The sequence below is a fragment of the Macrosteles quadrilineatus genome, unplaced genomic scaffold (assembly GCF_028750875.1).
Source record: "Macrosteles quadrilineatus isolate MER2022 unplaced genomic scaffold, UCM_ALF_1.0 Scaffold_3__2_contigs__length_128488019, whole genome shotgun sequence".
Taxonomy (NCBI): domain Eukaryota; kingdom Metazoa; phylum Arthropoda; class Insecta; order Hemiptera; family Cicadellidae; genus Macrosteles; species Macrosteles quadrilineatus.
The window spans coordinates 121,823,995-122,347,850 of NW_026542596.1; the positions used below are offsets into that span (position 1 = coordinate 121,823,995).

A 523,856-nucleotide genomic window follows, 5' to 3' on the forward strand; every position below is an offset into this window, starting at 1 on the left:
TCAAGTGCACTGGCCTACTTAAAGCAACAGCCTTCTATAAGTCAGCACAACAAGTTATTGTTTAACAACACTACCAGCCTACTCACACAACATTGCCAAACACTTCCTCTTAACAATATTTGACCCTCCTATTACACTTGAGGAATTGCATGTGAATCGAAGTTATTAGAAGTTACAAAACACAGTACAGTATTTGCATTCTTGTGGTGGGCTGCCTCTACACATGGGGGAGGCAGCTTAGTTTAAAACCTCACAAAATAAAACGGTAAATTTACCTGCCTTACTTTACTGGTATTTTTAAACAATAATTTTCTGCCCTTAAAAAACGCAGAAACCACCTGCTTACTGTGTAGTGTGATGAAATTTGTTAAAGTTGAGTAGGTCCATACTACTGAACTTGATGGTTTTTGGGTTGAGATGAGGGCAATGTTAATTGTAACTACTGATGTTTGTTGACATTAGTATTCATATGTATCTGTATTGTATTGGATAAAGAAGGAAGGTAATGAAGGGAGAATTTTAATTGAGGATTTGATGTCTTCTTCGATAAATATTATGTCATGTACAATCAATGAATAGCTTCACTATTTGCTATTACTCTACAAGTGCATAAAATCAAAGACTTTGAATAGTGCAAGCAGTGCCAGATTTACTACTAGGCTGCAGCATGGCCGCAAGCAAAAGGGGCCACAGGGTTTTGTACAAATACAATGTTTTTAAACAAAAATTTAATTGTAATGTATTAAATAACGCGGATGACGAGAATTATGCAACCCAAAGCATTTTTAAAGAACGATGCCGCCGAGAACGAGGGTGATAATGTTGATGTCCCCGTAACTGCAGGAGATGTTCTCGATTTATCTGTCGTTGCAAATGATGATTTCCTCCTGATCCTAGGAAATGTAATTTGCTGCTATTGTGGGTGACGATCATGATGTCCTCGAGATCGCAGGTGATGTTCACAACTTCTCCGTGAGAGCGAAGTGATATTCACGATTCAGCGGCCATTGCGAAAAGTTCCCACCTAAAGGGCAGGGGCCGCTTGAGTTAAATTGGCCTAGGGCCACAGGTACCTAAAATTCGGCACATAGTGCAAATAGTTAAACATATATTGTTTTGTCTTAAAACTTAAGACCCGTTTTGTGTTTATCTCATCCAATGCAATATTTTTAAAGGGATTGGTCCAAATATCTTGCCTCGTTATCTAATGTACTCCTTTTATTGTTAGATAGAATCATTAATTTATAGGTCAATCGCATACAGGCCCAGAACCAGAATCCAGTATAAACCATACGACAAAGTATAAATATGCAGCAATTAGCAGTACAACAGTACAAGGAAGCCAACTTTGTCGGGTGACTGTAGGAAAAATATATTTGGTATAACTACGCAAAACAGCTGCATGGTCCAAAACCAAGCCTACCGCAAAGCATCATGAAAAAAACGAAACGAACATCTTAACAGAACATAACCTGTAAACCTGTGGTTGACTAGTTGTGGTGTTGTGAATGTTTGTTAGGTTGTTAGGTTAGGTTAATTTAATAATAAAAAAATACCTCACATCTAGGCCTAGTCCGACCTTGTTCTATGCTGTAGCTATAAGATTTTGACAATTTAACATATTTGTTGTGGTATCCAATCACTGGATTCCAATCGTTTTCCCTACCATGATTTATATTTAATTAGGCCTAATATTTTTATTTCGTGCCACAGGATTAAACTTATTTTATGTCAATATGAAAGTAAAGGTGTTGACTAGAAATCCTGACCATTACCTAAGAGAAACCAAGTCAGATATTTTTAAAGGTAGGCCTATGTATAAGATTTATTTGTGCCTGATAAGTTACTAATATATAGGCTATGTAATAGGCCTATAACCATCTCCAGAGAATAACTTAAGTAGGCCTACCTAATAGGCTATTGGTGAGTGCAGGCTCCACTTAATTGTTATTGTAGCCTATCAGTTACTTACTTAGCCTATTGCAAGTTACCAAACTAGGCAAGTTAAACCATTGTGAATGCATGTGAAATGAATGTTAGTGAGTCGGTGGCTCAGTCGGTAGCGTCGCGGACTTCGGGCCCAAGGCAGCGATGTCGTGGGTTCGGATCCTGGTTACTGCCGATAACATTTTATCAGTACAGTTCACCTTTGTACTGTAACGGCTCACTCCTTGCTTTGCTGTAAACGATCCACGCACGGGCGCTTAGTCTATGTGGACGGGCAAATGCAAGGTTAAAAGAGGCCGCCAACCTCTTTTTTTAAATAAATAAAAATAAATAAATAAATTATCCCTTTTAAATTAATTGAGATGGTAAACCTACTTTGTAAATTACACTAATACTGAAACCCCGGGGCTATGAGACTCCATTTGAAAAATAATGGACCCCGCTTAGAAACACACAAACCTAAACCCTCAGCCTGTGAGAGCCCGCTTTAAAATACACTAAGTTAACTTTGGGCTTCTGAGAATGACATGTTATGAACAGACAACCTGTCAAGGTCACGGCACCCATGCAAAATGAACAAACAATATATCAATAGGTAGGGGAAGAAAAGGGGGAAGGTATTGGGAGAATGGAATCTCCCAAGCACGGTAAACAGTGTTGCCAACATGCGTTTTTGAAAATTCCCTAGGGCCTGTCAGACCGGGATTTTGGTATTACTGTTAAACTTAAATAGGCCCTAGAGGCTAACAGATTTCAGTCTAAGCTAGGACTAGGCCTACTACCTATTTCATTCCTATTTTATGTTTAAAGCTCCAAGGAACTATGATCCCAGCCTTCATCCATTTGAGGCGCCACGAGAGTATGTTCGAGCCCTGAATGCTGTGAAGCTAGAGAGAGTTTTTGCCAAACCGTTTATTGGAAATTTGGATGGTCATAGAGATGCAATATGTTGCTTGAAGAAACATCCCAACAAGTTAGCTCTGTTATCAAGTGGAGATTTCAATGGAGAGGTGAGAGACTGATCAATATACAGTATCATATCAATACAGTTGGGCTAACTTAAGTTATTGTTTTTAAGGTGGCTCTGCTATCGAGTAGACATTTCAGTGGAAAAAAGTAAGTTAGATCATTTTGTATGGAAATGTGACATAAGATAGCCTATTGCCTTGTTGAATGGCCAAATTAATTAGGCCTATTGAGATTTTGATACCTATTAAGTACTTAAGTTATATTGTTTATTTTATATGAAGAGGGATGGGTTATACGTTTGTGTGACACTTCAAATCCCCCTTGTTTAAAAATGTGACCGACATCCACATTAAAATAGAATTAAGTGAATTCAAGCAAGCATAGCTGGATTAACAGGTATTGATAGCTCAACTTATTTGGAATGTATGTTTCATTCCCCTCAATGCCTATTTTAACGATACATTATGTAAGTTAATGGCAATCTTAAGTTAATGGCAATCAAGTTAATCTTCTTGATTCTTAGGCCATAATTATTAATAAATACCTAACTTGGTAATTTGTCTTTAACCTTGACAATCTAGTTTGGTCATTAGACAACTTAACATTCATCTTTTCACGTCAGGTTCGTCTGTGGGACTTATCTCAGAGGCAGTGTGCTCGCACTATCCAAGCACATGACGGTTGTGTCAGGGGACTTACCTTCAACTCTGACGGTACTCATTTGCTGTCTATCGGAGATGACAAGACCATCAAAATATGGAATACAGATATTGACTTTGAAAGTAACGAAGAGAATATCAGTACTATAATTAGTAAGGTGAGAAACAAATAGGTTGAAATACTCTCTGTTTAACGGAATGAATAGTTTCATAAGCTGTGTAGCTTCCAAACTTATATTGTGTACGCAACACAGTTTTTGTAATAGTTTAAATATCTACATAATCTACAAATATCGGGCTAAATATTCTGTTTATGCAAACATTTCAACCATTTCGAGTACCTATAAAATAGAGGCCTACCGGTAGGTTATACAGGGTGAATTTTAAATGAGTTCCCCCCCCTACTTTTTTCCACACTTCTTAAGATATCATCTCCGGACCACGTCAGATCATTGTTGAGTAGTAAGTACTTCATTCCGTCATAACCAAGTAAAAATATGTCAACAATGAATGGTGGTGTATACTTATCTTTATCTAGCACTATTATGAGATTATGGTCTTATTTTTTTAATGCACAATGTTAAAATTGGCTAAAAATAAAGTTATAAAAAGTCCTCATAACTTTAGAACGGATCAAGATTTTTTTAAACTAATTGCGGCATTGTAATCAGCATAAAATTATAGTTTGAAATGATGGGTCACAACCCTACCTTTACATTTGAAAAAAAAAACTTTGTATCCAATATGGCGGATCCAAGATGGTGGCCAAAAATGTATACCCAGTCAAAATGAAGTACTTACTACTCAACAATGATCTGATGTGGTCCGGAGATGATATCTTAAGAAGTGTGAAAAAAAGTAGGGGGGGAACTCATTTAAAATTCACCCTGTATGTATATAGAGGGAGATTTCAATTGAAAATATTTTGTTCGGATTCAAATTCTTTATTGATCTTTCAACACATTCAGTGTAGTAGATCTTGTCATGCAACTTACAATAAAATAGGCCTATAACGCAAATCATGAAAATCATGCCAAACGTTTGCAAATGCAGACAAATGTAAAGTTAACATGCACAGAGTATTTAAACTAGCTTATACAGTATAAAAGAATAAATAAGAAAATAGGCTACCTGTATAACAAAGTTTGCCTGACGAGGCAATCTAAACCTAAATCTGTTTGTTATAGGTTAATGTTAATATTCCAACAAATATATAGGTACAAGGGTTTATTACAGAATTTCATATCCTTAAAGTGTGTAAGTTAGCCTAGGCCAATGTTAGAATTCATATTAAAAAGTAAAGTATTTTTTATAAAATCCTTGGTTTGCAAACCCAATTAAAATGTTGATTAAGAAACTTGATCAGAAAACAAACTCAATCGAAAAGTCAGATAGTTTGTTGGCAGATGTGCCTACGTTGATGCATACTGTATGCCTAGTATAAATTAATGTACCTAGATCAATCTATTAAAGTACTGTAAACTGCTAAACCATATTGTTGGTTGTAGAGCGTGTTGTTGAGTATCAGCTTCAGTCAGGACGGAGACAAGTTCGCCACTTGCGGAGACACTTGTCAGCTGTGGGAAGAGTCTCGTAGCGAACCAATCAGAACACTCACTTGGGATGTGGACTCTCTCAACTACTTAGCCTTCAATCCTGTCGAGACTTATCTTTTAGGTAACGTGATACAATCATTTTTTGAAGAAATTCTAAATTAATCTGGCTCACTATAGTATGGACGAGTTTCTAAATAAAAAATGTAATAACTACAGTATCCATTCTAAAATAATTGTGAAATTGTATAGTTAAGTCTTTTAGATTAAATTGTAGGCCTATATAACCATTTTTTTAGAGGTCACTATTCATGTAGGCGATATAGAATGTAAAGTGAATAAAGATAATTTGATTTGATATGAATACAATGGGGCAAAACCAGTGACAGGGCTCTCTAAGCATTGCAAGTTAGGTACCTAAAATTATCTTTTTCTAGGTTTTTTTAAAATTTGAAGTTGAGTGCAAATATTTGATGTATTGGTTTGATTGTTGTTGCTAGCTGCGTGTGGCAGTGATAGAAGCGTAATTCTGTACGACACCAGAGAATCAGGACCGCTACGTAAACTGACGATGGCCCTCCGGACAAATCAGCTTGCATGGAACCCGATGGAGGCGTTTACATTCACCTGCGCCAATGAAGACTACAAGTAAGTTTGTTTTATAATTGATTTTAATGGTAAGCACTGGCCTATATTTAGAGTAAATAGTACTCTGGGCTGCAAGCAGCTTTGCGTAGGTCCCTTGGAGCACTTTATTCAAATAATTAAAAATCCTGACAGTTACAAATTTGTATAGGAAAATATAGGCTACCAAACTGCAGGTTCAAGGAATCAATATGTTACGAAAAAAGGTTCAAATCTAGATGTCCCTAGGTGTAGCAGAGTCTCCAAACTGCTACCCAGTTCAGCCTACTAGTTAGCCTGAAACTGCTACCAGAAAAAAACTTTCCAACAGGGAATCAAGTCTTGCTTGTTGGACGACCCCTGCTATTCTGTGAAGAAGTTTAATAACACTGTAAAAAAAAATTCATTAACTTGTAGGTCTTTGACTCGGCCTATTGCCTGATTGTGTTAACAGCTAAATAAATGTTTTTGATAGAGGAATACAAAAAGTGGGGCCTATGTAGGCATTAGACAGTTTCAATATTTCCTCAGTAATTTAATTAATTTAATTTTGGTTATTAATGGTAATTTCCCTATAAAACCCATAACACCACAACCACAACATAAATTTGACTTGCACAAAAACAGCTATTCTTTTATTAAAATTTTGTTTGTAACTGACCTTTAATCCTTGGACAAAAATATTTCCCCATAAAAAACATCAAGTTACCTTGCTATTTGCCACTTACCCATTAATTGTTTTTCCCTTATACAGTAGGATGTTCAATTTTAATATCAGGCTGATGGTAGAAAGTATGTGTCAGTTTGCTGATACTGTTTATTTTCAGCTTGTACACATATGACAGTCGTAATCTGAAGATGGCCTTGAATGTACACAAGGACCATACCTCAGCTGTTACTTGTGTTGACTACGCTCCTACTGGCCGAGAGTTTGTGTCCGGCAGTTACGACAAATCTGTACGCATTTACGAAGTCACTAAGGTAAAGCTGTCAAAATTCTATAGAAAAAAATTCATGAAAATCTTTTTCTCATATTTGGTTATGTTTATTATTACCCAATTTGTTTAGTATGTTTATTTACCATTTCATTCAGATGTATGGGGAAAATATTGATGTGCAGGTGATATATGAAAACCGATCCAATACAATTAAGTCAAACCTTTCAATTTGTACCTTTCAATCAAGGGAAGACTCAATATCAGTATCAAATTAATTTAAGAGTTGTGAGAAATGCAATTTTTAATATATCTTCTTTTCTCCTCTGCGCATGTTACAAAGCTACATCCGTCAAAACAACAAGAGTAATGAGATCCAAATCAATTTAATTCATTTAAAAATTTAGTTTTACTTTTACAATAAAAAGTTTAACTATGTGTTTGTGATATTTTCAGGGACATTCAAGAGACATTTACCACACAAAGCGAATGCAGAGACTAACCAGTGTTGCTTGGACAATGGACAACAAATACATCGCCACTTCCTCGGATGAGATGAACATACGACTGTGGAAAGCAAGGGCATCGGAAAAGTTGGGCGTGGTATGTTATTTCCAAGAATGACAATCTCATTGTCATTACTTTTACCTTTTATTAGCATTGCTTGGTAAAATTTCTGATGTTTAACACTAAAAAGCTTTTGATGTGGTTTGAAGAATAATTAAGAGATTTTTCCTGTCTATTATTATTATTATGTTTAAATTATCCTTTTCAACTCATTCATTCCTTAGTTGAAAATGGTGTCAGTTACAGTGAATATTCTTAAGCACAGGTCACACTAGGCTGGAAACAGCGGCGAATTGAAAGAAGCCGCTACTGTCAGCTTAATGTGACCACAAAATTTTCAGCTGACACTGAGCTGACCCAGCCTGGATTGGTGAGCCGGTGATGCTGGTGCCAGCTGCTGATCACCAGCGGCTGGCGAGCAGCCTAGTGTGACCCGTGCTTTACGTTTTGTGTTTCTCGTACTAGTTTCGACTATTTCCCAATCAGGTAAGCCTGCTATTCTCAGAAAAATATCGTAAAAACCCAGGTCCTTGTGCTCTATGTTACACCTTTTACATATGTGTTTCAACCTAATTTTGGTTTTTATTCAGCTGATGGGCAGAGAAAGGGCAGCTCTGAATTACAACGAGGCGTTGAAGAAGAAGTTTGCCAACCATCCACAGATTAGGAGGATAGCTCGACACAGACAAGTGCCCAAACACATCTACAATGCTCAGAGAGAGCAGCGCACCATCCGGGACAAAACAAAGAGAAAGTATGTATACTGAAACTGTTATAGTACGTTGTCATAGCATATCTCCGTATGAATAATGACGTTAACTGTGGGCAGAACTAGACGTCCGATATGTTTTAAGTTGTCGCCAGTTTTGGAATGAAAATGCACAATTGATTTAAGCCACCAAATAGTACACTGATCTAAATTACTAGTTTCTGCCACATGCGCCAACTTTTTAACAAAGCCAAACCGAAAGATCTTATTATTTTAAACTAAAACACAACATCCACTTTTTTCATATCAAACATCACATCAAAAATTGAGCTAGAAATTATTCACTAATGTAAGATAAGTAGCTTATATATGGAAGGTAGCCTACTGTAGGTTGGTGGTGGCGCGGGAAGACCTAGACCGATTTACTTTTTCCAGAGGCCAAAAACATAATTCATTAAAGTTGTCATGAATGTGTCCATGAACACAAAAACTCAAGTAGGCCTAATTTTAGTTTGATTTTTAAGAAATTTTGCATTAATAGGTAGGGCAAAATAAACTTGAATAAGTTTGCGAACCAGCAAGATTGGGTCATGGGATCAGGGTGTTTAAATTTTCAAAAATTATTATTATTTTTTTTTTACCCTTAATTTATGAACAAGCACATTGAAGCGTTGGTTGAAAAATTAAAGGTTCTGGAGAAAATTAACTGTTAGTGTTGTACTTAGCTTTTTTCAAAATTGGCAAATTTATTCATTTCATGCTATACTATAAAGATTAAAAAAACTCTTTTTTTCTTCCCTGTGGCAGCAAATCCAAGTACTTGTCCAACCTAATGCTATTTACATAGAGAATAAATCTGTCATGTTTATGGAAATATTTGAATAAAAATCCAATCAGACAAATGGAAATTCACTTAGTCTGCAGGTTTGCTGTTTTGGGTTTAAGGTTTAATGCTGTATCACTCTCTGTGATTGGCTCATCCAACTATGTTGTTTTTCAGTAAAAAGAAATTGCCCACAGCGTGTCCATATAGATGGAATGTTGATTTACGTAATGTAAAAGAGGGTGTTAGTCTACCGAAACATATTTGCTATAGTGATTAACAAGCTAAGAATAGCTACTCTGTATTTTTATAAATAAATGTTTTGCAGTGATTATCATTAGCTAATTCGTTTATTTTTCTGTTACAGAGAAGCCAACCGCCGTACCCATTCCAAGCCTGGAACAGTTCCTTTTGTGCCAGAAAGAAAGAAACATATTGTCACAGAAAAATCTTAGTGGTTTTTATATCATTATATTTAATGTAAAAAGTTTTCCACATAATTGATTAAAAGTACAACTCCAAAGTATATATTTTTTAATCAAACCTCTATTTTATGACTAAGGTTTATGATTTTTTAAATGTGGCAAAATGTCAATTACCTTTATTGAAACTGCAAATTTTACACTATGCCTTTTTATCAATATGTTTTCACCTTAACAAATGACTGTGCCAATATTTATTCAAATGAATATTATTGAAAATATTATTTAACAGGTAGGTTTTTGGTGCAGTATCAATTAGGATACCAATGAAATTTAAGGTAGTTTTAAAATATTTTAATTATTCAGATAAAACTGTCAACATAACAAGTTCCTCCATTGCATTGACCATACAATAACACAGAAGCTTAGAAAATTAAAACAACATAAAATTTAGATCATGGTTACTTGACTTTTATTTAGATTCTGTACTATTACAATAATTGGACAATAGACTCGTATATTTATTCATGAGGGCTAGCTTTGTTTTCAATTCATAAACTAACTTGGTCTTGAACAAGGTGAAGTAAAAAAATCGTACCTCAATATTAAAAAACAATTTATTGTACTTAAAACACATATTGCTTGCATGTATTTTTCATTGTGTATTTTTCAACTCTTTTAATAATTTCGGGTTAGGAATCCTTGCGTTTTTTGTTTACAGTCACAAGTGTTAAAGTGGTAACACTGCCAGATGCTCGTAGGGTTTCCAACAATCAGTTATGATTGTGGTACCCGTTGTGCACCTTGAGCAATCTGGCACCCGTAAATGGTTGGTCCCTTTTCCAATCCTACTGAGAACTTAATTTCAACAGATCCTCCTTCCTCGGTTGTATTTCCTTTTTTCGAATTTCACCCCCCCCAACTTCCACTACCAGGGCCCTCGAGTCTCATTGAATTTTCAAGGCAGTCTTCTACGTACACTGATCTTATGAATGAAAATCAATCAATGGCAGTATTGCTACAAATATGGAAGTTTCTGAATAAAAAGTTTTGGCAGAACGATAAAAATACAAAATCTAAGACAGTATCCCAAACAGACAATTCTTTAATTTAGATCTGTCAGAAATAAACTAAAGCTTACAAGGCCCTCTCCAATCACACTTCTTTAGCATTTGCCTATTCAAATACAACAGAGTTGTCACCCACCAAGAGTATTAATCTTTTGACTGATTAAAGTGATGGAAAATTAGGCTTATTTCAAGCCTGGTATATAATCACATTTATGTTTGTATTTATTTTATATTATTTTTTCATTTCATTATATGATTTATGGGCTTAATTTTCCTCAAGCTTATTTTCCCATCTATGAGAATTAAACTGTTTCTTGATCCTAGCTGGGTATATTGCACATAATCAAAATATTGCAAAATGCACAAATATTGCTGTGAAAATTGCTTGTGTTTACACACTTAAAAATTAAAAATGCATAACAAAGTTTTCTTACATACTATGGAAGCACTGTTAACAAAAAGTAACAACACACAGTCACTTAACAAAAATTGAAAAATTAAACAACAGAAAAAGTATATAACAAAATAAGATACAATTTGAGAAATGAAGGTAGGCTTAAATGCTTGAGCTCAATACTTATGTAATCTCAACTGAAAACAATAATAAGAAATGTTAATTTTTTTTATTAAAAAATACATTCCACTAAGGGAAGCTGAACACTGGAAGTTATTGATTTACTTTATGGAAGCTAACATCTTGTTTCCTCAGTGTGGACTATAACTCAAGGAACATTTTATATTTGAGTATTTAGGCCTACTTATTTCCTAGCTCAAAAGAGCGATTTGTAGCTGCTTCAACTGCACCTATGAGAGCAGCCCTGGAAACAAACAGGTAATGTTTAAAAACCTGTTGAAAATGTATACCTTTATTTCAACCACCGTTAAGGTGACCGATAAATAAATAATTGACTCTGAAAAACAGTTCTAAACTAGTATAATAAACAAGGTATACTTTAAACACAATCAATGTTACTCCCTCCCCCTAACCAGGATAATTATTTTGCTTGTCAAAGTAGCAGAATGTTAAATTTCAATGTCAGACTAATGTGAGAAAGTATGTGTCATAGTTTGCCAATACTATTTTATACAAAATAATGAAAAAACCATTTAATAAAAACTTGGCTACAGCAGCTAGTCTACTTCAGTCTATAACAGTCAAAGCTAATACCCACCTCACTCCTGACCTCTCTAACACGTGTATACCAGTGATGGTGGTGCCACCTGGAGAGCAAACCTCGTCTTTGAGTTGTCCAGGATGTTTTCCTGTCATCTGCACCATCTTGGCGGCACCCAGCAGTGTTTGACTGGCCAGCTGAGTGGCCAGGGCTCGCGGCACTCCCATCTTTACCGCCCCATCAGAGAGGGCTTCTATCATCAAGTATACCTAACAACATTAGAATGAAACACTCAAGTTGTCAAATAAGTACAGTATTAAGACCAGTTTCATGTCAATAATATTGATTTAACCTACAGTAGACCGGAGGTTTTACCAGTCCGGATAACGGTTTTTCCGGTTAAACCGACGTCCCCAAAAACTCGTTAAAACGGACCATTTAAATGCATACTGTATGTATAAAGTATTTGACTTAAATTTAGGAGAGCATTGTATTTACACACGTGATCACTGGTTTCAAATCTTTCCCACGAGAACAGTCGTTTCAGTACCACCCACTTCCTACTGATCTAGTCCGGTTATTCCAATGTGCTGATAAAAATTGTCTGGTTAAAGAGATGTAATTTCTGGCGAGTGTAGTCCGGTAAAACCGATGTCCGGTTAAAAGGTGTTCGGATAAGAGGGAGTCTACTGTATAACATACGTTCCAAAGCTTTCTATTATTTCTTTTAAAATGAAATAGAAATCTTCAACACAAAGTATAGAAAGTGTGGAAACAATCCAGGTAGGCTATGTCTACATTTAGGCCTAACAGGGTTGTACATTTTTTATTAGGCTAAATCACTAAAACTACACTAAGAACAAACACCTTAATATTGTAAACAGTATAGTTCGGTTATCATTTGAAGATTTAATTTTCAGACAATTGATAGCACAGTTTTCAAATCCACAAACACAAGCCATGCACTAATGGGAAGGGATCCCACCAGCAAGAGGAGGATAAATATGAGAGGGGGAACATTAGAGATCATGAGAGAGGCAGTTAACGAGTGGCTCCCTCAAGAACTACAACTTCTATCTGGTCTCGCCAGACACAGATTTTATTTAAACCAATGAATGCATCCCCTACTTTTCTGTGTACCCTACTTAACCCTTGCTGTTATGGGCATTCAACACTCAACACAGTTTAACATTGTTATTTTATGCTTGTTGAAGCAATGCTGTGATTAAATATAAAAAAGAAACAGCTTGCGTATTATAGGTACATGTGTACAATAATTAATTTCTTATGTGAGTGTACGATCCTGCACAAAACTGTGTTGAGGAACCATACTACTGTACCTTAGAACTCCAACCATCCAAATCTATTGCCACGTATCACACTCAAATAATAAAAATTTGGATGATTGGATTTTTAACGTAATTCAAGCGATTTATAGAAAATATGCCAAATCAAGCAGAGCTTTAACAATAATTGTGACAGCAGAACGCGTTTGTGAGTGTTACGTGATAAAAAAGTGTACGCTTTTGCCATAATTGCCGAAGAAGATGATGAATTTTCTGTGTCACACATTGGTGATGATGGTCTACCAGACTGCGAGGGATGTTCAGGATTTTGGCGAAATCTCAAAAGACGATGTGATGCGATGTTTCTGTGACCACGGAAACGATATTGAAGTCCACACAACAGCAGGAGATTTTCAAGGTTATGTACAGATATAGGCCAGATTATGCCAGATATTATGTCAGATTATAGGCCTTCTGCCTTCTTTAGTAATAAATCACAATAGGCCTACTGTAGTTTTATGGTTTTAAACTTCTTTCTATAAGCGATTTGAATAACCAGGGAGCTGGAATTTGGATATTTGGAGTTTGTATTGTCAGTTTCAAAATCTTACATAAGCAGGACCACTCCCGGCCAGAGCTCCAACTGGGTTCAACAGCCGTTCTGGCACAATCTCACACAGACCTCCGGCAGAAAATATTGTCTTGACTAGTTCACTATCCTCAGCTCTGGCTCCCTCACTCACTGCATACGCTGTGAAAAATTGCAAACTAAATGAATTTGATGGTCACACCTAGAAAAGGTAATTAATTTTGGTACGTCATGAAGATAAGGAGGTAGTTAATAGTATAATAAATAATATTAAACTAACCTGTGGCCCCCGCCCCAACCATGATTGGCGTGTTAGGAATAACTCTGACGATACGCCAAGGCTCTGGACCAGCTTCAGTGAACCTAAATTGTGTCCGCAGTTTCTGTAAATGGAAATCGTCCTGGTTTATTTAACATTGTTAACTATCGGTCAATGTATGAATTTTGCCAGTGGTTACAGTACAAGCAAAGAAATATCATTAAAAAACCAACAAAAAAAACATTTAAAGATTGGTTTATAAACTTCAAGAGTTAATATTTCTATAACATTTTAAGGGTAAAATTTAAGTATAAATGAAATTTTATAATAACAATTGAAGGAATGTTTTAAATCTAGACTTGTATCAAACGTGTTGAAAAATGTATCTGTTGCAAGCTGAAAAGTAATACCAATATACCTTTAAGGAGTGGAACCGGTATTGGATATCATAACAATGATCATTATATGGCTTATATAGCTATGTTAAGATGTGAAATATGATTGAAGAAAACTTACATCATTCAAAGTTTCGATAGTAATCCCCACAAGAATCGATATGTAAAGTTTATTGTTTGGAACAGGGTCAAAGCTTTTGATTGCTTCGTCTAAATACTGAGGTTTTATTCCAAGCATTATCACATCACATTTATTCACCACTTCAGCTGAAAAAATAATTAAGAATTAGGACTAGTACTCTAAGTATACACCTCGTAGACTTAGAGTATACGATAGGGTTTGGGTACCCAAAGGCTAGGAGAAGGAAACTCTGAAATTAAACCATGGCCAGATCGGGGTCTGGAAGCTGTGGTGGAAGCATTTGACCTAGGAAAAGAGGACTCTAAACAAACTCCTAGTCCCCCAGGATGGGGGTTGGGTGTGAGGTTAGCAACCTCACCCTGTCAAAAGAACATTGCTACACATTTGTCTCGGAGATTGGATGGAAATACAGGATACAGACTTAGAAATGCTCAATGGACTCAGAAACGGAAGTGGACGATGACCTGAGTATATTGAGAGTTAGAAATTGCAGAGAGATGGCACAAAATCCAGCCGATTGCTCATTTAGATTTCAGCGATCTAGACCCATCTTAAAGTTTATAATCCTTCAAATTTAAAGTTACTCTTTGAATTCTAAGGCTATAGTACAATGTGTATAACTAACTTACCATTAGAATGAGTAGTAGCAATTCCTTTTTCTTCCCAAAATGGAAAATTTGTTTTTGAGGGCGCTGAGACTATAATTAAGTTTGGTTTCACTATCCCTGAAAACACAAATATATTAATTGAATGGGTCTAACGTAACAGACGAAGGACATGGGGTACAGTTTCTTAACTGGGCTATGCTAATATCGATTGAAACTATCGAATTGAAAATATTGATTAATAACTGATATTTTTAAATATTTCTATTATAAAATTAAACTATCATAACCTAACCTAACCAACCAAACTTGCTGATGGTGAAAAAATCGCACGAAGGTTTACTAATCGAATCGATAGTTTCAATTGATATTAGCATAGCCCAGTTAAGAAACTGTACCCGACATGAGTTAAAGAATCCCTAATTTATTAATTGGATGATTTAAAAGTAATCACCCTTGATAATTTTTATCAGAAATCACTGCTTTAATGCATCCTATCCTTACCAGAATCCAGCATTCCAGAAACAATTGCCTTAGTCATGTTTCCTGCCCCAATGAAACCTATTTTGCATTCTATCATTTTTGATGATTTACTGTAAATTTTAAAATTTGAAATACAGAATATCGTATTACCAATTTTAGATCGAACTGATAAAGAACGCTAATAAAATACTAAAATTAACGTTTTGTTATCGTCGGACACATGTTTCACACACATAACAAATCAACAAAAATGTTTATTTTTTATTGTAAAGTAAAATGTTGGTTTTTATTCTCCTCTCTCATTTCTTTCTGCTAGCGTTTTTCTAACTCACAAGAACGCAGGCATTCAAGTCAAGTCGTCAAGTACTTAATTGGTCGTTGAATAATCACTGATTACAATTAATTGACCTTGTCAGAAACACTTTGTAACTTACGACGGCGCTGAAGGGCCACCAACTATAAAAAAATATTTTTCTTAATCTCTGAGAAAAAACATAGAATTCTGAGTTTAAAGTAAGAATATAACAAGTGGGCGTTCCACTCTGAGATTAAAGTCAGAATTCAACTAGTGGGCGTTCCCCTCTGAGATTAAAGTCAGAATTTAACAAGTGGGCGTTCCTCTCTGTGAAAGGAGTTAGAATTCTGAGATTTAAGTCAGAATTGAATTGTGGGCGTTCATCTCTGAGATTAACGTAAGAATTGGACTTGACTCTATCTAGTCTCTAGTCTCTACTACTCTACTCTTCTCAAGGCCACCTTTAACCCCAGGCCGCGGCCTGGTAGAATTGGCAACGTTGCAAGTAGAAGAACACAGTAGAATAGACAACAGAAATGAAATTTATATTATTTCTTTTGTCTAAGATAGTAGGGATGATAGCATCGATATGCTGATAATATCGTTGCAATAAGAGAGGAACGCCCACAGTTCAATTCTGACTTAAGAGTTGAACGCCCACTAGTTATATTCTGACTTTTTTCTCAGAGAGGAACGCCCACAATTCAATTCTGACTTTAATCTCAGAATTCTAACTCCTTTCACAGAGAGGAACGCCCACTAGTTGAATTCTGACTTTAATCTCAGAGTGGAACGCCCACTCGTTATATTCTGACTTTAAACTCAGAATTCTAAGTTTTAACTCAGAGATTAAGACAAAATTTTTTTAACAGTTGGTGGCCCTTCAGCGCCGTCGTAGTAACTCAATAGCGATAGGCTATATTGTCACATATTATACTCCCTAGTGTGGATTAACGTCCGCACTAGTGAGTACTACGACTTTCCGCAGTACTATCCTAATAATTAGACCAATACGTTAATACCAAGGAAAAAATTGTGTTCGGAATCCCCTTAGTAGGCCCCTTAGTTGTAGGCCCCTTAGTTGCCATTAGCTGTATGGGCTATTAAAATTATCAGATGGGTCTAAGGGGGAATATGTTGGACTTAGTCACTAACAAGACTACAAGATCGCGCCACTCGTCATCCTACACACTCATCTCCATTCATACTAGGTTTAAAATACCAACTTTGTATGGTCGCCATTTCAATTAAAAGTATTAAAACACCATTTTGGGATCAATTATAGCGAATTTCCCTATAGGGAAGTAGCTGTTACCGTAGATATAGCACGGTTTTTGTAATTTTGTCCGAATTTGATGGTAGCCTACTGTATTTGGCTTAGGTGTAGGTGTAGAGCGAGCATATATCTACATTTTAATGTAAGCTTATCCATCTATCTGAATTCTTTGATCACACGATCATATTCATATACTTGAATGAGTTCGTGAACCAGCAAGAACCATCATATTTTTTCAATGGTTTGCTGTGTGCAGTTTTAACAGATTTTTGGTTAATTGGTGTTTGGTTTGGTTTTGCAATCAATTATTTTATATGTCTTATTTTTCAGGAAAAGGCTGAAATATTAATTTAAGTTCAATATTATGTTAGATAAAGCAAAGCCTATTGTATACAGCCACGGTTACCTTTAACTATAGCTATAGCTTCTGCTTAGTGGCAGAAATTAATCTTGAATCTTGAACCATATGGCAACAAGAAAAACACTAAAAAAAAAGCACTAAAAAATCTCTACTTTGAGCAAATGGTCTCGGCTGGCGTGTCCTAGGGCTTCTGCGTCTTTGCGCGATTACTGGTGCGTATGCGTGTGAGAGTGTGAAAGTTTTTTCTGTTGTATATTCTATTAATTTATAATAATTACTATTTTTTTTTAATTAGTTAATTAGTTAAATAGATTGAATTTTTGTTAACTTGTACTTGATGTGTTAATATGTGTTTTTATATTACCTAAGAAATGTCATTGTATTTTTATTTAAGTTTGTCAGGTTAAGTGTAAGAGAGGGCCATGTGGCCCTAACTTTGCCTGGTAAAATAAAGAATTTTTCATTTCATTTCATTTTCATTTCATTTCATTTCATTTCATTTTCATTTCAACAAGATATTTAAACAGTTTTTTTAATTTGCGAAATTTGATTTTTTCTATAATGTTTCCCTTAAAGCATGGAAATGTCCAATTCTCATTACAGCAATAGTTTAGTGCTTAAAAACTCATAAATTTGTATTTAGAAGTGATATACAATTAAAAGTAACAGAGAAAAAACTACATTTTAATGCTCATGTTATTCTTATGGAGTAAAAGAAAACTGTTGTAGTTTACTTGTTTATGAAAATAATTTCAATACTATAACAACTTACCAGCTTGTCATAAAAAAACTGTATTCCCCAGTTTTAATATGCATTTTTATAAAATGAAATAAAATTGTACAGTACATATTGGTAAATTACTAAAGCGTATATTTGTATCTTACTTCATATAAATGACATTATATCAGTCTACTTCACGGCCGCCTTTAGCAGCCGTGGTTTACTTTCGACGAATCAGTGAAGTGATTCACTGATTATTTGACCTAACACAGCTGACTAGACACATTGATTTTTATTTGACTAAAAAATCAAGTCAATGCCATATCTAATTTCTTTCAGCTGATTTAGTGAAGCAAGCAGTAGCAGACTATGGTTTGCAGCTGTTTGTTGACCATCGAAAAAAGTTTCAACTTCAACTGTCAAATAGTAAGTAAACGTAAACGTAAATAAAATCAACCCTTGAATTCAACCACAGATAATTGGGTTAATATATTATCTGTGATTCAACACATTACACCACTTCAACAAACGTCCAAACTCCAACATAAAATGGCAAACCATTTAAACAAGGTTATGTCTTTGTTTGTTATCAATAATGTAGTTAATCAGAACTTTATTGGAAAACTTGTTACGGCCTCTATGTTACATCAACCACGCTACATGTCAATCAAAGCTCAGAAGATTGAATTGAAAGAATTTGGAGATCCGAGCAAGGTTTTGAATCTTGTAGAATGTACTTACGAAGAACCGGTCAAAGATCAGGTATGAAAGTTGTTGTTAGCCTTGCTTAATACTTCCTCGTTAGGACTAAAGAAAAATGTACTTTCAAAAACAAACAACTAGAATTCCCTGGGCTAAGCCCCTACAACGTTTTGTAATTAGTCTAATTAATCAATATAATTTTACTGTAATTGGCTTTCTAGAATCCTAGAAATTAAACTTTTGGAAATGTTTGGAGTAGCCTAGCCTGTAATATGTTTAGGTCATTATCTTGGAGTAAGCTACTTCCAATTCCAACTTAAATTAACTGCAGTAAGCCTATAGCAGGCCTACAAATGTTAACACCTCTCCGGTTTTTTTAACATTTCATATAATTTAATAGACCTAAATAAAAGGTACAAAACTCTCATCCCTGTGTTGAGTCACCCCTCTGCTCTATTGTAACTTAATGATTGTGTGGCGAACTCTTAAAGCATCTAGCCTTTATGTAAGTTATTATTAAATGATTGAAATAAGTTTATGTCAACCTAAGTTAAAGGAATTACATTCCTCTTTGCACCCGTTTTTTCAGGTGACACTGAAGTTTCTCTTAGCTCCTGTAAATCCTGCGGATATTAACACAGTTCAAGGTGTATATCCAATCAAACCAAGTCTCCCAGGTGTTCCTGGCAGCGAGGGTATTGCGGAGGTAATTGCAGTCGGGCCTGAGGCCAAGAACATCAAATTGGGAGATCGAGTCATTCCTAACAAACAACCTTTTGGCACATGGAGGACTCATTCTGTTGTTAGTGAATCTGATGTGTTCAAGGTAATCATTGTTAAATTAAGCCTACTAATTTTTGTTCTTAATTAATACATCTTTCTCCTTGGTACATACATTAATAATTTAAGTCACAACATTTTTTTAAACAATTACAAGGTCAAGAAAAAACTGCGTCACATTGTGTAAAGGATACCTAGTTAACATTAGGTAAACTGTGCAAATTATCTTCTTAATAGCAAGACAAGTCAGTAAATAAAGGTCTCCAACGAGATCCTGCTGTCAAGAAGTGCCAATGAAATCTGACACCAATAATTAGGTAGGTAGTGTTTTTGCATGCTAGCCTACGTATACTTTATTCATGTTTTGGTCATCCTTTCTATTTGTTGTTTGGGATTAACTTATGCAATATTTGCGTTATATTCAAGATACTGTTAGCAAAAATTTACAAATTCAAAATAAAGGGATTTAAAATAACTTACTGCAAAACCTTTTACTAACTCAAAGTATTTTATTTAAGCCCATTTATTGAAATAAAATCATCCAGTGTAGGTCCTTAAGTAATTTGCAAATTAATCCCAGATTATAAAATATTAAAATACTACTAAACTTAAAAACTATTTTTCTTTGAATCAGTTTCGTTTTATTCATTAAAATAAGATTAAACAGATACCGAGTCTCTACAATGTAAATCTAAATTCGCAGGTACCAAAAGACCTAGGCCTGGCTGAAGTCGCAGCTGTCACCTCAAACCCTGGCACTGCGTATCGCATGTTGAAAGACTTTGCAACTCTGAGGCCTGGTGACATAGTGCTGCAGAACGGTGGTAACAGTGCGGTAGGACAGAACGTGATACAACTTGCGCGGGCTTGGGGCCTCACTAGCGTATCAGTAGTGCGGGACCGGCCAGACATTGCAGACTTGCGCTCGTACTTGCTGGAGCTTGGAGCTGATCATGTGCTTACTGAGGAGGAACTGGAGAAGTGAGTGTTTTATTATATTTTTTCAATGCAGGAAATAGAAGTTTTTAAGCATTTGACAACTCCCTTGAATTAAACTCTATAACTGTTCTACAAATCGGTGTAAATCCCCAAATTCATGCTATCTAGAAACATTGTTGAAACAAATTTCAACTCACATCAGTCAGAGTCATTATTAGATCAGTACAAGATACAGGCCGGACCAAAGTTCTAGGCGTCTCGCTGACGCATGCGTAATAACGAATTTGCATTTAATCATATGTTAGCCCAAGTTTTGACAGATGGGGAATTAACACAGCAAATTAATGCGCATGCGTCCGCCAGACGCCTAGAACTTTGGTCCAGCCTGTATCTTCTTGTTGCTTCAGTTGAAGAACATCTAGTACCAGTACTGGGGCATGATGAACAAGAACATGACAAGAATACTTCTTGTACTGGCTTGATGATGAATTTTAGGTGAGTTGAAACTAGCCGACTGTAATATTCCCGAAACTTCATGCGACCAGGAGGCTAAAACTTAATAGGCTAATGTGAAAATAATAATTGTAGGCCTACATCATTCCATTGGCCTACCATATACCTGTTTTGCGTTGTCTTTAGATCCTTAAATAATTTCATTTGCCTTTATAGGATTTGTATCATTACCCTTAAACAGTTTATTTTTTAGGTTCTTGATATTTTTAATCACTGATTTTTAAAACTACATGTAGGCTAGGTTCTACCTATTCTACATGGGCTATTAATTAACAGCTGTGTCTAAGGAATATGTCGGCCTTAGTCACTAACAAGACTAGCAAGACTACAAGATCGCGCCACTCATCCTACACTCATCTCCATTCATACTTGGCTTAAAATACCTACTTTGTATGGTCGCCATTTCAAAGAAAAGTATACCCGGCAGCCTGAACTTCAATGCAGAATTAGGCCTATAGGCCTATTGATTGAAATATAGTTCATAATTGAACATGCCTCCATTGTAAAAGATATCAAAGTTTTAAAACTATTTTTTTTTTTCAATGATTGTGTGTTTTTTGTGCTCTTTATGCCAGAGCTTGCAATAGATGGGAAAAAATTAATTGTTAACTATTATTTAGAGATGTTAAAATGACATGTAAAAAAGACCAATTTACAGATTTTCACAATGATTTTGTAAATACCTAAAAAAAACAATTACGACGTTTCAGTTCATCCAGTGCATAGTTTGAATCTTTGTGAATATTTCAGTTTATTTCAAGTCGCTAAACACTAGGACCATGTTTACGCGGAACCAACCGGCGGGTGGAACCCTCTTAAGTATAACAGTTACCTTAATTTGGGGTTTTATAGGCAGAGAGATTTCTTCCCAAAAAACAACATGAAGAAGCCTAAACTGGCGATGAACTGTGTGGGAGGCAAGAATGCTCTGACCCTCTTGCGTAATCTGGATAACAACGGAGTCATGGTCACATATGGTTAGTACTAGTTATAAAATACTAATGGTTAGACTTAATCCTTCCCGGACGGGTGACGGATATTAAAACAAAAGTATTAGGCAGATGCCTAAGTCTTTGGCAATAAAGGATATATCCGCTGCTTTTCTACTCATCCACGGACGGGTAGCGGATATATCCGCATAGTTAAAAACGAGTACAAAATTATTTTGACAGTATGAAGTGTTCCATTGTGTTTATTTTATGTATACTTGTATAACAAAACACAAATAAGGGAAAATAATTTTTATTTTTTCCTGTAATTTTTTCCCGTTCTATGTCACAATTTTGCCCGTCCGGGAAGGGTTAACGTGTTTAACTAATGGGTTAAAAACACATTTCTTTTTACAATGCTCAAGCTAGGGTGGTTGTGTTGAAAACAAAACAAAAGTACCATAGTAAAAAAATATGGAGGATAGTTCAATACATACAATACTTCAAACATTATGTTATGTTATTTGGTTATTTCAGTTTGTACCTTGAATACTTGAACAGAACCGGTATGGATCATAAAGATCTTGATTCTTGATTCTAAACATTAAACAAATGACGTTGCTGGCCCAAATCCTATACTAATAGTATTAACATATATGATATCGACAATTCCTTTTAAGCATTGTTAAATTATGTTTATTTTCGGGCCAGTAGCCTATCATTTGTTTATGTTTATGATCCATACCGGTTCTGTTCAAGAATTCGTGGTTTGTACTAAAAAGAATTTTAAAACCCAAACCTATGATTGAATGGTCTACCACTAGTTTACAATCATGTGCCCGGGTTATTATTTTTTATTTTTTTTTTTCATGCTTTTTGTTTTGATTATTTAAACTATTAGGCCTACCTTTAATCTGAAGTGTTCTGACTATTTTAGTTTTGTTGAACTAGTTGGTCCGTTCTAAAAGGCCTTGACCTTATATGCGCCCAAAGTTCTTTGGGACACAATATTTTTCTTAAGTAGCTTCAAATGATTTACTTTGACAATCTGTGGCTTTCCTCCATTTCTAAGCAAATATAGTGCTACTATGCTCCTTTCAAAAATTTTTGGCTGTTTTAGGGGAAGAAAGCTTTACCCTCCACTTGATCATCCTACCAACTATTAAAATAATAGCTCATCAGGTGAGGTCTGCCAAAATGTCGAATCAGCTGCTACATATAATAAGCAAACAAAGTAGTGGGGAACTTCCCCTCAAACCACCTAAATTGTGTTAATCAAGTATACGTATTTAATTAGTTTTAGAAAAAAGATTCATACCGTAAATCAGCTGATAGCTTGAGAACTTGGGAAGGAGGAGGAAAGGCCATGAAATGAGTAGTTGTGTGCTGGAGTCTACCCGTGTGGACGTCGTCGTCGAATTGGATAATTTGTCTTTAGATTTAGTTATTTAAAAATATGTTCTAATTTTTTTCAGAAAGGGGGGATTGAGGGGTTTGGGGAACTGTTATATATATAGATTGACTGTATCAGCTTAATATGTAAATTATACATTTCAGCACACTCGTACTTTTAAGGTGCGAGTGGAAGTTTTACTGGTTCTTATCTTTATTATATTAAATCAGATGTATTAGTACTAGATCATCAAAATGGCTGTGATATGGATGTGGTTTGGCTCGGCAATTAATTTAAGTTTATTATTATTCAGTATTCACCTCAGAATGTCGCACACATCTATTAATTGATTATATTGAGCCTTAACAATCCTTATGAGTCCAGTACCGTTACTATTGATAATAGTACATGCTTCAATAAAGGTAGCAGAGCTTGGTTTCGATCCACGGACCTCTAGGTTCCCAGCACGCTTCCGACCCATTTTTTTCTAAACAAGAAAAGAAGCCTAATCTTCGCACATTTGTAACCGTCTCATTTGATTACAGGAGGAATGTCCAGGGAACCAGTGAGTGTACCAACATCAGCATTCATTTTCAAGAACATCTCTCTTCACGGGTTCTGGATGACCAACTGGCACAAAGAGCACAGAAACTCTGAAGAACAACGGATAATGTTTGAGGATCTGTTCCAGTTGATGAGAGACGGGAAGTTGAAAGCTCCGAGATACAAGGTTCTGCCTCTGAGTCAGTACAAGGATGCCATATCTAACACAATGAACATCAAAGGTTTTGCTGGTTTCAAATACTTTCTTGACTTAACAAGTTGATCAAAAATGAAAAAGCGAATGTATCTGTGATAACAGAAATCTGTGGGTTAGTTTGTAAGATAAGTCAGTAATATTAAATGTTTTTAACTTTTTTCAGTTTTGGTTTAGTTACACATCTGTTTCCTTTTTTCAAAAACTGTGTTGAATCAGACAATAATGGGTTTTACATACCTCCATAAAATAGTCCAACGATTAACATTGCTCATCAGCTTACATGTTTTGTTGCGAAGACAACGTTTTCAAAGCTTGCAACTCGTCAATAACACAATTAAAACACAAACACAAAAACCATGAAAATGGTACGAATACACAACTTTTAGATAGCGCTATCATAATACTGATTTAGTCTGGCGCGTCGCGACTCAAATGTTGTCTTCGCTACAAAACATGTAAGCTGAGCAATATTAATCCTTGGACTATTTCACGAAGGTATGTAAAACCTATTATTGTCTTAACAATATAGTCCAGGGGCCAGAAACATGAACTTTGTTGAATCAGTTTAATTTAGGGAAAAAACTCAGTGTTTCCTAACCAAAGCATAAGGAAAAAAAATGTTAAACAGTTTTAATTATTTATTTGAACAAATAAATTGTGTCTTAAAGGAACTTGTCCAGCAAATCTACAACATTGACGTTGCTCTGGTCACTCATGGGTCCACTAACGGTCATTTCCGTCATAACTTTGTGGAGACTTTCAGTGTAAAGAGGCTCAGCGTCAGTTCTAGTCACGTCAAGCTTGACAGGGGAATTAGCCTCGCTGTAAAAAACCACAATGTAATAATTAATAACTAGTAAAGTATCCTCCTTGTTAGATTTGTTCCAGCTTCCTCTTTTGAAGTATCTTGTATGTTAATTTATGGCGATTTAATGAACAAATTGTTATATAGCAAATGCATTATGTCGACAGATTTGTAATAAATAAAAATGACGACCCAAAGTAAGTAGGTAACTTTCAATGCTTCTGGTAATGTTTTCCAGCTAAAGACAAACATCAGTAACAATTTATCTCTAAAAAAGTTTGAAAAAAATTAAAATAATGCATCAAAAATCTAAAATGTTATCCTTTAAGTTGTTACTGACAGAGTGTTGCCGTCCTGGTCCAAGAACAGGTCCAGTCTGATGTGCTCCTGGCTGCTGGGAGTTACAGAGCCCAACAGCTGTTTGGCCAACAAACTCAATTCTTGTCTGTAGTCCTCACTATCAGCTGGGTCCATCACCTGGGTCTCCTCTGTTGTGACCCGTCCGGACAAACTGTACCTACAACACATCCTTAGATCTATATCCATATCTGAATTATTCCACGGATATATTTTTATTACTTTAATAATTTTCCCAATGTAAACACTTTCTGATAACCCTTGTATACCGTGATCACCTCAATAAATTTTCAAACGATTAAAAATTAAAAATACTATTTTAATGTTAATCTTATTAAGACTGTAGGAATATATTTACATGAAACCCACCTGAAAAAAAATTGTAGATCCCTGAAAGAGGGACATTTAGAGGATTTCATTTTGTTCTTTTTAATTTTTCTTTGTAAAATGAGTGGAAACAGAAAAAATTGTGTTTGAACAATATTTAAATCTTTCTAAAGAAATATTTGTTTTCCTTAATTGGACCTAAATGCTAGATCTAAGAAGATTTTAAGTACACAACTCAGAATAAAGTATACATAAAGATTTAAAGTGGGATTCTTCTTATCAACATCAACAATCTTTTATTATAGCATAGTACCACTTAATTATCATTCTATATCCTCAGCTTTCTTAATAAGTATTCCAGTTTATATGTAAATGAGTTGAAGTCAAGATCGCAACAAAATTCCAAATAAACTCACACATTTGTGCCAAGGACGGTGTGTCGGGTTCCTCTCAGCTCAGTGGATCCAACGTCACTAGCTTGACTGTATTCTCCTCCTGATGTGAAGGTGCAAAGATCTTGAATGCAACCATCATTGCTGTACACTCTTATGGTGCCGGGAATTTCATTACCTAAGGATTGTTAAGATAGTTATAGGATGATAAAGCTAAGCGCGCACTGATTCGGGACGGCATGTACAGGATTGTAATTTTCAGCATTGATTGCTTATGTGTGCGTGCACTAAGCCGCCAGGGTCGGGACAGGACCATCCACACCCTCCACCTTCCGAAAGAAAGTTTGAAAATATATTTCTAGGACATTCCGATGTCCGTACCCGTGAGTCGCCTGCCACTTTGGTGCCGTCTACAGTACGCGGGCGCATTTCAGTTCGGACGATACGGTCTAGTCTTTTTCATACCGTAGTTTTCAGCACAAATGCTTGGCAGAGACTGTGGAGGTGTCTATAGTTTGATCGTTCCTTACCGATCCAGTGCGTGCACCCTACTAAGAAAAAGAGGGATGTCCTTATCGGCCGTACATCCCGTACCAACCGATCCAGTGTACACAGTTCATTAAAAAAGTGTGGAATGTCTGTACCGTCCGTCCGTGCCGTCCCGACCCAGTGCGTGCTTAGCTTAATAGTAAAATTTATTAATGTATTAGTCAATAGCACCAGATAGCTAGGTGTTTATAGTGCTCACCCAATGGTCAAAAGCTCACTGGTTTGATCCTGAAAGTCCAATAACTTTTTTAAGGTAAAACTGGGCCCAGCTGTTCTTGATCATGGGGCTTTTGATAAATGCCACTTGCTGAAGAAACAGCTGGTCTTACAGTGTTACCAAAACGGGAGTGCCGATGGAGACCTGTGGGGGTGCGTGCGTTTGAAGGGACTTGACCTGGTCTCCATTGGCACTCCCGTTTTGCTAACACTAAAGTCAGTAATGCTGTACAAGCAGTGTTTCTATACGCAGAATTTTTTTTCCAACAACGTAATTTTTAGACTATGTGCCTGATAAAGACGGTATAAGATAGTATGTTTTGCTCTGATGCATGTTAATACTGCTTTCTAAAAACAAACCAACACATATCCAACCAAAAAAACAAAAAAAAAACCAATCAGAAAAAATTTTAGCACAGTATTATAAAAGGTTTTAAATAGTTGTTTATTTATTATTAATTTCCATAAAATACAAACTGACAATTACAAAAACTTATACGATTTTACTACAAAAACCATTAATTACTTTTCTACAGCAAAAAAGATTTGAATTGAAACACGATACACCAAAAATACCACTTGGGATAGAACAGAAAAATGTTTATGAGTCAAATTAGGATTTTTCTTTAGTGGGATAAAACTGGATTCTCTCAACCCCCTAATGGAGTGTTTGTTTTGGGCATATGGAAACACTGTAACCAGGGCTTCTTAATCATGTGTTCTACACTCATTCCACATTCGTACTTGGATTAAATTATGCCCGGTTGAGTGTCTCTCTTAATTTGTAATAATAATAACTAAGAAAACTAGCCTCACTCATAGATACGGTTTTAAATCAACTATGAATGAATAATTGTAGGCCTAAAGTTGTAAAACAAAAGTAAGGTTATTTTACCGTAAGGGATCACACAACTTGGAGATATAACAAAACATCCGCTGCTGTTTTGTAGACTCTGTCTCATGAAAATTGAAACTCGAATCCTCATATCTTGAAAGAAGTTGAGAATGTGGTATCTTAATCTCTGCAGCTCTCCGTTGCCCATCTGACCATAGGTCTGAGGCAAAAATACAAAATATGTTAACTAAAACATTAAAAGTTACCCCTCCAGTAATTCTGAGTCAATTATTAAGCCATTTATTTGAAAATCTGAAAAAATTGTATTAGGAAAGATACAATATAGGCAAATGTAGAATATGTTGTTTTTTCTTTTTGTGGCAGGGGCTATCCAACAAACAGTTTTTATGGTGTAGGAAATTGTGATTGTAGAAGTTGCGAAATGAAAAAGTGATCATTTAAACTACCGAAATACTTTCTAACAATAGTTATTTGTGCAACTAGTGAGAAAAGTGAGCAATTGACTCACTCGAGAGAAATCCTTACTCACGAGCCGTAGGCGAGTGAGGATTGGTTTCTCGAGTGAGGCAATTGTACTTTGAACTCGAGTTGCACATTATACTTTTCCTACAGTTACCATAAAACAAATAAATTTGTGAGGAAACATAACCTATTTTTACACAGAAGTGAACTTTTAATATAACATTTAATTTGAAGTGACAAATACAACAGTACAACAGCTGACCAGCTGATTTACAGCCAGTGCTGCCAACGTATTTCGCGCGTATACGACGTTGCCTGTATGTTACGCACTCACTATTTCATGCCTGCACGTTGCAAATCTGGAGTGAGACAAAGTAATTAGAGTGAGACAACGTTAACATTGTCTCACTGATGAGCGAATTGGCCACTTTGCTTTCTCAAATCAGTGAGAGAACATGTACATTGTTAGGTAACTGTAGGAAAAACAAATTTAACACCTAGGTACCCAGCTAGAGTTGTGTGACTACAATCATAGCTTAAAAACCTTCCTCTCTCTGTTAAACCTATGTGTTTAAGTTCAAATTACCTTGATTAGAAGAAAATAAGCATTATCCAGCTGTTTGTGAATGGCCTGGTTATTAACAAGGTTCCTTATTGAGTCAAGATGATTCAAGGTAATCAGCAGCAGGTCTTTGGGGTGAGCAGCAGCAAAAAGCTGGAAATTTAAAATATAGCTTTATTAAATTGCCATTTTATAAAGTTTAAATAATAGAGGTGTTTGACTAATGTAAGGTAATTAACTTCTTGGTTGACTTTGCTTATGGGTAGTAAATTAAGAACACCCACAGAGAAGTAAGAAACAGAGGATACATTCCATGGTAAATTTAAGTGGTGTCTAGCACCAGTCGCTGGTGTCTAGAGCGAATTCCCCCCGCTCTCCTTTCCCCACTCGCCATCACTTACTACAAAAACTTCTTACAAAGAATTTTTGAAAATTATACCTGTTAAAACTACTGTTGTATTTCCAATGAACTTTCCCAAGCTCAGTCCTTCTATGTAGATATTCAAACATTCTTTGGCAATAAGGATAAAACTCTTGAAACTGGTCAAGCATAAAATTTGGTACGATTAATCTGCCTAGAGCAGGTTGTCCTGGTACTAGATATCAGAGAATATTATTCCTGAACTTTGTTTGAGGCAGAAGACAATATAAGATTGGACACTTTTTTATGTATCGTTAGACACTTTTTTAAAAGCAAAATATATATAATTTTTTTAGCAATTTTAAACTGCAGTGTATAATACTTTCAGTATCCAATTGTCAATGGTAATACTGTACTGTGTGTTACTTTAGTGCTTTTTTTGTTGTTGCATGATAGCATAATTGTATGTCTGGATTTCAGATAACATACCTGATACTTGAATACCATCCTCATGAGGTCATACAGCTTGCCCATGCTGTCATCACTGAGTCTCATTATCGAGGTGTGAGCCAAGTCGTGAAACACGCTGCGCAGCGCGTCTTTGTTGTAAACCTCTTGAGGCTTAAAGAGCTCCTCTAGGAACCTTTGGTTCAGCATTATACCAACTATGTCGATCAGAACTGAAACAGGGATAAGTTAGCGTATGTTTACAGAAATTCCTTTGATTTTTGCTAGATCTTCATATTTTCACATTTTTACAAAGCTTTATTATCTCAGTGGTACGGTACATTTATCTGTCTAAAGTCAAAAGGACTATGACTAAGAAACACAATTTTAATCAAACTTGGTCAAGACTGTTCTTTAATCAACATTTTTCTGTTATTGAATGTGTATGGCGTTTTATGGAGATAATCATAATTCAAAATCTAAATCTAAAAAAATGAAAAAATCCTGAAGATACCATAGATTTAGTATTTACTACCATGGACTAACGGACTAATCAACACAAGTAGACTTCCCATCTCATTGTAAATTTTGAAGCTCTTTTTCTTCGTGTCTAGTTCATGTCAGGTGACACTGGTGGCTAGTGTTGAGGAAATTTTGTTCCCATTATTTTAGAGTTAATTTCATGATTTGTGCTTTACTGTTTGGTTACATAACTAGAGGATGAGTTATTGTTTATGATTATATTGTTTTGTTTGGTTAAACAGGGTTTTAAATTACTGAAATAACAAGAAAATATCGTAAACAAAACGCGACATCTACAGTGAACAGAACTAACGATAAAATTGGCTTCAGCTGTTCCATATGGATGTAAAATCTACTAAGAGAGTATGTTTGATTCATGCTGCTACCTACATTCATTGACTATTGTCCAAATTTTATAAAAATAAATCGGACTACAGGTGTGGTAGCTCTGAGCTCTGTACACATTCACACATACAGACAGAAACATACACAGACAGACATCACTTCAAAAACCACTTTTTTGGTTCAAGGGGCCCAAAACGGATATATACTCAAAACCTCTGACAATTTAATGTCAAAACTCAAAGAAAAATTTTTTGACGAAAACAACTTTCTCCATTAGTAAAAAGTGGGAGTCTAACATTTAATACAGTAGAATTTAGTTTCATATTTTAGATCTGTCTTCAGTATAGAGAGAGTGGCAATATTCTGTATTCCAATTAAGTGTTTAGATTTAAGTAACACAATAGATTTTTTTGTTATCTATTTCTCTTAACAGGAGCACCATTTTACTGTTTGAGTTAAGTAGGTATCTAATTATGTCATGGGTAAATATCCAATACACGTATTTCATAAATAGAATATTTACATAAAGTGCCAATTTAACAAAACATGAATAGTCTAGATCTAGATGGATAGAAGACTTGAGGGTAACAGTTCTTTAGCGGTATTGTCTTTTATGAATACCTTTCTTAGCCTTGTCACCAGGGACCTGCTGTGCACGAAGCCGCTGATCAAGGATATAAACCATCTCCCCTCCTAGGTTGAGGAATAGGAGAGGTAGCGAGTATCTGGCCATGGCGAAGTTCAAGTGTTACAGGCTTACAGCTAGCTCGACTACGGAAAAGGAACATGCCCTTGCCACCACTACGCCTCCTCAACATCGATAAGACGGGTTTCGTTGTCATGGAAGCAATGGACAACAAAAACAACTTGACGATAGCTCCTACCATCATTGATTTTATAGATCCGTTCCGTTGATGTAACAAAATAGATCGTATTCAATCTCAAGTATTTTAATTAACAATACCAGTATTTCATCGTGTATGCTGGTGTAATAATTATTGGTACCATTAGAGGTTTTTATAGAAATATTCTAACTTAAACTAATCTCATCTGTATTTCGTGTTTGTACAGATACCGGTACCACAGTACAGTACTTACTACTACATATTTAATTTCATTCCTACGTTTTAATTTGAAATGCCGTAAATAACAAAAGCCGTATCCACATTACACATGCTCTGCTCATTAAGTTTTGGTATTTTCATATCCAACATTTTGATACAAAATATAGTTATCATATCTTTATAAAATGATTATAATACTTTTAATACTTTAATACTTTCTTATGAAATGGCGACCATACAATGTAGGTATTTTAAGCCAAGTATGAATGGAGATGAGTGTAGGATGAGTGGCGCGATCTTGTAGTCTTGTTAGTGACTAAGGCCGACATTCCTTAGACACAGCTGTTAATTAATAGCCCAAACAGCTAATGGTAACTAAGGGACCTACAGTTTATAGTGGAATCCGAACCACATTTTTTCCTTGGTATATACGAATTGGTCTAATTATCAGGATAGTACTGCGGATAGTCGTAATACTCACCAGTGCGGACGTTAATCCACACCAGGGAGTATCCCATCCACAGTGCATACCTATAAATATCCACAATCCGTGACCTCCTAGTAGCTGGATTACAGGACGACGCCACCCGTCCCAGTCCTAATATATATATATATTATAATATCCTAATATCCTAATAACATAAATGTTAGCAGGAAAACTGGAGGATACAAAACTATTATACTAGAACATTGTTTCTATTGAACCTTTTACTATGATAAATGGTTAAACCTCTCTCGTTTTACCAATACCATCGTTATCAAAGGTTAGCCTATAATATTATCATATTATCGTTTACGTTTTATAAATAGTGTAACAAGTGTCCCCATTATTTATGTTACACTTTCTTACATATAGGCCAAAATTCCAACTAAAAGAGAAAATTATCATGACTTGTAAAAACACGATCCAAGAGGCATTGTTTACACTGCTGTTTTTAGATGAAAGAAGGTCCATCATCGGTCCATGGCTATGATGTCTATGTTCTGCATTTTTATGAGAAACCCTGTGCTTGTGAAACTTTTAATTGATTATTTATATTAAACTCATTATAGGCTATACATTAATATTATTCTTTGAGGGCCTCGGCCGTGTCATGCGATCTTATGTCAAATTTAAGTAGAACTCGAGTCCTTGATACACAAGGAGAAGATTGTGAAAACGAAAATACTTTGAAGAGGAAGAGAAACTCTAGTGGTAGTGATCATTATTGTAAAGTTGTCAAACACGAAGAAAATATGACGGATGCCACTAATCAAAAGCGTGCAAATTTTTCTGCATTGACCCCAGCAGCTAATGGATTAAATAGGACAGTTCCAACCTTAGTCAATTTAAAGCCAGGAGCAGCTAAAAAATTGGTTATCAAAAATTTTAAAGGTAAGGATATCAACTTGATTTAACAATCTTTAAGCTTTTAGCCCTACTAACTAAGTATATTTAGGAAAGGCTCTTAAGCTAGCCTTCTTATTCTTTGTCACTTCAATTTAAATAAGGTAGGCAACATAAGTTACTGTATATAAATAAAAATAGGCTAAGTTAGGCCTAGGCCTGCGTCTAATGAGGCATTAATTCTAAATAGGCCCAGCTTGAACTTTCAGTTTCCCTCCAACATCACAATTAATAAGGCCTAACGGTAGTCATGTAAATAAATTGTTGGGCCTATAATCTAAGTGGATTAGATTTCATTGTACTTAACTTACATGTTAAGATAGCCTCTGGATTGACAAATAATATTTAAAAAAAGGTTGGGCCTAAACTCATTCGCTGCTACGGACGTTTCGGAATGTCAGCTGGGCCACGGCGCCAGGAGCTAGGAACGTTCCGGAACGTCACCGTTCATTGTTGTTTAACGTTTCCATGGATCAACCAGCTCGTCACGAGCGTCCTATATTTCTTTGCAGCTCGTACTTTTCTGGGGACGTACTTTTCTGATAATAAAAAATATAGTTTCGCAAAATCACCACCAGCTCTTTCCTGCTAGATAGTGACACTACTGCAACCTGAGTAGTTCTGCTATCCATCAGAATCACTTAGTACTACAGTATGTCCAAAGCCAGTTGTATTGCAGAACATTGCTATCCAGTATATCAACTGTTGTTTTTACTGTAATTCAATGTATCAGCGGCAATGAAAAGAACTGTTTGACAAGCCACTCGCCTTCCCCAAAAAAGTCAAATCCGTCAGTTCAGTTTAATTGTATATATGTAAATAGTGTTTTTGTATATAGTAATCTAATCCAACATTTGTTGGTCAACGATGAAGAGATCAAGTATTCAAGTAAGTAAGTAATGTTACGCAGTGTTGAGCGCTGTCCTGGTATCTAGTGGTCAGCAGCAACCACGTGTTAAATAACTGGCTATTAGGGTAGGCAATCCATTCAAATCGCAAACGCAATCCAGCTCAGTGGAGCCATCATCTGGCATTTCAAAGGATGTTTTCTTTCTTCATATTAAGAGTTACGGTATCATATTTAAACGTAAAAATTAATAAGTAGGCTTTTAAACATTTAAAGCATAAGTTAAGTAAGGCACATTAACTGTGTAGCTTAAAAACTGATTAGTCAAGAAAACAGACACCGGCTGATTCTGAGTCCAGACTTTGGGTGGTCAGGTATGTAAGTTAGCCTACGTCCATTATCTTATGACTTCAGGTTGCGTCCTGTCTAGGACATTTTGCCCTCTCCAGTATCCTGACGGCAGTGTCATAGAAAATTAGACTAGAACGAGAGTTGGTTTTGGACATAGGCCTACAGTAAATTTTGTGGTCGGACTTCATTGCCATGTAACTTATCTCTCAAACTCATCCAATGTGTTTAATTTAAGTAGCCTAAATCTGTTTAAAAAACGTAAAATAGGTAAGTTACCGTACCGGCATATTCATATAGGCTAGGCCTATAGATCTCTATTCAATTTTAATTGTGGCCTTGGGAAATTAAATGTCCTAAGCTTATTATCTAAGCAGTTGATCAAGCTGTACTGTTGAAAGTTTATTTTGGATGCTTCCATAGCATTTAATGAATTATGGTGTGATATTTTGGGGGAATAGTCCTTTGGCGGAGCGTAATATTTTTGCTTCAAAAAGGCATAGTAAGAACAATTGCGAGAAAACCCTACTTATCACATTGTAAACCAATCTTTATACAACTGAATATACTCACACTGCCTGCTCTGTTCATTCTTGAGTCTGCAGTGACAGTTAAAAGGAAGCCAGAACATTTTCCAAAAAATCAACAAATCCATAACTATTCAACAAGGCAGAAGGAAATGTTACATTTTCCACAAGTTTCATCCAGTTTAGTGAGAGATGGACCAAGACCTACGAGCATAAGAATTTACAATAAAATTCCAGCTGCCATAAGGGAAATTGAAGATGCGGAGAAGTTTAAATCCAAGTTTAAAGAATATTTAACAACTAAGCCTTACTACTCAGTAGAAGAGTTCTTAAATCAAGAATAGGCCAAAACTTTGACGACCATGGCACACCCGTGCTACTAATGGGATACCTACAAGTATCAAGTATTTTTAATTGACAATGATTTTAGGCAAGGTACATTTTCTTTCATTTGTAAATATATTTATGGGCTTCACTTGAACCCTTTTTATTGGCTGGTGATATCCAGGACTAGGCCTAATAAAATTCAGTAAGACACTCAAACCAATTCTTGATTCTTGACACAAACATAAGTACACACTTCACACACAATCGTTCTGGAGATCAAATCCGATGTTTCACCGAACCCAATGTTTCAATTGCCATGAATAGTGACTCTGTTGTTCAGTATATAGAGTTTCCTCCAATCTTGGACTCCTTGTTGAGAATTTCACATGAATCCATTCCACAGTAGGTGGAAAGCAGGCTATACTTAACTTATTTTGGTACAGCTGCAAAAAGTAGGCTATCCTTATTTTTTTAAACAGTTCTTACGCTATGCTTAGCATTCAGATGCCTTAATTTTTCAGAGGCATTTCACATTTAATGGAACACATAGCTACAGTGGTAGGGGGTTTTATCTCAGTGCTGGGTTCTTCTAGAATATCAACTTTATTTAAAAACTCCTTAAGGCAATATCAAACACCACAGTTGTTTATGTGTTAGTCCTATGGTTTCTTGCTCGGTTTTTATTACATAATCTGTAAACTTAGGCCTACTACAGATGGATTCAGTCCGTTTGACCAAACCAAATCAAATGTTCAGCAAAAAATATATGGGCTTTTGAAATTTTGTGTAGGCTAAATATTCCTTGAAACGTTTTGTAAAGGAGCCAATGGAGTTTAGCCAATGTAATATTTTGATATTTTGATTTAGGCTATAATTTGGAAAAGTTTTTATTGAAATTTAGTACCTATGTTGATAAGTCCTTGCAGTATGCGTTTTCCCATAAGACCCATAAAATAACAGAAAAATCTGATTAAAAAAAGTAGCCTAGGCTTTACCGATTTTGATTAGCCTACAATATTTAGAATTTTAGTCCTGGCTATAACCTGTAAACAAAACTATACTTTGATCCCCATTGCTGTAAAAATTATGGTTCAAAAGTTATCACTACATGTGACTCCCACCGCTAAAACAAGATTAAGGTTCTTGACAAGCTAATTGGAGAAAGTATGTGTCAGATTGCTGAATACAGTTTTTTGCCTAACCATTGAATCCTTGTGTGTATATACATAGGCCTATGTCCTAAACTTGATAACTTGAGTAATTTTTGTCCGATTTTGATGAAATTCGGTTTGAAGGTGTAAGGTGGGATAAACTTGAATGAGTTTGTGAACCAGCATGATCGGACCATGGGAACGGGGTTTTACGGGGGCTTTTATGTGATCGAAATTGGTTTATCTAATTTTTGACCCTCTAAACACAAAATTTCCCAATTTCTCTCTAGACCTTTTTAAAGAGCTTAAAAAAAAACAATGTATATCAAAGTGTTTTTGTACAGTTATTGGTTGTGGAAAAAATTAAAAAAAATCATAATTTTAAAATTTCCGTGTTATTTTTATGGAGAATATTGTAAAATGTTGTACGGTAGGTAGTTTCCTTGTTAATGGATATATACTTTGATCAAACTTGGCAAACTTATTCATTTTATACTAAGCTATTTTTATTTTACTAAAAAACACACTTTAGAATCAGAATCAGAATAGTTTATTGCCATAATAATACAAAAATGTAGGAAGTAGGCCTATCTAAAACCAAACAAATAAAATCAGACCCATAAAAATAAAGATACAAACTTCAATAGGTAAATCTATATATTTAATACACAGTTGTAACACTGTTTTCTCAGTTATTACTGGACCGATCTACAAGATGTGTATGTCTCAAATTAAAGGATGTAATTTAATGCATGGATTTGCCGAACTTCCTTAGAATTTACGTTTTTTCTAAGGGCTAAGCACTACAGCCCTTTAAAGGTCAAGTCAATACAATTCTTATTGAAGATTATAATACACAGTTTATAAATGATTTGTCAGCTGTTTAATGTTTGTCAGACATTTGTTATTATTTTTATAACCTGACTTTCGGTATGTAATTATTAATCTAGAAGTTCCTGTTAAAAACAGACATGATTTTGATAAAGGAAAAGTGTATTTGTTAACTTAAACTTATTATACCAAAATGTGTTATTTAAACAATTATTTGTAGCCTATGTTTTGGTGTAAAATTTGTATTTTCGTATACTGTATTAGTTTTCCTGCGAACTGATTTGAAGGAAAGTGCTAATTGATTTTAGGTTTGAGTATGGAACATGAAATAATACCCAAAGTAGGGGACGAAAACTGTTTATTCCGATCAATATAATTTATTCCCTACGGCCATCAGAACAATCATAGTGAAATTCGCTTGCAGGTTGTGTAGAAAATTGCTAATGTGTGGGAAACATACAAACATTTTATCATAGGTGATCAATACTACTCAAGGTAAGTGTTTGGCGTTAAGCAGTACCAAACTTTACCTTCTGGAGATGGCGATTACGAATACGTGTAAATATAAATTTGTATTTTCTAAATATGTGTTACTTTTCATGCAAAATGATCCAAAGGAAAGTGGTAATTGAGTTTGAGTTAGGGTATGGATGGAACGTGAAATAATACCGAAAGTAGGGGACGGAAACTGTTTGTTCCGATCAAAATCATTTATCCCACCAGAACAATCATGGGGAAATCCACTTGCAAGTTGTGCAGATAATTGCTAATGAGTGGGAAACATACAAACATTTGATCGTAGGTGATGATGAATCTTACTTAAGATCAGTGTTTGACGTTCAGTAGTACCAATCTTTACCTTCTCGAGATGGCGAGTATTCTGGATATGTAGAACTACAATTGATCAGTGAACTATACCCTAACTATTTTTTCCAGTAGGCACACAGGGAAGTTGCTTGAGAAACTGTGACTTACGATTTCGGTACTGGCGAAAAAAGTGTGTGATTTGATGTTTAAACGCCAAATTTGACTCGGGTCATTACAGTGTTATACAACTTTATCATAATCCCCAGGGTGTGAAAAGTACAAAAAGAAAAAGAAAAGGTGGAAACTGTGCGTAAAGAGACAACCAGAATGAAAAAAAACGTGGAGAACCATGGAACTAAAAAGTAAATAACAGTGATAGTGTTAAATGTGCTCTAGAAGTTCCTAAAAAAATGCCAACTCTTTTGGATTGGGGTCGTTAGATTGGATTTTTTACTACTGCAAATCTATGAATTTAGAGTCAGAACAGACTAACAGGGAAACGACACAATTATTTTCTCCTTATGTTGTCTCAAGGGGAAGGTAAAATTAGCTCCTTATCGACATTCTGAGTTCATAGAAAATTTTATCAACATGAACTACATAGGCTATAAATAAAGTAAAAGAAAAAAAAAACTATTTGAATAATATAAGATCTTACAACTCTGCATTTGCAACGGTGAGTTTATAAGTCTCACTTAGATGAATCATCATTCTGGTAATCTATATAATTTTAAGATCCGGGGCTCCTTTTACCATCGGATTCGTTAATACCCTCTAGCATTGAACCAAAGTATGCCCAACTTTATATTATAGCCTATACGACGTATACGCAGCTGTTACTCACAGAATGGGTCAAAGATCCGTGAAATGCGGCCAACTGCTGATGCGTGATTTAAATTACTATCTGTATTCCGCACAACGAATGTAATGAACAAGAAAACAACGAATGTAGGAATATACATTAACAAATTATCTCCATAGCATAGGCTAAGTAGCTTATTAGGTTATCAGCATTCATACAACATTTATTTTTCAAATCTAACTCGAATTAATTTAAAACATTCATTTGGTTAAACTAATATATTGGTTTGATTAACATAAATAGTTTATACAGGCCCAAGTATCCATTCTACTTCATATAAAAAAGCAGTCCCTAAATAAAATACAAAGATTTGTTAATTATTATGTCTTTTATTTTATCTATTTTTTTTTAAATTTCTAATATTATTATTTCCTGATAGCGGAAATCTCTCACGCACGGGTGAGAGGCATTTCATATTTAATGACTATGTTAGTATATTATTTTATTTATTTATATTATTGCATAACTATGAAATTTTTACTGGCAAAGTATTGTAACAATGTATTTACTTACTGAAATAAACATGATTTTGATTTGATTTTATTTGATTTGACAATATTCATGTGGCGGAGCACGGGCGGCTAACTAGTTTTTTTAAATTTCCTTGTAGCAGCAAAACTAGGTACCAAGGACTGGTTAAACCTAATGTTATTCAAACAGATTTAATCGAAAATCAATTCAGGCAAATGGAAATTCACTTAGACGGCAGGTATGCTGCGGCAGGGGTATTTTAGAACATGATCTATATTTTCCTATATTATCCTATATTTTCCCTTGTCCCTGAATAGCTGAATGTTTACAAATGCTAATAATAGGTACTGTAGTTTAAAATTTAAAATTTTCACCCTTTTAAGTGTTGCTCACTACTTACTTAGGCCTAAATGAAGAAGTTATTTATTTTAAGTTATTTTAAAGGATTAGGCCTATTGTGAACATTTTCATCTATGTAATATAATAAGGTTTATTGCATAGCAAAAAGTAAGAACCAGCTTTGGAGTAAAATTATAGGTAGGCCTAGTTAAAAAAAATCTTGTTCAAAACAATCATTATTGTGATTTGTTGGCTAAATAGTCAAGTTTTTGTTACAGATAAGCCTAAATTACCGGATAACTATCAAGAAGTAACATGGGAGAAGCTCAAGGAGGCAGTGATTGCTGTCCAGCTGTCTACGAGCATCAGGTACAGTCTGGAGGAGTTGTATCAAGCAGTGGAGAACATGTGCAATCACAAGATGGCCGCCGACCTGTATACTAACCTCAAAGGTAGGCCCTGCTACACAGATATATTGTAATAGGTAGTAGCGTTGGCTGAAGGAGGCAGTTATTGTCCTCAAGCTGTCTATAAGCATCAGGATAAAGTCAACATGTATACTTACGGCAATATAATGTTTTTTTCTCCATCTTCCCATCCTAGGATGCTAGTCTCCAGTTTGGAACCGTTTTACTCATTCATTAAACAGTACAATACAGAGATCAGCTATGTTACCTGACAAGTAGGACAATGCTGAAGACGGTCTCCCCGCCACCTCACATTCAACTCACGGCCTGCTTTTCTATTGTTTAGGTGAAAGGCACAAACTTGGGTCTTAGCAGGGTTTGGCTTGAGGTGATTTGCGTCATAGTAATGGGAAAGTTCATTTAGAGTCATAGTCAGCTTCTGTTCCTTGAGGGTTATGACATTATGTCTCTGATTAAACCCATTGGCGATTGGTAGGATTTGAACCTGGGATTTCAAGGACCAAAGTTCCGTGATCTACCACTAGACCAGCTCTATCCCTATCGTAGTGTAATATAAATTATTATTTTACAAATTTGGATGAATTAAGCTGTTTTAAACCTTGCGAAGATTAGTTCAATTTTGCATTTTGTTTTGTTCTTAGGGAGGGCCATACATCCTTTGGACGCAATAAGATTTCCTAATAGTATTAGGATATTGTGGAATTCTTCAGCAATAGCAATAAATGTTAGAAATTCTTGAGGTTCTCAAGTAGATCGTCTGCACAGTTACAAGCAGTACAAACCAAGGTTTTGAATTGTGGTTTTAATTATAATGTCAAAATTTAACAACTCCAGTTAATGATAAAGCTACTAGCACATCTGTGCACACTCTATTCAACATATTTATAAAATTTGTCTGGTTATTATTTTTAATGTTTTCAGTTTCAAGTGAAACATCATCTGATTGAAAGTTTCCTGAGCTTATTTTGATCCAGGAATCTGTTGCAATAAATAGTACAATCGAGCATTTTGATTTATCTTCCTCTCAATACTATAATGTCAAGTATTTATTTTTTCAGCCTTGTCCCTGATATAAGTAGGCTGATTAGCAGGGTAAAAGTAAACATTTTTCTTTAACAGGTTTAACCATTGACTATACAAAGAATATTAATTAAATGAATATTAATTAAAACCAATACAGTATCATAGCAAACAGCTGATTGATTTATCACTTAACACAGAATATTGTCATTAGTTGGTGGCCATCTCAACATTGATACTATTGAAACTCATTTGGGTAGATACTAAATTTACAAAAAAAAAATGCTGCGGGGAATATGCGGGAATTTGGCCGAGCCCATTTGTCATACACAAGATATTTAAAAAAATGTATGACTCATCATCCCTTAATAATATGGTATCAAACTGTGTCCGATATTCCTCAATAAGATGAACTATTCATTGATTGTATTTGGTTGCAGATTTAACTGAGTTGCACGTCAGAGCCAACATAGAACAGTTCCTGCAGGACACTATAGACCGACTGATATTCCTCAAGAAGATGAACGAATGTTGGTTGTCACATTGTCGTCAGATGATCATGGTACGCAGCATCTTCCTCTACCTGGACAGAACATATGTGTTGCAGAACGCTGCTATACACTCAATATGGTATGTTGAGCTTGTAGAATATCTATTCTTACATAGCATGCGGGCATATGAGCTAATTCCTATATTTGACCTGGGGGATGAGTGGATACAGAGAAGGGAAGGGTCATTTAACACTCATCTGTTAACATTAAAAAATAAACTAGTTGTTTTACCTGAGCTACAAAACGAGGAAAGAATGTGGCCAACATTGTGACCGTGAAAAACTAATAACTTTATCTTAAAGTAAACATAAAAAATTTAAATACTAATCAAAACTCAGGATAAAAGTAAACAAACCATTATTTTAAATAAAATACCCCCGCCGCAGCAAACCTGACGCCTAAGCGAATTTCCATTTGGCTGAATTGATTTTCAATTGATCTATTTAAATAACATTAGGTTTAACGAGTACCTAGGTTTGCTGCTACAAGGAAACTATTAAAGTGTGTGTTTTAAGTAAAATTATTATTGCTTAGTATCAAATGAATATATTTGCCAAGTTTGATCAAAAGATATCCATAAACAAGCAAACTACAACATTTTACAATATTCTCCATAAGAATAATATGGGAATTTTAAATTTACCATTTTTTTAGTTTTCTCCGTAACCAATAACCGTACAAAAACACTTTGATATACTGAATTGTTTGTTTTTTTAAGGTCTTTAAGAAGGTTTAGAGAAAAATTGGGAAATTTTGTGTTTTGAGGGTCAAAAGTGAGAAAAACCAATTTTTACCCCATAAAACCCCCCATAAAACCCTGTTCCCATGGTCCGATCATTCTGAATCGCGAACTCATTCAAGTTTATCCTGCCTTACACCTTCAAACCAAATTTCATCAAAATCGGATAAAAATTACTCAAGTTATCGTGTTCACGGACACACACACATATATATATATATATATACATATATAAAAATTTAAACGAGTGGTGTTTTTGGCCTCTGGGGACATCAAAATGAAAAAGTAAATCGGTCCCGGGCCTAAGTCTTACCATGAGACCTACGGTAATAGCTACTTCCCTATAGGGAAATTCGCTAAAAGTAACAAATAAACACAAATTCAATATTTTAACAGTGATTGAATACAACCAGTTCATCTCCTCGGGATAGGGTTTGTTCAAAAACTAATAGGGTTTTGCTCATCAAGACTTATTTAAGTATGTGGTTGATAGGCGAGATGCTTACGGTTTACTCATCAAAAGTTTGTGTTCCTTATTAACATTATATATAGAGAGAATGAATCCATGATTTTTATTCTGATTGTAATTCACACATGTTCAAACAATGTCATAGTTGTAAATAAAATCACACAGGTAGTGTAGTCAATAAAGTGCATTAACATTTTGTAACAAATCTGATACATATCTTAGAAAAATCTTGCTGTGGCCTAGATTAAGGGTGCGCTCTACCTCAACTCGGATTTCTCAGATTAACGCCGATGTTCCTATACCATTGCACTGAACAGCGCCACGAAGAGTGCTTGCAAGCCTTTTGAATCTGAGTGATTACATCGTTACCCTTAGACCTTTTAGTAAACTAACTCCAGATTCTCGTTTTTAAGAATCTTTTGCACTTCCCCCGTTTGTTATTTTTTCTCTAAAAAATATTTGTATGTGTTAAAACTTATGATAAAAAACAAATATTTTATAGCCTAGCATTTTTAAAAACCTTTTAGCCCAAAATTTTTTAAAAATATCTAGGCTAAATTTTAAAAAGCGCTGGACCTACAATAATATTTTTACGAAAAATATGACACCAAGATTTTTTAAATCGGTTAACAATTGGTGCTACAAACAGCAAGAACCAAAACCTTTGCATCTAAACCGAAATATATAAACTGAAATGTAATGACTGCCCTAGTTTTTACATTGGCCAGACCGCAAGATCATTTAATACCAGATTTAAGGAACATCTACCAAAACAGTCAAGACAAAAATCTAACTCAGCATATGCCAACCATCTGATTGATTACAACCACAGCTACAGTAACATCGATAATAATTTAGAAATACTCTGTAAATGCAATAAAGGGCCATTTATGACAACAATTGAGGAGTTCGAAATATACAAAGCCGTAAAACAGGACCCACAAAATGTTTTGAACGACAAGCTCTCTTTCGCATCTAACATTATATTTGACACAGCAATAAAAATAGTTGAAAATGGATACAAACAAAAGCGAGCGTGCACCTGATAAGAAAGATTAGGGGAGGGGACAAGTAAACAATGACACCGGCTTGCAGCGGTCAGTCTAGACTCAACTTCCGTGTCGCCCGCCGCTCCACCGATCTGTACCATAATAGTTATTGGCCATTTTTGTGTTTTGTGTTAAGTGTTTTAAATGTTAAAAACTGTAAATCTCAATGTTTTTTAAAAAACTAAGTGTTTGCAAGAACAAAAAGACTATGACGACGTCCGCCTGAAGAAGATCCCGTGAGGATCGAAACCGGTCGCCTTTCAAGGTCAAAAGGATCACTTGACAGCAGGTAATTTCACCAGTACACATATTTTTTTTCATTTCGTCTAAATGTGTATGTTCACAGGGACATGGGTCTGGACTTGTTTAGACAACACATTGTTCTACACACGCTTGTACAGACTCGAACTGTCGAAGGTTTGCTAATGCTCATTGAGAAGGAGCGACAGGGCGACACCGTCGACAGAACTCTGCTCAAATCTCTACTGAGAATGCTCTCCGATCTTCAAATATATCAAGATGCATTCGAGTCCAAGTAAGTTGTTTTTAATTTTTCAAACATAGAGTGGTATTTATAGCTACGTTACTTGGTATTTTGTAAAAAATAGGGTCGGCAGTTTAATTTCAGTTACGGTATACTTTGAGTGGTTGGGCATTCAAAACCAGAAAATCTATGCAAAATACCAAATTGAGACTGGTTATGCAGTTTTTCAACTGGAAAATCGTGCTCTAGATCCATGACAACACGAAATAAAATGTACAGTAACCTACTTCCCACATTCTGCAGAAGCAACATTCTTGAACGTGAAATAGCCTATAATGCTTCCCACGCTAAACGTGTAGGTCTAATTGTTTTACATGCATCTTTAAAATATAAATATTGTAAAAATTTTACCATGTGATTTTCTTTTTTTAGATGAAATATTGTCTAATAAATAACATTGCCACTTAAAATTTCTTTATTTATAACTGGTTGTATCTTTGCAAAAACAAGTTGTGTAGCCACAACTTTTCTAGATATTCACAAACGGGTCGTTGTTGTATAAATTTATTTTTTGTTAAAATTATGCACTAATTAGGAATTTCTTATGTTCACTGGAAGTGGAAATGTATAAAACAGCCAGAAATTAACCCATCTAGTAACAAATTTGGTATGTTCTGAGGAAAAATGATTTTGCCCTTATTTTTCAATACATTTCACTTACATAATTAATTATACGAGAGGTCGTCCAGTGGTCGAAACTCGACCAAAAATATGTAATGTACTCACTTATCTATTTTCACCCCACACTGTAAATAAAACATGTGATTGGAGTTTCCTCCATTTGTTTTGATTTTCTGTTTATATTTCGTTGTTATTTCGTAACCAGCATAGCAACGCATAAGATCCATGTTAATTTTTTCAAATTTTTAAACTCATTTTTTGTGCTTATCTTTGAGCCTATTTAAATTTATAAAGGGATTCTGCACACCTACAGGAAAATAGCTTTCCAACGGTATGCGTAGATTTTCCCTACGATGCACACGAGCTGAGAAAAAAGGTTTTAAAGAAACATGCTTGCCTATTAATATATAGATTGGCAATATTACTAAATAATCCCTAAAACGCAATAAAAATAAAATTAACACAAAAATAAAATCACACTAAATATCTCTTTAAAACAAACAATAGCCTGAATCACAGTGTAAAGGTTTTGTTTAGTCTTGGCGTGGTTATAAGAATAAAAAAAAAATAAAACGACTAAATAGTTGGCTTAGACTAAACCACTATTACATAAAAATAATATTAGAAACAATATTGCATTTAATTATTTTTTGATGTTGGATGTGTTATGTCAGTGAAGGCTCAAATGAACAGGCGGCGGGCACTTCATAATTTAAAGCCTTAAGACCAAATAGTAGACGTATTAATCAGCCAAAAAGCCCTTGGCATCGTTACGTACTATGAAATACGAAGAGTCACCCTCAGCAAAGCTTGTAGTGAAGCCGATAATTAAATTATTATTTTCAATTATTAACTTTTTAAATTTTCTAACTTTTGCCTCTTTGGGAAGGATGATAATGAGACATATTTTTGACAGGTTCCTGGTGGCGACGGAGGTTCTGTACGCTGCAGAGGGCAAACAGCTGATACAGGACATGGAGGTGTCTGAATATCTACACCATGTGGACAAGAGACTGACCGAGGAGAAGGTAAAACCCAAGTAGAAATCGAGAGTAGTCAAATTAATTGCATTGATTAAAAATATAGTTTCTCTGTCTCGTGTTATCGAACAGAAGTAGAAAACACTGTTACTTTGCAATAGTTAGGGACATTTTGTAGCTTTTTGATGATTCATGAAATAATATGCCTACCTACTATTATTTTTGTCAATTATTATTTCCATGTCCAGTATGCTTCAGCCGGTCTCTGTTAATAGGAAGGCACAACTAGTGTTATTATTTCACTAATAACCTGAAACCTGACAAATATTCTAAACTTCAGACGGTGTTACAAAAATAATATGGTATCCACAGGAATGTATTACACAAGTTAGACTTCCCATGCCATTATATATTTGAAGCTTGTTTTTCATACCTAGGTCATGTAGTTGACTCTGGGCGCTAGTGTCAATGAAATTTTTCTTATATTTTTTTTTAGGGTTAATTAGTTAATTTTATGATTTGTGCTTTTTACCATTGGTTTATATAACTAGAGGACAAGTTGTTGTTTATGATTAGATCGTTTTATTTGGTGAAATGAGGTTTTAAATAACTGAAATTAACAAGAAACAAATTTTCAACAAAAACACGATCCTAGTGGCACTGGCCAGACCTAGCAATAAAATTGTCTTCAGCAAATCCATAAGGATGAGAAATCTATACTAAGGGAATAAGTTTAAGCTATGCTATTACCAAGGTAATAGATAACACTTCAGTAATAGTATTATTCATCCTATCACATTAACCCATTGACGACGACTCATGAGTGTAGTGTGTCACCGCATTTCGCCACAAGATAGTCCTAGTGCTAACACACTGGCCCTCAAGTTGTATGTCAAATCTAAACTACTGGCACTAGTGATTATACTGGCAATCGACCCGTTCGGCAGACAGTGGCATGGTAGATCCGTTGGCAAAGGTATTGCACGGACATGCACTGATTCAAATCCCGTTCATGTAAAAACGATACTCAGCTTACGAATGTGTGGCTTAGCTTGGGAAGGGCCCACCTAAACAAAACAATGTCTGGCTTAGATGGAAGTTGATGGCAATAGTGAGTTTTGTTCGGATTGCAAAAAACAAGGACTACTATGACCAACACCTGTTTTGCAACTTTATGCACTAGTATAGAGAAAAGGACTCATATTTTTTTGGCTTTTATTTAAGTTGAATATGTACATACCCTGATGAAATATTCAGTAGAACCAGTTAATCCGACCTAGGCTAGTCCGACTCCTCCTTTAATACGACCACGCTATCACCTATCGGTGACAATGTAATTGTGGCAATGTCATAACTAGTTGCCTTGGTTGTGTGGAGATCATCACCCTCTCCCGCAAAAATCTTGTTTATCCCGAATTATCTTCTCCTTTCTTCACAATAACGGAATTATTTATTCTCATCCTCCGGGATGTAGCAACATATTGAATGTCTCCTACAGTCACAGATACATTATCATCGTTTTTGTTGATTGCGGCAAAATCCTGAACATCCCTTGTGGTTGTGCAGATGTCATCATCGTCTCAAGGAATTACGGAAACTTCACTGTCGTTTAAAGGTCTATCGGCTAACTCCTGAATATCTCCTGCAATAAAGGAAACGTCGTAATCGTCTCCCAGGATCACAGGAACTATCGTTGTTATCCGCAATCTTGGTAAAGTTTTTAACATCCCCTGCAGTAATGGAAAAACCATCGTCGTCTCCTACGATAGTGGTCAAGTATTCATCATAATCTCGCGCGATTGTGTACAAATATTTAACGTCTCCCGGGGTCACGGAAACATAATCATCGTCCCCTGTGATTGTGGCAAAATATTTAACGTCTCCCACGGTCATAAAAACAGTCCTCCATGATTGTGCACGATCAGAAAATTTCAGTTAAGTAATTAATTTTGTAATTTAATATGCTCTTTGGATAATCCAACCTCTTCATCTCTTCACCTCTCCAACCTTTCCGATCATGGTCCTGGCCCCATAGGGAACAGGTTAGGGGGGTTGTACTCTATATGCCATTACAGGTTAGAAATTGAAAAAACCTAAATAAAAACTGGTAAAGAAATCATTAAAACAATTCATGCGGTAAAGGGTTAGTTGAGAATCCATTGTATATTCTATAAAAGAATGAAGTTATGTTTTATATTCTATAAAAGAACCTTAAGAATCGAAGAAACATTTTGTATTGATGCTATTTATTTAGGAGAGGCTGCTGCACTATCTGGACCCCAGCACTAAGTGGTCACTGATACACACGGTGGAGAAACAACTACTGAGTGAACATTTGACTACCATGCTGCAGAAGGGAATGGACAGTTTGTTGGAGGAGAATAGAGTCAGTGAGCTCGCGTTGCTGTACACTCTGGTCACAAGGATCAAGAAGGGACTACAGGAACTGTGCACACACTTCAACACTTACATCAAGGTAAGATCACACAACAACTTAAATACTCTTTTAGATTCAGTTCAGATTTTTTATCATCCCATCTTTTGTAATTTGACCTTGCTGATAAGAGATCAGAGAAATATCCAAGTACAACGGTAACGTCAAGACCTCTTTTACTATACAAGGCTATTCAAAAATATGGACCCAATTTCACGACTTTGTATATCAAAAAGTATAAATCTGATAGACATAAACTTTACACCAAAGTGGACATTTCACCACTGTGGTTTTGACCATATTTCCGTAATAAACCTAAAAGTTATCACAACAAAAGGTAGCCATTTTGTTTTACCATCTTTTGTTAGAAAGATACCTATCATGCAACATAAGATTTTCTTTGATGACAGAGTTTGCAAAAACTGAGTCTTGTATTACAGTGCAGTGGGCTTTTAATCGACCACCAACTAGAAAAAGCATAACTCGCTGGTTTGTGCAATTTCAAGAAATTAGTGACACAAGAGAGGAGGTGCCTGGTGCGTGGGACACATTCGGCTATCGCTTAGATGTTTGCCATGCAGCACAGGTGGAACACATTGAGCATTTGTAATCAGTGTAAATACAACTTTGAAATTTTCTCTTTCTAACGGTGTAAAACTTATTTGTTTCCGATTTATACTTTTTGAGATACAAAGTCCCTAAACTGTGTCCATATTTTTGAATAGCCCTGTATATTAAGTGTAAAAAACCCCTTTAGACTGATGCCAGATTATCGAATGTGGCAAATTATTGGATTTAGAAAAATCAAGGGTTTACTTTAGTAGTTTTTCTATTAGTTTTTCCCTCAACCAAAATAATGTGTTTTGAAAACAGAAATGCCTAAAGTGTATTTGTCAGTTAAATGTTTCTTTCTTATTGGAGGATAAATTTAACATTGCATGCTTTACCCTCCTGTCATTGTGCAGGGAGAAACAGTTTTCAGATTATTCTTTTCTATTGTCAATAGCTTACAGATAGTAAAAAAATAAAATAAAAATAAAATTGTTGGGTAGAGATAAGCACCAGCTCTACGGATGTTAAGTATTATCATAGACAAAAAGAATTAAATATTGACTGTCAGCCGTGCAGCGGTTACCATGGTTTACCGTAGGTTCTGGCGCACACCACTGGGAGCGCCGTGTAGTTACGTAGCGCGTAGGCCGTAACTACATGTCGCTACCAGCGGTGTGCGCCACAACCTATAGTAACCGCAGCAGAGCTGACAGTCTATATTTAATTCTTTTTGTCTATGGTATTATATGCTCAAATTTACTACATTGTTCCCCTATTTTCCCAGTCAAAAGTCCTATTAATATCCATATGTATATTGATGCCCAACAGAGATTGGAAAAAAACCTTTGATTAATTACTTACTTACTTACTTACTGCTGTGGCCAATGGTACCCTAGATGGTACTTGGCCTCCCCAACACACTGCCTCCATAGGTCTCTGCTTCTTGCATCTTCCTTCCTTCTCCCTAGCTTCCTCAGGTCTTTCTCCACTTGGTCGAACCATCTAAGTTTCGGTCTTCCAATGGGTCTTCTACCTTCTGGGTTATTCCTCAAGATGTTCTTTGATAATAATAATAATAATAAAAATAATAAAAATCTTTATTTGTCATAAGGATACATTAGATCATCGACAAAGTCAAAATCATGATTATACATCAATCGTCAAACAAAAAAAAATCAAAACACTTTCAATATTTTGAAAAAACAATAGGGCTTAATAACTAAAATATGTACAAATGACTAAACAAACAACAATATAAGGACCTGATAAAGCGACAGGTTAGCAGCAGGGTTATACAATCAAAGATTTATTTGGCCAGATTTGAACAAATCGTCCAGGCTATAAGAAGGGTTGTCTAGTAGCCAATTATAAAACAAGGACTTAAATTTTTCTTGCGGATAAGCATCAATATTGTGTTTTAAAAGGTTGTATACTTAAGTTGATAACACTATGTGGCTCTTGCTAGTCTTACTCAGACGATGTGATTCTAACAAGGCACTATTTTTAAATCTGGTATTGTGATTATGATTATTGAATTTTAGGTGATGGGTTTTTTTTAAGATATAAAGGGCAAGATCATAAATAAACAAATTTATTACAGTTTGAATCTTAAAATTCTTAAAAAGAGGCTTGCAGTGCTCGTCTGGCTCTGATCCATTCATAGCTCTGATAGCCCCCTTCTGTAGGATTAAAATTTCATTAATTCTTCCACACCCACCCCAGAATATCAATCCATATCTCATTACAGACTGAAAATATGCAAAATAAGCCGATCTCAAATAGTTCTTTGGAATTACATCTTTGAGACGACCAAGAAGAAAAATTACTCGAGATAGTCTAGTAGACAAATAATTTATATGCTCATTCCAGGATAGTTTATTATCAATATGAAGACCCAAAAATTTTGTAGTAACAGCACTATTTTCATTATTTAAGGCAGAATCGTGTTTCAATGTAAATTTTATTTCTTGAGTTTTACAGTCATTCAATAGAAAGCCATTGGCATGAAACCATTTGGATGCGTTTAATTTTGTGACTTGGACCAAATTTTGAAGTACAAGTTGGTTATTGTTTTCATGAAAAAAAGTTGTATCATCCGCGTACAGAATAGTTTTAGTATTTATTGCCATTGGAAGGTCATTAATGTAAATTAAAAACAGAAGTGGGCCAAGGACTGGGAGTTGTCATCTTTTCTTAGAACATGCCCTGCCCATCTCAGTCTTCTAATCCGTACCTCAGCGACAGTATCCGGATCCTTAAATAATTCTCTTAGTTCCCAATTGTGTCTCGATCTCCATTGTCCATCCTCAAAAATCGGTCCGTACATTTTCCTCAAAATATTGTTCTCAAATACAATAGCTTTCCTTTCTGATTTCTTGCTTAAGATCCAATTTTCTGAACCATACAGGAGAACTGGTCTGATGATTGTCTTATAAATCCTGAGTTTGGTGGTGTGGGATATTATTTTTGAAGTTAGTAACTTGTGACAGGCCGAAAAACTTTTTTGTGCTAGGTTTAATCTATTTTGTATTTCTAGCTCTTCATCATTATCGCTGGTGAGGATGACTCCCAAATACTTGAAATTTGTTACTTTTTCAAATTTATACTCTTCAATTTCAATGTAGTTGTTATTTTGGTATCTTGGTTGGTCATCATCTTGTTTTCTTCCACATGTCATAAACTTGGTTTTCTCTTCATTTATGTATAGCCCCATTTTTATTGTATGTTCAATAAGCATTTTTGTTACATCTTTCATTTCTTCTATATCATGTGTAATTAATACTATGTCATCTGCAAAAGCTAGCAAGTTTATGTTTGTTCCTATCTTAATCCCTACTTCTGTCTTTCTTATTTCCTGAAGGGCTGTTTCTATAGCTAAATTGAACAGCAATGGAGATTAATTACGTTCAATTAAATGAATTGTACATTTTTAAACAGCGATTTTTATGATTTCCATAAATATTTTCAGAAAAAAGGCCGAACCATAGTGATTGATCCTGAGAAAGACAAGACCATGGTTCAGGAGCTACTGGACTTCAAAGACAAAATGGACAATGTTGTGTGCAACTGCTTCCAAAAAAATGAAAAGTTTTCAAATAGCCTGAAAGAGGCTTTTGAATACTTTATCAACCAACGGGCCAACAAACCAGCCGAACTCATTGGTAAGTTTGCTTCCTTCGTGGCTACTATACTGATACAGAGTTCACTTTGTACACCCAATGATTAGACGGATAGATTCAATGAAATGGATTCTCAATTTGGATTCCCATATATAAACAGGTACACTATAGACTGCCTAGGTAATCTGTAAACTGCCTAAAATGAGTCAGGAAAGAATGACATAATAACCAATACAAATATACTTTGCTTAGTCATTATATCGAAAACTCATTGACACTACAGGTAAAATAAACAATATGCGGTTGAAGATCTCTTTGGCTTTTGTTTCCTTATTTTGCATTAACTATTACAATGTAAACCAAACTAACCCAACCTAACCATGCAGTTGATATTTCAATATTGGAATGCTAGTATTTTTAGTGTGAATAAGTCTCTTTAATCTTTAATCAATACTTTGCCTGACACAAGTGTGGGAATTCTACAAAATGCCATGGCATTATACACAGTGTCCTGTCAAATTTTAGAAATTTCTATTATTACGCTATTTCATACTTTTCCTAAAAGCTTTTGGTAATGTGCAGTAATTATTTTATGGGATGCCTGCAATACATACTTTGCCGCTAAAACATATGTATTCATTAAAACAATTTTAATACCTACAATAATTAACTGTAGTGATCCCAATGATTGTCTACCAACCAGATTAGAAGTGGCTCTTTGGTACTTGCATTTCAAGGTTTTAGTACCTATATGAAATGTATGTAAATTTTGCTCAGAGTTTTACATTTCATTAGAATTTACATTCACTTTATAAAAGTGCACTTTTGTACTCATATGTTTTATCATTCCAGCAAAGTTTGTGGACTGCAAGCTAAGGGCAGGTAACAAAGAAGCAACAGAGGAAGAACTAGAAAAACTTCTGGACAAAATCATGGTTCTTTTCAGATTCATCCATGGAAAGGATGTTTTCGAAGCCTTCTACAAAAAGGTAAGATTGATGTAGTTTTTACTAGTGATGGGCGGATCCAATTAAATGTCGGATCAGGATTTTCGAATCCGGATCCAGATATGTACTGCCATAAGAACGGGTTTAAAAAAACATAATAATTACAGAAATCCAATTTAAATCATACTGTTTTACATTAAATTGGTAATGTTTAAACGTTGATATAATAAGATAAAGAATAATACAGCTTATATGGCTAGGCAATGTCACAGAATATGTCGACGTCTATACATTTTACGGCTAAGCAATATCCCTAATTTTTGGTGGAACCTAAAATTTTCAAAATCATGAAATGAAACTTCCTGCTAAGTTTACAAGACCACCAAAAGCTCTGTACATTTTTAGTCTAATACATGGACACAGATAACTTGTATATGGACACAGATAGTCTTCTATATGGAGTTTATTTTAATTATTTTAGCTCTTAATTTTATTTGGAAATACATCACTATGGCAAAACACGTGTTCTTATGTATGAATCGTACTCTATAACAAGTGTTTTGTGTTAGTAAAATAAAAATAAAATTACAAATCGGATCCATCAAAACCGGATTCAGCCCAAGATTCGATTTTTTGTGGATCTGATCACGCGTCGGTCCTAGCTCAGATCCGGATCCGAACAACACTAGTTTTTACGTAAACTTTTATCGGTAATTTTAAGGAAGTTTGTTAGCACCAAACTTGTCACCAGCTTGTTTTAATTTGTGATATTATTGGGTGAGGTTCATAACTCCAAGTTTTCATAACTCCAAGTACTTTTAAATACAACATTTCATAACTCCAAGTAAAATTATGTCCAAGTAAATTAAAACCAAAATATCATAAGACCAAGTTTCATAACTCCAAGCGTTCATAACTCCAAGATTCATAAGTCCAAGTTAAAATAAAACCAAGTAAATTAAAATACAAAATTTCATAACTCCAAACGTACAGATTTGCAAGGACCACAAGTCCAAGTTTCATAACTCCAAGGGTTCATAACACCAAGTTTCATAACTCCAAGTGACAATGGGTACAGTCCGTGCAGGAAACGATAACGTACGCACACACACGCACCCATTACACACACACATGCTGGAAGAGAGTTTCCGATGTTGGCAAGACTATTCGAAGTGGTGCGTTCCCTGTCGCTTTGCACGTTCGTCTAAATTGTAATACAAATAGTGAGAGGATGATATTTACATATTTAAATTCTGCGTAAACTGATGTTTAATATTATATAAATACAATTTAGTTCGTGCAGATGATTAATGTTTAATAATGGAAAATATGAAAAGGTTGTTCAATGTAAACATGAAAAAGTAAGTGAGCGAGGATTTTTTTTATTTTTTGGTCAGATGAAAACTATCAGCGAGAAAAGTATAGATTATAAGATGTTCTTCAATTTTTGTTCCAAACATTTTTTCGTAAGACTTTTAGTTTGTCCAATAATCGACTTAGATGACCACCACGAGGTATGAATGAATTAGTTTACGCGCACGGTATTTTAGCAATTGCCGTCTTCCAACAACAATATTAAGGAAATACAGTATTAGTTCACGTTTTAAAATTTCTAAACTATGAAAAATATATAGTCTTAACTTCTTCAGCTGTATGTACGAAATTTCAAAATTTTTTTCTACATAATATTCGTGATGCACAACGCAAATAAGTCGTAGTGCCTTTTTTCCACTATTTTTCATCTCCTATTTTTCGGAAAAAATGTACACAGGATTAATCCACGTTAAGGTTTCATCTTGTAGCATTCATTTGTAAATATAAAATTTGATTATAGTTACAATTACTTGTTCCCTCATAAATCTTTATTCCTTAACAAATATGAGAGTGTATGTTAGCAAAGTAAATTGTACGCAACATGTCTGTAGTGCATAATGAGTTTAATAAAAAAAATACCATATTTAAAATTTTAAAAATACTATCTACATTTGTATGATCCAAACAAGAGGATATTATCTATAGATAGGTCTAAACATTTGGATTTCGAGACTAAATTATCATAGAAATATGTTTTTGAGTAAATACATCTATACTTAATACCAGAATGTTTTATTTGAGTTAAATAGAAGGTATTTATCATTTAGGTATTATTTAAGTACCTTAATGAGTTAAGTACTTTAATATAAGAATTGATGTCGTCCAGTGGTCAAAACTCGACCACAATCTAAATAAAATATGAACTTATCTATATTCATCCTGAAAATCAAACATGTGATGATTGTGTACCAGTCTTCAATTTGTTTTGATTTTCTGTATATTTATCGTTGTTATTGCGTCACCAGAATTTTAACTCATAATCCAAATGTTAGTTTTTTGTTTATGTTAAATTCGTTTTCGTACTTATTTTTCATCATTTTTTTAAATTTATTAAGTTGTTTTGTTTATCTTCAGGAAAATATGTTTCTAACAGTATGCGTAGATTTTCCTTGCGATGCACACGAGCTGAGAAAAGGGCCTTAAAGAAACATATTTGCCTATTAATATATAGATATAGCTAATACTTGTCATACCAATAAGGAGAATAAATAAGCAGACACAAGAAGGATCTTATTTAAGAAACATAATTTAATGTAGGCTATTCTAATAGCCAGTGAAATTTATTTTTGTAAACCTCACAAGAGAGATAATAGTAATAATAATCGAAAGTATATACTGTAGTAAAATTAGTGGGATTCTGTTAACTGCCGCAAACATTTTATCAGTACTGTTCACCTTCGTACTGTAGTACTGGCTCATATTTGCTGGATACGTAAAGAAATCCATTTACAAATCACTCAGACAAACCAAGATCCATCACTAATAATGTCTTCGCCTTGCGTGTTCTACACTGTCCATTCTCCACTGTCCCGACCCCCTGGGGAGCCCCCGTCCCTCGGACAGCCAGGTACACGTCGCACAAGGGTACAGGAGGTTTCTGGGTGGTCTTTACATCTTGATTGACTAATGGTCACAAGGTTTACCTGGCTCTTCCGGTGCTGTAATATGTTTTTGCCCATTCGGTCTGAGAAGTAATAATCTTGTGTAGTTCAATATTTCTTGTTCATCACAGGACTGTGTAAAGTGTAGGGTGGTCAATTATTATTTAAAATATTTGTTTTTGATTTGATGAAAGTCTACAATACTAGATAATGTTCTTTTTTGTGAATTTTTATTATTGAATATCACAAATTAGTCCAAGATTGGCTTTCAAGATAATTATCAACATGCGAACTGATTGCAGTGTCCGACTTGTTTGGCTTTCGGTGTGTGCAGTGGCGGAAAAAGTGCCTTTAAGCATCTTGATAAGCAGTCTGAATCCTTTTATAGTTTTTTGTGATATTTCAGATTTTTTTATATCAAGGAAATACTATAGTTCTTTCAAGGTAAATTCATTTAGGAAGAAAAAAATTGTTGAAAGGAGCTTCAAGCCTACTTTCAAAGTTTGAGGAAAAGTATGCGCTCTGTAATTATTTCTATTATCCTATGATTATTCCAAACTTTTACAGATAAATTTCACATGTTATGAATTTATTTTACCATTCACAAGCTTATACAAAGAAAGAGCTGTCAAACATTTAATGTTGGTTTAAACAGTTACTATTTAATTGTTGTTTCATCTACTAAAATGTGTCAGTATTTATTAAGTTTTATTATCGAATGGCCTAAACCTGTTAAGAGAAAATATTCAAAAGACAACCTAAGATTCATTATTTAAAACTGTTTATTAGTGAAAAAACTCTGAAATTCATATTTGCCCTCAATCATCAGTTTCACATTGATGAAATAATTAGATAGTAACAAGACCAGGGTTTGGACCCCCTCAAAGTATGTAGTCATTGTGCTTGTAGTGCAGTTCTTCTTCAATCTCTAGTGTGTAGTAGATCTGGTCAGTATTGTAGATCGGAGTCATGTGATGTAGGCGGGCTTCCCATATGATGTTACGATAGTGTGAGGGGATCCTGGGTCATCAGCCCGCCTTCTGGTCAAGTAGTCAGTAGTCGTGAGCTAGTAGTCAGAAGTCAGCAGACAGCAATCAGCATTCTGTAGTCAATAGTCCGTCTAGTCAGCAGTCAATGTAGTCAATTCCGTAGTCAATTCCGTAGTTGTGGCCCATGTCTGGTAAATGTAAACCTCAGTTAAGCTATGTTGTCGTCTGGCATCTCAGGAGTGTTGCAGTATTTGCTCACAAGCTGCTTCAAAAGGTCCCACAACTTGGCAGAGATCCACTTAGCAAACGGGACTGTAGGAAAGAAAATACACAAGATGATACCTGTTATGTAGAGCAGGGCACGGACAAGGTCAGGCAGGATGACACGCATCCTGGAGGGCTTCCTCTCAACGAGGGATTCAACATCGATCACAGAACTCATAATTAGACTTGTTATTCACAATCAAATTGAATTCAGAGTGATAATTTACCCTGTTGCTATGGAAATCATTATAAGAGTAAAAGTTAAAAAATCAAAACACTGTGTACTATTATTATCCTAATACCTATTCCATAGCTAATGTTGTAATAGGCCTACCTATGGCTAAAGAACAGAGTCTGCACAACTAGAACTTCATGGTATTAGTTGATAGTAAATTATTTAATTTGCATTGTTCCTAAATTTTAAATTCCAAAATGCATATTTGACACAAATATATATATTTTTAATTTACCATAAGATACACATTGAATAAATTACAAACCCACTGACAACATTCCCATAAAAAAAATATTTTCAATATAATCTATTTGCTTCAATGACGCAGTTTTATCAGACTATAGCCCAAATATCAATTTTTAGAGACTCGTTCAAAAGATTTTGGTTTACACGTTTGCCCATTTTGTCGTGGGGACTTCAAACAAATAGTTAATTGTACTCGAATCTACGTTTTGATATGAGACATACTGTATCAAATATTTTATCAATGTTAACCAGTTATATTTAATATTAAGCTTACTGGTGTGTATCATATGGAGATACTCACGATGTACATAACAGTAATCAACATTTCCTAAATATATATATAGCCGCATAAGGTTGTCCATGTTTATCTTCGTTATTGATAAACCTATGCATGCTACCACCCTTGTCGCCAGCAGTAAGTTTACAAATTTCATTCATTCTTTAATAAGGATAGAATCTGTTTTCATCACCATAAGGACTTCCTGTTTTCTGTCACAATTTTATTTGTTCAATTGGTGTATTTTTTGTTTAGTTGCAATAACGTTAATTATATTTAACTGAGAAAATGCAAAGTTAAAGACCTTCTGTCGTTCAGTTGATTTTTGTTTCCCTTAGCATTATATGAATAATAATTAAAAGCCTTCAGTAAAATGTTAGTAAGGGGCTCTTGGATATTTTCATAGGCTATTATTAAAATTGTTTGACTTTTATGAAAACATAGATTAATGTCATTGACGTACCAGATTTATTTGGCTTTAGAGGGGTTTCCTCTGCAATGATCACAAAGTTAAGTCCATGTTTCATAATAAAATTTGTAGCACTTCAGCTAACATCCTCGTTCATAGTTTGTAGGAATCTGAATCTTGTAGGTGTTCTTCATTATACAGGCTAATGAAGATAGTTAATTCTTTAAAAAAATATTATCTCTATTTCTTCTACTAGATGACTTTTAATGTTTCAATAATTTGCAAATGGGTTCTTTCAATGATTTATTTTTTAAAGATCTAATTTTTGTAGGACGCTTTTCTTTGAAATGCAGCTTAAATATTGACAGCAATTAAATTATATAGCTGATCAAAATTTTAACAATTATGATCTTCATTAGGATAACATGGGGACCTTCAAAGCCACTGGGGTAGAGCCCAAGGGACTTTTTCAAATCCAGTTCAAGACCAGTTTGCAAATCTACGCGACACGCTCTTTCCAATGATACGTCAATGGATAAAATCGGTCAAGAAATGACGGAGGAGTTCAACCGACAAACTTCGTGTTCGCGTATTAATTATATAGATCTACGTATCACGTTTCGTTTAGCATACAGGCAGGAAATGTCGCTCATTACGAAAATATTTATTAATTCTTTTAATAATGACTCTAGAGAAGAGTTAGAAAATTAAAAGGTGTAGAACAATACAGCTAACAAAAGTGGTCCTGTAACATTTGGTCATAACTTGAACCCATATGACATTATGGATCCTTTCATGTTCTGGAATTGGTGGAGAGTTGCGTGGAGGGGCGAGCAGGGGCGTGTGGGACTTTTTTAGTATCCATACTGGCAACCTGCCTGCCGCTTACTTCGAATTGTCAATGTTACCAATATGACGTGGCTTCCGTGCCCCGTCTTCTGAACTGCCCGTTTAAAAAATGTAAATTTAAGTAAGAAAGGCCTATAAATATTAATATAAATATAAATATTGCATATAAATACAATCAAATTAAATGTAAGTGGTTATGGCAGTTTACCAAATAAAAATATAGGCATACTGCACATCAAACTTGAGCTTAGAATGTGCATATTTGCTGAATATTATAGGTATGGACTAATTTCTCAGGTCCCCATAGGCCGATTTCAACGGGCTACGTCTGTTATGCTTTCGCAGTTTGAATAATTTAATTCTGTTTATTTAATGAAAGAGCTGGGCAATGCAATTAATTGGCGTTTGTTTTATTTACTTGAAAAAATATGTTTTTGATGCTAGGAAATATGTTCATCTGGGGGATTATGTTCGGACAAAAAAAGGTTGTACAAGTTTTGTAAGAGTATTGCTCACAGTTTTATTTGTAATGTATATAGTAATAACATATAAATAGGCATGACTCAAATTGAAGAAATGTCATAAAACATCTTATTGAATGAAACAGAAGCATTGATATCGAGGACCTTATTTGTGTTATTGCTACACTAAGGTATGTTGTCATAGTCTTTCGAACTGAAACATACGGTATCGGTTATTGGCAGTCCTAGGGGTAACGATGTTTCTTGCAACACAAAAATCATGAAAATATGTCAAATGGTTATTGATTAGCATCGTGAAATAAATCACTTTGTGACGTTTTAATGTATAGTGTACATGTTGCTCGAAATCGATCAATTGCAAAGAAGTCAAGTAGTTATTCAAAAACAAATAACTTATTTCAAAACGAATGAAAGTCATAATTTCCGACGAGTTTAAGACTCAACTCATAGACTACGTACCTAACAGTTCCATATAATAAACATTTCTTGTTAATATTTGATCATTTTTCAACATCTTATATGGTTTTTAGTGTATTCTACAATTTTATTCCACTTGTAGCCACATTATGTTAGTCAAAGAATCGTTTAAAAAGTACATTACCGTATAGGACACAGAAAAAGGGAAGAACAATAAGATTAATATCATTGAGCATAATTTACTACAAAATGAAAACAACCAATAATTATGGTCGCCGGAATAAGGCTGAAACACCTTTGACTTTAAATAATCTGAATATCCATTACATTTTAACCAAATATAAGCCTACCATTGAGTTATATTTCCATTTAACTTGCAATTCCAAGTAGGCTTTCCATTTCAGTGAACTAGACTTACAATTAAATAATGCAGACTTAGGCAGAATAGGTACTGCAATAATTAGGACTTCCATTAATATGAACCGAAGATACCACTGAGTTTAGATGCTGCAAGTAGACATTCCATTGACGTGAACCAGACGTAACATTGACTTAATGTACTGCGAATCGGCACTCCGTTTATGGGAATCAAATTAACCATTTCTTTTGATCCTGCAAGTAGACAAATTATTTATGTGAACGATATGTACCATTGAGTTTGTATACTTCAAGTAAACAATTCGTTTAAGTGAACCCGAAGTATCATTGACTTTGAATGCTGCAAATAGGCATCTTATTTATGTGAACCAAATGGACCATTGACATTGGATACTGCAAGTAAATTTCTCATTTTTGTGAAGCTGGTGTACTATTGATTTAGGATACTGCTACTGCAAATAGACATTTAATTTATGAGAACCAGATGAAACATATATACTTTGAAGTAGACATACATTTAATTGAACCAGACTTGTAATTGACTTTGAATAACGAAATTAGACATTTCATTAATTTGAAACAAAATATATACTAATGAGATTGGATACTGCAAGTATGCATTTCATTTACGAGAAACATATGTAACATTGACTTTAGAAAATTATTTGATTATTATGTCTGCTATCTGCTCAATATTGCAAGCAGACAACTGCATTGTAAACATAGTGTAAATTACCTGAAATGTAAAGTTAAAACTGTGAACGTTTCTCATCCAAAGTCCCCGTGCGATCTCTAGTGTTCACTTGGTAATACATGTGTATTACAAAGTATAGGGTGTTTTCAACTCCCCACGTGAGTGTTAACGTTTCGTAAAAAGTACAAGTTCCTGTATAAGGTAATGTTTTTTCCTTTTTGCGAAAGACTCTAAAAGTAATGAAAGGACATTTTTTATTTACATTTATTTCGATAACAAACAAGTGTTTTTGACATATAAATAAATTTGTTTGTACAAAACTTGTGTGTATTACGATCCCCCCCCCCCTAAAAACTGTTTTTTTAGTAGTACATTTTAGGAAAAAATAATACCTTTACCATTCACAGACATAATATAATCTTTTAAAAATTATATATTTTCCGGATAGTACATATGCTAGTTATTCAATATCAAACAGTTCAATGACAAAGTACATATTTTTTTAATACAACAAATGGTTTATATGCAAAAGTTGACCAAATACACACACAAATTGCAGTTGGTAAAAGAAATATATTATTTACATTGTATAACTTAAAATAAATAACTCTTTCATATTGGAAACAGTATACAGTAAAATAAACTTGAATAACAACAAAAAATTTTATTTACCAATTATTAGTGTTAATACAATTATATCAAATATGTAATAACGGGGTGTCAAAAACACCCCACGCGAGTACATACGTTAGTAAAACCCGCGCGAGTAGTTAAAGGTTAAAGTCCCTTTAGCATAGAAGTAAGAAGTATAGCAATTAATTAATATGTAAGTATATAACAAAATTACATAATCGTTTGACAGGCGACGGTAGGTATATAGATACTGTACAATGATGCGGCAACGGCTGCTGACAGTATTAGGGTAATGCCACACTAGGCTGTTTTTGTCGCTGGAGTTGGGCGGTTTCTGTCGCGCAAAAAATATAACTCAAGGGATCAAATGGAGGGTGCCACACCGGTCGGGAATTGTCGCTCAGTGGAGTTGCCGCCCGCGACAGCCGCGCTGGAATGGGACTGGGCCTATTTCTTCGGCGGGAATTGTCGCCGGCAACCCTGCCACACTCGGCTGTTTTTCCCGTCAGTCGCGCAGCAGCCACGCTTCATCGTACTTATACAAATAATAATTTGTATCAATTGCATACTAAAACATCTATTTATGGTAAAACACAGGATAACAGAAGAGCATATGTTGTTAGCTGAATATAAACATCAAACTACTGAAATTACAACCCACTTCATATTATCATAGATAAAACATACTCCCTTATTATGTTTTATGAGCGTGAATATTCATTGTAAAATGAAAAATCATTGCGGCGTATAGATACCCCCCTAGTGTAATGTTGGGTATCTCTGTACAAATGAATATAAAGTTAAAACGGTCAGATTTAGCTATTACATCCATAATAATTGGAAACCCTTAATGTGTACACTGTCAAATAATGAAAGTAATGTGGTTATTTTCATCTAGCTTTTGGTTAAGTGTTAGTAGTATTTACATTTACATAAATAAGTAAAGGCATTTTTAAGATATTTTCTGGTGTTCAATAATATTAATTTATAATGCAGTTGAGTTTTGCAATTTCCTTTAAAATAATATGTAGGTTTGTGATAATTTTTTTAGATCGTTGTATTTTTTATAACAAATGGTTTTTTGTTTGGTTAAACTAATATAATTAAAACTTGATCCTTGACAACTGCCAAAGCCGACGATTTTTACCACCAGTGTGGCACCCCGGGTCAATTTTTGCGCTACAAAAAACGTCGTGACACCGCGATTATTGTCGCGTCAATGTGGCACCCCTCAGCGACTATTCCCGTCGCGATTATCATCGCGCGACAGAAACAGCCTAGTGTGGCATTACTTACAGCGGAGCGGACAGCGCAGGAACTTGTGGCGCTGACTGTACTACACATTCCACTTGGAGATATGAGACTCCACTCAACTTTTGGAGTTATGAGACTCTGGTTTAATTTTTACTTGGACTTATGAAACTTTGGAGTTATGATCACTTGGACTTATGAAACTTTGGAGTTATGATCACTTGCGCTTATATTTTTCTTGGAGTAATGAAATTATCCTTTTTCGGGTACTTGTAGTTGTGAAACTTTGGATTAAATATAATTTGGAGTTATGATCTCTTGAACTTATGAAACTTTGGAGTTATGATCACTTGGAGTTGTGAAACCTTGGAGTTATGAGATGATCCCATATTATTCACATTGTGATTATGATGACCTTGATTGATTGTCAGGACTTGGCCAAGAGGTTGCTGGTAGGCAAGTCCGCCAGTGTAGATGCAGAGAAGTCCATGCTGTCTAAGCTGAAGCAGGAATGTGGTGGAGGCTTCACCTCCAAACTGGAGGGAATGTTCAAAGACATGGAACTTAGCAAGGATATCAATGTGGCCTTCAAACAGGTAGGCCTACATTAGTGATACTTTACCATTGATTTTCATTACCACCCCTGCATCATAAGGATCTTGTTTAAAATTTTGTACCATGGTAATTTTAAGTATAGCATTAATATTTTTTAACAAGAGATAGGATTACTGACATTAGGATGAAAGACTCTTTACTTTTAGACTACAAAAGGGTTGATTTAAAAAACCCTCCTTCACTTAAATTAATCTCTTTAAGACATGAAGGCAGTTCAGCAGTAACATAGCGTTTACTTTATGTTAAGTTTATTTGATCCAACATTTTTTTTCTTCATGATACAAATAAGGCAATATTACAAAAAAACATTCCTTTCATAAAACTATGAACAGGAACTCAGTTTTTCCCAGTAAATAGTTTTGTTTAAAAGGAAAGGTTTGAGGCCCGAACTTTGATTTGTAGAATTAAGGAATAGCAGCTATACAGCTGTACAGGTATGCAACTGGTAGAACTTACAGAAGACAAATAAAACACACAATATTATGTACCCTGGTTAGGGGTCTGCGGGTCAGACTTTTTTGGTTCGGGTCGGGTCGGGTCGGGCCGATAATTTTGGTCCTCGGGTTTCGGGCCAAAATCGGGTCGGGCCAAAAATTATTAATTACCAGATTTTTTTTTCTTTTTTTTAACTCCTATCTGTGTTTATAATATTACTTAAAAATAACATATGAAAAACGATTGTATTTATGTATATGTTCATAACTTATTTACAGCTTAGGAGTTGCCTCAACTGCAAGAAAGAAGAAAATATTTTTTTTATCAAGCCATTCTTTCCCATTTTCATAACTGTTGAAATATCTAAACAGCTATATTACAACAAGTTTGTAATGGAACTTAATATAAAAGGATCATAAACAAATCAATTAACCTTATCTCAAGTTTAGGGCCTGTGGACTGGCTTTAAGACTGCAAGCAAGAAGAAAATAAAAATTCTATGTTTCCACCATGCAATATGAATCATTCATTCCCTGCCTCCTAACCTCCTAAGTATAAAAACCTCACACTTACAATAGCATTATTAGTTACATCATCATAAATAAAGAATTATTTATTATTGGCATTACTAGGCCTACAGCTTTACATACCTAGGAATTATTTTTTATAGGGCCTAAAATAGTAATAGACTAAGCAACATGACAAGTGGAGAACTCATTGAAGAAAAGATTGTGTGTAAACTAATTCACTTTAAAAACTCTAAAACAGTAAATAACACACATACATTGTTTATGGTATAGTTAGTTATAGTAAAGACTGTAAAAATTGCATATATCATGTCATACACAGTTATAGACCTACGGTATTGCAAGAGATTAAAATCCTAAAACAACTGATTTTAGCTAATAAATGAAAAGAATTAAAAATCCATAAACTCAAGTCAAACAATATCACAATTATTAGGCACCTGAAAAGGAACTCTTAATATATAGAAAATTATATTAAATCAAGAGAAAAGAAAGTTAAATGCTAATTTGGCAACATAAGCAGACAGCAGAGACATTATAGTGTCCTAATTAGCAACACAACTCAATGTTTTTATACTGTGATGTTTTTGAAACTGTAGGGTCTTTTTCTCGGAAGGAAGGGGGAAGGGTAGTAGAATTTAAACAAAAAACCATGAATCACTCTCACAGCCGGGCCCGGGGACACTCAAGGTTACAGACCCTCCCCCTCCCCTCCCCGCCCCTCTTACACAACCAGAGCCAGGCCCGGGGACACTCAAGGTCATAGACCCTCCCCCTCCCCCACCCCTATTACACCACCCGATTGTTCCAATTGCTGACAAAATGCAAGTAACGAAACAAGGAAGTAGAGACAAAAAGATATATTTTCTTTATTCAAAAATATAAAACTGTTACAGATAATTTCCAAAGAAATTAATTCATGGTAGTTTGTGTCTTGTAAATATTGTATTGGATCTTAGAAATATCTTTTTTGAAACTCAATGTAACTTAAGAAAAAAATAATTTTACTGATAAAAACTTTCATAAAATTATAAAATATTTAGGCCTAACCTCTTTGTAGACTTGCTGATACTTGATACTTAAAATAAAATTAAATGGTGACCATACAATGCCGAACCAGACGATCAGAAGTGTTGTTTTGTTTTGTTACTGAATGACAAAAAGGACACAGGAAAATAAAAGAACAAGATACAGATCTGTACACTATATCAGATATTTCTTTTGTTTATAATTTATTATGTAAATAAAATACTAAAATATATTTTAAACTAGGTATGGAATAAACAATAAATAATTAAACTGGTACCTCTGGATAAATAGTCTTTCTTTTGACTTCGTTTTCTTTGCACTGTTACGTCACGGCTTTTGTTTTGTCAGTAGACGACTGGCTCTGGCTAGTGACAGTACGGCATTTGCTCTGTTGTGTCTTTGTTCTTAAACGTGAGCAAACTTAATATTTAATTATAATTTTAACGTTTTAATTCCTCTGTAATAATATATATGAGAGTGTTTCTTTGAAAATTACTTATTATAACTTTGAAAATAATAATTTTTTTTTGGCCCGACCCGATCTTGGCCCGAAAAAATCTCTGACCCGACCCGGTCTCTCGGGCCTTCCGCTGGCCCGATCCGACCCGAAAAAATCGGGGACCCGCAGACCCCTAACCCTGGTAGACTTTTTCATGTGTCTAGACAAAAAGTTTCCCAAATGGCTGCAGTCTTGGCTGTTACCACATATGCAGTGTGTGCCAGTCCCCTAGACAAAGAAATATTGTGCAATTTACATGTCTTCTATGGCCTAGATGTAATTTAGGAAAGCCACCTGTTACCCCTTTTACCAAAGATACAGTTCAGTCAGATAGTAGTATTCATAGATTTTTTATCGTGTGAAATTTAAATGATCTTATTCTTAAAGAGCGAGCAATGAAAATGTAATCTGCATCTGGGAACTCTTGTTAAGAATTTGAACACATTGGTCAGTCCCGGTAACCTGAGTTTTGTTTGTAGTACATGGGCAACCTGAGGAATCTGTCAGTGTCCAACATTGAGCTGACTGTCAGCATCTTGACCATGGGCTACTGGCCGACCTATCCAGTGTTGGAGGTGACACTACCTCCTGAGATGGTCCAATACCAGGACCACTTCAACAAGTTCTACCTGGGCAAACACAACGGCAGGAAACTACAGGTACCTCATTGAAAAAGTTTGACCTTGTTTTTGTAGTTGACTCTGTAAGAATAATTACAATAATGCTCCAGAGATTAAATTTAGTCTCAATGTTTGTTGGATACACAGAAATTACAAGTACAGCCTTCAATAAAATCTGATACACCTTTGAGAATTTGTCCTTTCAGGTACAAATTTCAATTTGATTAGTTGGGAAATGCCTTAACCAATAGAATAGTTTAACTATGGAAGGGTATAATCCAAAAAGGAAGTATATAAAAGATAAAATAAAAAAAACTGAACAGGGCAAATGTTATTACAAACTGATTTCTGTATAGGCAGTATGTAAAACGTTTTATTGTGTCTAAGAGTGAGTTATATGTCTATTACAGTGGCAGCCAACGCTGGGCCATTGTGTTCTGAAGGCAGAGTTCACTCAAGGACGCAAGGAACTACAAGTGTCACTGTTTCAAGCTCTCGTCTTGTTGCTGTTCAACTACCAAGATGAAATCAGCCTGGAGGAGATAAAAGCTGGCACCAACATTGAGGTGAAAGCTTGTGTCTATATTTTGTTGTTTCCATTTACAATTCATATTGATTAATTTTTTTAATTATTATTTCAGGGTGTCTACTAATTACAGAAATCACTGAAGCCTAAACAAAGTCACTGATTTTACCAGAGGGTCATAGAAGTTGCTGAAAAGTGACGGATTTTAATTTTAAGGCTCCAAAAGTCAAAGGAAAAATCAAACCTAGCCAAAAACCAGTTCCTAGACTTATCTTTTGTTTTATGCTATGCTTAAAGAATGCAGACAGTGATTTGATTTATAATGAACTGGTTCGTTTCCAAGCGAGATCGTTACTGGACTGAGATGCCATTTGTCATTGGGCTATCAATCAATGATGCTATCTGATCAAAAGTTTGACGTTAGATAGTAACAAGACCTGCACACGCCTTACATAAAACGTTAACAAATGCTTATGGCATAGATACACACAACTAAAATAATAAGATAAATGCAGAATTATCAATATTGAATGTAGCAGGCAACCAGTTGTAAGTTCAATGTGTGTGTTATAATGTAATCATTCTCCTTACAGTCACTGGAATTTAATTTGATCAACTGGTAGACACCCTGTATTTTCTGGTTCTGTCTTGAATGTTTAAGCTTTTGAGAAACTGATGAGTAACTTTGTGTTACTCCATGGTGAGTAATTTTGTTGATTATTCAATCACCCATCAGGACGGAGAGCTGAGGAGAACGTTGCAGTCGCTAGCGTGTGGCCGAGCCCGAGTGTTGTCCAAGACACCTAGGGGACGAGATGTGGAGGACGGTGACAAGTTCTTCTTCAACGCTGAGTTCACCAACAAGCTTTTCCGAATCAAGATCAACCAGATCCAGATGAAAGAAACGGTAATGTTTAATGAAAGTAGAATGGTACTTTCCTCAAACCCAAGTGGCAAGAAGTGGAAAAAATGATTACAGAGATGTTATCATTACTCTTAAGGAAGCCAAACCATATTAGTGACACAAACTGTGTTTCTTTTGTTTGTTTTCACCTTGTACAGTACCATTATTTCAACAATGTAATCTCCATCCTCCATCTGATCGTAGAGTTCAGTTCCAAAAAAGTAGTACCTTTTTGGGTGATGACCATGTCAAACTCGACAACATACTGGGCACAAGGGCCAGTTTATATGATATTTTGAGAGGATAGCAGGCTTACTTGAATGGGAAAGAGTCCAAACTGGCACTAGAAACACAATACACAAACACACAAATAGTGTGGACTCTTTCCCATTCAGGTAAGCTTGCTATTAACTTAAAATATCCTATTCTTCACCTAAGTTTGACATGGTCGTTGCCTGAAGATCTTGATTCTATGGTGAGTGACCGATGAATCCTATTTATTTTCCAGAAAACTTAGTTATCCAGAATGTTCCAGACCTATGATTTCTTATAAATGAGAAATAACATGCTGATAAGGGTTTTCTTTAACAGTGAAGGTTATGTGTAAAAACTATGTCTGGTATTTTATTACTGTAATGGTCAGCATTTAGAACTTCAGAGTGATCAATTTGATTGCTGAAATTGAAAAATCTTTATTTTATTTTATTATCAATTACACAATTACATTACATCAAGTTAATTGACAGGTGATTTGTCCACAAGTCTTAATTATTACTAAAAGTAGACTAAAATTAAAAATAAGAAAATTAAAATCTATTTTTGCTGTGATAAGAATTCCTCAACACTGTAAAAAGCCTTCTCCAATAACCATTTTTTCAAAGTTTTTTTAAAGCTAGCTACAGACTCTGTGTTTTTAATGAATGTGGGTAATTTGTTGTAAATTTGTGGTCCCATATATTGAGGGGAGAGGTGGAACAATTGAAGCCTATGTTGAACCGGTTTGATTAAATTTTTAAATCTCGTGTTATGAGAATGGTTTTGTTGGCTTTCCATGAATAATCCTATATCACCCTTCACCATTAAAGCGAGTTGATAAATATATGAACTGAATAAGGTTAAAATTTTAAATGATATGAAAAATTCTTTACAGTGTGTAATCTTAGGAACTCTTGCGATCAGTCTGATAGCTCTTTTTTGAAGAGTAAATATTTTTTAGCCCGACAGGAAGATCCCCAAACAATTAATCCATAGTTCATAATAGAAGAAAAATAAGCGTGATATGTCATTAATTGTGTTTCTAAATTTGTGGTATATCTAATTACACAAATAACAAATGTGGCAGAGACTAGTCGTTTTGAAACATTTTTAATTTGTTGGTGCCAATTAAGATTTGAATCAAGAGCTATTCCAAGGTAGTCTACAGAGTTTTTGGTGTGAATAGGAGACGAGTTACAATTTACTGAAATATTTGAACTTAAACTAGAGGGTGAAAACTGTATTAATTGTGTCTTTGACATATTCATTGAAAGCCCATTTACTGAAAACCAGGTCTGACCAGTTCTTGGTTCCCTCAAATTATTTGTACATTTTAGGCTTTACAAAATTAGTAAAAAACAAACAGTACCTGAAACCTGAGAAAGTTTTTTTAGTTAGATATGGGACTGATTTAATTTGAACAGTATTACATGGTGTGTTTGTGTTTTAGACGGAAGAACAGAAGGCGACAGAAGAACGTGTATTCCAAGACAGACAGTATCAGATTGACGCAGCCATTGTGAGGATCATGAAGATGAGGAAGACACTGAGTCACAACCTACTCATCACCGAACTGTACAACCAGCTCAAGTTCCCAGTCAAGGTAATCACCAAAGTAACATTTTATTAGTTCTTCTGCAAAAGATATTTTAAATTGGAAAAAATTCTTCAGTGCAGCAAACTTGTGAAAATCAAAATATACCTTAAAATAGACAATAACATAATCTCACCTTCACAAAGCTTAATCCAAGGCAATAAGATATTGTCCAGCTTTGTTCTCTGGAAGAATGGGCAATCCCTCACATCCACTTCGTCACATCACTATCATGCTTTGTACTGTATACATCTAATCCCAGCGTTGTAGCTTAATATACTATGAATACTAAACAGTAATAAGTTTCCATTATGTCAATTAATGATTGGTGTATCCAATCAAAATCAATCTCTGCTTATCGTATTCGTATTTATTTTTTTTACAGCCTGCTGATTTGAAGAAGAGGATCGAGTCTCTGATAGATCGTGACTACATGGAGCGGGACAAGGACAACCCAAACCAGTACAACTACATGGCCTAAGTGAAGCTAGTGTGAAAACACATACACAGTGTACAGTGAAGAGACAGACTTCAACAAATTTAGATAAATCATTCGGTTTTTGTAGATCAATATAATTGACGTAATCAATCAGCTTTTTTACGGATCTCCAGTGTGAGTACTCATTTTGTTATCCGATATATGGTTTTGACCGTCTTTTTATCTCCAGAAGGAAAACTGGATTGTTTAGATTTGTCCTGGATTTGGATTTTGTTTTCTGCAACAGAAGACTTAACTTATGCGAGTGTATAAAGATATGTTAGAGAATAAATGTTTTATTTCTAATAAATTATAATAAACGACTTTAATATATTGGTTTTAAATTATCCTAGTGATTTCATCCTGTACGTAAGGTGTAATGGTCTTTAAGGATAATTGGCTTGTTTTTGAACACTACAAACAACTCTCTCTTGATCCAATACAGTAATAATTCTTTATGTCTCATCTTCACATCCTAGGACATTCTTGTTTTAGCCCGGAACTGTTTTTCACATCTCATTGCTTCAGGCTAGGCCCAGAGGTTGCATTATAATCAGAGAAAATCCATTAGTGATTGGCTGTATTTGAACCTGGGACCTCGAAACTCAACTCTGCTCTCTTGGCTTATTGTATAACTCACTCTTGGCTTTAACTCACTATTCGATGCTTGGCGAATGGTGCATGTCTGGAGCCGCCTTTACAGTGAAATCACTTTTTTTTACACAACACTGCTGTATGTGAGTTACTAATATAAAATTAGAGAATCAAGGGAATCAGGTATAAATATGACCACAATTCACACGTTTATTGGTACAATATTATAAACACACTTACAAAACATCAATACTGCATGTAAAATGTTAGGCCTGTGTACTATAAGAATATATTTACAATCGCTATGGCACAACGGAATTTGTACAAAATCCACACTTACTATATCACATCTATTTACATTTGGTATACACGAGTATCACAATTTGTTGCTTATTATGTACTTACTCTTCAATCACTAACTTTTAAAACTAAGCTTAAATTACAGTAAAAACGTAATTAACATGTTTTTTCCTCTTCAATAATAGTGGCTCTCCAGGATTGAGCCATGTTAGATGAAATAAGCAAATTTAAGTTAAAGTTTTGGATTTATAATGAACAAACTAAATCGGGATTTGATTTCTTGAGCATGTCTTTTCTTTATGTTTAAATTTTATATCCAAACAAATTGCTCATACATACAACAGCAGGATAAACTTATGAGTTTCAGATTTTCAGTTTTTTTGTCTTAGGTAATCATTGATTGTCAGGTTAGATACAATCTGCAATGATGACAAACATTAATTAAACACATAGTTTTGGTCATTATTGTAGCCTATAATAAACACTATCCATTTCATCAAATACTTTAAGGTTATCTAATTAAAAGATAGAGTATTAACCAGGAATGGTTTAGGAAATTTAAAGGAAAGCAGGCTTACATCTAAATAAGTCCATAGAGACACGTATTAACAACACAAAAGTAGCGAGACATTGTAAACAACTGCTTTAGTGTTGTTTATATGTGTCTCCATGGACTTTTGGTAAAGCTGATTTCCTGTCAATTTCCTTAAAAATTATCAAATACCTTCTTACTTATGTAGGTTTGATAATTATTAATTATAAGTAGGTTTGATTACTCTTGGTAAAAATCTATTCAAGTTTATGGCGAGTTGGTATGCTGCATTTCATTTATAGTTCCACAAGTCTTGATTCCTGATGTTTGACTGATCTGAAAAAAAGTTAACGTGTTTGTTAACATGTTAAAATAAAAAAACCTATTGCATATTTTTCTTGATGGTCAATACCTAACAAATCTGCCCGTTAAAGACAAGTTCATTCATGAATATTACAGGGATGTTATTAGGTATGTTACAGGGATTGTAAATTGTGAATTTGTGATGTTATTAGGGGTAGACTGGTCCCAATATTTTTAGAAAATATATTCTCAATTTTTGGACGGAGAACATTAATTTGGTTTATTCTAGTGATGGTATTTGTCCAGACGGCGATGGTAACACGAAAACTCTCGTGTGTATTACGATGACAAACGGTCATTGCTGCTCTCAAATTGTATTGCAACACTCAGCTAAAGCTTTGTGCGGCCAACTACAGTTCTCAAGCGGCAATGACGTACCTTGCGCTGTTTACACAAATAGCTATTGTTGTATTGTTTGTCATTGCAATTTGCAAGAAATTTAATTCAAGATCTTAAAGCGTAAATAAGGTTCTCTTGTAGCAAAAAAAGAAAAATCCTGCCCCATCTATATAAATAAAATTAGAGTTTTGTCTGTACATTGCTCAGAATCATAAACTTTTAGGTTATTTTTACGTTTTATACATTAAAGAAACCGAAACAAGTCTCATCTAAATTTCTGTCTGTCTGGCTTCCTGTCTGCCACGGCCCAAGAGCCATTTTACGTGGCCTTCTCCTGAAAAACAAGAGTACCTATCAAGTTCCAAATCATTTTAATGTATTCACTGGATTGGCGAGATTGTCTTTAGCCATTATAATATGGCGTCACTACTTTGTAAATAAAATGACGGACGTTTAAAAACCAAATTTTGTGAAATTTTTTGTATAGTTTACTCCCAATGTTTATCACATATTCATCTATGAAAAATAACAAACAGCTGTTTGAATCAAGATTATTTCTTCTAGCTGTCACTAATATGTTTACATTGAATGTTGTATACAAATACCGCAACCATTTCCGATCACGTTTTGAAAGCAAATCCAAACCAAGTAAGATTAAACACGTTTTTCCTTACATAACGGATTTAATTAATCGCAAGTGCAATAATTTGTAGGGTAACCGTAAATGAAAATAGAGATTCTTTGTGTATAAAATTGTTCTTGAGTTTTGATAACCGGGAAAAAGACCTTGAATCAGTGTTGTATATGGCTTACATTTAAATGAGCGTTTTCAGTCGAGACTCGGCACACGACCGACGCGCGTCTACATGTCCATAGTAAAAATAAAAGTAGGCCTACCATGTATTTATGTTTTATTTGTCATGTGTTTAAGTGTACAGTTCGTGTATGTGTTTCAAAAACTCCAAGATGCACCTAATGGGGAAGCTCAAGATCTTATATTAGGACTGATGATGGCGATTTAATTTCGCCGAAATGCATCTCCTGTAATAGGATACATTAGGATCGACCGGCGGACACAGGTAATTTAACCTTATATTGATTGTCATACCGATCCGGAACAACATCAAAGAACATAAAATGAAGTTATGTATAATAGTTTGGCCAGCATATCTGAAAATATGCAAACCAACTGCTGTTCTTTATATAATAAGGTTTCAACTGAATACTATAAGATCCCCGTGCGTAGAACGGGTACACAGCTAGTTGAAAATAAAAGTACAATCCCATCTATTCATAACCAATATTGTGAACCTCCGGAGTGTTAATAGTAGTTAATAGTAAAAATAATAAACAATAGTCCTTCTTTGAAGAATTAAGTTTAATTGTTACCTGAGGTTTAAGATTGAACCTGTCGATGGTGTGATACTCTTTGCCAGACCTTGGCCTCATAGTGTTGATTGTTGTGTGGTTCAATCTGTTGGGAAAGGAAATGAAAAAATAAAATACTTTAAAATTCAAACTAACTGCTATAAAAATTTATAGAGTTACAATAGAAAAGCCTGGAATGGCTGCTAAGCAGTTACTTATCCGAATAGTCAAAAGTTTATAGATTTAAAGAAATATGCTTTGCTTTGTAGCCACACTTTTACCAATTCAGTTAACCCATCATCCACCTGGTTATTTCTGTTCTGCATTGATTGCTTTCCATTACCACCACTGTTTTTGTTGTTTTCCCACATATATTTTTTAATGGCAACAAGTTATGGCTAAATATTTATTCATGGGGGAAAAATATCCTGAATCTTTTTATTTGCAAACCACTTACAAAGATGATTATATCACTGTATCACAGAATTCAAGTGTACAAATTATATACAGGTGTCCCATAAACAGAGAGGTTTGTATTATTTAACTAAAATACATGATGCATCCACTGTGCTACAAACTTTAAACTCCAGAGCTTCATCAAATATTTATATATAAGAAATCCCCCAAGCTCCAATCTGATAAAAATGACAGAGCATCAAAATAATAATATGTTTTCGTTAAAACAATAGTTTTTCTGCTTTGAAAACCATTTCAAATCAACACAACTTAAAAAATGTGAATGTTTCATTGTTGTAGGTTAAAACAAATCAGCTGATCAATTTGGAATAGTAAAAACAGGTTTTGATCCTTTCTTCATGCTGTTCCTTTTGTAAATATTGATGTTAAATCTATGTATTTTACCCACTCAAGTGCAAGTGACAGATACTGACTGTAAGCTGTCAGGAGTATCAGAAGACGTGTACGAGGAGAGTGACAATGTCTCTATGTAGTCAGACATGTCCGAAGTTCCACTGCTGGTGCTGTGAGAATCTATGTAAGGAACTCCTCCTGGACTCAGGTAGCCTGTGAAATAATTTAACTCTTTATTACACTAGAAAACATGTACCTATAAACACTGAATCTCAAAACCACTAAAACTTTGGCAAAGTTTGTGTTTCGAGATTCAATTGTTAAGCCTTATAACAGAGTTTACCGGAATCTTATTATTGTTACAACTGATAATACGTCCTTCTAAAATTGTGCAATATTCATCAGTGTCCTTACAACAACCAAATTGAACTAAGGTATTTTATTCCTTGCATAAACTGCCATTCACATTATTATATCCAACAAATAAAAAGAAAACATAAATTGTGTTGTACAACACTTAAACATTTACATTATACGTATTACAACATAGGTAATATATTTCGGCAATTTATGTTGCCATCTTCAGACCAACTGAAACATCAAGATGACGGACTGTGTAGGAGTAGAAGTTGATAGCTTTGTACTCCATAACTCGGGTTTTTTCTATTTTCTTCTTTCTATATGTTTCAAAAGTCTTTGTATGTTATGCTGGATTCAAAGTGAAATTTTTTCTTTGTTAAAAAAACTAATAGGAAGAAGAAAATAGAAAAAAATGTGTCATCTTTAACAGAACACAAAGAATTGTGGGAAGCTACTGCAGCGGCAGCACTATCAACACTCACTCTACCTGGATAATACAAGTTCTACTAACTGTGTTTAAGTTGACACAAGAACAAAATGTGGAGGTGAAAGCGTAAGCCATTAATAAAGCACAATGTATAAATATTTTTACCTTTAGCGTCAGTGTGAGTGGTGCATACAGGTACCGAAGCTCCAGCAGAAGAAGATTTCACCGGAGGTTTCATTTCTTCAAATTCAAAATTCATGTCTTCGAATGGATCCACAGACTTGGATTTTCTTATAATGTGCCTTTGGTTTATAGTATTTTCTTTAACAATCTTCAGTTTCTCAGGTACAGATCTTTTCCTCGAACAAAAATCTAATTCCATCAAGTCCCTTCTGCGGAACTGAAGGGACCCAGTAGAAACACCCGAATCATTTGAACTGGAAGAATCTCTATTGTATACAGTCTTGCAGGGAATACTGGCTGATCTCTTTATTTGTGGTATTGGACTATTAATTATATTATGACTACTAGACTCTACAAGTGCCTTGCTAGGCTGTTCTTCGATTAAAACTCTCAAACTGGACTTGCATGAGACATATTCCGAATTGTCAACTCGGGATAATACATGTTCACTGCTACTTGTCGGTATTGGTCTTTGATTTAGTGAAATGTCCGATAAAGAATCAATAGACGTAGCATTACTAATTGTTGGCGTGTTTACTAAAGTTTGAGTCGGTGAGACTACTTTTTCTTCAATACTCTCCAGATTATCGAGATATCTCGAAGAATCCATGGAGCTCGATCGCTTTCTTATAGAAGGTATCAGAAGGTCCTTTCTCACTGGAGGTAGTGTGCTTGTGGTCATCAACCGTCTCCTCACATACGGACTGCTAGTTTCTGACATACAGTGGTAACCCGATGAACCGTGGATTGACGGATTAGTAAAACTTTTTCTTCTCGGTATTGGTAAGCTCGGAGTGCTTTGCGACTTCTCATTTAACTGACGCAACCTGAAGTGCTGCAGTTCTTCAGCTTTCCCTGATAATGGAAGCATGGGAAGATAGCTCTGAGAAAACTTTTCATGAACAGGTGATTGTAGTGGAGAAGATGGTTGACTTCTTAATTTTGTTGAATGATTCGTTGCAGGTTCCATTATTAAATAATCATCATTTTTAGGACCCGGTTTTGGAGGGAGATTTCTCCAGGCGTGACCACATTTTGTACAACTTTTACTAGTTACGTCTGATATATTTTCAAGCCCATTATGAGCGTTATTTTTTATAGCATCCTTCTTTTGCATCAGTTCCCGTGAATTTTCATAGTATTCAAGTGATTTGGCAAACTCCAAGTTGGCATAAGGCAACATCGATTTTGGCTCTTGTATTACCACTTCAGGATTATCAGCAGCATTTTCAGAGGTTACTTTGATATTAGCGTATTGATTCTTTGAATTTTTCAGGTCTGAATCAATACATTCACCCACTTCATCTTGCACTCCTTTACTTATTGACTGATTCATCTGATTGTTGTTGGATGTTTCACAAGTATAGTTCTCTCCTCTGCAGTTGACAAACGGCATTTTACCTTCTCCATCAAGCTTGACCTGAAATAAAATAAACCTTTTTTACCTTAAAGGTATAACTTGAATTTAAATGGCTACAAAGGGCAAGATAACATCCATAGAACTTGAATCATTAAAATAAAAGTCTCCATCAGTATTTGCCCCTCTACATATTTGGTATTCATTGATTGAATATTTGTGAGTAAAATTATTACACCCAATATGATAAAATGAGATTTAACTATGTTTCTAGAGTAATATTTCATCACACAAGAAATCAAATTAAAATTGTACAAAAATTTACCTCAATTCAGAAAAAGAAGAACCTGTGGGTTTATAAACCAGAAGTTTACTAGTACAGTAACTCGAAACCCGGTAACTCGACAGTCAACAGCTGACAAAGCGAGGGGGCACGCTAAAATAAGCAATTTTTCCAGAACATTTAGTTTTAATTTAAATTCAATATTTATTATTCGACATTTCTTTGAAGATTGTTTACTCAATGTGTGAAAATACTCATGTAAGTAATTAATGTATGTGTAAAAATTAGTCTGTTATGAATTTATTTATTAAAACCCATAAAAATGCAATGTACTAAATAACACAACAACCTCCGAGTCCACAAATAATCGTGTTAGTTTTTTTTTTTTTTTGTCCTAAGGACGCTAGGCACGAGCCTGGGATTGTTTTTCACATTACTTCAGGCTAGACCTAGGGGTTGCGGCATTATCACTTAGATAAAATCCATTGGTGACTTGGCGGGGATCGAACCCGGGACCACAGGGACTGAAGTCCCGCGCTCTAACCCCTACGCCAGCTCGCTCCCCAAATAATCGTGTTAGTAAGGTTTTAATAATTCAATTTTTATGTTTACACATAACTTTATTATCGTTATTCACCAACTTTAAAAGTAATGGATAAAAAAAAAAAACATGAAATCATACATACTTTGTGTATTGTAGTGCCAGTGATAGTGTTGGCTCGGAAGGCTCCAGTAAGAAGGTAGGGAAGCCTCATCCAACTACCAGCCCAACACATAACTCTCTGACACGGGCACATGGCAGTGTGCGAGTCATCCTTCTCTACTACAACACTGCAACATACATAGATACAATAAATAAATTACAAAAATGCCTCGAGTAGTGTTAGGTTGGAACATCATTCAAACTCTCCATTAATGCTTAGTAATGAAATGCGTAAGGTGAAAATAAAAACTGATCATCATTCATTTCAACGATGGCTAGTACCTTGTTCTGGCAACAGTGTTGTGATGTGCAGTTTTCCCACAGGTGAGACACGGCTCCTCAGGCCCCGTAGTCTGCAGCATCCACTGCGGGGGCAGACTCTCCTTTATGCTGCGGGGGGTGTCGTACTCTCCTCCTCCCAACTTGCTCATACCAAGAAACAATCATTAGTTCCTTGATGCACAACACTAAAAATGCAGGTAGCTTTAACTATTGTTATACTCAACGCAAATAGAAATGGTGAAGGTGGTAATGTTTGTAAATAGGCCAGCTGGTATTAATCAACTGCAAGTTCTATTTGAGTTGACTCAATAACCTCACTCTCCCACCATACAACATTGAAATATCATTGTATCAAGTGATTGTTGAAATTTTTATATTTAAGTAATTTTTCTTCAGCTTTGCCGACAAAACAGATTTTCCTAGTCAGCAATTGTACTTGAAGTAACGCTCAATTTTGCTGAAGGAACTGCGAGGAAAATCACTCTCTGCTTTATTTAGGCCAACTTATAGAAATGCAAAGGACAACCTCTAGGCCATAGTCAGGTTGCGGGGTTTGACTCCTGGATGCTCCTGGGTCCTGTTTGGTTAGGTTTTTAATCAGATCAGTAGATCATTAGATCATTTGATATTCATGTTATCTGAATTTTAATTTACCACATATTTTTTAGGACCTTCCTTTAATAAATTGTTTGATGCACGCCATCCACTTTTTGTTCTTGAACTGAATTTTCTTCAGGTAACTGATTGTGAACCCGACCTGCACATAGGAAAGAGTTTGAGTCTGGGCGGGTGTCCGGTTCAATAGTAATACTAGTACCAACAAACAACTAACGTAACATATGTTTCAGTTATGTAAAGAGAAGACATCACTACCTCAACTTTGGTGATGTGTGGTTTTGGCACATCGTAGTTGCTGTATGCGGGGCTGCTGATGTGAAGGGTGCAGTTGGCTGGGGTAGAGGTAGAGGATCGCCCTACTGTCACACTGCCAGCTCTTGACCTCCCAGGGGTGCTGCTACGAGGGTTCCTGCAACAAGTAAGGTTGTAGTACCTATCAACAATATCACAAAAAATGTGTGTTTCGTCATTGAGGTACAACACAGAGGAAACTTGCATATGGGACTACCGATAATTAGTCCATAGTTTTAACATTGTATAAATAGTTGTCCATTTACACCAACTTAACTGTACTGTAGGTACAGAAAGAAAGGCATTAATTTCTTCATTATTCTTTGTGCAAACTAAGCTTAATGAGGTATTGTTGAAATCTCCATAAAATTAACAAAATTTGATGGATCTTGCATTTTTTGTAAAAAATTAATGGTTAATTTTTGTGAAATTTTGCATAAAATATTTCAAATAGCTGCCATTTTGAAAGGCATATTTGGGAACATATTTGCAGAATCTCATTCCTGTAGCTCAAACCGTTAAGGAGTTATGAATGCTATTGTAAAAAAATACCTTACAGACAGACGCTAAATGAAATGAGATAGGACATATACGTTTATGTAAACTTTTTTGTTATTTTTACCCAAGGAATCACTATATAAATCATGTTCCCACCTTTTTTGAACACCCTGTATGGTCCCACTCACCAATAGTCTAGTGAAGACACTGTTGTTCTATCGTAGTTGCTGGCTACAGATGGAGGGGCGTTGGTGAACTGTCTTCTCTCTCCTGAAAACATGCACCATTTGCTTAGAAATCACAATTAAAATATAACCTGAAATCATTGTGAGCTTGTTGTCAATCCATTACAACATAAAACTTAATATTTAGTTAAACATAAACACGGGTAATAGTATACAACCAAAAGACTGTGATTTGAGTAAAAAAAATGTAATAGTAATTTTTTGTGTCTATTAGAAAAATAGTTGACTAAATAAAGTTAAAAATCTAACACAATAAACCAAATGGACAATGGAACCAATTGAATTCATCAATAACCCATGATAGAGTGGTAATGGAAACTTTTAGTGCAAAATCTCAAATGCAATGGTTCAATGTTGATACATGTAGAGTTAACGTCTCCGTTATCACACTCAGTGTGTCACAGTTTTACCCTGACAACCACCATAGACATTTACAGAAGCTACTCACCGTAGTTGGTGGTAAGGGTGGAAGACCGAGACAAGACTCCTAGCTTGCCAATACAACTGGAGCACCTCTCTAACTCTCCTGCCTCTCGCTCCCTCTCCCTCCAACTGCTCGGCTTCTGCAGAAAAACATTTGTTTTATATCCATAATAGGAAATCACCTTGGATAAAGTACATTACCTTAAAGCAATAAAAGAACATCAGTGCAGGCATTAAGTGAATGAATAACCACTTAAATAGTGATCATACAAATTTTCATCAAAGTTGGAACTCAGAAGTAATCTGTTGTAGCTCTGTATACACATCCACACTCACAAAGGGGGACTCAAAAATTTGGATGGAAACAGCTCTTTCTAAATATCCAATGAATATATGGAAAGAGTAAAAATTAATCATAACTTTCGGCTACTTATGAGAAAAACTAACCTGAGCGTAGGTAAAGACGGATGATGAGTCTGACCAGAGCTCTGCAGACGGCCAACCCAGTAGACTATCATGGCTGCGACTGTCTGCGATGGAACTGTCAGCTGTAGACAGACGACTCCGGGCGTCCAAACAACTTAGGTCAGACACACGCGGGTCTAGACGTGATCTACGGGGGCTCGTCATCACTACAAAGTGAAAATCAACTAGAACTGTGTTGGATTTTAGCCTTATTCTTCACATTGTCTATTTTGTAGAAAGAAACTAGATAGCTTTGTTTTTACTGTGTGGAAATAACAAAGAAAGACTTTGACTTTGCAGAATGTTTAAGTAGTGGCAATAAGGAAATTTTTAAGTGGTGAAACCTTCATGATCAGTCTCAAACAGTTAGATGATCAAAAAGTATCAACAAGTAGATCAACATACCTTATGTAACATTATTGTTTCTGATTAAGATCAGCTGTTTCTTATCCATAAGGACCATTTTTATTGAAAGCCCAATGATCAAGGACAGCTGAACCCATTTAATTTATTTGGAAAACAAAACAAACAGTTTTGTTCAATGCTAGGCCTATATTTTCCATAAAAGTTTCCATATATTCACATTTTGCCAACAGTTCATCACTATACATACTTTTTCCTACAGTTACCTAACAATGTACATGTTCTCTCACTGATTTGAGAAAGCAAAGTGGCCAATTCCCTCATCAGTGAGACAATGTTAACATTGTCTCACTCTAATTACTTTGTCTCACTCCAAATTTGCAACGTGAAGGCACAAAATAGTGAGCGCGTAACATGCAGACAAGGTCGTATGCGAGCGAAATACGTTGGCAGCACTGGCTGTAAATCAGCTGGTCAGCTGTTGTACTGTTGTATCATCAAATGTCATTAAAAGTTCACTTCTGTGTAAAAATATGTCACGTTTCTTTACAAATTTATTTGTTTTATGGTAACTGTAGGAAAAATATAATGTGCAACTCGAGTGCAAAGTGCAATTGTCTCACTCGAGAAACCATTCCTCACTCGCCTACGGCTCGTGATTAAGTATTTCTCTCGAGTGAGTCAATTGTTCCCTTTGCTCACTAGTTGTACAAATAACTTTTCTGCAATCAGAGGCAGGGGGAGAGGAGGGTTTCCTAACCTGACATATTCCTAGCCAATGGTCTTCTACGGACAGCCAGTCTCCCCTCGGCAGCCATCTTGAATGCCCTGGTGATGTTCTCCCCCTGATCGGTCACTAACACGTACAGACCTTCGCATTTACCACAACTCGAGCCTCCCTCGAAACAGAACTTGTTCTCTACTAGTCCATACCTCCTGTACATAAATATATAACAGAACATTAACTTTAAGATAACTATGGAAACACCCCATCTATATGGACCAGATGTAGCAAGTTTTTCCGCAACCAAAAGTAGTAGAATGAGCAACTCACAAAATGTGCTTCTCTGAAAATTATTATTCTTCCTTAGTTTTAGCGAATTTCCCTATAGGGAAGTAGCTATTACCGTAGGTCTCATGGTAAGACCTAGGCCTTACTTTTTCATTTTGATGTCCCCAGAGGCCAGAAACACCATTCGTTCAAATTTTTATATATCTATATATATAGAGATATATATACCGTGTCCCAAAAAAAACTGAACAATTTTTAATTGTTACATAATACGTCCAGGCATACGTAGTCTACTTTGAAGGTGATCATATGATAACTGAGCTCATGAAGTTTTGTTCAATATCAATTGTAACTATCAGCTGATTCATTGTTGTCGCTTGAAACTTGAAATTTAAAAACATTGCCCTGTCACCATGAACGCACGAGAGAAAGCGCAATGCGTTGAGTAGTACATTCAAAGTAAGTCAGATATTGCAGTGCAAAGAACATTTAGAAGACGTTATGGTCGACGTCCTCCATCACGGAACAGCATTCGAGCCTGCTGTGACAAATTTATGTTAACTGGAAGCTTACAACATTTAAAAGGTAAAGGTAGGCCGAAAATCCAAAATGAATTGATTGAAAATGTGCAACAATTATTTCTTCATGACCCTCGAAAGTCTGTTCGCTGTGCAGCATGTGAGTTAAATTTGTCAAAATTATAAGTTTATAAGACAGAAGTTTCCGTTGTCCGAGAATTGAGGCAAAGAATAAATGCAGCCTTTACTAACATTACTGACGAAATGCGCCATAGAGTGTGGGCTGAATTGGACAGCCCTATTGACTACCGGTATCTTTTTGCCAACAATGGCAACCATGTTGAAAATCATTAGCACATATATGATATCAAACAAAACTTAGGAATATTTGTGTCAGTTAAAATGTAATATTAGTTCATCGTGTGATTGTTAATAAAATTTTTATAAGTAAATAAAATTGTTCAGTTTTTTTTGGGACACGGTGTATATATATATCTATGTATATATTAATTACGTAAGCCGATTCTTTGCGGCAAAATTGTGGGCGACTGGGAAGTCGTAGAATGACGGGAGAGGGCTCAAATTAAAGGTCTCAACCCCGTGACGGCGGGAAAAATAGTGAAATTCCCATAAAGTTACCAGAAACCGAGATATAACGTAAAATGTTCTCCATAAGAATAGCATTAGAAGCCATTTACTGCTGATTTTTGTTTACTATAATACAGCTGATCGTGATTTATCATTAAGAAACTAAGCAATATTACATTTGGATTACTCATTTGCCAGTCAATTCTGCAATGTAATGTATACTATATAAAACCAACTATATAAAGGGATAACGTTACCCATAATAATCAAGACTTTTTAGTTATGTCAAAGTTGGAATAAATTGTCTTCAAGATTAATGAAACAATTCCAGATTAAATTAAGATCTTCTTTTTTTTTTGATTTCAAAACATATGTTTAAGATTTATTCCACACTTTTTTGTAAATTTACTAACATTTATATTTGACATTTATTGTAGTGTTTAATCAATATTTTGTATGAAGTGGAATAACCTCAACGTTTACTCTTAGAAAACAATTTGGGAATAAAGATGAAGTAGATTCGTACAGGTATTTGTTCATTAAGTACTTAAGTGCTTTGTTGATCCAAGCAAAAAAGGTTCAAATAATATAGCCTAGCATGCACGGCAGTAAAGGGAGAACCTATATATTTAACAGTAGAACATAGAGGTAATTTCCGTTTCTTAAAACTAAACAAAAATATTTATGTCGTGATTAGTTTCAATAACTGGGTAATGGAACCCTAACCAGTTGCAAAATAGTTAGTAATTAGACGTTGAATAGGCTCTTTTTTTGTAGAATATGTAAATCAATATCGCACCTTTAGGAGGATACCACCACATATACCTACTTACACTAGGCTAATAGTGGTTTTTTTAAATGCTGATCAGAAACAAAAACTAGGGGTAAGTTCTGTCAATGGGATGCTTTTACTTAAGACTTTTGTTAAACCTTTACAAAATGAGCATAGACTTAGGAATAATAACTGGGTAGGGTTAGGAATGCTAATTTAGCGGTTTTGACCAAGAACTAAGTTTATTTCAACACACAATTTTTTACCTTTTCCTATTTCACGAAGACAATTTCCAATACTGTATTTCAATCGGGAAAGCCTTTTTATCAACATTAACCAAAAAAACCAAAGCTACCTTGATAAACTAATATTTATTCATAAACATGTTTGCTGCCTTTAGCAGCTAAACCTCTGGAATCATTCAAATTCTTTATTGAAAATAACATCAACAAGAGCAAACAAAGACAAACTGTTTGTTTTTTGTTTTTTTTTTTTACACAAAAGATATGTTGTACTGGGATATCTATCCTGACACATAGACAATTTGATTCTGAGTTCGTTTGAATATTACAATAATTTCTTTTCCATTTGAGCTTTTTAGGGACTTATGTCCCTACAAGCCACTAGTATATATATATATATGTGTGTCCATCCGCACGATAACTTGAGTAATTTTTGTCCGATTTTGATAAAATTTGGTTTGAAGGTGTAAGGCGGGATAAACTTGAATGAGTTCGCGAACCAGCATGATCGGACTATGGGAACAGGGGTTTAGGCCCGCCGCACATTGGAGCTAGGCGAGGTGCAGGCTAGGTGCAGGCTAGGTGCAGGCGAGGTGCAGGCGAGGCTCGGCTATTCTGTAATACACGTGTTTGAATGGAGCACCGCACATTGAGCAGAGGCTGCGTGCAGCCTCCGCGCAGCACAGCTGCAGCCTCTGTCAGGCCTCCGTGGCGTTGTAGTTGGAATACAGTTTTCCTGCACCTCGCTCGCGCCTGCGTTGGGTTTCAAGTGTTTTGTGAGTGAAAGATATAGAAACGGAGCATTAATTCAGATGGCTATATGTTTTTGAGCTTTGCATTCCTTTCCGCCACTTTTAATCAAGTTATGGATATCATTAAACTGTTGTTTGTTCACACGAAACTATTCTCTAAAAGACCGGTCTGGCAGTTCAGTAGTTAAAACATACTCTCCATGGCTTAATCTTTTTTCGTGTAATCACGTTTTCAAAAACGTTTTTTACGTTTTTAGGATAGCGATTAGAGTCAAACTAAATTATTAAACTCACAATTAGAATGAATAAGGTCTAAAGAATATTTCTCTACTCGCGACAGTAGGACCAAAGCTAGGAAACCTCTGTCCCGCCTCGCTTTAATGTGCGGTGACACTAAAAAAGTCCCCGCTCCCGCCTGCACCTACCCTGCACCTCGCCTGCTCCTCGCCTCGCTCCAATGTGCGGCGGGCCTTATGGGGGGTTTTATGGGGTAAAAATAGGTTTTTCCCATTTTTGACCCTAAAAACACAAAATTTCACAATTTCTTTTTAAACCATTTTGTAGAGCTTAAAAAAACAAACAATTTAGTATATTGAAGCGTTAATATGCGCCTAATTGTTACGGAGAAAATTCAAAAAAATTGTAATTTTAAAATTTCCATGTTATGCTTATGGAAAATAAGTCAACTGTTATAGTTTGCTTGCTTATGAACATATTTTGATCAAATTTGGAAAATAAATCAATTTCTTACTAAACCACAGTACCTTTAACATTTTACATTAAAAAAAACTTTTTTACCCTCCCTGTTGCAGCAAACCTAAGTACTCATTAAACTAATTCTGTTTAAATAGGGAATAAATGTGATATTTTTAAGGAGACATTTTAGTTTAAATCCAATCAGGCAAATGGAAATTCGCTAAGTCTGCAGGTTTGCTGCGGCGGGGGTATTTAATACTTAACGTGACTATGATAATTTTATTGTATATATATGAGAAGTAATCATGATATGATAAAAGACATAGTTTACTTGAAGTTGGATTAATTCAATATTAATCGCTGTCAACAGAAATCAGGGAACGATATCAGCACGCTATGTCAGTGGTTCAATTTTACATTTATTTAGTTTTTTCATTGATAACTTGAATAAACGAATAAAAAGCGGTGCTGCATTTAGGGTACTTGTTTTGACCAAATTATGCCAAATTAACACGGAGCCGTCCCTTAGTTGGAACTTCTCCGCGATCGAGATAATATCATGAATATCTCCAGTGATCACAATTACATCATTACTGTCCCCTGCAACCATTACAAACTGAAAACTTCAATTTTTGTTTTTAAAAAATGGATTCTTGTACAAAACGTTAATGCTGCAGCCTCTTTTTGCTTGGTGACTAGTCGGCATAGAGTTAAATCCAGCATTAATCAAGTACAAAATTTAAATTTGTCATTGGTATTAAACTTTATTTTTGGTAAACTTCCAGAAACAGCATGGACAGTTTTGGATGTTGTAAATACCTAGAGGATTGAAACTACCAATACAATACCCCTACAATTGTTTTCCTACTAGATTGACATTGTAGAGTTAAAGGATACATTAACGGGGACAGATTTCCAGTCGACACGGCGCAATGCTCATTGAGTGGTAGAATGACTTCACTCCACCTTTGGTTCCCAGGTTCTGGGTTCTAATCCCGCCAATCACCAAAGGCTTGATAATGACCTTTTAGGCTAGAGTCTAGTGCACTAGGATGTAGTTTTACCTGAGTTGTCGTATCTGCCAGTGGCCGAGTAGTCGGGGAGGCACCCCCACAGTGAGACAAAAGCGGTGCTCTTGTAGATGCAGCCTGGCGGGGCCTGGACTGACCTTGGCTCTGGGCGGGGCGGATGATATCTGCACAAGCCACTGTTCATCTGTAACATGGAGTAATCTGATAGGCCTCTTGTAGACAAAAAGGAAACATGAGATCTATTATTTCAATTATGAATGTAAAACACTATCAACTTGTTTTTTGAATGTCATGTTCTTTGTGTGAGTGAGTTAGCCAGAGGACTTAAGTCTCTATTAGATATTAAGATTAAAATTTAAATGTTACAATTTGAGATGTTGATATTGGGTAATTATTATTGTATCAGTAGCCCACATACTTATACAGAATTTTTAAACGTAACCAAATGCAAACATTGTGGATTGAATATGACTTTGGTTCATTTTGATTCACAGAGAAAGTTATTTAGAGTGTTCCTTTTGTTTCACATGATTAGATTACAAATGATGATACAATTGAATATTTAAGAGGAACCACAGGATAGCGAGTAGGCACTTTATTAGAACTAGGTACTATGTTAGAACTAAAAAAAGTTGTAAAGGATTGAACTAGATTTTATTTATAAGTAATTTGAGATATCAGAACTGGAACCTCCCGGGAACAATCTCTGACCTGTTCCAATAATCTTCTTCCTCGACGAATTCAAGAAAATTGTGTATTTCACAGTAAATGTATTGAAAAATTTACAGAATCTTGTATGGAAACAAAAATGTTTGCAAAAAATTAAAAACCGACAAAGACACGAATACCATTTCTTCTCAAAACTCCTCCTTGAAAAAAGGGTCATACTCCATGAAATTTTTGGAACTGGTTTTTTCCAGTAAAGAATTCATAAAACTCCCAGGGTCACACTTTTTTTGGTTTGGTTTTTGAAAATAGCATAATAGAGTACAGAAAACCACATTTTTGAAAGTACCGGAATGGGAACATCTATGCGTTGCATATCTGTAGGCCTGGGAATGTTCTACACAAATAGTTATTCTGTAAAAATTATAATGCCATTGAAAATAATTTTCTTATTTACTAATTTAAATTAAGGAGTTTTCCAAATGTTGATACCACAAACACAACAGGAGACAAAAATGCATAACCTTCAAATATAAACAGAAAACACCCTGTTATAATGCATGATTTAGCAAGAATCTTTTGGATTAAGAGATTTTTTAAGTTCAATACCAATAATAGGAAGATCTTTAGTGAAAATTTTCACGGGCAAGATAGTGAACTTACAAAATGGTTTTGCGGAATCTGAAGACAGGTTATGGTGCTCTAACTAGAAAAACCAAACCATAAATATACAAAATATAGAGTAAGAATTTATACTTCCCTACCTTCACCCAAATTGTTAGCTATCTTGACCTGCCATTGGATGAGTCTTTCTCTAGTGTCAAAGGCTAGAACTACGGTTACATCTTGACAAATGATGGCGATCGTGTTGGACTCTTTGTCCAGCGTAAAACCTGCAAAACAAAACAAGCATTCTTTAAAGTACCTACATAACATAAAATGAACAGTAATCTGGGTTTGGTTAAGTACAGTTTTTGAGTGAAGTTGGTTAGTGTTTGGATGACTGGATTCACACTTTATAAAATCACCAAAGGCTTTTGTCTACATTCTACAAGATGAACTAGACTCTTACAAGAAAAAACCTTTTCTAGACGACTCTTCCAATAAATTTAATTAATGATTGGTAATAAAAACATAATACATTTAAATTAACATTACTTTTATGGGTAAATTAATAAATTGAAATAGAGATTTTGAGTATAATCTTGTTAAAATATGTGTTAACAAAATGATTAGTTTTTACCTTTTTCCTTGACTATTTTAAAACCAGAAGTCACTTTATGGATTGAGCTCGATAATTAAAAACAGATAAGTCAGCCGATGGAAGTAGGTGTATGAATAGTAATAATAATAGAAAATTGTTATATAATTACCGGAGTAAACTCCCAGAAAATGTTGAAGGGAGAGGGAGGCTTTGGTCTGGCCTTGCTTGTAGCGGTCTTTGCTGTCTCGATACAACTGCAAGTGAAGGCAATCTGAAACAAAGCCATCTTAATTGAATACTGTACAATATAAATATGGGAAAGATTTCATTTTTAGAGGGTATCTAGTTTTCCTATACTTAATTAACCACCAGAAAAATAATAATACGAAATCATTCCACATTCCAGCCTGTTTTTTTTTTCAAGATTGATTATGTTCATGAAAGTAAGAAAGATTTCAAACAGTAAAAAAAAATAGTACATCACTAGAAACAAAAACCTGTACAGTTATCCTATATTCAAAAAAGGTCTTTATGTGATGTGGCCTAGAGGTCTAAAGCTATAGGCTACAATCATTTGCCGAGTAAACTTATCAAACAATAATATATTTATAATTAAAAAAAATATAGGTTGTACTACATTTTTGGTATTTAATTAAAATGATACATTTACTATTAATTATGTTATAACAGCTACGTTGCTACTAAATCATGTGGTTGCTACTTCATTTTTAGTTAATTAGCTAGTAGTGGGGTTTTTTAATAACTTTTAAGAGGGATTGTAAAATATTATATTTGTAAATTGCTCATTCTTTCTGTAGAGATCAAAATGCTGCACTTTAACAAACTCTGTTCCCAAAAAGAAAAGGAAGGAAAACTTCACCAATTATACCAATTAGTTATCAGAAGATTCAATTAAGAGAGAAAATAATATAAGAGATGTCTCTGAAGCAAAGTTGACGTTTATTAACAGAACTTGTCATCAAAACCATTCAATAGCAAGGCTTTTAAGTTTCAAGACTGTTAAAGATATCCTCCCATACTTCTTTTTGATAACATAAAATATTATTGATAAAATCTTGAACTTTATATAAAAAAAATCCAAACTATTTTGGTGGGATCTTATTAAAGCAGACGTAAATTTGGCGAAGGTATAGTGAACCTAATTGAATGAGTTTGGTTCAATAAGTTGACTTTTTATAATTTTTAGACCATGGGGTGGGTTTTTTGATGGCGAGTTTACACTATCTAACAAATTATTAAGGAAATTCTCCATCACGATGATTGAAAACTAAGTTTTTGGAACTGGAATCTGAACCCTAAAAATAGTGTTTTATTTTTATTTTATTATAACGTAATCTGTTAGATAATCCCACAACCTACATTCAGATTGAGAATTAAAGATTAAATTTGTTAGTGAATGTGGGGGGGGGGGGAGGGGGAGGGAACGAAAACAGAGGGGGGAGGGAGTAGAAGCCTAAGGGTAGTCATCAACCGCCCTCACTGATTTGTTAGGTTTTGTCAGACCCAAAGTCGCGTTGTCCAGCCTCAATCAACAGAAATGTGTTTAGTTGATCACAAAAACTCTCCCATTGGTGTGATGATGGTGAGGCAACTTCAGAACATGGAATGAGTAAATTATTGAATTATAAACTGAAAACGCGAGTATTAAATTCAAACTCTGCATATAAGTTGTTTTATATTGCATTTTAACCATTTTTATTGTGCAATAAAGATTTTAAGATTTTTGTAATGTAAAAAAATAAAAGGTTCAAGCTGTGTTATAAAGAGTTGTTTATGAAATGAAGAAGCTGTTATTTTGTTAGGATCTCTTATAAAAAAAATAAGTTAGAAAAAAAACAATAACAGAGCTTAACTAAAAAAATAACAAAAAACAGGCAACTGTTAACTTTATTGTAAACAAAAGGAACAGCGATGGGAAGATGCATAATATGCATAATGTTAATTTAAGCTCTCAATGTATTGTAGGGACATTTCTATGTCGTGTGACATCAAAATAAGCCTTTGAAAATATTAAAATTCAAATTCAAGCAAAGATTTCTGGAGGGTTCTGTGCAGAGGAAACAAAATTTGACAAACAGGTCAACACATCATTGTTGTATGTTTAATACGGAGCTATCGTGAAGAGCCCTGGGACAGAGTTCTAAGTTGATGTTGAAACATTATGAACGATTTTCCAAAGTTTCATAGCAATCACACTAATGGATTGGTAATACATAACATATATGTTTCTGTGCAATCACAATTTATTCATAAAAAATTAAATGATACTTTTCAAACATTAATGCAGTAGTTTCCATCTCAACAAATGTAATTAAAACAACCCAATAACCATGACTTTTTGTTTTCAACAATTCCTTTCGTTCACTAAACGACGGATTAGCACCACAATATTGTTCGAGGCATTTGTAAATTTACAATAGCATTTTACCCAAGTAATTAAACTAGTAAGAAATTAATACAACATATAATTAAGCATGACCAAAAACTTCTAAGGGATTTATTTAAAATAGGAATTGTTGTTCAACACAATACGCTGTACGTCAACAACAGTGGTTGCCTGAAGGCCTTAAACCTGTTGTTTTGTTTTATTTGCAATGACAACGAAACACAAACAACCTTTGTTTTGGCTTTAGAAGTTGTCAAATGACAGCCTAGTCTGTAAACCAAAACTAAACAAAGATTTGGTCTGTCAATAACATTACATTTTATTTTGAAACATAAACGGTATTGAATACACTTTTTTTTCTTTTTTTTTTAGGGAGAGGTGGGAATATACATTTATGCACACAGGTTGCTAGCCTGTAGTGTGGGACTCCAACGGGCTTAAGGCCCAGAGACTACCCACTAAAAACCTCCTCTACTCTTCGGACACTAGCCTGGGAACACTTGTCGCACTTCATCAGAACTAGGCCGAGTTTGCCTACGCCCGAGGGGCTTACGCCGTGTCTAGCCGTTTATTTCTTATCAAATCTAGACTATGTTCCGATCTAGATCATTCTTTTTAGCTTGAAGGACATTCCGGACAAAGTGCGACCAGCAGTCCCAGTTGTCCTCACCCTTCAGCAAGGTCTCACAGATCGATTCAATCGACAGCACCCCAAGATGTTGAATGGCCTCCTGGCGAAGCATATCCCATTGTGGACAGTGGAAAAAAGTGTGTTCCGCGTCGTCGGGAATGCATGGGCAGTAAATGCAGTCAGGTGAATTCGTTTTGGCCATCAAGTGCAGGTACGACTGAAAATAGCCGTGACCTGACAAGAACTGCGTGAGGTAATAGTCAACCTCACCGTGCCGCCGTTCTACCCACGGTTGGACCTGCCTGATGAGTCTGGCAGTCCAACGTCCTCGAGTCTCCCTTTCCCAGCTTTCTTGCCACATCTGAAAAGTGCGGGAGCGCTCTTCTGTTCTTGCAGCGTCCTTTCCGATGTAGCCTTGTCTCTGGTAGATTGCCTTCCTCTCCGCTGCCAAGAGTTTGACTGGGATAACTCCAGCGATCACCAAAACAGCCGGTTCGGACACCGTACGGTACGCGGAAGCGACCCTGAGTGCCGCCTGACGCTGCACCCGTGCGAGCCTCAACCTATACGCCTCCTTGTTAAGCGCGTCTGCCCACACCTCAGAGCCGTAGAGAAGCACGGACTGGACTGCAGACATCAGTAGTCTTCTACGGCTGGACCGGGGACCACCGACATTGGCCATAAGCCTACTAAGAGCAGCAACACTCCTAGCAGCCTTGTCCGCCGTACGGAAGATCTGGTCCCTCCAGCTCAGCTTGTTGTCCACCATGACACCAAGGTACTTGTCGGTTCGCGTGGTTTGGACAACTACGTTCCCAACTCGTAGCGGAACGATGGTTTCAATCCGTTTTTTCGTGAGGATGACGATCTCTGTCTTGCTCAGAGCGAGTGTCAGACCATGATCAGTCATCCAGGCGTTTACAACGCGCATGACTTGGTTCAGTTTCAGTTGGGCTAGCTCAACGTTGCGTGCAGCAATGAGGGCTGCGACGTCATCGGCGTACCCAACTAAAACGGTCTCCTCTGGCATCTCAGATCTCAGAAGGCTGTCGTAGGCAGCGTTCCACAAATCTGGGCCGAGTATCGAACCTTGCGCGGCACCGGAAGTAACATCCATCGTCCGCGAACCATCTTTAGTTTCGTAATTAAGAGTTCTGCAGCGCAGGTAGTCCTCGATCAGCCTCAACAGATATACTGGTACACGGAAGCTGTTCCTCAACGTGCTCAACATATCGACCCATCTCGCCGAGTTAAAAGCATTCTTGACATCTAGCGTAACAAGAAGCACGATACGGCGAGAGTAATGATTGAAGCTCTCGGCACGCTCTACCGCTCTGTGTACCTCGGATATCGCGTCGATTGTTGACCGACCCTTTCTGAAGCCGTACTGACGAGGAGACAAATCTCCGGCAGCTTCCACGGCAGACGTCAGGCGGCAGCGGATCAGTTTCTCGAAGAGTTTTCCGGCCACATCCAACATACAGAGGGGTCTGTAAGACGACGGCATATTCGGGTCACCTTTCCCCTTGCTGATTAGCACAAGCCTAGCCCTTTTCCAAGGAGTTGGGAAAACCCCTTCGCACAGGCATGTGTTGTACATTCTCAGCAGTAAGAGGGGGTTAACTGAGAATACCTTTTTGAGAGCCTCACTGGGAATACCATCAGGACCAGGTGCCTTTCTGTTTTTCAGGGAGAGGACAGATGATTCCAGCTCTTTAATGCTAAAGAGTGGAATGTCCCCTACCTCGCCATAGTCGAAAAAAGGCCGCCGAGGATGAGACGGAAAGAGGGAGGTGACGATCCTGTCCATGGTGGTGCCCTCCATGACGGAAGGTGGTGATCGGGCGCCGAGTTTCTGGGTTACAACCTTGTAGCCCAGTCCCCAAGGATCAGAGTCAACATCCTCCTGAAGCCTCCTCCAACAGCTAACCTTGCTCCCGATGATAGCCCGACGAAGAGCTTTCTTCGCAGCCCTATAAGCCGCTGACTTAGCCTCGAAATCCGGGAATCTTCTGGCCCTCATAGCGGCACGTCTGGCTTTCAGACAAGCTTTCCGAAGGTTCGAGATCTCTAAAGTCCACCAGTACACAGCTTGCTTATCGCGACGGCGTCCCCTGCGTGGTATGGCCTGGTCACAAGCCGAGACAATCAGTTCCATCGTGGACGTTACCAATGCCTCGGCGTCAACAGGTGCAGCAGAATTCACCAGCGCTCCCCGTGAGATTACGTCAGTGAACTTCTCAACATCCAGCTTGTCCGTATTCCATCGGCGTGGTCCAGATCGTGATACAGGCGCCTGATTATGGTGTTCATCCAGTATATCAAAAACGATGTACTGATGATCACTTGCCGTGAGGTCTTCGATGACTCTCCAGTTGGAGATCCGTGCTAGTAGTGATTCCGACGAGAAGGAGATATCGGGGATCGTACCTCTCATGCCGGGGCGCCGGAAAGTAGGCGTGTCGCCCTCGTTTAAGACGACAAGTCCGGCCCTGGCGGCAAAGTCCAGGATGTATTTCCCCCGGGAGTTTGTAGAGGTCATACCCCACTCCACAGCCCTCGCATTAAAATCACCAGCAACAACGACATGCCCAACGGTACCCCGTACACTGTCTTCTAAGCGGTCAATCTTCAGACGGAATTCCCTGAATTGGCTCGTTGGGGGTAAGGTAGACACTAAAAAACGTGACGTCCCTACACCTGACCCAAACGAAGCCTCGGCCGCGTCCGTGATCTCGCACTGGTGCTTCCGTGCTGTTTCGAACCCAACAAGCGGCAGTACCAAGAGAATCTGGGAACCAGAAGTGTGGGTCCCTGTCACGGTACTGCTCGCTGATCAGAAGGGTGTCCGCACCGATCTCTTGGGCCAGCTGATCTAAGAGGGAGTCAGCCGTTCTGGACCTCTCAAGGTTACCCTGGAGAATCCTCACTTCCTAGACCTAGCCTTCTCAAGGTCGAGTGCAGCCTTGAAAACACTGCATCGCCCAGCCCCTGGAATGTGACCTAATGAGGCGTCCTTTTGGCCTTTCTCTGCGCAGAGAAAACAACGCTCTGCTGCGGTACAGTTCTTCCTGTTGTGGCCCGAGCCGCCACACCTGAAACAATTCTTGGATAGGTCGGGTCCTTTACAGTTTCGGGAAGAGTGACCAAACCCGAGGCAGCGAAAGCATCGCGGTACAACCACCCTCCGTCTGAGCCTGCAATTGACCCATCCAATTCTCAGGTGTGTGAGATTAAGCAGCTTGCTGGCATCTTGGTTTCGCATTTCAGCGATAGCTATGCGTTGCTCGCTGCGGTTGGGCCGCGTAAGCCATACTTTAAGGGAGTCGGCATTTTGGATATCAGGGATGGCCTTGTTGATAGCCTCCCTGACTTCAGCCTCAGTCGAAAGACCGTCAAGGTCCCGGATCTCCACCGAGGTCCTAGGCTCGAGTTCCCGAACAGTACCGTGGTCCCCCAGAGCCTCTCTGACCTTTGCAGCAAAAGCCACTCGGTCACCAGATTTCCCCAGCTCGAGGAGAACTTTCCCATTCTGGGTACACCTGATTGACTTAACAATCGTATCCGTCTCCTCTGGCTTGGCCTTAGACTTGAGTCTACCCAAGACTTCAGCAAAAGAGCGCCCCCCTAAGGGGTTGATCAGGATTGCCTCAGCCCTGGGCTTTCTCGGCCTGGGTTTCTTTGAAACAGGGGGGGCCTTTCCACGAACCTCCCTCGCCGGAGCAGGGTCAGCAATCTTTCGATCTCTTGCTGCAGGTTCTTTGTTAGAGACAGCCTCCATTCGTCTCAATTTCCTCTTTTCTTTGCGGGAAAGCCTCTTCTCCCAGTTACCCACATTTGATGGTGCCACAGCAGAGTTCATAGAGCTGCTTCCGTCAACCGTTGGGAGAGAGGCAAGCTCCCTGGTTTGCTGAGGGCGCTTCTTTAGAGCTGGAGTGTGCTCAGTAGGGGGTGTCATCTGGGTGGCCCTGTCCTCGACCTTCTGCTCGACATCTGACAGAGGCTGATTGGCCAATTCAGGAAGATCGGGGCTCTCTGCTGGTGAGCTCCTTGCCCGTTTCCTTTGATTCCTGCCCTTGTCGTTCAGTTTAGGGGCTAAAACTTGGTTCACAAGCTCCCGTTTATTAACTAAAGCCTGTCTCATCAAGCCTTTAATTTCGAGAACTCGGACAACCCGATCCTTCACCTTTGGGAGACCGTCCTTGATTGACCGGTTTACGTTGGTCCGGAGCTTCAAGGTTCCCTCCATATTATTGATGAGGTCCATCATCTCTACCAGGAGGTCAGACTCCTCCTCATCAGCATCGTCGTATTGTTGACGGTAACGCTGAAGTTCGGGATCCGACCTCTGGGGGCTGATTTTCGGCGCTGTACTTTCCAGGAGGGTTCCCGTCAACGCCGGTTCAACGTCTACTTTTCCTTCTCCACTTGTCAAAGGAGATCTTAGTGGGGGGAACTCATTTGAGCCCTTAAAGGTTGCAGGCGGTGGAGTTGCCTTAACGTTGTTCGCTGGTGGCGACCTCTTGACCTTGGAGCTACGCCCAAAAGGGCTCCACTCCTTTTCCGACTTCGATTTTTGCTCATTTGAGCTGCTGTTAAATAATGTGTTGGGTGGGGGGTTTTGACAAGCCATACATGTGTTTACCAGCGCATCGTGCGGCAAGAGACGGCCCGGATTTAGTCAGGAGCGGGTATACCCTCGGGGACAATCCCCTACCCCAGTTCCCCGGGGCCCGACCTCCGTTTGCCCAGCACCGGATACCTGACGTGCCGGGGGTCGCCTGTTGCAATGCAGAGCCCGACCTCTGCATCCATGCCGCACTTCCTGACCAAGGACCGAAGTGGCTGGCTCCTCACGACACACTGGGAATACCCATCGGCAGTGCAGAGCACACATCAACCCCTGCAACACAACAGGGGCACTCCCAGGGACTCCCAGTGAGGACGTCAGTCACCCTTTTAGTCGCCTCTTACGACAAGCCCGGGAGGGCTGCGATCCTATTCTAACCCCGAAACCGCAGGGGGAGGTATTGAATACACTACAGCATAGTAAGATTCAAATTATAGGCTCAATGGGGTCGCTTGATCACAGGCTTTAAAATTACACCTCAATCGTAAAAATGGGTTAAATAGGGAGGACAATAAAAGATTTTACTGATTGACAAAAAATAAATTTTTGTCTGTTATTACAAGACAGATTGATTAGGAGATCGAGAGCAATTTTTTACATTAATCTCATTGATTAATTAAAGAGTTACACAACAAGTCTTGTCCTGTTACTTTAAAATAGTTAATGTAAATTCATATCAAAGATTCGAAAATTTGGACGAGAACATTCAAAGGTGCGTATATATTATTGCAATTAACTTTAACACATCTGCAGTGGGGAAGGCAGAAATATTCTGCGGCAAGGCAAATATTTTCTTCGCTGGTGCGTTGGATGAATTTTTAAACAGTTCGGTAAGTTTTGTAATAAATTACTTATTCTATTAGAAATTGAAGATGTTGTTTGTAAGCTTGTATACTTTATAACAAAAGGTGTGTGTACGATAAATAAAAGTACAATTAATTAAGATAGGCCCTATATAAACAGAAAGTAACTATCTTCAACATTATTTAATGATGTTTATGTCTATATAGCATAATATAATGTGAAAGTGTGCACAATGCAATGTTATTTTCTCATAAATTGTATGCAGTTAAGTAACGATTGCACATACCCATTTTAAACATTTAACTCCGTTTGGTTCCATTGTTCTTAAGCTTTTATGTCCGCATTGTATTTCTAAACATTCCAAAAGAAAACTTCTATCTGAATTTGGTTTTCCTATTTTACAAGTTTTTTTGTAGTTTTTTACTAACCCCGTTTATAGTTGGACACTTAACAAAAACTCTTGCCACAAAATTTCAGTAGTAATATGTATGATCAACTCATAATCGTTTATGAACAAATTTCATAAAGATGAAACCACACATTGGTACTTTAGCTGGAAACGCTTCATCTCTGACTCATTTTGAAGAACAATATTGCATAAGAAATAAAACGATACATGACAAATTAATAGCTAATGAAAATATTTATTACTGAATTGTTTTATTGCTGTGCCTCAAATAATAATAATAATACTAATATAATTTAATGTATTATTTATTCAATACGACCACAGAGTAACAGCAACGTTTGCAGTGTTATATTATTTTCAGGCGATGTGTACACAAATGAACCTTTGTAAAATAGCTATTATTTAATCTAGGGATTGACTCAGCCAATCAGAGAACGGCATTCTAGTCACGTGACAAAACATCTGTGACGTCATTGACTCAATTTAACATTTCGAAACGATTTACGTTGGAGACATCTATTTAAATATCCTGAAACCAAACGAGAATGCGCAATGAAGTTTTTATAAAATTTATATTCAGGAATTGACGCATTTTTGTATTTAAAATTGGCTTATTTATGAAAATATAACATTTTTGATCTAATGATTCTGTGTGTTGCACTAAAAAATTTCATTTGATATTCGGGGAGAGTGTAGTTTCAATGGTAATTCAAAAAGTCATATTGATTGATGGTAAATTAAAGCAGCACAACATTCTCCTATATAAATAGTTCTATTTAATTTACGATAAAAATAATAAGACGAATATACATAACCTTTTTGTGTTATGTAGGCCTACATTGAATTTACGTGTAGTTCAGAACATTTAATAAGAAGGGGTTTTCTATCTTCTATCAAATACTTTCTTCTATAAAAAAAAAATTGTTTTATAACACAAAACTGTACTCTCGAGATGCGTTTGAAATGAATAATCTGCTTCTAAATTGGCCGTATGTAATACTGAAGGGTTCGCCAGTGATGTGTTTGTACGAAGTGGCAAAATGAGAAACACCCGGAAGATAAATCATATCAATTTTTCTCAATAAAATAACTAACTGGAGCCATAAATACTGATAAACTTAACATTTCACACACACTTTAGCCCAGTGCTGTTGTTGTTCAGGAAGAGTTTAGGATCAATTTTGTTGGATCATAAAAAATTCACATTTTAAAACTAACATAGCGAAGTGTTTTACGTATAAAGTTAGCAAAAACAAAAAGGGAAAACATTACTGTAAACTCAACTTGCATATACGTGTAATAAGCCCTAATATTGAAAGAATAATGATTAACTAAATAAGAAATGACTTGAAACTAATGACTTACGGTACTATCAACACAAATATCCGAATCAATTTACTTTATAAATTGCTCGTATCAAAATAATATAAATGAATAACTTAGTGAATGTATATTTTTCAAGTATACTTTGAGTTTAGAGCAATGGCTTACCGTAAAAATGATTAAATAGAGATTTATTTGTTGAGATATAAGTCAAAAACGAGGTTTTCCATACGATAGCAATTGTACTAATAACATAAGTTTACTCATAACATTAGTTTTGTTTGAATGCAAATAAAAGAAAAATAGCAAACAATAACTACATGATTGGTTTTAAGGGTCAACAACAACCAATCCATCATCAACTGACGAAAAATCAAATTGTTAAGATAAATTAGGACACAAACATTCATTATCCATTGACAAAATAATATAATGTTAATTAAAGAGCAAATGTAAAAATGTGATTAAAAACCAATTGTTTATTAATTGGACTTATTTATTAAATGGACTAATTTAAAACAGATTATCTATGAAAATATGTAGTCTAACATTTATACGAAACATTACTAGGTTTTAAGCCTCTTTCTGAATGTATCTAGTGAATTTCTAAATCGAATTCGTATTTTAAACAATGAATAAATTCAACAGATTATCGTGAAAAAAAAACTAAATCTGATTATTCGTTTCTGGTTAATCGTGATTATTCTTATTGTAATCGGACAATCGAATGCAATATGCAATCATTTCAGAATAATTAAGCGAGCTAATAGCAATTGTAGTTAATTGCAAAATGACAATCCTAACTAGAAAATCACGTAAATTTCAATAAAGAATCATTTTCGAGCATACTGCAAATTGGGTAGGCTATTATTGCCTGTACTATTTAAAATACAGTAATGTATTCAATGGTGGTATGTATACTGGTACTTACAAGTATGTGGTAAAACCACAAGGGTTCAGTTTGTAGTACAATATTTAAATATTAATAATATGTAGATATTTCAATAACTATACTTGTTCTATACATGCGGCATTCTTTATTTTGTGCCCAACGTAACTTCTGCTCTAAGGTTGTATTACGAATTAAAATAACGTGTTTTGTTTTTCAATATTAATAGTATATTTTAATATTGTAACATTGTTACAATAATTTTTTCATACAGAAATTTTCTTTAGCCTAAATGGGTATTCTAGGTACTTTCCTGTTAAAGGGAACATTCATTATTATCGATGATTTTTTCGATATATCGATATTTTTGTTTTCCGATCCATTAATTGATAACAACTAACTAAAAAATAAATAATTGTAAATAAATAATAAATAATAATATAATAATAATTGTATAATAATTGTAAATAAATAATAATTGTTTAGGCTAAAATAGTCTATTATATGGATTAAGAAATGAAACTGTTCTAAGCTAACCTAACATAACCAACCACACTTGCTGTACCATTTAAAAATTCCGTTTGGGTTTGATAATAGAAAAGGCGAGTTAAACACGGAATTTTAAAATGTTACAGCAAGTTTGGTTAGTTATGTTTGGTTATATTTTTGGAAACAATTCATTTCATTATTGTTTGTTGATACTGAACAATATTTATCGTAGTTGTCAGCTGATATGTATCAATTTGTTAATATCGATATATCGAGAAAAACATCATCGATAATAATGGATGTTCCCTTTAACAGGAAAGTACCGTATTGTATAAATATTATACTATCCAGTTTTGTTTACAAATAATATTAATATTTATGATAATATTATACTATCCAGTTTTGTTTACAAATAATATTAATATTTATGATCATGTGGCAGCTTCCCGTGGTCCTTCACAAGGACAGTGGAATTCCTACGGTTGAAGAGGAAATAACCAAATTTAGTGCAAAATATCTAAAGAAACTTGAAAATCACCCTAATCACCTGGCTCTAAACCTCTTGGACAACAGTACCAGTATATACAGGCTAAAAAGGATTCATGTTTTGTATCTAAGCACACGTTTTGTTTGAACAATTTAATTTTCCCTTGTTTATTTACATATTTATTTTTTCATTGAAATATTTTTAAGTTAGCTCTGTCAATGGACAGAGATTAACTAACGTTTTATTAAAAGTTGTTATTGTATTTGCTAAATGTTCTAAAAATGAACAGATTGTAAATAAAATTGTGACAAAAAAAATGTGGCAGCCTTTTAATAAGTGTTTAAACTTCTTTCTAGTTCTGACTTTGTTGTTCATGTTGGATTAGGTATGTTGATTTGTGATGAGAAAGTTGTCCAAGCCTTTTTGAAATGTTTACAAAGATACTAATTATAAATAATTTAATCAACAAAGGCATTCAGAATGTTATTTAATTAATTTAGCACTAAATTTAACACTGACTTTTTATTCCACGTGTATTCTTCCCACAATATTCAACGAACAAGCTCGCTCGTCCTAGTTATGTAGTTGCAGGATACTGGACCTAAAGTTGCCTAACCACAGCTACACATTAGGGACAGTTTAATGGCAGTTTCCACCGCAGGGAAGTTGGGTTTACATAGAGTAACAATATAACTTGTAACACATCACGGTTATTACTAGGGAATATTGACTAATAATAGAAGACACTGATATATGTACATGATTTGTTGAAAACCCCAAAGTTAAGTTTCTTAGTTGGTTAAGTTACAATATGGTTGGGTCGTTGCCTTGAATTATATTTGGGTAAGTGCAGACACCAAGTATGTCAAAGTGAACTCAGCATTTAAAAAAGGGTTTTAAAGAAATGAAATAAATTGTAGAAAATCAATTTTAAATACCTATTTTCCTCTTGACTCCAAATATTTTTATCATACAGTACAGTACAAGCAATGCTAAATTTGGATGTAAATGTAAACATGATTTAAGTTTGCTTAGAAATATATATATAGTGTAACTATATAATCACTAAATGTATGTTATATTTATTGCCATAATATTTTCGAGTCCAGCCATCGGCTTTGTGAGTACAAAGTTTTGTATATGTTCGATGGTTGAGCATTGACGATTCCTTCATAAGCTCAAATGATCAATGAAATGGCAATAAAACACTTTTAATATAATCGTTTATTAATAAAGGATGACTGAGATAATGGCTAGAACAAGATTTCGATCGTACACCTTGTAAAAGTGTACACCTCCGTTTCTATCAAATACGGAATTTTAAAATTAGCTAGGTGACCTTTTGCAATTTTTGCGTAAGTGACGCACATTATGTAGAGGAAAGGGCGTAAATCCCCCCCCCTCCCAGTCTGGACCCCCTGTGAGCTCAAGCTTGGTAAACAAAAACAAGCAGTCAATCTGGCAACAGTCTGTCTGTACTTACGTTGATATTAGTATTGACCTGGGGTTGAATTTAGTTACATCACAAGTTACTTTAAAACACACCCAAATGGTTATTAGGGTAGCAACAAATCATTTGTCTGTTTGTAAAATGTTTACATGATGCTATTTTACAGGATTATAGTCCTTTTTAGAAGACATTACAATGGAATATGATAGAAACTAACAGTGCTTTATTGAGCGAAGCTCTTTGGGATCTACTTCAATGCAAACTTTCTTAGCATCAGGCAATAACGGCTGAACACATTTTTGCCAAACTTACCAAGGTTAATTTGACAAACAGTGTAAAAGTTTGTGAAGAAACTAATATCAGTTAACGCATATACAACTTAAAAATAACTTTGGATTTTCAATTTATCTTGTCATGATGGCTACCAAATTACATTGCAAATGTGAAAAAGCATAGCATATGTTAATTAACAAGCCTGTACGACTTAAATACAGAACAAAGGAAAACACATTTTATAAAAAAAAATAATATTGTTCCATGTAAATGGGACTGAAACAAATCTATTTGGATGAGATGTTTTAAATACACTTCGTTCATTTAGGTGGTTTAGGGGAAGAAATCCACCCCCTCCACTTGACCCTACCTTTATAATAATAGCTCAACGGCTGATTAACACATAAAAAGTGATGGTGGAACTTCCTATTAAACCGCCTAAAAATTGTGAACGAAGTATAACAAGCTACGTATAATTATTATTATAGTTCCGTTTTGACGAGTGTTTCATCTGGAAACGGGTGTGTGCCTGTCGACTTAACTGGCTAAATATGTTTGTTAATAAAAATAAAAACACTGATCTTATGTAAATGTACTGATCTTAACATTATGAATTAAGTTCATTCCCATAAAAACGTTCAACAAAGACAAATGGATTTGTGGCAGTTTCAATCTCTAATGGATCATTTATGTAGCCATTCAACAAGTCTTACAATGCGGTTGCCTTTTGTGAGAGAATAAATGAAATCCTTTCCAAGATTAAAATTGCTCGCTTATCTACTTTTCCCAAAGATTTTGCCTCTAGACTTAATTTGTTAAATGTCTGTAAAAGCTGATATGAAATTTAATTAGAAGACAAAGGATATTTTCAGCATATTTTCAAAACAACAAACATTTGATTTTAGATTTGTAGCTAATTTAATACGTGGATGATTTTATAAGTACAAACTATGACGGGTTATTTGAAGGTTAAACAGACGAAATCACATGAAAGGGGTTTCATCTCTGGCAACGACGTGAAATTGTAAGTAGTGAATCACGACGCCATAAATATTGTCACTCCTTCCTTCGCGGCGACTCTTGGGTGAATAAGGTGAATATTTTACGTCATATATACATATATTGGCAAGTTACCAACAATTATTCAATTTTCAGTATTCAATAACATCTGTTTTTGATAGTTTTACCACGATTGGTTTGACGTAGAGCTTCGATACGCGTACGAGCTCTACTGCCAGTTGTGCGTTTAGGGTCGGGTTAACATTATTGTTTGTAACTGTGTATTACAGGTTAAGTGTAAGAAAGGGTTATATGGCCATAGCTTTACCTGCATCAATAAATAGTTTCGTTTTCGATTTTCGGTTTACGATTCCCGAGTTCTGTTTACCAAGTTCAGAGTTAAAGTTAAGGTCACATGTTGTCTGCATAGAAAATGAAGTTTACATTTGGTGGGCTTTATGTTGGCAAAACTTACTTGTCGATAAATCTGTGTAGAGGAAGGAATAAAAAAGGGGTTCAGCAACGTATACAGGAAGTTTGTCTATCTCACACGCGATAAAGCATCCTAAACTACCCTCAGCTCTCAGGAAGGGTTGTGTGTAGTAGTGATGTTCATCTTCGGTCATCTCCTACGGGCTGCATGGAATATTGGGTAAATTTTCAAATTTATCCATCTTAAAACATACGAATAGCGTAGAGTATTTACCAATAATCAATCATTTAAGATACAAATTCTTAACATTAAATTACATTTTAACTACATTATAAATGCAAACTAATGCTTCATTATTGTATATGCTTAGTTCCAAATATATTTAAACATGTTCTATATCTTTACAGCTATTTAACAAACCTATATACAGTTTTTTACATTGTGAGACCACAGTTTTGTACGATTTCCTTTTTACAACGCTGTTTTACAATTATTGAAAAAGAGATCGCAAACATCAGACACATGATGGCTTATTTCGTATTCTCGGGTGGAATTGCACTCTGCAAGTTTTATGCTTGAGCCGCCTTCGCTAAGTAAATGCAAGATTATTGCAATCATCCCGCCATGTTTAACTTTACTCAACTCAGTTGTAATTAGAGTACACCAATTAAAGTAGAAAGTTATGTTATTTCTTCCCATGATGTTTCAGGTCGAGAAAATGTAATACAAAATACAAATATGAAAAATAACAATTATTTACGACGAAAACGGTAATAAAATTCCGGATCGTGAGGTTGGTTTGGCCAATTTGAAATTTTACTGAGGTAAGAAAGTAATTTATCGGAGTGGAAATAGATTTGATAATGATAATAATCTTGCTTGATTTAATGTTTAAATACCATGGGTAGCTTTATTGCACCTTTTAATTACAGAAACCCAACTTTTGTCCAATTAAATGAGAAAAAACTCAAATATCAAAGTGTTTTGAAAAATTGAAACTTAAATTTACGAAGAAGTGAAATACAGGGTGATTGATATAATTGTGCCAGCCGTTTTATTCGAAAACCATAAGAGATATCAAAAAAAGTTAAATGTTAAGTGCCTTGGACTTTTTATTTAAAACATTGTAGTCAAGTCAAAAAATTTATTTTAGCCGCCATTTTTCCAATATGGCCACCAACTTTGATTTTTCTTATGGAACACCCTGTATTTTATGATGTATTCTGGTAGAAAATGTAATTTTAAGATGATTTTATTCTTGTGATTATTTTCATAAACCTAACCGTTTCAAAGATAATAATGGTTTAAGTTGTGAAATTTTGAATGGTTTTCGAATAAAACAGCTGGCATGCTTGCTAAGGCCTTTATCGAAACTCTTTCTCATGCAGAAATTTCAAAACTTTAACCATTATTATCATTGAAATGGTTAGGTTTATGAAAAAAATTACAATAATAAAATCGTTTTAAAATTACATTTTCTACCAGAATACATCATAAAATACAGGGTGTTCCATAAGAAAAATCCAAGTTGGCGGCCATATTTGAAAAATGGCGGCTAAAATAAATTTTTTGACTTGACTACAATTTTTAAAATAAAAAATCCAAGGCACTTACCATTTAACTTTTTTTGATATCTCTTATAGTTTTCGAATAAAACGGCTGGCACACTTATATCAATCACCCTGTATTTTCTTAACTTGCTAGTAAAGTGACTGTCTTATGAATAAGATTTTGTTTCTTTGATGTATTAATTAAATATTACCTTTTAAAAGATATTGTTGAATCTCACCTTGAACGCGCTTGGCTGTCAATTACTAGGTCTATTTGAAAATAAAATTGAGAAGTAATCAGACAAACCCAAGTAAAATCTATTAAACTGAGAATCAAAACAGATGCTGTAGTCTCGTTTGACGTGGTTTGTTCTTTGATCTATCTTAAATCCCGCCATTGTACGACTAAAAGCCTTTATTATTTGGAATTTGAAAGGATTATTCCTTTTACAGAAGAAAACTCCTTGTATAATAAAAATCCCTTATCAAGCTGCATCATCATTAAAATGTTGTGTATAACTATAATTATTATTTGATTTCTTCAGTAAAACTATGAATATCTATTCATCTTGGATGATTTTGACTTATAACCTTACACCGTAAGACAAAAAATGTATCCAAGGATCAAGTAACCTTCTTTACCATAAGGGTGGATAATCTTGAGCCATACTAACAAGATAAGAATACAATTTTGTTATTAATTGTTGATAATTTTAACTTTACCAAAACTCTTTTTGGTAAAGTTAACATTTCTAAAAAAAGTCAGGACGTTTATTTAATAATTTCCCTATGTGTTTTAAAACGAATAATCTCGCAACATAACATAACACGCAAGAAAATGTACACGACCATATGCAAAAGTATTTGTTTTTCTTATTGTTGTTGTGTTTTTAAAATACTGTATAACTAAACTATGACAAACAGAATAACATGGTTATAGTTTTATGATTAATTAAAGTACACATCCTTTAAAAGAAATATATATAACAATATATATAATATATATAACAATATATATAATATATATAACAATATATATAATATATATATAACAATATATATAATATATATAATAATATATACCTTTGTACAGTCATTTAAATAATCATATCAAAATTATTCTGGCTTATCATCTTAAAGGAAACCAAGCATATAAAACTAGGCGTAAAATTAAATTGAAGTTGTGGAAAAAGTAAATGGCAATGAAATAAAAAAACTACTCTGTTGTATATTAACAAAAATATGAACTTCGGAATGGCTTCACACTAGGGGTTTGGACAAAAAAAGGCATTTTCACGGACAGTGTACATTTAAATATTACAAACTTGAAAAATACATACCAGAAAATCATAAACAGTAATACTACAGAAACGCATGAGGATTGGTGTAATTGTATTACACAGTAGTTTTGGTATTAAAATATCGCACGATCCATAAAACTGGTTATATTGAAGAATATGCAATGTTTCAAAGCAAGTAAAGCAGTTTGAAACACAGACCCAAGCAAAAACAATAGCAAGACTCAGACAGAATTAATATCTTCGAGTGTTGCCTTGCTCTCAACTAATCCCACTGCTAACATTCTCTATGCTTGAACGATTTATTAATGTTAACATATAAATACATAAAAAGGATTACCAAATTAAGCACTAACTACTTAAAGGCTATTTATGATCTCTTTTTTCGCTTTTCCTATGTTAAACGAATAGAGTTAGTTATTTTTTGACCTAATCATATAAGGTAGTTGAACAGTCTTCAATTTTAAAAATTTGAACAAAGAGAACGATAATGTACTTGTCGATTAAAATTTAATAATATAAATACACTTTTTGTATTATTTTTAGTTTTGAGAAACAGCTCTCCTTACAAGATGAATATTACTGTAAATATAGTTATTGTAGATTTGGCTAATTAGTAATTTGTGTTTCAAGAGTTCCTCTTATAGTGAAAAAAACAACAAGTAGCATTACGATAGTAAATAAAATTACCAATAATTACAACATATAACAACCAATAATAACAAGGAAGTATTCCATTGTAAATTTTATGTAAATATGGTTGGTGAAACGTACCAGTGTAAATAACATGTATACAGTTTTGAACTTATTTTTTATGTTTACGTGATGATTAATTTCATAAGCCCATCAACTAACTTTAGAGATTTATATTGCATTTGGATCTAAATACCAAGAGCATAATATTACAAGTAGTTAAGCTTATTTTAATTCAGTAAATAAATAAACGAGAAAATGTGTTTATATGATAAGTAAGGATTGAGCCTGTCTACCACGAGATTATCGGCTTACTCGTGTGATAAACAATGACAAATAGACACAGAACTGCCTATGACATTGAGTAAGCTACCAGTCTGTTGGAAATGTGTTGAATATCACATAGGTTGTTACTTGTGAGTGTTTTATTTTAATCTAAAAAGAACATTTGTTTTGTATTTTAAATACAGTAGTTGCACAATTATTATCACAGTTGAACTACGACGGATTTTAAAACTAGACTTCCCAATTCAGTTCTTAGAATTGAAAAGATTCACTTACAGTATTGTTTACTTACTTTACAGTTTGGATTAATGAGGTTCGAGAATTGATAGAAAAGAAGTAAAATTGTAATACTTCGAACCAACTTATCAGCTGTTAAGACTAATTTAATTGTTAATGAGTGGTGCAATTAATTAGTAGTTGGGACAAGAGAGGTTATAAACGAAAACATACCCTCTCTTAAAACTTATGAGTAGTGATTATTAGTAATTAAAAAACTGTCGTAGGTAAAGTAGTGTTCAAAACTTGTGTAATTACCTTTTAAGACACTCGTAGAAGGTTTAAAGGCACACGCCAAGGCTCCTACATTAAATTTTCGAATCGTGTCTTTAAGCCCATCTTTAGATCGTAAGATCGTTGCGTAAACAACTATATGAGGAGTAAATAACCCATATGAATAGTAACCATGTTAATAATTGAGCAACCATGTGACTAACAAAGTTTTCTTATTGGATGACAATTAATTCATCCCGAAAGAAACACCAAAAATAGAAAATATATATATTGAAGTAAGTTTTGAACTGCTGCTTTGTGTATATCCATCAAAGCCAGCATTTTTTTTTGTAAAATAAAAAATATTAAATTTGGTTTAGAAAAGGTTTATAATTTTAACCAACCGAAGAAAATATATATTTGCATTTACGAAAACACAAGTGTGTGAGTAGTATATTTAAAAAACTTAATACGTAAAATCTTAGCCTTATACATAATACATTAAACATATAAACACATAAAAGAATATACAGGGGAGGGGCTTACACATCGTTGGCATTTTGGATAAAAGAGTAAACGATATTTGCCATTTGAAAACCCTTCAGAGCCAAACCCGTTTCCCAAACTGTTTTTAGATAATAAAGTTTCCTTTTAGTAGATGCATCTGACAGATATGGCCTTTCCTAAGCTCGGCTGTTGGTAGCACGCACTAAAACACAATTTGAATACACTGAAGAGCAGCTTCACTTTAACGGTTATGCATGTAAATAATATGTGATAGATATATAATAAAATGTCTAAGTGATTGAACAGAACATGTATCATTGGTATAATTGTGCCTGATAAAATATAATCTGTGCTACTTTTGATTTGATGATGGATTAAAAAACAACCTTACATCTGCTTTATAACCATACTATCACCAAGTTCAAACGTTCTGTTAACTCTCAGTTTAGATTAAAATAGAGTCAAATGATATATTCTCTAAAGTTAGTAAACTATCTACGAAATATATTCTTAATTGAATGTGCCCAGCTTAAATTGTACTTGTAAATTGTACTTTATTGGAAATAAACAATCTTGAATCTTGAATCTTGAAATAATTATGAAACAAAATCAATGAGATCAAACAAAGAAATGCGGTCACTAGTTTAATAATATTAGGTCAACGTTTTTGTTTTTACTCCCATTTAGTAATGGGTTTTCTTGCAGACTTTGGGATTGGTTAAGATATATTTTAGTCCTTCTCACATGTATTCTGAGCTAACTTAGTTATTCGTAGTTCCTTCAGGGAACTATCTTTTCCCTAAAACTATTTATCCAACTGACTAACCAAAATTATATTTTACACACACAAAAGGTTAGACCAATGCAATTTTGATGAATAAAATTTAAATCGATTAAGCAGTTATCATCACTATTTTTATGACGTTTGCGTTGCTGTTTTCTGGAAAACAAGGAATGAACGATATTTAAGTTTGTAAATAAACTCTCAAATAGGTTTGTTATGTTCCACATAACTCAATACAAAACTCTAATGTTAATAATACAGTTTCAATATGGAAAGTAATTAGTGATTAGGCTACAAAATCAAGACTCAAGCTTTCATAAGCTTGTAAGTGATCGTATTCGCAATTATAATAGCGTTACACAGCTTATTTCTTTCTTTCTTTATTGTTATTGACTAGTCAATGGTTCAATTATAACTTCACGAGACATATTGTTCGAAATAAAACTGTAATTTTGTTACAGTAATTTTTACCATCGGAGGATAGTTTTTTTTCTTTTTTTTTATGAAAATCATTTTCAACTATCCAGTTTCCTCCAATAGTTAATTACGTTTTATACAGTTTGAATGTATGTAACTTCTCTTAGTTTCCGAGTGGTTAGCAATTTTGCCTTTAAATCTAAATGTACTATTGGAGCATATTCTGGTCCAGATTATATTGTCATTACAATTATGTTGGTTGGGCTTTAAGTTATTGACGCAATCTAAGAAAATGTCGACATAGTGTATATGGTAAAAAAGCTACTTAGCGACCAAAAAGTGATAATCTTAAAAGCAATATCGCCTCTAAGAGCAGGAGGAGCTGTTATTACAAAAGGCGACGACAAGAATCTGCGAGGCAGTAATTCACACCTTAGCTGAGCCGTGTTGGTGCTAATTTACGATCTAGAAGCTGTCACTAAGGATTTCGACGTGAGGAATACAGGGCTTTGTACCCTGACTTGGGAGGTATACATGACTGAGTATCAAATGTTTATCACGGGTTTATTCTAGTAAACCATTATTAATCTATTATGGTTACCATAGAAATTAAAGCTTGAAGAGGCAGACTTGATCTTTTTCAAAATTGAAAATCGGAGAGATTTTAGAAACTTTTGCCAAACGAAACCTCTTTCTTAAATATTATTGGTCAGTAAAAAAAAACTACAGTAAAAAAAATAATACGACGTGATTAACGTTAAAATGTTATATTATGTTTTGCCGAAGAATATTAATGATACGCGATTTTAGTATTTTAATACTTTACTTTTGTACACATATTTAATCAGGGAAACATACAAATGTGTAGAACTGCAATCCCTATTATGAATGAATTGAAATTTAAAGGTTTGATATTACTCTACATTTTGTACTTTTGGCAAACATGAATCCGGTGAAAAAGGAAGAAATAAAAATATGCTCAATGACTTGACACAGTACGTCTGGCACAGTAACACACGATAAACAATCGAAAACTACTATTTGTTCTCAGGGAGGGTTTTATGTTGTACTAACGTTCCTCTTTGGTCGTTTTCAATATCTACATTGTATATTTATAATAGACCCTAATCGTTTACCAAACATACGATGAAATGTGTCATGCCATTAATAAAAAATACAAGTAACTTGGCTTAGAAAGGAAAAAAAATGAATTAAAACTTGTAATAAATAATTCACATAGGATGTTAATATTTTAGAGTTTAAGATCTAAGGTGGATAAAGGGATCCAGAGAACGCTCAGTTGAAACAAGATTTTACTTGCCACTTAGTTCGGCAACTGTTAACTCTCTTTAGTTTCCTTCCCCTTAGGTTAAAGGTATAACTTAGGAGCCTTCGTATCAGCTTTTACCAGAACCGAGACATTCAGCCACCAGCATCACTTAGGCGTGGTGAGACGTTTGAAACTCAGATTACATAAACATGTGTATACGATCGTAATACGTTCGCATTTAATCAAATATTACCTAATTTGATTTTAACTTTTACTGTTATATATTACATGATCTTAAATATATCAGATAATCACATTTATCTGAAGAACCTGATGATCCACTTCCTTCAAACACATTTTTTTTTTAGTTTTTAACACGCTTCATTTGTTAGGATTTTTTCCTTAGTAGGACATCTATTCAACTGACAAATCACAAGGCCTAACAAGTAGAATAATAGGAACAGGATTGAGAACAGAATAAAGAACGAACAGCGTCAAACGCGTCTGTGATCTCGTTTTGATTCCGAGTTTAATGAGTTGTTGTTTTGGGTTTGTCCGATTCTTTCAAAGCTTTTCAAAGTTGTCACTAGTTCGTTATCTTAGCACGTTTGGATGAGATATTCTTTCCGTGTGTACAAAATGTAGCATCCTCCCTTTGGTTAAAAGTAGCCTAGTTTGTATACAGATCATTTAAATAAGTAGAAAGTTAAGAAAACACTGATCTATTGTTTGGTTGGAAAACTTGAATTTGGTTGAAGAAGATAAGTAAGTAGATGTTCTAAATTAAACTAGACAAAAATGCAGTTAACGTTCACTGAAATCAAATGATGTATTCTTAAGTGTTTTCGAATAGATCAACACTATTCTTACCGTATTCCTTCTTTACACTAAAACACTTCTAATCAAACAGTAAAATTCAACACACGTCTGTGAACAATAATTTGATAGCTCAGTAAAATATGTGTCCAACATACTGTTTCTTGACTATTGTTCCATGTTCTTTTCATCATCGTGTTCATAATATTGAAACATGACTGAAATAATTAAAGTAAAATAACATAACTTGCTACATTAATTGGTGTACTCTAATTACAACTGAGTTGAGTAAAGTTAAACATGGTGGAATAATTGCAATAATCTTGCATTTACTTCGCAAAGGCGGCTCAAGCATTAAACTTGCAGAGTGCAATTCCACTCGAGAATACGAAATAAACCATCATGCGGCTGATGTTTGCGATCTCGTTTTCTATATTTTGAATCAGTGTTGCAAGAAGAAAGGCAGTCGACGTATTTTGTGAAAAAACTTATTTAACTGAGTATTTATTCTTTGTAAGATTAAATTTGGTTAACTAATCTCTAATTGAAATGCCTGGCAAATATATTTTTGTATATATCAGCTCCTCTCATTATTACCTTTTAAGCACCGGTAAAAAACATAGCTTTTTTATTAATAGAAACAGCTGAGGCTAGCCCGTCAAATCAAGCCCCGTTCCTATAGGGGCGCAGATAAACCATATATTACTCACTGGCATGCAGGCCAACTTACGATTAAGCTTAAACACTGCACCGTAGTTTTTAAATAAGTGTAAAATGTAAACAACTGTAAACCATTGTAGCTTTCAAAGTAGAGTAGTTTTTAATAATAAGAATATCCTGTTAATATTCGATTAACTTTTAGTTCAGGTTTAAGTTTGGACTAGTTATTTGGAAGTGTTTAACAGCTAGGTCTAAAACTTTTTATACCACACCACCATACTTAAGTATTGCATGATAATTATATTTGTAATTTGTAGCACTTCGGGTAGTCATTGACCGTCTAAATAAGTGAATTGTAAAACATTGTGATATCGTAAATAAACAAATCTCGAGAATTTCTTAAATAAACCTCAATACCATATCCTCCTTGCTCTAAAACATAAAATTAGGACTATATAAAAAAATATAAAAAAACATATGTTGTTAGGTTTACCAAATTACATGCTAAACAATGAATATAAAAACAGATTAAAAGTACGCTGAAAAATTATGTTTTAAAAATCAATTTTTGTATTTATAAAAAAAAAAAATTGAAACGAGAAAATAATTATGTAAATATTATGTTCTCTATGTGGATATGATTTCAGGTGTAACCGTAACAACATTCTTGTTTTTAATGCACAGAACAAATCAATATGTTGTGTCATACAAAAATCGCCAAAATATACAGTTTGATATTGTGACAGACAGAGTCAACTTAACCTGCTTTTCATAAGCGGTTCAGAACTGAATTCATCCTCTAAACAGTTTTCAGATGATAAACTTTGTGTTTAGTAGGATGCAGTCGACAGATATGGCCAGGTGTTTGTAGCACTTTCCATAACACAACTTAAATAAACTGAATTCAGCTACTTTACCTTAACGGGGGTTGCCTGCGAATCATTGGGGGATAGCATTTTGAGTAATATGAAAAATGGTCCTAAAATTTACGATAAAAAGTCTGTAACACAAGCTTTATAAACCTTTTGTTGACGTTTTGTTAAAAGTAAATTTATATTTCTATTGAATTGAAAATTCAGCTGATACAGGAAATAATTGTCTGAAGCAGTCAATTTTTTTACATTTCACTAATCAGTATTTTAAAAGATTGAAAATAAAAAAAACAAGTAGTATAAGTTTTGACATTGTAACAATAATTATAGTAATTTTCTCTAGAATGAGACATTTAAGCAAACAAATTGGTTGGATACATTTTTGACCATAGGGTCATTTAGTCGTTCCATACAAATTAAGTTTTTTTAAGCCTTCCTACCTTAATGGAGTTTTCCAACTGACTCAAACGGTACAAACCTGAAATAGAAAAGATATTATAAATAAAATTGATAAATAATATAAGAAAAAATAAGTCTCACTTTGGCAATGGATAGTATCTTTACTAATTGTTATTTTTGATTAATTTAAGTATTGTGAGTGTGGAATCCAACGTAAAGACTAGTAACTATTATGTTTAATTTTTCATTCTCTTATTAGCCCACTTAAATAGTCAAACATAACCAATGAAATTACAGAAAGAACGGCAGCCACTGGTTTAATAGCATTAAGGCAACGTTCTTACATCGGTTTTTACTCTGCCCCTGTTTGTAATAGCTTTTCTTATGGACTTTGGGTTCGGTTGGGGCGGATATTAGGTTAGTAAAAAGTTTCGACATTCTTTAAAGGTATTGTGAGTAAATTGAGTCAATATACGAGAAACGTTATTATTTAAACACTAGAAAACTTTCAATATAATAGTAAATAAACTCCATCTAAACCAAAATATAGACGAACAAACTTTTTCTAATTGCACGCATAATGATCAACAGAAATACGTTTCTAAAATAGAATAGTCCAAATATTATGATGCAGGACAATTAAAATCAAGTGGAAATGGCAACTAAGAAAATAAATGGAAATAGACGAAAAGATGTTTGCGTTTAATATCTATCTCTGTTCATCGTTGAATGCCTCTTTCGTCGAGGCTCACCACATTTCAGAATAACATTAGTCATCCTCATTTATCATCTTTCTTATCTTAAATGGACGGAAATGTTCTACAAAAGTAACAGTTTCATCTACCTGCGTTTGTTTGGTTATTCCTTTTATTTATTGCAAATTAGTTAACATCCTACTAATATTATAAGTGAGAAAGTTTGGATGTATGGATGTATGGATGTTTGTGACAAGTAAATGCGAAAATACTTAACCAACAGGGTTGAAATTTGGTATGATAATAGCTCCCGATAAACATATAGACTTATTCTTAGTTAATATAGTAATATATATGATAAAGTTTTAAAATATATTTTTTTTAAATATATTAAATGTATGCAATCAGGCATGTTTGGTTTAAAAATTATAAATATAAAAAGTGAAAAACAATTTACTAGTAACGGAAATTTCACAACATTATGTAATCATGTAAGTACATTAAGAAATAAGACACAATGTGCAGGTGGTGGTTAATGAAATATCATTGACTATATGTCGTAGTATTTAACACCAGATTCCAGAAATTGTTATAAATTAGAAGAAAATAAAAATAAAAGGGTCCACTGGATATGGCGATCAATATTGTGTTACTAAATTAGTGTAATCACATGAAACATTTATTCGCTACTCAAAATAAACTCAAGTTCAGATAAGCTCAATTCATACTGAATAAGCAAATATATTCGATTTGGTATCGCCAATGCTCTAAGTCCACCAAATTTTGGAAAGCAATGAGTGTAAAACACAAGAGAAGCTCTTAGAGGAGACTTCCCCTCTGTCATCCATTTTATTTGACGTATTGCCTTCTTCTTTTCCATTGTCTCGGTTCCCGTGACCAAACCATAGGCCACGTGTATGATATGAAGATAAATTTGTGTTATATGCTTAAACCTTTTCTCTTACGGAAATAGTTGAACGTGAAACGAAAGTTACCTAATTTGTAATAATACTAAAACACAATTAAAAAAAAATGTTGGTTCCAGCATAATTGGTTCCACACCCACAGACGACGACCTTTCATCAATATTTTATTTGTAAAATTAATGTAAGAATTAAATTTTGTCTATTTGGAAATAAATATTACTCATACCATAAGTAAAAAAATTGTATGTAAAAGAAAATGGATATTTTCTATTGGTCCGAAGTAAATCAGAAAAATGGTTTAAAAGTGATTTTTAAACAAACAAATATGCAATGAGACACTTAAACACTAAGCGAGCTAGAAATTAACAGCTGATAGTATAACATTGTTGTGACACGTCAAACATCAAGTTCAGTTAATGCAACGAAAAATCCTAGTTATACAAGTTATTTTCAAACAAAAAATACATAATGAGAAACTAAACACTAAGCAAGCTAGAAATAAACAGCTGATAGTATAACATTGTTGTGTCACGTTAAACATTGACTTCAGTTAATGCAACGAAAAAACCTAGTTATACAAGTTATTTTTCCTACAGTTACCTAACAATGTACATGTTCTCTCACTGATTTGAGAAAGCAAAGTGGCCAATTCGCTCATCAGTGAGACAATGTTAACATTGTCTCACTCTAATTACTTTGTCTCACTCCAGATTTGCAACGTGAAGGCACGAAATAGTGAGCGCGTAACATGCAGGCAACGCCGTATGCGCGCGAAATACGTTGGCAGCACTGGCTGTAAATCAGCTGGTCAGCTGTTGTACTGTTGTATTTGTCACTTCACATTAAATGTTATATTAAAAGTTCACTTCTGTGTAAAAATAGGTTATGTTTCTTCACCAATTTATTTGTTTTATGGTAACTGTAGGAAAAGTATAATGTGCAACTCGAGTGCAAAGTACAATTGCCTCACTCGAGGAAACCATTCCTCACTCGCCTACGGCTCGTGAGTAAGGATTTCTCTCGAGAGTGAGTCAATTGCTCACTTTTCTCACTAGTTGCACAAATAACTATTCAAACAAAAAATACATAATGAGAAACTTAACACTAAGTGAGATATAGAGAAATAAACAGCTGATCGTATAACATTGTCGTGACATGTCAAACATCAACTGCTCATTGCATAAAAACATTCATGGTACAGTAAATCTTAAAGTTTCCTTATGAAAAAATAGTTTTGTTGTGAATCATATTTTATAGTGTATATATCTTCGAAAACAATGTTTGAAGTGACCAAACAGAACAGAAAAGTAAAACAAATAGGATTTATATTATTATAGCCCATTATGGCGTGACCCTCTTAATACTATATTTAAATTATTCATCACTTTGTAACTTAAATTTAAACTTAATACTAACATTTTCATTCTATAAAAACAGGTTTCGTGTTCTAGCGCTACATCTATATAAATAAAATTAGAGTTTTGTCTGTACATTGCTTAGAATAATGAACTTTTTGGTTATTTTTACATTTCATAGGTCAGAGAAACCGAATCAAACGTTATCTCAATTTCTGTCTGTCTGTCTGTCTGTCTATCTGTCATTCTCTTGGTAACGCTAAAATACGCACTTTATTACAACTACTCCTCAATAACTATAGCACTGTCCCGCCTGAAACTTATTTTCCAAATACTATACATATATGAGATGGTTTTAGACGTATTTCATCGAATATGAGACAGTTAGATATTTAACAGTAAACCCTTGAAAATCAAGTTTTTGTCGATTTTTGACGTGGAATTTCTGGAAGCCCATGTTAACCTTATGAGAAATGAAATTATTGAATCTTAACAGCTGTTTCAATTAAACAAGTTGGTTCTGTTCTGTGATGTTCAATAGCATTAAAGTTACAAGGATTACCAACAGGGTGCAGCACTAGCACTATTATTTCTTTTACATTTATGACAACAGCTAATTTGCAACCTGGAGGCGAGTGAGCGTAGCGAACGAGCTAACCTGAAGGCAAGTGAGCGTAGCGAACGAGCTAACCTGAAGGAAAGTGAGCGCAGCGAACGAGCTCCAACATACAGGTGAGTGAGCGTAGCGAACGAACTTCAACCAGGACGTGATTGAGCCATGCAAACGAGATCAGATAGTAAAAATAAAAGTAAGCCTACCGTTATAGGATCGACCGGCAGACACAGAGGTAATTTAACCTTTTATTGATTGTCATACCGATCCGGAACAACAAAAAACAACATAAAATGAAGCTATGTATAATAGTTTGGCCAGCATATCTTAAAATATGCAAACCAACTGCTGTTCGTTATATAAGAAGGTTTCAACTGAATATTATAAGATCCCCGTGCGTAGAACGGGTACACAGCTAGTGAGATATTAAAGAGGTTCAGTTCAGTTTGTGTACAGAAAACCAACACGGTTTGGCCAGTATAGAATCATTTTTGGGTAAATTGCGATGTACAGCCTAAGAGATAAAAGTAGCTGTCCCCTGTTAGGAAACCTTTGTTGTAAGTTAAATGGAGTAGCCTACAAGAAACTCTGACTTATACTTACAAACTTTCTTTTTGAAGGTATTACTGTAATGTTTACAATAATACATGTAATTAGTCTATTTGGAAAATGTTCTAAGAAAGTAATTTTCAAATATTCAAACATTTTGTAACCTCGAGATAATTTTTTTAAGACTTGGTTAAGACTTGGACATTTTTGTGTCCGATTTCTGGTTTAAGCTTAAAAAGGATATATTTTCTGTTCAATATTATTGCTACAATAAAATATAATTTTTAAACAATATAATTTTCTTATGGTTGAATTCTTTCTCATATCTCTCTTTGTCCCTAATACATTATTATTTTGTCGCTTGCTAAAACCATATTTACGTTTCTTTTATAAATGTTCATCAATGAAATGCAAATAGTTTATAACAGTTTCCACACTGTAATCTTTTTGAAGATACCCATATTTTTGAAGGTACTATTCCATTTTATTAGGATCAAAGTATGAGGATTTATAGTGAGATGAATGAAGAAAAGCTGCAAAATATTTCACCGGATTAATATTGTTCACCTACGTAGGCTTATATTGCAATAGTAAAGCATGGTTGGGGTTGATTATTCAAAGTTGGTCATGAAACAACGCAGTCCTCAGTGTTGGGGAATGTACAACAAGAATACAAATAGCCTTGTTGTGGAAATGTAATGGCGACTGTGGATTGCCAAACAAATAAATGTAATATTTAACTCGGGGTTGTTCATGGTGAAGTTCGACAAAATAGGAATAGACGTTATTAGGGTTCATATTTTTTTGTATGAACCTTTTGTTATCAAAATTGCTTACATATGTATGCTACTTATTATTAGCTTAAATAAAAGTTAAGACAAAATACTGATGTACATTATTATTACTTTCACACATTTGAAAAATCTAACTTGAATGTTTGAATTTAAATTTTAAAACATAAATTTGCAATGAACTGTTGTTGTAATATATTTGTCACGCGTATTAGGACTCTGTGGGGAAGTGAGTTGTTCATCATCCTAGGACTGATTTACACATCCGACCACTCGGATCAGAAAGCAGACAATCACACAATGCTTTACAACTGAGCGGATGAACGCATATGTACGCTGATGTGTTCGGTCGAATGATATGACGAATGTAGTTGATAAAGTTATGGACCAGAGTACAACACTCAGCGAAGAGCAATCGTACATCTCTATATCGTAGTGAACAGATCACTATTACTCATCAGTTGTACATTGATGGGATGATAAACGTGTTTATCCTTTACCATGTTTAAAAATAATATTTAGGTACATGGTGTATACAGTTTAAGGAACTCGTCTTTTAAAATCCAAATATTTTTAAAAACCTGAAGCTGACGATGATGTTTTAACACCGAAACATGTTCTACTAATTTGTTGAGCTGTGACGAGATTACGTAAGTAATTTAGTCTTGCATTAGCTCGTCTTTCAATTAAAAAATATCTTGCTAGTTCTGATTCATTTTGAATAGTTACTGCACATTGGAACGATCGAAATAAATTTGCTCATGGAATAGAACAATTTATGAATAAAACATACATAAATATTGTCCAAGCTAAAAAGCATAAGACTGTTCCGAATTGAGGGGGGCTATAAAAGGTCAAAAGGTCGACGCAGTGAGGAATAGCCAGCCGTACCATAACCTTCTTAAAGAAACACACACACAAATTCTAATAAAATTGTTTTTTTTGTTGTGAGATAGAAAAGGATAAATATTTTTAACACATTACTTTTGTATTGCTAGGATCAACATGATGGTTTTTACATAGTTTATAATAGTTAACGTTTGGCAAAAACAACTATTTCCGAAGACCTACGATGCCAATTTTGTGTAATGAAGTAAATTATTATTTTTGTATGGATAGGATTAACGATTTGTTTAGATGAAACAACGGTTAAATGCAGCTACTCTAGTTTTGTTTGTTTAAAACTTAAATCGAAGATCGTAACATTAAATTGCTACACACAAATGAAAGTTTTTGACCATACAGATTCAAAAACTAATTTGTTGGATTATAAGAATTGGCTGGACAAATTAATAACAAGAGTTAAGTTACAGATTATGATTGAAAATACCTCAAATAGAGCCAGTAAAGAAATGTTGTACTGTTGAAAAATGCTGAATACCAATATTTTGAAGGTTTCAGTAAAACTTGCTCTTTCGATACTTGAACGCCAATGGAGGCTCTCCAGTTTCCGAGATTCAAGTTTTAATTGAGGTTTGAATTGTACTGAAACTTAAAGGAAAAACATGTTTGCATTTGATTGAATATATTTTATAAAAATATAAACTTTTACAATTTTATTATTAAACTAAACGTTATTTGGACACGTTATTTAAATTATTAAAAATAAATAGCAAATAAAAGCAATAGTTTTTGTTAAATATAACCTCTAGACATTCCATCTCCATGTTAAATTTGTAGCCAGTTTTTTTTCAAAATCGTCCGTTGATGTGAGCCACATACAGATTGCGCTGATCTAAATTAACAAATTCTGCAAAACACACAATCTTTTTAACCAGGTCAAACATAGGGAATGACCTATTAACTGTTATGACCCATCAACCTGGTCAGCAACAAAAATAAGGTATAAAATAGAATTTTAGACACTAGCGCATTCTGTGACTGGCTCACACAACTACATTCTTTTTTAATAAAAAATTGGCTACAGCTGGTCCATATAGATGGAAAGCATCGATCTCTAATAGGGATCGATGATGGAAAGTCTACTTCAGTATCTAATAGTCAATGATATAACACAAAATTGAATAAGAACTATTGCAAGTGAATTTAGTTTAAACTAGGATAAACTATATTGTCGAATAACTAAACAACTTACGATTTGATTGAACTTACAACTAACCTTTACACATTTGACTTTGTCAAATTGATTAGTTTTTCGCAATTCAACCAAGGAAATGAAATAAAGTAACTCGTTTAAATATCTTGAGGCAACCAAGTAACTGATATTGAAAACTCGTTAAGACCGAAGCGTGGGTTTGAACGGAATCCTCCGTATACTGGCAATAATGGGAAAAGTTTGCTCCACTTCTCTATACAATGATAATATTCCGATAATGAACTATTTCATTGTGGTGAATTGAACTTAATCTGCATCAATAAATAAAAATCCTACTATTTGATCAATAAAACAAACATGTAACGTGAGCTTGTTAGTGGTATGATGTAAAACATCTAAATAGAAAGCTGTTCTTTCTGTAAATGTTGGTAATAGTATATTTCGTATCTAGGGCCGAAAATGAGGTTTTGCCGGCTCGAGATAGTTTTTAAGTTCGAGACGAAGTCGAGAACTTAAATCGATCGAGAGCTGCAAAACCATTTCGGTCCGTGGAACGAACGCTATTTTCACCACACTATACCCTATCGCCACTATTCGCCACTATAATAATGCACACTGATAGTCACCACAACTACAACTTTAAGTTTATGTGAAGAAATAATTTGAGGAATCAGCAAAAATCAAAATAAATAGTTGCTAGGCAACGGTGACAATAAAACAATTCTATTGCAATGCTATGGATTTTGATTGTGTATTCATGTTTTAAGTAAGCGGTCAGCTGATTTTGCGGCCCGGGCTGTAAAAACCTGCTCAATCCCCAAATTACGATGACAGCTGGCATGGCCAGCAAAACGTAACTTTCAGCCACCAATTAACGTATGTAATACAGCCAAAAACATTTAGTGTGGTGAAAATAGTATATTTCATTACTAGGACCGAAAGTGACATTTTCCGGCGCGCGCTCAAGTTTTTGTGTGAGGCGAAGCCGAACACAGGGAACTCCAATTTCACGTGCGAGGCGAAGCCGAGGACGGGAATAATGAAGCAAGTGCCGGATAATAACTTTCGGTTTGAGTTATGAACGATACTTTTAAAAGGTTCTTACGTTGTTATTGTTGATTAGTTTTTAAAACATAAGAATAAGAGAAATTATTCTTAAGGAAACCTACGTATATTTCTCAATAAATTTGGTTTTAACATCAAAATTAAAGAATAAAACAACCTTTAACAATAAATAATTTTGAAACAGCTGATTCAAATCATTAAATTGTACCGAAACAAAACACTAGCGCGCGTAGTTAATAAATGGAGAACTAATTTAGAGCGAGGGAAAGTAAATTTAGAGCGAGGGAAAATCAACTGATCGATTTTCCCTCGCCCTAAACTAAAGCTTGGGAAACGACTACTTTCATTGATGTCAGCTGTTATCGAAAATAGTTACTTTCGTTACGGAGTGATGAAAATTATTAATTGGTATTATTATACTAAATTTTGTTTTCTCGATTGACAACACTTTTTCAGTTTGTCAATTCTGATTTTGGCAATTTTCGAGTTAAAAGTATAATGGTTATCTTATGTTTATGCTATATTTATCTTTTATGTGACTTGAGTACGTAGTGACACAATTTAGTAGTTCAGAGACGAACATAAGATGCAGTTAAAAATTATCAAACTTAAGGGCTAATGAAATATAGATCTCTCAGTGGAACATTGAAATGAAACCATTTGAAATACAATACAGAAATTATTTAAAATCATACACAATTACAAATTCTGTTGACACATTTGACGTATAAGCACTGGCGGATTCACAGTAGTATATTTATTGACCTGCATGAGACTTCATTATACATCAGTAGTTACTAAATAACATCTAACGGAAAAAGAAGATATTATAATTTAAAATAGCTACTTATCACTTAAGAAAGTCCATGAACAAGTAAGTATTGATGTTTTTCATCGCCCAAAACGGGTTCGGGTATTTAACTCAATAGTGAAATGAATTACAGTTATATTGTAGGCCTAACACGTAAAAATGAAATGAAATGAAATGAAAAATGATTTATTTAGTCAGGCAAAGTTAGGGCCACATGGCCCTCTCTTACACTTAACCTGTTAAGCTGTTAGCTAATCAACCTGTATGTTAGCTGTTAACCTGTATGTAATCACGTACCGTAATTTACTTGAGCTATAATACAAATTACTGACTAGTCAAAATAATTAAAACCGTAGATATCGTGGAAAGTTGTGTGTTTACGTAAACCCGTCAACCATTTATGATTTTGGTATATAAAACACGTTGGAAACTTCAACGACTGGCGGAGCTTCTAGAAGCACTTTCCGTATTCTCTGAAAGCTAAACAATCCATTACAGTGTCGATGAGGCAGATTACACCGTAATCCATCTTGTTTTGACGCGTTGGTTATTGAGACGGTTCTTAGGGAAGTAACGTGGGGGAACAAGCTAAAGTAATGCATTAACGTAGAGCAAGTAGAGTAAGTAGAGTAAGACGGTGTCTGAAGAATGAAGATCAACGTTTGATGTAACCAAATAATGAGTCAGACAGGAAGTTCAGTATAACATACGAAGATTCAGCTAGCTAGAAATGGTAAAGCAGTTGGAAACTTCTAATTACTCTACATATTATGAACACTTTGTCACTGAATCGGATATGGGAAACTATTGCTTTAGGTCCCAAATAATTTAATAAGAGTCAGGTTTGTTATATTTCATCAACCTAATTTAAGGAGAATTTATGAACGCCTAACACTTGCAATAATATATTTACACATACAGTATACTGTTTACTCACTGAACTAAACACTCGCCTATTGGGTCTGATGAAGATTGGAGTGTCCAATCGCAATCGGTCAACACTTACCGATATGTATTAAGTACTTACTACTACTATTATTAAATACTTACCGTCTTGTTCGATGTTGATAGAGAATTGATTTAATTCACGAATACAAAAATATTTTCCATTGAGGGTTTCAAATAATGAAATGCGATAAGTAAGAAAAAGTAAAAGGGGAAACAGCTATACATTGGTTTTTTAATTAGACATATAGTGTTGCTGTTGAGGTATTTAAAAAATGCAAAGCTACAATGAAGGAAACCTATGCTTACCATGCTTATTTTTTACCACTCCTTAGAATATACCTACAAGCAAACAAAAATTAACTACTGATAAAATGGCAGATGACTAAAAATGATACTATATTGTCCTTAATCTTTTCCCAAGATCGATTTTTGGGATATTATGTGCTTTTGTATGAATTCAGTTTTGAATATAACCAAAGATAATGTTGAGGGTTATTCTGTATTCACAATGGACGATCAAGGCTAATTAATTGCGAACAAGCTATTACCTTCTAACCCTAGGTACACGAGTTATAGCCTGTCAATTACCAGAATTAAATTATATAAGTTGAAATGCAGGAAGGGTCGCCGGAACATAATTTAAACGCGCCTGCGGCGTAGGGGAAGTAAGCCTTTGGAGAAAATTAGATTTTTCGTCAGCTTCATATGTGACCATTAGATGGTTTTAGCCTTGCCTAACACAAAATACATAGCTTATTTTAGTGCTTGGGTAAATAAGTAAATATATATTGTTGTTAAACTTAAGTTCTTTTAAAAATACGAGCTATCATCAGCAACATTTCATCAGAGTAAATATAGAAATTTTGTGGATCTACAACGGCCGTTATAAGTTTATTATAACTTTTTTAGTGAGGGAACGGTCGCGAAACACTGGTCTTGTTAATATTTAAAGACGACCTTTTTGTTAGAAAGCATCATGATTTGATAGCAAAATGACAAATGGCATCTGGGCCTAGGAACGGTTTCGCTGGGAACCGAACCAGCGACCTTCGCATTTAGAGTGAGCACTCGGCTACGTCGAAGTTCTCGGTTACAATAATATAAAAAAAAATAAACAAATAAATAAATAAAAAAAACATTAATGTTGCCTATATTTGACACTGACATTTTGGAAATTTTAATTTAAAGAACCTATTATTTAATTTCATTCCTTGCACGTATCTATATATTAATTTGAAACTTTTTTTCTTTGTAACAGCTATTTTGAGAGAACGGCTGGGCGTAGAAACTCGGTAGAGGTGTCTAAAGAAAGGTCTTGGTCTGTAGATGAGCCATCAAAAGAGAAACATGGTGAATTCCCTTGGGGTTCTGCCCCCGTGGCCTTTAAATTCCCATCCCATGTTATTCTTATGGAGGAAAACGGGGTTTTTGTCACAGCTAATTTGAGAGAACGGCTGGGCGTAGAAACTTGGTAGGGGTCTCTAAAGAAAGGTATTGGTCTGTAGATGAGCCATCAAAAGAGGAAAGAGGTAAATTCCCTTGGGGCTCTGCCCCAGAAGCCTTTAAAGTTGCCTCTTCAGATTTGTTTACAATTAATTTGAAACAGTTTTTCTTTGTCACAGCTATTTTGAGAGAACGGCTGGGCGTAGAAACTCGGTAGAGGTGTCTAAAGAAAGGTCTTGGTCTGTAGATGAGCCATCAAAAGAGAAACATGGTGAATTCCCTTGGGGTTCTGCCCCCGTGGCCTTTAAATTCCCATCCCATGCTATTCTTATTTAGGAAAACGGGGTTTTTGTCACAGCTAATTTGAGAGAACGGCTGGGCGTAGAAACTTGGTAGGGGTCTCTAAAGAAAGGTATTGGTCTGTAGATGAGCCATCAAAAGAGGAAAGAGGTAAATTCCCTTGGGGCTCTGCCCCAGAAGCCTTTAAAGTTGCCTCTTCAGATTTGTTTACATTACGACCATCTATCTATATATTAATAGGCAAGCATGTTTCTTTAAAACCTTTTTTCTCAGCTCGTGTGAATCGTAGGGAAAATCTACGCATACCGTTGGAAAGCTATTTTCCTGTAGGTGTGCAGAATCCCTTTATAAATTTAAATAGGCTCAAAGATAAGCACAAAAAATGAGTTTAAAAATTTGAAAAAATTAACATGGATCTTATGCGTTGCTATGCTGGTTACGAAATAACAACGAAATATAAACAGAAAATCAAAACAAATGGAGGAAACTCCAATCACATGTTTTATTTACAGTGTGGGGTGAAAATAGATAAGTGAGTACATTACATATTTTTGGTCGAGTTTCGACCACTGGACGACCTCTCGTATGCATAATTCTACACTACTTTTTAATGCAACAGCTGTTAATATTTAAGTTGAGATTTATTGAATTTGTCAAAATGAAGTACAGTATTTGCAATGGATTTTTCTGATTTTAAAATTGACTTTCTTCTGCATCGTGTCATGTTTTGCAATATAATGTTCTATTACCAAATCAATGGAAAATCCCAATATCACAGTAACTTTTAAAATTATTTCTTATGGAGTTAACTTATATCTATTGTATGGGTTGGTTTCTGCCTTTTTACCTTTACTTGGAGATTGTACGTATAGGTGATATTCTTTGGAATACTGTATCTGTAGACGAAACTTGGGTTGGTGTAATTATTACAATGGAAAAGAGCGAGAAATCCTGGACAATTTGATATAGGCTAAAAATAAAGCTGAATAACACTGTGCTACATTTCTTGATCAATTATTGAAATAACCGATTTGCAAACAATGGAAACATAGGAAAAGTCATAGAACACAACCAAGTAGAAGAAATATAAATAATGTTTTTTTTTTCACACTAAAAACTCTCAAAAAACAAGATAAGATTTTTGAAAAAAGATAAGATATTTACAAAATATTTTCATTATATCTAACTGTTGTGTAGATCGTGAGTATTTCCATAATCTTTGAGCCGCCTGTAATGCTTCGCAATTGCTCGAATTCGAGCAACAGGTACACTAGTTACATTTGAAGTTAAAACCCACATTCAAGCTACCTTTATTCAAGTTGTATCAAACACACATTACCTTAATCTCTCTAAAGCAATGTTTTCAGTGTTACCAACTCACACTCCACTGTGGGCAAATAAACTTCCATCTCACTCGAGGTTGGCCACACTGATAAAAGTACAGTTTATGAATAAACATTGTATCTGTAAAAAGGATATTAAGTCAGGTTTAAACGCAGGGGTAACACTGGTTTTATCCAATCATACATTTTTCACTTCATTTATAAGTAATGGAAAATAATTAATCATATAGTAACCTATTTGGGTTTTATCCTAACAAAAGTTATGATGTTGTCATACCCTCCGGAATTCCAAAACAAATTTATTTTCTCGATATGTTTGAACGTAAATTTTAAAGTTTGTTTATAAGTTTCTACGTTGTTAATAGATGTTATATTAACATTAAACATTGACCAAATCCATAAATTATAAAATGATAAAAATGGAATATAAATTGTTCTTCTCTGGATCTGGATATATTTGAAAAGTACTCCAGACAATAAATCTGCAGTCTATTGTTTTAGCAGCAGAACTTTGATTAAACAGAGTTGCAGATATGGATTGGATATCGTCTCATTTTTAGACAAGTTTGCCTACGATATTTTAATAGATACAATAAATTAATTTTCAGGATTGTTAAACAAAGTTTGAGTGATGATAATTCTAATGTAGCTATAATCCAATACATCTTTTGATAATGGGTTGTTTAGGGAAATGAATTAAATATATGTTTGAAAAACGTAAGTTGCATTCTAATATTGAACCAAAATCGAAAAGTTATAATTTTTAGTAGCTACATGAATTTCTTAAGCTCCGATACTTATAGATTATTATTAATTTAAATGATTTTTATGGTGTTTTACATCTGTTGTTTTGTACATATTTTACATATTGAGAATTATCACAGAATTTTGGAAACAATAAGTAAAATAAATAATTCGTGAAATACAACAAGTTAAAACACTTTTTAATTATTGTTAACACCACAAAATAAACTTCATACTTAATATATCTCAATGATAATATTTGTTTAGTGTTAAAGATAAAAACTAACACGAATTGATAAAGAAATTTAAATTTACCAATAAATAAAAACCTGCATAAAAAGCATTTAAGGGGGCAATGTACCCAAACATTTGAATAAAAAAAGTATTTTATTTATTTTTTTGTTTCTTAAACAATTTAGGAACAAGTATCAAGCATTGGTTTTGGTTTTTTAATATTCAAAATGTGTTTTTTGGATTAAATTGCATATGCGCGCACAGCTGGCTTTTCTGCTTCAGGCGCCTATTTCGAAAGCAATGTAACCAAAAAACTTCATAAAAAAATTATTTTTTCTATTTTTTTCATAAACTATTTAAGAACTAGTATCAAGCATTAGTTTTGTATTTTTAATATTGAAAATGGTTTTTTAGACTAAATATCATAAGCATCTACAACTGGTTTTTCTGCTTCAGGCGCCTATTGGAAGCAAAGTGGTTTTGTTATTTCCCTCATATTTCTTTTTTAGTGTTTTCCTATTTTTATTTTTTTAGCTAGAGAAGTCAAATTTTGTACATATGTTGATGTACATATAATGACAACTTTTGAAAACGCAATAAACACATCGTGGGTGGTCTGAATGTACAAATGTAATTAAAACCTAATTTCAAGGAAGGGATATAAGTCTTCCAACAAAACAAAAGCATTCGTTAGCATAACCGACGTGATTTGTAACTCCTTGCTGATGAATTATTAGTTTGTGGGAAAATTTAAATGTCGTCGGCTTTGATTGTGACGTTAAGGCCTAAATTTAGTTTTTACTTAGAGCTTTTGTAATTAAGCTCGTTTGAGTGAAAGAGCTCAAAACGCCTCATCAACTCGACTTTCTAAGCCCATTGTAGGCCCACAGATGTTATTCGTATGTTTATGGTCTTCATTAATTACACTTGATAGCTGACATTAGGGCCTTCATAAGGTAACAATATCACTTTTTGGATACATGATATTTTAATAGCAGATAACAAAATCGTGAAACATAGTTAGAAAAAAAAAAAAAAATAAAACTAAATGTCAGTATGTCAGAACTAAAAACTGAATATAACCAATAACATACTATCGAACTATACAAAAATGTATCAAGATGTATACATTTGATTTTCTTTTATAAAAATGTGTGTGAGTAAAAAATAATTGTATGTATTGTATTTCTACGGAACCCTTCTACTTTTAATGTGGTGATGTGCCAAGGAAGAAAGACCTTTTTAATGAATTTTCCGTTTAATAGATTACGTATAAAGAACAGAACACAGAAGAACAGAATCAACATTGTATTTCTGGATTCAAATATCTTAAATTAAAACGTTGATAATAAGTAGTGTACCGTTAATATTTACTTGTTAAGTCAATTCACATTCACAGCCATAGTAAAAGCATAGGCCTTAGTTATAGAGTAGAACTTGTCTTTAATCCATGGTAAAAGTTCCTAAATAGTTAACAGGAAGATTTTTAGTTATAGTAAAATAATTGTTTCAACTTTTGTCTCATCTAAAAAAAAAAAAAAAAAAAAAAAAAAAAAATACAATTGAAAACATATAAGCTGTACACATATTTTGTAACATATAAAACATAATTATGATTAGTGTTGGAACGAGAGAGTCGACTATGATGATACGAATTTGAAGTTGACAAAGATAAAACGAATGTGTCTGGACCTGTCTGGACGCCCCCTACAACTGCGGAACTTTTTCAAAAGTTGACAAGGCATTAATATTAAAACAAATCTGTGAGAGAATAAGTTCTTCCAAAGCACCTTGAGGAGTCTTTGAAATTTGTGAAACTGTATGGTACAAAAGTCTTTACTGTATAAATATTGGATATTGTTCACATGTAGGGCAACTGTAATTAATATCAATAGAAAAAAAAACAATAGTACCTTTTTTTAAATAATTTTTAATGACTAATGCATTTCGACTAAAAAGGTTATTACGGTTTATTTTTCCATTAATATATGTATACATATTAATAAATCTGACATTTCAAGAAATAAAAAGGAGTCTAATCAGACATTTGGAAATTCGCTTGATCTGCAGGTTTGCTGTGGCGGGGGTATTTAGTTATTGTACACCTATAATAATGAAGTTTTAGTCACAAAGACCAGTCAGTGATAAGATCCTGCAGCTGTGTGAGTGTGTTTGTGTGAGTGAAATGCTTTGTGTGAGTGACAGTCTCTGTGGCTGTGACGTCACAGACCTGTATCTCTCTCTGTACGTCGGCCACTATAGATATGCCGCAAGCAAACATTTAGGCTACTTGTTGTATTAATATATATATCAACTTAAACAATTTTACTCAGGGTTGGAAGCATAAATACACAATTACAGGATAAATAAAAGTACCCTTAATTGTCTAAGATTTTGAGCGTACGGCAAATATGATATTGAGCAAGTGCATACATTATAAGAAATACATGCAATAGTTTTTGCCAAAACTTTTTTATTCAACAGTTTTAGTTTCTAATCTTTTGTTTATTTCTAATCGGAAATAAATTTTTCCTACAGTTACCTAAAGTACATGTTCTCTCACTGATTTGAGAAAGCAAAGTGGCCAATTCGCTCACCAGTGCGACAATGTTAACATTGTCTCACTCTAATTACTTTGTCTCACTCCAGATTTGCAACGTGAAGGCACGAAATAGTGAGCGCGTAACATGCAGACAAAGATCGTATGCGTGCGAAATACGTTGGCAGCACTGGCTGTAAATCAGCTGGTCTGCTGTTGTACTGTTGTATCATTATGTCATATTAAAAGTTCACTTCTGAGTAAAAATATGTTACGTTTTTTTACCAATTGATTTGTTTTATGGTAACTGTAGGAAAAATATAATGTGCAACTCGGGTACAAAGTGCAATTGCTCACTAATTGCACAAATAACTAATGTAAACCTCTAGTTCATGATAACATTTGGAAACTCAAAACTGCTTACCCGACTGTTGGTAAAATTATTTGATCCAAGTTTAAACTGTTAATTCAAAGGAATGACAAATGTAACAAAATATACATTGCATAATAGTAATTCATTAAAAAAAGATTTTACTAAAAAAAGATTGATCAATTTAAATGGTACTATTACCAATTTAAGAATTACTAAAACCGAAATTCTATACATGTAAACATGCAGTTTATGGCAATTACACTTTCAGTGACAAACATATTGTAGATTAGTTGTGACCATATAGGCTAGTAATATAGTGTGACCATATAGTTCAACGAATTGTACTAACGGCTTATCAAGTGTAAGCTTCCTCTGTAAAATACATTTTTTACACATGGCTACCTAATATAATTTCATTAAATAACTTTTTTAATCTTGACACAAATGTAGGTTTAACCTATTAAACTCTACTGTCATATTGATTTTATTAATTAATTCACTTGTTACAAAATAATAAAAATATTGATAAGTTTACCCGGTATAAACGTATATATATATGCTTAATTTCATTTCACGTGGATGCTCAATATAAGAGAGATATATTGATTCGTCGGTTTCGATCAAAAGATTAAGCTACGTCCCAAAACCACGAACAATATTTAACTTCAGCTAAGGGGAAATAAAATAAGAAATACCCTTTTCGATTTAAATATTGCGAATGCAGGATCCCATTAAATCAGCGACTGTTGAAAGTGAAATATTTTGTCTGGAGGAGGTCGTTATTGTAGTCTGAAGAGGTCGTTAAAAAGTAGACTTTCCAACAGAATGGGACGGTTTAAAACATTATAAGAATACACACAAAAAATTTTAATTAACCTTTTTATTTAGTTATTAAGTAAGTAAAAAAGGTAAGTAGTAAGTAAGTATTAGGTAAGTAGTTTTATTTAGGTATTAAGTTTAGGTATTAAGTATGTGTGTTCATAATACACATAATATCCGTAAGCAATTGGAAACAATCCATCTACAATATTTAATTCGATATGGATTGCCTCTGTAACATCCCTGTTCCGCTCGTCCTATTTTCATTCATACGACTAACTAAAAAGGTCATTTCATTTAGGGCTTCGCCCCTCTTGCGTTTGAATAATGCCCGGAATTTACTTTCAAAGATCCAGTGATGCTTCCAACTTCATTGATAATGGTTTTACATGTGAATTGTAATTTAATAACAGCGAATCCTTCAGTTGAGTGGTTTAACACAGTCAGATAACAAGAGACGAAACAGCCAATGAAAATGGATTTTAAATAGCCTATGCTACTTTTTGAGATAGTTGTAACCTGATTAAGACAAGTAAAGAACTCTTTACAGTTTACTGCAGATCTAACAATCAACTAATTTTAAATATGAATTCGTAGTTTTATTAATCTGTGTCCCCACCGTTTAGAAAGAACGTAAATTTTAAAGGTAAAAGGGTATCGTATTATTTTTTGCTTCGAAAACAAGTGTTTAACTCTAATAAAATTCGCGATTTGCGCATGACCCCTTTGTAATAACCAAAACTAAACAGAAAAAATGAAACATTATGTTTTAAATTTACATAAAAAAAATAATTACCAAATGTAGTTTATTCCTGTATTCCATCTCTTATGATTTGTGCACCTGAGATTATAGCACTATCATCTTACCCCGTTTCACTGTTACAGTGCAGATTGTCTGGTTAAGGTATTATGGTCTCGGAAACCCTCTTTTGTTTCCTGTAATTGGAGTTTTTATCGGCCACGATAATTTGTTACTTGTATGGCTTTTTCCTTTACAAGTCGGCTTTGTACTCGTTAGAAAAAAAATTATTTAATGCTGTAAATGTTTCGTAAAATTTAAATTTAGAAAACTTATTTTTTATCATAGTTTTCTATAATTTTTTTTTCGAAAAATGTCTAAGCATCGCTTTAACCTATACACTTGAAACATATTCTTTCTTGGAAAAAGCTTTTAAGAAAGAGTTAAACTGGTTTATTCTAGTAATTTAGGGGTAGATTTTAAAACTCAACCGAAAAGGTAACCCTGAAATCAACGCTATGTTTAAAAGGATTCCTTGACTGTTTTATAAAATTAATGAACGTAAATGATCGAATTCCATACAAATTGTACGTTTAAAAATATGCCATTTTAAGAGGAGCTATGAAAGGAAATCGGTTTGAAAATTGCATCGATTAAAATTTGTTTCTACATTTTACATAATATTTATAATTATATGACATTTTGAAACTAAAATTCCTGTTCCATACATACTTTGTAAATTGAAAGTTTAATCAGGTAAAAGTGTATTTCACAAGTCAAATTTTATATGTTTAGGTCATATGTTTGGATGAGAAATAATGTGTAATTTGTAGCCCCCCGATAAATATTACATACAGACAAGATCTGGTTGCTGTTGTGTTCTATACAGAATGTTGTACAGTAATTGAGTGCGAGAGAACACAATCCACCTTCCCTCATTAGTTTGTGCATGGCGAGAGAGAATATAAGGGGCTGCACTGTGACGAATTGTTATTTTATACATGTTTGATGACACAAAAGCTTAATAATTACACACACCTACGTAAAAGAAATGTAAATCAAATTACGTCTATAACACTTGAAAAAATATTCACACTTATGAGTGTCTGCTCAAACTTCAATCAAAATCTAATTTCAATTATCTCTTGTATTTAAAAAAACAGTAACTTTTAAGTAAACATCAAAAGTGTAAATATATTTGTTTTAGGTTTATAATTATATGTAATTTTATTTGCTTTCCATAATTTAACAACACGTACTACACTGATTAAGAGGAATCATGACAATTTTATTTTAACTCTGTATATTCATTGCATAACTCCAAACTGGTCTGATTGGAGTGTCCAATCAAAATCGATCACCAGTTACAATTTTTATATGTATTTACCGTCTTATGAGTAAACAGTATAAGTGTAAATATATTATTACAAGTGTTATTGGTGCATTTTTTTGCGATTCAAGGAAAACAGTATGCAGTATTAGGTTATAATTAATTATGATAGTAATTACGCACAGATGAGAGATTATGACGATATAGGTGAGAAAATACGGAAAATCGGAGAAAGAAGCTAGTTATTGAAAAAAAATTGAACTTATTTATATTCATAAGATTTTTGGTCATTCGGTATAAAATTCAAGCTTCGAAGTACGGTCATATTTAAAAGTATATAACATAATCGTTTATTCTAAGTCTTAGTAAAACATTAATTTTAAATGTTGATTTCAATCCATATTAAATTAAGCCACACAAAAGGACAAGTCTCGAACCTGCCTTACGATCCTATTGAATTATTGTACCCGTCCTCCCAGCACTCATTCCCCCCTTATATTCTGAGGTCTTTGTTGAATAGGTTTACCTCTACGAGTATTTATAAAACCGGAGTCTTTTGAATAAACTCTGATTTCACGATAAAATATGTTTCAATAGTTTTGAATTATTTTGATTAAAAAATTTAAAAATGTACTTTGGATATTTTGTTAGGTACCGTACAAATGAATTACAAATCAGATATTTTGTCTTTTATACCACGTGGGGCTTATAAGTGAGGTAGGGTACATTGCTATTACTCATTCTACATGACACGCTTGTTCCTATTTGATATACGTTTCTACTTATATATGACTTGCTTCAGTCTGTAAATGTATGTGTAAAAGGTTCTTTCTCTTTCTAAGTCCAAATACATTTAACTTTTTTAAAATTCAATTGTTAAAGAATAAGTTGTGTCAAAGTAGAGTATCCTTTCTTGTACAAAGTACCATTAACTCGTACAAATTCGTTTTGTTTATCACCAATTTGTTTGCGTTAGTTTAAATCCTAAAAATGCAAATTCTTCCCTACCAAAGTCAGATTTCTTGAATTTATTGTAATTTCTGCTTCCATAATATTAAACAATTAATCCTTATTGTAGGGTAAAACATACAATACTGTTATACACAATTTATGGTTATTTGCGTATTTTGCTGATAAGCTAAAATAAAACCCCAGATCCATGCATGAGTGATAACACCATAAGCTATTCAGAAGGAACAGGTTAAGTCCCGCGGGGGCCAAGAGTCAGTTATATGGAGATTAAACTTAGTGTATTAAATACATATTGTAGGAAGGGGCATTTCAAACAGAACTCCATACATGTAAAACATCTCACTTACTCCAGCAATCCAATTTATGAGCCCCAACTCCGGTTTTGAAATTCATTAAATTCCACGGAGGCGATCCCGTGAGTGTAGTTTGAAACAAAACCCTCGTATGTTCTTGCAGAAACCGTGTATAGCACAATGTGCATATGTAATAACATCAAGGGTGGAGGGTGGTGACAAATTAAACCTTAGTCAATTTTATAAGTGACGTGGTATGGACAAACATGTATTTCTGGTTTGCTGTTAAAGTGCTGAGGGTACGGAAAAAACTGTTCTCTAGCTCCCAAAAGCCATGACAAAATAATACCTGGAATAACATAACTAGCCTAGTTTATTAAATCAGACAGGTAGGTAGGTATTAAATTAACACAACTATCAATGCTTAGGGCTTGAATCAGCACGTGGTTACCGTCTGTTGCCTCACAAACCGTGTGGAATTGGTATCAGGTTCCATACTAGGGTTAAACAATAGAAGAGTGTAACTGTCTTTATCATGTGGTTATACTAGTTCCTAATATGTTCCGTAATATACGCACTAGATTTGAATATTACAAATCATTGATATTGTGTATTTGTAAACCCCTACTATACTGTTCATGTAATTTGTCTGCTAACGATACTTAAATTCTTAGTCGTTTCAACACATGTGGTTGATAATAAATTAATGAAAAAACACTTAATTTTTTTCTCTTTACGAAATTAATATTCTTCTATCTGATAAAAAAAGTCATGTTTTATTCAGTTACATACTCCGTTACTCAATTTATAACAAATCTGCACAATAGCACAATTTAAAAAATCATCAATATGTTGTTTTTTTAAACACAGTTTTCCTTTACGATATTATTAAACTGAAAACCATGTCTACTTTAAATAAGCCTGATCAAAGAGTGACAGGTCCAAGAGTATCAAATGAAGATGGATGAAGATATTTGTGCTAGAATGAAGCTGATGGTTTTAGTAATAACAGGAAACGGAAGGTTGGCGTTGGCGAAGAATAACGAAGTGCGTACAATAAAGATAACTGCATCTACTTGTTTATTTTTGGCACCAAATAATTTAAACTTTATTTTATATGTAATCAAATATTTACAGTTTATTATTATTTTAAGAAGTAAAAGAGTGATATTGTTCTATTATTTCATCCCTGTCATTAGTTTATTCTGTTACCACAAAAGATAAATGTATCAAAATAATTTAGAAATTGATAGATCTTGATTTAATCCAGTCAATATTTCATATAGCAAAGCTTTTACGATCGAGCGGTAAATACATATCAAAGGAGTAAATAGTAATTTAAAACAATTTGTACACGCACGAGAGACATGATATGTCATAAAACATCATCGCGTTGAGAACAAAAGGGGTTCACTTTCATACGATATGTAAACAAATCAAAAGAGTCGTGATTAAATCGTATTTTAAATAGCCGAAATTGAGGTAAATTGATGTTAAAAATATCAAAATATTGTTTACATTATTGATTTTCATTATTGACATCCCTACGCCATACGTTTCATCTAATGTAGGCAAAAGCCCAAGAACAAAGGTGCAAGTAGATGTACAAAATAATAATACCAATGTTTTAACTTAAGTTTTGTTCCTTAAAATACAAATCATACAAAGCAAAAGTTGTATATCACACCTAGCACTATTTTGTTTACCGTTAAATCTCTTATCTATTGATTATTATAAACAGTTTAAAATCTATTAATTTTCAAGTCCTATGGATTTTTTACATGCCAAATACGGAAGAAAAATCATAAAAGTATACCATCATAGGATACATTTTCAATGTATTGACATGTTTAATGTTTGTTAATTTTTTGGTTGTTATTGAAACAGTAAATATTTGTATGTAACAATTTGATGAAAACCATTAATTAATTAATTACTTCGTTCAATTACGTAGCTGTTCAACTTCATTTGAAAATTTGATATTTTTGTGGATTGGTAGTACGATAGATAAATAGTACAACGTCAACCCCCGAGGTGCGTAGTTATGAAGATTGTTGTCATATGAAATACGTGTCAATAGTTTCTACTCATAGTCATTTACCAAAACTTATGCATGAAATTCCATGTTTGAAATTAATTTCTAGAACATTGAATTCCTATTAGCAAACGTAAATAAACTATGTGGAGATTGTTAAAAATTTCTTAAAACTTTCTTTAGACATAACTTACATTTGCTCATGACGGTGCCCACTTTTTAATACGAATACAATAACCACCAAACTAAAAAGTAAAGCAAACGCAGAAAGAATGCGAAAGATGAAAAAGCAAGCAGGATAAACGTTTATAAGACAGTGAAGGTAAAGTTGAACACAACTTATAACAGAATGGCTGTATACTGCCCCAAGACGCCCACCGTCGCACTTGTTGTTACATCGTAAAGCCTCTGTTTTGTGGTGAACTTCACACACATACACACATTTACGCACACACACAAGTCACCCTCTGGCCGAGGTAAAAATGTTACAAAAACACGAGGGTTCCAAGATAACATTGGGGGTTTCGTGATATTTCTATCACCACTATCTTATTATATTTTGACAATGAAGAAATAATACATAATATATACGTATCAGCACTTACAGTAACTGTTGTTTTACGAAGTAACGTTTTTCAGTTACTTAATTATACCGCTGTTTTATTGTTTATTATTTATAATGTTGTCATAAAAGGAAAAGAAGGTATGATAAGTGTAACAATTACTCTTGTAGAGGAGAAGCGCGTCTTGTACGTGAATGAATATGACATGGAAATAATACATGTGATATATTGAATATATGCTAAGGAGGTGACACTGGAAGTACAGGCATATTTATTTTGGTGTTTATATATACGCCATTGGCATTTTGGCGTGTTTTTGTAAGGTAAATGTTAAAACCCAGGTCTTTTTACAATCTAAAGTCAACCTTTTGTTAGAAAGGGTGTCCTTGTAATCCAGACAAAGGTGTATTACTGTTAAATACTTCAAATTTAGAATATGTTTGCAGCTACCACCATAGAAATTGTTGAGGAATTAATTTAGACAGTTATACATTAGATTAATAGAATGTTAAATACCAATAAATGAATTTCAAATTGTTTAAATTTTAACAGTTATATAGTAATCTTAAACTTTTTGAAGTGTGCAATACAGTTTAGATAAGGTCGAAGAAAGTGATTAACAAAAAAAAGAAAGGAGACAAAACATAACATCTGGAAAGTACACTTTTACTTTGGACAAGAAAATGATAAATGAAGATGATGAGTGATGTGTTTTGAAAAGAGGATGAAATCCTTGACAAGAAAATGTGGGAAAGAAAAGGTATCAAGGTTGCGCCTTCACTCTCTTAAAATTATGACAACGTAGTGAAACACGTTAAAGTAAAGATTGTTATGTTCAATCATCTACAGTAATACGAAATTAAAACATCAAATATAAAAGAGATCGAAATAGAACAATAATTACATTAGTTACTGTTAGGTAAATGATTTACAGCTATACATTTTTATGGCGGGGCATTTTATAAGTATTGTGTTGTTTATTGTAATGCTCTGTAAAAGCTGTTAACATTGTTTGATTTAAATCACAACATTTTAATTCTAACTGTACTAAGACCACTTTTTGCTTTATACGATTGTAATTAGAATCACAGCTCACAATAAGTTATGTACTGTAGTGCATCTTATATCAATTGTTACACGGCTTTATGTTAACAAGGCTGAATGAGGTGGAAAACCAATCTCCCCAACAAGCCTGTCTTCTACTTCAAACTGTTCCCTGGAGGAAACTTAAAAAGATCTCTTTTCAGATGACGATGACACTACTATCATTGTCTTGTCTATTGTTTGTATGTGACCTGTTTAAATGTAATCTCAACGTAAGTTAAAGAATTTGAAGAAGTAAAATACTGTTTTGAGGGACTTTAAGCTCAAAGAAATAATGAACGCTACACAAATTTACTTTCAATTTAGAAATAACATGAACCATTTATTTATTTTAACACTACCCTTTTACAATGGTTCGTCCATCTGTATTTAACAGACCTTTCTTGAGGTAACTCACTCTAAAAAAATGGATATAAACTATTATTACGATTTACAGGTTCTTTTATTTTTGAACCGGCATCGATAAACATTTATAACTTAGTTCATGAACTTTACAACATAGAACATAACTGCACTTTTGCTTAATGGGTGGATTTTGTCACGTTAGTTTAGTTTGAACAATTTTATAACTAATTTTACTAAACCATATTCACTAATGGGCCCTTTGATTTGAATAGACTCTAGAAGTATAAAATCATTTCTCTTCACCGTATGTCAAATATGTAATGCAAAGTGCTACAAAACGTTATCCTACACTGAAACAGGTGTTTTAAATACACAAGTTGCGGTACTAAAGACGTTCTTTTACTCGTATAGGGCAAAAAGAATCAGCTGTAGTCTACGGCATCAGTTGAACGATTTTCTAGTATAGCCTACAACAGATTTACAAACTTGTGATTCATCTGCTGATTTTGTCTGAGAAAATAGTTCCAATTAAAAATATTATTGAATCGCTAACAACAAGTTTTTAATATATTCTTGTGTACTATTAAATATTTCACTATAATGACATTTATCATTTATCGAAAAATTAGCAAATTAGAATTTATAATTGAGCTAACGGAGTAATATTTCTTACTTTTAAATAACGTTTAAGATTGTCATTTTTAACGCTAATGTTCGTCCACTGGTTTTGCTGAATAAAATGTCCCGATTCATGAAAATGTTATTGCATCGTTTCAAAATGCTGTTGGGTTTATTATGGGGTCACACAGTATGTTTGGCTAATTTTAGAAAAAATAGTAGTAAGCCTTCATCAACATACGGACAAATTTTACTAATTTTATTGTTTATTCCGTTGGTCGTTAGTGGAGTAATACTTTTTCCTTCTAAATAGCGGTTATGGCTGTTTGTTTAAAATAGCAAAATAAGACGGAAATAATTTTGTGACATAATATTAAAGGTAAAGAATATATGAAATAAGGCTTTTGTGATTTGGTTAGCTTAAAGATTGGTGCATTGTCTCAAAAAATTAGTTTACTACACATGCTACAGTTTATTTTCGACAGCCGCTCACTTTACAAACTCGGCTTCATCTTCGTCCCCTAATGATATTCAGACCTACTATTTAAATAATCTTAGCAAAAACAATTCGGTAATCAATTTATTTATGTATATTCTCTGTAAGCTACGAGTAATTGTTAGATACGCGTGTGTGGCGTCAGTGTACAAACATGTTGAACTCAATCCCTAAAACACCCCGGGCGACTCTCACAGGTTTAAAACACAGCGCCAAACACAAGACTCGCATGAAAGAAGGTCATTAGTATTAGAGTATTCGCCGGCAGCGGGACGATAGAGAGGCATACGTCTTTCAGTAGTTGTAAAGACTTTCAACACAATCTTCAACATGTTTTAAGAATATATTTATAGCGCGATCGGGGAATAATTAGACATTGAAGTTGACTGAATCTATAACTATGTAGTAGTATTTTTTGTGGTGACTAAACATTTTCAAGAGAACGATTAGCATAGAATTATTAGTATGCTAACATACATATTGGTTACCCACCTTTAAATTATTCCAAAATCAAACAGACACACAGAACTGTACATAAAAGTATTGTTTTTATTTAAGCTAACTTGGCTGGTTTCTACCTATGACACAAGAATTAAAAAAAAAAAAATCTTCAACGAATGCACTACAAACTACCCTAATAGGTTGGAAAGGGACCGTATTTTTAGAACATTCAGAGTTAGAATAAAACTCCGGAGCACTTTGGAGCAGCAACTTAAGCAATTAGAGGTCTAAGGGTGACTCTTGCTACTTTAGGGGTGGAAACACGTGGCGTTGTGTTGGTTGTAAACTTCACCCTCGAGGCAACTGGACGGTATAAAACTGCTAAAGTATGTTAGATTCAATATTTGAAGTTAAAAATTGAATATCTCAAGTTCTACTCAAAATAAACAGAGGTTATTGACATCAAAGGTTTGCCCAACCTATCTTGGACCCTTTGTGCAGAAGACAGCTACAACAGCCATTCTTGTCTGCCTTTCTATCAAATCTTTTCAGAAGAAGTTCTTTAGATCCAAAATATTAAGGTGAAAATTTAAAATAGGTAGACGGGTAAAATATTCAACATACAAAAGAATTTATGGCAATTATTTCTCAGATAGTGTTATGTTTATAACAATTCTTGGGCGAGTTTCCAAAAATTAAACACAATATTTAACTAATGTAAACTTATAATCCTCTAAAACACGTTCTTTTAAAAGATAACAAAATGAGAGATTACAGCTCTGAAGGCTTTTGTTTATAAGATAAACAAGATTTACAAGACTAAATCGGTTGATGCAATAAGTAAATATAGCCTGAGTACTTGCTACATAGAATAAATAAACAGCTTTCAGTCTATGCTTGTAGAGACGACGTTGGACGAGATTTGTGTTTATTTTACTAATTGCTGACAAGGCGACGAATAGTGCTTTTATACGTATTTACATTTCACAAAGTGAAGCTCAAAAGTATCAAGACTTAGACAGGTTGGGTTTGCAACCACATAGATTATCAAGCGAGAAAAATAAAAGTTATTTGACAACTAATTTGGTTTATAGAACTAATTATAAATGTTTACTCTAATCTGTAAAAATATCTTCATTCTTTTCTTCACACACACATACAGCCATAGCTTCGAAACCCACTTTTTTAAGTCCAAGGACACTTGTTAAATGAACATTTCACCCAAAACTCAAACTCTCAATTTTGACGAAAACAATACTTTCTTCATATACTATGTATAGGGGGAGAAAGTAAAGAAACTTCTTTCGGTCGGACTTACATCCCTTCTAGAAGACAACTCAAGCAATTATGGACACCAAGGTGTGACCCTGGTAGGGGGGTGGGATGGGGAGGGGGGAGACCACGTGTCGTTGTGGGACAAACTTTACCCTTGGGACAACTTAGCGATTACAGGGGCTGGACTGGCGCTTCAAAACTCACTTGTTGAAACAAAGTAGCTTTTTCACTAAGGCGAGATTGATTTGATTTTGAAATTCTAATTTCTCCCCAACGTAGATGTGCTAATATATTTTTCCTCTAATCTAGTAATTTCTAAAATGTCATGTAAAATTGTATATTGCCGTAATGGGATTTATTATATAACTTAAAGTTTTCTGCCTAGGATGACGTTTACCGTGCCTATTATATTCTACCACGTCAACTTGGTAATATATATTTGTTAATTTATCAGGTCTATGATAAAATATGGTTTCGAGCCAGAAAAAACTGTGCATTAGTAAGGCAGTTTTTGCACGCTTTAATTTCTGTGTTTACTATGCAAATAGAAATGCTTCGTATTCACTTGCTGCATAAAAAATAAACAGATGAAATTATGCATCACTAATTTACCTGTTTCCAGTGCTCATTTCCATTTTGTAAATAATATTTATTACGGATACTTAAATGAGTTGTATTAAATACGTTTATTTGATCTCCAATCGAATATTATTATTTTTATTGCCTGATTTCAAATATTGTATTATTCTTTCTTTCTTACATCCAGAAATTTAAAAAAACTCGTTTAACTGTGATTACATATATTATCAAGCATTTTAAGGCTTATATTCATGTTGTTTACAAATCAGAAGTGAAATAATACCACCTTGCTTAAAAATAAATTTTAAGTCCTTTTTGCATTCTGACATAAGATTATGTATAAGTTAGAAGTGAAGTAGCGTTACATATAAGTTTAACTTTACACGCAGAACCCGAGAAGGGTTGGTATTAACATAGCTGCTGACGACGAGGATCTGCGTTGTTGGGCGAGGGGTGGGGGGGGGGGGGTGTAACCACTGAAGAGGTCTACAATGTGAACCGTCTTGGTAATGATCACAATTCAGGCTAGCCTGACGAGTAATTGAGGGGATTGTAAGTAGCATTTCAACTGCGTTCGGGATTCCCTTCAAGAGATAAATTTCCCTTCGCGAATACTCGGTTACGAATGTAGTTGAGGAAAAATTGAAGAAAAGCAAACGGTGATGTTTAAAATCATAATAAGACGTGTTTGTGTTTTAGGGCCTTCGCCACCATCTTAATACTTAGTTTGGAGACCTTTCTCCATGATTAAACTGAAAAAAAAACCAACAAAAAACGTAGTATCGATGTCTGTTGAGGCCAGTGGGATTTTGTTTAGGTTTTTTTGTGAATAGTCTGTTTCATTTTGAATAAAGTAATCAAAACACTTTTTGTTTTTAGAAAAGCTATCCGAACCCCTCAAATCAAATGTTTGTGGATATGTTGGGTTCGGAATCAAACTCTCGTCTCCCAGAGAAGTATTATACACTAGCTAGGTTAGCAACACACCCTAACTACAATTACTAACTGAAATCCTTTTATTGAAACCAAGGTTTAAATAAAAAAAACATACCTCTTAAAAGTTTCAGTTATAGTTACTCTACTCGTAAGTAAACCCTATAAAATGTTCGATTCAACCAAGGGTTTTTTTTCAGAAACCTACTCTGACATAGTACAGAATCTTGAGGAAAATCAATGAAGTCCCATTTGAAGGCAATCTTGAGAGTATATTCTTGAGAGTATATAAATATTCGATTTAACCAAGTATTATTTCATTGAGTATATTTATAGTATATATTATAATATTCTTGAGAGTATATTATAAATATTCGATTTAACCAAGTATTATTTCAGAAACGCACTCTGACATAGTACAGAATCTGGAGGAAAATCAATGAAGTCCCATTTGAAGGCAATCTTGAGAGTTTTCGTATTGCGACTTTCGCTTCAGGACACTCAATATGGCTGATATACGTTCATCTCGACCTACCCTTTTGTCAACATTAATATTCCTTTGGACGAGTTTTTGCAAATGAATACTTTTTATGCATTTGGAAATATACATATTCGTAAGGTTTTATACCTAGATTGTTTCACAATTGTTCATGGCTGCAATCTATGAACTATGCTATTCTATAAAGGAAACTGTGTAGAATAAAAAGGCTTGAAAGCGGACAAATCACCAAACCTCTAGAACTGAGGTAAAGTGGGGGACATTGGAGGTATTTACAAGAGCTATCATATAGAAGATGTAAAAAAACGCTTGAATATTTCAAGGGTATTCATACAAATATACAGGGAATAGCGTTTTGCACGTGCCTAGGACAATGTGGTTGTAATATGTCGACTTCAACTATTTTATAACTGTCATGAACTTTTTCCCGGGAACATGCGTTACCCAACATTAATCAAATTATATTCCCTTTTTCTCTTGTAATTATCTTATTTTCTACGGGTAAATGCAATTTCTATCGGCATATAATGTGTTATAGTTATACGTGGGGGTCGACATACTTTTTATTAGCATAATTATAACTGCATACGTTCAAGATGTATTAATTATTGTTGTTTTCATTAAAAAATCCACAATAGCAATAAGACGTATCATGCTACAGTAACAAAGAAATGTTCCACATAGTGTCGAAACTTACGCCTGATGGTAATCCTCCTCCAAACAAGTGGAGCTTGTGATTTATTTGATGGTATAATCAGCTTATCTACTCGCTGCCCAGACACTGACCGCTACAGTCCGCCACACTCATTTATTTGTACAACATTGTAGTTCCATCAGTGATTCTAACGAGTTTTGGCCAAAAAGTTACAATATTTACTTAACAAAAATATGGCTCTTAGTGTTAAAATTGATTTTGAAAAGGGGTGTCTACTATTGCACTAAAGATTGTGTTGTGATTTTGGCATTAAGGCGTATTACGTTTATAGAGAACGCGGTATCACGTTAATGGTTTGGATAACAATTAATGGAGTCAAAGAATTTTTTTCATCGCATTACAAAAGACTTTACATGCACTGCATTTAAACATAAAATATATAAAACGAGGCCCCAACAATTTAATCTTACACCATTAGCTATAGTAATGAAAACCGATGAGGGAACAAGAACTTGATATTATTAGACTACACAACTCCAATACACTTCACATTTACTATTTTGTTAGGTATCAGCATTTAGGCAACCTATTTGTACATTTAACACAAAAATACTGTGTATTTTTTAAAGACAGCCTTGATTATGTGCCTACAACTATTACGATTTTTTTACTGTATGATTTTTTTATGAACTGCTGACATGACCTAAAATCGTTAAACAGTACAAAAAATCTCAACGTAAACTTTATTAAATAATTCTGTACAAAATAATAATTTATGGTAAAAGTGCCTATTTTCTGAAATAACTGTGGTTATTAATGGTTTTTGTTTTTAATTTAATTTGTTATTTTCATCGTCGTCGGAAGTGACAGCGAAGGCACGCTGTATATTATTAACGTCACATTCAAGCACTTGTCACTTTTGAAAGATTTACAGCTTAGACACAAGCCTACAGTGTTGCTGCCTCACATTTTCTAAGCTTGAACAAATTGGACGATTCCAAAACTGATATAAATATGTTATTGTTAAATAAAAATTGATTTAGATAGTCCCAGAAGTTTTATTCGTTTTGTATTTAGTACTGAATATTTAATAATTAGGAAATAACCCACGATTTTGAGATAATAAAAGGACAATGGATAACAGTTGAGAAATAAAATAATTGGAGTTTTTAATTAGAATAGTGGTCCAATGAAAACAATATATTTATGAAAAAATACAACTCCTATAGCTAATAAAACTATTTAATAAACACCACAAAACTATATTAACACTAACACAGGTGAAGAACTATGAATTTGCCGGAATAATGGTAAGACATAAGATGTAATATACATGATGTGAAACCGATAGCTGCAGCTGGTGTTGCAAATGCTATATGAAAATGTTATACCATAATACTGTAATATCTGTTTTGTCATCCAGCGTAGATTAGTCTACAATATAATATGAATAAGGCAGATTTGTATGTTTGTTAATTTGTTAGATGGATTTCTCATAAACGTTTGCTGGTAAGATACCATGGAAGTGGTGGTCGATTTCGATTGATCACTCCAATCATCATAGGATAAACTCTCCTAGAAACATTCACCTACTGGATCTGATGATGATTGGAGTACCCAATAGAAATCGATTACCACAGCCTTCTTATATATATATTCACCATCTTGTTAAATCTGTTTGGTGTAGGCCTAAATATATGTTCCCCGTGTTATTACACGTATTTTTATTTACATCCCTAATCATAATATTATAGATTTACTAATAAATGAAGCAACACAAATTGTATTAGTGAAATACTTTCTACATAGAAATATTAATCTAAAGAATAATATTCATACCACCTTAAATTATTTTTACCTAAAATTACTGGACTATGCTGAATACATGCCTACTAAAATGTTAAAAACCTGTGTTTTGGAGTCTTCAAACCACTAAAGCGTACATAAGGTGATCTAAGCCTCAATAGTGTAGCATATAGTTGGAAAGCTTATAAAATAGCACAGTTTTCAACATGTTGCTACCTCTTGTATGCAAAGTGTAGAAAAATGCAATGGCCCAATGATTTTTAAATTTGTATCAAAAACCTTAATTTTAATCTTTGGAACGATTTACAATACAGTTCTTATTACTGATCCTCCAACATTTTCAATGATTCTTATTCAAAAATTTACGTAGAGCACGAAAATGACATTATATACACAAGTCCATTTGCAGGTAATTGAGAAATCGTGATATTGTGTAAAAAAACGTGGCTATTTTAGAAAAAAATTAAATAATTCTTTTGGAAGCCAGTTTTTTAATTTGGAATTTCTATATGCATCGTCACACTCCATTTACTTTGTACTTACACAAAAAATATTTGTAACGCTGATGACAAGCCACCCTGTATAAACGTTACTAGATCACGGTGAGTTCGAGAATGTAGATCCACTCTCAACAATGCAGTCACCAGTAGAAACCATGATAGGACGAGGAATCAGTAATGTACCACATAAATCTACGTTGCACAGGTTGAGACAAGGAAATGATGAATGTGGAACGCCACTACAATGCCAGTGGTTCTGTTCCGCTGTTCCACCATGAACAACCGAGGATTGAAACTGACGGATCTATTAGTAAATGATAAATGAAGTCTCTGTTTCTCTCATCAGGTTTCGCAATGTCAGATTAAGTTAAAATAAAAACATTTTAATACTCAGTTTTGTAAATTACAATGCTTAATAAAGATTTGGAGGAAGCTGGCTCTATTCCAAGCGTACTGGACCCATATTTTTTGTAGGGGACGAACACGAAAGGTCGATTGTTAGATGGCAATAGAGCAGACTTTGGGGAGTTAAAAAAAAAAACTTAACAAATTCTAATACAAACAAATTAAATCAAACCCGTTAGATTTGAAAATTTGCTACTTCCTTATTATTGTCTAACAATTTAAGTATAAACTACATATTGCGACAACATTTTTATTTCCTTGACAATTTCAACCATAAATTATGAACCACGTGTATGTCTTAATTACAAAGGTTTATGGAATATTATATTTCTAACACTGATACAAATAAATCTTTCAGTTTTGGGACAAAACGTTAACACTTTTACTGTATAAGATACAAGTTGTTACATGTGTTTTCTTGGTGTGTTGTTATTTTCTTTTCTTTTTTCTTGTTTATTATGATCGCTGTTTTTATGTGGGATTTTTTTACTTGTACAGATTCACTTGCTACAACAGGCTTAGACTTGTACGTGTACGGATGGCAAGTAACATTGGCGATGACAAGTGCTGTCATGGTGTTCCAAGGCGTCGGATTTAATAAATCATGTCTGCCAACTGTTTGACATGCGTCAGTGAGGGAAACGTAACAACAATAATGTATTTTCTGCGAGTCATGAAGGGGTTTAAGGTTTAAAAATACGTCTAAAACAGCTCGTCGTGCTGAACAGGATAATAATGGATCAAACCACACATACTCTCTCATCAGAGAGTTCTCTATGCTCTTATAGATTTGTTACCCTTTATGCATTAGGTGACAACAATAATGTTAATTCAGCCCAGTTCATGTAGGGGCATGTTTTGTAAAAGAAATTTTTCCTATTTATTTCAGTTATTTAAAAACTAGTTTAACCAAATAAAACAGTGTAAGAGTAATTATAAATATTAGTTAGTCCTCTGGTTTTGTAACTAAAAATTATAGCACAAATCATAAAACTAACCTTTAAATAAAATAGGCCTAACACACATTTTGTCGTTTAACGGCACCAACATGATACTTAAGTAACTATCAAGAACTCCCAAGAGACACCGTTTTGAAAGTAACAGTCTTTAAACGAAATTCTTCGATATTAGATAATGTCAAATCGAATACAGTATGGAGACAAAGAGGTGTGTATATCACTGGTAGCTACTGCAGCTCTATATTATACTAACTATACTATACTATACTGATATATACTCTGTATTGATGTGAATCTCTTCGAACCACAACTGTGTTGCATTCTAGATTTACTGGCTTGCTATGCTAATTAAATTGTTACCTTATCCGCCACCCACATTAACATCACATTCGTGCTCTTCCTTCCTCACTCCAGTTACGCCATGCATTCAGCTACCGTTACCAGATATTACGACGGTTTAGGATATAAAATATTAAAATTTATAAATTTTACATAAATTTGTTACTCACCTCAATCCTATAAACATTATGTAGTCTGTAATTATTATACGAGTGAATTGACACTGTCACTTGTTTCTTTTCTTATCATTTCCTGTGCAGATATTCTTTTCGTTATATTCTATGTGATAAAAAAAACTATTTTAGGTAGTCATACAGGTTTATACTTATAAGTTGGGTATTCAATTATTCTGAAGTTTGTAAAGTTACATGGTAACAAAAGAAGGTTCCAAATAGGTTCACGTCCACGCAAGAGGAAAACGTATAGGGAAATAAAAGAAATCAGGTGGAACAGATTGGCTATTCAGGGGTTTCCGATAGAAAGGAACGCCAATACACAAGTTTATTTGAGTTTGCAAAAACAATACATCTTTCCTAAAAAAAAAATCAGTTGCCTTTTAGAACACCAAATACGACAAATTGTCTTTCTTGCTATTTTAGACTATTATTTGAAGGATGAGAACGACTTAGGGGAGAATTGTACATTTCAATCCAAAAATCATTACAGTATGTTATAATATTGTTCAACGTGTAAATTATTAAAATGATGATAGATTTGAGTAACATGCTTAGGCCTAATATATTACCAAACACAACAACGAATAACCAATTATATTACCTAAATAAATTTAAAATTTTTGTACCAAAACGTTTTTTACAGCAAAACCTTAGCAATATTATTTATATAAATTATCCATGACGTTATGGTTATAGTCTATGAATGGTATAATCAGATGTAAGTCATTTGACGTATCACCTTCGACTATCACCTGTGCTATCACCTTTCGACAGTTCAGAGTAGTTACAACATTAAGTGATAGTAGAAATAATAATAATTGATACGTATCTTTGTATTATTAAGGAACGCGGCAGCGTTCCGCCCCGCCAAGTCCCCCAGCGGTACACAGCTGCTGCAGTGTATATATACATGACGTGACAAAGTGGCTTTTTTACTCGTCTATAGCTCTGAAGAAACAAAAGCTATTAAAAAAATTATTTATCTACTGGATAGGGGCACTCATTCTCAACAAAATAAAAAAAAGAATTTAAAAAACGGTTGTGTTTGAACCAAGAAAAACTAGTTTGAAAATTCACAAATTTTCCGTGTTCTCCTTCTTCTCCTTGAATGTTGACGGATCTACAGCCCAAACCACTGGCTCAATTTTAATGTTTTTTATGTTGTTTGAAAGCCCTTAACGTGTAGATGTGCCTTTTGAGGGTCTCAAGTCGGTGCGTTGACCCATAAACCCTTGGCAAGCCCTCATAATACGATTTTGGCCCATTTAAATAACATGGGATTAAAATCAAGACAAAAGAAGGACCAGCTGCGATTAAATCTCAATTAATTGAAATGTTAGAGAAATTCATAGGAACAGCTGAAAAATTATTTTAAAACTTTAATAAAGTATTTTTTCGGGTATACCGAATGATTTGAAGTACTTACTATATAAAATTACTTAGAGCAGTGATATTCCCCGATACTTTCCATTGAAAAATGCAGTGTACCGATGCACTGGTACAGCTGAGCAGCTCGTCATTTTAACAGTTTAATACTACTTATCAAAACATATGAAACCTAGGAACTTGAAACTTAGTACTAGTACTAAGGTTTGTTTTATGTTTTGATACACTAAAACAAATAAATTAATCGGGAAAATCACTCTACGTATGTTAAACTAGCAATTAAAAAGTGATATGTAAATTTAGGATAAATGAGTTTTTCAATATTTGTTTTGCCTTATGCTATTTCTAAAAAACCTAATCTGTTTGATTACATTTTTACTTCTATAATAAGGGCTCAATTTACACTAGTCTTTAGATATACGGGTTTAATTATCAGAACACTTACGTAACACCAACGCATTTTATGTTGTTCAAGATGACCATTGATGAAATTTGAAACTGAGTTTAAGCCCAGGGGGTTTGTTAAATAGTAATTTTGGTACGTGTGTCAAAAAGTTTTTAATCAGTTTAAAGCAGATAAGACAAAAATGTAGAATTTAGCTCTACACAAACAATATTATTGAAATTAAATGAGATGTAGTTGTGCCGTGGTCTATATATCAGAGAAAAGAGGATTTTTATTTTAACTGTTGATTATCTACAAAAATAAATAAAATCTAACAAAAAACCACTAAGTGGTAACACTTTCCCCACCAAGTCAGCAATCCAAAAAAGAAAATAAATCATTACTTTTTCCGCCAAGAAAAACAATGTAATGTATGTAAGTTTGGCAACTTGGCGGCAGACTTTTGCTCGATCACTTTAAAAATGCCATAAAACTAGTTTCATTGAGCAAGTATCTCTCCCATTAGTACATTGCTAGATGAGAGCTTATTTAACAAAATTATTTGTGCCACATTTCATAAAATCATAATAGTGATGGTTTTATTTACTGATTACCTCGAAATTATTATACTTAGTTGGACTAATTAATTAGAGAAGTTGATTTGTGAAATTATCCACGAACGTAACTTTAATGAAAAAAAAAACAAGCAAAAGTCTGCCACCAAGTTGCCAAACCTACATACATTACATTGTTTTTCTTGGCGGAAAAAGTAATGATTTATTTTCTTTTTTGGATTGCTGACTTGGTGGGGAAAGTGTTACCACTTAGTGGTTTTTTGTTAGATAATTATTATACAAAGTAAACAAAATATCTTCTAAATTACTTTTGTTTATTATACACTAGTGTTCAAGTTTAAAATGTATTCACGCTAAAAGAAAGCCCATTTAATATAATACTTAATAATATAATATATACTTAATAAAAACTGAATATAATATATACTTAATATAAACTGAGTATAATATAGACTTGTGATTGATAATTTAACATTATAAGCATTTTAATTAGCTACGAGATTCCATTGTATTTAGTCGAGAGAGGGGTGGAGACATGTTGATGAGTAAGATGGACTTAATCCTCCTATCTCTACGCTACAGTCCCCAGACACAAACTGACCTCTGCTATAACTTGCCTGCTAGATTTATCAGTCGTCTATGGTATTGCTTGGATCATGTTGATGAGTAAGATGGACTTAATCCTCCTATCTCTACGCTACAGTCCCCAGACACAAACTGGCCTCTGTTATAACTTGCCTGCTAGATTTATCAGTCGTCTATGGTATTGCTTGGATCATGTTGATGAGTAAGATGGACTAAATCCTCCTATCTCTACGCTACAGTCCCCAGACACAAACTGACCTCTGCTATAACTTGTCTGCTAGATTTATCAGTCGTCCATGCTATAGATTGGATCATATAGATGATAAACTAATACAAAGTTTCAATGTAGACCGATGAAAATCGAAACAATTGTTCAAGATTGTACACGTTTTACCGAAGGAAACACGTTGAACTGTTTTTTAGTGCTTCGTTAATGATTATAAGTACATTTGTGAGACAACAGTTGTAAATTTTCTTTTTAAATAAATAAAACCTTAAAATCTAAATAGAAAAAGTACTGTTTTAAACGTGTTTAGATAATTTTGACTATGAACACTCTTTTATGCGATTCTTACTATAGTTGGTCATTTTTCGTTTAAGAAGGATTTTAATTATTCAATTATCACACATTTAAATGCATGCCACCTAATAAGCCAGGATATTATATCAGAGTTATAAAAGATAATCTTTATTCAATCAGGGATAATTTTGTGTAGCGTTTGGTGTCAACTAAAGGAGGGAAGAAATCAGCAGTGCCGCAATTTGTAACCCAATTACGCTTGCAGCTGCAGCTTAATTATAAGATATCGATCTTAGCGCTTCTTGCCACGACTTAGAATGGAATTTTATCAATTAAACTTTAACAATCACTGAAAAGTCTTTCGAAATGATGATTTCTTAAGCTTATTACAACGATTTATCATCAAAAAAGCTATGATATCAACCATGTTGCACGGAATTTCGTAGTTGGTGGTTAATAGTAAATAGTTGGTTAATAGTTGGTGATTTTGTTAGACATCGAAAATTGACATCGTGATTAGATTATTTAAACAAGTTACATCTTATCGAGTCTTGGTTAATCTATATTCAGACGAGTCTATAACAAAACATTACCTATTATTTATTTTTTATTTATTTATTGAGTAATTTCTACACCTTTGCCATTTTTATAGATTGTTGTATACAAACCCTGGTCTTGTTATTATCTGACGTAAATCTTCTTTTTAGATAGCGTCATTAATTAAAAAACATTAATTAAAAGCTTAATGATTTTTTTCTGGATCCAGTTTTTATCTCTTGGAATCAAACCAGCGACCTTCAGATGTGAACGTTAGCACTACACAGACAAATATAGCATCAACCCAGCTGTAGATGTAAAAATAGTCATGACAAGAATTTATGGTTATATTCAGTAATTGATGTTAAAATATGTAAAGTTTTTGCCCAACTAAACTGGTAGACTTAAGACACAACCATGCGGTCGGTCCCACATTAAAATTCATGACGCTAAGATTGTTTCGATATTCAAAATAAATATTTAAGCAGTTCTAAAGCAATACATTTGTAATTTCGTAAAAAATATTTGTATTTTACTCTTTGCATTCTTTCACAAAGAGTTCATTCAAAATACTTACACAGTGGTTTTTTTATTATACTCATTCTAATAAAAAAATCCTGCCCCGATTGTTTTTATTTATAACTGTATCATTTTGATAGAAGATATTCAAATACTAATCCACACTAGATAGGGAAACAGCCTTTGGTCATTTCAGTCGAGTTCACTCACTCAACAGCATTCAAACGTATGTTTCCGACCGAGCAGAACGGTAAAGGAATGATCAGTTCGGCGGACGGACGTCTGGAAAGGTCATATGGAAATATTGAGAGTGGGATTGCTTAGTTAAATTTAAAAGTGTATCGAACGTCAAAATGGCTTAACACAGTTAATTAATATATTTTTTTTCAACATTTAACGAAAATTATAACTATTGGACGATTTTACGGTTATAAGGATATTAGTATAAATATTTTTACATGTTTTGGAATAATATAACATCATGCACACACACACACTCACAAACAAATTTGATTTGATCTCAATACATCATGTTTAATACATTATCAAATAAAATTATTCATTTCTAATGTGATTTGTTAGCATCTTTTAGTAGGGAAACAGATAATTTTTCGGCATTTGTATGTGATTAAAAATACATAACTATTTACTTTAAGAATAGACATTTCGAATACCTTAAACTGTATAAGTTCAGTGCAATGATGAATTTAAGTACTGTGTTTATGACCATTAACACATTTAATTAGGCATTACAACCATTTGCCTTGTAATCTAAATGATATCTACCTTTAGAATTAATTGTAGAATTAATTGTGCTTCTCACGCTAAGCTGTAACTACGAACGCGTGTCGTTGGTTAACCCCCCGCGGAGAACACAACTCAGAACAGCTGTAGTGTGATCAGCTGATGACTGATGACACGACTAAAACAGCTGTTTACAATAACCTGGACGACGTCACTTTCTAATAAAGATGATGTTGTGGTTGACGAGGATCAGTTAACTGAAAAAACATGAACACAGTTATATTTAGACTTCACTATTATGTCGGTCGTGGAAGTCACGCGAAATAGGTTCGCTAAGCTCTTGCGTTGTATAAAAAATGGCTGTTTTGAAAATTTAAACATGACTCATAAGTCGGAACAGAAAAGTATGTTTTGATTTACATTGAGTTTGTTAATATAATTTACTTTAGAAGAGAATTTCCTCTTTACTGTAATTAAAAAATAATGTTTGCAGACACTGACACCTACTGTTCAGGTAAGTTTGAATTTCACAATGTACTCAGAATTTAACTATAAAATCTCTAAAGAGTTAATTAACCATAACGTATATCGATCAGGCTTACCCCAAGGAGATAAAGGGTTCATGAGTAAAGCCGGATTTGGTGTTGAGGGTGGAAAAGAAAGGCTTTGGGTTGAGTTGAATGGGTGACTTAGATATAAACAACTGGAGTAATTTGGCACCTGAGCTGGATGGTTTGGGAGATTTGCTGTGGTAGAGGGTGAAATATTGTTTGATTCTCAAGTAAATTGTGTTCAGAACGTTTTATTGCGTTTCAGTAAAAAAAAAACAATCTATTATTCTTTAATATTAGATACTCAGAGATATTTAGCATGTTGTATTGATGAACTATTATGAAACATATTTGAGTGTATGTTCATAAAATAGACTAAATGGTTTAAGACAAATGACAACAATCCTAATTAGATTGAAACATTACAACAGTTTTTTTGGGACTCGATAGAGTATTTTATAGTTCTAAGAGGACATTTCAAAAAGAATAAATGAATAATATTGCAATGGTGAATTGCAACGATAATTTCTTAATTTAATTTGAAATGTGTAATTTGAAAGGTTTATCAACCAGGAAAGTAAAAATACAAAAAATCAAACTGGTAAAAAGTGAAAAGTAATTTATTTAATAACATTTCTATAAACAATGAAAGAAAAAACCCAAACTAATTACAATTGAGGTATCATCTGCATTTCCTCCCATCCCCACAAAAAGTTGCATATCTGCCAAGTTTCCGGCGACAGTGCAGCAAACAGTTTGCTTTGTTAATTAATTTGAAAGTTTAGTTCATAATTCACTTATCTATAAAACTGAGTTTGAGGGTGTAAAGTTTTGCATTAACTCGATTAATGCAATATGGTTCCACACAAAGTTTGCAAATATTCCTAGCAATACTGTAAGAGAACTAAATAGATACATATCTTGTTCATGGCTTTAAAGAGTTTGTCCATAATATATTTAGTAAGCAATAATTCTATGTGAGCAGAACTTCTCCTACAGTTATGGACTAATTTTAATAAGTAAGCACCGTTCACACACCATGTTGAGATCTTACACACCAAGTAGTAGTCGATAAAATAAACCATTGAATAAAAATAACACCACCAACTCGATAATCGGGGTTTAAACACTGCAGTACAATATCTGAAACCGCAGTGCTTTGCAAATGCTTAAGCATGTTCCGCAAAATATTTTACCCCACCAATTTCCATGACCAGAACTTCTAACCAATGCTAGACCACGAGGTTCTGTTATACTTTTCCCCTCAACAATTTGCTTTGACAAAATATCAAAAGTTTTAGTTCGTACGAAAAGTGTAAAAAATTTTGTGCCGAAAAGTTAGGCAAACTGTATAATTAGTTGCTGACAGTGGAAGTTGGCGACAACCACGTGATAAATGCGCTCATGTCAAGGTTCCGAGTTTACACTTTGCAGTCGCCGCAGTGACGTAGTACACAACTTTTTTCCAAAACTAAATTTTTTACCCAGATTTCATATTCCAACATGCTAACATAGGTTTTCACAGAGAACATCCGAAACTTTCAAGGATTTTGCTGTTGGTTTGCACAAATAAGCTATTGATGTAAAACAAAATAATTTATTAAGGATAATGATTAAGAGTTTACAGACAATACCAAAGATTCTTTCGGTTGACAATGTCATAACTTAGTATCAAAGCTTTTCCTAAAGCACTTGGAAATGAAAATTCTGAATGAAATTACTGTAAAATGAAATACTTGCAACAGGAAGTGGTTAACAGAATGCTATGTGGTAATGTTAATAGGAAGAAAATAAAACATACAATTAATATATATTACCCCTAGAACCATCAATGAGTGTTTGCATTCACAACATAGTTTAGTTAAGCCCTATTTGACACTATTATTTTTAACCTCACCAATCCAAGTTAACGAAAAGTTGTATTGCCCCGTATGTGATCTTTTCGACCAATCAAGAAGTTTTTTTAATCGAACCAGAGTGAAAGTGAAGAAGTAAACGAATGTCTGAACCAGTCCTAATCCTATTATCTGAATGCAGCTGCAGTCTCCGAGAGAGTATTGATTTTAGTCCTTGAACTGAACGAGTCTTATTTTGGGAACGGAAATCAATGAAGCAACGGCCTTTTAATCTTTGATTTTCGATAATTCAACTGATCAGATTTTTAATTGAAAATCTATTAAACCTCGAGATTTATTTATACTTGTTCACACAGGAGACTAGAAAAAACACTTTATTATAAAAACAAGTTTTACTAAACATATACATTTTTATAAGACAAAGTAACACCAATAGCTGATAAAATGAATCTAAAATCACATATCGAATGGACATAAAGGTACTTAAAGGCAGACAATATGTGATTAGCTTTCGTAATCATTTTTCATAAGGTAAGTTATTACAATCCTTGCCAGTGCCAGTTTTGTTGCGGCCTTATAGGCCTATCCTAAATTTAGTGACAAACTAACAGGTAAGTTCAGTGTTTTTGCCTCCGGGAATAAAAGTTGGGTCTTAAAAGTCTTACCATGAGACCTAATGTAGGTGAGCTTATTCACTGTATAGGAAAATCGCCTGAATACGTATTTTACAAAATATTAAATTACAATACTACTAAGGGGGATAAAGGGCTAGTAAAATTAATTAAAATACAATTGAAACTAAAATAAAATGTGTATTAACTACATTGAAAGTACATATAATAAATTGTAAGTCCGATTACATGCAAGACTACTATACAAATTTATCCATACCGATCAAGATAAAAATTTACTACCTAATTAATCGTTTGTTGCAGCAAATAGGCCTATACCGTTTATTATGAGGTAAATCTGATATAAACGAGTGTTTTATTTGACCTGTGAGGTCCGTCCAGGGAATATCACAGGTGTGCGAGTTAATGGTTCAGAAGGCTAAACTGAGGTTTATAACACATAAATGTGACAAGAGAGGTGATATAAAGGGACATAATAGTTAGGAGGGTGGATACTATATTCTACGCTTAAACGAGGAAAAATACATAAACGAACAAATCTTGTTCAAATAGTATGGTCTATCCTTTTTGTACTTTGAGAATAAGAATGTGCTAAAGAACTAATTTGTAGGCATGAAAATTGTGTTGTGGATTCTTTTATAGTGTTAAACCAGCTAAACCAAACGGTTTTATGTACCTATTGTTTATTATAGTCTTGCATTCATATGTAACAGGGTTAATAAGTTCTATAGATTTGTACACTCAGGACTAGGTTAAAATGGCAACTTTCTAAACAAATTTGATAAAGAATTTTAAAGTTAAATAAATCCTTTAAATATATAAACAAGTAAAAATAAACTGAAGGTCGTTCTTGGTGATTAAAATTACTTCTTGTAATAAATCTAATTTCGTTGGACTACTCTCCAACAGCAGGTGAATAAACAAGGTTTAACGGATTATTGTACTGTGCTATCTAATTTTCTCCTGAATGAATATTAATGGGTTGTGCCCAAAGTGAAATAGTCTGCGAGTTGACCCGCGACCCGTTAAAACAAGATTTAAGGTAAATAAAGTAAATACTCAAAATATGCGTATTCCTTTTAGTATTATTCACGAGGATTTTAAAGTTTAAAAACCACAACAGTTTTAAATTTTAAAAACCTCAACATTTTTAAAGTTTAAAAACTTAACATTTTTAATGTTTAAAAACCTTAACAGTTTTAAGTTTAATGACCTTTAAAGTTTAAACAGATTGAAGTTTTAAAGTAACCAATAAATCGTTGAATATGACCTTGAAATAAATTCAAATAAAGTAATGACTTTGACATTAAAGTATTGGAATTTAATTTGTTCCACATCAAGGATGTCGCATTTCTCATTCTAGTGCACTCTTAAAAGGCGGAACTACGATGAAAGGCACGAGAATAGAGTTGTTATCAGAATAGCTTTAAGGGTGTTGAGGAAGGCTATTTACTAGTTTATGAAAATATAGCTTAGAATTTTATACATATACCGCTTTAAAGAATGTAAATTCACATAAAAAACTTGTAAATAATAGAGACGAAAATATTTGTTTAAAATGAAATACACAGTAGAAGTTCATGTAATTGTTCTATTACAATTTTATGTAATCAAGTAATCTATGATCGTTCTACTGTAGCAGTTTTGGCAATTTAAAACAAAATTCCTAAAGGTTGTAGCCTATAACTAACATATAATATCCACTACACATAAGTAGGGAAGTCTCTAAAGTAACTTGTAAAGCTTTATACTTAATTCAACATATTACTAGTACTAGACTACTTACACACTAAGGTGTCCCAAACAGCAATTACCTGTAAAAAGAAAATAAACTTTTAAAAATTAGTAGTATTTAGTGGTTAGAAAAACCTATAGTTAAGAATATTCAGGATAACCCGCTACGTTTAGTTGTAATTATAAGGATGTAATTATATATTAAACGACTAATTGTATGGATATAAAGATTAAAAAATAATGTCACTGGCCTAAATGAAATTTAACTATCGTAACATCTGGTACTGTATATATTATGGATGTAAAATGATTTTTATATAAACATTTGTTTATGTTTCAGGCCAGAGTGACGTAATGTGTTTATATCAGTGATCAATACAGAAACGCACCAATATCCGTGATTTCATGCATGGATTTTAAATTCACGTCGATAAATTAACCATAATTACCCTACATAGCATTGTACTTTAGTTAAATAACTAGATAAAGTCTTTGGTTAGATTATTTCAATGTATTTTCTATAGGCGTATTCAAGCAGCCCCTGTAAAACACACTATTAAAAGTTTCTCCATTACATTAAGCCATCAAGACTCGGCCATAAAGGCAGATTAGATTAATCAACAATTTGGCGTTTTAATTGTCTCTCTCACGCTAAGGGAAGGGGCTTGCCCTTGTATACTGCACACGCTTCCGTCTGTTATCAGGTGTACCATGACTGTGAAGACATAAACAAAGCAAAACTTGTGGAAAAACTATAACCAATAATACACACTATTAGATTATTATGCTTTAAATTATAAAGTAGGCCTATATGCCACTTTGATTTAGATTTACCGTAACACACTTAACATTCAAAGCATTGATGGAGATGTTGTCTAAAAGTTGTGAGTTTAATGTTTGTTAATTTAATTCACGTGATCGTTGTGGATGCTGAAAACAATATTACACATTTTTGCATCACATGATAATATAAAGAAATATAAAGTAGTATGAAAATATAAGGTAGGATGAAAAGTTAAATAAAGTGGTATAGTTACTTTACTGATATCTATAAATGAGTCTATGCTAAATTATACAGGAGTGTGTACAGCGATTTTGAAATAAAAACAACCATGTAAAATTTAAAATCATTTATAAAATTACTATAGCTTTTTTCTAAAAAGAGTAATAAACATTGTTGGATAACTAAAAGAATGTTAAATATGGGTTAGTTTGTATACATACTTCAGCAAATGCAACACGCTGCATTTTTTGTTCCACTCTGAACGAGGAATTTAATTACAATTAAAACCACACATCATGAACGCAGCTTGCATTGTATTTACATATCACACGAATTATAATGAAAACTATTATGGCGAGTATTTCAATCCATTATGAAAGGAGTTCACAATGCATGTGCAAAATATGTTTGTTAGTAATTATACCATAATGTGGGGGGGGGGGGGTTATCCAGCTTCATAGAAAGTTTTACCCTCTTATGAGATTGATCTCTTATTGTTTTCTATATAAGCGGACATATAACTTAATGCAAGTCCTGAACCATCGGGACGCGGCATCATCAGAAGTTGCTAAAATCCATTGGTGATTGGCGGGATTTGAACCGAAACCTTGAGGCTGGGAGTTCTATGCTCTAATCACTAGCCCATCAGGACTCCTACAAATATACTTATTGAGAATAGTATTTGATTAAAAATCAAAATAAAGATAAAATGTTAAAAATATAATGTCTAGCTAATTTTATACCACCCCATATTATTTTCCATTAATGTTTTGCTTAGCTAGAGATATTTCCGGCATTTGCGAAGCATTTATCGTTTTCACTGAGCAGGAAACACAAAGAGGTTTCGTCAAAAGATTCCGCCTTCTTCAACTAATGAGACGTTTATACGGAACGGTCCATCATCTGTTTTTGTGTCTGTTTGTTATTCCTTTTATTTCAGCTAGTTATTTCATGGTAAGATTTTAAAATCATTAACAACGTTAAAAAAACACCTTAGAAATTGAGCAAGTATTATAACGTCAACATTTACTTTTCACATGGCAAAACGTTTGCAATTAGTCTGTAAGTTTACTAATCTATCTATCTTCTATACTATTATAAAAAAGAGGTGGTTGCTGTATGTGTGTATGGGAAAAGTAAACTCGAAAAATACTGGTCGGATTGGGCTGAAATTTGGCATGATGATAGCTCACATTCCCGATTAACATATAGGCATATTCTTATTTCAAAAATTTTTTCGGGCTCCGCCCCAGTGGCTCTGGAGTTTCCCATGTTAACCTTATGAGAAATGGAATTATTGAATCTTAACAGCTGTTTCAATTAAACAAGTTGGTTCTGTTCTATGATGTTCAATAGCATTAAAGTTACAAGGATTACCAACAGGGTGCAGCACTATTATTTCTTTTACATTTATGACAACAGCTAATTTGCAACCAAAAGGTGAGTGAGCGTAGCGAACGAACTTCAACCTGGAGGCGAGTTAGCGTAGCGATCGAGCTAACCTGAAGGCAAGTGAGCGCAGCGAACGAGCTCCAACCTAAAGGTGAGTGAGCGTAGCGAACGAGCTCCAACCTAAAGGTGAGTGAGCGTAGCGAACAAACTTCAACCAGGACGTGATTGAGCCATGCGAACGAGATAATCTTGAAAATTAAGAAGTTAAACGGGGCAAAGCCCGCGGGTTACAGCTAGTTCTATTATAAATCATCATCAAAACATCACATCTCAGGAAATTCGCTGTATTTGTAAACGTAACCTACACTGTATGAATATTTGAAATTTCTTCCTTTATAATAATACGCTGAAAGGGGTAACAAATGGTTGTTCTTTGTGCTTTGCCTTGGCGAGAAAAGGGAATATTTCAGAGAATGTCCATTACGATATAATCCCCATGGACGGAATATCTCTTTCCAAATCCACGTCTGTCTTCTTTATCATATCTCAAAGTGAAATCGACCGATTGTAGACAACATTATTTTTTAGACGTCTTTGAGACGGCAATAATATGATTTTTGTGTTACGTATTCATTTTTTCACAAAGCGAAACGTTTTACAATGTCGAATCTCAAGGATTAAGGAATATAAAAATCCTTGACGAGTGTGTTACCATTGTTTACGGGCAATGCCAATCTATGACGTTTTCTGTATGTAAAATAATATATTTCAATAACTATTTACATCAGTTGATCGTACATTGAATGGTAATATATTATTTAGCCTCCATCTATACCAATACATAAACCTATATGTACGCTGTAAATAATGATAATAAATTCATACAGTATTTTTTTACATAATCACTAACACTGATGAATTAAAAAAAAATAATAAACAGACAAAAAGAATAAAACATACAAATAATCTAAACAAACTATAGATTGTGGATAATGCAACACTCACCATACCAATACTTGTGAGCTTTATAAAAATAATGTAATAACTAGAAATATTTATTTCTACAACATATTATAATCATATTATAATATGTTATATAATCTGGAGGTGTTATAGCCCCATGGTTTTGGGGTTTTTTGGGTCCAACTCAAAGTTTAAATTTGGTGGTAACCTATTAAACACGGTATTCAAATCTCATCATTGATAATTTTATCACAAAAAGATTGGTTAGCATTTTGAGTTTCACACTTAATAGTGCTAACTTTCAATACCAGGTTTCTCATATATCTCAAGACAAAACAACAACAAAAATCTTGTTTTTTGCATTACCAAAAAACCTTAAGTGCATCCAAACACTCAAAAATGTGTTGGTTATCTCAAGAGGCAAGTTTAATCACATTTACCTCGAGTATTTTAGTAACTACGTATTTTTAAAAGCAAATATAACCCACATGTTTATTGTACTTGGGGTGTTTTTCAGTGGTGGGAGGGTAGGGAACAGGTGTATATGAAATATTGACCCTGGGCTGCGGGAATTCATAAACGTAGGCGGTTGTGTATAAATGGCGAAACATTAGCTATTGTATATGTTATTTGTTTGAGATCATCAACATATTTAAGTATACTAAATCAGACAAAGGATCAAAAATAATTTTCGGACGTAAGTTTAACATATAATGATTAAAACATGTTTAAACAATTTTACCACTTTATTATTGATTGAAACTATATTATTCATTTAATAATCTTTAAATAATCACTCTGTAATATTCGTTGGTTATTTTGGAGTATCGAATACAACTTTTACAAATAACTTTTTGTTCTCAGGTCTCCAACGGTAACTGTGTGTTAAGATATCTTTCAAAGGAACATATTACATTAAGCAAACAATTTTAAAGTGTATAATGAATAGGAATTGATTATTAATTAGTTGAATATAAAGAGATGCTGTATATAATGTGAGCATGTAAGGGGTTGTGGGAGGGGAAAGGGGGAGGAAATGTCTGCTAACTTTACGTTAAGTTGTCTCTCCCTTAGTTTAATTTCAAAGTTAAACAAAGAAGAACCTGTCAATAGTATATTAGGAATAGTCAATACCAAATGTCTCCTAGTTATAAAGCAATGAAGGGTTCACCCCTTATTTCAGATTATTATTTCAGGGTATTGTTTTGTATACTCAAATTTCAAGAGGCATAGCAAATTAATAAAATACATTTTATAATTCTTATCTTATCTGCCAAAAATATTAACATTGTTTTATAGAACAGTAAGATTCCACTTTGTAGAAGCTGACTCAATATGAAGTCTCACGATTCGAATCGAGAACTTTATGAAAAGAAAATGAATCTATAAAAAATTCCAAGTTAAAGTAAATAAATTTCAAGATTATTAATCGGTGCACTTAAAAATTATTAATCGGTGCACTTAAAAATACTTTCTTTGAGGGAGCTAAGAAAAGACATTAGGTAATATTAATATTATAATATTATTAGGGAATATATGTAGAAACACATAATTTTGCTCTGTCCTACTAGTGAGATGTTGCTACATCTAACCATAGATTATAGGAGTAGAAAAGTACGGTATTGAAGTGTAGCTACGTCTAGTAGTTTTCAAATTATCTTCTTGACAGATTAAATTAACTTTTCGTACGTTAACACAATCTATTTTATGGTACTCTTACAGCCTAGATATAATTACTATTATGTTAATACGGTGTCCTACTATTTGCCACCAGTGTCGTTTGCCACCAGTGTCATTTGCCACCAGTAGGGTCAGTTCCTGGAATTCCCGCCGTGGCCGTTCCTATGAGTCATAACCATGTAGATGTACTTATATATTTTTCACCACACTATGATGTTTTTGGCTGTATTACATACGTTAATTGGTGGCTGAAAGTTACGTTTTGCTGGCCATGCCAGCTGTCATCGTAATTTGGGGACCGAGCAGGTTTTTACAGCCCGGGGCCGCAAAATCAGCTGTCCGCTTACTTACTTAAAACATGAATGCATTTTGAATACACAATCAAAATCCATAGCATTGCAATAGAATTGTGTTATTGTCACCGTTGCCTAGCAACTATTTATTTTTATTTTTGCTGATTCCTCAAATTATTTCTTAACATAACCTTAAAGTTGTAGTTGTGTTGATTATCAGTGTGCATTATTATAGTGATGAATAGTGGTAATAGGGTATAGTGTGGTGAAAAATAGTGTTCGTACCACGGACCGAAATGTTTTTGCAGCTCTCGATCGATTTAAGTTCTCGACTTCTTCTCGAACTTAAAAACTATCTCGAGCCTGCAAAACCTCATTTTCGGCCCTAGGTACGAAATATACTATTTTGGATATTAAATAAATGTTTATAACTCCAGTTACAACTGTGAATAATACAAAAATAACATTTGGCACAGTATACAGCGCATCAATGACATTAAATCCCATTAAAATACTTGAAAATACGCAGTTTCGGTGTTTAGTATTCTGCGAATATACAGGGTGAAGAACTTAAATGTACCACCATTGACTATGAATCCACCACCTTTGCAATCTCAGAAACTATTCGATTTAGAGAAAACATTATATGGGAAATTCAACTACTATTTTATGACATTTAAAAACATGAATTCTCTTCCTTTAAAGCCTGATATTTTCAATATTTAACTTAAAAATTTCTTATCGGACACCTTGTATTTTATGACGATTTTAGACTAATTTTAAAAATGTTTTCAGTTGAATTTTTTCTATAAAGCTACGTAAAGGAGTTACAGCGTGTAAAATTTAGATTAAAGTAGCATTGATATAGCTCCTAAACGACTAAGTTTGGAGAAAAAGTGCAAAGAATAAATTATAAATGTTTTAAAATTACATCTACATTCTAAAAAGATCATAAAATATATTGACATTATTCCTTTTAGACGTTAGGTTCATGTAACAGTTATGGGATAAACAACATATCTAAAAACTGTGTTTTGCTATCATAAGTTATCTTGAAGTTCTTTGGAAAGAATCATTCATATGTCGGTATTATGTTGTGTAAAATTCTGCCTGATAACTTCTTAAAAATAAGCAACTAAAAACATGTATGTTGACCAAGTCCGTCTATCGTCTAAATTTATTTGTTGATTGAAGTGATTGAATGTGGATTTATTGAGAACGTTATTAGTTTACATTTTTATTTAGCCGCTTTAGATATATAGTTTGTATTCAAGATTCATTTAACTGTGATGTCATTCTTGTACAATATGCATCTACTTATATATAATTCAACTTTGAAATTCTTTGTACAACTAAATCTAGAGTTCTACTGGACCGAATTTTTAATTAGTGGGTCATTGGAAAGCTTAATTTATATAGATTTGCAAATAATTATGAACGTTTTTAGCGAATTAATAAATAAATAAATTAGACTAACACTTTGTAAAACTTGATGAAAACAGCTCTAACTATGTCGTAACACTACAAAACCACAGATAGGAATGAGCGTTTCCGTCATGTATTTCCCTACTCCTAGAGAGAGTGTTGGATTTTTTACCATACAAATGTTGCAAGCGAGGGTGAAAGTGTGAATTGTAGGTATTCCTTGGTCCATCGGCCGGTGCCTAGAGGGGTGATGACCCACGGACTAGGGTTGGGGCTGATGACTCACCGAGCCAGGTATAAAGTGGTGGCAAATGACACAAATCCTAGAGTGGTGGCAAATGACACTGGTGGCAAATAACACATATTCGTTAATACATCCAAAAACTAACAGTCACAATATTTAAAAGATTATGGCATTTTAAAATTATGCTTAATGAAATAATCCACAAAACCATTGATAGCAAAATAGCTCAAATTTAGTCTCAGCCATGAATAAAGTCAAGTAACACCTGGATTTGTTTTCCAATCCTTTGCACAAGAATAGACGCAGCCAAAATAAATTATATAAAATTATAATTTGTAAGAAAATAGTAAGAACAGAATCTAAGACTTCCCAATAAAAATATATTTTTTTCAGTAGTTAGGCTATTTATTTTTTGTAAATAATTGTAATTTTGAATTTTGAAATCTGTGTAAATTTGAAACTGTATAAATTTGTGTCATTAACTGACGGATTGAAGTTAGTTATATTCTATTTGCATTTACTGGAGGGGCGTGAATCTCGGCACACTAACTTGGAAACTTTCCACCAAAGTCAGCAAGTTTCGTCTACCAAGTTTCACTTGCCCTTGAGCCTACTCTGAGATTAATTCAGTGTTTGTATCTAAATTGTTTCTACATCTAAAACTATATTGGTCTGTTAATATTGGACGTTTCTCAGTAAAACCTATGGTTCGTGAATTGAAATTAAAATAATGTCAAGATTATTAGGGAATTTATTTGGATTTTTGTTACAATGAAACATGGTCCCTACGATAAATTTTCTCTTTCACACTGAGTCTAAAAATGTTTAGGCAGTCCTTTTCTAAAAGAGGGAAAATACATTAGGTGGTTATCTTTGTTCTTATTTGCGTATCCACACCTGTTGAATTGTTTTAGGGGTTTTTTGCAAGTGAACGGTCCAAAGCCTGATCTTGTAGTAATTCTGACAAATAAATCGTGATAGTAATCTGACGTCTATCTTTTGTTAGGTATAGTATATATTTGATAGCCAAAGTAATTTCATCTGGGTCTAGTTGAAATTTCACTTGGTATCTAACGACATTCAGACTTAAAGGTGAGCACTATAAGCATTCGGCTACCAAGACAAAGTTTAGTGTTGTTAGTAAATCGTTTAAATTAACAAAACAAAAGTAAATATTTTAAATACTGGATGGATTTTCCAAGTAAATAAAGGAATCACCCAACCGCTAAATTAGAAGACTGAGCTGACTGACTTTTACTTCACTTTTCAATCCTTTTTGATGGAATTCCGAAGCTGAAGAAATGCAAAGTATTTTTACAAAACGCAGTGATCACGCTTGACGCCCAAACAAAGCGTTTTCTTGACAAAGAAGTCTTCTGGAGTAATGAGCTGTTCATGATGAAATGCTTCTTTGACTTCGTAACAACTTTGATGCAGGTGTTCACCATTAATACGAGAAAACTGCTAAATATTTATGTGTACAATCCGCTCGGCAATCCGCTGCAAGTTAACCCTATGGTGACTTCCCCTAGATACCTGTATGAATACTTCTCAGGACTTTATACTTGTAGTTAATGTCGTACTTAATATATTAGTGTGGTAAGGTAAGTATAAGTTAAGTTTTTTGTTGTTTAACAGAATGATGATTGCATTGGTATTTACGTTATACAATTGATTTTCATACACTTAACGTTTAGGTTTGAAAAAAAAAAACAATCTTTAAAATGATCAAACATTTTAATTCATAGTGCCATACTGCCTAAAAATTTTACAAGTGTGGAATAATTAACATTCAGTTTTAAGCTGATATATTGCCTTTGAGCTGAATGGTTGTTCACCTTTAAGTTTATAGGCTCGATTCTAAGCGTGGTCATATACAGATATAATTTGGTATTGGGTTATCAATTAATTATGATTTACAAAAGGTCGACGTTCGACAGTAACCTGATAAGTGTTTGTACCCTTTCCACACAAAAACGAAACATTCCAAAGGCTATAAAAATAAAACATAGTATGGCGCCGATATACATAACAGTATACAGGAACCTCCCGGAACGTAAAAGTTGTTGGCATTATATAATGTTATCAAATAAATGGAATGTAAATAAAAGTATCGTATATTTACGCTTACTGTTACTCACATGAAGGTAAAAATACATAAAAGATGGTAAGTGGTGATCGATTTCGATTGGACACTCTAATCATCATCCTTTTATTTACTTTCCGTAAATTTAATAACACCAACGATGATAATCAAGAAGTTATTTAGCAAATCCATGGTGAATAAGACGGGATAAGCATTTCATGAGCATTTAATCTTTTTAGTAATATCATAGATTAAAGAAGTAGGTAATATTTATAGTTATATTCTACTAAACAACGGTTTCTTCTCCCATTTTCAAAGAGGTTTGCCGATTCATGATAATCACATTACTATTACTTATTACTATCTGGGAAGTAGTGGACAAAAACGATCAATTTCAATACAAAGACAATGTCGACCCCACGTTACGGGTCATATGCTGAACATGTGTTGAAATGTCAAAGAAGTTCACAACTTTAACAGCTGTCACTCACTGCGCTCGCCCCTCCATGTGTTGTGCGAGTGACGCTAGAAACTAGAAACTTGGAATGGAACTGTTTACCGTGTAGCCTAATTCATACACCTCAGGGTAATCGAGGCATTAAAGATTTTCTTACAAAACTATGTTGTGTTCAAAGATAAATTTTAGTCCCAACGAAAATATTGTTTTCGGCAGAAACAATTTTAACGATTTTCAGTATGGTTATATTCTATATGGCCCTTTTATATTTTTGGGTACATTTAAAAAAATTTAAATACTAACAGTTAAGAAAATAGAACCGTTTTATTTTGAGTCAAAGATCCGGTCACTTTCTAATGGAAGTATACTACAGTGTTTCTATAGGCTGCTTTAAACATACCAGCTGATGTGAACATTGCGTATTTGTATGTTTATTGATTTTAGTGTTCTGTTTTAGATTATAATGGTAATTTAGTGTTGAAATGTATCGAGTTGGGGGAAGACCACGACTAAATGTGTAAAAAACGTGTGCAGTGTTAAAATTAAGCAGATTTTAAACTTGTATACATAACTATAAAGCATCAATTGCTGCTATTCCCCTAGCAGAATTTAATTTACTGGAGTTATACTTCCAATTATTAGTTTTCTCAAGTATCCCAAAAGTTTCAATACACTGTAGGGCCTACAAGGTTGCAAATAGACTTCACAATATTTCAATGGATGTATTTCAGTCTGTCGACAGTGTCCCGTTGACCTACTGGTGTTATATTTGTTGATCCTTCAATGTGCGTCGTAGTCTAATGTTTCTCGGAATAGCTTATGTATTTTCAGAATTCCGGAACACGATTGTCAACATTACCTCAGTTTATTTTCTCTTCTTCCCTCTTTTATTCATCCATGGACCATTCAACACCTAACGAATTTCTCAACAGTTGAAAGTTATAATGCTTTTTGTATGTTCTTTTCATCGCGTATCTCAAGAGGTATTTTGTATGATGATTTTGTTACTATAAAATCTAGTTTTGCACATTCACCTTCAATTTTAGTAAATTTCTCTATATGGTTTACTTAGTTTAACAGCTTTGTAGTTTGTAATTTTCCAGTTTTTTTTACCGAGATTATATAAGTAATATTACTTTTATAGCAGTTATAGACTTGTTAAATTATAAAGGATTTTTAAACAAACTTTCGTATGCTTACGTTTATTTTGGTTCTATAGCTCTTTTGGAGCTTGATGTTAAAACATACAACGATGTATAACTTGTACACGATAACTCATTTTATTGCATCAAATCGCTGCCAACACATAATATACCATTCAAAACTTTGAATATGTCATTAGTTTGTTTTGTGTTGAAAGCTGGTTTGTAGTGTAATGCAAAGATAGATGCATTTTTTCATAATAGTGAAGACAGATGTGTTGTTGAATGTTATCAATCTTTGATACAGTATATCGTTTTGAATACTTTGGAACCTAAGCCTAACTAATGCAATTCAATACAACATGAATTAGTAAAGTTTGGTTGAATTGACCATGTGTCTGATGTGTCAGTGCGTATTTAAGTGAGCAGGTAATCAACCTAAACTGAGTTGTCCTAAGCTGTGAAAGTATAATCTATGGGGGATATATATTATACACAACCCCAATATAATGTTCAGGTGTTAAATTGCCTGTAGCTGATTATCTCAGAGTTCCCTTTAACTACAGTCCAGATTTACCTCAGCCACCCTCTAGTTAATGGGGACCTTTATTTTGTCCTCGCCATAAAGGGTAATCCCACAACAATCCAATCCTCTCCTCCTGAAAGCGGGCAGTAAATTCAGACACGAAACAAGTCGCGGTATTTGAAAAGTAACTTTTGTCAGAGAAAAATAGGTAATTATTGAAGTTTTATAGGTAAGCAATTAATTTAATCAATATCATGTTTTAATGTTACAAAATCCACAGTTATTGATAGTATTTCCCCATTGATTTCTTTGTAGTTTTGCGTAAAAAACAGGGACTATTACCGTTACAATACTACCACTGTTGTAGCTATATAAGTTGTATTTAGTACACCGCTTCACAACACTGTCGTCTCCATAAGTGTATACAACAACTGTGTATACAGTCTTCTAAGCTGTCCTAAACAGATTACAGACGAACGGCTTGACATACAGAGATGAAACAAAACTTTTCCCCACTAATTCATACCCAAGGAACAACGTAAAAATATTTTACCATTTTTAAAATACAGGGTGTTCAAGAAACTGGGGTCATGGGTTCGAATCTCAGAGTTTTCAAATGTAAACATATGTCATATTATGCATCATTTTAAACCTCTAGACTAGACAAACAATTTAGTGAAAACAGAACTCATTTATCTTGGTCCGTTTCAAAATGGCGGCCATTTTTATAGAAAATATTGATACTTACAGAATACCCTGTATCTTGAAAACCACTAAACTTATTTTCGTTCTGTTTGAAAATTCTTAATCATCGTACGTTCAGCTTTAATTTGATATACAACAAGTCAACATTTTAAAAACTAAATATTTTTTCTATGATTTTAGTTGGTAGCCTTGTAAATGAAAATTTTTAAATGGCAACATATGTAAAATTGTGTATCATTTTTAGGGTCTTGTAAAAACAAACAACTTTTTAATTTAAACCTACTGTCTATCTTTGGTCGTTTTCTAGTAATTAACCAAAAACTCCATTTGCCCATATAAAACCCATGTTAAACGTGCAGTACTGAAGATTAGTGGATGCAGACACACTATTCCCATGATACTGTGCGTTTAACATGGGTTTTATATGGGCAAATGGAGTTTTTGGTTAATTACTAGAAAACGACCAAAGATAGACAGTAGGTTTAAATTCAAAAGTTGTTTGTTTTTACAAGACCCTAAAAATGATACACAATTTTACATATGTTGCCATTTAAAAATTTTCATTTACAATGCTACCAACAAAAAAAAATTAAAATCATAGAAAAAATATTAAGTTTTTAAAATGTTGACTTGTTGTATATCAAATTAAAGCTGAACCTACGAGGATTAAGAATTTTCAAACAGAACGAAAATAAGTTTAGTGGTTTTCAAGATACAGGGTATTCTGTAAGTATCAATATTTTCTATAAAGATGGCCGCCATTTTGAAACGGACAAAGATAAATGAGTTCTGTTTTCACTAAATTGTTTGTCTAGTCTAGAGGTTTAAAATGATGCATAATATGACATATGTTTTTATTTGAAAACTCTGAAATTCGAACCCATGACCCCCAGTTTCTTGAACACCCTGTATTTTAAAAATGGTAAAAATATTTTTACGTTGTTCCTTGGGTATGAATTAGTGGGGAAAAGTTTTGTTTCATCTCTGTATGTCAAGCCATTCGTCTGTAATCTGTTTAGGACAGCTTAGAAGATTCACCCTGTATACAGGGTGAGTTTTAAATGAGTTCCCCCCTTACTTTTTTCAAAATTTCTTAAGATATCAACTCAATTTTGGCCGCCATCTTGGATCTGCCATATTGGATACAAAGTTTTTTTTTCAAATGTAAAGGTAGGATTGTGACCCATCGTTTCAAACTAGAGTTTTACGCTGAATATGATGCTGCAATCCGTTTTTAAAAATCTTGATCCATTCTAAAGTTATGAGAACATTTTATAACTTATTTTTAGCCCATTTTAACATTGTGCAGTTACAAACTCAGACTATAATCGTAAAATAGAGCTAGATAAAAATAAGTATACACCACCAGTCATTGTCAACCTATTTTCACTTGGTTATGATCACTTGGATACGATTATGGTCTTAGTTTGTAACTGCACAATGTTAACATTGGCTAAAAATAAAGTTGTAAACAGTACTCATAACTTTAGAACGCATCACGATTTTTAAAAACGGATTGCAGCATCGTATTCAACGTAAAAATCTAGTTTGAAAAGATGGGTCACAACTCTACCTTTGCATTTGAAAAAAAAAACTTTGTATCCAATATGGCGGATCCAAGAAGGCGGCCAAAAATTTATACCCAGTCAAAATGAAGTACTTACTACTCTACAATGATCTGATGTGGTCCGGAGTTGATATCTTAAGAAATGTAGACAAAAGTAGGGGGGAACTCATTTAAAACTCACTCTGTATATATCAGATGTGTATATAATACATAGTTGTATATAACACTGCGTAAATAACAACAGTGATGTTATATATAAATAAAATAATACACAACTATATGAACAAGAAGTTCAGGGTCATTAACTTAAAAGAATGGTGTAAAACTAAACGGTTGGTACACCCGTTTACTTGATTTCAAACAGCTGGTTGTTACAACAATGGAAAGGGCGTGTTTATATGTTTATTTTGACAAGGTTATGTTTTGTTTTAGTTTTTTACTGGAGTACCACGAAGCGCAAAGGCCAAGTTTTACTCCACTACAAGAGAAATGTAAATTAGTAGGTAATATTTTTGCATGTTTATCAGTTGACAATTGTTTTGGTCGAGTGTCAACTAACCCCTCTCTCCCTCCCCCCCTTGACTATCAATGACAACAGCGTAACTTAAGCGTGTTGTCCAGGATATAGATTGACACGACCACGATATGATACGTGTAGTATGATACTGTTACATGTACTAGCTAACGATATGTATGAAGTGAACAAGGTGCATGCGATAAGCATGTTAATACTTCCACGAACAAACTGGCAAAGAACAACTGTGAAAACACGTTTTGTGTTGATGGCGAACTACATTTCTAAGAACAACGTGACCTTACTATCCCGTAAATATACATATGGACTATGAACTACAGTGATCCTGATGCCAATCTTGAATCTTAACGTGTATGGGCACTTTAAAAATTGATAACAATACATTTTCTTAAAATACAATTTTAAGAAACAGTGCTGGGATTTTAATATTGCAAACAATATAATTGTAATTTAAATTTGACACGATTAAAACATAAATGAAACGTGTTGATATACATTTTACACTAAATAACATTTGGAATGATAAAATGGTTAGTGAGAATATGTATGTGCTGACTTTTACATTGTTAACCACTCTAAGTGTCGTAAATGCACCACTTGAATCAAGTATCAACAAGTTACACTTGGTTTGCTGGTGTTCATGCTTAAACCAAACTCCTTAAAATATTTCCGCTTACACTTTAAACTTTCCACTTTCAGTCCAATGCCCTCCCGTAATCTTATACATTATTGAAACGGCTTAAATGGAGTTGTTTGATGATGTGAAAACAAAAGTTTTCTCTTTTAATGTCTGGCTCTTAAAACCAGATTACGCTCAAATATTAATTTAAGCATAATCACATTTTTATATTAAAAGAATAAATAACTTTTTACTAGGTTAAAGTAGTATTTTGCAACACTTAACATTGATCACTTTTGATGGTTGGTTAATTTGAATGGCTGGCCACCTGTTACATAAAACCAAGCGTGAAACGCCAGTTTATTATTGTTCTATCGCACATAGGTTTACATTGAAGTCAAAGACAAAATACCCATGAAAACGTTTCGTTTGTATCCTCTTTTACAACATGTTAGACAATCTTATACGCTAGCAGCTGATTTGCAAAATTAATATCAACATAACATTAGGCCCTACATAAAGCTATAAGCTTTAACATGGTACCAATGTGACTTTTGGAGCCAACCATGAGGATAGATATAATGGGATTCAGTAAAAGAACATCTAGGGCGGGGTTATTACCGAATACTAGAAACAAAGATGTAGGGGTACATTTATTAACCTGGTACTAATTAAGTAAAGTAATTATATGGGCAAAACTGCTCGACAAAATTCAATAAATTCATGTAGTATAGAGGAAAATTAATGAAATACCTCAAAAGGATTGTTGAATTCACAATTTACATAAGTTTAAATGGAGAACTTTTATCTGCAACAATCAATGAATTCGTATACTATATAAATAAATTATTTAGCGTCTTAAGAGATTATTGAACCAACACAATATCACAAGTGTATCCAAGAAGCTCACAATTAAACATACAGCTTGTGAAGTTTTACATTTCACTACTGTACTTCTTCAGTAAGCATTTTACTTTACAAGTCTAGTATCTACCACATTGTGCATTACTACAGTTGCCTCAAATGAGACATTGTCTCACCGAGGGGAAGTGGGTTAAATACGACAAATGGACTGAAACTCATTTCGTTGTGTTGGCAATCCTGGTTTATGAGTCGTGGACAAGTAAACATGTGCAGGGGTGGAGGGGCAGTCAAATAAAACTAGGTCAAAATCACATTGTTGTAATGGTTTAGAGTTGAGTCATGAGTAAAACAAATGCAGATAATCTTTTATAATATATAAATTAATTTTGGAGTGTTTGGGGTTATTTCATGAAGTGTACACATGCCACACTTTATACCAGCCAGATCTCATATTGTTATCTTATTAAACATGTCTAATGAGGAATACTTATTGGAAGTGTGTTTACTATAAAACTAACTTCTTTTCTTTACTAGTATTATAAATTCGTGTAGTTATTTTCAAACATTGCTGTTATTAGATAATAGCCTAATTTTTATTCATCATAACACAAATACTACAAAATTACTAGAATTTAAAATATTTTATTTATTTTCTGTAAAACATTTTTTCTCATCCACATCAAGTATCCTATACTCTAATACGAGCAATGTTTGCTTGTATGTATGTATGTATGCTTGCTTGCTTGCTTGCTTGTACCAAGATCTCGAAAATGGCTCCGACGATTTTCTTCAAATGTTGTAAATAGTTTATTTTTGGCCTAAAAACGAGTTTACTGCAGTTAGAACTGTCAACAAAAATCTAATTACATAGAAAAATTAAACTGAAAGTCACATTTTTTTAACATTAGTCTTATGGGTTGCTAGGTAACCATGTTGGTTGAATTAAATAACAAGGAAAAAGTAAACAAAAGACTTGTAAGTTGTAACATATGTATTCATAAAGGCATCTACCCACAGTATACTAGAAATTACAAAATACAGTACAAAAGCAAAAACATCACTTGTTACTATTGAGCTATGATTATACTGAAGCTTACTCGATACATTGTAGTAAAGGCTAACTTAGCAGTGCGGAGTGTGGAATCTGTTATGACGATTAGATTAAGGTAGATTTCCCATCCTTATGGAACAGCTGAAGCCAATTTTATTGTTAGTTCTGTCCGGTTTTCTGTAGATGTCGTGCTTTGTTTACAATTTGTTTCTTGTTATTTCAGTAATTTAAAACCTCGTTTAAACAAATAATACTATTAAATCATAAACGATAACTCGTTCACTATATTACCGTACTATATTACTATATTACTATTGTTGGCTATATAACCAAACAGTCAGACACAAATAATGAGAAACTAACCCTAAAATAATAGAAACAAATTGAAAACAATACACGACATCTACAGAAAACCAGACAGAACTAACAATAAAAGTGGCTTCAGCTGTTCCATAAGGATAGTAAGGTATCTGCAATCCTAAAATGCTATGGAAAGGTAAGGAAACAGGTCCGCGACGTAGGAAGTGGTGAAGGAAGTAGTCAATGCGAGCTATCCTGAGTGCGGGAACTGTTTATGACGATTAGATTAAAATATCTGCAGTTCTAAAATGCTATGGGAAGGTAAGGAGACAGGTCCGTGACGTAGGAAGTGGTAAAGGTGAGCGGTCCGGAGTATGGGAACTGTTTATGACGATTAGATTAAGGTATATACAATCCTAAAATGCTATGGGAAGGGAGGGAAACAGAGGTCCGCAACGTAGGAAGTGGTGAGGGAAATAGTAAGGTGAGCGGTCCGGAGTGTGGCAACTGTTTACGACAATTAGATTAAGGTATATACAATCCTAAAATGCTATGGAAAGGGAGGGAAACAGAGGTCCACGACGTAGGAAGTGGTGAAGGAAGTAGTAAAGGTGAGTAGTCTGGAGTGTGGGAACTGTTTATGACGATTAGATTAAGGTATCTACAATCTTAAAATGTTATGGGAACGGGAAGGGAGGAAAACAGATCTGAGACGTAGGAAGTGGTGAAGGAAGTAGTCAAGGCGAGCAGTCCGGTGTGTGGGAACTGTTTATGAGGATTAGATTAAGGTATCTGAAATCTTAAAATGCAATGGGAAGGGAGGGAAACAGGTCCGCGACGTAGGAAGAGGTGAATGAAGTAGTAAAGGCGAGCAGTGTTGAGTCTGGGAGCTGGAAACCAATTGTAACAGTTAGATTTATGTATCTGAAATTGAAATACTGAAATGCTATGAAAGGGGATGGAAAAATGTCCAAGACATAGGAAATGGTGAAAGAAGTATTAAATGCTTTTTAGCAGTGCGGAGTGAGGGAAATGTGTGTGGCAATTAGATTAATGTATTTAAAATACTAAAATTCTATGGAAAGAGATGACAACAGGTCCACGACGTAGGAAGTAGTAAAGTTTAGCATCGCAGAGTGTGGGAACCGTTTGTGGCAGTTAGATTAATGTATCTGTAATACTTAAATGCTATGAGAAGGGAAGGAAATGGTGAAGGAAGTAGTAAAGGGGGAATCGCAGAGTGGGGGAATTATTTTCCCCGAGCAAAGCTCGGTCCCCAGGTACTATTTGCTTATATAAGTAACTAAAATATGACGATTAAATAGCAACAGTGGAACAATATAACAGACAGGCACATCAAAGTTGGCAAAACAGCTGATGAAACACATGTTCAAATAAACAGCTGTGACGCAAAGGTCTGTTAGAACGTCACTGCACACAACTGCATGGGCTGCAGAAAAAACATTGCTGGTGGTTTTAAACCTTTAATAATTTCACAAATTACGTTTAATAAATTATAAGTCATATTGAATAAAAATACATTACTTTGAACTTTGAAATTGTCTAGTATATATAGACATAAGCTTTATATCATGATATAAAGTTAATGACTTAGACTTATATAGGGGTCAATGTAAACGAGGTAACGCCTTTTCTCTTTAAAAAGTATATTTTATATGACAAAAATAACACCACCACCGCAGCAAACCTGCAGTCTAGATAAGAAGACAAATCTTTTACATTCATAAAGTTTTTAAATTAAATGGCATTGCTATCCACATTTCTGAATGGATTTTCAGAATACATGGGACTTACAGTAAATACATATTTTTGATACAGCTTATATTCAAATTTAGAAAATTAGGTTTTCACAAATTCACGTAAATTCGAGAAAAAAAACACTATACGGATTATAGACATAATATTAACATAAATATTAAAATTAATGTTTAAATGAAACTGTCAAGAAAAGACCAAACTAGTTGTTAACATTTTTAGTGTGAATTAGGGCCAGTGACGTAATTTGTTTACGTTTATGATCCATTTTGTACGTCATGTATCTGTTCCAATCCAAAATCATCACTTTTTTTAGTTATCGGTGTATTATTCAAGTCATTTACCAATTAGGTACCTGATCACCTTTTCCACAACCCACGGTATGTAGTATGCATTATCAACACTTTGACAAGCTCCATATACCTGACACAGTGCTGTGAGTGTGTAAGTGAATGACTTGTCTAACGGCATAACCACGTGTTCGGCCAATGATCACAGTATTGTTGTTGAGCTCCGCACGTGACGTCACTCTAGGCAGGCCAATAGCCTTCAGACCTTGACGGCCCCGACCTGGGGCACATCAACACATGCTAAATATGCCTGAATAATACGGAGACAAATAATATGCAACTAGGCCAACTACAGTTAGCTAACACAACGTGCGTTGTCACTTAAACTGAGGTGATCACGAAATTCCATTGGTTTGCAAAGTTAAACCCCGTTTTTTTGTAAGGCATAACATTACATTTTGTTCAGGGGATATTGCTTATAGGGTATTAACTTGATTACATTTACTGATAAATACCATCGCCCGTGCATTGCAATGGGTTGAGATCGCTTAAAATACCGTTCTTTAGAGATGAGTGAACTATGAGTGTTGAAAGGATGAGGTGGCAGTTTAAACACATGAAAATATGCTAAAACCCGAAAATAAGTTTACCCTTATTATTGTTAAATCCCGCCAATTTCAAATCAGTTCTTAGACTAACAATTGTTTCACTGAAGATGGATTTAGTATTGAAAAAATAAGTTTTTTCCAACTACTCCAATAACCAAAAGGCATGATCACAGTGACTGCTAACAAATTAATTTAAAGAATGTTAACCAAACTCCAACAATTCATTCATCGCACCCCATTGATCGATTAAACTGATAAAAATGTTTGACAAAGCAATAAACAACTGACAGAACCGCAACGTCAGCGGAGTTTACCCTTCAAACAAACGATGCCAGGATCCCTGTGGAGCTTATACAGATAACCAACCGGTCGACCAATCAGCAGAGGCGATGGTCATATTTTATTGTTGCTAGGGTGGCACCAAGATGCATGGAGTAAAAGAGGTGGGCCAGACAGAGCGCGCCCCTCTCCCCCCCTCGCCCATCGGACCGAGGCAGTGACGTCACTGCAGTCCTCGAGCCGCTACTCACAGCCCGTACACAACACTTTTAGGTGTTATGTTGCGTTGTTTACGCCAGTTTGTACTACGCAATTGTTAAAATTGGTTTTGCTTGGTTTTAAATATATTAATATGTTATTCCTTATTATATTACTACTCAAATATTAGAGCAAATTGTTAATTAATTGATGTCCATTTCTGCAATTGTTGTTATATCACTAAGGATCTACTCTGATCCGGTATATAGCATCTAATTTTATGATGTATATATTTTTAGGATAGCCTACTTAACTGGTTCATGAATAGGCCTATATTAGTAACTAAATTAGATGCCCTTAAGATTTTTCAAATTATTAATTAAATCAAACAAAAATTTTTCACTATACAGATATACCAAATCAAAGTATCTTTTGGTAATGTACAATCATCATTAGACATGCAATCAGATATAAACACATTGCGTTATTAGAGTTCTTGAAATCTTTTACTTAATCTTAAATTTAGTACTGACGATGACGTTTCTTGGTTGATTGTTTTTGATTTTTTGTTGCCGTTCATTTGTTTTTGCCTGTTTAAAAAACTTAATATCATTAGACTCTACTATTCTTCTTTGAGCAAATAGCTCAAGATGGTTTAGAGTTAAACAATTAACTTTATGGCGTATGGCTTAATGTATTTACTTTCTTCATAGGGTAATTAATTCATATCAAAGCATTTTAAATATTAAATATTATATTTTTAAATTTTAAAAATTCCTTTTCCAAACACTCAATTTTCATTTAGCCTACATTACGGTGTTTTGTTATTACAACACAGCTTGCACAATTTTTTTGTTTCCCCGGTAAAGTTTTCTGAATTTTTGTTTTGTAGACTCTGTTCAGTAGAAACAAGTTTGATTCAGGGCTCACGAATGTTCACATTCCCCAACCAAACCCAATAATCATGAAATTAATTTCTTTAAACATCTTCAAAATAAACAAAAATAAAAATGTTTGAAATCCAAAAATCGTTTTTTTGCACCTTTCAATAAAGACAAATCGTATTTTTTTGCGAATAAAATATGACTCTTATGTCGGATTGAGTTTTAGCCTTAAAATAGGTAACTGTCATTATATATAGCTAGAGCAAACCGCATACCTATCATTTATCTCAGAAAGTAAAGTTTTTAGAAAGTAAACTCGTATAAAACGCCGAACAAACGTGCAGTTACATAAAAGAGAAAATCCTCTTAACACGAAAATAATAAAGTCTAAAATATGTACCTATATACATACGTTATTAATATCTTTTCTTTAAAAGTACCTGTGAACCAAGCTTTCCTCGGGGAAAATCATTAGTATTCTCTGAGAGTATTCTTTGGTCAATGCCATTTATCCAAACAGATTTTTGTGGTCTATTTAATTCCTGTAAAATAGTAATACAGTATCGTAGTTGACATTGATTTGTAAGCAACATTTATGATTCTCATGTAAAATATTATACGCAATTGGTTGTTGTTTTTTTTGTATTGACAAACCCAAACATGTTTAAAATTAAATAGAAAAAGAAAAAATTAAAAATGAAAAAGGATGGCGTTTCATTTATAACTAACACCAAAAAGCAATTGAAGTAAATTTTAAAGAGGCAACTTTTTTACCTAGTGCTAAAACATATATTTTATTAACTAACCTGAAAAAGGGGAGTGTTAAATCTTATTCTAAAATTATTCTTAAGTGTAATTATTATTCCAACTGAATCGGTAGACGCCCGCATTTCATCGCTTTCTATGCAACATACAGACCTAATTGGTTATTTACTATTGTCAAACTGCTCACAATTAATGTTAGTTCAAAATCTAAATCATAAAAACCATTATTTAGTAGACAAAGATATTTGTGTCATAACGGGAAATACCTCCTCCAAACCAGCTTAAATCGTGTCTAAAAAAGTAATGTTTGTGCGTTTAGCATGTATCTAGCGGCGAGGCAGCCGCTGCCGGGACTGCAGTGACGTCATCGCGCGCAGTCCGCTCTGTCTGGCCCACCTCTTTTACTCCATACATCTTGGGGTGGCACACCTGGGGTGTGAGGGTGGCGTTTCCGTTTCCGCCGTCGCTCACGAGACTTCAGTGTAGCCAACTGTCGATCAAATAAGGGTGGGAAACCGTGATGGATCGGTAATGTGTGTTTACTTATTCATAGCTTACTAGTGGTCGTCCAGTGGTCGAAAACTCGACCAATAATGTACAGACTTCTCTATTTTCACCCGACGCAGTAAATATAACATATTATGATTGTAGTTTCTTAAATTTGTTTTGATTTTCTGTTTATATTTTGTTGTTATTTTTTCACCAGCACGGCAACCCATAAGGCCCGTTTTATTATTTATAAAATTTCTAATTCCTTTTTTTGCAAATTTTTGTATCTATTTTTATTTATGAAGGGGTTCTGCACACAGGCAAATATCTTTCTAACAGTGTGCGTAGATCTTCCCTGCGATACACACAAGCTGAGGAAAAAGTTTTTATAAAAACCATGCTTGCCTATTAATATGTATTAAATGCCTATTAATAGTTGGAATTAAACATAGCCCCCCCCCCCCTTTGGATGTGCAACGAAAATATTCTATGCCGTGAAGTGTGCACTGTAAATTGTGTAATTATCGTTACCATAAGCTATCTTTGCAGTAGTTACAAAAAATGACTCTTTCCGTTATACACCACGATTTAATTTGTAAGCAACAATGCACAGTAGGTTAGTTAAATAATAATAGATAATGTCTCCGTTTTAGTCTAACCCAAAGTTTTGTAGATAATTAAAACATTTCAACATGAAAAACATAGCGGTAGTCAAATAACGGAAAGTATAATATTTGTTGTGGGTGTATAACAAAGTGGAAATGCATGTCTTTACATTAATTAGATAATTTACGGTTATGTCTGTTTTGTACGCGTAACCGGTAAATAAACCGTTTCAAAAGTTGCAATTTTAAACTGACATTTTGGCAATTGATATTTAGTACAGTTTTTTGTTTTTTAGGAACTCATTGCAAGTTCAATTATAGATTGAACGGTATATATCGGATACAGTATAAATTCCATACTAGATGATAAAGTGTTATCATTATAGCGCACCCAAGAGGCGCACTAATTGGGCAGATTCGGTCTGGAGTGCTGAACAAACCATCAGGTAATCAGACAAACAGACAAACAGACGGACTGATAGTGACGAGAGAGGGACAGATAACAGTTCAATGACAGAATAACAACAAAGATCACTCTGTATCCTTCCTTATTCACCTGTTATTTATCTTCAATTCTGACAAAGAAACGTGGAAAACTGTTCATGTATTTACCAAAGGATAGACACTGGCACGACGCTAAAAAAGGTTATGCTCATTTACTTTATCTTTACAATTTGAAATCGTTAATCTTATGATATTGTACCATGCGATTACTTATACTTGTTTTTAGTTAGATGCAATTTTTTAGAAATAAATGTGACTTTGGCTCGACGGATAAAAGTGAAACTAAATCTATTGACGCAACATTTTTGACGCGATACAATTGAAAGATAGCTTAGATAATCGTTTTATTGAAAATGCAATACATTTTCAACAATTAATAAAGAATTTGAACCTCAGATCTACAAAATTTTTAGCAACAAATTTTACATTTGCCAAACAAACAGTTGGTGTGAAAGGTTATATGAATCGTGTATCTGGTTTGAATAAAAAAAAGGACTTAAAGATGAAATGTTGTAAAACGCTTTGGAAATAGCTACACGCTAGGCGAATAGAGGGTGACCTTTTTATTTTTAAGTACAAAGACAAAGTATAAAATGTTATGCAAATTGTACCAATAACGTAAAATATAAATTTATTAAAATTATAAATACAGTAATCTAAAACAATACGGGTGAATCTTAACCCTGCTCGCCCTTTTATAAATTCAATTTTACAAACTATTTCCCTAAAAAAATTATAACTGTGATGTTATCATATTCCAGCCATTCTTATAATACTAGTGAAGACGATTGGAGAGTCAAATCTAAATCGATCATCGCGAACATTGTTTATGAGGACGTTACGAATATAAAACCTTAGACGATTTTATCCCCAACAGAAGACAGTTCCACTCTAATTCAACGTGAGGTGAGGATGGTAAATAAGGCAAATGAGATACATCAGGTGTATTGGTAGCTGGCGCCACTGACGTCATGATCAGCTGATCAAACAATGGTTCTGACGTCACAGAGCCAACACACATAACGCCTCATTGTACCATATTGCACTTATAATGCCAAACTTTAGCGATTAAACTTTTAATGCATTTTATTAAATTAATATAGAACAAAGAGGTTATGTTAAGGATATAATTTATTTTAAGGAAACACTATTGTTTTTAATATTAATCCTTACAATATTAATCATGCAATGAGAGTTTTCTGTAATGTTTTTTTATTACTTGAATATGAGCTCTGGCATATTATTGTGGAAATGTGAATCTCATTACTGTACCATATAATGCTTTTACAATTTAATACATAACTAAATACTTTATTGACAATATTTACCCAAAACTTTATATTTTATTGTATTCATTTTTTTATTGCTGTAAGTTAAAACTTTATAATTGACAATAGTTATTTGTGCAACTAGTGAGAAAAGTGAACAATTGACTCACTCGAGAGAAATCCTTACTCACGAGCCGTAGGCGAGTGAGGAATGGTTTCTCGAGTGAGGCAATTGTACTTTGAACTCGAGTTGCACATTATACTTTTCCTACAGTTACCAAAAAACAAATAAATTGGTCTTATGTTTCTTCAAACATAACCTATTTTTACACAGAAGCGAACTTTTAATATAACATTTAATGTGAAGTGTCAAATACAACAGTACAACAGTTGACCAGCTGATTTACAGCCAGTGCTGCCAACGTACTTCGCGCGCACACGACGTTGCCTGCATGTTACGCGCTCACTATTTCGTGCCTTCACGTTGCAAATCTGGAGTGAGACAAAGTTATTAGAGTGAGACAATGTTAACATTGTCTCACTGATGAGCGAATTGGCCACTTTGCTTTCTCAAATTAGTGAGAGAACATGTACATTGTTAGGTAACTGTAGGACAAGTCATATTTTCAACCTGAAAGAATCCGTAAACATTTACAGAGTTTTGCACTTTCGTTTGCACAACCACAAATTAATCATCCGTTCCCACGTCAATCACAAACTGACGTGTAAATACGTCGGCCACAGTTCTAATATTGACTGATCAGTGTTGGGCGGATTGTTTGAATCCCCGGGGTTATACCTTCACTACACGCGGCAAACAGCAATCAGCAGGAAGAGTAGGAGATCATCAGTTATAAAGGTGGATTAGGATACTACTAGTTTAGTCCACAGTCGACATGTGGTTTGCGTCATATGAAATTGTACAAGTTTACATAGTTGACAAAGTTTAAACAAATTTTCTGTTCAGTAACAGAATTAATTGTTGTAAAATCTACTGACCATGCAAGGCTGTCAATTGTCAGACCTGTTGTTAATACACGAAATACGGTTGTACTACACGCGAAATACCACCTCAAATAAAAGGATGGACTTTATCAAAGAGCAAATTCAAAAAGTACATATTTCTTATACAGGACCTAAAATGAAGGTGTTTTAATTTGATTTGAAAACGTGATAAGGACATCTGGATGCCAAAGGAGTTCTTATTAGGTCCTGTAGAGACAGTGATTTTATTTTATCACATTATTTGTGGTTAAATTATTTGTAGAAATCATTTATACGATTTTGTTATTACATTATATTTGGGTTAACTGCTTCCACACATTAATTTTGATAAAAAAATCAATTTGAAATAATACTCTTGCTAAAAATCAACTTATAACAGGTGTGTTATGTAAAAGGCTAGTTCGTTCTCGTAATGAAAATAAATAGGCCAGACAGGACATATGATTAGGTTGATTGATGATTAATAACCTTAGATTAGGTAACGACAGCATACATATGTATATTGTTATAGTGATTAAATAAGATATTCCTGATCACCACATTTTCTTTTTTAATTTATTAGATATATTGAAGCAATGCACAAAAACATGAGTATTGTTAATAGAAATGTTTTTTGTACTTGGGTTGAATATGAAGCGTCGTATTATTATACAACATAGCAAAAAAATACAGTAACATACTATACACAATAAGTTTTTTTTTTCAAAACCTTTCTACCACTTTAATTAAAAATACATACCCGACAAAGATGGTGTTGGCTCTTCTTGTTGGTTTCTTTGAGGTTAGTTATTATCTCTGTATGGCCAACTATGCTTATGTGAAAACTGCATGTGTCATTCGCATGTGCAATACTGAAGTGGGCGTTAAGATATCCCAGAGCAAACATGGGAAGATAAGCCGTATCAATGTTGACGCCAATGCCATCTGCTGTGCATTCTGAGTCTGTCTGTGCCATTGACAAAATGTATTCCAGAGCTTTGATCAATATTGTGGAAGAAACATCCGCATCGTGTAATGTTAGCACAACAAAGGGGGAAATTCTGATGTACTCTTGTGGAGGGAGACTGGAAAACAAGAGTTATTTTATCTGAAAAAGAGGCATTTAGGCTTGGTTTTGGAGTTTGAATTTCGTATAAAAAAGAGGAATGGTTCACTCAGAAGAAAAGGGAGATTCGAACTCGTGCCCTATGATTTGATTTCCGCACTAATACCAACCGGGATTTTATATCGATGGCTGTTGACCAATATCCCTTTAATTGAAATTTTAGTTCAAACATCGCGTGAACTTATTGCACTGTTTCACCGCGAAAACGTCGACGAGGAAAGCCATATTGGGAATCCCTGCGATAGTGGAACAAGGTCTCAAGTGTGTGATAAAGTCGTGTTTCAAAGTGGGGACAGCCTTCCACAGGGAAACCCCGTCACACTTTTATGCAGCGGACCTCTTATGGTCGGTTGGTGAACGTTGAATTAGCTCTAATCTTTGCTAAAATAATACGATATGACACAAAGAGTACTTCTGAAAACATGTGTCCGTTTACAAATCAATAGGTTCCTTTAAGTTACACACACTTTTTGAACTTAGAGGAATGTTTATAAAGGATAAACTGTCCATGAACAGGACCTGCATTTAATTAGAATGTCATACTAGATTTTAATATTATAGTATTGGTACAGCAACTTAGTACCGGGAGTAAGATTATTTTAAGTTTACAGCTTATATTGTTGTATAACTTGTTGTATAGTTCAATTATTTTTCCAATTGTATACAAATAATAATAATAACAACAATTATAATAAGAGGCATGACCTTCACCTAACTGTGCGCACGTGGTAGGATACCGTAAAATTTTGTCTGTAGGCCTACTCGTTTTTGTATAGTGTAAATGCCTCCGTTTTAGGTATATAGTACGTGTCCGTGATCCTTATTTTTAAACTGTTGATGATCTTTACGAAACAACAGATTTATTAATTATCTTGTGCGGATCTGAAGTCCTCGAAACGTGTACCTAATCGTATTCCATAAGGGAAGGGTTCATACAGGATTACTATGGAAGTACTCAGGTAATTTTATTAATTTTACAACAAATATTGGTTGAAATATGTATAGTATATTCCATTGTATGCGAAGTAAACTAACTTCACAATTTTTAGCTGCCGAATGTGGCTGCGTGTTTCGGCACTGACTAGTGTATATTGTGTTCCTAGTTGTTGAATTCTGAAGAGGCTGCAACATGGAAATCACAGACACTGAAACTGACACAATATTAACATTTCGCAGCGAGGAAAACTTACCTTTGACATTTTAATACGGTCGTGTGTAAGGTTATTAATATATTTAAGGGTATAAAGGTCAAATACACAATTTAATCAACGAATAGAGAAAACTTGAAGTTGTCTAGGTATTGTCTAGGTATATACATTGTATTGATAATTTCGATTATAGAAAGGTATAAGCAAGTGTACGTTTTTAAATTATCAGAAAACGTAACCATCCACAACTGGTGTTATCAATATACATATTATCATCGCTTTGAATGTCAAGGTTGGTTGAAAATACCGCGAACTTCAGCTGACGAGGAACTTACACTCATTTCCTCAATATGTTCAGGTTAAATTTACAGTACAAACCTTTCCTTTACTACCCAAGGAGGACACTAATACTACTTTGAATGCCTTGTGTCTGTTAGCTTCCCCCTTGCGGTTTAATAAAAACATGAAATGGTATTTTGACCACTATATTGTAAGAAACGATCCACTAATAGTAGGTTGAGATATGTATAGTACAACTCATCCTTGAGTAGTGCTACTTCTCATTTCCATTCGACTGTTGTACTTTAGCTATGAACTTAATTTTCTTGTAATGAATATAAACCCAGCTCACGTCTCTTAGAGGTGAATGTTAAAAGTCAAGTTGTAAAGGTTGACAAACAATTGGCAAAAGAGTGAACTGGGTCAGCCTGGACATCGTAAGCGATATACTGAATGTTAAGCAGAAGCGTTAAACTAACAGTATGGGCCATGCACTATTATGTGTATCATGCACCATGCAACATACACTATTATGTACTACGCACTATGCACTATTATTTACCATGCACTATGCACCATGTACCATGCAACATACACTATTATGTACCATGCAGTTTTTTCTTTAGTTTTTTTTTGTTAATTATTTAGTTCGTGTTCAAATTGTAATATCGATAAGTTATTTTACCTACGACCGTATTTTTAAGTAGCCGTTTCAGCTCAGTTCTTAGAATTGAAAAGTTTCACATAACAGCATAGTTTACTTTCATAACAGCATAGTTTTACTTATAACAACACGGGTAACAGACCAATGAGGTTCAAGGATTGAGAGAAAAGAAGTAAAATTGCAATGATTCGAAATTCAACTAATCAGCTGTTCAGGCCAATTTAATTGTTGAGTGGTGCAATTAGTGTTTGATACACGTTTCGTTACATCACTAGAGAGATTTCGTTGTAAGCAATGAGAGGTTATAAACGAAAACATAACCTCTCTTTAGAAGTTTTGAGTACACTGTCGTAGGTAAAGTAGTGTACCCAACTCGCGTAAATAGTGTTAACGACACTCTTAGAATTTCTACTCGTGTCGTTTAACACAATATTTACGCAATCGTTGCGTAAACTACTATAATTTAATACCTTTATAATTATTAAACCTTTGTAGTATGAACGATAATGCATTTTATTAGATACATATAAACGATAGGATAAGTATTTGCATAAACTGTAGTAAATATGTTACACTTACAAATAATTAAGAAAAAACTTCAGTTTTGTGTTGACAATGCCCGATTCAAGTCCTAAAATAATTCGTTTCTTAATAATCCACCACCAATCCATCTTTCCATCTTTTTAATCCTAACACACCATGTAATTTCTTAAACACAATTTATAATAAGTTAAGAATCAAATAACTGCAGGCCTATTTACTAATCCACATTATTCAGAACACCACATAATTCTCACGGAATTCAAATAATGTTTATATCCTAGCAGAGGAGCGATTCTGAGGGTAATATTGTATGACGCCTGTCTATATCCATCCACCCTCTTTTGAGGAATTTCCTGAACAAAACCTCCCCCTGACATCTACTGTCTGCAACCCTTCGGGAAAGGGGAAACCAGGAAACACTGTGAAACTTTGTTGACGTCAAGTAGCAAAACATGTTACAAACCTAGCAAACTGGCCTCGGGCAAAAGTACAAAGTAACAAAATGTTTCTAGACGTAGCGAGCTATTATTCGTATTATACAGGGTGATTGGTACTCAGTGTGACAAACATTTTTCTGTGTAAGTACAAAGTAAATGTAGTGTGATGATGCATATCAAATGTTCCAAGTCTCAAAATTAGCTTCCCAAAAAATTATTTTATGTTTTTCAAAAATAACCATACTTTTAAACTTAATACAGCGATTTCTCAATTGCCTGTGAATGGATTTGAGTAGATAATGCCATTTTCGTGTTCTACATTAAATTTTGAACAAGAATAATGGAAAATGACGGAGTATCAGTTATAAAAACTCCGTTGTAAATAGATTCAAAGATAAAAATTAAGATGTTTGATAAACATTTTAAAAACAATGGTCTATTGCATTTTTCACACCCTGTATACAAGAAAGTGTCGGAATATGTTGCGCCATTTTATAAGCTTTCCAACCATATGCTACACTATTGAGGTTTAGATATTTTTTTGTTTGTTTTAGTGGTTTGAATACCAGAAAACAGGGAACTTTTTTTTACTGTTTTTACTGTTCAAGCTGAAACAAAAATACAACTTTTGCTTAATACATGCCGTCTTTCTATGTTTTAAAAGTTAAAGACACCATGCTTTGTAGTCTTCAAACCATTAAAGCGTACATAAGCAGACATAAAGCTCAATAGTGTAGCATATGGTTGAAAAGCTTATAAAATGGCGCAGTTTTTAACATATTCCGACACTTTCTTGAATACAGGGTGTGAAAAATGCAATGGACCATTGTTTTTTAAATTTTTATCAAACATCTTAATTTTTATCTTTGAATCTATTTACAATGGAGTTTTTACAACTGATACTCTGTCATTTTCCATTATTCTTGTTCAAAATTTAATGTAGAACACGAAAATGACATTATCTACTCAAATCCATATACAGGTAATTGAGAATTTTGTTTTGGGAAGCTAATTTTGAGACTTGGAACATTTGATATACACCATCACACTTCATTTACTTTGTACTTACACCAAAAAATTTGTGTCACACTGAGTGCAAATCACCCTGTATAGTCACAAAACCAAACATGCAAATTAGATGATTAAATAAAAAATATTATTTAACAGGTTTTAAAGATGTTAAGATGTGTAAGATCATAGGAAAATCTTAAAGCTACAAAGTTAATGTAGTACCAGAAATAATTGTTTTCTTTTAATTTACACAAATAAAAGGCATCATGGTCGGATAACTAGGCGGTATAACTGTTTTAAATTAGGTTTTCAAATAACGGATTTACAATTTATTCAAGCAAGCCATGTAATATTTTATAAACCACAACCCCATAGAATTTTTTTGTATTTTTTCTAAGAAAATTGTTTAAATCCTAGTTCTGTTACTGTAATATAACGTCACCCTTTTGTTCGATCATTATTAATCTTGCCTAATATGTAACAAAAATAACATCTATGAACAGTACTTCAGGATCGACTCAGCAGTTTTAAGATTTATGAAGACAGTGATGTTATAATCACTTGACCTCCCACACAATTGGAAAACCGACATGTATTTCGTGCTTAATAGTAACTATTTGTTTATGATCGCAAGCAAATATTTTGTTTCGTATACTATACAGCGTAAATAATATACTTCTTTAGCAGAATTGTACTTTCTTTGACATGTCTTTGTTCCTCATTAACTCCTTGCCTACTAACCGTCACAATCATCTGCATGAGGGGGGTTGTGAGACCTGGTAGTGAATGTGTTAAAAATAAAGCGGTTTTGTTTCAGATTCATTAATATCGAATTTGTACACAACTGAATTGAAAGCAAAACAGTTTAAATAACATTTTAAACATATGCAAATTTTATTAAAATAAAAAGTTCTGTGGTTTAGAAATTATTTTCATGTATAATATAGTTGACATAAATTTCCATCGAACATGGAAGGGTGAGAGTATTGGAATGTTTCCCCGACTCCGGGTAGAGAGGTAGACCGCATTGAAGTACTTAATATTGCCGGAACAAGAGCCTATGTCGGTATTAATTTGCTGGTCTACATCGCAGTTCAATTAGAATTTCTAATATCTACATGTCGATATGTAAAGCACGAGGCAGATATGAGCTATTATTGCTTTTAAACCGAGTCATTGTTTTCAATTTGGCCACTGTCTAATGTTGTCAAAATTGCTAAATAAGGAACAGTTACTAATATAGCTAATATATTCGACTTTTTGGTTTAATTTTCCGAGCAAATTTCGTTCATCTCGGTAATGTAATATATTAATAGTCAAGTAAAAAGTAAATTTTAGTATTTAGTGTACGAGAGAGTGTTTTTAGATGCTATTGTGCCTCGTAAAACATGTTAGAGGATTCTAAATAATAGAAGAGCTTGTTGAAAGGGCAGTCTGAGTGTCGATTAAAGCAACATCTGAAAGTTCAGAGTTCATTTTTGTTGGATTCGTTTGGAAATGTAAACTACTGCTATGAAAAGAAATAACACCGGAAAACAATACATACTTTGATCTAAAAAACGAAGTAGCCTGAAATTTTGGTGTGTGGTTTTTCTTCTTGTTATCCCACTTTATTCTCCTATTCATAACTAGAGAAACTCTGGGCCACAAATATTTGGTCACAGCTATCCAAAGAGGTTTTGAATTCTAAGGGATAAAAAGTTCGGAGAGGAGAACTATGTTACTATACATCTTAAACTAACATCTTCAGTATACAATAGTCAATGCCAATACGTTAATGCTGATAAACATAGATCATAAATAAAACAATAAGTATGTGTTTGACAGGGTTAACTCCTAATTGGTGAATCTACCACCGTCAGACAAAACTAACTTTCAAACTCTTACTTACTATTCCTTTTGATAAATTACCAAGACGTTATGCATTAGCGTATTTTTGTGTAATGTTGGTTTGATGTTTTTTTTTTTTTTTTTGAATAAATGAATATGTTACATAGATATTTAAAAAGAACAGGTTTAAACAGTCGGGTATCTACATGTAGTTTTAAAAGTACATTTCCCAAGAAGCATTGGATAAAATTTGCGAGTGTTAATAAAGTTTATAGAAAACGTTCAAGATTTTTAATTTGGATTCAGGCAGGACACCTCATATGACGTCCTCTTGATGAGTGTATGTCTGTAATCCGTTGATTTGATGTCAGAAAGTTGTGTCCCTTGTGCCGAGTGCAGAGGGGAGTGTTTCCAACACACACATATACATCTACACACACGCACACATAGGTACGACACTCATTTTACACACGAAGCTAAGCCGTTTTGATTAACTCCGCCAGTGAAAAGCATGAACGCACAAAACATTTCTGACAATACCGTTGAAATGCTGTCTCGTCCCCTAAAACACTTGAATATCGTGACAATGGTCCCGTGTTGTTTTTTACAATTTATTTGAAAACATAAAACATAAATATTGGATTATTGTAAACATTATTTTATTACTTAAAGCTAACTTTATTGGTTATTATACACGTACTGATGTTTAATAATCATTTTACCCTACTTTAAATGAAATTTCACGAATACTGTAATTTAACATTAATAATAAATTAACTGTTTGGGAAGTGAAATACTGTAATTTCTTTACTCGTGTGACGTAGGTATGTGTTTCTACCAAACTACAGTTATCAAGAATGGCATTATGTTGAACTTCGTAAAGTCCACTCAGTAAAATGACATTATTTTGTTTTATTGAATTAATCTTATGCATGATTTAGGCTTCGTTGAAATATAAGAGCTATTGTGACCAAATAAGATAAAACTGTATACGATTTAATTATGGTTACATATCAATGATATAAATAAGTTGAGAAGCTAATAAAATTCATAGGTAAATGAGGGTGTTCATAGGTAAGGTGACGTTAATAGAACATAAAGGGTCGACAGGGCGTGGTATGCAGACGGACTTTTTCAATGTATCGTGCAGCCGATATAAATGGCAATGCCTTGCGTTTTAATGGGACTATGTTTTTGCAATATGTGGAATGTTTACTTTTTTAATTCAACACACGAGTTGGATATATCTAGTAATTCTGAATATTCCCAATCTAAATATTAGTGGCGTAAATTAGATTCCACTTCACATACCCATATTTTACTTGATTTGTATTGAGCGGTGCAATACACTTTTCAACATCAAATTTTAGCCCTTTTTATGGAACTATAAATTGTTTCTACCGATGAGAGAGAGAAAAAATCATTAGAAAGAGAAGACTATCCTTCTGGAAACTGGAAGCTATGGTCTCGTGCTCAAGTCTCACCAATTACAAATGATTTTATCTAAGTGATAATTCCGTAGCCCTTTAGGGCTAGCCTGAAGTAATGGGCAAAACAATTCCGAGACAGAGCCTACCGTTCAATTCGAAGGTAAAATAAAAAAATACCATATTATTATCACTACTCTTGTTATTTTCTAGTCAAGCAACAACTGAAAGACACAAAGACGTGTCCAAGAGGCGATTCTGCTGCCAGATAGTGGATAATCTGAACAAATGGCCTTCTAGTTGTCAAAAACATTATCACTTATTCGCGTGTGAAACAACGAAGAATGCAATAATGAGGTCAACAGGTGAAAATCAAAAGTGTAATAATAGAATTGTCTTCTTATACAAACGAATATGAGTTTTGTTGTCAGGATGCATTTTCGAAGTGTATTCAAAATATTTTATGTTATTAATAGGAAAGTGACTAATTTGGGATCGCGACATTAAAATAGGTTAGCCTGTTAATGGGGTAACCATAGCCATAGGCGTCGACTGGATACAATTTATTTATTACAAGGTCATTGAAAGCTTAAGAATTATTGTTTTAACGCTACCAAATTAAAGTTGTAAAATAGAAAGCGTGTCACTGTTGGTTTTAATATAATCTACGTGTATAATGTGTGGCAAATTCTATTTGTTACTACTCTAAATCTTTTCGTACATTCTTTGAAGTACTTTTAATATCATCATGGTATTAGCGTTCTCGTTGTCGACCCAGAATGCATTTCACTAGATAATTTCACTTTGTCGATCGCCGACGTGCTGGCGTCTCAACTATCTTGATTACTTTCTTGGATGGTTTGGTATTTTATGCAGTCCGAAATCTCGGAGTTCATTCCATAAGAATGGATAATTGAGTACAGTTAGAATCCTTTCTTTTGAAAGAGAACTCCGATTATCCCATTTGAGATTTTCCATTAAAAAATTAACCTATACCGGTTAATTTTTGGGTTGATCATTTGTATTACGTTACATATAGATAAATTTCAGTAACACGTTTTTAGCATTTTTGTTTAGAACTTGTTCACTAGGTACATTGTTAATTGTTTATTTAAAAATTATCTAATAACAAGATAAATAATAATAATAAATAATAACAAAATTATTTATCTTAATAACAAGATAATACCGACCAAATGATTTGCTATGGTTTTTAAACGTGTGCTATATTGATTTACCCTAAACAATTGAATTATGACGATCTCCTTCAATAAATAAATGCCAACACATCTTCATTTTCCTATGCATGTAAAATAACAAAAGATATAAGACATTTTATATAAGACGTATCAACTTTACTCAAACGTAAAATAGGTAAAATGTGTCTAAAAACTAACTTATGAATGGGCCTCTTCTCGTTGAGTGTGCTGCTTTCGCAATTGTATTTTCCTATTTGATTTAATCCTACAGCTTATCTAAACTTATCTACAACCCTACTTACTGCCCTAAAAACTGGCAATGATAAACAAAAACCCCGTATCTTACAGCTACAGATAAATAAAACACCGTTGAGTTTTAATTTTGAGCCTGACAAACACCTTAAGTAGGAACGGATTTGGCTACATAACGGTAGTAATTTGAGCAACTCCGTATCTCTTTCCATTTTAACCTCATATTTCACGTGTATTTGGGTCTAAAAGCATCTAGAGGGGCGTCCGCATCTAAATCTTGAATAATAATAATCTAAGATGATTTTTAAACTTAAAGATTTGTTAAGTAAAATCGTAAACTTCGGCTTCATATTATTGACGGTTGCACATTTGGCACTGAGTATAGCCTACAGCCCTTATGAAACATTTACAGATTCCCATAGCCCATATCGTCCATATGGGTTTCCATCGCTCGCCCTCCAAGTCACAGGTTCAATACATTAGCAGTCAAAACGTTGCCAATGGCGCCTCTACGCTTTACACAGCCTCCCCCTGTTATAAGACTAACGGGCGAAATAAAGGAAAATTGCCTGTCATCAAGAGGGGATGTTTCTTATGATTCGCCCCTTCTTCTCACCCAAAAATACATTGTTCTTTGGTAATGTTATGTCCGTTAAAGCAAGATATTGTTCTAGTCACTATTACTCTTAAATTTATATCTGGAGATTACCTAATTGTATTAAATTCATTGGGTTCTCCTACTTTGGCCCAAAGATCTACAATGATCTCCCCTTGGACCTAAAACAGCTGGGGGTCTTGGCTTTTAAAAGAAACTTTTAAAATGTATCAATATTGTAAAAAAGTATATATATTTAATATTTTTATTTTTTATCACACGATGTATTGTATAATAGTAGTATTGTATTTTTAGTTCGTATTTGACCTGAGTTACTCTGTAAAACAGTTATATTTTGATGAGAGACGCTCGGAAATAAAGGCATTTTTATTTATTTATTTATTTATTTTGTTGGTGGCTAAAAGTGTTCAAAATATGCTATAATGCTTTTAAAATACCAATATTAGCTCCTTGAGTTTTTTCAATCGAGTGTTTAGAACAGAAGGTTGAACGAAGATATACAGATCATAAAAGTATTTTTATAGATAATGTTATGTATCAAAGTACAACTGTGCGTGTAACCAAATAATACATTGTAAGACTGAAAAAATACCCAACTAACTTTTAGCACGATATAGAGGAGTAAACCAACCACTAAGTTCTTAGATTTTAATTTCCTTTTTCACGTTGGCCAGCTCAGGACTATTTTTATAACGGATATAACCGAAGATCAGAAAAATTTTTTCAAATTTGTGTTGTTTGTTTGGAATAGAAGAAAATACTATTACTAAACACATATTTAAAGTTTCACGAAATTATAATTTTAAAAAGCTGGTTTAAATTGTTTCGATTAGTTACGTTGATGAAGTTCCTTGGCAAGGCCATACGACAGCTGAGTTCTTTGACCTTAGTTGTACAGCTTTGTAACACAACAGGTATGACGTCAGTAAGTAGGTCAACAATGGTTTGTTTGGTTTTGTATTTGTATGATCAGCTGTTCTACGTTATGCAACTATAATTGTGTCATTCAATTGACAATACAATTTCTCAGTGAAGATGGTGTTTTATTATCCGCTTTTCTAAACACGCTAAATTTACAGGGTGTCCGGTCATGATGGTTAAAGAAAATTATTGGTCAAAATACATGGTAAAAGTGAGTAGACAAATAATTATTTTTTTATTTTAAATTCCAATATTCTTCGTAATTATTGCTTTTGGTGTCACCATGTTGTATCACTATATATTTTATCATCAAATTTGAAAGTAGTTACAGGTTTGTTTTTTGTTTATGAAATGGAAAAGCTAATTTAATAACGGAAATTGAATATTTATTAGTCGTAAAACCCTCCAGCCAAAGAATTGAGCTAAACATTTTATATTATTTGATTTAGTTTAAAGTATTAACTTTCACGAATAGTACCAAGTACAATTTTATACAACAGCAAAATGTTTATGTATTATTGTATTGTTTTACCTTTAGCGTTGGGCATCATTCAATAACTATTACTATGTAATTTGACATATGATTTGCTGGAACACTTATGATCAAATCCTGTATTTAATTTATACCTTGGTACATTTATCGACTCAAACTCCTACATTTTCCAATCCACTACGATACCACAACGTTTCGTTACCAGTAAATTACCATAAAATTTACAAGAAAATCTTTATGTACCATTCAGAGAATGTGTTTTCAACCTCTATTGCTAAGAAATTATACTTTTTCTCGGTAACAAGCTGTTAACGTAGAGTAAATTTAAATATCAATGAGTTACAGGGAACCCGTGATGACAGTTATTATATGGTAATTATTTATTAATCAGTTCGCTGAAGAGGACGGACGATAATCGCACAGTCAGCTGTCTTAATTGTTGAGAAGCGAGTGGTCGCGCCCTGGTTGTGCAATAATGAGACTTGTAACTCAAAGCCATTCGTATTGCGTTTAAATGTTTTTAAATTTGTATTTACTTTTTAATTGTGGCTTAATTTTAAGGTGTTCCGCCCATCCCATGTTCATTTTAATCTATAATTATGTTAAAATATTCCGAAAAAGCTATTAGAAACTTCCAAATATGATTTGTAAGTGTATAAATAGTCTTTAATGTCAATAAGAAGTGTTTAACACTACAACAAATCTAATGCTTGTAAATGTAGATCAACCCAACAATCTAATTAAGAGAAAACAATTACTTTTTTAGTGGATTGGAACTACATCCTATGAGTGGAATGAATACAAAAAAACTACATAACCTTCACTAATTTTTTTATATTTTAAATTTGATTATTATCATTGACTAATTATTAAATATTCAGTGTCTATAAACTAATTTATTTCAAACATTAAGTTAACTAGAACTGAGTTTTATACAACCATTAAGTAATAAATAGTACTGTAATTTTACAACATAACTAATAGATTACAAATACATAAATAAACAATACAAAGCTGTATTTAAATAAAAAAAAATTGGTATAAATTACATTGATGGATATGCTAATTTTATACTTAAAATGACGTGAATCTATAATTATTCAACTTATAACTTCGGAATAATTTTCTCTCACAATTTTTTACTAAGAGGTGACATAATTTGATAAACATTTAACACTATAATCGTATCCTAACGTAGTCCGTGCAAATGATATCAAGCGTATTTTACACAATCTAAAGCTGCGATTGACCCCAATTGAGTAATCAGTTTACTAACGATATTGTTGCATATTGTTATTACAAAAACAAAGTTTAAATTAGATAAAAGTGTAAGTAAACAATTAATTTACCTGCTACGGGTGACAGTTTCCGCATCACACACCATCTCGTCTTCCACTGTAACAGGCAACAACACAGCTGGTTAAACAACAACAGCAACAACAACACGCTAGTTAAACAACAACAACAACAACAACAACACAGCTAGTTAAAAACAATAGCATTGTGAGTTTCGAATTAATATTTCATAAAGTTGTTTGATGTGCAACATTTTAACCTCCATGAACAGATTTGTTTAGCCACTTGTATTTTACATTGTGTATTGTAAACGAAGTCAGGTATAGAACTAGTGGACACTCTCAGTGGGGTTAACTTCATATCCTATGTAACCTTACTTCTTTAAGCTACTTTTTACATAAACCCATGGACAACAGGTCCCACCATGGATATACTTAACACGTTAACCAGGCTAGGCCTAGAGAATAGTATTATCATGGCCTACAGCTAAAACTCATCGGTGATTGGCGAGATTTGAACCTAGGACCTCGGGGACCGATGTCATGCACTCTACCACTATTATGTCCTATCCATATTTTAGGTCACAAATTATGATTGTATATTACTCATACTGTGAGAGACTCATTGAGATGTTATAAAAAAATAGAAATAGCTACGTCCACTTAAATGGGATAATATATGGGATACTATTTATAGTATACAAAAGACAATGGTGACAGTCAATACCACACTATGGAATATGTAAAATATATTAGTGATGTAGTACATCGCTATTTATGTATGTTTATATCACCTGATGTTTATACACTAGGCCCACTGTATTTATACACTCCCTGTATTGATACGCTAGACACGAACTTCAATAATTATTTAACCTATCGCCTACCCTTGTCATTTCTGGTAGTCTTGTCACGGTCGCCAATTGTCGTCGCCAATAAACGCGACTCCCTAATTTGTGATATCACGGACGATTACTTCAAAATAAAATTTAAAACAAAAAATGAGCTCGTCTTCTCTTAGTAAATCAAAACAACAAACTAAACATGTTTACACTAAAACAATTAAAACACGTGTTTAATACATAAAAATAACTCATGAAAACACTACAGTTTTATTGAAATACATAAAAATCAGTCTCTAAGCAAAAAGCCTTTTAAATAGATATTGAGGTTTCAAAACTGACTAGTCATACAACGACACACATATTTACATGAATCTCGATACTCACCGAGGATTTCCGCACAGTTACAGATTGTATTTCACCCCATTCACATCGTGCAATAGCCTCCCCTACCCCCACCCAAGCTATGGATGTGCCGACTGCCGACTGCCGCTGCCGCTGCCGGTTACTGTTATGACCATACAAGCCTTTTATCTCCACAGGCTTGTATTGTTACAGCCCAGTCATCAGATTGCAGTTTTTAGAAATTTGTTTTAAATGGGAATTTATAAAAGTACAGTACATTTAAAAATGACAGAAGTTGTTGTGTCGGGTGGATTCCCCTACATGAAATAAGCTTTTGAAATATTTATAAAAGTCTTAGGTCTGGTAGAATTGTAATTTTTTTAATTTTAGGTCACCTGAAGGTAACCCCATAGAGGTCCTTGACAAACTATGGTTCTAATCAAGAATATGAAATCAGAAACCTATGAATCATAAACATAAACAAACTACTCAACTGGCCCGAATCCTTACTAAAAACATCAACATTGTTTGAACAGTTTCATTTGCAATGTTAAGTAATGTTTACTTTCGGGCCAGTAACATAATTAATTAGTTTATTTATGATCCATACCGTGTCTGTTCAAGTATTTTTTTTTTTTTTTTTTTTTTAGGGTGAGGAGGGAAAATGCTTTTACGCACACAGGTAGCCAGCCTGTAGTGTGAGACTCCTGAGTTTATCACAGACTACTCACTAAAAAACCCCCTCTACTCTGTTGGACACAGACCTGGAATTGTTTGTCACATTACTTCAAGTCAGGCCAACATGTGACCTAAGCCCACAGGGCTCGCACCGTTTCTGGCATTATTTATTTTTTGACCTACACCGCATCCCGGTCGAGGTCAAGCTTCTTGGCGCGGAGAACACCCTGGATGTAAAGTGACACACAGGTCCAATTGTCCTCACCCTCCATCATCATCGGTATGACCGTGTCCACCGACAGCAGTCCTACGAACTGTTGAGCCTCTAGGCGGGGCCTTTCCCAATGCTGGCAGTGGAAGAAAGTGTGTTCCACGTCATCGGGAATGCCTGGGCAGTATATGCAATCGGGTGACACGGCTTTGCCCATCCTGAACAAGTACGACCGGAAAAAGCCGTGACCCGTCAGAAATTGGGTGAGGTAGAAGTTCACCTCTCCGCACCGCCGATTAACCCAAGGTTGGACCTGTTGTATCAGTCGCCTGGTCCAGAGCCCCCTTGTCTCCTGTTCCCAGCTCTCCTGCCACAGCTGGAAGGTCCGGGTGCGTTCCTCAATACTTGCCTGGTCCTCCCCACGGCGCTGATAAATTGCCTTCCTCTCCGCCGCCAAAAGTTTGACGGGGATGACTCCAGCAACCACCAGGACGGCGGGTTCGGACACTGTTCGATAGGCAGATGCTACCCTTAGTGCTGCCTGACGCTGCACTCGGGCGAGCCGCATCCTATATACCTCCTTATTGAGAGCGTCTGCCCAGACCTCCGCACCGTACAGGAGCACTGACTGGACCGCAGACATCAACAGCCTTCTGCGGCTGGACCGTGGACCTCCGACATTGGCCATTAACCGACTAAGGGAAGAAACCATTTTAGCGGCCTTGTCCGCCGTACGGGTGATCTGGTCTCGCCAGCTGAGCTTGCTGTCCACCATGACCCCAAGGTACTTTGCGGCACGAGTGGTTTGGACTTCAACGTTCCCCACCATCAAAGGCACGATGGTGTCAATCCTCTTTTTAGTCAGAATGACAATCTCAGTTTTGCTCAGAGCGAGCGAGAGACCATGTTCTGCCATCCATGCGTTAATGGTTCGCATGACTCGATTTAGTTTCAGCTGGGCAAGCTCAATGCTACGTGCAGCTATTAAAGCCGCAACGTCATCTGCATACCCAACTAGGACGGTTTCCTCAGGCATCTCGGATCTCAAGAGGCTGTCGTAGGCGACGTTCCAGAGGTCCGGGCCCAGTATGGATCCTTGAGCAGCACCAGAAGTTACATCCATCGTCCTGGAGCCTTCTGTAGTGTCGTAAATGATGAGGCGGTACCGGAGGTAGTCCTCTATCATGCGCATGAGGTATGCCGGGACGTGGAAAGTGTTCTCCAGTGCGTCGAGCATATCGCACCACCTCGCGGAATTAAATGCGTTTCGCACATCAAGTGTTACAAGCAGCACAACCCGACGAGAATAGTTGTTAAACTCCTCAGCTCTCATTACGGCTCGCTTTACCTCCTCAATAGCGTCAACCGTTGACCGTCCCTTCCTGAAACCGTACTGACGAGGGGATAGATTCCCTGCAGCAACCACGGCTGAATTCAGTCGGGAACGGATCAACTTTTCCAAGACTTTCCCAGCAGTGTCCAACATACAGAGAGGTCTGTAAGAGGAGGGTAGGTCTGGGTTTCCTTTTCCCTTCCCCACGAGCACAAGCCTAGCTGTTTTCCAGCAGAAGGGAAACTTCCCCTCGGCCAGACAGGCATTGTACGTGCTCAAAAGGATTTGTGGGTTTATTGAAAAGACTTTCTTCAGGGCCTCACCAGGTACCCCATCCGGTCCAGGAGCCTTGTTGTTCTTCAGGGACAGAACGGCCGCCTCCAACTCCTCGAGACTGAAAAGCGGTACGTCGTCCACCCTTCCGAACTCCCGCAATGGACGCAGTGTGTGAGTCGGGAAAAGGGACTTTACGATCCTCTCCATAGAGGCCCCGTCCATAACGGAAGGTGGAGAGCGGGTGCCAAGCTTCTTGGTTACTATCTTGTAACCAAGGCCCCACGGATCGGAATCGACATCGTCCCTTAATTTCTCCCAGCAACTGCGTTTGCTCCGGTTAATGGCCCGGCGAAGAGACTTCCTTGCCACCTTGTAAGCGTCAGACTTAAGACGTCTATCTTCAGGTTCTCTAGCCCTGGTAGCAAGACGTCTGGCTCTCAATGCTGCCCGTCGTAGTTCTGCGATCTCGGTTGTCCACCAGTACACAGGTCGCTTATCGCACCGGGATATCCTGCGAGGCATTGACTCTTCGCAGGCCGAGACTATCAGCCTCATCAATGATGTAACTGATGTCTCTGCGTGAGCCACGCCGGATGCAGCAGGTACCACTGGCTCTCCCCGTAGTATGACTTCGGTGAATTTGGCCACGTCCAGCTTTTTGGTGTTCCACCGAACGGGCACCTGCCGAGACACGGTAGCTTGTCTCTGATGACTATCCATGACATCAAAAATGATGTACTGGTGGTCACTGGCCGTATAATCCTCTAGGACTCTCCAGGCTCGTATCCTCGGCAAGAGGGACTCAGATGCAAGCGTGATGTCTGGGATCGTTCCCCTCATTCCGGGACGCTGGAAAGTTGGCGTGTTGCCCTCGTTTATGACAACAAGTCCAGCCCTGGCAGCAAAGTCCAGGATGTACTTCCCCCGGGAATTAGTGAGAGTCATTCCCCACTCGACAGCCCTAGCATTGAAATCCCCCGCCACGACAACGTGCCCGGCGGTATCGCGCACGCTCTCTTCCAGGCGGTCTATCTTTCCACGAAAGTCACGGATAGCCTCGTTGGGGGTGAGGTATACACTAAAGTAAGTGACATCCCCGCACCGGACCCAAACGAATCCTCGGCCCTTCGCGTGACTCCTTACCTGCACTTTAGCTGTATTACGAACCCAGAACGCAGCAGTACCAAGTGTATCGGGAAACCAAAGAGATGGGTCCCTGTCCCGGTACTGGTACTGTTCGCTGACCAAGAGCGCGTCAACACCGTGTTCGAGGGCAAGCTGACTGAGAAGCGCGTCAGCCGTCCTGGATCGATCTACATTGCACTGGAGGATCCTTATCTTCGTGGTTGGGCTTTCGCTTGTTGTAGTGCGCCTTTAAATGCACTGCACTGCCCAGACCCAGCTATATGTTTAGCGTTTTTATCATTGAGGCCTTTCTCCTTACAGAGGAAACAGGTCTCAACTTTACAGTCCCTACGAGTGTGACCCACCTCCCCGCATCGAAGGCAGTTCTTGCCTCGGTCGGGCCCTTCGCAGTTTCGGGAGGAATGGCCGAAATCAAGGCATTTAAAACACCTCGTTACTTCCACCCTCCGTCTCAACCTGCAATTAACCCATCCAACCCTCAAATGCTGGAGTGCCAAAACCTTACTGGCGTTTGCGTCTGCCATTTCGGCGACCGCCATCCGCTGTTGACTCCGGTTTGGTTTCGTGAGCCACACCCTCAGACTAGCCGTTTGTCCGGCAAGCTCGGGGACAGCTTTTTTTAGGGCATCAATGACGTCATCCTCCGTTGACACACAATCCATATCCCGAACCTCGACGGACGTCTTGGGTTCGAGAGCACGAACGGTGCCCTGACCTTCCACAGCTGCCTTTAGTTCGGCAGCAAAGGCGGCTTTATCTTTAGACTTACCCAGTTCGAGGAGGACGTCCCCGTCCCGGGTTTGTCTAATCGACCGTACAACCGTGTCGGTTTGCTCTGGCTTAGCCTTGGCCTTGATAACACCCAAGACTTCGGCGAATGATCTTCCCTCCAAAGGCTTGACCAAAATTGCCTCAGTCCTGGGCTTTTTGGGCCGCGACTTTTTAGCGAGTGCCGAGCCAGGCACAGCTTGGGCCACGCCGGTCGATTGCGCCCTCACTGCCACATATGTCTTGGAGCCGACTTCCGCGTGCCTCAATTTCCTCTTCTCCTTTTTCGTAAGGCGCTTTTCCCACACAGTCCAAGATGGTGTTTCTACGACTGACCCCTTTCGGGAGCTACCCTCAATGGGTGTCGCAGGTTGCTGTGGCTGTTGAGGTTTCGCTGGAGCGGCAACTACGTCAGAGAAGGACCTAGAAGTCTGGGTCGCCTTGACCTTAACTTTAGGCTTTGCTGTCTGAACAACCTCTTCTCTTTTTGGAGGGCTTTCTGATGTAGGCCTCCTGCGTTTCTTGGAAGGTCGCGCATTGTCGTCAGGTAGGGACACCACCTTCTCGGCGATCCTTTCCATGGCCGCCTTGCTCACCAGCCGGCAGGCGAAGACAAAACCAAGGTCGTCCTCGAGCTTAGCCATGCCATTTTTAACCACTTGGTTAACTCCTCTCTGCGTCTTAAAGGTTTCAAGCATTGCCTTTATGGTCTGCTCCATGTTTCGAAGCCGGTTTTCAATGTCATTTTCTGCGTCGAGATATTGCTGACGCAGAAGTACCATTCCCGACACTTCCAAATCTAACGCTGTTGTTAGGGATTCCTCCGGCATCCCTTCACCAGACTTAGAGGGTGGTCCACCGTTTCCTTCTCCACTTGTCAAGGGAGATCCCAAAGTCAAGTCTTTTGTACACCTGAAAGATGCAGGTGGAGGGGACGTCTTCACGCCTTTCAATGTTGGCGATCTCTGGACCTTGGAGCTTCGCCCAAAAGGGTCTCGCTCTACTTCCGACTTCTTTTCTTGCTCATTCGAGCTACTTATTAAAGATGTGTTCAGGGTATTTGTTATAAAAGCCATCTTGTGTTTACCAGCGCATCGTGCGGCAAGGGGGGTCTGTTCAAGTATAGGTGGTTCTAACCTTTAAATATATAGGTAACTGGTTCGATTCTGTTCCATATTATGGCCATTTATCGTTTGGCTGTAAATTGAATGTTGATGTTATATGGCGATAAGATCAGAGATTAGACCGTTCTATTAGAGAGAAAACAGAGAGGACATATCAAATGATTAGAGAGGAGAGAATCAGAGTAGTTTGAATAAAATTTAGCATCAGGCTTGATTAGTATGTACCAAATGATATTTGTTAAGGAAGAGATTTTACCTTGAACTATTTTCTTCTTTGTAAACCTTGATGTGTCTTTGAGGTATTTAGAGGTGTAGTGAAAAGAGAGGAAAACTTGGTTAAATACTTTGATAGAGAAATCACTAAATAATCAAGAGCAAAAATAATCGATTACAACCTCTAAAATTTCATCAACATGAACACAGAACATAAAAAACGGGGTAGCGGATTTTAATCCCCCTGGAATTTTACCCCCTGGGCAAACGTGACGTCACAAACCAGGGGGTAAAATTCCGGCCGCGAACTTTTGAGTTTCGCGACATCAGCTCGATGGATTAAACGCGGACATTAAACATATATTTTCACGGTTGAGAATTTAATCAGAACACATAAAATTATAAAAACCTAGAGTGTACGGCCCGGATTTTTACCCCCCGGAATTTTACCCCCTGGAATTTTACCCCCTGGCCAGATATATAAATTAGTGAGAATGATTAATTATCTTCATTCTGTTTTAATTTAATAGTAAACATTTTATTATTAAGTAGCCTACTAATTAAGCCTATTAATTTATTTGTAACATTAACTAATCGAACAAGTTTTTAATTTTAATTTTGAGATTCTAGTATTAGGATTCGATCTTTTAATCCAACAGTTGGTTAATATGACGTATAAACAATCAACTGAATGATAATTGTTTCGAACATTTCTTTACAAAATAAATAAATAAAGATAGGCTACTAAATAATAAAATGTTTACAATTAATTAAAAACAGAAATAAGAAAATCAATCATTCAATTTCTAAAATCAGCCAGGGGGTAAAATTCCAGGGGTAAAAATCCGGGGGTAAAATTCCGGAGGGTAAAAATCCGGGGGTAAAATTCCGAGGGTGAAATTCCGGGGGTAAAAATCCGGCCCGTACATCATTAGTTGTCTAAACGCTAGTTATTTAGACAGGGGGTAAAATTCCGGTTTTTATCGCTAATCTAATTAATCACGCTCTGGCTATTTTCATTAGACTTCCAAATCCGCGGGGGTAAAATTCCGGCCGCGAACAAACATTTGGCCACTCAGGTTCCTACGTCATAGTGACGTCAGCACAACAATTACTACAGCGAACTACTTTAATTACTTTCACTAAATACAGCATAACATTACATAACCTAACACAAAATCAATAATTTCATTTCAAAAGATGTTTAATTTGCCTTTTAAACCTTCACTGTATCACGGAAGTAGTTGATTTGCAGTGTTGTTACTTTGAATTAAGAATATCTTGAGGAAAGTTAAATAAAAATTCATTCGCGAAGTAGACAATGGAATGTGTCACTTCAAGGTAATGTAACAACGTGACTTATCTAACGATTGACTGTAAACCACGTTGAGGTCAATGAAACCGAAACATGACCTATCGTACAAGAGTGTGTAACGTATGTTATCTCGACAATATACACTTAGCTTGACCCTCCTGGGAGCTCTTTTGACACGTTCCTGATAAATTTATGGTTAGTTTTGAAATTCATGTTTGAGTCATGCTGATATTCTCGTTAATATAGGTAAATTACGATGTAGTCACGAATACTAGAAAAAATACATGTAATACAATACAATACAATACAATACCTCAATTCAATTTATACAAGATATTTTTGTATTGTATTCAACGTGGGATTCTCATAGGTAAAAATGATATATTGTAATTAAATTTACATCAATTATTACGACCGACATTAACGAATTGAATTTAATTGTTATTGTAGGTAAATTAGATGCTAGGGAAATTTATTGAGATACTATATTTATTGTGATGCATACTGTATAGCCATCTTGATGCCATCTTTTAAAATATGAAATTTGTAAAAATTGGTTACAGTGTATGTAATAAATAAAAAAATTTGCAACGCGTTACTTTAATTTCATAAAACCATATTCACAATTTCTAATGATTGTGTCTGTACTTATAGAAGGAATTATAATTTTTTCACAGAACAATTTACACGTAATTTAGTTTATTATTTAATTTACTCAAAAGCTAAGTGTTCTGCATTTGTATTCGTACCAATAAACATTTCTATTATATATGAACTTTCTTTACTTAGTAAATACAAATGAGTGTCGAGTGTAGACTGACATTTAATCCACCGAGATTGACTGTGTAAGGGGTGGAATGGACAAGAACCCTTTTACCCTTTTGTCCTTTGTGAAGGGTGAGATGTTCAAACCAAATCAAACAAAGCTCGCAATTGGAGCAATAGAGTTGAGTAAACAAGACTAAACGATAAAAGTGATAAGGCTAGCGTGAAATGCGAGGGGAGATCAACATATTACAGAGGAAACGTGTAAAACTTTCAAGCTGTGTTTAACTATGCAATCCTATGTAGGGATTTGTAATTTAATAGATATTAAAACTAAATTTAAAAGAGTTGTGTATCCTCTGGATTACCGTTTTATACCTTAACATGGTATAAACACCCGCAAAAACTAATCCTAATTGCTGTAATGGTAATATTGTCTGATTACAATACACCTATACTGTTTACTCACAAGACGGTAAATACATATAAAAGATGGTAAGTGGTGATCGATTTCGATTGGACATTCCAATCATCATCAGACCCAATTGAACTGACTTATTAATTTACGTTAGCCTACCTCCAGACTGTTTTTGCACTATTAAAATAGTGGGCGAAACACAATGAAATAACAATATCAAAAATGCTAGCGTAAATTTATGAGTCGGTTCAATTGGGTCTGATGATTAGAGTGTCCAATCGAAATCGATCACCACTTACCGTCATTCATATGTAAAACTGTTATTTTCCTAGAGACAGTTGTATTTAACCACAACGGGCTCTGTGGCTAGTATTATCATAAGTGTTATTTGACGTATTTTTGTGCTTTCAGGTAATTTAAAACACGTACGATGTTGATCAAGAAGTTATTAAATCCAAATATAAACGTAAAGTGTTCCTTTTTTTCCTTTAGTTGTCCAATAGATACAATCGGTTAAGGTAATTTTAGTGTCAATTAGAGAAATCAACTAATTTTTGATGAAATGTACCCAAATATAACTCTACTCTACTTAATAATCGTATAGCTTTGACACAAAACCTAATCGTCAGTATGTTTAGTATAACCACACAATAAATAAAATTGAATAAATAGTCCAATAATCGAAAAGCGAAAGAAAAAACTTCAACCATGCCGGAAGCGAATTCGGGGTACTTTCAGAAGGGTATATTGGGCTCCTGACAAGGGCACGTGTTAGGGATTTGGACACGGATGAATCGTGTCCGGATACGTGATCCCTTACACACACACACACACACACACACACACACATGCAGAAGTATCCCCCGGCAACTGTCAGGATTTGGACCTTCAATTGATGTCTCCTTTTGAGACGGGGTGATCGGGAAAGAGGCATGACTTTCCATAGTCTTAGATAGGTGCCCTTATTTCTTTGTTTTTGTTATGCTAAGAATGGACAGACAGTAGTTTAAAAACGAAATATTTGTATCGTTTCGTGTACAATTTTAAATTGCTGTTATACCATCATGGCTAGTCCTATACAAATTAGGGTTCCCAGGTTTGAACGATTAAGCCTATTATGGACGATGGAAATTTAGTTTATTTAGTGTATGAACAATGTTCAAGTTTCGTAGTTAGTGTTCAGGCCACAATACTTTATAGTATAACATTCGTTTCGTTCCAATGTTTTCAAAAGTTAAACCTTCATAAAGCTTATTGTTGTAGGTTATACAATTTACTTAAATACTGTTAGCTCATTAGGCTGAGTTTACAAATTGTATTTTAAATTACTTATTTTAATACATACATATATCTAACACCTGTTAAAACAAAGGTTTACACACTGAATTAACTGCAGTGTTTATAGTCTGTCAAAATGCGATCGTTTATAAACGAATACAACTGAACAATGGTAAAAAGCTAAGCCTATTTTTCGTTTGGATTTATGGAACTGAATGCCATACGCATTGTCCAAATTGCAACGATAAATTCAAAGTTTCAAGAACACGTACCAGGGGTGGAGCTTCTTCCCCTCGCCACTCGCCATACAATACTCCGCGTGAGGTCTTTACACTGTAATACTACTCATCATAATCAGTATTTGTTGTTAATGATTATAGAGTAAGCGTGAAAAGCCATCACCCTCTGAAATTCAGGCTTAATTTTCGCGAAAAAATTAAAAGCCAGTTACTATAATATTTAGTTACCAATGACACTATCCAAAATCTACTGTTTCGTTTGGTTTTCACATTCTTACCCTGTATAGATTTATTCCACTAAAGTTTATTCATAGTTTATGCCCAATAGCATTATAAGGGTTTTTTAATCTTACTTGTTAAATATTTCTTCGTTATCTTTGTTATTGTATTATAATATTTTTCTCATTGTTATCTTCTACTTCAAGACAACGTTATTATTTTGTCACAGTTATTTAATGATACATTTCACTGTACCTGTTAGATTGTGGGTATCTTCAAATAATTCATCAATTTTAAACCAAATTTTGTTCTTTCCTGATTTGATGTTTGGTTTCCTGCCAACCTTTCAGAGTCATTGCGATTCCAATGTGAGGTTCATAAGTTTTTGCAAAACTAACAATAATAATTATTTAATTATAATATTTTTTCTTTGCGTAGTAGTTTTTGCAGTTTTTGGAATGTATTAATTCATATCAGCAAAGTATTATCGTTGTGTTTTTCGCAAAATACAAACCAACATGTAGCTTATCAATAATGTATTTACTGTAGAAAAGGGTGTATACCGAATAAAATAGAATGAACAACAGCAAATAGTGGTTAGAATCAATTACCAGTACATGTTAGCCTATATGAAAAACCTTGTTACCATATTGAATGTAAGTAACACGACATGTCACTGATTAGACATTGTGGCGTCAGTGATTGATAAGTCAATAATGTCACCACAGCTTTGACGTCAATCCTTCATCTTGATTAATGAACGAGAGACAGATTATGTTTATTTTAACATATTGACATATTCGGTACTATTTTTACTCTACCATAATATTATAAAATTAAAACAAACTGTACTCTACTGCAGCGCTAACCAAGCAGGAAGAATACAAGACTACCTTATAACTCAGTAAACAATTTTAATATGTGTCTGGTAAAAAAAAGATTGAAAGTAAAAATGAATTTAAGATTTGTAATACAAAAATAGTAGCCTATACCAATATACATTTTTTGTTAAAGAAGGTTAAAGTAACTGATTTTAAACTAAATGACTTGCAGTAATCAACCATATATATTGAAATAATCATGATGAGAGTTGTTTTAATAGATTTTCTTTCTCGATAACCATTTCCTAAAATGAAAAATATTAATATAGTAGCAAGTAACCTGCAGAGGCTGCATTATTTCTATTTCTATTATTGGGTTTTATTTAAAAAGATACACGACAATGAAACACACATTAGGAAATATAGATAGTAATAAAATTGTATCAATGTGGAAGACAATATCCAGATTCTGTCGTTTCATTTTTTATAAAAGCTGGTAATCGGTTTTATGATAGATAATTAAAATTAATACAGTTATTAAAAGGAGATTATCTTGATTTTTTTTTTAATGAGTGCATTTTTGTGAGTTAAAAAACACTCCCAGCTACCCCCTTCTCATTATCGAATCGGGTTGGTTTGAGTTTGTTGTGATTTTATTACTTTCTTTTCTTCCTGAGGTTTTACGATACAGTACGTCCAGATCTAGGTCTTACTATAAACGTTAAGACAATAGGTAAATTTCATTCGAAATACCGTTCATGCAGTAAAATGTGGCAATTTGTCGACAGCTAAGAAAATAACTGTCTGTATAAGAGCTTTTGATTGGGGGGAGTTACGTCTGGTAGTGGAACGTGGTTCAAATGGTTCCCTGGTTCATATCTTGCCAATCACCAAACACTTTCGTAATGTTATAGCCTTAAGTAATGTGTAAACTTGCTCTAGTCCGTGTGACATAACAGCTGTTGTGTATTAATTATTAGTATTGTTTGTTATGGTTTATGTTTACATTAGTTGAATTTCTTGAAAATAAAATGGACTATATTAGAAAACTATTTTGTGTGATACAACTTTATTACTGGTGGCAGCGGTCAAAATAATAAGGTAATATAAAACCATATAGCTATATTTCATCTTAGAACAACACATTATGGATTTGAAAGCCCCACCACCTATAGATTTGAACAAGAACACTTTTGATGAATGGGCTAGATTCAAGCAAAAGTTCTTTTTGTATTTAGAAGCTACTGAGAAATCTAAAAAGCCCGGTAAAATTAAAGTTGCCTTACTCCTTTGTTTAATGATTGTTTGGACATTTTTAATAACTTCAAACTAGAAGATACATATAGGAATAATTTAGATAATGTTGTTCAATCTTTTGATGACTACTTTAAGCCAAAAGTCAACACTGTTGTAAACAGATATGAGACAAAGTAAAGACCAGAAAAGCCTATATCCAATTTATCTCCACGACTTCAACGAATGGTAATGGAATCAATGAGATACAACTTCAAACTTTTTCATGTTCCAGGAAAGAAAATGTGAATTTCTTGAAAATAAAATGGACTTTATTAGAAAACTATTTTGTGTGATACAACTTTATTACTGTCCGGAGCAAGTTACTTTACAAAGTGGGACAGACAAGTTAGAGCTCTTAAATAGGTTCAGTGCAAACAAAAATTCTAAGCAGTGTTAAAAATCGAAACTAGTCAAAACCAAAATTTACACAATACGAGATAAGACAAATTTATTAGGTAGGAAACTTCGGACCAAAAATCAAACCTGAATCAGCTCTTTGTTCTCATTTAAAGCCATCGTAAAGGAAAACTTTCCAAACGTATTATCCCGTCCCTATAATAAATCTGAAAGTTTTCCTTTGCGCACCGAGCTTCCCCACATCAGATATCATATCTGGTGTTACACTTCCTGCGTCGAGGCTTAGAGTGAAAAGTTGGGAGGTTAAAATACCTTCACAACACCATCACTTCTGTTGCAATATTATATGTGTAGTATTATCTCGAGGTATAAGCTATCTCCTCCACAGGCATGAAGATAATATGATCCATCGACTATGATATGGACCATTATGGTATGAATCGTCAGCATTTTGTAAACACGCATTTTATACTTCAACTCTAAGTAAATACTTTTTGATATATTGAACTCATGGTTTTGGTCAACCACAGAAAATTCATAATTATTTTCTTCCTTACTTATAAAATTTTTTGTCCAAAGATTAAGTTATGGATTAATATCTAATATAGATTTATTTTACAATTTCATATAGCTTTAAATTAAAAGTCTAATCGTTCATTAAAAGGATTCTTGCAACAATGGTTGATATAGGCTAATTTGTTTTTTTATGTATGTGGAGCTAAAAAATATTGTAATATTAAGATTTTAGCGTAAAAAAACATTGGAGTGAATATGGTTACTAAAAGACTAAATAAAATAAAAGACGAAAGAAAAATCGTAAATTCTTTGACTTTTGCTCAGGGAATGGAAATGTTTGCACTGTTATTTACGTTAAACTCTACACCGTTTCTAACTATCGAGATTATTTCCGAAAGCGTCAATTGTATTTCAGAATTATCGTTTTATTTCAGAAAGTATCATTTTGTATTCCAGAGTAGTAGTTTTTATTTCAGAAAACATCAATTCAATTTCGGAAGAACAACTTGAATTTCAGAAATAGTCATATGGATTTCAGAAATTGTCACATTAACTTAAGTGTTAGTCAGATGTATTTTAGAAATTAATACAAACGTTGGTTTTAACTGTATTATTCCAAAACCAGCTGCTTATTCCTAATGTTGATAGCAATGTTGTTTACACAAATTATTTCTTAAATACAATAATAATTTATATCTTCTGAAATGCAGTTTATACTATCTGAAATACAATAATTGATATCTTCTGAATTTGCAAATAATTGTTTATGGAAAATAAATGATCATTTCGGAAATTTAAGTGTTTATTATCTGAAATTAAAATTACTATTTTGAAATACAAATGACGCTTTCTAAAATTGAAATCTTACATCTGAAAAACAAATTGCCATTTATGAAATACAAATGACGATTCTGAAATACAATTGACCCTTTCTGAAATGGAAGTGGAAAAGGTGTGTATCGGTATAACAGGATATGTCGTAATTTCAAAACCTGTAATCTTCTTTTATCAATTAAATAAAACTGAATTACAAGTTGAATTGAAGAAAGTTGAAACTGGATTCAAACGTAGCCGCTATTAATAAAATTTAGTAAAACACAGGCTAGCCAAAATTAGTAATTTTATGTATGCTATCAATGCGGTTTTAGGTCAAAACCTAATACAAAGAGCAAAAACAAAAAATTGTTAACGCAAAGCTTTGGTCATGAAGACCTAAAAAATAGCTTATTAAGACTTTTAAAGCTGTTAAGTCATGCTTCAATTCTTTATAACTTATATAATATCAAAAGTGTTTATTTCCTACAAATGCACATTACTTTATGTGAATGTATCAAAAGGGTTTCATATGACTACTGTAAAGTGAGTTTTGTGGTGTAAGGTTTTACTAGGGACTTTTTGGACAATGGCCAAGATCTATAATTCTGCACTCTGTAGCATTATTTTACTTCATATAATCTTTCTGTAAATAAGTTAAATTAATCAGCTCACTCTTTATTATTGTTTAAATGTGGTAAATGTGATCGTAGATAACTGACATCTTGCATTGTTAAAAAACATTTTTGAAATTGATCTCCACTGACGAAATAGAAGTGAATGATTTTTCACATAAAAAATGTCCAGGTGTTTGATTAACTACACTACAGGTTGAGATAAATACAACTATGAACTCAACTTATTATATTTTATATACTTATCATACAGAAATATAAATTGAATGGTATTCATAAGTCATAACCTAAAAATTTCACGAAATAAAATGATTTTGTCACCTTTTTCCCATCTCGGAATTTGACACTTCCTTCAATAATTGTGCTGCTATCCGCCATGGCACTAGACACTTTACATTGACAAAGGTTATGTCAATAATTAAAGCCACACACTTCAAGAATCTACAAGTCCGCACAGTTGTTCACGTTGAACTGACGGGAGTTGAGCGCGAACTGAACAGCTCAACAGCTGATTCAATTCAACAATGTACCTAGCAGCACGCGCAGCGGTGTTTCTACGAACTAAAACGTCACTGCCTTCTTTATTGCACCGCCGCGACCGTGGCAGCCATTCACTCTTACTTGTTCTATTTTTGTTACAAAACATTGTGCTAAAAAGGGAGTAGCTATTTATATTTTATTTTATCTTTGTGGTGGCTTTTCTTAGAAATTTGAGATTTGTTTGTAACGTCAGTTAGTTTTTTTATTACTCGGATTTGTTGCCAGTCATTTGAATATTATTAATTAATGACACATTATCTTCATTTTAGTTATGCAATAAATGAAATCGTTTCAATGACAAAGTAATTTTTTATCTAATGCACGAAAGCCACTTAATAATCTAATTACACATCATTTTAACTTGTGAGTATTTTGAAGTATTATCTCAAATCTACAAAATGTTACCACCAACACAAAATGTATGTAATATAAAATCAAAATATTCTATATTATCACCAAATCACGTGCACGGGCCGTTTCAGACTAAACATCACAACACAATACATAGGTAAATTTACTTTTGCATTGCTGTCAACCAACTAATTAATAGTACACATTTAAGTAATAATGGTAAAATATAAATACTATCAATGCCAATAACATTGCAAATGAAATCATGAGTTGGTTCTCGCTCGGAAGTGCGCAAATGCCGCTTCCATATATACTGGCCCGTTTCCTCCCCATACTGGAGGACCGATGTTGCTAGGTGTCGAAAGAGATTCATTTCTCTACCCATTTATAACCTGTCTGTTACCGCAAGGTAGCCAAATATTGGTGACTTGTGGACCACTTACACCTCAGCAGCGATCTTTGTTCTCCTTTTTTAGAAAATGATTGATTTTTATTCCGAAAATTTTAGTTTATACTACAGGCGAATGAGTGTTCAAGATCGACAGTGTTTATAATTTCTGATACGATGTAACATTGTTTAGTTCAAAATCTGAATTTTAGTGATACCTAAAAAACAACCTCTTAAAGTGAAAAGTTTTACTAGTTTTAAGATTAAATTCTTAACCACTTAAACAGCCTACTCTAAATTATGTTATATGACTCAACTAAAAATCGTGTATCACATTATTATTCTACGCGTTGGTTACCCGCATATTCAGAGAACTTATCTCGAAAATCGAAAAATTGTCTTTCTTCTTTAAAGCGATGAAACAAAATAATGTAGATTGCCGGCTTCTATATAAACCTGTATATAAATAAAACTTAACCAATTCCACTATTTTTAATTTTAGTATCGAACGGAATGTATGCTTTTGTGTGGTAATTCGAGCAACAAATGTAATTAATGATTTATCATATTTTGTATGTAAAGTTTAAGCACCTTATACAAACTTAATTAAAATAAACCATTTTGAAAAAAATACCACACTAGAAACTTGTTTATGCAGTTTGGTTCAATGAAGATATTTTCAAATGTACTGTTTCCTCTAAAATACGATGAATTGAAGGTAATTTTCAAAAGCCGATTTTTAAAACCGGTATTTCACAATCGTGACTATATTAAACGTCGATATGAAACAAGTGAAAATGAAATCGTTGCCAAATACCCTGTGAAGCTCTGTCAATCTGTCTGTTTACGGTAGATGAAGCAGGCCATCTGGCTCACTAATTAGACAACAAACTGCAACACGGACTGTGTAATCTGTAGTGACACTGAATATAACGACAGCCAATACAACACAGCCGCCAGGGACTGCTCGGTCATTGTTCCATATTTCATTCCACCGAGTAATAAATTGTTTGCGAACATCCCAAATATTTATTTGCATCAGCGGTGAGAGATTATTAATATTTTATATGAAATATTTTAGCGTTATGACAGTTATTCGACAACCTTTGAGGAGATTTTGATGCTTTGACACAGGCATTATCTGCCGGTATTGGGAATTTCTGTCTATCAACACAATATAAAAGTTATCGTAGTTGGTACAAAGATGGATTTTTACAGGTGAAAACGAGAAATGTGTCTAATAATTTGATTGCTTCTGGTAAAGGAAACAATTTTTCAATGCCCTGTATGATACATTATAGGCTGCTGTATTCATATAATGTATATTATGTATTGTTCTTTGATATATAAGTTTTTTGCAAGTACGCATTCATTAGGCAGGAGTTGATTATGTATTATAACATATAATACATGTATTTTATGTTTGGTTTATGTATGTGCAACCAGCTGAATGTCAGGATAAAAACTGATACTCTATATTAAAATATAAACCTAGAAAATCGATTAAAGAAATTCAAATCTAAGGTTAGGATAAATAAACAAACTATTATAAATTAAAAAAGATGCATTTTTAATACCATTTGAAATGTGATGGCAAGCAACCCTTAAGCAATGGTTTCTGCCCTTAAGAAAGGGTTAAAAAACTAATATTTTTTTTGGGAATTTCTAATCAAGACCTTTTATTTAACTATGCGGTTCATAGTTCCCAGGCTTACGATATTTTCAAAACCTCGTACCTCGTGTTCCTTTTGAGTGTTTTATACAAGTTATATTAAATTCTCTGAATGACCAGAAGGTGGCATTGAGTGTAGCATTAAAACGACAATTAAAACATGAGTCATGGTTCATTCCTCGCCTCCGCTCAAAGTTAGCAATTCCCAGAAATGTCCGACAGCTCTTACTGTCTGCATGTTCGAAAACCAAATGTGTATCCTCAAGAAAACCCTTTAGAGAGTTACGAGCGCTGTAAACTACATGGTTGATATCTCTTGGAACCAAAACAGTTTTATTGTTGGAGAAAGAGATTCGATTAATTTAATTTTTTAAGTAACGTAAAAATCATATTTGTGGCTTCTGTGTTTCAAATAATTGTTTCTTGGATGGTCGCTTTGGCAGACTAATCTCATAATTTATAAACATTACTATTGGTATCCTAATTATATAATAACATTCGGATTTCGTCTAACACGTTTTCAATTCTATCAGTAGATAGGCCAATTTCACTGCAGTTACTAAAGAGTAAAACAATCTTGGCTCTTTATGTACTCATTTATAAAATTATTCTTTGCCTCCTGAGTTAAAAATCTATATCAGGTAACAAGCTGTTTATTTAGAAACAGCTTGTTACCTGTTACCGTTGTCAATTCTATAGTTTTATTAACCATAGGACTAAAAACTATAAGTTTTACCAACTACTTTTAGTAAAAACTATAGAAATGACGACGGTAAAAGGTAACTTGTCTATTTATTCAGTATCGAATGTTATAAACAAACAAATTTGCCTATTGGCAATAGATATCGAAAATGCGAGATTTATTATTTAATACTGTAAAACTCAACAAGAAAATTTTAGTTTTTTTTGGAACGGGGATAAGAAGTGACAAGACAACTACATCAGACTGCTCGGTCTGCGGTGTTAAGTTCTAAATTAATTTAAACTGTTCTGGGCAGATTGAGAGGGAAAGTGAGGATGAGAGAGAGAGTATGAGAGAGAGAAGAGAGGGGGGAAAGAGAGAGAGATAGAGTGAGTGATATTGGGGGGAAGGGTTAAAGAGGGGTAGCTGGAAGCGATCAATTGGAAACTTTGGATCCCAGATTTGTTACGTTTTGTTCTAATGAGACCGACTGCAATTTTAATCAAGGAAAAGTTTTCAAGGTTGCCCAAGGGAACAATGACTCCAACCCTCAAAAACTTTTGTTGGGAATAAAATCGTGGGTTGATCTTCATCTTTGATAATTGGTTTGAGATTTCAATTACGAAAGGATTTGCGGGTTCAAATAAAATTACAGCAAGTTTATTTCTAAGTGATTTGATAGTAATTGCCTCGATATATCTTAAGTACATAATTTGATCAATAAATTATTATTCATATTAAGTTTCTATCAATAAAATCTTTTTTACAAAATAGTTAATAGAGATTTAACTTATCTTATAAACTATAAAAGACCCAAGTCATAAGAACTTTAAATCATTTAGGCTAATAATATTGATCAACTATACAAAACGGTGAATCTTATTTTGTGCAGTTTTACAAAGTAAATGTCCACAATAATGCTCATCCACTGGTTGTATCCTCGCTGGAATATTACGTAAGCACCTATGACGATTACAACAGTAAATCCAAACCCAACACGACGTCAGCACGAGAAATCGTCAAGTGAAGTATTGAATTGTCAATTGTATTGAAACATATGGACCCTTATTACATGCTAAGCTGGTGTTCCAAGTTAGATCAAAACTGACGAAAGTAAACTACACTATCGTACTAGTGCTAGCGCACCTATGAGTAAACTCAGGTTCAGCAAGCTTACACGAATCTGGCTTTGGTGATAAAAGAGGAAAATCTAAGGTCGATATTTTAGGGTACCGAATTTTTGAGGTTAAGATTGATCGAAGTACCGAGAGAAAATAGATTTATAAAATTCAAATGCAGAAAAAAGAATATGTGACTACATATGAATACTCACTGTTGACGATTAAATTAGAATATGGTTGAGTTTTACGTTTTCTATTAAGTAGCTGCTCTCAGAGTTATAAATTATCTTTATATTTTTACGATTTATTTTTATGAGTTGTTACCCAACTTATAAAACCTGCAAACTAAGCCACTTTACAATTGATTTGTTAAGTCAGGTTCGTAAAAACTTTATTCTGATATAAATTAAGTGAGCTAATTTATTTAAGTGGGTGTTGGAATTCCTGCTGAAAGGAACAAAGGAACACGATAAAGAAAAGGAAAACAAATTAAAGAAATTTCAGAAATAAATATCCAATTGCATATCAAGATTTTAAAATCTGTCTGCCTCTGTGTGAGATACAACGTAATTCGTTATTGTAAATGTTGGTAACCAGAAGAATAAGAATCAAAATATGGTTTACTTATCTATACTTTTTAAATTTATTTTAATAGTGAACAATATATTGTTGTTACAAAAAATAATGGGCAAAAATCAAATTATCAATTTAAGTTAAAACCTCACTCTTCCTCCTATGTCATATCGAACTACTTCTTCTACAATTTTAAATGTATTGGTTAAAATGTCTAATCCACTTTTAATTCAATAGAATTTGACAATTTTAACAGCCTAAACCGTAGATAAAACATACTATTGTGTTGGTTAGTCTATGCCTAAACTCAGTGAACATAAAATGAATGTAGTATACTGTAAGGCTTTTCTAATGTAATTGTCTGTTGTGCATTTTTTTAAACATGGTTGAAGTCTCCCCATCGGTAATAATTTAAAATTTAAAACTCATTGACTGTAGATTGATGTTTTAAGTCGACATTTAACTCATTTGGTTACCTACATATCTTTTCATAGGCCTTCTGGTCAGGCCAGTATTATTACCGATTGTGAAACAAAAAGATAGTTAAATATGGAATGTATGTAAAGAACACACTCTAAAGGGGCGGTTTGGGAGCTCGGTATTAGCGCTAGTCCGCGACTAAATCCGGATATTTCCGGTATTTTAGGCTGCCGCCTCGTAAACGGGTTTGTGAGCTCGGGATCAGTAAGGCGCGCGCATAACTTGTGCAGGGATAATCTCGCGCCTAAATATTGTTGGTTTGGGAGTCAAGTAGACTTAGGCGCCAGCCTAAGAGATAGTCTCGGTGGGTTTGGGAGACCAATTTCGGGACTAAGAGATATGTTTTCGTCATAAAAATCAGTGAGTTTAGTCCCTAACTTTAGTCCTGCCAGAGGGCAGGTCTAAGTCGACATCATGCCGGTATTAGCTCATTAGCAAGTTAATTGTTTACATATTAACTAAAAGAATGTTATATTGGAATTTTTTATTAAATTCCGAACATTTTCATTCCTCTCAAAGTATATTTGATAACACTTTTTTTTAGTTCTCTGTTGTTCAAAATAAAACGAAAATCTTGCTGAAAGCTAAATTTAACGAAAGATTATTTGGTTTTTGTTTTTACTGTTAACTGCAATACAAATATGGACCCTAAATAGAATTTCTTTCAACTGAGAGTTTGGCTATAAGCACCCGTACCTTAATTATAAATATTTTATTAGTAAGGAAATAATTAGCAACCTCGTGCTAATTATTATCCCTACTCACCTCCTACGAAAGAGTGAAGAGATAGTAAACAAAACATTAAAAACTGCAAATAGCTCACAGTCATAATCGTTATCTTTTAATTGCGTTGTGATAGAGCTCAGTTCAGTGTCATTGACCAAGTGCTAGTTACATCAAAATGGAGTACCTAGATTATTTGGAGTATAAGAAAATATATACAGTATATCAATAACCCGCCACAGAAAACCTGCAGACTAAGCGAATTTACAAATAACCTAATAGAGCTTTCAATTAAATTTATTTAAATAACTTTAGGTTTAACAAGCACCTGAAACTACCTACGGTGTAGGTATGCTTCTACAGGGAGGGTAATAAAGTGTGTTTTTTAACAAAATATTAACAGCTTTATAAACAATAAATAAATTTGCCAAGTTTCATAAAAATATATCCATAAACGACCACACTAGAACAGTTAACTTATTCTCCATAAGAATCACATGGGAATTTAAAATTTACAATTTTACCAATAGTCTTTGAGCCAATAACCGTACAAAACATTTTAAGATATTAATTTGTTTTTATACTCTTTACTCTTTAAATTACTCTTTAAAATATTTTAAAGACAAAGATTTGTGTTATAGGGGTTAAAATTGAGAAAAAAACTATTTTATCCTATACAACTCCGGGTTCCCTTGGTCTGATCATGCTGGTTCGCGAACTCATTAAGGAGAATCGCGTTTAACACTTTCATGCCAAATTTTATCAAAATCAGACAAAAATTACTCAAGTTATCACGTTTATGGACGTATATATAATACATTTATATATAGGCTATACATATATAAAATTTTGAACGAACAGTGTTTTTGGCCTCTAGGGACATCAAAATGGAAAAGTTTATCGGTTAAGTGTAATCATTGACTATATAACACTACTAGTGTTATATAGTCAATGGTGTAATTTACACAGCTCGCAGAATAGCCTTCGCCGCATTCTAACGGACCATCACAGAACTAAACATCTGTGGTTCTACGGTTCCCCGCTAGGTAGCTCTGGTGAGACCTTTGTTGTGTGTGTGTGACCTTCTTATCATTTAGCTCGTGTGCATCATTTATCAATTAATTGCATTTATTACTGTATAATTTTACATTATTTGTTGGTAGGGAGTTTTTTATCCTACATTATAATAGGAAGAAGTTGCCATTTTATATCTCTGTTGCGCCACTGTCTGTCTATATGTCTGCTATATTCCAAAACAGGAAGAGGTGTGATATGTGCGCTAATTATTAAGACAAGTGTCTAATAAACATGCTAACACTGAAATTTTGACTTATTCCTATTTTGACCATAAATTATTCCCTATACAAATATTATTCATGGTCGACGACATAATTGGTTAAATATTGAAATCCAAATTTATATAAACTGAGAAGAATTGTTTTAAAAGTGCTGTTGCAAAATTCTCTTTATAACCATTTTTTGGGGGTCACGCAGGCCTTTTGAAGAATGGATATAACAATTACTTTTTCAACTCAAAATATCATGTAGCATGTGAAATTGTCCAGAAAATTACTCTTTACATGAAAATAATAATTAAAGGATCATACTCACTGTTTTTACGTCCTACACTCATTCGAACAAAAATATCAATCAGTATATATCGATTATTCGAAATTGATTAATCGATATAGATTAATCGATATTGGATAATCGATATATTGATCTATATTTTCATTCGAATGAGTGTAGGACGTAAAGTTAAGTGCAGCCCTGTTTTTCTTCCAACACAACTTCATGAATTAGGGAGAATATAATTGTTCTTTTCTCATTCCTCAAAAGTTTTTCGTCCCAAAGGATGTGAATCAACATTCAGAGAGAGCCAAAATGTTCAAAGTTTTACCTTCCTGCCACTGATATAAAACACTTAGGTTTCCATAACAGTTTGTAAACAAAGATTTCAATAACATAAACACTCACGATGCACAGCAGGTGTCCGAAAAATCACCTGCTGAAAAACAGGTCTGCCAACATTTTATTTTTTCCAACAATCTAATAACTAATAATATTCGGGCAGAACGATCATTCCTCTTCTATGCCATATAAAATAAACATAGTTCTGTCAAAAGAGATATAACGACTTATGTGAACCATTGCATCAATGGTCGTGATCGCGTCATAGTTTTTCTAGTGGGGCCTTCTTTAGGACTATACACGTCACTGAATATCGTCGCGATCGTGACGATTAGCACTTCGAGGAACATAATAATATAATATATTGTATGTATATGTATATTTATTTATAATAATATATTGGAACGAGTAATTTATATTCTGTGGAATGAAATATTATCAACTTTCAATTGCTACTAAATTTAATTTTTTTACCTTATTCATTGAAGTTAACATTTAATAGGCGCGTTGTTGACGCTAGGCCAAACATAACTAATATATGAGGTTCAAATCAAAATTTCTTGGATAATGGTCAACTTTTTCGCTCAGTAATTCTCAGTAATTCTTCAGCATAAGGTTAAACTAAGAAACTAACTCTTTTCCCTGCCTACTTATAATCCCTTTGTTATATCCCTCTCCTGATTATCCGCCACCAAAGTTCGCGTCCTGTCATTATTTTAGTTTTTTTATTGGAACTATCGAAAATCCGAAATATCGAAAGCAGCTGTGGTGTATTGTGTATTGTGTTCTGAGACGATACACTCTGTAATCCGGCTGATCCGCAGCCACAAACGTGTATTCATGTTCATATTTTTGTATACTTCACCAGATATTGTGTTCACTCTGTGTATATTGCTCCAGTATAACATTATTGCTGCTTTTAGTCCATGTTGATTGTTGAAACGATTATTGTGTATATTTTTTATCCATAATAAAGTTTCACGACGCACGCAAAAAAATCCTTTCCTTCCATTGAATTTTAGGTTTTTTTTGTAGATTCAAACCAACCTTAAATAGATCTTAGATCTAAAACTTTGCTTTCTATTCAATTTAAAAGCCCCTTATATGTCCTTATTGAGATGTGCTTTCAAGCTTAAGCGTTCTTTTACATCTCAACCTTTCGAACAATCCTTTTATTGTATGGGATATTTTATGTCTTTTGTCTCTTTTTAAAGTGGGTGGCGAGTGGGTAGGACCCACTAGGATAATGGCTAATGAAAGTAAAAGCTCTACCCTCATGCTTTATGAGAGGGTCTTTAAATGGGGAGAGTTTAGTACTTGAAATGCAAATTAAAGTAGGCCGTGATCGGTCTGGAAGCTGTTACGCAGGAACGGTATTTTTCATTGAACAGTATGTTTTTTATCATCCTAGGTGTTTAATCTTGTTTTAACTGCTTTTATAGGATAAAATGGTTACCTAATTTTACTCCCTATTTTTTCCAGTGCAACAACCATGAATTACATGTTTCAGGGTTTAGTCCTACAAGGGATATGCTGTAGGTATTATGTTAAGAATTTGTTGATGAAATAAAATGGTTACCTTATCCAACAACCATTGTTGATATGACGTCTATTTTCGTTCTTTAGATCTTCATCGGGTCATTTTGTATGCAACATCAATGTATAATACATTGCGGTATGTCAATAGATTCTTAAATAAAAACTGTCATAATCACAATAATTGAAGCTTGTGATGGTAATAAAATAGTTAAACTGGAATAAACATTTTTTAAACTGTTTAAAACTGTACAGTATGGCCACCACTGTCTATCACTGCCACTGACTAAATAAAACCATTGACTATATACCATAACTTATGTTATATAGTCAATGATAAAACTGACTGAATCATGACGTTTCTTCTTCTCTCCAGTGCCACCTGTATTTCGGTTTGTTTTGTTCTTCTTATTTTTTAATTCTTTGATTTGTAACTTGTTAATATATGTATCAAATATAATATTTGACTGGAAAGAAGTCTGATATTTAGAATGTTACACGGGTTGAGTTTTTAGCTTTGTAGATGGCAAATATTCTACAATAACCTCAAGCTTAAAACTAATAGATACTTAACCTACTCCTTGTTCTTATCAATATATGGTGTAGTTGTATGATTTCAATATTAAATGTTCGGCATAACTGGATTGCTGATGTGATCTTTTAGGTATGTTCTTTGAATCTTTGTTTGAAAGATCTTCCAGTTTGGCCAATGTAGTACTTTTGACAGCCGTCACAGTTAATTCTATAGATACCTGATTTTTCACAGTTGTTGTTTGTGGCGACAAGTTTGTTGTGGAAAACTGTTGAAGTGTGTTGTTTACAGAATGTGCGACTGTCGTATGGTTTCTATTAAATATATTTTTAATGGACTTCGTTGATTTTTCATAGTATTTTGATGCATTTCTTCTACGGCTTTTCTTTGTTAATGTCAATGTATGGTTTTTTTTCTTTTGTATTAGGAAACCAATCATTTGACGTTTGTACACGTTTACTCTGGCGATATGCTTGTTAGTAAAGCATTCCTTAAGCTTCCTCCTTATACTTTCTTTATTACTTTCAACCAATTGATGTTTGTTACTATTACTTTCTTCATAAGCAAAGAATCTCGCTTTAATTGATATACATTCAGTGTAATTTTAGACTTAAAAAATAAATGCTGTTGATTTACTTAAACAAAATTTTTTACGAACTTTTACTTTATTTGTAGTGGGTAAAACTAAAAATTTTATTAGAGAAATGTTATTTATGGTTTAATTTATGTTTGTTAGTATTTTTCCTTTCACAATGAGCCAATACACAAGAAATAAAGGGTAAAATGTGAGTTGCATTACTTTATCGATCTACTCTGACAATACAGTTTAAAGGGCTCTCCCGTCTCTCGCACAGAGTGATGTGTATTTGTGCGGCGCGGGCTGGAGGCTGGAGTGATTATGAGAGGTTTTTATATTTGACCGACGACGCGCCTGGTGCTTTATCTTTTCACTCTTACTCGCACAGGTACAGTATTACAAACGAGCTCAAAAGTGATATTGTATCACGAAATTATGTTTTTAACAGTAACTGGAATTCAGATGCGTGTTTTCAAATCCTTAAATTTGTGTATTTCAACTAAGCCGTGCAAATCTCTAGCAATATGTGTTATAATAATAATTATTGATTAACTAGCTGTACCCACGGGCTTTGCCCCGTTTAACTTCATAAGTATTCGCATGGCTCAATCACGTCCCGGTTGAAGTTCGTTCGCTACGCTCACTCACCTTTAAGTTGGAGCTTGTTCGCTGTGCTCACTTGTTTTCAGGTTAGCTCGTTCACTACGCTAACTCGCCTCCAGGTTGATGTTCGTTCGCTACGCTCACTCACCTTTTGGTTGCAAATTAGCTGTTGTCATAAATTTTTAAAAGTCATCCCTTTTATTGTTTATAATACTTTGATAAAGGTTTTTATGTTTTAATATTTAACATTGGAGAATTTAAACGTTGTTAAGTGCACAGGTGTGCTGCGATTGGGGTTTAATACATTTGGACTTATTCAAAAGTAAAATAGTTTTCTGTGCTGCACTCTGTAGAAACACTGTGGCACTATTTCAAATCATGACTAATGCTAATACAGAATGTTGTAATTATTCAAACCTACAACACAGTTGGTGAAAGTAAACATTTGCTTTTAAATTATATTTACTAGTGTCCCTGTTGCTCGAATTCGAGCAATTTCTAATTATTAGAGGTGTTATTTAAAAAGGAATATCGTTCATAATTTCTGATGACTTTAAAAGATTCGACCCAAAGATTATGGAAATATTCCAGATGTACATAAGTTAACAGAATATATAAATTTATCCAGGCTCTCTCGCTTTTTTCCATTGTAATATTTACGCCAACCCGAATTCAAATAGTAAATATTTCATTTCAACCAAGTCAGTAAATGTTTGTAGGAAACTGTAAAATTAGCAAACTTATTGACTGTTTAAAATTAACATATGTTCTTCTTCTTACGTTTAATTTCTGACAACACTTGAGTCTAAACCTTCGCTGTCTCATCTCGATGTTGTCCCCTGGCGCTGCGGAGTGGGGGAAATGATTCTCCCTCCACCTCCCCTCTAGACGGCGTCCAAACAAGCCCGCGTTGTTTTACATGCATAAACCTATGCTGCAGTTTTTCAATAAGTTAAAAAATGAATATTTATGAAATTAAACCGTCATAAACTAACCTAACCAACCAAACTTGCAGATTATATAAAAAAGATTTAAAATAAAAATCGAATGAAGGTTTACTAATCGAAAAAATAGTTCTGTTCATAAAATAAAATTATAAATGCCTTAAATTCAATTTTATAATTTATTAACTATAAAATTAAACTGTCATAACCTAACCAAACCAACCAAACTTACTGATGATGAAAAAATCGAACGAAGGTTTACTAATAGAAAAAAAATAGTTCTAAACTAAAACTATAATAGCTCAAATTGAATTTTATAATGTTTTAATTAACAAATTAAACTGTCATAACCTAACCAAACTAACCAAACTTGCTGATCATGCAAAAATCTTAGACAAAATGTTAGTGCTACCGAGAGGATTCGAACCTGGTACCTTTACATTGTCAGCCCGGCACGTAATCCATTAGACCACCGAGGCCGATGGCTACTTACCGTATCGTTGTGGTAATGGTGTTCCCTCAGTCAATAGAATGCTGTGCTTCCCCCACTCCGCAGTGCCAGGGGACAACATCGTGATGAGTTAGCGAAGGTTTAGACTCCAGTTCTGACAACAGCTGGAGTTGCATAATAATTTTTGTTTCCCATGTTAATCTTATGGAGAAATACGAAACTTTAAAGGGCCCTAGGGCCTTACTCTCTGATTATTTCCCTAAAAAGAAAGTTTCCTGCACAACTTCACGTTACGCTCTTTCCAATGACAACAAAAACATGTAAATCGGTTCAGTAGTTTCGGAGGAGTAATTGTCACAAAAAACATGCTTGCGTATTAAATAAGTAATAAAATAATAGAATAGATTTGTAAACATTGTAGATCAAAAAGTCTGACATTGGCCCACTTAATACCCTCTGGGGCAGAGCCATTTTGACAGATCTGCACCAAACTTCACTCGAACCATCCTTGAAAGATGCTTAATAATGCCTGAAAGTTTCATTACAATCTGTCCAGTGGTTTCGTAGTCCATAACGTATATACATATATATATATACATATATATATATATATATATACACACACATATACATAGTTCCTCTTTTATAGATATAGATTAATTTTTGTTGATTTATTGTTAATTAAATGCACTGCTGTCCAAGAAAGGTTTAAACGGATACTGATTTTCATGTCCTATAAGCCTGACCATATAACTACATACGGTTTATTATATCAGCAAAAAATGCCCAACTAATTACGTTTGCTATAAAATATTATACTTTGTATAAAATATATTACATTTTACCTTTATCCTCCCAAACAAATTAAACAAACAAAACTCCATAGAACATTGCTTGGTCCCCTGGTATTTATAAAGTTTATGAAACGATGACTGATCCACATTTAACTGTGTAACGTACAATACTTTGTAATGTTGCGTGAACGTTGTCCGATCAAAGTGCAGGAAGTGAGGGTGAAAGCGTTCAAACTCTTTAATAATTATACCTGTTCAACTTCTTTGACCTTAACTTCAACAAGAGCTATCGTCTTATAGCCAGAGCTTTGTCAAGAGTTTGAATCAGGTATATTTGTCAGGTTTGGAAATAATGTTTTTCGTTTAAGAATAGGTAATTATATAGATTAACGCTCTTCCTGTTATATCCTAATATAAATACAACGAGACCGTGTTCAATTTAGTTTAGTAATTTAATTTATTCATTCTAAAATCTATAGGTTTCATATATTTGAAATGCAAAAGAATACTACTTTTGTGTATTAGCGGTCTTCTCTATAATAGGCAGTTTTGAATTTTAAAACATTTAATTGGTTTTGATTTATTTAACAATCATGAGATTTGCCGAAGCCAAAACTAAACAAGTTTGGTTCACAATCCCTACATTTCCACCATACAATCTCTTAAACATCCTCATTCATGTTGACTTGGTGTTTAGTTGCTATTGGTCACTGGCCAGCTGAAGACCATTGTTGTAATCAGTAATGGGATTGCTAAGTTGTCAATTGCCTCTCATTGATTGCCGTACGAAATAACAATCAATGATTTTAATCATTGATCATTGTTAATGGTTGCTGGAAGCAGGAATATGTTGCTTGGGATTTGTTGTTTGAAATACATTGAAGTCATATAGACAACAATGAAAACAGATAGGTATCCTGTGAGTTGTTAATTTATAACAGTTAAATGAAAGATAACTAAATACTTTCCGTAGACCGGAGGAAATCCGCTAAAATACGAGTATTTCAGTTTCGAAGCAACGGATGATGAACACAATTACAACTCTTGGTTAAACTATTTTATCTAGAGAAGCTTTAAGTGGAAAGGTTTCGCCTTCCAAACTTACCAACTCACACCACGTATAGGCTGTACATTGTCACAGATGACCTCAGCTTTACTTTGCTCCTTTAGTTGCCTCATATGGTGTAAATTTGGAGCTCAATTTGGTTTTTTCGAAAGACTGTGAAATAAATTGTCAGAAATACGTTTTACATTTTAAAAATACCGAACGTATCTTGAGATTGGACAATATCTGGTCTATTTTTATCGTAAGCTGGCATATTCGGATTTAGCTCAGATCAAGCTCAGATATACAAAATAAAAATATTTTAAAATAAGAAATTATATATAGCCTATTTAAATAAAATTTAAGTTGAATATTTACTTTAACATTTACCCTAAACTAAACTGCAAGTCCGTTTTTAGGGAAAGAAAGCCCTACCCACCTATCGTTCTATCAAATATTTCATGTCTAAATTCATCATATCGTGGTATTTGCCTTCAGCAAGAGCAATTGAATAGTAACGAAGGAGTACATTTAAGTAAGTGGTGCAACCAAAGCATATTTCCTGAGAAGTATTCTAACAAGCATCAAGAATATATCTTATGAAATAAACATGAGTAATTCCGTATAAGAGTCACGCGTAGTCAAATAGACGCCATAACTGTAAAGTATCTTCGTGATGTTACTGTAAGCAACTGTGTCTCAAACATATGATAGTAAGACTCTTGGCCACACAAGTTTTGTCAGCCAAAGAAAATAGCGATGGTAAAATAATATCGCAAGAATTGTGAGAAAGTTATTTTTATTACTTTTCGGTGTTAATAATAGGGAAAAGGATTGACAAGGATGTCTAGGCGTGCCTCTACATAAGAATCGGTTCGCTGTTTTAGTTATTTCTAAGTACCAAACGTATGGATTTCCTGTGCAAGTTCCATAATAATTGGAGCAAGTGCCGGAAAATAATTTACGGTAAGTTATGTCAGTGACCGACAATTTTCATTACAACACAAAAATACTCACATAGACTAACAGACATCGGTAAATATTGAAACGATTACATTTTCTAATTAACATTATCCTAATAAAAAAGCAAATAGGTTATAGCAAAACTATATAATAATGTGAAAACTAGATGTTCAAAGTTATGTTTATTGTGCAGTAAACATGCAGTACATTGTAAAAACACAGCTAAACTAGCATATGCCTGTTTCTTTTAACATTTGTATTGTTGAAAAGTAAAACAGCTGATTTATCTTGCAATAATATATGATATGACACTAGTGCCTCCAGTAGGCAAATGTAGAACTAATCGAGAGCTAGGGAAAGTAAATTTAGAGCATGGGAAAACATCAGGTGATCGTTTTCCCTTCCTCTAAATTAGAGCTTGGAAAACAATTAGCGTACTGTCTTTGATATCAGCTACAATGAAAAATAACTACTTTCGGTAGCGAGCGATAGCAAATATTTTTTTTACAGTACTAAAATGGCATACCTTGAGAAGGGACTCTTTATTTATGAAACTGATATGTACAGATTTTCTTGGTTAAAAGGGATGCAACTTGTTTTTCCTATGAGGTAAGCGAATGCGTATTTTTTTTTTAAGGAAAGGTAAATCCAAAGTAAACATTAGTTTCTTACGCACAGGCTACACCAAGTGATGTTTATGCAGCAGTCAGCCAGAAGACACGCTATATGCTCGTTATACCTACATATCGGTTACATTGCTCGTTTATTGTACCCATCTTACAGTCTGTAGTCATTAGAAAGCTGAGACAGTTTGCTAGTACAAAATCGTATTTACAACCACAACAACCAAGAACTGACTGGGTAACCCTAGCATGTTTATTAAATACCCAATTCATTGTTATTATAAGTTTGAGACAAAATTAGATTATTTTTTTTTTCATTTTGTAACATTATATTTTCCAAATACAATAAATATCGTTCATATAAACTAAAGGGAAAATAAAACGGACTTTTTTGCATATATTAGTTTTTTGGTACATCCAAATAGTAGCATAAAGCTGTTTATTCTGATGGAAATTACCAATATTCTTTAGTCGCTTAACGATATCGTGAATAATACTTTTAACATCTTTTGAAACAACTCGATCTCCAATCGTTTACCTTAAGGTTGAATTTGGTAGGGGTTGAATTTAAACAGCAACGCTGACAAGAGGGTGTAAGTTATCAAAGAGTACTTAAGCTACGCCAAGTTTACAGTTGGCAGTTGGTGAACACGTCATTTTGTAGGGGTGCATAATGATGGTTTGTTTTCTGTTTAGAATAAGATAAGGCCACACTATTTCATCAATACAATTATTTCGGTATTTTCGGGGGGGGGGGGGGGTACTGGCTAGTTAGGAAATTTCCAATTTAAATGTCTAGTTTAATTATTTAAAGTTCAAGTTGCATAATATCTCAAAGTTGGATTCCTATTTCTTTAATTTTTTTGTAATGGTGGCCATAGCTTGCAAATTTTTTCCATTAGGAGCGTTTGAACAGCTGGTGGTGAATTCCAATGCAAAGTCATATTCTTAGTACATAAGTCCATTTAGTGTGAGAAAGGGTGGGTGACCCTTAAGTAAGTTTCTTCTCTCAGACACAACTTTGTCTAACCAAGTTACGGTCTACAATCCCCTTTAATTCTCGTTTACGACGAACCTTAGACATGAGTAGTTATTTCAAACACTTTTTATAGGTGTTGGTATGTTTTAACATACCAACACCTTGTTGGTATATATATATAAATATACCTTATCTATAAGGTATATTTAGAAAAGAGTATACTTACATTTATTTTGTATTATTTAGACCTGTTCGAAAACGTCCATTTTCTGCCTGGTGTCTATATAGTGAACATAGTAGATTTAGTTTGATAAATTCTGTGTTTTTGACGTTATTACAGACCGTAAACGTACTATTGGCCCCGGTATCCTTTGCTACTGGCAATAGGCTTTGTATCGTATACACTTTTACACAATGATATCACAATTTTTGTTAAATGAATACCCTAGAATTTTGGAATATTTCTAAACTTAGCGTTCTCTGTCATTCCATAACGTCTTCGCCCGTAATCTTGCTACAGAAAATGTTTATGTAGAAGTTGCGGAATGGAATACGACATGCAATGTTGTCGTTAGATGTACGTTTTACAAACCTTAACTTGGTTATTAATATGTATGAGATCATCGTTTGTGGCGATTATATTTCAAAAATATCAATTTGTTTTATTTTCTTAGAATAATGTTTCACAATGAAAATACAAAAATCATAGAATGAAAATCATAATTCAGTTTTTAAAGAAATTTGACAAAGCTAAATTGCTTATTGTTTAGTAAGTAAGAAACCTACTAATTAATCTCTATAACCAAGAATGAACATTCTACTATTCAAATTCCAGTATTTCAGTTTAGGTGATATATTCTGGAAGAGAGCTTATGTAGTACAAAATTTAAGTTTTAAAAGATGCATGAGGTATTACAAAAATAATATTTATTAATATATTACAGTAACTCTTTAAAATGTTACCCCTCATTCCGATACTAGAAAGATAAGGTTAAACAATGTCTAGGAAGAAAAGAGATAAGATCTTTAATAAGGAAAGCTCAGTAAAGGCAAAGTTAACTGCAATCGTTAGCAGGCGAGGTCAATAAATAGTGATAAGTTGGTAGATTACAGTCTCCAGCTAGTGAACTAACCTGTTGGAATTGATTACAGAAACCCTGATGATACTAACGTCAATATTACAGCAGTATATATTATATATTGAAGGATTGTTAAGAAATAATGCGTTAACCCATGTACATACTGTATAACATTGTGTCAAAGTTACTTGTTTAGGATGGAACAAAAACGTATATATTTTTACATTGATATAAAAAAAACGAAGTAAATATTTACTAATAAAGCGTGTTATTTAAATAGCATCCTTGCTATTGAATTTGTTAGAAAGCATAACATAACACCAATTCAAAAAGTATATTGACGAAACCTCAGTAAAACTTAGCTCTAAAAAGTCAACACGCATGAAGACTTCTTTTACTGCAAGACGCATGCAACTGGTCAAGAAACTGTGGCATGCATGCTGATCAAATCGACTCGAGAGAACATAAACAATCAACAACAAATAATGTACTGATGATAAATTAGTAATGAAAGTGAAAAAGAGTATACAGAAAAATAGTAGCCTACTGCAGTGGTAATAAGTAATCAAATATAAAACCTGCTATTATGCTATTATTATTTTATGTTATTATTATTATATAGTTATTTTATTTTTGACGAACTTACGGTTATTTGACCAGTATTTAAATAATTTAAATTTTTTTTACAGTTTACATGAATGCCTATTGTATAAAAAAATATTCGTTACATGCGCTTACCGTAGATAATCCATGAAAAACACTTTGAAATAATTTTAGCAGATTTTCTTCAATACATGTTGTTTGAATAATAAATGATTGCCTACACGTTAAACCATGCATTTCCTTGAATTTTGCATTTTCTAATTTGTAGTACAGCTCAATTTTCAGCCGTGTATCATATAGTTAACAGGGAGAATTTTACTTTAAATCTCAACATATCAAAGAGGGGGCAAAGTTATCAAAGAGTACTTAAGCAACGCCAAGTTTAGGGTTAGCAGTTGCTGAACACGTCATTTTGTAGGGGTGCATAATGATGTCCAAAACCGTATATTTAGATGTTATACAGTCAAGAACAAGCTCATTATCTCTGAGACTAAGTGGATATTTATGTTTGCGTTTCGAGATGTGTGTTTATGTTTAAAAAGTGAAGTTCTCTCTGGGTAAAAAAACCTTTTCTCCTTTCATGTCCGAAAGGCATCGTGGATTAAAATTGATGAACAATTGTTAGTAATATATAATTTAGTAACAGGTAAATTCAATTGAAAGCATATGAACTAAGGAGACTGAAACATCAATTTAGTTACGAATGATGAAAAATACAAAATATTCAGAAAAATTCAATTTTTAACCATCTTTATGTTTTATTATTAATCTTACTAATCTCGTTATTAAATTAACAAAACCAAACTATTAATCGCGCACTTCACTTATGTTTATCACATGAACCTATGTGTTTTTCTAACGGGTATCTAGCAGGATTCTCTACTGTCATAAGTGTTTACTCGCCTACATTTTGTTACTTTTAGGGCTCAAAGCTTGCATCTACCATATACTAGCCACAGCCACCCTCTCCGGATTTCCTATTCCCTTTTTCCCGTCCCAGTCGGGCTTGATAAGAAGTGTTCTTGAGATTATTTCATTGTGAAGTGCACTTATCTTCAATGTGAGAAACCGCGAAAACTTTAACAAAGTTGTTTTTTGCTACCACGACGCTACGAATTTGAAGTAAGTATATAGATATCGTAATTCAAACCTTTATGGCTTTGTTGGTAAAAGGTAAGTAGAAGAGATATTTTGGTTTTCATTCAGATTAAAGGTGCAGCATAACTTGGCAAACAATGGCTTAAAATAAAACTATAAGTGCTATCTGAACAAAGATGATATTTTTGGCTTTTGTCCGAGAAGCCACTTGACTGTCATAATTATTATAAATATGTAATTAATATTGATATTTCGTGATCACTCTTAGTTAGGAAACATTGATCTGTAACTGAACAATGAATAATTACGATACCTAGGCATAACGATCAGGAGTTGGTTTGGATGTTCTTTACAATGTAAGACATGGTATACTTGAGTTCCTCTAGGAACCAGAAATGTTTTAATTATTCAAACCCTTAATCTGTTTGGAAAAATTAATTTGATAATTCTAAAAAATATATTTATGCTTGTTACGTAATATCATAGACAAAAGTCTATGGTAATATATAATTACATAAAATAATTGAATGATTGAGAACTAAAAATCGTCTGTTTAAAATATTAAAATATTAATATTAATAATTTATACTGTGGTTTTTATACCAAAAGAGCTACAATCTGGTAATAATAAATTCGAGTTTTCTCACTAAGTAAAAGAAGATTAGGAGATAAATAGGGATCACAATGATAAGATCTTTAATAAAGGAGGTGCAGTAAAGACGATGGTAACCCCTACCATTACCTCGCAGGAGGTCAATAAATTGAGATAAGCTGCAGATAATGTTGTGACGAGTGAGCTAGATCGTACAATGGGAGCTGAATCGCCTGTTAACCTCAATGTAACATGGTTACGACTATAGTCACTGGTCGTAATGTGGTCTACTTTAAACCACTCAAAGAGTAAAATATATTACAACAAGCAGAGCATTTTAAACGATTGTTGAATGCCTCATTCGTTTAACTTTTGTAGTGTAAAATTCTGCAATTTGTAAGACATTTCTTTATGATAAAATTCTCCTGTATAATTTGATTACTAAAACAAATTCGTTAGGTCCCAAGTGTATTTTGATCGATGTTCACTGGTAATGTTAATTACTTACAATATTAAAATGTTTATAGATAACATATTATTTATGTTATTCGATGCTGAGTTACAATGTTCGGAAGCAAAATTTTATTTACTATATGAACGTGGCAAAAACAACAGTTGCAGAATATTTTTGTCATAATATGTCTTGATACATTTAAACCCGCATTTTAAGAACTAAGGTTTTTACCTCATGTATTTATTGTATTTAAAAGATAAATGTATGTACCGTGTGTTAACTTATAGGCCTACAACAGGGGTGGCTAACCCTTAAGTCAGTCTCCATCCCCTCAGTCACAACTTTGTTTAATCTCGTTACTTTGTACAGTTCCGCTTGAATCTCTGTTGAAAAAACCGTGCTAACGTATTTCTTAAAGAGCAAAACTATGTTATAATGTAAGCGATATTATAAAATCCACAAGTAATTTCTACATAGCGTTCAACTCTTCAGTTTTTTGTGGGTTTCTATTTTGTATCGTTTAGAGAAATATATCTGTGTGCGTGCGTGCGTGTGTGTGAGTGTGTGTGTGTATTCATCCATCTAGTCTAATATTGTTTGATGAATTATTTTAGCAGTATTAACACATACCAGTTACATATTTCTTTTAGAAATGACACCATGTGCAATGTTGAAAACGAGAGCTATTATATAACACACACAATTAAGAAGCTTAGACTTACTCATCGCAATAATCTATAATACGACAAACTAACAGCATTGACTATATAACATAGTCAATGCTAACAGTTACCGCAGCACCTCATAGGAAATAAAGGACTAAACTCTCTAATATAGACACTCTTCAGTAGTGTATAAAATCAAATCTCACCATCTCGACACAGTGGACGTTTATGAAGAAGCTGTAAGAAAGGTTTTAACAAGCAAAGTCAAAGTCAAAATTCTTTATTCAACCAGAGTTTGTCATTAAAGCAAAGCTTTGGTACTACACATAAATCTAATATCAATTAACGTTAAGTTTCATTGTATCAGTGTTGAAATTATACCAAAAACCTGTTTATACGATATAGATAAGGATAGACAATGTTTAGGAAGAAAAGAGATAAGATCTTTAATAAGAGAAGCTCAGTAAAGGCAAAGTTAACTGCAATCGTTAGCAGGCGAGGTCAATAAATAGTGATAAGTTGGTAGATTACAGTGAACTAACCTTTAGCAACTTTTAAATGTAGTTGATTAACGTGTTTGGCCGATAATCTACTAATACGTAGGTTGTAACGATAGAGAATCCGTGATATTTTAAGACATATCGTAATAATATAATTACTTTCAACAATAAACATCCAAAAAATAACCTAAATAAGACAAGAAAAGGTATCTAAAATTATAAACCCAAAGATAAAAATCCGTGAAAAATTTTGCAGTTTACTTTGTACTTTTTCTTGTTTGTATGTCAGACATATTTCCAGACTTATTCAAATACTGTAATAAAGTTTAATCTAAAAATATTGGTTTGATTCAAAATGCGTCCATTTTTATTTCAGAAAAACAATGTAATATATTTTTATTATTTTCTTGTCATAATGACAATTACTGGTTCAATCAGGACTCATAAAATTTATCCATATTCATTATAATATTTTACAATTTTATTACAACATTTTTCATGGTATAATTTTAACGGCTGTCATATGGTCTTTACTCATTGCGTTTTTATACTGGTATCCATGTACAAACAAATATTTGTACATGACTTTAAGAAACAGGAATTATATTTTATAGACTGTATATATTTTAGAGAAAGCAAAACATAATATAATTAAAAATATAAAAATATAATGCACCTCACAAAATACTGTACTTCACACTTAATGCTTGTCTAATTTCCCGTATCTAACTTTTCAACATTATATCAACCAACGTCTACTAAGTTCAACACTTTATATTGTTAACCTTATCCAAATATTTTAACGATTAAATTATTTCTTAATTGTTAATGTTTTTTTTTTATTATTGAAAACCCCTAAAGTTGTATTACTGTAATAATTGTCTTAATTGTTGCAATTAGTTTTTGATTTAACGTATATCAATTAAAACATTGTTCATAGTTATAGTTATAGTTATAGTTATAGTGGTATTCTTTCTTCATAATATTGCCAAACGGCTAAATAATTTTCCAAAATAAACTTATCACAAACTTTAAAAAAAGTTCTATATTTATTTTGGCATTAGCCTTCTTCATGAATAAAAAACCAATATACTGTTAAAGGTTTTTTTGTTCCTGAAAGGCTAATGCTGAAATATAGAGTTGTTTTAAAAAGTGTGTGATATGTTTATTTTGGAAAATCATAGTTATACAGTATTAATAATCGAATAATAAATTAATAAAAAAATAAACGTTAAGCACCCTTCAATTTGTGATCAAGCAGTGTCTAGCTTAACCTATCAAACTTATTTATAGTAGTTTTTAACAGTACGCAAATTATACTTTAAATATAGTTCTAAATATTGCATTAAAATTATATTTACACATCGTCCGGATAGCTTACTATTTAGTTATCATTGATTTGATCCATAGCATCGGTCTAGATTTTTTATACCGATGTTATCGATAAAATCTTTATTTAGGAAAGTGATAAAAGATAAAACCTCAACCTTCAGCAGGTAAAATATTTACAGGTTGTGGTATCATTATTTCCCTGTCCCAATCATCTGTTACTTCCCCAGCTATTGGTAGTGTCTTCATCTGTTTCTGTCAAAAGGGTACAGCATTAATCTACAGTTATTAGATATGACTTGAAATCTATTTCATATGAAAAGGTCTATTCCGACTTGCAGGTAAATCATAAAATATGAAACTCTGATACTTTTAATTTGATTTCGTTAAAATCTAATTTTTCAATACTATCATACAATGTATAGTTTGAGGATTCTTAACCTAGTGTATCGAGTTGTTACAGAGACACAAAGTATGAAAATAAAGGAAAACAAATTGCCATACGCAGTGAATAAAAAAATAATCAAACCAATTATTGAAGAAATCTTCTACAATAGAATAGAAAATGGTTCAATCGAAAATTGTTAGTTTACTTTTTGCATTTGTTGATACCAATGGGGGTTTTTATTACTATATTTTGTAACAAGCGTAGGAACGTTCTTCAGGCACAAATTAGATATTTACTTTAAAAGAATAGAACGGCTGTTTTCCCCTTAGGGTTCTTCATGTTGTACTGTTTTAGCTGTGAGTAATCGAAATAGTACTTTAATTGGCAATTAGAACCTTCATTAAATGTAGTTGGCGGAAAAGGAGCATGAGTATTTTTAGGTTTTGAAAATATTGTTTTTTAGGTTTTGAAAATATTGTTTATACCTGACCAAAGAGTACAAGTTTTTAAGGTTTTAAGTGTTGAGTTAGGTAAACAACATATGTTCTTGAAGTGAAGGTTTAATCATGCTGATAGTCAATAACTGTAAACAGCAACAAAAGTTTCGTCACAACGGTAGCAGATGGCTTGAGGGATATTGGGAGCAAACTTTTTCGCAATATTAAACCATGCGATACAACATAAAACCGATCAAATTAAGTCTAGGTAGTGATAATCATTCAAATTGTCCTGGATATATTTAATAACCATGGTTTATTTTAGGGTAATTTAATTCTGAATTAGTATCTGAGTTAATAATACTAGTGTACAGCATCTGAACCATTATTCAATTAAATAACATTATTAACTCGTATTGATTTTTTTATTGTTTTTATCAATCTATGCTATGTATCGAGCTATAAGAGAGAATACTTATGATATAATATTTGACTCAATGCTTAGATTCTCCAAAGTTGAGTATGCCCGTGAACTAACTGTTTAAATACCCAAACGCCCTATACCGCCGGCCTATAAATCGTACGATTGGGGAGTTCAACAATTGTGCCATCTCCTTTTCGTCTATTTCTTTGCATCAAACATTGATTTAATTTTTAAGATTCAGAACTTTTTTTAATAATGACATTTGCACCATGGAGAACGTCATGTAAGCCAATTTTTAAAGAATAAGAGTTCAAACTGTTCTGAATTTTAATTTTTGTAAACTCTTTTGATGGTAGAAGGAAATTTTGAAAAAAATATGTAGTGAAAACGATGAGCATAGGTATGATACTAGGTTTAAAACAAACTTTCAATATCCGCGGAATCGTCTTTCATCAGTAGACACAAAACCTGACATACATGGGCAAAAAACTATTTAATAAACTAGCTCGAGAATTAAACAACAAAATACAGTACAAAGCATTTCAAAAGCAGCCTTGTTTACTTCCTTTTAAGAAAAACCTGTTACATTATAGATGAGTTCTTAACTGATCAGGATGTGTAAAAATGAATGTGTTTTAACTGATACATTTTGTTTGAACCACTTTTATTTTTATAGTTTAAATTAATTTTAGTCTTTTATAACTCCTTAATCTTATTTGTGTTTTGACAATGTCACCTGTTTTATAGCATTGCTATATTACTCGTATGTAAACGGTATGTAACAATAATGATTTATTCATTTATAGGACACATAGTATTACCTTTGACTTTACTTACAACTATTTGACAACTAGACAAAGTATAGTCATTAAAATTTGTTAGCAATTACCATCGTGTAATTAATATGGTATATTTGAATAATATACCTATTCCTATATTTAGACAAAATTATGTGTAAAAGAATTGCGATAGGCCTAACTTATGTGACTCGTTGTGTTTGCAGAGTGATATCTCAACTTAATAGCGATAACAACTGAAAAAACAATAATGGAATCGTTTCTGGTACTAATTATTATTACAGAGCAAACAATTGACGAAAATTAAATTTTGTGAATCATTTAACACAAAGAGTTGTGCAGTGTGACGAACAATGCAGTTTATCACTAGTACCTACAGCTATTTAACTAACTCATTTTAATTTGTGCTCGTGTCGATATTATCATTGACTATGAATCCTTAAGGATTCATAGTCAATGATATTATTCACTTTATGAGAGAGTGAGGAATTTAAAAATTAGACGATACAGATTCCCAACATTCAGTCGCATTATTGTTATCAAGAGGAATAACCAACTATTGTTTAAAAATTCCAATAATCAAATCAAATTTTATGAACCCATTTCCAACCGTTAATGAAAAACAAGTTGGAAATGCATACTACCGTTACTGCAATCTACACTAAGAACGGCTTGCCTGCATTGCAACATGCAAGCCAAGTATGGCAACAAGAAGTGTAATTGCATTTACAGGGCTATTGGTAATGCACGGTTATGCACGGTAATCCACAATTACAATGCACGGTAATAACTGTAAATATTTTTTAGACCTTTGTTTACCGGCTTAGAACATCTGAATTGGTTCAAAATCTTAAACAAAGAACCTCACAAATCTTTGACCACACATAGTGGAATTTTTCAACCAACCAAAATATTGGGATAATCCTAAAAATAGACATATTATTGTATAGATTCTACACCTATAACATTCTAAATGAATATAACCGTATTATTTTAATTCATATACCATGAATAAATACTAGATATACTCTATGATATACCAAATGTGTATACGTTTGTAAAACACTCCATTTACGTTTCATTGCATATTTAGATAAGCTTCAGGAAATTAAAGTAACATAGGTCAGGTAAAACTCAAGTGCGTTAATGTCTTCTGTTTATTTATTTTATTATCGGCTGAATAGGAATAACAGTTTTCAAACGCTTGCCCCTTACCCAATAATTTAAAAATTCAAGTGCTTACTGTAAGATTTCCTTTGCAATAACAGATTAACATTAGTTTATATCAGAGAACTAAAAACGTAACCAGGCGTGAAAACACATCCAAGCACATCTAAGGCTAAAAGACGATACAAAAGTCTTATGTAGTATCCGTCAATAGCTACGTGCTCCCTATATTTGATATGAATGTGTCTATGTCGTATACTGTTCAATGTTGACACACACGCACGTTGAACGCTGATCAGCTGACTCTTGCGTGCAACATGTTGTCAGTAGATATCTGAACTAATGGGATATGTCTACTGTAAGAAATGTTAAGTCATGTAAACTGCTTGGTATAAAGTTCAGCTGTTATTTCACCAACATTTTGTCTCGTCGAAGACTTTTACATTTTTGGCTTATTAGAATATGGTTTTTAGAAGTGTAAACCTTTTGTTTCTGCTAGGTAGAGTTTTCTATGATTGTTGAAATTTATAGATAAATGCAACATGAGTGAATTTGTTTTATCCGATTTCCAATTAGGAACTGTATTTATAAGATAGTTTGTTTCAACTTTATCTAATAATATGTATCCTTGATGTGCCCAGGGTGCGACTATCTAGGACCCAGGCTAGTTATAGTGTGTCAGCCATAAGTCTGTTTAATAAGCTGCCACGACATATCCAGTTGTTGGACTTGAGAACATTTGAGGCAGTGTTAACCACTTTCATCAAGAGCCGGGCCTATTACGATATTTCAGAGTATTTAGGGGATGATTTAAGAAGCCTGTAGCCTGCCGGAAGTATGTAAATAGTTGTAAATATTGTTTTTCTTTTGTATTAGTAATCGTGTAAAGTGACGCTGTCAATCCCACATTGTGGGTAAAAGACGAAGAAGGAGGTATTAAGGTATCCTTGAATTATTCAAAAATAATTATTTTCACTTAATGTTTTAAAATCATTTAATGGACCTGTGCGTAATAGGCCTATGAGTCCTCTATGGCTGCGTTGCGGATTTAAGTCCGGGATTTTATGGGTCTACTGAATAATTTTACACGACTTAAAATAATGTTTGGGTAAAGGGAACAAAGTGTGTAGTTAATCAATCTGTAATGAATTGACTTAGTTTCCTATTGTTAAATTATTAACAGATAGGCTAACTAAATTATAATTGGAATGCAATAATACATTTCCCCCAAAACAAAAACTAAATTAAAATCTGTTCCAGCTATATATACATATATAATGTATGTTGGCAGTATAACAAGTAGTAGAAACACAAAATCTGCAGTAAAAAGTTAACCTAGATTGCCAAAACCATTTTTTAACGGAAACGTAATTGGAGGTAAAGTATCTATAAGTATGTTGTATACAAGTGTATATAAGATTTTTATATAGTTTTCAAGCTAGAATAACAACGGGATAGCGATGTTTTCTAATTACTTTAACACTTTTACAAAACGATATTTCCTCCTCGGGTCAGAGACAAATCCCATCACCGTGGGGGGAGAGTAATTGGTAAAAGAATGGGGAAAGTAACACGATTAGACCAACGGATGGCGAGGCAAGTCGCGACTGAAGGGATGTGAATCACACGACCAGCAAGGGATGAAAGAAAACACCCCTTGTAATGTATTATGCGTTACAATGTGGATTAAGGGTGGAGGTCAAGTGTTGGACTCTCGTCTTACAAGACACTGTGAAGTGTGGATGACTTGAATACACGAAGAGAGTAAAATGGTAGAATGAAAGAGAAGAGGTTTCGTAATTAACCAAGCCCCAATTCCTTAACGGAAATGAATCTATAGCTTACTATAATTTTGAGTGGTGTAGTTTAAAACGTCAAAATGTTTAAGTTCCATACGTAGAGGTATGGGGAGCGAGCTGGCGTAGTGGTTAGAGCGCGGGATTTCAGTCCCTGAGATCCCGGGTTCGATCCCCGCCAAGTCACCAATGGATTTTATCTAAGTGATAATGCCGCAACCCCTAGGTCTGGCCTGAAGTAATGTAAAAAACAATCCCAGGCTCGTGCCTAGCGAAAAAAAAAATACGTAGAGGTATATTGATGTGTTTGTGAATGTATTTAAAAACTAATTTGTTAACTTATGGATATTCTTATTATATACGTGAAAACAACTTGTCAAATTATGAAAGATTAAGTGATTGTTATAAATACTTTGCATTAAAATTGTTCAATAATTAATTATATGTTAATATAATCTGTCTCTTGTAGTCATAATGAAATAAACGAGATATTTATTTACGTAACCCAATAAAATATCCGTATCCATGCAAAGGTGAACTTAACACAAATGTGCATTTTTTGTTGTTTTTGTAATCTGTCAAGTATATTTTTACATTGTTTCGCTTTACATTTAACCAACTGAAACAAGGGTACATGTACAAAACGACTAACAAAAGATTGTAAGCTATTCCATTGATGTAAATTTTAATGAAAATTATTCATTAATCAGAAACAGTAACGAACTTAAAAACATGAGTCTAACCGAAGAACAAGCAGAAACCTAAGAATTTAGCTTTTTACAACGTTTTTAAGAAAAAAATCCATAGTCCATCTCCATAGTCAGTTACACAAATATAAACATGTAAAATATTTATATTTTTTATATATTTCCTGCCAACTAGCACAATTTAGCAGATCCGTAAACAATAAGTATCCGTACGTATCCACAATGTTATGATGGTTAAAAAGAGTGATATTCTCATCATTTTCCTGTAACCCTCCCACTGATTCATTTCCGTAATATTATTCCTGTCACTTTTGCCAAAGTCACCATCTCGCCCCTTCTTGACGGTATATATTTCACCAACAAGAACATTTCCTTGAATCTGCTACCGTCAGTGACACCTCTATGAAATTATAGCCAACCCCAGGCTAAACGATCTTATTGAAACGCTTTGAAATAATGCTAAGAGCACTACTTATATTATTTTATTTTTTAAATATCATATGATGACTAAAACCTTTGACTATCAATACAATACTTCGGTATCCAATAGTCAATGCTATAACTTATTTCCTGAATTTAGTTTCTATGTCAAGAATAAAATCTAAATATTTTTCAAGTTAAATTGTGGGGTTTTAGATTCTATGAGATACAACAAAGAGAAAAATTTCCATAATATTTCAGCATTCAAAATTGATAATCCGGAAATATAATTATTTATTGGCATTGTTGAAAGCATATAAAATGTATTCGGTATCAACATAGACAAGGTATTAAGTAGTTTCTCAATAAGTAATTGTTCCTATAATTTCAATGTAATAAGGGATCCCTTGCCTGTGCCTGTGGTATATGTAAAGGGATTTTGTTTCATTTATGAGTATTGATTATTATTAATGATCTCCTTTACTGGTTAAAATTGTAAAATACTTTAAAGACTGCCAATGAGAACTGTAATAGGCTACTGTGTAGCCATTGCTAGAACCATTTTGTACATATTTTGTACTGTGTATTTAAACTCAACCTCTTCACTGCAAGTTTCACACATGATCTTACTTTGCAAAGAAGTCAAAGCTACTTTACTCTTATAAAAGTTAAGGTATAGTTTAGTTAGTCAATTAACTATTGTAATATTTCTTTTGTATATTGAGTTGAGTAGTTTTGAAAAACAGTATTGTTATTCAAACGCGCTTAAAATAAAAGACGTTTCATTATTTTATCATTAAATCACAGCCAACAACAGGATTCAAGGTGATGGGTTTTGCTGGTTAATATTTCACCAGATCGCCACGTGTCTCTTGAGTGTGAGAGATCACGGTTGGGCATTGAGTAGATAGACTAGTTTTATTTTGTAATACAACTCGATTCTAAAATACTAATAAAAAATATATGTAGCCTATTCTAAGAAATGTTAAGGTATGTAAAGGTAAATGTTTCTCTTAAATAAACGAGCTTAGTTACGGAAACTGTATTTAATAAAGCTACGTAGGAAATGAGATTGGTTTGCCACAAAATCCAGGGCCGGATTTAGCACTTTTGCGCCCCTAGGCCCAAATCATTTTCCGCCCCCTAGTCTGGTCACAGTTACTTTCCTTCAAACCTTTATTAAAAACTATATCATGCCCATAGGCCTAAGTTAATTGCTTGAATACCACTCCTCGTCGGAATCATTGCAAGTTTTTTTTATTGACTTGTTTAGCCTTAACAAAATGCCGTCTTAAACACAGTTAGCAATTTTATACTTTTAATAAATGCTCACGTTTGTGGCCGTGGGACTGAAACAAAACAAGTAACAATTCAATCCACCGAGAATTCCTGAAAAAAAAGAAAAAGAAAAAAACATGGACATTGATTCCAATTCCAGGCCCAAAAACCTGAACTCCATACAGTACGTTATACCATAGATTAAACATAGGCTACTCCTTTAGTAGATTTGTCATAATTTTGGATTAGCTGAAAACAATTCTTGTTATTTAAGGAGTACGTTTTATCTATGTTTAAACCTAGTTTATCTTATCTTACTAATATTATAAATCTGAAAGTTTGTGAGTTTGTGTGTATGTTTGTGTGTATGTTTGTGTGTGTGTTTGTGTGTGTGTTTGTTGCTCAATCACGCATAAACTACTGGACGGATTGGGCTGAAATTTGGCATGATGATAGCTCACATTCCCGATTAACATTAAAGCATATTCTTATCTCAAAGACCCTTTCGGGCTCCGCCCCAGTGGCTCTGTAGTTCCCCATGTTAATCTTATGATTTTTCATATTTAAAAGGAATTAATGAATCTTAACAGCTGTCTCAATTAAACAAGTTGGTTCTGTTCTATGATGTTCAACAGCATAAAAGTTTCAAGGATTACCAACAGGGTGCAGCACTATTTTTTTTTTTTAATTTATGACAACAGCTAATTTCCAACCAAAAGGTGAGTGAGCGTAGCGAACGAACTTCAACCTTGAGGCGAGTTAGCGTAGCGAACGAGCTAACCTGAAGGCAAGTGAGCGCAGCGAACGAGCTCCAACCTAAAGGTGAGTGAGCGTAGCGAACGAACTTCAACCAGGACGTGAATGAGCCATGCGAATACTTATGAAGGTAAACGGGGCGAAGCCCGCGGGTACAGCTAGTCCAAAATAAAACGATCTAATAATCAACAATAGGTCGTCTCCTGTTTATATTACAAGAAATTAAAACACAAATCATAGAACTAACCCTAAAATTATAAAAACAAAATTACGTTAAAACTAACGTCCAGTATCATCAACATGAACTAGACATGAAAAAATATTGAATTAACAATGTCATGAGATGTCGACTTGAGCTATATTTAATCTATGGTCGTACTGCATCTCAGTTTATATTTCCAAAGCAAAACAGAGCCAATACTCCTGCCAACCATACCGATCCTTAGGTCTGAGGAGAAAATGACAGCATTAATGGTGCTTTGGAGGGTATTGAATGTTTCTAAAATCTAATGCAAACTGAGATTGATATTTTTTCGTTAAATTTAAACGTAAATTAATCGTTGTTTTAATATTCAACACAACGTATTATATATTTTAACTTTTGATCCTGCAGATTGTTGTAAACTAATCAAAAGATTAGTTAATAACTTTTGTTTTGTAAAGTGAGGGTGGTAACAATGTCTAGCACGCTTCCGCCCTTAACACTTTGATCAGTAGTGCCGAGCCCGAGCCTGAGCCAGCCAACGAGCCAGCATAGTGGCCCAGTGCAATGACAATACGTTGCGTACCCCTTGGGCGCTCGTCAACGTCAACATCCCTACAGCCTACTCCCGTATAACCAATATTTTGTAACGAATTGTAGCAATTTTGTAACGAAAATAATGCGTAATTCTGAATAATATTTTTAATTTCATAACAATAATTTCTTCTTATGAACTTCAGAAGTTTTTTTTATAAACTATGACTATTTATTTTTATTTTTAGATAGCCTATAAAAAATTCCTCTTGGCCGTGCGCCCTCTGGGACCTTGCGCCCATAGGCCCGGGCCTACCGGGCCTATTGGGAAATCCGGCCCTGACAAAATCGTAAAACGAACATAAAATCCAATACGTGTAATAAACCTACGTCAATATATCGGTCTGCGGGATTTCCTGAACTTATCGCAACTCGTTTGGTAAATAAATAACTTTTCACCACACTATGATGTTTTTACCTGTTTTACATACGTTAATTGGTGGCTGAAAGTTACGTTTTGCTGGCTATGCAGGCTGTCATCGTCATTTGGGGAACCAGCAGGTTTTTACATCCCTAGGGCCGTAAAATCAGCAGTTTTACTTTATTAAAACATTAATGCATATTAAATACACAATCAGTATCCATAGAATTGCAATAGAACTGTTTCGATGTCACCGCTGCCTCACAAATATTTATTATTACGTTTGGTAATTCCACAAATTATTTCTTCACATAACCTTGTAGTTGTGTTGACTATCAGTGTGCATGTTCATTATGGTGAAAAGTGTAGGGTTTAGTGTGGTGAAAATAGCATTCGTGCCACGGACTGAAATGGTTTTGCGTTTTAAGTTTTCGACTTCGTCTCGAACCTATAAAAACCATCGAGAGCCGACAAAACCTCACTTTCGGCCCTAGGTACGAAATATACTATTACATTTACTGCAGAAAAAATTGGTGTAGGTGTTCGGTAGTTTCATTATGTCTTGATTTCATTCTAGGAATTGCATTAAGTTTAGAGCCCCCAAATTAAAAATAATGCATATTTTTGTAGTTGCATCAAATATTTTGCCTATTTATATTTATATTTATAGTTTGTGGTAAGAAAGTTTAAATTCCGTTGGAAACTGTTTAGTGCCTTTATTATTAACCGTGGTTTTGAAAAGGCATTTGCTACCAATTTGAGCTTCTTTAGTATCTAATTATTAAGTCGAACTACACAAATAAAAATATTTTAAATTACCTTTTTGCATTTTATATTTTGTCATATGCTATCAAAATAACGATATTAAGTAAGCCTATTAAAAAAGGCTAATATTACTTTTGTGAATCATAAAAGAATTTTTTCTACTTTTTGTAGCTATTTTAATCATTGTGTCGTAGTTGTCCTAAGCTGGAAACACAACTTATAAAAATATTTGTAATTATCAAGAGTTAGCCATAACTCTGTATTAATTTATTCCGGTATGTATTTTTCGTGATGGCATTATCAATGTTAATATTGGTTCGTCGGCTACTCATCACATAAATAAAATTATACACAATTTATTACAAAATGTGGAGGTATACACATTTTTTTATAAATTTGTTTATAAAAAAACATTTTTTAATAAATTGTGTATCATTTTATTTATGTGATGAGTAGCCGACAAACCAATATTAACATTAACTAGCTGTATTACTTATATAATACTTATATAATGCACATCATGTGCAAAGACGCACATAGAACCATGCAATCTTGTTTATATTTAAGTTGGGCATAATACTTAATGTATTAAACTGATAAACACAAAACTCACTGTAACAATTGCTTTATTGTAGCTCTTATAAAGGTAATATATAAAGGAAATACAGTAAACGTCTAAATGGATTTTCACGGCCAGACTGGCAGTTTCTCCCTACCTCCTGGAGGGTTGATCATAAAAGCACACAAGGCCAATGTTGACCACATATGATGGATGGCCATCACCCCATCATGTGGAGGCCTGCAGATCTGGCCTAGGGTCCGAGTAATTATAGCCTTAAGTCGCCTTAATCTGGGGGAAGCTTGCACTGTAGGGTATGGTGTCCTACTATTTGCCACCAGTGTCGTTTGCCACCAGTGTCATTTGCCACCAGTAGGGTCAGTTCCTGGAATTCCCGCCGTGGCCGTTCCTATGAGTCATAACCATGTAGATGTACTTATATATTTTTGGATATTAAATAAATGTTTATAACTCCAGTTACAACTGTGAATAATACAAAAATAACATTTGGCACAGTATACAGCGCATCAATGATATTAAATCCCATTAAAATACTTGAAAAGACGCAGTTTCGGTGTTTAGTGTTCTGCGAATATACAGGGTGAAGAACTTAAATGTACCACCTTTGCAATCTCAGAAACTATTCGATTTAGAGAAAACATTATATGGGGAATTTCAACTACTATTTTATAACTTTTAAAAACATGAATTCTCTTCCTTTAAAGCCTGATATTTTCAATATTTAACTTAAAAATGTCTTATCGGACACCTTGTATTTTATGACGATTTTAGACTGTAATTTAAAAAATGTTTTCAGTTGAATTTTTCTATAAAGCTACGTAAAGGAGTTACAGCGTGTAAAATTTAGATTAAAGTAGCTTTTGGTTACATTCAGCATGATATAGCTCCTAAACGAGTAAGTTTGGAGAAAAAGTGCAAAGAATCCTTATATATAATACGTGAAGGCGATTTCTACGAAACACTACTCCTTCGTTAATATTGGACGGATTTTTACAAACGACGTGTCAAAATAAAGTATTTTTTGTGTAGACGCCCCCTTTCACCAATTCCTGTAATAAAAATCCTCGGGCTCTGCCCCACAGGCCATCAAAGTAAGAGTTTCTCCCATAAGATTAACATGGGGGAATCTAAATATTTAATTGGAAACTTTGTCCCCACTAATTTGAGAGAACGGCTGGGCGTAGAAACTTGGTAGAGGTGTCCAAAGAAATGTCTTGGTCTGTAGATGAGTTATGAAAAATAAAACTAAGGAAAATCCCTTAAGACTCTGTCCCAGAAGCCTTTAAAGATCCCTCCACAGAGTTGTTTACATTTTGGCCATGTAAATAATACTTTTTAATAAAACAGCTGTTCATTTTTAAATTGTATTTCAAACAACACACATTTATTGCGATCTACTGAATTCTACCAAGTAAGTATTTGCAATGTTATTTTCTGATTTTAAAATTGATTTTCTTCTTTCTCATGTCATGTTTTGCAATATAACGTTCCATTACGAAATCAGTGGAAAATCCTTTTATCACATCAATTCTTAAATTATTTCTTATTGAACTATCTTATATCTATTGTACGGGTTTGGTGTCTTTCTTATTCACCACTTTTGCCTACATTTTATCATATTATTCTACACATATAAAATATTTATTTAGAAATATCTGCTCTTATCGTGTCTAATAAAATCCAAACATTGGGGGAATCTAGATACCTTGCCTAAAATGGTACCCATCTTAACAAATTATTTGCACCTGCCTATATTACGGACTTTGGCGCACTGGGTTGGTAACATTATTGAAAATAACACGACATTTTGGCTGTAAAATATGGTACAAAGAGAAAATACTATTTAAGCAGCTACTGTCATGACACAAAGGTCATATTCCTTTTAAACTAGATCACATAATCCTTTATAAGATACGTTGATTAACAACATGTAAACGTCAATATATACGTAACAGCCAATTTACAGTATTTTTGCTTTTTGGAAATGTCCCGTTGCTATGTCATTTGCATTATTTGTTGCCATTGAAAGCCGCAAGGCCGTATGAACTAGGAGGCCCCTAACAGTTCAAGAATAAAATCCAACTTCACTTCATTCCACTACACCTAACATTCCGTAGAGAGATTATATCGACAACTTTATGTTTTTGATAAGGCTAAAACAACAAACTGACATCCCCCATGTCAAGGAATTCCAGCTTTAACAGTAACCCCACAATCAATTTCTCAAAACTATGCTAGGGGGTTCATTCGTTTTCACAGAATTACGATATGAACTGACATGACGTGATAAAGGAAAAATCCAACTTACACTGTAACGGATATACCTCCCTTTGAAATTAGAATATGTCTTCCCAAAAAATATTTTATTTTAAATTAAAATCATATTACACTGATGAAATCACGGAAGTGTTTAATTACAAAAGATCCACCAATACGATTTTAATACTATTTAAAGGTTCTTCCAAAGGAAGAGATACCAGATAACATACTAATAATAACTCTGATGACGTACGGTATGGGGAATGTTTTATTCATTGAATAATCAACAAAATTTGACATTTAACGCAATTAATATCATTAGCCTATATTGTTTTTACACTTATTACTTTTTAAACAATGCTAAATGCTCAAAATATGTATATTTCACCAAATTTATCGCAGTTAGATGAATTAACCTAAGCCTTGAAAGTATCCGTCGACTTCGACGGGTTTCACCTAGTAAATTATAAATGTTTTAAAATTACATATACATTCTATAAAGATCATAAAATATATTGACATTATTCCTTTGAGACGTTAGGTTCATGTAACAGTTATGGGATAAACAACATATCTAAAAACTGTGTTTTGTTATCATAAGTTATCTTGAAGTTCTGTGGAAAGAATCCTTCATATGTCGGTATTATGTTGTGTAAAATTCTGCCTGATAACTTCTTAAAAATAAGCAACTAAAAACATGTATGTTGACCAAGTCCGTCTATCGTCTAAATTTATTTGTTGATTGAAGTGATTGAATGTGGTTTTATTGAGTACGTTATTAGTTTACATTTTTATTTAGCCGCTTTAGATATATAGTTTGTATTCAAGATTCATTTAACTGTGATGTCATTCTTGTGCAATATGCATCTACTTATATATAATTCAACTTTGAAAATCTTTGTGTACAACTAAATCTAGAGTTCTACTGGACTGATTTATTAGTTAGTGGGTCATTGGAAAGCTTAATTCATATAGATTTGCAAATAATTATGAACGTTTTTAGCGAATTAATAAATAAATAAATTAGACTAACACTTTGTAAAGCTTGATGAGAACAGCACTAACTATGTCGTAACACTACAAAACCACAGATAGGAATGAGCATTTCCGTAGTGTATTTCCCTACTCCTAGAGAGAATGTTGGAATTTTTACCATACAAATGTTGCAAGAGAGGGTGATAGTGTGAATTATAGGTATTCCTTGGTCCATCGGCCGGTGCCTAGAGGGGTGATGACCCACGGACTAGGGTTGGGGCTGATGACTCACCGAGCCAGGTATAAAGTGGTGGCAAATGACACAAATCCTAGAGTGGTGGCAAATGACACTGGTAGCAAATAACACATATTCGTAGGGTATAACGGTATAGTATATTACTTGATTGATAATGTTGGCTTACGAAAACCTTTCACGTCAATCTTAAAAAATATATTTCATCGTGGTTCTTTTTCTATTTGGCTAGATACGAAACAAAATAGTCGGTGTGTGATAAAAATAGTTATATAGTGACTCAAAAGCTATTTAGACAGAGCTTTGTAATGAGCCTTACTATAGCTGGGAGGGTTGTAAGGGGTTGTAGTGTTCGCTTGGTAGCCAATAAAAGTTAAGAGCGTTTTGGTGGTTCGCAACTGGACCCAGCTGTCCTTGATCACTGGGCTGGTTAAGTCTTAGAGACCATTCATTAACAGCTACACTCTCAAATATCTGATCCAATGTATCTACAAGATCAGCGATGTAAAATATCACTTCAAGTCAGGCACGATTTGTTGATAGCGTGCTCGTGTTGGGCCGCTCTTAAAAGCCGGAATTCCGTGCTGTTGGTAGTTTAACTTCTTTAATTACAGTATCTAGGCAAAACTTTTTGCAATGTTCATTTTTTGCAAGCAAAACGCGTGTTGCTTCATTCTGATTTATTCCATGTATTGTTTTATCTGTTAAGACTAGTGTTAAATTGATTTCTGGAATACCGTTCACGTGGTTAGTTGTTGGAGAACAATGTAATGTATATGTTTAGATTTTCACGAAATAGGGCTTCAATATATTAAGGAAGTAAATTATAAACCACTGAGCATCCAAAAATACTGTAAATATATTTTTTCATGAAGTGACATGTTTCAGACTGAGTCCATTTTCAAACTTCAATAAACACAAAATTCTTTTATAAAAAATTATCTGCTTATTCAAATAATATTCACGCAAAACCAATTATATAAACAAATTTTTTAGTATTTATTGAATATGGACTTAGTCCAAAACAAGTCACTTAATCTATACTATTATAAAAAAGAGGTGGTTGCTGTATGTGTGTATGTGTGTATGAGAAAAGTAAACTCGAAAAATACTGGTCGGATTGGGCTGAAATTTGGCATGATGATAGCTCACATTCCCGATTAACATATAGGCATATTCTTATTTCAAAAATCCTTTCGGGCTCCACCCCAGTGGCTCTGGAGTTTCCCATGTTAACCTTATGAGAAATGGAATTATTGAATCTTAACAGCTGTTTCAATTAAACAAGTTGGTTCTGTTCTATGATGTTCAATAGCATTAAAGTTACAAGGATTACCAACAGGGTGCAGCACTATTATTTCTTTTACATTTATGACAACAGCTAATTTGCAACCAAAAGGTGAGTGAGCGTAGCGAACGAACTTCAACCTGGAGGCGAGTTAGCGTAGCGAACGAGCTAACCTGAAGGCAAGTGAGCGCAGCGAACGAGCTCCAACCTAAAGGTGAGTGAGCGTAGCGAACGAGCTCCAACCTAAAGGTGAGTGAGCGTAGCGAACAAACTTCAACCAGGACGTGATTGAGCCATGCGAACGAGATAATCTTGAAAATTAAGAAGTTAAACAGGGCAAAGCCCGCGGGTTACAGCTAGTGATTAAATATATTTAACTTCAGGGTGCTCAGTTGTTTTAATTTGCCACTTTAATGTGATGTATATATGTAACTCATGGTATTTATTGATTTATTCTAATATTTTAAAACGTTTTCTCTGACATTAGTGGCTGGGTCAGCTGGCTGAGTAAAGGGGATGAGAGTTGACCATCCGTCATCCTGTGCCAACACTGCCTTGTGTACGTTAGGTATCAATTTACTGCGTGATAGACCTCTGAAGAAGTCTTCACTTATAAAATGTCACTAGTAAATGAACTCATTGAACGTTGACATTTACTTAAAGTTGATATTTACCTAATTACTAATTTCTTCAGTTTTACACACTAGAAGGTAAACTGTAAAGTGCATTATGCGATGTTTCAAAATGTTTGCTATTTTTCAAATACAATTCTAATAAAAGTAAATGTAAATCCGATATTTCATTTTAATATTGTGGACGCTCATTATTTGATACCCATACAAGTAAAACCTGATGTATTAAATGTATATTAGCATAAAAATAAATATATTTTAAGGAATTACGTGGTTTTCGTAGTTAAAATTGATAACTTTAACGAATGATAATCCAAGTCATATCGTGAGGTTCTTGAATGAAACAATTTAAAATAAAACAGAGTTTTGTAATCGAACTGATTTGAAACACAAACTGCATTACAATGCCAATAAACGAAGGGTGTTTCATACTTCATAAATTGAATATCAACTCCTTAATGGTTCCTGGCAAGCCAATATCACCTTTAACGATCCCTATTTAACTCTGTTATGGTAACGACATAAAGTTCACTATTGAATCTTCCGCATGTATACTACCATCGTGTGGCTATTATAATGAGGGAGTTTTCTAATAAAGAAATATCTCCTCAACTGAGACACTATTTATTTATTATTATTTTTTTTTTGTTAGGAAGATTAATACACATTCTTGTATAAGTGTAGGGAAAATAAATGAGTAGTACGTCTAATTACACTTAAAACATATATTTATACATGCACTGTTAACTCACAAGATGGTAAATATATGTGTTAAGGTCGTATTTCTTGTGTACTTTGCGTAAATTTAATAACACATACAATGCTGTTCAAGAAATAATTGTAAGTATTTAAAATAACATATTTTTAGAAATATTCTCAAAATATTATAATATGTAGCGTTATTTTTCATACTATCTTAAGCAGTAATAAAAAAAAATATTTTGTGCCTTTGACACAAATCCAATAAGTTATTTGACAGAAGTATCGGATGACCAGTCGACAGAATTGGTAAGGTAAGGTCCTCAACAGAATCATTTGTCTTACGTAATTTAAAAATTTACTGCTATATTGTTTTAATTGAGGCTAAAGTAACATATACAGGGTGTCCCGGAACTCTCTGGAACACATTTGTATATTTGTTCCTTAGGTCAAAACAATGCAAAAACACTACCCATATAAACATGGGTCTTTACAACCGATCTTTACAAGTAAAAAACTGTTCGATTCATCACTTATTTTAAAGGTATTTAAGATTGAAGATTTTAAATGGCCGCGATTTTTGATTGGTAATGTTTATAAATCTGATACTTTGTGCAAAGATTTGACTTACTTTGTACTACTTACGTTCCAAGATTGTCAAGTCAATCGCTTAAGGAGTTTGGAAGTTATGGATTCATTTGGGAAAATCACATTCAGACACACAGACAGAAAACGAGGCATCTTAGACCCATGTTTATATGTGGTTTTTGCATTGTTTTGACCTAAGAAACAAGTATACAAAAGGGTCCCAGAGAGTTCCGGGACACACTCAGGGAATCCCTCAGGTCTGGTACTACCCTCTTAAAATCAGCCTTGAATAAGCCTCAGGCAAATCTTAAATCTGAGGCCACGTTAAAGCACTATAGCAAATAAACACGAACACTGGATATTATGTTAACCACGTATTATAAAACAACGTTGCTAATTGTCTTGATTTTGAAGAATTAACTTTGAGATTGTCAATAGTTGTGTCAAATTCTAATCACTCACCTTTTTCATATCCCTGTGTTTCAGCCATCCTTCGATGATAGTTTGTTCTCGACTCTCCAGATCCTCTAGCTCAGAGTCCTCGGGCTCCGCCCCTTCGGGTTCGGACTCCAGATCCACCACACTCTTCGCCGGTGACCCATGTATGATGTCTTCCATGTCACCACACAACACGTGGCCACTAGCTCACAAGTGCACTATCTCATTCTTCAAAAGAAAATTACATTTTGTTTTTATTTTGTTAGTTTTTAATCATCTGTACGAATGATATATTCACATTACTGTTTATTGACAAACAGTTATTGTTTAGGTGAAGTGCTGGAATATTATGGCTATGGTAAATGTGTAATACTATAGTATACTGCAAATTTAAAGAAGCAAATTTGATCAAAATGTGTCCTCCACCATTGCAAATGCAAAGCTTGAGTTGAGTATAACTGCAATAAGCATTTTATACTTATATGCCAGCCCCGTACGAAGGACGGGTACTCTGCTAGTTTGATTATATTTTAGCTACCAAAAATGTAGTGTGATTTCAGTTTACACGTGGTCAACTAAAATTAGCACAACAAGCTTTAAAGGATAAATACTTCAGCTTCAGCTTGAAGCATATTTTGTTTGATCTGTTAAACTGTATTTACAGTCAAAATATTACAGTTATTAAATTAAATATCAATCTATTTTCTCTGATAACTTTAGGAGTTGAAGTGTGATAAGCTAGTGGGTGAAGTCATTGACTATATAACACTACTTTATGTAGTGTTATATAGTCAATGGTGAAGTGTACGTAGCATCAAATAACAAACGTACTGTTTCCACCAAACAAATTCTAATAAGCAGTATATGAAATTAAGCAGTAGGCTATGCTGAAGAAGAATTAAAAGATATTCGTCTAAATATTATAATTCAATGTGAACGTTTTTTATGGTCCACATCAAGTTTTATAGTAATGTAATAACCCCGACAATATTCGTTCACAATACAACACAACACGTGGTTTCACATACGCGCACACACGGGCAGGGGCGCATCGCGGTGTTGTCGTATTGGAGGCGCGGACTAGAGTGCGAATTTCTTGTCCCTTCCATTCAACTCCCTCCCACCACCCCATCGAGATACTTGCACCCTTAAAATGTATTCTGATAACTGATATCTTTGCTTACAAACTGATGAGGCTTCGAACACACTTCATACTGTTCCGAGTTGCGAGTATCGAAGGTGGTCTAATACGTAATTCCTGTTGGAGATTTCATTGCAAACTTCACCCACCATCCAGCTCATTATTTAGAAAAACACTTGGGGTTTTTGTTAAGTTTGTTTTATTCTTTGGTCGAATCTTTGATTATTAAATGTGATAAAGGAATAGTATAAATCAAGTCTACATGAATAACTTTCACTTTTCTATAAGAATGTTTCCATTTATCGTTGACTCAAATTTTTCAAAGTGAAGGATACACATGATTGTAACATTTCTTAAATGCTAATAACATGGAGTGATAATCGTCATTCCATACAGGCATTTCACAGTCATTAAAATAGTGCTTCACATTATAGAGTTTAAACTTAAAAGGCATTTTCTAACCTTTCAACCTACAACTCCTTTATATCTACAACCTTTGAACTTATTATACTCTTTGAAATTAATCACACGAAAGGATGACCTCAAATTCCACAATTAAACAATTGAAAATAAGACCGTTGAAAAACTAGCGTCTCACCCTCATGGTTATTTTAATTTGGTAAAAATATTACACAATAATTTTTTAATTTAATTTTCAAAAAATATTTTAGGAAGACCTTTGGATCACATTATTATAAATGAAAATGTTAAATACCTGTTGTCCTGTCAAATAATCTGATTTTTGTCTAAACACAGCAATCGGAAAATTCGATGGTACAATTATTGGTATTCAACCGGTTTATTTGCAAACATTGTAGCTTATACAGAATATTTCACATCTTCAACCCATCAATCAGACATTCCCACATATGTGTTTCGTATATTTTAATCCCTAGTTACCCTTTGTATCCTCCACCTTGAATGTTTTTTTAAGGATTTTTCACGTCCAAGATTTTCTAATCCCTCTGTTTGATCCCTTCTGTCTTAAGCCTGAAAGCTGACTTGACATTGCTTCCTTGTCTCTTCATTGTTACTTTTTCCTTTAAGACATATTACAAAAGGGGAAGATTAAATCCGAGACAAATCACCGTCCTTTCAGTTTATATTGCAAGGTGATGTGATATAGTAGAGGTTGAAGCAATTGTACAAATATATACAATAAATAGCTTTCTAGCATAAGTCTCAAGGAAGAGGTTGTTTTTTTTTATATTTTAATACACCAAACGCATTTAACATGTCACAATCTTAAAACTCCACAACTGCGAAAAACACATAGAGGTAGGTAAAGAAACCGACTCCTATGTATTTTTTACCTATCAGAACTAAATGGTGGTACGTCAAAACAATGGCAAGTTTTACAAAATTTAATTATACAGTATATACAAAAAGTTTTCAAATTGCTTCATGTTTTTTTTTCTGCAATGTTAATTAATTAATTAAAATTTTAGAAATTAAAGGGATAGGATGGTGGTAAAAATAAGTTTCAATTAAATTAGTTTTCATTCAGAACTCTATGAATAAAGGACCGATGTCACTTTTAAATCACGCTGGAAAATTTTTTTCGCTAATTTTGTTGCTCTGACATATTATTCTGATTAATCAGTATCAAATGAGCTTTTAAGTAAGCTTGTAAGTTTTTTTAACATCATATGGATTTATAAAAAAACTGAAGTTTCAAGAAGCGTATTTGATAAGTATATGTGTATATAAAAATAGAAACCTCTTCGTGGGACACCCTGTTTACAGCTTAGAAGTTAAGCTTTACTACTGCATTGTAGAAAAACATTGTTTTATCGTGTTTTTTTCTTGGTAAAAAAGTAATATTAAAACTTTCCCCTAACGTAAGGTATGACATTTTCAGTCACGTGAGCAAAGTTGAAGAATGCCAACCCTCCCTTGCAAGTTAGGGAGGCCAAGGAACGGACAGTCTCTGATGTGGTTTATAAACCGCAAGTTGTGATGTGGCCGCTGCGACGAACCTGCTGCAAAATCCTGTGACAATTAGTCTAACTAGAGACTGGGGAATGCAAAGATGAAGCTTGGTTCCCGTATCTTCTTCATTCACCTTTTGATATGGAAATATGTATCTCTACAGCTAGGCCTTCCTCACTCTCCTCGGAACAATGTGCTGACGAGACTAAAACATTTCTACTTTTGAATGTTAGGTCAAATACAAGTGTTAAGTACACTTAAGGTTTCATGCCTTGAGTATAATTGGCGAACGACACTGTTGGATCGCACACTTCGACAAACGTGTTAGCAATTAACCATCCCCAAATCTAAGAATTTACACATTATAGTAAATTGAGGTAAGCCTACTTTTTCTTGGACGCAAAGGTAAACCTAACATAACATACCTAAACCCAACCTAACCTAACCCTATCTCGTATTTATCAAAGTAACTACCTCAATGGGCTACCAAAATAATTATTAGAAAAAAAAACTAAGCTGAGAGTGTATTGTGTGTGTTGAGTGTGTGCTGCTCTAAAGATTTAGTTGCTAGTGACGTGTTTTCAGATCTTATTTACATCACAAGTATCTTAAACTGCCTTGTATGCTTCGATAATGAATCTGAACATCAAAAAGATAAGATTATAGGTTCGACTTAAACACATTAGAAATGTAATCCTTTATAAACACAAAGTGCAGCTTTAACTGTACAATTTAATTACTTCATGACCAATCAAGTCTGCCTACCTATGGTTGATTGTGTGACGTTATTACAGCATAACTTGATGAGTCAGTCACTCAGTTTCGACTTATGCAGAGGAGTTTATAAAGGAGGGGAGGGGAAGGAGTGGCTGACAAAGCGAGGGCTGTTTTGCAGTCAGACCTTCAATAGGGTGGAAATGAGAAAATCACTCACTTAACCAACCGCAACAGAGTCAGAGTGATTATCCTTTCTAGGCTTCATTGCTATTGGTTGTCGTTAGCGATTGAGAATGTGCGGTTGAGTAGGAATAGTCGACGTTGTTACTTCCAGGTTTTTAGCGAAGAAGAAAATGTATTATTTAAAATATAATTGTTTAAACATTCAATTGGATATTTATATATATTTCCTAATCTGCGAGGCACTATTTAGGTAATGTACAAGAAAAATGGTGTCGAAACCAGCATAAAATAAGGGTTTGAATTTACAGTTTATAAATCAAAAATATTGCAATGCAAATTAATTTTTTTCAACAATTTTAAGTATAAGTAAGATGAGTCCACGCCAGCCAACCAAACGCGTACAACACAACGTTAATTAGAATTATTAATATTGTTTTGTGTTTTATAGTCTATGTTACTTGTTCAATGTTAAATTTTATAAATGGATAACTGTACAAGATGGCACACCTGAAGATGTGGCAGTCACCACCATAATGTAGTACAACTCAATTACATAATGTAGTACAACTGTATAACTCAACTCCAAAGTATATTGCAAGTTAAAAAATTTTGTATGAAAACTTGTTGTGCACATACGTGTTTCACCTAATTGGAACTACTGTATGTGTGTTGTTGGATTGTCGTACTGTTAAAAGATCGTGTCTTTGATAAAGGGTGTAAATTAACGTTACATTGTATTAAAAATCCTTGGGATGTTAAAATTATTGCTTTTATCAAATAGGAGAGTCAAATAACTTTTTCTTTAGTAAAATGAGAAAACACTGTTACAATCTAGTTTGCAAATAACAGCTAATCTTATTTAAGTTCATATAAGAGCATTTTCAGCCCATCATCTTGACTGATTCTTCATTTCATCCCCTACAACTCACCCCATTGATTTATCGAAAAACATTATTCTCCTCAACACCTCACCCCTGACAACAACCCAACGTCGTCTTAGTCCATGTAAATCTTCTACAAAGTTCGTAAACATACAAAATATCACCAATGAAGAAGTTAAAGTTTCTTTGTTTCATAAAGATTAATTTCTTCACATAAATCTTATAATGGGTGAACTGTATTGAAATATCAATTTTATTTAGTATTAAAAACTACAAGAGATGTTTTTGCTTATTTTACCACTTAGTTTATTAACCTCATTTTTTCAATTTAACACAATGAAGTTCTAGAAGTCAGAAGGTCTTGTAGAATTTCTGATGGAAATACTGTCGACGTTGTCCTTTTGTAAAATATCTGTTTTCAGAGTTAAATTATTTTTCACATTAGAATCAGTTCAATGGTAGAACACTATGACGTGAACAATATGAAAGAAAATAAATACGAGAGATAATAAAAACCAAAGTACCCAGAACCTCATGAAAAAAGAGTTTCAGGGTACTTTGATTTTTATTTTTTCTCGTATTTATTGAAAAAGTATCCCTAAAATGTGAGAGAACTGTAAACTATGAAAGAAAATATAAGACAAAGGGGAAGGAAAAACTAACAAATGGATGGTGCTATGAAATTATGATAGCTAAGGAGGAAAAACGACATTAAGTAATAAGTTTTTAATGTTTATTTTGTCTTATTGCTGACCATATGGGGACTGTACATTGACCCTCTCTTTGTCACTAAAATTAACTGGCACTTTTGATGAATTATTAGGTAATTTATACAATAGTAATTTAAGCGAATTTCCCTAATTTGCACTCCAAAGCTCACCACTGGTTCAAGAATATATTTTCCATTGAAGTCATGTTTACAAAGGAATTTTTCTCATGGTGTTAAAATTCAGCACGAGTAATTTATTTATTTTTCATTTATAGACATGTAAATCTATATAAATAAAATTAGAGTTTTGTCTGTACATTGCTTAGAATAATGAACTTTTTGGTTATTTTTACATTTCATAGGTCAGAGAAACCGAATCAAACCTTATCTCAATTTCTGTCTGTCTGTCTGTCTGTCTGTCTGTCTATCTATCTGTCATTCTCTTGGTAACGCTAAAATACGCACTTTATTACAACTACTCCTCAATAACTATAGCACTGTCCCGCCTGAAACTTATTTTCCAAATACTATACATATATGAGATGGTTTTAGACGTATTTCATCGAATATGAGACAGTTAGATATTTAACAGTAAACCCTTGAAAATCAAGTTTTTGTCGATTTTTGACGTGGAATTTCTGGAAGCCCATGTTAACCTTATGAGAAATGAAATTATTGAATCTTAACAGCTGTTTCAATTAAACAAGTTGGTTCTGTTCTGTGATGTTCAATAGCATTAAAGTTACAAGGATTACCAACAGGGTGCAGCACTAGCACTATTATTTCTTTTACATTTATGACAACAGCTAATTTGCAACCTGGAGGCGAGTGAGCGTAGCGAACGAGCTAACCTGAAGGCAAGTGAGCGTAGCGAACGAGCTAACCTGAAGGAAAGTGAGCGCAGCGAACGAGCTCCAACATACAGGTGAGTGAGCGTAGCGAACGAACTTCAACCAGGACGTGATTGAGCCATGCAAACGAGATCAGATAGTAAAAATAAAAGTAAGCCTACCGTTATAGGATCGACCGGCAGACACAGAGGTAATTTAACCTTTTATTGATTGTCATACCGATCCGGAACAACAAAAAACAACATAAAATGAAGCTATGTATAATAGTTTGGCCAGCATATCTTAAAATATGCAAACCAACTGCTGTTCGTTATATAAGAAGGTTTCAACTGAATATTATAAGATCCCCGTGCGTAGAACGGGTACACAGCTAGTTCTACATTAAGAGTTATACAAGTATAGCTGTCGTAAAGCCTACTTAAATGTAAAGTTTCCTTGTGTCTTTAACCAGCTGATCATTTACCCGGTCTAGGCTTTCACTTAATCCACTTGACTGCTCAGTTTTGCTTCACAAATCCCTTCAAAGTAAAGTTCATCTGAGGTTATTTCTCCTTCTTGTTCGTCGAAGCAGAAATTTGAACAGCGTTATCTCATTGTTGCAATAGTATTTCATAGCAATCGTGTTTAGCTGTTGAACATATAAATCATTTCTAAAATTTAAACCTGTTTCCTCAATATAGGCTACTATGACATAACACAATTAATTAGTCCCTTTTGAAAGTCTGTTTAGTTATAATACAATACTCGTATATGAGAATGACGATTTCACCCTTAAAAAATCTTACCTAATGTTTTGCAGTTGAACATTTTCTCATCAGAAATAATTAATTTTTAATGACTAGGACTGTTGATTCAATTTTGGATTATTATGATTGAAAGTTATTGTAAGTTTGTTTGAATTTGTATATTAAATTTACTTAAATTGCAATATATATGGAAACTATCTATACTATCTATCTATCTATACTATTATATAAAAATCTAATGGTGTCTGCCTGTATGTGTGTTACTAATAGGTGCAAAAACTACTGAACCAACTGGGCTTAAATTTTACAAAAATATAGCTACCATACCAAGGACCATTATAGGACTATTCACATTTCGACACTGACCAAAGGCTTTGCCCCTTTGGCTTTAAAAGTTCTGAGGTGAACATTTTAAAAGTAAATATTGATTGGTCTCCATGGCTGAGATGAGAACACTAACTATGTTTGTTTACATTTGCTTTGACATTTAAATGTAAACAAGAAGAACTGCTAAACTGCATAACTTTAGACAGCTGATACAAAGAAATTATATAATAATATTTTCCATGTAAAAGGTAGGTTTATTTTAATCTAACCTTTTATCATGGATTATTTATTCTAAAACTATGCCAATGATTATATAAAAAAAGATTCTATAACCGTTGCTGTATCAACACCGGCTCTGCTTTGGATTTTTAAAAGCGTCCAAGTTATGAAAATAATTTTATTGATATGTTTTCATGGAAACAGTATGAGAATTACAATATATATGTATATTTAGGTAAATTAAGTAATTGTGTTTTGCTAAAACTATGCTTAAATTAAACTAAAGAATATCATCAATAACTAAATTGTACGTCGTTAATTTTTGTTTTCTAAAATCTGTTGTATATGTGTAACAATATTTAATTATCAAATGGTAATACAAAATACTCTTATTTTATCTTAACGTGGCTTTCAGTGCACATTTACTTTATTTGATACATTTATTATTACATTTGTGTTTTGCCACACTCCTGATTAAATTAAGCCATGGAAAATATCATAAAACTAAGCAGTACACAGTGTTCTTTTGTTTCTAAAATCAATGAAATATCTGTTACTATGTTTACTTAATGGCGTGAAAATGTAAAGGCAATGGACGATGGAACTGATTAAAATAACTGGTTTGTATATTAAGTTGTTTGTAGACATTTTTGTAGAGTGGAATCAGAGATGCAATGCATATACTGTATTTGCTATTACATTTTTTAGTCCTTGATGCTTTGATAATCTTATTAATTTTGTCTGCTGCCTTTAATGCTAAATTATTTGTTTAAGATTTTGTATAGTAACTATAGATATAGTTTCTTAATATTTCAAAAGACTGTATTGATAAGGCACATCACTATTTCTAAAGTTTATAACAGCTGACTTAGTTTTGCTAATGATTTATTGTGAGAGGTAAATTTGAAGATGTAAGGATCTGTGATTTAATACAGGGTGGGGCAATGAAAGCACCCCATTTGCTGGCGTACAAAGAGTTTTGTGGTACCCACCGATTATTTTTTAAGTTTAAGCCTTTATCTTAAATAATTTTACCAGTTTAACATTGTTTTCCAATCTGGAACAGCGCCATGTTGACCAAGAATGAAATGTGGTCCAAACAATCTCTGGGGTTTTGAACAAGAATCACAATTCTTAAAATAGGTTTACACATCAAAATCTCACTGTCGATAGCCTCAGGCTTAATATTTACTAAAATGGCATAGTTAGTTTAGTTGATGTTATAAGCACAGATGTTTATTCATTGTTGCTTTACTTATAGTGTGACAACGAAAGAAAATTGGGGTGCTCTCATTGCCTCACCCTGTATAAAGAAAAGTGAAAGTATAGTTATTTGTGCAACTAGTGAGAAAAGTGAGCAATTGACTCACTCGAGAGAAATCCTTACTCAGGAATGGTTTCTCGAGTGAGGCAATTGTAATTTGAACTCGAGTTGCACATTATACTTTTCCTACAGTTACCAAAAAACAAATAAATTTGTGAAGAAACATAACCTATTTTTACACAGAAGTGAACTTTTAATTTAACATTTAATTTGAAGTGACAAATACAACAGTAAAACAGCTGACCAGCTGATTTACAGCCAGTGCTGCCAACGTATTTCGCGCGCATACGACGTTGCCTGCATGTTACGCGCTCACTATTTCGTGCCTTCACGTTGCAAATCTGGAGTGAGACAAAGTAATTAGAGTGAGACAATGTTAACATTGTCTCACTGATGAGCGAATTGGCCTCTTTGCATTCTCAAATCAGTGAGAGAACATGTACATTGTTAGGTAACTGTAGGAAAAAAAAATGTTCATTTAAATTTATTAATTAGTACTTTTGCAACTTCAAAATTGAAATTTGAAATGTCAATAATAAATTAAAAGATATGTAATTAAGGGAGATAAAGGTAAATCACGTATGTCAAAGCTTTATTCGAAGATTTGGTCAGTTTTTCTCATACCAGCCTACACAAGATTTAAAATTAATCAAAACTAAAATGGTGGTACTTACCAGATTTAAAATTCATAACTTAAACGTTTCTATTAAGGCCATAAAAGTTGAATTTTGTTTCTAAAAGCGTTGGCGGATGTGTAACTATTATTTGCAACAGATGTAAAGATTAAAATGTGTCTAATTAGTGTCCTCTTCCCGTTGCAAAGCACGGGTACAAGAGCTAGTGTTGTATAAAGGTACTGTACAGTATAAGGCATAGTCAGTTATCAGTTTTAACCCCTAAGTGCTAATTCGTATCAACCATAGCTGATACATTGGTTTTCATTGCTGAAGGACTGTTTTGTTTTCAGTATTTATTTAAATTAAAAGTCATATGTTTTAATTGTTGTGAGAGTCAATTAGTTTAGTTTATCTTTTAAGCTCATTTTGTGTAGTAATAAATCCTAGATGTTTATTATTAAATACTATGGATAGTCTAAACTATGGATAGTCAATCTATGGACATCGTTCGTAATCCTGAATCGTGTAGTTAGACGACAAATATTTTCATATCTTTGTTTCCATCTGGTACTAAGGCTATATTCTAGCATATATTTAACATACTCCCCAAGTCTATGATTCTAGCTATTAATAACTGTCATTTAATAATAAAAATATATTGTATTTTAAAATAAACAGGGCACAGTAGAATAATAAAATTGACCCTTATATTACGTTCATAACCAGGTAGTAAAAATATTCTAACTAGGATTGTTACGTTTTTAATCATATAGTGGTACGAGTTGGTCGTCGTGCTCGGTTCTCAACAAACTCATTTCCCATTCCAAAGGACCTCAATTCCATGTTCAGTAAGTAACCAATAATGTGCACAGCAGTAGGTGGAATGATACGTGGACTTGGTTTGTGTCATCCACTTTTGTAGATGTCCAATTCTCTTATATCTTTCATGTGACTTACATTGACATATAACCACATAGACAAATATAACGCGCAGTATAGGTACATATTCCTAGTTTATTGCTGTCACATCATTTAAAGAGGCCTACAGGTGAGTTGCAATTTAGCCTAAAGTAAAAACTTTATTTATATAAAATATAATTGTAAGATATTCTGAGATAATGTTCACAATTTTGCAACACAAACATCAGCCCACTCAGACGTATCTACTCCATGGTAGTGTTTAATAAACGAAAACATTGGTAAATGTACTGTCACAGTTGTCATCATCCAGATATTGTAACTTACAAATATACTGATATTTCTTTAGCATTACTTACTAGAAATACACATACTTTGAGTAAAATAATTAACAAAATGTGATTGGTTACTACTTGATAAGTGTTCTCCTCAAATTTCCAATCTGTTTTATATTTCAGAAATACTAAGAAACATACATGGACCATCTTAGTTATTCACTTGAAACGGGAGGAGTTTCCTCCTGTAATGTGGTCTAGTTATAATGCTTAGAGTAGGAAAAGTCTATTAATCATTATTAAGATTAGTTATTCTGCGCAATTGTAAAGATAAAAAAGCAATTTTAGATACATATTTACTGGTAGTACCTGGGTAATAGTTTTTGCTTCAATATACAGAATAAGTTGTAATAATATCACTCATTGAACAATGGTGGCAAAAAGTAAGACCATTGGGCGTAGGCAAACTTGGCTTAGTTCTGTTGAAAGTGTGCGAGGCGTAGAGAACGTTTTTAGCGTGTAGTATATGAATCTCTAACCCTAAAAATACATAGATACAGTGATCACCTAGTAATAAGTAAATTTCCGGTAAGATCTTTAAAAAAATCAAAAATCTGTTGATAATGGTTCGAAACTCGACCCAGCGCTATCCTTGATCATTGGTGTTTAAAACAAATATCCTGGGGAAAGAGCCAGCTGACCTTAGTAACAAAGCTGTCATCTGTTCAACATTCGTCTTAAAATATGAATAAGCGTAAAAATAGCAATATTCCTGCATGATGGCCTTCTGTAAGCGTAAACAAAATCTTCACGCTCTTCCTAAAAAAATTGGTGTTTCAAGTGATACTTTAGTTCATTTAGAACACATTGAGTATAAATCATTATTCAATGTCCTCGTACATCATGGCTGCTGTTCAGAGTGTAGTTTCGATTCTACAAGGGTTAACGTGTATTTGATTCCCGCCACGTGCCGTAGTAGACCTAACCTTGGTGGAAAGCACGGTGGCACGTCCCTATAATGGCCATGTAGCGGGTAATGGGGTTAAGTTGCTAAATATTTCAAGCGTGAGCGCCACGTACTACACCCCCCTATCACTACAGCCCTTATAATGGTAGGAAGAACAGGACTTATCTTATGTAGTGAGATACTGGTTGTAGTAAACATTTTAACACAAATAAACGTGTGGTTTATTCATGGAGTGTTGAAAAAATTGTATTCCAGAAACTAGCTAATTGGGGGGGGGGGGTTTCCTGCGTTTACACTAAATTAAAAATTTAATACAAGTTTTTCGGATGCCCTATGACGCGAAAATTGAATATAATAAAAATGTGCCAACAACTATCAATTTCAATGCATTCTTGTATGCTGACTCATTTTAAATGCAGTTCAGATTTATACAATCCAATTTTCTGCCTAGTGTTTGTATAGTATAATTTGTATAATATGTATAAACATTGACTATACACCTACTTAACTGTATGTTTTGTATGTAGTTTAAGTATTTTACTGTCATTTCAAATACGATTATCTATCTCAATGGATCTTTAAGAATGTGGTTTAGATCAGCCAAAGACTTCTGTAAGATCTATTGCATTATGCATTATCTAATCATATTGTGATAATAAAAAGAAATGGTTAATGGGGTTTTTGTTAATTGTTTATGATTTTATAAATACATTGTTCGTGGCCTATGTTGCCTTGTGATTACTTATTTATGAGAAGTTCTTTATTGCTTCATTTCAATTGTGTTATTCAAAATATGTTAATACTTGTTTTTCTTCTCTTTTCTTTTGCTTTTTTACCTTTTCTTTATCATATTTCCAAAGAGGTTGCCTTGATATCCCTTTATGGATGCATTTATTATGTTTTTTTATGTTCTTGTAGTGTGACAAGTCTGTAAACAAGAGAAGGATATGCTGCTATTTTCTGTAATTTTATAATATATTCTTATACAAATTTAAATATATAATTGAATGAATAGTCTTACCCTCAATTTGTAGTTTTTTTTATCAGAGTTTGTTACAAACCCAAGTAATTTTCAATTTTCTCTAAAAATAATGTATCTTTAAAAGATGTGATGAAAGAGGTTTGATTTTATGTGCCATAAACTGATATTGACTCGGTGGCAAAACTTTACCTTTACGGCCAGTTTATACTTTAGGCCTTTTCCTCGGTGATATGGCTGTTCTCATTTCACCTTTTAATATTTTTTAGTTTTAGAACTATAGAAATTCAACCAATGACAACTTTTGTGTTAGCTTAACCTGTGTTCTGCTTTGTTGTATTTTTTTTATCGATCATATTTTATAAGTTTTAAAATTCCAAATATATTAACATTTTCGTATACTTTATCATGTACCATGTATACTGATTCAATTACTAACAAAGCGGTATAGCCAGTATCTTTAACTACTATACCGGCTACGTCTTTTGATACAGAATCATTTGCATTCATCAGCCCGCGAAGGATAAATTCCGTTTACCTTTTTTTACTCTAGCAAGCCAAAATTGTATTCTTTATCAACTTTGTTGTTGATAAAACCTTTGACTGTTAATACATCCAATCAATGCTAAAACACAATTGTTATTTTAACATAGTCATTATTTCTGCATTACATGATGATGATATATGAGTGATGTATGAGTGATGTGAGAAATGTAATGAAATGACAACTTTTTACCTTTTAGATGAATATTCTAAACATGTGCTTTTGTTAATGAGACACACATTTGCCATTGTTACTCCTTGTGCCCATAAGCATCTTTTTGTTTGTTTTACAAGCAAGTTTCGTTCAACCTCTGCCGTATAAGAAATGGTTAGTTAATACTGACTATCCGACGACAAGAGGAGTGGTAAAGAGAGTAATGCTTTTCAAAAAATCAATGGGGTGAGGCAGGGGGGAGGTAATGGCGAATCAGTCTCACTGAAGGGTAGTAAATGGTGTTGAACGAACTTAGCTAAAATAAGATCAACAATTACATTGCGGTCTTATTAAACACAAATGAAGGTGGATAAAAAAAAATGTTCAAATATAGTGAACAGCTGTGTCATCAGGGTGATAAAATCTAACTCACAAACTTTATATTTTATTAAGTCTTAATATTTAGGTTTCATTAAAATAATATACTTTGTACCGAAGATGTATTTTGTTTTTAAAATTATATTTTATTTTCGATTTTAGCTTCTGTTTCTAGACATAATCCGCATATTTAAAACAATTAATATTTTAAACCCCGCGAAAATATTATTAAGAAAACTGTGTACATTTCAAACTTGTTGTTATTACAATTTTTAAAAGATATATTTTACTAAAGCGTTATGAATAACTTATTGCCGTTGATGATTTATGCTTCCGCCGTTGTTTTATTTTCATATTTTAATATTAAAACTTAGTCTATACATTAAGTATTAATTTGTAACACAGGAAAACGTAATACAATAGTATTCGTTGTACTTCGTTGTACTGAAGGTATTGGAGTGAAGCCAGATTGTGTCAAGATAAATGATCAAATCGAATCTGTATCAATACGCATTCCAAACGTGAAATTGACATTTCCCTGTTGCTAGTCGAGGGCGGTAAGCGTAGGCTGTAATACAATACTTAACACAACCCCGAGACACAAGTCGCTGACAAGATTTATTGCAAGCAAAACTGGGAGTAAAGTGGATTAAGTGGGACCCGAGACTTGGAAATTATCAGCTTAATGGTGACATAGGGAAACTTTCTAGGACAAGAAGTGTTCGATTATATGCCGCAGAGAGATTAGTGTTATGGGGGAGGCTGAAGTTATAATGAAAAGTATAAGTCATGTTATTTTTTTATGAAGTATTTTACATTCACTCTGTTCCATGCTACAGCTAGGATTTATATGTCCCCAAAAATCCTGTTTATAGATTTTTTAATTTACGAACAATCAAAGAAAAATCTATTAAGTAACCTAATTGTGTAACACAACGTTACCACAACTTTATTTGCATGTTGAATGATGACTTGACAGCCATATTTAAAAAAATACAGATGAAAAATACAGTGCATATTTTTTGAATGCTACTCTCTGTAGTGTATTCCAACATAGGTTGGGCGTTTGTGTATGTTGTAATGTGTTAGTTAAGTTTTTTTCAGCTGAGGACGGGATCAAATTCCAGATCCCAAAACGTTGAGTATTGCTTTTTACCATCGTGATGGAAAATGTCCGCAATAAACCTTTGAACAACAAAAACAAATAGATGCAAAAAACTCCATTTTGACTCGTTTCTTTGCAGTCAATACCCATGATATTGAATAATCTATAATATTAAAACGAAACAGTGTTTTTTTATTTCACGATTCTGAATCAACCACTAGACGGATTTTCATGATTTTTGTGTTGAAAGAAAGATAATTTTGAGAACTAGGGAATGTCGAAGCCATAATTTTAGTTTAGGGTCCCAGTTATTTAAAAATTAAGTTTTAATTTTTGAAAAGTCTAGCAGCCGACGCTAAGATTCTAAACTAGCTTTTGGTGTAATATAATTTGTTAAACATAACAGCTGTAAACATTCAGCGTTTGTAACACAAATTCAGCATTTGGATAAAAATAAAAGACATACTAAGGGTTGACTTATTTATACTATGTGTAAAGCTAATCATTGATACGTTCAATCCTTCGATAAGAGGATGACAGATTATTTAAATATACATAGGTAAAATACTAGGATGTTCAAAGGATTTTTTAAATAAATCTTTGCAATCTTCGGTTTGTTTTAGTGCAACATAATTTTCTTTTAACTAACAGCTGGTTGAATATAAAAATGCTCTGTAGAACTATGAGGTTATTTTATTTACTCTGATTTGTCATTGATTTTTAGGAAATAAGCAAGATTAGTAGACCACCGAGAATAGTAACACCATCGATGTATACAAGTCCAGGCTCTGTACACGAGTCTTAAAAAAAGGATATGCAAATTATTATACCGCTCAACTTTTTTAGGAAATGGTAGGAAAATCCATTTTTTACACGTTTTAATTCATCTTGGTTTGTTTACAATCAATGTTTTTGAATGATTAAACTTTGTTTGGATTAGGCCCGGAAATATTGATGTCATAAAGAAGGAGATCAAGAATCCTCAGGAATACAATTTTAAATTACCACCACAACCCAGACGGGTTTTGGTTGGATCCAAAGATATACAGATATGAATGACATAGATTAAACACAACGTCATCATTGACCTAGGATACTGCAATTCTACTAACCATCCTTTTATGAAATCTCTAAGAAAGTTGTTTGGCGTATGTTTAGTTGTGGTCACGTTTGGAGGCGCTGAATATTTTATAGTTTAAATAAATGAATATGGGGAATTACGGTGTACATTGATTCAATGAGGGTGGTTTAATTATTAAAGATATTAGAACTGATAACGAAATGAATAATAAACATAGTCAATTAATTACGTCACTAGCTTTACTAGCATGTTTTACGTTTTAAATTCCTTCAACATGTGACCAGTTCTTTTGTTCAAATGAATATTATGTTATTCTCAGCTTTTATTAGACTCAGCTGTTTACCAAAACAAACTAAATGTTGTTGTTTTTACTTTTCTTTGTTTACACTTATTTATTTAGCAATTCATGCAGTGAAATTGATATAAAGGATATGTGTGGACGATTCGTTTAATGATGTCAGGACACCAACATTATAATTATGTGTACTGTGAATTGTATTGGATGTTTTAGTTTTTTTCGGGAGTTTCTATTCAGACCTACTGGAAATTGTGTATAGTATGAGTAATTGTATTGTGTTGATATTGATTATGGAAGAGGCAGGTATGCGATGGAATTGGAAGGTGATATCGTTGACTAGGCCTATACACTTTCTCAATTGAGAATTAATTACTCTTTCTACTGTAGGCTGCTATAAAATTTGTCTTTATACGTGTAAGCTGGCTGTTCTGATTTATACACAGGTTTAACTGACTACTCCCGTACGTAGGACGGGCTAACCCCTCGTATATATAATTTGAAATTTAAAAATTATTCAGAATTAAAAAAAAAGATTTAGGTGTTAATCGTCTAGTTCAAAAGATTTTATCTCAAATTTCATGTTTGTGATTCTAAGATAACATAACAAAGTAGTAGAGCCATTATTTACCAAGATGAATTCTCTCACCATTACGACCGTTAACTCAATGATCTTAAAGCCACCCTTAATATATTCCGATATTAGAAGGCGAGGGGAGCGAACCGTGGGGCCGGAGTAATACTTCCTATTCATCAATGAGGAATTCTTTAGCAGTGATGAAAGAGTATTACTCTCAAAGACAGGAGGTTTGGTATATTTTTATGTCCCACCTTCACATCTTAGAACGTTAGGCTTATAGAACAGGATCGTACTTCAAATTACTTCAGATTGTTCTAGAGTTTGCTGTATAATTACTTGGATAAATTCCATTGGCGATTGGCGGAATTAGAGCCCGTGACTTCAGAAAGTGAAAGTCCCGCGCTCTACTACCAATAAGTTGTTCCCCCAAGTTTGGCATGGGACCTATGTTTATGATAAGACATACAGTAGAAAGTTGGCACTTTGGTGATAATTTTGTTTTATTTTTATACTTTAGTAGATAGACTACTGAATATATATTCCTACGTTGTGGTAAATTAATTTTATCTTGGTAAAAACCCGAAATATTAGGCTGTACGTACACCTTATAATTTTTTATATAAGCCAATATTTTGAAAATGTCATCTTATTCCAAAGAAACCTCTAGAAATTGTGAGGGATAATGATAAAAAAAAATAATAATAATAATAATACATCATACAATTTAGAAAGAAAAAATACACTCGTTTTACAACAACCAACATTTATTGCTTCACAAAATGCAATACATGTCTTTAACAGAAATATTACAATTTGTTCAAGGCTGGATTAAATTTTCTTCGCACTTTGCAGCAAAACGGGGTTTTTCATCATATGCGTTGCGGGGAATTAAAGTAGCCATTGGGAGGATTAGAATCAGCTGGAGTCTATGACGTCATCTTTACTTGTTTATTCATGTAAAGTGAAAATTCATGTGCTGATTTTGCCAAAGAAAATAGTCCCGTTTAATAAATATGCCATCGAATCGTGGTAAAAACATAGTTGCGCTAATCATAATTCAGATTTAAAAATGAAAAAGTAAATAGCAATGTATTATTGTGTTTGACGGAGTAATACCATAGACTAAGTCTAAGAACAGTATGAGTTCTTAAGCAATAGCAAAGCAGGAAGAGAACCATTAATCCGGCGGTAATAGTGTGCGCGCGCGCGCATGACATAGTGTGAAAGGACTCATTATATTCCCATAGCCCTACGCCGGATCCGGCGGGCGCCGCGTCGTGTGAAAGAGGCGTTAAGGAAGCTAACATATAAAGATAGTCCTAAACAATTAACGGAATTTACGTTTTGTGATTTTTCCTTGAGTGCAGTATTACAGTATGTGAAGAATATAGTTCGTCATACGGGGTGATAGGGTCTTTTCTGACCCTCACTTATTTTTAAAAATCGGCCTCGGGTTGAAATGAGTCACTTTAGACCCTAGGGACTGAAAATAAAATTTCAACTAAAGTGGGTTTTTTCCAGGAACAAATAAATCCTTAAACGTGTCAAAGACTGGGTAGTGAAGTTCACACGACTTGACGACAAAGAGAAGGTGTAAAGAGATTAATACTTCTCAATAAATCAATGGGGCGAGTGGAGAGGGAGGTAATGGCAAGTCAGGCTCGGCAAAGACGAGTAGACCGCAGCGTCGCGAGGTGCAAAATTATAAGAATCCATTCTCAACTGTGCCAGAGTACACAAACTAAAGCGTAAAATTACTAACTTTTGAGTATCGTAAATAATTATATATATATCAACTATTCAGTTATTGATGGAGCCCTGAGTAAAAAAACAGATAAGGAACAGATTCATTCTCTTGTCTGTAGTAAAAATAAACTAAACGGTAATGTGCTTGGTAGTTACTTAGATTTACTAACTACCTTTATCGTGATACGTCAGATAATGTAGTGTTTTAGTGTGATATGAAGATATACAGGCACCTTATTTTCATTTAATTGTAGAAACTAAATACCCACATCGTGTGAAATGTGTAAAATGAATACCAGACGTGGTACCGCCAAACATGGCCTTTACGTTAGTTTAGTATAGATAAGCATTTTCTAGAAATTTAATTAGGATAAACCCCGTATTTTGACTGTGGGATTACTGTTTTAGGTACACTCAGGCTTTTTCATTCTATTAAAAATTTGATATACTGTGAAATATTATGATCCGAATCATGTGTAATATTATTCCGCCTTAATATTTGGTGTTGATGAATACACTTGAGAGGTTTAAGGTTTTACCATATAAAAGGTGGAGGTAAAAAAGCCATAACTTAACCGATCGTAAATATACTTTGGTACGTGCTTGGAATTTTATGATGTACTTCACCATCAGAGAATAATACTCAAAGTAAACTCACAAAGGCTAAAACCCCTTGATTTCTGTAAGTTAGAACACATTATGATGCATTTAATCAAAAATAGAACCATGGATTAAATTAGTAGGATTAGTAGTAGTGTACTCCTTTAATCTATGATAGAACGAATGACAAATTGTTACTGTACTAGTGTCCCTGTTGCTCGAAATCGAGCAATTGCCAAGTATTACAGACGTTGTTTTAAAACGAATAACAGTCATAATTTTTTATGACTTTAAAAGATTTGATTTAAAGATTATGGAATACTCAAGATGTACATAACAGATCGATATAATCAACATTTCTTGTAAATATCTTATCATTTTTCAAAAGCTGGTCTTGTTTTGTAGTGTTTTCTACAAATAGCCTTACTCAATAGCCGCATTAGGTTGTCCATAATAACGATTATAAATAAAAAAAAACACATTATTTCTATTTCTTCTCCTTGGTGGTGTTCAATGACTTTCCTATGTTTCCATAGTTTGCAAATCGGCTCTTTCAATGATTACTAAGAAATGCAGCACAGTGTTAATTCAGTTTTCTTTTTAATATATCAATTTATCCAGGCTCTCTCGTTTTTTTTCCATTGTAATATCTACGCCAACCTAAATTCAAATAGTAAATATTTAATTTCAACCAAGTCAGTAAATGCTTGTAGCAAACTTTTAAATTAGCAAACTCATTGACTGTTCACAATATAAACATATGTTCATCTTCCCACTTTTAATTTCTGACAACAGCTGGAGTTTCATAACAATATTTGTTTCCCATGTTAATCTTATGGAGAAATACGAAACTTTAAAGAGCCCTAGGGCCTCACTCTCTAATTATTTCCCTAAAAAGTAAGTTTCCTGCACAACTTCACGTTACGCTCTTTCCAATGACACCAAAAACATGTCAATCGGTTCAGTAGTTTCGGAGGAGTAATTGTCACAAAAAACCTGCTTGCGTATTAAATAAGTAATAGATTATTTAAATTGGGGTTACCACTTATAGTCAATGTTTGATGACTGACAATTAAATGTAGTGATTTTAAATCTAAATATGTTATACAGTGGTGGGTAGTATGACAGTTACCGGCTACATTTAAGTTGTGTTGTTGTATGATATAAACATAAACATATTTAATTCAAATTTCATGAGTTACCAATCAAAAGGCAATGTGTAAAATGTTCTGCAGTATGTTTGTTTGCATTATCAAAATGAATAAAAAATTAAACTATTATTAAATTTCTCATTTTCATTTTTAGGTTTCACAGTCAGATAGTTTGTAGTGCAAGCCAGCTGCAAAATAAAGCGAATGCGATACTTTAAAGGAGAGGAAACTGAGAACAAGACAAAGTGAATCTATTTGATCCCACTGAACTTATCCCAGAAGGTACGAAAGTTAAAGTGCCTCTTTAGTACTACTTAACCAACGATACTCTAATAACCTACCTTTGATAGCTGTTAATAACTTTTTTTCTTAATGGGGTTGATAGTTCGCTTTTGAATTGTGCTTTTGACACAATCTAGTAATCAGAAATCAGGTGTAATTTTTGAAATGTAGCTAATCTTTTCATTGTACTGATAATAATTGTTTTAAACGCTTTCATATACACAACAATAACAACAGTAGTTGCAACTATCATATTTTTTTGATGATACCGTGAATTCTTCCCCATAAGTTTCTAATTCCACAATGCTTATTTTATAACTCAAAAGAAACTAATAAATCGTTTAATCAAAAATACTCTTACAAAACTTTAAATAGATTGTTTCAGTGATATTTTATTGTTTTTTTTATTTTAGAATTTTTAACAAGAACTATCTAAAATATAAAGTCATCTTCATTAATGATGTTTGACAAGCACCTGTAAACGCTCATGATAATTCTACAACAACGAAGACAAGATACTTGTAGCGTTTGATTGCAATTAAAACGTCTCTTGAAGCACTCTGTTTGAGCACTGTTTAATTGTTTTCTCAAATTTGTAATACAAAATATGTATTTATATTTTAATAATTTATTTAAGCTTTTATTATATTGTGTTGGGTACATAAAGTCATTCCTTACATTCTTTCCATATTTTTAAGTAAAATTATTAAATGCAAAGCCCTGATTAAATAATTATTCGTATAACCCAATTAGAGGTTAATTATTTTCAATTATAATAAATATATATCAGATTATATTACCTTGATCACCAAGTGATTCATATGTATTATATCATCTGTGATTCAGGAAACAACAAAAACATTAAGAATTTTAAATTATTGAAAGGAAGTCCTCGATTTTTTTTATTATTAGGTAATTCTAAAAAGTATTATATTCTACATTAGTAATTGAAATAAAATGATTTAAAACCCAGTTTTTAATGGATCGAATTGAATTTAATGATGAAGGATTATTAGTTTTATTAGTGTTTATAAAGATAGATAATACCCAAAACCCCTTAACTTATAGAAACGTCTATCACTGAGGCAAGACCCTTATAAGAGCCCCGATTGAATATCCAATATTGTGGAAAGTTTTTCGAGTTTTTTCACAAGTTTGTGGCCAGTGTGTGCAATATGTGACGGCCAACCTTAATGTTTCAAATCCCATTTCTTTATGTGTTCGCCAATAAATAAAATATCTCCTTAAATGTTGTGTTTTTTCAGCAGGAAACAGCAGGTATATGCACGAAAATCCAGTACTTAAGGAACATAATTTGTTTTTAATCAATAATACTACTTAAATTCATAATACAAACTATGTTTTACTTTTGAAACTCATTAAGTTATAATGTACCTTGGAATATTCCTATACAGATCGGTCTCATTTCTATAACTGCACACTCGTTGTATCCCTTCATGCGCTAAGATTAAAGAACCTTTCAGTGTACACGCATTCTGCATGAAAAGCTCTATGTTACGATCCCCCTGCAGGTATTTTACTTTTACTTTTCATATTAAAATTCAAAATCAAAATGGCCATTTAATGTATTGATTTACTTGAATAACCAAAGGTTTTGTTGATGATTTATAACTACTAGGAACATACGTATTTGAACTTTAAAATTGGTAAACTAGCAGAATTGTCTTTGCTACATTCTAACATAAACAATAATTTATGAAAGTTTAAATGGTTTAGCCTTTTCGTGGTTTTATGTTCGAGCATTATTACGTTCATATTACAAGTAAAACTGTATCAAACTAGTTTTAAACTATTTTGTAGTAGTCATTTAGGCCTAATGGACGATGGATACTGCAAATTTATGTATCATACAAATGTAAATCTTCAACTCTCTTGAGTTTTAAATAAACGAAATATTGACGTTTTATTTAGTTAAAAAAATGTTTTAGTTCAAGAAAAACATAGGAAACTTTGGTGGCAAGAAATATACACAATGTTGTCTTCAGTTTATTCACAAGGATTTAAATGTTTCCTAGCTCTAAAAAACCTTAATAGTTAAAGACAAAACTTTACAGATCAATAAAATGCTACATATACCACAGCATAAAGAAAGATCGCATAATTTTTCCTGTGATAGTACCTTATATCTCACTGCCTGAACATGGAAGTCTGCAATATCTTTACTTCAACGACCATCGGGTTAGTATTGAAAACTATGAAGGCGTCCATTTACCAGCTGATATTCATTTTCATTGCCACATAAATCCGTGATATATTTGATAAGGACGAAAACTATTACTTCTCATCATATCCCTATGATTTGCATTGCGTGCCCTATTATTTTCATTGCGTGCGTGATCTTTTCAGGTATCTTAGAAAAATTACAAATACTAAAGAAACATTCTATGAAAACACAAAATCCAACGTAAGTCATTTTCTCTTTACATTTTAAACAAATAGCATTATAACATTTTACTTGAATTCATTGAAACAAAACCAACTACAGATAGCCCCTTTTTTGTATGGATGTAAACAAAATAGCAGGCCATCTGTTTTGATGTATACAAATGTAAACTTCAGTTCAGATGGTCGACAAAAGAATTATCATCGAAGGACTAATAATCATCGTGTGGAAGTAAGGATATCAGTTTTAACCTGACAAATAAAAAAATACTTACAAGTATTAATTCGGGAATATCATTAACATTGATTTAATATTCAAGATTTTTATTAATTTTTTTTATGGTGTCCCTCAAATAATTGCTTAGTTGCTTATAAAATCTCAATACAAAGTTTTCAACTCTAAGAAGAATTACATCTTCAAATCACGACCACGGCAAGGATACTCTGAAGGATAATTCCCCGCCACATAATCTGTTTTGAGTCGCCGCGTCTAACTTTTCCCCCGAGGCAGCTCTTTGCCACATTTTTCAAGTTCTAATCTGAACTTTAACACTTTAACTTTCAAACTCTGTTAATGCTATGTCTCGGCTGCCAACTTACTTTGCTGAATCCCAAAATTGTTCACAAATAATCTTAACTAGATGATGCACCAACGAAATTTGGAAAAGTCAAAAGGAAAACAATTTGAAACCCCTCATAAACTATTTATAATGTAATATATTTTATCAAAGTTTATAGGGACAAAATGTAATAGTAAATATTATGGTCTAAACACAGTTTTACTACACAAATAATGATAGTGACGTTTTATAGAAACTTTTAAATATTCGTATGAATTTTGTGGAGTTATTTATCCCTTTTAGGATCAATAATATGTTCATTCATTTTCTTGCGCCTATAAATAAACATCAAATGTAGACGAGCCGTTTTCAGAAACAAGCATTATTTGTTTGATTGTAGGTTTGCCACTAGAGGTAGGGACATGAAGCATCAATATGAAGCAATTGATGCTATTGCTACTCTAAGGTATGTTGTCATATTCTTTTGAAAGTCAGTAGGTTTACACTTTTAAATCAGTTTATATTTTCAAATCTAAATCATAGAGTTGCTGTATTTTAAAACACACTTTATTTTAATAGCTCTCTAAGTCACCTTTTCTTATCGTTTGCAAAGCACGGGTATAACAGCTTGTATTTATTATTTACATACCTTTAAACTTATTTTACCTACGACAGTTTTTTAAAGTAGCCGTTTCAGTACAGTTCTTAGAATTGAAAAGTATCTCATAACAGCATTGTTTACTTTCATAACAGCATAGTTTTACTCATAACAACACTGGTAACGGACCAATGATGTTCAAGGATTGAGAGGGGAAAAGTAAAATTGTAATGATTCGAAATTCAACTAATCAGCTGTTCAGGCTAATTTAATTGTTGATTGGTGCAATTAGTGTTTGATACAATGTTTTTCCTACAGTTACCTAACAATGTACATGTTCTCTCACTGATTTGAGAAAGCAAAATGGCCAATTCGCTCATCAGTGAGACAATGTTAACATTGTCTCACTCTAATTACTTTGTCTCACTCCAGATTTGCAACGTGAAGGCACGAAATAGTGAGCGCGTAGCATGCAGGCAACGTCGGGAGCGTTTCATAAACTCCAAATTTCACAAACTCCAACGCTTAAAATATTAAATAAACAGAGCGGTTCATAACCTCCAATTTTCATAAGCTCCAAATCTATAACATTCAAATAATCACTGTTTCACAATGTCCAAATTTCACAAACTCCAACGTTAAGATACCAAATAAACAGTGCGGTTCATAATGTCCAAATTTCATAACCTCCAACGGTACAGTCTGGGCCAGAAGTCTCTACAGTGGTTGCCACAGTCAGATAGCAGGCACCGTTCGCCAGCGCTCAACTACTGATTATACGTGCATTTTAATGATTGAAGAACACTCAGCTAGCTGTGTGACTCAAATATGTGTTAGCACACAATGTGCAAATCAAATTTACATTTTTATATTTTTAATACCTTTAATTCAAGCTTTCAGCTGAGTTTCTTAACTGTTCCGTCTCTCAATTAAAAAGCCAATTATTACATTACAAATATCGTAAGAGATTTTTTTTACCGATGAAAAATTTTAAAACATATAAATATGTTTTATAAGTATATTTTCTAATAGCTGTTAAAATTTCATAATGATTACATAAGTAGTTTTTTTGTTATGTGTAAAAATAGCCCTTTGTTAGAAAAGTGCCGAAAACCTTGTACAGTACTTTATTCATTCTACCCACTAAAAGGATGAGTTTAAACTACATATAAAGGTAGAAACTAACATACATAAACGCAGAAATACATTTTAGCGAATTTCCTATATAGGGAATAAGCTATTACCGTAGGTCTCATGGTAAGACCTGGACCCGGGACCGATTTAGTTTTTCGTTTTGAGGTCCCCAGAGGCCAAAAACACCATCCGTTCAAATTCATATATATATATATATTTATATATATATATATTTATATATGTGTCCGTTAGCGCGATAACTCGAGCAAAAACGATCCGATTTTGATGAAATTTGGTATAAACGTGTAAACCTACATTTATTCGAACGAGTTCGCGAACCAGCATGATCGGACTATGGGAACAGGGGTTTATAGGGGGTTTTATAGTGTAAAAATGGGTTTTTTTTTAATTTTTCACCCTGAAAACATAAAATTTTGCAATTTCTTTCTAAAACCATTTTGTAGAGCTCAAAAAAACAAATAATTTAGTATATTGAAGCATTGTTGCATGCCTAACGGTTATGGAAAAATCGCAAAATAATGTAAATTTAAAATTACCATGTTATTCTTATGGAGAATAAATACAGTGTTGTACCTTGCTTGTGTATGGACATATATTAATGAAATTTTGAAATTTTGTTTACTTCATACTGAGCTATTAATATTTCAATAAAACCCCCCTATTTTCTTCCCTGTAGCAGCAAACCTAAGTACTCATTAATATTAATGATGTTTAAATAGGAAATAAATCTGACAATTTTAAGGGACTAATTTAGTGGTATTCCAGCTATGTATATGGAAATTCGCTTAGTCTGCAGGTTTGCTGCGGCGGGGGTATTTATAAATAGGATTTAACTTATACATTATATTGTAGGTATACTGGTCACGTTTCAATAAAAGCTCATACTCGAGTATTTACACTTTTTTACTCGACAGCAGTCTCGTTTCTCTTTGCAACTTAATGTGGCTAGTTCAATAATGTTAAAGTTTTGACAAGGTGATAATTTATATTTTGATTTGCCTTTTCAGTGGAGAGCTAAGCATTGTATACCTTTTATTTACAAAAAAAAATTCGTAATCACAAACAGTGGAGTCTTTGACTGTCGTATAAAATATTAAGGTATCAAGTTGTTGTTGTTGTAACGATTATTGCATATTCTGTTTAAAAATAGTGTTCAATGTAAATAATTCAACAAGTTATTAGATAGGTACCTTTTATAGTTTTTAGATTCTATTTAGCAAATTTCCCTATAAGAAAGTACAGTAGCTATTACCATAGGTGGCATTGTAAGACCTAGGCTCGGGACCGATTTACTTTTTGATTTTGATGTCCCCAGAGGCCAAAAATACCATTCGTTAAAATTGTTATATATGTATATATATACGTACAGCTGTCCATGTGAAAGCATGCATTTTCTAAATTTAAACCGATGACAGTCAGGGATTGCCCTGGTGTCTTAAAATGGTTATTGCGAAAGCAAGACAAAAAGGAAATTTTAGTTTCTTAAATTCAGAGGGTAATTCGGATGAAATCATCATTATTCTTTGGATTATGACTATTTCTCCTTTAAACTTACCACTGATAATTTTTGCTTCAATCATTTTTAGTGTCATTTTTAGCGAATTTCCTTATAGGGAAATAAGCTATTACTGTGGGTGGCATGGTAAGACCTAGACCCGGGATGGATTTACTTTTTCATTTTGATGTCCCCGGAGGCCAAAAACACCATTCGTTAAAATTTGTATATATGTATATATTCAATTCAAACAATTTTAATTCATGCAATTTTTTTATTAAATACATAATCCCTTGTGACATGCAAAGCACACGCGGTATAAAAACACATTTTTATTAATACATTTCATTTTCTTGTTTCTGGCAGAAAAAAGCTCATTTTTTTCCTTCTTTGTCACTTTAACAGAACAGTGAGTAGACATTTCCTATTGCAACAGTTTTAATCATATAAATAACACTTAGACAAATTAGAATAATTTAATAAGAACACGGTTTTTAGAAAGACAATAAATTCTACATGCAAATATAAATAGTTATTTATCTAAAAATAAGTTACAGATTAGTTATGCTATATTATGATTGATAGAAAACAACAAAGCTTTTGACTTTATCACAGACCTTTTATCATTATAAACTTCATTACCGAACATTTTTACAAAAGCATTAAACAATTTTGGACCAAGACATCAAAACTGATGCCTACTAGTTTCCTTTTTAAAAAAAGCTTTCTGCTAACAAGTAATATTGTGCTAATCGAGATATTCTATTGACAGGTTTCATTTTAAACATGTACGGATATTAAAAAAACAAACATAATCAAACAGTATACGTGCAATTGATTGAAGGTTAAAAGCTCTTCATGTTCAAAAAGATAACTTACTCTATCATATTTTTTAAATCCAAAAACAGCCCTCAGTGCATGTCTTTGGTTCGTGATGACAGGTTGTAATATGGTAGGATAAGTACCCCCATAATGTACTATTCCATATCTCATCACAATTTCAAACCAGGAGATGTATACCTTTTTTAAATGCTCACTCCTAATGTTGTTTCTTAAGTGATATAAAGCATAATTTATTTTCCTTAATTTAATTGAAAGTTGTTTTACATGCTGCTCCCACTTTAAATGATGATCAACAAACAATCCTAGCTATTTAACATATTCTACTACTTATTCTACATATTCTACAACTGCAAGAACAATTATACAAACAAGGGTGTTTACGGTACAATAAATTAAACTCATTTTGTAAATTTTCTCGTGATTGATTATAATGTTTTGAGTGAAGTGCTTGATTTGCAATTTGACAACCCTCAAGGAGTGGTTTTGGGCCCCATTATTTTTTGATATGTATAAACGACTTGCTGGAGCTTGATTTATGTTCAAACATATTTGCCTATGCTGATGACACAGCTCTTGTGTGCTCAGCTTTCAATAAAAGGTCGCTGAAACTAAAAATAAGAAAAGATTTAGACAAGATATCAAATTGGCTAATTGAAAACAGATTGTTAATAAACTCCTTAAAATCGAATTGTTTATTTTTCGATGTTTATATATAACGATGTACGGAGGGATAATGCTACTTGATATTTAGATTCAGTGATATCACTACCGACCGTCCCCCCTCCGCACTTCCGGCGTTAGAGGCCGGGTAGCACTGGTAGCAGTTCTTCACTCCGTATTTACTCGAGCCGTGCGTCGATTTTAGGATAAGTAAAAACAGTCGATGATGCGTAGAACCATTGCAATAATTAAATGCTGCTAAGTTTCATCGTAGGTGAACGCATTGCTTACAATCTGTTTTAAATTACACAAGATATGACAATATGTATACATGTTCTATAGGTCGGCCGCTTAGAAAACGACCTCCTCCAGCATTGGTTTAGCATTAGCGCACAGGTCGTTTTCTAAGCGGCCGAACTATAGTGGATGATCTGCTAACATTTTTAATGGTTACGTAACACTAAACATTACGTCAAGTTATTTATAGGCCTACTGTGAATTTATATTTATTCTGTGATTTACCTTTCGGGTTTTGGACGACTTTTAACTCGATGTATAAAAAGTATATGTAACATAGTTACTACTAGGTGTAACATATTATGTTTTTCCGAGGGAAATATATTCTTCAATAACCACTAACGATTACAAATGATAAAATTGTTAGTAGAACCTTTGTTTTAGTAGGGTGATCCTTAATCCGAGTAGTTTTTGCGTGGACTAAATAAGGATCGATATACGGTTTACTGTTAGTTTTTTATATGTCAAAGAGTCGTTTTCACCAAAACTGTTACTGTTAACACGCATAGATTTTTTTTTTACTAAACTCTGTACTACATTAACATTTCACTTCATGACGGTTACCCCTATTGTAATAAAAATACTAAACGGCCCAATCCATCCCATGTATTCCATCCCATGTATTACATGTATTATCGGTATTATACAACATACGAAAGGTGACAGTGGATTGGGCCGTTTAGTATTTTTATTACAATAAGGGTAACCGTCATGAAGTGAAATGTTAATGTAGTACAGAGTTTAGTAAAAAATCTATGCGTGTTAACAGTAACAGTTTTGGTGAAAACGACTCTTTGACATATAAAAAACTAACAGTAAACCGTATATCGATCCTTATTTAGTCCACGCAAAAACTACTCGGAATAAGGATCACCCTACTAAAACAAATTGTATAAATTGTTGTTTAGCAAAATTTTACAAACAACATTCTTAAATACATTTCATACTTTACCACAGTGGCGTAGGTACAACACCCTCTTGAAAATATAGGAGGTGAAAAATTCTTCCTGAAATTTTTTTTAAAAGTATGTTACTTTTTATTATTTTTTTTTTAAGGGTTGACGGCCTCTTTTAACCTTGCATTTGCACACATAGACTAACCACCCGTTCGTGGATCGTATACAGCAAAGCAAGGAGTGAGCCGGTACAGTACAAACCCCCCGGCTTATATACCACCACCATTATACACATGTTTCGAAAGAAAATATTTTATCTTTTTTTACTTCTATTATAATTAAGCTTGTTTATCGTAAGTTTAAGGATACTATTTTGTTTATCAATCCTAACTGCTACAATACCGGTGGCAGTAGCCAAAGATCCTATGCGCGACCAAATCTGGTTGGGTTATAGGTGAAGGGGTTGGCCAGGGCACTTTGTGAAACCATTTGTGTATTGCTCCTCACTCACACATATCCCCAGCACTGCCAATAACCGGTACCCGTATGCTATTTGCGCGCCAAACGCACTTACTTGGTCTGGTCTTCAAGTAGTGTCAGTCGTCTGGTGTTAGTAGTGCGCGCGTGTTTGTTACTTTGCTACAAATAAACTTTCATTGAATGTAGTAATTTAGCCTAGGGTTTTACGGTTTCATTCAACTTTTTATACTGCTATGACATTTTTTAAGAATCGCTAAGATAATACGGAGTTTGCTCATTTTTTAAAATATTCAACGTAGTTACATAAATAACACACAAAACATAAAATACACAAACAAATAAAAAGCATAAAAATGCAGTTTGGATAAATATTTTAGGTGATTAGGTTGAAGCAGCGACTACAAAACTTTAAGAATGTTCCGATATTTGGATTGTTTATAATTTTAAAAATCCCCTTGTTCGTGACTATATGGATACAAATGTCTATGTGTTATTACAGTCAAGGTCTATTAATTGTTAATTAAAAAAAAAAAATCTCGGGGGAGCCCTCCAGTAGCCCTATTGACAAAGGTCTATCTACGACACTCCTTTACAGTACTAATATAGTACTTTAATGGTATTTTTCAAACAATAGCAATGTAGTAAATAGGCAAAAGTATCGATGACAACATTTTTATATTTCTATGATATCCATTTAATAGTATAATATAGTTATGCTTGCTACATCCTTGAGCTTTATTCTATTCATTTTTGGTTTAAAGCAAACAGAAACGATGATAAATGAAAATCATTGATAAATTACGAGCTCTATTATCTCTATTGTTTGTAAAAACCCACTAGTATTGTACTTTACCATAGTTTTAGACTATATGTCTAGGAAAGCTTTATTTAAACTACCCTTAAACGAAACTCTAACTACTATCATTATTTTGTTTAATAATTAAAACCAAATGCACAGTGAGGTCTGGATTCAATTCGAGCATGCCAGTAAAGTCGGCAAAAATATTTAAATTTTTTTATTTATTCTTTTTTTATTTAAATATAACATTCTCAACTTCTACCCCTAAATATGCCGATTCATAATGTTTATTACAATTATGATCGAAAATTTAGACATAAGGTAGACATAACGTTTAGACAGAACTCGGAGTATTATAATTCACGGGACGATTATGACAATATACAGGTTTTTAATAAGGAACGGATTGTAAAAATATATTGATCCGTATGTCGAAATGTATGTTTTAGTATGTAAGGAATCCGATTTTGACATTTTCAAACTTTCGAAAATCTACCGTTTAGGCTGTAGAATTAAAAACTCGGCGAAACTTATTTATTAATTTTAAAAATCTTTTTGGGTTGAAATTTAATTATAATAGTCTCAAACCCTAAACCAAATAATGCTGGTTCATAGTGGTTATTACAACTATGATCGATAATGTAGCCATAAGGTCAATAAAAATTATTATGTTGAACGCGACTATTATGACAATATACAGTTTGTTATCATGTTGAACCCTATTGATCTGTATGTCAAAATGTATGTTTTAGTATGTGAAGAATCCGATTTTGACATTTTCAAACTTTCGAAAATGTACGGTTTAAGCTGTAGAGTTAAAAACTCGGAGAAACTTAATTATAAATTTAAAAAAAAACTTTTTGTGTTGAAATTTAAATATAATAGTCTCAAACCCTAAACCAAATAATGCTGATTCATAGTGACTATTACAACTATGATCGATAATGTATATAAATATTTTTGTATATATTATATTGTATATTTTATATTATATTATTGTATGAAAATATTTTTTTAGAGATAAATTAAATGGTTTTTGTTGCTGAGTAGCGATATTTAACATGCAGAACCCTCTTGGTTAGTCTAATAACATTCAAGGCTCTCCAAAAGTTGAAGTTCTTATTTGTATACATACCCTTATTATGTTTTTACTAAGCGGATTGAATAGTCGAAGTAACCTCTCTGAAAAGTCTGCAGTAAATTGCAGTTTTCCAGTGTAATGAATTTTTTAATCATGCACATATTTCTACATAAATATTGTAAAATGTTTTATTAAGTGGCTATACACTAATAGTAATTTAACAAAATATGGACACGGCTCATATGGATAACGTGCCCTTCTGCATTTGTATTATTTTGTAAGACTTTTTCAATGACTGAAAACAACTATGAAAATAATCTCATTAACCTATGAGGATCTGTCTAGATATGATAAAATATAGGCAAAAGTGGTAATAAAGGCAGACACCAACCCGTACAATAGATATAAGATATAGTCCGATACGAAATAATTGTAAGAGTTACTATAAAATGATTGTCAACTGATTTCGTAATGGAAAGTTATATTGCAAAACATGGCATGATACAGAAGAAAATATATTTTAAAATCAGTAAATAGTATTGCAAATACTTCTTTTGGACACTCCCAATAAACGTGTGTTGTTTAAAATACAATTTAAGAATTAACAGCTGTTTAATTCAAAAGTATTATCCACATCATGAAAATGTAAACAAATCTGTGGAGGGATCTTTAAGGGCTTCTGGGGCAGAGCCCTAACGGGATTCACTTCGTTTTTTCTTTTGGTAACTCATCTAGAGACCAAGACCTTTCTTTTTACACCTCTACCAAGTTTCTACGACTACTAGTAGTCGTTCTCTCAAATTAGCGGAGACAAAGTTTCCAATTAAATATTTGGATTCCTCCATGTTAATCCTATGGAAGAAAATCCAACTTTGTTGGAAGATCCTGCCCAAACTAATAAAGATTTCAAATAATGAAAAAGACTTAGCAAAACTACAGATCAGGGCCAGTCTTTTGACACTTTAATCATCGAAATCGATCCAAAAATGAGGGAGGAGGTCTGTTTACAAAAATCGGCTTAGCGTATTATATATATACTAGAGAACCCGTGCGGCTCAATGAGCCGCATAGTATGAAACATAACGCCGAGGAAAACGTTATGCTTAATTTCGAGTAATCTAGATCTTAGAGTTGTTTAAACACTTGTTTGAAAATAATTTTAAATATCTGTATTTGCGTCGTCAAGGTTCACCTACATTATTTCTATGCTCTCAGTTTTAACTGATAACTAACTTCTAATGAAAGCTAAACGATCTGCTTCAATTCAAGTTAACATGATGCTACAAAGTTTTTCCAGCATTGGGAATTGAAGAAAACTGTTGCCTTACTGATAACCTGTGTTAAGTAATTTAAGTTGGGTCATTTTATTTCTTTGATTTGAGACAGCCTCCTAATAAAACCAATTTTCTCCGTAGAGAATCCTGTAAAGTGGGTTGATACAGTATCAACCATTTCATGTTCTCCATTTTTTACCCATAAACTCCGGGCTACCAGCTGGACAGCTATAATCTGCTTTGAATAGGCTAAGGCAGGAACAATATTGAAAGTTGGTTAACGTATTTTAACGTGTTGTCTGTCAGTCACAGTATATGCCCCGCATCAGAACGTTCTACCGTTGTTCAGTGGAGTATCTCTTAATACCTGTCCAAAAGTTTTGAAAGTATGGATTCATTTGTCTAAATAGGTTGGATATAACTCTTGAAGCTATAAGATTTGGATAGCAATTTTCATTTTCTATTTTTGAACAGCATATATTATTTGCCTCTCCTGAATCATTAAAATAAACTTGACAGTAACTACTCGATCGTTGTCTACATAAACACTAATTCCTTCACTTATGTTTGGTCTAACAATTCCAAAGTAAGTTGCATAGCAGAGCTGGCAAATATTATTCATCTCACCAAGTGAATGTGTATCTGGATGGGTATCTGTTAGACCAGGCCTCTCTTTTTCTACTATCCTCATACGCATAAGATATCTTATTATTATTAATTGTCTCGTTTTCAACATTTCTTCTTTGAACTTGAGGCATTTTCTGTTCTTCCAACAAAACTGATTAACTGTTTAACTAACTTGGTCTTAACCTACTGAATATTACAAACATTAATATTTACTCCCAAAAAGCTAATGAGTTTCTTTTGTTTTTTTGTTTTTCAATGTGTTCTATGTATTTCTTATGGGGAAAACCCGACCTTTGAGAGGGTCTCACGCCCTTAAGAGTAGGAATTTTAAAATTCTAAAACCTTATTGCAAAACTACACATTGAGACGAACCTTTTGACACCTTAAACGTTGAAATTGGTCCACAAATAAGGGAGGAGTTGCGTTAACAAAAAACGGCTTCACGTATTATATATATAGATAGATATAGATTTCCGTAGTGGTTAATTATTCATGAGATTTACTTTCTGGAGAGAATTTGTAGAATAGTGTTTTATTAACTGTAAGGGTTTCTGTAATATTATTTATAATATGTTACCTTAAATTATTACTTACATTTCATTACACAGTTTAACTTTAACTAGTCTGAATCTCAATTTTTCAGTGAATATAAAATTAAAATGTATGCAGCACTTAGCTCGAATTGATTAGGGGTTTAGGTTGGATAAGAAAAAGTACAGTCCAGCAAAAACTTCGCACCACGGCCTTGCTGGCGTTGCAGTCAAGAGGGAAGCTATCGTCAAGAGGAAACACCATACTTTGCAAAAAAATATATAGGCCTATTTTTTGTTTTGGTCAGAGAGGTTCTGCCTGTGGCTAAGTTGTAGCCAATAGTTTAATGCATAAAATAGCCTGTATTTTTAAATTTTTTACAAACAATGTTTCTGTAGATTGCTTAAACAGGTAGGGCAATTTAGCATTTTGCAACGTGTAGAAAGAAACTACAATCGTACGCGTGCCGTATGGACTAATGTTTAATTACCTAAGGACAAAATAAAAATTAATTTATCTTTTACTGACTTAAAAAAAATGCAAAATCGGCATGTAAACTGCAAACTCAATTAGGCCTTTTACCATCACTAACTTTAACAACAAAACCAAGATACCAGAAAACGCTAAATAAAATTTTAACACAAATCACTAATTTCACTAATTAATTATGGATTCAATATTAAATGGAAAACTCCTGCTTTGTTTTTATTTCAAAAACATTATAATGAGATGATATGTATTCTAAACGTTTCTGTAAACATTTGACGCCTACTTTAGTGTTTAATTTAACATTATGAACCTCACCCGCAACGTCGTATGCGCGCGAAATACGTTGGCAGCACTGGCTGTAAATCAGCTGGTCAGCTGTTGTACTGTTGTATTTGTCACTTCACATTAAATTTTATATTAAAAGTTCACTTCTGTGTAAAAATAGGTTATGTTTCTTCACCAATTTATTTGTTTTATGGTAACTGTAGGAAAAGTATGATGTGCAGTTCAAAGTACAATTGCCTCACTCGAGAAACCATTCCTCACTCGCCTACGGCTCGTGAGTAAGGATTTCTCTCGAGAGAGTCAATTGCTCACTTTCCTCACTAGTTGCACAAATAACTATTGTTACATCACTGTCAGTGACAATGAGAGGTTATAAACGAAAACATAACCTCTCTTATAATTTATGAGTAGTGATTTTTAGTAATTAAAACACTTTCGTAGGTAAAATAGTGTACGCAACTCACGTAAATAGTGTTAACGACACTCGTAGAAGTCTTTAAGGTACTCGCCAAGGGTCGTACCTTAAATTTTCTACTCGTGTCGTTAACACCATCTTTACGCAATCGTTACGTAAACTACTATTTCCTCATTGTTGTCAAATAAACATTCAATAGGTAATAGATGATTTTTTCTTGACACGCGAGTTGTTTCCTGTGGATCTTACCACAGATAAAGCCACTGAAAGTTTCTAATAGTTCTTTCAATCATAATTCGTCTGATTTTCCGATTTGTTATTCTTTATAGGTCCAAGCACCTTTTTTTAAGACAATACAGAATGAAAGTGTAAAACAAAACCTTTCAAGTACAATACTTTACTAGAATTCACGGTACCAAAACTGCGCGTTATATACCAAAATAAATCTGAACAATCTAGTGGACTTGACAGTGCATCAGTGCGCTACATTGCAGGATATTGAAGATTATATGACAAAGGCGTCACAGTCAACTACTGACAACAATGCAATAGTTGACCACTTACTTGACCGTTTCATAACTACAAGGTTGGTGTATCTTGAAAGTTTAAGTCAAGTCCAAATATCATTTATAGTTCATAAAAAAGCTTTGATAAAAATTAAGCTTTAAATCATATACCTACTAAGTTGGATTGTGTATTATAGTGGTAGTGTGAACAGAATAAGACAGTGTAGAAATTCATCGAACCGTTGTCATGGAGGAAATGCTCATACTAACACGTCCATCACCTCTAGAGTTCTAGGAACCCCTCAAGTGTTTGGGTTTCCCACTTAAAATAACACTATAAAGCCTCATCAATTTTGGCACCTCACCCAATCAAAATACATGTGACGAGAGATTTACAAATGAAAGATGATCGTCCTTTCTTGGAACAATTTGTCAATTAGGCATTACGTAGTACATAATTGTAGTTAGTCTGTCAAAAAGTAGGATCGGTATGAGAACTGTTGAAATTGCAGAACAACTAGAGTGTGGTGCCCCAGCATTTTTTTTACTGCTTTAGTGAAAATGAATTGATTCAATTATTCCACACAACCAAAGAAAACTGATCCATAATCATATTTTGTACTACTGGCCGTTAAACGCATGAAGTAGCCTACCATGTGTTTATAAGATGTTTGGATACAAAAGAGACCATATTGCATTGCCAAAATGAGACTAAAACGCTGGACCATTTAAAAACCTGGACCATTTTTTTTACCAGGATCGTTTAGGATAGTAACCAGGTTATTTAAACCACTAAGGTCAAATATGATCGAATTATGAGATTAAAATGTGTGATTCTTTGTGTAAGCTACACAAAGTGACAAAGCTTGTCACTAACATAAACCAAGTGTTTCTTTAAAATCCCAGGGTTGGTTGAGTTCAATTGCGAAAAATCAAAAATGGTCTTTATGGGTTGATAACTTCACGTATACGCGGTCAAATTAAGGCAAAATCTCAGATTATAATTTGTTCTATCACCAAAGGCTTTAATTTTGTTATGCTACGACCCTCTTGGTCTAGCATGAAGTAGTGTGTTCTGTACTAAAGCCTTGTGTCGCAGGATGTGAACAGGAATTATGATAAACAGGAATTATGCATCTAGTTTATCATTTTCAAGCCATTCGCTTAGTATATTTTCTTCGTATGCCGCATCTGGCATTTCCTCAGAGCGCTGCCAAACGTCAGGTGCTGTCAGTGTCACAGGTGTCAGGTGCCAGGTGCCAGACTGCGATACGTGTCCAAGGGACAGGAAGGAAGGTCTGATGAGGAAGGTCGTGCAGGACAAGGGTAGAGGACATCGCTTAAGCCGGGTTTTCCTAGGCGCGTAGTCGGCGAGCGGAGAGCGGACTTCACTTGTCTTAGGCAATTTAATGTTACTGTTTTCCTAGAAGCGGAGCGGAATGCCATGTTAATTTCAATTCCGCTTTCCGCGTTCCTCTCTCCGCTCGCCGACTCCGCGCCTAGGAAAACCCAGCTTTTAAGGCAGAGAACAACACTTTGTCGAATAACTAATACCCTACAATAGCAGTCTTCTTAAGGGCTTGGACCGCCTTTTCATACATTTTGTTTGTACTGTAAATGGACACTGAAAATTACAGGTTTTCAATATCCTTTTCGCCCGCCCTACCCGGTTTTTACGATTGTGGTGTAATTTTAAAGATTATGATCCAGTGGAGGTACTAATGGTTTTGACGTAATTTTCTCTAGGATGTCACACCCTACCATTTGATTTATTTCTAGAGATCACTTTCAAAATTCAGCGGTGCTTACCTAGATAGTGTGGATCTAAAATAAAAATAAATGTAATTTATTGTATATTACTATTTTATTCACCTAATTACTTAACATTCACCTAATAAACATGATCTTTGAAAAGTTTAAGGGTATTGCATAGTTTGTGTTGAATCAGAAACAGTATTGAACCCTATTAAAAACAGTGAGGACATAACGTATGCGGAGATGAAGTAGTTTTGTCCAATGGTTTAGGAAGGTATTTTTAATTGTTTGATGACGGTTGAAAGACTAATATGTTTATTAACAACAAAGTAAGTCCAAGCCAAGAAGTTTATTTTCTTTCTTTCTACAAAATTTATTTCAAGTGTTGTACGTAATTGGAAAACGTCAATATTCACTATAAAACTACACCTCCTAAAACCGTATGGGTATAAACCTTTAAACTAACTTTAAAATGTACCTTTAAAAACTTGTTTACACATATAAAACCTCCTTATACAAAAATGTATAGACTCAACGGTAAGGTTCACCATGGGGGGATAAAATGTATGATCGATGATAAAATCTTTAACAATTTTTATAACTAGCTTGCGCTTCATATGATTGAACGTATGAATGAAATAATATGTTTATTTCCACATAATACACACATCATGAACAAAGTGCATACTTATAATGTATCAACAATTTTATATGAAAATCAGCAGACACATGAAAGTGCTGCCTGTGCGTCTGCTGGGTTGCTATTAAAAAATAAGTTAACCTAATCTAAATTGAATTGTTTGAAAATAAAAATAAACTCTTGCTTGGAAACATTTAGCTTTGGGAATAAGAGTTATATTTGTGTTTGTTAAGCATACGCATAACTAAAGTACCAAACTGTTAAATTGATTTCGCAATCGTTGTTTACAAATGCATAAAATGAAGGTTATACAATTCTTTGGGCGGAAGGACGAGTTTTATCAAACAAAAATCTAAAACAACTCGCTTGATGACGTCTTTCTTACGAAAACAATGGCATTTTAGTAAATTTTTCCTCAGTCAAACTACTTCAATCCAAACAAAGAATATTCATGAAAAACAATGTTCCTAGAATAATCTCACGCCCCATTTAAGTCTAAGTCTATTACCAATCCTGGAATAACTGGAGCAAAAATAGTTGTAGGAAATTACGGTGAAATTATGGGACTTCAGCCGCGCGGAGAAAATGTTGGAAAATAGCCCCTGTTATCCAAAAATAACAGTTTGTAAGATAATAAAACAAATTTATACCTAACAACAATTTACTTAGCAACCATTTAGAATGTTTCCTCCGAACGCATTATTAATTCCATCACAGATCTTTAATTTGTGGTGCCTAATAAGTACCTATTGAATACGTGGTTACCTAAACATGTAAGCTATGTAGCCCACTCGAATCTATGTTACTGCCTTGTAAAATTATTAACAAAACTAAATTAATTTTAAACGGGAAAATTGGATTTTTTCATATTTAAGTTTTATTTGAATTCTCCAACATGATAAAAATATACATACATGAATATGTTACCTGTGGTCTAAAAAGGGGGAAATTAAGATATGACTCAATACAGTTGCAAGCTTTGACCTGTAGTTGATCCCTGCAATTCACTTCTGCAAGGCAAATTGATTCCAGAGCTAATAAGTGATCAGAGCGCGTGCAAATTGTATTCTCATTGTTGCAACAGATATACAACGATGACGTCACTCTTGCCTGCTGTTAACAGCTAGAGACTCGCTCATATGTACTAATTGTTTGAGCTTAAGTAAATCAAGCAGTTTTGGTGCAAATTCGTCACATACTGTCTTATAACATTTAGAAAATTGTAATTTGTACTAGTTAACATTTTTTGACTCAAATGAATATTTTTCAAGATATTTAGTCATTTTTGTTTGCTAAAACCATGTTCTGTTTTTTCTTGTTCTCTGCACCTATGGCATTTTCTAAGGGGGTATCAGAGGTAGTTAATTATGTACTCTACGTTGCGTTACGTTAAATGGTTGAAGTAATTGGTTAATATTATCCAAAAACGACAACAGACAGTAAAGAGCTTTAAACATTCTCCTTAGAAAGTAAAAAAAATATAAATTGTGTTAAAACCGACAAAATAGATAGTTATAACAATAAAAAATCTTACAAAACCCAAATGTATGAAGCGTTGAAGTAGACCGAAAGACGTCAAATCCCATTTACTGTGCACAAGTTGTGTTTAACCTTTCCCATCTATTGCTCGTTGCATTTTGTTTCGTTGCCTTTGGATTTGTGAGTTTATGTTCGTGTGGTAGTGGAGTTGCATTGTATTTCAGGTCAGCCTTATAGAATAAAAAGAGTTGATCGTTGATCGTGTTTGTTTGTTGAACATAACCTCGTACTGAAAAATGCACACTTTTCATAAACAAAATATAAAAAAACATTGCTTGAAAACGCTCTGTTTTATTTTCTTATTATTTCTTAAAAATTTTATTTATGTACTTTGGCATCTTGTGGGGTTGGTGTGTGTTTTCGAGCGTTGTGATAGTGCAAGCTAAAATGTTTTATAATTTATTAAAGTACTAGCTGTAACCCGCGGGCTTTGCCCCGTTTAACTTCTTAATTTTCAAGATTATCTCGTTCGCATGGCTCAATCACGTCCTGGTTGAAGTTTGTTCGCTACGCTCACTCACCTTTAGGTTGGAGCTCGTTCGCTAAGCTCACTCACCTTTAGGTTGGAGCTCGTTCGCTGCGCTCACTTGCCTTCAGGTTAGCTCGTTCGCTACGCTAACTCGCCTCCAGGTTGAAGTTCGTTCGCTACGCTCACTCACCTTTTGGTTGCAAATTAGCTGTTGTCATAAAATGTAAAAGAAATAATAGTGCTGCACCCTGTTGGTAATCCTTGTAACTTTAATGCTATTGAACATCATAGAACAGAACCAACTTGTTTAATTGAAACAGCTGTTAAGATTCAATAATTCCATTTCTCATAAGGTTAACATGGGAAACTCCAGAGCCACTGGGGCGGAGCCCGAAAGGATTTTTGAAATAAGAATATGCCTATATGTTAATCGGGAATGTGAGCTATCATCATGCCAAATTTCAGCCCAATCCGACCAGTATTTTTCGAGTTTACTTTTCCCATACACACATACACACACACAGCAACCACCTCTTTTTTATAATAGTATAGATTTGAAGTATTATAATTACTATATTTTCATTTTGTTTAAGAATTATCCTCTACGCTACAAAATCTCTCCCGGCACATGTCTATTGCCTACACGCCAAGCAAGACAGCGCGGAGGTGCGAGTTTTTGCTGATGGAGCGTCTCCAAGGCCATCCCCGTATAATGTAACCAGTTATATCACTTGGTTAAAGTTAAAGCAGAAAAACTTGTCTCTGTTTCTTTCCCTTGAACTTGGTCGAGTGACTTATCTGGTTTCTTTATTTTGGGAAACGCCCTTCGTCAAATTCCTCAATATGTGAATTTTTGTGTTATTTATAGTTTGTTTACGTTTCTAAAACATGAATACTTGAAAAGGAAAATTCAGCTGGTTGTGATCAAAGCCACCGAAACTGTGATGTGACTGTAGGGGGAGCTGGTCTAGTAGAAGAGCACGGGACTTCAGACTCAGGAGGCCGAGTTCAAGTCCTGTAAATCACTAATGGATTTTACCTAAGTGATAAAACCGCTCTATGTCTAGCCTAAGTAACGGCTGGAGCCTATGTCCTATTATATGAATGTGGGGGACAACTATGCCCAAGTGAGACTATGGTCAGATGCCCACGAGAAGTCAGTTCCCAGCACGGAGCGTGAGGAGGTCAGGGTCCTCTGTACAAGGTTAGTTTCCGCCAGTCGCTGTACGCCGCGCTACCGCTGTACAGTCGCGCCGCGCCGGCCACGCTGTACGCTGTACGCTAAACTGTGCTTTGTACGTGGAGAGCGGCATTCGCTGGCTCCTGTACCAACGTAAGTACAAAATATATGTTTCAAAACCTTTTCTATTTATTTATACACAATAATATTTATGTAATATATAGTCCAGTAAATCTGTCAGAAAATATGGGGTTGCTGTGCAAAAGGTCGGGTAGTTCTGATTTTTGGATATGTTGTTAGTATTGGGCCCATAACATAAAATCCAAGTTATCCACCTCGAAATACTGCCGCTCGCCGCGGGGCGCGCCACTTGTTGTCGAAATATAAAAAATATGGCAATTCCTATTGTTTTTCACTCAATCTCGCGAACCGTTGATTTTACCGAAAATTTTATATTATTACATTAGAGAAGAATAAATTTGTGACAGTTTAAGCCCAACAGCAAGTATGTAGCGTAAATAATGGTCAAAATACAGACCATCAAAATAAATAAATTTCCCAAAAACCGATAAAAATTGTGGTTTTTTCAATATTTCCACAATATAGTTGTTTGAAGCAAACACCGTATTGATTTAGAGAGTATGCCAGTTTATTTGCTATTAATAGAAAATAAATGACAGTATGAATAAAAATACCCCCATTTCAGCAAACCTGCAGACTAAGCGAATTTCCATTTGCTTGATTTTATTTTCACAAACCTATTTAAATAACATTAGGTTTACTGGTGCCTAGGTTTGCTGCTACAGGGAGGGTAATATAGTATATAAAATAATAATAGTATGATAAGAAACAAATAAATTTACCCAATTTTATAAAAATGTGTCTATAAATAAGGAAAAAAACAATAATTAAACAATCTTCGCTATTGGAATAACCTGATTTTTTTAATTTACATTTTTTAATTTTCTCCGTAACCAATAACTGTAAAAATACATTTTAATGTACTAAATTATTTGTTTTTAAGCTCTACAAAATGGTCTAGAGATACATTGTAAAATTGTATGTTTTAAGGGTCAAAAATACGAAAAACCCGTTCTTAACAATAAACCCCATAAAGCAACCGTTCCCATGGCCTGATCAAATCAAATCAAAATCTGTTTTATTTCCAAAATTTTTTTACAATATATACATATACAAAATACGAACAATAGTCCCGCATAGGCCGTAAAAGACCTGTGCGCAGGACGAGCTCTATTACAAATCAAATTAGAAATATTCTTAAAAATTAAAACTAAATTAATCAAAATACTAATTACAACTAAGCTATGAGACAGCTACAGGAACAGTTAATGCTAAGTAAAAGGTAGTCGAGTGAATGGAGTTGCAGTTACTAATGTCTGTACGATAAATATTGTTTGCTGTACTTGTGTATTTATTATTGTTATGTATTGTATACTGAACTGATAAGTGTTTCAGACTGAACGAGCCCAATCTCCGACTGCCAACTGCTTACCGAACGTTTATAAACTGGAAGAGATACCTGTAGATCTCTAATCTCATGGTATATTCCTATACAAAAAATTCGCAAAATAAAAAGCATTGATAAGGTTTTCAGACTTGAAAACTCGGGGTACCTGCATACCTACATTTACAGCTTTTGTGGTGGGATAGTTATGTGTGATTGGCGTCACTATCGAATCTTGATTGGAGTAGGTATATACAAGTTAAGTTTTGATAAAAAGTTGACGCACTGAAAGAAACTGAGTGTTTTTGAATAATAAATTTGTAGGAAAACGCCTGTTGAATTAAAAAGCTATTTTAATAATTAGTTTTTGTATGACAAAAAGTGGCTTTAAAATATTGCTACTAGCTCCTCCCCATACTATAATTCCATATTGAAGTACCGATTGGACAAATGCATAGTATAACAATTTTATTTCATTAATGTTAAGAATTTCGCGTACGTTTCTAAAAACATAAATTAATTTCCTAAGTTTTGTCTTATACTTCAATGATCATGCTTCGCGAACTCGTTTTAATAAATGTAGGTTTACATGGCGAAAAACAGACCTTCAAAATATACCTTCAACGGCAAAACTACTCTTCCCAAAGCTGTCAAAAGTTTATACATAAACATTTAAGCTAAGCTTTGGGTACAATATTTTCACATGAAAACAAAATAAAACAGTTTAACATAGTTAACAGTTAGTTTATTGAGGCTGAACGATCAGGCAAATAAGATCTTCCAATTACAATCACTCTACAGATCTTCCATGCTGCGGGTAATTTTTCCACGCCAAGCACGCCCATCTATACAGAACATGCTGAATATGAATTGAAATAGAGGATTGATATTGAAGAACACAAAAAATTCACAAAGATCGGAAATTTCACTACAAGACGTACAGACAAGTTCTGGTGTGGAATTTGGTCTGATTAGGCCATCGAACAGGCCCTCATAAAAACAATGAAAAGCTCTGGTGGATTGACTCGGGGACGAGGGATAACAGACAAAATGTTATAACTTGATGGGCGCTTGGGATGATCCGTCCTCATCAAATCTGTAGGAGGTTGAGAAACATTATAAAAAATGACGTCAGTTGAACATTAACAGTGAGCAACATGTTGACGTGCGCCATTCTCGCATTGCTCGAGACAACGAAATTGACGAAAAGATTCAATAGTGGTTTCCTCAACACACACCATTCAATGTAAATGATATGCTGAATATTAGCAAATTTCTCTTATACGGAATACGCTATTACAGTAGGTCTCATGGTAAGACCTAGACCCGGGACCGATTTACTTTTTCATTTTGGTATTCCAAGAGGCCAAAAATACTGTTGGTTCAAATTGTTATAACATATATAAATATATATATATATACCGGGTGTCCGAAAAAGACTCCATAGTTTTAAACATACCTCACGATACTATTGTTCAAATGGATGAGTAATAATCATTTCGTGCTGTGTAGAGTAGGCCTATACTTCAAAGTTATAGTTTCGTACGTTGGCAATGAGTTGCGTACACCTATTTGACCTTGAACATAGTTTTGGTAATAAATTATAATACAAATAATAAAATATTAATGCTAAAAATGAGTAGAAATAGCTTGCATGTCTGCAGGGTTACAAATGGTTCGCATATTGAGGTGTGATAGTGTTAAAATAACTTTTATTTTATTACCTTTCATTTAATGTATCAGCATAGCCTTCTCTATGGTATAAGTCGTTGAACAGTAGTTTGTATCTAGTACAATAAATAAATAAATTTTCAAACTAGGTAAGTTTTTTGGAGACCCTGTATCCAAAAAAACTAAAGATTTTACTAAACTGTATCCAAAAAAGTTATTATCGTCCGTTAGCACGATGATTCCCAAAAATCATCCGATTTAGTGGAATTTGGTTCAAACATTACTTTTATTTGTGAATCAAGAGATGGACTATTTATCATTTACTTTGTATTGTAAGTGACTTAGCCTATTGCTTTTGCTTAATGGCCTATATAAATCATTGAATCATTGAATCATGCACACGTACATTTATTTATTAAAACGAGTTCGCAAAGCATGATCGGCATGATAGGAACGGTTGCTTTATAGGTATTTTGCCGGTAAGAATATTTTTTTTTTCATTTTTAACCCTCAAAACATACAATTTTACAATTGTATCGTTAAAGAATTTTGTAGAGCTTAAAAACAAATAATTTAGTACATTAAAATGTATTTTTACAGTTATTGGTTACGAAGAAAATTAAAAAATGTAATTAAAAAAAATCAGGTTATTCCAATAGCGAAGATTTTTTAATTATTGTTTTTTTCCTTATTTATAGACACATTTTTATAAAATTGGGTAAATTTATTTGTTTCTTATCATACTATTATTATTTTATATACTATATTACCCTCCCTGTAGCAGCAAACCTAGGCACCAGTTAAACCTAATGTTATTTAAATAGGTTTGTGAAAATAAAATCAAGCAAATGGAAATTCGCTTAGTCTGCAGGTTTGCTGAAATGGGGGTATTTTTATTCATACTGTCATTTATTTTCTATTAATAGCAAATAAACTGGCATACTCTCTAAATCAATACGGTGTTTGCTTCAAACAACTATATTGTGGAAATATTGAAAAAACCACAATTTTTATCGGTTTTTGGGAAATTTATTTATTTTGATGGTCTGTATTTTGACCATTATTTACGCTACATACTTGCTGTTGGGTTTAAACTGTCACAAATTTATTCTTCTCTAATGTAATAATATAAAATTTTCGGTAAAATCAACGGTTCGCGAGATTGAGTGAAAAACAATAGGAATTGCCATATTTTTTATATTTCGATAACAAGTGGCGCGCCCCGCGGCGAGCGGCAGCATCTCGAGGTGGATAACTTGGATTTTATGTTATGGGCCCAATACTAACAACATATCTAAAAATCAGAACTACCCGACCTTTTGCATACCAAAATGTCTTATTTTACTGGACTAATATGCCTTATTATGTATTTTACCTTCTTTGGAGTTTTCTGTTCAGTTATTTTACTCTGTTAAATATTTGTTTATAAACAGCTGACATTTATAACAGTTTAAAATATAAAGATTTCTTTCTGACTCTTCTTGTTAAGATGACTTATCCTTTTTTCAGATTTTATCAATGCACTTTACACAAAATCCGCACAATAATCGTTTCCCCAATATTAATAATTGTATCCAGTATTAGAAAGAATATTTTATTCTATTGAGCCACCAACCAGCGATTATGTCCATTACAAATGCCGCATACTTTTTAACCAAGCCTAACTGGAGTTACATCTTTTTGTAAAATATAATTTGCGTGTCACACAGGCCTAACTTGTGAAAGTATCAAAAAATAAATGAGAAAATAGAGTGTTAGCCTTGGAGCACCCTCTTGTCAGTGGGACATTCAACCATAACTAGTAAACACTAGTGTATAAACTACATTCGGCCAATGATTCAACAGTAATCTTACTTACGAAATTTACTTTAACTGGTCCATATAGATGATGTGTACAAATGTCAATACGATTCATCGTTATTTATTTTCTTCTAAAACAGTTTTTTGCTGTGTCCTATCGGGTTTTCATATTTTTTCCCCATCAGATCCCCACAAGACCTTAAATATCTTAAGCTTTAGAAAGCATTGTTTGAACAAATATTGAAGTATAGTGACAAACAGGGTATTGTTATTGTTTCATGTTAAGCTGTATGTAAGCTTTATGTAAGGTATTCCGAATCAGCTGATTTTATTTGTTCTACTGCTACAAAGGGTTGAAGTTAGCTCAAGATGTTTTGTGCCGTGCATACATAAACGAATTTGCCATTGACTTTTAAAACCGCAAATAGACCTCTCATTCTATTATGAAATCTGAAACATTGTTTGATTGTTTTGTTGTAACATATTTGGTCAGCCTGGAGTGCATTGTAGGAGAATAAATCGTCTTCTCTTACTTGAGAATAGATTGTACAACGTGTACTTCACTGTTTTGCTATAATAACAGTACAAAAGTATTGATATTGCGTGACAAACTTTAAAGACATCAACACCAAACTATGCTAATGTTATTTTCAACCCACAAAAAGGGGGGTTTGAATCGGAAAGATCATGGATTTAAAGCACATGTAATTTGATTTATTTTGATATTTAATTTGCACAGAAAAGTATTGGCCCGACTCGCAGATTGTGTCATTCGCCGGTTTCTCAGCTTTGAGACGCCGTGCGGTGACAGTTTAATACGTTTCCGAAAATGCTTGACCCGAATAATTTATAAGTGAGTCAACGTCTCAGTATTTTACCGGGTGCGTCTATGTAGCATAGTCTTGTGGTATCAAATTACGCTTGCTGTTTAAATAGTTAACTAGATAAATCAATCCAACGAATAAACATGTATATGGATACTGAATCCAAACATAATCTACATTTACAAATTTGAATAATTACTAATTCGGAATGTGTTAACCCATGTTTTGACTTCCATTTATTACTTGTAATTAGTTTTGAATATGCCTACTAAATATAATACAGGTATTTCATTTGTATGTAAAGTGTATTTAATTAATAAAGTGTTATTTAAGTTAATAGATGTTATGTCGCCAGTATTGTAGGTTTTCTGAATGGAATCGAAATAAATTTGCAACCCTACAAAATAACATTCTCAATCAACTATATTTATCAGGTAAAGACCAAAGGTATACATTCACATCAAAATAATCTAGACAGAAATTTGGCATCCTTATGTTTCACGAATACGTGTCTGACACTTTATATAGCCTTTTAGCATGTTGCTAAGAGAAGGTGGCCAAACTTACGACTGGTGGCCACCACACACATCTCAAGGTTTACAAGAACAATGTGACACCAGTAGTCATAAACATTCGATACATATTGTGAAACATTGCCGAATAAATACTTTAAATTATTTTTCTTTTTAGTTGTGTTTTATGTTGTATTATATTTCAGCAAACATTTATTTTATTTGATATGTTTTAGCTTTTGTCAATGCTATGTATATTTTCGACTTGTCAGAGTTGATTGCAGACTTTTTGTTAAACTATTTGCAGACTTGGCTGTAATTAAATAAGTACTAAATTAACATTTGATCTACACTTTATTTAAATTTATGGTTAACTCACTCTGAGACCACCATGTTTGAGGATACAGTTGTATAACATCTAATTTAGTTCGTAACGTATTGGAAATACTGTATTTAGGTTATTGATAACATGGTCGCATCATATTTTTGTCATAAAATTGTTTTTTAAATTCACTGATTTTGTTCTTATACGTATACTGTAAAATTAAAACCCTACATTTTAAAAACTTATACGCGCAGACTTTGTACATAATGTATTTATAAACATCCCGGTTTAGTACCTTGCAGTGCTTAACAAGAATTCAGGCTAGTCTCGAATATAGCCTACTTCTTTGAGGTTACTCCGTAAATATTGTATTTTTACTCAAATGTTGTCTAGAATGATTATGTGACCAATTGGGTATTCAGAGTTTCTTTCAATAATCTGTCATTTGCATGACAACTGATTCACACACAATAAATCAAAATATGAAATATTTTGCTAAGCGTATACAAAATTAATACATCATCTCTTCGGAAAAGGGCTTTACCGAAATAACCATTCAAGCCCAGTAAGGACTTGGTGGCAATTTTATTTACCATGCCTAGCTGAATATTAAAACACTAAATTAACTGCTAAGCTAAGTCAGTTTAAATGTAAGTGACGATGGGAGTCTGTTCTCTTGAGAGAGTGCGCGGCAAGGCAACAGGCAGGTTACACAAATATTACACTGATAGTGAAGTTATTTACCAAGACAACTTTGCAGATATCACTGCTTGGCACTGGTGTCAATTCAGTCAAAACATTTGCATCCATGAGTTGCGCGGGACTTCGGTCCAGGAGTTGCAGTTCAAATCCCGAAGTTGACCATTTTCAATATTATAAGTGGCCAGAAGATTGATCGGTAAATAATAACCTACATGTTGGAAATATCGTCTAAAATAACAAGTCGTCTTGTGGATCAAAAATTAAGTTAATTTAATAGTAAAACTGATAGAATGAAAAACTTAGATTTGTGTATACATCTTACTTCATCAAAATATATCAAACAACTAAACTCTGTTACCAAGGAAACATCATATGTTCTTTTCTAACATAACTATTATGGACATTATAATATGAATATATTATATCTTCAACACACCCCCGTAATGTCCATAAAACATTTTAGAAAAGTAAGTTTTTGGTTAAGGGGTCACCATCCCAATGAAAGTTTTCATTTTAACATGTTTCAATGATGATAGGCCCTTTGTTAAAATATCAGCGGTTTGTTCTTCTGTTGGAATGTATCTGACAGTGATCTGTTTCCCAGAGACCAACTGTTGAACATAATGGTATCTCGTCTCAATATGTTTAGAGCGATCGTGGAACATTGGATTGTTCATAAGTTTAATCGCACTTTGATTGTCCACATGTAGTATAGGAATAGACTTTTCTTCAATTGCGCCAATCTCTTTCACAAGACGAAGGGATTTATAGGTCTCGCTAGCGGCAACATATTCTGCTTCCATTGAAGATTGGGAAACACACCGTTGAAGCTTACTCTTCCAAATAGTCTCATCAAGATTACCATTCAAAAATGCTGTTTTAACATCAAACTGTTTGATAGCAAGATTGTACTGAACTGAATAGCCTAACATAGTTCGCATCGTCTTAAACCGAGCTACAGGGCTGAAAGTGTCACCATAATCAATACCAGGACGCTGAGTAAATCCTTTTGCGACCAAACACGCCTTGTAACGAATGATCTCGTTCTCAGAATTCGTTTTCAGTGCAAATACCCAGCGATTATCGATGACTTTTCTTCCTTTTGGTTGATCAACCAAATCATAAGTTTTATTTTTTATTAATAAATTTATTTCTTCATCCATAGCGGATTTCCAATCGACGACATGCTCAGATCTAATTGCTTCATCATAATTTTCCGGTACTTCGTTTGTAAGTATTGCAGAAGCTAAAAGCTCATTTTTATCTCTGTCACTGACACACATGACAGAATCATCTCTATATCTCATAGGTATTTTTATTCCATCACGTTTTCTCAGGTTATAAGTCTCCTCTTGTAATATATCACCTGGAATAGCGTTATCATCACTAGGACACAACATGTCTTGCTCATCAGTATCATTGGTTCCTGGATACACAATATCTTGCTCTTCTTCATGGAATATATTGTCCTGATTACTGTCAACAAGCTGATTTCTGGTCTCATCATTTAGAATTGATTGCCTACTGTCAAGGGGATCATGCTCGATATCATTGCTACTCTCTTCAATGTTAAAGTAGTGTTTATCATCGTTATTGTTTATTTTCTTCAAAATAAAACATGATTCTTTTGGTGGAATGACCTTAACAACCATATTATACAATTGATTAGCTGTATTAAATATAGCCAAAGCAATGGTTGTTCCGTTTTGAGAAAACACCCATGACTTACCATTGTTTTTCACAGTCTGGTGAATGCCTTTTTCACCTGCTTTCCTCACAGAGAATAAGTTACAAGCAACATCAGGACAGTACCAAACATCATCGAAATACCTGTAAGTCCACTGTTTACCATCAAAAACCATAACGTCTATTTTTCCTGACCCCAAGGCCTGAATATGAACACCTTGGCGAGCACTGTCCATCTTTTTAGGAGTATCAAATGGTTTGTAAGTGGCGAACCAGTCCCTGCGGTTTGTCACATGGTGAGAAGCACCACTGTCAACAAGCCAGTTATCACATTCACTGAAAAATGACTTATCAATTAGGCCTACCTCTAGATTTGATCGAGTCATCATTGCAGCATTTTGTATCTCACGGGTACATTCATTTGATTTATGTCCTTTTGTGTGACACTTAAAACAAATTACACCTGTTCGACAGTTTTTAGATAGATGACCATTTTTGCCACATGAAAAACATTTTATCGCTCCTAATTTTTGCAAGTATCCCTTTTTGGCATTTTTGGCTCCCATATATTTTGGCTGTTTAGAACTTACTTTTATTTTGGAAACCATGGCTACTGCTACATCCATCTCGTCTCTGTCCTTTAGACGTAATTCAAAGTTGAGACATTTCTTCTGTAGAATATCCCATGTCTTCACCTCCCTTGGTGAGTCGTGCCAAGTCACATATATGTGATCATATTCCTTTGGTAGAGTTTGAAGGAGTCGAGCACACAAATCGTCTTCATTAATAGGCTTACCGTATATTGTTAATTGGTTTTGGATTTCGTCAAACTTTTCCAGATGACCATTCATTCCAAGGGTAGGTTCCCAAGAAATGTTATGGAACTTATTTCTCAATATGTCAATATTTTCAGTTGACTTGACATCATAAATGTGGACAAGTTTCTCCCACATCTCTTTTCCTGTAGAGCAATTGCTTACTCTAAGTAGAGGATTCGTCTCAAGGGATAAAACAATATATTTTCTGGCTTTTGCATCATTTTTTGACCAATTTACCAATTTTTCGTCATAATTTGATGTACCTGCTGTTGGTTTTCCGAATTCTCCACTAACAATTCCATAAACTCCTTCACATTCTAAGATTACCTTCATGACTATTTTCCATGTTGTGAAATTCTCAGTCCCTCTTAATTTTTCAATCTGTTTTTCATTACTCATCATTCACTATTCTATTAACTTCTTCTCAATTAATTTAACCACTCTGTTCTGCTACCATGTTGGAAATATCGTCTAAAATAACAAGTCGTCTTGTGGATCAAAAATTAAGTTAATTTAATAGTAAAACTGATAGAATGAAAAACTTAGATTTGTGTATACATCTTACTTCATCAAAATATATCAAACAACTAAACTCTGTTACCAAGGAAACATCATATGTTCTTTTCTAACATAACTATTATGGACATTATAATATGAATATATTATATCTTCAACACTACAACAGAATAGTGTTTATGCGGTTAATAACAAAGGTATATTTTTTAATCCTTAACAATGCAAATTTTTTATAAACAAATACTACAAATAAGATTTTAATTCTTATTTTAAACTAATATGTACGCAGCTCCAAGATCCTTTACTTTAAAAATCAGTTTATTTTGTCTGTTGGCCCTTTTAAAATAAAGAATTGCCTAATTACGTTATGTATCTTTATTTCGTAAGTAAGCAGTAATTCCTGTTCCGGTACTTTATTTTGGTCCTAAAATACACAGGGTTAATCTGCTATGGACATGAAGACCGAAGTTATGATTGAATAAACAATCCAAGTAATTCCTTGTCCATACATAACATTATAATTACTTCATATAGTGTTAGTTAAGCCTATTTGATATGAAAGTAAGTGCGAGTAGTGGCAGCAGAGGCAAGCATGATAGAGTGCGATAATTATATAAAAGGTGTTCCATCAAGGACGAATTGATTGACTGGGTAATTATGTTGTTTAACTGATGTTACACCTACTACAGACCGTTAGTGTTGTATTTGGGTGTGAACGAGGTGTCATTTATGTTATTTGGATGGTTAAATTCTTTTTTATGGTACCTATTAGAAACAAGCTTAAGATGCTTTGTGTAAAAATTTAATGTTTTTTTTTACTTGATACTGTAGCCGTTTTGATCATAAATCTGGGTCTAATTTTAGTCAGATATTGTTTCATAACCCAACCTAACCACAGCCTCCATTTTTTATGAATAGACGGAATATAAGCACACGATTAGCCTACGACAAAAATATTAAATTTTAGTTAATATATATTTTATTGTGTATAGTCCAATGTGTAATAGAGGGGAAATAACCCCGACTTCAAGGTAATATTTACATAATAAAGGTATTGAGAATATTGGAACTGTTTAGAACCTTATTTATAATACTTATCAAACCAAATATTTCACTTTCAGAGGAATTTGTTTGTTATTTTTCAGCTCAAAGTGACTATCTTAAAAATATATTACCAAGGAAAAGAAGGAGCAAACCACTCCCGCAAGTTTGGTTCTAGTGATACCAATAAATGATAATTAATGGCTCATACGTCAAGACAATGAGGTTGATGGCCCTTAGTAAACAAATGACTTAGCAGTTCCAAATCCTTCCATGATGTTTAATTTTTAGGGGAAATACTTTGATTTAGGATTATACTTAAGATATCTTATAACTAATAAGGCAAACCATTATTTGACTTTTATATTCATCAGTTGGGCTTTCTTCAAAATATCAAGCTAATGATGAAGTAATATAAGTAAATTGCCCGGTCACTTTCTATAAACTATGTACTTATTGTACGCATATTGACTCTTCAAACGGGCGTATAAAACTTCAAGCGTTTCATTAGCCAAGCCAAAGTACGAAGAACATCCAAGTACTGTATTGCTATAGGAAAATGAATACAGTATGTATGTAAATGCTGCAACGTAAATACATTTCAAAATGAAACTGTGAGTAGCACAATTTATAAACGGAGCTATACCATACTGAAAACATTTTCAAACAAAATACGTACAGCATACGTCAAATATACAACAAACTGGTGCTTTCAAATTAATTTTATTATCATTATTGTGAATATTATTTTGACCCAGGCAACACCGGTTTCGCTGCTAGTGTTATTTAAATAGGGATTAGATCTAACAGGTGGAAGGAAACATTTAAGTAAAACTCTAATCAAGGGAATGGAATTCAAGACTTTAGTCTGCAGGTTTGCTGTGGCGGGGGTGTTTATTTTTTAAACTTCACCACAAATAAATTCAAATGCATAACAGAAAACGTCTCTTGAAGCCAAGAATCAATCAAGGCTTCGATAATCGATTTCCGTCTCAATGCGAAACATCACAGATTCGGCCCAGTATGGACCACGGTACTCTAGTTCTAGTTTAGGCTATATCCACACTGAGAGTATCTTGTACCGTGACTGGGAGGCAGTGAACCGGGCAACACAACGTCCAACAATTATACGCTTTCTGCAGAAACTGTGAAATGAGATCTTTGCTCGCATTTTACAGTATAATATGACAAATTTCACTATGGTCCACTTAACTAGTGACCAATGCTGCCATGAAATCTAATTGTTGAAGATACGAAACTGAGTATTTATGTAGAAACACTGCAACAACAAAAGAAGTAGATATATTCCGCAAATATACATGTATGTGTATATGTGTGTGTTATGTTGTGGATAAAGATTTGAGTACTGAGTACTTTGATGTGACAATGCATTTACCTGATGGTGAAGTTTTACTTGTTTATAGAGACCAAAACCGATTTGTCGCTCAAGCAAAAACAAAAGTTTCCCTGCATTTAAAAACTCCCCAGACTCAGCTAAGAAATATCGCTGCATTCGCTGCGTCTTCCATTTCATCAACTTTCCATTGGATTCGTCAAAATTATTCGCGTGTGCAGTGAGAGAAGAATGGAAGTAGACAGCCTCATCTTACTATCACTCACTCTTTCACTCTTCGCGCGACCTCCTTGCTTCTTCGTCCCTACATGAGTCTTCCGGACACCGTCTTCCGGTCAGCTGTTGCCTGTTGGGAGGACTTCCAGTGTCGATCAGCTGATGTCGTGGGTGTCTCAGATGTAGGTCACTGGAACATCCTTAAATTGACGTAAAGGCAAATCGGTTGTTTCCTTGACAAAGTACGTATTTAGTTTTTGAAGTAGCAACTGTTCAAAAGTTGTTTCTGGCAGGCATTGTATTAGAAGATTTTTGTTTAATTGAAACAAATTATGCCTCTGAATCTGTTTGTGTAAAACATGAGGATAAGAAGTATTTTTTTATTTATATATGTATCATATAATTTAAATTTGACCCGTCAAGAATATTTATTTTGAAAACTGATAAGGTATAGATACTTCATTCTATTTTTTCCTAAGATAATTTTAAGTCCCGTGCACAGCTCTGTATATAAATAATATTTATTTGTTCCAATAGTTCCCATTTTACCCATTTTTTTTTATTATATAGGCTAGAAAGTCATACTGAAAACTATATTTTCTCTTATTTTCTGAATTCTCCCCTTTCTCTATGCAATTGTCTCTCTTGGGATTTACAGTTTGCACTAACAATAAACAGCTTTTCTCTTGATCAAATTATTACATTAGGATAATCAAAGACACAAGGTCCCGTGGCTTGAAACCTAAGTGATGGGGGTTGAAGTGGCCAAAACATGTTCATCAAAGTCTAAACTCATTCGAAACACCCAACGTTTATAATCTTAATCGGGGTTGCGCAATCTTCATGCATTTAACATTTTACTTATTATGAATTTCACATATACAGACCAAATATGTTTAAGGATCTTTGCTTTACATTCAACATATTTTCTCGCCAAGACTTGCAGGCTGCCGTGGCGCTGTGCTAAGTTGCTGATTCACTGATACAGCAAAGTTCTGTTATCCGCCAGGACGGAACCTGTTGCTGACTGGCAATTCTGTTGACTCTACAGTTACACACACAGACATGACGTCATTTACTGACCTAGCCTCTTTATCTCTCCGCCTCTTACATAATTTAATGTTGGTTTAACAAATACAATTTTTTTAAGTGTAAACTAAATACTTCCCTTATATATTTTATGCAATGATATTCTAAACAAACATCTTATTTCACGATCTATTTCAATTCTCTTACTTCTATAATGTCTTCAATTTTTATTGTATTGTTTTCATATAACGTTATGTATTTTAATGCAAAGAGATAAGCCAGTATACGATGACTTCAAATTTAAAGTAAGCACGTGTCTTATACCTTGCAAGCTGAACAATGATGAAACTAAACAAATATTATTCTACGCGTTATTAATCATACGATAGGCGCGATTATTGTAAATTTAAATATAAATTCAGGGCGAGTGTCGAATAAAGTGAGATGAACTATATGGGTTTTTTTGTGAGGTCAGCTGTTTCTACGACCCATATCTTCCTCAAGCATGGGTTCCATTACCATTACACGTATCGTTAAACGTGCTAAAAACCTTAACACACACACACACTCACCTAGAACCTACACATACGCAAACCCATGTCGTCTCGCGGACCCCATGATGACTAAGCCGACGTTACAAGGATTATACACAACCCCCATAACTAACAATCAGTCTCCCTATTTACCCTCGGATTACCATATTTACCCGGTCATTCGTCATGAATTACCCCGCGGAGACAGCAATTATTGCCGCGCTTCTCTCAGGGATTATCAAAAGTGTAGCAGTGAGGTGTACATTATAAGGATACAGCTTGCACGTTTGCGTTTGGGTTGTTTTGTAATGGTTGTAAGGGTCTATATTACGATTTATGCTGATTGTATAACTTGCTATCGATGATGTGTCTGGATTTACCCTTGATAATCCCACAAAAAATAATCATCCGTCCGTTATTACATTTTATAGGTGCAGTTCACTTTTGTAGTCTACCTTTTCTCGTCTTGCTTTGCTGGATCGTCTCTAGCACAGGCCCGATGAATAGGCGAACGAGTAAATGCAAGGTTAAAGAGGCCAACGAAACTTAAAAAAATGTTATACTAATTATTGTACCTTAATGTACCAAAAGCGAAAAAAGAAGAAAGTTAGACCATTAATCCTCAGTTTCCAGCTAAATGTTTTAATTGAAATCAGTGATGCCAGAAGTGATTCACTCATTGGTCCAAGAAAATACGTTATTTAAATATACATGTAAGTGAATACTCATGTTAAGTGTTAATTTTGTGTATCTTTTCCACAGACAGTTTTCGCAGTTCCTGCAGTTCGCTGTTCCGTTGTTCCAGCTGTCTTAGAATCCTGGCTCCAAGTGCCTCCCCTGATACACTAAGGTGAGAAGTTGTTTAAACAATATATGCAGATAATACAAAGCAATCGTCATTTATTTTTAACTCAAATGGGTGATCAGAATTACATTGTCTCACATGTAATCACTGAATCAAAGACATTACACTGAACATTAAATACAATATTTATAATACACAATATTCTTCGTTTCCAAAGACCTCGTCTTTCTAAAATCGCCATGTTGTAGTGAAGATGATTTCCTGGCTATCGTTATATTACTCCTCTGAGCCGAAAGTAAGTAAAAGTAATTAGGAGTTTATAGCCAATTATTTCCGTTATTCCATTATTTTAAACACCATTTTACTCTTTCTAATAAGGAAGGAATGGATGTTCATGTGTTACCTTTCAGCTGTTTTCTCTACGTTCTATCATTGACTATTGGATACTGAAGTAATTTACATCAGCACAATCTGTCGGTGGCTCACATCAACTGCGACGATTTTTTTTAATAAACTGGCTACAAAATTTAGCATGGGGATGGAATGTCTAGTTGTATAAGTCAAAGGTTCTATGGTGGTTCTATGCTAAGATTCAAATAGTAATTTTCATTTATAGTATTGGATTACAAATCGTTAGCGATGGAAGAGAAGACTTTATTTTGTGTAGTAAAGTACGTATTAAAACAAACACATTTAATATAGGCTTGAAAACAACATTTTTTGGCAACCACGAACAATACATACTGTACAGTACATTTATAATCTTGAAATGTTTTACAGTACTTGGGGAGGAAAGTTGAATTTTAGTGACTTCAAGTTGAAAGAGGAATTCAATAGTTAAGGGAAAATTGAAATAAATTAGATAATGATGGTAATGCTGGCCTAAATGATGGTAATGTTGTTAAGCCCACTTAAACCTGGAGAGTTTTTAAGGAATGTCATTTTATTTTATTTTAGAACACTGAAGTGGTCACGTCCTTATTATACCTAACTTGAGAGAATCTCGTGGAACGATATTGGCTTTCTGCAAATGATATAATCTTCTTTCTAATATATAAAATTCTCGTGTCACAGTGTTTGTCTGCAAACTCCTCCGGAACGACTTCACCGATCGTTATGAAATTTGGTGTGTAAATTCTGTAGGTATGCGAATCGGACGTAAACTATTTCCCGTTTCGAAATTCTTAAAAGGGCTCCGCCCCAGTGGCTCTGGAGTTTCCCATGTTAACCTTATGAGAAATGGAATTAATGAATCTTAACAGCTGTTTCAATTAAACAAGTTGGTTCTGTTCTATGATGTTCAATAGCATTAAAGTTACAAGGATTACCAACAGGGTGCAGCACTATTATTTCTTTTACATTTATGACAACAGCTAATTTGCAACCAAAAGGTGAGTGAGCGTAGCGAACGAACTTCAACCTGGAGGCGAGTTAGCGTAGCGAACGAGATAACCTGAAGGCAAGTGAGCGCAGCGAACGAGCTCCAACCTAAAGGTGAGTGAGCGTAGCGAACGAGCTCCAACCCAAAGGTGAGTGAGCGTAGCGAACGAACTTCAACCTGGAGGCGAGTTAGCGTAGCGAACGAGCTAACCTGAAGGCAAGTGAGCGCAGCGAACGAGCTCCAACCTAAAGGTGAGTGAGCGTAGCGAACGAGCTCCAACCCAAAGGTGAGTGAGCGTAGCGAACGAACTTCAACCTGGAGGCGAGTTAGCGTAGCGAACGAGCTAACCTGAAGGCAAGTGAGCGCAGCGAACGAGCTCCAACCTAAAGGTGAGTGAGCGTAGCGAACGAGCTCCAACCAAAAGGTGAGTGAGCGTAGCGAACGAACTTCAACCAGGACGTGATTGAGCGATGCGAACGAGATCATCTTGAAAATTAAACGTAACGGTACTTTCTTTCCATCGGTCTGTCTTAGGGGAAACCTATAACTTAGGCGATACGAAGTTCGCCGGGTCAGCTAGTACGTATATACAATTCCAAATCTGACAACTGCAGCTGAGAGAGAGTTAAATTTTTTAAACAATTACAAACATATTAACATGTTTATGTTTGATCTTAATAGGTTTTGTCATCTTTTTAAGCAATAACTATTGTCTTCAAGCAAGCCTTATATTTTAAAATAACCACAGTTAATGATTTTTGTTATTGAGTTGTACTTGAGGCCGACACACCGGAGTATGTAGTTTAAGTTTTAGACAAATATAAAAGCAGTCTGTTCCTCAGTTGGATTCAGTTTTCAACTGTTTAAAAGAGCTTTTTAGGACTGGCCGTCAGCTGCTCTAATGCCGAGAACACCATCAGCTTATTGGTACCTTAGTAGCTATCCGAGGTTTACTGGGTATTTAAATGTCAAATAACAATAATGTCAAATACATTTAGACAAATTAAATATTAAATTAAAACATTATTAGCAATCAACAAACAGAACGAATCACGTACACAAACAGTTATATTTTAAAGGATGAATCATGATCTACAGTCAATGTGCATTGTATGAGCTAACATCACCCAGCCTAGTTGTGGTTCCACTACAGAAGCAGGTTTCGGGAGCATTTCACTTCACTTCACCACGACACAATACAAACGTGATTCTCACGCTTCCCGTGCTACACTCGTGGGAAGATTGTTCTGACTAAACCACAACAAACACTTCTAATGGGTGACGATTAATACTATTTCCTCAGTGTTTTGTGTAATTCGTCAGGATAGCAAGTCTGTGTTTGTGTCCCACATTGATGGAACAATTTTTTATAGGAAGTTCACAAAACGGGCTTCTCCTTATAAATCGTAAATATGTCAATTTTATCACTTGAGTGATCACTTGCGCAAATTCGGTGAGATGTATTGTATAGGTCTACTCCAGTTCTGCGTATTGACATTTGTTGATAAAATATGTTTACAGGCGAATGAAAAAAAGTGTTTCCCTTTTAACGCCAACAAAACATTGCATATAATACAATAATACACTTTTACACTAATACATAACAATAAAATATTATTACGATTATGTATTACCAATCATTTTATGTTTAATCTGTCTTAATGTAGCAAATGTATCAATCATTCGTGAATAAATAATCAGCCATTTTCTGCTCGTCTCGTTTGGCTCCAATGGAGGAACTGAATGCCATCGTTACGTTGTGTCTTTGGTAATTTTAAATAACGAACAATGGGAAAAGGTGCGGTTTCCGCCGTTGACTCACGCAGCATTCTGTAGGTGAGATTTTATGTAAGAACTTGTTCAATGATAAACTGATAAACTATTGACAAAAAGTTAAGACAAGTAAACATGTCACAGATATTAAATTCCATACTTGGGTCCTGAATATTGGCTTCAACCTTTTTTTGACTTACAAAAGAAATGAACATTCTACTCCAATTATTAAGTTTTTTCATTGACAATGAGATAGGTTGTCCCTAGGTTTAGAATGAAATTTACTAAATCGAGCCAAAAACATAGTATGGCAGTGTCTACTCAGTAGAAGACACTGCTGCAAACTTACCGGATTTGACAGAAATACAGATTTTTATAGGTTTTTAACTGAAAGAATAGCCAATTGAAAAGAAATTATTTACGTCACAGACATGAAAAGAGAAGGGAAAACAACTAGGAGCAAATCGAATTTCAAACCAGCACGTTCTGTGGTTGGGTCATTCAACTGTTTTCTTTTTTTAATAAAAATTTTGTTTTAACTGGTCCAAATAGATAACATGTCCAAAGTATCCAAAAATCAATGGATATAGGCGACAATTCATATTCTATTTCAAATAAGGCTACATTTATTTGTGGTTTTACAGTATGGAGAAGGAGAAGAAAGCATTTAGCCGTTTCTAGTTCGCAATAAAATTCCAATAAGGAATTTACTACCAACTCTTGAGTAAAATGTTCCCGTCTGTGATCAAGTTTGTAATTTTTTACAGTCACGGTACGACCTAGTATCGGTATCGATATACAGTACTTTTTCATTTTGTAGTTTCTAGAGGACAAAAACACGATTCGTTCAAAATGTGTATATAAAAAGAAGTATTTTAATATATTTCAGTGTTTTTTTACGGTTTTTGGATAAGGATAAAATTTAAAAAGTATTAAATGTAAAATTCCCATGTTATTCTTATGGAGATGTAAACTGTTGTGTGTTCTCTTATTTTGATCAAACTTGACAAATTTATTCATTTTATACTAAGCTATTAATATTTTACCAAAAAACAACATACTGTATGAGGAGGGTATCCCTGTAAAAACAAACCTAGGTACTGTACTTGTTAAACCTAATGTTATTTAAATAGATTTAATTGAAAATCTAATTAGTTAAATGGAAATTCGCTTACTCTGCAGGTTTGCTGTAGTGGGGGTATTTTTTGTTTATAAGATTAAACATCTTCTTAAATGCAAAGCTTCTGGCACTCTACGATGGATGTGGGGGGTAAACTTGCCTAAAAATGTTCAAATGGACTGTATGTTGAAAGAGCAATATTAAAAACTTGTCACTAATTATTTAACAGATATAATGAGATTGATGAGGTACCTTCCTTTTAACTGAAGTGTTGAGAAGACGAAGCCGGTAGACGTACACGAGTTTCTTCTGCTGGCCAGCTATTGCGTATTGCTCGTACACAGACCCGGACCGGCAGTAGTAGTGTTTCACTTCACAAATGTTCAATAGTTCACTTTTACTTTTAATATGTGTCACTAATAATAATTAAATATACTTTGGGGTTAAGAGATGAGAGCAGCAATTGGGAGTTAATTGTGCCGGGGACATGTTAGTAGTTGCATGAATGCAAGAGAACTGGGGCGAGATTGGGGTTTCCAGACATCACGTGACAGGACAAAGGTTATTGTATGATATGAAACGTCTTGAAATATCTAGGTAGCGCTTGAATACGAAACATGCCGCCCGCCTTGAACCGTACATGGTTCAAAACATTGAGAAAGTTACAAAGTGACACATGATGAATAAAGATTGACATTGAAATATAAGAAACATAGATTAAATATATATACATAACATTGAAATAGAAATATGTTTGAAAATAGAATAAACATTTTGTTTGGTCTGATAATGAGATCAGGGGAGCGGGTACACCTTGGTAGCAGGACGACAGAAGGTTCCCCGCTGAGTCTTGATGGTGACAACTCGGACGATGCCGTCTGATCCAGGCGAAGTCTTCACTATGCGTCCAAGAGGCCAAAGTAGTGGTGGTGTTCTAGGGTCCTGAATTATAACGAGATCACCCACTTCTAGATTCTTGTTGGGCTTTTCCCATTTCTTTCTTTGTTGTAGCTGATGTAAATATTCTTGATGCCAACGTCGCCAGAAGCGTTGATGTAGGGCTTGTACAGTTTGCCAATGGTTGAGACGATTTTCGGGAACTTCTTCAAGATTTGGTTCCGGTACTGCCACAAGAGAAGTGCCGATAAGAAAATGACCCGGAGTAAGGGCTGAGATGTCAGATGGATCAGCGGATAACGCTGTTAAGGGTCTCGAGTTTAGTACAGCCTCCACCTGTGTGGCGAGTGTTATTAATTCCATTAGTGTTAGAACTCTATCGCCTATGACTCTTTTCAGATGATATTTAGAACTTTTTATAGCACTCTCCCATAGGCCTCCTTGGTGGGGAGCGGCTGGTGGTTGAAAGTGAAAATTTATTGAGTGATCTAACGCGAAGTTGTTAAGAGCATCTTTAGTGTTTGATTCCTTGATGAAATTCTGAAAAGTTTTCATGAGTTGCTTTGAGGCTCCAACATAGTTAGTTCCGCAATCTGAGTATAAGTGGGCACACAATCCACGACGAGAAACAAAACGTTTTAGTGCAGCTATGAAGGAGTCTACAGATAGGTCTGTTACAATTTCTAGGTGCACAGCTTTCGTAGCAAAACATACAAAGAGGCAGAGGTATGATTTTAACCGTTGAGCGTTCCTAGTTGAATGAACTTTAATGTCAAAATGTCCACTATAGTCCATGCCAGTGTGATAGAATGGCCTTACAGGTTTTAATCGAGTTTCAGGAAGATCTCCCATCAGTGGAGGTTTGTTTACAGGCTTAAGTCTGAAACATCTTTGACACTTGAAAATCACAGATCTTATCACGCTGCGGGCTGATAATATCCAAACCTCTTGAGACAGAATAGACTGCAGCAATTGAGGGCCTGCGTGTAGATGCTTTAGGTGATAATGCATAATCAACAGTTTGACAGCACAGTGAGATTTAGGTAACAAAACCGGATGTTTCGCATCTTGTGTAAGGTTGGAATGTTTCAACCTGCCGCCTACTCGCACTATTCCACTGTCATCAATGTATGGGGATAAACGAGCAAGTTTTAAGCTGCATTGAGATCCCTTTTTGAGAGCAGAGATGTCATCCTTAAATGATGTATTTTGTAGGAGTTTGAAAATTCTTAATTTCGCTGAAGAAGTTTCTTGGCAAGTAAGTCGTCCGATGCGGGGATCATTGGCTTGCAGATTATGAATGAATCGCAATATATATGCCATGACGTTTACAAGTTTCCTGAAACATGAATATTTTTCTAGTACATCAAAATCAGTGAGTTTAATCTTCTCTGTGGTTGCTAGAACGTTTAGAGGATTTGGCCTTATTTCAAGAGTGTCATCATCAATAACAGGTGTGAATTTTGGCTTAGGCCAAGAATCTGGAGATGACTGTAACCATTCCGGTCCATTCCACCATAAATGATGAGTCACAAGTTGAGAGGGTGAAAGACCACGAGTGGCGCAATCTGCCGGGTTGTCTTGAGATTTGACATAATTCCATGAGTGAGGAGAGACCAATTCTTGGAGTTCTGAAATACGATTGGCAATGAAGACTTTCAAGCGGTATGGAAGAGTACGTATCCAGGTTAGGACAATTGTGGAGTCACACCAAGCATAGATTGATTCAATCTTCATATGAGCAGAGAGTATGTTTGAAGAATATTGAAGAAGTTTTCCCAGTAAGTGAGCGCCACAAAGTTCAAGCCGTGGCAGAGAAATTCTTTTCAAAGGAGCGACTTTTGATTTAGAGACGATGAGATAGAGCCTTGTATTCTCTTGAGAGTCAGTGACACGAAGGTAGACAACAGCAGCGTAGCCTTTCTCTGAAGCATCGCTGAAGCCGTGGAGTTGCACAGCCGTATGCAGAGAAGTAGAAATGTAGCGTGGAATTCTTAATTCTTGAATTATTGGGAGTTCTTCTAAGAATGAATGCCACTTAGTTCTAACATCATTTGGAACAGGTTCATCCCAAGTTAGCCCTGTTGTCCAGAGATACTGAATAAGTGTTTTTGCCCAGAAAATTACGGGTGTAAGAAATCCTGGTAAATCGTACAGTTTAGCGATTGTAGATAATATTCTTCTCTTTGTAAGTATAGCACTTATTTCAACATCCTTAACCTTGTAAGAAAGCATGTCGGACTCTGGAGTCCATTTTAGACCTAGGACACTGAAGAAGGCTTCACTATTTTCAGTTAACTCCACTGGAGTCTCGTTGTGTTCAATTGGGACTTGGTCCAATAGTTGGGGTGCGTTGCTAATCCATTTTCGGAGTTCAAAACCTCCTCTAGAGAGCAAGTTCTTGAGTTCATTCTGTGCAGACAAAGCTTCATCAAGACTTTCTGCTCCAGCGATGATGTCGTCATAAAATATTGATTTAGTTAGAATCTCAGACGCCTTGTGGTATGAGTGACCCTCATCTTTGACCAATTGTTGTAATGTTCTGATCGCAATGAAGGGGGAACAGTTGAGACCGTAGGTGACGGTATTTAGCTTTAAGACTTGAAGGGATTCATCAGGGTTGGATCGCCAAAAGATTAACTGATATTTCTTGTCATCTTCAGCCACCAGAATCTGGCGATACATCTGTCGTATATCACAAGTGAACACAAACTTGTGACACCTAAAGTACAGCAAGACATCACTAATATCATTCTGCAACTTAGGGCCAGGCATGAGGATATCGTTTAGGGAGACGCCATTATTTGTTTTGGAACTACCATCAAATACGACTCGTATTTTGGAATTAGGGGGATTCTCCTTAAATACTCCATGATGGGGTAAATAGTAACATTCACCAGAAAGGGGTTGCTCACATGCACTCATGTGACCTGATTTGATGTAGTCATCCATAAATTCGGAGTATAAATCTTTGAATTCGGGCTGAGCAGCAAATTTTCTTTCCATCGCTTTAAGTCTAAGTTGAGCTGTACTACAAGATTCACCTAATAGTGGATGATTTGGTCTTTTCGGTAACTTAACAACATATCGACCAGAGTTATCACGTGTATGGGTTCTTTCAAAATGCTGTAAGCAGAGAACATCTTCTTCTGACTGAGTCTTGACACATGTCGGGGGTTCTTCGATTGACCAAAACCTTTGAAGTGAACTGTGAAGGTCTCCATCATGTGTAGTGAGAAAAGAAACAGTTTTTGGGATTGATAACTCAGATGTAGCAACAGGAGCTATGCCCATTACAACAAATCCGAATATAGTTCCTAAAACTTGGGGCAGGTTATGGCCTAAGAAGAGCTGCTCACCAGTCAGTGAGAGAGCGAATAAATCAGCTCCGATCAATAGATCAATTTCTCCAGGTTTGTCAAAACAGGGGTCTGCAAGAACAAAATCATTTAAGGATCCCTTCACTTGAGGTGAGACTGGGATCTGAGGCAGTGGTGAAGTGATACGATTCAAAACCAAGCATGGATGATGGTAGGCTAAGCGTTGACCATTAACTGCAGATATATCAATGTGCACTATTCCTCTAGAATGAATTAGTGAGCCAGAAATTCCTTGGATTTCATCATGTGCTCGAGTACGGGAGGCACTGATGAGCTGAACAGCTCTTTCAGATATCAATGTAAGTTGAGATGCAGAGTCGAGCACAGCACGGAGTACAGTTTGCTGACCATCTTTGGAAAACACCTGAACTAAACATGTTCCAAGTAAAATTGTTGTTTTAGTTGGGTTTAACTGGCTAGACAATCCTACAAGAGCACTTTTATTCACTGGTGCGGTGACATGGCTTTGGGGTGTGTTATTTGTAGGCGACTTACCATATTTTTTTTTCAAAAACCTTGGTTGGGTAACTTGGCTGCTGTTGTGTGGGAGTTGAGTCATGTAAGAGAGTGTGATGTCGCTTTGAACAAATTCGACACACTCTATGAGAAGGACAGTTATTAGTATCATGTAGATGGCCTAGGCAGTTGGCGCATAGATTATTTTTACAAGTGAATTCAACTCTATCACCTCTACTTTTAGCCTGAAAGGCTTGACACTTGTATATATTGTGATCGGATGCTTGACAAAACTTACAAGTGTTAGTCACTGTGACGAAAGCTGTTTTAGCTTGAGAGGAGTAAGGTTTACTATCTCGAAGAGGTTTAGGCCTATAACTATTAGATTGAGTCTTTTGCACTGAAGTGTATCTTGCGTTAGCTGAGGGACCAAGACCGATACTAGCTCCTTCTAATCGTTTAAATTCTCTTTCAAGGAATTGAATTAGATCATTTACTGCAGGTATGTCATTGTTTGTGATGCGAGAATCCTCAAAAGATTTTCTTAAATCAGTAGGTAACTTTTTCAAAAGCGTTAGGACAAGCAGAGTATTTTCAGCTGTTATGTCATGGTTGAGATTTTTCAAAACTTGAGTGTTCTCTCTATAAACTGTGAGAAAATGTTGGAGACTTTTGAGAGAACCACTACTTATGCATGGCAAATCAATGATTTTTGTAACAAGCTGAGTTACAACACGCCTTTTATTATCATAGCGATCCTTAAGCAGCCTAAGTGCAACATCAAAGTTTTCTGCAGTTATGCTTAAGCTCTTTACTAAATCTAAGGGTTCACCACTTAAAGAACTAAGCAGATATTGGAACTTACTCACAGGGGCCAAAGTTTCATTCCTATTAATAGAAGCCTCAAAAATATTGTAATAGCTAACCCATTCTTCGTAGTTACCACTGAATTTGGGCAACTCAAATTTGGGCAGTCGCAGAGATGGTTGGGTGGGAGGTGTTACTTCTTTAGTTTTAGCAGGTAACACTATTTTCAAGTCACTGATCAGAGAAATGTACAAGTCCGAAATTTCATCTTGCATAGAGCATGCTTCAGTTTCGTCATAATCAGAACCAGGATCATCATAAACCACTTTATCGAATAAAGCTTTAAAATCAGAGAATAAACCTCTAACTTCATCATCATAGTTGTGTAAGCGCTGAATGGAAACAACATTTAATGATTGAGTTTCTGAGAGAGTAATTTGGGCTGACACAAACTTGCTTATTTTCTGATGCCTATTTTTGACAAGTTTTGCCTTTTTCTCTAGTGTAGAGAATCTCATTTTAACAGACCATTTATGTAATCAACAGAGTAAGCTATAGGCCTAAGTTTATCATAAGTTTAGGCCTATGTAAATATTCCCAACAACTAAATATCAAAATAACTCCAAGTCTTAGACCTAACAATAATGCAAATTAATAGCTCAGAATAAATCAATTCATTTACATTCACTCTATAAGAAATAATGAATGTAAAATTATATTTCACTTTACCATCAGACCCAAGATAGTAGACATAGTAAATAAAAGTAAAGTCTATTTAACACAAGTCATTTAATTTGAATCAGTATTTTCGCAGAATATATTGAGTAGGGAAGTATTTATTATGAGCAATATCCTTAATGTAGACAAGAATCGATTCAACCACTAATATTTCGTTTAATATTCATACAAAACAATATTTTCCAAGATGTAAATAAACTTGAAGGTTACGTTTATATTTTGATTCAATTCACACAGCTGTATGTAGCTGGAGTGTGTTTTATATTCAGTCAGCTGATTTCCTGTGCTTGAAACTGAGTTTTACATTATGATCAATTTGAAGAAGCAATATCATTGGGCGATTTATTCTGTTTTACGAATCTCGACGCTCATTGGTTCTTGCGACGTGCAGACTGTAGGCAGAGCGCTCTAGTGGAGAAGTTCGCTACCAAGGTGCATCGCAAGGACAGAAAATATAAAATGGCTGACTTTCTGATAAGTGAAAATATGTTAGAAAATTAAGGACGAAACAAAGTGCAGACAAAAATTATTGTTAATGACAATAATTGATATGGTGAATTGATTGAGAAACTTAGAGAAAATATTAAATATCCTAACTAATTCCTGATTCAAATAACTATTTGAAAGGAAATATGACGTGATTCATGTAGCAGTGGGAGGACATGAACATGAAACTAACATGAAATATTCACGTCTGAGATGGCACAGGGGAATGAAATAAAATATTATTTATTCACCAAAAATAGTAATGGGGAATACAAATGCTGCTCTAATTATTTAGAGAAGTGACACTTTTAAGAGTTTAGTTGTACAATTTTAACAGTTACAGTAGCTAGGCTAATAAAAGCACAATATATTATTAATGATATGATTTTCATCCGGCTCGAAGGACCATCGGATGGGGGGTAAACTTGCCTAAAAATGTTCAAATGGACTGTATGTTGAAAGAGCAATATTAAAAACTTGTCACTAATTATTTAACAGATATAATGAGATTGATGAGGTACCTTCCTTTTAACTGAAGTGTTGAGAAGACGAAGCCGGTAGACGTACACGAGTTTCTTCTGCTGGCCAGCTATTGCGTATTGCTCGTACACAGACCCGGACCGGCAGTAGTAGTGTTTCACTTCACAAATGTTCAATAGTTCACTTTTACTTTTAATATGTGTCACTAATAATAATTAAATATACTTTGGGGTTAAGAGATGAGAGCAGCAATTGGGAGTTAATTGTGCCGGGGACATGTTAGTAGTTGCATGAATGCAAGAGAACTGGGGCGAGATTGGGGTTTCCAGACATCACGTGACAGGACAAAGGTTATTGTATGATATGAAACGTCTGGAAATATCTAGGTAGCGCTTGAATACGGAACAGGATGAAACACTTAAATAAAGACCAAACAACCATTTAGATAACCATTAGTTTTATGACACCTATAATCATTAAGGGGGGAAAAGAATTACCCTAAGTTATATTTGTTTATTTCCTCCTAAGTTGCCGTGGGTGTGTGTCTAGGTATACGCAGGAACATCAGACAACAATAACAGGTTTCCTAAGCTTAGAAATCGTTTTGTATAATCTAGAACCCCGGAACTGTAACAATATCTAGCAACTAGGCTGTTTAGAAACAAATGCAGGGCGAAAATTCAATATGATCTCAATAAACGGTAGTTTTCACCAGCGAAATTTTGTACAAATTTTGAATAAGTTAGCTTATACATTTTTTGTGTACTTTATTGTATGTCCAATTTAGTTATATAAGTTAGTCGTTTTTTGAATACGTTTAAGGTAATAATTCACTAATTATAACTATAGTTAAGTCATAAAGTAGATTTACTCTAGGCCTACATATTGAACGTTTTTGTACGAGTTTTTTAGCATCATGTATCGAATTGTCAATTAACTTTTTCTCTCCTCTAGGATTATTTATTTATATGTAGGTGTGTTCAGCGTTGCCTAATTGTTCCACCTTTTACAAGTTATATGAGATTTTACCATAGTACTGTACCATCCACTGTACTTTCCTTAACGTAATGTGTAAAGGTACTTACACATGAAAAAAATTAAAACTCCCCTATTAAATCAATTAAGCTGTCTGTGACCTTCAAAGAAAACATCTTCATAGAAAATGAACAACCCTTATGGCACCACAATTAAAATTCATTGTTTTACTACTTTTAAATTTAAAAATGTAGGGCTAAAAATTATTGACTAAAAGTTTTTGTTAAATTTTCATTCTTGGCGTGACATAATAACATGCGGATATGGACTTTCCTTCAGTTAAAATTATGGTCGTCAGGGATCAAGATTTATACTATGTCATTTGTTATCAATAGGTTGATAAACGATAGGTTTGTCCGTTTCAGACATCATTATGTTGAGCTTATAAACTTCCAATTAACTTTAAACAAAATAATGATAACAATAACGGAATCGTTTAGATTAGTTTAGATTAGATTATATTTCTGCGACGCCGTCACATCAAGGTGCGCATTTCAAGACGAGGCTGATCTGGCAGATTTGTTGAGATCAGAAAAGCCCAATGATAACACAAACAGACAGCTGGTTCCGTTTGTAACTACCAAAATTCTTCTGGATTGAATTTTTTTTTAATTTTCACAGGATTGAACTAGCGATCACTATGGTATATTTTATCACTAGGGCCTAAGTGACTCTTTTTGACCCAAGGTCGAGTTTTACGATCGTGGCGAAGCTGAGGACGGAAAATGAGCGAGGGTTGAAAAGACACTTTTTGCCCGCGTGGCGAACTGTATTTTTCGTCATCTTACATCATTAATTAATAACTAAGCTTGAAAATGGAACAATTTTAAAGATATCTCTCCAAACGACTTCCAGCTTGTTTTCAATTCTACTAATGCAAATTAGCAAATAAGCAGCTGTTTAAGTGATTCAATCATTTCGTCTATCTTTAACCTAATTAATCATCGATACGATAGCGACAATCGAAATTTTAAACAGCCGATTTTACTTTAAAATTATTTTTACTCCATAGAGAGTAAAAATGCTACTTTAGACCCGCAACATGCGTTGCGTTAAAAACGGCTGTTTTTGCGGCAGTACGACGAAGATTTTCCAACAAATCGTTAACATGTAACCCAAGTACTTATAACCAATTTTACACTTTGTTTCAGAATTGTATTGAATTTTGTTTTGTTTTTACAGTTGTAAGTATACAATTTATTGTTTATTTTTTACAAACATTTCTACGTCATTCTCATCTTTAATACATTTTTAAAGCACCAGGTATCATTACGCATACCAAGAACTACATGGAACATGATCTAATGGTTGTTTTCTCCTCTTGTCTTAGTTACTGTATACATTTATGCGCAGATGTAATCGTGAGATGAGTAACTAATGCAAATGCATTTCATACTTAATTTAACCGTGACCTAAAATTGTTCCACCGTTGCTTCTGATTACAGTCGTATCTACTGAGCTGTTTAGGTTTTTATTCGTATAAGGATGTTTTAAATTATACTGTACGGCAAAGGTTTTGTTTCTATTACTTTACAGTTATTTCAATTATTTGTGCTTTACTGTTTGGTTATATAACTAGAGGATGAGTTATTGTTTATGATTATATCGTTTTATTTGGTTGAACGGGGTTTTAAATTACTAAAATAACAAGAAACAAATTGTAAACAAAACACGACCTCTAAAGTGCAGCGGACAGAACTAACAAGAAAATTGGCTTCAGCTGTTCCATAAGGATGGGACATAGATGGTTGTAGTGGTTGTACAGTATCATAGATTAAATTGCGGATGCATTGCACGACGTCCAAGTGCCACGACGTCCAAAAGTACAGTAACTGCCAAAAATATAGTCTTTCTACAAGCTTTGGACGTCGTGGCACTTGGACGTCGTGAAACAGTGCACTATATAATTGTAAAAAAGTAACATTTGCGGGAGTGTTGCACGACGTCCAAAGTCGCTGCCAGTTGCACGACGTCCAAGTGCCACGACGTCCAATAAATATTTGACTGTTGCACGACGTCCAATATAGCTCAGCGCTGTTGCACGACGTCCAAGCTCCTTCATGATGACCGGCTACTTGCCGAATAGTGTTCTCTCGTGTAAAATGCTTATGGAACGTTTATTAGTTATATATACATGGGTATATGTTCTTGTTCAGAAATATATATACTATGAATATTTGAACCATTAATTGAAACATGATAAAGTAAAAAAAAAACATAAAAAGAAAAAAATAAACAAAGCAACAGTTGGAAAACTATATGGTTTACATGGTTTGAAAAATGATGACATTTTGTTAACAACCGATCAACTTCATTATGTTTGGAGTCTGCTTTTAAATAGCCTACTTATTTTTTCAAGACTAGATACATTGATAGGTACATTGATCAACATGATCTTTGAAAACTATTTTTTATCCCCTCATTTTAATTTTTACTAGTATAAAGAATAGAATGCCTTTTCGAACGGTTTTTTAGGCTTCAATTAAATGTCTTTATGTCGTAAATATGTTTATTAATAGTATTCCCTTAACATTGACTTAATTTCATTTCAATAAATTTTGTGTTTGTGTTTTGCTACACCACTTATTAAATTGCAACCAATGAGAATCTATATAAATAAAATTAGAGTTTTGTCTGTACATTGCTCATAATCATTCATTTGTAGGTTATTTTTACGTTTTATACTTAAAGAAGCCGAAACAAGTCTCATCTAAATTTCTGTCTGTCTGTCTGTCTTTCTGTAACACTCAAGATGGCATTTTACACAATCTTCTCCAGGAAAACGAGAGTACCTATCAAGATCCAAGTCATTTTAATGTATTCACTGGATTGGCGAGTGTCTTTAGCCATTAAAATATGGCCTCAATAATTAGTAAATAACATTACAGACGTTCAAAAATGCAGTTTTGTGCGATTTTTGTCAAGTTTTCTTCCAATTTTTATCACATAATGATCTATGAAATAACGAACAGCTGTTCGGATCAAGATATTTTTTTCTCGCTGTCACTGATATGTTTACAAATACCACAACCATTTCCGATCACGTTTTCAAGGCAAAGCCTATCCAAGTGAGATTAAAATCGTTGTCTTACATAACGGATTTAATTAATCGCAAGTGGAATAATATAGTGTAACCGTAAATGAAATTTAATAACATCATCCAGGTTAGGAACCAGAGATTCTTTGTGTATAAAATTGTTCTTGAGTTTTGATAACCTTGAATCAGTGTTGTATAGGGCTGGGAAACTTGAATTTATTAATGATCGTCGCCAATAGCTTACTCATTGACGGCGCTTCAATGGTGGTTGTGTAAAGTGTAAAGTGTAAAGCAAAAAATCACAACTACAGTGGGTGATTGTAACAGAGGTTTACGGTTTATGGATGATGCTAAACTCGCTTTTCCAATGTGTTACTTTCTGTTCCTATTCACCGTATGATGCAATCGCTGGACGATACAGCCAATAGGCCCATAGCCCATCTCTTGGGTACTTACGCCTACCCAATTATTCATAACAACCTTTTCGACGACGATCCTTGATACCGGTACTTTTCCCTAGAATACACGGCCTCCCTACTTAAGAAATAAAATTACAAACGTCCAAAAACCCAGCATTGCGTGATTGGTCACAGCATTGGTCACATTTCATTCTAATGTTAAAAGATATACCAATCATTGTTTAGAGAATAGGCCTGCGTAATCTATTAAATAACAAACAGTTGTTTTTTTTTCAAACTGACACCAATAAGTTTACATTAAAAGTTGTTTACGAATAAAGCAATTGATGGGAAATAATTTTGATTGCCGATAACTTTTCACGAAAAAATCCAAAACCAAGAAATCAATAACCTTGGGACTTGATTAACGCATTTTATTTGTCGGACGTAATTCTTAACTGTAAACGTTGGTTTTTGGTACTGGTTTTTTCCCTTAGAACCGTTGGTAGCAGCAAGAATCATTTTTACGTACCAACACATCACTGTAATTTACAAATTAGTTATCGTTGGTGTTGCACCTTATTTATACAGTGGTATTACAGCCTTATTCAATTTAATTGATGTCTTAACTGTATAAGTTTTGCTTTTTCTGTCTGGATTCCAAAATGTTAGTTTATGCTAAGAAAATGATAACTCATTTAAGTAAAACGTTTTTTTAGCAAACCATTATGAATTGTTTACGATTTACGTTGTTTATGTATCAATAGTTCATGACCTATTTTGGTAATTTTTATTATAGGTTAAATTACCAATCTAAATTGTCTATAGTACTTCATTTTATAAAGTAATCCGTCATTTCGTCAGCATTTCGCGTCATCTTCGGTCCAAGCAAATATAAATTGTTATGATAAAATTTGATGACATTGACAAAGATTTCAAATTCTAATTTTATATGTACTTTGTTATGCTTAAAACGTAGCAAATTCCCTAATTAAGTTCTGTATTTTTGTGTGTATGTCTGTTGGTAACGCATTTATGCACTTATTTCTCAGTGTCACGAAAAGGACAAGAGCACCTTGATAATGAAAATGTCAACCCGAATAAAGTGTTAAATGGTGAGGTTGAGGTAGTACTTTAAATAAATACCTTTAACCATTGTGGGAAGTAACTTTCAACTATAGGCCTTAGGGCTATGCCTCATAGATCTAGGCCTATAAAGCTTTTTTTTAGTTTAATCATTAGATTTAACATATGGACCAACACGATCCGGGTGACATTTAATTGCGAAGCATTTGTTTTGGCTTGAAACTGTCAGATACTGTATTTGCAAAGGTTTATATATAATAGTTTTGCCAGCATATCTGAAAATATGCAAACCAACTGCTTTTCATATATAAGAAGGTTTCAACTGACTACTTTAAGATCCCCGTGCGTAGAACAGGCACACAGCTAGTATCATATAAATCGTATAACAATAAATTTACATATTCCAAGATTATAATTGAATGTGTTTACGAAGGAACACCACAACCTCAACATTTAACATTACAATATATTTTACTCAAGATTTATTGTTTTCATATAGCACAGTTGATGTTGCCAACTAGCGTGTGAGCGGAAGTCCTGATAAAGGCTGGTTCTCGGAAAAGTAATAAACTTGTAGTTTGAATGAAACATTTTTTTTAATTTTGTACAGGATTCATGGGATCCTCAGCATCAAGTACAAACTGCAAAATGTGTGTCGAAGGTCTGATTAGACCTTCCGAGATTTAGACCTTCAGCAACTAATCCGTTTTTTACCTTCCTTTAATTTATTCTTTTTCATGTTGTGCTTCATGTAACATACATAGACCAGAGGGCCGCTCATGCCCTTGACAAATAAATTAACATTTTCGCACTAATACAAATCAATATCGTCATTAGACAAGAATTAAAGAATAAAATTTATAAACAAAACTTACCACGACATATTCTTGAACAAGTATGCCTACAAACCTACGATAAGCATGTTTGTTATTATTATACTTAACCTACAAATGCTATGACTTAGGGCATACCTGCTTTCCTAGATAAAACATGCGAACTAATTGCGAGTGCGACGTGAACTTAGAAAAAGACTAGTAAGAATTTACAACTGTGAATTTCTCAGAATTGATTGACAGTTCAGATGAACCTATGGCCACAGACTACGGAAACCTACAGTATTATTGTATTAGTATACTGTATTGTGTTACTAGCAGAGTACCCGTCCTTCGTACGGGGTTGACATATAAGTATAAATGCTTATTGCAGTTACGGGAGAGGACACGATAAAAAAAAAAAAAAAAAAAACTGGTCTTTTAATTTATACGGTATCCTATTGAGTAGCACACATCTACCAAAGTCCTGATGTTCTACCACTACACCTAGACCATGGAAAAAAGTAAAGTTCTCATTGTGTACCACAACTTTTTTTTGCTAGTTGGTTCAAATTAGCTGTGGTCATTAATGCAAACGAACAACATAATAGTGCTGCACCCTGTTTGGCAAGCCTTATAACTTTTAATGCTGTTTAATATCATAGAACCAACTTGTACAGTTGAAACGGCTGACAATATTCTTTAATTTCTTTTAATATGAATTCTCATAAGGTTAACTAGAGAAAGTCCAGAGCCAGAGCCACCGGGGCGGAGACTGAAAGAATTTTTGATGTAAGAATATTTTAATCGGGGATGTTATCTATCATCATACCAAATTTCAACCTTGTCGGTTTAGTATTTTTCGCGTTTGCTTGTCACAAACATCCATCCGTCCATCCATACATCCATGGTTTGCACTGTAAACAAAAAGCTATCACAATAGTTTCAAACCGACAAATAGGAAAAATAGAAAAATATAAATAAATATGGAAAATAGGGTAATTTTCTAACATATTTTAGTGAAATTATATAATCAGGCAAATGGAAATTCAGTCTACAGATTTGCTGTGGTAGGGGGGTTATATTACGGTTTACACAAAAATAAATCAAAACATAAACCTCATAACACTCAGGAAAAGGGCCTAGGTTGATAGGGCAATGATTATAGAATCTTAATTATTTCCTATATCCATGATGAATGATTTCTTTTAAAACGAATTATTCCCACTGTTTCACAGGAAACATTTTTAACCATTGTAGTAACATCATTAAAGCTTAAAAAGTTGATAGTTTACATAATATTTAGCACATTTTACGGATAAAACTTTTTTGAATTCATCATATTATAAGTGTATGAAAATTCATATATCTGTGTATCAATATCTATTTACCTCATTTCTGTTCAATGGAAGTTATACAATTTCAATGATACCGGTACTTAAATGGGAAGTCTTACAGCTGTTATAAAACTGTGCATACATTTTATCTTACGAGTAAATTTGCTACCAATTGATATAGTATGACAATTCTATTCTATTGCAGTACTTAGAATTCTACCACTACTCACATTAAACCAATCATATTTACTTTTGGGCTAGTGATTAATTTATTGTATTAATCATACAATATAGTGAATAGTGTAGTCATTTATTTATTTCGTTTCTATGACATAGCTCTATTTTGTAGAAATCAATTATTGTCTATTTCTTTACCTGCAACTTCGTATCTAATTTCATCAAATAAGAATGCAAATGCATTATTTATAAAATGACCTTTATCATGATTTTCAATTTCTCCCTTAATATACAGATAACTCCTACATGGGAGAGTGCAATCATAACAACAGAAATACTGCATCATTACATTTTACAGTGACATAGTATTTATTTTACATATAAAAAATTTAAGCTAACGCAATAATTAGTTCAATTAGAACCATTGAATATTGAATAATTTAAACATTAATCGAAGACGAAGCGGTTGACAACTTTCAAACAGTTGACTAGGACTAGTTGCCTTCAATAATTGCAATGCGAACTGTATGCACTGAGGTCGGCAAACAGTGTTCACAGTGTGCAGGCACTTTGGACGTCGTGGCACTTGGACGTCGTGCAACAGTGAAATATTGATTGGACGTCGTGGCACTTGGACGTCGTGCAACTGGCAGAGGCTTTGGACGTGGTGCAAATGATACTTCTTTACAATTCTACAGTGCGCTGTTTCACGACGTCCAAGTGCCACGATGTCCAAAGCTTGTAGAAAGACTATATTTTTGGCAGTTACTGTACTTTTGGACGTCGTGGCACTTGGACGTCGTGCAACAACTCAAAAATTATGTTTTGGACGTCGTGGCACTGGAAAAATATTATTGGACGTCGTGGTACTTGGACGTCGTGCAACACTCCCTTAAATTGCTGCACCACTACTCAACATTTAACAATTAAATATTTGCAGAATTTCTGTTATTCTTTGAGTTAGTTTCCGACAATCTGTCGTCTGTTTATTGACCCAGAAGTGTCAACGTTTCTCTCCGTGTGTGACAGAAGAGAGGCGGAGTGAAGGGTCGTTAGACCGTGGCCCGGGACCATGATAATTGCGACATCTATTGTAGGACATTCACCTCAATGTTATGACTATACAGAAGTACGTTGGCACCACTTAACGTCTATTACTTTTGCTATGATCACAGCTAAACACTTTTCATACATTTTCAAATTAGTTTTTTTTTTTTTCAATTCATCTACACGATAGAAGTTTCTCCATTAATTACGGCCCCAGAATCTGATTCTCAACCTTTACAAAATTGTCTAACTTTCTAGAATACAAATTCTAGCAACAGTTTAATACTATAGTACAGTATCGTGATGATCGTCCAGGTAGCCGAGTAGATATAAGTACGATTCTGGGCCAAGATTCCATTGGTTGGGGTTTGGTTTGGTTAATTTGACTATCAATTAATCAATAACTTATTATCTATAAAATTGTCAACATTAGGTATTAACAACACCAGAGTTAGGAAAAAAGTGCCAAACGGAGTGACAACATAGACAGTAAAAATCATTACTGTTCAATACAAGAATGGTAAATACAACAGTTTATATTGGTAAAATAACATGTTTTAGTGGTGTGTTATAAAAGATATTCTGAAAATTTGCATGAGTTAGTCAATAGATGTGTTTTGATTCCTTGAAGAGCAAAGAAGACTAACTCATGTCCTTAAATGTTGAGGGATACGTCAAGAGTGTTGACTTTGTAAATATACTTTAAGTACTTAAGTGCTCTTTAATCCTTTTATGGCCAACGAGGAAACTCAAACATAGCTTTTAGCGCCGACACTCACATTACTCGACACTTTTGTGTTTTGATTGTTCAATCGCATAAGTATAAATAATTTTGCTCGTTTTGTGAACAATTCCATATTATTCTTTAAGGATACCGAAAGCATGTGTTGCCCTTACAGTTTGGACAAATGCATTGTCTTGCACTGTTTGAAGTATTACTGTAATGTTTGCCAGTCATATGAAGGGAGATGAGTATACTAGGAGGATTAGAGTATGTCTGTTTAAAATTTTATATTTAGTCATCTGATCAAAACTCAAAATAATAGTCAAAGCTAGTACATAGTTGAGTTACGAAACACATTGTATATAACAGATATGTGTAAAGATTTGGCTTTATTTACATAAAACCGTATACAACTTTTTTTAAATTCCCATTCTACAAGCATTGATCAGGTAACAGGATGAGTTCATAAACAAATCAATTTATTTTGGAAATACTATTTTATCCAAAGTTACTTTTGATTGACATGGTAGTCGGATGCATACTATATTATATTGTAAATACTTCATTTTCGTTTATTGGATTGGTGTTCAGTGCTGTTTAACAAGTGTTTACGTTTTATGACGTACCTACGAGTATTTCAACCCGAATTACAGTATGAGGGTGGTTAGGTTAGGTTAGGTATGAGGTTAGGTGTGGTTGAGATGTATTGATTAGCTTTGATACTGGCAAACACACACTGTTTCTTTGGCCGGGATCGTTTATTAAAAACCTGATGTTCAAGGACAGCGGGGTCCAGATTTGAATTGCCAAAAGTCACAGGATTTTGTCAGGATTCCTCTTCTAAAGTCATCTTTTGATTATTACAGTAGTTGAATCGTCGGGTAAGTTACATCCACACATTTTTACTTTAAGCAGTTAATGAACTAAATGTGTTTTTCTTAATCTTTAATAGACTCTAATTAGCACTTCGCAAAAAATTTGACACCTTCATCAGAGGCATATACATACTGTAATATTGAAAACTAAATGTTCATGAAACTTACATAGTAACGTTTAGTTAATATTGTATTAAATATGAACTAGTGTGTCTGTTGCTCGAATTCGAAGTATTACAGCTAAAGGCGTTATTTTAAAACGAATAACAGTCATAATTTCCGATGACTTTAAAAGAGTCAAAGATTATGGAAATACTCACGATTTAGATAAAAGTTCGATATAATCAACATTTCCTGTAAATATCTCATTTAAATCCGGACATTCATTTCCGACATTCATTTCAATCAAGACAGTAGTTGTTTGTAGCACACTTTTCCTTAGATTGCAACTAAAATATTAACAGCAATTAAATTACCCATTTAATAATAATGTAAACAAATATGTTCTTCTTAAGGATAACATGGGAACTGTAAAAGCCACTGGGGTAGAGCCCAAGGGACTTTATCAAAAATGTAATATCCGTTTGCAAATCTACACACCTAGGCGAACATTTTGGTATATAATAAGTGGGGTTAAAACTTAAAACAAAAAGCCTTACAGTATTGTTCACAAAGTTTCATGTAACATATTAATAATATAGAAGATAGATAGATGATATATAGATAGATATTCCACAATTTTGGCAAAATCTGACTAGGTTATTTAAAAAAAATTGAGTCGCTCTATAATTTTAAAATTGTATTTGTAGTGTATTCGTCACGGAAAACATGTTTAATGTGGAAAACAATGATGATTGGGTATGTTGTTGCTCAATTACCGGATAACAATTTCCGGATGGATCCTCCCGTCGGCCATGTGCCCGGAGGTGAACCGGACCACGGCGTGCAGCTCGTGTGATCCGGTCCCAGGCAAGGTCAGTTCCTCAGTTGGCTTGGAGGATCTACGTCTGCACATTCGCCACATTCGCGGAATCCCAGGTAGTTTATGCGGTAAATCACTCCTCTAGTGCGGCAATTCTGTGCTTTTAGTGCGGTTGGGTGTTCATAGTTTATTTTCGGTGTACTAAGTGAGCGAGTGCATCTGTTCTTTTTGGTTCGATTTGTTGCTATGAACATTCGGTGAGGAAGTAGACCTCTGGGATTTTAGTTTGGACCCCTGCTCATTGTTAATAATTAAAAAGTAAGTATAGCATATGTGAAAAGTGTAAATAATTTATATTTTGGATTACAATGATTGAATGTTATACTTTTAGAATTTAATTTAAATTACTTTAGCAAACAATCATTGAGTTGTTTGTTTTTATCCATATGGTCTTGATGCTCGACAAATTATGTATATACTTTAAACCTCCAAAAGACATTGCTATCTGCCATCATCATTCGCCATTCGTTCTGTTTTCTAAACAAATAAACACAGTTTTACACCGCTATTATGTATTAAAATATATTTTCACTTAGATGGCTGGAACTCCACATAAACAAATTTATTCCAGAAAATAATAATTTACGTGACTAAATACTTTTTTTCTAACACCACAGAGTATAGCATACTTTATTTTCTAGCATAATAAAATAAAACTCGAAAAAAAGTTTATAAAGAGTTTCTTATTTCGTAAACAAAAAATACAAACAACTACAATAATCCCCATAAAAAAATAAGTTTAAAGAAATAATGTCCTCTCTAACTAAATTTAGATTGATGTACATACACTGACCAGCATCTTATGCTGTTTGGTCTTGGGCTGTAAAAGAAATCTTTGTTGAGCCAAAACTAGGAAGGAATACTCTGTGTCGAGTTTTACCATTTTACTACGCATACCTTCACATCACCGATTCCCCTGCACCAACGAGTGAAAACAAAGAATCCAACAAAGGGTACAAATTTATCGTCAAATGCGTCGTGGGGTTTTGAAAAGTTGCTATTTTAAAATATACCATACCGGATATATCAAACACGCTACAAACTTTAAAGTGTAAAAAACTTATGTAAAAAAATGCCACCGAGTCCCCCACAGTTCCCACAAATCTGAACAAAATAGTTTTAAATTAGTTTTCTATGTTTTATTTACAAAACTGTTTCAAATTAATACAGCTAAATAACAAATTCGAATGTTTATAACTAAACTGTTTCATTGTTGTGGGCTCACAAAATCAGCTGATTGATTTGGAATGCCAAAACAGCGGTTAATATCCTTAATGATATTCCTCTTATATGTATAGTTGTTTTGCACTCGAAACCTTTTTTCAAATTTGATATTATTATGTTGACCCACCATTTAGTTCTGATTCGTTACAATTGTATTATATGTTAACCTGATAACCTGAAATATTATCGGGAACACATATCTACATTTTTCGAGATATTTATTATCTCTGTATTTCTAAGTTTATTTTATTTTATTTTATGAGTTACAAAAAGTTTGAGAATCCTAGGATTGGTCCTTATGTCCTAGGATTGATCTAGAGTTACTCCCGGGATCGAGACCCCTCATGCATACTTAACATACCAACTGTCACTGCTTCGTCATAATCGTGCCCTTGCTGTGTGTGAGATTAGTACACGCCCTGTCGTTGATAAACCGGTTCCAGCTCAGTTTAATTACATCACAATGGCGCCGACATTTTTATTGAAGTCTTCATAGCTATTGTTTCTTCGCAAGCAGTTGTGAGAACGCCAACAAGAAACTTGCCATCCTTGGGTTGCTGAGGAAATTGTAGTTTCTTTACTCTAGTTCTAGTTTCTAGTTCGTTGCATAGTACGAACCTTGAAGCGATTTGAGCTTTGTACTTATTGCATGATTTACCATTATAAATTGCTAACTTGTCACTTGATTTGCTCAAATTAAGCTTACTCTTCCATGCAAGATGATGAAGCAGACAATTTTTCATTACGACAGTTAACCAGTCCTTCTTTGAATCAAAGATAAAAAATTTTGTTGAAATTAAGCTTAACCCTGCCGTTCACATATTCTTATAATGTATTCCCCAAGAATAAATAGCAACAACTATGTGAAATTATATTAGTAAAAACTTCAATGGTATTGAATCGAAAAACTTGTAGTCTCCGTTGTATTTTGCTTTCCCTGTACAACGGTTTCTGTCCAAAAGCATCCTTTGATGAGCGGTGCCTCGCACAAATACTTTATAACCTAAACATATTCACATTATGTAACCTACTAATTAGCTTACATGTCGTTTAAATCTTGATATTGTTTATGGTTTGTCTATTTAGTAAGTTGTATAGTATCATCCAAAACAAACTGTAACATAATACATACTGTCCCCTTGTTTTAACTACAGTACTGTTATATTTACCATTTCTCACTAGTGCCACAGAACGGAATCATGATTATATTTACTATTTACTCCTCCAAAAAGTTATTGGAAATTGTAAAAAGTGGAAGAAAATGGTATAATTGAAACCGAACATTTATTGTAAAGCACTAGTATTGAATATTTCAACAATACATGATAAGGTATTGAGGAAGGGAAGACAAGATAAATAAAATGGGCCTGAAAAATACCGCCATAGATACATTATTACCACATGCAATGACGTCACCCTATAAAGCCAGCTGATTGCAAGGTCAAGCTGCATATTTTCAATGCGCGAATCAAGGTGCGCTCACGGAAACGAATAAATAACTTGTTTGCGTCTCCGTCAGTGAAGCGTGATACATCTTTTCTATCTACCATAAACATGTTTGACCTTTTGCACATAGCCTGACTGCAGGTACATTGCTTTCATTTGGCCAATGTAGCGTTTACAACAAAAAACTTGTTCAAATAAGGATATGAAGTTTTTGCACACGGTTGTTTTGAAATTTTGATCGTAATATGGATATAAAATGTTTGCATGACTATTTTATAGCGCAGTCTATTGCAACGATATCATCATTAATAGACCGCCCAATGTTGTAGTTGTAAAAGGCATTCAAGCCTAGAATCGATCTCGCTTTGGATACCAGCCACCTTCACATTTGTAGGCGAGGACTGTCACCCAGACAACTCTGAATAAGTTCCAAACACATTTTTGACGAACTTTTTACAGTCTGTTTTAGTAAAGTATTTGGTCTTATTTATATTTTCACCTGACTTCAATATTATTATTTATGCGGTGGCTTCTATCACAACAGAAACTTTTCACCTCCTTCCTAAGTATAGGCGGGAGCGAGTTGGTCTAATGGTTCCGCGGCGCTTCGGTCCGTGAGGTCCCAAGTTCAAATCCCGACATGCACCAATGGATTCCCAGGGATAATGCCATGACCCTCTAACTCACAGGTCGTTAAAATTAAGACGAGAAGTTTGCTTGGAGAGTTTAAATTAGATGATTCCACAACTAGCAATAGTCCTAAATACATTTGGGGTTTCTTGCGTAAAGTGCAATCAGCTGTTGGCTTTCTCCGCCCTCTTCCTACACCTCGGGCAAGGACAACTGTCGGTTGTTGATCTCCCAGGATATGTTTAATTATCCTGCCTCATCCTACAACGCTACAACGAGGATGTCCTATGTTGTGTAAAATAAACAAAGGCTTAGCAAGGAAGGGTTAAGTAATGTGTAAATGATTTCTTTGTTTGCAGCGAAGAGACGCTTGCAGTTTCTCTTGATTGGATCTAACGTAGAATGGTAAGAAATGGTAAAACGTAATTGTTTACTAAACCTAAAATCTACAGGATAGCTACACAGGTAAACTATTGGAACAAGGATTTTTAGCCGACCTAGGCGACCTAGGCTGAATTGATAGCAAGCAGACACTGATATTTTTACAAGGACAACATCAAAGTAGACAAACAAGTTTAAAGTTACTTTTCTGTAAAAGAAATATTGTATGATGGATTTTTTGTATAGGTAGTTTTGTAAATCAATTACGAAGATGGACAAACAGTCCATCAATGGCAACATTTTGTTTATGATTTTTATCCGAAAACTTAAAGATCTTAATGTTATAAAGTTTTAGATTTTTAAATTGCCGAATACGGTATGCTACTTCGTTATTAGTGTTAGTGTATTGGGATGATAGCTAATTGTCATTGCTGGTTCGAGAATCGAGACCGACCGCGTCCTTTATTTTATCACTGTTATACTATGCTCTAGCACGTGACTGTACAGCATTACAGTACTTCAATCTAGGCCTAGAGTTTGTGGAATGACCACTTGGATATAATCAATAATTGGTGACGACTTGGGATCTGAACCCGTGACCTCGGCGACCGATGTCCTGCGCTCTACCCCTAGTACCTCTGATCGCCTCTGATCTACCACTGCGATCACCACCCATGTCATGTGACTAAAATGAGACGACGAAATTAAATTAAAATAATGGTTATTGCCCTCAAATATTACAAATAAATTACTTGGTATTTAAGAAGAAAGCCTTTAGAGCCTAAAGTTAGGTACAGTACTCTTTTTGATATGAGCTCAAAAAAGCGCCGAAGTTGAAAAGACACTTCTGGTTCGTTGATTTTCGTTTCACTGCGCTGCTAAAATCTCAAGACTACATTGCACACAAATTAATAAATTAGCACTCAAATTATTTCCGTCTAGTTTGCTATGGTATACGAACAGCTGTTATTTTGAAGGACATGTATTACCATTGACTATACACTCCGCCAACACAATAATACAAATTTGTCAACTTTGTCTCTATTGTGCATAAAGGGAGATATTTCGACGTTTTTGTTGGGAAATATACAATTTAACATGAATAGTAAACACATAAACACTTTGATAACGATGAAGTCACATTTTTTATCAATTGGAACTGTTTTCCTCCGCAAAATCAGCGCATGAATTTTTAAGTAAGAAAATGTACTACTTTTTGACGTCCTCACCTAGATTTATTAGACGAACAAGTTTATAAGTTACTTTTCTGTAAAGGAACGAATGTAGGATGGATTTAATCCTAAATTTATTTATTTATATTAGACTACTAAAAATCATCTTAGATTATAAAAACGTCCTTCGTGGTCTACTTTGTGTCGCGGGGGAAGTAAGCCAAGTGTGACGTATTTACCGGAAACAGGCCAGGGATACAGGAACATCCTGTAGGCTACAAGCGGACGACAAACAGGACAAAGTGATAATTACCTGCATGGGGAAAGTGTCGGACATGGGGGTGCTTTGTCGCTACTTTAGCATTTACATGGGAGAATGGATGAAACACAGAATTTTCATTTATTTCTTTGACAAACGGGTTTTTTTCATTTAATTACACGATAACGTATTTTATATGTACTACTCGTACCCTTAAAAATATTTATACATTTATATTTTTTCGTACTTTAGGGGGTAGCTCTTTCACTGTGCCTGTAGATAAAAACTGTTTTACTTCAGGCTAAGTTTAGAGGGCCGTGGCATTATCACATACTACTAGATAAAAATTATAGGCGGTGATTAGTTATTAGGTGATTGGCACTTTGTACCCGATAATGTTACAATCAAAGCCCCCTAGGCGAGAAGAATCATTTTTGTCTTGAGATACTCCTTAAAAATTTTTTTACAAAATTCGTTTAGCAGTTCATTCTTCTAAATTATTAATTTTAATGTCTAACCTTATAAGAATCACCACAAGTTAAAGAGATTTAGTCTGCTTGCCTCCTAAACATTCGGTATTAAAAAAAGATCATAATCGTCTGTAAGCTATCATTTACAAATCTTTCTTGTAGGCTTGTCATAAAGTGAAAAGGCCCAAAAATGCTAAAGCGGTACATTTTTTGTACTTTCACATCTTTGGACTTAACGCTCTAGTCCGGATGAGTTTTACACATTATTCCAGATTGAGGTTCATGGAATTATTTCATCACTAAATACCATTGGTAATTGGTGAGATTTTAACCCAAGATCTCAGTGACCGAAGCTTAGACCAGCTCGCTTGCTGGGAAACACTGGGTAGTAACGTCAAATGTTCAGGCCCAAAATATGAAATGAAAAGTACCCTGCAATCATCAAGAATAGCTTGGGACCTCAACTGTGTTTCTTTTTAAATTGTTAATCTACAATACTTTACTAATCCAGATGTGCAACTCAGCATACTTTGACCTAAAATATGACTGAATATGTAGAATATTGTGCGATTGATTGTGTTAACTACACTAAAAAAGACCAGCTTTTTATTCGCCCAGGACCATTTATTAAAAGCCCAATGATCAAGAACAGCTGGGTCCAGCCAGTTTCAAAATTAAAAGATGGACTTCAGCTTATTCCATACAACCCAACCTCTTTCACATGCTCTATTCCCTTTATGTCTGTGTTCATGTTATTCCAACTACATTATTGTACATATTGTTGCAGATGTGGGGCAAGTTTTCCAAGTACGTGATGCGGACGCTGGTCTGGTTACTGAGGTTAACCGTGTGGCCGTACTCGAGACTGATGGCCGTATTCCGTAAGAAGACGCCACTGCCGGCCATAGACAACAATCTACTACTTCACAGCGCCACGTCATTGGCTGACAAAATACGGAACAGAGAAGTAATAGAAATTTCCTATTTTATTGAGTTTTAGCGGTTTACACCATTTTGGCAAATTTTGATCATCTGCACCAAAAAAATTGTGATTTATCACGCTTTACACCTTCACGTGGTTGTTTTTGTGCTAGGAGGTGCTCCGAGCAAACAAATTTGATTACCCATAACAAAATCTGCTGTGAAGTTATTCATGGTTTTATGCAGGTTTGCTGCGAGGAGGTGGTCCAAGCGTACATCGCCAGGGTGAAGGCAGTCAACCCTCTACTCAACGCTGTTGTACAGGACAGGTTTGAACAAGCGCTACAAGAGGCTAGAACCGTAGATTTGCAGTTAGCCTCGGGAGTTTACAATCCTGACCAGCTCAAGAAGGACAGACCGTTGTTTGGAGTCCCTATCACCATCAAGGAGAGCATTGCTGTGCAGGGTGAGTAAAAATTATGGGTGTTTTTTTTTTTTTCAAAAGTTTTATCTTATTTTTAATTGTTATACACATAGCAGATTTCCTGTCTCAGTTCTGACTCGTCCTTTGTAGCGGATGAGCCCTCAGGCCCGCTGTTTGCATGAAACACGCTATGGGCCCAAGAGATGGGACCACTAATACTTCTTTAGTTAGATCAAGTAATGTATTGATTAAATTGATTTAGAAAAATATAAAAGTTGATAAAAAATGGATCCGCTCAAGTCATCTTCTAACATTTGTGTACATTCATCTAAAAAAATCACATAACTTTGACAAACCATAACAAGCACTATATATTATTGAATTATTTTTACTTGGGTTCTTGAAAAGGTTATTCGTTTACATTCCAACATTAAATACTTTTCAATTAAATTAACTAATGATACTTTAAGGACTGAATTTTACTTTTTTTCAATAGGTTTTACAAAAATAGAATATTTACAAGTGTATCTTTAAAATAATATGGACATTTTCATTGAGAGAAAACTAGTGAAAGTGAAGTACGGTATACGATCTATCGATTCTAGGTGGAGGTTATTTCTTGATGTTTGCCTGTGTTCACCTTGACTTTGCCATTATTTATTGGTTATAAGATTATATGTTTGTTTGATAGAGGAAAATGTTCTGCAACTGGCTGCTGCCTCTAAAAATCCTACAATTCAAAAGCATTAATTAATTCGCTATATTCTATAATCGGAACTAATTCGTGTTATTTTTAGCTTGTAAATAATATTCCATGCCATGCCATATTAGAAAATCAACTGATAAAAAAGTCTAAAAACACAAAAAATATCTCCACAAGAAAACGCAGCAAACTTACAGATTAACCGAATTTCCATTTGTCTGATTACATTTTCGTCAAAATATTTCCTTCAGTCAGCTTTTTTTCCCTATTTAAAAATAACATTAGTTATTTTCACGCTTTACAGCTTCACGTGGTTGTTTTTGTCCTAGGAGGTGCTCCGAGTGAACAAATTTGATTACCCATAACAAAATCTGCTGTGAAGTTATTCATGGTTTTATGCAGGTTTGCCGCGAGGAGGTGGTCCAAGCGTCATCGCCGACGAGTTAGGTTGGATGCTGCATCCAAGTTAATATAGTGTTTTTAAATCAACACAGCTTCACAGGTTATACCGAATTTCATCAAAACTGGATACTTATTTTTCAGTAAAATATATTGTAAGAAACGGACGCGATCTTGCGGATCGGTGGAGTTTCTTGTTTCGCGACCCTCCCAGTGTCGTGGTAGCTGGTGGTGTGCAGCTCATAGTCACTCACGCCTTCTTTTGCCCCTTGGATCTCATAAGTTAATTAATTGTATCAATAAATTCAAAATGTTTTGGGTATATATTGTAGCCAATAACAACTATGTATTTATTGATCCATGAATAAATTGTTAAACTAACATACATTCTGGATATGTGAGAACATTATTTATAAGAACATATTTTGTCCTGCCTTAATATTCTAGGGCGTTTGCTTGAGCTCAGAATTGCTTGAGCACAGAAAGTTTTACTTCAGGCTAGGTTCTTTGAGAGCCACAGCATTCATAGCTAAAACAATAACTGGTGAACTTGAACATTGGACCTCAGGGCCCAAAGCTCTGATCTCTATTACTAGACTAGCTCGCTCCTAGGTAAGAGTTAGGCAATTCTATAGCCTAAAATATAAGACCCTTGCATGTTTCCATTCTTCTTTGTCAATCTTTCATCACTTACAGGTATGAGCCACAACGCAGGTAGAGTGAAGCCCAAGGAGAGAGTGGCCGCAGCGGACGCTAGTTTTGTTCGGAGACTGAAGGAGGCCGGAGTGATCCCTCTCTTAGTGTCAAACACTCCCGAAGTCTGTATGAGCTGGGAGACATACAACAATGTGACGGGACGCACCAACAACCCCTACGACATCAGGAGAACTGCTGGCGGCTCTTCTGGGGGAGAGGTAGGATGGGAAATCTTATAATATTATAAATAAATTCGAAGACTTTACATACACTGTTATTGAATGAAAAAGCTGTGTCTTCTCTTGAAATATTCACATGTTAAAAATATTTTTCATTGAGATAATTGAGCATGTGATAATATGGACCGAGCTTTATGTTTGAAATATTATGAGTTGGGAAAGATATATCACATAAACAGTCTTACCATTCTTAATTGATATTAGCAGAATTTGAAATACAAATATGAACAGAAAATTTTAAATTACTGGTACTGCATGAAAAAAAATTACATTGAATTCAACTTAGTTTTAACAACTCATGCAATGTGTATTGTCCAGGCATCTTTGCTAGGTGCAGGAGCGTCAGTTATTGGCCTAGCTTCAGACATCGGAGGTTCAGGACGAATACCAGCTCTGTTTTGCGGTGTTTACGGACACAAACCAACTCCTGGTGCGTATTGAAACTACTGATGATTGATGAAGCTTTATAATAATTGAACTTTTATGTGTTAATCAGAATCTGTCAAAGCTTTTTTTAAACGCAAGGCAGCTATTTTTAAAGCCATTTGAAAATTGATTTAATGTATCGTAAGGATTCAAGATTTGTATTTGTCATTAAGGGTATAAAATGATTCATTTGAAACAGTCTGTTATTAAATTAAAATATAAATCTTTCTATGAACGGATTGGAAAGTTCCCATCCTTTCTTTTCATGGCAATATGCTGTCCTTATAAAATGTCTTACACAGAGTTGTTTCCTTTTTTTCAAACTCAACCAAAATTACATGAACAAAGAGTCACTGTTTAGAAATAAAACAAGCTTATAATGTGGCAGCCCTGATTTTCTTTTACTTAATTACCGTTAACCTGATATGCATCTACATGGTTCAGTTTGATTGGGAATTTTAACGCCATAGCATATCAGCTGATTGGTAATGAAGTAAAGGAAGTAAGGCTGCTAACTTTTGAGCTTGATTTGTTCCTAAATAGTGACTCTCTATACTATACATGCAATTTCCTTTGCATTTGACGAAAACACTGTACATTGTCCACTTTCTCTTTTAGAAGTGTTATGCTAGCTAAAGTCACCTCTTTTGGGTGCTCCAGCCTCATTACGGAAATGTTCCAGGCTACACGGGTATTGACGGACACATTCCAGTGTCAGAAGATCCTGATTGGGCTAACTTCTTCTCGATCGCTCCGATGTGTAGATATGCGGAGGATCTTCCTCTGTATATGAGATCCATCAGCGATCCTGAGAAACGAGACTTTCTTAGACTCGATGAACCGGTAATGACCTTAGGCCAAGTAGTTGAAGGAAATTATTTACCATATCACTTTACTTCATTGACATTAGCCACTATACTCCATTCACAAAATTTATGTGGTTTGGGTGGAAGCGATCTCCAACTCACCCTAACTAGCTAATCAGCTGATATGTAGATAGAGCAAAAAGTGTTAGGAGAACCCATGAAAGCTTTTCCTTAACCCTACTAAATTTTGTGAAGAGAAAAGACTCACATGATGAAAATACAATTTCTGTCTCTATATACTTAATATTTTTATATAGGTGGTAATGTATTTTGGCCCACTACGGTGCCATCTTTCAGACCAACTAGAACATCAAGATGGTTGTGTTTGACAGAAATTGTGTTTTCAAGGAATTATTTTATTGGTAAGTTACACTATAGTTGTAAAGAAGAGTGACGGATGAGTGTTTATTTTTTTACTCCGGATGCTCTGAAATTATTGCTCTTGTTATATTTACTCACCATACAGATAACATCGCTGTTCATCTATTTAATTCTTAAAATTACCAGTACCGGTTTATTGATGTCCAAAAACCATAAATTCTACAAAACATTGATTTCAACAACAATTTCAAGTTTAGAACTACTCACTTGAAAAATTTCATTCTTTAACGTCTTTTTTTGTACAATCTTTAATATTGTTATAGTAATTCCCATGGATAGAAACTAAAATAAAAATTTAAGTAAAATAATACCTTTTGACTTCTCAAGTCAATCTCTTATTAAAAGTTGTTAAGACGTTTTTTTTTACTTTAATTTTAATAAATGCAAGAAAAAAGTGTGTACTTTTTACATTAAAATCTGCATCCATGGGGGGACAAAATATCAAATGAAAGCTAAACAGGCAAAATGTTGCAGGTGGATCTAAAGAAGATAAAAGTGTATTACATGGAAGAAGATCCTTCAGTGCTCACAAACAAAGTTCATCCTGAGTTGAAGACAGCAATGAGACGAGCGGTCGCTCACTTTGCCAACAAGTACAATATCATAGCACAGGAGGTTGGTAGGGAAGTGAATCAGTAGAATTTTGTGCAGAGGGGTTTCCAATCTTTCACTTTGATACATGCAATGCTTTCAATTTAATTTTGTTAGAACTTATTGCCACTTTATACACTCAGTAGACTCCCTTTCATATGTACCAGTTTTGTGTGAAAATGGATAGCCCGGACAACCATAAGTTTGACTCATCTACCTGAACACAAGTGGGATTTTGTCTCTGTGAACAAATACACAGTGAACTTCCGTTAGTCCAACATCTCACGGTTAGGAATGCCCGTTACCTTAATAATGTTATCCTAAGGGAGATTATTTATGTTAGTCTGATTTTGAGTAACGGTTGTGTTAGTTAACCTAGTTATTCCTAATACAGTTTTATGTCAATAAAATCAGAGTTAGGACTGTATTCACTAACATGGCACATCCTTTAGTGACATTCAGAGTTGTAGCCACCTGATGTTAAATTGGTTTTAAATTACTTTCATCATTTCCAAATAGATTGAAATTTGGAACTGATGAAGTTAATGTAAAACCAATTTAATATATATATACAGGGTGTTTTTTTAAAAACTTGCATCTTTATTTATGTAAAAACCGCAATAGATAGAAATATGAAGTTTGCGGGAATCATCTATTGACGTAGGGGGCCCATTTTTTTTTAATTCAACGTTACATTCACATTCCCTCCCTTTCCCCCCTTCCACCAACTTAATTTTTTTAAATAGCAAGGTACCCCTTGTGACATATCAAATAAAAGAGCATGAAAAAAGAAAATGTTTGATGAAAAAAAATTGAAAATCGGTTTATAAATTTGCGAGATATATCCCTCCCCCCTCCCCGGAACTTCATTTTTTTAATCGCAAGGTACCCCTTGTGACATATTAAATGAAAGAGCATGAAAAAAGAAAATTTTTGGTGAAATTTATTTTTCATTTGATATGTCACAAGGGGCACCTTGCTATTTAAAAAAAAGTTATGGGTAGGGGAAAAGGGGGGGGGGATTATCTCACAAATTCATGAGCCGATTTTCAATTTTTTTCACCAAACATTTTCTTTTTTCATGCTCTTTCATTTGATATGTCACAAGGGGTACCTTGCTATTTAAAAAAAATAAGTTGTGGTCAGGGGGGAAAGGGGGGGAATGTGAATGTATTATTGAATTCAAAAAAATTGTGCCCCCTACGGCAATAGATGATTCCCGCAAACTGAATATTTCTATCTATTGCGGTTTTTACATAAATAAAGATGCAAGTTTAAAAAAAAAAAACACCCTGTATAGGTATATATCAGTTCTGGGGCTACAACAAAGAATTTTAAGCCACCTGATAGTCTTTAATTTCTAGTAATCCGGCATGGGGCTGTTCTTAACCGTGCCAAAATTATTGGAAGTCCATTGCAATTTCATTCACTGATCTAGTGAATTTTCTAAGTAATCCTACATACATGGCATAATTACAAGTGTATCAAAATCATTAATGGTGATTCAAAATCCAACTAGAAAGTACATTTTTCAATTCTAATATAAGAATTTGTTAAGTACCTACAGTAGTAATTCTCTTGTTGCAGGTTTCAATCAAGGAAATTGAAGAAGTTTTTCAGGTTGCAGGAGTTGTAATGTTACGGATGAAATCATGTCACACAGTTTACCAAAAGACTGAAGACAATCCTGAAGTAAGATAGTTTTCAATAAATCACTAATCCAATTTCCAATGCACGGACTTCCATTCAATATAGTAGTTCATAATCTGCAAGCACTGTACCTAAACCAATATTAATTTATTATTTAAATGACTTTTTGTATAGTTAATAGTTATTATTGTACAGCCTAATTTCATCTACCCGTACCAAACTATAAAGAAGGTATCTCATAACTAATTACGTTGACTTCACAAATAATTTTATTTGAGAGCCATGATAAAACACTTAAAGTGAAAGTAAATAATTTAGCTATGAGAAAATGAAGGCTTAATTCGAACGCTAAGCAAAACAGTGTCAAAAACCTCTCAGGTTAATTCAAATAAACTATGGGTTTAATAGAAGGTTTTGCTTAACTATACTTGATGCGTATACAGCTTGTATGTAGTTTCTGGAATGAAAATATTCCAATCCTGTTAAACGTAAGCGATACTTCTGGATTGGAGGGAATCTTTGAGCTCAATGACAATATTCAAGCGTTTTGAGGAAGAGTATTTTCAGGAGGTCCAAGATGAGATTTCTGAAATTTCTTTTCTATACAGGAATGGAACAGTGTGATCCTGACCTACATGAAGTATGTCTTTGGTTGCACGAATCACACGCATCCACCTTTTGTTTATGGACCCATCAAGAAATACGCAGATAGTATCTCGGACAAGGAGTTCCAAGAAATGCTTCAGACCAAGAAGACACTCATTGAAAAATTTGATGTAAGTTAGCATTTACAAAGCCATAGTGTACTTTTAAAATTTTAATTCCAGTTTAGATGAGAGTGGGCTGATTCTAGTGGGCTAAAATATTATGTTGATGCTAGAATAACATTTCATAAATTAAGGAGTAGGAAAAAATGGGTATATAACTATAATAATATGTTTGACAAGTGGATTATTATATTTTGTAAATGTAGCATCATATTTTTTTGAGTTTATCCACCCCAGTGGCATTTCCAAAGTTCTTTTGTAAAAGAATGGTCTAAACCCTGGTCTTATTACTATCTTACGTTGGCCTTTTGTTAGATAAGATCATTAATTGATAGTCCAATGACAAATGGCATCTAGGTCTGTTATGGTCTTGCTTTGGTTCACGTCCAAATTTCTATAGTCTCTGTGTACATTTCTGCAACATGCCCAGTCCCATGTAGAATTAATGGGTTAGTCAATTAACGTAAACGATTATCCTAAGTACTTAACAAGTACGGTTACTAATCTTGGCTTAAGAGTAGATACCACACGACCCACATTCCACCTCGTACTCCATGGTTAAGCTTTGTCATATTATATGTATATATGTAATGCTGATGTGATCACTTTGTCTGGATTTATCATATTTTTAACAGCAATTTTCAAACACACAATAATGATAAAACACATAATTTTGTTCCAGGATATGTTGAAGGATGATGGTGTATTCTTGTACCCCACATTCCACGATATGACTAACTTCCACCTCCAGTTCTACTACAAGCTTCTCAACATTGGTTATTGCACGCTTTTCAACCTGATAGAACTTCCTACTTGCTCTTGTCCTACAGGACTGGCCAAAGACGGCAGACCTACAGGGTTCCAGGTGGGTAGATTTAGTTTGGTGAATTGTTTGTACATTGAAATCAAGAAGGAAAAAAATAGGTAAATTTACCTACTAGAGCACATGTAAAAAGGATAGGGAATCAGCAGACTGACGTTCAAAAAGTACAAGTGCATTTAACAATTTTTGTAGTCAAAATCCCAGACAATATTGAAACAGTTTTAAAGTTCCAAACCTAAATCAGCTGTTAATTATTGTACTTTTACAAATTTTAGGCGTTTTGAGGGGAAAGTTTACTAAGTTCCTCCATGACTTTTTTAAGCTTAATGTATACCTATATCAGCTGATCAACTGTCGGCTGTTGTTTCAAAGTTGGGGTGATGCGGAGGGGAATGGAATCGCTTACCTTCAAACCGCCTAAATTTTATACTATTCTCCACTTCTTTTCAAATAAACCAAGCATCCTAAATTGTAGTCTTCATAAACTATCAATTAATGGGATCAATATTAGAAAAATGGTTAGATAAGAGGGGATGGATAAGGATGTGCTACAACTCAGATCATGTTTATGTGGTTATCTTTCTACGAAAGGTAAAAAACTGGGCAGTTTATGTCAATCTTGAAGGTAGAATAAGCCATAACACACATTACACCATTCAAGGACCCTAGTGCCATTTAAAGCCAATTCTCAAAAGATTAATTTCCACGTTGATATGTTTGAATTTCGACCCTTAAGAAAGTTAAGTCACTGTTTCTTCACTCAGCATTATTTATTTCTACAATGCCACTACTTAAATTATTTGTCCTCAGCCATCTCTACTTATCCTAATGAAAATGTAATTAAACTATAAATAATTCAAACAATGAATATAAAAGCTTTTTAAAATGAATTATTGAAATTCTTTTTTGAGACACATGCTGCTTTGTTTCTCATAACAAAATTTGTTGTAGGTGGCTGCCAACAAGCACCAAGATCGTTTAGTGTTTGCCGTCGCTAAGGAGCTAGAATCTGCTTTCGGAGGATGGGTTCCCCCACCCTCCCCCCTTCAAGCATCCAAGGGAGAAGACACGACAGATAAACGAGTTGTTCAAGGAGCTTGAGATACGTAGACTTGCAAACAACTTTTGTTGTGGATTCAGAAACAATTTCTGAAACCTAATTTTCGCAGGGACCAACTGATAAGAGGTGATATTTGGCTGTGGATATAAGATTTGTTACCGTCCATGTCTTGCTATGTGTTTACTTAAAACTCTATTCAGTTAGAATGGACACAGATAGTGAGTTTTACAGAATTGGAATGTTCAAACAAAATGGAACAACTTACAACTTTGTTATCTATTTTCGTATTTATTTGTAGACTGGTAGAAAAGTGTCACAATATTTGTAAAAACTCATGTTGTTGTAAAATACCTAATAAGTTCAAATAGGAAAAATGTAAAAGATTATTGTACATTCGATAAAAATACATCTTACAAGGTCACTGTTCAGATTATCTTACACATTTTGTATGAAAATGTTGAAGAACTGTAAATACAATAGTACTATTCTTTCAACATTGATTTTACACTTTTGTATTAGCAATATTGTAAATAAATACTGCAAAGATTTAAAATGTGGTTTTATTTTAATGTTCATCATCCTTGGTACCACAGTTTCATATTCGTACAAATGGTAAGTTAGTACAACTTAACAGTATAGTGACGTAAATTAGATCTCATGAAAGAAGTAGGTACTTATATAAGACATGGAAAGTTAGATTCTCAATAGAATATTCCTTGGTAGTTTTATTTTAACTGCTCAGGTATGAAAATAGAATGCAGATATACTTCAATGTTTTAACTTTATCAAGTCCATTTATAAAACTAAAAAAGTGAATATCAAATGCTTATTAGATAGTTTGCATTTCTAAACTTAACCTCCGGAAGTATATGATTCTATTAGTTTAATCTGAACAATAATAGTAAATAATAAAACTGTACAGTTCCACAATTCCTCAGATATCTGGTTTGTTGGTCCCTATCTAAACTGTTTTTCATAAAAAAAAGGTAAAACTTTGTTACAACTAGAAAGCTAAACATTGTAAACCATTCTTTTTGAAGTTTATAATTGGGAAGAATAGGTAACTATTTTAATATTAGTTGATGTACTTTTCCTACTCTAAGTGTTTTGACTACACTATGTACCTTGAGGTAAAGGAAACTCCCCGCTTTTAAGTGACTAACTATTAATCTACGATAACCTAACTAACCTAATTTTGAGGTCCGATTACTAGTTAGGTTGGATAGGGTAGATATAGGTATATGTGGATTAATAGTTATTCACCTGAAAACGGGAGGAGTTTCTTTATATCCCGAAACAGTGTAGTCAAAACCCTCAACATCCAGAAACTAAAAAAAGTTAATTAATATTAAACAACTTTGTTAAATACAAAAATGGTCAGATTGTTGACATAAAAACAACTTTTTCAGTCTGGGAATCCTGAAACATGTATCAATAATTTATTAATTTAGTTGGATAAATATGCATCAATCAAACTGTGCTAGTCTTTATATCTATTATTGATAGATGCAACACAGTAGCATCTAAAAAAGGTAAAACTATTTTTTTTTTTTTTTATAAAATACATTAAAGTTTTAGGCCTTAGAAATGTGATGTGGTTGCACTACACAGATGATCACTTTGTTATTTTACTATATTACAACATACTACCACATTAGCTTACGGCAGTCATTTCATAAACTTGCTGCAAATCATCCAAGAATTACATCCTAGTCAATACAAATCACTTGCGATCAATTTAACACTTATTGCGCCTCACAATATTTTTCATGCCACACTTCACGTTGTATAAACTTCAATAAATAAAATGTTGTCTTGAATGATGGTAAAGTTTATGTTCTTCACAACACTTAGCTTCATCATTTATGATTTACAAGATTTTATTCCATTTCTACTCCGGTCATGATTTGACTTCCATCATATCTGTCCCGGTAGGAGGAACCCATCCTCCGAATGCCTTCTCCATCTCACGAGCGACTGCCAAAGTCAGACGATCCTGACCCCTACCTGCCACAGCCTGAAAATGGAAACACATCAAATTAGGATCCTTTTAGAAAATCTCCCATTAAATGGTTGTACATAAATTACTCTTAAAGAAAGTAAACAAAATATTGATTTAAACTGTATTGAGGACTTGGACGGCGTAAAGACAAGCAAGCTATGGAAGACTACAGTGTAGAAGATCTACCAATTATGTTATACCTGTACCTAATAAATATTCTTCCTATAAAATTGTTTTTCTTTGGTCTGTCTTTAACACAAACACACATATATTTAAGCTCATAAAAATATTAACATGTCGTGTTTAATTATTGTTCCTATGTTTTTTTATGGAATAAAACTTTTGTTCTAAAATAATTTTAGTGTTTTTCTTAGAGTATTTGTCTAAAGCAATATAGCAACTATTGTTATTGCCAAATATCTCACATGATGTTGGATGTTATTTTGCCAACATCTCACTCGATCACAGGGAGATTGTCCCCCGTGATCACAGAGAAAGAGTGAACATCTCCTGCGATCACATATAGATATCATCACCAGCAATCTCGGTGGTATCGTGAACCTCTTCAAAAACAGGGGGACATCATTATCGTCACCCATGATCATGGTAAGTTAATAATAAAGTAAACTTTAAACTTTCAACTTTTGTTTAAAAAAATGTTTTTGTACAAAACGCTACGGCCCCTTTTTGCCTACAGCCCTAGGCCAGCAGTAAATCCGTCACTACTGTATGCTAGATTTTTCTTTCATGACCACCTTCACATCCTAAGACGCTTGGCTCTAGCCTGGAACCGTTTTAAACACTACTTCAAACTAGTGTAGAGGGTCGTGGCATTATATTGTAGATAACAATTTTTTTATGTTCATAACCTGAAGATGTGCTTAGTGGCATAAATAACACCCCGGCAGCCCCCGCAGCTCGAGGGGGCACCGATGTCCAAGGAGCGCTGAGGTCTGACTGCCACCGCTTACCACAATCGCGAAAAAAGGTGATGTCATTTCAGTGACCGCTGGAGACGGATGATATGTCTTCAAAACCGAAGAATATATTCATGATTTTACTGCAATAGTGGAAAAAGATGATTTTGACGTTGTTTCCGTGACTGCAGGAGACGAAGATGATGTCTTTAAAACCGAAGAATATATCCATGAATTTACCACAGTTGCGGCAAAAATGACGTTGTTTCCATGACCGCGAGAGATGATGATGATGTCTTCAAGATCAAAGATTTTGAACAAGATATTGCAACGATGACGAGTTTCCATGACCGCGGGAGACGATGATCATGTCTACATGAATGCAAGGAGATATTTAAGATTCGCCATCCACGTGTAGTGCAGGGGGGCGTAGCTCAATGTACCACTGGATGTGCTCTTACCAGTACTATAAAAAGATGTAGTTATCTATAACACTAAAAGGATCAATGATCAATTAACACAACAGTTAACCTAAACTTTTTAAATCTATCAATATCTTGATCCAGGGTAATCCATCATGAAACATAAATCCATTGGTGATTGGCAATATTTGAACGTGGGACATCAGAGACCAAAGTCCCGTGTCCTACCACTACACCAGCTATCTCCGAAAAGAGCTAGAGGAGTAATTAATCGCCGAAGATATCTAAATGTCAAGTATGATGAATACCAAGTTAGCCAACCTGCAGTCCAACAGGAAGTCCTTTGCTGTTGAGCATGACAGGGAAAGCTGTGGCTGGCATGTCTACTAGGTTGAAGAATGACAAGTACGCAGCGTTGACCTGTTTAAAGTAGATCTGCATGTGTAGATGAGCAGGATCAGGGAATGCGGGATACAGGAGAACTCCATTGTCTCCAAGGCAGTCCTGCAAATAGCATTATTGTTCCAAAACTCAGCATTGCAACTAGACACTATAGGCATGTGCAAACATTGTGGAATAGATTGAGAGGCGTAAAAAAGTAATAATTTAAAAATTACTAAAGACCAGCCTGAATAGTTAGGAGTATGTACAAGTTTATTCAGCTTTCAACACTTAAGTAAGGAATTTTTTTATGGGATAGAACTCATATACCTTAGATGTACTCTAAGGGCTAATAGATACCATTTGTGGCTAATATAAGATTTCTTCAGAGAGTAGGTTGAAGAAAAATGCATTCTTTCTTATTCAACACTTAAGATAGCACGGGTCGACAAAGTATTAGATTGTGGTAGTGGGATTCTAGTGAAGTACCGCACTTTTTCACGTTTCATACATTGGTTTTGTTACATCTTTTAATTAACTGATTTTTTTAAAGTCCCTATACATTTTGCACTTTTAAGTTTTTGAACCATAGATGATAGTTGTATTAAATAATAGGTTACTTTTCATAACAAACCCTTAAATGCTATGATTTATCACACAGCCACAATATTGTTTACAGAAATAACAGATTTAAAATATGCAGCTCTCAAAAATTGACTTATTGTTTGCTTATAAAAGTTATAGTATTACATTTAGTTTCTGAAAGATGAGATCTTTGCACTCATCCATGCGGCAAGCCTCTTGTTCCGAATATACGTCTGCAAACCACTTCTTCATGGCTCCATAAATAAGAGCATGAAGTGTATGAGGTGAAAGACATAAAAACCAAAGTATCCACTGCCACAAAACACTCTTCCACTCCTACAACAACAGAGTAAATTAGCTTGGCAAGTTTCAACAGGATTAGATAACAGAGTTCTCATAACCTGAAATGAGTTAGAGCAACATGAAATTCAATTAAGGAAAACGGCAGACCAGAAGGTCTAACAGCTATATATTCCTAAATTGTGTCATTTTGTCAATTAATCTTATAGGGAAAATATATTAGCTGATGTATACTACATTTTGCTCAATGTCTCTTCTAACACAAACACACATACATGTACTTTGTTCAGTAACTACTCTATTTAAGTCATTCAAACTATTTGATCTGTCTCTCTAACGCTCCTTTCACAATATCTCCGCCGCCCAGTTGAAAACAATATGATTTTACGTTGTGTCCAAAGTTTCTTCCACACTACATGGTTTCTGACTCTACATCAAGATAGTTGTGTTTACAAAATCACAATAACATAAACAGTGTCTAATTGACAGGTCAGATTGTATACAATAAACATTGCAAAAGCTGATATATTTGCACTTGCTGGTGGGCTGCTGTTCGTTTAAAAACTGTGTAGTATGAAAGCTTGCATTTATAACTAAATACATCAGTGACGCACTGCCATGGCACAAAAACCGTCCGGTTCAGTGGCTGTGAGATGGTTTACTGCCGCCGCCATAACCGTGTAGTGTGAAAGCTCTCATGCTCTCTTCTTTTGTACGGTTTTTATCAGTACGGCAAACCGTATAGTGTGAAAGGAGCGTTAGATATATCTTTTATGTTCTAAATTAAAGAGTCCAACTATTGTTGTGTGTTGTTTTGGTCTTACTTCTTGTTGGAATAAATAAAACTGTTGTTCTCAAAGTTCTCTCAATTAATATTATCAGTTTACTCAAACTATTTGATCAGCAGTAGCAAACTATCGAGATTAATTGTATAAACTCAGCTCAAGAATTGAATTCTGAACCTCAAAAATTGAAGTCTCAAGATTTTATATCTAAAAAAATAAATCAACTCAACACTTGGTCTCACACTGAGGTGAAACCCTTCCATTCACCTTCCACTTGATCAATAATATTTCATTCAGATATTACAAGACGCATTGCCATAATATTTCAACTCCCCCTGAGTAAAAATAAAAATAAAAACTCAATTGCTAAAACACATTTCCTTGAGAGCAGCTCATCACCAACTCCTACTTATAAGTACAGTTATGTAACAAGCTCCACTCTCATGAAACTTTTTTCTTTAAAAATTTAAATATCTTTTACTATAAACATATTGCTTAGTTTCATTCAAAAAAATAAATTTGTACCCACAGTTATACTATCTTCCGACTTTTGAAATATCGTGTGACATGCTTTCATCCTTAACAGCATGATGCAGGATAGTTGAGCCGTGTGTTTGAACTCATCTATGTTCATCTGCAATGAGGAGAAAAGAAGAAATCACTTTACTTACATATAATTAAACCCTTTGAGTATACAACAGACAGATGAGACACAAAGGTGCATAGTTAAAGACAAGAAAGAGTAAAGAGTTAGAATGAAACAGAACTTTGAGTTTTAATTTACCTAGAATTTCGTAATTTACTTTAGTTTATCGTTCATTTTAGCAAGGATGATTTTCATTTGGACTCACATCCTTTAGAACTGGTATACAAAATGTTAAAATGACGGTTCTGTAAAACGTTTATTGATACGGTTGAGTTGACAAACATATGATAATCAAAGCAGGGCGTGACCTTGGGCAGTTTGTAGCTATGACATCAAAAGGGCCAAAGGAGACACACTTTCATATCTGATTCAACGGTGTCTACAAGTACATATTTTATTTTAACCATTACATTCTTTACTTTACCGATAAACAGTAGATATACATTCAAGGTTTCACTTAACCAACCAATGAATCATTCATTGCACTTTACTACTTTACCTTTTCCACTTTCACTCCTAGAGAGTTCTCTACATGGGCTATGGTTTTGTTGAGAGCTGCTTTCACATCCCCGCAAACACTACTGGTTATCTTAGAACCGTCGCTGTCCATGTAATAAAACTTCACCTTCCTCAAATCTACCTGAAACAAGATCAAATGTAAAGTAGTGTGGCATGGTACAATACAATAGTTAAGAACACAGAACTACCTTCATAGGCTTTCACCATAACAATGAAATACAAAGATTCAACTGTTTGAAGAAAATACATGATTTTTTTCAGTTAACCTTACAATGTGGGCATCCTTGCATAGATTATAAGTACAGAAAGCCTTACATTGGCGCACGGTTTTCACTTTAAAGCGCATAGTTTTTACCTTGTTGCACACCAGTATTCCAACCAAACAACACAAATTAAACAGCATGCTTTTATTATGCACGTAATCCACATATGCTTGAAAATAAGTTGGTAACACTTAAAGATATTACGACTATGATCAGCTGGTGCAGCATTTCCCATTTCGTTCAATGTTTGGATTTAACCTAATCTAAAAACGTGTTGTACAGTGTTTGAAAGACTAATTATTTACATGAGTTATTGTAACTGTTGGAAAAATATAATGTGTAACACGGGTGCAAACTGCCTTTGCTGCACTCGAGAAACTTTCCACACTCGCCTACGGCTCGTCCGTAAACAATTCTCTCGTGTGCGGCATAGTGCCACTTTGCCCACTAGTTACACAAATAACTATAGTATTACGGAAACAAATTTACCCTAGGGAAGAAGCTATTAGGTGGCATGGTAAGACCTAGGTCCAGGACCGATTTACTTTTTTCATTTTGATGTCCCCCAGAGGCCAAAAACACGATTTGTTCAAATTTGTATAAGTATATATTTAGATGGGTGTTCCACATAAACAATCATAGTTACTCCTGCTACTTACCTTAAGGGTTGTTGACAAGCTAGTGGGAGAAAGTATATGTCAGATTGCTGATACGGTTTATTTTAGTTATATATGTTATGACCCAAAGCTGTACACTTACAGGTTCGTCCAGCCTCAGTTCCTTCAGTCTGTTCTCATCTTCTACACAGGAAGAGTACAACAGTGGCAAATCCTCGGAGTATCTCGCCATCGGAGCAAACACAAACACTTTGGGCCACAGGGGGTCCTCAGATGTAGGCATGTGGTCCTTGGCATTTATGTAACCTGCAAAGTCATACAAACATTTACTTTCTAAATAAAATAAACAGTACGTTTGTTATTAAACACTTTCTCACGCAGCAGTTTTGCTACTACTTGTGAAATTTTTTTTTTATATTGATTTTTTTTCCTGAACGCTTTGTCTTAGGTAAACTTATAAACTAACTTACCTAACTATAAAATGAGTAACTAGTAGTTGGAAGCATACAAAAAGTTCACAACACAACACATATTAAAATAGTTTTTGCCTATTAATAGGGACTTTTTCACGTGAAATCTCGTGAAATCATTTTTGTTGTCCATCCAATCTATCCATCTTGCTTAATGCAAAAATTATAGTGTAAACATTTATTTATTTATGATTACTAAAGTTACTACCAGTACCCATTCAATTTTAAGAATTCTTTTGCGGAGAAATTTGTTTGTTTGTTTGCCAGTTACAGTACTAGAACCCCTTATTAAACGACCAGTAGAAAAATTATAAGTACCGCTCATTTTTCATATCAGATGTTGGGCAATGGTTTAGTATGAACGAAAAAAGCTGGATGATCAGAGCAAGAAACAAGCCAGCGGAGCATTTGCTTCACTCATAGAAAGTGAAGCAAACTCCTAGATATCACCTGTATTCACAAAAAAAATTTAAAAAAATATTAAGCACAACCATTTAAAAATTCAAATACAAATAATCCTTGACTCATGTCAGGACCTCCGTGGACAAGAGTGAAAAATAGGTGCTATAAACACAAATCCTGAGGAGAATCTTAACAAATCTCAGATAGGTACAGTGAGTTATACAGTACAGCTTTTTAAACCAAATATAGGTAAACCTAATATTAAAATCTACAAGAAATTTAAATAAAATTGATCCTTTACTTAATTTTACCTGAGGAAGGTTTGTGGCCGAACACTCCACAGAAACTGGCTGGAACCCGACCTGAACCTCCGATGTCAGAACCCAAACCAATAACTGAGGCAGCTGAACCCAGCAGGGCTCCCTGCAAACAGTAGCATAAATAAATAAACGGTCAGCAAACTGACACATACTTTAATATATTAGCTTGACATTAAAATTAAACATCCTAACTACTTTCACGGGCAAAAAATTCAAAACAATTACAATAGGTAACTTAAAGGGAGAAAGAGTGCTGAAAGATACCTTAATAAGTACATGCCAAATTTCATGAAAAATGGATTACAGGTGTGGATTTTATTAAATGTTATAAGTTTTGTTAAAATCATAAAAATTGCAAAAACTGTTGAAGTAAATACAGACATCACTTTGAAAACCCCTTTTTTTTGGGTTTAGAAGGAATTTCCAAAACAAGTTTCCACCCAAAAATAAAAAATGTTGACGAAAACAATACTTTATTTTATCTAAATGCTATTTATTAGGAGGATAGAGTAAAGATAAAATGTTAGGCCTTTAAGAAGATAAACATTACAAATACATAACACTAGATTATCTTCGAATCTGCTTGATAAAAACTTTGTATGGATTTGACGTTTCTCTGTGTATGATTCGCACATACCACTACTCACTTTGTTTTTACTACTTATTACAGTAATTGACTCATTGAGTTGTTTGATTAAAGTTGTCGTTAATATTTTGACCAAATTGGACGAAGTTGAAGTGAGGCAATGATAGATTGCGCTTACATAAGTTCTTCCTTATTTATATCGCATTTCGCATATGCAGATTTTTTTACCAAGGTAAACTAATAGGATGACTTATTGTAACTTTCTTTCATATAACATCAACTATCTCAGTGGTAACAAAAGACAACGAATAAAATAGAGTTTTAGTCACTAGCACAATCGTGGCAGCCTCATTCATCTATGTTTTTCTTTATCAAAAAAAGAATTGCGTACCACTGGTCCATATAGATGGGATGTCTATTTCAGTACCTATACAAAAGTCAATGGTATACTACAATAATATATTAAATTTACACATAATGGGTTTATTGTTGTCCCATTTTTTCCAAAAAATAAGGATTGTACTGTACAAACTACTAATTTTAAGGGACAAAGCTTGTTTTGGTAAATTATTTGAAGTTTGTCAGTTTGTGAGTGTTATTTATGCTTAACCTAGTACTAAAATGCAAATTAAAAATCACATTTAGAATAAAAATAGAGCAAGATTCTGTCAACATATCACAAATAAATAAGGTACAGTACAAAACCCATCTAATGTAGTTTGTGGAATCATTCATGTGTTGTTTATTTACTCTATTCACTAATTAATTTATTTGAGAAAGCTTTAACTAATACGATAACGATTATTTCATATATTTCTGTGAGATGATGTCATACAACATCTAATTGTTGTTTTTGTTATTGTGTTGGGGAAACAATGCAATTAGTAAAATCCGAGTTTGCTCATGTCAAAGATAAAATGGAAAATTTTGCTGGAATGTTCCATTAAATGTGTTACTGTGAATGCTAATAAAGTTATTTTTTAATTGACTGAATACAAATAACAGAAGTAGACTTCCTTTTGTCATTGGACGACATCTTAACTCTTGTCAGGGAATTTCAAATGCAAGAACGGCAAGATCACTATTGGTGTTTAATTTTGAAGGTCTAAAGAAACAATTCTATAAAACAGTAGAGAACAGACACCACATGTCTCCATGTAGACAATCACGGGACTTGTAATGATCCTTACAAAGAATGAATCCAACCAAAGAACCAAACCAAAACCAAGAACCAAGAACAAATTGTTCAAACCTCTCCACCTGAGGAGCCCCCGGATGTTCTCGCAGTGTTGTAAGGGTTGTTGGTCCTCCCCGTAACAGGGTTGTATGTCTCCCAGCTCAGACACAACTCTGGCGTGTTGGACACAACGAGAACTACGGCTCCTCTAGTCCTCAGTCTAGCCACCGCATCAGAGTCTTCTTTAGCAACTCTGGACCTGTTGGGTACACCAGCGTTGTTGCTCATACCTACACACATACGTCAGCCTCTATTAGCAAATCTCCCATATAGGGAAAACACTATTACCGTAAGTCTCATAGTAAATAACTAGTATGCGAACCAGCATGACCGCACTTCTAAAACAATAGGCAACAAAAAATAGGTAGGTTTGGTTTTTGACTCACTCGTGTTACACATTATATTTTTCCTACAGTTACTATAAAGCATATAAATAATTAGTCTTTCAAACACTGTACAATACGTTTTTAGATTAGGTTAAATCCAAACATTGAACGAAATGGGAAATGCTGCACCAGCTGATCGTAGTCGTAATATTTTTAAGTGTTGCCAACTTATTTTCAAGCATACACGGATTACGTGTATAATAAAAGTATGCTGTTAATTTGTGTTGTTTGGTTGGAATACTGGTGTGCGGCAAAGAAAAAAACTGTGCGCCAAAGTATGGCTTTCTGTACTATAATCTGTGCAAGGAAGCCCACTTTGTCGGGTGTCTGTAGGGAAAATAATTTGTTGAAGCGTTGTTTTAAAGTATAAATAATGTTTGCAAAGAAATTTCTATAAAAATTTACATGAAGAGTAAGTAAATTGATGCACAGTAGCATGTTTATGAATATTTTGATCAAAGAAAATCTGATCAAGCAAATGGAAATTCACTTAATCTGCAGGATCACTGTAGCAGGGGTATTTATAATGTTGGTTTGTTCTGATCTCTGTTGTTAGAAATGCAGATCATCTGACAGTAAGAGGTAATTGAATTTTAAACAGCTATAAACCTCCAGCTCGGGTGCTTGTTATATGCGGTGGAAAATAAACAGTGTGAGAGGTCTAGAATTCATGACCAGCAGAATGTAATCTGTAATCTGTGTAGAGAATTTAGCAACAAATTCACTTTCAGATGAAGAAGTTCTTCTGAGTTCAAGTGTTTACAAATACAGTACATACATAATAAAAAAAATATAGCACAATGGTTAAACATGTTATCCTCCTTCTCTTTTAATTATGTCTTCAGATGATAGTTGGTGAGGTAAAAAGATTCTATCTTTTGCAATAAGTTAACCCTCAATTAATTATTTTTTTTGTTAATCGTATTTAGTGTGTAGCGCAATCTAACTTATAGCTATTCGTAAATTTTTCAGGAGATATTATAATGAAAGGCTGGTCTACACTTGCAAATTTATCGTCAGTCTTGCATAAACCCTTATTGATCTGAAACTGGCAAAAATGTCATCATGGGGATGAGATACTTAATTCACATTAGTAGATATATATGGTGAAAGGTACTAACTATGTATGTTTCTTGTAACGGTATCTAATTCATGATGGAACAATCATAGCACAAGCACATTCATACCTTTGACTGGTATACTCTCCTTGATTGTTATAGGTACTCCCAGCAATGGCTTGTCCCTGGCTAATTCTTCCTCAGTACATAACGTCTCTGCCAACATGGCGTCAATCTGTACAAATAAAGGAATCTGTTATTACAATTTGTTTTAGAATTCCAAATCCAAATGTCCTCCTCCTCCGATTAAATCCTTAACTACGGTACTTTATCAGCTGTATTTGTTACTGGTTATGTTGGTGATGTTATTTTATCCATGAACTATACGAATTATACGTTTATTTCAAAGTGAGTTTGTTTTGTTTGTGATGATTGAAAATCTGGTGATCATCGTTGACTGAATGTTGAAATAACAAATATGTTCAATAAACCAATAAACCCAAAGTAAAATTATCAACCAGAAGTATTGCATGAACATTTTGGGAGGCATGGAATGGTGGATGTAAGATTTAAACTCCCTTTTACAATGTTTATAGAATTATTATTGTTTAGTTTTACTGATACCGGTACCTAAGTTAAGTGAGGATATAACATTATCCGTATAATAACTGTAGTCATAATATTGTGATCCGAATAGGGAGAAAATAAGCTAAATAAGTGTGTGGATTTAGATATAAAACAAAATGTAATAAAAACAAGGATGAAAAACAGATACTTGTGAATGAAACTTGGAGGCTGTATAGTTAAAACATATATTATATTGTACCGATGCCTATATTATTGTTACCTATGTGTAGGCTATTATATTGTACCTTCTTAGCCTCCTCCAATGCCTGGTCAAACCTAGACTGCACCACTGCATTGATGATGGGGTTCACCTCCTTTATTCTGGTTACATATGCTTGTATTATATCTTGGCAATGGACCTGAAACAATGTAACATACAGCAATGTAACAATATAACATGCATAAACTTCATACTTTTATGTTTTCTTGTTAAGTTAAGCTTACTTCATGCAAGCTAAACTTATGCCTTAAGAAACTTATGTGAGACATTAAGGCGACCCATACCTGGAGATTCCAAAGTGTTTTCATATTTTGGGACATATATAGATATTTATTTCCATTTTTTAAATGAAAATTATAGTTTTGGAAATTATTACGCTGCAGTTCAGCTGACAACTAAACAACTGGGTGTTTTTTATAAAATGCAACCAAAATTAATTACAAATATAGAGAGTCTCTGTTAGAGACAAACAAGCTCACAGGTAGGCAATCCTGCTCTATTATTTACCTCATTGTAGATCAGCTGATTAGCAGTGTTGCATTGTTGTCTGTTTAGTGTTATTTGGAATTTATTGTAAATAACCCACAATATTATATTTTCGCAAGCTCAAAGCTTATATAATTGTATAGAAGAACACATTCAAGGTCAATTGTTTTGTACCGCTTGCTCCTACTTTGCAATGCAACTTAAAATTTACATTGTTTGAATAAAATAAAATATTCTTCTTATTTCTGAAGCCATCCTTGCCTTGCCACATGTCTTGCTCAACTCGACTTTAAATTTGTGGAAATATTGTACAATATGGTACAGTTTGTTATAAATCAAGAAAGGTTTGCAATTCAGTTTCCAGGTGAGACTCCAGTACCTAGTGAATCAAAAAGCCTACAGAATATGATAAATTTAAAGATAAATTAATACAGCACAATACTTACTTTTTCCCCAGAAGTCTATTATTCTTATGGGTTTTGTAAAAAAACCATGCTGATTCTTATTCATAAGAATTCCAAATAATTCTAAATCGTGTAGATATCAATTAATGAAACAATCCTTATCAGGTAATGAAGTAAAATAATCAGGGGTGCCAAGTTATCAGCTTACTATGTCCCTAAACAGTCACTCTCTGTATTTGTAATTTGGGTTGTTTGGAAAAAATCACCTTGTTTTTTAAGATGCCTGAAAGTTAAAAATCTTTTCACAAAACTTGAATGGGTTTGGACCGCTTTCCCTTAAAAGTGTTTGAATTAATTGCAAAAATGCCACTGGCGTAGATACGAGAGGAAAAAAAACATACCATGCCTCGTCGATATCCACTTAAGCTTTTTCAATCTTTACCTTTCTACTCCTGACCATCCGGGCGAGATCGGACGCACTGTAGAGCAACAACTGGCTGGAGACTGGAGGTAGCGGATTTCTTCGGTGAAATATACACAAGATGTGAGACAACGTCCAGAACACGGCGACAACAGGACGAATGGCTAACCACACCAGCCATTGCTGCCATGGAGCCCACATCTGTAACAATATTTAATTTTTTATAAATAACAACTCTATTATTATTTTTTATTTTTTTAGAAAAGTTCCTTGAGCAGTAGCAATGTTGTCTGACTAAAACAGCTTCCACACCGGAGTAGTTACAATACATGTTCACAAAAGTTCATATTACATATGAAGAATCCTGGTAAGTACTCACAATTTTGCTTAAATCATTTGCGATTATTTTCAACAGCTTTTTACTGATTTTTCCCAGGTTGGAAATCTTCTTTGATATTCAATATGTCATTCAATTGGAAAGACGTTTATAGTTACTGCAAAACATATAGAACATATAATTACTGTAAAACTGTATTTTCTGTTACATTTAAAAAAAACAATAAATTTTTTCTAAAGGCAAAGAATGAGAGATCTTTTTCCTAAAATTCTAAGGATATTTATTAAATCAAAATGTTCTGTTAAATCAATTAAAATTGGTACTGTGTAGTTCAAACACACAAACTAAAAAAAATCAAGTGTAACAAAAACAACGTTTTTAATGTTTGAGAGACTGTATTGTCAAGTGAATGTATATACAGGGTTCGTAAAAAGTGTGGAGACCCCCTGTTATTTTTTTAACGGCCCATACTAGAAAAACTAAACTCGGCACACCTTTATGACATCTTATGAAGTACTTTTTGGGCATAACCGTCACTTGGTGTACATCCCCAAAATGGGGGATTTTGGGGGAAACTTAAAAATTTCAAATACAAAGACCCATCGAGTGGCCCCTCATTTTGAAGGTCCTGATAAAAATAGACCAACAACGCAAACTAGAGGTCTTTATCTCAATCCAGTAAAAAATGGCAGCCAATTGAAATTCTCAGAAGTTAAATTAAACTTACAGCTTTCCAAGTCTGGAGACCCCCTGTAAATTTTGTAGCGGCTCACACTAGGAAAACTAAACTCTACACACCTTTTTGGCATGTTATGAAGTACTTTTTAAGCCTAATAGCCACTTGCTTACCAAACCCAAAATGGGGGATTTTGGGGGAAACTCAAAAGTTTTAAACGATAAGCCCCATCAAGTGACCCCTTATTTTGAAGGTCCTGGTAAAAGAAAACTAACAACGCAAACTAGAGGTTTCTATCTCAATCCAATAAAAAATGGAAGCTGATTGAAATCTTTAGAAATCGGTAATAACTTGCAATTTTATATTCAATTGGCTGCCATATTTTACTGTGTTAAGATAGAGACCTATATTTTGCATTGTTAGTTTTCTTTTATAATGACCTTTAAAATGAGGGGTCACTCGATGGGGATTATCATTAAAAAAAATTGAGTTTCCCCCAAAATCCCCCATTTTGGGTTTGGGAACTTATGAGAATTTCAATTTGCTGCCATTTTTTACTGAACTGAGATAGAGGCCTCTAATTTGCGTTGTTGATTTTCTTTTACCAGGACCTTCAAAAGGAGGGGTCACTCGATGGGTCTTTGTATTTTAAATATTTGAGTTTCCCCCAAAATCCCCCATTTTGGGGATGAACACCAAGTGGCGGCTATTCCCAAAAAGTACTTCATAACATGCCATAATGGTGTGCCGAGTTTAGTTTTTCTAGTATGGGCTGTTAAAAAAATAACAAGGGGTCTCCACACTTTTTACTAACCCTGTATAGTTAATTTGTATGGACAGAATCGAGATGGCAGGATGCATATAGTTATATTTTCTCTTATGAGGTAGACTGCAGACAAAATTCACCACTTTGGATTTTAGGCAAGTAAATAAACAAACGAGTTATCAAGGCTTAAAGATAGCAAATTTAGAATCCATTAATCTACCAGGCCTACTGATAAAGCTAATCTTGAGAATGGGAAAATATTTTGCACTGAAATGGTGAATGGTGAGAGACATGTGAAAACTATCTTGATTAGGAGGATGTTTTCTCTGATTGCAATAAATTTACAAGGGATTTTGGAATCCTGCAGACAAAGGATACTATAACCACAAGGCTGTCTTAGCCTTATAGGAAAAATTATATGCTGATAGAATTTGGTATGTAATGTAAAGATCAAAGTCATGGTTATCTAGTGACTGGTTACAGTTCAGGACTTTTGTTATAGGTTCACATCTTGCCAATTACCAATGAATGAGGATTATGAAATTAATGAAGATTAGAAAATGGATTAAAGAAATATTAGTTAATATCTATACAGGGTACTCTTTCTTTCTACTCTGAACTATTGTTATTAAATTACTTTCTTGATTGTGAAAATTGCTTTACTGTGAGAAATAATAATTATAATGTAAATTATCAATATTATCTAATATTTAATATGTAAAATTAAAATAAACTGTATCGGCAATCTGACACATACTTTCTCCCATTAGCTTGTCATCAAACCGAAGGTAAATAGTGAAAGAATGAAATTTATTAGGAAAATCACAATAGTTGCATTAAATTTTTAATCATAATCTTTACAGCCATGGGGTTTTTTCTCAAAACTCAAACATTATGAGGAAAACAATACTTTCTAGAAGTACAATGTATTGGTGTATTAACTTAGTTTTCCTATTTAATGCCAAAGAATCAGTGTACCGAATTTCAGCCTCCTAGGTAAATGGGAAGTGGGAGAATTAGTGATGAGTGAGTGAGTGAGTGAGTCAGTCAGTCAGTGAGGGCTTTGCCTTTTATATATTTAGATTAGTTATCTCGAGTTATTGTGCTAATGTACAAATATATACCTATTTACACTAATTAATATGAATTTGTTTATATAAATATGAACAGATGGTGTTTTTGGCCTCTAGGGACCTCAAAAGGAAAAAGTAAATCGGTCCCAGGTTCAGGTCTTACCATGAGTACTACGGTAATAGCTTATTCCCTAATTGAGAAATTCGCTAAAAGGTGCAAGTAATTACTCATCATTGTTTGAAATCACATTTTAGTAGTAGGCTACTTAAATGTTTATTATTAATATGTTTCTCTAATCAAAACTAAAGTTTGACAGCAAGGTTGTAACAGAATGTTCAAAACACTCTTATCTTGAAAAATCAAATGTCAAATGTGTTATTTTTACAATAAAACGGTTGGTAAGCTGTGTTTGTGACAAGGTTTAGAGATCCAGTTCCATGATTATGTTGATTTCTCAATATAGAATTTTCAATAGCTATTTAATAGCAAATAATCTTATACAATCATTGTAAATAACATAACCATCTTGTCCATCAAATTCCACAGTAAATATCATCTTCTTCACCACTTATGCCAAGTTTCTATCCCTAGGGCTGTATTGGGTGATTACTGTTTTGTTTTTGCATTTTCTTTTACACTTCCTTACAAACTCATCTTTCCTTGCTTCCTTATTGTTATTCTGTCAAATTAACTACTGCTTCCTGTTGAGTTTGAAAAATAATCTGACAGAATAAATTATTAGAAGTGCAGAACACATGTTTAAAGTGTGAGTGGTAGGTTGAGCTATGGTGGTCCAGTTTCACTGGAAGTTTGCCATGGAGTAGTGTTAAATGTTTAACAGAGTAACTTACCATAAAAACTAAACATAAAAACACAACACTATATGCATTATGCAAGCATTACGACACTTCTCTTGACATTTTTAAATCCATACCCTACAATATTTTTTTCAATATGTATCATGTGAAGATGGACAGTATTTTGTACATAATAAAAAAACAAATGTCATGTTGTTTTGCCAGTTATTTGATTGTTTACTCTCGTTGTGGGATAATCCTAATGATTCATGATTCATCCAACTTATTTTGAGTCTTAAAATTCCCTAATAAAATGACCAGTTCTAATATGTTTATGGCAAATGTTTTTAGTGTAAATATTTTGACTTCATTTTATGAGTGTCGCTCAAAGTTGAGTATACTGTAATACCTTTTACCAGTATTAAGTTATCTGGTATATAAAAAAACAGTACTGCCAATCTTACTAATATTATAAATGTGAAAGTTTGTGTGTTTGAAGTTCAATCACGCATCAACCACTGGACGGATTGGGCTGAACTTTGGCATGATGATAGCTTACATTCCCGATTAACATATAGGCATATTCTTATCTCAAAAATTCTTTCGGGCTCCGCCCCAGTGGCTCTGTAATTCCCCATGTTAACCTTATGAGTATTCATATTTAAAGGAAATTAAAGAATTTAGTCAGCTGTTTCAACTAAAAAAGTTGGTTCTATGATATGGAAAAGCATTAAAAAGTTATAAGATTTACTAACAGGGTGCAGCACTATATTTTGTTGTATTTCTGAAAACAGCTAATTTGAACTAAGCAGTAACAAATAACTGTGATTCGCAATGAGAACTGTCAAAGTAGGATTGTTTGCATAACATAACTATGTTTATGTTTTTCATGTCTTGAATAATTTGTGATATTTTGCGTATTGTTGATGATTTATTTTTCTCTATTGTTTAGGTGAAGTGGTAGAACATTATGGCAATGGTAGATGTGTAATACTATAGAATACTGTAAATTTAAAAAAGCTAATTTTATCAAACTGTGTCCTCCCTTATTGCAAACGCAAAGCTTGAGTATAACTGAAATAAGCATTTTATACTTATATTCCAACCCCGTACGAAGGACGGGTACTCTGCTAGTCCTGTATATAAAAAACAAATCAAATCATGTTTATTAGCACATAACACACAGAGCTTATTGCTAAATGTACAGCTGCTTTGTCATTATTGTTATAATATTATCAAATGTCTTCTCTTAAAATTAAATAACGGTCTTAAAAAGAATGTTATAGGCCTTAGAGGTAATAAAAATAATTGTATACATTTAAGAAACTTATCATTGCATAGACTAACTGAAAAGAAAGATAATGTCAAACTTAAAACTAAATAACAGAATTTATAGAATTCAATAAAAAAACATTTGCAAAACATTAAAAAATGTACAAATATTTTATCTTAGTCAATAACAAAAGTCTTCATTAACATTTTATATCAAAACTATACAAATTAGATCACTTTACCAATGAGAAGTGATACTTAATCAATGTTTATGACATGCCAACTATACTAATACCTACCTCAGCTTAAATTGAAGAGAAAATATATACAGAGTGTCCCACAAAGATGTTTAAACGTTTGACCGTTTATGAACAAAAAAATTTATAACTTTACAAAATTTAATAAGTAGGTATTTCAAACATTTTGTTTAAATTTCCGCTTCATAAAATTTATAGGAATAAATTGATGGTGGAATATTGCAGATGATACACCGAAGTTAAAGTCGTGGTGTTGCCAACAGAGCTTTTATTCCTTGGACGATTACTTTGATGCTCAGTTAATTTTTAATATTTTTATGCCGCCTGACACTCAAGTCAATTATTAGTTAATTAATTATTATATGTTGAAGTATTTTTTTTATCTGTAAGTTTTATGATATTTGTATCATTATTGAAGCGACCTATGCAGAAATGGTCAACGGTCAAGAGGATGGTAATTATGATATGCAATATGCGATATGCAATATGTTGTTTACCGGCAAATCAGGTAATTTGTTTAGTGTAGTTTTGATACTTGTACAAGTAAATAAGTAAAAATTATTGCTTGAGCAATAAAAGTATTATTAATTTAGTTAAGTTTCAAAACTGTTGTTGTTGTTGCATAAACACTGTCTCATGAAGCAGGCATGGAATGTTGAAAAAGTTAAATGTAAATCTTGTGTACTCCTATGGGACAGCATTTTTGAAATTCTGCAAAAATATCACTTAACCCATTGACAACATAATTATCAAACTCTGAGTAAGGGTTATGGGAAAAAAATTCAATTATACTTTTCAGTACTTTGATGATTATTGAAAACTAGCTGTACCCGCGGGCTTTGCCCCGTCAAACTTCTTAATTTCCAAGATGAGCTCGTTCGCATGGCTCAATCACGTCCGGGTTGAAGTTCGTTCGCTACGCTCACTCAACTTTTGGTTGCAAATTAGCTGTGTCATAAATTTAAAAAAATAATAGTGCTGCACCTTGTTGGTAATCCTTGTACCTTTAAAACAGAACCAACTTGTTTAATTGAAACAGCTGTTAAGATTCATTAATTCCTTTTAAATATGAAAAATCATAAGGTTAACATGGGAAACTCCAGAGCCACTGGGGTGGAGCCCGAGAGTCCGATCAGAATAAAAACAGCTTAGTTTTCCTATTTAATGCCTAAAGAATCAGTGTACCAAATTTCAGCCTCCTAGGTAATTGGGAAGTGGGAGAATTAGTGATGAGTGAGTGAGTGAGTGAGTCAGTCAGTGAGGGCTTTGCCTTTTATATATTTGAAAATACCAGCAAAATACCAGTCATCTAATTCATGATCTAATCAAGCCACATTAGTGATACTAATGTGTATAGTAGTGACTACTTAGTTAGTGATACTAAATCCTATTTTTCCCAATCCTTACTTCAACTTTTGCTTGTATAAATAAACTACCACAAAATTCGAAAACCACCCAAGATTACAGGGATGCAAACGTAACGCCAAATAATTCATAAACAATGTGAAAGTAGCAATGAACCCTGATGTGAATGCTTCTTACCTTGTGTGATGTTCTACTTCCGAGCTCAACAGTGAACAGCTCACAGGAGAAACTGAGAAACTGACAAGAGAGGGAAAAAGAGAGAGGATGAGGGAGAAAGAGGGGAGACACTTCAGTGTCAATGTCAGTGTCTAGCCTTGCCCTAGACCTAGACAAATACACAAGCGGATAAAGCAACCAGAGAATAATTCATAACAGACTACTTGTTATCTAATCAGAATAATAAAGTGTATGTTACCAGCAAAGTATAAGATCCAGGCATTTTATAGCAAGACTAGACATTCTACAGTGTCTAGATCTTTTAGGCAAAGTATGAAATAGTACAATAATGTTAATATCGTTTCATACAACACCAGGGTTTGGCCCGTTCACTTACAAAAAACCGTTTAAAATTCCACCGGTGAAGATATACACAAAGTATACACTTTGACTAGGTATTGTATATGATGCCTGTCATTCAGAATGCCCACAGTTGTGTAGGACAAAGTAATATGAGATTGTCCTAAAAACTTGTGCTTTACAACTGAAATATAGTCATTCCATTACTAGGCAAAGTATAAAGGGCTTTATTTCATACTTTTTGACGGACTGATTTTTTAGGCAATATAGAGCCGGTAATTATTTTTAAACTTTAGTTCATAATAATTTTCAAATTAATAATGTTTATACAATTATTGTTTAAACAGTTTTTAAGTGTTAAGTGGATTTTTTTTTTCAATTAACTACAGTTTAGTAAGCACGATCACTACATAGTAAAATGTTTGTTTTAAATGTTGCGTTGCATTGTAATAGTAATAAGTATAACCAGTTGAAATGTATAAAATCCGCTAAACGTATTGTAAACCCTCTAAAATACATTCGCTTATAGTACAAATTCCTTTCAAATCAACTCGAGTATATTCAGTTTTAATTCGTACGTAAATTCGACTTTAATTTACGTAAATAAGCCACGTTGTGATTAGACTTGCTCTTCATTATGTATTGCTCATTGTACATGACACATTGCTCTTCATCGTGTGCTAAGACTTGTTCAGTTCAAGTTTTACCATACGAGGGACATGGAACAGTTTTTTCCAACAGTCACCCGACAAAGTGGGCTCCTTGTACAGAAAGCCTTACTTTAGCGCACAGTTTTTACTTTTGCGCACACCAGTACTCCAACCAAACAGCACAAAACAGCGTGCTTTTACTATGCACGTAATCCGTGTATGCTTGAAAATAAGTTAGCATTTTAACAGATGATATTTATTTGTTTACTAATTCATTCAATTATTGTTGTTCACTTAAACTTTTTACTAAATACACGTATTTTTACTCTTGTCTAGCATTTGTGAGTTCACAACCTCAATTGGTGACCCCGACGCGATCCGAAATGTCAAACGGAGAACAATCAGTACACAGAATTCAAGTCAAGATCCCTCCTTTCTGGCACTCAGATCCAGAATTGTGGTTTGCACAAATCGAAACCCAGTTTTCTCTAGCGGGGATCACGGTCGACGAAACTAAGTTCTATTACGTCTGCGGTAACCTAGATGCGAAATACGCAGCGGAAGTGAGGGATATCCTCACCAACCCTCCAGCAGAAGAAAAGTACAACAAATTAAAAAAAGAATTTATAAAACGGTTTACCTTGACCCAGGAACAGAAGACGAAACAACTTTTGGAACGAGAAGAGTTAGGTGATCGGAAACCATCACAGTTCCTGAGGCACATGCGTACTCTAGCCGGAACCATGATACCTGATCCACTACTGAAGTTTCAATGGCTTAGCCGTCTTCCTTCAGCAACACAAGCCATCTTGGTAACACAAAAGGCTGCAGACCTCGATACACTGGCGGAGCTTGCGGATGCTGTCCATGAAGTCAGTCCTCACCATCAAGTATCGGAGGCGTCCTTATCAACCCCGATGGAAGAAATGATGGAACGCTTTACAACCACGTTGACATCTAGAGAAGTAACAGAAAAATTTCAACAAGAAATAGCAGGAATCAAAGAAGACATGAGACGTCCAAAATTCCACAAGACATCAGACACATATCCACGTAGACAATCATGGCAATGCTCCAAGAATCGATTTGATCGCCATGACGTCTGTTGGTATCACTGGCGGTTCGGCGACGCAGCAACGAAGTGCACCGACCCTTGCAGATTCAAAGGAAGCAGATCGGGAAACGACCCAGGGAGTCTCTAATGGCGACGAGCGACTCCGACCTCACATGTTCCCGTCGCCTATTTGTCACCGATAAGGTAACCAAACAACAATTTCTAGTTGACACGGGAGCTGATGTATGCGTCTACCCTCGTAATATGTTAGATAAAAAAGACCTAAGACTGACTATACTCTATATGCAGCTAATAATACTGAGATTACGACGTATGGTCTTGTATCTTTGCCTTTGGACTTTGGTCTACGCCGCTCATTTGTTTGGCGTTTCATCGTAGCCGATGTATCCAAACCAATAATAGGGGTAGACTTTCTACACTATTATGATCTGCTTGTTGATGTACGACGTCAATGTTTAGTTGACCAGTCAACTTCGTTTTTTTCCAAAGGTCAACCTCCTTCAGTTCATTTAGTGAGTAGTGTTAAAACTATTAAGTCTTGTCAACAGACAGTTTTCTCTCAATTACTTCATGAATACCCAAACCTCACCAGACCTTCAGGTAAACCTGATTGTACTTCCAAACATGACACAGAACATCATATTGAGACAACACCAGGACCTCCGGTGTTCAGTAAACCCCGCCGCCTGGCACCGGATAAATTTAAACTCGCCAAAAAAGAATTTGAATCCATGGTTCAACTAGGTATAGCTAGACCCTCTTCTAGTTGCTGGTCTTCTCCCCTTCACATGGTTCCCAAAAAAGGCGATGAGTGGAGGCCATGTGGAGATTACAGGGCTTTGAATGCTAGAACTATCCCTGATCGGTACCCTGTTCCCCATATTCAAGATTTCTCTCACCAACTTCATGGTAAGACAATATTCACCACCTTAGATCTTGTTAAGGCTTATCACCAGATTCCGGTTGCTGCTGAGGATGTCCACAAGACAGCAATTACCACACCTTTTGGCCTGTTCGAATTCCCTTACATGTCATTTGGACTATGCAATGCTGCTCAAACGTTTCAACGCTTTATAGATGGCGTACTTAGGGGCTTAGACTTCTGCTACGCTTACATCGACGATATCCTAGTAGCTTCAGAGTCAGAAGAACAACACGTATTACACTTAAAACAGCTCTTTGACCGTTTTTCTACTTATGGGATCCTCATTAACCCAAGTAAGTGTGTTCTAGGAACATCAGTCGTTAACTTTCTAGGGTATGAAGTATCTGGAGAAGGTATCAAACCTTTGCCAGAAAAGGTTAGAGTCATCAACTCATATCCTAAACCTAAAACAGTTAAGGAACTAAGGAGGTTTATTGGCATGATAAATTTTTATCGAAGGTTTTTGCCTAACACGGCGGAGCATCAAAGCTTACTAAACGAACTCCTGAAGGCTAATGTGAAGGGAAATTCACCTGTCAACTGGACCACGGCAAGTAATGAAGCATTTGAGGCTTGCAAGCAAAGCCTTAGTAAAGCTGTGATGCTGTCTCACCCTGTACCAGATGCTCAATTGGCCATTTTCTGCGATTCTTCCGCCCATACTGTGGGGTGTGCGTTGCAGCAAAAGATAGGTGATAGCTGGCAGCCGTTGGCCTTTTTCTCAAAAAAATTAACCTCTGCTGAACAAAATTACAGTGCCTACGACAGAGAGTTGACAGCAATATATTTATCAGTAAAGTACTTCAAACATATGTTAGAAGGTAGGCAGTTTACCATTTTCACAGATCACAAACCACTCACTTTTGCATTTAAGCAAAAAGCTGACAAATGCTCTCCCCGCCAATTTCGTCACTTGGAATACATTGGGCAGTATTCAACGGACATCCGCCACATCTCTGGACAAGGTAATGTGGTAGCTGACACCCTCTCCAGAATTGAGACGATTGCCGTTCCATTGGACTATCAGGCATTAGCAGACTCACAGAGCAAAGATGAAGAGTTAATACGTCACATGCAGTCTGATTCCAGCCTGAAACTTCGACAGATCCCAATACCAGGAACACAGGTTTTGCTTTACTGTGACATATCTACTCCCATCCCTCGTCCCTTCATCACAAGGCCATTTCGACAAACCGTTTTTAACAGTTTACATAATCTCTCCCACCCAGGTGTTAAAGCTTCATTGAAACTTGTCAGTCAACGTTTTGTCTTACAACTACGATCAGCTGGTGCAGCGTTTCCCATTTCGTTCAATTAATGTTTGGATTTAACCTAACCTTAAAACTTGTTATGTACAGTGTTTGGAAGACTTAATCATTTATATGATTTATAGTAACTGTAAGAAAAATATAATGTGTAACACAAGTGCAAACTGCCTTTGCTGCATACGAGAGAAATGTTTACACACGAGCCGTCGCCCACTAGTTACACAAATAACTATTTCAGGACGAAGTAGCCTAAACAGTGATCATAAATTTAAAAAAGTCAAAAGATGAATTAGGCTTATGGATTTGTGTACTGATGGAAAATATATCAGTTTGCCTTTGGATAATACAACATACATTGGAAGTTTTTTATGGTATAATTCACTTAACTGATTTTTATTACAACATTTGTTGTGAATTCTTAGCTTTTCTTTGAGACCTGCATTTCTAAGTTTTGAATTATTAGTCAAAACACTCAAACCGACGTTTTAATTGCGACTTGAAATCAGTGAACTGAAGAAGAAAATTGCCGAACGAAATTAAAAATAATTCCAAAAACTCATATATTTCCAATTCTAAAACATACAAGAGAGTAGGGAGTAGACACGGGGTAGCGGATTTTTATCCCCCTGGAATTTTACCCCCTGGGCAAACGTGACGTCACAAACCAGGGGGTAAAATTCCGGCCGCGAACATTTGAGTTTCGCGACATCAGCTCGATGGATTAAACGCGGAATTAAACATATATTTTCACGGTTGTGAGTTTAATCAGAACACATCAAATTAAAAAACCTAGAATGTACGGCCCGGAATTTTACCCCCCGGAATTTTACCCCCGGAATTTTACCCCCCGGAATTTTACCCCCCGGAATTTTACCCCCTGGCCAGATATAAATTAGTGTGAATGATTAATTATCGTCATTCAGTTTTAATTTAATGGTAAACATTTTATTATTAAGAAGCCTATCTTAATTTATATGTAACATTAACTAATCGCACAGGGTTTTAATGTTAATTTTGAGATTCGAGTGTCATTGAAGCCAACTGTTGGTTAATATGATCAAAATAAAACAGCGAATTCTGTTTACTCAGTTGAGATTACAAAATAAATAAATAAAGATAAGCTACTAAATAATGAAATGTTTACAATTAATTAAAAACAGAAGTTAAGAAAATCAATCATTCAATTTCTAAAATCAGCCAGGGGGTAAAATTCCGGGGGGTAAAATTCCGGGGGGTAAAATTCCGGGGGTAAAATTCCGGGGGGTAAAATTCCGGCCCGTACATCTTCAGTTGCCTAAACGCTAGTTATATGAACAGGGGGTAAAATTCCGGTTTTGTCGCTAATCTAATTAATCACGCTCTGACTATTTTCATTAGACTTCCAAATCCGCGGGGGTAAAATTCCGGCCGCGAACAAACTTTTGGCCACTCAGGTTACTACGTCATAGTGACGTCAGCTTTGCCCAGGGGGTAAAATTCCAGGGGGATAAAATTCCGGCGACCCGTAGACACTGTAGTTCTTACAATACAAACAGGTAGTAGGCCTATAGTGAGTATTGTGATAACCTACATGTAATACGTGCATGTCTTTAATGGATCTGTTCTAAGAATTGTATATGAATAAAAAGTGAAATTATGGCCTGTTCTTTGCCGGAGTAAACAAGTAATGTTTTTTCCTCTTAATGTCTACAAAAATTTAAAATTTAAATTGCGGAATGTTCGACATCAAGGTCAACTTGTGTAGTAATGTTCAAGGACAGATGTAGAGATCGGAAAATGGTCATTTACGCAAAACATAATTGTCAGTGTTCTTGTTTTTATCAGGTTGGCGAAGTGGAAAAAAACTGTAAAACTATCTGTATGATACCAAAATGTCAGTCTTTTGATAGTAGTTTTGACTATTGATACACAACTTCAGTATCCAAAGTCATTAATTTTAAATGTATGATTTGTATCACCGATTGAATTATAAAATATTGTGTTGTTTATATACGTTTTCGATCCTATTTATTCCATTTAAAACGTCACTTAGTTAATATGATACTACTCGTACATTTAAAACAACAAGGATAGGTAAGGAGATTATCTATATTCATTTTATGCTCTCCTTCAAAAGTATAGTTGTAGATTCGTCGTCCATTTATACATTTAAACGCACGGTTTGTTTATTTTATGCAACGTTCGGGCTCGTTTCTCATTGTTTCTCGTTATATAGATTTTTAATTACTATGACCGATACATGCAAACTAATCTCACAGAATAAGAGTACTACATTTTCAAAGTACCAAGAACATTTTAAAATTCACCCTTGAGTAAAATAAAACTCTTCAGTCGAGTCTAACACTTTAATGTAACCGGGCTTTTATTTTTTTGCGTTTATCTACGCCATATTTTCCCCGTTTTTCATAAGAGAACCGTCCAAAACTCAGGGATGGAACACGCATGTTACAATAAACTTGTATTTAACGACAGGATGAAGTCTATAAGCAGTAGTTGTAGTCAATGTCATTCCTGACTCTTCCATTCCCGACAAAAAGGTACAATAATGGTCTTTAAAGTACTATATTTAGTGGTATAATACTAGTCAAACTCAAACTATTGAAGATACCAGGATTGTACCGGTCCCGATTAACGACCAAAATCGATTATAGGTTAACTAACTGAATAGGACTCAATGCTTAAATTAAGCTTTGTTTTATAGAAATACGTTGGTTAGCCTACACACAAATAGCTTTGTAGTTAATCAAAGTCAAATGAATAAGTTAAATAACTATAGTTGCATATATTACAGTTTGCAGTTTGTAGATGAAATAAACCAGGAAAATCGGGAATTTTACATAAGTAGACTATTGATGTTGTTGACCGGGTTTTTAATATTATTACCTCCAACAATAAATAGCCGATGGCCGTGCGTTAGTTTATTTCCTGCGTTGCGTTGGTTTTCATTTCACGTTGTCCCATTAAGTATGAAAACTGCGATCGCTGAAAGTAATGACGATGCAACCGTGATCGTGGGAGATGACACACTACCACGGTGATCGCTTAAAAACAACTTTTTCTATTTTCATTATAAGTTATAAGTTTTTGTAAGTTTTAGGTTTATAGACATAACACTATCATAAGAAGATAAACGATCTAACTAACTTGGCACCAATGGACGAATTGTCACCATGGCGCGATCTGTCTTTGCCAACAGGCCCATCCCCCGTACCCTGTTAGTACCTAGTAGTAGTAGTAGTAGTAGTAGTGTTTTGTTTTAGTTTTTATTTTAGTTTTTATTTTAGCTATAGTTGACTGACGTTTTCCAGCAATGTAACCGCATTTTATTGAAATAAAAATTCTTGATTCTTGATTCTTGATACCGGCATTTTCACGTCGGTTCTCGGTACTTTTACCAAGAACCTGTGGTAACGAGAACTTTTCTCAGGTACTGGCCTATATTAATTTCAAACCCATCCATACCGTGGTCAGCGTATCGTCTTTGTAGTTTTACAAGTATAAATACCTACGCACATATTCTCACATCCTTCTCCTCAACATTATTCATTCAGGAAACGCGTTCTCAGTGCCAGATTGCTATCTGTATGGTACCTCGCTTCACAACTCACATTCGTATGACTCAAAACAATATTCTTTTATTATTCTTGTGAGCGTTTGTTAGAGTTTCCGTAAAGTCTGTGCTTGGTTTGAATGCACAGTATTACGTAGGCTGAAAAATCAAAAATGATTTTACAATACACGAACAGATATACCCGTGCTTTACAACAGGAGGGATTCGGAGGTACGCGAAAGAGGATAATGTTCTTTAGATCTGATATATACTATATGATATAATTACACAACTATTATTTACTTTAGAAACAAAACACTCCATTTATCACTTAGTGTAAATCATGTAGCAATTACCACCATCATGTAGGGATTACTGCGTTTGAACAGATATTCAAATGTAGTGTTTTTTTGTCTTTCAAAAGTCTGCGGTCCAGGAGCGAATCCTCCAAGCCTTCCAACGTCGGGACGTCCCTTGGACAGGTTCACCTTGGATCAGGCTAGAGGTCCTTGGGTGTCCAAGGGCGAGGTACAAAATGCAGGAAATATCGCTTGCAAGGAGCAACGTCTTGTAGTGTAAAGATCAAACAGTGTTTAGCCTTTAGTGTTTACTTTAGACATATCACGGAAGACTCGTGTATAAAGCCAATTGAAACCATGGAAAGAAAAGACCTTGAAGATTTAAGGAAATAATCAACTAACTGATGTGTTGTTAAATACTGCCTCGAGCTAGGGTAGTATATGACTTTAAATTTGAAAACGCAAAAAACCGAGGGCAATAGAGACTACTTTATGGATTTAGTTTTGACATTGGCAAAACCTCTATATTGCATTTTGTAAATCAACACTAATTTATTTACATTTGTATGTCGTCGATTTAAGTCTTACGTGATTTAAACCGTATTACAAACAGAAAAATTATTTAGAAACCAGTTATAAATATTAATATAAATAATTTGAATCAATTTTAAACACGTAAAGAAACAGTTTTAACTTTTCCATTGGTGATATTTTACTCCATCACGTTTTAGAGATGTTTGTTTTGCACTAAAAAACATGTGTTTGTTAACAGATTTAGTCGGGAGTACAACCGTTTAGCTGCCGGTACCTTTTTTTTAGATTTTATTAATCGATCAGCATTTCATAGCTATACAGGTTAGGTATAATAAAAGAAAGACACAAATAATATTATTAATTCCATTAACATAGGTAGAGGTCAGCTTAGCCCCTCAGGCACTTATTGTCTTTGTTTTAGCGGGTCGGACTGTAAAGGCACTGTCCACCAATGAAACACAAATTAATGAAAAAAAAATGGTTATAATAAAACATCTTGAGGCAATCTGGGTTTTAGTCGGAGTCTCTGGATTTCAGAAGGTTGGCCTGTGTTATAAAATCCAATGCTGCTGGTTAATGGAAGTTTTGTAAATAATTTTGATGTAACTTTCTTGATGAAATCTTCTATAGGTTTTATTCCCAGTTCTAAATGTATTTGACGGGTTCGAAAATACCAGGGACATTTTAGAATTATCCTTAAAACTTTATTTTGAAATGTTTGCAGTTTACGAATTGAGCTTGATGAAGCAGTTCCCCATACTGGGCAGGCGTATAACAATAGTGGACGTAGAAGTGTTTTAAATCACTGCATACAAAAATGAATTAGGTTAGAGGCAAGCACTCGTCCTCCACTATTGTTGTTTCCATTCCGTGTTCTACTAAAAGGAAAAAGTCCAGGTTGGAGCTAATAACTATAGATTCCCCTTGCTAATGGCTAATAGTCAAGGCTAGACATAAGGCATGACAAACGCGAGCTTTACACTGCCTACGTCACTCTACCACGGCCTCTTTGATCTACAAGTCTCCGATACTGACGTCATAGATTGTCCACAATACGCTAGGCGTAACCTAACTCCCATACATATCTGCCTGACCTAGATTTATTATTTCAAAGAACAGAATGTCTGACATATTTGTGTGAACAATTAGATTAAAATTAGATAACTATTTAAAAGTAGTTATCTCAAATTTGTTGAATATAATTTTGAACGAAGGTTTGAATATGTTTACTTTATGTTTATAGGCCTACTGCCTAAACAATAAAGCAAAATTTTGCCTTTGTATTACAACTTAGGCTATTGATTTTTTAACGTGGGTCTTCAGGCTAGATAGATTTACTAAATCACTGATAATATGTATAAGGGTTATAACTAAATTTCGCAAATGAAATAGTTAATACTGCAAATACAAATGTTAATTTAAAAAAATTAATTTATTATAATCTACAGGAAAATATCTTTCGAACAGTATGCGTAGATTTTCCCTGCGACGTGCACGAGTTGAAAATACCCCCGCCGCAGCAAACCTGCAGACTAAGCGAATTTCCATTTGACTGATTGGATTTACACTGAAATGTCTACTTAAAAATATAACATTTATTCCCGATTTAAATAGAATTAGTTTAACAAGTACTTAGGTTTGCTGCATCAGGGAGGGTAAAACTGTTTTTTTTTTTTTTAAATGTTAATAGTTAGTAAGAAATAAAAACATTTTCCAAATTTGATCAAAATATATTCATAAACAAGCAAACTACAACAGTTTACTCATTCTCCGTAAGAATAACATGGAAATTTTAAATTTACAATTTTTTGGAATTTTCTCCGTAACCATTAGGCGCATAATAATGCTTCAATATACTAAATTATCTGTTTTTTGAAGCTCTACAAAATGGTTTGGAAATTAATTGCTAAATTTTATGTTTTTTGGGTCAAAATTGGGAAAAACCTATCTTTACCCCATAAAACCCCCCGTAAACACCCGTTCCCATGGTCCGATCATGCTGGATCGCGAACTCGTTCGAATAGACGTAGGTTTACACGTTTGTACCAAATTTCATCAAAATCGGATCATTTTTGCTCGAGTTATCGTGCTGACGGACACACATATATATATGAATTTGAACGGATGGTGTTTTTGGCCTCTAGGGACCTCAAAACGAAAAAAAATCGGTCCCGCGTCCATGTCTTACCATGAGTACTACGGTAATAGCTTATTCCCTATATGGGAAATTCGCTAAAACAGGTTTTAAAAACATGCTTGCCTATTAATATATAGATAGTAAAAGGCTTAATTTAGCAAGCGTGTTTCAGATACTACTTTATATACCTGACTAACGTATACATATAACGTTATATATAACGTAATTAACGTTACAAGTACAGAAAATAGATGTTAGCCCGATCAGAATAGTTGTTCCTGCTCGAGATGGAGACGAGTGCTGGATTACCAAAACACATTTTGTACGAGTGACGTTTGATATTTTTTCGCCATACTACTTACTGACCTAAACATAAAAATATTGTGCAAATCAGTTAATTACTAGTGGAACCCCGTCGAAATCGACGGTCAATCTTGAGGTTTTATGTAAATTCAGCTAACTGCGATAGATAAAGTGAAGTCATTAAAATCTTAGTTAAATGATTGGAGGATAAGCAAAAATAAGTATGACGATTGTGTTCCCTAAAAAACGTGATTGATGAATTCGTTTGACACAATATTTCCTACCTTTTTATTGGCTTTAGGTTGCCCAAAAGGTTTTTTAGGACTCTTATAATTGTTTGTTTCATGTCAAAGCCACTTTCACTATATGGGAGAATGAGTTCATATAATTTGTCTATCATGTTACAGAAAGAGTCAATATTTATTACTTACAACTAATTCCATCTGCATTAGGAAAATCATTCAGATTGTATCCGGATTTATAAGTAAATCTTCATCTTTGGTCATTGAAATACAGAATTTTATCAGCATATTAAATTAGTTTTTTTTGTATTTGATAAAAATATCTGTTTCTCCAGAAAGCAGTAACATTATTACTTCAATCTAAGCAATTTTAATTCCTTCTCTTGCCACATCGATCCATGTATTTAATCATTCTGTTCTTACTTGATAATTCGTTAACTTATGGGGTAGTTTTGCCTTGGCCATATCGATCACATAAAGCTGTGCAAGTATTTCGTGGATGGAATGAACCATAATTGTAGGAAATTTGATCACAAATCTTGAACATTTGCGGAACCAAATCCATAACCTAGTCCAGCCTTGGTAACAAATTATGCAAATGCGATGAGATGTGATGACACTGTTGTGTTTTTGAATGTTTTGTATATAGTGAGGTTTAGATGCGTTGTTCGACCTAGCTACATGTGTACATCAAAATAAAAACCCTGTACACATTTTTTTTAATACCTGAATTGACATTAGTTCAACTACTTCACCAAAAACATAGATGAAACATACTCCGTAGTTAGTCTATTCCAAAACTTGAACACAGCTCTCATCCTCAACGTACTCATCTATGAAACAATTTTCAACCCGATTATCGAAAACGTTTATACCAATAAATGAATTTCTGGTGTTCTTTCTTGAATTAAAAAATAAATGGTGATTGAAAGTAGGCAAAAAAGGGCAAGTACCAACCTTACAATATATATAAGCTAACCCGGTAAGGAATAGTTATATATTCCTTCGAAATTGATATGTCACACTTATTTCATAATTTAAAATTTTCTAAGAGCAATAAAGCATAGATTTTTGAACAAAACATTTAAAACTTATAATAAATTCATCATTTTGTTGAAACTATAAAAAACTTTCCATGCAGTGGAGAATCAATTTAAAGTCATAAATAATAATGTAAACATTTATTTTTGACAGTTTCAGTAGACCTTTGAATACAATTTTAATAATAACAGCTGGTTCATTAAAAGTAGTGTAAAATTATCCATATGGTCGTAATGTAAACAAAATTGCAGAGTGAACTTTAAAGGCCTCTGGGGCAGAGCCCCAAGGAAATTTACCTCGTTTCTCTTTTGAGGGCTCGCCTACAGAACAGTACCTTTCTTTAGACACCCCTACCAAGTTTTTACGCCCAGCCGTTCTCTCAAATCAGCTGACAAAAACCCCGTTTTCCTCCATAAGAATAACATGGGATGGGAATTTAAAGGCCACTGGGGCAGAGCCCCGAGGGAATTCACAATGTTTCTCTTTTGATGGCTCATCTACAGACCAAGACCTTTCTTTGGACACCTCTACCGAGTTTCTACGCCCAGCCGTTCTCTCAAAATAGCTGTCACAAAGAAAAACAGTTTCAAATTAATATATAGATAATAATATATTCCCGCCGAGAATTAAGAATTAATGCTAATAACTTCTAAGAAGAGTTATGTTTTTGTTTATAATCACTCATTGCCAAATATAATCAGCTGGTTGGTGTCAGGTAAAAGCTCATTAGAGTACAGAATGAACCCCCATTTATGATTTAAGCTGGCGGCAAACAGCTATTATCCGGACCATTATTTGCGGATTATTTGCGTGGGAAGACCATTCAATCAAGCTAGTGTGGCGGAATAGTATTACGTTACTAGTCCGGAAAATATGTGTTTACCGTACGAGTATAGTCGTGAGTGGGATTACCATGAGTACACATTTTGGACGAGTGACGTATGTTATTTTTCACCATATACTACTCTAAACTAACATAACAATAAAAAACAAATCCGTTATATATCCCCACAGACTAAAGGATAATAATTACTCATAACTTCCAAGAGAGCTAACTAAAAATAGCTTGACAAAACTTTACGTAAAATCTTACTTATATAAAACATTACATTATATTGAGTGTCTATAAAAATGTTTTCTTTGTTAACTTACTCGTTATGAATTGTTAAACCAATATCCCACTATTACATTATTTTCACAGGCCAAGTAATCAAAAAATGCAAATAATAATATGAAAACATGAACATGTTTTCGATAGCCTTTGTAAGTTAACGCAACAAGAGCCCTTGTAGCTGAAACGAAGCTGGTCTACTTTCTAAAGAGAATATAGTGACCATCTCATATGACCCAGAATAGACAAAAACAGGAAATACTGAATAGAGAAAGTAACTAATACGGTGTAGAGTAGAGATTCCTTTTGGTTGTTCAGACATGCTCCAAAGAACAAGATGTAAATAGTGAGTGTATTTTCAAATTGTATCCATCTCTTAGTGTATTATTATTACAGAATGTCTGTTGATACATGTCTATAAGTTTACAATTGAATGATTCTTCTATCAATTTAATTTACCTAACCTCTTTTACAGGATTCCATTTTTGACGCTACTGAAATTCGCATTTTTTCGTTTATAAAATTGTTTACATGGATCTACACTTAAGCGGAGTTCATTGAGGTCAGACCTTACGTAGAATTTGTAACCCCATCACGTCATTTAATAAACAAGCACCTCGTTTCATCTCAAATAAATATTATACTTCTTGCTACAAAATTAACTTTCATATGAGAAGAAATAAAAAAAACGAAGCGAAAAATGCCAAAGAAAGTTAGAAAACCATCCGAATGTTCTGGCAGTTAACCTCCTCGATTATAGCGAAGCTACTTATAGGCTCAGAATAATACATCCAATCGATCTTCCAAATCGTTTATAGTTTAATTTTTGTATAAATGTTTTGTTTTGTATGCTGCACTCGTTGAAATGTGGGTTTTAAATAAAATACTTGTAAAAAAATGTTTATGAAGCAGACTTAGTAAATAGGTTTTAAAATAAAAATAAAACATAAAACTTTGCTCAAAAAGTAATTAGTTCTTTAGTCTGTGGTTAACCTGAAGAACTATTTCAAACCATGCCCATATGTTTAGTTGTAAACAAAGTAAATTGATTGTGATCCAATGTCGACGGATAGCACCGCCGTTCCAAAAATTTAGCCCTTAACGGTACTTAAGTTGTGCCCTTTCTTAATGTTTTGCAACGTATTTTGCACATCTACGTGACATTATACCTTTACTTCTACTTGCAGACTTGCATACTTGTAGTTTCCGTTCGTAGTCCAGAGGCAGGAATTGGGCAGGTCAATTAATAGGGTAGCAATAATAATAAAGAATAACTCTTCCAAAAATCACATATTCTAGGCCAAAGGGCTATTTTTTGTGAAGTTTAGAAAATCTTCCATTTGATACATCAAACGTTAAAATCCGTCCAGTCGTAATCGCTTGCGTATTAATATGTATATAGATGATAACGAGGTGCCTGAGTGTTTATAGTGCTCACATAGTAATCAAAAGGTCACCGGTTCGATCATGAGAAAAGTAAGTAGTTTTTTTATGGTTCGAAACTGGATCTAGCGGTTCTCGATCATGGAGTTTTAAATAAATGGCCCTGCCTAATGAAACAGCTAGTCTTAGTAAAAATGATGAAAATGATAGGTGAGCGTCTGTTTGTAGAAAATCTGAGTAACCCACATATTTATTGGGTTGTTATTATGAGAGCACCCTACCTCTAAAACAAATTGATTTACAATTTTCATAGCATTAAAATGAACGGTTTTACATAAATGATGTTTATTTAAAATTCAAATTAGTCATAATTGTATTGTCAAAGGTGTCATGGTGACACTTATACAACTTGCGGATGATGCAGATACAAAATAAACTTATACTATAGAGTGACGCCAAAAGTTTGGAGCCTCAGACTTCTGTCTTTTGGATGATTGAGTAAAATTAATCACCAATGGCGACTTTCTACAATTTGATAAATATGCCGTGACCCTGAAAAATTACCGGAGAACCATTATAAAATGGTTTTAGGATAATAGGAGACAGGTTATTTTCTTATGTCTTTCTTTTCTTGGTGTAAACTTTATACTCGAATAACTAATAATTTTAATTTTCGACACATTTTTTTTAAATTTTGAGGCTTCAACAAGGTAAAGCCTCCAACTTACTATAAGGGAGTGTTAATATCTAACATTGGAAGAGGTCTTCTACGCCTAACCTTAGTGGATTAGATTAGTAGAGTAGAGTCATTAAGATAGAAACACACAGTATAGAGGACTAATTTTCTGAAAGATTGCGGATTAATTGACAACAAATTAAGAGCTACTTCTTAGAAAAAACAAAGCATCATTTAGCAAACAGTTGCTAAATTACTTAGTAACAAACCTATTCAGCTCCCTAACAATTTTGATAAGACAAAGAGCTGTTTATTTTGTTCGTTTTGGTGTTTTTTGTCAAGGATAAAAATCCACATATTTTATCAATAAATTGTACATACATAAGCTTACGAGCTAATGGGCAGACTTCCTTAGCTTTATATCAACAGCAGAGTTGCCGTTGCCGTGCCACTGCCACTGCTACCTCCGGGTTTTCTGGCTCAGTGGAACCATTTTTAGATAAAACGGTTAACGGTAGAACAAACACTATTTAGGATGTACAAGCAACTTGACAACTGTATGTAATAGTTATAATTATAGCATATAATAAATAGTTTGTTGTACACTGTTCTCGCAACTGTTCTTTGATACGGGCATTGATTATTACATATACGTATCTTGATAGATGTATAATAAATGCTACTATTATGAATACTTTTCAATATTTTTTATCTCTTTATAATGAAGAGTCATAGTTTTGGATGTGCTTTGATTTTATATAGTCTTTTTGATTCTGTTAAAAATAACTCTTTCCACGGCCGCCTTTAACTCCAGGCTGCGGACTGGTAGAATTGGTAACGTGGCATGTAGGGTTGTTGATTGTCAGACGTCCCACAAGATAACATGGCAGACAGGTGACATCAGCTCATTAATTCGCATCTTATTGATTTAAATTTAAGAATATAAATGTATTAAAATATTGAAAATAAAACATACCGATTTAAAAACCAAAACAATATGAATTGATAATCCATATCTGTTCATTTCAAGCGGAATCAATATTTCCATAGTCCAGCAGTAACTAAGCCTTCGTAAATACACAAATATCATTTATAGTACGTCCGTTTGGCTATGATAAACAGCGGAAAAGAAACCTTCTCGGAACTCGACTCACCCTCCAGACCCGCTCGCCAGGCTGGTCGTCGATAAACAGTTTACCTACCTACTGTCACGGTCCCACAGATATGTAACTTTTTTATTGTAAGTTAAAATACATAGTTTTTGAGTTCTACATTAAATTCCAAAATAATGAGTCCAACACGATGTGAATACTTAATATCTACGATCTGAAAGTTTGAAGCTCGATCTTTGGGACTGTGCCAGTGGGTATGAGTCATTTGTCTCCGGCCAGCCAGACGAGCGGGTCGAGAGGGTGAGTTGAGTTCCGAGAAGGTTCCTGATCCACTGGGTATCATAGCCAAACGGACGGACTATAGTTGGTTCCAAACAAAACAGCTGTTACAACCCTACTTTGCGACGTTGCCACTTCGAAGGCCGCGGCCTGGAGTTAAAAGGCGGCCGTGGTTTTTCCCATTCGTAACACCATGGATTAAACATATTAAGTTAGTCTCTAATGTCACTCAATGTTAATACGTTACCCAGTTTCAAGAACCTTTTAACTAAGTTACCTTTGTTTTGGTGTTGCCCTTTTAGAACTAAAGGCAACTACAAAACAAAAGGTAACTTTATACTTATCACTCGAGGTTTTTGGTTTTAATTTGTGGATTGAAATGAGAAAATACACATACTGTCATGTAGTTACAGGTCCTTTTTACGATATTAAGAGTTTCTTGAACAACCTGTGATAACTCTGTAACTTTACATCTAAATCTGTCAATTACTTCTATACAGGGTGTTTTTTTTTAAACTTGCATCTTTATTTATGTAAAAACCGCAATAGACAGAAATATGCAGTTGGCGGGAATCATCTATTGACGTAGGGGGCACAATTTTTTTTAATTCAACGTTACATTTACATTCCCCCCCTTTCCCCCCTGCCCACAACTTAATTTTTTTTAAATAGCAAGGTACCCCTTGTGACATATCAAATAAAAGAGCATGAAAAAAGAAAACGTTTGATGACAAAAAATTGAAAATCGGTTCATAAATTTGTGAGATATTCCCCCCTCCCCCCCCGGAACTTATTTTTTTTTTAAGCAAGGTACCCCTTGTGACATATCAAATGAAAGAGCATGAAAAAAGAAAATTTTTGGTGAAAAAAATTTAAAATCGGCTCATGAATTTGTGAGATTTTCCCCTACCCATAACTTGGTTTTTAATAGCAAGGTACCCGCCCTTGTGACATATCAAATAAAAAATAAATTTCACCAAAAATTTTCTTTTTTCATGCTCTTTCATTTGATATGTCACAATGGGTACTTTGCTATAAAAAAATTAAGTTCCGGGGAATCATCTATTGACGTAGGGGGCACAATTTTTTTTAATTCAACGTTACATTTACATTCCCCCCTTTCCCCCCTGCCCCCAACTTAATTTTTATAAATAGCAAGGTACCCCTTGTGACATATCAAATAAAAGAGCATGAAAAAAGAAAACGTTTGATGACAAAAAATTGAAAATCGGTTCATAAATTTGTGAGATATTCCCCCCTCCCCCCCGGAACTTATTTTTTTTTAAAGCAAGGTACCCCTTGTGACATATCAAATGAAAGAGCATGAAAAAAGAAAATTTTTGGTGAAAAAAATTTAAAATCGGCTCATGAATTTGTGAGATAATCCCCCCCTTTTTCCCCTACCCATAACTTGTTTTTTAATAGCAAGGTACCCGCCCTTGTGACATATCAAATGAAAGAGCATGAAAAAAGAAAATTTTTGGTGAAAAAAATTTAAAATCGGCTCATGAATTTGTGTGATAATCCCCCCCTTTTTCCCCTACCCATAACTTGTTTTTTAATAGCAAGGTACCCGCCCTTGTGACATATCAAATGAAAAATAAATTTCACCAAAAATTTTCTTTTTTCATGCTCTTTTATTTGATATGTCACAAGGGGTACTTTGCTATAATTAATTAAGTTCCGGGGAAGGGGGGGGGGAAATATCTCGCAAATTTATGAACCGATTTTTAATTTTTTTCATCAAACATTTTCTTTTTTCATGCTCTTTCATTTGATATATCACAAGGGGTACCTTGCTATTTAAAAAAAATAAGTTGGTGGCAGGGGGGAAAGGGGGGGAATGTGAATGTAACGTTGAATTCAAAACAATTGGGCCCCTTACGTCAATAGATGATTCCCGCAAACTGCATATTTCTATCTATTGCGGTTTTTACATAAATAAAGATGAAAGTTTAAAAAAAAAAAAACAACCTGTATAGTAGGCCTATTTTTGTTTTCTTCAATTTTGTTAATTATTCATTTGTTAACTTTGTTTATCGTCTATTGTGTTGAGATAGTTAACCCCATATTTGAAAGGAATTTGTACAGCAGACTTTCTTCACTCATAGGCCAATAGTTAACTCCCAATAGTTAGACAATAACATTGACTTTATGTTCTGTTCCACTGACGATGTCAATGCATAATGTCCATGGTAATAGGCCTAAATTATTTGATTTGATTGATTATTTTGAGCAATATAAACAATTAGCCCTGAAATCTCTCGGAATCGGAATACATATCAAAATAATACTCTTACTGTTTTCTCTCAAAACTAATTAAGAATGTATGTTTAGTCAACGATACTATCAATTGAACACACAATTTATGCCAATTTTATTGTATTACAATATTAAGTTTACTTGCTGATGCTGATTGCTGACTTGCTCTGCCTCACTGCCTCTAATCAATCGCCAGTCAATGGCGAGACCTAACCTTGTAGGATCGAACTTTATAGTCTCATGGCATTATTATAAAGATAACCCTCGTAAACTCAATAATTGAGAAAACGGGGGAAAAGGAAAAGAGACAGTGAGCAGCAGTGCCAGTGAGTGAGCCCCCAACCCAGTCGGTGAGCAAAATATCATACAGAGCGGAGCAGGTATGATGACGTCATTGTTCATACGATCGATAGCTAAGCTAGTCTTTCGATGTGGTTAGTTGATGCTCGATAGTTTTAGTTTGTTGTTATCGAATAAGTTGTTATAGTTATAGCAGCTTTGCATTGCATTTGCATCGTACCGTACTGTACCTTTCCTGTAAATGAAAATAGCATTTAGGAAATATAAATAAATAAATATGGAGGTCCAGAATTGATAGATAATAAATCCAGTAGTTGGTCTATCAACAAATCACGGAATACATTTAAACACTTATTTAAAATAATATTGTTTACAGTTTAAAATTTCTGAGTGAACGCTTGTTCATGTTGATCAGCTCTAGAGTTAATTTATTCAATCCAATAACTTGAACTAAGTCATAAGTCATGACTTGATTTAAATTAAGTCAGCAGAACCAGAAGGCACTCCAATCCATTTTCGACTTCCACTACAACAACTCCAGTCTCCAGTCCTTATTGTCTTGTCACAGCAAAGCCGTGACCGATTGACCGATAGTCAAATATCGATACGAACTCCAGAACTAACCACATCGAAACACTAGCTATCGATCGTATGAACGATGACGTCATACCTGCTCTGCTCTGTATGATATTTCGCTCACCGTCCGTGACAGTCTGACAGTCACAGTTCACACTTCACGGTCAGTCAGTCTCAGTCTCAACTCAGTCTCAGTCTCAACTCAGTCTCAGTCTCAGTCTTGCCATTGCCAAACGGAAACAACCTAAGACCAAGACCTAACCTCAAGTTTTTATTTACATTTTCAAAGAGGAAAGGTTATAAATTTATTTTATGTAGGCCTACCTATTATATAATTTTCTATTTCCCGTTCTACGCACCTTTGAGGAATTGAGTGATTATGATTCTTAACCGGGCTTTAATCAATTTTAAGGTCAACTGATTTTATACTTTTATATAATAGCGTTGACTATTGGATACTGATAGCCTAAGTTAGGTCTAGTAGCAATATATTTTAATTCACAGAACTTAGGCCTAACTTACTGGTACGCCCCCCCCCCATAGAAACCATTGTCTTTATGATTTGCAATCGAATTGTCAAATAATATAAGGATATCTATATCAGTTAAACATATAGGCCCTAACATTTTGCTATCATTATGAACACCACTTTGTATTAATTACAAGGCCTATATCTTAAAAGTTAGACCTAGGCCTAGGGCCTAACTTAAAAATTACAAGTATTTGAAACATCTACAAATTTAAATAATGAACCTGAAAGGAATTCTTCGATATGGAAGCGTTGGTTGTGCGGGATATTTGTTAGGACTCTACATTGAGAGGAATAGTTTAATATCCAACGATGGCATGAAAAAGTACCCTGGACTACCACTTTATGGATCAGTATCTGCGGCCACTCCTATAAATCCAGATTCCAAATCTTTACCTGTATCTGTGGAGGAAAAATCATCATCTTTGAAAAGCAGAGTGGGAGAAGTAAGTTAAGCTTGAATTTGATCTAGCTCAACTAAGTTAATTGATAAATAAATGATTGATAATAATTATTGAAAATAGGCCTAGCCTAGCTTATTAATTAATTTAAATTTATCTTTATCAGTTTCTGTTTTTTTTCCTACCGGTAGGTACCTAACTTAGTTGTGTCAAATGATTTCAGTTTGTGGTTTTACTTGGGTTTTCTTCATGACTGGGACTTGGGTTAAATGCTCTTTTCTCGATTTATCCTACGAATTTTGACACCTAAAATCTGAATGTCGATAAGTACATTTAACTTAGTTATTTTAATCTATTAAATCATGATAAAATTATGTGCTGGAAGTTGTCATGGCATCTAAATACTCTACAGGAAGACTTATTTTCTCAATCAGCATTGAAGATGCGACACCCCTTAACTTAGGTATACTAATTTAAGTTACCACTTACACGCCTAAGTCCTTGCACCCCTTAGTAGACTACATGGGTGGGAAGTAAGTTATTACTTGTTGACCTGGCTTCAGCTGGCTCAAAATCTACATAAAACCATCCAATAATGGCAGATGTTGGCGTAAGTTAGTAGGCTAGTTTCTATCGCACACCATCTATCCAGCTTCTTAAAATAAAATGCTGTGATTTTTCTATTTCGGGAAAATTTTAATGTCCTTTATTTTTCAGATAATGAAGTATGGTTTTCCCAGTTTGGATAATGTACGCTCTTTGGACGATTATGTATTAGCTTATGATAGACGTAACAGAGTTGCTGCATGGGTCTTTGAACATTTAACAGCTGAATCAGTAAAGAAAAATGATCAAGTGGATCGTTCCAAGTGTGAGTTCACAGAAGATAAATCAATCCATGAATATTTCAGGTAAGGTAACTTTTACTTTTAAGTTTAGTAATCTTTTATTAGGTACTCTAGGTAGGCCTAATAATTTCAATCTGTTGAACATCTATTCTTTTCCGTTTATTAAATGACTTTAACTTTCTCCCCCTGCACATAGTAGGCCTACTGTATGTAGAGAAAGTAAGTTACCTACCTATTATTGTTGTTGTTATCCTGATGTTAAGCCTTGTAATTTCTTAATGCTATATGGAACATCATACAACCCAACTTGGTGGTTTATTTGAAACAGCTGTCAACATGCTTTGATTCTTATACGAATACCCATTTTAAGGTAAAAAAATGAGGTACTCCAGAGCCATTCAGGCGGAGCTCCAAGGGAGTTCAAAAATGGGAATGGGACAGAAAGCTTCTTTGTGGTATAGAACAACTTCCCAAAGTTCCATCACAATCGGATGGCCAGTTTGGTAATGCATAAAGGACAAACATACGACAAATGACAAATGACATAGGCTACATTGAATTTTACAGTACCTATAATAGATGATTTCATTTCAGATCGAGAAACTCAGATTACAAAGGCAGTGGGTTTGACAGAGGCCATCTCGCTGCGGCTGGTAATCACCGTGTATGTCAGAGACATGTGGACCAAACCTTCCTACTGTCCAATATGGCTCCTCAGGTAGGGGTCGGCTTCAACAGGGACTCTTGGAACAAATTGGAACAGCATGTGAGGAGACTTACAAGAACATACCCCAATGTTTATGTGTGCACTGGACCACTCTACTTACCAAAGTAAGCAACATATAGTTTGGAACAATCTAGTCATAGAATATACTAGAGCGGTTCAGGAAGCAAGGGACGTTTTGGAATAAAATAAAAAATCTGTTATTGTTTTTTTTTTAATTATCCCTCCGAGTGTCCATAGTTTAGGCCTTAATGTCCACCTATTTTTGGCCCCTTTGCAAGGTTTTATTAAAACGGATCTGAGAAGCTTAAAACAATGTTAATTCTAATGTTCTATATACCATTTTGTTTGGAAAATCATGGGCTTCAATATTATATATAAAACATAAGGAACATTTTTTCAAAAAAAAAATTTTTAGGTAAAAAAAAAATATAATTTTGAAAATTTTCAAAAAAAAAATAAGTTCGCGCTCAATGAAATTGTATAAATTATAGGCCTATAAATATTTGAAAATAGCCACTTTGTTCTAAATTTAATGAGGATTACAAATATATAATCATATAGCGAGGTAAGTTATCAAATAAATAAGTTATGAGCGAAAAACGGATTTCAGTACATAGCGTTTAGCTAAGAATGCATAGCCTAACCATAGCTAGGAATCTGGCTGATAATTTACATCAATATCACTACCTACTTCTTCAGGATCATCAACCAGCACTTCAAAACCACTTAAATCTTCTTATAATGCACCACGTATATCACTACTTTTGATTTTTAACACTAAAACAATGATAAACGTAATAAAACACATCAGTCATCGGTCCGGGGGAACCTAGCTGTTTACAAATACACGCACGTCAGCTGTCTGCTACAATATTTTCGGAACTAAAATGAATAGCGCTTAGAGACAGACCTCTGGAGAAAGCTTAGAATATTACGGAAAGAACGATACCTAACTCGATCCAGTTCAATCCGATTCAGTCAGTCATAGAGCCTTCGCCGTAAACGATGTTTGTGCGTCATAAAAGTGACGCGTGACCCTACACAAAGTGTGTTGTGCGTCATTATTATGACGCGTGACACTCGGAGGGTTATATACAAATCAAAGAGCAACTAAAGTGGGCTACAACTGCTGTACATAAGTTCCACACACAACCTGAGGTATTATCAAAGTGGTTGACGTTTTTTGTTTTATTCCTTTATCTTAAAACTAGCTGTTGTACCCGTGCTTTGCAACGGGAAGAGGACACAAAATAGAAACATTTTTATCTTTACTGTTGCATATAATATAGTTAAACATCCACCAACGCTTTTAGAATCAAAATTCAACTTTTATGGCCTTAATAGAAACGTTTAAGTTATGACTTTTAAATCTGGTGAGTAGAGAAAACCACCATTTGGGGTTTAATTAATTTTAAATCTTGTGTAGGCTGATATGAGAAAAACTGACCAAATCTTTGAATAAAACTTTCACATATGTACACGATTTACCTTCATCTCCCTTGGTTAAATATCTTTTTTCTTTATTTTTGACATTTTAAATTTCAATTTTGAAGTTGCAAAAATACTAATTTTGAAATTTAAATGAACATTTTTTTAAATTTCACTCTTTTTCATATTAAATCACAAATCCTTCCATCTTCAGTTTCTTCACTCACAATAATCATTAGCAAAACAAAGTCAGCTGTTATAATCTTTAGAAATAATGTTGTGCCTTATCAATATTCTTTTGAAATAATAAAGAAACTATATCTGTACTATAAAAAATGTTAAACAAATAATTTAGCATTAACGACAGCAGGCAAAACTAATATGATTATCAAAAGCATCAAGGACCAATGACAAAAATATGTAATAGCAAATACAGTATATGCTTCATTGCATCTCTGATTCTACTCTACAAAAATATCAAAAAACAACTTAATATCATACCAGTTATTTTAATCAGTTCCATCGTCTATTGCTTACATTTTCACACTTACTATTAAGTAAACATAGTAACAGATATTTCATTGATTTTAGAAACAAAAGAACACTGTGTAGCCTACTGCTTAGTTTTATTATATTTTCCTTGGTTTAATTTAATCAGTGATGTGACAAAACACAAATAATAAATTTATCAAATAAAGTAAATGTGAACTGAAAGCTATGTTAAGATAAAATAAGAGTATTTAAATCAACGATATACAATTTAGTTATTGATGATATTCTTTAGTTTAATTTAAGCATAGCTTAAGCAAAACACAATCACTAAATTTACCTAAATATACATATAAAAAAACAATGTGATGTGAAAGTTATGTTAAGTTAATCCAACACATGTTAATCAGTTCGAATTTGTTTAAAGTAGACTCCAAATTCATATAAAACATCTATACATTGTAATTTTCTTATTGTTTCCATGAAAATATATCAATAACATTATTTTCATAACACTTAAGACACCTTAAAAATCGAAAGTAGAGCCTGAGTTGATGCAACAATGCTTTTAGGATATTTTTTTACTTCTATAATCATTGACATAATTTTTGAATAAATGATCTTTGATTGATTTTTAGATTAAATAAACCAACCACATAATTGTATGAAATATTATATTAAATTTCATTGGATCAGCTGTCTTAAAATGTGAAATATGCAATTTGGCAGTTCTTCTTGTTTACATTGAAATGTCAAAGCATTGTGAGTATTCTCATTGCAGCCATGGAGACCAATCAATATTTACTATTAAAATCCTCACCTTAGAACCTTTAAAGCCAAAGGGGCAAAGCCCACGGTCAGTATCGAAGTGTGAATAGTCCTATAATGGTCCTTGGTATGGTAACTATATTTTTGTAAAATTTAAGCCCAGTTGGTTCAGTAGTTATTGCACCTATTAGTAATACACATACAGACACCATTAGATTTTTATATAATAGTATAGATTACGCCGCCTACGAGCTCATAACAGCAGTCTCAGTTGGAACTCCCACATGGAAAAAGTACTGGCTAAAATGAAATCAGGTCTGTCTGCTTTAGGACATTAAGAAATAGGTATATCTGATCTGACAACACTCAAAATGGTCTCATGGTATGATTATTCTTATTTAGTCTACAATATACATGTTTAAGGAGAAACCACTAGGGTATTAATAATCAGAATGAGATATAAAACTGAAAAAAATAAACCAGAATAATGCTAAATATGGAACAAACTGACCACGTTAAAGACAATTTTAAAGAATTAAGAATTATAACAGTATTTAGTCTTTATGTACCTATATGAAACTATTGTTTACTCAAAACAAAATTAAGAGCAATTTGATACTGGTCAGTTGATCCAGCATTATAATACAAGAAACGATAAACAAATAAGTTTGCAAAGTCGCAGATTAAAAATGTTAAAGAAAAAGCCAAATTATATAGGATCTAAATTTTTAAATAAAATTTCTCCCTTAATAGACACAAATCAAGAGTTTTCAAAATTTAAAAGAAAATTAAAAGAACACCTAGTTGTGAGAGCATTATACTATACTCACTAGATGAGTTTTAAAATAACTAATGGCCTTAAATCAAACATTTGCCAACAGAAATTATGGTGCTTACTTATTGACAGAAATTGTATTAGGTAGCTATAAGGATTAGTTTTAAGAAATGACACATTGTACAAACGCTATGTACAAAACAACGAAAATAAAGAATGCTTTGACTTGACACTCACTTGGAGGTCCTCGACCTAATCAAAGCGTTATGGTGTGGATGTGTAAAGAACTACAGACTACACAGAACATACTGGTTTTGTATATATTGTATATAGTTTTATTATATTATAAATTATGACACAATTTATCAGACTAGATCTGTCAAAGATGCAGGATTCAAGTATCAAGTAAGTACACCTGTGGTCCTATAGATGAAACTTGGTACTGTATGTGGGTCCATGGTATATCCAGGCGTTTTTTCACCTTTTTGAAATTTAGATTTTTAATTATGATTTTTGTATAAAATTACAGAAAATCTGATTTTTACAAAAAAAGGCTCTGACAATTTTGAATGAAATTTCGTACAGTCCTTTAAATTCTGAACTAACTGGTACAACTCTGCAACGCTTCAATATTATCATTCAAAAGTAATTAAAGAGTAAAATTTTTGTGATTTTCAACATAAAAAATCCAAACAAATTTAATTTAAATGTACGGCTTCTAAGTACACTTGTGATCTGATTTTATAAAACTGTCGGTAGCCTACATTAAAATTCTATGTATCTTCTAGCACTAACATTGAGTATGGTAATGAAGTTATTGATTTAACAATTTTATTTTATTTTCTTATCTCACTTCTTTTTAGTTATTATTTTTAGCCACTCCTCCAGTTACCGGGTGAGTGTATTTTTTTTTTTATTTATTTTTTTTTTATAAAGTAGTAGGATATTCAATGTCAAGCCAATGGAACTACAGTCATGTCAGTTTGCTGATACTGTTTATCTAGTTTTATTTGTGTCTTTTTATGTTATTTAGTCTCATGTTTTCAGAACTGAATCAGATGGTAAACTGTACATCAGATACCAAGTAATAGGCACTTCTCATGTAGCTGTTCCTACCCATTTCTTCAAAATTGTTGTAATGGAGCTACATGACAAAAAATTGCACATGGAGGCCTACGTTATGCCTAATCAAAAAATAGCTGACAACACTCCCTTGAATGTTTTCATGGTAAGAATAGTGTAAAACAATGATATTTACCTCAATTGGATAGATTCCTCAGTCAACTAATAGTTATTTCACCTCAGTCTGGTTAAATTGATCTGTTATCAATATTGTTTCTGATTTTTTTATAGCCTATACCTATATGTTTCAGGCGATTAAAAAAACAATCATAATCCCAACCAAATGCTTGATGATGAGACGTAATGGACGTAATGAGACGTGATGGATAGATTTTGTTCGGAAAACATTTGTCAGTTGAAATACGCCTGAATATAAACTGTAAAAACAAATAATTATTTATTATACCTATTTCAGTAGATATGTTTTTGTAAGATGCTGTCACATCAAAGTGAGTGTTTTATGGTGAAGATGAACAATAGACGAGTGTTGAATAGAAGAGATAATAACTTTGTTACTGACTAAGATCAGCTGTTCTTCAGCAGGGACCATGTATTGCCCAATGATTCGGGTCCAGTTTGGAATCACAAAGCTACTTACATTTTGCAGGTTCGAACCAGCAACCTTCCAATCAGTAGGCGAATGATAATGATAATTTATTTGCACATAACATACAAACTTGTAAAAATCACATGTACAGGTGGTTCGTCTTGATTTCTTAAAATTTTTTTGTCAGTCCTTAATTATTCTAAAACATAAATTAGTTTGATCACAGTTTTAAATTTAGTGCTACAATACAACATATTCAAACATAACAAGGTATAAACTTTGTAAATCTACCGTTAACGAAATGGCAACAAAAAAATTAACAGAGAATAAATATATGAACAATAATTTACCATTTTGATAAAAGAGATTAACACCTAACATCAACATCATCAACAACAACAACATCAACACCTAATAACTTTACTGAATTCTGGCATTTCACATCATTACCGCTAATTCTTAGCTTCAACTCTCCTTCCCTACTCTGTAAGTTTCTAAAATGAACTAAACTCGTCTTACTAGTATTTAAATGAAGGCCGTTTATAACAAACCAATGCTCTAGATCTTGTATCGTAGTCTTTGCGATGTGAGACTCCTGAGCTTATCAGACTACTCAATAAAAACCTCCTCTACTCTGTTGGACACAGACTTGGAATTGTTTGTCACATTACTTCAGGTCAGGTCAACGTGTGACCTAGGCCCTCAGGGCTCAAGCCGTTTCTGGCATTAAATTCCTTTTTAACCTAGACTGCATCCCGGTCACGGTCAAGCTTCTTTGCACGGAGAATACCCTGGATGTAATGAGACACACAGGTCCAATTGTCTTCACTCTCCGTCATCATGGGGAAGACCGTGTCCACCGACAACCGTCCTACATGCTGTTGAGCCTCCAAGCAGGGCTGTAGCTAGGAATACTACTAGCTAGAATAGTACAGAAAATTATATTTTTTTGCGTTTTGTGTAAAACAAAATCACTGCATCTTTTTGTCATTTTCAGGTACCCCCAGAAAGCATTGAGCGAGCCTCAGGATTACTTTTCTTCGACAGAATGTCAAGGAGCAATTTGGTCCAGATAAATGGAATGAAAACCACTTATGTTTAGTACTCATAGTACAGCATTTTAAGTAAAGATTTGAATCAGGGTAATTTACTTATTAAATCTTGGACAACAAAATTGTTGTGTAAATTTTATGAGGAAGTAAATAGTCAGTGACTTAGAAAATTATTTTTTTAAATACTTTTACTACAAACTGTTTAAGAAGTTGAATCACTATGATTAAATACATTATTTATTGAAAAATAATTCTATTATCTATGTTAGAAATATTGCAAATGCTCCCAGTAATGTTAAATACTGAATTCAGATACTAGCTTTCATAATAAAATGAAAAGATTTAGTCCCTATCAGACTACTCTGTTAATTATTTAATATTGACATTTTTTTAAACCATATTTCGGTTTAATCTGGATTAGCTGGAATATATTTTTATCTTAACTGACATTGTTTTCTCATTTTCAATCTAGTCAATTTGTTATGTAGGTTTAAGTGTAAATAAACCAAGTAGTACTGTTACAATTTTGATATTATTCTCCCCACTATATTAAAATGAAAATACAATAGAACTCTTTAATCCAACCACGGCGAGTCTGACTCTGACCTCATCTATCAGTGACAATTTTATCGCAGTAATATCGTGACTATTTGCCATGGTCGTGTGGTGATCATCACCGTCTCCCGTGATCTTGAAAACATCATCATTGTATTCTGCAAGCGTGGAAACATTTATCCTCATCCTCCGCGATTGTGGCAAAATATTTAATGTATCCCACTAACAAAGGAACATTACAATCTTTTTCCGTCTTCGTGGAAAAATTCTAGACTAATCCCCGAGTGAAAATTTAAAAACGTACGTTTTCAGGAAAAACAATTTTAAAATTTGTTGTTCCGTTTTTTGAAACTTTTTTATTTTTTTATTTCATTGACAATTGAAGTTTCATCAAATGTCCATGGTAACGCAATATCTTTGGTGATTTTTTATTAATAGAGCATCTTTGATGGAAAAACACAAAATTTTGTCACGACCATTACGGACATAAAACTGAATATTAAAAATAGTTAATATTATTTTTATAACTATGTTTTGCTATTAATTAATTTACTTTTATGGCCATTATACAATAAACAGCTCACTAAGCTTTTGGTATATTTTTCTTTCTAAAAAAAAATTTAAAAAATTTAAAAAATTGAAAAGCAGCCAATAATATCTTTTAAAGTTTGTATAACTCCCAAAAAACTTACCTGAGACCCGAAAAATCGTTATGTTTTTATATAGGTGTGCTTCTTTTGTGTATAAAACATTGAAATATGATGATATTTTAATTTTAAAAATTTGTATGATAGAAATCATCAACGTGATGGTCAGGGACAAGCGTTACGGTCGTGAATTGTCTGGAATAATCGAATAATCTAAATCTGTCCAAACAATCCTTCAATTATACTGTTAGTTATAATAAAAATATGTATTTCAATTGAACTAAACTGTTCAATTTACAATGATATTTAAGTTATTGTCACGACCAAACACAGTATAATCCATAAGGCTGGATTGGTCGTGAAAAAACCCGCGATGGTCGTGAAACTTTGGTCGTGACATTACGTGTTATTTGGCTCTGTTCTGGTGGTAGCCCTGCACCTCATGTTCGAGGATACAAAGTGGACTTCTAGGTTAATGTAGCAATTGAAATATCATATCAACAAAAATTAACCCCACGTCTACTTCATCAAATGACTACGTACGGTCATGGACACACCAAATTTACAAACTTACCTTTATTAATCTTGTAACTACTTCTTTCAACACAAAACGACCGGCACAACAAACTTGACGTACACCCCGAACTAGTCTCTAAAACGAACTGTCGCAATCGACGCCAGGCTTGCCACTGTCGTGCTCCAAAGTTGAAAATTTTTCCCAAATGGTCGTGACGCCAAATCGAGGGACAGACTTATTTTGTCATGGTAGTCAGTTTGCAATGACACTAAAATCATAATATGCTCCTTTTTTGTAAGTTTAATAACTATTGATGACATACAAATATGGCTTTATATATTTCGGCATGAATAATTAATCTAAAAACAGCGTGAAAGTTGGAAAATTTACCCTAGGGACACGTCATGGTCGTGAATTTTGAGACTTTAAAAATACGAAAAAAATACCTAGAACCTATTTAAAACCAAATAAATGTGTGTAACATGTTGCCCCCGTCCCAAAAAATATTAAAACACATAATAATAAACTACAAATCCAGTATCTGCGAAGTAAAAGGCCAGGGACATGAAAACGTACGTTTTTAAATTTTCACTCCCCCATGGTCACGGAAAAATCATCATAGATTTCAGTGACCATAAAAAAATATTGAACATCTACACGGTCAAGGGAACATCATCATTGTCTCCCGCGATCATGGTAACATATAAAACGTCTTCTGCGGTCACGGATGTTCTCACTAACAGTGTGGAAAATAATGACACAATCTATTGTAAATGGTTATCCAGCCAAGAGTGCCTGAGGTGGGAGTAACATTTTAACATCTCTACCTTGCTAATGATTGAAATCTTGGTTCAGATGAAATCGTTCACAATGCAATGAATCGTTCACTGAGCGATTTCATAGTGTCAAAATCACCTGGTGTGTGTTGTCCTATTTAACAAGCAGTGTATTTAATCCCTCACAAACAATTTACATCAGATTTAAGGTTACAGCATTGTTTAGCTTATAAAGACCTAAATATAAAGGCTTACATCATCAAATTTTACTGGAAATAGTTTTCCCCTATACCCCCTTGAATCTTGAATTTTGTGAAACCTCGTCTTATTGCACGTCCACATCATACAGGGACCCCAATACAAAATTTTATAATTCTAGGTCGTATACTCGTATCTAGTGAGATATAGTGATCATCTGTCAGTCAGTGGTATTTCATTTCCCACTTGGTATAGAATGATCGATCATTAAAAAAATTTTCATAATTTAGCACAACTGTGTAATATAAAAGTGACCCATTGGTGAAGACAGGTTTGGGAAATTCAGCGCTAACTTCGTAGTTTATCTGTGGTTTTTATTTTATTAAATTATAGTTTGGAAGTAAAACTTAAATGTGCTTTTGTAATCTTAAAAATGTGCCAACTTTGTTGCATTTATTTTGTTCTCAACATAATTTGATATTCTATAAACTATTTGTCAAGGCAATGCAGTAGCTAATTGATGATTTCTGTCCAATCTTTATAGTTTTCTTGTCTGTAAAAAGGGTTTTCTGCCCTTTTACCAACGCTTATAAATAAATATTATCACATTGAGTCTGTCCGCCAACATTTCTTTTTATTAACATATTCAGAAGACTAAACAGTTTTATTCTTTTGCTGCTATTTCTGACTAGCAATATTTCTTATCGTTAAGGAAAAAGTGGGCATTTTGTTTTGCTTTTTTAACCGAACATATTAACTGGCACCCAGTTTTAGTGGTTATGAAACAGTTTTGCTTGTTGAAGCGATGAAGGATCTTGTATTCATATGGCAACTGTATAGCCTATATGAACTATGTAATGCTTGTTTGTACATCTTTACATACTCAGAGGTATGTTTAAATGTGCACTTATTTTATACTTTAGAGCAAGTCATTAAAAAAATAGCTTCATCGTTTACATGCGGTGTATTGAATGGATAGAAACAAATAGAAATCTGGGTGATGTTTTTATCCACATTGTCAGACAATTTTTTGAAGATTTGTATGTTTGTTTATTGTTTATGAACATTACAAAAGAAACCCCTCAATATTTTTAAATGATTCATAATGGAAATGGAACAGAATTTCAACCCAGATAAAAAGAGTATTGTTTTTTTGGTAAAAAACTATAGGTATATCTCAAATAGTTTTATTTATAAAACAACAATTTTTGTACATGGCTGACTCTACTAACAAAGATTTCTTGTAAGATAGAGTATAGTAGCCTACATTAGTACATTTTACTTGCACTTGTTAGCATTACACTAACTTTATAGCTACTATCAAATCTTGCCTACTTAGTACTTAGTCTTGAAGCTCACAAATAAGGTTAAGATATGCTGCTTTAAACGTTCAAAATGGTTAATTTTTGGATAAATAACCGTCCTAAAATTAGGACAAATAATTTTATTTAACAAGTACATGGAGGGATGAGAGGAATAATCAAAATGCTGCTATGGATTTCAAATCGCGCGGGAAAGCAATGACGTCATTCCTGCTACGGGGTTTGCAGAGTTTAGTAGAGGGAAGCCGCACCCTGCCCAGATAGTGGTCCTTGTCAATAGTAATTTAGATTGTATATTAGTATTTAAGACATTCTAGCGAATTGTGTTTGTATGAATCCAAAACTAGAACTTTCAATTAATCAATTTAAATGTGATTAGTGTGTTAAGTGAATTGCAGTGCACAAATAATTGAGAATTATAGTGAGTGACTGGTCTGCAATACTACCTTGCAACCGACGAAAAAGGAGCTGGCTGGATTACGGTCTGACGTGTTTGGGAATTGGAGGTAGGCCTAGAATAGGCCAATATTAATCTAAGATAAAACTTTAAGCAATAACAGTTCACTAAACCTAAAACTTTACCTCCACTACACCGGCAAACGATGTGGTACATTTTCGGTGATAACAGCATTAATAATGGAGGCTCCTAAGCCTACTCGCTGTCTAAAGGCGTTGTCAAAGCGATAAAAAACTTACCTGTCACTTATCGAAAACATTTATACAACGAGGACGGTTTCCATAGTGTTACCAACTTAACCAGATCTTGTAAAAGGAATAAAATGTTGGATTATAAAAAAGGTTGATGGACCAGTTTAGGCCTACCATAATAAAACTTAAAGTTAGGCCTAACTAAACTTAGTAGCATTGGCTAGTCCTATGACCAAGACAAGTTGGCTTCAAACCACTACTATAAGAATAAGTTAAGCCTACACCTGTTTATCTCTTACGGGTGCTAACTTATTTAATTATTAAGTTAGGCCTAGGTATGCAGAGCCTTTTTTTACAGTATAGGCTAGACCCCTCTTAACCGACCTCAAATTAGGCTAGCGGAATCAGCCCTCGCTCGTCAAATATAAGTTTGGTTTACTGACCTTGTTTTGAGAGCAGTTCGGCTTAACCGCCACTTTCTAAGAATCTCTAACTTTGCCTAAGTTACATATCCTACTTAACTTAACCCTCCGAGTGTCCATAGTTTAGGCCTTAATGTCCGCCTATTTTTGGCGCATTTTCAAGGTTTTATTAAAACGGATCTGAGAAGCTTAAAACAATGTTAGGTAGCCTAGTTCTACTGTTCTATATATACCATTTTGTTTGGAAAATCATGGGCTTCAATATTATACATAAAACATAAGGAACATTTGTTTCAAAAAAATTTTTTAGGTAGGCCTAGGTAAAAAAAAATATTTTGGAAAATTTTCAAAAAAAAATATAGGTAAGTTCGCGCTCAATGAAATTGTATAAATTATAGGCCTATAAATATTTGAAAATGGCCACTTTGTTCTAAATTTTATGAGGATTACAAATATATAATAATATAAGGAAGTAGATTTGCAAATAAATAAGTTATGGGCAAAAAACTGATTTCAGTACATAGCGTTTAGCTAAGAATGCATAGCCTAACCATAGCTAGGAATCTGGCTGAAAATTTACATCAATATCACTACCTACTTCTTCAGGATCATCAACCAGCCCTTCAAAATCACTTAAATCTTCTTATAATGCACCACGTATATCACTAAGTACTTTTGATTTTTAACACTAAAACAATGATAAACGTAATAAAACACATCAGTCATCGGTCCGAGGGTAACCTAGCTGTTTACAAGTACGCACGTCAGCTGTCTGCTACAATTACGATCGGCTCGGAGAACATAAAGCGCTTAGAAACAGACCTCTGGAGAAAGCGTAGAATATAACGAAAAGAACGATACCTAACTCGATCCAGTTCAATCCGATTCAGTCAGTCATAGAGCCTTCGCCATAAACGATGTTCGTGCGTCGAAAAATCGACGCGTGACACTACACAAAGTGTGTCGCGCGTCGATTTTTCGACGAGTGACGCTCGGAGGGTTAAGTAACCGCTCCCACGCTGGGTGATATTTTGTAAAATGGTGATTGTCGTGGAAAAAATAAATTAAATTGAAAAGATAGGAACTGGGCAACACTCGAAACTGCAGGACATTGAACATAAATTTAAACATCCTGTCTGAAATGGTAAGTTAACTTAGAATCTTTAATTAGCCTACGACAATAGGCCTAAGTTCTGTTGTGAACTTAATTTTAAGATAAGATTTGGATAGCATCAATTAGCTTAAGTTATAGGCCTAGGCCTAAGTACTTAATAACTTACATATACTAAAGGTACGGTAGGCCTAATCAAAATATGAATTTGTATTGACTCTTTCCTATGACTTTACATTTATTCAATAAAAGTAGGCTATTTGAGTTAGTAAGTTAGGCTACTGTTTTGTGTTTTGGGTTTTGTTATTTTTCTATCGGCAATAAGTTACCTGAGTTACTACATAACTTAAAGAAAAAAAATGATATAGGTACCAGGAAGTTATAAAGTGTAGGCTGCCTTTTAAGTTAACTTAATTTATTTTGTAAATAATGCACACACAACTTAAGAACAATGATTATAAGTCATAATAAATAAGTAGAGCACTTTTTATTTTTTTAAAGTTTTTATTTGAGGGATTGCCCGTGTTAACCGTACTTAATGGACTAAGAGTTACGCCTATACAACTGTTATTGATTTAAGTTAATAGGCTAGCCTATATTAGGATTCCTTTACTTATAATAACTTAGACATAGGCTGAGCTAAACACGGAGGGACACTGCTTGACGGGAATGGCTATCATCCTTATGGAACAGCTGAAGCCAGTTTTAATGTTAGTTCCGTCTGGTGCACTGTAGAGGTCGTGTTTTGTTTACAATTAGTTTCTTGTTATTTTAGTAAGTTAATTTAAAACCTCATTTAACTTAACCAAATAAGTTAAAACGATCCAATCATAAACAATAACTCTTCTCCTCAGGGTGTTTCAAAAATGACTAATTACAGCTTTGAAAATTCATATAAAATTATTTTTAAAAAGGATAAAAAGGATAACATAAGGATAACATTATCTTTATGAAGAACATAATTGTTTAAATTTTGATCAGCTGGATAATTTAATTGCTGTTAATTTACTATTTGAATTTGGGTCATCATAAATTTTGCAATGGAAAAAAGCGAGAAAGCCTGGACAATTTGGTACCTATACTCAATACCCCTGCCGCAGCAAACCTGCAGACTAAGCGAATTTCCATATTTGTCTGAATTGATTTTCAATTAAATCTTTTTAAAAAACATTAAAAGTTTAACGGGTACCTAGGTTTGCTGCTGCAAGGAGGCTAATAAAGTGTGTTTTTTAGTAAAATATAATATAAAATAGGCTAGGCCTATATAAATTTGCCAAGTTTGATCAAAATATATCCATAAACAAGCAAGCTACAACATTTTACGATATTCTCCATAAGAATAACATGAGAATTTTAAATTTACAATTTTTTAAATTTTCTCCATTAGCCTACTAATAACCGTTCAAAAACACTTTGATATACTAAATTATTTGTTTTTTTAAGCTCTTTAAAGGGGTCTAGAGAGAAATCATTGGGAAATTTTGTGTCTAGGGGGTCTAAAATTGTTTACCCTATAAAACCCCTGTAAAACCCTGTTCCCATTGTCCGACCATGCTGGTTCGCGAACTCATTCACGTTTGTCCCGCCTTAAACACCTTCAAACCAAATTTCATCAAAATCGGACAAAAATTACTCAAGTTATCGCGTTCACGGACGTATCTAGGCCTATAGGCCTATACCTTACTAGCTGGCCCGACAGACGTAGTCCTGTCCTAATGTGGATTTATGTCAAATGCTAGTCCATTTTCGCGCTCATTTTCATCGCATCACTCAATCACGTCCTAGATGAAGATCGTTCGCTACGCTCACTCACCTTTTCATTGGGGCTTGTTCACTTCGCTTACTCACCTTCAGGTTTAGCTCGTTCGCTATGCTCAGTTGCCTCCAGGTTAAAGTGATAGAGCTATTGTAAACGCCATTTTTTTTTTAAATTTTAAAATCAAATTACTAACCGTTGGGTGGATTCTAAATTTAACTCCTTATTCACACACTATCAAAAATTAATTATCAAAAATTAAAAACATAAACATAACTGTAAACAATCCTACTTTGACAGAGTTCTAATTTTGTATCATAGCAGCTTGGTTGAAAAAAAAACTGTTGTTATAAATTTAGGCAAGTAATAGTCCTGCACCCTGTTGGTACATTTTGTTACCTTTTATTGCTATTGATCATGACAGAATCAAATTGTTTAATTGAAACAGCTGTTAAGATTCTTGAATTCCATTTAAATATGAGTAGGCATACTCTTAAGGTTAACACGGGAAACTCCAGAGACACTTGGGCGGAGCCCTTTTGACGGATCTGGACCAAACTTTACACAAACCATCCTTGAATAATGCTTGATAATGCCTGAAAGTTTCATTACAACCTGTCGATTGGTTTCGGAGTCCATAACGGTAGGGCTATAGGTAGGCCTTATATACAAATATGAACGAATGGTGCTTTTGCCCTCTGGGGACATCAAAATGAAAAAGTAAATCAGTCCTGGGCCTAAAATGAAATACCGTAGTCATAAAAGTGTTTTTAAAAGGATCATGTAAAATTATTCAAAATCATTTAGGCTATATGGACAATGTTATTAATCTATGTTAGGCTACATATTATTTATCATAAATTAAAATTTTTTTGTTTTGTGTCTAATAGGCAAAGTTTATTTAATAAACTCAGTTTTCAAAATAAAATTAATAAATAATCAACAAAGTTATTTGCTCATAAGCCTAATAACTAAGCTAGTTTAAGTACGATAGGCATTTGCTGGTAATTTGTCTTTTCAATGTAATGTAAGTTATTAAATGACCGTGGAAAGAAGATAATTTCTTTCATTTTTATATTAGTCCAACATAATATGCATTGTTGTTCATTTGGTAACAAATCATGAATAGCTATTAGGTACTGGATGAGGTAGCTATTAGCATAGACTAAGCAACACAAGTAGACTCCTCATCCCATTGTAAATTTTGAAGCTTGTTTTTTTGCGTCTAGTTCATGTACGTCCACGCTATAGTGTAGACAACATTTTGTTTATATTATTTTACGGTTATTTTCATGATTTGTGCTTTACTATTTGGTTATATTACTAGGAGACCAGTTATTGTTTATGATTTAAATGACTGCTATAACAAGAAACAAATTGTAAACAAATCATAACCTCTATAGTTGGACGTACAGAACTAACAATAAAATTGGCTTCAGCTGTTCCATTAGGATGACTAATCTACTAAGGAAGTATGTTTTATCTATGCTATTAGGTATTAGATGTCGGGTCACTTCTCTTTCTTGTGATTCACCTCTAATTTCAAATGTAAATATTGTTTTAATTTTACTTGGTAAATACTATAGAGAAGCTCCTAAACATATTCAAAACTAGGGCACCGATTTTTTTTTTATTAAATGACCAAATCTTTTAGTAAAGATTTGACAGACAACATAGGCCAACATTGGATTTTATTTTATTTTGAGTTGAGATTGTATACAGTTTGAATTCAACATTACACATTACAAAGGTACAGTATTGCTATCATGTCCATTATAATTTCAGTGCATGAATAGGTTTGAGTCATAGGGGGGGGGGGGGGGGGGTACAAATACAATTCCGGGCCGTACATCTTCTCGGTCACCAGGGGGGTACAGTTCCGGCCCTAGAAAAAGGACTTGACTAAGGCGGGGTACAATTCCGGCCCGTACAGTTTTTTAGATGCAAGTGGATTAAATCGAACCACTCGTGCATAAACAATATCAAAGTTTCATGAAGCCCGGTACAAATGAGTTTCATGAAGGTACAATTCTAGCCCGTATACGCCGTTTTGGACGAGAAAATGCTCGAGACGTTATCGTGACGTCGCTAACCTGCGGGGGGTATAATTCCAGGGGGGTACAATTCCGCCACCCCTACTTGTGTTGGTTAGTCCATGGTGGAGCAGGGTTAGTCTACTCTTTGACTTTTGGAACAACTAGACATTCCATCCCCATGTTAAAAGTTGTTGCCAGTTTTTTATGAAAATTGTCTTAGTTTATGTGAGCCACCGACAGATTTTGCTGTTCCAAATTACTAATTTCTGTCGAATACACAAACTTTTCTACCAAATCAAATGGATAGGATGATTTATTGTGAGCTACAGCCAACTGTAATGACCCATTAAACTATGCCAGCAACAACTAAGGTAGAAAACGGAATCTGGCTCACACAACAAACTACTACCGTAGTTCTTTTTCAATGAAAAATTGGCGATAGCTGGTCCATAGATGGGATGTCGAATAGTCAGTCAATCCTACATGGGCGTACATTTACTGGCACTCGTATGTACATACTTTTGATTTTACAAAGAATGTTTCGAATGTCAATACGCAAAATTTGTTTAGGTAATGTTCTTCAATGAAGTCCTATAACAATTATTAACAATAATATTTTTCTTCAATACGCCCAAGGCTTATATTTCCAAATGTCAGAAACGATTTTATTTTTATTTTAATTAACACTGCCTTTTTTCCGCCAACAATAGATACTTGAAAATTCCGTCTAGAAACTTCTTTAGGCTATATCTATTAAATGATAGTCCATGCTATTCTCATTCTGTATACTGTACAACCCTTGGTCACGTTCACGTGTTCTCCCCTTGCATTAGCTCACATTCTCGGGTCGCCGGAATTTTATCCCCCTGGAATTTTACCCCCTGGGCAAAGCTGACGTCACTATGACGTAGTAACCTGAGTGGCCAAAAGTTTGTTCGCGGCCGGAATTTTACCTACCCCCGCGGATTTGGAAGTCTAATGAAAATAGTCAGAGCGTGATTAATTAGATTAGCGATAAAAACCGGAATTTTACCCCCTGTCCATATAACTAGCGTTTAGGCAACTGAAGATGTTCGGGCCGGATTTTTACCCCCGGAATTTTACCCCCCGGAATTTTACCCCCCCCCCCGGAATTTTACCCCCTGGCTGATTTTAGAAATTGAATGATTGATTTTCTTATTTCTGTTTTTAATTAATTGTAAACATTTCATTATTTAGTAGCCTATCTTTATTTATTTATTTTGTAATCTCAACTAAGTAAACAGAATTCGCTGTTTTATTTTGATCATATTAACCAACAGTTGGCTTCAAAGATCGAGTCCTGACACTCGAATCTCAAAATTAATATTAAAACCCTGTTCGATTAGTTAATGTTACATATAAATTAAGATAGGCTACTTAATAATAAAATGTTTACCATTAAATTAAAACTGAATGACGATAATTAATCATTCTCACTAATTTATATCTGGCCAGGGGGTGAAATTCCGGGGGGTAAAATTCCGGAGGGTAAAATTCCGGGGGGTAAAATTCCGGGGGTAAAAATCCGGGGGGTAAAAATCCGGGCCGTACATTCTAGGTTTTTATAATTTGATGTGTTCTGATTAAACTCACAACCGTGAAAATATATGTTTAATTCCGCGTTTAATCCATCGAGCTGATGTCGTGAAACTCAAAAGTTCGCGGCCGGAATTTTACCCCCTGGTTTGTGACGTCACGTTTGCCCAGGGGGTAAAATTCCAGGGGGATAAAAATCCGCTACCCCACATTCTCCCTCCCTTTCTCTCTCTCTCGCTCCTCGGTCTGGTACTGTCGGGTTGAAAAGGCTTCTGGCAGTCCTTGTCTTCTCCACTGGCCTTGGCACTTTTACGGCCGCCGAATTTACGAGTTCGATAAGCCTCGTACCTCGTAGCCACGTACCCTAGGCTGTGGCTCCTGTACCTGTATCTTCGTTTGTTAACTTTGTACCTACGATCGAAAGTGTCATATCCGGCGTTGATTGTCGCGGGCAAAAGGCACATTAATTACTCGCATATCGGGTCGGGAGGCCGTGAGGCGGTGGTGGGGTGGCAGAGTGCACTAGCGTAACATGTCAATTGCTAGCGACGCATGCGCACTGGTCACCCAGTATATGGCCGCTGTCAGTGTAGCGTTGGGCGTGGTGCAGATTTAGCTAGTTTCGGCTATGTTGATGATGTTCAGTTGACCTGTGTTTGCGTCGTGTGTGTGCGAGGTAGGCCTGTAGAGTGCTGATAGTGAAGTGTAGGATAGACAGTGGATGTGTTGTTTGTGGTGACGCGGTGATACCCGACCATGTCGCCGTCGTGAGTCTGGACGCCAGTTTTCAGGTACTGCAAAGCATTCATCTTATAAAATTTCGTGCGATTGTTAAGCGAATCATTCGGTTTCATTGCGTAGTAGTGAAAGAAAGAAAGGTTTCATCCCGGAAGATTTACTGCAGTATCTCATCATAGTTAACACCCACTGTCTCCACATATTTATTTAAAAACGTTAATTCACGCCAGTTTGCCAGGTACCGTATCTAAATTCTCGTTAGCAATCCATGGTCCGTCTGTGTTTAAGAATCGCGGTCAGTTCAGTTCACTACGTTCATAAGTAGGCTGCAGTAGCCTATCTACTATACACGATTGACCGTAAACGAGGATTTACTGCAATCCCATCCACTCTCCACAGTTAAATAATTATTAATACAAATATTCGTTGATTTCGTAACCGGTTCGGCATTACGGCGTCACTGCGTTCTGTAGTACCTACCAAGGATTTGCTGCAATGTCCCATCATAATTACCACCCACTGTCATTACATTTGTCAGATACTGTACTTATAATTTAATTATCATTTTGTCGGGTGAAGCGCTAATGACGAATGGCAGTACGGAACGTATTATCATAATCCCAAACGAGGATTATTTACTGCTATAGTTCCCACTTTCCCCGAAAAAATATAAAATAAAAACTTATTGACGTTCAAAGTAAATTTCTCTATCATACCTGTTCCCTGAAAAAGACTTTCTGTACAACTGCTCTCTATTTTCACTCGATAATACTGTAGTTTGAAGGGCGTATAAAACCAAAGTATGAAGTATCAGATCTTTTAGATTTGTTCTTAAACTAGGCTCCAGCCCGGTATTGTTTTTCCACATTACTTCAGGCTATAGAGGTTGCGACATTATCACTTTGACACAAATCCATTGGTGATTAGCGGGATTTTAACCCGCGCCCTCGTGGAGGTAGAGCTTGTGTATAGCGAGATTGTCCGTGTCTGGAGCTAAACTAGTAATGGCGCTGTGCGTGTACACTGAACACAGAGGTGCGTCAATACCACAGTCACACTGGTGTTTGTAAACGTATTAAACTTCACAACGATGTTTTGTATCGTTGGTTGGACAATTTCATTTCGGAATCAACACGTAGAATTTCTGTATCGTGTTTTATCAAATGTTTTGTTGTTATTCATGGATCAATTCAGCGATTCCCGAATGTATTTTCCCAATGCAAGCATAGTTTTAAACATGTTGGTTTATTTCCAAACTTTTATATTGCAGATCTCTGAAACCAGTTTTGGAGATAAGTCAGTAGAAGGTGAAAATATCGAATGTTTGGCCGTGTTTGACACAACAGGTCGTATGATTGGTGTCTTCCTCTCCTCAAGGTCGTTTGATCAATGCCGAGTTTGATTTTCGCGAATTCTGTTACGAAACTTAGAAAGTCGCAAAGGAAACTTTTAATAGGCGTAAAACAGTTGTCATTTTTTGTTTCGTTTTATTTGGTTAATGAAAATTTATAATCACGGCCATCTGCTGTTACCTTATATTTAATCTAGAATGTTAATTTTTAACCATTTTTGAATGTTTTATTTCGCCACACTATCCGTGGACTTCCCAAGCATTGTTACTAACAGCTGCTTTCTGGACTAAAACAGCTGTTTGTTGGCCACCTGCTTAAAAACTGCATTACGTTTAAAAAGAGTACTATAAATGCAAAATCTACTCTTTATTTTGTGGTACTACTGTTCGGTTTTGAATTTTGCCGGACACCAGCTGATTATTATTATTTTAGTTATTGCAAACCTCTTAGGCCTATATTTCATGAAAATAAATAACTATCATTTGTTCACAGTTTTATTCAAACTTCTGTGAGCAATTCCTGTTACATCGAACTAGAAATTTTTGTTGTAAATTTATTTATGTATATGGCCTATGTAAAAAATCTTAGATAAAATGAAAACAGACTTAAGTAGTAGAATATTTTAATGTCAGGGAGTGGTTATTATCGAAGTAGTGGTTATTAAGTCCTTATGACAATGTGAAAATATAACTGATTTAATAGTTTTTATTGTATTTTTTATGTTTAAGAGTAGTGTGGGAAAAGAATTGATTGTCCCTTTCGAAATGTGTTTCTCGGACTCGTATGGTAATCACACATTCAACTTATGCACATTCAACGTGTGCTGTGCGGGAACAATCTTGGAACAACTCGTCTAACTTTTAATATTCGTCTTTTCCTTCAGTTTTAAAATGCAGTAAGTTAACGACATCACATTATTAGCCTAGACATACCGGTATTGTGTTGGTTACCTAGATACTCAAACGTAAACCTTGTCTAGTGTCTGCCATTGTAGTCTCTAATATATTTCATAGATTATGTTTATAAGCACTTAAACTATATCGACTTAATGGTAGGCTTTTAAATATAAATACAAAATAGGTTGGTGCTTCCTTTAACTAGCAAAATGTATTGAGCACAGTGCTATTTTTATATATGGGGGACTAATATAAATGAATACTTTTTTTAAACAGAATATATTTGCTTTTGTTACGTCACCTGTTTTGTTTTCGGGGTTTTTGACGACAATTTGGTGTTTATGTAGGACTTCAATTACTGACTAAACGTGGTTCTTGTTAGCTGTTTGTCTGTTAACAGAGTATTACCATTGACTTTATATCTCTGTATTACTGTTATACGAAAAAAATCCATACAATGATCCATCTTTAAATTCACGCATTTAACTAGTTAATAACGCATTTCAGGGCTATGGGTATCCAATATTACATTAAGTTTTAGAGTTTCATCTTTACTGTTTAAAAAACAACTATCAGCAAGAATTAATTGCCGTCTCCAGAAATAGCCTAGCTATTTTCTGCATGGTTCTGCTTCAGTTTCAATCTTGCTAGAGTTATTTGTCATTTTTCCGTTTACTTTTTGTACATAAATAATTCTTTCACATCGTAGTAATTTAATGTAAGTTATGTAATAGTTAAATCATATTAACTGTTGCCTAATGAATTAATTGTCATATTTGTTTACAAATAAACTATTTTCGAATGCTTAGGCCATCGATGTGTTCAGGTCTATAACTATTTTTATACATCAGGCTACGTTATATTTTGAAACAGAAAACTTTTGTCTAAATAAAAAAAATGTAATCCATCTAGTTACGTTGTTGTTTTGTTTTACAAAAAAAAATTCCAATTAGGTAGGTAGGCCTACATCCAAGCCTCTTAATAAAATTCTACAGAACTTGTAACAGAATTTTATATTTAATAATTAGATTTTAAAACATACATTAGAATGTATATTATGTACACTAAATCAATAAACTAATATTTGGGGGGAGCGTGTTTAATTTAGGCTAATTAAGACAAGATCATCCAGCTACACAGGTAGGTGCTAAAATATATTTATTGGCAGTTTAAACACATTTAAAGAGATCTTGGATCTCTAGTTAAAAAGCTTTCGGCAACAAGTAAAGAAACGTTTTCTCGATTTAGAACCACCATAGGTCAACTAACAGTAGGGAAATAATCATCGGGATATTCTACGAACCCTGCCAAACTTTACAAACTGTCTTGCTCAATGTTGGATTGAAAATTATTAATAGACCTCTAAAGAAACTACCATCCTTGTACGAAGTACGAGCGTGTTTACAACCCACATCAATAAACTACGGTAATACGTACGCAGCACTTGGCAGAATACAGCAAACACAAAAAGGGATCTTCTATCAAAATCCTCAGAAAAATCAAGTAAGAGGCCTTCAACAGATCAACATTTTTACAAATGTTGAGCAAAAAGTAAAATACGAGGAAATAATCAAACTTATTCCGAATAAATTAATGCCAGGAAGGTAATTCATTTAATGTTTTCAGCCGAAAATTCTTGATTTCTATGTAGCATCATTGACTTTATGCGGCCAAAGACCGCCTTGGTTTTCAATGGCCACAGGAGTAAGAGCAATCTTCCAACTTGATAGATTTCACAGCAACCGTTCATAGAAAGTGGGCATTCACGTGCTGGAGACATACAATGACGAAGAGAAACTCACGGATGGAAAGTCTACACTGACGTGTTAGCGTTGGTCGTGGTGACATTGAGTTGTGCTGGAATCACATGCTATACCTTGGTCGCTGGTCTCAGCACTAATGAGCCAATGGGGCGTCGGGCTACTCGGCCAGTAGACCCTGGCACAACGCCACGACTGGAGAGTGATGACGTGTTATTACGTCACTCGGGTCTTATTTTTACAAATAGCAACAGCTGGACGAGCCTTCGTTAGCGTTGTGTTGCTACAAAGCAAGTCTGTAATCCGCTTTCGGCTGAGCCGTGTTTCACACTCTCAAATCCGGAGTTGTGTAAACATCTAAACAATAGATACACCCAGATATACTGTAGTTTGTAATCTCGGAGATGTTTTCGTCGTTAAGTTGTCTAAACGTAATTAACGGCTTTCGGACCTGAAAAGTCTGAGTTAATATTACAACTTCTAAAGGTATTTAGACAAAATATTCTCACAGTACGAAGTCGTTTAGGTCTATTACACAGTCGTCCGATATAAAATATTTTTTTATTTGCACCCATAAAAATTAAGTTTTTATTGAAGGGAGTGCATGAAACGAGAGTTATTGCAACTTAAATCTCGTTTTAATTGTTAGCTCCAAGGACGTTTGATAGAGGAAGCAGTCAATTAAGGCAATTATGGACACAACTGGAACCAAATCAGTAGATATAATACCAGAATATGACCCCACTTTCGGCGTTTTAGAGGCACTTTTAGGGCACTTTTTATAGGGGAAAAATGAGAAAAAAATGGAAGAGCTTTTTTTGGCCACTTTTTTTAAAGACCCAGCTCTCGACCTATACACCCCTATATAAATTTTCTACTTTTGTTAATACTAAAAATCACGTCTGGAAATGGTGAGCTTTTTTTGGCCACTTTTTTAAAGACCTGGATCTCGTCTAATACAAGCCTATATAAATGTTCAAACTCCATTAAAATTTCAAATCCACATCCATTCCCATGTATATTTTCAAAATCATGTGAGGTTTGTGCGTGAACTCGGGCATGCTTATGGCTATGCGTAAACTATGCCTGACTCAAATGAATGACTGTGAGTGTAACCTAATGACCCCAATCAAAACCAATTGTCAACATTCTCTGCCTGTCTGGCGCCAGTCTGTCTGGGGCAGGTTTAGACAATTGCCAAATATGTTTGATTGATTGACCTCAATTATTCAATTGTTCAATTTCAGTTTGTTCAATTTCCATTGTTAAGTTCTAAATTAATTTAGACAATTTTGTGGTATATAAGGGGGGCATTCTACGGAATCATCACTAACTCTTCCACCTGGATCTTCTTGTTATGGTAAGTCTTTGACATCTAAGCTAGACTAATGTAATATGTTGTCGCGTGTCGGGTCATGGGATCAATTGGTGACGTAATTGATGCTTGTACTCATAGGCCTACTCTGTATTTCTTTTAACTTAGGAGTGTAGCTAATTTCCCGAGTCCATTTTTCAAAACTTAGCCGAATTGAGTCACTAAGGAACTTGTAAAAAATGTATATAAGTCTATTTTTAAACACTTAGAGTATTTTGAACAGTCACTAAGGAACTTAAAATGTATATAAGTCTATTTTAAAAAACTTAGCCAAATTCACTCATGACTTTGAGTCAAAAGTTTGCACAAGTTATTATTTAAAAACTTAGCCGAATTATACTCACTATATAATTTTGTCGAGTTCCTTTTAACATAGGTAACATAGTCTTCTCTATAACTAACACTCACTCTGTATATATGTAGACTCAGCATTCTGAATTGCTAAAAAGTATTTTTACTTAAGATTTTGGATTTAGTTTTGATTTAAAAAATTGCAATTGCCAAATTTTATTGTATGAAATTGTTTTGAATATTAAAATTTAAAATTCTGATTTAAATTATTATTTCCCATTAATTGAAATTGTCTAAAATGTAATTTCCATCATATAGAAGATGCTAACTTTGTTTTTTAGTTACATGTCAACTGTGTGCTGCTTCTCTATCCAAAAAAATAACTTATTTTGTTATTACTATTTTTAAGTGAGTCAAAAGTGTGCACAAGTTATTATTTAAAAACTTAGCCAAACTTCATGCACCGGGGGACTTTGAGTCAAAAGTGTGCACAAGTTATTATTTAAAAACTTAGCCGAATTATATTCACTATATAATTTTGTCAAGTCTCCTTTAAAATAGGTAACACTCACTCTGTATATATGTAGACTCAGCAATCTGAATTGCTAAAAAGTATTTTTTATTTAAGTTTTTGGATTTAGTTTTGATTTAGAAAATTACAATTGCTAAATCTTATTGTATGAAATTGTTTTGAATATTAAAATATAAAATTCTAATTCAAATTATTATTTCTCATTAATTGAAATTGTCAAAATGTAATTTCTACTATATAGAAGATTCCAACCTATTTTTTAATTACATATATAAAAATGAAGACTACATGTCAACATTGTTTTGCATCGCTCTCCAAAAAAAGCAACCTGATTCGCCACTACAAGGTAATACATAAAATGAAGGTGAAACTGTGCAAAGTTTGTGATATAATCTGTGATAATAACATGGCTCTAAAATCTCATATATTACAAACTCATAAGACTTGTAATTTCTGTAAAAGAAATGTTGTTGGTCATTTTAAAAGACATGTAAATTCTTGTAACAAATGTCCATATACAATGATTAAATTTGTTGGTGAATCGATTAAAACTGAACTTAAAAGTACTCTTCAGTCTTGTCCTCTACCAATAAAATGGACTTTAGTAAGGAGAATCAAATTTATAAAATATACAATAGATCAAAATGGAAAATTAGTTAATGAGAAAGAATGTATTGCAGATTTTAGAAGCCTTACTACCTTAACCATTGAGAAGAGAGATTTAAAGCCTCAAATTGAAAATGCCCTTTTAAAGATTAACACTTCCATACACAAATATCAAGCCGAAGGCAGTGGATGGATTTATGACCATACTAAATATTGGCAGTTGCACGTTTACAAGTATAAGCCCCTAACTCCAAAGTCATACATTCCCACACCAAAAAGTATTAAATTGACAAAAGCAGTTTTAAATATAAAGAATGTTGATAATAAATGCTTCCTTTGGTCAATTTTAGCAGCTTTACATCCAAGGAATGCTAAACATGCTAATAGAGTCTCTAACTATGCACCCTACGTAGGTAAGTTGAACATGACAAATATAAAATATCCCGTAAAAATATCTGACATAGATCAATTTGAAAGAAAGAATAATATAAGTGTTAATGTATTTGGAGTTGAAGACCAAAAATTTATATATCCATTAAGAAGAACCAAACTGAATAGTAACACTCATATAGATCTATTATTATTACAACAAGGTCGTAAATCACATTACTGTTTAATTCGTGATTTTAATAGGTTAATGCTACGGTCAACAAAAGATAACAGTAAAAAGCATTTTTGCAAGTTTTGTTTACAACATTTTTACACCAAAGATAAATTGGAGTGTCATATAACATATTGTAAAAACTTTGATGTCCAACGAGTGGAAATGTCTAAACAAGATACATTACAATTTAAAAATTATAAATATCAACTTAAAGCCCCATTTGTAATTTATGCTGATTTTGAGTGCTTTATAAACTCTAACAACCATACTCCATCTGGATTTGCATTTGTCGTAGTAAAAGATTCTAAGATTATTTCTGAAGAGTTATATAGTGGCGAAAATGTTATGGATGTGTTTTTCGAAAGGTTGTTTGAGACTTATGACTTCATTAAAAATCAAATGGCAATATATATCCCCCTTGTAATGACTCCTGAGCAAGAGGCATCTTTCCAAAACTCAACACATTGTCATATTTGTGAAAAGCCTCTATATTTTGATAGGGTACGGGAACATTGTCATTCAAATGGCCAATACCGTGGAGCTGCCCACAATGATTGCAATTTAAACTATAAAGTAACAAAGAAAATACCAGTATTCTTTCATAACTTAAAAAATTACGATGGACATTTAATTATGCAACACTTGGGAAAGTTTAATCGTAAATTAAATTGCATAGCCAAAGATATGGAAAAGTACATTTCATTCTCTGTTGATGATTTAGTATTTTTAGATTCCTATAACTTTCTGTCCCTTCCATTATACAAATTAGCTTCCAATTTAAATACATTTAGATTCATAGACAATCCACTACTACAACGCAAAGGCGTATTTCCCTATGAATATATGACAGGACCAGATAAGTTTGCAGAGTCTCTACCTCCAATTGAAAAATTTTACAGTACTTTAACTAAAGAACATATCTCTCCCATCGAATATGAACATGCTAAAAATGTCTGGACCCATTTTAATATACATAATTTACAAGAATATCATGATTTATATCTTAAAACAGATGTATTGCTACTGGCTGATGTGTTTGAGACATTTAGAGACCTGTGTTTAAAGGATTACAAACTTGACCCCGTACATATGTATTCACTTCCAGGACTAACATGGGAAGCTTGTCTTAGAATGACTGGTATAAAATTACAATTATTTCAAGATATTGACATGCATTTGTTCATAGAAAGTGCAATCAGAGGAGGAGTCAGTATGATTTCTACACGTTACGCTAAAGCCAATAATAGATATATGGGCAAACATTATGATCCCAATCAAGAAAGTGTGTATTTAATATATTTAGATTGTAACTCGCTATACTCCACAGCTATGTGTGAGACACTACCCGTGGATGGATTTCGTTGGACGAATGAGATAGACTACAAAAACAATCAAAATGATGAGTTTGGATATATCTTAGAAGTTGATTTAAAATACGATAAAAGCTTACATGATTTACATAATGACTATCCATTAGCACCTGAGAAAATGAATGGCAAATTAATACCTAATTTAAATGACAAAACTAAATATATTTTACATTATAAAGCATTACAAAAATATGAGGAATTAGGTTTGGTTGCTACAAAATACTATAGAATTTTAAAATTTAGACAATCAAAATGGCTTGCACCCTATATTAATTTTAATATTGAAAAACGCAAATGTGCTAAAAATGATTTTGAAAAAGACTTTTACAAATTGTTAAATAATAGTCTCTTTGGTCGAACAATTATGAACCAACGCAAGTTTCGTGATATATATCTCAAGGATGAGTCACTATTAACAAAATATGTCACTAATCCAAGGTTTGACTGTAGCAAAAAGTTCGATAACAATTTACATGCTATACATTTAAATAAATTAGTTGTAAAGTTTAATAAGCCGATATATTTGGGAATGACCATTTTGGATATTAGTAAAGTAATAATGTATGATTTCCACTATAATTATATGTCAAAATTTAAGAACAAAAGATTTCTTATGACTGATACAGATTCTTTAATGTATTCTATAGTTACAGAGGACTTTTACAAGGAAATAGAAAGTGACTTGCACTATTTTGATACCTCTGGATATAGTAAAGACCATTTCTTATACTCTGATAAAAATAAAAAAGTCACAGGCAAGTTCAAAGACGAATTAGATGGTCATATTATGTATGAATATTGTGGTTTAAGACCAAAGTTATATTCTTATATTCCTCTAAAATGGTTATATGAAGAAGACAAGCAAGCTTTAGAGGTGAAGAAAGCTAAAGGAGCTGATGGTGCTACAGTTAAACATCTCCTTAGACATCAACATTATTTGAACTGTCTTGCAACTGGGCAAGATTACTATGAGAATGTGACAAGAATTAAATCTACAAATCATCATCTTCAAACCTTAACCATGAACAAGAAAGTACTATCATTTGACGATGACAAGAGGTTTATTCTAGAAGATGGCATCAATACGCTTGCGCTTGGTCACTATAAAATTGATCAAACATAAATCTATATTTGCCATTATTCTTTGACCTTTCTTTGTCTATTACAAAAAAGCCATATTTAGTTTTATCCCAGCATTGGTGGCAGAGATTTCTAAATTGGTTAAATGAAAAGTCATTACCAACATGATTGTTATATACATGTTTTAAATTTAAATCATCTTGTTTAAATAATATTAGGAAATTTACATTATCACGTAAATGTTTGTGTACTTTGCTGTAAGATTGACACAAGTAAAAACAGTTAATATTTTTATGTCGACCCATTGAAAAAAATTGTGTAATATTTTGACTATTTATGTCATCAAATACAACAACTGACTGTGATTTTACATCATTTGGTGTGATTTCACAGTCAGTAAACGTGTGTAATTTCACTTCGTCACACAAACTAAATATTTCAATTATTTTTTTATATTTTTCTTGTTCTAAAGATTTAGATATTAAATATAAGTTTGTAAATTTTAATCCTTCCTTTCTTACAATTAAATTGTAAATTACAACCGTCTTCCCACTTCCACTTGGACCACAAATAACACATCGAATATTGGTAGGAAATAGACCCAACTTCTTTGGTATATTTTCCTTAGTATGTACTATTTTAAATTTATGTTTTTGTTGAATAAAAGACATTTTTTATATAATAAAAATGGTGAAAAATGATAATAAGAAAACATGTAAAAAAGGCAAAGGTTTATTCTTAAAGCCTTACAGGGGTCGAGGGCTATTGAATACTCTTATAAATAATCTTCCATTTCCACTTCACATACCATCATATCGGTACTGTGGACCTGGAACGAATATACGTCAAAATCTAGCCAAAAATGTACCTCCAAAAAATAAGTTAGACTCTTATTGTAAAGAGCATGACATATTCTACATGAATAATCCCGATACCGCTGCTCGGAACAAAGCAGACATGAGATTAGCAGACTTAGCTTGGACTAGAGTAACGGCGAATGACGCAAATCTTGCTGAAAGAGCTGCAGCTTATGCGGTGACAAATTTGATGAAGGCAAAAGCAAAAATGGGAATGGGATTAAAATTTAATAAAAAAAGATGGACAACTACCAGCTGTTAGAGGCCGCAAAAGACGTGCCTCACTTCCGGGGGGTGTACCTAAAAAACGAGCTAAAAAATCTAACACCAAAAGTAAAAGAGTGCGGAATAGTTAATTTAGACAGTTCATCTGGCACACATTGGACAGCATATCGTAAAAATAAAGATATTGTAATTTATTTTGACCCATTTGGAATCCAACCTCCAAAAGAAGTAATTAAATATTTTGAGGGACATAAAATATTCTATACAACCGATCAAATACAAGATTTAAATAGTTCTATTTGTGGAATTTTATGTTTATCATTCATAAAAAAATTTTGTTTATAAAAATGGATTCATTTACTATAACATTTTCGGGTACAGAGCCAGAGCTAAAGTCAGTGTTCTTTCCTCCCATAGAATTAAATGATGATTATGTAATTGGATTAGTTGATTTTCAAAGTTATAATTCTATATTTAATGTGAAAAAACCTCTAAATACTTTAACATATTACAAAGTAGAGAAAAAAACATTACCAAAGGGAGAGATCTTAGTTGATGATTTAAACCAGTTATTAGATGGTAAACTTAAAGTTATAATACATAAAAATGGAGAAGCATTAATTAATACTAAAGTCAAACTTTTATTCAAAGGGCTTATTCCAAAATTAAATAAACTTAAAGGCAACAAATTAACCATTGGAGAAGGTGATGATGTTTTCTATTATGACCACAAAGCTCCAGTTACAATAGAAATTTCTGAAGGAACATATGAGGTGGTTGAGCTTGCAAAGGAAATTCAAAAGCAAGTCCCAGACTTTTTCCTTACAGCTAATAATAAAACTATGAAAGCGACATTACTTTCTAGCCACGTGTTTGATTTTACAAAACCATGTTTAGGGTCTGTTTTATTGGGATTTAAAGGTGTTTCTACTCCTGGTGTACAGTTTGAATCTACAAATAAAATAAACATTAATAATGTAAATGTGATTAGAGTAAAATGTAATATTGCAAACGGGTCCTATTTAAATGGAAACAAATCACACACCATACATAGCTTTTATCCAGAAGCTCCTCCTGGCTACAAAATTATTGAAGTTCCAAGAAATATTATATATTTTCCTGTAAATAAGAGAAGTTTAGATGTTGTCAGTATTACATTTGCCGATCAGCATGACAAGACAATTGACTTTAATGGAGAAGAAACTACAATTACTTGTCATATAAAAAAGATATGAGAATTTATAAGAATTTATCTATAAGTATACAAAATGCTAGGTTCCTACGATCAATAGGACTAAAGTTAAAATTTTCTATTAATAAAAATGGAAGATTTTCTAGACGTTACAGGGAAATCCCAATTCGACGATAGTGTGGTTAAAATTACAAATCACTCCTATGTTCCCCATAACACTTTAGCAATAAATAATTCTGATGAAATTCGAATATGTATTAATAATCAAGATTTGCTAACTCTCCCATGTAGGAGTTATCTGTATATTAAGGGAGAAATTGAAAATCATGATAAAGGTCATTTTATAAATAATGCATTTGCATTCTTATTTGATGAAATTAGATATGAAGTCGCAGGTAAAGAAATAGACATTGTAAGAAACCCAGGAATTTCTAGTCTTATGAAAATATTGAGCTCTTACAATAAAACAACTAAATTGTCAAATGTGGCATTTGATTCTGACACGAATTTAAAAGAGTTCCATAAAAGTGGCAAGTTTAGTACTTGTTTGCCATTAGAACTGTTAATGGGTGTATTTGAGGATTTTAATAAGGTATTAGTAAATGTCAAACAAGAATTGGTGTTGAAAAGATCCAAAAATGATTTGAATTGTATATTAACAACCACTAGTGCTCCAGCCAGTGGTACTGCTGATGCAATTCCCAAAATTATACTTAACTCAATTCAATGGGTGATGCCACATGTAATACCATCAGATGGGGAGAAGTTACAATTACAAAAGATGTTATTGCAAAATAAAAATTTGCAAATTGCATTTAGAAGCTTAGAGTTGCATGAACTTCCATCATATCCCAATACTACAAGACATACATGGTCAGTAAAGACATCTTCAAGTTTGGAGAAGCCTAGGTATATTATATTTGGTTTCCAAACAGCTAGGGATAATAGTGCACGAAAAAGAACTGATGAATTTGATCACTGTAAGTTAAAAAATCTCAAAGTATTTCTAAACTCTGAATATTATCCTTATAGTGATTTAAATCTCGACTTTGAAAATGGAGATGTCTCTAAAGCTTATGAGATGTTTATGAGGTTTAGAGAGACTTACTATAATACTATCCCAGATCCTATGATTAGTAGGGCTGAGTTTATGAAGAAATATCCACTAATTGTAATAGACTGTTCTAGACAGAACGAAACAGTGAAGGAAGGAATTGTTGATATTAAATTAGAGATTGAAACTGCAGAAAATGTACCAGCAAATACATCTGCATATTGTTTAATAATACATGATAAAGTGTTTGAGTACAATCCTTTGTCAAATGAGATAAATAAAATGTAAATAAAAGATGAAAAACATTCAACAAGAATTGGTTGACTCTGCAAATCAAATACGAGAGAAATATAGAGCTTTAAAACGTGGCAAGTTTCTAGAGGCTGAAGAGAGGTTTCAAACATTCCAACCTTTAATAGAGCCATTACAAGAATTAAAAAAAATCGCCAAAACAGAGAGGCCTCGAATGGAGATTCTCCCAATGACTCCATCTAGAATACCAATAATACCAAGATTACAACCATTACAGCAATCCACCCCACAGAAATTAGATTTTGGTCTTTTAGCATCAGACTATTTAGGAAATTACCTCAGTAAAAGTAGTATGACAGACACTACATATGGTATTAGACGAGAAGCAAATAAATTTTTTATTGGAAATAAGGAAGTTGACATTGCCAATGATGATGTTACAATTGCAAATAAAACCTACAAGGGGACAAAAGGTTTGTGGCAATTGTTAACTTTAAAAGAACCTGAGGATTATACTCCGGCTGATTTGCAAAATTATAAAGAAATTTTGGAAGCTACAAATGGACATTTAAAGAGTTACAAAGATGGTGCACCAATTTCAAGTAATAGACATACTAAATATCTTAATATAATTAAACCTCTATTTAAGTCTGTTGGTGAAGGTTTGAGACAAGTGACTGGTAATAAAATAGACTATATTTATTGGGATGATCCTAATGAGCTTGTAGATAGGTTAAGACTTCTTTGGCTAAGTCGCCAAGCCGGTAACTCAGGAGTGGATAATGAAATAGATTCCATTATTGAGGAATTGAGAGAAAGTGGAATTATTTACTAAATAAAAATATGTTTATAGATAAATTTTATCGTTTATATAATCCATATAATAAGCCTGCAGAACCCAGGGCTAGTAGTGAACCTACTTTAAATTTACAAGACGATAGTTGGAATGGTTTAAACCGTAAAATTGGTAACGTTAAAGATGGGGAGTTTGTAGATGATGTATCAACTTTGGGACAGACATTAACTAGAAAAGGTGATGTCTTCTTACAAGGTAGAACTAAATATGAGTTTTTAGAATCTAAGAATAAAAATTGGAATGCTAAAAAACAGAAAATTACTAATGTGGAAAAGGGTGAAAGTTTAGATGATGTGCCCACTTTACAACAGACTTTAATACGAACAGATGGTGGTACATTTGTACAAGACAATAATAATTATGAATTTTTAGAATCAGAGAATGGTATTTGGAATGCTAAGAAACGGAAAATTACTAATATAGAAAAGGGTGAAAGTTTAGATGATGTGCCCACTTTACAACAGACTTTAATACGAAAAGAAGATGGTAAATTTGTACAAGACGATAATAATTATGAATTTTTAGAATCAGAGAATGGTGTTTGGAATGCAAAGAAACAGAAAATTAGTAATTTGATGGAAGGTACAGATAGTAAAGATGCTGTGAATGTTTCACAAGTTCCAAAAATGGAAGCAGGCTATTGGAGTTTTAATAGTAAAAGGTTAGTACGTGTTAAACCTGCCATTGATGACACTGACTGTGTTATAAAAGAACAGACTATAACTTTTGATAAAAAAGAAAAATGTTGGGATGCCAAAAAACAATTTATAAGAAATCTACCAGAGGGGGAACATTTGGATGATATTTGTCTAATGTCACAATCTATGCATTACGATGGATCAAAATTTGTATATGGAGAAAAAATTTTTAATTTGATGGAATATAATCCTGATTTATTAGTTGCTGACCCCACATCTTTGAGTGGATTTAAGTATATAGATAATAGACCATATATACCAGAAAACTATGTATTTAAAAGAATGGAAGATAATCTATTGATTGGGGCTAATGGTGATGTATTTAGAGTTACAGGAAAGGATGATGTTATAAAAAATGAATGAAATTGCATACGAGCTTCATAAGCCTGCAAGAAAGAATTTCATTAGAAGGTCTTTTAAAGTATTGGGTATAAACGAAACCATACAAATAGATTTAGTTGATATGCAAAACTATGCTAGAGAAAATTCTGGCAATAAATATATTTTAACTTTAATAGATACATTTTCTAAAAAAGCTTATGCTGCTCCACTAAAGAATAAGACAGGGTTAGTGGTTACAAAAGCCATTAAAACCATTCTACCAAAGGGGGTTAAAAACATTCAATCTGACAATGGAAAAGAATTTTTTAATCAATATTTTAGCAAACTAATGAAAAAATTAAATATTAATCACTATCACACATTTTCTACAACTAAGGCTGCAATTGTGGAGAGGTTTCAGAGAACTTTAAAGAATTGGTTATATAGAGAATTTAGTGCTCAGGGGAGTTATAAATGGTTGGATTTACTTCCAAAGTTAATTCGAAAATATAATAATAAAGTGCATAGATCTATAGGAATGAAGCCTAACCAAGTGAATGTTAAGAATAGTAAATATGTGCATGAGAGGTTGACTTCTAAAGTAGTGCAAGTTAAAAAGCCAAGATATAAGGTAGGTGATAGCGTAAGGATTTCCAAGTATAAACATGTTTTTAGTAAAGGTTATACTCCAAATTGGACAGGGGAACTATTTACAATAGCAGAAGTTAAGAATACAAAGCCTGTGACTTATATCTTGAAAGATGAAAATGGCAATATAATCAGGGGAGGCTTCTATACAGAGGAGTTGTTAAAGACCAAGTATAAGGACATGTATTTGGTAGAGAAGGTAATTAGGAGAAAGGGTGATTCGTTGTATGTCAAATGGCTTGGGTTCCCAAGTAGCCAGAACTCATGGATTTCCACTAAGGATGTCCAAGGGAGCACATCATGAGCCGGGAGCATGCCCGAGTTCACGCACAAACCTCACATGATTTTGAAAATATACATGGGAATGGATGTGGATTTGAAATTTTAATGGAGTTTGAACATTTATATAGGCTTGTATTAGACGAGATCCAGGTCTTTAAAAAAGTGGCCAAAAAAAGCTCACCATTTTCAGACGTGATTTTTAGTATTAACAAAAGTAGAAAATTTATATAGGGGTGTATAGGTCGAGAGCTGGGTCTTTAAAAAAAGTGGCCAAAAAAAGCTCTTCCATTTTTTTCTCATTTTTCCCCTATAAAAAGTGCCCTAAAAGTGCCTCTAAAACGCCGAAAGTGGGGTCATATTCTGGTATTATATCTACTCAAATCGCCTAACGAAATAGACAAGTAATTATGTAATACAAAATAAGCCTTGGCAGAGTGGTTAACACAACGTTCAACTGCACTTGATTGAATTGATTCTATTAACAATCGAATCAAATTGGAGTTAGAAGGTAACGTACCGGTATCTCGTGTCTAACACGTGTCGATCTCAACTTAACACCGAGGGAGTGAATATTATTTAACCATTCCTCTGATAAACATTGACCATTGCATGTAGCAACACGAATACAGTATCAAGTATCGTCTAAGCCGCTGTATATCAATTAGCCCGGTTTGAAATCAACACTTCTTGTGGCAAACGTCGTAACAACATTCAGTATCATTTTTCATGCATAAAGTGAAATCATAACTCATTGAAATGGTCAGCAATATGTCTCAAGAGTTTCAAATCCAATCCGTTCGTGAAATGTTCATGTTGGTGCGTGTATTTAAAGGCGTGTAACATTAACACAATTCCGATAACTTGTAGGTAATTGTTCACTCATTTTTTCTGATAATATGGTTGAATGAAGTTGCATATTAAAAGTAAAGCTGTCGGTTTTTAGAAAGTAGTGGCTGATTCAATTTTGGCACAAAACTCTGTAGAATTTACATTGTGTAACGTTTTGTGATTAATTTCCCCCTTTAATACAATGATTAGGCCTGTGACAGTTCTTCGTTGACCTCACGTATGTCCCGGGTCGATCCTAAAAAAATGTAAAGGGCGACTTGAGTTGAATGGAGGGGTGGAAAGTATGCCTATAATACACGCAACATCGTAGTGAGAACACACTCGAGCAGTGTTGCCAACGAAAAGTCCCTAGAAATCCCTAGATGTGCTACAAATGGCACGTGAATTACAATAGTGGCAATTAAGCAAAAAATCAAGTTTGTAGTAAAATTGCCAAAATTCACATACAAAACAGTAGGCTATTCTATAAACTTTCCAAAAAATGTTAGTAGGCTGCAATGGGGGGGATTATATTTGTTTATTAAAATAAATATCATAATAATGTACAGTATATGTTTTGAAATACAAATGAATGTGCCATCCATATATAAATCCCAAAGTACCCATGAATTTTTGTGAAAACCAAAAGTCACACCCCTATAAACCATATAAAATGTTCCTCGTCATGACTGCAAGTTAAATTGTACGTCACTTTGACAACTCATTTCATCAAGGATCCACGACGAGAGAAACAAAGTACACAATATTGTTTATTTTGTGAATAGATATTTTGATCAGCCACCTGTAGTAAGAAGAAAATTTACCATTTTTGTATGCATTCATCCATATATAAATCCCAAAGTAGGTACCCATAAACTTTTGAGAAAACTACAAGTCACACCCCCATAATCCTTTTACTTAAAATGTTCCTCATGACGAGAAACCTTGCGCAAAACTATCCATTATTTCATAAATTGGCCTTTAAGGTCGTAATTCATTTCTAAAGGGAACTTTCCATAGCCTATACCTAATGTTAAAAATACTACAGCTGTACTTATTTGTTTGTTACATATTCGTTCAATTTATAACCTTATTAAAATCTGGTGTGATTTTGTTTTGTTTTCTGTTTTGTTCATTTCAGCTTAAATTAACCAATCAATAGTTTTATCAAAGACTAGCTGAGTACCCGTCCTTCGTACGGGGTTGGTATACAATGCTTATTGTAGCTAAATACCCGTGCTTTGCATTTGCAATGAGAAAGGGCACGTTTTGAGAACATTTGGTTTACTATAATCTACGGTATACTATAGTATATAGAACATCTACCATAGCCATAATGTTCTACCACTTCACCTAAACAATAGAAAGAAGTAAAGTTCTCACACTCAGGGTTTTGTTGCTCCTTGGTTCAAATTAGCTGTTGTCATAAATGTATACAGAACTAATGGTGCTGCACCCTGTTGGTAAACCGTATAACCTTTTAATGCTATTGAATATCATAGAAACAAATTGTGTGGTTTGAAACAGCTGGCAAAATTATTTAATTCATTTTGAATATGAATACGCATAAGGTTAACATGGGAAACTCTAGAGCCGCTGGGGCGGAGCCCGAAAGGATTTTTGAGGTAATAATATGTCCATATGTTAATCGGGAATGTGAGCTATCATCATACCAAATTTCAACACAATCCGACCAGTAGTTAATGTGTGATTGAACTTCAAACAAACAAACAAACAAATAAACAAACAAACACACAAACTTTCACATTTATATTATTAGTATGATTACATATGCTAACGCAATTTGCGTTAGCATATGTAATCTTTGGTTTTATTAATACTTATGAAGTCAAACGGGGCGAAGCCCGTGGGTAACAGCTAGTTTATATTTTGTTTTAAAGTTCGTCTTAACTATAGGCCTAATTTTATTTCGCCCTAACTTAAAAAAAAATTATTTCTATAAAATATCTGTATGCCCATTAATTTATTTTCCCCAAGGAATCGTCTAAAATCTTTTGTCTCCAGAAATCCTCAGAAAGTATTTTGTCCCTAGAACGTCAGTACTCAGGTTGAAAATGTGTCCAGATTCGGGATAAATCCCTAGAAGAGGCAACACTGGGGGTGTGAGAGTGTGAGTGGGGGGTAAGAGCCCCCTCCCCCCCAGGGCAAGCTGAAGAGCCAGGGAGCGTCAAGGGGGCTTCAGATTGAACATATCGAAGGGGGCGACTCTGAAGGCTCTGAATTGACTGTTAATGAATTCACCCGCGGTGAAAACCCAAGCCATGTTTCATGTTTGCTAGTTTCGCAAGGCGGGTGCAATCTAGATTTTTTTAAATTTGAGATTTGTAAAAAGTAAGCCCTGAACTGTGGTATGCTACATAACATTTACTTAGACCTTGAACTTAATAGAATGCACTTGTTCATTATTAACAGTTACTTTGAAATATACTTATGGATAAATAGTTATGTAGCCTACGTTTTTATTTCATGGTGAATCAAATCCGCCCTTGAAGAAGGTGGATTTATAAGAAAGTGTGGCATTATAAAGGTGTTGTCCTAGACTTGTTAGTTAAACGTGCATATTAAATCACTTGCAAACATTTTATTCAATAGAAGCATGGTCCGAGAGAACTGCCTCACATTGATGTCAAATCCATCTTGGGACTAAAAACCATACTAAAATTGTTAAAACACAAAATTCAAACGTAATTAGCACCATAAACATGTTTTAAATTCTGAAAAGGGTGTTTAAAGTTGTTGCTTTTTGGATTTCCGTATTTCCTTTTTTCCAGATGACAAAATGCATGCAGTCATTCTTGATTAACTTATGTTCTGTATTTTTGTTATTGATGATAAGTTGGTCAGTTTGTATAATTCTGATCCGTTGTGTATTACTATATCACTAAAAAAAGAAAATAACACAAACAGATTCAAAAGCTTAATGGCAAAAGACTCATTGAAATGCAACCCATTTTATTCCTTCAAATAATAATTAGAAGTAATCTCTTAATGTTAATTTGAATTCCAAGTACCTAGTCTTACAATTTGAATAATTTGTTGTGAATGATTATAATTATTTAGTTTATAATTTTTATTTAGGTTAGTTTAACGGTACTATTCAAGACTAAGACATATTGTCACTGAATAATAAAGAATATTTGATTGGTGATGATTTGATGTAGACCTCGTTCCGGTACAGCGGTCTCTTAATTTTTTATTTTCAAGTAAGATTTCCGCAAACATTAAAACTTCTCAGGTATTCTACCCCACCACTCACCACCAAATAAACTACTACTGTTGAAATCAACACAACAATACCGCGTCATATGTAGTTACAGACACAATAACACGGTGACTGTCTGGCCAGTAGCCAAGGTGGCTCGTCTCGTGGTTTGGCTTTAGTTACTTTGTGGTTACTACGACCTTGGGAACTAAACACGAACCGTAGACGTAAATGTCTTTCTGTGTACAGATTGTCTACCAGTCCATGTATAAATGTTCCATCCAGGCACAATTTTGCTAATAACACATTTAAATGTCTTCGTCTAGAAACAACGGTGGTTTGATTCGTGAGGCGATTTGGAGAATTTCCCCGAGTGAAATTACATAAATTCTATAAGCCTAAATACAAATATACTACAGTCTAAGCGTTCTAAGTCTATCCAGTGGATGTAGGCTTAGGTCGATTCTTTATCGGTCGATTCTGTGTAAGGACCCAAATACCATTGCGATAGATATTAGGCATTTTTTATTTCTAAATAAAAACATGTTTATACTTCTCAGTCGTAATACACATGCAATAACACTATCTATGTCAAAGAATTTAAATACATAAAAAGTTTTCTCTCGGTTATACATTCAGTTAGTTATGTTAGGGTTACAATGAGCACACCTGTCTCTGATAGCTGTTGTAAAGTGTTACATCGATCTGCCATTGAGTCTAGCTAGGCTCTTGTGGGTGGCAACTAAGACGGAACTGAAAGCTCGCACGTGTGACATGCGGCTAACGAAGCACACTATGTGCTATTTGTGTCAAGGCTGTAGGCACAACCACCTGGCCATTATGTACACTTAGTCTGCTGCTTAATATATTGTGGAAAACACTAGTATTCTACTAACTCGAAACACGTGTAACGTAATACTACTTTTGAACAAGTGGTTGATGTTTAGTGCGTTCACAGATGAGACGTGGTTTGGTTTTCGTGGTGAGTTCCACAACGTTCTGCAAATCAGAATCGTCAAAATTTCCTCTTCCTTGCATGATGCAGCGTCTGTGGTTTTACCAGTCAATGACATAATATGATACGCAAAGAGAAACGGAGAACCGGCCACTCTGGTCCTAATCTGCATATAGGAGTTTGGTTAGGTTAAATATTATCATTTTCTATTCATGGTAATACTCTCTAGAAATCATGTCTAGTGCATTTTGATAGTCTTTGAGCGCTGGAAAGATATTTTTCATTCCACTATAGCTATACAAAGGGCATTTACGTGAGAGATGTGTTGTCATTAACTCCTTCAGGCTAGGGCAGTTCACGTTTAGCGTAGAAAACAGTTCAGTTGATTGTAAGAACCGTGATTGTTATAAAATTATACACCACTGCAAGAGTATTGAGATCATGCAATGACCGAACAGAGATCTACTATCTCCAGATCGGCTGTGACTTACATCCCCGAATCCCTATGTATTTATGGATTGGCTGGATGCCAATATTGAATCTTTAATTTAGGTACGAGAAGATGTTTGATCTTGATTGATTGACAGCGAAGTCGTGATACTAGTGCGTTAGGCACACAGTGAACACCAAGTTCTGATTTAAAATAGCATTATATCCGTTGTTTTGTTCGGAGATGTATGACATCGTTGGATTTAACACCGATGGTGATGGTTTGATTTGATATAACCGAAGAGAATGTATGGAAGCCTACAACGAGCCCGTTTGGTTTCAGGTAATGGCGAGCGAGCTTTGTTCCAGTTTGAGACTGAAAGACAAGGATTTGTCCGGCAAGTTACTGCAAGTTGTAGAAGAACACGGTGCAAGTTCTACATTCGTGATCGCAAGTTTAATGTGGAACGCGACAAGAACAAGCACCTCAATTTGTCTAGTCGCGCTGCAAAATTCATCCACGCATTATCAGAATGTAGCCAAGAAGTTGGGATTTAATTTAACCGCTGTGGATAACAAGACAGTCGTTTTAGACCCTGTTTGGGAAAAGTCTTTAACGGAACCAACAAATTTAGAGTTGAGTCGTCTCGATGGAACTTTGTACGAAGACGTGAAGACCGCTTTGGCTTCGATGTCTGGAAAGAAATGCCTCATTGTTGACGATCTGAGTGTTTTGATAACTGCTGGAGTGGATTTGGCGGGAGTTGTCAGTCTCTTGCAGTGCCTCAGACAGCTGATGGAGGACGATAAAGACTTGTCTTTGCTAGTTTGCTCACATGTGTCGGAGAACTGCGAAGACCACAGACTCTTGGCTGACTTCACTTCCCACGTCGCCGACCTCCGCGTCACCGTGGCGCCTCTCAGGACAGGGTTCTCGACCAACGTGACAGGCTCATTGGAAGTGGTGGATAATCTAGAACCTATCTTCGGGTCTGCCAGCGATAAGAAAGTGTTTCACTTCAAACTCACTGATAGACAGATCAAAGTGTTCGCGCCTGGAACTGTTGGGGTGTTCGGGAGATAGTTGGATTAAACTCTCAAATCAAAATCGTTGTTGTTCCTTCACTTCATGAATTCTTTGTTGTAATTACGCCATCAACTCAGCGAGTTTGAATATGAGAGTTCAAAACTCCATGTTACTTTTGTAATGTACGCTTATCTAACTTTTTTGCTCTTGTGAATATTCGTGAAGTGTATTCTGTGGTAAGGCGTGGTTAAAATAAAATGTCTAAAGCATGAAAATTTGTTCAATAATTTTCCTTTGCAGTTATATCCGAGAAATTTACAGTTTAGACCAATTTGTTAGCTGTCATATCACTTAGCTGGGTCATATCATATAGAGGACTATGTAGCTTGTTGATGGTTCGAAACAAGGCCCAGATGTCTTGACAAATGAAATAGCAGATCTTATTCAGTAACAATGCTACAATGATTATTTCATTTAATCATAATCTTGCATTCATATTCAGTTTAAAATACGCACCTTAGTATGTGTCGATTTCTCAAAGAATTGATGATTGATTAAATCTAAAGATATAAATCAGATATCCAATCGATCAAAATGTGGTATAACACATTTCTTGGTGTAGACCTAGGTATAAACATATAAAAATATTATATTTATCAATTCTGATTTGTTTTACACGAACAGCAACTACACGCTGGTTGTTTGGGCAATAATTTGCTTCACAGACTTAACTTAATGATTTTGTCTCAGACTACAACTGTGTGGAAACTAGAGTGTACAAGTACTTCCTTGGAAGAGTTTATAAGTGAGTTGCCTTTGCACGCAATCTTAACGACCGAGCGTGCGAGGTGAAACTTGAAACCTGCAGTGCTGTTGTTTGTGGCACTTCAGACATTTACCTGCAAATAATGTATTATAATTGTTTATTTTAAACCTTCGGGCTTTGTTTCCAACTCAAAATTCGTCTTGTATGTCACGAAATTAACTATAAAGACGAAAATGTTGTTCTCTTAGTTTTTATAACACTATGATTTTGTTATCTACCTAGTTGTACATGCCTAAACTTATACAAGCTTGTTAAAAGTGTTATTTAGCATTGCCATGCCATTGTAGCTTAATCAAGTTAACTATTTGAATTAACAGTACTTCGGAATTTAAATCAACTACTTAAATTTAGAAATTGCTACGTGTACAGCGTAGTTATAATATGTATGACTTTGTGTCAATTTACTATTTTAATGTTTCAGTTTACAATCACTGCGAACAATATCTTTTCCTATCGATTCAAATAAGGAAGAATAATTATAGGTGTTATTATCGACCGATATTACTTTATGACAACTTCATTTTTCTTCAACAAGAACTAGAAGTGTTTACAAACATGTGTGTAATGTGACACCCCAAAACATAAATTGCAACATTTGCAGTCCTTAGTTAAACATCGTTAAAATTAAACAATATGGCTACCCATGTCAATGTTCGGCATGTTGTCAATTAATTATGTATAGTTCTAGTTAGTTAGTCAGAATCTGCTCCACAAAGCTACTCAAGGCATATAAAATCTATATTTAGAAGTGTTCAAGGAACTAAACGCCGAACCGTAGTTTTAGAATCAGATTCTGGTCCCATTGAGATAAGGCCAGATTACCCGCACACTTCTGTCATTCTTGTGATTAAAGATGTCTTGGTGTTATCAGACACGTTATCGCCCTCTACACATTGTTAGTATAACTCTCACTATCACAGTGACAACATAAGTACAACTACTGAGCTTTGGCTGCAACTCACTTAAAACTCACTCACTTGTTCACTTAGCCCATATTTCAAATTTATTTTTTTCTTGAGTAGGAAATACGTGGCTATGTAGACTTTATGAAGGTCCTCGACTGGTTGGGTAGTGTTGGGTTGGCGAGTATTAATTTACTCGCCTTACAATCGAAAGCTTGTCGTTCGAAACTGGATCCAGCTGTTTCTGAACAGTGTGATTTTAGCTAAAGAATCAGCTGATCTTGGTCAGTATCAAAACTACACAGATCAACCTAAAATCAGGTACAAGTAGTTCGGTTGTCTACTTGCAGAATCCAAGTAAATAGTTCATCTGGATCGCATAAATTGCAGTATCCAGAGTCAATGATGTACCTGTTTCTTGGAAATGGGATATCTACTTCTAGTATCTAAAGTCAATGCTGCATCTGGGTCACGTCAATGCAATGTCTAATTGCTGTATCCAAGGTTAATGATATATTTGATTCACATAAATGGAATCCCTATTTACAGTATTGTATCAAGTAAATTGGTACGTCTGGTTCAAGTAAATGGAATGTCTACTTGCGGTATCCAAAGTCAATTGTTCATAATCATAATTGGTTATTAGTTTTGTAGCAAATAATGCTCAACGGTATCAATCCGGTTGATCTTACCTTTTGTTCTCTATTTTGTTTTGTAATGTGCTAGTTTGGATTTTTTATTGATAACACATATGTTACGACTTTTGCTTGTCTTTTTATTGTTATGTTGCAAATACTGTCATGGCAAACAAATAAACCATAAGGCCCATGTTAAATTTCTTAAAAGCTTAAATTCGTGTAAGGAAGTTGTCAGAATTGTGCCATTTTCAAATCTAAACCTTCCCATAGTTGCTTAGTGTGTATATATGTGCTGATCGCTTCAGCCGTTCAGGAGGAGTATTAGTAAAACAAAAGACGGAGTGTTTCGCTCACTTCGCTCAATAATACATGGACGACTGTAATAACGACACAAGTAAGAGGCGAACGATTAGGACAATAAACGTGACACATACTTTCTCCCGTGAGCGTGTCAACAACCTTTAAGCTGTAAACGGTGGGAGTTGTTATGATATTTTATATGGAAAATCTCAAAAGTTGCAATAACTTTTGAACCGTAATGTTAACAGCCTTCGGTGGTTTAAATCAAATTTTAATCAAACCCGGCTTTTTTCAAAAATCCTAATTTCCTGTATTTTATGGGGGTTTTAATGGGAAAATAAAATAAGTTGCAATAACTTTTGAATTGTAATTTGTACAGTAATATGAGTTATACCATTTTGTTCAGAATTTAAAGGAGGTAACACACAATTTTCTTTTTAAAAATCTTTAGAGCCATTTTAGAGAAATTGTATATTTCCGGTTTTTTTGGGGGGGGATGCTTTCCTTTATAACATCCTCGCATAGGTGAGGTAAAAATGGCTACCAACATAAAAAACCGAAAAGTTATTGAAAAATACCTTTTTTAGACTATAGTTTCGGAATCGTTGGAGATGGGATGAAACTTTAAATGTAGAAAATTTGCTATTAATTTGAGGTTATTCACATGTAAGTTCTTACTTTTTCCTGTATTTTTACAATTAGTAATCTTAACGTAGATTTTAGGAAATTTTTGGAAAGGGGCGTATTTTTATTAATCTGAGATTCAAGTTGTAATCCTTCTCATTTATGTAGGTTGTTGAAATAAAATTAACTGTAAGGCCCTGAATGTTAGACATTTTTTAATATCTTGTTCATGAGCATCAAGATAGAATTATTTTTCTTAAAAATGTTCAGTGAACAAATCTTAGAAATAATCAAAACCTAACATACATTTAAATTTGAACATTTTCCAAAAACTACCCCTTTGATGCATTTGGGAGATTTCAAAATAATTTCCCCAAATTCAACGGGGTAAAAATAGGGAGATTTAAGTTGATCTGTTTTTCGATTGACCTGGTCGTTATACTGTACATTGAGCACACGTGGTCTCCCTCACCTGTATTTATACAATTTAGTAACACACCTTGTTTAAGGAGCTATGTTATTTTGAAAACAAGTTTTTAGATGGGACAACAATATGCAATTGACATTTTATGGTAGAAGCACGCCTATAATGACGCCTGAAAGATTGTTATTTTGTGTTGGTGAAAAGGTGGAATAACAATAATTAAGTACCTGGGACCGAGCTTTGCTCAGGGAAATCCATTTACTATTACATAGGCCTAATAGTAGTAGTCTTTGTTCATTACTATTAATCCCAATGGTTTTCATTAATATATTCTTGATCTTTAAAAAGTGTAGTTTTTGTCAATGATGTATTAAACGTTGTTGTGTGTTTTGATAAGCCAAATTCAGTACAGTAATCATCAAAGCAGATACTTTATTGGTTTACATTTTCGTTGGTTTTTGGAAGTATGATAATCCTTAGGGGGATTTAGATTTTACAAATACTCCATTGATTAACTTTCTTGAAGAATAAGGAGATGCAACCCTGGGAGTATTGGAGCCACCAATCGTCTTTTCGATCTACTCCATTGGAAAAGGATAGTATAATTTTAGTTTGGACTACACGACGTTTGTGGAGGTGAGGGAAATCCTCCCTTTTCAAGTGACCTATCCGTGTGTTCATAACCTATTACCTTAAGGTTATGTAGGCTAATCTATATAAAATATAATATGTGGGCCAAATACATCTAGGTTAGGATGGATAGTTAAATGTAGATTTAGGTCACTGGAAAACGAAAGGAGTTCCCACACCTTTCTAAACGTAGTAAAAAAAAACTTAGCGTAGGAGGAGTCCATCAAACTAATATTGATCCACAGTTCCTTCGCAATTGTAAAATAAAAAAAAACCAGGATGACGGTGTGCTATATTAATGCAAATAAAACATGAAATAATTTAATATGCCACCAGGGAACTGAATGATTGCTCGGTCTTAAAATGGTCTGGAAGCATTATTGAAATAGTCTCTAGGAACTGTATAATCTATAGCCAATACGTAATAGATGATTGCTACCCATGACTAGTGAGCACTGAGCTGGCCTACACCGACAGTTGTTGGTTGCAGTTGGCGTGATTGTAGCCTTACGTGAGTGTTGTTTTTATAAACATCGATACATTAGTGGTGGCTGTCGTTAGCGTAGTGGCCAGACTGCTGTGGACTGAAACCAGGGGGTAAAACACGAAGGAATTGTTTGTTACGGTAGTAGTAATCATTCTACAACGAGAAAACTTGATACTGACGTTTTATCCCATTTCTAAGTCAATTCGTGATCGATTTCGTTAGTTTTGCCTGACGACAGTTAAAGTGCGAAAAGAAAAAATAAAGTCTTCCCTGGTGTTTACACGCTTAAATGTTGAGAGGGACTAGAGGGAGTATCCGTACTTTTGCCCTACTCTGTATCTTGCCTCTCTACCGGACATTGGCCGGTGTCGGCGTTGCAGTCGGTGAGTAAAGATGCACAACGCGTAGTGTGAAGGACACGTCAGGCGATAACAGACCTGTGACGCAAACTGGACACTGGACAGTAACCAGCAGTGGTCATACGTCCGGTCTACTATACCATCTACTAGCCACCATCCACAACACAACATCTGCTATCCACCATCTACCATCCACAATCCACCATCTACCATCCACAATCCAACATCTACCATCCACAATCCAACATCTACGAGGCATCATCCAACATGGGCCATCCACAACCCAACATCTGCTATCCACCATCTACCATCCACAATCCACCATCTACCATCCACAATCCAACATCTACCATCCACAATCCAACATCTACGAGGCATAATCCAACATGGGCCATCCACAACCCAACATCTGCTATCCACCATCTACCATCCACAATCCAACATCTGCCATCCGCAATCCACCATCTACCAGGCATCATCCAACAACTACCACCCATAATGCACAATCCACCATCTACGATAAGAGTGTACTTTAAGTCGAAAGTACCACTTCATTATTTTTTTACGATTCTGATGCTCGAAGTCTTGAACTTCTTATAGACTAGGAAAAGTTAAAAGATCAACCAAATGACTTCCTTTAATAGTACTTTTACTTATCTATTATCTGCCTTCATAGTTATAATACTGTTCGTTTTCTTTTTCCATTCCTAACTAGTTTATTTAATAATAATAAACAAAAGTAGAAATAATAACAGAAATTTGCGTTAAAATAATAAAAAAATCCCATCTATTTCGACCATTTGTTTCCAGTTTTTCTTAAAGAGATCATAGATTAAAGAGTTTCTCATGGAGTTTGTTACTGTTGAACTTTTATCATGAATTTTTCACGCCTTGATTGCTAATGGGGGCAAAGTTATTCCTATATAGTTACCAAGTAGTTAATTAAGTAATATAACTAACAGATAAACTGAAGTGCACCAGGTTTGCGTGACTCAACTCATGTCAGCCAGGAGATGCAAAACTACAAATGAGACCAGTTATCTGTTTTTTACTGTCAAGGCTAAACAAAATGGATTTAGGGGCGTGACCAGCCTCAAGCCCAAGATATCAATGATGAGAAAATATTTGTCAAGTAGGATTAATGAAAGTCGCAAATGTTTTACTCGTTCCGACACAAGCATAAATTATAAAAAAATTGTTTTGTTTGACATACGTTTTACTATTTAGCCTATCCATTTTCCTATAGCGTATTACGTTTTTTCATTTCACAAATGTAGTGAAAGTAAAAGAGCGATTTAAACACATACAGTAGGCCTACAATACACATTTAACGTTTTAGCCCCTGGCTTATCATATTATTAAGCAATTCTACCAGGTATTATTAGGATAGTTGACGTAAAGTACACTTATAAGAAGTGGAAAATGAAAATGGGCCTAAAAACTAGCTGTTACCCACGGGCTTCACCCCGCTTGACTTCATTAGTATTAACATATACTAACCAACAGTTTTATCTATGGTATTAATAAAACTATTGATTGTTTACTGCTGAAATATACAAAACAGAATTATTCAGTACCTAATACAAACAAATAATCACACCTGATTTTAATAAGGAAATAAATTGAAAAAATAAAATACAAATAAGTACAGCTGAGATATTTTTAACATTAGTTATATGAAAAGTTTTCTTTAGAAAGGAATTACGACCTTAAAGGATTTGAAGGATAAAGGAATTGAATAGATATGCGCAAGGTTTCTCGTTATGAGGAACATTACATGTAGGTATATTGTTTATGGGGGTGTGACCTGTAGTTTTCTGAAAAGTTAATGGGTACTTTGGGATTTATATATAGATGAATGAATACATACAGAAATGCTAAATTTTATTCAGACATGTAGCTGATCAAAATATCTATTCATAAAATAAACAATATAGTGTACTTTGTTCCTGTCGTCGTGGATCCTAGGTGAAATGAGTTGTCAAAGTGACGTTATATAACTCGCAGGTCCCAAAATTTTAGAAGTATTAACTCAAAGAAAGCATTTTTTTTTATTTAACATATCTTCTACTACATGCTTAAATGCAAATTATATAAAACAAATCCCATTCCATAAAAATCAATTGTGTGTGTGTGTGTGTGTGTGTGCATGGATTAGTAGCGATACTGTATTAATTTGTCAGTTTGCAACTTTTTCAACATTCCTATTTATTTTGTATGCTAATATTATAATCCAGCCTCAGATCGACCTGGTCAAGTGGTAGAATGTGGGGATTCAGCCTTCAAAGTCCCGGGTTCAAATCCCGCTAATCACCAATGGATTTTATCTCAGTGATAATGCTCAACCCTCTAGGCCTAACATGAAGTAATGTGTAGAATGTAGAATGGCTCCAGGGCTAGAGCCTTCGTTCTGGATGTGAAAGTGGGTCATGAAGAAAATGAAAAAAATCATCACTAGTACACGAAGCAAGACCAATTTTACACCTGGTCCGATAATGAATGAAATACTTGTTATGTTATAATTTTAGGAATTAAATGTTGTTGGTCGTTTAAAAGTTTAGTTGTAATGAGCTCATTGTTTGGAATACACAAGCTCCCTGTAATAACCTCGTGAGGTCGATGTACTGAGTATCTGGGATATTTGAGGCTAAATGGCTACTAATTGCTTCTGTCGATAGCAACACCACTACCAGTAGCTATTTCGAACCTCTGCCGATACCAAAGGATCTGTTTGTAGAACATCTTTGATTTATCTTAGTCATTTTGGACATTTCTAAAGATGCCATGGTAAAATATTGAACTTAGGCACTACCGGTACAGTGATTACAATGTATGTGTGTGAAGAGTCTGACTGGGCGTGTAAGCTTAATGTTTGTGCATTTAAGTTTATTTGTCTAGGAGTAACATGTAACATGTTCTCCTTTTGACTAATCTTCTGCCACGTTTCAGTTCTGAAAGAGGAGGCGGGTCTATATCCAGGGACCTTTAAAGCTACTTTAAAATAATTAAATCTATGTAATACCAAGGCAAAAATTTGGTTCGGATTTCACTATAAACTGTAGGTGCCTTAGTTAGTTGCCATTAGCTGTATAGGCTATTAATTAACAGCTGTGTCTAAGAAATATGTCGGCATTAGTCACTAACAAGACTACAAGATCGTGCCACCCATCCTACACTCATCTTTATTCATACTTGGCTTAAAATACCTACTATGTATCGTCATTTCAATGAAAAGGAAAAGTATTAGATGAATACGGTGATAATCTCCAAATTTAACCGTCTGCCCACGCGTATTTGGGTATATAAGGCTTAGTAATTTGTTCATAAACTGTTACAGTTTAATTTTTCTGCAAACATTACGTCTACGAGTTGTACACGAATGTGGGTTTAGTCGTGGAAAAAATATATTCCTATCCTTGTCTGTGGTTTAGTGCATGCCTCCTACTTCATCTCAATATTTTTGTCCTAAGTCAGTCGAAAGGGGAAATAAATATTTATATTTCTCTACACACACAGAAGTACAGAATGTCTTCCAAAATAACCTCCCTGTTGTAAATGAAAACACTGGTGGTTGTTTCCTCGCCGACTACTTCTATTTAACTCGTTTGTATTTAACGATAGACAATTGAAGTTTATGAAAAGTAGTACATCGTATAACGTAAAATTCCCCTAAAGAGTTATGAAACGTAGATTCTCTATCCATTATTACCCTCTAAAAACCAAACGTAGAATCGTCTGATCCGCTTATTGCTACTACCGCTCTAAATAAGTGATTAGGATAGTCCGCGGGGAGGTTGGACAAGTGAGTGACGTGACGGCTACCGTGGAATGCGGCCCTCGCCGAGACCGGTCGTGGAATGTGGAATGCAGAAAGTAGAATGCAGCGATCAGCGAACTGGGAACTGGGGTGAATGACGGCAAACACTTGTGTAGGCCAGGCGTAGGCGCGAGTCCAGCAAACACATGTAGTGAACACTGAACAGTGAGTATTGTTATACGGACGTGTTGGCCTTTACTGGATAGTGGAGATGAGTGCGAGTGTTGTCAAGTGTTTGACCATAGAACGTGATCATGCAGTAATGTACAATACCTGCGCTAACTGACGTGCAGGCGATTGAGTTTGAATTTCCTCTTATTAGTTCCAGCCTCTGAACTCTAGAACCCACTAAATAGTTTCTTTATTTTTGTGTGCGTATTTTTACCAAAGAAAATTTTGAACACGAACATTTGTTAAAATTGTTGAGCAGATTGACTAAATGACATATCTTTATTGTGTTGAGATTTGATTTATTTAACCGTAGCTCGAAATTCGGCGTACACAGTAGGTGAAGGAGTGATTGGTTATGGTAATTTGATTTAGCTTTAGCAAGCACGAATTAATCATAAGATTGCATTAACAAGAGCCTGCGAATTTAATGATTGGGTAATGGGTAAATTTGTCTTGTCATAATCTAACAAGAATGCGAAACAATACATGGAAGGCTGTTAAAGGACTTAAAAGTCGGAGTTAAAAACCCTGGTATATGATAGATGTAGCCTCAAGTAGCAAAATTTGTTTTCAATTTAACAAACTCTTGTTTTTATTTCTCTTATATTCCGTTTAATTACTGACAAAAGCGGTGCGTTTACGCTTTTTCTCGTAATACTGCAGTAAAAACAGTCGTTTTGTATACTCGCATTTCGGGTCTTGAGTACCATTTAGGGAGTAAAGGAGTAAAACACCCTTTTAGTCCAATGTCGGTAACCATTTTAAATTTCGATTGCAGCAATAGCATGTATCGAAATTATTTATCGATTTGTTATTAGGTTATTTTTTAGCTTAGGGTTGCTCGCTCATTTCCCGACCTCGGCTTCGCCTCGATCGTAAAACTTGATAAAGGGCCACCGATGAAATATACTACATCGTAACAAACTAGGACCAAGGTTATATCACCTGCAAAATGTTTACGCTGACAAGTCATACAATTTATGTATACCGTATAATATAGCTGTACAACTTTATAATTTTTTGTTAGTCTCGTTTGACAAATATTGCTTTGTTTGACTTTTAATAGCTAAAGAAGCCGCCCTATTCTCCGTATCTGATTGATCTTGTTGGTATTTATTGTTTACCCTGTATTTATTTGTTGTTCTGTTGTTGTGTTGCAGCTCCTGTCGGTTAGCAGAGCGTCTGAGCAAGTATGAATGAGTTGGATAGTCTACGACAGGAAGCAGAAACATTAAAAAATGCCATCCGAGTAAGTCAAACTCCTACTTTTACTTGTGTCATAGATAAAAGGAGTATAGACAGAATGTATATGTCTGTAATGACAGGAGTATGTCTACTTCTTTTAATCTATGCTTGTATGTTTAATTAACCTTAACACGTTGCCAAATCACAACCATTTTGTTCCTTTAGGGTATGTGTACAAACTTACAACAATATAGGCACGATTTCAAATATAATGGATGATATTTAAAAAAAAATCCATTCGAGTGTTTTGATTTTAGAGTTTTAAGTTTTATTTTAAAGTTATAAATGATATTCAGAATATAGAATGTTTATGAACTGCATTCGCCTTTATACACACACGACAGTATACAGCTTTAATCTGACGATAAAATACCTCATATTTTAATAGGTACAGTACAAACCATTAGCGGTGTTATAAGAAAAATTACCGTATTAAATACATTCTCTGTAGTGAGAGACGTTTGTGTTTTTACATTTTTGTGACGCCTAGTGCTCTTTTTTTGTAAAACGTTTGAACGTTTACTGTTCTGAAATAAAATAGTCGTCTATTCCGGTTTGTGTGCTGTAGTTTGCTTTGCTTACTATTGCTGGTTTGTGTGTAAAATGGTTGGTATATTTTAAAACGATCGATTAGAGGGGTATTTTGTTATCAAAGCAGAGTGTGACCTGTAGCATTGTAGCGTGTAACGACCACGACCGACGACTGACTGGCGCCTACAAACACACGCATCACAATAAAACTATATGAAGTGACATGCAGCAATTAACAATACTATAAATATAGAGTTTACCTTTAAGAAATATAAGTCGTAGGTATGTAGCAATATAAATGCGTATGATTTCCCAGAGTTAATTCCATACTATTCTCGTGTTGGAAAGTGGTTCTTGCCGTAGTCCCTATTAACCGTGTGGACATTGAATGTATACCCTATATTCATTGAATGTAGGGTATATATTCAATGGTGTGGACAACCAACGGTAAACAACCGGGACCCACACCCCCCGGGGGTGTGGGGGGGCCAACACTTCGCTTTACGGTCACCAGAAACCAAAAAGTTCGTTCGAATGAGTGTTGTACCCTAAAATCGGTATGGGTTTTATTTATCTAAAAAGGTTTCTGTCACAATTTTAATAATCTTGATAAGACTATGGGCAATTCCTAATGCCATTATATGTTTGGGTACAAAAGCAATTAACTGGGCTTATTTATTCCTAAATTAACATCTTCTTGATCAGTGCTTATGTTCAGTTTATGCTTTTGGAAGGGAAACAATGTAACAGGTCTACTTAAAAAAAATAGAAAAAATATGTGTCACACTATTTAACGTTTTACTGGCTTGATTGACATCAAAGCTAATGGTATCACGTTTGGTTTATATTTATTTAGGCCTAATCGCAAAATCATACACCGTAGGATCCACCGCGGATGAATAGGCACTGTTTGATATTGGAGGGAACGTTGTTTATAATGGCTTGCAAGAACAAGAACACCGACTCGCTGTTTGCAGTACATTCAAGTAGTGGCCTTGAGTCTTGGGTCGGTTGATAAGGCATGCAATACGTAGTTGTTTATTTGCTTTGGAATATTTTATAGACATTCTGATTTACAAGAAGATTCATAAGAAGATGCATTCGTAAGAAATACAATTTGACAAATTTTCTTCATACTAAGCAAATAGATTTTTACTAAAAACACTATTACTTTCCCTTCCCAGTAGCAAGTAGTAAACCTAAGTAGGCCGACTCGTTTAAAAAGCTTACTACCGGTACTGTATTTAAAAAGGGATTCAAGGAAATTTTTTGTTTTAGTATAGAGATATAAATATGGCAAAAGAAAATTCTCATTACAGTATCTGCAAGTTTGCTGTGGTATTTATAATCCTTTTAGCAGACAACCGAAGTAGGCCTACTTGTCAAACCTAGGGAATACATCCAACATCCAACGTTTGGCCCCGGCCTAAGGACACTTTTTGTGTAAACTTAGGCAAATTGAAATTTGCTTAGTCTGCAGGTTTGCTGCGGCGGATATTTAATTTTTACTTAATAAAAAAAACCGCGGTTTCCTTCACTGTGGCATCGCACATAAGTACACGTTAAACTTAAGGTTATACTCTATAAGTAAGGATTATGGTAGTTTTGATATGGGGAACTATTTTAATTTTAATGTTAATCTAATCAGATATTTCACTCAGTCTGCAGGCTTGCTGCGGCGGGGGTTATTCAACTTTTCGTCCAACTCCAACTCGGCTTTACGTAGATACTCGGTCTAGAGGTTCACTTTCGGTTTCGTGTAGCGTGTAGGGTCAGGGCGGCGATGGCTGGGCTGCGGCGACGATCAATAACTGTCCGCCATGTTGCTTTGCCCCCCACCACTACACACCGCCAGCAATCCGTCAATCCATCCATTATGTAATTGCTGATAACACCGTCACCGTACACGTCACTGTGACTGTAGTAGTATGTACCGTGCTCTCTAGTTATCTGGACCTCGGACCTGTAGACTTCAAATGTAACCTTATCAGTGCAACGCAGGTCGACAAGACCCGCTTCCCTATGAAAACGCAGTTGAAACGGACTGAGCTACCTATAGAAAACAGAGCTAATGTAAAAAATATTTTCAGGCAAAAAAAAAATTAAAAGCTAATACCCGATGGACTCCTTAAATGATTGAATGTCCCAATTTCTTTGATCATTTAGGATTTTGAACATTGTGAACATGAATACCCTGCCAGCGCAGTATAAAGCAAATTTTAGCCTGATTTTGAATTATACTTAAACAGTTCCTTTAAAGTAAGTTTTATTTTATATTTAGATTGAACACGATTTAACTAATTTAGGTTTGCCCCTACAGGGAAAATTGTGTTTTATTAAAATAATACTAGCTTTGTACAAAATAATTAAATGTGTTTTTATGGAAATGTTTTGTTACCTTTAATTGAATAAACGGCTGTAAGGTGTTATATTGTCTTAAAATTTACAAAAACTTATTTTAATGACACAAAATTTGGTTATTTTATAGTTTCATCTTCATCTTGGTAATATAAGGAAGTGCAGCTCAATAATCATTCTCAAGTCTGCAATGCTATTCTGGTATTCACTAGAGAGCCTATTATCTGTACTAATTTGTTAAGTACTGTAGTTCAGTGGGTAGCGCTGGTAGCGGTCTGCAATCACTAAATACTGCAAACTAACTAATAAATTGCACTATTATGTATTATTATTAATAAATCCCCCATGAAACCGTAATATTGTATTTGTAAATCAGACTATTGCATTAGATTTCTTTAAAATAGCAGGAGTTTGGGTTTTTTATAGGCTACTGATAATTATTGTTTCAGCCTAATTTTAAATACTCCCACCAAAGCAAACCTGCAGACAAAGCGAATTTCCATTTGCCTGATTTTATTTTCAATTAAATCTAATTCAATAACATTAGGTTTAACGAGTAAGCTACCTAGGTTTGCTACTACAGGGAGGGTAAAAAAGTGTGTGTTTTTTTTTTTGTAAAATATTGATAGCTTAGTATAAAATAAATACATTTGCCAAGTGTGATCAAAATATATCCATAAACAAGCAAGTTACAACAGTTTAAACTTATTTTTCACAAGAATAACATGGGAATTTAAAATTAACAATTCTATAATCTTCTCCATAACCAATAACCGTACAAAAACATTTCAATATACTAAATTATTTGTTTTTTTAAGCTCTTCAAAATTATCTAGAGATAAGTTGCTAAATTTATGTATTTAGGATCAAAAATGAGAAAACCCTATTATTTGTTACTTCATTTATCTCCCCATAACACCGTTTTGATGGTCCGATCACGCTGGTTCGCGAACTCGTTCGAATAAACGTAGGCTTACAAGTTTGTACCAAATTCAATTGAAATTGGATCATTTTTGCTTGAGTTGTCGTGCTAACGGACACATTTTATATACGAGGGGTGTTCAATCAAGACTGACAGTACTCTTTCAATACCTACCTTTAATATAAAAGTTTAGACTTGAACATTTACATCTTCTTCTTCTAAGTAGTCACCATAAAAAGCTACATACTTGTTCCAGTGCCTCTGCCACTCCTTGAAGACAAAAGTCATTTGGAGCCAGATCAGGGCTTAAGGGTGTGTAGCACAGTTTCGATTCCTTTTTTTGGCAAGAAACTGAAGCACGGTATTTGCAACATAGGGGCGAGCATTGTCGTGATGCAGTTTCCAGCGTCTGACGAGGTCGGGCCGCTTTTTTGGGGAGTGGATTATATCAGTCTTGTGTCACCTAAAACAAGTTCTTTCACTCATTGTATCACTACCCTGTAAGTATCCGTAGCGCTTTTCCTCAGTTTTCCACAAAACTGTATTGCATATCTTTGCTCACGAAAATCACCCATGGTAAAATTAAGAGACAAAAAAAATTTTCAACTGTTTATTAATCTGTTGCAATGACAACAACAAGTATGCTATAATATTAACAGCTGATTTGGTTGTTGCCAATATTTAAATGTTTCATACCAACTTGAAAAAAACTAATTTTTGTAGGCTACTTCGTTTGTTTGCATGAATGCTACTGTCAGTCTTTATTGAACACCCCTCGTGTATATATATTGTAAGAAAGGGGATTAACCCAGTACCCACGGTGCTCATCTGCATAACACCAAGACATACATAATACCTCACAGGCATTTAGGGACATAAGTCCCTAAAAAGCTCAAAATGTAAAACAACTTATTTAATATTTAAACAAACTAAGAATCAAACTATTTATTTGTCAAGATGGATATGCCTGTACACCATATCTTTGTCTACCTAATAAAGTTTCTCTGGTTGTTGTTATTTATATATATGAAATCCAATGTTTGTCCTTTAAGTGTTAGATACCGATGAAACTTTAGGGAAGTAAATAAGTACTATACAAAAAAAACGGTATTATTAGCCTTGACAGTTGACACGAAAATCTTTGGTTTGGTTTTCAAAAAGTCTCAATTATAGATCACGTTGTCTAACCCTGGTTATAATATAGGATACAGTGCGTTGCAAAGTTAATTGGCTAAGAAGTAAACCAACTGTGTGTATTGAATACTGGCTTGGAAATATAGCACGATCAACTATATTAAAGTAAACAAAAATCATACCCAATGCTATTGTTATAGAGAACATTTTACGTTATATCTAAATTTTGGTTACAATTTTGGGAATTCCACTATTTTTCCCGCGGGATATAGACCTTTAGTATAGATATACATATATGAATTTGAACGGATGGTGTTTTTGGCCTCTGGAGACATGAAAACAAAAAAGTAAATCGGTCCCGGGTCCAGGTCTTACTATAAAATCTATGGTAATAGTTTAGGCTATTCCCTATTAGGGAAATTCGCTAAAACTAACTAAGTAAACTCAGATATTATGTGGTATGTAAATGCAATTGTCCTTGACAATAACTTTAGTACCATAAAGTAGTTGTAAGTGATTGACAGGATTGCTAGTCAATTCATCCAGGAAAGCATTTTTTTAACTAGTAGACCAGATATACCCTAACCAATATTTACAAATAATTCATATATGCAGAATTATGTAATTGGTAATTTGTAAGGACATTTTATAGGTAATTATAAGCATGATATACATTTACAGCGAACTCCACCATTTGGGATGAAAGTGTAGGTTTTATCGGCTTTTTGTTTTACAAATTGAAAGGGCAAAATTCTAGTTAAGCGGAAAATCTGAGAGATTATAATAATGCACTTATAAAGAGGGTCTCTTGAGCTTTTGTCATATTTCTAGTGTCTTTTTAAAGTTCATTATGAAAAGGATACAAACTAATTTTATTTTTAAGGGTAAGTAGTTGGAACTTCTTCCAGTTTTTAAGTGACCCCATATCGTTACCCTGCATTTAAATACCTTAGTTAGGTTAGATAGGTAATTAGGTATCTAAATGTACAATTAGGATATAGGGTCATTTGAAAATGGGAGGAATGAATTATCTATTCCTTCTGCTTAAATCGCTACATGTACAAATAATTACAATTTTAACAATATATACCAGGATTGTTTTCATAGCAATGAAAGCCAGTTGAGCGGAGCAATCATGTTTCATGCTTATTAATAAAGCAATAAATGAAGAATGTTTTATCTATGACTGTACGTGTACCCATTCGATCAGTGGTCGTTTCCAAACTCTGGAACTTAAATGTAAACTTAAGACTTTCTCTGTGGCATTTGATCAGTTGTTATCATCCAAATTTTTTTCCTTCGTACTTTTTTTCAGGTTGTGGCTTGATTTTTAACATATGCCATGATTGTTTGTTTTGTTTACATTAACGTCGTTATTTTGTAACCATCATGGCAACCCATAAGACCAATGTTAAAATTTAAAACTTTGAGTTACTTTAAAATAATATAGCCATTATAAAAAATTGAAATTGGTTACGTCAAACCATCCAAACATTTGACAAAACAACCTTGGTAAGTTTGGCTAAAATATGTTCAGCCTTTATTGAGATTAAGTGTTAGAAAGATTGCATTGATGTTGATCCCAAAGAGCTTCGCTTCGCTCCGCTCAATGAAGTTTTACAAGCATAAAGTAATCAAGAATACAGTACAGAGAAAAATTAACAAAATTGTGAACTTAAATTTTGAGAATGATAAAACTAACAAAACTGACCTAATAAACCTAATAAACTTTATAACTTTGTAGCTACCATAGTTATAATTTGTATAGACAAACACTGCCTGTGCATCTGCTGGGTTGCTATAGTCTTTTAATGACCTGGATATTTAAACGGACGTTGAATCAAAAAGGAAAAAGAAATAGTTTGTATTTTGCTTTTGAGGATGAACATGCAAATGAAATCAAATGAGTGATAAGATGTATAGCAATCATTTCTGTGGGAGCAAATGTAACCGTACAGTTGTGTCGCCCAGGAGATTCTTTACCTCCCGAATCATAGTGTATTTAAAAATACTAGCGACAGGAAAAGTCTATTTTACCTCTGTGACCAATGTTATGTCATGTTGCAGGATGCCAGAAAAGCAGCTTGTGACACAAGTCTGGTGCAGGCCACCAGCAACATGGAGCCCATCGGCAGGATACAGATGCGAACACGGAGAACTCTCCGTGGACACCTCGCCAAGATATACGCCATGCACTGGGGCTCTGACTCCAGGTAAGCACTAGAGATGGCAAATACCGTTACTTTGCTAGGACCGCTCCTCAGCTTTTACTAAAATGCAACTGTTTTAACGTCAAAACAACTAAACCCACCAGGAATATAAATCCTCCAAAGTTTGAGCTAAGTGGAGTGGGTAGGTTCATTCATACCTAATTCCAGCATCCCTCTAAATATTCTTCAAATAAAGAAAATAAGATTTGGTCTTGATTGAAGCTTTCAAAGATTAAAAACTTGACCCAGCTTCCCTTTAAGATTGTTGGGCTTTATAGAAAACTGCTGGTCTTATTCAGTAAGAAAGCTACCGAGGACGTCTTTCCCATCCCACAATCATTTCTCTCAATAACCCAATAATTTGTATTATAAGAAAAGTCTGTAGCTTTTTGATGGCTTGAAACTGGGCTCAACCTTAGTCCTTGGCTTTAAATAAACAATCCTTGCTAAGAAACAGGTAAGTTTAGTCAGTAATAGAGCTACACAGATTATCTCGCTCCTTTCCACTATCACATTTAGTCTCATTGCATTCATATTCGTCTTTGTGTGCACTGCTGGCTTATAGTAATGATAAATTATAATAATTGGGTTTAAACATGCATGGTTTCAGGAGTGTAATGACTAATTATTGACAACTTCATTATATTATATTAATCTTTAATGTTATTGTTTCAGGAATCTAGTGTCCGCTTCACAAGACGGTAAACTCATAGTTTGGGATAGTTACACGACTAACAAAGTTCACGCAATTCCTTTACGTTCAAGTTGGGTGATGACCTGTGCCTATGCGCCATCAGGAAGCTACGTAGCTTGTGGTGGACTCGACAACATCTGCTCCATATACAGGTGAGTTAATTGGACTAGTGGTAAGGTGTTATGTTCAAGTTGGGTGACGACCTGTACCAATGTGACATCAGGAAGCTACGTAGCTTGTGGTGGACTCGACAACATCTGCTCCATATACAGGTGAGTTAATTGGACTAGTGGTAAGGTGTTATGTTCAAGTTGGGTGACGACCTGTACCAATGTGACATCAGGAAGCTACGTAGCTTGTGGTGGACTCGACAACATCTGCTCCATATACAGGTGAGTTAACTGGACTAGTGGTAAGGTGTTATGTTCAAGTTGGGTGACGACCTGTACCAATGTGACATCAGGAAGCTACGTAGCTTGTGGTGGACTCGACAACATCTGCTCCATATACAGGTGAGTTAATTGGACTAGTGGTAAGGTGTTATGTTCAAGTTGGGTGACGACCTGTACCAATGTGACATCAGGAAGCTACGTAGCTTGTGGTGGACTCGACAACATCTGCTCCATATACAGGTGAGTTAATTGGACTAGTGGTAAGGTGTTATGTTCAAGTTGGGTGATGACCTGTACCAATGCGCCATCAGGAAGCTACGTAGCTTGTGGTGGACTCGACAACATCTGCTCCATATACAGGTGAGTTAACTGGACTAGTGGTAAGGTGTTATGTTCAAGTTGGGTGATGACCTGTACCAATGTGACATCAGGAAGCTACGTAGCTTGTGGTGGACTCGACAACATCTGCTCCATATACAGGTGAGTTAATTGGACTAGTGGTAAGGTGTTATGTTCAAGTTGGGTGATGACCTGTACCAATGCGCCATCAGGAAGCTACGTAGCTTGTGGTGGACTCGACAACATCTGCTCCATATACAGGTGAGTTAATTGGACTAGTGGTAAGGTGTTATGTTCAAGTTGGGTGATGACCTGTACCAATGCGCCATCAGGAAGCTACGTAGCTTGTGGTGGACTCGACAACATCTGCTCCATATACAGGTGAGTTAATTGGACTAGTGGTAAGGTGTTATGTTCAAGTTGGGTGATGACCTGTACCAATGCGCCATCAGGAAGCTACGTAGCTTGTGGTGGACTCGACAACATCTGCTCCATATACAGGTGAGTTAATTGGACTAGTGGTAAGGTGTTATGTTCAAGTTGGGTGATGACCTGTACCAATGCGCCATCAGGAAGCTACGTAGCTTGTGGTGGACTCGACAACATCTGCTCCATATACAGGTGAGTTAATTGGACTAGTGGTAAGGTGTTATGTTCAAGTTGGGTGATGACCTGTACCAATGCGCCATCAGGAAGCTACGTAGCTTGTGGTGGACTCGACAACATCTGCTCCATATACAGGTGAGTTAATTGGACTAGTGGTAAGGTGTTATGTTCAAGTTGGGTGATGACCTGTACCAATGCGCCATCAGGAAGCTACGTAGCTTGTGGTGGACTCGACAACATCTGCTCCATATACAGGTGAGTTAATTGGACTAGTGGTAAGGTGTTATGTTCAAGTTGGGTGATGACCTGTACCAATGCGCCATCAGGAAGCTACGTAGCTTGTGGTGGACTCGACAACATCTGCTCCATATACAGGTGAGTTAATTGGACTAGTGGTAAGGTGTTATGTTCAAGTTGGGTGATGACCTGTACCAATGCGCCATCAGGAAGCTACGTAGCTTGTGGTGGACTCGACAACATCTGCTCCATATACAGGTGAGTTAATTGGACTAGTGGTAAGGTGTTATGTTCAAGTTGGGTGACGACCTGTACCAATGTGACATCAGGAAGCTACGTAGCTTGTGGTGGACTCGACAACATCTGCTCCATATACAGGTGAGTTAATTGGACTAGTGGTAAGGTGTTATGTTCAAGTTGGGTGACGACCTGTACCAATGTGACATCAGGAAGCTACGTAGCTTGTGGTGGACTCGACAACATCTGCTCCATATACAGGTGAGTTAACTGGACTAGTGGTAAGGTGTTATGTTCAAGTTGGGTGACGACCTGTACCAATGTGACATCAGGAAGCTACGTAGCTTGTGGTGGACTCGACAACATCTGCTCCATATACAGGTGAGTTAATTGGACTAGTGGTAAGGTGTTACGTTCAAGTTGGGTGACGACCTGTACCAATGTGACATCAGGAAGCTACGTAGCTTGTGGTGGACTCGACAACATCTGCTCCATATACAGGTGAGTTAACTGGACTAGTGGTAAGGTGTTATGTTCAAGTTGGGTGACGACCTGTACCAATGTGACATCAGGAAGCTACGTAGCTTGTGGTGGACTCGACAACATCTGCTCCATATACAGGTGAGTTAACTGGACTAGTGGTAAGGTGTTATGTTCAAGTTGGGTGACGACCTGTACCAATGTGACATCAGGAAGCTACGTAGCTTGTGGTGGACTCGACAACATCTGCTCCATATACAGGTGAGTTAACTGGACTAGTGGTAAGGTGTTATGTTCAAGTTGGGTGACGACCTGTACCAATGTGACATCAGGAAGCTACGTAGCTTGTGGTGGACTCGACAACATCTGCTCCATATACAGGTGAGTTAACTGGACTAGTGGTAAGGTGTTATGTTCAAGTTGGGTGATGACCTGTGCCTATGCGCCATCAGGAAGCTACGTAGCTTGTGGTGGACTCGACAACATCTGCTCCATATACAGGTGAGTTAATTGGACTAGTGGTAAGGTGTTATGTTCAAGTTGGGTGACGACCTGTACCAATGTGACATCAGGAAGCTACGTAGCTTGTGGTGGACTCGACAACATCTGCTCCATATACAGGTGAGTTAACTGGACTAGTGGTAAGGTGTTATGTTCAAGTTGGGTGACGACCTGTACCAATGTGACATCAGGAAGGTTCAAAACTTTGTGCTATTGTAGATCTTGGTCTATACAAATTCCATAAAGTATGATTTAGCTACATCCATATGTTACAATTATCCATTCAAGTGGCCTTAGCCTAATTAAATTCAATTTTATAAACCATTTTTTATCTTTTAGCGAATTTCCCTATAGGGAAGTAGCTATTACCGTAGGTCTCATGGTAAGACCTAGGCCCGGGACAGATTTACTTTTTCATTTTGATGTCCCCAGAGGCCAAAAACACCATTCGTTCAAATTTTTATATATCTATATATAGATATATATATATGTGTGTGTCCATCCGCACTTGAGTAATTTTTGTCCGATTTTGATAAAATTTGGTTTGAAGGTGTAAGGCAGGATAAACTTGAACCAGCATGAGCATATGGGAACGGGGGTTTACGGGAGGTTTTATGGGGTAGAAAGAGGTTTTTCCCATTTTTGACCCAAAAAACATAAAATTTAGCAATTTCTTTCCAGACCATTTTTTAGAGCTTAAAAAAACAAATAATTTAGTATATTGAAGTGTTATTATGCGCCTAATGGTTACGGAAAAAATTCCAAAAAAATGTAAATTTAAAATTCCCATGTTATTCTTATGGCGAACAAGTAAACTGTTGTAGTTTGCTTGTTTAGGCCGGACGCACACAGATCAAGCATTTCACCTGAAGCAAGTGTTGCGAGGCAAAATGTTTCGCTGGGTACGAGCACCCCATGTATTTCAATGGGACGCCGCACACTGATAAAGCAAACGTTGCGAGGCGCCTCGCAACGCCTTGAAACATTTGAGCAGTTGCTCGACGAATGGATCCCATACAGCACGATGTTTGATGTTTCAAGGAGCAAAACGTTATGTGCATGCGCAAATCCTTTCTAGCTAGTAAAGCTTAGTGGCTTTAAAAATTCAATTGACCGTTTGTTGATTAAAAAAAAACTCTTCTTTGAAAAATGAATTTAGAAGTTGCGTTAAAACTTAACAATTATATTTTGAATTTATATTGAACAATACTGTTGTTTAATTTTTCTTGCTACCATTTTGGTAGTCATGTAAAGTAGTAAAATAATTAAGAAATTACTAAGGTTATTCAGTTCATTAATCATTACCTATTTATATAACCATCACGACACTATCTAATAATAATTTCTTACGGTATTTAAAACCCTTTCTATAAAATAGTATTGCATTTATTCGACAATGATTGTAAAATTTCTTTGGATCTGATTTAATTTCTGAGAGGAAAGCTGTCTATCAACAGATTGATTTGGGTGAACCCAATGTTGTCTTTCTATTTAGTCCAGCATTTTGCAAAAACTGACATACAGCAATAGTCGACTTCCTCGTACAATACTGCGGTATAAGACGAGTAGACATAATATGTAATTATATTTATTTTTCTTAATTTTGCTTGAAACCATTTGCTGAATCATGCTTGAACCTCCCGCACACTGGAGAAGCAAATAAACAAAACGCTTCAAGCAAATCGTTGTGCAACATTTTGCTTCAGGTGAAATGCTGGATCAGTGTGCGTCCAGCCTTATGAACATATTTTTATAAAATTTGGAAAATGTTTTTATTTCTTACTAACTATTAACATTTTACAAAAAAAAAACTGTTTTGCCCTCCCTGATGCAGCAAACCTAAGTACTTGTTAAACTAATTCTATTTAAATAGGAAATCAATTTTAAATTTTTAAGCAGACATTTTAGTGTAAATCCAATCAGGCAAATAGAAATTTGCTTAGTCTGCAGGTTTGCTGCGGCGGGGGTATTTTACAATCAGACTGGTAAACATTCTACTGAAGAATCAGCTGTTAAATTACCATTAACATGTAAACGGTTACGAAGAAAGTCATTCAGCTTTACTAAATCTTGAAAAGCAACTCTAGAAATAAATTGAATGCCAGGGGTGAAGCCCAAAAGGAAATGATCTTTTAGTTATTCGTTCTTCGTCGCTTATGATCTGCTAGATCATAAGCTTTAGAGCTAAGCTCATCATAAGCTTTGTGTTTATGATACATCAATCGAAAAAATCAGTTGAGTAGGACAGGTGAATTGTACAGAGAAAACCTCCTTTATGGTGGTGTTAAGTATACCGGTAGATTGTAACTAACGAAGCACCCCTATCAAATAGGAATGAGAAAAACTAATTGTTAGACTACTCACTTGAGCACTGTTTCTGAATTTGACTTTTTTTGTTTCAGTTTGAAAACGAGAGAAGGTAACGTGCGAGTTAGTCGGGAACTTCCCGGTCACACAGGTTATTTGTCCTGCTGTCGGTTTCTCGACGATAACCAAATAGTCACAAGTTCAGGAGATATGTCATGGTGAGTATTGTTGTAAAGAATAATCAGAAAGTGTTGTGTTAAAAGAATTTTCAAGTGCACAATCTTTGTGAACGCTTTTTGCAATCACAAAAGTAAAAGCTTGGTATGATTTTCTGACGTCTGGTTCAAGCTCTTAGTGACTAGTATCTAAACTTTTTCATGAAGTGAATGGCATCCAAACTAGCTGGAGCTGGACTAGACTTGGGCTTGTGGCAACTTCAGGAGTATCCCTGTGGTTATATAGTAACTACACTGCTATATTTGTCTGTGTAGTAGGCAATGACACACTGTGATGCCGACCTTACTTGTCCTAAAGATCGTTGATCCTTATTAATGTGCGGTAACAAAAGATGCAAAGGTTTTACCATAAAAAATGGTATCAGTATCGATAATCAATTTTTCAGGTAACAGGTAGATCGGTGGTATTGAATCATCACTACTTATTAGTATAAAAAGTATCATGACTGGTCAGTGTTTTCCTGTGATTTTGGTTGAAATGAAGCTTAGGTATTGGATGAAATCGTTTTCATCTTCACTCATAAAAAAACACTAGCTCTCGTCAATTTTTGTGGGCAAACTTAAATCAAAGCCACTAGTGTTTTGTAATGTTGTGTTTTCTCTCTGTGTAGTGCGCTGTGGGACATAGAGACTGGACAACAATGCACGTCGTTCATCGGCCACACTGGAGATGTAATGTCTCTGTCCCTTGCTCCCGACATGCGTACCTTCGTTTCAGGCGCCTGCGACGCTTCTGCCAAAGTAAGTACATTGCTGCACACAATGACGATGTAATTATCGGCTTCAGTGCCACCATCACTTTGAGCAACCCTTGGTATTCCATGGACTTATTATTCGGTTAATGCATCAGCTCAGGGTGGAAGCTCCAAATGATCAATTGCTGGTTCTTTTTGCATTTTCACTGTAGCTAGCAGCCACCTGTTAAACGTTTTATTCTTTGTTTAAACTTCTTTTTAGTTTCCCTGAGACTGATTACAGTACGTTTGCAATTTGTACTGTTGTTCGTTATAAAGATATATTAGATCTATTTTTGTGTTATTTTATTATTATATTATTATATTATTATCTCAATAATTGATGTGTTTTAATTGTAAATTTTTACGTTTGAAAAATTATTTAGTGTTTGTAGGATATAAACACTGCCAATAAGATTAATGTAGTTAAGTGACAAGACAATTCCTTACACTTAGTCCAGTAAATAGGGGGGTTAACTTACAAACGGATATGTTGTCTAGGATGATAAGTAGGTGTTTAAAATTAAAAATGCACAATTCTCCCCTCTCCGCACCCACCGCCATATTGAAAAAAAAAAACCGGTACTTTCTAGAGATTTTCGCCTAAATCTCTGTTTTGATGCGTTTTAGCAAAAGATATGTAACGTTAAATTTTGTAGACAATTAAATTTCCTATAATATAAGTGTAACAATTTGTTTCTAAGACTTATGGATACGAAAATATTAACATTTTTGTACAATAAAACATCAAATTTTTTGTTATTTGGACAAATCTCTATTAGTCCAAGCAAACTAAAAAAACTGACACAGGGGACGTTAAAAAATTGCAAGAAAACGTTTTATGGTTTTATTTTGTAGTGTTGGGTCTGCAGAGTGACATACTAAAAGTTGCCAAAAATCGGTCGACAGAAAACCTCCTAAAATCACGATTGAAAACGGCGGCTTTTAAATTTTAAATTTAGACTTACCGGACCGTTTGTAAGTTTACATACCTCTATTCACTGGACTAACTACCACATAATCATTTATGGTGAACCAACAATTACATCATCATTAATCATTAGTACAATTATTCTTGTAAAGAAAATAAAATATAAGTAGACTGCTTGTCAAATATATTGAGAAATAAGGAAGATATTACCATTCCCCAGACCTTACAATCAGTTCAGATCACCTAGCACTGTCACTATGACATTGACTAGGCCTACTTAAAACATGCATCATCCCAAAATGTCTTGAATTCTCTTATTAAAATTTCTATGTATCTTTTGTATCTGAATTTCTCAAAGAAAATTGTTTACTGATTAAAAGATAATTTTAGACTTTCAGGTTTATCAGGTAAAATAGTCGGCATATTTTATAATTAATTTTTCATTTTCAGTTATGGGACATCCGAGAAGGCTCGTGCAAACAAACTTTCCCCGGCCACGAATCAGATATAAACGCAGTTACAGTAAGTTATCTTATCTTACTAATATTATAAATGTGAAAGTTTGTGTGTTTGTTTGTTTGTGTGTTTGAAGGTCAATCACGCATAAACCACTGGATGGATTGGGCTGAAATTTGGCATGATGATAGCTCACATTCCCGATTAACATATAGACATATTCTTATCTCAAAAATCCCTTCGGGCTCCGCCCCAGTGGCTCTGTAGTTCCCCATGTTAACCTTATGAGTATTCATATTTAAATGGAACTAGTGTCCCTGTTGCTCGAATCCGAGCAATTGCTAAGAATTACAGGCGTTATTTTAAAACGACTAACAGTCATAACTTCTGATGACTTTAAAAGCAATTATAAATTCTAAAAAAAACCATTATTTCTATTTCTTCTCCTCGGTTGTGTATAGAACATAGAGACTTTCCTATATTTCCATTGTTTGCAAATCGGGTCTTTCAATGATTATTAAGAAATGCAGCACAGTGTTAATTAATTCAGTTTTCTTATTAGTACGGTATATCAATTTATCCAGGCTCTCTCGTTTTTTCCATTGTAATATTTACACCAACCCAAATTCAAATAGTAAATATTTCATTTCAACCAAGTCAGTAAATGTTTGTAGTAAACCGTTAAATTTAGCAAATTTAATGACTGTTTACAATTAACATATGTACTTCTTCTCACTTTTTATTTCTGACAACAGCTGGAGTTTCATAACAATTTTTGATTACCATGTTAATCTTATGAGAAATACAAAACTTTAAAGGGCCCCAGGGCCTCACTCTCTAATTATTTCCCTAAAAATAAAGTTTCCTGCACAACTTCATGTTACGCTCTTTCCAATGACACCAAAAACATGTCAATCGGTTCAGTAGTTTCGGAGGAGTAATTGTCACAAAAAACCTGCTTGCGTATTTAATAAGTATAGATTAAAGAATTTAGTTAGCTGGTTCAACTAAAAAAGTTGGTTCTATGATATACAAAAGCATTAAAAAGTTGTAAGATTTACCTACAGGGTGCAGCACTATATATATATTTTTTTTTAACAGCTAATTTGAACTAAGCAGCAACAAACAACTGTGATACGCAATGAGAACTGTCAAAGTAGGATTGTTTACAGTTATGTTTATGTTTTTAATGTCATGAATAATTTGTGATTTTTTAAATTTGTAATACTTTATTTTTCTTTATTGTTTAGGTTAAGAGGTAGAACATTATGGCTATGGTAGATGTGTAATACCATAGTATACCGTCAATTTAAAGAAGCAAATTTTATCAAACATTGTCCTCCCCCATTGCAAACGCAAAGCTTGAGTATAACTGCAATAAGCAATTTAAACTTATATGCCAACCCCGTACGAAGGACGGGTACTCTGTTAGTGTATTTATAAACAGAGAAGTGATTAATACATCTGAGTGATTAGTGATGAAGTGATTAATACATTCTTGAGTTGTTAAGAGTTTATGTTAGTGTATTTATATACAGACTTTGGCCCAGTGGGTGATTCATTTAGATCCAAGAAATAATCTCAAATTCTTCTTTCTAAAGTAAAACCACAATAACTAGATCCTTGATTACTCTAATTCCTTTATATCTCAATTTTTCCACAATCCCCTTGAAATTCACAATGCAAAAAGTACCTTTTAGGCCTATATGTAGAATATTTTAAATATTTAAACTTGATAAGTCCAATTTTAACTGTTTTGCGATCAATAATACTAAACCTCATTTTTGAGTGATGTGCAAAACATAAATTTTTGCGGCAATTGCCTAGTTTACAGAGTGGACATTCCCAGATGTTTCCTAAGTCAGGAAATTGGGACTTACATTTTATGTTGCCAAAATTACAAGATCACTATAATATGAACCGTTTTGTGTTTGCACGATAAATTGTTTTATCTTGCTTTTAATTCTCTCAAAAACAAAAACTCAATAACTTAAATTCGTAACCTTGCCCATTCAGTTTCGAGATGTCAAGGTCCTACTGTACTAGTTTTGACTGTAGTAGTATTTTTAATATACCTTTTTTTCTCTGCTACCAAGCTCTAAGAGTGATGTTTTTCCAGTTCTTCCCCAACGGATACGCATTTGCGACGGGGTCGGACGACGCAACGTGTCGCCTCTTTGACATTCGGTCCGACCAGGAGCTAGCGATGTACTCTCATGACAACATCATCTGTGGAATCACCTCTGTGGCGTTCTCTAAGTCCGGACGGCTGCTGCTCGCCGGCTATGACGACTTTAACTGCAACGTCTGGGACTCCATGAAGACAGAGCGTGCGGGTAAATATCTCCCCCCTCCACTGAGAGTGATTTAACCCTTCAAGGCGGTTTTACGAGACCCACTTGTCATGGACGCAACCCACTTGGTGGTGGTATCTGACGATGAATCAGGGAACTATTTCAAAGTAGGACTGTATACAACACATTGCCCAATAGTTGCTTGATCTTTTACAACTGCTCCCAATTATTATTTTGAGTGCAACAGATTGTTTTCAAAGGTGAAAACCATGAGAGAAGGTTATGAAACCTTCAGTTGTAAATGTGGACCTATAATATCAGTTACAGCCTGTTTATTTTTTAATTCTATTTTGATGATGAAATCATTAATTTAATCATAACTAGCACCAACTCCTATGTTGAAAAGCTAACGGCAAAACAAGAATGGTTTGGCAGGATTTGGGAAAAAACTACCGTAGCAGGATCCAGAGGGCATTGAAAATCAAAATCCTGCTTTGAAGGGTTGTGGGATCAGTATAGTGTTTGTATTGGTTAATTTTTTATAACGTTTTGGACAAATTAGGCTTGTAAAGAGCATAAAAAAGTGAATTAATTTAATTAATAATATTTACCAAAGAATAGATTCTGGGCGAGTTTTAATTGCTAGATTAATATTAAGTAGTCTCCTGCTGCTTTAATGTTAGTTAGTAATAAGATCTTTGTTTTCACTGTTCCATTAAAAAAAATCTGCACAAAGATGCCACATAATTTGATGGATCACATCCGTAGAGCCGAATCTTTTTCCTGAATAGATTCAACACACTACAACTGATTTGGTTAATGGAGGCCAAATTCTGCTAAATTAATTTTGAGTACAACACACATTCTACATTTTTTCTTTTCATTTGTACTACAGTAGAGTTCCACTTTACCGAACCCCGCTATTTTGAAAGTCTGCCTATTCCGAATAAAGATTGGCAATTTTTTTTAATGTGTTAGTATGTTGCGCATCTTTGCAGACGTTTTCTGCAGTCGCAAAAACCAAAGATTGGATCTATCATGGCGTAGTCGTAAAAATCTTCTGAGATTACGGCAGAATTGTCTTCATCTTCCGTAGTTGTGGATACATCACAGTCGCAATGATTAATTATTAGAAATCCACTTATTCCAAATTCCCTCTAATCGAAACAGGGTTCAGTTCCTGTTAGTTGGGAATTACTGGACTCTACTGTATCATCAAAAAAGACTATATGGAGTGAGGTTGTATTTTCATAATCTTCTTACTGTTTCCCGCTACTTTAAAAAATGATTAGATTACAATCCAGTTTGAGTTCTGTGGCCATGACTAAACTAATGGTATATTGCAGGTATCCTGGCGGGACACGACAATCGAGTGAGCTGCCTGGGAGTGACGGAGGACGGCATGGCCGTCGCTACAGGATCTTGGGACAGCTTCCTGCGAATCTGGAACTAAACAAGCATCATGAATAACAAACTATATGAAACACTACAGTAGAACCCACCTCGGTGACCCCCGTCTTCCAGTTTTGAAGCAAAGAGTGGGGTCACGATCCCCGCTCTACCCTCGGGGTTCTACTGTATTTATTGTTATTATTATCGTAATATATTTTTTAAAATTACTTATTATCTCCTACATATGTAATTCGTTTGTTGAGATTCGACGGTGGTATTTATTATTTTATTTATGTTGAAACGGTGTTACATTCGACGATCACAGCATAACGCACATTGTACACTCACGATCGTTACTTCGCACACGGTATTCTCTTAGTAGATTGTCGCGATCGGAACTCCATATTATTTATTTAAACAAAAAAAGCTTAGACTTCTCCGGCATCGTACAAAACTGTAATGGCACAATTTTTTATTTTTAAATCGTGGACTCGTTTTTAAGATTTAGTGTTTATTGACCACCGAGTATATTTTCTGCATTTACGATGTATTATATTCTGTTGGAGGGGATTTTTCTAGTCATACGCAGTCTTACCTCGAGCAACATACCTATTTGTACAGGGACCAGCTACAACGGGGCAACAATTATAATGGATTTTATCTCTGATTTCTGTCTGTCAGCACGGGATGTGATCCGTAACCTACTGTATTTCATGAGTGCTTTATCTTATATAAGTAGAAAATCATGAATGAGTAATTACTGCCATTTGCTTATAAACATGTTGTGGGTGAGACTTATAGGATAATATGTGTACTATTACAAATTTCATCACACTAGATTTTGAGAAGAAAATAATACATATACTATTATTATTATCGAAGTGATCGTTTAGATATCCCCCTCCCCCAGGCGACGACCTGGCGTAGAAACCCTTTTTGTATATCTATGGAATATTTACTAACAACAAGACGTGTGGCTTTCGAATATTTTACTTTTTTAATGGACATTTACTTATTTATTCCTGTGACGAGAACGGTTTCTTTAGCTTGGTGACTGCGCATCAGCCTAGATCCGAAGTCTGTACATGTATAAACAGTGTGAATGCGGAGGGAGAAGCGCACGCCAAAGTGTGTCTATTTGCGACATTTCAACTAACTGTATTACCGTCATTTTCTTTGTAAGAATGAGTTTTAGGTTTAGAGTTTAATGTGTGTACCGTACCGTTAATATTATCGTCCGGGAGTACGAATGATCACTAGGTCGTATACGGACGTCTCCAGCTCCCTCTTAGTTCGTGTGGATGTAAACTGTTTCAAAACTTTGGGCTCTCCCACAGGCAGCACTAGGCAGTGCTCATGGGTTCGAGTGTAAAAAAATCAGGTACATCGAATCTCAAAGGATAACAGACTCGATGTAAGGGCTCAGGGTATTTTTACACGTAACCCAGCTAAATTAAAACCCACCTCTTGTAAGCGAATGGCATATCATGGAATAACAGGCTTGGAAGTAGGTGTATTGGACGAGCACTGTCAGTCGCCCAAAGCTTTGGAAATCTTCCCGTGCGGGTCGGGGTGTTATCCCTCCGATCCGTGTCGTGGATGTCTTTTGAAAGGAAGACATTTGTATTATTGTACAATACGAATAAGGCGGGGCAAATCGTCATTTGCCTCGTCTTGGGCTGTTTCTATCTATTGCAAAACATGAAGTTTGTATATGAGTGTCCTCTTCTTTTGTCATCAACACATTGTGGGCTGCTTTCAAAGTGATTTTGTTCCTGTGGCAAAGAACGCTTGAGTTTGCCCGTTTTATTTGCTTGAACCTCGACAGGACGTGATGTGGAGGAATCGAACACTCTCATATTTGCTGCCATCACACCTGTGACAAGGCAAGTTACCACGTTATAACCCGAGGTAACCCTTTGTCCATTGTGCATATAGTAAAACAATTGTGTAGTTTTATGTTATCTTTTTGTATATGATTCAAAAAATTAATCTAAAAAAGAGAAAATTTGATTACAAAATTATTGCAAGATGCTGTTTAGCTTATGAATGACTGTTTTATTGTGATTCGTCTTGTAAAGTAAACTATAAAAAATCTCACTTGTCCAATAAAGCTACTTGTCTTTAATTGTGTTTTATTGAAACCGTTAGATTTCCTAATCTTTTATGTAGAACAGATTAGTTACTTATTGATTAATTCCTCATTAGGTTAAGCAATTAATTGGCCAAAGGCCTTGGGCTCCAGCTCCCCCAGCAGGACCCTGTCCTCCAGTACACCTCACTATCACTACAACTCACAGAACTGTCCCCGAGAACAAGTGCACTGGCCTACTTAAAGGAACAACCTTCTGTAGGTCAGCACAAACTGTTATTTATTTCCTCAGACTCATCTCCACATGTTTGGACATCCACTGGGCTTTTTTGTGAGACTTTTATATCAATTAATAAAGCTAGTGAGATTCAGTTGGGTCCTTGATCTACCTTTTTGTAAAATTGTAGCCCAGTCAATTCAGTAGTTTATCTTTTCACCCGGAACAAACACACAGTTCCACAAAACTACCTCTATTCAATAATATATTTTCTAACGAATTTTCTCCTCCTTTTTGTTATTAAAAAAAACTTCAGACTTTCAATTTCCTACCAAAAGTAAACAGGATAGAACAAGCTTTAACCCTATTCTACTCTCAAGCTTTAAACCCTCTGGAAACTAAAACTCTAGTAGGGTAGAAAAAATACAATAAGTACACACATTACAAAACAAGTATAGGTTTATTTGTCATAAAAAATTATCAAAGTCTTAAATAACAATAAAATTGAAAGTCGTGTTTATTTTACTTTAACTACACAGCTCAGTACTGTCTACATATTGGCACATCAGGTCTCCGAAGTCTCCTCTGATAGCTTGATTCTGGTCGGAATGTTTGTAGTTCTGGAAAATAATTTTATAATTTAATCGTTGATTATAAGACATCAGATGTAAGCTGAACTAATTATTATAAGCTTATTATAACTACTTTTAAGCTGAACTAAAAAGACCTTTTCTATGGTAAAATTCAACAATAGCTAAGCTTCTTTTCTTTTCCTATAAATCAAAGGTGCTGTCAGCAAAATGTTACACTCTTAGAGTAAACGTACAAATTTCTAGCAAATTTTTATTTCTGATTTGTATGTTTTGATCTAAACAGGGTGTCCACCGACCGGGAAAACCGGGAATTATGCATGATTTTTTTGAACCGGGAATTATGCGTGAGTTTTTTATTTAACCGGGAATTTTTTGCCGCGATCGCGCGTGACCACGATGACGTTTCCGTGATATCGGAAGATGACGACGACGTTTCCGTGACCGCGGGAGAGGACAATGACATTTCCGTGACCGCTGGAAACGAAGATGGCGTTTCCGTGACCACGGGAGACAACAATGATATTTCCGTGACCGCGTGTGACGACGAAGACGTTTCCGTGACTTCGGGAGACGGTGGTGATGTTTCTGTTACTAAGTGAGATATTCAGGATTTTTCATTTATCGCAGTAAACAATGATGGTGTCTCTACGACTGTGTTAGATGATTACAATAAACCAAAAATTTCAAAATAGCACACTTCTAGAAAGTTTTTTAAATATTTTTTTGTAATATCTTCATTTACCTTTAACGTGGTATTTATTTAATGTGTTTAGAAGGGTTTAAAAAATAAATTGGCTACGTACAATTTTGTAATTTCTGCATTATTATTTCTGTAGGCCACCTGGAAAACAACCCATTACTCCAAAATTATACTATATGAAAGTACATAAAGCCAGGGGTTGGTGTAGTAATCCTTCAGAAAATTTGGTAAAATTGAAATTTTCAGTTTTAAGAATCTATTTTTCAGGTGTCAGTACAGAGATTCAATAAATTTTGGTATCGACATATCACTATTTTTAGGAAGTTATTAATAAATTGCAGGTTTAATGACTAGTTTTAAATTTTTGGATTATTTAATCAGTAATATATAAAAATTGAATACTTGTGTCAGGAAATATTACAGCAATCATAATTTTTTTTCACCTTAACTGAGAATGCTCTTTCCGATGACTGCAAGCTGCAAGCTAGCAAGCTGTGTTAGCGCTAAAACAGCATTGCGGAAGTTGGCGCAAAACACGTTGGAAATTTTAGTATGAAAAGTACGACCTGTACTACCTGGAATTTTTTTTTACTCATGAATTTTTTCTGGTTGGCCTGGTGGACACCCTGTCCTATTTGCAGGAAAAGAACTAAGTAAATTACCTCGGCACACTATTGATTTATTTATTGATTGCACTATTGTACGAGGGCTATCCAGAAAGTAGATTACGTTTTTGAATGTATCCGCTAGGGGTGGGGCTAGCGCGACCGTCTTGGTGTTAATTCGTTATGCAGCTCAGTCGGCATCCAGCCGTGCTATTAAGAGGTTTCTGCTGTACTCCGTTGAGTTACCCTACTGTGACAGTTTAAAATTTCTGTGTTAATTGAAAATGCCGCGAACTGTGAAGTGTGTGCAAAAAAAAAATGATTAGACTCTTTGGTTACAGTTTGGTAACCAAGCTTTACCGGTTATGATATCGTGCAACAAACTTTGCGAAATTTGTGGAAAACCCATAGAGAGTTCTGTTATTGTGAACTTTCGAGTTTTACGGACATCGGCATCAACTGTTTCGACAAGTTCGGCAGTCACAATGCTGGGTCTTCCACTTCGCTCTTCATTGTGAACGTTAGTTCGGCCTTCTTTAAATTTGATGACCCATTGACTAACTCATCCTTCAGTAATAATGTTTTCTCAATAAACTTCACAAAGTTGCCGATAGATTTCTATCGGCTTACAGTTTTTTGCAGTCAAAAACCTTATAACTGCACGCACTTCACAGTTCGCGGCATTTTCAATTAACACAGATATTTTAAACTGCCACAGTAACTCAACGGAGTACAGCAGAAACCTCTTACTAGCACGGCTAGATGCCAACTGAGCTGCATAACGAACTAACAACAAGATGGCCACGCTAGCTCCGCCCCTAGCGGATACAGATAAAAACGTAATCTACTTTCTGGATAGCCCTCGTAGATATCCATCCAGCCACTCAATCATTAGCAAAGAAGGGGTCAAAAGGACCAAGAATATATTTATAACAGACAATAACAAGACAGTAAATTGATATGACAATCAGCAACTTACTTAACCTACTGCTGTTTAGTTCTTTAACCAAATCTGTTGTATTTTTTACTATTGATAGAAGTAGACACCCTAGTTCTATGTGAAAGTAAATTTAAGTCACATCAACTATCATACTGTCAATAACTAAGTGAGAAAATGTGACGGGCAAATGCAAGGTAAAAGAGGCTGTTAATCTCATTTGTGAAAAAACTACAGTTGCATTTGCAAAAGTGAATAGATAAAAAAAAATAAATAAAATCATTCAATTGCGTAATCTGAAATATTCAAAACTGAACATTTAAAAAATTAATTAATTCGCCAACCGAAACTTCTCGTAATTGCGCATGACTTTTAAGTGCTGCTTCAAATGTTTTGTTAGAGTCACCTTGTTGATCATGACAGTAGGGACGAAGCGGGACATTCTGATGCTGTAGCTCTTAGTTTCTGCCTCAAGTTGCAGACGATTTCCCTCCTCAGAACTCATACAGCCTTGGACGTCTTCCCAGTTCAGGCCACTCTTGGTAGCACACTGAGAACAAATTAAAGATTTATAAAGTTGCCTTGTAGTCTACAACTACTCGCTTCCAGCATTGATTTCACCATAGCTCGGTTGGTTGAAACGTTGAAAGTATTGTTTTTGTCGAGTTTTGGGTGGAAATATCCGTTTAGGTACACAAAAAAGTGGTTTTCAAAGTGATATGTGGTTGTGTATAGATTTTGATTAAATTTTTTGTGTGGGAACATGATATCTCCAGGCATTTTATCATTTTTTATAAATTTTGATTCTTAATGTTGATTTTTCATAAAAAACCATAAATTAACAGAAAAAAACTGATTTTTACAAAGAAGTGTTGAACTTTGTTTAACACGTTCGCTGCTGCCATAGTACTAAATTTTTAATTCATATGGACCGGCGACGCACATAGGCGACGGTTGGTTTCTACCCATAGACTGATGTCGCAAAATACTTTCTCCATATGCTATGCATAAGAGGAGAAAGTTAAATAGAATAAACTTACATCCTGTCCTCCAAAGTCAGGGTCGCCCATGAAGCAGCTGGCAAAGTCAAGTTGTTGACGGCCTGGAGACAATCTCGCTAGCGCACACGATAACACCATGTTGCCTCGACACTCCTTCTCTCCATGTTGGCAGACAAAACCATCCTCTGTGCTCTGAAAACACACTTTTGTAACTCAGGGAGAAGCAACAAGGGAACACTGCATTTTACTCTATTAGCGAATTTCCCTATGGGGAAGTAGCTATTACCGTCGGTGGCACGGTAAGGCCTAGGCCCAGGACCAATTTAATTTTTCATTTTGATGTCCCCAGAGGCCAAAAACACCAACAGATCAAATTTGTATATAATATGTATATATATACAGTGGAACCTCGATAACAAGTGTATTTTTCAAATCCCCTTGAATTTATTTTACCTCCAAACACAACCAAACCTCAATAAGAGGTCAACTTTGATAACCAGACTTGTTAAAAAACGTTTTTATTAGCTCGCTTTCTTGTCCGGTACAAATTTTGCAATCAATTTTAAACTATGCATGCAATGGATAATAATAATAGTTCAATATGTGAAGATAATTGTAAATTAGTGCGCCCCATGTTTTTCGTTTTAAATCTTACAGGTATTTATTCTCTCCACATATTTATAAATTATTTTCTACTTTTTAGAGCGTTTAAAAACGTGGCATTTTTAAAAAGTATTTTTCTTTATAATTATTTTTATAATCCCCATGAGTTATGTACGAGAGTCTTGTTCAAGGTTCTACTGTTTAGAGTTATATATGTGAACGTGATAACTTGAGTAATGTTTGTCCGATTTTGATCAAATTCGGCTTGAAGGTGTAAGGCGGCATAAACTTGAAAAAGTTAACAAACCGGCATGATCGGACCAAAGGGACAGGGGTTTTTCGGGGGGGTCTTATGGGGTAATAATTGGGTTTTCTCATTTTTTAACCCTCAAAAAACAAACTTTCCCAATTACTTTCTAGACCTTTTAAAAGAGCTTAAAAAGACTTCATTTAGCATATCAATGTGTTTTTTTTACGGTTATTGCTAAAGGAGAAAATTCAAAAATGTTTAATAAAAAATTCCCATGTTATTTTAATGGAGAATATATTGTAAAATGTTGTAGTTTGCTTGTTTATGGAGATGTTTTGGTCAAACTGTGTAAATTTTATTTATTTATTACTAAGCTATTAATATTTTACTAAAAAAAAACACTTTATTATTTTCTCTGTAGCAGCAAAACCTAGATACTCGTTAAAACTAATATTATTTAATAGATTTAATTAAAAATCAATTCAGGCAGATGGAAATTCGCTTGGTCTGCAGGTTAGCTGCGGCGGGGGTATTTTGATGTTTGCTATAGTTCTGTTTGCAACTTAAATTTTGTTTTCCGCAAGAAGTGTGTACACATCTGTTTATTGTACTTGTTTTCAAAGAAAAAGTTTTTGCAAAATATTTTTAGAAGATACATAATGTTAGTGTTGCATAATGTTGCTAAGAACCGGTGGAACCCATAACCGACTTTGGGAACCGACACATCCCTAATTCATAATCAAACATTATTTTTAAACATTTTGTTGGAGACTTCAATGTAAACACAGCTTTTAGTACCTATATCAAAATCACATGTCTAATCATAAGAGGCTTGATAAACACCAGTGTACTCAACAATTCATTTGAATGATTTTCTTTTATTATGAGAGCAAACAATGAACTATAAACTCATTTTTGTTCGATACCGGTACTGTATAAACTTTTGTAGGGAGACACTGAATAAAAAAAACTGTTCCTGTACATATAAGGGTTATGTTTAGTCATTGTTTAAAATGTCACTCTTGCCAAACACCTACCATTACATGCACAGTAAACACTCACCCTGGCTTTACCGAAGGGTACCAAGTCCAGGGTACAATGAGGCTCAAGTTTGTGCCACAACGGGACGAGTCTCTGATGGATGAAGTTCCTACTGTCTGGGCAATGTGACTCAAACAGCACGGCTAGATCACACTGTAAACAACACATGTTAAAGTTATCCACAGGTTGTTAAATGAAAATGAACATTGTTGAAAGTAACTGGTGCTGATGTCTGTTACAGATTTATGTCAAATATGCATATTTCTTAACAGTGATCGGTTTGTAAAACACTGCCGCAACTGTTTTTTATTTATGCCAATATTTTTCTTTCCGAAAGAGAGGTACCGGAACTCCGTCCCCCAAAAATCAAGCATTGCTTCAGGATGGTTTAGACACTAGTACACTATGCAAGGCAATAGTGTTTCCTTGCTTAATGCTTACATAACTATGTTATTATTTTGATGAAAACTTAGTGACAGCTAGTCCAAATAGATAAGAGGGATGTATACTTGTCTGTGGTTATATTATTCTCTCCTGCAACATTTTTCTGTTGTAAATCACAGGTATAGCAGCTCCCAAACAATTGAAAGTCTAAATAGTAGTGTCATCAGTTTTAAATTTCAGTACAGAGTTCTTTGAACTTAATATTTAGGGACATTCCTGGTTACGAGATAAATTATATAGGTTAACCGGTATGGACAATTTTGGAAAGAGCAAGCAGTGGTTTTGAGTTTATCGTTCAAATAGTGACTTATATCCTACCTGAAAAGTAAATTTCTGTATGTATATTGATTTATAATTTCAGTTTCCTTCTTTATTTGTCCTATTTCTTATTTGACTTATAATATAAAGTTATAGTTAACTGAGTAATGAAATAAGTTTTTTGCATACATTCACATTTTTGTCAATATTTGTCATTTTCGTAAATTATTTATAATACTCTACTATCTAACCAGATTATGATTTAATGATAACTTAGTGTACGGTAAATTATTTTTAACCAGACCCATGTACTGTTATGTAATGATTACATTACGTGTATTGAGTGCACGATTGTTTATTTTCTAATTGTGATAAGGGAAGTTAAATGTCAACAAAGCATAACCTTGGCCATCGCCGTGATCTAGTTTATTAACTGGGAATGTTGGCATCCTTGGAACAATCTAGCGAGGTGAGCTAAGTCGTCATGCATGCGTAAGGTTCAACAAGTCTTTTGCAAGTGGAGTGTCACAAGCTGACTTTGAGTCAACTAACAACACGATGAAAAACTGTAGAAATAGTTCCATATAAGTATTTTGATTGTTTACCACCCAGACAGTGTAAGGGCATTGAGCGTTTCACTATCCGATCGTATAATCATTAGGCCTAAACATTAGTTGTAGAAAATGTTAAAATGTAAATTTTTCGGATAATGTTTTATTTAAATGTGGTCACTCATAGAATTATATACATAGCTTTGTTACTACGATTTACAGTACAGGTTCTTTGCCATGGTCGTTTATTGAAAGCATATTGGCCAAGGACAGCTGGGACCAGTTTTGAACCATCAAAAAGCGTATGACTTTTTCTCAAGATTGATCTGGAGACCTTTGGATTTGGAGGTAAAAGAAACAGAGAGACTACTCTTCACAATAACGTCAATTGTTTTCAAAATATATTTAGGCTAGTTTTTCTATTAGATTTTTCTGTTTGACTAGCTGTTAGCTCTTTGAAGATTTCCTTGGTTGACCTTGATGAAATAAATATGAGTCCTATAAGATAAAAAAGAATATTGTAAAAAGATTAAAATACCTGTTATTGCCTAGTGGTTCTGCGGTAGAATCTTAATAAATACGTAATAGAGTAGTTACATAATAGGCAGTAAGAGGTATTTTAACCTTTATTTGTCAACGTGATTCAGAAAAAAAAACACATCAACATGAAAACCTCACAAGTTATAAAAAAAAGAAGCTTAAGTTGAATTTTAAAACATTAGTTTTAAACTGTTCCCCTTTTTACAGAGATTACGTTACAGTTACAAAGACAAAAAAAAATCATTCGAACCCACATTCCATCAGAAAACTTTTTGAGGCCTAAAGTAACCCAATTTACTGATTGTCTTCAGCAGACTAATTTCTGTTTTGCCTCAACTCAAGTGAAGTTAAAAGCCTCCTTGAAGTGTCAATCTCGAAATTAGGAATGGAAATGAGGAACAAAACCAAAACTGGTTCGAAGCTCCTTTGTCCGGTCTCTGGTGATGTAAGTTTTGACTCGTGTTGTATTACATTACGTTTTGCTCCTGGGTAAAACATTCTCTGAGTTGTAGTTAATGCAATTAAGTAACTACAGTATTATTGTTTTAATTTTTTTTATTGTATGCTACTAGTACTAGATCATTTTAGATGTACATCTTTCTCAGATGCGTTATTTAAAATATAAAATAATAGTTACCCACCATTAATTATTCACTCAACAATTGTTTTATCTGTGATCAGAGAGGAAGCTCTGTAGTTAGAATTAATATTCATTAGGTTTAATTCTATAATTTTAATGAACTATTTTTGTTTGTAACTTTATTTTCTAGCCTATTCTGAGCTACGGATTATAGCCTATTAAGAATAAAAACTGGAGCTTTTACTCTGTGGTTCTTGGGAAACAAAATAATAATAATGTTTTAATCAATCATTCTTGTGTTACCGGACCTGTAAAACTCTTTACCCTTTACAACAGTAAATAAATAAAAATAAATAAAGAAATTAACATGTATTGTTAGTACTGGGTATTGCAATTCATTCTTTGTATATAAAAAAAAAAAACACTATAAAGGTAAAATTTTTCTTTTGACTTTAAAAAATTTGTGATTTAAATTGCTAATTATATCAAAGTAAGTGTCGGTTTGGTCCGAAAAAACAATACAAAATGAGTAAATAGGTAGGCCTACATGTTTGGACACCTTCAGTGAGTGCAACGTGCAACGCAACCGAACATTAATATAGCCTGTAATACCTTGCAACTCCAGCTAGGAAATAATTAACTATTGCGAGACATTTGTAAAATACTGCTGCTACATTCTGCTCTGCAGCCTTGCTGTCTAGCAAGTTGCTCAATCTTGCTGTGACCGCACCCCGGAGCTGTAAAATGTTTTCCAGACTCATTAAAACCAACTTGCCAATACATTTTAGTGTTTATTAGTCAGTTAAATCAAATTGACTGTATTGAGCGTGTGTCCGGAGATTATAAAATACTGAGGGTTATAATTCGAAAGCTAGCTGCCATATTGAAAATAGCTGCTATTTTGGAAAAAGTGGATTTAAATCCAATAGTTTCTTAGTTTCTAATGGTGGCACAGTGAGAGTCAATTCGCCATCGCATGTTATTGAATAGTGGTCGGTCGTCCATTTTGGTTTGGACATTTAAAATACAGTAACATAGTGTCAAATTATCAGTGGGGGTTCCAATAGCCCCCATCTTGGAACCGCCACTCATAATGGGGGGAAGCCCTCTAGCAAGAGTCGGGGGGGGGGGGGGGGGCATTGAACCCTGGAAAAAAAATTAAACATACATTTCGTCTTAAAGACCTAACGGAGATTTTGGATGTTCTAGACGTTACGAAGGACCTTAACAAATCACAAACTGCTTTAAAAATACAACATTTTCCAAGGAGTGGACCTCCGGACCCCTCTCCCATCTAAAGAAACCCCCTGGTAGCCCCTCCCTTCCCCCTTGACAAGGACCTAGACTGGCGCTGCATATTACATCACACAACCACTGAGCTAAAATTATAACTGGAGGTAGCACTGCCATGGCAGAAGTCTGTCAAAAGCGAGTCGCTGATTTTGTTAGGTTGGCATAGCAGTAAGTTTTCTTACCATAGCAATAACATGGCTTCTTATAACTAGGTTGGTATAGCAGTGAGTATTTTTGTCATACTTGAATACTTTTAATACTTTAATAATTTTCTTTGAAATGGTGACCATACAAAGTAGGTATTTTAAGCCAAGTATAATAATAGTTATAGCAATAATATGGCTTCTTATGGACACCCACCTCACGCAAACATGGCGGCTGGCGACACGCATCTTTGACATTCAGTGCTACCTCCAGTTAGAATTATAGCTCAGTGCACAAAACCGGTTTACTTGAGGCATTGTTTACGTTTTTTGCAACAATAGCATCTAAACTGTATTAATTCATTGTTTACGTTTAGAGATTAAAACATGTCGAATTTGTGTACATCCAAGCATAGACAAATAGGATATAGTATATTTCGTACCAAGGGCAAAAAATGAGGGTTTTCCCGGCTCGAGATAGTTTTTAAGTTCGAGACGAAGTATGGATTTTGATTGTTAGGCCTTTTAGACTTTTACCTCGGCAAAATTAATAACAGAGCAAAACCAACTGGAATGTGTTAGGGATGCTTCCCTTAACATTTTGTGAAAATTCCCAACTTTTCCCACGGTAGCAAAATCCGCCATCTTGGAAAATGGCGGACAATCTATAAACACTGCAATGTTCCACTTAAAAACTTATTGTTCCCAAACCATTCCATCTAGAAAAGTCTAGTTAGTCTTAGACTCTTCCCCATAATATTATCTACAAGAAAATATCATATTAAATAATAGTAATATGACTTTTATTAGTGAAAAAACAAATTAAATTTATAATATGTAAATAAAGAAGACATATTCTAACTTTTTTGGGGTTTTCGACATTATTATTGAGGAAATGCAGATTTCCTCAACAACACGCAACAAACATGTAGGTAGAGCTTTAAATTCCGTGGTAGGTAGCATAGTATAGAAGTCCCTGAACGTAAAACTGTCCAGACCCCAATTTTTAAGGACCTCGGTCGTCCATAATGACGTCATCAAGATGGCGGCTGTAAAAGGATGCTGGATCGCCATGATTCGGTTATAACACCCAATTGCCAGAACCGATTTTAATGAAATTTGGCATACAAGTGCTTGAATACAATATCTCAGCCCAGGCTGTCAATGGTCGAGTTTGATTAAGTCGTTTCAAAATGGCGGCCGTTAATAATTAAAATAATACAAATGTTTCGGTTTTTTGAGTTTTCAACTCCCTCCAGAGATCTGCATCAACCTATCAATTTTCCTTGCAATCACAGGTTGTGAGGCCGTCTCTAAATTTCATGGAATTGGCAAAATACCCCCACCACAGCAAACCTGCAGACTAAGTGAGTTTCTATTTGCCTGATTTGATTTTAAATTAAATCTATTTCAATAACATTAGACGTCATGAGTACCTGGGTTTGCTGCTATAGGGAGAGTAATAAAGCAAGTTTTTCATTTATATAATAGTAGCATAGTTTAAAATAAATACATTTGGCAAGTTTCATAAAATATATCTCCAACCAAGCAAACTAAAACAGTTTATTTATTATCCGTAAGAATAATTTTAAATTTACAATTCTTTGAATTATCTCCGTAACCAATATACATACAACAATACATCAGTATACTAAATTATTTTTTTGCCTAAGCTCTTAACAATTTTTTAGAGATAAATTAGGGCTTTCTAGGTTTTGATGTTCAAAAATGAGAAAACCAATTTTTACCCCATAAATCCCCCAACCACCCCGTTCCCATGGTCTGGTCTAGCTGGTTCGTGAACTTATTCGAAGAAACGTAGGTTTACACGTTTGTACAAAATTTCATCGAAATCGGATCATTTTTGTGTGATTTATTGTGCTAACGACACACACATAAACAGGGTGTTCAAAAACACCTACATACCAATTTTAGGGAAAATAATTACCTTGGTCTAATTCAAAATTTCAAAATGGTGGGCATTTTAATTTTTAAAATCAAAATTACTGAAAATGGCAGATTTTATGAAAAAGTGTCAAGAAGACTTTTGGTTAGCATTTAAATTTCCTATCAAACTACTTCCAGTTCAAAACGATCTAATAAAAATAATTTAAATATTAAGACTTTTAGTTGTAAATTGAAGAAAACCTGGCCAGCTTAGCCTCATTCCGACTCTATTTACAACTAAAAATCGTGATATATCAGTCATTTCTCTTAAGATTTTTTTGAACTTGGTATTGTTTGATAGGGAATTTTAAATGTTAAACAGAAGTGTCCTTGACACTTTTTCACAAAATCTTCAATTTTCAATAATTTTGTATTTAAAAATTAAAAGAACGCCATTTTAAATTTTTGAATTGGACCAAGGTAATTTTTTACCTAAAATTGGCATATTCTACCTTTACAAACATAGCAAGTATCATAAAGTTCAGTCAAAATAATCCAAAGATAAAAATGTTAATACAAAAATTACAAAACAGTGGATGTCTGGACGAAACTATTTAGTAAAAAATTTTATTCTTTATGTTCTTCATATTTTGGCACAAGGGATCAATTTGTAAATTTTGTTCCTACCCTTTTTGAACACGCTGTTTGTACAAATGTGTGTCCGTTAGGAAAAATTATCCAATTTTGATGACATTTGGTACAAACGTGTAAACCTACGTAAGTTCGCGAACCAGCGTGATCGGACGATGGGAACGGGGTTTTAGGCGGGATTTAAGGGGTAAAAATTGGGGTTTCTTATGTTTAAACCTCAAAATATGACATTCTCCAATTTATCTTTAAACAATTCCAAGATCTTAAAAAAAAAATAATAATTTAGTATATTGAAGTGTATTTGTACAGTTATAGGTTACGGAGAAAATTCAATTTTTTAAAATTATTCCCATGTTATTCTTACGGAGAATACATAAACTGTTGTAGTTTGTTTGTTTATGAATATATTTTATGAAACTTGCCAAATGTATTTATTTTAAACTATACTACTATTATATAAATAAAAAACTTGCTTTATTACTCTCCCTGTAGCAGCTAACCCAGGTACTCATGAAGTCTAATGTTATTGAAATATATTTAATTTAAAATCAAATCAGGCAAATAGAAACTCACCTAGTCTGCAGGTTTGCTGTGGTGGGGGTATTTTGCCAATTCCATGAAATTTAGAGACAGCCTCACAACCTGTGATTGCAAGGAAAATTGATAGGTTGATGCAGATCTCTGGAGGGAGTTGAAAACTCAAAAAAACCGAAACATTTGTATTATTTTAATTATTAACGGCCGCCATTTTGAAACGACCTAATCAAACTCGACCATTGACAACCTGGGCTGAGATATTGTATTCAAGCACTTGTATGCCAAATTTAATTAAAATCGGTTCAGGCAATCGGGTGTTATAACCGATTCATGGCGACCCAGCATCCTTTTACAGCCGTCATCTTGATGACGTCATTATGGACGACCGAGGGCCTTAAAAATTGGGGTCTGGGCAGTTTTACGTTCAGGGACTTCTAATACTATGCTACCACCTCAAGTTGCATGTTCCCCGCCAGAACTGAAGTATTCTGCCACTTTATACAACCATACAACCGCACTATATACATTTAGGTCCCACAGGTACGTTACATGAGAGTGTACTTTGACACTCGCCGTTTACGTCAATATTGCTCAAACATTGTTATATTATATACGGAAATGATGCGGAATTTAAAGCTCTACATGTTTGTTGCAGGTAAAATCTGCATTTCCTCAATAATAATGGCGAAAACCCCAAAAAAGTTAGAATATGTCTACTTTATTAACATATTTTAAAATTTAATTTGTTTTTTCACTATTAAAAGTCATATTACTATTATTTAATATGATATTTTCTTGTAGATAATATTATGCCGAAGAATCTAAGTCTAACTAGACTTTTCTAGATGGAATGGTTTGGGAACAATAAGTTTTTAAGTGGAACCTTGCAGTGTTTATAGATTGTCCGCCATTTTCCAAGATGGCGGATTTTGCTACAGTGGGAAAAGTTGGGAATTTTCACAAAATGTTAAGGGAAGCATCCCTAACACATTCCAGTTGGTTTTGCTTTGTTATTAATTTTGCCGAGGTCAGGCCTAGTTTTATGCTACTGGTCTTAGACTATGTGTATTTAAAACGCATTCATGTTCGAAGTAAGTAAGCGGACAGCTGATTTTGCGGCCCCGGCCTGTAAAAACCTGCTTGGTCCCCAAATTGGCGACAGCTGGCATGGCCAGCAAAACGTAACTTTCAGCCACCAATTAACGTATGTAATACAGCCAAAAACATCATAGTGTGGTGATATATTTGTGGTGTAGTATATTTCGTACCTAGGGCCGAAAATGAGGTTTTGCCGGCTCGAGATAGTTTTTAAGTTCGAGACGAAGTCGAGAACTTAAATCGATCGAGAGCCGCAAAACCATTTCGGTCCGTCGTACGAACGCTATTTTTCACCACACTATACCCTATTACCACTATTCACCACAATAATAATGCACACTGATAGTCAACACAACTACAACTTTAAGGTTATGTGAAGAAATAATTTGAGGAATCAGCAAAAATAAAAATATATAGTTGCTAGGCAACGGTGACAATAACACAATTCTATTGAAATGCTATGGATTTTGATTATGTATTTAAAATGCATTCATGTTTTAAGTAAGTAAGCGGACAGCTGATTTTGCGGCCCCGGCCTGTAAAAACCTGCTCGGTCCCCAAATTATGGACAGCTGGCATCGCCAGCAAAACGTAACTTTCGGCCACCAATTAACGTATGTAATACAGCCAAAAACATGATAGTGTGGTGAAAAATATTTATTTATTCTATTTGTCTATGATCCAAGTGATTAAACTCAGGTTTCAAATAGTAAACCTTGAATATAAAACGAATTAAGTTAAAACGGTGAAAGAATACGAGAGTGGAAGGCAGCGCTGCGTGTAGTAATCGTCACAAAAGGTATAAATTATTTAACTGCCATGCCACGATAAGGGTAATAGGCCACTAACAATGTGACGTCGAGAATAGAGCATACATGGAACTTTCATTCGCTATCATGCATTGTAGTAACTTAAAATATAATCATAACTATAGGAAATAAAATAAATCATTCTTCATTCTTATTTAATAAAAGTGTTCGACATACTTATTTTTATAGTTTTAATCATTAAATATTACCATTGTATGAATATGTATGCCAGTGTTTGAAATTATGAATAAATGAATAAAAATATACTTCTATAAAGAATACATCAAAAAATAACGACTATAGTATAACTATCTCATACCCTAGTTAAAATTATAAATAAACAATAAACTTGTTGAGTAGCTTTCAGACTGAGGAAAGTCTCGACAGTTCAAGACTTTCACGTCCAATTCATATTGCCCTCGGGCGTTGAGTTTTGGCCTTTCATACGAGTGCAGTTCGGTTTTAAGATAAGTTACGTAACCAACGATTGAAGAATCCGATGTTCGAATAAACCTCTACTGATCACCTCTAAGACTTACTTGAGTCCTGTTTAACCCAAACTATGTAATCTTTATACAAAAAATCTGTTTAAAGAAATTTTTAATGGGAATTGCAGCAGCGGGGAAATGACAAACTTCATTCCTTGATCTTAAAATGAAACAGAAAAACTCTCGAAATTCCCTTAAAAACCTACTTCAATGCTATCTTTTCGTCATTATCATGTCAATCCTGTAAATGTTCAGATTACGACATTGAATTGATAAATCGCACTTATACTTGTTCAATTTAGTATATATGTACAAAAGTAGAGGTCGCGTTGATATAACACTTGAAAATGGTCCAGAACTTCTATCCAAGTCTTATAGAAACTAAAATATATTAAAAACGAGAATTGGAAAAGTGACGAAAATGTAATTATTATTTTATCTCGTACATTACAATTAATGAAAATACTGTTAATCAAATTTTAGCCAACCAAAAGGTGCTTGAAACAGTGCCTTATTCTTCGTTAATTCTCAACAGGAACAGGTTCTTCAGTTAATAGGTTTTGTAGCGAGTTATTTAGTGTATGGGGGGTTAAAGTGGAGTTTTCCTTGATTCGTGTAGTGTAATATGTCTACGGAACAATGGGTCTGTAAGTAGATTCATATTCATCTCGAACCGATGTGATCGCAAGTGAGTAAAGGGGGCGGGTGACAAAAAGTTGATAAATTACAAGATTGGGGTTCATAATTAAAGTTAGAACCTAGAGGTATGCGATCGGCTCTATTGCTGATCCAAAGTGAACCTATAACGATTAAGTAACCGAGAAGCAAGTCAGGTATAGAGCAAAGCAGAGCTTCTACTCTCGTAATATTACCGCAATGAGAGACAAAGACAAAGTCTGCAAAGATGGGGCGATCGAAATATATGACGTCAACGTGATCACGACATGCAAGACTGCTTTCAGAGTAGACTAATGATTTTCCCCGAGCAAAGCTCGGTCCCCCAGGTACTGATGGTCCAAAATAACCTTAGTAAACTTAATTTTTTTTATTCTAATAGCTGATGATTAATTCTAATAGATGATTATATAGAGAGAAGAAAGATGACATATTAGCATAAGTGAGCGGACACTTAAAAAAAACATTGACATTGACAGAAACAAAGAGAAGTTAAAGTGTGTGTTGAAGTTAGACTATAAAGAAATATCGAACTACTTCGAGATAAAAGTCGTAGTGAATGAAAAACAGAAAGGAACTGAATGTCCCTTCAGGGCCGTCGTAGTAACCCTACATCTCAATCACCATTGTTTTACGTTTTAATGGCGCTTTGTTGTGTACTAAAGCCAATAGTGGTGACAAACAATGCATATAGGAGTCGATTGGTCGTCGTCGTCGGCGAGTACTAAGAAACATACCTACTATGTTTGGATATTTAGAGGACAGTCCGGGGAACGATTAGGCAGTTCCTGGAACGAGAATTTTCCTTAATCGTCTTACGAAGATTTGAAGAAATGTAAAGAGGATCAACGCCCTCTTGGAAATCTGACGATCAAAATAGACAAAGTAAATTGCACACGACACAACCTGTTCAATACGATAATTCAATAAGTTTACTTGATGTAGGCGTAAATATTACGTCAACTATGACCATAAAACACGTACTTTGACGTCTTGTAGTCAAAACAAACAATACGAAAAAGAAATAATCCTTGATTATTTTAGTTTTATTTTTGATATTTCCACCATCAGTTATTGTATTATGTTTTGATTCTGCTAATTAATTAGAAACTGAATTGTGCAGATCCGAGGCAAATATTTTTGCGTAATACGTGAGTAATTATATTAATGAGAGAATTGTTTGTATATACAGTAGTTTGTTTCAGCTCTGTTTGTTTTGTATGATAAATAATACATCGGACCTTCGAAGTACGTATAATAAAAATTAAAAATATATGAATCAGGTTCTTCACACCTATTTCTAAGTCACTTGTTTATTTTATTCCTTCCCTTCGGGTGCTCAGAGCATTGAATTTCGAAAAGTATCAAATAAACTCTCATTACAGCGTCCTAATTTTAATTACTGATCCTGAAATATAACCCCAAAATCCATATTAAGTAGGTAGTCACTATATTTAAAAAAAATGTCGACTTGGATTCTATATACTGTACAGTAATGATAAACTGGTATTAAATTTAAAATTCTAAACATTCTAAAGATCATAATCAATCAGTATTGCTAAGGTATAAACTCTATCAAAACAGTTTACACACATACAAGAATGATTAAATCACGTTTTTTAAACGATAAAAAGACGTCCAGATTGAGAACTACGACTTTTACCACCACCGGTGTAGTGATAAGAGCAGCAAACAAATGATAACTAACTAACAACGCAATGCACGCGCGGATGTAGCCTAAATATACTGACCTGTTTCTGGGCGAAGGAGGCGACCACGACGGCTAACAACGAAAGGACGGCGAGGAGCTCCATGTCTGGCTGCGGCTGCGGCTGGAAGGAGTCTGTCGAGTGTGACCGCGCCGCGTGGAGCGCCACCTCCGTCCTTCCTTGTGCCGTCGTCATGAAGTCACACCTGGCAGCGTCTGGAGGACGTTATGCAAATTATACCAAGTAACCAAGCCACACAACCAACTTTACATAATATTTTGTGGGATTATGTTCCTTTGAGAAAATATAAAGATTTTATAGCTGGAAACTTGCTTGCTTCCTCTTTCCTCTAAACTCATATGGTGTAGGCTAATGTTAAAATTTTTGATTTTAAATAAATAAATAAAAACGCCTTTATTGATCCAGCGTTTCTCAGTAGGCCTACAACTGCTTTTAAGAACAATACTCCTCATAAATAATAAGAAACAATAACTAAACTAACAAACTAATAAGTAGAAACCAGTCAATCTAAATAACAAATCTAAATTCTAATTTTCACTACTTCACTTTTTATTCACGAACCGTATCACTGTCACAAAACCGTCACTAAACACTTTCATTGCTACGAAAGGTAACAACATCTTATTAATCTGAAATTTAAGCCACTGGCAAAATTTATATAATGCAAAATCCATATATAAATCCCAAAGTACCCATGAACTTTTGAGAAAACTACAAGTCACACCCCCATAAACCATATAGGTACTTAAAATGTTCGTCATGACGAGAAACCTTGCGCAAAAATATCCAACTATTTAAGGTTGTACTGTAATTCCTTTCTAAAGGGAACATTCCATATACCTACCCTAAGCACCAGATATTCATTGAATATCCAAAGTGGTTGAAATATGTCTAACAGATATCTACATGTAATGAAATATATTTTTAAAATATCTTATCTAATGAATCTGTAAAATATCTGTTTAGATATTCTTTAGATATTTAATGGATATTAAAAGTTTCACATTAGATATTTATATAAGTTTAGATGCAATATCCTAAAAATATTGTACATATTATATTCAGTACTAGATATCTACGAACAGATATCCTGTACATAACAATCGTATACATTCAGATTGAAGATTGATTATAAAGACGATTAATGCTGAAGTGCATTATTGTTTTATCAAGAACTAGTGGCCTGTATGGGCCATAGCCCCTAATTTAGACTACAATAAAAAAACCATATATAAAAATACAAATATTTTAAATATATTTCTAAAACTATCAATTTTATGTTACTTAAATTTAACAGTGTTTCTTGTTTTATATCTTGGTTTTCATTCCGTTGGAGTCGTATATTAGTTGCTTCTAATGTGTCAATGAAATAGCCTACAATTGTAAAATAATGATTAAATCAATAACACAACATATTACAAATGGAAACGTGCACACGGTTGGCCGGAAAGCGACGAATCAGAGCTGAAATCATACAGCCAAACATTGCACATCTTTTCTAGTTTAAAATTGAAGATTTGTTTTGTAATCTTACGAATTCTGTTATAGTTTTCATTTTGAGAACCAAATGTAAAGGTAAAATTTATTATTAATAATTATGAAGGCAACTCCCCATTTAGCGGTGGTAGTCAGAAATATCTATGAATTTGTCCCTGAATTTTAAGACAGTAAAGGCCCATTTCCCGGAATCTCTTTTTGTGTAGCGGAAAGCGACACAATAGTCATTGCACTGTTGATTGCCTTATGTTTTTTATGAAGTTCGAATCATGTAAAAACAGTTAGTTCGTAATTTACTTGTGGTTGTGGCATGTCCATTGTGGCAACATGCGTTGAAATGTCCATTTGTGGCCTCCTCTGCGCGAAGTGAAATGCACCACAATGCAGGCAAGCGCTTTAAGAGGACCTAGATCGTGAGAAACAACTCAACTCATTTTCCAGCGTTCTTCTAAAGACAGGTTGTAAAACAGCTTCTGGATTTCTTTCACAGTTAGGCCCTACATGACATTGTTCAACCAATAAAATTTCATCAAATAAGTTAAAGAATTTTAATAAAAAAAATATTTGCATTATTATTACTACGAGCTGTTGGTGCGTCCTACGTACAGGAATCGAGTAGTCCATTAAAACTGTATATAGTGTGTCTATTACTAATTCAAGCATAGTTTAAGCAGTTCAAAATTTATAGTAAAGAAAAAGCTTCTAAGATGAATTAAAACATGTGATCATTGTTATTTTCCCAACCTTTCCTCAAAAAGTCGAGTAGTAAAATGATTTTCATAAGCTTTCTTTTGAAGATTCGTGAGCTTCGATTCGTATACAGCAATGATTATAGAATCTTACTTATTTCCTATAATCAATGACAAAATCACAGAGTAAATAAACGAACCTCATAGTTCTATAGAATATTTTTTTATCCAACCAGCTGTTAGTTATAACAAATTATATTTCACTACAACAAACTATAGTTATTTGTGCAACTAGTGAGAACAGTGAGCAATTGACTCACTCGAGAGAAATCCTTACATTATACTTTTCCTACAGTTACCATAAAACAAAATAAATTTGTGAAGAAACATAACCTATTTTTACACAGAAGTGAACTTTTAATATAACATTTAATGTGAAGTGACAAATACAACAGTACAACAGCTGACCAGCTGATTTACAGCCAGTGCTGCCAACGTATTTCTCGCGCATACGACGTTGCCTGCATGTTACGCGCTCACTATTTCGTGCCTTCACGTTGCAAATCTGGAGTGAGACAAAGTAATTAGGATGAGCGAATTGGCCACTTTGCTTTCTCAAATCAGTGAGAGAACATGTACATTGTTAGGTAACTGTAGGAAATAGTTATTTGTGCAACTAGTGAGAAAAGTGAGCAATTGACTCACTCGAAAGAAATCCTTACTCAGAGGAATGGTTTCTCGAGTGAGGCAATTGTACTTTGAACTCGAGTTGCACATTATACTTTTCCTACAGTTACCATAAATAAATAAATTGGTCTTATGTTTCTTCAAACATAACCTATTTTTACACAGAAGTGAACTTTTAATATAACATTTAATGTGAAGTGACAAATACAACAGTACAACAGCTGACCAGCTGATTTACAGCCAGTGCTACCAACGTACTTCGCGCGCATACGACGTTGCCTACATGTTACGCGCTCACTATTTCGTGCCTTCACGTTGCAAATCAGGAGTGAGACAAAGTAATTAGAGTGAGACAATGTTAACATTGTCTCACTGATGAGCGAATTGGCCACTTTGCTTTTTCAAGTCAGTGAGAGAACATGTACATTGTTAGGTAACTGTAGGAAAAATATTTTAAAAGACTGCTCAAAATAATTAATTAGAAGATCTAGTATTTTACCTTTGACTATTAATACAACAACTTTGTCTATGTATATTTAACGGAAAGTAAATAAAGATACGTCTTATAACACTTAAAACATATATTTACGCTTATGCTGTTACTCACAAGACGGTAAATATACAAAAGATGGCAAGTGGTGATCGAGTAGGCCCATTCGCCTTTTGGGTCTGATGATGATTGGAGTGTCCAATCGAAATCGATCACCACTTACCATCTTTTGTATATTTACCGTCTTGTGAGTAACAGTATAAGCGTAAATATATGTTATATGTGTTATAAGACGTATCTTTATTTACTTTCCGTAAATTTAATAACACGTACAATGCTGATCAAGAAGTTATTTATGTATATTTAAATAAACTCTCATCCTCTTACCGATTAAATGAACGTATCAATGATTATAGCAGTACATATAGTATAAATAAATCAATTCTACGTATGTCATTTCATTTTCATCCAAAAGCTGAATTTGGGTTGAAAATGTTTAATGTTTAAATACAGCTGTTACGTTAAGCAAATGGTATTATACCAAAAGCTAGAGTAGAATCATTGACTATTTTAATAGTCAAAGGTAGAATGTTAGCGCCGGCTGCTAACTTTTTAAAATTCAAAACTTAATTTCTAAAAACTGAAACCCTAAACTAAAATTATGGCTTCGACATTCCCTAGTTCTTAAAATTATCTTTCTTTCAACCTAAAAATCATGAAAATCCGTCAAGTGGTTGATTCAGAATCGTGAAATAAAAAAACCCTGTCACGTTTTAATATACAGTTTGTAAATTAAGTATTAAAACAAATCTGTATTTTTAAAACCAAAATAGATAGAAATATTCTGTTTGTGGCAATAATTGTTAACAAAGGTTCCGCAATTTTTCACATCAAAAATATGTTTAACCTCCCTAACAGGGTAGTGGGTAGCGGGTGACTCATTTTTTTCAAATAGCAACCCCTATTGAGTGACCCTCATTTTGAAGGATTTGTAAAAAGAAACACAATGAAGCAAACCTGAGGTGGATCTTGAACACCATTCATAGGACTGTTATCTGGTGGCTTTAGGTTCTGTATACTTTTTATACTACTTAATATGTTGGTAGCATATTAAACAGGTAAGGCAAAAAATACTCTGCCCGTAAGAAGCATTGGGTATCGGTGTTCAAGTTTTGGTTATTTAGCGAATTTCCCCTATAGGGAATATTAGCGAATTTCCCCTAGGGAATAAGCTATTACCGTAGTACTCATAGTAAGACCTGGACCCGGGACCGATTTACTTTTTTGTTTTGAGGTCCCTAGAGACCAAAAACGCCATCCGTTCAAATTCATATATATATATTTATATATGTGTCCGTTAGCGCGATAACTCGAGCAAAAATCATCCGATTTTGATGAAATTTGGTACAAACGTGTAAACCTACGTTTATTTGAACAAGTTGGTGAACCAGCATGATCGGACTATAGGAACAGGGATTTTATGGGGCAAAAATTAGTTTTTCCCATTTTTGACCCTAAAAACTTAAAATTTAGCATTTTTTTCCCACACCATTTTGTAGAGCTTAAAAAAACAAATAATTTAGTATATTGAAGCGTTATTATGCGCCTAATGGTTACGGAGAAAATTCCAAAAAACTGTAAATTTAAAATTCCTATGTTATTCTTATGGAGAATAAGTAAACTGTTGTAGTTTGCTTGTTTATGATCATATTTTGATTAGATTTGGAAAATGCATTCATTTCATACTAAACTATTAACATTTTACAAAAAACACCTTTTTACCCTCCCTGTTACAGCAAACCTAAGTACTCGTTAAACTAATGCTAATTTAAATAGGGAATAAATGTGATATTTTTAAGGAGACATTTGAGTGTAAATCCAATCAGGCAAATGGAAATTCGCTTAGTCTGCAGATTTGCTGTGGCGGTGGTATTTCTTTTTATTTATACACACTGTTTCAATGGTGAAGATTCCTTTTAAAGCAAGTATTTTACTTATAAGCCTACATATTATATTAAGGATAATCATTGTATGATCTCTTCCAAAGCGTAATTACCTAGGCCTAAAACATATCCTACCACTGCATGGAAATGATCAGCTATAAACAGTACACAAAATAGCTCATTTCAGCTCTAGAGCGGAAATGATCAGCTGATTTCACAGTTGGCGTTTCTACACTAATCACAGCCGTGAATCAAGTACGTTAACAACCGGTTAACAAAGCAAATAATATAACCTAAATGACATTTTATATACAGCTAAAATTTAATCTGTGTGCTATGATAAATTAATTATGGTGGTATGAAAAATCTTGTGTGTATTACGAGCACAAACAGTCATTGCCACTCTCGAAATGTATGGCCACACTCAGCTAAAGCTTTGTGCGGCATCTACACTTTTCGAGCGGTCACATCTTTTGATGGCTCATCTATAGATGACAATTGTTCTTTAGACATCTCTACCAAGCTTCTACGTCCAGCCTTTCTCACAAATTAGTTACCACAAATAAACATGTAGCGTATTATTAAAAGGTAGATAATTTAGCCTGCCTCATTAAAGTCTGCAGCATTTCTAAAGAAAATAATATTACTAGTTTTTAAGTAACAAACCTGTTTATAAGGTAAATTATTAAATTCCGTTGACTCTTGTACAGTTATTAATATTTTTGTTTTGTTATACCTAATGTTATTGACACGTTTCATATATTGTTTGTACCAGAGCATATTTTAAGGGATTTCCACTGGGCGACAGGGGCGCCGGACCTACCGGGGAGTCTGGGGGTACGGATACCCCCCTTCAAAAAGGGGGTTCCGGGGGTTATCTCTCGGAAATTTGTGAATAAATTAAAGTGAAAATCATACATTTCTATGTATCTTTTAATGAATTTTTCGATTATTTTGTTTTTAAATAGTCCTTATAATCTCACTTAATTACGTATTCTAGAACGTTGTGACAGGGCAAGAATCCTTTACAACCTCTTGGGCCAAAATCATAGCTCAATACTCTAAAATATTTACAAAATGTTATTTTTTTAAATACTTTGTAAATTCTGATAGATTTAAAATGTGAATCATTAAAAAAAATATTCCGGCACCGCCCATAGCCACTGGGCGACAAAATCTCAGCACTGGGTGACACTTGTATCACCCAGTTAACATGCTATTTTATGCCCTGGTTTGTACAAAATGGATAAAGGATACTTTGATTGATTCTTTTTAGCTCTTTCATTATCGATACTGATACATAGAAATAGTAGGAAGGGGTGAGGGTCACATATAGTGATATACCAAACACAATCAATCAGTGGTAGTGTCTTCGGCTGATCACTGGCTTACTTTAATGTCTTGACCAGCAGGTCTATGATGACAGGCAAAGGTAAAGAACCCCAATGCAATTGAACTTTCACAATGCATTAGTTCATTCACATTCAATTCAAGTAAACTAAACAGTATATTAGCTGTCCTTCACTCCAAACTGCCACATTTGGATTGTCCCATTATCAGCTGCTGATATTACTAGGTTGTCAAGTTGCGGCCACAGATGACTCGTCACCTCAGTCTGTGATGAATAACTTTCCACATGTTTATGACCGTCATGAGTAAACAATAGTTTGGGATCTTCCTTTTCCAACTGGTAAACATACACATTTCCGTTGAAGCCACCGACCGAAACACAGTCTTTGTTGCCAGGTTTGAATCTAATCTGAGGCGTAGCATTGTCAGTCTTCACACCTAACTTAGTGTCTCTATAAACTGGAAACTCTACATTCCTAGTATCATACACCATTAATGTCCCATCACTTGAAACTTTTGCGTAACAAATATTGTTACATGAGTTTGTTATTCCCTTTGAGCACTCAAATAGAGAGGCAAAACTCCAATAGTTCGAATCTTTGGAAGAGGCTGAAACAAAGATCAGATAATATTACACAATAGAATGTTGTATTCCATCTAAAAGTGAATCATATAGTTTGAAAGTAAGCTGTTTGGAAACATCCTAGCACAAATGGCAATTTCCAAATTTCAAATCTTTTAGACGAAAGAAAATCAAGATTACGTTTACAAAAGATCTTGAACAATATTTGTCCCACAACAATTAGTACTTAAACCTTCAGTGTTGGCCAGGAAAGATACTTACTTACTTACTTACTTGATAGTTGATACTTGTACTTTGATACTGAGTATTACTTAAACCCTCAGTGTTGGCGAGGAAAGATAGACCACAAAACAAAATCTTTGGTACTTTGCAGGCCAACTCAGTTGATGTCTTTGTGAAACAACTGACTTAGGGGCCTGCTCTACCTCAGCTCGGAAATCTCAGCTCGGGATTCAGTAGCCATTTTGCGCCATTGAACAGCGACGCGAGAAGCGCTTGCAGACGTTCACAGCAACTGCCTTTGTAAACTACCCATACATGCTAATAAAACACAAAGATTGGGGTTTTACAGAACAAAGAACAATCTACCCCCCCCCCCCTTTGACCCAGGTTTTAGAATTTTAAAGTAACGATTCTATAATAAGTTAAAGCAGTTTAAAATTGCCGTTTTTTACTATATTCAAAAGAAGATCTACGGTCTTTATGGTACAATAATAAACATTTTGCAGCCATCATATTTTAGATCATTTAATTCTCTTCAAAATGACGTTCTAATTTTGATTCTACGTGAAATGTAGCCTTCGAAAACACTGTGTCCCCAGACCCTTGCGTTTACACGAAACGGCAGGGGTAGAGCGCACCCTTAAGATCGCTAGTGAGCAGGACCGGGTTTAGGGTGAGTATTACACTGGGATGAAAACAGCATTATAAAACATACTAGCAGCCTGTGTCACTTCCTCACTTCAAAATCCGTGGTATATTTAATGAATAGTTGATAAGACTGAAAATTATTATTTCTCATTCACTATTAATTATTTTCATTGCGTGCGCGATCTCTTTGAGTCATCTTGGTAAAATTACAAAAGCTAATGAAACATACTATGAAAACATGAAATCTCTTCTTTACATTTTAAACAAATAACGATACAATATATTTTCTTGAATTCCCTAAAACATCAATAAAACCACAAACTCCTATCACAAAACAAAATCCAACGTAAGTTATTTCCTTCATTACATTTTATACAAATAGCATTACAATATTCAACTTGAACTCACTGAAACATAACCAACTACACAGATAACCCCATTTTTGTATGGATGTAAACAAAATTGTATCATGGTTATCTGTTTCTATGTAAACAAATGTAAATTTGAAACAGTTCAGCACGATATATCATCCAAACCCGCAAAAGGCACATCTAGAGGATAAGAGCTTTAAATTGATACCCAATATACCTATAAAAATAAATATTTAGGGGTTGATTTGCTGGACACAAAAGTCCAATGAATTCTTTTAATAATATAGATTCTTGAAATTTGGCTCGATGGAATATATAGGCTAGCTTGATCAGCCTATAAACTAAGTTAGGTCTGGTAGTTTGATCAATACACACTATAAGCACAGAGTGGCATTGTTAAATGCGTTTAAACACAATGTCTACCAGCAGCCACACTCCTCTGTATGAAGTACTTTAATCCACTGGTAGTGAATGTGTTAACAAGTTGTCTAAAGCCACCACAATTCTCTATATGAACCTAAACAAATAGAATCAAATATAGACAGGCAGCAGTGCTGTGGTTAGCTTAAGTTCTGGCGTCCACTACTTGGAGCGCCTTGTAGTTAACTACGTAACTACACAGCACTCCTAGCGGTGGACGCCAGAACTAATGCTTACCGCAGCACAGCTGTAGGTCTATATTTAATTATATTTGTCTAAGGTATGAAGTACCTTGTATCACCTGGTAGTGAATGTGTAAAACATGTTGTACCAGCCACCAAACTCCTCTGAATGAAGTACCTTTAATGTGTTAATAGTATATTTCTTACCTAGGCCCGTGGCACGAACACTATTTTTCACCACACTATACATGATTGAGAACATTTATGAAATGTATACTAATAGTCAAAACACGTAAAACTTTAAGGTTATGTGAAGAAATATTCAAAGAAATCAGCAGAAATAATAATAAATAGTTGCTATACTAGGCAGCGGAATGAAACAAGTATATTGCAATGCACTGATTGTGTGTTCAAAATAGATTAATGTTTTAAGTAAATAGAGAACAGCTGATTTTCGGCCCTGGGGATATAAAACCCTGCTCGGCCTCCAATTGAAGCTCGTATGAACAGCAAAAGGTAGCTTTCAGCCTCCAATTAATGTTTGTAAAACAGCTTAAAAACATCATAGTGTGGTGAAAAGTTTGTTGTAATTAATTATGCTATTAACGAGCAAGTGAGGAACCACCCATGGCCAGGAATTGAGTTCTCCTCATGTTTTACCAAAGTTTTAAAATATATAGGTATAAAGGTCAGTTTTCCAATTATTTTTCCAAACAAACTTGTCTAAGATATTTCAGAAATTAAAGACAACGAAAAATTAAATGGCAGCAAAAAAAGTTGAGTTTACTATCTTTACAAACATAAATTAAAACACAATCAGTTTTAAAGCCAACCCTGAGAACGTCATATGGGTCATTAAACCTAGATGTTCGTGGAATAGCTCACTTTCCGGTAAGTTTTGTTCAAGGAAAGGCTCTAGGCCAGGATTTTGAATTGTAGAAAAAGGAGGATAGCAGCTAGCTTACCTTGAAAGTGTAGGTAGGCCATCATAGAACATGTAGAAAAACACTGTGCACACAATATTTCGTTCCCTGAAGGACTTTTTCAAGTGTAGAGGAAGAGTTCACAAATTACAAAATGGCTGTTGTCCAATATCACTTTCCAGTAAGATATTTGTAACAATAAGACAACAGTATGAGATACTCACAGAGGTGGGATGTAGCAAAACACCATCGTCCCGGAGACACTCTATGATCAGCTATGAAAACATCTCCAGTCCTCTGACCACCAAAAGCTGCTACATGAGGACCCAGGAACATTGGCACAGTCTTCTCATCATTCCCGTCCGAGATGTGTTGGTCTAGCTTTAAAGATTGGACTGGCTTCTCTGTCTTTAGGTCAAATAGATACATTTTATCGGTTCTCTTCTTGGCCAACCACACTAGAGAATCATTTGTGGCAATCATCGGACACTCCAAGGGGCAATCAATGTTGAGGGATTCTTTTTTTATTTCATCTGCAAAATGATGTTGTCCTCAATAAAATGTTGTCTAATCCATTTATCTAATGAACATTACATAGGTGCTAGACTTTGATCATGTTTTGGGTAGAGGAGCAAATACAGATGTTGTCCAAAATCTATACTTATTTAATACGCAAGCAGATTTTTTGTGACAATTACTCCTCTGAAACTACTGAACCGATTGACATGTTTTTGATGTCAGTGGAAAGAGCGTAACGTGAAGTTGTGCTGGAAACATTTTTTAGGGAAATAATGAGAGAGCGAGGCCCTGGAGCCCTTTAAAGTTTCGTATTTCTCCATAAGATTAACATTGGAGACAAAAAATGTTATGAAACTTCAGCTGTTGTCAGAAATTAAAAGTGAGAAGAAGAATAATTGTAAACAGTCAATAAGTTTGCTAATCTAACAGTTTGCTACAAACAGTCGCTGACTTGGTTGAAATTCGTTTAAAAATAACACCTGTAATACTTAGCAATTGCTTGAATTCGAGCAACAGGGACACTAGTTGAAACAAATGCAAAGATGAATGTTTTTCACATTAGGATCGCTTTAGCACTTCAGGATTATAAACTGATAACAAAACATGCTGTTAGTTAAAAAAAATTACCTTGGTTGTTACTGGGCCATTTCAAACACATGAGTTACCGTAATTGAAATTGGATTTATTTTCTGGATTTTTGGGTTTTGGTTAAAACTGCATTTTCAAGTGAGAGTTTTAAACAACGCTTTTTGATGTATCAACTCTGCAATAAACATATATTGAACAGTAATTATAACTCCTGGTCACTGCCGTAAATATATTATCAGTAAAGTTCACCTTCGTACTGTACCGGCTCACCCCTTGCTTTCCTGGATATGATCCACACACAGGCAGTTAGTCTATGTGGACGGGCAAATGCAAGGTTAAAAGAGGCCACCAACCTCTTTAAAAAAAATAACTTATGATACAAACTATTGACATTGTTTGAATACAATCTATAGCCATTTTTAATACCAATAACTTTTTCCCAATTTTTGTTTGAACAGAGTAAGCTAGAAGTACCATAGAGGATTATCGGCCTAAATCTTAAATTATCAATAAATTAGGATATAACTTACCAGAATCAGATGGTAAGCCATACAGAGAAATGCCCTCCACATCTACATATGAAACAATTAATTTGCATTCATCAATTGATTTTATCTGAAACAAACATTCTATTACAATTAACGAGTCGCTCTGCCCTTGCTTCGCTATGGGGTGAGAGTACAGAAATATAGGCTAATGAGTTTTTTTTTTGTATATGCAATTAGAAACAGTTACACCGCACTTACCTGGGATCATAAAGGCAAAGCTCAATCGTACTTACTGCTTATTTAAATTAAGATCTCTTATGTAAGCTGACAAAAAAGCTGTATAGCAGAATCAAAACCAGATACATTTTTTGTAATATAAACATCGACTATTTGAAGGAAACAAAAGTTTAACTAAGGGTTTGTATTAAACAAACCAAACCAAATGGAACAGCTGACTTGACTTAATACCTATAAGTATAAAAGAGGATGTTTGTATATATATATATATTTGGCAGTGATAAACTCAGACACCGCTGAACCGATTGCCACAAAACTTGGTACATCTATATATATAATTCCGTAAGTCAAATTTTTGTAAAGAAATTGTGAGTGACTGGATGGCCGTAGAAGGATGGGAGGGGTCTTATTTTAAAGGTCTTGACGTGAATTTTGAGGGAAAACTATTCATTTTTCTTATTTTTTTACCATAAATTCGCAACAGAATAAAACTTTTCCCATTAAAACAACATGGGGTTTAATTTGTTTACATATTTTGAAATTAAAAAACAGCTGTGCCACAGATTTGAAAACAGTGATCAATACACGCATTTGGTTTACTTTTAGCCAGTCAACTATGAAATGTATAATAATAAAACTGAAATATTGAAGATTAGTCGGAAAAATGTCTGCATTCTTTGTTTATATTTAAATCATATACTCAAGTTTCATTTTTTCATGCTTTTACGTTATTGTCGTATTAAAGGAATAAACGACATAGAATAAATATTCTGTATAAATAATCAAAGAGTCGAAATTAAATCTAACTTCTGTTTTGTTTTTATTTTTAAATCATATGTTCAAGTTTATTTTAAATGATGTTGTTTTCTTTATATTTCTACACATTTTAAGGTTAAGGTTGTGTAAATATATACAACTAAAATAACCTATGAATGTTATTGGTTCTAAAATGGTGTATTTGCATTCCTTCGTAAGTATTTTTTTAGTGCAGTGAATATACAACGTAGAGTAATCATATTCGATCATACTTTTATAAAATCACCAGGGATTCAAGATGTTTTGGTATGTAGGCTGCTGGATATATATATTCTTTTCATTATAAGTACTGTAATTAATATGAACGCCAGGGGAATACCACAAAGGCGGGGAACTGTTCATAGGAATGACAGTGCGCGTAGGAGAGCGACACATCAACAGCAACAGAAATTCGTCAAAGGCGTCGAGAAAATAGTGACTTAAAACCTGAAATATTGTCAAAACTAGCTGAAATTCTATTAGAAAATCCATTTGCACAAATTTACAAAAGAGCTTCGGAAGAAATGGTTGTACAAGGTGACAGTGAATTAGAACTTAGGTTTGTAGACAGGATAAATATGGATCGTCGTAGGTATAATGTTATTTTACATTTGAGCTTTTTAGGGACTTATGTCCCTACAAGCCACTAGTACGTGTAGAATTAGGAATAAGTTTATACACCATCAATTTAGTGATCCGTCCAATCGGCTCCGCCCCAGTGGCTCTGGAGTTTCCCATGTTAACCTTATGAGAAATGGAATTAATGAATCTTAACAGCTGTTTCAATTAAACAAGTTGGTTCTGTTCTATGATGTTCAATAGCATTAAAGTTACAAGGATTGCCAACAGGGTGCAGCACTATTATTTCTTTTACATTTATGACAACAGCTAATTTGCAACCAAAAGGTGAGTGAGCATAGCGAACAAACTTCAACGTGGAGGCGAGTTAGCGTAGTGAACGAGCTAACCTGAAGGCAAGTGAGCGTAACGAACGAGCTAACCTGAAGGCAAGTGAGCGCAGCGAACGAGCTCCAACCTAAAGGTGAGTGAGCGTAGCGAACGAGCTCCAACCTAAAGGTGAGTGAGCGTAGCGAACGAACTTCAACCAGGACGTGATTGAGCCATGCGAACGAGATCATCTTGAAAATTAAGAAGTTAAACGGGGCAAAGCCCGCGGGTTACAGCTATGTCAATGTTAAAGGTCAATGTTAAAAAGTATAAAGAATAGTTTTGTACCGTCCCCTTACAAAATTCACGAAGAAGTACGGTAAGATAAAGAAGATACAGGCTTATGGGACAACAGTGCTAACATATACTAACATATGCTTGTCTTGTCATTAAAATGCGACTAACAGTACTTTTGAGCTGCGTTTAAAAAAACATCCTGTACCATGTTGGCAAGGAGTTTATTACCCGAGATAAACTCCATGAGTCGTATCTTGTGTTTCTTTAGGATCTTTAGATGTTCAACAAAATTAACCTTTTACTTATGTAGCCTACAAGACAATCTTTCAAGCAGGTAGAAAGGATTCACTGTTGTACTTTTTGAATATATAACTAAGTTAATGTAGGCTACACAAAGTAATTAAAGAAAAAACGTTGGATAGTTTCATAAATTGCAATCACCCAATTGACCTATTACCCATACACTTGGAAATATAATGAAATATTAATAAAATGGCATATAAATCAATAACATTTTTACTCAATACAGTACAAATATTAATTGTATGTATTGTGAATATTTTGCTATAGGACCCTCCAAGAAGAGGTATAATAGCTTGAAGCGGGTACCTATGTATGCTCACATTGACGAAATCTATCCAGTCATACTGGTCAGCAATGGATGTATGGTATAAGGTACAAAGGTATGAGCATAGATAAATCATACTCCCTTGGTAGATTTGTCATCCTTATGGAACAGCTGAAGCCAATTTTATTGTTTGTTCTGTACGTCCAACTGTAGAGGTTATGTTTTCTTTACAATTTGTTTCTTGTTATTTCAGTCATTTAAAACCTCATTTAATCATATAAAACGATTTAATCATAAAGAATAACTAGTCCCCTAGTTATATAACCAAATAGTAAAGCACAAATCATGAAAATAACCCTAAAATAATAGAAACAAAATGTGGTCTACCCCAGCGATCGGTGTGGACGTACATGAACTAGACATGAAAAACAAGTTTCAATATTTACAATGGGATGAGGAGTCTACTTGTGTTGCTTAGTCTATGGTATGAGGTTCTTTCACACTGCGGTGCGGTTACAGTTTAGGTTAGCCTTAATAATGACAAAAAAAGGTACCGTAGTCCAACATTTACACAAAGAAAAGTTCAGTAACTTTCTTAGTGATATTTTATAATTTGTAAAAGAATTATATTTATTTACAAAAACATCAATGTAAGTTATGTATGTGTCCTCTTTTATGAAGTCCCTGTGTTTAGAAAAAAATAAATTGTTGGCACAATAAACGGGCCTGCCTTGTTTGTCAATTGTCATTATCAAACTGAACTATACTAATCTAAACAACCGTAAATGCTGTAGCGCACTGCAATAGCTCTCTTCTTGAAAAGACCTAACTTACAACAGAAAATCAATATATAAGTTATTGGTCAAATTTAATAGTTTAATCAATATTTATATCAAACTAATATTTCATGATATCAAACTAATATTTCATGAGATGACATATCATCAGGTACTAGGAACAGTACCAAGGTCATAACTAGCATAGGTACTGTACCTGATAACACATTTTTTCTGTAAATGTGCCACATTTTATTTTCAAATCGGTATTACTGGTAATTTCATTGTTGGAAGATAAAAGTTTAGATGGAAGTGAGAGCTCAAGAAGTTGGTGTCTTCTAGTGTTTGAACATGATACACAGATGCTGTCTGTTCCGGTAGATTCAACTTGTTGTATTGGTTGCTCCAATTCAAACATATGTAAATTTTCATATCTGGAAGATACATTTAAAGGAGTAAGCATATTAATTTCACAATCACGAGTTTAAACTTAAACACCAAGTCATGTGCATAGTGAATGTTTTAGTAATCTTATACACGGACGATACGCGTCCGGTAACCGGTTGTGGATTAGGCGTCCGGCAGTGACGTCACCAGGTTGTAGGGGCCCGGAACACCATTACCACAACGATACAATATACAGCCATCGGTTTCGTGGTGTAGTGGATAGAGTGCTCGTCTGATATTTAAGAGGTCCATGGTTCGAATTCCATCGGTAATTTTATCTTTTCGTCAAAGATTTTGCTTTGAATTTGTTCTTGACTGTACATCTTTTGTTAGAATTTTTGGCATTTATAATTTTATTTTATGAACAGAATTTAACCTTCATTCGATTTTTTCACTATCAGAAAGTTTGGTTGGTTAGGTTAGGTTATGACAGTAGGTAACTGCCGGACGCCTAATCCACGTTCGGTATATTACTTATATTATACTTGTATATATAGGCCTATAGGCCTACACGTATTTATACATGTATATATATTAAACATATAGGTATTAGCACATACCTGTCACACAAGATAAAACCTACACAAATGGTGTTTGTGTGTCATTACCTGTCACACAAGATTTGATGGATTGGCGAAATCACCAACTAGGCCTAATATTTTTTTGCAGTATGAATAATGGTACCTAAGTTAGATACATTATTTGGATTAAAGATAAGGTAAAAAAAATATAAAGTAATTTCCACACTATAATGATGATAAATAATAAGTTAACGTCCTGAATTCTAAAACGACTGTCGTTTTCTCTGAAAAAGTCAAATAAACAAAAAAATATTGGATAAACGACTGAAATTTTTCTACTATCAAATTCCCTATATTGAGGTTAGGCCTATTAAATTGTAAAGCATTTCACCCTGAATGTGATTTTTATATTTTGGCAATTTATGCCTTATAAAAGCTGAAAATATGTACAGTACTAGGCTTAAATAGGCCTACAGTAAACAGTACCTTGAAATTGAATCATAGAACCAGTCCTCATCAGTTATCTCCATTTTAGTCAAATGAAAATATGGATTGGGTTTTTAGTAGCCTTCAAACTATTTCCTAATCATAAGTTTTTTCATACATCTCGTAAAAACAAAAATGTACTTTCAGGTTTTATGTATTTTAGGTTTATTATAAATTTCACCTAACCTAGAATAATAGAATAACCTAACCATCAATACAGTGTCATAAAAACAACAAAAAAAAACAACTTCTTCTTCATGTCTGTGAAACTGCCAATAAACCAACATTAAGCTATGACGTCACCGTCAGATCAGTAGATCAAGAAGGCCGTGGCATCAAAACTTCCTAACCTCAATTTCATGTATCAAAACGTCCTAACCTCAAACACATGTTTCACGTGTCAAAACTTCCTAACCTCAAAAACATTTTATGTTTAAATCATACGTTTTGAGCAGTTTTAAAGTGTTTGTTTTACTAATGTACCATTTATATGTAACTGAGGTGTCTAAATAAAGTATATTAACCACAAATAACACTTGTTTCTATACCATAATTGTATCACGCAATGTACTCCCACGTGCGAAGATAGTATAAAAACCTGAGCTAGTAAAAACAAAAATCTTCAAAAACGGTTTATAAGATTTTGATAATTTTTATGTATTATAATTATAAGTACTTAAGCAACCTGAGAAATAAATTGCATTCCCATACCATGCTTATGATGGTTTCAATAAGTGGTAGAAGTTGTGCCTGTTCATTTCAAGGCAAATGATTTGCCGATTTAGTTAAAAATGTATATCTCAAAAATCGTTTAAACAATTTTAATCATTTTTATGTAGTATGATCATCATGTTTTAAGCTACCTGAGAAATAAATTGCATTCCCATACCATTGTTATGATGGTTTCTATAAGAGGTAGAAGTTGGGCCTGTTCATTTCTAGGCTACTGACTTGCCGATTTAGTTAAAAATATATATCTCAAAAATCGTTTAAACGATTTTAATCATTTTTATGTAGTATGATCATAATGTCTTAAGCTACCTGTAAAATAAATTGCATTCCCATACCATTCTTATGACGGTTTCTATAAGAGGTAGAAGTTGGGCCTGTTCATTCCTAGGTTACTGATTGGCCGATATAGTTAAAAATTTATATCTCGAGAACCTTTTACAAGATTTTAATAATTTTTATGTAGTAGGATCATAATGTCTTACTCTAACTGAGAAATAAATTGCATTTCCATACCATGGTTATGATGGAATCTATAAGAGGTAGAAGTTGGGCCTGTTCATTTCTAGGCTACTGACTTGCCGATTCAGTTAAAATTGTATATCTCAAAAATCGTTTAAACGATTTTAATCATTTTTATGTAGTATGATCATAATGTCTTAAGCTACCTGAGAAATAAATTGCATTCCCATACCATTCTTATGACGGTTTCTATAAGAGGTAGAACATGGGCCTGTTCATTCCTAGGTTACTAATTGGCCGATATAGTTAAAAATTTATATCTCGAAAACCTTTTACAAGATTTTAATAATTTTTATGTAGTAGGATCATAATGTCTTACTCTAACTGAGAAATAAATTGCATTTCCATACCATGGTTATGATGGAATCTATATGTGGTAGAAGTTGTGCCTGTTCATTTCAAGGCAACTGATCTGCCGATTTAGTTAAGAAAGTATATCTCAAAAATCGTTTAAACAATTTTAATGATTTTTATGTAGTATGATCATCATGTTTTAAGCTACCTGAGAAATAATTTGCATTCCCATACCATTGTTATGATGGTTTCTATAAGAGGTAGAAGTTGGGCCTGTTCATTTCTAGGCTACTTTCTTGCCGATTCAGTTAAAATTGTATATCTCAAAAATCGTTTAAACGATTTTAATCATTTTTATGTAGTATGATCATAATGTCTTAAGCTACCTGTAAAATAAATTGCATTCCCATACCATTCTTATGACGGTTTCTATAAGATGTAGAAGTTGGGCCTGTTCATTCCTAGGTTACTGATTGGCCGATATAGTTAAAAATTTATATCTCGAGAACCTTTTACAAGATTTTAATAATTTTTATGTAGTAGGATCATAATGTCTTACTCTAACTGAGAAATAAATTGCATTTCCATACCATGGTTATGATGGAATCTATAAGAGGTAGAAGTTGGGCCTGTTCATTTCTAGGCTACTGACTTGCCGATTCAGTTAAAATTGTATATCTCAAAAATCGTTTAAACGATTTTAATCATTTTTATGTAGTATGATCATAATGTCTTAAGCTACCTGAGAAATAAATTGCATTCCCATACCATTCTTATGACGGTTTCTATAAGAGGTAGAACATGGGCCTGTTCATTCCTAGGTTACTAATTGGCCGATATAGTTAAAAATTTATATCTCGAAAACCTTTAACAAGATTTTAATAATTTTTATGTAGTAGGATCATAATGTCTTACTCTAACTAAGAAATAAATTGCATTTCCATACCATGGTTATGATGGAATCTATAAGAGGTAGAAGTTGGGCCTGTTCATTTCTAGGCTACTGACTTGCCGATTCAGTTAAAATTGTATATCTCAAAAATCGTTTAAACGATTTTAATCATTTTTATGTAGTATGATCATAATGTCTTAAGCTACCTGTAAAATAAATTGCATTCCCATACCATTCTTATGACGGTTTCTATAACAGGTAGAACATGGGCCTGTTCATTCCTAGGTTACTGATTGGCCGATATAGTTAAAAATTTATATCTCGAAAACCTTTTACAAGATTTTTATGATTTTTATGTAGTAGGATCATAATGTCTTACTCTAACTGAGAAATAAATTGCATGTCCATACCATGGTTATGATGGAATCTATAAGAGGTAGAAGTTGGGCCTGTTCATTTCTAGGCTACTGACTTGCCGATTCAGTTAAAATTGTATATCTCAAAAATCGTTTAAACGATTTTAATCATTTTTATGTAGTATGATCATAATGTCTTAAGCTACCTGTAAAATAAATTGCATTCCCATACCATTCTTATGACGGTTTCTATAAGAGGTAGAAGTTGGGCCTGTTCATTCCTAGGTTACTGATTGGCCGATATAGTTAAAAATTTATATCTCGAAAACCTTTTACAAGATTTTAATAATTTTTATGTAGTAGGATCATAATGTCTTACTCTAACTGAGAAATAAATTGCATTTCCATACCATGGTTATGATGGAATCTATAAGAGGTAGAAGTTGGGCCTGTTCATTTCTAGGCTACAGACTTGCCGATTCAGTTAAAATTGTATATCTCAAAAATCGTTTAAACGATTTTAATCATTTTTATGTAGTATGATCATAATGTCTTAAGCTACCTGAGAAATAAATTGCATTCCCATACCATTCTTATGACGGTTTCTATAAGAGGTAGAAGTTGGGCCTGTTCATTCCTAGGTTACTAATTGGCCGATATAGTTAAAAATTTATATCTCGAAAACCTTTTACAAGATTTTTATGATTTTTATGTAGTAGGATCATAATGTCTTACTCTAACTGAGAAATAAATTGCATTTCCATACCATGGTTATGATGGAATCTATATGTGGTAGAAGTTGTGCCCGTTCATTTCAAGGCAAATGATTTGCCGATTTAGTTAAAAATGTATATCTCAAAAATCGTTTAAACAATTTTAATCATTTTTATGTAGTATGATCATCATGTTTTAAGCTACCTGAGAAATAAATTGCATTCCCATACCATTGTTATGATGATTTCTATAAGAGGTAGAAGTTGGGCCTGTTCATTTCTAGGCTACTGACTTGCCGATTTAGTTAAAAATATATATCTCAAAAATCGTTTAAACGATTTTAATCATTTTTATGTAGTATGATCATAATGTCTTAAGCTACCTGTAAAATAAATTGCATTCCCATACCATTCTTATGACGGTTTCTATAAGAGGTAGAAGTTGGGCCTGTTCATTCCTAGGTTACTGATTGGCCGATATAGTTAAAAATTTATATCTCGAGAACCTTTTACAAGATTTTAATAATTTTTATGTAGTAGGATCATAATGTCTTACTCTAACTGAGAAATAAATTGCATTTCCATACCATGGTTATGATGGAATCTATAAGAGGTAGAAGTTGGGCCTGTTCATTTCTAGGCTACTGACTTGCCGATTCAGTTAAAATTGTATATCTCAAAAATCGTTTAAACGATTTTAATCATTTTTATGTAGTATGATCATAATGTCTTAAGCTACCTGAGAAATAAATTGCATTCCCATACCATTCTTATGACGGTTTCTATAAGAGGTAGAACATGGGCCTGTTCATTCCTAGGTTACTAATTGGCCGATATAGTTAAAAATTTATATCTCGAAAACCTTTTACAAGATTTTACAAACTACCAGTTCTGGTAATATTCTTAATGCAGAGTTAGTACACGACTAAACGACTTCTAGCCCTAACTTACATAATATACCGTATGCATGATGTAGGGATACTTTACCATAGTTGTTAAGCTCATTAATGTTGTAAGAAAGGGAAATTCCCTTTCTTACAATGTATTAAACTTTATTTCATAATTGAAATGAAATTGGTCACATATCTTTGATCTGTAGCATACTTAATTTTGTTTTGTACCTAACTGTGTAAGTATTTCCATACTCTTAAGCAGTGAATTCAGCACATTCAAAAGTAATCTATTACCATATTTAACATTATTATTTAAGTAGGCCTAGTTAAATATTATTATTTTTCGCTGCCTTAAAAAATATAATGTGCACTGTAAACACCGTGAGGGTACAGTTTCTAAACACGTTGACTGCGCGCGCCGACTTTAGTCGGCGTCGCCAGCGCTTCAAAGTGGCGCGCGCCGACAAAAGTCGACACCAGACCAACAGAAATATATTGAGTCAGTGTGAGCTAAGCCTCAGACGGAGACGTTATAATCGTTGCCAGGCTGCCAGCTTAGAATGCGAGCTTTACTTTGGTGTAGGTTGGTACTAAAATTTCCCGTAAAATCCTGTCTGGCAATGCTTTTGTCCCGGTTTCGGGGATTTTATCTCTTCAACCCACATTACAAAGACAATGGATATGGATCCGTGCAGTGCTGCTACCTTTGGGTGTTTCAATGAACAACATCCACTCTCGGGGTAACACAGCACAGTCACCACTGCTCTTTTGTGATTCGTCAGACTGAAATATTTGAATACCAATTGCGTTCGCTGATTCGGTTGCGTGCCGGGGCTTCGCCCGCCACTTGGGAGCGCCTGTAAAGTCGGCGCGCGCAGTCAACGTGTTAACTGGGCTATGCTAATATCGATTGAAACTATCGATTAGATTAGTAAACCTTCATGCAATTTGTTAACCATCAACAAGTTTGGTTGGTTAGGTTAGGTTATGATAGTGTTTTTTATAATAGATATATTCAAAAATATCGATTATTAATCAATATTTTCAATTCGATAGTTTCAATCAATATTAGCATAGCCCAGTTAAGAAACTGTACCCCAGAAACTGTATTGCAGTTTAGAAAATAGCAATCTTAAATTGCTAATCTCTGTGATGCAGTTTCCTAAAAAAAAATTTCAATGACCAGCTTAAAATAGGTTTATAACAAAACAATAACACATTTAAGTTCGAAATATATGTCTATTGACTATGTAATATAAAAATATACTAAACTAAAGCTTATTCCACTTACCTCTTTCATACTTTGAATCACTAAGAACCTTACCTAAGGAAAGGTTCCAGTGGCAATCGTGGTGTAGTTGATAGCGTCTCGGACTGCTGTTCAAGAGGTCTCGAGTTCAAATTCACCCGGGGACATTTACTTTTTGTCAAAGATTTTGCTTTTGAATGCTAATACTAAGAACTATACATTTTTTTTTGGATTTGAGCCATTTATAATTTTATTTATGAACATAACTATTTTTTAAAATAGCAAACCTTTATTCAAATTTTTTCATAGAGCTTTTTCATAATATAAGCAAGTTTGGTTGGTTTGGTTAGGTTATGACAGTTTCATTTTATAATTCAACATTTATAAATTAGTTTTATCATTAAAAAGTTAATTATAACTAAACAATTATAAAATTCATTAAAATTTTTTTAACTTAGCGGTTCTATAGGTCGACCGGTTAGAAAGCGTCCTCCTCGTAGCATTGTTGCGAGAGAGAGATACTGAGCTGTGGTAGTGAGACAGACTATCCCCCACTCCGCTGCCGCACACAGCTAATCAAATTAAATTAAACAGCTGATCAAAATTTAAACAGTTACGTTCTTCATAACTTGAGAAAAATAGTTCCTGCAAACAATATTGTATAGCCTAAATCGCATCAATATTTGAGCATCATGAAATGTTATTACATCATTGTGTAACCAGTTCCATTTGGTAACACAAGATTCCAACTCCCACAACACGGTTACGTGGCGGAGAGGGGCAACATACCCTCCCTCGCCGTTACCTCCCTTACATGCGCTAAAAGTTTCACGCAGGTTGTTTTATAACCGGCCGACCTATAGCAGCGAACGCTAGAAAGTGCCTACTTGTATTTTTAATAAATGTCTTTACTGTACCAATACATCGTTTTAGAGCTTTGGAGCACAAAACATCGTTTAAGTTTATATGTTCAGTAAATTCTTGCTGAGCAAGCTACTGATCTGTTTACATTGTCACAAATCTTGCAATTACTAATGTAGCTACACCACTGGAGGGCTGAATAAGTCTGGCGACACTCGGTGTTTGATGACTCATGTGATTTCATCCGCATCACTCAGTAGCTCCGCGTCTTCAAGCCTAGCGTGCTATTGCCAGTCTATAGCTTAGCAAAATTATGCCACAACACAACCAAAGTATTGCTTGATTTAATACAGGGACCGATGCCAATACTGAATTTATTTTATTTTTCCATACGATCCTAAACAATATGCATTTAAGTCTAATAATTTTACCATACTATATATAGCAACAAGGTATGAGGGCCTATTTATAATCATCCTCTCTTATAATAGGTATTGTAAATGTTTCAAATCATTCACCTAATAAATCACTGTAACTTTTTATTAAATTGGCATGAATGTCCAACTAACTACATTAAATACCAGGCCTACAACATAAATTCAAATCAGTAACAAATAAAGTGTTTCGTTTAAGGGAAATTTGGGTCATCTCCTATCTACTGCTGTGTGTGGAGAACTACGCATATTGGAGAACGCCCGTATTTCCTTGCACCTTGGATGAGTATCTATTTATAATTCTTAATTATAGTCAACTGTTTTACTGGTAACAATTTGCCATAAAGCACCAGGACGTGCGTGCACATTGATGCAATGGTGTTTTATAGATTTGCAAGTATTTTTAACCAGTAACAATCAAGTGCCAATACCAGCTAAATTGATTAAACTGTATAAGTATATAGTAGCAGTTGAGCTGGAATCTATTGCTGTACCGTACAGATTTATAATATACACTGATATGCTCAGTGTTGTAAGCATTTTCAATAAAACTTATAACCAATAAGTCATAATGAGGCAATTCAATTGTTGATTCAATCTTTTAAGATAAAAATTCAAATTGATCAAACTTAAAAACTATAGTACATCGTAACAATGGATGTAAATAGCAAAATAAAGTCAAACAGAATACTAATGAAAAACAGACTGACATGGAAACAATTATCTGTTTCTAAAAAAATAGCTGCTATTGCTAAAATGTCTTTGCAACTACCACCACTGACGGAAAAAGAGCTGCAAACGGGTACCATTATTGCTGCATTAATTGCTGATGTTATTGCTCATTTTGGTTTAAATGCAAACAAAGACAAAGCCAAAGTTAAAACCTTCATTTTTAAAAAGTGTCACAGTATTATATGTGAAAGTCATAAATTGAGACTTGAATATGGAAAACAGGTAAGACCAACAGTAATCCAATTTGCACCTAAAGTTGGAAAGCAGGGATTAACTCTATCAAATCACTCAACTTTGAGCAGCAGTTTTGCAGATCAAAGTGTTAATTTTGACAACAATGACTTCAAAAGTCCAAGGAGCATTGTTGAACCTAGAGTCACAGACATTGATCATTTAGAGATAACAGGGTTTGATAATGCAAAACTTTGTGAATTTGATGATTCTCAATCTGAAAATAATGGGGTTGTTAATTCAAAAGTAATTGAATATGATGACTCTCAATTTGTAATTAATGGGGATGCTAAGCTGTGTCAACTAGATCAATCTCAATGTGAAATAAATAATGCCTATAAAGTTACATGTGCACAGCGAGACAACTGTGAATATACAACGTCCAAGCGCACTAGCTCAGTTTGTGTAAAGTTAGATATTTTTTCAAACAACTCAAAAACTGACAAACAGCAAAGGAGTTTCTTGTGTACACACTACATGACCACATTTTTTATTCCTCTATCAGTGTGGTCACAATTAGTAGATGATAAAGGTAAATTAATAACAAAAGTTTATCCCAAAGTAATATCTGATTGTTTGTTTTCTGTAAGTAAGGGCTGCATTTTTCAAATGAACAATGTTAACTATTGTAAACACCCCTCAAAGAAGCTGATGTCTATATATTGTTATTGTGGCCATAATTATGTTACCACATTTAGGTTAGATTGTTGCAATAATGAAGAATCAAATTCCATTAAAGTAGATGTTTACACTAATGTGAGTGAATGTATACACCCTAGAAAAAAAACAAGAGAATTAAGTGGAGTTGCTAGAGATGTAATGAAAGAAAAACTCATGCAAACAAGTGCATCTATTATTAGATTGGAGAGTGTCAAGAAGTGTGATGTTGAGGGAGTGCAATTAAACAATATACAAGATGCAAAATCTTATAGTGTTTTAAGGCTTGCTAAATCAGAGGAATTAGCTAAGGATGATTTACATAAAGATTGCCTAACTGATTTGTTTTTAATGAGAGACCAACAAAGTGACCCTGAAAGTAGGTATTTGCAACATGTAACACATCCCTTTGAAGCTATTATTTATAGCAAAGATGTTTTAAATGTTGCCTACTTAGCAAAACAAAAAACTAAGCAATTAAAACATGATTTTGTGCTTCATCTGGATGCAACTGGCAAGGTTGTACGTCCAGTTGATCAATGTAATGGTAAAAGAGTGTTATATTATAGTATCGTATTCCAAACGAATGGTTACATTTTACCATTGTCTGAATATATTACTTGCAAACATAATGCAATTTCTATTGGAGGTTGGCTATTAAAACTAAAAGATTTTCTTATTCAAGAAAATAAGTGGCCTCTTGCTCAAAGAGTCGTTGTTGACTTTAGCTGGGCCCTAATCGAAGCTGTCATTGTGCAATGGAACAAAATGGACCTAACTTCATACTTAATCCACTGCCACAACTATGTACATAACAAAGCCAGTGTACAACCGGTCACAGTTACTGTACATGTCTGCTGTTGCCATTTCGTGAAAATATGTGTAAATAATATATATGCAGCAACATTAAATTTGCAGTCAAGGGAACGAAAATCAATTAAACAGTTAGCTTTACAAATACTTTGTTTTATCATAAACTGTACTTCATATGAAAAGATTAAAACAATATTAAGTCACACCTTCACTATACTAATGACCTTCAACAACAACTCAGAGGTTCAATATGCTTTAGGTATTTTAAACTTAGAATGCACTGTTGAGGAAAACACATTTGAAACAGATTTTGATAGTGAAAATGTATGTACAGATGAAATGTTTCATGATACAAGTTGTACAACTTTATATAAAAAAAGTCCATTCTTTAACGAAATTTGTCAAACAAGGGCTGAATTGTTTTCTATGCATGGGTTAGTTGTAAGTTCTCTAAATGATGAAAACAAAGAAGATATAGACCTTTGTCCTATATCTGAAGAAAGTAGCCATGACATCTCAAATATAGACTGTAGGCCTAATAAGAATCCGTTTTACTGCCCGAAATTAGCAATTCTCATTGCTAAGAGATTTGTAGCTTTTTTACCACTGTGGTCTGCCATTATGTTAAAAAGCAAAGTTAATGTTACAGCATTAAAGAGATTAAGCAATGCCCCGGTTGAAAGTTGGTTTGGTATGGTTAAAAATGTAATTTTAAAGGGACAAACTAATCTCAGAGCTAACAGGTTTATTAGGATGGTAAGAAGGGTTATTGAGGCCCGTTGCAAAGAAATCACACTAAACATACCTAAGGAAGGTTGCTGTGTTCGTAAACCGAGGAATAATGTGGTTAAAAGACATTTGAAATTGAGTACTAAATCTAAGAAAAATTCTAAAGCACAGACAGTACCTGATAACAATAAAACTGGAATGCTTTTGCTGTCAGATGAAGACATGGATGTTGTCGAGGAGTCTTGGGAAAAACCCTCTAAGACAACTCGCCCAAGCTATTTCCAATCTAAGTACTTGCAAAATCATGTTCAAAAACCTTACGTTATGACACATGAACACCAATTAACGATAACAAATCTGATTTTAGATAATGGCTTGATTTCTGACCCTAACTATTATACTCAATTACCACAGAGGAAAAATTACATTGTTTGTTCCATCGAAGGTCGGAACAACTCAAAGTGTTGCTTGTACATTAATGATATTGAACTGTTACGGGGCAAATCTTGGCTTGACAACTCTGTCATAGAGGCTGTAGGGCTTATACTCATGGGAAAAGACAACCATAACAGTTCAATAGTTCATGACAATGTTGCAACATTAAGTCTTGTCCAAGGAGAAGATATCAAACCTAACCACTGGTTGCTTACAAAATCAATTGCAGATATTTCTGTTGCAGAACAGCTATTTTTCCCATTGAACATTGATAACGTGCACTGGGTTTTAGGCTATGCAAACGTGAAGGACCATACATTTTACCTTATTGATCCTTCATCAGATTTTGTCAATCCTAACAGAAAAAAGTATATATTTAACAACTTTCTAAAATTTTACTCAAACATAACCAACACTGACTTTGATGACATAGTCAAATCATGGCAACATGGCCATTTAAGACATCCTGTTCAAACTGACAGTTACAATTGTGGTGTATTCATTTTGTATTTCATAGAACAATTAAAAACAAATGGTTCAATAGACTTGATGTTTGATGCAGATCAACATAGAATATTGTTATTCAAAAAGCTCCTTAGCTATTCAGGCTATATGGTTAATACATGTTACATTTGCAATGGACAATTTCCCGACTCACCAAGAAACCAAAATGACTTTTGCGTTGAATGTACTGCTTGTAAAAGGTGGTTTCACACTAGTAAGAAAGGTGGTGGAAATTGCTTACCACCTGATGTGCCAAGTTCTACTCAAGTGTTAGAACACATAGATTTCTTTTGTATTTTATGCAGGTACTACCAAACTAAATATTTACAACAACAAAAATAAGAGTAATATGTTGCCTTCATTCACTGTCTCTAATAGTCTTTAAAAAGTATAGGCTGTAAAATTTATATTTAAATAAAACAGTGATTACCATTATTACATTACAAACCACATGAGAACACTGTTAAATATGGTATTAAGAGGTAAAATTGTGAGAAATACCTTTAGATCCTAAAACTGAAGATCCATTAGGGTTTTGGTAGAACAGGAACAAGATGAGCAGAGAAGCGATGGCTCTGGCCAGAGTGACGAGAATCGAAGGACCACAGATGAAAGATGATGTTGAGAAATGACTATTGTTGTGTAGTATGTAATTCTTCACTGATTTAAATTAAAACTCTTCTTCATTAATAAAAAGAAAGCAATTCACTACTCATGAATATTCTGGACTGTACACGAAAATTTACAACACATTTACTTTAAATAAAAATATCTTCTTGGATCCTAGCTTGACACTTGGTACTATAAATTTGGAATCCATATTTAAATGAGAAATGATGAAATAATGCACTTGGAGCGGTAAGAGAGAAAGAGAGATTAAAATATTTAATCTGAACTAAACCAAAAGGTAAGCACTGTGTACTGTGAGAGAGGTGAGTCTAAACTGAACTGACTAGTACGAAGTGCTGTAGTGAACTTTGGACAGTGATGTCATCATATCAGCTGTTGTATCCTTTCAATAACTGAACTAAAAACTTGACTTGAATGTTAATACTACTTGATTAATTGTTTATATTTGACTGTATATAGTTCATATGTTATTAAATAAATATTTTATTAAATGTCCTTAGTTGAATTACTAAATATTTAACATACCGGCCCCCCCTGAACCCCTGGGTTCTGAAAACAACACAAAAAATGAGAAAATCAATAAAAAAGGGGGGTGGTAACTCCTCTTCACTATTCCATAGGAAGGACAGACACCTTTGTCACAGGACGAGAGAGGTGTCCACTTGCGGTCTTCAGGTGCACGACCCGTACTATTCCATCAGTACCAGGTGAAACGGAGAGAACTCGTCCAAGCTTCCAGGAGAGTGGAGGCAAGTTGTCTTCATGAATGACAACCAAGTCATTGACTTCAATATTCTTCTTGGGGTTGACCCATTTATTTCTCTCTTGAAGAGTGTACAGATACTCTTTCTGCCAGCGAGCCCAGATATGTTGACTGAACTGTTGGACTAACTGCCAGCGTTTTAATCGGTTGATAGGAATGCTACGCAAGTCAGGTTCAAGAGGTGTCATAAGAGGACCACCTACTAAAAAATGACCTGGCGTCAAAGCTTCTAGGTCCGAGGGATCAGAAGAAAGAGGAGTTATAGGCCTAGAGTTCATCATTCCTTCAATACGGGTGATTAAAGTCGAAAACTCTTCCAGTGACAGGGTCTGTTGTCCAATGACTCTTATTAGGTGAAATTTCACACTTTTGACGGCCCTCTCCCAAAGGCCTCCCTGATGAGGTGCATGTGGAGGTAAGAAGTGAAATTTAATATTGAAATTCTCAGCGTAGCATTGTACTGTGGAATCCTTGATTAAATTTTCAAAGTTGCGTCTGAGTTTTTCGGATGCACCTGTGAAATTTGTAGCATTGTCACAGTGAATATCTGAAACGATTCCTCGTCTGGAGACAAATCTGGTAAGAGCGGCTAAATAGGCATCCGCTGTTAGGTCGGTTACTACTTCTATGTGTACCGCCTTAGTAGAGAAGCAAATAAATATACAAATATAAACCTTGATAGGTTGAACTCGTCTTAGTAGATGTTGCTTCACAAAGAAGTGTCCTGCATAATCTACACCAGATATGGAAAATGGCCTTGAAGGTGTAACTCGATTCATAGGTAATTCCCCCATGAGTGGAGAAGAATGAGGAGGTTTACATCTGAAACATTTTATGCATTTAAAGATCCTAGATCTTATTAAGCTTCTAGCACTGAGAATCCAGTACTTGTTTGCCAGCATAGCCTGAGTTAGAGTTGGACCAGAGTGCAAATATAAGACATGATGGTGGTCAATCAAAATATCAACTAACCTATGACCTTTAGGTAGCAAGACGGGGTGTTTGTGATCTTCAGAGATATCAGCCTTGTTTATTCTTCCCCCTACTCGAATGAGGCCATCTTTATCCAGATAAGGAGCTAGGCGTCTAATGCGTACAGAGCAAGGTTTATTGGATTTCAAACATGAGATTTCTTCAGAAAAATATTCTCGTTGAACCAATTTACAAATCAGGTTATGAGCCTCTTTTATCTCCTGAGAAGTTAAATTCCCAATTTGTTTAACTTTATTTCTGGTGTTATGAATGAAGCGCAGCAGGTATGCGGAAACATGAAGTAGTGTTGTCCAAGATGAGAAGCGAGTGAGGAGAGAAAATGGTTCATCCGGAACAGCAGAGAGAGTGTTAACTGTGAGAATCTTAGTTTCAGGGATAGACTCTTCAGGTAAAGATTTACAGACAGACTTTGGCCAATTTTCTTCAGAGTTACACAACCAGACAGGTCCATTCCACCAAAGTGTGTGGTTAATCAAATCTTGTGGGGCGGTACCCCTTGACCCAACATCCGCTGGATTTTCTAGTGATGAAATATGTTGCCAAAATGAAGGTGGGATGTTTTCCTGTATTTCTGCAACTCGATTTGACACATAAACCTTGAGTCGATAAGAGGGCATGCCAATCCATGAAAGCACGATTGTGGAATCGCACCAAGCTGTGTATGAACTAATCTTGCAGTGAGGTGAGAGAAGTTGTATACAGTAATTTAGGAGCTTAGACATCAGGTGTGCTCCGCAGAGCTCCAAGCGAGGTATGGAAATACGCTTCAGAGGTGCGACTCTTGACTTCGCTATCAGAAGATAAGTCGATATAATTCCTTGTGAATTTACAACTCTCAGGTAAACACAACTACAATATCCTGCTTCACTTGCATCAGAAAAAGCATGTAGCTGAATATCTTTAGCTGAAGAAAGTCCCACGTAGCGAGGTATCTTGAGCATTTCAATATATGGAAGTTCATTGGCGAACTTGTTCCAAACTGATATAACGCTGTCGTCTAGGGGTTCATCCCAATCGAGACCAAGTGTCCATAAGTATTGCATGAAGGATTTGGACCAGAAGGTTACAGGAGTTAACCATCCTGACGGGTCATAGATCTGTGATATCACACTTAAAACAATTCTTTTTGTAGGAGTTTCCTTAATATTTTGAGTTCCTACAGAATAAGAAAAAACATCTTCATTAGGAATCCATTTAAGTCCTAAAACACTATGAACTGGTTGTTCGGGAGCTCGAAAACCAATAGGTTTTTCTTTGTGATCTTCAGGGATCGACTGTAAGAGTAATGGATTATTCGAAGACCATTTTCTTAACTCGAAACCTCCTTTTTTGAGTAACTGAACCACATCATTTTTCAACAAAAGAGCGTTTTCTACGCAATTACTACCCAATAGGGCGTCATCGACATAAATCTGATCCTTTAGAGCAGTTGCGGCTAGAGGATGATTTTTTCCTTCATCAATAATGAGTTGTTGAATGACACGATTTGCCAAGTAGGGCGATGATGTGAGCCCATAAGTGACAGTCGCTAGCTGATAGATTTGAAGAGGCATTTTATCATTCTCTCTCCAGAAAATAAGTTGAAATATCTGATCAGATTCCTTTACAAGGACTTGTCGAAACATCTGCTTGATGTCGCATGAAAAAACAACCGCATGTCGGCGAAAGTTGAGAATGATGTCACATATGTTGTTGTGGAGTTTTGGTCCTTGATGAAGAATACTGTTGAGAGACAGAGATGTTGATGTAGGTGCTGATGCGTTGAATACTACCCTTAATTTTCCATCTTTAAAAATTCCATGATGTGGAAGGTAGTAATGAGGATTATTTTTAAGACGAGGTGACTGACAGAGTGTCATATGTCCCGAAGACAAGTAATCTCTCATAAAATCAACATAAGTTTCCTTGAAATCAGGATTAGAACGAAATTTATTCTCCAGAGACCAGAATAGGGATTTTGCCATTTTGCTCGAGTTGCCTAATGTTGACGGATCGTCTGAGAAAGGCAAAGAGACAATATATCTTCCTTCAGGAGTGCGAGAGTGCGTAGATACAAAATGTTTTTCACATTTTTCTTCGGCTAAGGATTGCTTGCTTGTAAGAGGGGGTTCCTCTACAGCCCAAAACTGTTGGATAGAGGTGTGAAGATCCAAACTATTGGTGGTTAAGAGTGTGACTAATCCATGAAATGAATTTTTGCAAGTTGAGGCGACAGGGGTCGATCCTAAGAGCGCATATCCAAAAATGGTGTCAATTGCTACAGGCATATTCTCACCAAGTGACAAAAACTGGCCTTTCACAGAGGAGGCAAAAAGGTCAGCTCCAATTAGAACATCAATAGGAGCGGGTTTATCAAAAGTAGGATCGGCTAACATTAAATGTTGCATCTGTGAGCGAACTTCAGGAGTGATCTTAGCTCGAGGTAAATCTGGAGTGATATTATCCAAAATGAAGACAGGGTGAGAGCTTGCCAATACATATCCACTAAGGGACTGGAGAGTGACATGAGTTAACCCTTTTGTTTTCACCTGAGCAGACGAGATGCCATTAATAAGCGTTTTATTAGCATGAGAGCGCTTAATCCCTAAAGACTGAGCACATCTTTGAGTAATGAAGGTAGACTGAGCAGCAGAATCTAAAACTCCCCTACAAACTAGGGTCTTACCTTCGCTTGATTTTACCACAATTAAAGCAGTGGCAAGAAGAACTGTGTTCTCTGTATTTGTCAAACCAACAAAACCAGATTCATTTTTATTTGAGTCAGAACTTGGAGCTCGTTTGTCTGTGTTACCTTTAGACACATTAGGAGAGGGATTATTTTCAGAATCCATAAAATGCAAAAGAGAGTGATGTTTTCTTTTACACGTAGAACATGTACGCCATGAATTGCATTCCTTTACCTTATGCTTATCGCCAAGACAGTTGGTGCACAAATTTTTGCCTTTAACAAAATTATACATTTCTTGTGAAGTCAATTTAAGAAAACCTTTGCATTGATAGATTTTGTGATCTGCACCTGCGCAAAATGTACAAACAGTGCGAGGAGTTGCAATAAGCGCCGATTTATTTGAGCGCTGAGGGGGTTTTACTTGAGTGTGGTGGCCTAAGGTACCCTTAAGAGATGATCCCACATTAGTAAGATTAGCTGCTTCAAGATTTACACAGTGAGACTCAATGTACTTGGTTAACTCATCTAACTTAGGAGTTACAGAGTTATCACTTCGACTCTGTTCAAAATGATGGCGAAAATCAGAATCAAATTTTCTTAACAAGTGAGAGGTCAAAATTAAATTTTCCTGAGAAATTTCTTCATCTAGAGCTTTAAGTGCTTCAATGTTTTCATTTAAAACAGACAAAAACCTTCTAAGTTGCTTCACTGAGGGATTGTGAAGAACTGGTAAGTCTAACACATTGTTGACATGAAGAGAGATTAGTAATCTTGTATTCTGATACCTTTTAAGTAGAGATTCCCATGCAATAAAATAATTAGCATTAGTCATAGGGATGTTTTTAACAACTGAAAGTGCCTCTCCCTCAAGACAGCTTAACAAATAACTCATTTTTTCAACACCAGAAATACTATCATTTTTATGAATAGTATTTTCAAACAAATTTTTGAACGCCATCCACTTTTCATGTTGACCTGAGAAGGTACCAAGTTGAAGTTTAGGAAGCTGTACACTAACCTTAGTTGTAGCTACTTGGCTGATAGCTGCATTGGAATCATCCAGGTTTGGCTGGCTCGACTGGTTAGAGCTTGGGGAAGGTATCAAGTTCACACACAAAGAGTGAATAGACACATAGAGATCACTTATTTCATCTTGTAATGTTGAAATTGTAGTGATATTTTCACTTTCATCTAATTCCTCAGGTAAAGGCACAGTGCCGAACAACTTATTCACTAATTTGTCAAAATCATTATTTTTGGCTGTAGCGGTGGAATCCAAAAGAGTGAGCTTTGTTATAAGTTGAGGAGTGATAGGTTCCTTTTCGATAGCAAGCACTTTTGCTTCAATTGACTTAAGCCTGGCTAGCACAAGCTCAGATTGCTTCACAAAAGTTGAGAACCTCATTTTGAATAAGTCTTAAATTCAATAAAATTCCAAAATAAAAATAAATGCAGATTAAAATAAGTTTATAATGAGCAAAACTTATTTAAAGACAGCCAGGATTCATTGTATTAAATATTAATATTAGTCAACTTGAAATCAGAGAGAAATATTCAGCCATAGTATAGGCCTATAAAAAGTTTAAGTCCCAGAAAATATCTACCTGCAATTATTTCCAGATAATAAATTTGAAATTCAATAAAACATGTTATTTCAAACACAAACTGTAATTAAATGTTCAATCCGTATTAATAAACATTCTTCTGTCACTTTAATTTAAAAGTGTAAGCATACAATTGAGGTTATGAAAACATAAACAAAGTCTTGCATAATGACATTTAAGTTTTCATTTCTATCCATCAGCAGCGCTAGTGTTGATCAGCTGTGAAGTTGGTATGACTTCCATGATTTTCTGAATATTCAGCAACAAGAGAGAAACTTGTTTCACATTACAGGGGGGAGAGAGGGGGGCAGACAGGATGCAGCCCGATAATGCACAATAGAGAATAGACAAACTATGCATGAAAATACAGGAGTTGTAGACAGTACAGTCTGAGAACAAAATTTTCTGTCTGGGACAACAAAACTTTATGTGTTATTTCACAAATTACTGCAACAATTTAATAAATTGATAATAATGTGATCAAAAATATTTAATCCTCTTGTTAATGATACTTAATGTTGATGACAGATTTATTCAATTAATTTATTCAGTTCAAATAAATACAAAACTTAATAGTCACAGTAGATTATTTTCCATAGGCTGGGAAACTTCCGGCTCGAAGGACCATGTTAAATATGGTATTAAGAGGTAAAATTGTGAGAAATACCTTTAGATCCTAAAACTGAAGATCCATTAGGGTTTTGGTAGAACAGGAACAAGATGAGCAGAGAAGCGATGGCTCTGGCCAGAGTGACGAGAATCGAAGGACCACAGATGAAAGATGATGTTGAGAAATGACTATTGTTGTGTAGTATGTAATTCTTCACTGATTTAAATTAAAACTCTTCTTCATTAATAAAAAGAAAGCAATTCACTACTCATGAATATTCTGGACTGTACACGAAAATTTACAACACATTTACTTTAAATAAAAATATCTTCTTGGATCCTAGCTTGACACTTGGTACTATAAATTTGGAATCCATATTTAAATGAGAAATGATGAAATAATGCACTTGGAGCGGTAAGAGAGAAAGAGAGATTAAAATATTTAATCTGAACTAAACCAAAAGGTAAGCACTGTGTACTGTGAGAGAGGTGAGTCTAAACTGAACTGACTAGTACGAAGTGCTGTAGTGAACTTTGGACAGTGATGTCATCATATCAGCTGTTGTATCCTTTCAATAACTGAACTAAAAACTTGACTTGAATGTTAATACTACTTGATTAATTGTTTATATTTGACTGTATATAGTTCATATGTTATTAAATAAATATTTTATTAAATGTCCTTAGTTGAATTACTAAATATTTAACAAACACTGTTAAGTTCTTACTAATATTTACTAAAATCATCCTCAAGGTTTTCACATCTAACATTGGCCTACAGTCTAAATGAAACAGTGGTAAGGGTATAAACTATGGCGAGGTAAGGAGCAGCTATAAGGGGAGGAGGAGGCTGCAATAACAAAAAATTAAAATTGACAATGTAACATATAATTAAAAGCCTAAACAAAATGATACACCATTCTTAAAAATATATTACCTTACTTAAGATAAAATGACCCAGTGGTAAAAATTATGGCGAGGTAAGGAGCAGCTATAAGGGGAGGAGGAGGCTGCAATAAAAAAAAATAATATTGTCAATGTAACATATAAGTAAAAGCCTAAACAAATTGATACACCATTCTTAAAAATATATTACCTTACTTAAGATAAAATGACCCAGTGGTAAAAATTGTGGCGAGGTAAGGAGCAGCTATAAGGGGAGGAGGAGGCTGCAATAAAAAAAAATAATATTGTCAATGTAACATATAAGTAAAAGCCTAAACAAATTGATACACCATTCTTAAAAATATATTACCTTACTTAAGATAAAATGACCCAGTGGTAAAAATTGTGGCGAGGTAAGGAGCAGCTATAAGGGGAGGAGGAGGCTGCAATAAAAAAAAATAATATTGTCAATGTAACATATAAGTAAAAGCCTAAACAAATTGATACACCATTCTTAAAAATATATTACCTTACTTAAGATAAAATGACCCAGTGGTAAAAATTGTGGCGAGGTAAGGAGCAGCTATAAGGGGAGGAGGAGGCTGCAATAAAAAAAAATAATATTGTCAATGTAACATATAAGTAAAAGCCTAAACAAATTGATACACCATTCTTAAAAATATATTACCTTACTTAAGATAAAATGACCCAGTGGTAAAAATTGTGGCGAGGTAAGGAGCAGCTATAAGGGGAGGAGGAGGCTGCAATAAACCATTCTTAAAAATATATTACCTTACTTAAGATAAAATGACCCAGTGGTAAAAATTATGGCGAGGTAAGTAGCAGCTATAAGGGGAGGAGGAGGCTGCAATAAAACAAATAAATAGTCAATGTAACATTTAATGTAAAGCCTAAAGAAAAAGAAAGATAAAATGACCCAGTGGTAAAATTATGGCGAGGTAAGGAGCAACTATAAGGGGAGGAGGAGGCTGCAAAAAAAATTAATATTGTCAATGTAACATATAATTAATAGCCTAAACAAAATGATAAACAATTCTTAAAAATATATTACCTTACTTAAGATAAAATGACCCAGTGGTAAAAATTATGGCGAGGTAAGGAGCAGCTATAAGGGGAGGAGGAGGCTGCAATAAAAAAAATAAATAGTCAATGTAACATTTAATGTAAAGTCTAAAGAAAAAGAAAAAAAATGACCCAGTGGTAAAATTATGGTGCCAAATTTGAAATATATTTTTTTTATCTGAAAAATCGGTAGCACAGTAAGGTGCAGGCCTAACTTCTACCACATACAGAAACCAGCATTGAATGGGTTCTACCTGTTATAGAACCCATCATAATCATGGTATGGGAATGCAATTTATTTCACAGGTAGCTTATGACATTATGATCATACCACATAAGATTCATTAAAATCGTGTAAACGGTTTTTGAGATATAAATTTTTATCTTAATCGGTCAATCAGTAACCTAACAATGAACAGGCCAAACTTCTACCTCTTATACAAACCACCATAACCATGTTATGGGAATGCAATTTATTTCACAGGTAGCTTAAAACATTATGATCATACCACATAAGACTCATTAAAATAGTGTAAACTGTTTTTGAGATATAAATGTTCAACTGAATCGGCAAATCAGTAGCCTAGAAATGAACTAGCCCAACTTCTACCTGTTATAGAACCCATCATAACCATGGTATGGAAATGAAATTTATTTCACAAGTACTTTATGACATTATGATCATACCACATAAGATTAATTAAAATCGTGTAAACGGTTTTTGAGATATAAATTTTTAACTGATTCGTCAAATCAGTATAGCCTAGAAATGAACTAGCCCAACTTCTACCTGTTGTAGAACCCATCATAACCATGGTATGGTAATGCAATTTATTTCACAGGTAGCTTATGACAATATGATCATAATACATAACATTCATTAAAATCGTGTAAACGGTTTTTGAGATATAAATTTTTAACTGATTCGTCAAATCAGTAGCCTTGAAATGAACAGGCCCAACTTCTACCTGTTGTAGAACCCATCATAACCATGGTATGGAAATGCAATTTATTTCTCAGGTAGTTTATGACATTATGATCATACCACATAAGATTCATTAAAATCGTGTAAACGGTTTTTGAGATATAAATTTTTAACTGATTCGTCAAGTCAGTAGCCTAGAAATGAACAGGCCCAACTTCTACCTGTTGTAGAACCCATCATAACCATGGTATGGTAATGCAATTTATTTCACAGGTAGCTTAAGACATCATGATCATACTACATATAAATCATTAAAATCGTAAACGATTTTTGAGATATAATGTTTATACAAAATGTAAAAATAGTTGTCTTAAGTTATAAGTGACAGGTTCAAATTCTTCATCTAATAGATTCCATCATAACCATGGTATGGGATTGCAAATTATTTCTCAGGTTGCTTAAATACTTATAATCATACTACATAAAAATTACCAAAATCGTATAAACCGTTTTTGCAGAATATTGTTTTTACTAGCTCAGGTTTTTATACTATCTTTGCACGTGGGAGTACATTGCGAGATACAATTATGGTATAGAAACAAGTGTTATTAGTGGTTATTATACTTCATTTAATCACCTCAGTTATAAAAAATTTGTATTTTTGTATAAAAAACACTCTGAAACTGCCTAAAAGGTATATGTTTTACATTTTATAGTGAAAAACGCATTTTGAGGTTAGGAAGTTTTTCAGCCACGGCCTTCTTGATCTACTGATCTGACGCTGACGTCATAGCTTAATGGTGGTTTATTGGCAGTTTTAGGTGCATTTCTTCTTCTTCTTCTTTTTAAGCTGATGGCTAGGCTGTGGCTTTTAAAAATTCATGCAGCCTCGAGGTACCCTAAATGTAGTTGCTTCCGGTGTGTCAATGGTTAAATCTGTTATTTTATAAGTTTAATGATTAATGTACTACAGTTTAATACTCTAATACTACAAAAACAATACATGGATGGATACAAAAATGTACTAAAAGCAATGTTGTCTCAAAAAATTATACTGTAAGAACGAAAGATAAAAACATACTCCCTAAGTATATGTTTTCATCCTTATCGAACAGCTGAAGCCAATTTTATTGTTAGTTCTGTCTGGTGCACTGTAGAAGTCGTGTTTTGTTGACAATTTGTTTCTTGTTTTTTAGTCATTAAAAACTTGATTTAACCTAAAAAAATGATCTAATCATAAACAATAACTCGTCCTCTAGTTATACAGCCAAATATTAAAGCACATATCAATAAAATAAACCCTAAAATAATAGAAACACAATTTTGTCAACACTAGCGATCAGTTATTCAGTGTCACCGGACATGAACTAGACACGAAAAACGAGCTTTCTGCTTAGCATTATATAAAGGGGAAAGTGTTGTGTTTCTAATTAAGACGGACTAGTCTCTTTCTAACCAGTGTACGGTAAAATTAAATAATATAGTTGATTGTCATAGACATATTTGATTAGCATTGACTAAATAAATTAATGTCAAAACTAGTTAGTAAAATCATTTGTTCCATCAAAAGTTTCGTAGAAAAAAATAATGAGTCACCAATAAGGTGCCACCCCGGCAACCGTGAAAAACCCATGACGGTGGGTTAATAGTCATATACCACGGGGGTTTTTTGTGGCAGGTTGTCATGTCATGTACGTACCCGACAAACATTTTTTGTGGTGGGATTTAGATTAAAATTGAGTATGTTATACTCCTTTTCACTCTGAACAAGATGGTATAACCCCCATTGCTGAAAAATACGGTTGAAAAGCTTTATTGTAGCCTTATTTGTGATTTTTTCAATAAAATCTAAATCACCGAATAAATACAACAAGATAAGTGACAATCAAGCAATATAAGAAATTAATCTACAAGCAAATCAAGACATAAAAATAAATTTTACTTGATTTAAACATTCATCATGGCTAAAGCCCCCCACACACTACCAGACCAGACCTCCAGACCAGACCGTCTGGCTGCAACCAGACCGTCTTGGACGGCTCTACACACTCCCAGACCAGACGGTCCTAATTCGTAATTGAGAGACCGTGGTGAGAACTCCAATAAATGGATGAAGATTGTCACGATGGTCGGCCGTCTGACAGACAGCGCTACACACTCACAGACCAGACAAAAATAGTGGTGGGGGAACCTCAGACCGTCTGTGGTCTGAGGGTTCAACCATCAGACACGCAGACAGTCTGGTCCGAGAAAATCGGTCTGCAGACAGCCCCACACACGATAAGACAAGTGCCAGACGCCAGACCAGACGGTCTGGTCTGGTAGTGTGTGGGGGGCTTAAGATGTTAGTTTGTGGACTAAACTACTCTAAGTGTGTGTGTGTGTGGAAAAGTCCATAGACTAAAATTAAAATACTTAGGCTATACAGGACTTGACGACAATGAACTTCCAATATGGTTAAGTTGTTTTAGCGTCGAGAGAGGTCCATTACTTATGGTTACAAAATGATTCCATCTGTCGATCTGATTTAACAAATTTTAAACAAAAAAAACTAATGTTATTTCTGTAGAGGAGAGGAACTTACAATGTCTAAGATTTAGCCATACCATGTAGCAAATGTATAGCAGGTAG

At 34.4% G+C, this 523,856-nt stretch overlaps 15 protein-coding genes across 18 annotated transcripts; 8 read left to right on the forward strand and 7 right to left on the reverse strand.

The window, feature by feature from the left end:
- The first annotated feature begins 1,506 nt into the window (after positions 1 to 1,506).
- Positions 1,507 to 9,312, forward strand: LOC128989730 (DDB1- and CUL4-associated factor 13-like). The gene is made up of 9 exons (XM_054411750.1): positions 1,507 to 1,806; positions 2,758 to 2,957; positions 3,539 to 3,733; positions 5,084 to 5,252; positions 5,629 to 5,776; positions 6,580 to 6,733; positions 7,144 to 7,290; positions 7,845 to 8,008; positions 9,154 to 9,312. Exons 1-9 carry the CDS (start codon positions 1,737 to 1,739, stop codon positions 9,239 to 9,241), a joined length of 1,335 nt encoding a protein of 444 aa, XP_054267725.1. The 5' UTR covers positions 1,507 to 1,736; the 3' UTR covers positions 9,242 to 9,312.
- Positions 9,313 to 9,807: 495 nt separating this feature from the next.
- Positions 9,808 to 15,364, reverse strand: LOC128989908 (pyrroline-5-carboxylate reductase 3-like). The gene is made up of 7 exons (XM_054412036.1): positions 15,174 to 15,364; positions 14,694 to 14,789; positions 14,044 to 14,189; positions 13,549 to 13,651; positions 13,291 to 13,430; positions 11,451 to 11,662; positions 9,808 to 11,096 (listed from the first exon to the last, which is right to left on the reverse strand). The coding sequence occupies exons 1-7, from the start codon at positions 15,247 to 15,249 to the stop codon at positions 11,033 to 11,035; spliced, it is 837 nt and encodes a 278-aa protein (XP_054268011.1). The 5' UTR covers positions 15,250 to 15,364; the 3' UTR covers positions 9,808 to 11,032.
- Positions 15,365 to 18,160: 2,796 nt separating this feature from the next.
- LOC128990268 (enoyl-[acyl-carrier-protein] reductase, mitochondrial-like) lies at positions 18,161 to 23,972 on the forward strand. Of its 2 annotated transcripts, none has more exons than XM_054412585.1 (5): positions 18,161 to 18,231; positions 19,097 to 19,333; positions 19,991 to 20,268; positions 21,592 to 21,716; positions 23,607 to 23,972. In XM_054412585.1, exons 1-5 carry the CDS (start codon positions 18,175 to 18,177, stop codon positions 23,885 to 23,887), a joined length of 978 nt encoding a protein of 325 aa, XP_054268560.1. In that variant the 5' UTR covers positions 18,161 to 18,174; the 3' UTR covers positions 23,888 to 23,972. The 2 variants fall into 2 exon arrangements, with proteins under 2 accessions (XP_054268560.1, XP_054268559.1); XM_054412584.1 differs by lacking the exon at positions 18,161 to 18,231 and adding an exon at positions 18,287 to 18,567.
- A 511-nt stretch (positions 23,973 to 24,483) lies between these two features.
- LOC128991010 (protein OSCP1-like) lies at positions 24,484 to 30,755 on the reverse strand. Its single transcript, XM_054413710.1, has 7 exons — positions 30,644 to 30,755; positions 29,198 to 29,388; positions 28,372 to 28,500; positions 27,363 to 27,522; positions 25,727 to 25,880; positions 24,967 to 25,143; positions 24,484 to 24,643 (listed from the first exon to the last, which is right to left on the reverse strand). Exons 1-7 carry the CDS (start codon positions 30,753 to 30,755, stop codon positions 24,484 to 24,486), a joined length of 1,083 nt encoding a protein of 360 aa, XP_054269685.1.
- Positions 30,756 to 32,029: 1,274 nt separating this feature from the next.
- LOC128990008 (cullin-4A-like) lies at positions 32,030 to 70,346 on the forward strand. The gene is made up of 14 exons (XM_054412216.1): positions 32,030 to 32,461; positions 39,262 to 39,435; positions 40,872 to 41,061; positions 43,586 to 43,774; positions 45,321 to 45,432; positions 47,639 to 47,860; positions 51,339 to 51,531; positions 52,342 to 52,478; positions 62,967 to 63,131; positions 66,120 to 66,299; positions 66,671 to 66,826; positions 67,523 to 67,693; positions 69,396 to 69,548; positions 69,925 to 70,346. Exons 1-14 carry the CDS (start codon positions 32,191 to 32,193, stop codon positions 70,018 to 70,020), a joined length of 2,409 nt encoding a protein of 802 aa, XP_054268191.1. The 5' UTR covers positions 32,030 to 32,190; the 3' UTR covers positions 70,021 to 70,346.
- Positions 70,347 to 71,710: 1,364 nt separating this feature from the next.
- LOC128989514 (uncharacterized) lies at positions 71,711 to 254,335 on the reverse strand. Its single transcript, XM_054411411.1, has 16 exons — positions 254,244 to 254,335; positions 197,054 to 197,099; positions 88,472 to 88,573; positions 87,863 to 87,991; positions 86,466 to 86,616; positions 81,582 to 81,757; positions 80,441 to 80,625; positions 80,019 to 80,133; positions 79,514 to 79,595; positions 78,792 to 78,945; positions 77,919 to 78,058; positions 77,620 to 77,764; positions 75,276 to 76,713; positions 74,404 to 74,536; positions 73,535 to 73,619; positions 71,711 to 71,779 (listed from the first exon to the last, which is right to left on the reverse strand). Exons 1-16 carry the CDS (start codon positions 254,250 to 254,252, stop codon positions 71,711 to 71,713), a joined length of 3,159 nt encoding a protein of 1,052 aa, XP_054267386.1. The 5' UTR covers positions 254,253 to 254,335.
- A 41,569-nt stretch (positions 254,336 to 295,904) lies between these two features.
- Positions 295,905 to 350,281, forward strand: LOC128989745 (fatty-acid amide hydrolase 2-A-like). 2 transcript variants are annotated; one of them, XM_054411776.1, is made up of 12 exons: positions 295,905 to 296,050; positions 311,152 to 311,239; positions 340,592 to 340,771; positions 340,972 to 341,191; positions 342,948 to 343,165; positions 343,505 to 343,616; positions 344,295 to 344,455; positions 345,334 to 345,474; positions 347,038 to 347,142; positions 347,709 to 347,876; positions 348,550 to 348,732; positions 349,642 to 350,281. In XM_054411776.1, exons 3-12 carry the CDS (start codon positions 340,592 to 340,594, stop codon positions 349,789 to 349,791), a joined length of 1,638 nt encoding a protein of 545 aa, XP_054267751.1. In that variant the 5' UTR covers positions 295,905 to 296,050; positions 311,152 to 311,239; the 3' UTR covers positions 349,792 to 350,281. The 2 variants fall into 2 exon arrangements, with proteins under 2 accessions (XP_054267751.1, XP_054267752.1); XM_054411777.1 differs by lacking the exons at positions 295,905 to 296,050; positions 311,152 to 311,239 and adding an exon at positions 334,253 to 334,480.
- On the reverse strand, positions 316,264 to 334,264 carry LOC128989515 (uncharacterized). Its single transcript, XM_054411412.1, has 4 exons — positions 334,119 to 334,264; positions 322,754 to 322,901; positions 321,128 to 321,400; positions 316,264 to 320,109 (listed from the first exon to the last, which is right to left on the reverse strand). The coding sequence occupies exons 1-4, from the start codon at positions 334,262 to 334,264 to the stop codon at positions 316,264 to 316,266; spliced, it is 4,413 nt and encodes a 1,470-aa protein (XP_054267387.1).
- Positions 350,282 to 351,369: 1,088 nt separating the features above from the next.
- LOC128989516 (fatty-acid amide hydrolase 2-like) lies at positions 351,370 to 371,585 on the reverse strand. Its single transcript, XM_054411414.1, has 13 exons — positions 371,572 to 371,585; positions 370,526 to 370,673; positions 363,826 to 364,005; positions 362,519 to 362,632; positions 361,776 to 361,881; positions 360,218 to 360,432; positions 358,371 to 358,482; positions 357,330 to 357,493; positions 356,288 to 356,428; positions 355,672 to 355,776; positions 354,223 to 354,393; positions 353,413 to 353,595; positions 351,370 to 351,767 (listed from the first exon to the last, which is right to left on the reverse strand). The coding sequence occupies exons 1-13, from the start codon at positions 371,583 to 371,585 to the stop codon at positions 351,651 to 351,653; spliced, it is 1,770 nt and encodes a 589-aa protein (XP_054267389.1). The 3' UTR covers positions 351,370 to 351,650.
- A 312-nt stretch (positions 371,586 to 371,897) lies between these two features.
- LOC128989517 (uncharacterized) lies at positions 371,898 to 372,716 on the forward strand. Its single transcript, XM_054411415.1, has one exon. It carries the CDS (start codon positions 371,898 to 371,900, stop codon positions 372,714 to 372,716), a length of 819 nt encoding a protein of 272 aa, XP_054267390.1.
- Positions 372,717 to 390,862: 18,146 nt separating this feature from the next.
- LOC128989707 (endonuclease G, mitochondrial-like) lies at positions 390,863 to 399,785 on the forward strand. Its single transcript, XM_054411711.1, has 5 exons — positions 390,863 to 391,562; positions 392,235 to 392,428; positions 392,960 to 393,196; positions 397,600 to 397,780; positions 399,219 to 399,785. The coding sequence occupies exons 1-5, from the start codon at positions 391,335 to 391,337 to the stop codon at positions 399,321 to 399,323; spliced, it is 945 nt and encodes a 314-aa protein (XP_054267686.1). The 5' UTR covers positions 390,863 to 391,334; the 3' UTR covers positions 399,324 to 399,785.
- A 3,738-nt stretch (positions 399,786 to 403,523) lies between these two features.
- LOC128989563 (guanine nucleotide-binding protein G(I)/G(S)/G(T) subunit beta-1) lies at positions 403,524 to 465,811 on the forward strand. Its single transcript, XM_054411462.1, has 9 exons — positions 403,524 to 403,794; positions 444,608 to 444,696; positions 451,705 to 451,850; positions 452,523 to 452,693; positions 457,736 to 457,858; positions 458,488 to 458,617; positions 459,992 to 460,063; positions 462,117 to 462,333; positions 463,638 to 465,811. The coding sequence occupies exons 2-9, from the start codon at positions 444,640 to 444,642 to the stop codon at positions 463,742 to 463,744; spliced, it is 1,023 nt and encodes a 340-aa protein (XP_054267437.1). The 5' UTR covers positions 403,524 to 403,794; positions 444,608 to 444,639; the 3' UTR covers positions 463,745 to 465,811.
- Positions 433,589 to 434,326, forward strand: LOC128989518 (elongator complex protein 6-like). Its single transcript, XM_054411416.1, has one exon. The coding sequence runs from the start codon at positions 433,589 to 433,591 to the stop codon at positions 434,324 to 434,326; it is 738 nt and encodes a 245-aa protein (XP_054267391.1).
- A 622-nt stretch (positions 465,812 to 466,433) lies between the features above and the next one.
- Positions 466,434 to 500,317, reverse strand: LOC128989934 (WD repeat-containing protein 73-like). 2 transcript variants are annotated; one of them, XM_054412086.1, is made up of 9 exons: positions 500,022 to 500,115; positions 498,785 to 499,001; positions 495,049 to 495,133; positions 493,636 to 493,944; positions 483,428 to 483,600; positions 471,744 to 471,875; positions 469,868 to 470,020; positions 469,234 to 469,377; positions 466,434 to 466,612 (listed from the first exon to the last, which is right to left on the reverse strand). In XM_054412086.1, exons 1-9 carry the CDS (start codon positions 500,063 to 500,065, stop codon positions 466,520 to 466,522), a joined length of 1,350 nt encoding a protein of 449 aa, XP_054268061.1. In that variant the 5' UTR covers positions 500,066 to 500,115; the 3' UTR covers positions 466,434 to 466,519. The 2 variants fall into 2 exon arrangements, with proteins under 2 accessions (XP_054268061.1, XP_054268062.1); XM_054412087.1 differs by lacking the exons at positions 466,434 to 466,612; positions 469,234 to 469,377; positions 469,868 to 470,020; positions 471,744 to 471,875; positions 483,428 to 483,600 and adding an exon at positions 490,067 to 490,671 and having other exon boundaries at positions 500,022 to 500,317.
- Positions 500,318 to 512,304: 11,987 nt separating this feature from the next.
- Positions 512,305 to 517,524, reverse strand: LOC128989519 (uncharacterized). Its single transcript, XM_054411417.1, has 4 exons — positions 517,138 to 517,524; positions 516,564 to 516,678; positions 513,431 to 516,242; positions 512,305 to 513,280 (listed from the first exon to the last, which is right to left on the reverse strand). Exons 1-4 carry the CDS (start codon positions 517,522 to 517,524, stop codon positions 512,305 to 512,307), a joined length of 4,290 nt encoding a protein of 1,429 aa, XP_054267392.1.
- Between the last annotated feature and the right edge of the window lie 6,332 nt (positions 517,525 to 523,856).

Coding starts and splice junctions, on each gene's coding strand:
- LOC128989730 (XM_054411750.1), top strand. CDS start 1,737: ATGAAAGTAAAGGTGTTGACTAGAAATCCTGACCATTACCTAAGAGAA. Junction 1,807..2,757: donor CAAGTCAGATATTTTTAAAG/GTAGGCCTATGT, acceptor TTATGTTTAAAG/CTCCAAGGAACTATGATCCC. Junction 5,253..5,628: donor TGTCGAGACTTATCTTTTAG/GTAACGTGATAC, acceptor TGTTGTTGCTAG/CTGCGTGTGGCAGTGATAGA.
- LOC128989908 (XM_054412036.1), bottom strand. CDS start 15,249: ATGATAGAATGCAAAATAGGTTTCATTGGGGCAGGAAACATGACTAAG. Junction 13,652..14,043: donor CTATCGAAACTTTGAATGAT/GTAAGTTTTCTT, acceptor TTCCATTTACAG/AAACTGCGGACACAATTTAG. Junction 13,431..13,548: donor GGTTGGGGCGGGGGCCACAG/GTTAGTTTAATA, acceptor AATTTTTCACAG/CGTATGCAGTGAGTGAGGGA.
- LOC128990268 (XM_054412584.1), top strand. CDS start 18,355: ATGGCAAACCATTTAAACAAGGTTATGTCTTTGTTTGTTATCAATAAT. Junction 19,334..19,990: donor GTGAATCTGATGTGTTCAAG/GTAATCATTGTT, acceptor CTAAATTCGCAG/GTACCAAAAGACCTAGGCCT. Junction 21,717..23,606: donor CGGAGTCATGGTCACATATG/GTTAGTACTAGT, acceptor ATTTGATTACAG/GAGGAATGTCCAGGGAACCA.
- LOC128991010 (XM_054413710.1), bottom strand. CDS start 30,755: ATGGCCAGATACTCGCTACCTCTCCTATTCCTCAACCTAGGAGGGGAG. Junction 27,523..28,371: donor CTTATTTTCTTCTAATCAAG/GTAATTTGAACT, acceptor TTTTTGCCTCAG/ACCTATGGTCAGATGGGCAA. Junction 25,881..27,362: donor AAGTTGTGTGATCCCTTACG/GTAAAATAACCT, acceptor AACAATCCTTAG/GTAATGAAATTCCCGGCACC.
- LOC128990008 (XM_054412216.1), top strand. CDS start 32,191: ATGTCAAATTTAAGTAGAACTCGAGTCCTTGATACACAAGGAGAAGAT. Junction 52,479..62,966: donor TCGAAGCCTTCTACAAAAAG/GTAAGATTGATG, acceptor ATTGATTGTCAG/GACTTGGCCAAGAGGTTGCT. Junction 66,300..66,670: donor ACAACGGCAGGAAACTACAG/GTACCTCATTGA, acceptor TGTCTATTACAG/TGGCAGCCAACGCTGGGCCA.
- LOC128989514 (XM_054411411.1), bottom strand. Junction 87,992..88,471: donor TTTTCTGGGAGTTTACTCCG/GTAATTATATAA, acceptor TTTGTTTTGCAG/GTTTTACGCTGGACAAAGAG. Junction 77,765..77,918: donor AACACTGTTGCCAGAACAAG/GTACTAGCCATC, acceptor TGTATGTTGCAG/TGTTGTAGTAGAGAAGGATG.
- LOC128989515 (XM_054411412.1), bottom strand. CDS start 334,264: ATGTGGCGAATGTGCAGACGTAGATCCTCCAAGCCAACTGAGGAACTG. Junction 322,902..334,118: donor CATCCGGAAATTGTTATCCG/GTAATTGAGCAA, acceptor ACATATTAAAAG/TAAAAGTGAACTATTGAACA. Junction 320,110..321,127: donor GTGGTAACTACGAAGAATGG/GTTAGCTATTAC, acceptor TGTTTAGTTCAG/GTGTTTTCCAAAGATGGTCA.
- LOC128989745 (XM_054411776.1), top strand. CDS start 340,592: ATGTGGGGCAAGTTTTCCAAGTACGTGATGCGGACGCTGGTCTGGTTA. Junction 340,772..340,971: donor ACAAAATACGGAACAGAGAA/GTAATAGAAATT, acceptor GGTTTTATGCAG/GTTTGCTGCGAGGAGGTGGT. Junction 345,475..347,037: donor ACAATATCATAGCACAGGAG/GTTGGTAGGGAA, acceptor CTCTTGTTGCAG/GTTTCAATCAAGGAAATTGA.
- LOC128989516 (XM_054411414.1), bottom strand. Junction 360,433..361,775: donor GGAGAGTATACCAGTCAAAG/GTATGAATGTGC, acceptor GTATGTGTGTAG/GTATGAGCAACAACGCTGGT. Junction 351,768..353,412: donor GACTTCCTGTTGGACTGCAG/GTTGGCTAACTT, acceptor TTCCATTTTCAG/GCTGTGGCAGGTAGGGGTCA.
- LOC128989517 (XM_054411415.1), top strand. CDS start 371,898: ATGTCAAACGGAGAACAATCAGTACACAGAATTCAAGTCAAGATCCCT.
- LOC128989707 (XM_054411711.1), top strand. CDS start 391,335: ATGAACCTGAAAGGAATTCTTCGATATGGAAGCGTTGGTTGTGCGGGA. Junction 393,197..397,599: donor GGACCACTCTACTTACCAAA/GTAAGCAACATA, acceptor TCATGTTTTCAG/AACTGAATCAGATGGTAAAC. Junction 397,781..399,218: donor CTCCCTTGAATGTTTTCATG/GTAAGAATAGTG, acceptor TGTCATTTTCAG/GTACCCCCAGAAAGCATTGA.
- LOC128989518 (XM_054411416.1), top strand. CDS start 433,589: ATGGCGAGCGAGCTTTGTTCCAGTTTGAGACTGAAAGACAAGGATTTG.
- LOC128989563 (XM_054411462.1), top strand. CDS start 444,640: ATGAATGAGTTGGATAGTCTACGACAGGAAGCAGAAACATTAAAAAAT. Junction 451,851..452,522: donor CACTGGGGCTCTGACTCCAG/GTAAGCACTAGA, acceptor TTATTGTTTCAG/GAATCTAGTGTCCGCTTCAC. Junction 452,694..457,735: donor AACATCTGCTCCATATACAG/GTGAGTTAATTG, acceptor TTTTTGTTTCAG/TTTGAAAACGAGAGAAGGTA.
- LOC128989934 (XM_054412086.1), bottom strand. CDS start 500,065: ATGGAGATAACTGATGAGGACTGGTTCTATGATTCAATTTCAAG. Junction 495,134..498,784: donor CAGAAAAAATGTGTTATCAG/GTACAGTACCTA, acceptor TGTTTGTTTCAG/ATAAAATCAATTGATGAATG. Junction 483,601..493,635: donor TTTTGCTACATCCCACCTCT/GTGAGTATCTCA, acceptor AACGTCCTCCAG/ACGCTGCCAGGTGTGACTTC.
- LOC128989519 (XM_054411417.1), bottom strand. CDS start 517,524: ATGAGGTTCTCAACTTTTGTGAAGCAATCTGAGCTTGTGCTAGCCAGG. Junction 516,679..517,137: donor GCCAAGTAGCTACAACTAAG/GTTAGTGTACAG, acceptor CATTTTGAACAG/AGTCGAAGTGATAACTCTGT. Junction 513,281..513,430: donor TTGCTACCTAAAGGTCATAG/GTTAGTTGATAT, acceptor AAAATGTTTCAG/ATGTAAACCTCCTCATTCTT.